The sequence below is a fragment of the Lepus europaeus genome, chromosome 12 (genome assembly GCF_033115175.1).
Source record: "Lepus europaeus isolate LE1 chromosome 12, mLepTim1.pri, whole genome shotgun sequence".
NCBI lineage: Eukaryota > Metazoa > Chordata > Mammalia > Lagomorpha > Leporidae > Lepus > Lepus europaeus.
Window position 1 is genome coordinate 83,002,320 of NC_084838.1, and position 554,923 is coordinate 83,557,242.

Consider the following 554,923-nt stretch of genomic DNA (forward strand, 5'->3'; position numbering starts at 1 on the left):
TTTCATCTTAGGAAATGTTCATAGTTTCAGAAAGTTTAGAGTAACCTAATTTGTGGTGCATTTCAATTAAGTTATTGGTTAGTAAGTAATTGATCGCCTCTAAAAATGCACTTTAGAGAAACAGAACAAAAATATTGGTTTTGGAATAAAATTAACCTGGATTTGAATTTTTGACCATTCTACTTTCAAACTGCTCTTTGGCACATCATTTAAATTCTCTGTGTCTCATTTTCCTACCTTGAAAATAAATTTAAAAATTTCACTTTGTGGTTGGGAGGTTGAAAAAGCGTTATAAAATCTTTGACAAATGTGTTAATACTTAATTCAGTATGTAGGGGATGTGGCCAAATGGCCACTGCAAGGCAGTGTGCATGGCTTTGAAACCAGAAATTCTGTTACAGTCTGACTATTCCACTTTATCACCTTGCACAGCTCACTGAACCAGTTTCCTTATCTCTACAATGAAGATCAAGTCCTTCTGTAGTTGATTATCAAATTCTATTGCTATGGACTGATTTGTGTCCCCCTAAAATTCTATGTTGATGTTCTAACTCTCAATATGGCAAATAACTGCACTTGGAGATAGTGTCTTTCAGAGGCAAATAAGGATGAATGAAGTCATACAGGTATGATGCTGATCCAATAGATTAGTGTTCTTTCAAGAAAAGAAATGAGAGCTCCTATGTGCTCTCTCTACCCAGTACCTTCCAAGGAAAACCAGAGATCACACAGTAAGAAGGTATCTGTCTATACCCAAAGGGAGAGTCCTCACCAGTTATCAACCTCAACCTCCTGGCATCTTGATCTTGACCTTCTAGTCTCCATAACTAAGAGAAAATGAATTTCTGTATTTAAGCCACCCAGTCTGTGACATTTTATTATGGCAAATACAGGTATCATAACTAAGTGTGCACAAAGCCTGCCTAGGGCTTTGAAAATACTCCCTTCTACCCTTTCCTGCTCTTTCCTATCTCAGTAAAGAGAATAAAAAATTTATTTTATCAGGAGTTTAACTCAGTTTGGGGTTAACTTATAGTTAGCATAAAATAGTTTATTTGTGGTTAGAAACATACTTTCGCTTGCACGCTTTCTTTCAAATGCTGGAGTGATTTGTAAGTAGACCCACTGATCTGCTCTTCTCTCTAATTAGTTTAGATTTGGAGAAAATTGTGAAGGAGTGAAAGGAGTAAAAACAATTGTGCAAGGCTAATGAGGCTGGATATCTTCACCGTCACTATCTATAGATAGCATCTTGGAAGTAGACAATTTGCAGAATTAAAACACCTAACTCCCATACCCAGGCATTGAAGAAAGCTTATTTAGGCTGATAATACACTAAGACTTAATTCAGATTTTCATAATCAAAACCTCTTTCAGTGAAAGGACTATGATTAGAATATTGCCTTTTATTAAGGGATGCATGGTCTTTTTTAAAAAAAATATTTGCCTATTTATTTGAGAGGTAGAGTTACAGACAGAGGGCAAGATAGAGAAAGGTCTTCCGTCCACTGGTTCACTCCCCACGTGGCCACAACTGCTGGGGCTGGGCCAATCTGAAGCCAAGAGCCAGGAGCTTCTTCCGGGTCTCCCATGTGCGAGGCAGGGGCCCAGGGACTTGGGCCATCTTCCACTGCTTTCCCAGGAGCATTAGCAGGGAGCTGGATCAGAAGTGGAGCAGCTTGGATACGAACCAGCACCCATACAGGATCCCGGTGTCAAAGGCAGAGGCTTAACCCAGTATGCCACAGCGCTGGCCCCAAGCAAATGGTCTTGAACCCTATGAAGCTGCCTCCTATCTCAAAGGAAGAAGCAAGTTTTTCCTAAAGGAATTATCTTTGGGAGGATTTCGTACCTCATAAACTGGAGACTGGACTTCCAATAAAGGTTGAATACCCTAAGAATTCTAGCAGTAAAACGAATGCAATGTTTTTTCTCCAAAGTGTTTAAAGGTCATTGTCTGACTTCCAATTACTTTCCTGTTATATATTTTGTTGCTTTTTTATGATTTATTTATTTGAAAGTCAGAGTTGCACAGAGACAGGGTAAGACATCTTCTATCCACTGATTCACTCCCCAAGTGGCTGCAACAGTCAGGGCAGAGCCAAGCCAAAGTCAGGAAACAAGAGCTTCATCCAGGTCTCCCACATGGGTAGCAGGCACCCAAACACATGGGTCTTGTTCTTCTGCTTTCACAGTCCATTTGCAGGGAGCTGGATCAGAAGTAGAGCAGCCAGGACACAAACCAGTGTCCATGTGGAATGCTGGCATCGCAAGTGGCAGATTTACCTGGTGCTCCACAATGCCAGTTCCCTGGTTATATTTTCTTAAATTCTTCCCTCAAAGCACTCCACTACCTAATACTTTCCTATTTCTGTTCTTAGTTCATCTTCTTCCCACGAGGAATTGCTTTTCTCCAACATATTGTTGGGGTACATTTCTGTATGAGTTTCCCATGTTTTTGCACATTTTAGGAGTAGAAACATTGATCACTCTTTGTTCAGAACTCTTCAATTTTTACAGATAGAGAATGTATGCCCCTCTAGAGCAAAGACACCTATTTCCTATTCATTATAAAGGATTCAGATTCCTAGACTCAGAGTTTTTTCTCCTCTAATATAATCCAATATGTATATGAGTATGTATGTATATGTGTGTGTGTATACACATACACATATAGCCCTCTTTACATTGCTCTGTGGGAATAAGGATTCAGTTTTAAATGGCAACAAAATTGAACATAATACTCTGTTCACTGTTCTGATCTTGGAGTCTTTTTTTTTTTTTTTTTTTTTTTTTGACAGGCAGGGTGGGCAGTGAGAGAGAGACAGAGAGAAAGATCTTCCTTTTCCGTTGGTTCACTCCCCACATGGCCACTACAGCCGGCGCACTGCACCTATCTGAAGCCAGGAGCCAGGGGCTTCCTCCTGGTCTCCCATGCGGGTGCAGGGCCCAAGCACTTGGGCCATCCTCCATTGCTTTCCCAGGCCACAGCAGAGAGCTGGACTGGAAGAGGAGCAACTGGGACAGAATCCAGAGCCCCAACCGGGACTAGAACCCGGATTGCAGGCGCTGCATGCAGAGGATTAGCCTAGTGAGCTGTGGTGCTGGCCCTGATCTTGGAGTCTTACATCTTCTACCAGCATCTATGAAATGGAAGCAAGCTAACTTGTTAGCATACAAGTAGGTAAAGTCTCAGACTCTTCACCACTTTGACCATTATTCACATGACATTATTCACAGACTCTACTTATCTTTAAAAGATTACTTCAAGTTATTTTCCTTCCTAAAGCTGTCCTGCTTTCAAGCTGGCACAGTGGCACAGAAGGTTATACTACAACCTGTAGTCCCGGCACCCTTTTTGGGCTCCAGTTCATGTCTTGGCTGCTCCATTTCTGATGCAGCTCCCTGCTAATGTGCCTGGGAAAACAGTGGAAGATGGCCTACATTCCTGGGCCCCTGCCAACCATGTGGGAGACTGTGAAGAAGCTTCTGGCTCCTGGCTTCAGCATGGCCCAATCTTGGCAATTACTGCCATCTGGGGAGTGAATCAGTGGATGAAAGATTCTCTCTCTCTCTCTCTCTCTTTCCTCTTTCTGCTACTCTGCCTTTCAGATAAATGAATAAATCTTTTAAAAAATATATAATATCCTGGTTCATTTTTGCTTCTATTTATAAAATAGGGATAACCATAAAATACACTGATTTGGGCTAGTATACAGTTTAATGAGTTGATACATACAATCTATGACTGCTATACACATTAACTATTATTATCTTTTTAGCTCTGAAGACCTTTATGGAAGGTGATAGAGTACCTTTGATAAATAACAAATCTAATTCAAGTGTTGTTTCTACCTCTGTTGAGCTCTGTGACTTTAGGATCATTCCTTGGGTTATGCAGGCCTCAATTTTCTCACAACAAGATGGGGACCGGTGCTCTGGTGTAGTTGGTACAGCCGCCGCCTGCAGCACTGGTGTCCTGTATGGGTGTTGGTTCGGGATCTCAACTATTCATTTTCCAATTCAGCCCCTGCTAATGCACCTGGGAAAGTCCCAGAAGATGGTCCAAGTGCCTGGGCCCCTGCACCCACTTGGAAAATGTGGAGAAAGTTCCTGGCTCCTGGTTTGGACCAGCATTGCTCTGACTATTGTGACTGTTTGGGGAGTGAACCAGCACTTGGAGGATCTCTCTCTCTGTCTCTCTCTCTCTCTCTCTCTCTCTGTAACTCTGTCTTTTAAATACATAAATAAATAAATATTTTTTATAAAATGAGGATGATTGGGGTCACTGTTACAGTTAGTGAATTAAGCCTCCACTTGTGACACCAGCATCCCACACATCAGAATGCTGGTTCAGGTGCTGGCTGCTCCACTTACAATCCAGTTAATGCACCTAGGAAGGCAGTGGAAGATGGCCCAAGTACTTGGGCCCTGACATCCTTGTAGGAGACCAGGATGGAGTTCCTGGCTATTGGTTTTCAGTTCCTTCAGACCCAGCTGTTGGCAATCATTTGAGAAGTGAAGCAGCAGACGGAAGATATTGCCCCTCTCTTTCTCTCTCTCTTTCTCTCTCTTTCTCTCTCTCTCTCCCTCTGTTACTCTGTATTTCAAATAAGTAAACAATTAATTAAATTTTAAAAAGTATTATAACCTTACCATTTGTGGGATGTTCCAATAACAATAAATTGTATGTAAAATATTTAACACATAATAGGTATTTACATGAGGCTAAGTTATTATGGCACTTCCTTTCTAGTTTGTATGCTACTAACTTACACAGTTGTGTATTTCTTTTCTCAACTTGTAGCTTCATTGGGAATAAAAGCTCTAGTGGATTCATCTTCATGAGCTTGAGACAGTAAGCTTTTAAAGCAATTCATTCATTCATTCAGAAACATTTTTAATTACTCTGTGTTAGGCACTACTCCAGGTAATAGGTACATCAGGAATTATTTGGCTAAAAAGGACCAAGAGAAAAAAATACTAACCCTTGTGTTCATTTTTTTTTCTTCTTCTAGGGATACAAAAAGCAAGATTTTGGGGGCAGGGGGAATGGGCAGGGTTTAGTGCAGTTGGCTATGCAACCACCTGTGCCATAGGGGCACCAGTTCACATCTCGGTTGTTCCACTTCAGATCCAACTCCCTGTTAATGGCCTGGGGAAAGCAGTGGAAGATGGAACCCCTACCACTCATGGGAGAGACCTCTATAAAGCTCCTGGCTCCTGGCTTCTGCCTGGTCCAGCCCTGGAAGTTTTGGCCATCAGGGGAGCAAACCAGTAGACAAAAGATCTCTCTCTCTCTCTCTCTCTCTGCATATCTCTCCATCTCTCCCTCTCTCTGTAACTGTGACTTTCATATAAATAAGCAAATAAATAAATAGATAAATAAATCCTTTTTTAAAAGGGTGAGATTTGAGATTAGAATTTGGGAAAAACAATTATTTCTATAATCTGAACCAAATGGGAGAAACTCATGATAATTGCATTTAATCCTTAACTTTTTAGAAACAATCTATTTTCTCCATTGTTGGGTATTGGTTAAAAAACACAGAGGTGGGAGTGGGGGGAAGGGGGTTAGTCATAGAACGTTTAAGGTTTTTTTTCATTGGTGCACAATGGGGTTCATTTAGGTGACACACTGTCTTCAGCTCCCTGTCTTCAGTGTGTAAATCAACTTTCTCAAGAAGAAAAGCCTCCTGATTCAAGTGCAGTGGGTGGGCTCCACCCCTCCCAGGGTTTTGGCTTCTGACACTGGTATAAAAGGTCTCAGCATTGTAAGTGTAGGAAGGGTGGGGGCATCCCAATGACCTCACTCTTTCATCAAATGAATAGGTCTTTCCCAGATAACAACCACCCTGAAACATGCCAGCCGGAAGGGAAGGGCCAATTTCAGAAAATCAACAGCCTGGATACCCATTCATTCAATCACTGGCCTCATTGCCCTGAGAAAATCATCTTGCTAAACTGTAGCATCGGCTGCTCTAACACTGTGAAAAATACATTGACATCTCCCTGAGAGGTGTCTGCAAAGACAGAAACATAGCCGTAATTATAATCATATTTGCCACAACAAAAGTGAGCATGGATATTTTCTTCTCCCTTGACACTGCTTTTATTTATTTTTATTAAAGAGACAGTAGCAAACCACAGATACTGTCTTTACTTTTTGCTGTGATACTGTTAATAGTTTATTTGTTGCATTTATTTTTTGTTAACTCAAATCAGCACAAAACATAAGCAACAATATTTTGAATAGCTTCTAATAGCATGTGACCCAAAGAAGAGTAAAGATAGCCTACATGTTTGAAACTGCATTTGTTCTCCCATCCTGCAAGCAGACCTCATAAAAATGTCCTACATTACATTTCCAAACAAGGGCAACATTTCCAACAAATGTAACACACAGAGCACTCAAAAAGTACTATCTGAATCGAATTGAAATATATTATTAAACTCTAAGGAAATAGAGTATACCAGTGTCATAGTAATCTGGTTCTGGACTTCACTTAATTGATTTGAGAAGCAGAGAAACCGGGAGAGCTTCTACCCGCTGACTCACTCTCCAAATAGCCACTATGACCAGGACAAAGGTGGGCCATGCTGAAACTAGAAAAACTCAATTCAAGGCAATCAAGATCTCCCACATGGATGCAGGCACCCAAGCACTTGAGCCATCACCTGCCGCCTCTCAGGTACAGATAAGCAGGAAGCCGGGATCAGGAGCAGAGCTGTGAATCTATTCCAGGCATCTTAACCACTGTCTAGGCCAAATGCCTGCCTCATGGTTCTGGACTTCAGATAGGCCTTGGAATAGAAGTTATCACCATTTCTCTCAGTAACTACTTGTTCTACCTTGAAACCAACTGACTAGGCAGGGCTTTCAAGGCCTCTGATGCCAGCATGTTAAAGGAATAGCATTATCTATCTCAATGAACAGTTGGGCAACTATAATTAATCAGCAATAAGAAGCTTCCTGCAGTCACCATGCTCTATTTGTTTTCCAAAAATAAGGCATAGTTTTCTATTAACAAAGAGGATGTGCTCTAGTGAAACACCTTTTTAATGGCAGAAATCCTGCAAATGAATACAGAAACAATGTAGGCAGCATTCTAATGTAAAATGATTCTTATATTATGAAAATCATTCATTTGTCTACTAGTCAATGAATATTGAATATTCATCAACTGCTTATCTTTTTGGAGTAGAAAGCAAAGGCTTTCTACTGAGTTCCTAGTACCAAACTGGCCAGTCTCTCAGGGAGGCTTTTCAGGATAGTGACTTAGAATATAGTGAGAAGATCATGGCTGGGACTCTTTGGGCCCTACCTTACCCAAGAGAGTATACTTGGAAGTGTCCTTCAGGTTCACAAGAGAAGACTAAGTTTGAGTTCAGTATCTTGCCCACACCCTCAAGAGTCTTCTTACTTCTTGCTCATTCCTGTAATTACTTTCATTGTCAAGATTATCTTTCTTATCAATCTAAGATAAATGGGAAAAAAGGCAAATAAATGCTTGATTGTTGTATGGGTTTTACTTGCAATGTAACCAACTTGTAAATCTACAAGTGATAATGATTTCTTTTCTCCAATTAAAATTCTTTCTTTATTTATTTGAGTGGCAGTGAGACAGAGACAGAAAGAGGGAAAGACAGAGATGAGATATTCCTTACACTTGCTCACTCCCCAAATGCCTACAACCATGGCTAGGCCATGCGGCAGTCAGGAGTCCAGAACTCAGTATGGGTCTTCCAGGTTTATAACAAAGACCCAGGTACTTAAGCCTTCACCTGCTGCTTTCCAGGGTATACATTATCAGGAAGCTGGAATTGGAAGTGGAGCCAGGATTCAAATTCAGCCACTCTGATAAGGGATACAGCTGTCCTAAGCAACATCTTAATTGCTATGCCAAATGCTACCCCTCTTTATCTCTTTCTAAGATCCATTCTTGGGACATTAGTGTTTCTAATGCAAAAACTTTGTGCTTGACACCAGACTGCCTATCTGCATGTTGTGCATCCTATACGTGACCTCTCTGAGGTCCATTTTCCTATTTATAAAATCTCAATTCTCCTTATAATATGAAGAGCAAGTGAAAAATTTAGTGGGAAAGTGCTTTGGAAGCTGCAAGTAACATAGGAATAATGTTGTACCACATCTTACAGCTAATCATGATAACAACAGTAATTACTGATTGCATGTGGTTCTAGATATACCCCACAGTACTTAGAACCCTCTTAGAGAGTCTAAACTCTCCCTTCACCCCTACTCTTTACCATCTCAGAATTTAAGCTCCAGGAAAAAAAGCTTTTTATTTTGCTGCTGCAGCACTAGGCACCCAATGAGTATTTGTTTAATGAATAAAAGAAGAAATTAATCTTTCATATATGCTGCCAAGGGAATTTTCCCTCATGTGCTTACTATTTAATACTAACAGCATAAGTAGTTTCATTTTCCAAAGTCTTTCCTAGTATTCAGTTGAAAAACTTTACTTTTGGGGCAGGCGCTGTGGCGCAGCGGGTTAATGCCCTGGCCTAAAGCGCTGGCATCCCATATGGGTGCCAGTTCGAGACCCAGCTGCTCCACTTCCAATCCAGCTCTCTGCCATGGCCTGGGAAAGCAGTAAGAAGATGGCCCAAGTCCTTGGGCCAACACCCACGTGGGAGACCTGGAAGAAGCTCCTGGCTCCTGGCTTTGGACCGGCGCAGCTCTGGCCATTGAGGCCAATTGGGGAGTGAACCAATGGATAAAAGACCTCTCTCTCTCTCTCTGCTTCTCCTCTCTCTGTGTAACTCTGACTTTCAAATAAATAAATAAATCTTAAAAAAAAAAGAAAGGAAAAACTTTGCTTTTAACTGCTTTGAGAACTTTTTAAAAAATTATTATTTTTCATACTTTATTACTGGTGCAAAGACATTATACAAGCCTTCATAAACTTCATGAAACTGGAAGTGGTTAACAAAGATGAACAGATCCTTATTCTATGGGTGATAAAACAGTCCAGAGATGTAAAGGTTCTTGTCTCTGGCATGGTTACCTATAGCATCCATTGATTGACAATTGAAGCTTTTCAAATAGGTGTTATTACCCCCTTCTTCTCTCCATAGACATGTCAGGTACCTAAAGCCGTAACAAAGATCTCTCTATCAATTAAGTGGATGTTGTGTCTCATCACTTCAATTGGCTTCTTTTAAAGCTCTAAGGGAAAAAGAGAAAACAGAAATGTGGCTCACTTAAATGGAGAGTCAACTAGCAAGGAGAAACAGATTATGAAAGAACTTTCCATAGCATATAATGCAGAAAGAGCAGTACTCATTTAGGTAGTAAATCAATATGCACCTGATTGTGGGATGGGACAAAAGTCATGACAAAAGTCAATGGTTAGAGTATGGTTCAAGTGTGCCCAACAAAAGTGCATATGTTGAAAGCTTGGTCCTCAGTGTAGTGATATTAGAAGGTGGTGGGACCTTTCAGAGGTGGGGCCTAGTGTGAAGTTATTAGGTCATAGGGGGTCATTGCCTTTGGGAGGGATTAAGGATGTGGACCCCTGAGTTAGTTTTCAGGAGAAGGTTGTCAAAGAAAGACAGGAAGAGCAATCCTGGTATCCTCCTTCACTCCGGCCTCCTGTTTTGTCATGTGATCCTTATGGGACATGCATGTCCCCCACTATTGTGATGTCATCCAGGAGAAAGTCTTCACCACAGTAGAGCAAACTAACGGCAATGCCATGCCCTTGAACTTCCAGAACTGTGAACTGAATAAACCTCTTTTTCTTATAAAAATACCCTGCCTCAAGTACTGTGTTACAGTTTAGGAAAATGGACTAACACAGTCACTAACTTGTTCCTTCAGTAGAAAGACATCATGGTCAGGTGCTGTGGCGTAGCGAGTAAAGCCACTGCTTGCAGTGCTGGTATCCCATATGGGCGCCAGTTCAAGTCCTGGCTGCTCCACTTCTGATCCAGCAATCTGTTATTTCCTGGGAAAGCAGTAGAAGATGGCCCAATTCCTGGATCTCTGCACCTGCATAGGAAGACCCAGAGGAAGCTCTGGGCTCCTGGCATCAGATTGGCACAGCTCCAGCTGTTGCAGCCAACTGGAGAGTGGACCAACGGATGGAGGACCTCTCTTTCTCTGCCTCTCCTTTCTCTGTGTAACCCTGATTGTCAAATAAATAAATAAATCTTAAAAAAAAAAAAAGATTTATTGGGGCCGGCACCATGGCTCACTTGGTTAATCCTCTGCCTTGTGACGCTGGCATTCCATGTGGGATCCGGGTTCTAATCCCGGTTGCTCCTCTTCCAGTCCAGCTCTCTGCTGTGGCCCGGGAGGGCAGTGGAGAATGGCCCAAGTGCTTGGGCTCCTGTACCTGCATGGGAGACCTGGAAGAAGCTCCTGGCTTCGGATTGGCGCAGCACTGGCAGTGGCAGCCATTTGGGGAGTGAACCAATGGAAGGAAGACCTTTCTCTCTATCTCTCTCTCACTGTCTATAACTCTACCTGTCAAATAAAAAAAAAAGTTTAAAAAATTTTATTAAAAAAAAGAGACACCATGGTCAAAGGAAAGATGAAAACTCATATCCACCTGATTATCTCATCTCAAACCACTTTGTAGTTCTCACTAGATACTTAAATGTGCAAACCACAATAAATTAGTAAATTCATCACTAATGAGTCTGAGATATAATTGCCAACTGTGTATCTGCATTTATCTCAGTGTGTTTTGTGTTGCTATAACAAAATACCAGAGGTGATCACTTATAACCAAGTTTTTTTGGCTCATGATGCCAGTAGCTGGAAAAGTCACACAGTATGATGCTAGTATCTGGTGAGATCCCTTGGCTGTATCACACCATTGTGGAGACAAACATGCAAACAGCCATATGCAGAGAAGATTAGATCTGTGGAGTAATCTTACTTTATAACAACCAGCCCTCATAAAATAGGAAGGAGGAGGGCAGGCAGAAGCATGTCCATATGAAATACATGAAATTTGTTCACCTTACATAAATTTTAAAAATTGAAAATAAAAAAGAACTGACTCTTGTAAGCCCCAACCTATTCTGCAAGACCAGAATTAATCCACTCATTATGGTGGAACACACATGACCTAATTCACTTTTTTTTATACCTAATTCACTTTCCACTAGGTGCTTCCTCTTTATTTTTTTTTTTTGGGGGGGGGAAGGGGGTGATTTATTGATTGGTTTGAAAGGCAGGGTTTCATTGAGGCTGGTGCTGTGCAAAGTAGGCTAAGCCTATGCCTGTGGCACTGAAATTCCCATGTGAGCTCTGGTTCTTGTCCCAGCTACTCCTTTTCCAATCCAGCTCTATGCTTATGAACTGGGAAAGTAGTGGAAGGTGGCCCAAGTGCTTGGGCCCCTGTACCCCTGTGGGAGACCCAGGGGAAGTTCCTGGCTCTTGGCTTCGGATTAGCCTAGGTCCAGTGGTTGTGGCCATTTAGGGACTGAATGAGCAGATGGAAGACCTCTATCTCTCCCTGTCTCTGTCTCTCAATAAATAAATAAATAAATAAATAAATAAATAAATAAAATCTTTAAAAGGAGGAGAGGCCAGCGCCGCGGCTCAATAGGCTAATCCTCCGCTTGCAGCAGCGGCACCCCGGGTTCTAGTCCCGGTCGGGGCACCAGATTCTGTCCCGGTTGCTCTTCTTCCAGTCCAGCTCTCTGCTGTGGCCCAGGAGTGCAGTGGAGGATGGTTCAGGTCCTTGGGCCCTGCACCTGCATGGGAGAGTCACCTGGCTCCTGGCTTCGGATCTGCACGGTGCGCCAGCTGCAGTGCGCCTGCCGCAGCGGCCATTGGGGGGTGAACCAACCCAAAAGGAAGACCTTTCTCTCTGTCTCTCTCTCAGAGAGAAAGAAAGAAAGAAAGAAAGAAAGAAAGAAAGAAAGAAAGAAAGAAGGAAGGAAGGAAGGAAGGAAAAGAAAGGGTGAATTATAGAAAGAGCAATGAGAAAGACTTTCCATCTTCTGGTTCAACCCCAAATGGCCACAACAGCCAGGGAGCCAAGGCTGGGCCAGGACAAAGCCAAGAGCCAAGAGCTTCATCCAGGTCTCCCACGTGGGTGCAGAGAACCAACGACCTGGGCCATCTTCTGCTGCTTTCTCAGGTGCATCAGCAGGGAGCTGGATTAAGTCAAACTCATACCCATATGGGAAACCTACATTGGTGTCAAAGGCAGCAGCTTAAATGGCTGTGCTGAATGCTGGCCCCCAAAGCTCCTCCTCTTAAAGTTTCCACAACATCAACACCCCCACACCAGAGACCAAATTTCCAGCACATAAACCCTTGGGGTATCAACCATATCCAATCCATGGCATCACCTGACTTTCAAATGAATGTTAGCTACTAGTCAGATCCAGAGACCTGAAAGTCAACTCAGACTTTTGCTCTCACCAGTTTCTCAGGTCTTTCTTCTTGGTTTGAGAGTTAACCCAATGACTCCCTTGGTTCCCAGATCATCAGATTTGGACTGAGCTATAACATCGGCTTCCAGTCTTCATAATCACAATCATGTGAACCAATTCCAATAAAAAGAATCCCCTCTCATCTAGCTACCTATCTATATCTGTCCACGTCCTATAGGTTCTGATTCTCTGAAGAACTTTAATACACTGCCTTTCTAGACTTATCTACTTTACCTTCTTCCCCTTTTCCACCTCCACTACCCAAAACACAGACATCCTCTTTGATCCAAATTGATTTGGTTTCATTCTCCAAATGAATAAATGTTATCATTGGGGGAGGTTGGATAAAGGGTAGATAGGAACCCTTTATACTATTTTATAATTTCTTGTGAGTTTTAAACAATTTCAATATAAAAAAGTATTTTTTCTAAGGATCAGAATAATTCTGGGTAGAATTTAATTTCCTATGAATTATTCAAAAATTGGCATGCTTTTAAAAAATTAAAATCAGTTCTGATGTCTCCTTAAGATGAACAGATAGTAGCAGCTGAGCCTCTCAGGCAACTTAAAAGGCATTGATCATTGTCACACACCCTTCCCCTCCACCTTCTAGTCAGACACTTACACTGCTTTTGTCCAAAGATAGCCTACAATAAAAAAGAGTTTTCTCTCTTCTTATCTGAGAACAAGAACCAGACTTTAAAAATATGTGCACTCTAAAAGCTGAACATCACTATGTGTGGTGTAAGCCATTAACAGCGACATTATCTTCAACACCATCTAGAAGGGTGTGGTATTTGTAGGTTTTCCATTTCTCACTCAGACACCCAGCTTGAGGGCTAACCCATGGTCCCTGGTCAAAATTCAATCACCACGTTCCCAAATTTGTATATATGAAATGCATGAAGTTTATATTTCTTAAATAAAATTTTTAAAAAAGAAACTTCAATCTTGGTTTTCAAGTAGTTTTGCTGGAATAACAGAGGAGGTACTATCATTTTCTTACCTGAAGGCAGTAAAATCAGATTACATTCCTACAGGGTTACAAGCTGGAGTTCATCACTACCTTCTCTTTTGTTTAAAATGATACATCAAGACTGCATACAGAGAAATAGAATGTAGAGCGAAAGAAAAGTTATTCCAGAGAGTGGAAAAATGATGAGACCTGAATAATGGAGGCATACAAATTTTATGGAATAGTTTACTAATCGTCATTTGACTAAGTCCCACAATACCTTCAGGTTACAAACTTCTCAGAAGCTCTTGCTTGGCACTTAACCCTCACATGCATGGAAAAATTGGGTCATTGCTTCTCCTAAATACTCCACTAGCAATAAGCATTTTATTCTCTTATATGTTCTATGACACAGGTGAATGAGAATCACTGATTTGCCTGTCTGCCTTGTCCATTTCGCTTTGAGTTTACTCTTCAAGATTATGGAGTATACTTTGGATTTCCAAGGCTCTCCACCCTAAAAATGTTGGTTAAGAAAACAAAGTGTTGTGGCTAGAAGTGACATTCAAGGGACAAGTCTCTCTCTCTCTCTCTCTCTCTCTCTCTCTCTCTCTTTCTCTCTCTGTTTCTCTCTTTCTGTCTCTCAGATTTACCCATTATTGATTTGAGAGGCAGAGTCTCAGAAAGAGGGAGATTCCATCTGCTGGTTCACTTCCCAAATGGCCATAACTGCTAGAGCTGGGTAGGAGCCAGGAGCTTCAACCAGATCTTTCACATGGGTGCAGGGGCCCAAGCACTTGGGACGTCTTCCACTGCTTTCCCAGGCCATAAGCAGAGAGCTGGATTAGAAGTGGAGCAGCTGGGACACAAACCATGGCCCGTTATGGGATGCCGGTACTGCAGGCAGAGGCTTAGCCTGCTACAGCACAGCGCTGGTCTCTTCTAAACCAACAATTCTATGTCCTCAGTTTTCCTGTTAATTTTATATTTTCCACTGAACTGAACTGTATTTATTGGCAATATACTATCCAAAGTGTGTTTTAAACCAATTTAATATTTAATCAAAATAAAACAAAACAAAAATCACAATACTCTCAGGAAGCTGTGAAAACCCTGCATTATTTCCCATTATATTTGTACTATACAGTGAGTTTTTAAAATGATCTACTTTCCTGATGCTGTTGGACAATTATTAGGCATTTTGCCACCTGTGATGATTCCACTCTTTAATACAGAGCAGAAATCTCTCGTACTCTTTGGAATCCCAAGCCAAGCATAACTTCCATGAATGGTATATTCTTTATCTCCCTCTTTAAGATGAAAACTGCTTCTGTGATGTGCACCTACACAGAACAGATGTTCTAGATGGCTTTACATAAACAAGCAGTGCCCCCAAATCAAGACTTATTCCCATCAGTGAAGTTAATGAATCTGTCAGCAAATCAACAAATGTTTACTGAAGAAGAGGCATTGAAAATACAGCAGTGAAAATAGCAGATGAGACCCCTGCCTTCAGGGAGCTCACATAATTCAAGAAGCATGACTGTACCGATTGATGATAAACATACAAATAAAGTTATATGAAATATCCAAGGTAATAGAAAAAGGATTTCCTGCCTAAAGGAAATAACGGGTAGGTCTTAGCTTTATTGAGTGACTGGCCCAGGGCCAGAGAAAGCACTACTTGTAAGGATTATTATTGGAAAGAATTTGTCGTAATTAGGTAAACCAAGTACTATTAACTCTGAGCTACGGGGATAAAGAAATAGAGAACCTTCTTTGAAATGGCATTGGTAGTTATGGGATTTTGCCCATGGGCTGCAATGGGATTTCACATAGCACTGTGTGAAATTTTCCTCCTCCCTTGTTTGTCTCTGAGGAGCAATATGTGTTATTCAATATATGTAATGGAGTAAAAATTTGACTACTTGAAAGGAAAATAAGGCACATTTGTTTTTCTTTGTCAGTCTGATTCAAATAACTCATTAGTGGTCAATCCCATCACAGAACCATATGTATAAGTGTGAGAACTTATCATGGTGTCACAAGATAAAATTATATATTCATTGTCAACTCACACTACCTGCTGGTACCATCTGCACAATTTTTGACTAATGTGTGTGCCACCATTACATACACAACATCTTTCTTTAAGTCAATTCAGTTGTTTACTTAAAAAGCAAATTTGATGTCACTGTGGATGGAAATACCAATATTGCCATAAATAGCACACAGCCACAGCAAAATCAATACAACAAATCAAGAAATACTACTATATTCTAGCTAGATGGCATTGCCCAGTGAAGGCTCTGAGGTGTCGTGGACTGCTCTCTCTTCTTTACAAAGGGGAAATTGGCCACTCTTTTGAGGGGTTTTAGAGACATTCTTCCTTGAGGTCCTGAGAAGGAATGTCTTCTTCCTCTGCTTGTCAATGCACAAGCTAAAATAATATCCTGATGCATACATACAAGACTCCACACTTTAGAAACATTGAACTAGATGGCCTCCAAGAATGCCTTCCAACTCTTGAATGGCATGATTCTCTAGACAGGGTGGAAGGAAGAGCAAAAGTCAGCCAGTAGTCCCTGTTCTCCCAGCACTAGCCTGTTGAAGGCAAGCCAACTACCTTCAGACTGGAAAACACCCTTTAACAACCCAGAAAGATAGAGGAAAGAAGAAACAGAAAGGATCGCATCAGCGACAGCACGAGGGGTCTGGCAGGGCCACGACAAGGACGAAAATCTTAGCTCTGTGGTTCAGTGTTGAGCTCACATGACAACTAACCTTCAGCGATTTGAAAACATCACGTGTGAAGGCAATATATTGAAGCTACACGGAATGTTTAATGCAGATGTTTGGCATCCTGAAAATAGTGCCTCCCGATACCTTACATACCAGTTTATTTGCTACCAGCATTATTTACTGTCATTTAGACACACCTCAAGTCCTGTAATTACTCCTAGACTAACAAAACTGTATTATAAGGCCAGGACCTTCAAAGTCTTGCCAATTTGTGAAGGAGAAAACACTGACTAGCACTGACTGCTTAGTGGAACTGAGGAGGAGCGTCAGAACCCTCCTTGTTGATTATATTTATAGTCTCTCAATTTATGTTTTTATTTGCTCTGATTTTCTCCAAAGTCTTCCTTTTTGCTAAGTTCAAACAAGGAATTAGTCATAATTTAATCTAAGTAAAAATTTAATTAGCCCTTTAATCTGTTTTTATTGTTTATGAAAGACCATTTCGTTCTGGGTGCTTAAATGTTGTTTGCCTAAATCTTTTCTATGTAGTCTATGCATAGAATTTCTATGATTTCAGAAAGAGAACTCCCTCTTGTGGCAAGAGGGGGTTTTGCAGCCAATTCTATGACAGAGTTGTTAAGTGCCTTAAGAGCTGGGTAATATTTTAAAAATTCCTTCATTTGAAAGATAAGGTAACTAAACCCAGGGAGGATAAGTAACTTATCACTATTTGTATCTGGTTGGCTGCTGTTCCATACCAAGTATCCTGGTCTCCTGCTTCCCCATTAGGTGCTTTTTTCTCTAAATTTTGGAAGATTAAGGAATGTTCTCTGTGATGTCCCACAAAAGTCCTACTTTCTACTGTCTCTGAAATGGATCTGGTGAGGACAGCCATCTTCAGCTTCATGTAAAAGTTGCTTCTTGGCAAGCTTTCTCTACAAGATGATTAATCATTTTCCCAGAGTGGGGCTATAAGCTGTATTTCTACATTGACAGCAATTCTACCCATAAGACAAGGACTTTCTTCATCCTTTTGGGAAACCACCACTTACCATCCCTTACATGCTGCCTCATTTGACCAGGTGACAATAAATGGAGCTTTAAATACAGCACTGGGGGAGACAGAGAACAAACCTACAACATAACATCTACAAGGATAGGAATTGTAATTGCTGAAAACATGATAGAACTCTCTAGAGACTTGCCATTCAAGATGCACTATGCAGACCTATGGATGCAATTTACCTGGGGGCTTTCTAGAAATACAGAACCATCTTGTTAAAAAGCACATTCTAGGGGCTAGCGCTGTGGCGTAGCGGGTAAAGCCATCACCTGAAGCGCCAGGATCCAGGATCCCATATGGGCACTGGTTCAAGACCTTGCTGCTCCTCCTCTGATCCAGCTCCCTGCTATGGCCTGAGAAGGCAGTCAAGCATGGCCCTAGTGCTTGGGCCCCTGCTTCCATGAGGGAGACCCGGAGAAAGCTCCTGGCTCGTGGCTTCTGATGGGCACAACTCCAGCCATTGCGGTCATCTGAGGAGTGAACCAGCAGATGGAAGACCTCTCTCTTTCTTTCTCCCTCTCTCTGCCTCTGTCTCTCTGTTAACTCTGCCTTTCAAATAAAGTAAATAAATATTTTTTTAAAAAAAGCACTTTCTGGTGCTGGCATTGTGGTAAAATGGGTTAAGCCACCACCTGCAATGGTGGAATCCCACATCCCTGTCCCAGCTGCTCCACTTCCAATCCAGCTCTATGTGTATGTGCCTGAGAAAGCAACAGAAGATGGTCCAAGTGCTTGGGCACCTGCACCCATGTGGGAGACCCAGAAGACCTGGCTTTGGCCTGGTCCAGCCCTGGCTATTGTGGCCATGGAAGACTTAAACCAAGAAATTGAAGATTCTCTCTCTCTCTCTCTCTCTCTCTCTCTGTAACCCTGCCTTTCAAATAAATAAAATAAATATTTTTTAAAAAACTCATGTTGATTTATATCTGGGTTAGGGACAGAGGCCAATATTGTACATTTCTCATAAACTCTCAGGTGATGTCAATGCTGCTACATCATAAATCACACAGCGACTAGCAAGGATCTACAGTACATAAAAGCACCCTCTCAAATGGTAAAGCACGCACACAAGTCACATTTCTCTTTGTTTCATGACTGAGTACAACTTGGAAGTTATTCATCAAGGCAAAGAAAATGACAAAGTTCTTGGATTTCATTCATTGGGGAAAAGAGCCACCACCAAATTACTCCATGTAGACTTTGGTCACCCTAAGTAGAGGGAAAGATATTAATTCTCAGACTGTAAAACACATCCCACCTGTCCATGCATCTTCCACTATCAAATGACCTTGAATCCACTATACAGAAGTTTCCACATAGAACAAGGACTAGCAGGGGCCACTGCTGTGGTGCAGCATGTTAAGCCATTGCCTACAGTGCCATCATCCCATACAGGTGCTGATCTGAGTCCCAACTACTCCACATCCAATCCAGTACCCTGCTAATGAGCCTAGAAAAGGATTGGAAGATGATCCAGGTCCCTGGGCCCCTGCCACCCATGTGAGAGACCCTGAAGAAGCTCCTGGCTTCTGGCTTCGACCTGGACACCCCAGTTGCTGAGGCCACCTGGTAAAGGAACCAGCAGATGGAAGATTCTCTCTCCTTCCCTCTATAACTCTGACTTTCAAATAAAAATAAAATAAATCTTAAAAAAGAAAAGAACCAGGACTAGCAGATCTACATACTCAGCCTCTACTATCTTCTGTAGATAACTCTTTTTTTCTTTTCTTTTCTTTCTTTCTTTCTTTTTTTTTTTTTTTTTACAGACAGAGACAGAGAGAGACAGAGACAGAGAGAAAGGTCTTCCTTTGCCGTTGGTTCACCCCCCAAATGGCCACTACGGCCGGCGCGCTGCATGGATCCGAAGCCAGGAGCCAGGGGCTTCCTCCTGGTCTTCCATGCAGGTGCAGGGCCCAAGCACTTGGGCCATCCTCCACTGCCTTCCCGGGCCACAGCAGAGAGCTGGACAGGAAGAGGAGCAACCGGGACAGAACCAGCACCCCAACCAGGACTAGGACCCGGAGTGCCAGTGCCGCAGGTGAAGGATTAGCCTTGTGAGCCAAGGTGCCTACCAACTCTTCTTTTCCAAAAGATTTATTTATTTATTTATTTATTTGAAAGGCAGAGAGAGAGAGAGAGAGATCTTCCATCCGCTGGTTCACTCCCCAAATGACCACAATGGCCAGAGCTGTACTTACCCAAAGCCAGGAGCTTCTTCCTGGTCTCCCACATGGGGGCAGGGGCCCGAGTACTTGGGCCATCTTCCACTGTTTTCTCAGGCTATTGCAGAGAGCTGGATTGGAAGTGGAGCAGCCAGGACTTGAACTGGTGCCTATATGGGATACTGACACTGCAGGCAGCGGCTTTACCAGCTACGCCACAATGTCAGCCCCTGCAGATAACTCTTTAGGTGTCATAAACTAAGAGATGTATTCCTAAAAAATCTTCCAGTAGAAGACTTTGTCAGTTGTTGCCCAAGTTGAAAAAAAAAAAAAAGCAAAGCAAATTCAGGAATTGCGGCAGTTTGGAAAAGGAACAAAGCAACATTAGGGAGATTTCAGGGATTCCCAGTGGAGGCAGTGGAACAGTCTAAAGAGCACCCAGGTATCACACAAGGATGCTGGTGACATGGTAGAGAATACCATTCACAATTATTCACAATCGCTTTGTTTTTACTTAAGTGTGCTATGAAGATGCTTATCATGCTTATAAACAGTTTTGATGCATTAATTAATTATGGAGCATAGCCTTAAGTTTCCCATCTACTATGACTAGTAGCAATGATGAGATTTTTGGAAAAGCAGCTCCAGTCTAGTCCTGAGTTGACTGTGTAAATAGCAAAGCAAATAAGGGGGCTTCTTATCCTCACTTGAGAAATGCAGGTGGTTAAACACTAAAGCCAATGAGCATCCCAACAAAGCCTCTCTGATTATCTCGAATCAGGTACCCTGGGAAACAGTCTCCGAGATGGAGATACTCAGATGACTGGCACAGTGAAGTGTGCCAGCAAGCAGGTTGGGAAAGATTAGGAGTAGAGGTCCTTGCAAAAAGGATCAGAGCCAGTGCCGTGGCTCAACAGGCTAATCCTCCGCCTAGCGGCACTGGCACACTGGGTTCTAGTCTCAGTTGGGGTGCCGGATTCTGTCCCGGTTGCCCCTCTTCCAGGCCAGCTCTCTGCTATGGCCCGGGAGTGCAGTGGAGGATGGCCCAAGTACTTGGGCCCTGCACCCACATGGGAGACCAAGAGAAGCACCTGGCTCCTGCCTTTGGATCAGTGCGGTGCGCCAGCCGTAGCGCACCGGCCGCGGCAGCCATTGGAGGGTGAACCAACAGCAAAGGAAGACCTTTCTGTCTCTCTCTCTCTCTCACTGCCCACTCTGCCTGTCAAAAAAAAAAAAAAAAGAAAGAAAGAAAAAGGATCAGGCATGGGGAGAATTGACCCCACTATAACAGATACAGCTGGTCTCTCTGAAACAGGAACAACCCATCAGAAACATCCCAGGTTGAGGCACAAGGACTGGACATTCTTACTTGTGGTGTGGATGATCCCCGGCAAAGTGGTGCAGCATTGGGTGAGGCAGCTTCCTTGGGTGAGGTAATTCTCTCAAGGGATTCAGGTATGAAAAGATCCCACAGTAGCCAACAGTCTTGAGAAGGAAGGTTAAGGAATGAGCGCCTTGAACCTGAAAGGATGGAAGGGGATTGTCTGAGCAGCATACCACAACATCAACTAAAACGACCCATTGCAAAATACCCTCTTCTCATTTTTTAATAGAGATGGATTGCACATTTCCAAGATAAGGACTGCTGTTTTATAGCATTTGGGGTACTTTTCTAGCAAAGCGGGATCATCTAGGGCAACTTTTGTTTTTTCAAAAAACGATTTGTTTATTTGGAAGTCAGAGTTACACAGAGAGAGAAGGAGAGGCAGAGGCGGGGCAAGAAAGGTCTTCCATCCGCTGGTTCACTCCCCAAGTGGCAGCAGTGGCCAGAGCTGGGCCGATCTGAAGCCAGGGGCCAGGAGCTTCTCTACGCCTCCCACATGGGTGCAGGGGCCCAAGGACTTGGGCCATCTTCTACCACTTTTCCAGGCCACAGCAGAGAGCTGGATTGGAAGTGAAGCAGCCAGCACTTGAGCCGGCACCCATATGGCAGTTTTACCTGCTACACCATAGTGCTGCCCCACCCAGGGCAACTTTTTTTTTTTTTTTTAGATTTTTATTTATTTATTTGACAGGTAGAATTACAGACAGTGAGAGAGAGAGAGAGAGAGAGAGAGAGAGAGAAAGATCTTCCCTCTGTTGGTTCATTCCCCAAATGGCCGCAATGGCTGGAGCTGCGCCCATCCAAAGCCAGGAGCCAGGTGCTTCTCCTGGTCTCCCATGCAGGTGCAGGGCCCAAACACTTGGGCCATCCTCCACTGCCCTCCCGGGCCACAGCAGAGAGCTGGACTGGAAGAGGAGCAACCAGGACTAGAACCAGCACCTATGTGGGATGCCGGCGCCGCAGGCGGAGGATTAGCCTCGTGCACCCCAACGTCGGCCCACACTAGGGCAACTTTTAAAAAAGGTTTATACCCAGTTCCTACTCTGTGATTGAATGATTTTTAGTGGGTAGGCAGGATTGGGAAATCTAGGTCTAATCAGCTGTTCTTAAATCTAAAGGGCAAGAATACTCCTTAACGTGCGGGTGCAGTGCCTCAGGATTCCATTTGGCTGGCATGGGACAAGACTGCAGTGGGCTGTGCATTCCAGCCACCGCTGCTCCAAAGGGATTAATTAGAGATGGCTAAGGTGTGGAGAGGACTGAAACAGCCAACACAAACACACACACTGCCACCTTAGTCATGCTGCCCTCTCCCAGGACTTCACCGATGAGTTTTATTGCCAGATTTTACATGTTTGAAACTTATAGTTTGTTTCTTTTTCTTTCTGAAGCCCATAGTTTGTTTCTCTTTCTTCTTATTTTTGGTTCAATGTCGGCCTTTGGGTCCTTGAATAAAGGAGACTTTTACCCACCTAGCTCTTATAATCCCACCGGTTTGGACTGAAGTACAGTAGTAGTGAGCCATTGAGAGCATAGCAAACCATACATGGAGCCTGGCTCAGATCATATCCTCCAAACATATTCTGTAAAAATAAAAATTCCACCAATGCTCATCTCCCCATCTCTAAGATATTAGCTTTGTAAAGTCAGTGTTCTTAGGACATTCGTTTTTTATTGTGTTTTATGATTGTGTGTGTATGCACTTGTAAGTGTACTTCAAAAAGTTCATGGAAAATGAAATTAAAGATAGTTTATGTTGGTGCAAAAAATTTTTTTAACTCCATGAATAGGTTTTCCTAATTCATTTCACATGAACTGAAGATCTCTCATATACATGGAGCATTTTCTTGCATCAAAAGAAGTTTACTTTTAATTCCATTTTCTGTGAACACTTTGAAGCACATTCACATTTATTTTGTATTATGAAAATTCTAAAATATACAGAGAAATAGTATATTCAACTTCTTCATCTTTTTTAAAGGATTTATTTGTTTATTTGAAAGGAAGAGTTACAGCAAGACAGAGGCAAAGGCAGAAAAATCTTCTATCCACTGGCTCACTCCCCAGATGGCCACAATGGCCGGAGCTGAGCCAATCTGAAGCCAGGAACCAGGAGCTTCCTCTAGGTCTCCCTCATGGGTGTAGGGGCTCAAGGATTTGGGCCATTTTTTACTACTTTCTCAGGCCATACCAGAGAGCTAGATTGGAAGTAGAACAGCCGGGTCTTGAACCGGCACCCATATGGGATGGTGGCACTGTAGGCGGTGGCTTTACCTGCTATGCTACAGCACCAGCCTCTCCTTATTCTTTATCTACCTTCAACAATTATCAATATGTGGTGATATTTTTCATCAATAACCACAATTTATGACCCTCTCACCTCTCCCTCCCAAATACCTGGATTATTTTTAGGCAAATCGTAGATACGTCATTTCTTTTATAAATATTTCGAAAGAGACATGCTTTTCAATCTGTCAATATTACTAATTTATCAGCACATATCCTGGAATTGAAATGGTATGAATCATCTGTTTATTATCAGGAGATTAAGAATTATTCATCAAATAGGAAGATATTAGGAACCTAATTGCTTATTGCTTAAGTTAGACAATAGCATATAACAAAGCATTTGTCTTCAGGAGTTTTAATTTCAGGGTGTGTGTGTGTGTATGTGTGTGTGTAGGTAGGCAGGTAGGTAGGTAGAGGAGGAAACAGGGTAGAAAAGCATAAAGCTGGCTACATTACAGTTTGTGATTGCCATGGGCACAGGGGGCGTAAATGTTGAGCAATTGTCCTTTTCACAGTAAATATCTTGAATTGAATTTTGCAGATCCATTGTCAGATGATGATGTGGAGAATGTAGGGAGCTCCAGGTGATAGGAAGAACTCTATGAATTATAAACCTCCATAGTGGTTAAATGTACATGTTTCCATCTGTTCAGACTGTTCTCTATAGTCAGCTTTCCTAAGGAGCCATATCACATCACCCTCTGATGCTTGCTCATGGTCACTCTGATCCAAGACCGAGTCTCCAGAATGTATTGAGTCATAACACATCTCATCTATAGCCTCTTTGATAGCCTGACTGGTTCTGAACTGTAGTTGGATCCACAATCTACTCAGGAGATACCACAACAGATACTGCATGGAAGTGGATGTCTGCGAATCTTAGCAATTTGGAAGACATAATCTGCACAGGGTGATTCAGTGCCATCTCTGCATAATATTATGCAGTGGATCACAATTGAGTTTATGTGGCACAACATTAAAATGTAAATAAATGGTAGATAGCTTGCTAACAACATCAATTACACAGATTCTCTGAATGTTGAGTTGTTCTTTTTAAAATGAAAAAAAAAAAAGGCAATGAAAACCTTAAAATATTTACAGGAATAAAGTGAAATAATGCTTCCTACTTGATGTTTGGAGATATTTTTGTGTACACCCTTTATAAAATATTTGTTAATAAAAATGACATTTTCTGCTAATTTTACTACAAAATAACTATATGAAGTGACATGGTAAGCTCCTTTCATTTTTTTAGTCTTCACAACAGATTTATGAAGTAAACATTAGAATTAAACCCATTTTACAGATACAGAGATAGAAAAAATTTAAGGAATTTAGCCAAGATAATGCAAACAGCAGGCAACAAATCTTGAACCTAGTCAGTATTATTTAAGTCCACAATGTCAATACCATACAATACACGTGCACTGTAAACTTTTTGACATGAATATTATTTTTCTGTAGAAATCCATATTGGGGACTTTCTAAAGCTTGCTCTATGCAAATCATTTAACTCTGCTCTCTTAAACCCAAAAAGATATGCTTTGATGTAGATGTTAATTCAGTACAATCTATAATGTACCATTCCCTCAAAATTGGAAGCTGTTTATATTATAAACAACAGAGTAATGGTTATCTAAGTGTTTACATTATATAAATATAGTGGACATTTTTTGCAGCCATGAAAAAACATTTTAAAGATAGAGAGAAGGAGCTGGCATTGTAGCCTGACTGGTTACACCACCACCTGCAACGATGCTGGCATCTGGTATTGGCACTGATTGGAGTCCCAGACTCTCCACTTTCGATCTAGCTCCCTGCTAATGCACCTGGGAAGGAAACAGAGGATGGCCCAGATGCTTGGGCACCAGAACCCACTTGGGAGATCTGGATGAGGCTCCTGGCTTTGGATTGGCATAGCTCCAGCCATTGAGGTCATCTGGGGAGTGAACCAGCAGATGGAAGACCTCTCTCTCTCTCTGCCTCTCCTTCTCTGTGTAACTCTGACTTTAAATAAATAAATATACTTTTTTAAAAAAAAGATAAGTTCATTTTTGTGCAAAAGAAGATTTGAAATCCATGCATACTTTTTAATAATGCACATTTCCATAAACTTATTGAAGACTCCTCTCATATGTATGGATTTTAAAATGTTTTTGCAACAAAATGAACTTTCTTTTTAATTCCATTTTCTACAAATTTTAAAGTCCCCTTGTATATGTACGTATGTGTATGAGTAGAGAAAGAGAATTTTTAAAAAAGTATACCAAGATAGCGATTAAAGGCTATAATATTTGAGGAGGATATAAAATACATTTGTTTATTTTACTTATACTGATCCAGTCAGAAGTGGACTTTTTTTTAAACTTTTAAAAAAAAAATTTTGACAGGCAGAGTTAGACAGTGAGAGAGACAGAGAGAGACAGAGAGAGAAAGGTCTTCCTTCCATTGGTTCATCCCCAAATGGTCACTAAGGTGGGCACGCTCGCCGATCCGAAGCCAGGAGCCAGGCGCCTCCTCCTGGTCTCCCATGCAGGTGCAGGGCCCAAACACTTGGGCCATCCTCCACTGCCTTCCCGGCCATAGCAGAGAGCTGGACAGAAAGAGGAACAACCGGGACAGAATCCGACGCCCCAACCGGGACTAGAACTCGGGGTGCCAGCGCCACAGGCAGAGGATTAGCCAAGCGAGCCATGGCGCCTGCCAAGAAGTGGACATTTTTTATTTGTAATTGCATCTATCTATATCTTGGAGGTAATTAAAATTTTGATTGAAACTGTGCCATATTGTTTAGGGAGCCATGAATTTTTAAAAATTGTACTCATGTACCGTTGCTACTGTTATTCCATTTATTTTTACACTTAGAGGAAGAGTCAAGAAAAACTCTATATCTAAATGTGATAATAAGCATTTCTAGCCTTGTCTTTATTTTGGCCCATTTCTAAATGTTTTTAGCACAAAATACTGATATGCCCTCAAGTACATTGCCTTTCTTCAAGCTCCTGAAAGCTTTTCTTTATTGAAATCTATGTACATGGCCACTTAGTCCTGATTTTCAGGAGAACACATTAAGAGAAAAGATTAGAGATGGCAAAATATTCTGTACTAAATTTTATCTACTGCAATGCAGTATTACACAGTTCTCAATTTGCACGGAGCCATACTTCCTTCATGCATCCTGCAGCCACAAAACTGTCTTTTCTTTAAATAATGCAGTGAAGAAATTAAATAATTAAAGTTGCAGGCGAGAGTTATTAAAGTCTTTAAACAGAAAGAAGAGGGAAAGGAAAGAAACTCAGAAGAAGGTGATCTAAAAGGTATGGCGGAAATGGCCATTTGTTGTTGGAAAGGAAATTAGTGAACTTGTTGATTGTCTCATTTGAGAAAGCCCTGTGTAATTTTTATTAGATTGTTGTGTTTCCTGTACATTTTAAATTACTGCACAAAACCATCATTCAGGACACTTGAACTTCCTGGAAACAAACTACTATGCTTTGGTCGCTATAGAAGCCCAAAGTTTGTATCATGGAGAAACTTGGAAACACGGGTCTCGGAGAAAGGATTTTATCGGGAGAGTTTAGGGTGTTTCATTTTCCTGCCCAAGTTTGGTTTCCTCCATATATTGAAGAGCCAGAGATTATTTTGAATATATTTTGAAAGTCTTAGCTTTCCAGTTCCCTTTCTGTTTTCCCCTAAACTCATCCACAGCCCAGACCCTTACACTTTGCTCAGCTTGAGAAAATACTCAGTTATAAATATTCTCATTGGTTTAAGATAGATTACTTGGTATTTTTTCAACCTGGAGAGTTTGAGAATTTTGGCATCCAGTATAAAAAAACTTCCTAAAGCCTCATTATTTGTAACATTATTTGTATTTGACTCTGGAAAGTATGCTAAATTTTAGAATCCTGTGATATTTTCACTCTATCCAAACCCAATCCTTGGCCCATGCCTTCAAATTTATCTCAAGCTCCATGTTCTCCCTGAAATTGCCAAACCTATTCCAGCAGCAACTTCCTCATCCCCAAACTTCTTAACTCTTGATGTCTGTGCTTGGTATTGATAATTAGACAAATTAAATAATAAGGTAGCAATTCCAGAGCTCAACCAAATGACTTAAAGCTTTGAGGAAAGGGGAATTCTTAATTAATCATTGATCAAAGCAACCAGGCTAATATTGACTGACTGACTGACTGACTGACTGACTGATTGACATGGATTTATTGAAGGATGGATGGACAGATGGAGGCAGCAAGATTAACAAAAAGGGCAGCAGATTTAGGAAATGTTGTCAAGGCTGAGATAAGAGCTGATTTGGTTCATCATTTTTATTGGCTTACTTGTTCATGTTACCTGCTGGATCCTCTGGAGTTTGAGGCTGCAAATTATTTTCTGATTTTCAGAGCATAAGAGACCTGAAGTTTGTGAATTTATCCTATGGAAAAAAAATTCTGAAACACACACAGTCTTTATTCATGCAGATATTCTCTGCAGTATTATTTACAACAATGAAGAATTGGAAACAATTTAAATGTCTTATACTAGAGTTTAGTAAATTATGATACATCAACCCAATGGAGTGGAGTGCAGTCATTAAAATGATAATTACAAAGACTGTAGAGACATATTTATAGTATGTATTATGTGAAAAATGCAGAATATAAAAGTGTATATGTGGTAAGTTTATAACTTATTAAAGATACAGTTGTTTTCAGACCAATACTAGGAAAGAGTACATAAATACAAAAACAGTTGTGATTCCACAGTGGAAATATCACTATCTTGCTCCTCTTTTCAAACTATTCTAAATATTCTTCTATTATTTATTCCAATGAAGAAGATGATGTTGGTGAAAGAAAACATGTGATGACTAGACAGATGGATAAGAAACCTGGAACCACGTAGGTGTTGGTAGAAAAATGGAGATAGTGTAGAATAAAGAAATTAAATTTACCATATAGGAAGAAAGAGATTTTGTTAAAGCTGCCTTATCCCATTGAATGTTAACCTGTAGCATTTGCCATCCAAATCTTTTCATGAATGCATAATTTTTTGAAGGTGTGAATCCATGCATGAATTTTTTTCTGTTATTCTCAAAGTTTTACTGATAATTATGAGGGTGCTTTACAAATTTTATGGAAATGAAGTTAAAAGATAAGTTCGTTTTGTTCTAAATTTTTTTGTAATCCATGCGTTGTTTTGTCATAACACACATTTCTTATGAACTTTTTGAATGGCCTCATATGTGTACTGAGGTATGTAACTCTATATATGTGTGTGTGGTGGGGAGGACCCGATTTTTAAAAGGCACCTCTGGCTATCATGAGAGAACCACTTATAAACATGTAAACATGTTACTTGGAATCTTAAGAGGATCCTTTATAAAAGTGTCCACTACCATGACGTCACAAAGCTAGCAGAATTTCCCCACAATGGTCAGATTGCAATCCATCCACAGCATATAGGACCTGGATAATTAGCAAGTGGAATAAAAAAAAAAAAAACCCTCTTTATTCATGCATGACAGGAGCAAAGTGTTTTAGACACAATGGATCACACATTCCCTTTTGTCCTAGAAACTTCTGGATCATGTTGATTTGACTATCCATCTGGAGATGGAGCTGAGAAATGATTGGACTCTCAAGTGAAGTAAGATGATGAGGGGAGGGAAATAAAACTGCCACTTGATGACAGGCCTAGGAAGCCAGGGAGGAAGGCCCCTAGCTGAATTCTCCAACTGTCTCCCTCAACTGATAACAGAGAACTTGCCACAAGGAAGGGTATGCAAATGCAAAGGAACAGAATGGATGTGTATATTTTCAAGGGTTTATCTTTGTAGAGACATTGCTGTAACTCTGGGATGGTAGAATGAGTGCAAAAGTGAGATTCAGAGGACTCGAGTTCCACTGTAGGAACATCACTCACTGGTTGTGTGCAGCTGTACAAACCATTTCACTGTCCACTTTCTGTAACTTTTAGGTGCCGTTGATAGTCATGACGGCATCAAAATAATGACCATGTTGGTGTGTCATTTTGAGGAGTGACCATTATACTAAGCTGAAGTACTCTGTACAGTCCACACAAACGTTGCACCAGCCCTGAATGGGTGTTCCTCACTAATCTCTCTCTCTGGGTCATTATTTATTCCATCAGTGTGACCAGGTTTACTCTTGTCCTGTGGGACAGATTTGTCAGTCTCCTCTGCAGATGTTTTCAGGAAATTTTACTTTGAATTTGTAGAGAGGAAAAGGCCTGTTCCTGCCCGGACTCCATTTGGTGGAGAGTTTATCATTCAACATACAGAGGAGATGATTAACACAGGAGCACTGAAAACATTCTGAGTCCACTGGAAGTAAAAGGACTACTGGATAATAGAATATTGATTAGATAATTTGCTTCAGAGTCATTAGTGTCCACATAGAAATGAACCACTTCTGGAACCTCACATCTCTGAAATCATGAGAATCAATCTGTTCAACCCAAAACTCCTCCCACACACAATTGGGCAGAAAAAGTGTTTTCTAAAGTGTCTAGGGTATTGAAGATGAATCAATTCCATGTACATTCAATTTCTCCATCTAGACAACGCTATGGCTTTGAGTATCTCACTGATCTTTACACAATCACTTTTGACCTGTAAGTTTCACTCTTATTTTCCATCCAACATCTACCACTGAGTTCCTCTGAGCTTTGAAATCTTAACTTCCACCATCCCTTAAGATTCTTTTTATTCTAATAATGCTTAGCTCAGTTTTGCAGAAAGACTCTAAGGTTTGCATTGCTGACATTTTCTGCAGAAATTCTTCTCATTTTTCATTTTCCTGCCAAAATGTCAACATGCAAATATCCTACGAATTTGCCAACTTGCATCTGTATGGACACACACAGAAAAAGGTATGACAGAACCAAAATAAGAAATGATAAATGATACTGAACATGTTACCTTTTTTTTCCACACAGGAAATTTCTGCTCACCTTTCACTGTTCAACACCCTGCCAGACCTCAGAACAATACTCTAATTAATGTTAAATAAATACACAGCAGCACTAGAGAAAGGTATTTTCTTCCCTCAAACCCTAACTATGATGCACAGTGTGTTCATAGAAGTTGGTGTCTTTACTCACAGAAGCAATATTGAGCATTTATACAACCAATTTATAAGATAGTCTTATTTAGTACATCCACAAAATAGCCTTTCACTGTTCATATCTGGAGAAAATTGAAAAGACAGGCTGGCCTTAGGGTTTCCAATGGCTTAATATTTTCTCAATTCTTGAATTTTTGGGGAAGTCAACTAAGTTACAGGACTTAAAAGGGTAGCATTTGCCAAAGTTCAAATTGAGGTGTGGTTGGTTTTGTTTGTTTGTCTCCTTGTTTCCAGTGTCAGTTTTTGAGTGGTCAAAGGAAATGTAAATACTTGTAAAACTGGGAGAATATTGCATTTTTTAAATTTTGAAAGCCCTCAGAAGCTTTTTGCTGAAATGTACTCCATTATCCTTTAAAATATAAAATTTTATCATATACAATGACTAAGTATAAGGTAACCTTTTTGAAAGCCAAACTTTGCTGCCATTTTAGATACACAATGGCAAATGATTGTTGTCTCTCATTGGCATTAAGTGTTTTTTTAAAGATTTATTTATTTACTTGAAAGAGTTACACAGAGAGGAGAGGCAGAGAGAGAGAGAGAGAGAGAGAGAGAGAGAGAAATGTCTTCCATGCGCTGCTTCACTCCCCAATTGGCTGCAAAGGGAGCTGTGCCGATCTGAAGCCAGGAGCCAGGAGCTTCTTCTGGGTCTCCCACGCGGGTGCAAGGGCCCAAGGACTTGGGCCATCTTCTACTGCTTTTTCAGGCCATAGCAGAGAGCTGGATCAGAAGTGGAGCAGCTGGGTCTCAAACTGATGTCCATATGGGATGCTGGCACTGCAGGCAGCAGCTTTACCCACTATGCCACAACACAGGCCCCTGGCATAAGTTTTAGTTGAATTCCTTCTCCTTCAGACAAAGTATTGTTGTGAGGTTTGGCAATGCAATATCTTAAAGAACTTTACCATGAATCTAAGGGTTAAGGGTAACAAAACATGTCTGACTTCTTTTTGCTTTTTCTTTGTGTGTGTGTGTGTGTGTTATTAAAATCTGGAGAGTTGCTTAAACAGTAGCTGCCTAGTAGCTGCATGGTAACTATCCTTAGAACACCATGAGAAGCCGGCGCCGTGGCTCAATAGGCTAATCCTCCGCCTGCGGCGCTGGCATACCGGGTTCTAGTCCAAAAGGACAGCTCTTGAGTCTTGGAGGGGAGCTGCTGCCATTGGTCAGTACCCAATAATTTTGGCAGATAAAGCTTCAAGTCCCAACCCATTCCTTAGATTTCTCTCACTCTTTCCCTACTTACTTTCCCTTTGAATTGGAGTCTGAGGTGGGGTAAGAGGGCATCACATCCATCCATCATATCCATCCTAATGAAGACATTGCTCTGGGACCAGAATTAGAAGCTATAAGGTGACAGACATTTGGTGTCACTTTCTTCATTTATATCAAGAAGAAATCACCTACAACATTGACAATTTGCTTCCAATGGGAAGTTTTCTGGGAGCCAATTTCTCATTGTAGGGTAGTTTTTAGCCCTTGTTTATACTGCTGTGGAACTCTGGTCTTTCTACTTTTTACTTGTTGAATATTATGGTTAGTGATGCATTAAACCTGTGATTATAGAGTGGAGTGAAATTATGTTTTTGTAAAAATTAAAGGAAAAAAAAAGGAAGGAAGGAAGGAGGGTGATGAGGGAGGGAAGGAGGAAGAGAAGTACAGTGCTCTTAGAATTGTACCTATGAGGGGCCAGCCTGGTGGCACAATGGGTTAAGCTGCCACCTGCAATCCCAGCATCCCATATGGTTGCAAGTTTAAGTCCCAGCTGTTCCACTTCTGATCCAGGTCCCTGATAATGTACCTGGGAAAGCAGCGGAAGATGGCCCAAGTCCTTGGGCCCCTGCATCCAAACAGGAGAAACATATGAAGCTCCTGGCCCCTGGCTTCTGCAAGGCCCAGCCCTTGTTATTGTGGTCATTTGGAAAATGAGCCAGCAGATGGCAGATATCTCTCTCTTTCTCTCTCTCTCTCTCTCTCTCTCTCTCCCCCTATTTCTCTCTGTAACTCTTTCAAATAAGTAAAACAAATCTAAAAAAAAATTGTACCTATAAAGTACATGAAATCTGTTCTCTTTATATTAAAAAAATAAACACAATGTACACAGAAGAGGGTCAACAAGGCCAATGAAAGCCAACTTCAAATAAGACAAAGAGTGAGCTAAAACTTCCTGAGATCTGTTAGTCATTAGTCACCTATTAGTGTCCAATTATATAATTGTTATGCAATTAATAAAATATGAAGCAGTGAATTAATTCTTGTCCACAGCTCATATGTATCAATATGTATTTTTAAATGGTGGTGATCAAATTTTACCTAAGGAATCTAAAATGGTAGGTAGCATTTCCTTTTTTTGGATTTGAATTAATTTGATTAATCCAGGTATGCAAATTAGATTGTTATACCTTGGTTCATTGAACAATATCATCTTTTATCCATGCAGCCCTTCCTCTGCCATAGTATTCATCCATATGTTTACTAATTTTTCCTGGCAGAATTACTGTCCTCCAAATTGGCTTTCTATTGGCCCTAATACTTTTATCTTATTAAATAAAGAAGTTAGAGAACATGATATCTAAAGTCTTTTTCGGTTCAGATATTCTATGAATGAGATTAAGACCTAAAATATTTTTGACCCAATGCCTAGCATATAACTAGGTCTTATTAAATTGTAGTGATTACTATAACTTGTGATTATTATGATTATTAAGTTTGGTGAACTTTCACTGCCAATTCTGAATTGAGTATACTAGAAGACTGTTAGAATGCCACAGGTTTGGCAGTTCTTCTACTGGGTAGTGAAATGTCCAGTGACACTCTTCCGCCCTTGGTTAGCACCAGACGTCTCATTAACATTTTATCATTGATTCAAGAATCTCAGTCTAGAAGAGATATTAATTTCCAGCAAAGGATGTAGGAGAAGTGAGAAGCAAACTCTCCCCAGGATAATTCCTACTCACAGAGTTTCCTTATGTCCTTACCAGGTTCTTATTCATTCCCTGCTGTACTGCTTAGCTTTCTGCTCATTGCATTTCACTGAAATTTTCTTGACCTTGGCAGAGAGGCCAGACACTAGTGGGGCCTCATTATCAAGTAATAAGTTGCTAAGTACAAAGCAGAGTAAAACTTGTACCTGCCTGGTTTCCTGCCTTATGGCACTTCATAGAGGGAGAGTTAAGGGTCAAATATTGCTGTGCCATTCTTTGCATCTAGAAAGCATTCATTCACACAGGACTTAGATTTTAGCTTCTATTCCAGTGTTAGTGATGGTTTTACATTAACCACTATTATTTTACCAGTTCCTCCTCCCTTTGACTTCCAAGGTATTTTTAGTAGGGCTATTACAAGGAACAGAGCCCAGTTCTGATTCAGCTACTGATCTTTATCTGTAAGCTTTCTTCTTGGCCAACAGGGCTATCCACAAAAGCTAATGAGTTCATTTAGGTAGATCCCAAAGCAGGAAGAAGCATGTGCTTATTTATCAATGGGAGAGGTATGATATTTGATACAATTTTGGTTTAGGAATCACACTTTTTGAGAATGCACTTGTAATTGATCTGGAAGGTAACTGCAAAAGTGATGGGAAATAGAAGGAATGAATCTACACTCATATATTTGATTTAACAGATTCATAGAGCTTCCAAATCTTCTTTCAAAAAGACAGAGCTGGAGCTGGCACTGTGGCATAGTAGGTTAAGCCTCTGCCTGTGGAGCCAGCATCCCACAAGCGTGCTGGTTCATGTCCAGGCTGCTCCTCTTCAGATCCAGCTCTCTGCTAATGGCCTAGAAAAACCATTGTAAGATGGCTCAAGTGCTTATGCCCCCACACCCAAGTGGAAGACACAGAAGAAGCTCCTGTCTCCTGGCTTCGGATTGGCCCAGCTCCAGCCATTGCAGTCCTTTGGGGAGTGAACAAGAGGATGAAAGACCTCTCTGTCTCTCTCTCTCTGTCTGTAATTCTGCCCCTCAAACAAATAAATGAATCCTTAAACACACACACACACACACACAGAGAGAGACCTAGGTATTTTTCCTTTAACTATATATACATCCAAATAGAAGATTATGCCCTTTGAGTAATCTAAAGCCTGGCCCAAATATTAGTTCACAAGGTAGAAAAGTGGTTTGCTCATTCTCTATCTTATTTTCCAATTCTTCCTCATGTTCAATGCTGGGAATGTTTGCAAAGGATGCTTGCAAAGAGTTTTAGTGGAAGGAAACGAGAAAGATACCATGGAAGAAAATTATTAATGAGTAATTTTGCCACCCCCAGGAAACCGTCTTCAGATCTTAGAAGACCAAATACCATGATTCCTCTTCATTTCATTTGAAGTCCAGGGCAGCATGGCTTTCCAAAAGAAGCACTTTGTGCTGCCTTTGTAGTCCTAAACAGTAAGGCCCCAGAGTCCTGGAGAGAAATCCACAGGTCATGCTTCAAACTTAACTTGTAAAATACCTTGTGCAACGGCCACTTTCCTCTGAGTCATGGGTAGACAAGATGTCCCTCCTGCTTCACAGCAAATGCCCACAATTCTGAAAGAAAAGGGAACTGATTACCCCTTATGTGTGTGTTGACATTTGGATCTTGACCCTACACTTCTCATCCCATCTGAAACCATCAGCTTCTAGAGGGACAATCCAATGTCTATGTATAGATGCGGATGGTCAGGGTGGAAGTTACCCAAGATCTAATAGATTCTGAAGTTTCTGGGCTCCATAGTTGGGGAGGGGCTGGCCAATGGCAAGAGTGTACCAAGACTTTTAAACCTGAGCATTGTGCGTATGCTTTTCTACTTACAGGCAATAATAAATCCTAATGGTGAACCACATTGACTCTGGAAAATTCACAGGGTCTGAATTCCACTAATCTTTTGTGTCTCCCCCATCTTCCCTTTCTCATTCTCCAGTGCCCAGTTCAACATACAAGCAGAAACAGAGGTGTTAAATCAGTCAAACAAATAAATGAGTAAAATGTGTCCTTCTGCAAATGATTTAGTTCTTCTAATCCCCTACTTCATCAGTAATGCGAGGATGACGTCATTCTGTGGGTTTTGTTTACAAGATTCAATAATACAGCTCATCTCCACAGTCTGTGAAATGTCATAAAATGTTCAGCTCCAAAGTGCTAGCAGAATGTTGTTTGCAAGCATATTTAGATAACACAATCATTACTGGAAACGACAGGCGGGATGGGTTAGACTATCAAATAGGTTTAACTAACGCTCAGGAAGAAAGAACAGGACATGGGAGGAAGGGGAGAAAAACAGGGGTGGGTGAGTTCAGGCTATAGTGAGGACTCTAAAGGCAAGCTGACTTCATTCATGAGGACGATTTGTCTTTCTTTTACAGTAACTCACCGTTTGTACATCAGTCCCATGCACAAGGCAGAGAGGTTGCCCAGGAAAAGCTGGAAGAGAGTTCATCCTAGTTCCCTCCTGCCTTGTGCCTGCAGTGAGCCTTGAAGGCGGCCGCATACTTCATCAGCAGTTCCTCTGTGGTCCTGTTTCTGTTAGAGCCTGTAGTGGTTACAGGGCTGTAACTGGAAAAGTTGGGAAACTTTTTCCCTTGATGGGGAGAAAGGAGCCACGAAACCAATGAATGAAGTATTCCCTTGGCCCAACATCTCCATCCATTTTTGTACCAGATTTTCATAGAAACACCTTTCCTCAGTTCCCCGGCTGGAATTTTGCTCTCGCGTGGCTCTGCCTGCTATCGGATGCGCCGATTTCGAAAGTCAGCGGGCGCCGGACCTGGCTTTGGAGCCGTGGCGATTGGCGTTTGCCAGAGTCCACGCGATGTGCTGTCCTGTGTGGTAGCTCCTCGCGGGAGTAGAATGTGTAAAATAAATAGTTGCTGAAAAGCGTGAAGAATTAACGAAGTGAAAATCTCGGGTTATTTGTTGGGTAATTGACACGCCAGTGACCTCCTTAAATGCTTAGTTGTTTAAGGACGTTTAGGGAGAGGATGAATGAATCTTCAGGGCGCTTCACTCGCACCAGCGTGCCAATCTCGGTCTTTGGAAAACGGGCGGCGGAAGAATACAAATCCTGTAGGGAAGAGAGCGGGGGGAAAGGGGGTTAAATCAAGACCCCGGAGCTCCCCTCGGTGTCATTTGAGAAGACGCGCTGGCCTCGGCCGCCCGGGACTCGGGAGATTACAGCGGGAGAACGCGGAGGCGCTAGGACCCGGCTGGCGCCTGGCCGCGGCCTCTCTCCAGAGGGCGGAGGAGGGGGATGTGGGAAAGGAGGGGTGTTGAAGGGGGCGGGGGGAGTCATTTATGCAGAGCAGGCGCTGCTGCCATTGCCACTCTCACTCCCCGCGCGCTGCTCGGTGCCGGAGAGAGCGCAGGGAGCCAGCCAGCGAGCGCTCGGAGCCCGGGCCAGCAGAGGGGGCGCCCGGCCGCTGGCTGCACTGCCCCCGCCGGCCGACTTCGCCGCTCTTGGGGGCCCAGGGAGGAGCAAGAGGCAGTCGGGGAGTCCCGGAGCCCAGCCGGAGAGACCCAACTGCGGAGGGCGCCCGCCCTGCGCCGGAGCCGAGGAGCGCCGGCTGACCGCCCCGCGGGCTGGAGAGCAGGGAGCTCAGGGTCTCCGCAGCGCCAGGGATGGTCTAGGAGCCGGCGAGAGGTCCGCTGCTTGGCTCCCTGTCGGCGCTCGCCGCCTCCTGCCGATCGCCTGGGGCTGCGAGCCGCGGGGCTGCGCGCCGGGGCGGCCCAGGCCGAAGTTAGTTGTGCGCGCCGCTCAGCGCGCAGAGCCAGCGAGCGAGCGAGCGAGCGAGGGAGAGAGGCAGCGAGGCGCCGGGACCATGGGCTGGGGGAACCTCTGTGGCTGCCCGGGACGGCTGGACCTGCTGTGCGTGCTAGCGCTGCTCGGGGGCTGCCTGCTCCCGGTGTGCCGGACGCGCGTCTACACCAACCACTGGGCAGTCAAAATCTCCGGCGGCTTCGCGGAGGCCGACCGCATCGCCAGCAAGTACGGCTTCCTCAACATAGGACAGGTAAGGACCGCCGGGCCGGCCGGGCCCTGGGTCCTGAAGCCGCTGGGTGCTTCTTGTCCCCTCGCGGCGCCCCCTCCCCCTCTTCCAGATGCTGCTGCAGCTGTTGCCGAACTCTGGGGCGATGCTCTCCCGCTCGTGCGCGCGCTCACATACACACACGCACACGGCCCGAAGTCGGCGGGGCTCGTGTTTTGTTTACTCGTGTTTGGCAAGCCACACGGGACAGGTAGGGGCTCTGGGGGAAAAAAAAAATAAAAAAATCTGAGGTGACTCCGTGGCAATATCAGACCTGGCGGGACCTTGTGGGCTGCAAAGTCTGGGAGCGCTGGTGGCCTGAGGGAAAAGTCTCAGCGGCTGGGGTGAGCGCTTCTGAGGGGTGAGGGGGCGAGTGCGCCCTTGGCCCCCAGGCCGGCCAGGGACCTCCTTCCCTGCTCCGAGCTGAACGCTGCCCACAAAGTAGTTTCCTCTTACCGAGCTGCGGGTCCACTGGGCGCCGGAGACGCCGGAGCGCGGGGACTGGAGCTTCAGCGGAGGCGGGAAAGGGGGGGGGGGGTCAGAGGGGGCGGGACCTGGTGCGAGCGCAGATTTGGGGGAGACCTCCCCGCTGCCGCGCCGGGCGCGGGTTCGACCCGCGCTTCCGGCGGGGGCGGGGGACGGTGGGCAACTTACAAAGCGCGTAGACCGCCTTTTGCTCCGGGGAAAACGGGGACGCTGCCCCCCGGGCGGGCCCGGCCGGGCGGGCCCGGGGCAGGCAGCAGAAGCGTGGGGTTTTTGTTGGGTGCCACCCGCGGGCTTTCGGCAGAGTTACCATGCTGAGGGGACATGCCAGCTCACTGAGGGGATGCTGTGGGATGATTTAGAGGTAGGACGGGTAAAGGGACCTGGCTGCCACGTTCTCTTCTCCCCAGCACCCCAGTCTCCCCCCACGTCCGTATGAGACATGGGGGTGGAGAAGGCTGTGGAACTGTGTCCCAGAAAGCACCCTTGCCTCCGAGGAAGGGACCTTGGCCAGGCTTCAGCGAGATCCTGCCGGGGTGGGCGAAGAGGGTGAAGGGGGCGCCCTTTCCTCAGGGGACACGCACCCTGTGTGTGTTCTGCCAGCCATAGCCGAGAGGAAGGAGCCAGCCGGTGCCTCTGGGGCAGGAGAGCACGGGTAGTGTCTGATGCTCTGACGCTCCCAATCCAGGAACTCGGGGAGCCCTGGGCGGTGGGGGGTGCGGGGGGAGCAGCGCCCGGAGAGGGGCTGTCGCCACGGTTAGGAGGAGCTAGGGAGCGCGGGAAGGTTCAGGTGAGCAGCAGCGCGGGGTCTCGCTCGCAGCCCGCACAGAGGAGGGAGGGCGCACTCCAGAGCAGCCGGTTTTGTTGGAGCAGGAAGACAGAGGCCAGGGGCACGGAATGGATACTCTGCCGGCTACACGTCCGCCGCCGCTCGTCCCCTCCCCCGCCCTCGAGGAAGTTACTCGGGACCCGCCAGATTTTGTTGCCCTTGTGCCTGTCATCTGCACACGGCTTGTTAGGCTTCTGCTGGCTTCCTTGTCTCTTGGGAGAAAAACCCTGGGTCCGTTGCGGTCTTTTGATTTGGACTTAGAGTTGAACGCTGCACCCATCTCGGGAATGTAACCAGGAAGGCTGGCCCTGAAAGTACAGTAGTGGGGGAAATCTGCCCGGAGGCTCATATCCCACATTCTTCAAACAACTCCCCTATGCCAGGCAAATTTGGAAGAAGTTCCGTGAAGATATGCCTCTTTCTTAATTGCCAAACGACACTGGCCGGTGACTTACCGCGGGACAAGAAATCAAGGCTCTTGGGGGTTGAACTCCACAGGGCCGCCCAGAGAGTGGCAAAGCCTAGATTCAGTTCCTAGGCTCTCTGTGTGAGGGTTTTCTAGGGAATCTTCGTTTCCTAAGACTCTTGATTTAATAGCTCCTGCAGCCATGATTCCTAATTGACGGATACTTAGTTCAATCAAACCTGGACTACATGGCCCTCGGGTGCTTTCAGGACTTGCAGTGGCAGAAGCTCCTATATCTCTCTGTATTCACTGAGTACAGCTTAAATAATGCAGAATCTGGCATAGTGTGAGGGAGCAATTGTCCCCCAACCCACACTTACATAAGCAACCATTACAGTACCCTGCAACCCTGCCTTACAGAGAAAACCCATGCCTTTTCATTTAAACAGTGATAGTAAGGAGGTTTATATCCCGATCACACCGAGCCCTGTTTATTGTGGTTTTTATAGCACAAATGAGGACAGTTTGTGAGTACAGAGGTTACAGAAGACTCCTTGAATTGATGCCATAGCCAGTGTAAAAAGATCAGCCATTCCAGGGCGTAAAGCATTTCCTCTGTAGATCAAAGGAACATAAGCCCAGCCTAAACCTTTGGGGTGGCAAACTGAGTTCATACGTGCAGTCTCCTTGTACTGTAAGGCCCAAATGTTTTTCTTATTCATCCTTTACTGCTCTGACCTTTTAACACTGTAGACATCCTTTTGTTATTCTTTCTTTCCATCAATAAACCAGCTGTGATTGAGGGCACTAACTAATTTGCAAATGCCTCTGGAATGCTCTCTTGGTTTTAACCCATTTGGGTTTAGGGTCTCATCTCCTGTGTCGCAAATTGAAACTAAAACTTGCTATTATTTCTGAAGTCGTTTACCCTCCTGGTTGCATTTTGGATATCTTGATTATCAAAATATTCTGGATCATATAGGGAATTTTTCACCACAGTAAAGGTGAAGTTTTGATCATCTACTCAGAATATCAATGTAAAGTTTTGTGTAGCTTTTTAGCATTTAAAGTTCCCCAGATGTAAAATTTCTGGCCAAGAGATTTCTGTAGAAAAGAATAGGTGTGCTGCTTCTGTTCATGGAATATAGACTATAGAGGGTAACACAGGCAGCAAGGAAACAAACAGGCAAAAGCAAGATGCTTGATTTCTAGAAGGGGATTGTAATGAGAGTTTCCTTGCTGTGGTGATAGAGACAGCATTATGTTTTGATAGGGTTTACAAGATGTTTATATTTTGTGAATGGTTATGCCTTGAAATTCTGAAATGATTCCTAACCATAATCATTTTAGTAGTTTTTGTCATGTCAGCACATAGGATATTTTGCTTGGTATTAATGTTAGCTCTAGAATGCTCTGCTTCTCTTTGCCTACAAGTTCTAAGTCCAGTCCCTCTTGGTGAAACTAGTAGCAAGAGCACCTGCTGGATCGGTCCAGAAAAGCAGGTGTGCAGGCTACTGGAAGGAGGAAGGAGCCTTTGCCCTCCCTCACTAATCCTGGGCTCCAACCCTCTGAGCTAACAGTCTATTGGCTAGGGAATGAAAGTGGCATAAAGAAATAAGATTTGATATATTGTAAATTGTGGGCCTTCATTGGATTGGATCTACAAAGAAGAATTACTTTCTGTTGTTTCAGTTCCGGGGAAGGTCTCTCATGAATAGATTGCAATATGCAATAGCTGTGTTTATCACTCTGTGACTTGCTTGTAATCCTTGATTCCAAGCCTAAAATCACCAGTAGCAAAAATCCCCCTCCACACCAAGTAACTTATCTTGACTCCCGAAGGCTAAAACCACATGTGAGCCATCCTGAGGAAATAATTTACCTACAGCCTTTGTGGACGGCATATGCACTTGGAAATTCTGGAGAGGCCACTGGCAAGTATGTGAAAGCAGGAAAGTCACTGAACTTCATAGAGCCCCTGTTCCTTCATCTGTAAAATGATAAATCTCTAGATAATAGAGTTAACTATGCATTGCTCAGCACATAGTTAGGCTTGCCCAAAAGGTTTCTTGAATCTAAATCTGTGGAGAAAGGTTGAAATAACTGAGATCCAAAATTTTTTTCAATGTGGAGAAAGGAAGACATTTTTAGAATGGAAGATCAAGAAGATGCAATGGGTGATTGGGGAAATAAATTTTTGATGGCCGAGTTAGAGGAGCTTTGTAGACAGGGAAAATGATTTTCCATTTCAGCTAACAACCTGAAATAGTTTAAAAACAATTTCCAATTGGAGTCTCAACAATTATGACTGATTTTCCATGACAGTGCCCTCTTTCTTTATCGACCCTTATTGTAACTCATTTGATATTATAGGACGTGCTAGCTGCAGAGAGAGAAAAGGGAAGAAAGGTATCTGAAGAATCATTATTTTATATAACAGCTTACCTGGTTATATTATGCTAAATCATATTTGAATGTGTATTTTATCTAATTCTGGACATAGCTTGATTAAAGTTAGAAGAAATATTTTCCTAGTGGGAAGGCTGGGGAAGAACCTTGCTCAGAGATGTCCTGCTTTGCTGACTAATTTGGACCTGTGAGTAGCAGGATGCTTGAAATGTTGATGAACAGTGGGGTAGAAGCTTCTAGGTGCTCATGGATGGCATTGGAAATAGGAGCTATGGCTGGCCTGATGGGTTGTGTGGGACTAGACTGGTCCCTGACTAAATTCTTAAACTGTTTTGTAAACAGAAGAGCAAACGGATGCTGTAGTCTCTGGTTGATCCCTGTGTGATATATTTGGCTTTGCACAGGCAGCTCTTCACACCCAGGAACCTTAACCCTGACCTCTCATATACATATTTCTCATGATGAGGTAAATGGAGGGGAACCAGGACTGGAAAAAGCAATTCAGAGTGCATGGCCTGCTGATGGTGGGTCTGTTGCATTAACCTCATGGACAAGGAATGGCTTGTATGTGGCCATTAGGGATTTTTGGAGTCTATTTGAAATGAAAAACTACATTTTTGTGAGCCCAGGGGCAGCCACATTTGCCATATCACTATCTGTCATGGGCTCCTATCCAGAGGTCCTAACCCTAAAGGTCAGCCAGAGAAGCAGGGTAGTATGCTGGGAAAATGTCCAGCAATGTCTGACTCTTTGGCTGAGAGAGGAAGTCCTGACCCAGAAATATCCCCTGGGCAGGGAGGGGTGTTTTTGTTGTCGGTTCAAGTTATGTGCTGCTGTGTCTTCTGTCACTGTTCTGCTTCAGCCTGTGTTATTCAGTTAATTCAGGTTGCATTCAATGACAGAGGAGCCAACTTTGGCTTCCTGACTGGTAAGAATGTCTGTTTGTGGATGCTTATGCATCTCAAAGATGTATCTATGCACATGCCAATTTGCATATACAAGAGTGCCTCAGAAAGTTCATGGGAAACGGTTAAAAGTTTATTGCAGTGCAAAGTTTTGAAGATCATGCATTTTTTTATATACTCACTTATTCATTTATTTATTCATGATGTAGTTCCATTTTCCATAAAGTTTTCAAAATATCCTCATATATGTATGTATTTATCTGTCAGTTTTTATTTTTATAAAAATAAAAGTTGCATGTTGTTTAGAGTGAGGTTACTAATAGTCATGAGTTTTGACAGGTTGCATCTGTACAATCTAAAGGTCTGAAGGGGGAATAAAATGTCAGTAAACTTTTCAGTTTGTGTTAAATGGGACTAGAAAGAAAGCAAGCCCAGAAGTCAAACTGTTAGAGTGAAACTCTAGAGTCTTATATTAATCATCTTGACTTTCAGTTCCTCATTTGTCTCATTAGAGATCATTATACCTTCTGAATCCACCTCACAAGGTTGCTGGGCAAATCAGGTGCTGTAATAGTGAAGGTAGATCTAAAGGTGAAGCAAGACACAGGGAGCATTAAGTGATCTATAAGGATGCCAAAGAGATGCAGAAGCTGCTCAGAGGAAAATAAGAGAGGACTGTAGCTCCTGGGGATTTCTGTAGTGAAACAACTTGTGGTTTTTCTGTGTCTCATGATTGCCCCAGGGGATGTGACTGGGCCTGAAAGGGAGAAGAGTCAGTGTAGCCCCGATTGTGCTATCTCCTAAAGAGGATGGCTTTAGGTATGTTTTTCTTCTAAGATCCTGGAGTCAGGTGTGGAGCTGGGACAACTGGCATGAAAATCAACCAGCAAAGGCTTCGCACCTCCTAGTTGGACATCTTTGGTTTATAAGGCATATTTAATATGGAGGTTGCAGGATTTTTTATTTAAAGGATCAAAGCATAGTCTTCTTAATTTAATTGTAACGTGAGGTTGTATAGAAGAGCAGTGGGAAATAACACTTAAACCTTAGTAGGCCCATGAAAAATATAGATGATAATCTTTCAGGTGTAAATATCGAGAACGCAACTGATACTACCTAAAGGAAGCTCATAAACAAGCAGATATGAAAACAGGAATTCTTGGTTTAAACAGATCCACATGTCTTTGTGCCCAGTTCTGAAGATAGAAGTTGAACCCTTTTTGGGGTTCTGATTTGCACATTCTTCATGGAAACACATATTCTGACCTAACCTGACATTAAATAGTACATAAATTTGTTTTGTTGTAGAAATATTTATTTATGTGATGATGAGGATGTTGTCCTTGATCCTTCATGTGCTCCATTGTAGTCTTTTCATCTGAAGAATTTTGAATTCTGAAACATCTGGATTCAAGAGTTTCAAAAAAAGTAACTGTGGGACTATCCAGCTGAAAAGACAATAGTAGTGCTAACGTCAACAGTTTCTCTGTTTCTGTATATTAGCTTTATTCTCAGACAGGCACTTTTCACAGAGCAGCAAAGCTCATATGATTCATAGTATTAAAATTAACCCCTGAAAAAGATTCCAGTCAGTCCAGATCATTGAATGGGGTCCTATCCCCCATTTAGCTCAGTCACTTTGTCCACAGATACAACAGTATAGGTTTGGTTGAGTCACATGTTCAGCCTTGAAAGGAGATCTTGACCTTTGATAGGCAGCTCGCCAGTTAAAAAAAAAGGAAAATAGGATGCTGTTGTTAGAATAGGGAGATTGGATGTGGGTTGAGAAAAACCTTGCTATAGATCAGATTATATAAAGCCTTCAAGGCTAGGGAGTTTCACTGTTATCATACAGGGTAAGAAGTTTTACAAGAGGTCTTCAAAAAGTTCATGGATGCTGTGTATTGTGAAAAAATTGTTTATGGATTTCACAATTTTCTGCACCAAAATAAACTTACCTTTTAATTCAGTTTTTCTACAAACTTCTTGAAGTACCTACATATTCATGATCCTTCAGAAGGAAGAGACAGCAGCCTACTGATTTAACAAACATGAGAATCTACCAGGTCACTTACAGTTCCTAAGTCATTCTGTGTTCTTAAGAAGCCAGGACCCCGGGGCCAGTGTTGTGGCACAGCAGGTTAAAGCCCTGGCCTGAGACGCCGGCATCCCATATCGGCGCCAGTTCTAGTCCCGGCTGCTCCTCTTCCAGGCCAGCTCTCTGCTGTGGCCAGGGAATGCAGTGGAGGATGGCCCAAGTGCTTGGGCCCTGCACCCCATGGAAGACCAGGAGAAGCACCTGGCTCCTGCCTTTGGATCAGCACTGTGCGCCGGCCGTGGCGGTTATTGGGGGATGAACCAATGGCAAAGGAAGACCTTTCTCTCTGTCTCTCTCTCTCACTGTCCACTCTGCCTGTCAAAAAAAAAAAAAAAAAGAAAGAAATCAGGAAAGAAGAAAAGTTTCTTCCACCTCAATGTCTATGTAGCTATGTAGTGCATAAGATTGCTAAGAGGTGAAGCATGAAGAGAGAGGGGGCAGAAACTAGAAGACACAGGGCTGTCTCCATGTATGGAGGAAGGACGGAAGAAAGAAAGAAGGGCAAGAGGGAAGGGAATAAGGAAGGGAACAGGAGACAGGAAGAAGCCGTTCAAGAGTCATGGGATGGAAGGATGTCCCCGTTAGAGCGTGTGCAATGGTCAGAAGTGCCGTAGGCAGAGCCCAGAAGGAAGAGATGAGTAACTGGTGTGTTCTCAGCACCAATGCTTGTTTGTATAGCGGAGTGGAAGTTGGGTGGTAGGACAGTAGACAAAGTTTTTTACTGTGCATCTATTTCTCTTACTTACTGTCTCTCCACATTCTCTCCTGTCATTTCTTTTTTTTTTTTTTAATTAAAAAAAATTTTTTTGACAGGCAGAGTTAGACAGTGAGAGAAAGAGACAGAGAGAAAGGTCTTCCTTACATTGGTTCACCCCCCAAATGGCCGCTACGGCCGCCAGCGCGCTGCGCCAATCTGAAGCCAGGAGCCAGGTGCTTCCTCCTGGTCTCCCATGCAGGTGCAGGGCCCAAGCACTTGGGCCATCCTCCACTGCCCTCCCGGGCCACAGCAGAGAGTTGGACTGGAAGGGGAGCAACCAGCACAGAACCGGCGCCCCAACTGGACTAGAACCTGGGGTGCTGGCGCCGCAGGCGGAGGATTAGCCTAGTGAGCGGCGGCACTGGCCCTCCTGTCATTTCTTTCCTGCCAATGTCCTAGCATAGTTAGAATTCAAAGGTCTAGAGTTAAAAGAGTTTGAATCTTAACATTACTGGGGGTCCTGAGGCAAGCATCTTAAAGCTTTCTGTGCCTCAGTTTCTTCGTGTGTAAAAAGGATATACTAAGAGTATTTCCTTGTTGGGGGATTAGTTAAAAAGTAGTTGGAATAGTACCTGGCATGTACTATATACTCAGTAAATCTCAACTATTATATATCTTGTTTGGTTATTTAAATTTTTAAACCTGTAATCACTTCACCCCTGTTTTTCACATTCCCTTTGCCTTTCAGACTTGTCCAATATGCTCAGAAAAATGCTAGGTCACATGCACGCATGTCCTTCCAGGAGCTGGCGAGCTTCTTGAGAGCAGGGCAGTGCCACATTCATATTTGTAGCCCAGTGCCTGGAGCAGTGTGTGGCACAGCAGAAGCACAAGTGGGCACGTGGAGCAGCAGGGGGCATAGAGGGCTTCTGGGGACAGGAGTAGGTTCCGAAAGGAAGAGGAAGATTAGTACCTCTGAGACTACAGAGGAGTGACAGGTGAGTGAGTCTTGAGGAATCCATGCTGGGAAGAAAGGAAGGAAGCACATGTGTAGAATAGCCTTGATCTTCTGTCACTTAAGAGGTGCAGGCAGAGAAAGGGGCTTGTAAAATTGATGTCTGGGTGCTCCAGTGTTCTGGAACACTTTTAGGAAATTCTGATAAAAATCAATGACTGATCACTATAAAAGAATTGTCAAAGAGCAATGAGTTATTTGTAGCCTGTACTTAGCCCTTGCTAAGGAGGTAATGATTAAATGAATGAGTGAAAAGTTGAACTATTCTTTTAATGATTCTGTATTGTGCTGTTCTCATGAATTTTCACGAGATTAGAAAAGGACAAAATAGGGTGTTTGGATTTATCAGGCTTAGAAGGAAGGCAAAAAGAGATACTGTGGGTGGGAGCCAACCAGTTCTTGAATATCAGGGCTAGCATCTTTGAAATGATGGCCACAGTGTTGAAGCTATGTGGGAGGAGGTAGGACCAAAGGAATAGGGTGAGTGGCAGGCTTTAAGTTTAAAATAAAACAGTTGGCCAGTTTTTTAAGAATGGCAGGAGTGAAAATATTAGAACCATCCTGAGGATTTTGCTTCGTTGTGTTTGTTTTTGTAAGCTACTGTTTAGAACTGTTTTGTTTGATGATAAGGTCCAAGATGTGGACATGCAGGTGGGCTGACCAGATGGGGAACAGGTGAAGGCTTGAAAAGAGTCACGAATCTAAGACTGGGGTCTTGGACAAGTTATTAGTGTGAATAACATTATGGGACCAAGTAATTTGTACTAGTGTACCTACTGGGAAGAGAAACATGAAGTTTGTCCTATATTTCAATTCTCCTTGGATAGATGTAGGTATTATCTCTACTTTACACATCTGTGTGCTTTTATTTGCACTGCATGTCCTGTACCAACGTAAGGGATAGAGACAGACACATGGGTGATTGCTTTAAACTCCCAAATGTGTCTCCTCATATTTGATTTAAAAACTGAAGATTGCGTTGAGCACTGAATATAGAGGGAACAGTGCAAACAGAGAATATAAAACCAGAAATAATATTTAAGGATGATTCAAAAGTGTTGTCTACCTTGTCACATTTGAGATTTACTTCCAGCTTAGCTTGTCACATAGCCTGCTTTCTATCCCTGTATTATAACAGATAATTATAACTATAATTTATTCACATGTCATGTATTCTGCCCTTTACATACATATTTTATATAGTACAACAAAGCTTTGTTCTGAATCTATCTTTTATGTATTCTTACTCTAAACTTTATTGCATCATAAGAACTTGGATATGTTTTTGAATATAGGTTTTTAAAATTACTTATGTATTCCTCTGTAAACAATATATAATATTTTCAGATTGCTCTATATAATAATAGATTGATTTTGTGTGCATTTATATGTTAATTTTATTGTTAATTTAGGGTTAGCATCACAAAAGAAACATTGAGATTCTATTTTAATCTTCTGTGTGTCATCTAAGAGGTTAATTCTGTCTTGAGAAAAATACATTTTGGATACCATGCCAGCTTTGAAACTAGTTAAGCTTTACTAAAAGCTAGTCTTTCCTTGATGCCTTTCCTAGTGAGACAAACTGTTTAGATGTGTGTGTGTGTGTATTTCAAGAGCTGATATTTTTGTAATAAATTTCAAAGTGATATTTTCCTATACTGAGAAGCTTTTATAGTGGTAAAATATACTCATTCTTGGCCAGCGCCACGGCTCACTAGGCTAATCCTCCACCTGCGGCGCCGGCACACCAGGTTCTAGTCCCGGTCGGGGCGCCGGATTCTGTCCCGGTTGCCCCTCTTCCAGGCCAGCTCTCTGCTATGGCCCGGGAGGGCAGTGGAGGATGGCCCAAGTGCTTGGGCCCTGCACCCGCATGGGAGACCAGGAGAAGCACCTGGCTCCTGGCTTCGGATCAGCGGGATGCGCTGGCCGCAGCGCGCCTGCTGCGGCAGCCATTGGAGGGTGAACCAACGGCAAAAAGGAAGACCTTTCTCTCTGTCTCTCTCTCTCACTGTCCACTCTGCCTGTCAAAAAAAAAAAAAAAATATATATATATATATATATATACACTCATTTTCACCATATTGATATTCCCAAGTTTGTATCTTGTTTTCTCTTTTTTTTTTTATTAAAGATTTTTATTTATTTTATTTGAGAGGTAGAGTTACAAACAGTGAGAGGGAGAGACAGAAAGGTCTTCTATCTATTGGTTCACTCCCCAGTTGGCTGCAACAGCCGGAGCTTCGCCGATCCGAAGCCAGGAGCCAGGAGCTTCTTCTAGGTCTCCTACGTGGGTGCAGGGGCCCAAGGAGTTGGGCCATCTTCCACTGCTTTCCCAGGCCACAGCAGAGAGATGGATTGGAAGAGGAGTAGCCGGGACTTGAACCGGCGCCCATATGAGATGCCAGCACCGCAGGCGGAGGATTAGCCTACTGCGCCACCTTGCTGGCCCCTGTATCTTGTTTTCTGTACTTAAAGTTCCTCAACCAAAATAAAGCTTTGTGATGGTCACTAATTTGAGTATTGTGCAGGGGGAAGAGATAATTCCAGGCCTTTAATTTTATAAACAATTATCTATAACTAGAAGTTTAGAAGGATAATAGTTACTCATCTTGGGCCTATTCTAGTTGCATTCAACTAATATGTTTGTAAGAGGATCCCATTCATCAATTCTAAAATTTCTAAAGAGTAAACTAAATTGCAGGCCACTTAAAATTTATTAAAGGTTAGCTTCCAGCAAAGACCTGTTTTTTTTTTTTTTTTTTCCACCGTGGGGCATCTTTCTACTTGGTTAGCTTTCATGAATCAGTTTAACACATACTATATTTCCTGACTCATCACAGGAGGGTATCAGTGCTTCTGGGCTGGTTGAACACTTTTGGGAACCAATGAAGGGAACTCAGGCTGAAAACAGGTGACTTGAATCACCCTTCTAGGTCCTGTCTTGCCACTGTCTATCACGTACTTATGAGCTGGTCACAAGTTTTCTTTATCATGAAGGATTAGTTCTTTTCATTGTTTTATTTAAAAAGTTATTAAAGTGCAGGATCAAGAAACTGAAGATAGCCCAATAGGAGAAAATATTTGCAAATCATATTGATGGAGGACTTGTATGTAAAATATATATTAAAAAAACCTCTTCCACTCAGTAATAAAAGAACAAATTGCTCACTTGAAAATGGGTACGAATGATTTGAATAGACATTTCTCTAGAAAAGATATGTAAATGATTGATAAGCACATCAAAAGATGTTTAACATCCTTAGTCATCAGGGAGATGTAAGTCAAAACCTTAATGAGATACTAGTTTATACTCAGTAAGATACCTACAATCAAAAGACAAATAATCACAATAATTAATGAGGATGTAGAGAAATTGGAGCCGTCCTACACTGCTGATGAGAATGTAAAGTGATGTGACCACTTTGGAAAATAGCCCAACATTTCTCAAAAGCCTAAACATAGACCCCATGATATGACCCAGTAATTCCACTTTAAGAGAAATTAAATCACTTATTTGTTCACATAAAAACTTGTTAACAAATGTTCAAGACAGCAGTATTCATACTTGCTGAAAAGTAGAGACAGGCAATCAACTGAGGAATATATAAACATGGAACATTATTTCACAATAAAAATGAGGTTCTGATACTGCAATGTGAATGAACCTTGATGCTGCAATGTGAACTGATGCTGCAATGTGAATGAACCTTGAAAGTCATGAGCTAGGTGAAAGGAGCTGGTCATAAAAGGCCATATATTGTAACTCTGTTTATAGGAAATGCAGAAAACTGGTAAATCTAAAAAGAGTGGAAGTAGATTAGTAGTTACCTAAGGCTGGAAGGATTGGTGGAGACTGCAGAGTGACTGGTAATAGGTGTGGGATTGCTTTTGGGGAAGATGAGAATGTTCTAAAATGGAGTATACTGAGTGTTGCAAAACTTTGTGAATATGCTAAAAATCATTGAGTAGTATAATTTAAATGGATGAATTGTGTGGTATGTGAATTATATTTTAATAAAGCTAATAAAAATAGTTATTGAGTACCTCTATTTGTCAACCATTCTGATAGACACCAACATTTGCTCAAACAGAAGTTGTATTTTAGTGGGACGTGGTAAGTCTTCATGAAATGAGTAAGATAATTTCAACTGATCCCAAGTGCTGTTGGAAAACAACATGTAGTAGTGGACTAATAAAGAGTGACGAAGGGTGACAGAACTCCTTTAAATACGATTGTCAGGGAGGCTCTTGGAGGAGGATGCACTTGAGCAGATTCCTGAATGTTAATGAAGAGCCAGCTACATGGTGGTCTGGGGTAGAATGAGGCCTATGCAGAGGAGATGGTAAATGCAGAGGCCCCTGTGGAAGAGAAGATTGCTGGTGGAAAGGGAAGCTAGGGAGAAGGGGTCAAGTGTAAGGTTGTGGAGAATGCTCTTAAAGCTTAATTTTGGTGATGTTATTTCTTGTATGTAAGCTACCAGTAGTTCCCAATTGCCTATTGGATTCAAACAAATTCCTTCTCTAGGCTTTAAAGGCCTGTGTCTACTTGTCCCTGAACTATTTTTTCCATTATCTGTTGTACTCTGACCCTTAAAAAGTCAAACTGAATTTCTTTTTTTTTAATTTTTTTTAAATTTATTTTTGACAGGCAGAGTTAGACAGTGAGAGAGAGAGAGACATCCCCAAGTGGCCGCTATGGCTGGTGTGTTGCAGCCGGTGCGCTGCGCTGATCCAAAGCCAGGTGCTTCCACCTGGTCTCCCATGCGGGTGCAGGGCCCAAGCACTTGGGCCATCCTCACTGCCTTCCCGGGCCACAGCAGAGAGCTGGACTGGAAGAGGGGCAACCAGGACAGAATCTGGCGCCCTGACTGGGATTAGAACCCGTGGTGCCAGCGCCACAGGCACCTAGTAGGCTCAGCCTAGTGAGCCGCAGCGCCGGCCCAAACTGAATTTCTAATTGTTCCCCATATATGGTGCTGCCCAGTGCTTTGGTGTATCTGTACAATTCTCTCCATTTGGAATATTCACTTGATTCATGACATTTCTGGAAATTTCATCTCTTCTTGAAGCCATATCCCAAATGTCATCTCATTTCCTCTTCTTTGCTCTGGAAGTATAGATAAAATATAAGTAGAGATACAATTGCCCTAATTTTTCAACTTATTGACTCCTATGGTAGTTTGCCCAAAATTATCTTGGGGAATTTAATATACTTTTCTTCCTTTCCCCCTTATGAGGGACTATATTATTACTCTGTAGCATGCAGCACGGTGTCTTGCTCTATGCAAGTAAACATTAAATACTGATTGACTTCTAAAGCATTTTAGACATGCAAAATAAATCTGAACATGGGAGAAAAATTATAAGAGTCACTAGGGAAGGCTAGCAGTGCACACTGTGTTCTATAAAGAAGCATAGTAAGTAACAGTGATCTGACAAGTCCATTTTGTGTGGACTGTATAAAATCCAGGCATCCCAGGAGTAGCCTGATGCTTATCTTTTAGTGATTCAGACCTTGGCATTGTTAGCTAAGTCATTCTTTCTGATTTTGACTTCCATGAGCATTCTTAGTGTAAGAATCAGAGTACAGAGTATGACAGCATCTGCCCTGAGAGCCAAGTCTCAGACTTCCTAAGACCAGGATTGCTTCTCCATGGATTCCAGTAGCCCCAAGGGCTGTGCTGAGTGTGATCATCTCCCTGGGGGTAGCAGGGTAGATCTTGTGTTGATCAGAGCAGTGGAAAAAACAGCACAGGGTTCCTCCAATGAGGCAACTGGTCAATAGTGAGAAATGGCTTCAGATAGCAAATTTTACTGTTTGTGTGGAAGCAGTGGGAGTAGCAACAAATAATCAGATACCGTATTCTTGAAGGATCCTAAAGTTCTGTGTAAAACAATCAGGAGAATCTTGTGATTGTCAGCGTCTCATAGCAGGTCCTACCTGGATTGGGCATTTTGAGGGCCAAAATTCTGGAATAAAATCTACATCAGAGGAAGGATTGCAGACTCCAGAACAAACAGGCATAAATTAAGCTTTGAAGCTTACTCCTTAAGGAGTGTCTTCAGAAATATCCTTGGAGATAGGAAACAAACTCAGGACAAATAGAACAAATAGTCATTGGGAGTTAACTCCCTTTAAATGAAACGAACGTTCTCTTGATTGGGTGACGTAGCTAGAAGCCAGACTCTCCATGGGGTTTCCTCATGTGACCTCTGCACCTTACCATCTCCAAGCCTCACATGACCCAGCCTTCAGGCTTGAGGAGATGAAAGGAAGGATGAGTTAAATTTTCTGGGTTCGATGGAAGAGAGATGGGGTATATGTTTTGACAGCAGAACTGTTCCATTTTATGTTGGGCCTACTGAGGCCAAGGCCTTTGTTACTTCATTTGGACTGTTACACAAGTCCTGTCTTATACTCATTTTTTCCCTCTTTCCTCTGCTCAACAATACTTCTTTCTCCTCTCCTGCTCCTTTTCCAGTGTTCTAAACAACATTAAACTTAATTATGTTGACATCCTTTGCATTTGAACTGTCGTGTATTACTTTTCTGCTTATACTCATCACTCTCATTGCCTGGACATATTCATGTCCAAATCTCACTCATTGTGCAAAGCTATTCTCAGATGTCACTTTCTCATATCAAATTTAATGTGGCTAAAGCCTCCTTTGTTTAATATCTCACTGAACATTGTATACTTTTTATTGTCATTTGATATTTTAGTATTATATGCAGTTTAGACAGTTAGATAGCTATCTTCTATTTTATCTGCTAGATAGTAATCCCCTTAAAGACAGGATTTCTGTCTCCATCCTTATATCCTACATGGAACATCAAAGAGTGCTGTGTAGTTAAAATGCTCTCAGAAACATATTCTGAAGTGGATAAATGGCTGGGAGTAAAAAGAGGTTGAACATGTAAACAGAGTTCTGTGCACTGAATATTTATGGATCTCTTCCTGGCTGTGCGATAAGACTGAATTTCCCTATATTGGTGTAAAGTGTGGCTAAGAGACTCTTGTGGACGGTGAAATGTGAGAAGGGACATGTCCCTTCAGTAGCAGTCAGTGAATGATTTGTGGTGATTTGTATCTGCCTGGGTGACTGGCAAAGCTCCAGGTGGTGGGTTCTGCATTAGTCTGGGTCCTTGAGAGATCCGATGAATGGTACTCTTAGCCAATGCTCTGTGGGCATAGGATTTGAATCATAGTCACTGAGGTTCAGGGATTCATTTGTTATCACAGTGGGACCTTTCACATCCTGGCTAATACAAAAGTTCACTCTCAATTGTTTTCTCCTTGCCTTGCACAGTAGGGACTAAGATATGTGACGGAAGGAACAAAAAAGGTTATAGGATGCTCTGGGTGAGAATCCAGTGACTTAAAGGAAGACCCCAGTGATCTCCAGTGCACATTTTGCTTATTATTCAATTGGTAATTTTGTGTAGCCAACAAAAATGAAAAACTAGGAGCCAGATACTATTTGCAGATGTGTACAGGTGAGTATGCTGTGTAGAGGAGATCTGCATTTCCTGAAATAAACCTTGACTGTCCGAGGCCTTGACTGCCCTTAGCATTGCTCCTCTGTCCTCATGGTACACACAGGCCTCCCCAGTTCTTTGGGTGAGACTTGTTCCGTGAGTTCAGATAGGTCTGTTAATGACTGATAAGCCTCTTTAGAAAATTCTGGATTGATTTTTGCTTTTCCAGGAAGAGTGCATCTTACTGTGTGGCAAGTTGTCTTTTATTTCTCCCCATCAAGTGAAAACAGCATATAAATTTGGTACTTCAAAAGATTAACAGAGAGCCCTCTTTCTGTTTTGCCAATAGCACTTCCTTGTGCCTTCTCTGAGGGCCACATTGTGCTTTCAGAATTATGGCACTCACTGCTGCAGAACCCACTTAAATTTGCCACCCTGTTCCAGTGGACATCATGCGTTAATTGTTAGTCAACAGGCTTCACAACATGTGGATGTCTGTGTGCTCACTGATTCATGTGATGTGGCCACAGTGGGGAACATTTGAGATTTAAAATGTAATAGCCTGAATTTCCAACTGTTGAAATGCATCCAAAGTAGCAGATTTTTCTTCTTTGGCAAGATAGAATTGAAGCAACATGCAATAATTTGGTCCACCGATTTGTGATCTGTTAAAAATCGGAATAACTTAAAATGGGGAGAGTGAGTGCTGTATAATGTAAAAAATACTCTAAGGGTCACGTGGCTGTGCGGGCTTAGGCAAGTTATGCACCATGGAGCTAGACTATTTTGACTGAATTTGATATACTGCACATGAACGTGCTAACTTTTTTTCTGAAATATTCTATTACTGAAGTAGTTAAAAATCTTATTTTTGAGGGTCGGTGTTATGGTATAGCTGGTAATGCTGCTGTCTGTGATGCTGGCATCCCCTGTGGGTGCCGGTTCATGTCCTGGTTTCCAATCCAGCTCCCTACTAGTAGCCTGGGAAAAGCAGCAAAGGATGGCACAACTGTTTGGGCTTCTGATTTCTACATGGGAGACCTGGATGAAGCTCTTGGTTTTGGCCTGGCTCAGCCCTGGCCATTGTGGCCACGTGGGGAGGAAAGCAGCAGATGGACGATCTCTCTCTCTCTCCAACCCCACCCCCAACCCCATGTCTCTCCCTCTCTCTATAACTCAGACTTTCAAATAAATAAATAAATCTTGTAAAAAATGTTATTTGTTCAAGCTAATCCTGAAAAGACCAAAGTTATAGGGAACCTAGTAAGTATTTCTCCCACTTTTCTAGTCTTTCAGCTCAGAGGCCTTCTCTGGCATTTATCTGTTTCTTTCGCTTGTGAGTATTCCCTTTGCCATTATTCTGTCCTTCTACATTCATTGCAAATGTATTAGAATATCTACACTCTGCTGAGCACTATACTAAGCCCTGGAAATGTAGGGTGTACTAGACGTACATACTTACATTCCTATACTTACAGGAGTGTATTAACTTGCTTCAAAATAAGTCGTCCAGAAATCAGTGCCTTACCACCACAATCATTTTTGCATATGAGGCTGTTACTTGACTGGTAGGTTCTTCAGTCAACGGTGAGACAGCTGGGGCCTGGCTGGTATGGAATAGCCTCACTCACATCCCCGTAGGTTGTCCTGGCTGAGGTTATGAGGAGGGGCTAGTTTATCACAGATCTCACCATCTCTCAAGTTAGCACAGACTTCTTCCCTTAGTGATGAGAGGTGTCCCAGCAGCCAGAGAGAGAAAACCTCAGTGTTTAAGTCCTTTTCACATGTCTGCTTGTGTCTTATTTCCGAACATTTCATAGGTCAAAACAAAGTCACGTGACCAAACCCAGCTGTTTATCTGTTAAGAGAGGATTCAGGGAATTTGTGACCATATTTTGTAACCTACCAGAGGGAGGCTGCTAATAATCCAAATGAATAGGAAACAAAATGCATGTCAGATGGTGATAGGGCTACAGTAGGAAAAAGGGAAGGGGAAAAAAAGAATAAACAGCAAAGCAGGAGAGACTAGAACAAGGGATGTCTGGAATTTTCTTTTTCAGATGTAAACAGGGTGGCTACGTGTAAGTCTTCATGTGAAGAAGGCGTTATGAGCAAATAGCTGACAACAATAAGGGACAGGAATGAGACTTATCTGGAGGGAGTATGTGATGGGAAGGGAACAGCATGCCCTGGGCAGGAGAGACCCTGGTATGTTGAAGTAGCAGGAAGACCAGTGATGCTGAGTGAGCAAGGGTGGTTAGAAGGTGGTGCTGAGAGGGAACTGGGGTTGGGGACTTGGTGATAGTGGACATGTGGGTTAGGTCCCAGGCCTTATGTTGGTGATTTTTGCATTTAAGTTACCTGTGGATCATGTTAAAATGGAGAATCTGACTCAGAAGAACTGGAATGGATCTGGACATTCAGTATTTCTAATAAACTCTCAGGTGGTACCCCTGATGCTGGTGGTCCTGGGACCATACTTTTGAGAAACAAGTGCACAGCTCTTGACAGGCCTTGTCCAGTAGTAGTTTCTGGATTTTCTGTGAGTGATGAAGGAGGCCATTAGGGCAGAGTATATATGTGAACTGTTCTGTGATTCCTGTCAAAAGGTGGTTGTTTATGGACTGTTTAAATGATATAGGTGGACGATGGTAATATCATCAGTCTAATACAGAGAACACACATGGTGTGCTTGTACCTTACCATAGCTTCAGTCATCTGTATGTCCTTACTTAGAGAGCTATGTCCTTCTACTCTTGGTGAACAGCAAAGAGACCTAGCTCTGGACACCTCCTCACCCCAGTTTCATACCCGATCCATTCTAGAACAAACCTGCCCTCTCTTAGTCACTCAAATCCTGATTGGAGCTCTCCTCTTAGTCACTCAGATCCTGATTGGAGCTCTGCTTAGCTCTGATTCTCAACAGCTGACATGAGTGGCTTTCAGTCATGTAGACACCTTCAGAGAGTCTGATTAACAGGGCTTTGGTGAGGCCTCAGGTATGCAGCCAGGGCTGAGAACAGCTCTGTTATCGTTTTCCATTGCTATCTCGTGTATTGACTGTTCCCAGGGAGCTCAGTGCTTCTCTTTGCTTGAGGAGTCTGCTCTCCCTCCAACCACTCTGGTCTCATTCTTCTTTATTTTCCTCCCATCAAAACACATATATCATTAGCTCATTTCTAACCCTATTTTATTTGAAACCACAGTAGTTCAATTTTGCTAAATTATGATTCTTTTCCATTTGAAGTAGAGGATGATCTTTGCATATCTACAAATATGTAAATATTAAGTATTTGTTGATGTTTAGTGTAATGGGTTTATGCCTTTTTGTGCAATTGATATTGAAAAGTCCTGTCCACATAACAAATCTCTAGGCAAATATCAGGATCTCACCCAGGAAACAGGGTTCTGGGAACTTAGACTTGGTGATTACTTGGCTCCAGATTGTATATTTATGATAACTCTCAATGAGCTCATAAATACTTTTGTGCCCTGGCAGGACCAAAATACAGTATTCATTTGGAAACTTCCATCTCCTATCTCATTACCACATCTCATTATTCATAGTACACTAGGAACCAATATGTAATATGCAATGCACAGTCCATAACTGTCGGGTGAATAGCACAGTTGTAATTTGATGTTACAAGTAAACATTTAGAAATAAATAAGCACATATTTTTGGCATTTTTTATTTGGTAATATACAAGAAACCTCAAAGTATTTTTATAGAAGTGGCCTGGGTTGTATCTTGACCTCTGAGAGATCCTTCCAGAAGCCCTGTGTGATTCCTAGGAGAACGTGTCCTTTACCTTATAATCCACTATATATGTATATAAGTCTTATTTGTTCTTAAATGACTTTTGTTTTCTAATCAGAGGAGGAAATGAAGAAAAATGAAGGACAGTGCAAAATATTATCTACAAATTGTGTCACAAATTCGCTGTATCATCACGTCCCTGGAATGACTTGTCTGTGCATCATTAACTTGTAACAGACTTAAACTAATTATTAACTCAACCAGATGGATTTAGTTGTGTGTTATCATAAAAGGCTCTGAGATGTGAGAACATGATGAAGTTCCATAAAATTTATTACTTGAATCTTGCTGGATCCAGCATTCCATGAGGCATTGCCTTTTGCTCCCACATCACCCCCACATCATTCCATTGGATTTAGTTACTACTGTTGGGAAGAAACTCTGTGTGTGTATGTGTGTGTGCATGTGTGTGTGTGTATTAATTAGTGGTAGTTGACTGTCCTGAAAGAAATGGCACTTCCATTCTTTGAAAGAACCCTAATATTAACCTTCTAAAATATAAATGCCCATTAGATACCTAGATCTGTTGGGTTTTTGGGTTGGGGGCGATGTTACCCAGTTCTTTCATTATAAAAATGAAGAGACTGAAGTTCTAAAGGAAGTATGGATAGAACCCTGAATTGATATCTAGCAGACAAAGTTTCTGTATCCTCAAACGATGATTATGAAAATGACTCCTGAGAGTTAATTTATTAATAATGTACAGAAGCTTCCCTAGTTATTTTTATCCTTTATAGGATATATTAGGGGGTTTCAAAAATTTTATGGAAAAAGTATATTATGAAAACAGTTATGGGGCCGGTGCTGTGACGCAGTGGGTTAATGCCCTGGCCTGACGTGCCGGCATCCCAAGTGGGCGCCGGTTTGAGACCCGGCTGCTCCACTTCCAATCCAGCTCTCTGCTATGGCCTGGGAAAGCAGTAGAAGATGGCCCAAGTCCTTGGGCCCCTGCACCCACGTGGGAGACCTGGAAGAAGCTCCTGGCTCCTGGCTTCGGATCAGTGCAGCTCCAGCCGTTGCAGCCAATTGAGGAGTGAACCATCGGATGGAAGACCTGTCTCTCTCTCTCTGCCTCTCCTCTCTCTGTGTAATTCTAACTTTCAAATAAATAAATAATTTTTTTTTAAAAAAAGAAAACAATTATGCATGGATTTCAACATTTTGGCACCAAAATATACATCTTTTTATTCCATTTACCATTTGTTTAAATTATACACATTACTTTAAAATAAAACAGATTTATTTTATTTATTTGAAAGGCAAAGCACAGAGAGAGACAAGAGAAAGATCTTCCATGTGCTGGTTTACTCCCCAATTGGCTGTAATAGCCAGTGCTGGGCCAGACTGAAGCTGAGAGCCCAGAAATCAATCTGGGTCTTTCATATGGATGTAAGGGGCCCAAATACATGGGCCATCATTCACTACCTTCCCACATGCATTACTAGGAGCTGGGTTGGGAGCAGAGCACAGGGAACTCAAGCTAATGGTCTCATATGGGATACCAGCATTGCAGGCAGCACTTAACCCACTGTGCCACAACAGTGGCACCCTCACACATTTTTTAAGCTAATGATTTCTAATAACTTTTGTATTTATTATATTTATTTACGGTGTGTGTGTGTGTATGTATGTGTGTGATATTGATCAAAGGAATTTTCATGTATAGTATGTGACACAGTGGCAAATAGCTTGATTATAGAGGCAATATTTATCCCTAGTTCTGTGAAAACCTGACTTTTATACTTCTTTTATTAAACTGCCTTGATAGGATATGAGAGATACTTTCTCCTGGCATTGATATAACAAAAGGTCTGAAGAATAGTTTACATTTCTGTCATGACAAATATTTGGTATTAATGGTTAAAGCCATTGCACATCTTGGTTGGCTCTTTGGAACCAGAGAACTCTTCACTGGGGCAAGTCAGAAGGCTCATCTTGAGTAAGATGGGCACAGTTATCACATTTGCAAGTAAGACAAGACGAAGTTATAATGGGAATGTTTTTATCTATAGTTGCATGCCCAGGGCCAGCAAGCTAAGCTTGGCTTTCTTTGTCTGATCATGACTGTACTATGTGGTTTATAAAACAGTTTGGTGAGGGACAACTTGCTGCATTCATCATGTTGAGCAGTGTAACTTTGGTTTATAAGGCTGTGCAGGTTATGTGGTAACTAAAATTAAAAAAAAAAAGACATCAGCATATTTAATACAGTTACTGTAAGAATTCAAATTAGTCTGACACATTTGAACTGGGAGTAGGAGCTTGTGGCTGCCTGAACCATTCTCCACCCTGGGTTTTTATCACTCAGTTTACTGGGTCTTTAAACCTATTTCATAACTTAAGCTACAGAATGTTGGCATGTTAGAACTAAGAAGAAGGAAAACTTTGGAAGTCCTGCTGTTCCACTAAATTACCTGCATCTCTTGGAACAATGCAAATGTAGCAATCAGGAGATACTCAATGTATGGAATATTACAATAACTCATGGATTACTTTTCAGTTCTGTAGAAGTCTGAGATAGATGCTTAATGTATATTAAATGCATTTTCCTTTTATACATTTATCCAAATATGAGATCTTTCCCAGATAAGTGTATGTCTTCAGATACTGTGAAACTATGTAAACATTGCAATGATTCTTTTGGTAAAACATAGTATTGGGTTTATCTTTTATGTCAACAATAAGTACTTTGGGATGATAGAAGTGAGACACTTAAACAGCTCTATCTACTGTGTGAAGTACATTTTCTTAAACATCACTTCCAACTTTCTATTTTATGGGTATGAACATTTACTAGTAGGCATAGTGGTTATTTAAACTCTCTTTTTGGGGTTTATTTGACATATATTTAAGACCAAGAAAGCCATGGAGATAAAAGCCAATGAACTTTTTATGTTAGAAAAAAAATTAAATCTTGGCACTTTATCTAGGCTCAGGAATTATTGAGATAAAGAAGTTAATTCTAAAGTTAGGTTGGAGTTGAAACTTTGATAAAAATTGAAAATATGACTGTAAGCGTAAATTATTTATTCTTTACCCTATATAGGTTTAGTATATATAATTGCAAAAGTAGCACTGAAGTTGGTATCAGAAAAATCTTGTTTTAATCAGTTGCTACTAGTGTAAACTTGAGTAAATCTCTGAATTTAGCTGAATCTCTGGAAAATAGAGATATAATCCTTAACTTATTTTACAGTATTTGTATATTCATTCTATATATGTTTATTGGGTAACCACTATGTACCAGGCACAGAAATAGGTACAGGTAATACAGCTATATTTGGAAAGTTGGTACAGAAATAAACTGATTAGTTGGAGAGTAACTGGGAAAGGCTGCTTGGAAATAGGTCAAAGAGGACTTCTGATAAATTGATATTTGAGCTAAGATCTAAAAAGTGAAATGGAATTAGAAAGTGGGAGATTGAAAAAAACGGGGAATTTCAGGCCAGAGCAGCAAGAGCAAAAGTCTCGAGGCTAGAAAGGAGGCCAGTGGATTAGGAGCACAGCAAGTGAGGGAAAGTGGAGGTGTTAGGAGATGGTATTGGAAAGCTCAATGAGAGCAGACCTGCTCTCATTATGGACCACATAAAGGCACTTTTGTTCCTCTTATAAAAGTTGAAATAAACATGTAGCCTACTGGTTAAGAGGCCCGTTATGATTCCCAAGGTCTACATCAGAGTACCTGGCTTTGACTCTCAGCTCTAGCGTGAGACTCCATCTTCCTGTAATGCAGGCCCTAGGAGGCAGCAAGTAATTGGGTTTCTGCCACCGATGTCAGAGACCTGAATTGAGTGCCTGGGTCCTGGCTTCCGCCCTGGTCCATCCCTGGCCACTGCAGGCATTTTGGGAGTAAACCAGTGGATGGGAGCTTTCTCTGACTGTCTCTATCTTTGCCTCTCAAATAAATAAATTAGTAAACAATTTGTAAAAAGCGATAGGTGGTAATTGACTAGTTTTATAAGCAGATATTAAACAGTATAACAGAGAACACTTTACAGATGGGAAATGTATATAAATATAAGAAATTACTGCTGTTTTGTAGAATAATATAGTAAAACAAAACCCTGTGAGCTTATGAGTGTTTATTCTGTTTATAAGGTTGTGAAGTTCTTAAAGTGGCACCACAAATTGTTCTGAAACATCCATAATCCAGAACACCTGGAACTGTTTTTGTGTGCTGTGGGAGCAAGCATATGAAGGTGAGGGGCAACAGATCTACCTTGGTAGTATTTTATTTAAAAACTGATGTTCACCTTTTGCTACCTTGAGCATACATCTACTGAAGAACTATGAGGGTACTTCAGAAGGGACCCTCCAAAAATGGAATTATAAAATAAATTTATTTTGGTGCTCCAAGAAAATTAAACCCATGCCTAGTTTTTTCATAATGGATATTTTCCATGAACCATTTGAAGACCTCCATATGTGTCAACTGTGAACAAACATCAGATAGAACATTTGCCTCTGGGGGATTCCAAGAGTAGATAGTCCATTTGTTTAGCATTTGGAATTTATAGTACATGAATGTCATGTGTCAACAAAGCAGGACTATAAGTGAAGGCATTGACAATCTAGTGCAAATGAAACCTTGTTTTGTAAAGTGAGCAATTCTGCTAATAGAATTCCGATGGTATTTGGGACTAGTTTATTTGTTTTGCCTGGTCTTGATGAACTCTCATTGATCCTGAAAAAAAAAAAAAAAACAGTTTTCTGCTCAGATATGTATTGAAATATCAAAATATCTTGCTTAAGAAAGAAAACCATGTTCTGAATTCCGTGGTTGGGGTAGTTATTGAAAATTTAGCAATTGTTATTTGCCCTTCTATAGTGGAGGTAGAAGGAGCTAAGAAGGTATAGTCCACATGTGGCAGGATAGGAAAGACCTGATGGTTAAGGCAAGACAAGCTTACTTTTTAACAATTATAACTATTAGTATACATATCATTTCTGAATTTCTAGTTCTGAAACTTTATTTACTTGTTATGAAGTGAATTGAATTTCCATCAAGGTAGTTTGTCATAGATAACTACATTTCTGTTAGTACTAGGAACATTATAGATGTTTTTAATTATCTCCCAGAGTTAGCTTAGATCAAACTCTTCTTGTAATTCATTTTTATTTTAAACAGATTTTGGGCTAGTGGCATTACAAAAGGGTAAACCCTAGAAATTTATATAGACAGAATGGAGACTTGCAGAGGTGTATTTCATCTTGTTTGTTTTTTAAAAAGCCGCTATTTTTTTTAAAAGATTTATTTATTTATTTGAAAGTCAGAATTACACAGAGAGAGGAGAGGCAGAGAGAGAGGTCTTCCATCCAATGGTTCACTCCCCAATTGGCCACAATGGTGGGAGCTGCACCGCTCCAAAGCCAGGAGCCAGGAGCTTCTTCTGAGTCTCCCACATGGGTGCAGGAGCCCAAGGACTTGGGTAATCTTCTACTGCTTTCCCAGGCCACAGCAGAGAGCTGAATCAGAAGTGGAGCAGCCGGGTTTTGAACCGGCGCCCATATGGGATGCCGGCGCTTCAGGCCAGGGTGTTAACCTGCTGCGCCACAGCACGGCCCCTGTATTTCATCTTGATTGCAAAGGTCAAGATAGACAACAATGTATCTACATCTCTTTTGGATGTTGCTTCATCAGTCACTCCTTGTGATCAGTTTTTTGCCTCTGGGCTAAGTTGACAGAGTGAGGTTAAGACTGGATTCTGATTCGGAGTGCAGAGGTGGAGGGAGGCACGTGGTGAGGCTCATGAATCTGCAGATCTGCCAAGCTTCTAGGTGATGCCAACGCTGCTGGTGTAGTTCGTCTAGTCGTCTAGTTCCAGGACCACACTCTAAGAATCACTGTTTTGCAGACTTTTACATGCTTTCAAAATAGTTCTATTAGTTGTGAGACTAACAGTACTCTGAACCATTTATGCTTTCTCATCTTTGTTTCAAAATGACTTGCCGTTTCTCCAGAGTTTAGGGTAGTTCTAAATGACTCTATCCTGGGGCATTGTTAGTTGTTATTTTGTTGTGGCCGTGGTGGTCATGTTAGTGGAAAGCAGTAGTTTACTATGAAATGTCAAAGTATGTAAGGACACTTTACATATTGTGATGGATGCTCAGGGACACTGTTTGCACTATTCAGTTACTAGTGTTGAAGTGGTTGTATAGCTTCAGGGAAGCCCTTTGGTGGAATGAAGCCAATTTGATAATGTATTCTGTTCTACACAACTTATAAACTTTTTGCTTTTCTACTTGTATCATCTTTCTAACTAACTTCCTTGATCACTGTGCTTTAGCTTATGGACTTTATTTTTTTTAAATCAAGTTTATTAAAAAAAATCAGGATTATCGAGGTATCACATATAGTAAAATTCATTGTATAGTTCTATAAGTTTTGATATTGCATGCAGTTGTGTGACTAACACCATCATCTAGATATTGAAAATTCTATTAAATTCCATCATAAAAAATCCCCAGTGCTGTGTTACAGTTGACCTTTGACTTACTCCTAACTCCTGGCAACTGCTAATCATTTTTCTGGTCTGTCCTGCATTTTCTAGAATGTCACTGTGATTTGATAAATTTTTTAAAAATTATTACCCATAGTTCCTGGCTCATAACTCTCTCCTCATGGCAGGCCATGACAACTAGAATTTTTCTTCTCCAAGGTGGGTCCTAGAAACTCTAACATTCCACTGCCTCTCTGTGTTGGAGCTGGCCGTAATGACATTCTCTGATCTATCTACCTTGTTTGATAGTAGGTCATAAGAGCTATTTCAAAAGAAAAGTTGCCCCGTACCCAGAAGGAAGGAATGCTGCAGAGAGAAGCCAAGAACAGTATGGACAGGCCTTGCTTGGCCTCCTCCCAGTTTGTGAGCCTTAGATCGTAGTCCTCTTGTCCAGTTAGATTTCTACATGCTTGTTTCATGCTTCAGTCATGTCTGTGCAGTGAAGTGTGTATAAAACCCCCAAAGGAAAGCAGTAGAGGATGGCTCAAGTCCTTGGGCCCCTGCACCTGTGTGGGAGACCTGGAAGAAGCTCCTGGCTCCTGGCTTTGGAGAGGCGCAGCTTCAAGCTGTTGCCGCCATCTGGGGAGTGAACTATTGGATGGAAGACCTCTCTCTCTTTGTCTCTACCTCTCTCTGTGTAACTCTGACTTTCAAATAAAATAAATAAATCTTTAAAAAAAAAAAAAAAAAACCCAAAGGGCAAACAGGCATTTAGCCTTGTGGTTAGGATGCCCATGTTCCACTTTGAAGTACCTGAATTCAGTTCATGACTCCGGCTCCTGACTTCAGCTTCCTGCCAATGTAGACCCTGGGAGACTGTGGTTGATGGCTCAAGTAACTGTTCCTGTCACTCATGTGGGAGACCTGGATTCTGCTCCAATGCAACTCTGCTCATTGTGGGTATTTATAGATTAAGCCATCAGATGGGGGATCACCCCTCCTCCTCTCTCCCTATCTCAAATAAATAAAGATTAAAAGGAAAAAGGGTTTGGGGAACTTCTAGGTATTGAGACATGTGGAGGCTTTTGGAGGGTGGTGAGCCCAGAGAAGGTATGGGTGATCTGCACCCCTTCCACCTGTCTGTCCCAGGCATTTCTTCATTTCTGTCCTTTGTCGCATCCTTTACAATGAACCAGTAAATTTAACTGTTTCACTGAGCTCTGGAATTCACCTAAGCCAGTAAATTGAACCAAAGAAGAGGGCTATGGGAACCCCATTTATAACCAGTCTGTTTGAACCCCACGTGGAACAATCTAGGGCTTGTGATTAGCATCTGAAGTGTTAGGGGGAGGGCAGTCTTGGGCACTCAGATAGAGTTGAATTGCTTTAGGGAACACTCAGCTGCCTCTGCTGAATTGGTGGCCTGCTTGTAGTGGGAAGAAACCCCGTACCCTTTGAGGTCACAGAAGCCTTTTGTGTTGATTGTTGTGGTGTGAGGGCAGAGGAGAAGCAGCTGGTTTGTTTTTTTTTCTATTCAGTCATGTAAATAGAACAGTACAGTGCGCAGCTCATTAAGTCTGGCTTCTTGCCCTTGTTATAATACGTTTGAGATTCCTCTATATTAAATCAATTGATAGTTTATTCCTTCTTGGTGATGAGTAGTATTCCATTGTATAAATGCACCACTTTGTTAATCTCATTTTGTCACCAGCTGTAAGCATTGGATTATTTCCAGTTTTTGGTGATTATGAATATTTTGAAATGCTGCTAAAACATTCAGATACTGGTTTTTGAATGGATATAAGTTTTTCTTAGAGAAATACTTGGAAATAGCATTCTAGATCTTATAATAAGTAAATACTCAATTTTACAAGAAACTGCCAAACTGTTTGCCAAGTGTTTCCAGCAATGTGTAAGTGCTCCATTTACTTACATCTTCACCATCATTTGGTGTTGTTATTTTTTAATTTTTTTATCCTTTCTAAATGATCTATATCCAGGGACATCATTAATTACTACAACAGGACAATAGCTACCCACAGCCTGCTAAGCCTCAAGAGCTACAAAAGTAGGATCCAATTTCATACCTTCCTAAATGCAAGACCTCATACCTGCCTACATGAAGAAATTCACATTTGGCCAGATGTCTCACCCACTTCCTCTTTGCTATTATCCACAGATTATGCTACTGCTCTCCTTTTCTGGGATTAGTACTAACTCTGCCACCCTACAATGAACCAAGATGGGATCAAAGAAAAGGCATCTCCGAATAGCCGTTTTCAAAGATATGGGAAGAGTTTCTCTTCTTCATAAATGTTTTTGAACTGAGGGTGACAAGGCCATCAGCTACCCTGGGCCATAAGCTGAGTTATGCAACACACAAAGTCTCTATCACATGTCTTTAAGGCTCACAGCTCCTCCACTCCAGAACTCCTCTTTTAGGAATAAGATACTATAAATACTATAGTGCTCAAAATAACTTCTCCTTATCAATGGAATAAAAATATTCAAAATTTTGAATCTGATTATACTAAATACATTTTTTCTAAATTTTCGGAGTTGTGGAGGAGGAGGGATTTCACAATAATTAAAGGAAAGAACAAAGAATGACATGCCAGTTATATTAATTCTAAAATCAAATTAATTGAGAGATTTTTCCTCACATAAACTTCAAAGAGGCAATGAGAGAGTAGAATGAAAGGACAACTTTATTTTGTTGCAAAACACTTTTGAAATGCATGCATAGTTTTTCCATAATACACATTTTCTATAAACTTTTTGGAGATCTCTCTATGCATGGATTTCAAAAATTTTTTCGATTATCTTTTAATTTCCTTTCTCATGAATTGTTTGAAGTGCTATCATATTTTAATTAAGTTCATAGCAATATATGAATAGAAATCACAGATTTTAGGGTAAATAATTATATTTCTGCAGAATATGAAGGATGTAGAACTGTGGTTCTCCAGCTTGGCTGCATGTTAGAATCATCTAGAAAGCTTTTTAAAAGAAAATGCTGATGCTCTGACCTTAACTCAGAGCTTTAAGCCCGAAGCTATGGAGTAGGTGTGGTGGGGAGCCCGGGCGTTAGTATTTTTTAAAAGTCTCCATATAATTCTAGAGTAGAGCTGGAGTTGAGAATTAGTGGACCTAAACAGAAACTGTACTGTTTCAGGGTGTAAATCTCTCAGTGCTCCCACCTATCAAAGTAAGTTCCATTTTCTTTTTGTTTCCATATATGTGGAAATCTTTCAAGTTGCTAAGATGATTAGTAATAAAAAGAGTGCAGACTTAAATGTAGGCTCTCTTTCAGCCTCTCTTGGACACTTGATTTTGTGTGTTTGTGTGTGTGTGTGGGAGGGACTGGGGTAGAGGGAGGTGTTTGTCTTACAAGCTGGTGGAATAGTTTAAATACTAAACAAAAAATTCTTTTAATTTTTCCAGAAATTATTTACAGATGAGTTTTAAAAGGTTTCTAGAAGAATAGCTGACTGTAACAAGAAACAATAAAGGCTATTATCCAAGGAATATATTTCAAGGAATATTTTACATTAAGTATATAATTATTCATTTTAGACAAAATGAAGAAAATAAAAGACTGAAGAAAATAAAAGTCTGATATGATTTCCAGGTCATAACTGTTAAGGCATATTGTATGTTGAACTCAATCCTTAACTATATTACACTATTTATAAAAACTGAGTGATCTTAGGAAGAATATTCTGAATCAATAGAGAAGATATAAATTTCAGACTTGCAGTTGGCACAATGTGTAGACAGAATCAAGTCAGAACATTATCTGTATGTTAGCAGGGGCGTTGTTTTGGTCACTGTATCTGCAATACCTTTGGATCAGTGCTTGACACATAGTACACAGTAAATAAATGAATTTCTAGGCAGCCTGTAAAAACCATTGAAGAGAATATGTAAAACTAAATTTAAGATTCAACAGAAATGTAAATTTCTATCATTTACATTTAGGAAATTAAAGTATAGACTGGATGAGAACCAAATTAAAATGATTTCTGAGGATTGTTTAGTTCATTCTGATAAGAATATTAGAATTTTAAGCTTCAATGAAAGTAATTACCAAGGGAGGTCATGTTGTCATGTATTCCATCTTGACTCTGCCATTTTTGGAGCTGACATGCTATGTGTTCTGGGCTCTAAGCTTACTGGGGAGACATTACAGATGTTGGCTTGTCTAAGGTAAGTAGCTTACAAAGCCTTGTTACATGAGAAAAAAATGGAGAAACTCCGATGTTCATCCAGAAATGGGGAGGACCCAGTAGGGGTGAGTTGTGGTGTCTGGCATGTAGAAGAGGGATGATGCTGTTGGGTTTTTGCCACAGGCTTGACCCAGAAGTAGTGAATGGATTTAGGCAAATACTTCTAACAAATGGACTGCCCCAGAAAATGCAGCATTTTCTGCCAGTTTAGAAAATAGATTCCCACATCCAGTGGCGAAAATCAGATGAAAATCCTGTTAAGGTCTTTTCAACTCTGAGATTCTTTGATTTGCTTTGAGGTAAATGTCATATCTCTTATGAATAGTGGGACAGACTTTAAGCTTCTCATCTGAACCTGGGAAAATGTGATGCTTACTGTATTTGGTTTGTCTTAGCTTTTCTTGGTGAAATTGCTATATCCAGTTCTCACTTTTTTGGATTTGTAGCCAAGATGTTTTTGATTACATGCTTTCAAGAGGAATTGTAAGGACGTAGATTTTCTACACTCTGCTGATCAGGTGACTTTAGAATCAAATAGTGAGGCCTCATATAGGGGAAGGCAAAGAGGTGGAATGGGCTGGGCTAATATTTAAATATATCTGTTGAAATGCATGTGACTGTACTAAACCCTTGGACTAAATTTGAAATAAAACCAAAGGGATGGGACTATTGGAGTCAAACTGACTTGGTTTTAAACACTGGCTTGGAAACTTACTCACTTGGGCATGTTACTTCTCTCGGATTAAGGCCAGTATCCTTGCCCATTAAATTAGAATTATTGTCTCTTCTTTCCTTGTGTTGTTGGAAAGATTATATATAATGTAAGAAAGCATACCAGGAGTGGTAGCATTTATTAGTAGTGTTGTTAATTACACTGTGTTGATAGACAAGCCATTTACCAGTTCTGTTTTCCTGGGCAAGTTTCTTCATTTTGAACTTCAGTTTGTTTTGTAGATTGAATAAGATCATTATCATGCTAAAAAATGTATGGAAGAATACATGGCCAGTATTAAACACTATTGCTTTATTGGTATAGCTGTTTGGAAATTGATAGCTGAATTCTCAGAGAGTCCTGACAATCAGGAAGAATAAAAAGGATCCAAATATGAATAGACCATGAAGTTTCATTTCCTATGTTCTCATGGGTGTCTATAGAGGTATTGAATCTACCTTCTTTTAGTTTCCTATTACTGTTCTAAGAAATTACCACAAATTTAGTGACTTAAGACAACACAAATTTATTACCAGAAATTCTAAGTTAAAACTGAGTTGTTGGTAAGGCTGTGTTCCTTCTGGGGAGTCTAGAAGAGACTTCATTTCCTTGCCTTTTCCAACTTCCAGAGGCTCTCTGCATTTCTGGGTTTGTGATCCCTTCCACCATCTTCAAAGCCAGTAGCGTAGCATCTTCCAGTCTCCCCCTGATCTCCACCTCTGTCATCTCATCTCCTTCTCTGACTTGCCTGCTGCTTCTTACAATGGAGACATTATTCAGCATACCGTATTGCAGATCATAAAGCTTGTACATGTAAAATCATAGTGGTTATCCAGCATTCCTTGAGTATCCTGCTTTTTTTTAAAAGAAGAATTAATTAATTTATTAGAAAGACAGAAAGAAGGTGAGAGAGAGAGAGAGAGAGAGAGAATATCTTTCTTCGCTGTTTCACTCCCCAGATGACGCCAATGGCCAGGGCTGAGCCATCCAAAGCTGGAGGCCAGCAGCTTCATCTGAGTCTCCCACATGGGTGACAGGCCCCTCAAACACCTGGGCCATCTTCTGCTGCAGGTGCATTAGTAGTGAGCTGGATTGGAAGTGGAGTAGTTGGGACTCAGTGCCTATATGGGTTGTTGGTGTTGCATACAATCATTCTAACACTCTCAAAATTTGGGGAAGATCTAAGGAAGCATCACACTTAACAGTTTCATGAAGGGAAAACAGGATATCTAGGCATTGTCTGTAATCTGTGTAAATTGGAAATGAGTTTAACAAGTGGAAGTTCAGATTTTCAGTTTTGGGCACTGGAAAGTGGTCAGCAAAGACGATGGTCTTAGTGAAAGTGATTTGCTTCTTCTTCATCTCTTCTGAACATGTGGGGAGAGGTGTGAGCTAGATGACAAATTCCAGTTCCTGATAACTTGGTTTGTATTTCCCAATCTCCAAGTCATTTGATAGATTTTAAAGAGACAGGCAAAAGTCAGAAGAGGGAACTATAGAGCTTTGTTTTTTAAAAGTAATGGTTGTTATTACTGGCTTTTTACACATCCCAAATGCAGCCATTTCTGTATAAGATTGAATGAGGGTTGACAAATGTATATACCTAATAGTGTGCTGATAAATCCATAACAATAGATTTTTCAGGGAGAAAAGAAAACCCTAAATTGTAACTTTGGCTAATTTTTTATGACATAAATATATCCATCTTTATTGATGTGAAGTCATTAATGTGATGTCAGTGAACTTGGTGTAGGGAAAGACGTGTTTGAAGGCATACAAGGAACTGGTTCCAGGAAACACCTATGCACGTACCACTGATGGAATTACCATCTGACAGGTTCAGCAAGTGGCCACAGTGCCACCAGTGACCTCAGTGCTTCGTAACTAGGTGACCGACCATCCCGGTTTGCCTAAGACTGTCCCAGTTTCAGCACTAAAATGTCTTACATGCCAAGAAATGCCGTAGTCCTGGGCAAACTCTCTGTAGGGTGATGGTTGATGGCTCTATGGCACTATGTATAAGGCAGCTGCCAACTATATGCAAAAAGTCATTATACTGATGAGGGGAGGTTAGCTACAAGCTCAGGTGAAATCTTCATGGTAAATGAGTTTGGAAAGGCCACACAGATCCTTTTCCAAAACCAGTATAAAATGTGGGTCCCAGCCTGCTCTACTCAAAAGTCAGTAGTTTGCTTGTGATATGAAAATTTATGGCCATTGGGAAGGCTCCATCCTGCTGCCAAGAAAAAAATCAACAGAAATGTACAAGTATTATATTTTAATCCAAAATTTTTAAAAAATAGTGACTGCTTTTTGAAATTACAAGTACTATGGACTGGTTTATCAGGCTGACATTTTAATTTTCTGATCAAATGTACTTGTCCATAGGAGAAGTAAATATTGTCTTACAAGTCGTTTATACCTTAGTATAAAATACTTAATATAAAACACAAAAGCCTTTTCTAAGAACACACTTTGGTTTGAGAGAGAGTAGTGATAGGAAAATTCTGGGAGCAAGGGTGAAGGGCTACCGTGAAGGAAGCAAAAGCACAAACAACTCTGCAGAGTTAGTAATGAAAGATGAAATTCATTGCTAGAGTGTTGCTAGGCAGAGAAGAGTGTTTATGTGTAACTGTACAGAAGAGGAACTTGTGAGGGCCAAGAGGGAGGAAATTATTCTCTCTTCCCTTTAGTGGTGTTAAGGAAAGGGTTGGGCTTTGATCTATCTGTTATTGATTTTATACTTCATGTACTCCTATTGTTCCTGATTTATGTATAAAATGTTCCCATGTTAGTTATATATTGTTCCTTGTTTTAGTCCTTGTTGCTATTGCATAACATAAGCAGAGTCATCTTTTGTTTTCCATTACCCTAGAGGAGCTAGATAGAAAGCATGCTTATAGATAATATTACTGCTCTGTCTTCATACACTGTCTTTCTTTAGTAACTCCCAACATGTTGTGACATTTTTCTTCTTAATGTTTACTTAATGCACTCAGCATGCTTGTGCTGTTCAAAGACTCTAAGACACAATTCTTATTAATAAAGGACATGTATATTAATTACATGCTTATATATAATGTAATTCTGACATAGTGCATATATCTATATCTCTATATATAGAGAGAGGTGATAGATTAATTTGTTTTAATGAAGGAAAATAATTGTACTAACATACGTTGCTCCCTATCTGTTATCTTGTACATAGAACAAAATGAAAAAAATATATATTGGGATGTCTCAACTGGAAACTTCCAATACCATAACCTAGGCTGAATTGGTTCTTCTATTAAGGTAGAATTAAATCAGTTTTTTGTGTGTGAAATTAGCTTCTAGATGATAGTTCTATGATACTCATACTAGGAATTTACTACACTTGATATGTGGTCTCAGTAATTCAGTGGTTCTGATATTTAGGTCATTCATTCAGCACTCTTTTCCAAGATTCAATTATATGTCAAGCAAGCCAAGTCCTGGGATCTGGGAATAAAATAATGAGCTAAACAAACATGTTCTTGCATCAGTGGGACATACAAGAAGTTAGGGACACAGATTTTAGACCAATAGTTAGACTAATCAAGGTATAACCACAAGTACATATTCTTAGGATTCTGTAAGAAGATATAGTAAATGGAGCTAACTTTTTGGGTGAGTCTTGGAAGATGTCCTACTTAAGATGAGACATAAAGAATGAGAAGCAGAAATCAAGGTAGAGAGGGTGGAGACAGGGGAGGGTGCTGCAGGTAGAGGGAAGAGCAAATGTGACGCGGTCAAGGAACTCAAGGAAGGCCAGCAGGTGCACAGGAGGGGGACAAGTGTGATCCAGGGTGAGGCCGTAGGTGAGGCTGGACCACATTTAGCATGTCCTCTAAGTCACAGTAGGATAATTGCCTTTATTCACGGGATTAGGTTAAGTATATAGAATAGTTTCTGACATAGTATATATGAGGGGTCTTTGAAATGTTCCTGGAAAATGAGTATTATGAAAAAATATACATGAATTTAGAAAAAAAGCATTTGCAACAAAATAAATTTATCTTTTAACTGTATTTCCATAAACATTTCAAAGCCCCCTTATATGTTAAATATAATAGTATTATTCTGATTTCCTTTTTAAAACTTTTGTGGAGTAATACAAGTGTTAGATGTTAATTATTGGCGGGCGCCGTGGCTCACGAGGCTGGTCCTCCGCCTGCGGTGCCGGCACCCCGGGTTCTAGTCCCGGCCTTGGTGCCGGATTCTGTTCTGGTTGCTCCTCTTCCAGTCCAGCTCTCTGCTGTGGCCCGGGAGTGCAGTGGAGGATGCACCCACATGGGAGACCAGGGGGAGGCACCCGACTCCTGGCTTTGGATCCGCACAGCGCGCCGGCCACAATGCGCAGGCCATAGCAGCCACTGGGGGGTGAACCAACGGAAAAAGGAGAACCTTTCTCTCTGTCTCTCTCTCACACACTGTCTAGCTCTGCCTGTAAAAAAAAAAAAAAAAAAAAAAAGTTAATTATTGCCATGTATTTTAAGAGCAAAGAGAAACCCTTTGAGGATGTTAGGCAGGGATATGGCATGAAACATTGACTTATTTGCATTTTGTCAACATTATTCTGGCTACTCTGTAGAAAAATTTCTGAGAGAAAGGTGGTGCAGATGGCTTTGAGAAGACCAGAAGCGACTGGAGTCATCTAACAGGATGACACAGTGGACCTTCCAGTAGCCTCTAGCTCATTGGAGCCTATAGCCCATGACTCAAGAGGTACATATCTTTGAGGATCTCTGAATTGTGCAAGATTGTGTAAAGCTAGAAGTACTTTTTCAGAGGTTCTGGCCCATCCAGTTTGGGATAGTCAGGGAAGCCTGCTACAGGGAACTGAATCTACTGATTGTGCTAATTTGGAAAGCATTTAGTATAGGCTATTAAATAATTTTTAGACTTAATCAGGAGGGCTAACTTCTAAAAATATTCCCTAAAACCACACCCCAATGGAGAATGGGTCTTCATGAGAGCTTGCTTCTTCTGCCTCAATCAGAAAGCTGAGGAACAAGAAGGCTACCCTGTGTTGCTACTGTAGCTCCACCACAGTATTTTACCAGCTTCCCAATGAAACAAGATGTGCAGAGAGATGCCCAGAAAGCTAAGAACCAGGGCCGGCACTGTGGTGCAGAGGGTTAATGCCCTGGCCTGAAGCGCTGGCATCCCATATGGCCGCTGGTTTGAGACCCGGCTGCCCCACTTCCGATCCAGCTCCCAGCTATGGCCTGGGAAAGCAGGGGAGGATGGCCCAAGTCTTTGGGCCCCTGCACCCACATGGGAGACCTGGAAGAAGCTCCTGGCTCCTGGCTTCAGATTGGTGCAGCTCCGGCCATTGCAGCCAATTGGGGAGTGAACCAATGGATAGAAGGCCTCTCTCTCTCTCTCTCTCTCCTCTCTCCTCTCTCCTCTCTCCTCTCTCCTCTCTCTCTCTCTCTCTCTCTCCCTCTTTTTCCTCTCTCTGTGTAACTCTGACTTTCAAATAAATAAATCTTTAAAAAAAAAAAAAGAAAGCTAAGATCTCTACCACAGCTATCACAGAATATCAGAATGCCCTAAGGAGCAGGTCTCATTATGCCTGGCTTTTCAACCACACAGATTTTAGCATTTTACTTGTCAGTACAGGAAAACTATAGAACAATACTGGGCACCATTCGAGTTTGTGTGCAGAATCCACCAGATGCTAGCAGACATTGATCAAGAATTCACATTTTACACCTCACAGTCAATGCTGTGGACATTTGGGTACTCCCAGATCCTCAGTGTTCTCTTTCAGCAAATAAAGATATTTATCTTCCAGGGCTCTTGTGGATTAAGTTAAATACAATAACACGGAGAAGAACATTCAATAAATGCTAGATGAACACCATTCCACAACTTTATAGAGAAAACAGAATTCCTGAAAGATGTAGATCTTACGGAATTTACTGGTACAGATATTTAATGGCCCAAATACATATGGCTCTTGCACCTACCACGTGGATTTTTGAAGCATATGTGCTTCTGTAAAAGTATGTGGAATTTGTATGTGTGTGTTCTGTTTTATTTGTTGCTGTTATTCATTAATTTTAATTAGTTTTAACAAAATTAGCACAAGTACATAAACAGTGAAAGGGAGATCGCTCTTAGATTCTTGAGTATTACAACTATAAACATACTTGTGATTTAGACTCTTCTGTTTTTCACTCTATATCCTTGGGTTATTTATTTATTTTACTCACTATAACTTAGAGTTCATTCTATTTTCATACACACAGAATTAATGACATATTAATGGCAGCTGATTGCATTCTTGTACAGAATTTTCTCTAGCTACTGTCCTTCCTTGCACACAGGTGACTATCTATAGAATACATCTTTAGAAAGGGAAGGGCTGGGCCGGCGCCACGGCTCACTAGGCTAATCCTCCACCTTGCGGCGCCAGCACACAGGGTTCTAGTCCCGGTCGGGGCACCGGATTCTGTCCCAGTTGCCCCTCTTCCAGGCCAGCTCTCTGCTGTGGCCAGGGAGTGCAGTGGAGGATGGCCCAAGTGCTTGGGTCCTGCACCCCATGGGAGACCAGGATAAGCCCCTGGCTCCTGCCATCGGATCAGCGCGGTGTGCCGGCCGCAGCGCGCCTACCGCGGCGGCCATTGGAGGGTGAACCAACGGCAAAAGGAAGACCTTTCTCTGTCTCTCTCTCTCACTGTCCACTTTGCCTGTCAAAAAAAAAGAAAGGGACACCGGCGGTGTGCCGGCCGCAGCGCGCCTACCGCGGCGGCCATTGGAGGGTGAACCAACGGCAAAAGGAAGACCTTTCTCTGTCTCTCTCTCTCACTGTCCACTTTGCCTGTCAAAAAAAAAGAAAGGGAAGGGCTGAAGTAAATGTTAGTTGCAGGACATAGTTCCATTGATATGACCCAATGTTTCTTGAAGCAACTGTCTCACATTTTCGGTTTTACCAATCCTATATAAACTGATTTTTTTTTTACCTACACCCTCCATGATCAATTCTTGATTTTGGCCAGTGAGTTAAGGGAAATGAAGAGATGATATTGGGGTAGACCGAGAGGAATCCCGACCAAGGAATAGAAATGGTGGGTTAATTAAAAGACAGCGGGTGAGAGATGGGATTTAAATTAAACTTTATAAGGAAAATTAATCACCTCCCAACACCTAGGCTGTGCCAGGCAGTGACTTAATGGGGCAGTTCACATGTTATTACACTTAATCCTTGTAAGCACACTATAAGCATTATTATTCCCCACTTGACTCTGTTGTCTCGTGTCTATCTGCTATCCTTCCTGTGTTCTTCTCATTTTATAGTTGAGGAAACCAATCCCCAACAAGACTAAATGACTTCTTCAGGATCCCAAAGCAATTTCAGTCAGGACAAGGGTTCCATTTTCCAGCTCCCTATGTGCTACTTTAGACCAGCATTCCAGTGTGTTCTAATGAAGCCACAAAGGATCTGTGTTTTCTGGATGTATTTCACCTACTGTTTAAGTTTAGTGGTTGAGTTGAATTCAGTCATTTCCTATAATCAAAGAGGTTCCATTTAGTCCAGTAGACAGGATCTTAAACACACTGGTATTTTTCAGGTTGCTGATGATAGGTTCTCTGTAACGTTCTTCCTCAGAGATTCTATGTTTCTTTCCACAGCAACTACTATATTTACCCAAGGAACACTCTTGACACTTCTACATGAGATGAAAACTCTAAGCTTCTTGGGATTTTAAGATTTTCTTATAAAGGATTAAGAATCTACTCCTGAATTCTACCCTTGGTCCCCTGGAATCCTAAAATTGGCTTGTAAACCTCTCCTTAAAACCATTCTCAGAGGCTGGGGCTGGGCGAGGCGCCCTCTTCCTCGTGGTTTTCAGAGGCCAAATCATGGAGATTTAGAGGACTGAGGTGGATTTCCCCACCCTGTTTCCCCACTTGGTTTTGGAGTTCAGGATTTCTTCTGTGGAGGTCAAGGCAGTTTTCCTTTAAATCTAAATAAGACTTCAGACTTTCTTTCACATTTCAAGGATGAGGAGACATACAATTATATCCCAAATCCCATTCAGGAGGTACTTTCTAAATGGCACAGAAATTGAGTAGGATAATAAAAAGAAGTGAATAAGAAATGAATCTTTCCTCTGGATAAATTAACCTGGCCGATGACTTTTATTTCTTCCAATCTGGAAATCCCAACTTTTGGATTGTCTCAATTGTAAAACATCCTAATGATGATCATTCTTTTAGGTCACAGCCATGAGTAGTACTGGAAAAAGAGCCCAAAGCAAGTGAAATGTTATTGCCAAAGAATGAAATCTGGGTGTTGCAGTGGTCCTAGAAATTAACTAACCCACAGTCCAGTTTGGTAGAAAAGGAAAGGGAGATGGAGTGAGTATATGTTGTTTAGCTCTGGTGAAAGTCAGCTGAAATTAGAAGCAACCTCTCCTGCCCTCATTGTATATTGTCTTTGTGGTTCACTTTCCATTCTGTGATCTATATTTGATAATCTGCTGAGAGAAGATGAGTGTTTGGGGTTTTGTTAGTTTTTTTTCCCAAAGTGAACAGGGACTTATTTTCAAAACCATCCTAAATAGATCTGTTTTCAACTAAGGAAAGCATACATAAATGAAAAAAAAAAAAAAAAAGAAAAAAGAAAAAAAGAAACCCACTAAAAAATTGAAAAAAAATGAATAAGACAAAGTGGATCAAATGATTTTCACACAGGAAGCTTGGTTGATAGGTAGGATGTCTGATTTCTGTTTTGTTTTAGAAATTGCCAGTCCACATTTGGTTCTGTAAATGAATAAGGGCCATGTATTTATACAGTCGACTGAAGTCAGGAAACCAACTAAGTGGTTTTATCTTTGTGAATGATCGACTGCCTAGAACGTGTTTCAAATTAACTATATAAATAATCAAACAAGGTCCTTCATTGTACATTTCTCAGAGCAAACAAATTGCAATGTGTTTTTATAACCAGATAGTTATTTGATTTTTTTCCTCCCTTTCCTACATTTGGATATAGATTGACATAGAATTTCTTAAAATGCTGCATATAAATTAAACATTAAAAGGCAGATCCAGAGCGAGAGGCTAAGCTGCCCCATTATAATCTTTAGTTCCACAGTCAATGCCTCAAGGACACTCCATTTCATATCACATGTCCTTCTTTTGAAAGGTGATCACCAAGGTTCAAGTAACATTTAAGCACAGCAGGCAACTGCATAATTTATGGACCTTTTTTCCTTTTTTTTTTTTTTTTTGGTGTGTGTATTCTTATTTTAATGCAAAACAGGAAAACAGAAGACTGTTTTCATACATTAATGTCTTTTTTTGTCTTCTCCCTTCCACCCTGCCTTTGCAGATAGGGGCCCTCAAGGACTACTACCACTTCTACCATAGCAGGACGATTAAAAGGTCAGTTCTCTCGAGCAGAGGGACCCACAGTTTCATTTCAATGGAACCAAAGGTAAGAAGAACCAGAAGCAGCAAAGCTTCTGCATTTTTTATTGGTGGTAATAACACTCAGAGCTCCTGAGCGGCGTGAAGGCTCAAATGTCTCACTGTCATATTATCCTCTGGCCTAGTGTCCTACTGATATCAGGGACTTTTACGCAAAATTTTATTAATCATTTTAAGATTACTATTTCGAGGGTTCTTGCCATATATTTAGGTAAGAATTCTAAATATCGGCTGCTTATAAATGAAACAGGCAACATGGTACAGTTTAACATTTATTTAGAGAGAGAATAGGAAAGTGAGGGCTTTATAAGAGGGAGAAGGAGCTGAAAAGTTTACCAGGCTTTTCCAGGGAGTGAACTAGGGTTGCTAGGGCGAGAAAGCACGTGGGCAGGAGAGTACATGAGCTGCGCAGGCCAGCAGGCATCAGAGGCGTGGGGGTGAACAAGAGAGCTGGTCCAGGCCAGGCGCAACAGGCCTTTTATTCACTTCCAAAGGGAGTGGTTACATAGTCTGATTGGCAGGTGGGTATACAGGTGAGGTCAGGTAGGGGCATGAGATCACACAGGTGGCAGGTTGAAGGCGTGGTCTTCCAGCTCATGAATCTAATAGATTTAATCCTATCTGCCTTCCTGTATCAATACTGCCTCTTCAAAGGAAAATAGTCATGCCTTGATGTTTACCGGTATGCAACTATCATCCCAGGTGTATAGCTGCCCAGGGGTATCCATAGGTGTGGATTCTCTTGCAGAAATGAGAGGGAGTTTTGGAAGACAGATGGCGAATGACTGAAGTGTGATTAGTGCCATACCAGGAGTGGGCATTTGGCTTAATAGTTGACACTACTTAAGAGGCCTATGTCCCATACAGTGTGTTGGTGCCCTCGGTTTGATACTCCTGACTCCAGGTTCCTGCAAGTGAAGACCCTGGGCAGCAACAGTGATGGCTTAAATGATTGGGGTTTCTGCCACTAACATGGAGGACTGGATTGAGTTCCAGGCTCCTGGCTTTAGGGGCCGCTGTGGGAATTCAGGCTGTGAACCAGTGGCTGGGAGCTCTCACTCTTTGTCATTCTCCTCAAGAAAAAAAAAAGGAAGAAAAAAATACTTGCCATGCCATGCCATCTTCCTGTTTGCATACAGATCTGAGGTTCTATGAGAGGAGAAGGAGAAGGAGAAGTTTCTTCCAGGATCCTTAGGTCAGGCCTCGGGTCATCATGAATCCTCATGATTTTATGGAGTCGCATTGTTGGCAGCCCAGGGACAAGACCATGTCTGGGACAGGAAGGATACTGAGCACAGAGGGCTAGAAGCCAGCTCCTGCTCCTGGGGACTCAGCAGGAGTCCTTTTTGGGCTGTACAGACAGCGTGTCCTCTGGTAAAGCCGAGGAGGAAGTGTGATATGCCTGGTTCTCTTATTTTAAAGAAATGGAGCAACTTTGAAATGGGAGACAGAAGGCTGATGAGTGCTAGGGACTAATCCAGAAACCTAAGGCTCTGTGGTTTAGTTAAATATCTGTCCCTATTAAGTTGGAGAAAGGAACTGACTTGTGATTTAGAATTAATTGGCTCCTCAGATGCGGCAAGTGAAGAGGCACAGAAGGCACCCATGCCAACTTGCCCCAGTCCCTCTTTGGTCTACTGTGTATTATTGAGTAGGTGCTTTTTTCCCATTATGATTTGGCTTTGCCATAAGAACTAATTTTCAAATAAATTGGTGAACAAGTCCCTACTAGTTAGTACAACAATTTCAGCTACAGAGTCTTCCAAGATTGTATTTCTTATTAGAGCAAAAAGGTTCCTAATTGAATTAATATGCAAATCATGTTTACAGTTTGGAGTCTTGCCCTCTGTGATGTGCCATGGTTTACCTTATTTATTATTATTTTTTTCTGGAATACTGTGACACAGTGTTCATGATTGTGAAGTTGTATCTTGGTGGTTAGAAAAAGCACCCATCTTCTAGGTACCAATTTCCTGTGGGTTATAGGAACATCTCCCAATACTTACAATGCAGTGGCCTGTGGATTATGATTTTTCTCTTTCATCTCTATTCAGAATTGCATTTTTCTAGAAAAGTAATCTACTGAGACAATTTTGAATTAGCTACATTTCCAAAGTAAAATCACATTTTTCATCTGTTAAACAACATTTTTGAAGCTTTCTTGAATCTTGATAATTAAAATTATTCCAGTTCACATCTTATGTGCAGTCAATGTGAATTTGAAAAACTGAGTTCTAGTTGGTTTGGGAAGTAAGAACAAAGTGTAATGGGACATTATTTTCCTGATGAAAGAATTACCAAATATGGAGCTATTTTAGTTCTTATTGTTATCTTGGGCATCTTGCTCTTCATTTCTTTTTATCTCAGTACATCAAATGGCTTATGTGTGACCCAGCAGAGACCTTGGGTACTGGGACACAGAGCACCTGGAATGTGCACCCTTTCTCAGTGCAGAGGAGCCGGCCCGTTTCAGGCTAGCCCAAGCGTGTATGTTCCATTCCTCCTGCTCCTCAATAAAACAGTACTGCAGTGTCAGGCTGGATCTTACGCTGTATTCCGATGCCGGTCATATCCACCAAGCTGTTTACACAGAAGGGCCATAATTCTCAGATTTGCAGATAGAGCATCACCAGTTGGGTTTGCTCTGTTTTTCTTGAAGTTTGTTTCCTGCGCCCTTAGTATCTGCCAGGCCCTGGGATGTGGAAATACAATGGTATTTGAAGGGAGCTCATTGTTGGCGTCTCACAGCAATTCTCATAGAAACTCAGGATACCACCATGCATCTCAGTGTTGGGGAAGTTGAATGGAGGAGATGTGGATCTTCCACATTCCTCCTTTCCCAGCTTCCTCTTCTCAAAACCTAAGGGTTCCTTTTTTTTTCCCCCTGTTAATTATATAAAAAAAAAGAATTACAGAAAAGTTTAAAAAATGGTGTGAAAAATTCTTCCTCACATGACTGCAATGACCAGGGCTGTTCCTGACAGATGCCAGGAGTTTCTTCCAGGTCTCCTACATGAGTGCGGGGGCCCAAGCACTTGGGCCATTCTCTGCTGCTTTCCAAGGCGCATTAGCAAGGAGTGCCTATATGGGATGCTGGCATGGATATTTTGTATAACAGTTAAGGTGATGGTTGGGATGCCCGTATCCCATATGGGAGTGCCTGGGTTCAAGTCCTGTCTCTGCTTGCAAACCTACATTCCTGCTAAGGTGCACCCTTGGAGGCAGCAGAGGCTATCTCAAAATGTTTGGGTCTTTGCCATCCCTGTTGGGGCTTGCACTGAGTTTGCAGCTCTTGGCTTTGACCTGGCCTCTACCTGACTGCTGTAGTCGTTTGGGGGAGTGAACCAGCAGATAGGAGATCTCTGTCTCTATCTATGTTGTGGTCAGATGGTACACAGGATCCCAAAGAAGAAGAATAGCCTTGCTTCCTGTATATTAACACTATGTTATGAGTACAGTTCAAATGTCAGAGGTTCACAAACTTCTAAGATAGAAGCAGTAGGACAGCAACCATGTGATTTGCAGATAGCGCTATTATGTAATAGAATGTATATAATGTATTGTATATAATATATGTGCTATCTATTATAACATTCATCCAATGAATGACCCATCTACTCTTCTTGTCTGTATTCTAATTTCTAAGTGGCCAAACTTTCTCCAAGAGATCTATGTTAGTCCGCTTTCTGTTGCTGTAACAAAATCCATAAGGCTGGATGAGATGTGAAGAAAAGTGGTCTATTTCATTGACAGCTTGGGAGGCGGAAAGTCTTGGGTCAGGTATCTACATTGGTTTGGCTTTTGGTGAGGGTCTCATGGCAGATGGCATCATGACTGGAGCATTTACAAGAGGGAACATGTGGCAAGACGAAGTGGAAAGGATTCCGGCTTCATCTTGTATAGAAATTCACTCTTGAGGAAACTAACTAGGATTCCATGAGAACTACCTTAGTTTCTTCCAAAGGCAGTAAGCATCCCAAGTGATCTTCCACAAGGCCCCACATCTTAAAGGCTCCATTCATTTTAAGACGGCCACTCTGGGGACTAGCCGCTAATGCATGAACCCTTGAGAGCACACCACATCCAAACCATAGTACCTCCTTAGCTCAATTTTTGGAATGGTAGTCTGGGTGCACTTTCTCAGAAACTTCCCATTAATCTGTTTGTACATCTTTGCAAGCCACAGTTTGGTCAAGGTGAGCGTTCTCTGCAGGCAACCTCTGGATATAAGCTCTGTGCATGCTTCTTAACTGTTCAGAAAGACATGGGGTGGGCTGGTGGGAGGAGGCTTGTGGAGGAGGTCATCTTCTTTTGTTTGACTTCTCCTTGCCCAGAAACAGAAAACCTGTTAGAATAGGATCAATTTTTAAAACTAAGTAGTATAAACTGCTATTAGGTTAGGTCCCTGTGTACTATCTTCTTTTTCCCATTAGATTATATCTTGAAGCTTCTGGCCTATCAACCTTTTATAATTTCCTTTTTCTTTTTTATCATTTTCAATCATTCTTCTATCTTCAAATCTAGTGTAGTTGTTTTTACCTGAATCTAAGACACAGTTATCTGCTATGGGTGAGTGATGGTGATATCTCCTGTTTCCTCCTAACTTGTCACCTTCAGTCATCCCGCCTCATTATGTGGATGCATGTGGCTGGGTGTGTCAGGTGTTTCATCTATGGCAAAACTACTCCTATAGAGAATCATAAGTATGTTAGAATTAAAGCTGATTTAGTCTGATCTCTTTCCTATCCAAAGCTAGCATATCTTCCATCATAGTCCTAAAAGGAAATTTTTTCAGGTCTGAATGTGTCCAATGATAGGGAACTGACTATATGATAAGGCAAACATTTCTGTATTTGAAGAGATTTAACTTGTTAGTTATAATTTGTGTATCTGTAACTTCTACCCATTGTATCTTTGTACATTGGCTTTCAAGACTCATATAGTGATAAATCCACTCAGTGTAACAGCTTTTAAAATATTTGTAGCCCTTTGCTTATTCTCCAGGAGAAGCAGTTGTTCCTCTGTAAATGTGGCCAGAATGAAGGTCAAGGCTTCAGCTCAGAGAGATATTGCCCATTTGCTACATTTATACATAAGCCATTTCCTCTGAAGATTATTTTAAGGCCAACCATTCAAGCATTATATAGTGACTAAGGGGCATAGGACAGGAAGGGATAAATGAAGTGACTGGAACTAGTTTGCAAAGGCAGATGGAATCAGACCTGTGAAAGAAGAAAGGTAAGTTCAAGTTCCCTACTAATCCAGCCTAGTGCCTGTAATGCCTAGGATTTGGTTTTCAGATGCCCAGTTTCTCTTTGTTCCTCAAGAGTGAAATGCATGTGATAGAGTAACTCAAGTACAGGAGCATTTCACTGTGTATAATGGAAAAATCAAACAATACACTTATCTGTCAAATCCCACTTCCCCATGGGTTCACTTTATCATTTCAGAATTATGTTTTCGCTGCTAATTGATCTGTAATTGATCCCTGGAGGCAACTAGCTCCTTAGTTATCTCTTTTCTTGAAGACAAGCCCTTTGTAGATCAAGGACATGTAAGTAATCTGTTTACATATACTTGATCTACCTGGGAAAGTTTGGAGGTAAAGGAACTTGCTTTTATGGAAATAAGAATGCAGAAGTGCCTGGGGTCAGTGTTACCTGGCTCACATGTACACATCGCAGCCTTGCTTTTTCACGAATAATATTCCATTGAGTCTGGTGCAGCTTCAAAATGAGTTTCAGCCTGAGTTCAAGTGTTCTGCTTGCAGGCCACTGCTGGGTTTCCTCTTACTAGTTCCAGCTGGTGTTCCTGTGGGTTTTCTTTGGCAGGTTAACACTCTGCTCTTCAGTTTAAACATGATAATGACTCCATGGTTTGACTTCTTTTGTGAAGGGCACTTTTCTAAGTGTAATGTAACATTCCTGGGTTTGTGCTCATCCAGCTGTGTGGGATGACCCAGGATATGTCAAGGTCCATGAATGTAGCCTTGTGTTTCTGCACAATGAGAGCTGCTGTGTTTCTTGGGGCAGGTACCCAGGGCTTTGTTGTGTTGTTGCTTGGGACTTACCATGATCGTAGTCATTTCACATTTGCGTCCCATCATCTCAACAGTGAGTGGAAGTAGTTACCCAATATCTTGAGAATGCCATTCATTCTTCTGGAAGCAATGTGGGCTCAGGTCTGTTGCTGAGCACAGGATATGGATGTGGGGGTCAGTAGGGACTTTGAGGAGCTTTCTTGTTCCAGGTTACCTTCTTTACCACCTTTTCATCAGCTATGAGATACTACCATTACAGAAAATCCCTGCGTTTGGATTTCATAGTATTCCTGAACCTTTGAAAATGCAACTAAAATGCATGCACTCCCAAGAGAAACATTTCAGCCACAGGTTTGCAGCCTTAATACATTGATGGTGACAAGGTGGCTAGGAGTACGGAAACTACTGAGGACCTTTCTGGGTCCAGAGTTCACCATGTCCCCACCTTCTTTCCTTTCTGTCTTGTGTCCAAGTCTCCCACTTGTCTGACAGTCAGAAGCCAGAAAGTCAGATTATGCACCATTGGGATATCTGATGGAAGAGTTTAGGCCACAGCCCAAATCCCTGACAAAGAGGAGTCTATTAAAAAAGGAAAGAAACAGATTTCTTGGCTAATTCAGAAAGGCTGCCAAATCTTTATTAGAGAGAGTTTGGCAGCACTTCATTTTGAAAGGTTGTGAACTCCCATGCCTACACTGGGAGCGCAGGTAAAAAGAATGAATGAAGTAGGCCAGATACAAAATCCTAGGCATGTGGCAAGGTGTGGTAGGCTTGCTGCATGAAGGGAGCAGTTGCTGCACACTGTGGCCAGTTGGCCTGTTGGTGAGCTGGCTCAGCTGGCCCAGCCAAAAGAAACTGCAGGTCTCAACTTTCATAACATTTTCCAATTTTTGGATCTTGGCAATGAATTCATAAATTTTAAGATATTGGTGGAGGCCAAAGAAAATGTATCAATGGGCATCCTAATTTTCGACCCGTTGGGTTGGCTGTGTGGGGAGAAAAGGGGAAAGTGTGGAAGATGGATCGCAGCACTTCTGTGATTTTTGCTTTGGTATGACCCTCACCTGGACGTGTGCTTATTTTTTCATCTCCTAATTTTTATTTATTTATTTCTCTTGTTTGGAGGGCAAAGACAAGAACAGACAGAAGTCTTTTATCCACTGGTTTAGTCTCCAAGTGTCTGCAGCAGCTGGGGCTGTAAAGGCCAATGCCAAGAGAGTTTGCTACGCAGGTGACAGGGACACATGAGTCATCACCTGCTGCATGGCAGGGTGAGCATTAGCAGGAAGCTGGAATCGGAAGTGGAGCAGGACTTGAACCCAGGCAATCTGATATGAGATGTAGTTGCCTCAAGAAGCATCTCAACCACTGGGCCAAACCCTATCCCCTAGACATGCGGTTTTAGTTTGGTCAATGATACTCCATGGAGGGACTCATGCATGTCTTCCATCCATGCTGTAGTCTCCACACTGAAGTACAGTAACTTTAGGCATCCACAGAACAGGGTCAGTTGTTCATTCAAAGCTGTTGTTGTAGACTAGAGGGGAAGGGCTCATTTTAGCTTCTCTCGTGTTTTCCCCAATTTTCTATTGACATTTATTACTGCGCTGGGAGGAAGTCTTAACCAGAATAATTAGAGGAAACATGGTAATGCAAAGAAAGGAATAAATGGGAAATAAAAAGGATGGTCTTAAAAATACAGGGGTGTGATGAGGGAAGGGAGGTTTGGCTTTTGCGTAATCCCTTTAGCTATGTGAGTACAAGGTACTGACTGTAAAATATTTGCTATTTTCTTAGTGGACGTAGTATTCCTGAGGTGTCAGATTCTAGAAACATTGGTGGGGAATCCTAGGAACTGTAGAGTAATTGGGCAATATTCTAACTTTCTAGATAGGTATTAAGAAGGGAACTTTAAACCTGTAGGTTTTATTGAAATCCTGGGCAAGTTAGGATAATGTAAGTAAGCAAACCAAAGTAAAAGTGGAAACAGCAAATAAACAATCAAAACAACAACAAAAATAATAGCAACAGCAACAACAACAACAACAACAAAACCCAAAGCTATTTTAACTATTTGGCTTTGAAGATAAATCATACTGTTTTAGGGATTTGTTTGAATGAATGCAAGAGTAAATAAGAAATCCAGTTAAAACGTTGGCGTGGAAAAGACCTAATTTGTCAATAAGTGCTTGTGCACTTTGTTTCTGTGCTCGGTTCTTCTAAATGTCAATCAATTCTTTTTTTGTCCATAATTAACATTTTATTGGTGTTGAGAATCAGTACGCAGATAGTACACAGACATTTCAATTTATACACAATTCTTTTTTTTTAAAAAAAAGAATTATTTCATTTATTTTGAAAGACAGAGGAGTTACAGAGAGAAAGAGAGCCAGAGAAAGAGAGAGAGAGAGAGGTCTTCATTTGCTGGTTCACTGACCACAACAGCCAGAGCTGAGCTGATCTGAAGCCAGGAGCTTCTTCCAGTTCTCCCACGTGGGTGCAGGGGCCCAAGGACTTGGGCCATCTTCCACGGCGTTCCCAAGCCATAGCAGAGAGCTGGACCAGAAGAAGAGCAGCCAGGACTCGAACCGGTGCCCATATGGGATGCCGGCGCTGCAGGCTGGGACTTTAACCCACTGTGCCACAGCACCGGCCCCTGTACGCAATTCTTAACATAGGTACTGCAAATCTAAAAAGCCGTAAATTATCATTCTTTTTTTTTTAAAGTTATTCTAGTGGCTCTCCAGCTTCAAATTTATAGACAACTTTTCCTTAAGAGGATATCAGGTACCAGTATCTTCAAAGGTTGCTGTTACATCAATCCCACCTATTCACAATTCAACATCATATTCATGACATACTCAATTTTTCAATCTTTCACAGCACATTAACAAAATGATTAGGAAAACTGGATGACCACAACCAAAAATGTTACAGAGTGCACATGGTTCTGACACAGCAAAAAGACTCCTGTTTTCTGTAGGAAACAATTCTACTAAACAACATGGGAGAACTAATTGAAGCTATTCAAGACAGATTAAGAGCACAATTGAGACTCCAGATTGCCATTTAGTATGCATTTTATTGTAGGATATAAAAACCATCCTCACCTATGGAATGTTAAGCTGACACCCAAGACAGTCAAAGCCTCACACAATTCAATATGCCACTATTTTCTGGTTGTACCAAAAAAATAGACAACCAGTGAATGATTTCACCTCTTAAAAAATCACTTATGCTTAGAAAATGGGATGAGGTGGGCTTGCCTCTTTAAAAATGTGTCTAGAACTACCAGAAACCTTACATTTACAAAATAGTTGATAAAAATACTCCTCTGGATGGTACAAGAAGGGAGACAGGGACTGCTGATAAAACACAGTGTATGATATGAATCAGTCTTGATTTCCTTCTCTTCTGCTTCCTCAGAGGTTGGATGCTCCTCATTTCTAGTTTCTCCAATTTCTGCAGGTCAATCTTATTTAGCTTGGGTAGCCTCTTTGGCCTCTTTTCCCTCTGCTCCTCTCTTGCCCTTTGCTTGCACTTTTTTGTCTGATGACTTATCTTTCCTGGCTACCTTCTTGAGCTTCGTTTCCACTTTTGCAGGAGCTGGGTTAGCCAACAACCTTACTGATCTCCTCTTGGACTCTTTAGCAGAGCTGACCTTCCTCTTGGGCATCTTTGTGGCAGGGAGGGTGTGTGCTGGGTGCCAAGAGCCTTCTTGAAGCTGGGCTGCCCAGTCTCTGCTACTCCTGCTGCCCTCAATCAATTCTTATGAGACAAAATGAGGCGTTGTGGTACAGCAGAAGAAGCTTTCTATTTTAACTCCTGCTTTCTGTCTCTCTGAAGTGACCTTTTAATTTTATATCTGTCAATTTTCTATTTGAAGAGTCACCATTGTTCATGCGTATACTAACAGAAATGAATGGTATAATGCAATATAATGAGCCATACACATAAGAAAAGATCAAAGTGTAAGTCAGATCCTTAAAATAGTAAGTTGTCATTAAAATGCTATAAATGTGTATGTTACAGATGAGAAAAAAATTTCCAAAATAATATGTAGTTTTTTTTTAAGCTATATACCAATAGTATATGTGTTCCTATTTATGTTACACATTCAGAGAAAAAGGAGTTCTGTGTTTGTAACTATAGCAATCTCCAGACCAGGTTGGGGAAGACACCCAAACACATGCAAAGAACTCTTAACTCTTCCTCAATGTATGATTTTTAAAAAAATTCATTATGCGATTGTCTTTATTGACTCCAAAAATGCTTTGATATTTCAAAGCTAATAGATGCATTCTTGTTCTCTTCTGACTCTGACTTTGTCTTGACATTATGGTCAGCCATTTGCTCCTTCTTGAAAAACATGGCTCAGTCTCTTATGATCACATTTTCCTTCTGCCTCTTCTGTCTTTGTCGATGACATCTCTTCCAGCTCATCTGTCAAGTTTGGAGAGCCCAGGACTCTTCTCTTCCCAGAGAATTTCATGCATTATCATTTAAAAAATCACCTTTATGTTAATGCCTTTGCTTCAGATTTTTTTTTTTTAAGATTTATTTATTTTACTTGAAAGTCAGAGTTACACAGAGAAAGAGAGGAGAGGTCTTCCATTCACTGGTTCACTCACCAGTTGGCCACAACGGCTGGAGCTGCACCAATCCAAAGCCAGGAGCTCCCTCTGGGTCTCCCGTGTGAGTGCAGGGGCCCAAGAACTTGGACCGTCCTCCACTGCGTTCCCAGGCCATAGCAGAGAGCTGGATCGGCAGTGGAGCAGCCAGGACTTGAAACAGCGCCCATATGGGATGCTGGCACTGCAGGTGGCAGCTTTACCAGCTACACCATGGCACCAGCCCCATCAAATTTTGTCTCTTCTGTCACCCACAACCCAGGTAAATGTCCAAGAAGCATCTAGGACATATTATGGCATTTGTGGAGTTTTAAATTCTTATCTATTACCATGACCCCAAAACTATTTCCTTCCCAATAAATGGCACTATGATTTATCCAGTTGCTTAAGTCAAAAATTGAGCAGACATTCTTGCTTTTCTCACTTTCCTTCATTCCTCCTCAGTGGACCATCAGGAGATTCTGTTGGCTCCGCTACTAGAAGTTTTCTTTAAGCTATGAATCTGGGCTTTCCTCTCCTGTGCTGCCACTGTCTTTCTTAGGCCACTGTTATTCTTGACCTAGGACACTGCAGTTGCCCTCACTTCTGCTCTTGTTCCTCTGTCTGTTGTCATTATCCATGAAGAGTTATCTTGCAATGTTCTAGAAAAGATCAAATCTTTTGATGAATTTCCATTCACCTTAAAAGAAAAGCCAAATTTTCTTAATGATTTTGAAGGGTTTTCATGACTCTTAGCTCTTTGGGATGTTCTTTGGAACACTTCCTTTTTGCTTTTCATTCTCAACCACATCTTTCTGTCTCTCTTTCTATCCCTCATGAACATTAAGCATTCTCTTATTGTCTTAGCTTGGAATATGCCTCCTTTGTTTTTTGCATGATAGATGTATTCTCATTCTTCACACATGTGTGAAGGTCTTCCATAATGATCCTTGCTAATGCAGATTCTTAATCTCATCTGACTTCAACATGTTGATTTTCTCTTTGGAACATGTTGGAATCTAAAACCCTACTCTTTATTTTGATGTTGTTGGTTTTTCCCTTTCTAAGATGTAAACTCAATGGGGGCAGAAAGGCCTTTGTATCTTGCTAACTGTGGGAGTCCTGTGACTTGAAACAATGTCAGGCACATGCATACCCTCAGTGGAATAAACAATGAAGGATATTTTTTTGAGAGACATAGAGAGAAATAAAAAAAGTGAGAGAGAGAAAAACAGAGACAGAGACAGAGAGAGGTCTCCCATCTGCTGTGTCACTCCCCAAATACTTGCAACAGCTGGAGTTGGGTCAGGCTGAAGCCAGAAGCTGAGAACTCAAAACAGGTCTCCCATATGGGTGGCAGGGACTTGAGCCATCACCTGCTGCTTCCCAGCATGTACATTAGCAGGAAGCTGGAATTGAGAATGGAGCTGGGACTGGAACTCCGGCACTGTGATGTGGGATGGGATGTGGGCATCCTAACTGGCATCTTAAGCACCAGGCCAAACACCCACCCATAGAATTGATGTTTAAAGGAAGATACTTGATAGAAGCAATAAGAAAGCTAAAAGGTGTAATTTTCCCTTATTTCCTCTAGAACTTAGAAGTCATTTATCAGGGACATATGTGGTATTGTCTCATTTTAAGTGTAAAAGTGGGAGAAATGAGAGAGACACTGTTAAAAAATAAAAGAAACACTGAATGGATTTAGGTTATTTGGATTCTCTGCTTTACTACTAGCCCAGAGTAGCTATTAGCACGTCGTTCCTCATTGGGCTTATTTCCCTTGTAAAATTGTGAAGCAGACAGCTATTTTCTAACACTTACTCCGATCTATTAATTACCATTTTGGATCGATGTCACTTGTGATTTTACCATCAGTCCACATTGCCATTAGATGTGCCCTTTTCATATTCTCCATTCTAGTATCTTTGCAAACCTCTTCCTTTTACCTCTCTCTAATATTTAGAATATTTATTCGCATATTCAACTCTTTCCATGGATACTATTTTACATGAAAGAGCTGATTTTGCAATTTCCCTTGAGATTAGCCTGGTTAATCTCAAGACAGGTATAGATGCCACCTATTCAGCTCGTACATAATACATCAGGAAGAGCTAACATTGCTTGTTGTGGTGGTGTTTTTCCACAATAAAAGTGGAATAATAATAATAATAATAATGAGAATAATAATTGTTCACTTGTGCTCATGATGATGCAGAAAAAAGCAGTTCTGAATACCAAAATATTGTACTTAAAAGAAGTTCTTTTAGGGAATTAAATAGTTTGGTAAGTTTTGGAGTATTTTTGGAATATAAGTGTACTTCAAGAAATCATGGGGGCCGGCGCCGCGGCTCAATAGGCTAATCCTCCACCTTGCGGCGCCGGCACATCGGGTTCTAGTCCCGGTCGGGGCACCGGATTCTGTCCCGGTTGCCCCTCTTCCAGGCCAGCTCTCTGCTGTGGCCCAGGAGTGCAGTGGAGGATGGCCCAAGTGCTTGGGCCCTGCACCCCATGGGAGACCAGGAGAAGCACCTGGCTCCTGCCTTAGGATCAGCGCGGTGCAACGGCCGCAGCGTGCCAGCCGCAGCGGCCAATGGAGGGTGAACCAATGGCAAAAGCTTTCTGTCTCTCTCTCTCTCTCACTGTCCACTCTGCCTGTCAAAAAAAAAAAAAAAAAAAGAAAAGAAAAGAAAAAGAAAAAGAAATCATGGAAAATGGAATTAAGAGCTGCTTATTTTGATAATAAGAAAAAATTTAGATCTATGCATAATTTGTCCATAATATGCAATTCTCATTAGCTTTTGAAGACTTCCTCATACACGTGGATTTCAAAAATGTTTTGCCCAAAACTAAATGTATTTAAATTCAATTTTCTGATAACTTTTAAGAGTACCTCTTACTTTCTAAAGTGATTACAACTGAGCAAATTTTAAGAAGCTTAGTCATGAAAATTAGAAATAAATTGGAAGGGTGGGGTGGGGTTACGAAAGGAAATAGCAGAGACCCAAAATAAATTCAGGTGGAAACAAATGAATGAAAATTGTTGGTGGCTATGTAGAGTCTTTTTAATCTATTGGTAAATCTGAGCAAGCATTTTCGTACATGAGTTGTCAAGTTCAGGATGCCATTCTAGAAGATATAAAGAAAGAAATGCAGAAGAACCAGAGAGTGGCAGGTGAGAAACAAGACTGTGTTTTCAGGGTAGATGTGTTAGGCCCCAGCACAGGGGTAGCTTTTGCTCTGGAATGTTCTAGCCATGTCCCTTAGAATATGGTCAAATTCTTCAGACTTACCCCTTGCACCAGTGGGATGCCTTCTTTAGTTCATTTATGCATGGAGAGAAAGGATGAAGATGGAAACTTCTTGGAGACTGAGAAATGCAAGGTCATTCCTTAGATGTTTTGGCAGCTTGTTGTCTACGAAACATTGGAGGGAAATAAAACTAAAAGGACAGACCTAGTCATTGGCCTCATAGGGTTTACCATCTAACAAACCCCAAGTTCAGGCCTGGCCAGGAGTACAAGTTTTCATCTTTGTCTCTGTCTTCCTCTCTGTCTCTTTTCTCTCTTTCTCCCTCTCTCCCTCTCTCTTTCCCTCTCTCAGCAGATAGAGAACTCCTGTATGCTGACTCACTCCTCAAATGCCCACAATGGCCAGGGTTGGGCCATGACAAACCTGGGAGCCAGGAACTGAACTCAGGTCTTCCATGTGGATGGCAGGAACCCAATCACGGAGCCATCCCTGCTGCCTCCCAGGCTGTGCAGAGGCAGGAATCTAGAATCAGGAGCAGAGCAGGGGCTTGAGCCCAGGTACTCTGATAGGAGTTGTGGGGGCACCAACTGGTATCTTGACTGCTAGACCAAACGTCCACCACTCAAATCAGTTGTTGTTGTTGTTTTTACCAATATGCAATTCTGGCAACATTGAGACTTGAAGGTGATGATTATTTTTAAAAAGTTTTTACTAACATATCTACAAGATAAAATAACAACTTTTTAGTATGAGTCTGTCCCAAATATGGCATGTAATATACTTACACACAAATTTTTATTTAGCATTTATTTTAAATTCTAGTTGTAATTAGGTAAGTCTGATAACCCTAGTATGTTCCTAAATTATTTTGCAATTAGAATTAGGAAAATTGTATTAATACTTTGGTATTAGTATAAGTAGTAAGGCAGAGGTACTGGGTAAGGACCAACCAAAATCTCAGCATTTCATCATTTCCCATATTCCTCATATCATGAACTGTTTATTATTTGTAAGCATCATCATTGTAAAGGCACAAGTCTGAATAAGCCATTCTTTATTTTAACATATACAAGGGAAATTCACAAAGTTCATGGAAAGTGGAATCAAAAGATAAGCTTCTTTTGTTGCAAACAATGTGAAATTCATGCCTAGTCTTTTATAATACCCTTTATCCAAGGACTTCGTCAAAGCTCACTTATGTTTCTGTTCAGACATTCAGATTGGTGTCTCAGTTTATAGCAGTATCTGTAAACCAGCAACTAAAGTCCTCCCCACCCCCATGATAAATGTTGTTTGCTGGAAAGACTAACCCGTTCCACACCATATAAGACATTTTCACAAACTATCCTTTGTACTCTGACCTTTAAACCTCTAGACTAGTGTGTGTGTGTGTGTGTGCATGTTGGGTAGGGGACTGCGGCAGCTAGCTTTCTGGGAGCTGTGATAAGGGGATTTTAAATGAAAACATCTTCTTAGAAACCTTATGATCAGCCATCTTCTTTCAGATTGTGTGATTGTAGGCAAAGCAGCAGTTTGAGGGTTTATAGATTTGGTCAGTTAGATAGGATGTAGTTGTAGTACTATGCCTTCACAGTTGAAAGGTCCAACTCTGTAAGCATAAGACCTAACCAGTAGTTAGTATTAACTGATAGGAACTGGGTCGGGAGTCCAGCCTGGCACCAACTCAGATTGCTGAATTATCCTGAGAGGGCAAAGGCTCTATGTGTAGACGTAAATGAAGATAACAAGCTGAGTCACCAGTACATAATGCCAGCCTTTTCTAATTTCATGACTCCACAGTCCAGACTTTGGGGGAACACTGCAATGACATCAACGGGAATAAAAGGCTGTGTCAGTTCCCTCCAGTGGACCAGTTTCAGTCCCTGTTTCGTCAGTACAGTGGCAAAGGGCACCGGAACGAGTCTGTGTTCTCCTGTACTCAATGGAAGAGTACAATGCATGTTCAGCCTTGTGTGTTTAATTCAAGTTTGTAGTTAGCCAAACCCTATGAAGAGACAAGCACAGTGCTGAATTTATAATCTCTATGCTTTGAATCTGAATCATATGTTACATGACTTTAAAAGGATGGTCATAGGAAAACTATATGGCCATATCTTGGAGAGTTAATGGCAAGTTTTCATTAAATTCTTTAAAACCCTTTGTGTTGTTTATATGCTTATAATTATTTTCTTAAAAAGATTTATTTTGTGTATTTGAAAGACAGAGTTACAGAGACAGGTGGAGACAGAGAGAGGGGTCTCCCATCCACTGGTTCACTCCCCAAATGGCCACAACAGCCGGAGCTGAGCCAATCCAAAACCAGCAGCCAGAGCTTCTTTCGGGTTTCCCAAGTGGATGCAGGGGCCCAAGGACTTGAGCCATCCTTCGCTGCTTTCCCAGGCACATTAGCAGGGAGCTGAATGGGAAGTGGAGCAGCCGAGGCTCAAACTGGCGGCCATATGGGATGCTGGTGCTGCAGGCCAGGGCTTTAACCTGCTGTGCCACAGAGCCAGCCCCAATATACTTATAATTTAGAACGGACTTTCCTCAACATTTTATTATGATACTTTTTGGACATACAGCAAAGTTTTAAAAGAATTTAAAGTGAACACCACCATACCTACCACCTGGATTCTACCATTAGCAATTCTACTTACTTCCTTTATCATGTAGCTATGCACCTACCCACTTTATGCATCCATTAATCCACACAACATTTTGATGTATTTCAAAGTAAAACACAGTCTGTTTTCTCAGCATGCATGTCACTATGATATTTTGGATATAAAATTTACATACAGTGAAATTCACAAGACATGTATATTTTCTGCAAGTTTTGAGACGTCTCCCTATTCCTTTCAAGATAGATTTTACCATTGCCCCACAAGAGTTCCTCAATCCCCTTCCTTGATGGTTATCTCCACACAGAGGCAATTCTTGTTTTGATTTTTTACTTCACAATAAATTAGGTTTGAATGGAATACTTTACAAATTTAAATTAGGTTTGCTTTATACATAGTTCTGTTGACTCTGACAATTGTAAACAGCTGTGTAATCATCACCGCAAGATAGGAGGAGAGGCAAGCATTTGGTACGGTAGTTAGGATGCTACTTGGGAGGCCTGCATCCCTCCTCAGAATGTCTGGTTCAAGGCCTGGCTCTCTTGATGCAGCTTTCTGCTGATATGCACCCTGGGATACAGTATGCAAATGATGGCTAAAGTCCCTGAGTCCCTGACACCCACGTTGGAGACCTGAATTGAGTTCTTGGTTCCTGGCCTGGTTATTGCAGATGGAATCAATCTCTCTCTCAAATAAATACGATTTTTAAAAGATAGACCACAGTACTCTCACCACCAAAAAATTCACCTGGGCTCCTTTATAGTCAATTTCTTTCCCCTGCCCCAGCCTCTAGTGATCCCTGATTTGTTTTCTGTCCCCGAAATTTTACCTTTTTTAGAATGGCATATCAATACACTATGCAGTCCTTTGAGTCTGGATTCTTGGAATGGCATAATACATTTGGGGTTTCATACCTAAGAGTGTATGTGTCAAAATTTGTTTCTTTTTATTGCTGCATGGTGTTCTGTTATACAAGAGGACTTCAGAACAGGAAGTTTCTGGAAAATGGAATGGAAGATAAGTTTATTTTGGTGCAAAGCTTTTAAAAAATTCATGCATAGTTTTTTTTTTTTTTTTTTTTTTTTGACAGGCAGAGTGGACAGTGAGAGAGAGAGAGAGACAGAGAGAAAGGTTCTCCTTTTGCCGTTGGTTCACCCTCCAATGGCTGCCGCGGCCTGCGCACTGCGGCCAGCGCACCACGCTGATCCAAAGGCAGGAGCCAGGTGCTTCTCCTGGTCTCCCGTGGGGTGCAGGGCCCAAGCACTTAGGCCATCCTCCACTGCACTCCTGGGCCATAGCAGAGAGCTGGCCTGGAAGAAGGGCAACTGGGACAGAATCTGGCACCCCGACCGGGACTAGAACCTGGTGTGCCGGCGCCGCAGGCAGAGGATTAGCCTATTGAACCGCGGAGCCGGCCCATAGTTTTTTAATAATAATGTATTTTCCATGAGCTTCTTGAAGACCATGAGTATACATGGATTTCAAAAATTTTTGTGCCAATATAAATATATCTTTTAATTCTGTTTTTAATGAATTTTTTTGAGGTCCCCTTATATCCATATACCATGGTTTGTTTATTCATTTACTAGCTGAGTTACATTTGAGTTGTTTTTGAGTTCTTGGCGATTATGAATATAGCTGCTGTAAACTGAATGGCATTTGTGTTTTAGTCTTCCATCAGGCGGATTTGAACGATCCCCCTTTTTGTGTGAGTTTGTAATTCTCAAAGCTATTAGTAGATACTAAACAAGTGCCGGGACATTTGTCAGGGACAGCTAGAGGTATGGTATGTTTTGGAAAAACTGGTTCTCTAACTATTTTGCTCCAATGAAACCTGCAGCTTGCAAAACCAGAGTGGTCTGGCAAAACAAACAAACAAACAAACAAACAAAAAACCTAAATGAAAGATCTCTGCGAGTGAGATCCAGTGGAAAGAACAGGCCATCAAAGAAAGAGGTACCTTTCTCTGAAGGGAGGAGAGAACTTCCACTTTGATTATGACCTTGTCTAAATAAGATTGGACTTGGCAAACTCAAAAGGCTTCCATAGCCTTGGAAACTCATGACAAGAGCCTAAGGTGATTACTGACGCCATAAACAAGAGTGTCAATTGTTAAGTCAACAACAGGAGTCACTGTGCCCTTACTCCTCATGTAGGATCTCTGTCCTTAATGTGTTGTTCAATGTGAATTAATGCTATAACTAGTACTCTAACAGTACTTTACACTTTGTGTTTCTGTGGGGGTGCAAACTGATGCAATCTTTACTTAATATATACTAAATTGATCTTCTGTATATAAAGAGAATTGAAAATGAATCTTGATGTGAATGGAATGGGAGAGGGAGCGGGAGATGGGAGGGTTGCGGGTGGGAGGGAAGTAATGGGGGGGAAAAGCCACTGTAATCCAAAAGCTGTACTTTGGAAATTTATATTTATTAAATAAAAGTTAAAAAAAAACCCAGAGTGGTAGTGTGTATTACATTACTTGTATTTTGACTTTGGGAACTAGAAAAAATATTAACTGCTAGACATGTCATAGCTGGAAATGTCTATCTCATTAGGTGATCTTTTTCAAGTGGACTTGGGGCATTTTTTCTTTCCTGGACAGGACAGATGTTTTAATTTCTAGTCTTATCTCAGGAGCAAGTGTATTTAATCTACCTTTGAACACTGAAGGTGAAGATTTGTTGTTGAGGAAGAAAAAAAAAAATGGATTTGAAGAAGAAGAATGGGGGGGGAGGGAGGGTTTGCAGTCACAGTAGCAACTACCAATAAATATTTCATTGTGTTGCTATGTGGCAGTGGTTACGCCAGGTCAAGTTGCTTAACAGCAAGTCAGGTTAATACAGGGTTTAGTGAGATGAGAGACTGATGAGGGGGTGAATTTCATCATAGGATTGTGGTTTTGTTTTGGCAAGGGATCCAATGCCAAATGTGAGAGGCTGCTGCCAGGTGCTTACTGGAAAGAAACATGCTTGTCTCTTCATGCTTCTTGCATTTTCTGTGAAAGCAGAAATGATTTTGTCATTTTACTTACATGCGTACATGTGTATGTCTGTGTGTGTACATTTATAATGGAGTTGCAAATAGCAAGAAAAACACATAGGCCGGATTAATTTACTTTACAACTTTATTCATTTATTTAACAGAAATGAATTAAGTGTATGTCAAATTCCCACAGTTTTGAAACTGTAAGTCAGAATAGTCAGACTTTGGTAAAAAGAAAAAAATATTAGTATGTGATTTTTGTGACTATTAGAAGAATAGAGGTGGGATTTTATGTATGAGCCTTGGTGAAGTCCAGCAGGGTAACTTTCCTGCCACTCTTTATACTTTAAAGAAGTAATTCCAACTTTGAACTAAGAATAGAGATGAAAACAGCTCTTAGTGATTTTTATGTAGTATTGACAATGGACACTGATAAACTTCAGATAGGAATAAAAGGACATGGTAGGTCATCTGAATATGTTAACAATTTGTAACTGGATGGCTAAACAGTACATAGAAACATAGACAACCAAGATATTTGCAAACATGCCAAGCATTTGGTTTCCAGAAAACGGTCCATTTTTCCCCTTGCATTTACAACTTCACACAGCTTCTGTGAGTGTCCTCAGGGAAGCGTTTTTTTTCACTGTAGGTGCAGTATTGTTCAGATTAGGCTCATCAGTCACTTGAACGGGCAGATAACATCAATAATCTATCTTTGTGTTTGTAAGCCTTCATGCTGCTTATGAGTTTACAAGCACAAACATTAATGAATATCCCAGTGGTGTAAAAGTACATTTGTACCTATCTCCCTCTCCCGTTCTTGGTGTTAGAGGAAACTGATGAAGAGCCCAGGAAAACACTGAGGTCCTTTATCCTTATTATAACAATAGCTTTGTAACAAAGTTATTGAGTTACAGAGCCTTGGCTTCTGTCAAGATCCAATGTACTCATAATTGCAGCTGTTCTAAGGGTGATTTGTTAGACTTAAAATGCTCGGTTCTCCAGGGTGTCACTATTAAGGAGAGTGAAGTGGGAGTTTAGTTTGGCTACATGGATCAAGTAGATTGAGATCTCAGGAAATCCACAAGGGAAATACATGCATACCCGAGAAATCAGGAGCCTGGCCTGAAAACCTGCCCTGTGCTTTTTCTCTAGGGCTTTCTCCACAGGAGGGCAGGTATGTGCAGTGCTTGGTCAAGGAGAAAGCAAAATTAAGAGAAAGCATACTAACATTGTATTGGTAATGGTGGCTTACACATCTCTCTGAAACACTAGCTGAGCATTCTTTCAGACCATGAAACATCTCTTTTCTTTCTTCTTTTTTAAGTAAACATCTGCCTTGAAAAGTGATTTGGAAATACTTAGGTTCTACACTAAATATTTAAAGCATCCTAAATAAAAAAAAGTGTGGTTCACAGTCATTCACATCATTTGAAGAGAAAACAAGTGTTTCCTGCTGTGTGTCAGGCTCAGTGCTTGCGTTCACTGCCATCCTGCGTTGATGCCTTGGACAGGGTTTGGAGGAGGACACACTTCTTTCCAGGAAACAGGTAGGCTAGTGTCCTGGCCAAGTAATTTGCTGTTTGCACTGCACTGTGCTATTTTTTGTATTTTTTCCCTTCTTTCTGAAAAGGACAAAAAAGTAGGAGGATAAAAGTAGCAATGAAGAACAATGCATATTATTTGCTCTGGAATTCTCCGTCATGGCTGAAAAATCAGCCTTCTCCCACTCCTTCAACTCTCTCTTACCAGCACTTGCCCTTAAAGTCATCTTTAATGATGGAGGTAATTTGATATAGCTTACAACATTTGAACTTTACTTTTAAACTGTAGCTTCCAATTAATCCAGTTACAACCTATGTAATTGGAATCAGGATGATATCATCACAAGTAAAATAAGAATAAATTGTCATAATAAATGCTTCTTAGATAGGTAGTCTATGTCAGACCCTGTTACCAGTGCTTTAACTGGTATATGAGGGTACTTCAGAAAGTTTGTGGGAAATGAAATTAAAAGGAAAGTTTATTTTGGTGCAAAAATTTTGAAATTCATGCATACGTTTTTTCATAACAAAATTTCTCTATCAACTTTTTGAAGAACCTTAAACACATAAATTACAATTTTTTTGCAGCAATGTAAATTTATCTTTTAATCCAATTTTCCATGAACATTTTTTAAATTTTATTTATTGATTTGAAAGGCAGAGGAACTGACAGGAGGTGGGAGGAGATACTGGTTCACTTTCCAAATGTACCCAGCAGCCAGAGCTGGGCCAAGCTGAAGCCAGGAACCTGGCATTCCATCTGGGTCTCCCACATGGGTGGCAGGAACCCAAGTACTTGGGCCATCCTATGCTGCCTCCCAGGTACATTAGGAAGAGAGCTGTATTGGAGGCACAGGGTAGCTGGAACTGAACCAGATACTCCCATATATGATCTGGAGTTCTCAAGAGGTGGTCTAACCTGCTGTACCATGATGCCTGCCCCTCCTGTACCAGCTTAGGATTTCCTAGCTTTTTTTCTTCATTTTTATTCTTCTAAGAAGATTAAATTTAGCACTTAATTTAAATTAACTAAGTTAATTTGAGTATGAATTAAATTTAATTTCTCTCATGGATAAATCTAATAATAAGGAATGCATTTTTGTCAGGTAGGGTTGAACATTAGAGGGACACAAAGCACTCTGTTGGCTAAGATTCCTTCACTCTTCCCTCCGAGATGCTGTCACCTCTGTTGAGAATGCAGGGACTGACCCAAATCGGTTCATGCTCTTGGCAACCCTAGGGGTGGGTAGTTGGTTGTCTTCCCCTTGTGCAGATGGGAAAACAAAGACTCTGAGTGAAGCAACTTATGCAAAGGATAGTTTATGAGTAAGTAAAGCTTCCAGGCTATACCCTCTTTTTTTTTAAAGATTTATTTTAAAGGGAAGGAGAGAGAGAGAGAAAGAGAGAGAGAGAACCTTCCACCTGCTGGCTCACTCACCAAATGGCAACAATGGCCAAGGCTGGGCCAGGCTGAATCCAGGAACCGAGAACTCCACTGGGTCTCTCACACAGGTGACAGGACCCCAAGTACTTGGGATGTCTTCTGCAGTCCTCCCAGGCACATTAGTAAGGAGCTGAATCAGAAGTGGAGCAGCTGGGACTTGAACTGGCACTCTGATATGGGATGCCAGTGTTGCACGTGGTGGCTTAACCTGCTGCTCCACATTACTAGCCAATGCTACACCCTTTTAACAACTACACTGTGTTGTCTCCAATTCTTTATGCATTCATAACAGGAGCTACTTCTCTGCAAACACATTTTATATTCAAAGGAGTAATTTTCCTTGTTTTTTTAAATGTTTATTTATTTATATTTGTCTACTTGAAAGGCAAAGTGAATGAGTGAGAGTGAGAGTGAGAGTGAGAGTGAGAGTGAGAGTGAGAGTGAGAACAACTGTGAGAGCAAGAGACAGAGAGAGAGGGAAACCTTCTGTCCACTGGTTCACTCCCCGAATGCCCATAACAGCTAGAGCTGGGTCAGGCTGGAACCAGGAGCCAGAAACTCCTTCCTGGCCTCCCACGTGGGTGCCAAGATGCACCAGCAGTAAGCTGGATTGGAAGCAGAGTAGTTGGGACTCAAACCAGCACCCAGAGAGTCATCTTTGATAGCCAAATGATAGAGTCTGTCCTGCTGGCCCTATTTGTTACCTGCATTTGTTATGTACATTTGAATTCTGCCTTTGGCATACTTTGTAATTCTCAGCATGAGCACGTACTCTGTTTTACTAAATTCTTCACTAAATTATCCAGTTTAATCCTCTTGATAACACGTGGGGTGAACAGGAGTTTAACAATAAGCCAGGGAGCTGCTGGAGGGTTAGGGCAGGTGAACTACTGAATTAGGTCTGCTGCCCAGATTAGTTGTGTTCTACACTTGCAAGCCATTGGTCATATCCCAGATAATCTCCCATGGCAACCTAAGGGTAGAGTTTAAACATTTCATCCCACATTTGAAAATATATTAATACCACTCCAAGTTATCTTGCAAATAATTCCAGATTTAAGGATGAAGTCGAGTGATTTAAACTCACCTTCTTAGAAACTGAAGAGGTTTACGGGAAGAGCTGTGTGCGGTTTCAGATACAAACTATGTAGAAATATGGGAATGCCGGCTCGAGGCACTGCTGCCTGAAGACCGATTAGAAAGGAAGGTAAAATATCTTAGAACTTGGGCAGGATTGCCAAGTACATCTAGCTTTTTTGTCCCCCTCTGGGGGGGGGGGGGGTTGCCACTTGTTGAAATCATCTTTGTTTCCAAATTTTTGCCTCTTTTTGTTCTCATTCTCATCCTATTCTAATCCTTAGCACTTTCCAGACTGATTCTCCAAGGCATAAAGACCAGTAATAGCTTAAAGTATTATTTCTCCCCAGTGGCTTTGCAGTTTTTCAGAAATTGAAGCTAAGGGGATAAAACATTGAGGATGATGTTTTTGGCCTAAGGTGGGAGAGCCCTATGAAGCGCCTGGCATCCTACAAAGATGCCTGTCACCTGTGAACCAACCTAGAGGCCTCTTTCTCAGGTTGAAAGTCAAAGTTATGAGTGCTGGTGTCATGGGATTTGCTGTTTGCTCATCTTTTTTTTACGAGATGAACGCCTATGCTAAGGCCTCTTCCTTGTTACTGTGTCTTATGATTAAACTGAATCTTGACTCTACTAGTGGAAGGATTTGGGCCAAGTGATCAGTGAGATGGCTTCTGCTCTTGGCTCCTCAGGGTGAGTGTGTGGGTGGTCTTGCGTGCCTTAGTTTCTCCATCTGTTTTAGTGGAAAGGATCCTAACATTCTTGGAGATCACAGAACGGAATGTGCTGTATAAACACTAGGCAGTGTTGTTACAATAAATAGCAAATTAGTGACTCTAGCTGAAATTTCCTGCACTTGATGACTTGTGGGTGTATCAAAGTCTCAGAAATTGTCACTAGAAAATCCTGTAGAAATGCCTTTCCCCATTTTCTGACAAAAATACAATTTTAGAGTTTTGGCTACCATCTATTGAAATGCAGACCTGCTTCCCTGTAGAAGGTTGATGTGCTAGCTGCCGTAAAATCTGGCATTCTCCTAATTGTAGCCAACTTGTTAATATCTGTCTCAAAGGCTCTAACCTGTGCATCTAGCTTTTTTGTTTTCTATTTCACATATTTAAAGATATCATTTTTAATTGAAAATATTCTATTGGAATACATTATAGTGTTGATATTAAGATTTGCTGGTAGGTGGCTGGCGCCGCGGCTCAATAGACTAATCCTCCACCTGCGATGCCAGCACTCCAAGTTCTAGTCCCGGTTGGGGCGCTGGATTCTGTCCTGGTTGCTCCTCTTCCAGGCCAGCTCTCTACTGTGGCCAGGGAGTGCAATGGAGGATGGCCCAAGTGCTTGGGCCCTGCACCTGCATGGGAGACCAGGAGGAATCACCTGGCTCCTGGCTTCGGATCAGCGGCTGTAGCGTGCCAGCCGCAGCGGCCATTGTGGGGTGAACCAACGGAAAAAGGAAGACCTTTCTCTTTGTCTCTCTCTCTCACTGTCCACTCTGCCTGTCCAAAAAAAAAAAAAAAGATTTCCTGGTTAGAGAGATTAGAAAATGAGAATGTATTAGTATGAGTAGTGTGTATTCCCAGTTGCAACAGTCATAGAGGAGTAGAGAACAACTGTTGCTGTGTGACATGAATATTTTCATTCGGTAGTTCTGTTTTGGGAGATCCTGTTCTGGTTTCGTGTTCCACCCAGGAGGCAGGAGTAGGCAGATAGATACTACTTCTCACCTGAGAGGGATCATTTATGGAACAGAATAGAGTGACTTTAAGCTCAGAATCTCAAATCACAGATTTGCCCTGTGCTGTGTTCATTCATCCTTTAGAAACAATAATATCCACCCTTTCTATTTAACAGGCTTATTATGAAATTCAAATGAGATTTGAAACTGTTTTGTAAATACAAAACAAGATTATGGCAAAAGTAATGCATTAGCAAAAGTAAAATTTAAGGTCTACATTGGGGCAAACCTACTTGGTTTAAATGATGCCTGGGTGAGATCAACACCCTGTGCAGGACCAGAATAAAATCAGCCTTTGACCCAGAGCAGGTTTAGAGTTTTCAGGACTGACCTCTCGTAGCTCCTGTACCAGATGAATAGAGTGGAGTTCAGGGAAGGATCATGAATCATGTTTATTAGGTCATTTTATTCTGTATATTTAACAGTGATTTATTCAACCTAATGCAAATAACAGAGGGAAGAAATTCTGTTTTCTGAGTACCTTTGGGAGTCCATGGATTGTGCATGCAGACAGCTTGGTTCAGAAGAACCATTAACTTCAGAGGTCAAAATCAGTGTTCAGGACTCAGGGTTTCTTTTGTGATGCAGTATATTGCTTTGGAGATTAGATGAGAATTTAAGTAGAATTTGCCACCCGTAGATGACTCTAAAGTCTATTTCCTTGATTTGGTGTCAAGAGAACTAATTCTTTCTTTGTTTTTCATCAACAGTGAGCATTAGAGCAAGTGACTTTAGCTCTATGATCAAGCATTTTCTTGTATATAGATGGACATGATGGCCATAGGACTCATAGTGGTTTAAATAGTATAGAGACTAATGTATACAAAATGTACATTGCAAACTTAAAAGTGTAGTCATTCATTCAGTTGCCACTACACATCTACTTTGGGTCCTAACAAGAAGTTGGCAATCTAAAAGGCAGATAGACATGGAGCTGACAATTATGGCACCCTAAGCTTAGATCTCTGAGGAAAGTGTGCCCATAGCTGAATGGTACATTGCAGGATGAGTACAATTGTTTGCAGGATTTGAGACTTTTTTCCAGAGAATGGAAGATCATTGAGCTAAACCTTAAGGAATAGAAATTTGTTAGTGGACAAGAAAACTCAAAGTTCAAGGACTTTCTAAGGAAGAAGGCTGGTGAAGCTTCAGATGTATGATGTTATTTAGGCCCTATTTTATTTTTTCTGGAGCTTATTTATGTGTATGTAGAGGAAGTGGGGTAGGGAGGGATAGGCTGACAAGGTCAATACACTAGGAGCCATGTCATAAAGGGTGGTTTATTCTATGCTGGTGAGTTTGGATTTCATCTTGCTTGGGTTGGGGTGTCATATTATATATGATGAGACTAGAATATTGTGTTCTTATTAAAAGCAGATGCTACTGAGCCACTGGGAGCCACACATGCAATTTGATATACTGTCTTCCCCTCCAAGATTGGAAAAGAATTTGCACTAACCCAGTTAACTTCTTACTTAGTACCCCATGTCCGGCAGTTAGTTGTACACATTCCAGGGTGGCAGGGCTTGGGGCTGACTCAGTTGCTATGACACAAACAAATACCTATGAGATATCTGTCAGGTTAAACTTCAGAATCCTTACGACAGTCAGCTTTCCCATTGATCTCATTTGCAGCAATGAACATTCAACTTAAAAGAACATTTATTGGGCATCCACTGTCTGCTGAGAACAGTGTTGTGCTAAGTGCAGGGAGAAATAGGATGAGTAAGGAATGGTTAAAGGCTCCCAGTGGTAAAAACAGCAGCCTGTTGAGTGCTTATTCTGGGTCTGTTAGGGCTCTAGGTGCATTAACTGAATTCGTTTGGAGGAGGCGTTGTGTTCCCTATGAACACATTTTGCACACTTGACTAGTTTGTGGAGGATTCAAACTCATGCGCCAACTCCAGAGTCCTTGATGTGGTCTTACTCTTGTTCTGTGAGGGAGGCGGATGTGTTTATGGCTACCTGTATGTGAAGGGACAAGTTGGAGAGTGAAGGCGATCAGGGAAACAACAGAGAGTTAGCATAGAGTTAGGTTTTTTTGTTTTTTGTTTTTTGTTTTTTTTTTTTTTTTGACAGGCAGAGTGGATAGTGAGAGAGAGAGGGAGACAGAGAGAAAGGTCTTCCTTTGCCGTTGGTTCACCCTCCAATGGCCGCCGTGGCCGGCGCACTGCGCTGATCCGAAGCCAGGAGCCAGGTGCTTCTCCTGGTCTCCCATGCAGGTGCAGTTCCCAAGCACTTGGCCCATCCTCCACTGCACTCTTGGGCCACAGCTGGCCTGGAAGAAGGGCAACCGGGACAGAGTCTGGCGCCCCGACCAGGACTAGAACCCAGGGTGCCAGTGCCGCAGCGGAGGATTAGCCTATTGAGCCGCAGCGCCGGCCAAGTTAGGGTCTTTTTTTAACTTAAAAATAAAAGAGACGTTGTTCTTCTTTTGCCTACATTTTAAAAATCGTAATTCAGAAGGATCCATCAGAGCAGTTGCCACATTCTCACAAACTGGACACCTGAAGGAGGAATGAAAGCCTGGGAGGGGATAAGATGAATTAGTAATGACCGGAGGGCAGGGAGGCTCAGTAGTGTGAACTTCTGAGGGAGCAGCAAATCTAAGGCTCTGTGGGTTAGTCCTCGAACAGAAATGAGGGGAAAAGCAAGGCAAAGCGAGAAACTGTCAGGAAAAAAGAGGTAATTTTAATAGTCGGGGAAAACAGAATACGATCTTGGGGCAACAACGTAAGGATAGGCAACGGAAGACCCAATGGCACATGGAAATGCCCAAGACTGAAGATTAAATCTTGGTCGAAGCCGGCGCCGCAGCTCACTAAGCTAATCCTCTGCCTGTGGCGCCGGCACCCTGGTTCTAGTCCTGGTTGGGGTGCCGGATGCTGTCCCGGTTGCCCCTCTTCCAGTCCAGCTCTCTGCTATGGCCTGGGAAGGCAGTGGAGGATGGCCCAAGTCCTTGGGCCCTGCACCTGCATGGGAGACCAGGAGAAACACCTGGCTTCTGGCTTCGGATCAGCGCTATGCACCAGCCGCAGCACGCCGGCCACAGCAGCCATTAGAGGGTGAACCAACAGCAAAGGAAGACCTTTCTCTCTGTCTCTCTCTCTCTCACTGTCCACTCCTCCTGTCAAAAACAAACAAACAAACAAACAAACAAAAAAACTTGGTGGAAAGGTCAGTTTACACGTTTTAGATCTCACAGGGTTGCATTTGTTTATTATTCCCTGAGATTATTTGTGTGGAAGAGAAGACCAGAGATGAACACTAACCATCCTCGGGGCACCAGCTGTGTTCTACTCATTAACATTCAACAGCTGTTTTCCCCAGTGCTCACTTCTCAGAGAGGTTTGACCATCATTGATAATCTTCAGAATTCTGAGAGTGAAAAGAAGTGCCGATTGCAGGCTTCAACTGTGGTCAGCCTGGTCAGAGGAGGACAGCTGCTCTCCCTGTCCAGGACTGAATAAGGCTCTCTGCTGCCTGAAGAGAAGTTGAACTATGCACGCAGAGTTGGAATGAAAAGTAAAAAGTGATCAAGTGCCAAAGAACAGGCATCAAGCAACATCTGCCTCAAAGATGGACTGCTTCACACTGATCAAAGCAGAGAACTCTGTGGCTTAGTATTGTCCCTGATTGACCAGGTGCTGTCACTGCTCTCCTAAGTGGATTTCTTTTGATGGAGAGGTGCCTGACATCTAAGCTTCCCAATCACATCCGGTGCCTCAGAGGCACCTTCTCTCTCTCTGGTGGCACAGACCATTGGACGGTTGTACCCCGTCAGGAAATAAGATTAACTCACTTGCTACAAAGTGATTTAAACTGCAGAAGAAATCCCAGAAATGTAAAGCCTTGCAACAAATTGATGCTAACACTTTCTTTTAAGTTAACTGATCAAAAAATTAATATTTACAAATTCATCCTAAATTAATTCTCAAGGACAGGGGACATTTGGCCTAGTAGCTGAGATACAGGTTAAGACACTTGTATTCCATACTGGAATGGCCAGGTTTTATACCCAGCTCGGAGCTGCTAATTCAAGCTTCCTGCTAAAGCAGACCCTCCAAACCCTGGAGGTAGCAGGTCGATGGCTCAAGTTAAGCAAGAGACCTGATCGAGTTCTGGGCTCTGTTTGGCCGCCAGGCCTGCTTTGGGCTGTTGTAGACATTTGGGGAGTGAATCAACAGATGGAAACTCTCTCTCTCTCTTTCAAATTAAGAAGTAGTGAAAGTTAAACACAATCGGTTATTTAATTATTCAAATCTGACTCGCAATTATGCTAGCCACTATCTACATGTGGCCATTGTCCACTTGGCATATGATTGGCACATTAAGGAACTGGATTTTAATTTCACTTAATTTAATTAACTTTGGATTTTTAAAATTGACATTTGAGTTAGTTATTAGAAAATGTTTGGGGGCTGGCACTGTGGTTCAGTGGGTTAAAGCCCTGGCCTGAAGCGCCGGCAACCCATATGGATGCTGATTCAAGTCCCGGCTGCTCCTCTTCTGATCCAGCTCTCTGCTATGGCCTGGGAAAGCAATAGAGGATGGCCCAGGTCTTTGGGCCCCTGAACCCACGTGGGAGACCTGGAGGAAGCTCCTGGCTTCTGGCTTTGGACTGACGCAGCTCTGGCCATTGCGGCCATCTGGGGAGTGAGCCAGCGCATAGAAGACCCCTCTCTCTGTCTCTCTGTAACTCTGTCTTTCAAATAAATAAAACAAATCTTTTAAAAAAAGAGAAAATATTTGAGTTTGATATCATTTGGGTATATGAATCTACTATTTCAACTGCAAATTTAATAGGATCTAAATGCAGATCAAGTATTTCCAATGAAAATTTGGTATATGAATAGATATGTACTATAAACATAAAAGTACTTGATTTTAATGTACTATAAGCATAAAATACTTGATTTTATTCATGTAATACTTAGAATTTAAAATATTTCATTAATAATTTTTATAGTTTACATGTCAAAATCCCAATATTTTGGATACATTGGGTTAAATTTTAAAAATTAAGAGAAATCATCTTACCTGTTTCATTTTCTTGTATTATGTGACCACTTGAAAATATTAAACAATACATGTGGCTTGCATTCTCATTTTGTTGGATGTGCTCATTCAGGCATTGATTATTTGTGCTCATCATTTGGGTGATGGCATGGGGGCTGTTAGGTTGCTGCCTTGGTAGAGCATGGGATTTCTGTGAGGGGATGGAAAAGACTCTTCAGCTTCTGGGTCAAAAGGAGGGTGTGTAGAAAACTCTTGGCTTGAGATCAGGCCCGGCAACTTGGATGGTGCAGATCCAGCTGGGCCAGGGGCCAGGCAATCAACGAGCACATGGGGCCAGAGTCTGTTGGCAGATTCATCAGCTTGCAGCCAGCTGGAGGCTGAGGGCTGGGAACATAACAGGGTGGCTCTTCCATATGAATCAAAACACTTTGATTTGACAACGGGTTATGAACACCAGAATGGACTGTAGGTTTTAAATTGTGGTGCTTGATTGTGCACCTGGCTCTACTGTGCTGCCTAACCTTAAAAAGAGACAGAATGCACCAGGGTAGATACTACTGCCATCCACTTGTGGAGGTCTCCACAGAGATTTGGAGGTAGATGGATAACCAGCATTTGTGATGGTCACAAATGATGTGGCCCATTTGTAAGGAGTAGACACATCAGTGGACTTGGACATCACACCTGACTGACATAGACCTAAATTGGACCAATAGAAATGATGAAGAACAGTTGAATCTTGGGTGGGCCTCTACACATACCCAGAACTGGTCTTGCTTCATGAGAAACTGTGTGTGTAATGGCTGATCACTTGCACTCTGGAGTCAAGTCTTGTCTCAATTCAGCTTTGCCAATGACTATCTCTGGGAACATAGGCAGAGAACTAAACTTCTTTGAGTCTCAGTGTCCTTATCCATAATGATGTCATTTACATGATGTTGACCAACTTCCTAGGTTGGTTGTTATGACGATTAAAGTGCTTGATAAATTGTAGCTATTATTATTATTGGCATTATGTTTGTTATTCCTATTTCTTTTTAAAATTACTATGTAAAAGCAACGACAGATCAGATTGGACTGTGGCTCACAGGTTAGCACTTAAAGATACTTGGTCCAGTGCAATCAGTAGAGATATGGCTCCACTAGCTCATCACTCTGGGGAAAAAAATGACATCATCTTGGTTCTTCTTGGCCACAGTCTTTGGCAGATCCATGGGAATCACAGCTTCCCTTTAAACTTATTCTTGCATTTGTAGTTCTCACAAATTACAGTGAAAATCTAAGGAGTTGTTGTTTAAAATAAGCATCTTGGAAGAAAAAGAATGGTAGAGAAGTGTGTTCACCTGAATCATTTGGTTGACAATGTCTGCCACAAGAACCATCTTGACATTTAGTTTTCCCATGGTTCCTAGACAACTGAGCAAGTACAGGCTTAGTGTCAGACGAAGGCTGAGGTGGTGGGAGAGTATTTGTTTTGGTTCATTTTTACTTTTTGTTAAAGAATAATTTAATTATTAGAGATAATGTAGTGGGGAAGGCACAGATGTAGGAGTGGGCTTATATCCTAGGTATGTACATGCATATGGGTAGCCTTGAACACTTTGCTTTATAACCTTTTTTAAATTTCAGTTTGTCTTCCTGAGAAGTGGAAGTAATACTCAACCTTTGCTATTGTTAAGAGGATTGCAGATGATGTAGGACTGACAGTGTTGTTCCTGCTGAGCAAATCTGATGACCCCAGCTGCTACATTGTTTTTCTGTCTCAAGAGAGCACATTTAATTGTGTGTATGGATTTGGGATTGCACTGACTAAGTTACCAGGAAATTCTGAATTCCCTAAGTAGGTATATCAGACCCTAACTGAGTCAGAGTACTTTGGCTAGGTCACAAACAAGTTAAAGTTCTAAGAATTCCTTGTATTACTATACTTTTATTCCTGATTTTTTTTAAAATTCAAGACAGTGAATATTTATCTGTATTGCTTGAGTAATGTGTTTGAGAACTTTGAGAATGTTCTTGGAACCCTCTACCTGACATCACAGCAATGGTCTTGAATATTTTAAGCATGCATTGAGATAAAAGCAATGAATGAATACGTGTGCTCAGTAGAAGAAAAACATACCAGCAGGACAGCATCTTCCAGGCAGGCTAGCACAACCCCACCACAGACTGCTTGCTTTCACTAAGCCCAGATTCTGTGCTTTACACCTGGGATGTTTGTCATGATACTTGATGGTTACTAGGTGTGTACATGCTTAGGGAAGGTAGAGGGAATAAAGCTCACAAATGCCAGTGCATGACTAATAGCAGTAAAATTTCATTTTGATGAATGCCATTATTAATTTATGGTTCATTTCAGTTTCACCCACTAATTATTTGCTCCCTGCTTATTGACTGTGTGTTCATGACAAGACTATTTTCTTGTAGGCCCATATTTCAAATTGACTGTGCATTGTCACATTTCATAAAGCCAAAATTTGTTTTAAATAGCACCTTTTTTTTGCCCATATGAGAGTCATTAGTCCATGTTGGTTTAGTGCATGTAAAAGCCAAGTGGCAAGTGTTTAATGGTGAAGTGGTAGGGAAATAGTGCCCAAAGGGTAGGTCTGAGAGCTGTAGACCTTTCTTATCACAAACATTGATTTCCCACTTGGATTTAATTCTTTATCTGTAAAATTAAGGGTCTGAGCTAGTCTCTTTTAGATTCCTGCCAAAAAAAGCAAAGTATCTGTGGCAGCATGCAAGAGGCCACCAAATGAACTATTCCATAGGCCTTTCTTTTATGCTGTGTTAAGTCAGGCTTCTCCAGAGAAACATGTCTCCAATAGGAGACATATATCAACTCTTGGTATCTTGGTATCATCTCTGTGTTTGTGTGTGTGTGTGTGTGTATTTGCATACACATGTAGGAGCATACTTCAAAAAGTTCATGGGAAAATGGAATTAAAAGAAATTTATTTTGGCTCAAAAATTTTGAAATTATGTACATGAGGGGTCTTCAAAACGTTCATAGAAAATCATATTATGAAAAAAACTATGCATGGATTTAAAAAAAACTTTTGCACCAAAGTAAACTTATCCTTTAATTCCCCCTTTCATTAACTTTTAAAAAGTACCCTAATATGTAGATATGTGTGTAGATGTGTATGTAGAGAGAGAAAGAAAGTAAAGGATAGTGAGTGGTTGGATTGCTTGATTATGGAAACATAGAAGTCTCTCTTGCCCTCTTGCCCTCTTGCCCTCCACAAGTTGGAGACTCAGGAAAGCCAATGCTGTTTTCTAGTTTGAATCCAGAAGTCTGACAACTGGGGAAACTGGTATAAATCCTGGTTCAAGGATAGAACACCAGTGTACCAGCTTATGCAGGCAGGCAGGTGGGGGAAAGATCCTCTCTTCCTGTGCTTTTCTTTTATTTAGGGCTTTGGTGGATGAATGTTGCCCACCAGCATTAGAGTGGGGAGTCTACTTTACTGAGTCCACTGATTTTTCTGCCAGTCTTATTCAGAAACAGCCTCACAGTCACACCCAGAAATGCTCTGTAATCTGAGCACCCTAGTCAAATTGACACAGAAAATTAACCGTCATATATGCTTATCTGTGATTTACTTGGCCAGACTGTTCCCCCTTTATTAGGTTTATGTAGTAAATACTAATGAGTTCAGAAAGCCAACTGCTTGCTTTTCCAGTCACTGATTCTAGAATAAGAAGGAATTCTTAGAGAGAACAAAATCCTGAACTCTGCAATGGCCACACGTTACTAGCAGTGTTGTGGTTTGTAATTGGAACATAGACTCCACATGTGAACTGTTAAGGATACATGAGAGACAGTACAAGTGTAAGTGCATAGGGTATACAAGTGTAGAAACAAGGATCTGGTCCCAGGTCTCAAGGTGTACATGCTATGATACTGTGTTGGCCTCTCTTGGTCCTAAGTCCTTCTGTTGGCAGGGATGTCTGGGAATCACTCTCAGATGAACATTTTGGGTGCATATCGGCATATGATGAGGCAGAGCTCAAAAGAGTAACTCATTTCTTCTCCCTGGAGGTATGTCAGAGAAAAGGAAAATCTCCCCGGAAGACCTATCAGGAGTTAAGGGTCTACAGGTTGTTTCACAGCGAGAACTGGTCAAAATGCTTCTAGAGACTTTTTGTGTTGGCAGTTGTGCGAAACAAAAGCTGTCAACTTAATCATATTCTAAAATGTGTGTGAAGCAGCTCAAAAGTGAAAAATGACATCATGGTTGTCACCTGCAATATTCCTCTTCAGTGATTATTTTGATAGGTTATTTATTGAGTACATTGCCCAGAATGAGAGCAATTCACTATCCGAACCTTGTGGTAATGTACTCTTGAAAAAAAAATCTCTCATCTTGCTATAGAACTAGACATCTTTTTAATGATTTTACAGGTTTCAGTAAAATTTAATTAATTGCAAGGGAATCTGCCCATGTGTTTTCAGTGTGTCCTTTTGACATATCAGTCAGTCTATTGACATTTCTCAATTTACAATGTTCTCACTTAAAACAATTTTTTGGCTTTACACTGGTGCAAAAGGAATTCAGTAGAAACCATCCTTTCAATTTTGGCTTTTGTCCTTTCCTGGGCAAGAGAATTGCTGTGTGATACTCTCTGGCAATCCTGGGCAGCAGCAGCCAGCATTGAGCTTCCAGTCAGTCCTGTAGTCACAAGATAAAACACCCAGAACTGTACAGTGTGCTGAGTTGCCAAGGCATCATGATCAGTAGGTTAGGTATAGTCATTGCGTTTTGACTTGGGGTATTTTCAACTTAATGATGGGTTTATTGGAAATTAACTCCATTGTAAGTGGAGGAGCATATGGATCTGACAACTTTGCAGCAACAAAAGTGGTGGGATTGGAAATAAATTATTTTCTACCAAACACTTATTATGTCCTGCATTTTGGCTCACAACAAAATGAAGAAAGAAGTAATTAAATACATTGAACCACTTGGGCAGGTTCTCAATATTATATCTTCCTATGATGTGTTTTAGATTTGTAGCTTTCACAAACAGCTCTTTATAGTTAGGGTTGGGTTCCCATTTTCTGTATTGTTGACCTACTACACAATACAATGTAGTGGTATGAGCATGCAGGAGCTTTCCACAGGTTGCCTGGTAGAAAATCTTCCAGCAAGAAGGGACGAAGAGCAATCTTCTTTGGTTCAAACACATCTTTGTACATTGTAATAACTCCCATACTATACTGTAGAGACTCCCAGGGCAGGAATCAGTTCATTGCCAATGATCAACTAAATTGGCTTCCCTGGCCCAGAAAGTTGGAAACATATTGATGGATTCACTTGTATATTCATTTGTATATTACTGCTTAATACAGTGCCTAGCATCTAATGGGTATTCAATAAATATGTGTTCAGTAAAACTGATTTTAAAGGTTATCAAGGAATTAACTATGTCAAACAAGTGTTTAAAGGTCAATCTCAGCTGGTAGGCCAACTGATACAAGGCCTTGCCAGTCTAAATATAGCACAGGGTCCCGTTATATTCTCTATGCATAAACAGGGTCAATTCATTCATCTAACAAGCACCTACTAGACATCTGTTAACAGCAAGTAATCTGCCAAATGCCAGGGACACTGATATGAAAAATCAAGCATCTTCCTTCTAGGGATACAGGGTGCATGAAAAGGCTGGCAAATAAATAGTTAAAATCTACTTCATAATGGTGATGGTAGAGAGAAGCACAGGATGCCCTGAAAGTAGCAAAGAAGGAAACACTTTCACCAAGAAAGTGTTATGATAAAAGAGGTTATCGACTGAGGTCGACTGGCAAGAGCTTAGAGGATGAAATAAATGTGACCAAGCGTGATATAAATCCAGATGGGATTTTAAGTGATTTCAGTAAGCAATAGATGAGAAAACGGGGTCTAAGTGGAATTGCTGAAAAATGGTTAGAACTGATCCATCTCACAGAGATTTCTGCATTGTCAGATGAAAAATCTACATTGTCAGTGGAGAAATCATTTTATATTTGTGGGATCTTTTACAACCTTTCTTATTACAAATTTAATTATTTATAATACATAGACATCTTTATGCATATTGCCTACTTCCTTTTTCCAAACATGGCTTTGGTAATGTCTAACACATTTGTGTTCACTGGAATTGTTCTAGAGAAGCTCTGGAAATCCACCTCAATGGAGGAAACATCATTGCCTGCCCTCAGTGGAATTCTACCATCAACATAGCTTTCCTTGGTCCTAGTCTCCATATAGGACTCCTGTTATTTATTCTGAGAAAAAAATAGTTGGAAAGCTTATTTGCACCAAAGAACAAACATAATCTTATAATGTTTTACATGATCTAGATAGATGTCAGTTTTCAGAGGTTAATGCAAATTGTCCTAGTGCCAGACAAAACATTTAAAGGTTTCAGAGATGCAATACAATTTTACTAATCACATAGGATTCCAGACCCTTTGAGAGGGTCTTTTTTTTGCTTGAAGCAAAACACTTCATTTAAGAGATGGCCTACTTTGGAGGCTAGACAGAAAGAGGCTGAGAACATTGATGAGCCAGATTGTTAACTCATCCCTTGGCCTTAGACATACCTTTTTGGGGTTAAATCATGACTTAGCTCAACCTCTTATGCTTGTGCTTAAAGAAATGAAAATCAAAGAAATAACAGGAATACAGAGTACCAGTCTCCTGACTTGTAATTTATTATAAAACTTCTACCTTCAGTATCACACTCTGCTTAATTGAGGCTAAACACAGCTTGCAGCTCTTGGGCTACTAAAAGAAGTGAACTCTGGTGGCCATAGTTTGGAAGAGCCAACACATCACCATGGTTGCATGGCAGACTTTCCTGTGCCAGGAACTGTGCTAAGTGTTTGATGCAAATCAGTTCATGTAGCTTTCAGATTCGATTATCGTGCCCATTTAACTTGCCTGAGGTGGCCCTGCTGTCTACAGGGAAGTTGGAATGCTCAGGCACAGGCCCCTTGGACTCCAGGAACTTTGCTCTGAATCCGTAGCTATCATGCCTTCCTTTGCATCATTTCATCTCATTCAGAGCAACCGGATAACTAAGGATTTCAGTTATGAGGGATTTTTCTTTTTCTTTCTTTAAATTTGGGAAATGTTCAGGCCTTGAACTTTATGTGTTCTAAAATTACAAGTCAGAAGGTGCCCTTGAGGGAAAAAGGATTTCTGTCATCACTGCCAAGGCTATGCCTAAGAATTCTTTTGCCTGTTTTAGTTTTTTTTTTTTTTTTTTCCCTCCACTGATCAGACATTTCTTCTGTCATTTGCAGGCTAAATGAGTCTCTTAACCCATTCAGAAATGCTTCCAGTGGAGTCAGAGAGGACCCCCTTTCCAATTCTTTGTGTGGATAATGAGGGCTCCAGAATTATGCCATACTACTGTCCTACTCCCTTTCCTCCTTCCTTTGCCTTTTACCCGAAAAGCTGCTAGTAAAGCGCTTGGTCAGCCTTGACTAATCTCCAGGTATAGCAATGTTGTGATGACCCAAAGAGAGAGAAAAAAATGTATACTCTGCTAAGCCACTCCATCTGCTAAGAGGATATTTCAGAAGGGAGCCAGTGCTGTATGGAAAGAAACATGGGCATGGATTGACTTTTTCAGCACTCTTGTCTCAGTTCTCTCAGCATCGTGTGTCCGGATCATGTCCCTTAACCTCACTGTGTCTCCATCTCTCCACTGGTAAAAGAATGGTTGCTTTATGGGGCAATTTGTGGTATTAAGGAAACAATTAGTATGGATTTTACAGGTATTTTGACCAAAACGTAAAAGTCTTCACTTTTAAAATCATTATAATGATTTCTCTACTAACCAGAATACCTTGAAAACCTCTACCACCACCACCACCATACCTTGGCTTTGTGACAAACACATCATTGATCTGTCACGGACCTAAATCAGAGTTTCCTAATTGCAGATGACATGCAACTTGTTTTTCTGCTTTCTCTTACATCTTTAGAGACAAAAAAAAAAAAAAAAACCCACAGGATTAGTGATTATTCTCTTTCAGAATGAGCAGTTACTAAACTCATTCATTCTGTAGTCTCTTCTGGGGTGCCTACTCTGGACAAGGGTTAAGCATGGCTGCTGGGGGCCTGGAGAAAGTTGACATCACTGTCCTGGGCCCCTGGGTCTCCATGAAATGTAGGCAGAATCCTCAGACTCCCTCCAGCCTGCAGTTGTCTCTCATCCTGAGCTGCTGCGTGTTGTACCGAAGGAAGTCTCTAAGGAGTATGCTCAGCACGTGCTAGAATCTTGATAGTCCTTTGCTGGGAACTGCGATCAAGGCCAGCTCTCCCTCCAGTGCGGAGTGCCTGAATGGGCCAGGGGGAGCTCTTTGGGGACAAAGAGAGAGTTGGGGACAGAGAATCAGTGTCAGCCCCCTGGGTGCAGTGACCATGTCACATGTCTATGAACACTGACACAACAGACTCCAGGGTAAGGCATCCAAAGCACCCAGCCTGCAGGAACGAAGCCTGATGGCAGAGACAGGCTGCTTCTGGGGGCTTGAGGCTGAGGCATTGTCAAGTGTGAGGACAGTGATGAAAATGTGTTTTTTCTCTCCTTCTGCGAGCCCGAACCCCAGGGCTCCTGTAATTGACTGTGGTGGGTATGGATTACACATTCAGGGAGAGAGAGGCCCAGTGAAATGACTTGGCACTCTTCTCTGCTACACACACAGAGCCTGCCTGGAAGCTGGGAGCTGGGATGCTGCTCCCTCGCTTTCCCATAGGGCTGGCAGGAGCTGCTTCGGGCGCACTCATTCATCAGGTCCACTTTCAGATTTTCATGTGCCTGACCTGCAGGTTTTGTCAAGTGCAGCCATTCTGGAAGCCCCAGACAGTGGTTTCTGAGATGAAGAAATAGCACTCAAATTGAAAAAACGTTTGGTTTGCCTCCGTCAACTGGCTTTAGGGGAGAAAGTGCCAATCCCTTTCCCGTTGGTGCACGGATATGGTGCAGTTCTTTTCCCTGAAGCCCAGAGACGCGCTTCTCCCCCACCCTGACCAAAGTAGCTGTTTGCTAAACACTTCAGATGGTGATAATGGTGTGTAAGAGCTGCCACAGTTCCAGTGTTTTGGGTTGCCAAATGCCCCTGCCCTCCCTGCCAAGTTTAAGGTTAGAGTTCAAGAGAAAAAGAGATATCATGGAAACCCAAGCCAAAGACCTTTCCCTCAGGCTGTTTCATCCAGGCCTCACCTTCCCTGCAGCTTCATACCACTTATTTATGAATTTTGAACTCATTTATAATTTAAAAATGTAGGAATATAGGTTAGCCTTGAGGGGACATAGAATACTTGTGCAGATTCACACCTTTTCCCTGAAAGTTGCATATTTATCTTGTAGCAACAGGAAGAAAACGCATTGGTTTTCACCCAACCTCATTTGATTGCACAGCTAGTGCTTGCCAACCTAACAACTGGTAATTCTTTGATTTTCAAGATTTTAAATCTTGAGACTTGAAGGTCTTGGAAAGAAGAAAAACCTGTCAGATAATGGAGAATGCTTCTCATGTTTAAGAGAGGGAGGAAGGGAGAGGTGGGGTGGGGGGGAGGAAACAAAATGGATGAAGCTAAAATTTCCAGTACTGAATTCTCAATTTCTGTGCCCACCCTCCAATCCCCCAATTGTTCCACTGTGCTCATAGCCATAGCAGAGAGTGGAACTTAGAAACAAAAGCCATTGTCATTTATATTTGCATAGCTAGGAGAATAAACCAATATGTATGATGGAGCTGAGTTTGTCACAAGGGAAGAGAGTTTCTCTCTCTTGAGTGTGTGATTTATGAGCGTTGTGAGTGATGAAATTAAGTAGTATGTTATATTCAGAAGAAAGGTACTGGCACAATTCTCAGTATTCAGCTGATCACTGCATGTCCTCTGCTTGGAGAAATGATGAGAATGACTGCCCTTTCGTTTGCCAGTATTTGCCTCTCTTTATACTAATCTCAGCTGAATTGAACAGTTTCCCCACTCTGTACAAAATAATGCTTCTCATTGTATTCACTTGATACACAACTTGAGGACATGCAGTTTTTACAAATACAGATCTGGGAATATCTTAAATGATTTATGCATACAGTTTCGGGATTGGTCAAAGAGAACCAAAATCCATGAAGCCATTAAGGCTTTGTTTTAAGGTAAAATTGTCTTTCCTACAGATATCTAAATCAACTACACTGAGGGCAGAGATGTATCTTATATTTACTTTAAATGTTGAATGGGTTTTATTAATTATATTGCCTTGGCTTTCACATTGTTTAGAGGATGATTTTTCAAAAGACAAATGTGTGTAGAATGCAATCATGCCTGTGTTTTAATGCAGCGATAATCTTCATCCTAGAGGGAAGCTGGAGGGAATTATATGGTGTCCCAATTCAGCCTTGTGTTAAGATTGCACTTAATCAAATGTGTGAATTTAACCTCAGGTGGCATTCAGATAGTGGAATTAATTTTAGCTGACTTGGAGCTCCATTTCCTTTTAATACTTGGGTAATCAAAGCTGTTTTCAAATTTCCTCTCATTGCTTGGATTTTAGCATTTAAAATAGAAGAGCTTGAAGTACAAGTTAGACATTGAAAGATTCTTAGGATATAATCTTGCCATTCAACAAGTATTTAATGAGTTCACACCACTGGCTTTTTCTTTTATTACCCCAGCCCTACTCAACATGCTGGGTTACACAGCCACACTTTCCTTCTCTCTCCCTTCCTCCTTTCTTCCCTCCCTCCCTCCATTCCTTCCTTCTTTCCTCCCTCCCTTCCTCCCTTTCTTCTCTTCCTTCTCCTCCTCCCCCTTCTTATTCTTTACAAAAACTCAATTATTTTAACCCACTGGGAACAGTGTTGCCATGACTAGGAATAAGGGAACTATTTTTCTTTTCCAGAGGACAAATTAAAGTTGACTCGAAGGACATGTATACTTGAGACAAATTAGAGGATAAATGCCTGTCTTGAAGGGAATTTAAGCAAGTGTGGGGAGTGACAACCTCAATGGGAAAATGAACCTGAAAGCTTTGGAGATTACCTTTTCTGGAAAGTTAAAAAGTGAAGTAAAAAATTAACATTTACTTATTAAATATTTTTTAGGCATTTGAATTTAATACTTTGCCCATCCTGGTCACTGAAAATAATACTCATAAGTGATAGGTTTTTCACAACTTGTGAGGATGACTTTTTTATTATTATTTCTGTACAATGTTCTATACCTGCTGCTATACTAAATTGCATTTTATACTTTATGTTTGAATATTTCATTCTTGAGATGCTTCCTAACATAAAGTTCATTAATAATTTCTCTGCTGTTTAGATGGCATTGAAACTTTGATTTTAGTTGCATTTTTCAAAGGACAGAATGTGCATCAAAAGCCTCTTCTAAACCAGTTGGCATCAGCTAGGATCACAAGGCACCACCTCTAGATCTGGGCCAGAGGGTCCTTCGCCTAGACTCATGCTTTAGAGGGCCTTACTTAATCCCTCTTTCATTTGAGTTTGTCACTCTCATCTGAAGCCTTGGTTGAGTCATTGAGACATGGTCACCCTAAGCCTGTGTACCATTCTAGATCATATTCCAGGTACCCAGGACTGGATGGCTGGAAACCTGCTTCCATGACTGTGTGACCCACCTTCTTTGTCTATCCACTAGAGGGCGAAATGCAATTCTGGAAGGCCTGAGGGATTTCCATAGGTGTCTATTGCCCATGAATGAGCTGTAGACAAAAACACAGAGTAACATAATCTTTCTAGGGCTTTTGCATTAGCTAGTCGTGTTGCCTGTAACATTCTCTCTCTCTCTCTCTCTCTTTTTTTTTTTTTTTTTGACAGGCAGAGTGGACAGTGAGAGAGAGAGACAGAGAGAAAGGTCTTCCTTTGCCATTGGTTCACTCTCCAATGGCCGCTGCAGCCAGCGCGCTGCGGCCGGCGCACCAAGCTGATCCAAAGGCAGGAGCCAGGTGCTTCTCCTGGTCTCCTATGGGGTGCAGGGCCCAAGCACTTGGGCCATCCTCCACTGCCCTCCCAGGCCATAGCAGAGAGCTGGCCTGGAAGAGGGGCAACCGGGACAGAATCCGGCGCCCCGACCGGGGCCAGAACTTGGTGTGCCGGCGCCGCAGGTGGAGTATTAGCCTATTGAACTGTGGCGCTGGCCATAATATTTTCTTTAATCTCAACATGCAGCTGATTTTTAATTGTTCAATAGTCTGTTAAATACACATCTTTCAAAGAGGCCTTTCTTGACCACCTTTCCTAAAATAGCCTCCTTCTCTATAATCACTCTCTAACTTTACATTATTTGCTTTTTGCATCACTCAATACATGAAAGTCTACTATATAATTTTTATTTATTTACATAATAAAACAGAAACTGCCTGAGGGCAGGAAATTTGTTATTTTTTACACTGTCATTCTGTAGCATCCAGAACACTACTTGTCATATAGTTAGCACTCAATAATTTCTTCTCAGTGAATAAAAATAAGTGAACAGACTTTGAGGATTAGGAATGTGTTTTACCACTTTAATTTAATGTAACAATTTATTTTATCCCTTTCCCTATAATCTTATTTGGGGTGAAATGGGCAATGAATTAGTAAATTAAATTTTTAGAAGTATGTAAAAGTGGAATAGTTTAAAGAGAGAAATATGACTTTAATTTTCTAAAAGTGAGTAATGTAGTTAGAACAATAACACTGTAAGTTTTTCCATTCAACAAAATAATAGCAAAATTACATTTTGACCTTCTTGAAGAAAGTCAACAAAATGTAAAACTCTGTCAGATGAAGGTTCTCAGTTTGACTTGTGATGTCTTTTTCTGTGCCACTGTCCTGTATGTACACACAGTATCTATTTCATAGCTTGCTTCTAAATGACCAATTACATGATTCCCTGATTCCTAACAAGTTATGTTATCTATATAAGCTTCAAATGTTTGTAGTATTTAACTGGGACCCAAAAGGCCTGTTTCAAGCAAATCAAGTAAAACTTTTCCATCAAATAAAAAGTAATGTCTTATTTTGTTCACAAATAGCTATCTGAAATAAGCAAAATTCAAGCAAGTGTGATAGTTTTTCTTCAGAACGGGTGGCCAACAGAATAATATTAACACTTAATAACTCAGCCATTACAAATTACTTGATGGAATAAAATGTGAAGAATAGACTACCCCTATTTAAAACACACTTTTACTAGATTCTGTGATTTTTTTTCAGTGTTTAACTGACTTGTTGCCAGAGTTTTAGAAAATTCCTGGGTTATGTTTAAGGCTCAGAAGCAGTATTTCAATACTAAAATGTCTTCATCAATCTTTGTCTTTCATAGCAGAAAAAAAGTATGTATGTGTCTATTATGTACCTTCATTCATTTTTTAAAGATTTATTTATTTGAAAGATAGTATTACAGAGAGAGGAGAGAGAGAGAGAGAGAGAGAGAGAGAGAGAGAGAGAGAGAATCTTCTATCTGCTGTTTCACTCCCCAAATGGCTGTAATGATTGGGGCTGGGCCAGGCCAAAGTCAGGAGTTAGGAGCTTCTTCCCATTCTTCCACATGGGTGCAAAGGTGCACATAGACCATCTTCCATTGCTTTCCCAGGTGCATTAACAGGGAGCTGGATCAGAAGTGGATCAGTGGGGATTAGAACCAACACCCACATGAGTTGCCAGGGCTGTAGACAGCAGCCTAACCCACTGTGCCATGACACTGACCACTAAATGTTTTTTTTTTAAAGATTTATTTGTTTACTTGAAAGAGTTACAGAGGGGGGACAGGAAGAGGTAGAGACAGAGAGAGAGAGAGAGATAGAGAGATGTCTTCCATCTGCTGGTTCACTCTCCAAATGGCAACAGCCAGGGCTGAAAGAGAGAGAGAGAGAGAGATGTCTTCCATCCGCTGGTTCACTCTCCAAATGGCAACAGCCAGGGCTGGGCCAGGCAGAAGCCAAGAGCCAGGAGCTTCATCTAGGTCTCCCTAAATGGGTGCAGGGGCCCAAGGACTTGGGGCCACTTTCGACTGCTCTTCTAGATGCATTAACTGGGAGCTGGATCAAAAGTGGAACATTCAGAACTCGAACTGGCACCCCCATGGGATGCTGGTGCTGCAGTGGTGCCTTTACCCAATATGCCACAGTGCCACTCCTCACGTATTTTTTTTAATCAAGGCAGTTTTGTCTTATTTTGACAATGAAAGAAAAATTCACAGTGGAGAAATATTTGTATTTTCATTTTCTGGAGTCAAAGCTAACCAAAAACAGATAAAAAATAGGGAATCCCATTTCCTGGCAAGTTCTTCATTCAAATAATGAAATGAATAATATAACTCACTGCACTCATTTCTAAATATTAATCTTGCATCTTCAAAGAATGGCTTAAGATCACTTATTAACAGGAGAATTGACCTCTCCTCTCTATTATTTGACAAACATTTTATTCTCATTAGAACCAGAGACTAGGGCGATGTAGATTAAAGTTCAAAGCTAAAAGGAAGAAACTGGAGGGCATATTTAGTCTGTCTTTGTTCATTCCACAGACAGAAGAGGCCCACAGAGATCACACAGGTGACTGGTGCCAAATTTAAAATAATAACTTCTCAGTATTTAAGTCATGTTCGAATACAATATAAAACTATCTAAACCACTTTTACTATGTCATTTTCTCGTTACTGCTGCTTAAAAAATATGTTGTAACAGGCATTTCACCACATTTGAAATTGTTGTTTGATTATAGAATAAGAATAACCAAAGGAATCGATTACATTTTTAACATGTTAAATTTCCTGTATAGGTCGTGTATTCACATGGTTCAAAAATATAAAAAATAACCATATTCTGGTTTCTCTTCAGATCATATAAATCTTTCCCTTTTTACAAAAATATAGAATCTCTCCTCTCTCTATCTCCGAGTCATCTAGCTTTTCCCCCAGCAAGCAACCCGTGCTATCAGGGTTTTCTGTATGTGTGATCACTTCGGGCGATGAAAACATTGTAGTAGACTTTGTATACTGGTTTGGTCCTTACTTTTTTCTTCACTTTAGACTATAGCATGGAGATGATTCCCTGTCAGTACATAAAGACCATTGCGTTCATTTATGGTTGCATTGTACTGTATTGTATTGCTATGTCATTATTTCCTATTAATATAGATTCAAGTGTTTATAATTTTTATTTATGACTAGTAATGCTTCAGGATATAAACTTGTAATGTATAAATAAATACACAGGATAAACTCCTAAAAGTAGAATGCCATTTTTATGGGCATTGTCCAGCTATCTTCCAGAGTTGTACAAACATACATTCCCCTCATCACTGTGTGAGAAGGACTGCTATCTCTTGTACTCACTAACAGGAGGTTATTACACTTTGTGTTTCTATGTGGGTGCAAACTTGAAATCTTTACTTAATTTATACTAAATTGATCTTCTGTATATAAAGAGAATTGAAAATGAATCGATGCGAATGGAATGGGAGAGGGAGTGGGAGATGGGAGGGTTGCGGGTGGGAGGGAAGTTATGGGGGGGAAAAACATTGTAATCCATAAACTGTACTTTGGAAATTTATATTTATTAAATAAAAGTTAAAAAATAAACTCAGAAATATTAAAAAAAATCTTTAGATCATTCATAGCTGAAATGTAAAAAATGCTATTCAGTTTAGTTTTAAATTTACTCTGTCTTAATATGTATGAGCTGGTCATACTTTATATGGTTAAGATACTTGACCAACCTTTCCAGAGATTTTTGTACTTCCAGCCTGTGCTCATTTCCCTATTGAATTGTCTTCTTATCTGCTGTAGAACTCTTTATATATTAGTAAGTTAGTCTTTGGCCCATACTTGGAGCTGTAAACTTTCCCAGTTTGTCTCTTACCTTGATTTTGAAGTTTTTTAAAAAAGACATGTATTTATTTATTTGAAAAGCAGAGTGACAGAGAGAGAATAACAGAGAGAAAGAGACACAGAGATACAGAGAGAGAATCTTTCATTTGCTGGTTCATTCCCCAAATGGCTGCAACAACCAAGTCTAGGCCACGTTGAAGCCAGAAGCTAGGAACTCCATTCAGGTTTCCCACATGGGTGGTAGGGACCCAAGTAGTCGGGTCATCTTCTGCTGCCTGCATTAGCAGGAAGCTGTTTCAGAAGTAGGGCAGCAGGATTTGAACGGGATTCAGATATGGAATGCTGGCATCACAAATAGTGGCTTAACCTGCTGCACCTCAATACTGGCCCTTGGAAGTTTCTTTTCAAGTCATTCTGGATTTCCTTTATTTTATATGTAGTTGAATTTATCAATTTTTCTAAATCATCTTTTTATTTGCATTGTATTTGGACAAAGATCTTTCATGCTAAGCTTATTTTTAGAAATCACCTGTATTTCTTATGGTGATTTACTGTTTTTGTTTACTTTTCATTGAAATATTTGATTCCTATCAAATCTATCACAATATAAAATATGAGAATGACTTTAACCTTTGTTTTTTTTCTCAATTGGTGTTCCAACACCATTTATGAAGTAATTTGATTTTCATCCCTGATTTAGGATAGAATTTTTTTTTTTTTTTTTTTGGACAGGCAGAATGGACAGTGAGAGAGAGACACACAGAGAAAGGTCTTCCTTTTCCTTTGGTTCACCCTGCAATGGCTGCTGCGGCCGGCGCACCGCGCTGATCCGAAGCCAGGAGCCAGGTGCTTCTCCTGATCTCCCATGGGGTGCAGGGCCCAAGCACTTGGGCCATCCTTCACTGCACTCCTGGGCCACGGCAGAGAGCTGGACTGGAAAAGGAGCAACCGGGACAGCATCCGGCGCCCCGATCGGGACTAGAACCCGGTATGCCGGCGCCGCAGGCAGAGGATTAGCCTAGTGAGCCACAGGGCCAGCTTAGGATAGAATATTTTAAATCATATACTCTATTCTTGACTGTTTTGGGTCAATTTCTGACTTTTTATTCTATTCTAGTGTATCTTTACATGTTTGCTACCGATATAGATTTTAATCATTAGTTTTAATGTGTCTTAATCATTATCTCTTACTGTAGGATACATTTTTACAATGACACCATAACTTGTTTCCCATTTATATTTATGTAATAACATACATATAGTCACATGATAGCATCTTTGTTTTCTCCTCTTGCCTTTCCCATGAATAGTTTGAAAAAAATTGATAAATTCTAAAAAACAATGAGATACAAGTGCAAATGAGATGGTAGTTTCTGATAATTATCAATTATTATGTTTTTCTTGGCAAGTGAGATCTGATGGAAGAGGCCATCTATATAAAGGCTCTTAGGAAGTGGAAGCCAGATATGCTCTTGGCCCACAGAGGTAGGAAAGCACTGTGGGTAGAGGGAAGGAACGTTCTTAAAATCATGTGGCAGGTATATGTTGAAGTTCATGGAGAAGAGGTTGATGATTTCAAAGTTTTGTAGTTTTTACACACTAGAGTAACTGTAGTTCCTTATTGTGTAAAATGTAGAACATTCAGAACTTAAACCAGTAAGGAAAAGCATACAATTACTTTGTTCTCCTGGATAGACTATGGTTCTATGAAAATGAATTTGTTAGTGTCTTTTCTTTGCAATTGACTTCTTGGCAAGTAATAAATCTGTATATTGCATTACTCCTGGGTTTTTCCTTAAAGAGTTTAAGGATAGACATATGGATAACAGTTTTAAAATATAACTATGGCCTTTCCAGTCATAGAAACCTTCCGATCCAAGAGGTCCTTTTCCCGTTCTCCAAAATATATAGAGCTATATATATACCCAGAAAGCACCACGGCAAGGCACATGGTATTTAGTACTAAAAACACCCCCACTGATCTTTTCTGGAGTACTGCAACCCTGTGATCAGAGTGACTCGTAGTCCAATCTAGATGCCAAGTTTCTATGCCATCTTCTAGCCACCAAGCCCTGTAACTAAGCCTTTTTGTTTGGTAAAATTACAGAAGAGATGTCGTTGGGTAAGATATTTTGTTCTATTTTAGTGCCTCTAGTTCGTCGAGGAAAATGACTGTCAGTTTTCTCACATACTTCTCCCACTTGTCTGCGTGTGTCCATGTGTGCTTAAGAAGTGCATACTTGTAGTGTTTTAGAAACAACTTTCCGCTTGTACCCTAGTGTAGACTGTTTTGATCGCTAGGAGCCTTTGTGTAGATTGTAAACTGGGAGAGAATTGACGAGTTCTGTTTTGTGCACACAAGCAGCTTAGCAGTTTGGAATTTCTGAAGACACCTTTGGGATAAGCTACTGCCGATACAGGATTAGTTTTGAAAGAAATTCTTTCTAAACAGATATGTAGTCTTCTTTTTCAAGCATGCAGTGGTGAGCCAATTCAATATTGGGAAACGATTTACAGACAGTGAAGAAAGAAATGCTGGTCATAGCACAGCCAAAGTTTTGATCAGAAACACAGTAATATAGCCTATGTCAGATGTCATTCATGGAGACGGTTACATTTGGAATATTTGCTACATTTTCTCGGTAAAATATAAAGTTCTTCAAAAGCAAAGATAATTCTCACTCATCTTTACCTTTCCAGCACAGTGCCTGCCTCTCAGTGCTTATTGAGTGATTCAGTGAGATGAATGAAAGTCATTCCTAGGAAAGATTGTTTGAAATAAAGAAGTCACAATTTTTCCTGGAGATAGACGATATATATGTACATCCATATTCCCTGCTCCACATTGATTGAGCAGGTTGCCTTAGTAATTCTTTAATAAAATATGCAACAGAGGTTTTGAAATCTTTTTTGAATGGGTGGATGTAGAATTTCATTGGTGAATTACAAAGCTTGCCCCCACCTCTGGTCAGTTTTTAATTTCTTTGTGGACAATAGGGATAAATGATAGAACATTTCAGAGGTTGTGACCAGAAGAAATCACACAAAGGAACATTTAGGACAAATAGAAGTGTGCCACCAAGCCTGATATTGCGTTCTGGGTGCTCTGTTGAGACTGCAGCATACTCATTTTGATGTTGCTGTAATAATAATCTGTTTGTTAAAAATACCCCTATACATATATCCCTAGTATTAAAGAGCCTGGATTATACTCAAGGCTCCCAGTTAATATGTTTAGGCAAAATCAATGGCTAGATATTAAGACTTTACTCAAATATAGCAGGTTTGAATTTTACAGCTGGCAAGGAGCGCATAGTTCAAGAAACTAAGTGACTTTGTCTATTTTATTCCAGAGTTAATACTGGGGCTTTGGTTTTCTGATTTCTCAGATACTGCTACACTGTGTTGCAGAAAGCTATTTTTAAAAATATGTGATCATAGAGCACTTGATCCCTGGACGTTTTTTAAATTTGATGTATGGGACTGGCATTGTGGTATTTTTTTAAAAAAATTTATTTATTTATTTGAATGTCAGTTACAAAGAGAGAGAGAGAGAGTTAGAGAGAGAGATACTGTATTCACTGGCTTACTTCCCAAATGCCACATTCTGGCTGGGCCAGGATGAAGCCGGGAACTTCATCTAGGTTCCCACGTGGGTGCAGGGCCCCCAGAACTTTGGTCATCTTCCACTGCTTTCCCAGGCACATTAGCATGGAGCTGGTTTAGAAGTGGAGCAGCCAGGACTGAAACCAGTGCCCATGTGGAATGCTGGCACTGCAAGTAGTGGTTTAACCCATTGTGTCACAGCACCAGCCCCTCATCCATAAAATTTTATTGGGACACTGTCAGATCTTTCACCTATGTGTTGTCTGTGGTGCTACAATGGCATGATGGGTGATTGCATCAGATATATGAGGTGCAAAGCCTAAAATGTTTTGTATTTTGAGCTTTATAGAAAAGCTTCCAACCTTTATTACAAGGAAAAATGAAAAAAAATTAAAAATTAACACTATCACTTTGTGATAAATTAGAACATATGCTTTCTGCAAAAGCTAAAAATAGTCTTGTCATCAAGAGATGTAAATGATCTCTTTATAAAAAACTAAAATGTCTGCTTGAATTAAAAACAAAAAAAGAATTGGATTTCTAGGAAATCTCTGATTATAGATTATAGTTGCCACAAAGCTTGTGACTTAAATAGCACTGACTGAAGATGGAAGATGCCTTAGGCTGTCACTTATATTGTGTGAACTGAGGATGCAACTTGAATGCTCACCAGCAGTCCTTCTCTTGACAGGTGGAGTGGATCCAACAGCAAGTGGTAAAAAAACGCACAAAAAGGGATTATGACCTCAACCGTGCCCAGTCTACCTACTTCAACGATCCCAAGTGGCCTAGCATGTGGTATATGGTAAGCCCGCTATGGAAGCCTGGCATGGGGCCATGTCATCTAATTTTGTGCTATGCAAGGATTATCTGTTGGGTCTGGGAGGACACAGAAATCACAGACATCGGGGACTTTTTCTTGTTTTAAGATCTAGCATTTAAGATTGGTTAGTGGCCTCTCCTGTTTTCTGGATCTTTTTTGAGCTTAGATTTTAGCTCTAAGGAGAGAGAAAAGGCAGCTCTGATTCACAAAAATTCTGTTTCAGAGCTCACTTTGTGCAGTAGCTTTCTAAGTGGGTCAGAGGGTAGAAAAATATGCTAAGATGCAGACAGCATTAGAACTGTCAATAATTGGGTTCACCTCTACTACACATTTATTCAAAACCAGCCTGGTTAATGCTGCCTGGTTCTTGGAAATCACAGAAATGATTTTGCTGGTAAGTGACAGACTGCAGACTCAAATCATCTGATGGCTGCCCTCTCAGTTAAGGTAATAGTTTATAAAACTGAACCCAGAATAACAGCTGAAAAGTGTTTGACTTGTAGTTCAGTGATTCAAGAAGACTTTAGTGAGGGAAACTTCCTTAACATGGAGGGAAGAGTGACCCTCCAGTTTACTCGTCATTCCCTCCTTTGAAAATATTTCTCTAGTTGTAGTATGCTCAGGTTCATGGTCACTGAGAAATGGATTAGCATACATTAATTACTCTTAATAATGAAATCCACTTGTGACTGATTTGCTCCACTATCTATAAAAAGCCATTTCCTTTTCTCTTTTGCAAACATCTTGATTGCTGAACACTGCCTTTGTATTTTCCACTTTGCTACTTTATCTTTGTAGTCTCTGTCCCTGCTTCTCTACACAATGTCTCCAGATTGAAGAATGGACATAGATCTATAACATTTCCCATTCCTAGCCTGTACTTTCCTACCTCCTTGCCTTTCATTCCTTCTGCCTAGAGTACACTCTGGCCTTCCTCCTCCCATGTCAGGATTTTTTCCTACCCTTTAGAGCCTATACTCACCTGTGGAAAGTCGTCCCTACCTTGTCTGTCATCATTTCTTCCTCTGGTCCCCTGTACCCTCCATCCCTGCTACTCATGGCATCTATCTCTTGACACTTCGTTGTTGTTTAATCTCGTCTGTTAGATGGAGCATAGGGAGCTCACTGAAGCCAACCTCTTCACCTTGGTTCCTGCTAAAATTCCCTTAATACCCTCCCCCAGCACCTTTCAATGCTAGAAATTTGTGCTTATTTAGAGGCAGGTGAATGTGGCTGGTATTGTCCCAACTTCGTTTTCTTGGTCATGCCTAGAAGTGAAAGGTTGTGGAAATGCTTTGGATCTCAGAAAGAATTTTACACAGAAAGCTCTGTCATCCTTAAGGAGAAAACAGTGGGTGGGGCCATAAAGGTGAGTCAAAGCAGAAGTGGAAATCACCTGCGGGACAGTGAGACACACCGCACGTGTCAGCTCTGCCGTTAAGTCAGTGTGAGCCTTAAGCTGTTGGCCAGAGCTAAGGGGGTTTGTCTGCACTGACAAAATGATGAAAGCGTAATGGAATTAAGATACAGGAGTGAAGTAAATATGTACCTACACTTCTGTTTATAAGACCAGAGTGAGAAAGTCCTCCTTGGCCTTACATTTCTTCTCACAGCAAAGAGCCGAGTTGCTGTCTGCACAGGTCCCATGCAACACTGGAAGTGTGTGGCAGCCTTCCCTGGTCATGCCGCCACACCAGCAGGGAAGGCTGGACTCCAGAGGGAACTGTGGGCAGCGGTTAGCCTGGAGACTGAAGGTTCTAGAGTCTGCCAACAAGACCCCCTCACTCCAAGGAATCGCTGTGCTTTCTCTGGAAACTTCCCTTTGTACATGAGGAAAAAGTTGAAATAAGAGCTTTAGTGGGACTATTGAAATGTCAGATTTTTAAAAGCACATATTTGATAATAATTTAAATAGGCAACATGTTTTGATCACTTTTCTAATGCAGTTTAAACAAATGCCAGAGTTGATATTTGGGGTGAGTGACCTGAAATCACCCAGTCTGGAGGTGGCAGAGCTGAGATGCCAAAGCAGACAGGTTGATGCCAGAGTCCACAGGATTAACACAGTATCCTACCCCCACCGTTCTACTGTTTACAGTCACTGAGGATGACACTGGTCCTGTCTTCCAGGAACTTCCAATCTATCTTTGGGAAATGACGAAGATGCAGGCAGAATGATTAGTGCCTGGTAGTACCTTGGGGATAACCAATGTGCTCCAAAGATTCCTGTTGAATGATTACCTTTAACAACAAGGGCGGGAGCTGGGTTAGCTGCCTGCTGTGTATTTCTCAGGTGTTTTATGACAGAATGGGGAGCTGGACTCCCTGAGCTGCATACCTGGAATCAGATGCCCATTACTTCACTTAGTATGTCCGTGGCTGGGTTGGTTAAGCTGTCCTCAAATGTAAAATGAGTGTAAAAGGATCTAGCTCTTATGCATGAGTTATCTGTTTCTGCCTAACAAAACACCACAGAATTTAGTTCCTAAAACCATTCATTCATGGATTCTGCAGGTCAGGAATTCAGACAGGGCCCAATGATGATGGCTTTTCTTTGTTCTGTAATAACTAGGGTTTCAGTGGGAAGTCTCAAAAGCTTGATGAGAATGGGAAGATCGATTTTCCAGGTGGCCTAGTCACCTGCCTGGAAGATCAGTTCCTTTCCATACGGACCTTGTCGGAGGGCTACTTGAGTGTCCTCTTGACATGGCGCTGGCTTCCGCATGTCTTTGATGACTTAACCTCAGGATTCACGGGGCCCCTTGTGTAATGTTCTGTTGGTTCCATGAATCAGCTCTGATGCAGTGGAAGGGACCTACACAAGACTGTATACTAGGAGAGGAGAGTCTGGAGGGGGCATGCAGCAGGCTGGCCACCACAGCTAAAGGGTATTCTGTAGGAGGAGCCTTTAGCACACTGCCGGATACCAGCAAACCCTCAATAAATTGTAACTGTTGTTATTCTCTGACTACTTCATTGTAATATGTGGAGTTTTCTTTTTATCTGCTGCTTAAATTGCTGCTAGTCAAAGAAAGGTGAGAGCCCATGTCTAGTAGGCATTCTTCAGAGCCGTCCTTGGTGACACAGCCAGAGCAAGGTGCTCATTTCCTGCTTCTTATTGCCTCCAGTTTTTCTAAGGGCTGTTTGGCGAGCCTCCATAGAGTCCTGCCTCCAGCTCATTAGCCTGGGCCCGTTCCTGTCATTCTATATTTATCACAGGAGAACAGAGATTAAAGAATGGCATGAAGTGTGCCTGAGTGTCTCTTTAAATTAATTTGAAAGCTTTGCCCGTGTTGCTCCTCCTCTTGGAAACTGGTGTGCAAAATCATTACGTTTAGCCTTGAGGCTTGGGCAGTATATTAGGGAAATGTGTATTTATGAGCGTTTGTTATGGAGAGGATGATTGTGTAATTACTCCTCTCTCCTGACACACTGGGCTCGGGTTTCCAGGAGTTGGAGGGCCCAATCCTAGAAATACAACTCAGTTCTCATTTCACCAGCAAACTTCTGCCGTCTTTGCTAGGCATAATGCCAAATACTGAGGGTTTAGACAAACGTGACTTGTGCCTCCTAATAAAATCAGGAAACAGGAGAGACGAATATATAAGCACCAAAGAAGTTGACTGGTGGAGAGGCTTCTCCCTGAAGCCTTTCCAGGGATCATGTACATACCTAAGTCACTACCCCTGACGCATTGGGCTGTAGATTTTTATTGCAGATCTGCTTCTTCCATTAGAATCTCCTAAAGAGTTTGTAAACATATACAAACTTGGGCCCATTTATCACAGAGTATTTATGTTTTGGTGTGGAGTGGGGTTCACACAATGGCATTTCATCAGCACACCCTGGATGTGCAGGATGTGATAAATTCTCAATAAATGGTAATTGAATAAATGGGTGAGCAAGCTAGATTAAAAACAACTCAATGTGTGTTCACCTCTATGATAGAGAAAGTAATTGCTCACCATTTAATGAGTTCTTAGTATTATGGGTCAAGCATTTTGTCAAACTTTTACAGATATTATCTTATGGCCATTGTTTTGGTAAGTTTGGAATTATTATTGCCTTCATTATAAAGATGAGGAAGGAAATCAAAGCATACAAATGTTGAATCACTTGCCCAGGGTTACACCATTTACCAGGGGAAAAGTCTGGTGCTCAAACCCAGTCACTCTGTTCCCAGAGACCTAGGATTCCTGCTTTTTGGTTCTTAAACTAGCCGGTACCAGGAGGGCATCTTAAAAATAGGTTACTGTCCAACTCTTCTTTTTGCCCAGCACAGACTGGTAGTGTGCATTCCTACAAAGGACCCAACTGAAACTGTTGCTGGGGTCCAGATACTGCTTTGAGAACCCACTACTCTGCCATACTTAAACACAAGATTATGAAATTATAGCCTGATTCTGTCTCCTCTGTATTAGGTAGAGAAGACGAGCTTTTAGACTTAAGGGGTGTTTTAAAGCACACCTGGTCAGCTTAACTTTTTCTTGATCTTGTACTTTTTCCTTCTTGCACAGATTTTCTGTTTGGGAAGCTGGCAGCTTTAATATGAGAAGATATTTTCCCTTTACCTGCACTGATTGAAAATACCCTTGGCTTTTATAGTCTTTCAAGCTACTCCAGAAACATAGGATATCTGATAGGAAAAGTTGTGAGGACTTGCTCCGATCTTCAGGAACTCAGTATAATAAATCTGTTTAGACATACCCAGCTAATACAGTGAACCATTTTTGCACTACTAAAGAAAATTCAGTTTGATTCTAGAGACAGCAAGGTTAAGTAAAACTTTTCCTCAGGGATTTGGAAAACCAGTTGAGCGATTTCAAGGAGTTAACTGTTTTAAAAATTATTACAAAATATTTAAGACAAAATTTTTAGAGAATAGCACAAGTGTCTGTTCACCCACTCTCAAACTAAGGCATAAAATATTATCTCTATAAATGAAATCCCCTGCAATTCCTGTCCTAAGAGCGCATCCCCTACAGAGATGTCAGACATGCTGCAATTGTAATACGTTGAGGGAATTCTTCCTTGTTGGCAGGATGCTACTCTTTGTGTGAGGGGCTATTCAGTTTGTGGAAGGTTTACAGTTTTAAAAATCAAAAAACACACACTTGTATGTGAAATTCAGCAGTTGGGCTATTGATAAGTGGTCCTAAGAATTCAAGTTGGAAATGAGACTTGGATTAATATCTACATTTAACAGAAAAGCCCTTGTATTTCCTCAGTCATGCAAATATTTTATTACTTAAGGAAATTAACATAGCATTGTACACTATTATTTGTCTAACTATTAAAAAACTAACAATGATTTGGGAGAAGCCCCTAATAATTAATATAAGGTATAGCCTTAAGTCCATAGATGTGTGTGTGTGTGTGTTTTCTATTTGATGGAAGGCAGAAATATTTAGAGACTTCGCTCTTGATGCTCAGACTCTAGTAGTTAGGATTGGTACTCTTGACTCATCATCTTAGCACAGTAGAACATTTTGTGATGAATGTTGGGTGGCCTATTTAATATGCATTATTTAAAGGCAGACTGTAACGAATGGGCTCATTTTTTGATGCAGTACCTCAGATTTCATGAAAGCTCTCTGGGTGGTTTTTTTTGGAGGGGAAAAAATTATATTTGTTGATCAGCAGAGTGAAAATTAGCTGAGTTCAGTTATGCATGTCGGGCATATCTGCCAAAAACTGTGAACTAGCTGGGACAGTAATTGCAAAAAATGATTTTAAGCCACATGGTTCTTTCTCAGCCAACTGGATGGTGTTCAGTGCTCCAAGAGTTTGAGGCATTGCTGTTTCTGTGGTTGGCACACATTTTCTTAATGATTTACATTGTCATTTGACTCTAATAAAATCTGGTGGAGTTTGTGGCATTATTGTCCTGGCAGCTTGGAAATTATCCTTTTAAGACATCCCATTTAGCTGTTTTAATTGAAAATGCAACATGGTGGAAATCTGCAACCATGTGGCACATTCAGATGCAAGCAGCAGGCCTTCTGAGAAAGGATAGACCCTAGTTAGGCAGTAAATGATATATTGGAGATACGGCTTTGGTTTACTAATTTGTGTCGCTCCCTAGTGCTGTGACCTCTGGAAGGATCTTTTACTTCTCTCAACCTTGGTTTGTCTAAAGCACAAATAAGCAAGCAACAAAATAAATGATATCTGGTCTGGCTACTTTCTTAACAACGTTCTTACTTGAACGTCTTCCAGTTCTGCATGGCAAGGTGCACTGAATATTGAATCTAGGAAGAGTACATACCATTAATTGATCCATGTCTTGATCCCCAGGCATGAACTAGCCCTTGAGCTCCCCATTGCCATATATCATGCTTTCATCACGTTATATCAAACTCAATATATCCCTGATGTTGGAGGTCCACAAGACCACCCATAAGTTTGGTGAATCAGTAAGAATGCTCATATGACTCATCATGTAGTCATACTCATGGCTATGATTTATTTCAGCAAAAGGATACAAAGCACAAGCAACAAAAAGAAAAGCACATGAGATGAAGTCCAGAAGAAACCAAACTCAAGCTTCCAAGAGAGTTGTCTCAGTTAAATCACACAGAAAGTACTTAATTCCTCCAGCACTGGATTGTGACACGTGAGACATGCTGTCTTCCAAGAAAGCTCACTATAGACTCAGTAGCCAGGGTTATTATATAGGGTTGAAGACACAGGCTGCATTTGCCTTCCATTTTTCAAAATTCCAAACTCCCAGAAGGAAAGCAATTGTTCAGCAGAAACCATATTGTTGGTATAAACAGTTTATGTACAGTGAATGGTACCCAAATCCAAGTTCCTAGATTACCAACCAAAGACCAACCTTAAAAGCAGGCTTTTTAGTGGATAGCAGTCTCGGACCTGCTCTGTTAACTCTTTTCTGCACTTTTTCCCAAACTGAAGAAGTGATTTTAACCCTACCCTGAATTTTCCCATTTGCACTGTTCCTTCTCTTAATGAGTAGAAATATGGACATCATCCTTGACTCTATCCTTAAAGCTAATGCATCAAGTGAAAGCCATCCTACCTTTTGAGTCAATTGCCAGTTCTTCTCCACCAGAGTCTAAACCCACTGCCTGTCTGTCAACTAGACTATTTCTACTTTTGAGCTCTCCCAATCACTTCTGTATGCAGTAGTCAGAATTGTCATTAAAAGCTCAAACTGACCAATGGAAATATGTCACCCTTTAGTTACTTCCCGTTGCTTAATACTTCTGAATAACTTCCATTATTTTGATACTAAATACTCAAATCCAGACATTTGTCTTTAAGGCTTCCCATGGTTTGCTCCTGGTCACTTCTTTAAACACATCCTTAATACTTTCTGTCTTACTCTGCTTTCAGCCCACTGCTTTGTTTTATTCCTAGAGCATACCAAGTTCCTTCCCTCTACAGATCCTTTTGTCTAAGACTTATTTATTTATTTGAAAGGCAGAGTGACACAGAAAGAGGGACACACACACATATACACACACATATACATATGAGAGAGAGAGACAGAGAGAGGGAAAGATGGATCTTCCATCTGCTGGTTCACTCCCCAAATAACCACAATGACTGAGGCTAGCCCAGGCCAAAGCCAGGGTCCTGGAACTCCATCTGGATCTACCACATAGGTATCAGGGGCTTAAGCATTTAAGTCATGTGCTGCTACTTTCTCAAGCACATTAGCAAGGAGCTGGATCAGAAGCAGGGAAGCTGAGACTTGAACCAGTGTGCCATTATGGGATGCCAGTATCACAGGCAGTTGCTTAACCTGCTGAGCCACAATACCAGCCCCAAGACACATTTTTTATTTATGTACTCATTCATGGGTTCATTTATATTTAGTACTTTTTCCCCCAACACCTACAGGATTCCTGTCACCAAGGAAAAAATATTAAATGAAATGTCCATGTTGTCTTTTTTAATGCAACTTAAGGGGAACATTTTATAGGTAGGGATTTTGGGTAGTCTTAGTCAGTTTGCTCAGTCAGTTGGTTGATGCTGTCCAATGAGGGTACCATGGCAGAATCTTAATGGCTACTTGCTGATTAACTTCCAATGATTATGGTAATTGTGATTTCATTGTCTCATTTAATGGTTATGATGGAAGTTGACATAATCAGCAATATTAAGTAAAACTGTGTATAACTAGTCAAAGTGCTCCAAGAAGAAACTAATAATTAATGTTGCACTAGGAAGAAATAATTTTGATAACATCCATTCCTGCCAGTGCAAATTATTATAAACTTTTATTAATTTCCTCGAACAAGATGTAACTTATTACATACTTTTAATTTATCTTCTCAGCTTTCATTTTGAAGAGTGAAAAATATGTGGGTAGTCTGGCCCCTTGGCCCCCACTTTACCATGATGAATGAGTCTGTTAACTGAAACAGAGCTGTTTCTATCAAGATTTTAACCAAGATTTTACTTTAATTAGTAACTCATTTTCTGTTGGAGAGTAGATAAGACTAACCTTTGAACTCACTTAATCTGTGGCCCTATTCTTAGACATGTTGATTCAAGTTCTTTTATCAAACAGCTTCTTTGAATTCCTCATTTCTCAATTTACTTTCCACCCAGTTTGGGGATTAGTTTCTGATTGTAACCTATCTCTCCTCCAATAAGCAGGTTTAATAAGTACTCAATAGATATCTATTAATATAAAGAGAGGAGAAAGTCTTATTCAGTTTTCATCATTTTCCTTAAAATCACAAAACTGATTTTGGCTATTTCTAAAAGATGATGATGCCTTCAAATGTCCTATGTTGAGAATCCAAACTCTCAAAATTTTCTAAGACAGAGGCATCTGGAGAGTTTCTTTCCTTAATTTTGGTTGTCAGTAAACATAGCCAAGAAATTAATCAAGTAAAAGAAAGAATTCTTATGAATCTTTTGATGAGGAGAATCAGAAAGAAGAAAATGCCTGTATTTCCTGTAGAGGAGAAAGTAAGAACTATTTCTTTTCTTTTTTTTTTTTTTAAGAAATTTTTTTTAATTTATTTGCAGGCAGAGTTACAGGGAGAGAGGGAAATACAGAGAGAGAAAGAGAGAGAGAGGAAGAAAGAGAGAGAGAGAGAGAGAGATCTCTGCTGATTCACTCCCCAAATGGCCACAACAGCGAGGGCTGGGCTAGGCCAAAGCCAGGAGCCAGGAGCTTCATTCGGGTCTCTCATATGGGTGCAGAGGCCCAAGGACTTGGGCTATCCTCTGCTGCTTTTCCAGATGTATTAGTAGGGAAGTGGAACAGAAGTGGAGTGGCCAGGACTCAAACTGGTGCCCAAATGGGATCCCAGTGTTGCAGGTGGAAGCTTAATCCATTACACTGCAACAGTCACCCCAACCATGTCTAAAGAGTATGTGCACAGCAATGTGATTTTTCTAGTACCTGCAATTTAAGGGAGTCATTGGTAGGCTGCTTCAGAGTAGGGAGGGGATTCTAGACTAATGCTGGATAGTCCAGTAGGCAAAGGGTACAAGCTGAAAGAGTATTGCACAACAGATGCCAAATTATAGTGAGACAAATAGAATGAAGCTACCTTCCCAGGAACAGAAATTGATTATTTAATTGCATAGGTCAGATTTAAAACTGCGCTCAAAATGCAAAAGTGCTGTTTTCTGATGGTCAATGATATAGCCAGTCAGAAATGTATTTACTGATTATTCTTTCCTGATTAAAAAGATAAGTCCCTGGTGAGAAGCTTAATTTCTTCCTTTATGCTGAGAAAAAAATCAGTTTGTCTGGGTGGTGTCCATTTAAATATTTGGTACCAGATTTATGGAATAATCTTAAAAGGTTACTTGGAAGAAATGTAGCTTTTGTTTTCTTTCTTTTTTCTTTTAGTTTCCTGGTGTGTTGAATTTGACCCTTGTAAAAAGTCTCCGTATGGAAGTTCTGACCCAGACATACTAAATTAACATGTCTGAAGCAGAGCAAAGAAAATTATGCCCGGGTTGCATAGAACTGTGTTCTCCTAATGATCTCTTTGCATGGTTTCCTGAAACCTAGTTAAATTAGTGTCTTAAAAACTTGATGTTTGGGTTTGTTACCTAGTGATAGAGAAATTATTCTCATCTGTCAGTGAACTGAAAGACCTTCAGCAGGACTCTGAGCAGCAGTAAGTTAAACATAGAAGGTCAACATAAAAGATTTTTTTAGCTCATCATGTTCAGCTGAATTGTTTTATATACCCATTCTCATTTTTCTTCCAGGCCTATGCTGTATATTACAGGCCTTTTTGTGCCACAACCGTGAATGTTACACAAGCACACAGAAACAAATTCTGTGCATGTTTTTGCAATAGTGTTTATTTGAATCCGGTGGTCTTTAAGAAGAAGAAACAGGGGAAAACTTATTGACCACCAAATTAGAATGGGCATAAAATGTAACTCAGTTCAAGTACTCAGATAATAACCACTTTGTATGTTTCTAGTTGCCAGAAATATACAGTTTTCAGATGGCCCTTTCTGTTATGCGTGTTCCACTCAAAAACATGTACTTGTACTCTTATCAAAAACTTGTTGTGTAGGTTGGGAATCACATCCAATCCCTATTTTACATGCTTGTACTGCAAACATTATAGAACCTTTTTAGAAAATTTAAAATAAAAGTTTAAATTTTTAAGAAAGAGGGGGTAGTATAATGAATACCATGTCCCCTTTACTGACTTTAATTAGCATCATGATACAATGTTCTTTCATTTATTGCTCTCTCTGTTCTGATTATCTTAAAGTAACCTACTGAATATTCTGATATGTATTTCTGTTAGATAAGAGCCATTTTTTTCATAATAAAACCATGTCATTATCACATGTAAAACATTAGTAATACTGTTTATATCATCAAACATCCAGTCAGTTTTCTCCTGCTACTTGCTTTGTAATTCATTTGAGTCAGACTGCAGTTAAGGCTTATACATTGTGATTGATATGGGAGGGGTCTTTAAAATTTCATGGAAAAATGTCTATAATCAAAAGGTTATGCATGGGTTTCAAAATATTTTGCGTAAAAATAAACTTTTAATTTCATTTTCTATGTGCTTTTTGAAGTACACTGGTAATGATTAAATCTTTTTTCTATAGATTTCTCTACATTTTTCCTTTCAAAACTTTTGGTTGAAAAATCTAGGTTATTTCAAGCTTTGTAATCTGAATTTTGTGGGCTGCATTCTCATGGGGTCATTTTGCAAATTCTATTCCCAATATTAGCATTAATTTGGTAGGTTGTAAGAAGTAAAGTCTCAAATTGAAGTTTTATCTTTGAAAGAGTGAGGAGAGGCTGTACCTCGTTGGTGGTATGTCCTTCCATCCGGCAATACACGTCTGCTTGCCTCTCTGCCTATATCCTTCAAATACAGAGAGAGAGAAAGAAAATAAATAATGACAACCATTATTTTAAAACATTTTTTGGGTGACAAAGAGAGAGACTCAGAGGCAGAAACAGGGACAGAGACATTTTATCTGCTTGATCTCTACTCAACTGCATTCATTGACATTTCGGGGCCAGGGCTGAAGCTGGGAGCTGGAATGGAAATTCCCACGTGGTTGGCAGGAGCCCAATTACTTGAGCCATCAGTGCTGCTTCCCAGGTCTGCATTAGCAGAATGCTAGTGTTAGGAGCTGTGGCTGGGAGTCAACAAATTTTGAAATTCCTGTATAATTTTTTCATTATTTGCATTTTCATGAACTTTTTTGAAGTCCCCTTGTAGTTACTATTCCAGACCTGGAATCAACCATTTCTTCAAAGACCTCTTGCCTTTTTTTTTTAAATTGAAATTTAAAGACCATAATATGTGCACTGAGATTCTTATTGGTATTGGTCTAGTTTAGAACTTCTCAGTGAACAGAGTGGGGCTGTTCATTTTTATATAAAAAATATACCTAAGTTTATACAGATATGTCCAATTTAAAATCAGTTCTACAGAATTCTTTAAATTTACCATCATAAATATTATGTCTGTTTTCTTTTCCTAAGCTGAAAATCTTTACAGTAACACCAGCATAATTACTCTTTGATTTTAAAGACTTTAAAGACTTATTTATTTATCTGAAAATGAGAGTTACAGGGGTGGGTGTCAGGGACAAAGAGAGAGAGAAAAAGAGAGAGAGAGATCTTCCATCATTGATTCACTACTCAAATAGCTGCAATGGCCAAAGATGGACCGATGTGAAGCCAGGAGCCAGGAGCTTTCTCCTGTTCTCCCATGTGGGTAGCTGTGTTCCAAGCACTTGGGCCCTCTTCCACTGCTTTCCCAGGCACATTAGCAGGGAGCATGATCAGAAGTGGAACTGCTGGGACGTGAACCAGCACCCATATGGGATGCTGGTGTTGCAGGTGGCAGCTTTACCCACTATGCCACAGTGCTGGCCCTACTCTTTGAATTTTGTCACACACTACTGTTGTCTATGTAGCACTATGTCACTACAACAATATTTCCATATACCATGTGATCACTGAAACTAAATCTTATATAGTTTAATACAATTCTTTTCTTCCTTTTGACCTATGTGACATGGTTAGATTATCTGTTGAAATTACAGAATTTTCTCAAAAAGAATCATCCTCAGTATCTTTGTGTTACATAGTAAATGATTTTAAGTCTATCTTCATAGTTGTTTTTTTTTTTTTTTTTTTTTTTTTGTCAACCTGTGTAGTGTATGCTCTCTGTGTAGTCATTGGAAGGTTAGAAAATACCACAAAGATGTGCATTGCCCTAGCTTGTCTGGGCAGTTGATGAAGGATAACAAAGCCATCTGGTCTGGCAGCCTGATGCCCTGGAAATAAATACTCTATTTTGAAGAGGTGGAGTTAACTCCACCAGGTCTGTGCACAATAATGTGTAATTATTTCCCCTCATGTGCCTACTTCAGAAAATAATGTGTTAAATTTGCCATTCTTCATTAGCTTGGAGCACAAGGCAAAGCAAGACTGGAAATATTTCTAATTGTAGAATTTTGTCCAAGAAAATGAAAGATTAAAAATCTCTAGTGATCAAACCTGATTCAATCTGGACAAGCGAAAAGGAATGTGCAGTGAACAAATCATTTAAACTAGTTGTACACACTAATGAGCATTGATGTCTTTCTATCCTCCCAGGACTTAGGAACGAGGAGTTACTACAGGCTGCTCAATAAAGGCATTAATTTAATGTATAGCAGAAGGAAAATGAAGGAAAGGAACCAGAAATTACATTTCCACTGGAAAAAAAGTAAATTGGTAATGATTTTAATCATTCAGCAACACTTACTTAGTTCCTTGTGTACCGGGTATAATTCAACCTGCTGAGGATGAAGACTTCAAAAACTGCTCTTCAGCAGTTCTTAGTTGATATAGGAAACAGCTAACTGTATGCTGAGTCTAGTAGTGCAATATAAGCATGCACAAAGTCCATTAAGACCTTTGCAAGTATATCTAAGCAGTTTGATGTTAGGCTTGTTGGTTGGACTACATAGGCCTCAAATTTCTGACATGAGAACATATGAAATATGCTGCAATTTAGTGATGAGACAGGAGATTTCTTTGCAGGCAAATAAATGATTTCCATGTCACTATTATGAATCTTGTTCCACATGCAATAATACTTTTGAGGATTCTGAATACAAATGCCCAAAGTCAAATTGTTTTGAAAATATTGATTTAAGCAAACTGAAAATGGGTACTTTACTGTAGGGCTTCTCAGTGATATTATTATCCTAATATGCTTTGAGAATTGATGAGAGCAATATTGTGTGAAACCAAAATAAGCTTGGCCTGAACCTGTCTTCATATTTTAAAGGATAAAGTTTGGCCCAAGGTCACCTCCCTACACAGTGAACTATAACCCAACTTGTTGTATAAAACAATTATATACTAACCTAGAGCATATCTTTGTAACCAACCGAGTCTCAACCAACAAAACAGTCAAGTTTCAGCCAGAATCAGGCTGCTGACTGATCATACCATGTCCATGGAAAACAGAAGCCTACTGCAGCCAATCAGGTTATGTCACTTCCTTTTCTCTGGCTATAAATACAGACTGCACATGTGATGGGGTGGGGCATTCTGAACCAGCTTTGGTCTGGAATGCTGCCACATTCTAGGATCTCTCTCTTTCTCTCTCTCTTTCCCTACTGAACTTTGTAAATTTAGCTATTCTCAGTTTTTCTTTAAACACTAAGTAGCATTGTTTCTAACCTATTTGTACAGAGAATATATTTCTACAAAACATTATTTCAATTGGTAGTGAGTTATAAGTGATTTAAAAACATCAAACCAAGGGAAGAGAAAATGAATTTATTGGTGTCCATAGCTGACTGGCATGCCTCTCTTGATCCAAGGAGTAATGCAGGTCTCCAGGGACCTGATTCTTTCTGCCATGCATGTAGCTCTGATCTCTGCAATTGCTGGATCTATTCTCAAATGAACTGTGTTCACGTTTCTAAGAAAGCTACCGTCAGAGGTTCCTAGCTTGAGTCTAATGGAAAAATTGAGAGCATCTGCCTTGGTATGTAGTGAAAATTCTAGGGGGTACATGTTCTTTTTCATCTCTCCTCATCTCTTTCTTTATTTTGATCTTGTTTTCTGACCATCAAGCCTTGGCTGCCTTGTCATGATGCCTCTAGGACATGCGACTTAAAGAGTGTATAGTGTGTGAGAGGTAGCAGGAGTCTAGAGCGCAATGGGAGGCCTTGGAAAGGAAGACAACCCACCCCAACAGGAATCTTGGGACCTAAGTAGGCACCCTTGTCACATGTGTCCCGTAGTCCAAGTGATGGCAGATGTTGGTGGAAAGCCCTCACCAGACAGCTCTCCAGAAGAGACAGCTGGTGTGCAGTCTAGGCAAGGCCAAGCTTGGAGTTGGGTGGTCTGTAGGCAGCAGCTTGGCTTCCAGTTGACTCCTGGGGCTGTGGATACAGCCGCCTGTCTCTGTATCATCTTGTGGCAGGAGCTCTGTGCTCTGTACCCTTTGAGGCCTCACTTTTACATAATATTTTAAAAGTCAAGTCTGTCATGATTTTCTCCACTGGTTTATTTTGATAAATTTGAAACCTGCAAATAATTTGAAAGAATAATATGATGAATAGATTTGTTTATTTACCTGGACTTGCTAAAAGTTAATATTTTCTCTTTCTATGTGCACACACACACATAACACACACTTTGTTTTTCTGAACTCCAAAAGTAAGTTGCAAACATTGTGAAAATGTACCCCTAAATATATCAAGATGCATCTCCTAAGAATTATATTCTCTTGTATAGCCTACATTTTCATATCTATGATAATTAATGGTAATATCAAACTTATTTTTCATACTTAAATTTCCCTAATTGTCATAACGTTTTTTTATAGTTCCAGCACTCTAAGTCATGTGTTGTCATTATCCATTCAGTTTTTCTAGCTTCTTTATCTGGAAAAGCCCTCCTGCCTTATGGTGCTGGATGAGTAGGGAATGGACTTTCATGTTGACGATTTTGTTGAGACCAAACTTGTGGTTTGTAGAGTAAATCTCACCTTAGATGTTTAAAGATTAGATAAGGAGTTAAAACATTTTTGACACAAAATCTACTCAGGTAGGGTTAAGCCTTTTTCAGTGTTTCATGTGTAATTTCAGCTTTTGGCCATGTTAAGTTTGTTCAGTTGGTTGGTTAAGGTGATATATGCTAGATTTCTGTATTGTAAAGGTACAGTTTGTCTTTATAATTAATAAGAGATCTGAGGGATGATAGTTAGAAACATATGAATACCCTATTTCCTAGCAACGTTTCCCCAAGATTTTAGCATCTGTTGATGATCCCTTCCTAAGTTAATCGTGACATCAGTGGCTGCCTGATTTTCTAATTCTGTAATGCCTTCTTCACTGCCCTTCCTGTATAAATATCATTATGAACTCGTGAATTCTTCTCAACTGTAGTGACTCATTACTGACATTATTCTTTTTTGATTCTTAAATTATCTTAAAGTTGATGAGGAAGATATGTTTTAAATAGACTCATGTCATTTTGAGTAGTCCTTATCAGTTTTCTTTTTTTAGCACTTCCTCCTTTAGGAGACAACAAAATGTCCACTTTGTATTTTCTCTGGCTCAGATGTAGAAATTGCCATTCTCTCAAAGCAGATGACTTGTTGAAATGGGTATTTTAAAAAATCAGGATATTGGTGGTAAGGATGTCATTGGTCCCAAGCCCTCTTTCAGTGGAAGGAACTAAAAATACATGTCAGGAGTTTGTAGTAGCCCCCCAATTACAATCTAATGCCCCAGGTTATTCCTCTTCCTGATGCATTTCATATTTCCTTTGTGGGAATCATGATTTTCAACGATGTTAATAATTTATTACCATCCAAACAAAATACTGTTGGAATTACTATACCAATATCAACAACAACAGAAGCTCTTAAGTAAAATTGAAGATTTTTTTTTTGTCTTTAGAATGTAGTTCACTGAGTTGTGTAATTCAAAAATTACTAAATGAATTCTTTTGTTCTCTGGGATTGAGACCTGATTAGTTTGTTTCCACTCTGTTCCATTTTAGAGCTCCCTTTCCCATCTTTACATATAAACTTCATTAGTTTAATTACTTTTATCTTGAAGTATTTGTAACATATGGGTCAAGGGAAATACATGGACTACTATATCTGCATTTTTTTCCATTTTGCTGTGATCAGTTAATACATTCCTGGAAATTACTCCACATTAGTTCATAGAGATATTTATTCTTGTTCACAGCTCTAAAGTGATGGTTACTATCATTTCTATAACTGGAAACCAGTGAGTAGGCAGTTACATTATTTCTGGTGTTTTCCTTTCTCAGACACTTTCTACTCAGTAACCTGTGGACATATTTTGTTGTTGTTGGAGGTATATTTTCAGGGTCAGTTGCTCCCCGTAGAATTATTCAGATACAAAGTACAAGCAGTGAATTCAGGCTGGAATACTTTAAGCTTCCCATCAAGCATGTTTGAGAGTGCCTTCACCTGGCTGTGCTATTAGTTTCAGAATGCTGTGTAGTTTGATGGATGAGAAATTCTATCTCTGTATTTTCTCTGAGATTCACAGCACTGCTTTGGCTCACCTTCTTATTCTTATACATTTGAATTGGTCTGTTAGAGGAGTCAAATTATGCCTTCTGAGACAACATTGTAACTTTTCTTTGCTAGAGACTTTTTTTTAAACAGGCAGAGTGGACAGTGAGAGAGAGAGACAGAGAAAGGTCTTCCTTTTGCGGTTGGTTTACCCTCCAATGGCCGCCGTAGCCAGTGTGCTGCAGCTGGTGCATCGCGCTGATCCGAAGCCAGGAGCCAGGTGCTTCTCCTGGTCTCCCTTGGGGTGCAGGGCCCAAGCACTTGGGCCATCCTCCACTGCACTCCTGGGCCACAGCAGAGAGCTGGCCTGGAAGAGGGGCAACCGGGACAGAATCCGGCACCCCGACCAGGACTAGAACCCGGTGTGCCAGCACCGCAAGGCGGAGGATTAGCCTGTTGAGCCACAGCACCGGCCTTGCTGGAGACTTTTAAGCTTGTTTTCATTTATAGATATGACTAGCAAATTTAATCTCAACTCGATCAAATAATTTTATACTGTATGTATGGCTTGTATTATACAAGCATACTTCAAAAGGTTTGTGCAGAATAGAATTAAAAGTTGTTACTTTGGTAGAATTTTGGTAAAATTTTGAAATCCATGCATAGTTTCTTCATAATACACATATTTCATAAATTTTATGACCCCCTCATATTATTTTTATTGTAACTTAATATGTGGTCTGTTCTTTGCTTTTGAGAAATAATCTTTTGGATTTGGGGACAATTTGCAACATTATCTCAGTGATTGTTACAAATAACTTTTATTTGACCCTAGTAGCTTTTTTTTCACTTAGGCTTCTATAGCTGGCTTATCAGCTTTAAATGATATCCCATAACTCTTACCTATAGAACAATTCACCAGCCTTTCCTATTTACATGTATCTCTTTTCTGTTTCCATTTTAATTATCACTGCTTTGTCAAAACATATAGCATACATGTCTTTCTCCATGCTGCCCACTTTTGCTTTAATCTTAGATTTACAGTTTTGTATTTCATGGTTACCATTAATTCTTTTGCCAGTCATATTTTGGTTGTATGAAACCCATCTTCTGCTAAATTACCTAGAAAGGGTGTAAATGCAGGATACCCTGAGTTCTTAACTGTGTAAAATATTTTCTGCAGTCTTGCTATTTAAGGGATAGCCGGTTGTTTTATTATTATTATTGCCTTGCAAGTGACTGTGGTTTTGTTGTTGTTGTTTGTTTGGTCTAGAAACCCAAGAGATGATTTTCCTTAAAATGTATTGTTAAAAATTAGTTATAGGTGAAGTATATTAGATTTTCTTTGTCCATTTCCTTTATTAGTTACTTTCCCTTGGATTCTCTTAATCTCTACATTTCTTTTTGTCCTCTTTCCTATATTCGTGCTCTTCCTCAATGCTCCTGGATATATTTTCTTTTTTTAAGATTTTTTTATTTATTTGAAAGGCAGAATTTCAGATAGGCAGGGAGAGAGAGAGAGAGAGAGAGAGAGAGAGAAAGAGGTCTTCCATCCGGTGGTTCACTCTCCAAATGGCTGCAGCGGTCCAAACTGTGCCAATCCAAAGCCAGGAGCAAGAGCTTCTTCCAGGTCTCCCACAGGGATGTGGAGGCCCAAGTCCTTGGGCCATTTTCCACCGCTTTCCCAGGCCATAGCAGAGAGCTGGATGGGAAGTGGAGCAGTCGGGACTTGAGCCAGCACTCATATGGGATGTTGGCACTGCAGGTGATAGCTTTAACCCACTATGCCACAGCGCTGGCCCTGGATATATTTTCAGAACAATGAAATATGGCTGATGCTTCTGGATATATGAGTCAGTTCTCTTTTGGACATCTTGTAATATGGTTTTTATTTCTAATGTAACACTGTCCAGTTTATTTCCAGGTTTTAGTCAATTCTATTTTCATATTTTCTGGATATTTTTCAAGATTTATTTATTTATTATAGAGAGAGAGAGTCGTTCATATACATACTGATTCACTCCCCAAATGCTTGCAATAGCCAGAGCTGGGCCCGGCCAAAGTTGGAGTGAGAAACTCCATCCGGATCGCTCATGATAGAGCCAGGAATCCAAGTACTTGGTCCATCATCTGCTATCTCAGAGTCCCGTTAGGAAACTGGATCAGAAGCATGGTATAGCCAGGACTTAAACCGGCATTCCAGTATGGGATGTGAGGGTCCCATGCAGTGGCTGAACTTGCTGCCCCACAACACCTGCTCCATTCTGCAGATATTTTTGCCAATATATGTTTTTATGTTTTCTGTTTGAGCTGCATTTCCGTATCATCAGATTCTAATTTTGTGTATTTAATTTAGGTTCAAGTGTTGTGTTACATTTTTGCTATATTGCAGATCTTTTGGCAGAATTTTTATCAGCTACAATATTTGATAGTCTTAGTATTTTTCCTTATGGGAACACTGAATGGATATTTGTCTACTTGCTTCTACTCATTTTGAAACAACTTATTTTCTTAGAACAAGTAGTAGTGATTATGCATAGAAAGAGATGGGAGTTTAGATGACTTAAGTTCTGTAGTTCCAGAGTGCAGTAGAATATTGGTATAGTAAGGTTCATTTGTTTTGAGCATGTTTGGGGGTTAAGTAGGGGGGAAGGCAGATAACCCTCTGATTCTGTGATTCTCAAGTTGCTTCTGTTGGACTCTACTTTTCCTCTCTTTCTAATGCCTTCTCTGAGAACAGGTGTCTTTCTGCAACTGCCAGCTATGCTGCTCTGTGTGTTGAGCTCTCTGCTGGTGTCTGGTCTGTTCTCAGTATTTCCTTGCTGATGATGGGCCTTTTTGTTTTTGAGGTTGTTTTTAATCTGTGTTTCACCATCAATGGCATTCTGCCTCCTCTTTACTTTTCTGCCCTGGAGTGGTCTCAAGAGCTGGTTCTGCTGTATTTGGATATTTTTATTCTACGGATAGTAATTTGAGGATCATTATGTTCTCCTTCTCCTACTTACGATGGAGATATGTGTTTAAAAATTGTTTATATTTTCTCCTCCTTTGGTCTGTATGTGTTTTTGAAGGCTTCATGGAGGGATTAAGATATAGGTTGCTTTCATTATTCTGTTGGGACCAGGATTAGATTCTGCAGAGCCTTTTCTGCATGTGAAGAAACTAAAATCTTACTATTTCCTTCTTTGTACATTCTGATGGTAGCCTTCTTAATTCTTCCTTAAGAAACAATAATGCAATTGAGTAAAGTTGGAGACATCAAAGGACAAATTATTATCATGCTTCAAAGTTACCCTCTGTTAGACTGGTGCTACTCACAAATGAATACATGAGACATACTTATGCCAGCATGTTTTTTGTTTGTTTATCTGAAAATCAGATTTAACTGGGCATCTTGTATTTCATCTAGCAGCTGTAATTTAAAGGATAAAAATGTGTTACTATTCTTCATATTCTATTTGGAGTTTAATATGATGCCTGGGATGGAGTGGAGCACAAAGCAGAAGCAAGGTATTTGTTGAATTAAGGATACTAGTTTAGTAACAAACTTGGTGATCCTGCCATGTGTTATTTTCTAATGAAATCTGAGGATACATTTTATTTTAAAAATTCATTCTAATTCTATTTGATCTCAGTCCAACTTGGACTAATGTATTCCTTTTTCTCTGTTACATGAACTGATATTATATTTAATAATGGTGATATTTATGTTCCATTTTTCAAATAGCCTTTAAAAACTCAGCTATGTTAAATGTTCTGTCACAATGTAAACTAAATACAGAAGAGAAGGATAGATTATTTATAGCCAGATCCATGTAATGGAAGATAGATAGATGCTTGGAACAATTTCACAAAAGCTGATGAGGAACCTTATTTCAGACTGTGTCTATTTTCTATCTTATAAAATTACCCTCATTTTCCCCAGCTTAATAGCCCTGGGTTTATGTAGACTTGGTAGAGATCATCTAATTTCAGAGAAGGTAAACTCTTCCCCAACTCTCTGGGGTAACACAAGAATGGTCTATGCCAGTCATGGGACTCATCTGCTCTTCACCAGGAATGAGATAAAGGTGCACCAATAACTCAGATTCAGCCAAGCCACATCTGCTGAAGGGGCTGACTGAGACACTACTTTCCTTGTAAGGGAAAGCCTTTTGTGACTTCTTCCTTTCCACGTGAACCACTGGTGAAGAGTGCAGGATGAGCAGCTCTGGCAGTCATCTTTCAGGGAGGCTCTTTCAGAGGTTAAAGGGACTCCAGCTAAGCCTGGCAGCTAAGAAGGTAGAGTCTGCTTCCTAATTTTGCCAGTAACTTGGAATCTCTTACTTCTGGATTTCTTGAGTGAAAACTAAATACCTGTTCTCACTATGGTCAATTGGGTTGTCTTCGCCTTGCAAATGAAAACATTCCAAACTAATATAAACTTTTCACTAGAACATAACTTCAGGAATTTGTAAGTTAAGCCTGTCATTTTTTTATGAACTTTTTTTTAAACTTTTATTTAGTAAATATAAATTTCCAAAGTACAGTTTATGGATTACAATGCCCCCTCCCATAACTTTCCTCCCACTCGCACCCCTCCGTTCACATCAAGATTCATTTTCAATTATCTTTATATACAGAATATCAATTTAGTATATATTAAGAAAAGATTTCAACAGTTTGCACCCACACAGAACATAAAGTGTAAAATACTGTTTCAGTACTAGTTATAGCATTACTTCACATTGGACAACACATTAAGGACAGATCCCACATGAGGAGTAAGTACACAGTGACTCCTGTTGTTGAATTAACAATTTGACACTCTTGTTTATGGCGTCAGTAATCTCCCTAGGCTCTAGACATGAGTTGCCAAGGCTGTGGAAGCCTTTTGAGTTCACTGACTTTGATCTTATTTAGACAAGGTCATAGTCAAAGTGGAAGTTATCTCCTCCCTTCAGAGAAAGGTAACTCCTTCTTTGATGGCCCCATTCTTTCTACTGGGATCTCACTCACAGAGATCTTCCATTTAGGTTTTTTTTTTTTTTTTTTTTTTTTTTTTTGCCAGAGTGTCTTGGCTTTCCATGCCTAAATACTCTCATGGGCTCTTCAGCCAGATCTGAATGCCTTAAGGGCTGATTCTGAGGCCAGAGTGCTGTTTAGGACATCTGCCATTCTATGAGTCTGCTGTGTATCCCGTTTCCCACGTTGGATCGTTCTCTCCCTTTTTAATTCTATCAGTTAATATTAGCAGACACTAGTCTTGTTTGTGTGATTCCTTTGACTCTTAGATCTATCAGTGTGATCAATTGTGAACTGAAATTGATCACTTGGACTAGTGAGATGGCATTGGCACATGCCACCTTGATAGGATTGTATTGGAATCCCCTGGCACATTTAAAGATTTTAGTTCTGTTTTTTGTTGTTTATTTGTAATTATGATCTTAAGCTACTGTGATCTACTATTTATTATTTGCTGTGCCTTGGTTTCCTTTTTTCTGGAAAATAATGTGCTGCAGGATAAAATGGAAAGAGGTATATTTTCCACTACATTGACTGAATAGGTATGAGGGGTAATCAAAACTTTGTGGGAAATTCTTAAATGACAAAACTCTGCATATATTTCAAAAATTTTTGTACCAAAATATACATTAAGATGCATATTATGACAGAACCGTTTATGGATTTCAAATGTTCTCACACAGAAATTGTCTTTTCATTCCATTTTTTCTATCCCCTTTTTGAAGTACTTTTGTATTTGGATCTCTGCAACTCCAATTCAACATCTTGTAACATCTGGCTCCACTTTTGTGGCTCTGAAAAGCCCTATCCTAGATCAACAGTGAAAACATATACTGTCAGACATGAGGGTCTTTTGGACTATGATTGTCTGCATTAGTTATCCATGAAGAGCTTGCTAATTTGATAGGCAAAAAAAGAGAACAGATGCTTTGAAAACTGTGTTCTAAAATATGTATGTTGGCCTGGTGAAAAGAAAGCTGCCACTCAGTTGTTGAATTTGTCCCTTCATTAGAAAATGGGGGAAATGTGTCTCAGATTACAGCAACAGTATTCCAGTTTAGCATGAGTATGCTAATATGAGATTTAGGGGTTACTTATAGAGGAAATCCAATGTCCTTACCCTTTATGAATATGTACCACTATGTTTGGATAACTAATTTTCTGGAATTATTATTTTTCTCTAACAGAAGAAATTCTGTTGGATGCTATTAAAGCAAGTTGTTTGGTGAGATCCTTGAAGGGATTTGACATTTTTTATTAATAAGAAAACATTTGCAATTCCACTTGCTAGTGTAGGATAAAAATGACTTTGTTTTCTTGCTCATTACACTCCAGGGCCTGCAGAGAATCTCCGCAGGTCGAAGAGGCAATCCTCCCTGTAGGATGTTTTATTGAGTGGCTAATCAAATGTGTTATGGAACCCTTCATCTTTTGTGAAGCCTCTACTACTCGCCACATAGTTACCCTCTGTAGAAGAAGCCTTAGAAACATTATTGGCCCATCCAATCAAAATGTTTCATTTTCCTTACAAGCAACTTGGCAGATTTTATGATAACATACATCTTCAAGTGGACAGTGAAAGCAAAAATGTCAGGTAGATTCTGACAATTATTTTTACTCAGTCTAGAAGGAATGGTATTAAAATCGTCTTTTCATAGCTATCTGAATTGATTTTACTTATTATCAGAGGCTGAGATGGCTTTTGCCTTGCCCTGTAAGTAGATTTATTTTTCTGTGGATACATCACAGTAATCACACCTATCATACTCTTTATTGCTGTGGGTTTTTGTCATAAGAAATTCTTTATTCTTGCATTTTTTGTTTGAAATGTGAAAGGTTTTTGTTTTGCTTTTTAAATTTAAATGGCAATAGGTCAGGAACCTTAATTTTGCTCTGACTTGCTTTTTCAAGGCTGGAGTTATTGCCTGGTGTCTATAAATGCCTCTTTTCAAAATGAAATTTCTGTGTTTATTGAATATGTCAGCTCAATAAAAGCAAAATTATGAAGAACTTAGGGTATAAATTTAATAATGTATTTCTCATAATGTTATCTTCAATGTCTCTTGCTTAATTTCCTTTATAGCCAGTGCTATGGTCTCTAATGATATTGTTTGTCTTATTTCTCTACTTATTTGTTATCCATACACTCCAATTTGAATTTATATTTTGTGAGAGCCAGATCATGTGTCTTCTCATTCCCTGACGTGGACTCATCCTTAGGTATTCATTGGAAAATAAAACACACACATACCTACACATGTGAATGAATAGATCTTTTTACAGTTAGGAGATATAAGTAACTACAATGTGACTGCTATTTTTCTAGCTATTACAGGATAAAACCACTTTAAAATAGATGTTATACATCATCTCCAACAGATAATGGTTCAACTTATTTTCAACTTCAGATGGTTGGAAAGTGGTATGTATCCAGTAGAAGAAACCATATGTGAAATCCTGAATTTTGTTTTTTCTTGGGCTAGTCAGCCACACAATCAGGAGGATAAACTATTGATACTTTACAGCAGAGTGTGTTGCTATGATGTCTAATAGATAAGGTATAATAAATGCCTTTGCAACTTAGGATACTTGAAATTCATGATGATCAATCAGGATAAAACCACATTGTAAGTTTAAGATCCTCTGTATGTACTCTACAAGGATTTTTTGATAACTCAACTGTAACAAATACTCACTAATAACTGAATCCTTCATATAAGGTTGAAAATTCTCCAGATGTTCATGAGAGTGAAAAGCCTTGTTAACTCCCATGGCAGTCCGGCCTTCAGATGCCTCTAGCCCCGGGGACATCTGACTGCAACTGCATGTGCAAGCTCAAATTGTGATTCTGCATGTGCAAGCTCAAATATGATTCTATGAGAATCATAGAACTGTGAGTGGAAATAATAAACCCTTATTTCCAGCACTAGGTATTGGGGCAATTGGTTTGAACAGTGTAGGAAAAAGTTGACAAGGTAAACCTCAACTATTGGTCTTCAAGAAATTTTGTTCTTTTCTAAGTAGCATATTTAGTTTTTTGTATTTTTATTAAGATAAAGGAACAGACTTCATGTATTTCATAGGCACAATTCTAAGATTGTAGGCCATTAAATATATTTGACCTAATCTTTGATTTTATGAAAACATAAAGACTAGTTTTACTTGAAGAATTCATTTTACCAGGAAAAAGAAAAATTTTTGTGTACCAAATTGGACTAGTGTGTTGGCAGGAAATCAAAGTTCAATTTTAATTTTATCTGCAACTGGTTATAGGCCATATGAGTCTTAATTATCCTACCTATTCTATGACTGCTAGATTCTAATACATGTGTAGACATATTGATGATGATATCCCCTCTTTTCAGAATCTTTGTACTACAATTGTTATAGATTTCTCATGTAAGATAGATATATTTGAGATGATAACATTGAAAAGCATGGCAAAAAAAACCCTTCAGAACCTTTGGAATACTCATAAAGTTGTCAATAGTCTCACTAAACTAAAAAGAAGTAAAGTAAAAAACCCGAAAAGACATTTGGAATTCCATATCCCTTTGTTTTATATATAATTCCAACACACTATGTAAGTCTTTCTTGTGCTTTAAAGGTATCTACTTTACCGATTTTTTGATGAGAGGAAAATTAGGGAATCAGCCACTGCTAATACCTAAGACACAATGTCTTCTGCTCTGCATGTTGAGGTTAAGTAGGTTGAACTTGTGTTCTATTAGGAAAGTTTAAGTGGTTCTTGCTGTTGAAGGAAGTGAGTGTGTTGAATCATCAGATGAACATCACTTGAATATCCACAGCAACACATCTGATCCTCTCTGCCTTCTCTATCCTTTGTATCCTCTTGCCATCCTCATGATGTATGTGGCTTTGATTAAAAGGTTGACTTAGTGAAGTTCATGTGGCTTTTACTGTTCACAAGCTCTGCAGGGTTCTGGAAAGAGGAGCATCATTCAATAAAAATGTGAGAAAAATTAAAATGTAAGCCTACAGGTAATTATTTTTCTGTCCATTTGTTTATATCCCTGTTCATCTGTTCATTCATTCATCTATTTAAGAGGCAATCACAATGTTGTTAAAATCCTAATTGTGAAATGACTGAAGGTTTGGGAAGAAACAGCTGTGAAAAATGGAAATAAAAAATTTGTTTTGGTTCAAAAAATTTTTGAAATCCATGCAGATGAAGAGTCTTCAAAAAGTTCATGGAACATGATCATTATGCTAAAGCTATACATGTATTTAAAAATATTTGCACCAAAATAACTTATCTTTTAATTTAATTTTCCATGAATTTTGAAGTACCCTTATACATCACTGGTCTTCGTTATTTGTACAACTGAAAAATGGATTTCTTACCTGAAAAACAGCTGCCTCTGCCATTATTCTTCATAAGACTATTGTAATTTGAAGTAATATACATGAGAAAGATGATGTATTTACAAAGTATATTCAAATATTTTCAAGTGATATTCAAATTCCTCCTTCTCAACCTCAACAGTTTTCAACATTAAAAATAATTAGTTTGTCATGTTTTCTCAAAAATTCTTCTGTGACTTTGAAAAAGTAAAAGCAGTGATAAAATTGAGTTCTGAAATTTATTGTTGTGCTTGTCCAAACCATACTGCATTCAGCGTATTTTAAAGCAAGGAAGACATTCTCTGTTCTACTAGCACCACCTCCTGAGATCTTGGTGAGTAAAGAGGAGGAGGAGTTTCCAAGCAGATTTATGCACAGAGGGAACCAAAACAGAAGAGATCTAAGCAAGCAAAAGTTTGTAAGCAAATTACATTTTAGAAAGGAATGAAGGTTGCTGACTGCTAATGTTCCCTTAATTATCAAGTAATGCAGCTCAGTTGCTTTTCAAATTCATTTTTATGAGTTCCAGTATAGGAATTGTTTCTTGGCTTTTAGGCACTTAATGGAAACATTTTAATTAAAATCATCCCTCAGCAAACACAATTTACTAATTGCACAATTTGAGGAGAGTGTAGTATATTAAGAAATATTCACTTCTTGAGTCATAGGCAGGCAGGAAGAAAGTCATTTGGTAAAGCCAAGTTTCCTCCCAGCTTGTGGAAGAATTTGCTAAGTGACTGACACGAGAAGACAATATTCAAATCAAACTGTCTACTGAACACCAGAGGAGGGTTGAGAAATGTTCACTTACATCATGCCTATGTTATTCCAAAGCAAACTGACTTCTTCACCCTTGAGCTTCTTTCCTACCAAAAGAAATTTCCCACCAGACCTGAAGAAGATGATGGCTCACTTGTCACTATGTTACCTCTTGTATGACTTCATCTGCCAGGAGTATTGAAAACTGTTAGTGGCACATCAGATTAGCCAGCACCCCTAAGTGAATGCCTCCTTCACTCATCTAAGCCTCTGTGGAAGCTTTAGTCCCTGTACATCTCCTATGTTCTTTCTTGAATTTTAATTGATAGTCTTGAATAAGTAGGTGCCATATTCTGAGTCAATTAGTGGGAGGTGAATATATCTGGATCTTATTTGTAATTTTTCTGTTAGCTATGGAGAAATGTCTTGACTATATCAATTTTCCTCTTCTGCATCTTAAAATTCACTCCTCCTTTTTCTCTTAAAGAACAAGAACAATTCAAAATATACCTATACATTTATAGATAAATAGACATGGCTTCAGTGTTTTTTGCTCCAAAATAAACTTTTATATTTCCATTTTTCCATGAAGTATATGAAGTTCCCTTTCATAGAAAGAAGTATGAGAGAAGATTTATCACGAACGATTGACTCACATCAGCAGCAAGACTGAGAAGTCACATGATCTGCTGTCTTCACGTTGGAAGCATAGGAAACCCAGTGATATAGTTCCAGTCTAAGCTCAGTAGCCTGTGAACCAGGGGAGCTAGTGGGGTCCCAGTTCAAATCTGAAGGCCCGAGAATCAGGAGCAGTAATGCCCAAAGGCAAGAAAAAGATGGGTATCCCAGCTTGAACAGAAAGAAAACTCATCCTACTTTTTTGTTCTACTCGGGCCTTCGGTAGATTTGGTTGATATCCACCCACATTGATGAAGCAGTTGTGTTAACCCAGTCTATGAGAAAACAAAACATAGGAAATCTGAGATTACTGATGTGATGAATCTTGGATGTCTGAGGAGAAATACACAGGGCTTCTACTGAATGCACAGCTGTCTTAGAGTTTGCTTTACATCATGTGTTTGACACGTGTAGGTATCGTCACTGCCCTTCTTCTTCAGTTACACAGTCCATTCTTCTCTTCCATGTAAGCTCCTTCAACTGTGAGCACTGATTTTCTCCCACTTTTCTGGTTTGGCTTTATTCCCTCAGACCCATAACCTTCAGAAATGCCCACTATAGCTTAAGAAACATTGGTTACCCCTTAGTGCCAATGCCAGGTGGTGTAACTGAAACCAGCTCTCTGAACACTCATATAAGATATGTAAAGATTCCTTCAGGGTTTACTATGTTGATTTATTGGTTTTGCTTTGTTAAGTGTTTTTAAGATTTGTTTATTTGTTTGACAGAGTTACAGAGAGAGAAAGAGACAGAGAGAGAGAGAGATCTTAAATGGCTACAACATCCAGGGCTGGGCCAGGCAGAAACCAGGAACTAGGAACTACGTCCAGGTTCCCCACATGGCTGCAGGGCCCGAGGACTTAGGCCGCCTTCCACTGCTTTCCCAGGCACATTAGTTGGGAACTGGACTGGAAGTGGAGCAGATGGACTGGAACTGATATCCATATGGATATCAGTTTTTGTATTTTGTATTTCCAGATGAAGCATGTTTATAAAGATTCAGAATGTCACAAAACAGCAGTTAGAGACTTTGTTCACATTACTAAATCTAAAAGGCATCCAGTTGTCTGTTAGATAAATTTGAGAGACACAAAGACAGAGAGAGATGGACAGACAGAGCTTCTATTCACTGATTCACTCCCCAGATGCCTACACTGGCTAAGGCTGGGCTAGGGCCAATGCCAAGAGCTGGAAACTCAACCCAAGTTTCCCATGTGCCATGTGAGTGGCAGGAACTCAATCAAGTATTTGAACCATTATATCTGCCTCCAAGGGTCTGCAATGGATGGGAAGCTAGATCGAGGAGCCAGAGCCAGATATCAAACCAAAGCATTCTGATTCAGGACACTGGTATCTTAATTGGGAGCCTCAGCACTTGCTCCCTGCTTCAATTTCTTGATCCACAGTTGTGACTAGAATTCAGAAACTAGATTTATTGTGTTTTCCTCTTTTTAGGCATATCTGCACACCACTGCTGCCTCCTTCCAGCATCCACTATTTTCTGATGTTTCCTTGATATTATGTGGTACATCTTTGAAATTTTGTATTTGAGAACCCTTCCTTTGTCAAAACTACATTGTATTAGGTGGAAACTATGATTCTAAGCAATATCAGAATACTGATATAAATGTGAAGAGTGAAACAATGTTCGTAGGAAGCTAAAACATATGACCAGTGTACTGATAGGCAACTGGACATTGTTCTAAGCCCCATCTAAGTCCCCAACTGGACACTGCTCTGTCTTGTACACCCCATCTAAGTCCCCTCCCCCAGCCTAAACTCAAGACCATAAGTGGGTATCCTGGCTGTTCTTACAGATCATCAACTGCTCAGTCAAGTTTCCCGCAGCTACTTCCAGACAATGAGGAAAACATCATCTCATGTCTTTAAAACACAAAAAAGCACACACACACAAAATACCTGAAGTTTTTCTCCCTTAAACTATTAGGAACACTGTTATTTCCTATGAATATGTTATCATCAATTATGACATTATTGTAAAAAAAAAAGCAGCCATTTGTTGTACTTTATCTTCCTTAATGATTATTGCAACTCTCTGTGTTCAAACTACTGATAAAGTTTTAACAATGTAGATGACATGACCCAGTCGTCCAGCTAGAAGGTAGTGGAGGAGGAACTCAGAACCCTCCTCTGCCATGTACCTCTTACCTTGCATCCTTAGCTGCAGTGCTGATTTGGTTTTATTGAAACAAATCAGGTTTCCTTGGAATTTCTGGATAATTCACAAGTTACAGAATCCTCTGATCTATTTTGACTGGGAGCATTTGTGTGTGTGTGTTGGATAACAGAATATTGAAGTCCATCAAAATGCCCCATAATTACAGTAATAAACATCTTAGAACTGAACCTATCTAGATTTTCAAGAATTAGTAAAGTCTTCTTCAGGTTAGGAGACACATAATCTACTTCATCTCCCTGTGTCTCCCTAAAGAGGAACCCATCAGCTTCTGGCCTTCTTCACAGAGATCCAGGGTCCAGTTCTTGTGGATAGCCTGGAGGAAAAACGGTGGAAGAAGGTCTTTTCCAAATTAATGCAAGAGGAAATGAAACCCTTTTCTGTGACTGCGAATAGAACTAAGCCTCAGTGCTTCTCGGTTGTTTCCAAGTATTGAGAAGCAGGTGTCAGACCCACCAGAAGAACTGATCTTATGGGAAAGTGAGTAGGACTGACAGTGCTGTGCTGGCTCTGTCTTCAAACGGTTTAAAGCTTCTTGTTACATATTTAGGAATCTATCTACATTTCCAGGGGATGCAAATATTTATACCATGGAAACTAGTAAATACTACAAATAAAGACTTAAAAAAAAAAGAGACCTGATTACCAGCATATCATTTCCTGGCTCACAGAGAAGTGAAATTCTATTATTGAAAGTATCAAATAGAAACTAGATGTATTCTTTAAAAAAAAGATTGCAATAAATGAAATGAGGAAAAATTATTAAGTACTTAAGGTCCTGTCCAACTATATTCCATTATTTGACTGCACTGATTCTAGTACCAAGGCCAGTGTGATTTCTATTGGAGTTTCCTTAGTGGAGCTGTGTTCTCCCATATCCATCTATAATCTGAATTTGTATTTGCTTGGCCCTATTCTAAACCCTTTCTGTTTCAGTTTTCAACAGAAGAGTTTCCCTTGCCTTATTTTCTAGTGTCAGACTACTTGCATGAATCCTAATTCCATGATTGACCAGCTGCTTGAACTCTGGATGGTTACCTAAGTTAATTAAGTCTCATTTTCTTTGTCTATTAAAAGCAGGTTATAAAAGCATTCAAATGTTTGCTCTAAGTCTTAAATGACACTAATCCACATGAAGAGATTAGTACAATGCTAGGTCATAGTAAGAACCTTGTAGACATTAGCTGTATTTTTACTTAAGGGAATATTAGTTCTGCTTTTCTCAATTTCTTATAATTTCTGACCTCTACATTTTATGGAATTTTTAAATGTATGCAAGGGGTCTTCAGAAAGCTTGTGAAAAATGCCTATTACAAAAATAGTATCCACTGGGGCCACTGTTGTGGTACAGTGAGCTAAGCCGCTACCTGTAATGCCAGCATTCCATATGGCAGTGCCAGTTTCAGTCCTGGATGCTGTGCTGCCAATCAGCTCTCTGCTGATGTTCCTGGGAAGGCAGCAGAGGGTGACCCAAGTACTTGGGCCCCTGCTGCCCACATGGGAGAGACCCAGATTCCAGGCTTATGACTTTGGCCTGGACCAGTGCCAGCTGTTGTGGCCATTTGCAGAGAGAATCATTGGATGGAATAACTTTCTCTCTCTCTCTTTCTGTTTTTCTTTCTCTCTTTCACACTCTGCTTGCCATCGGATCAGCATGGTGCACCAGCCGCAGCGGCCATTGGAGGGTGAACCAAGGGCAAAAGGAAGACCTTTCTCTCTGTCTCTCTCACTGTCCACTCTGCCTGTCAAAAAAAAAAAAAAAAAAAGAAAGAAATTTTTAAAAATAAGAGAGAAAATAGTATTTATGGATTTCAATTTTTTTGTACCAAAGTAAACTCCATTTCACTTTACCACAAACTTTTTAAAATACTGTAAGTTTCTTAATTTTGACTAGGAAAGGTTTTTGTGTTTGACTCTAGTTTCTTATTAATATTATGTAATCAGAGTTGTGATCATGTGAACAATTAATAGTAATGAACAATAGATTTTTTTTCAATATTAGCAAATTTTTAGCAGCATATAAAATAGTAATTCATTGAAGACTCTCAGAATTTAGAGAGGCTTAAAATGACCTAGCCATTAGAAAGCTCCACTTGGGATGACTTCATCCCATAACAAGGTATCTGTGTTCAGCTCCCTGCTCCACTTCTGATACTAACTTCCCACCAATGCATACCGTGGGAGGCTGCAGTGATGGTTCAGGTAGTTGGGTACCTGCTACCCATGTGGGAGATTTCAATTGAGTTCCCAGCTCCTGGCTTTAGCCTAGCCCAGCACCAGTTGCTGTAGGGCATTTAAGGAGTGAAGCAGTAGATGGGAAATCTTTGTCTCTTTTTTTCTATCTCTCCCTTTCTGCCTCTTTGAAATTAAAATAACAATTTTTAAAAGAATGACATGGAAGCTTACCTCCCCCTGCCAGTGTAAAAAAAAAAAAAAACTGATGGCGAGAATAAAAGAAACCTATATTTTTTTATATAAACTCTTCTTTCATTGGGCAAACACTGTGATATATTTATGAAAACTCAGGGACATACCCAGAATTTATCAATGGGATAGCTTATAACCCTGTTTTGGAAACGGACCTTTCTCATAATACAATCCCATTAAAATTTCATTCCTAGAAAGAATAAGTTCTTATAGATGAGATTGTTTCTGCAGGATATTTCCTGTCTTGTGTGTCCATTGTCATTTCTTTTGTTTTTTAAGATTTGTTTATTTATTTGAAAGCAGAGTTACAGAGAGACAGAGATAGAGAGAGAGAGAGGTCTTCCATCTGATGGTTCACTCACCAAATGGCTGCAACGGGCAGAGCTGCGCTGATCTGAAGCTAGGAGCCAGGAGCTTCCTCCAGGTCTCTCACACAGGTACAGGGGCCCAAGGACTTGAGCCATCTTCTACTGCCTTCCCAGGCCAAAGCAGAGAACTGGATTAGAAGTGGAGAAGCCAGGACTCGAACCAGCGCCCATATAAGATGCCGGCACTGTAGGCGGTGGCTTTACCTGCTATGCCATATTACTGGCCCACTGTCATTTCTAAGTCCTTAGTCAATTGTGCCTAGAATATCACTGAAACACATTATTCAGAAGTGAAGTCCACTCACTTACTATGAATATTTATTTTGCACACACTGTGCACATGTGTGATTTTCTTCAGCATCAAATATGCTAAAAGTTTCTCACTGGCCCCTTTTGTGAATGCCAGGCTGTGATCTGCATGTGTGGTAGTAACACAATTCAGATACTAGTCTTTAGTTCCAGCTCCAATAGAGAGCTCCTCAACACAGTTGAGTACATTTGAAGGAATCCTGGCTAATGTGTGTTCCTTTTGCCTTTGGGTGTTGCTGTGATGTAGAATCCTGGCAAGTAAATAGGGTTTGGGTTAAAGATCATTCCGATCAGGCAGTTTAAGGAAATGATGAACTCATTCTCATTCATGGCCAGTGTTGGGTGACATCAAAGTTTTCCATAATCCTTGCTCTCGGGATATGTTGAGTATATGAAACAGCTGCATTAGAAATACATTTAAAAGCCTGGCTTATTTGAAATATGTAAAAAAATCCGAGCTGCACATTGTTGATTTAGGATTCTGATTTAAGTGTCCTGTGATCTTATTCCTCATACACAAGAAACACCTAGGCTTTGATCAAATATCTTTTTTTTGACCTTTGACATTTTGGCTGTTTGCTATATTAGATTATCCACATGGAAACATCAATTGGATATTTCCTCTCCATCACCTCCCAGTGATACTATGGTGGCAGATGTAAAGAATGAAAGAAAAAGGTGGCACAAGAATATTTAATGGTAAAGTCAGATTCAACAGAAGCAGAGGTAGAAGAAAGAAACGTAGTTTCTCTACTTCCAACACACATGTTTTCCATAGATGGCTGGTTTTCTTCAATTTTCATAATTACAATTTCAGGCAGCGTCCCTCCACTCCAGGATGGTTATCCCATTTGTGGGTTACCCATTTCCTGTGCATTTCCTTCCTCCAGCCCACCTCTTGGCCACATTAATGTTACTGCATGTCATAATTGATACCGCAGGTGGCCACAGCAGGTTCTGAAAAGAAAATGAAATGGAAACTTGTCAAGGTTGCTTTGTGTTAAATTAAAATATTTGGTGAGGAGAAACCTAAACTCTTGGCCAGAATGAAGCTTCTGAAAAACATAGGCATTTTGGAAGTGTACACTATTTCTTTCATTACCATCTGTGTTAACCAAACATTACCTGGCTTTGGTATCTCCAAGGAGGTGAGAGCAGTAAGCATAATGGCTGTTTTGAATGTGGAAATAAAGTTGAGGCTATGTCCTCATTTCTGGTGTGCACCTAGCCGGTATTTCTGACATGCTAAATTAGACTTAGTTTAATGCATGGTCTCCTAGAGACTTACCATCAGAGGGACAAAACTCACACCCTAGAGTCAGCAGTCCATTTTTCTACAGACTTCAGTGAGCAGGGTTGGATTGTGAAGAACAGAGTAGGATGTGTGTTCCTAAGTTCAAGGAAGGGAGGAAAATTATTAGGTTGAAGAAGGTTTTGTGGGGGAGGTAGGTGTAGAACTCTGCAAGGAAAACTGGAGGAAGGGAGGAACGTGGAATTTGGAAGAGTAGAGCAGAGTAGTATGCCAGGAAGAAGTGAGGAAGGTCAGGGGAAGATGCACATGTTCCTGAATCTGTATAAGCCCCATTCTCAGTGAGAGTGCTGTTGTCTATCATGAAAATATGGGTACATCCTGTCTTAGAATGATTCCTTGCAATGACTCAACTGTATTTATAATGTTCAACCAAAAGCAGTCTCGCTTGGGGAATAACTTGATAAATAAGTTCATGTCAGGGGGCATTGAGGGTGTCTGTCCCTAGTTACCATTTGTGTTGGAGGGATGAGATTTGGAAAGAATGGAGCTTTCACTTAGGCTGCACTAGGAATAAAATCTGAACCAGGACAGGCAAAGCCTTGAACTGACCGGACCTTGCCTCTGTTTCTATTTTGCTGCACTGTATGCCATTCTCTCACTTGTTGTCTGAGCTTTAAGACTGATCTTCCTTGCTAAGCTCTTACCTGCGTTAGTCTTTGCGTTGCTGTGTCCCTTCCCATTAGTCCCCAGTCCCTTGAGTAGACCAGCTTTTCCTCATCAGCCATGTATCAGCTCATGTTTCACTTTCTCAGAAACTGGAGTCTTTTTCTAACCATCCCACCTAAAGTAGTGAACTCAGCACAGCATGCACCAACATACCACCTTCTTTACTTCTATAATGCACACAGAGCACTTTGAGTGGTCTTTCTTCTTTGTTCATTTTCTGTGTTACCCCTTTAGGACAAGAACCTCATCTGCTTTGTTCCCAGCCAATCCCAGTATGCAGTAGGTGCTCAATGAAGTGTGTGTTAAATGAGCCTGTGACAGTGGGATCTCTGTTAGGATTATTCCTATCCCAAAGTGTTGAACTGTTTGTTACAAAGCAAGACGGAAGATGTGAAAGTCCCCTGGTGGCTGGTGTTGCTATGGAGTTAGAGGGCCACACACCTCTCTTCTTTGTTCTTCCACCAAGTCCTAAGTACTTGGGAAACAACAGGACTCCAAAGCGTATTTCAAGGAGATGGAATTTAAAGGAACAATTGCATGGTTGGATAAGTGCCGATAAGTTATATCAGGAAAAGTTGTTGGCTTAATCCATTTTTCAGTGTATTTATAAGTCATTGCCATTGCAGAATGAAATTCCTACTCATAATGAGCTAAGGTTCCCTGTTTTACAGCCTATCCTTTGAAGCCCTCACATTTTCCTGTGTAGGGTACCTTTTGGGACTTTGCACTCTTCCCCACCCCCTTCTCAGAGTAGTGCTGAATGAGTATGTCTAGCCTCTAGAAATTATAGCGTACTAGCCATTGTTAATTCAGTGAAAGAAGTTTAGAAAACCTGTTATTTTTTCTCACTCATGGGTTTCTCACTGTAGCACACCCCTGGCTGACTGTTCAAAAGCTGCCAGAGTTAGTTCCTTTTGTAGCTGGATTGGCTTCCAAGTTCCAAGGTAAGAATTTATTAAGTATGTGTCCTCAGTTTCCTGGTTGGAATTTATAAATTAAATGCTGTGATGCCTATTTGTGTGCCCTTAGTACATGTTAATGACAAAATGATACATCCATTATTTTGCTATTGGTGTATACTTTATGTTTTTTTCCAAAAGATGTATGGGATTAGAACAGGTCAGAGCTAGTGGCAGAGATTTCTGTTTCACTCACTTTCCCCCCATTTTTCCATCTTTCTTATTCCAATGTTGGAGATCCAGCACCAGGCAATCCCTCAAATTGCTATTAATTTAACTTACCTCTTAACAAGAGGGTAATTCTGTCATCTCCTCACTATTCAGAAATCTGCAATGTCTTCTTCCTTCTTTAGCACTGCAGTGACAACACGCATCCCTGCCAATCAGATATGAACATTGAAGGAGCCTGGAAGAGGGGCTACACGGGAAAGAACATTGTCGTCACCATCCTGGACGATGGCATTGAGAGAACCCATCCGGATCTGATGCAAAACTATGTGAGTGTTTGCTGTGGGTGGAATCTCTTTCCTGCTGGAAAGCAGGGAACCTCATATTTGGATAATCAAAAAGGGGAAATGCTACAACAAATGTAGATACCATAGACTCTTCCTTACAAAAGACAAGCACGTGGTGTACGGGAAGCTTGTGATTACACTTTCAACCTTCCAGTGCCTTTGATGTTTTGACCTACAAGAAGCAAGCAATAAGGTCGCAGAATCCCTGCCACCAGCGCCATCTGCTACCTGCAACATCCACTCTTCCCAGCAATTCAGCCAGCAGGGCGACATTCTTGGTTTCCTTTATGAAGAAAAGTGTCCTTAGAAATTTTCTCAAGTTGTTTTGCTGTTTTCTTTCTCTCTACCTCTCCATCTTGAAAGGATGGTAATGATCAGCTTCCCTGTAGTCTGTAGAAATCAGTCAATTTCCTTTCTTAAGAAAGAACCTCAAGTTCATTTAGTTCTCATTTGTACAAAACAGTTGAGTGGCTGCTCTCCCCTGCATCCAAGCACGCTGAAATAAATTTATGTCTCTTCACAGCACAGAATTTTAAAGCTATAAAAGAACTTCAGTTTAGTCTCCTCACTTGGTAAGTGAAGAAACTGAAGCCCGAGTATTGAAGAGCGATTCAGGGTCAGACAGAAGAGCAGAACCTGCCTCTCCCCCAGCACACAGGCAAACAGCTTTCCCTGTGTCCTGCTGCGTCCTTGAATATGAATGCGTTTGGTTTAGCACAAATAACTTTCATCTAGTGGTGACTGTTCTCAATACCTTTCTAATATTTTCCCCTTTAAAGAAAATTCTCCTGAATTATCTGTGCAATTAGAGTACTGGTGCCCTCCTTACACACTTGGTTCTCCTTCTGTGGGAGCTGGTGAGGGAGTAGAGAAATCAACTGGATGAGACTGGGTTCCAGTCTTATTTTATTTTATGCCAAACAGGTTATAAAGTAACTTCTGGGGGCCCCACTCTTTTCAGTAAAATTACTGAATTTTACCAGACACTCTCCAAAGCCCTTCATCTGCTTGTGGCCACTAAATGGGGCTATAGGCTCTCCTCTGTACAGGAAGCAGGGACTTAGCACCTGTATATAGAATGCACATTTTGTTTAATTCCCCACCCCTCAAATTTCAGGCTTTACATGCTAAAAATTATTTTTTGAAGCAAGAAGTTTTGATATAAACAGAAGACAAAAATAGTGTTTACTTTCACCAGCATTGAAGTTAGCAGCAACCATAAAGCATAAGAAAATTGAAAACATCCTAACATAATCTGTCTGTAGTGGTATAAATTTTAACAATGGTAATGAGCCAGTAAATTCTTTTTTGGATACTTTTCACAATCATTTTTAAAAGCACATAAATAAATATAACTTGTGTTTTGTAGCTATTGTTTCCCCATCTTGAAACCTTAGCATAGGGAAACCTTGTTCATCACTTTGGCTGGTCCAGAAGCCATTGGGTGTTAGTTAAACAGCTATATTATAGACTGTTTTGCAGTAGATACAACATATGAAACCAGACATGTGTGGTCTAAAACAGGTCTCAAGAAAACTGATATAATAAATAGCTAGTACTGGATTTTATTTGAATTATATGTGAATGCTTTCTGTCTTGTAAAAATCTTGTCTTGTAAAACTCTTTAAATTTTGATAAGGAAGTTGCCAGCTCAAGAAGTGAAGTACAAAATAGGGAGGGAGTCTATAAAGAATAAATCACTTTGCTTCTAGGTAGTCAAAAAGTGCTTCATAGAAAAGGCAATAATTGAGGATACCTGAAAGTCACACATTTCAAGAACTAAGTCATTCTAGGGGTGAGGAGAAAAAGTGCTAGCAGAAATAGACTGAGCACTCTTTCATCTGTGTAGAGTCCTTCTTCATCTGAAGGGGAAAAACATAGCAAGGATTATTACTGAACCACAGTCTCTCCCTAAGGCATCCTGATGCCACTGGACCACGAACGTATTAGTTAACCTAATGACTCTCTTGCAGAAATGTGTTTAAGAATGCATGAGCCTGCGGTCAATCGCTAATTAATGAATGCCTGTTTGCTTTCTCTCTCTCTTCTCTGTGCTATAGGATGCTCTGGCAAGTTGTGATGTGAATGGAAATGACTTGGACCCAATGCCTCGATACGATGCAAGCAATGAGAACAAGTAAGGCCCAAGTGAGCAGTTGCTGGTGTAGGGCTGGAAAGGAGCTTTGTATTCTACTCATGCTGTGGAAGTATCTTCTTTGAATTCCTTGGTAACGAATGATCACTAATTTGCTCCATGATAAACCAGTTTTTCCACCCTAGCATATGAGTAAAAAAGAAGTGGTCCCCATAGTAAGAATGGTTACAGAGAGAGCCCTGGAAAGTGGCTCAGCATTTAATCACAATTATGGAAGTAGGAATTATGGTCCTCTTATAGCAATTGTGGTCCTCTTATAGCAATTGGTCTGCAGCCCATTTGTTTTCAGATAGAGGTGCTAAGGAGAGAAGCAAAGCAAACTATTCTTTATTTAAAAGAGTTGCTTTATTCAGTTAAATAAGTTTGATGGGATACTGCCTTTCAGATCTCTACAGGGGGCTGTCTTATTTCACTTCTCCTTTACTCTTCTCTCTCTAAGTGATTAGGTTTCCTACCAGTATACCCAAAACACCTAGAAAGATTATTGCTATTTTTGGAATGCATTATCTTTATTATCTCCTTTAGTCAAGAGGCCTAGTTTCACTTTTCAGTTGCTATAGTTTGTTTTCATGAATGCACATGAAAAGGCACATCCATTTGATAATGAAGACTATTTTATCATTCCTCAATAAGTAAGTTGGAATGGTTTTTCTAACTTATGACTCACAATCTTTAAAAGATTAGCAGATATTTCTAATTTCTACATCACATTAATTAAGTCTTTTTCCTTTATGCAGCTCCTCTTAGTGATGTGATTTGAATACTTTCACTTGGATTTTTATTTACATGTTTAGGTTGGGATCACAGAAGTTGCAAAGAGAACTATTTTCCCTATTTATTATGTGCTATTTCTAATTGGCTTTTTTTCTTTTATGGAAAAATTTCTCAGCTAGTATTATTTAAGTGAATCAGTAAGTTTAGACAAAACCATATAACCTAGAAAATTATGACTGTACATGTATTTATTTGACCATCAGCTATAAAAACGCTATTATTACCACTGCCTGGGACTCCAGCATTCCATATGAGCACCAGTTTGAGTCCTGAATGTTCCACTTCTGATACAGCTCCCTGCTAATGGCCCTGGGAAGGGAGTGGAAGATGGCCCAAGCACCTGGGCCCCTACTTCCCATGTAGGAGACCTAGATGGAATTCCAGGCTCCTGGCTTCAGCCAGGCCCAGCCATGGTGGTTGTGGCTATTTGGGAAGTGAACCAGCGGAGGGAGGATTTCTTTCTTTCTGTATCTCTCCCTGTCTTTGTCACCCTGCCTTTCAAATAAATAAAATAAGTAGATCTTTTAAAAAATCTATTAAGATTGACAATCATATTACAGATCAGAGATAGTAGTGAAGTGTTAGTATACAAGTTGATATAGGTAGGCTTTTCTAGGATTTCCTAATAAAAAGAATCAGGGTCTTAAATGAATTAAATTGCATAGTTTTAGTTCAGACATGTTGTTATCAACTAGGTTATGATGTTTGGTGAACTTCATACAAGGGGTTATAGTTCCAAGCAACATGAATGATGTATTCCATAGTAATGTGTGAATTAGCATGAAACACTGAAGAAGAAATGCAAAGTGTCCATTACTTGAAAAGTAATGCATACTAGTGATATGCATTGTGGGGACCAAAAAAAAAATAGTAATTTCTTTCTCTCCATTTTGCTATGAACTTGAAATTACTCTTAAAAATTAAATCTTTCATCCAGAAAGTGGCAAATCAAACCCAGAATGTGATGTCATCTCCCTCCAGTTAGGATAGATATTATCAAAAAGACAAAAGACAAGAAATGCTGGCTAGGATATGGAGAAAAGGGGCCCTGGTACACTGTTGATGGGAATGTAAGTTAGTACAGCCATTATGGAAAGTAGCAAAGAAGTTCCTAATATATTACAATTGGTAGCTACCATATGATCTAGCCCTTCCACGACTGGGTATATTTTCAAAGGAAATCAAATAAGTCTGTTGAAGAGACATCTGTGTTCTCATGCTGATTGCAGCACTATTCACAAAATAGCCAAGAAATACAAACAATTTAAGTGCCTATCAACTGATGAATGAATAAAGAAAATATGGCATATACACGTTAGAATACTATTCAGCCATAAAATGGATAAATTCCTGTCATTTGTGACAGCATACATGGAACCAGAGGTCATTAAGTGAAATAAGGCAGGCACAAAAACAAAAGTTGGATTAAGTTACTTATGTGTGGGTTCTAAAAATGTTGATCTCATAGATGTTGGGCTAAATGGTGGGCACCAGAGGCTGGAGACAGTAGACCAGAGGGAAGAGAGATGGGGAGAGGTTGGTTAACAGGTACTAAGTTATAGATAAGTTGGATAAAGAAGTTCGGACTTCTTTATCCAGGGTGACTATAATGTACTATATTTTTTGTCAAGTTAGAAGAAAGGATTTTGAATGTTCTCATCATAAAGAATTGATAAATGTTTGAAGAGATAAATATATTTATCCTAATTTGAACATTACACAATATATCCGTGTGTCAAGACATCACATGGCACCCATAAATATGTACATCTTTTCTGTGTCAGTCTTTTAAAAAATCTTAAAAAATGAACAAAAAACAAGGCACTATTATACATTTAAATGTGTAGTCCATTATGCTATAACATGTGCATTCCTAAAAAGTATAGCACTCTGAAGAATCTAAGTGCATAGAGAAAAAAGAAAATAGAGCAGAAATCTAACATTTAGATTAGGAGCCAGTCCTAGAGGGGAAGACACCCACATCACACTGGAGTCGCTAGCTCCAGCTCCTGATTCCAGCTTCCTGCTAATATAAACCCTGGAAGGTAGCAGGTGAATACTTAAGTGATTGGGTTCTTGCCACCTGCACGGGTGCACCAGAAATGGTTTCCCAGCTCTTGGCATTGGGCTTTTGTGGGCATCTGGGAAGTGAAGCAGCAGATGGAATTTTCTTTTCTCTTCACCCCTAACCTGAATCTATTCCCCTCTCTTGGTCTGCCTCTCTTTTTCTCTGTCTCTCTTCTTCTCAAATAAATAATTTTTTTGTTTGTTTGTTTGTTTTAACTTTTATTTAATGAATATAAATTTCCAATGTACAGCTTATGGATTACAATGGCTTCCCCCTCCCATAACTTCCCTCCCACCCGCAACCCTCCCCTTCCATTCACATCAAGATTCATTTGCAATTCTCTTTATATACAGATCAATTTAGTATACATTAAGTAAAGATTTCAGCAATTTGCACCCACATAGAAACACAAAGTGAAACATACTGTTTGAGTACTAGTTATAGCATTAAATCACAATGCACAGCACATTAAGGACAGAGATCCCACATGAGGAGCAAGTGCACAGTGACTCCTGTTGTTGACCCAACAAATTGACACTCTAGTTTATGGCGCCAGTAAGCAACCTAGGCTGTCGTCATGAGTTGCCAAGGCTATGGAAGCCTTCCAAGTTTGCCGACTATGATCATATCAAATAAATAATTTTTAAAAATTCATCAGTGACACACACAAAGCCCTATAAAACGGTATCCCAGTTTTACACACAGTAAGTGGTTAATCCAAAGGTAGCACCACCTTGAAAGAAAACAACATAGTTTTAATGTGTGTTTCTGTAAGTATAAGCTCATTTTACCTCCTCCCACTTTCACACCCACCACCCTGGGTGCAAGAGAAAATGAGCAAGAGAAAAACGAGATAATTATTAAAACAAACCAAAAAAATGAAATCCAGACAATAGAGAAGAAAAATACAAAGTAATCTGAGATGAAGGTGGGGGTGGGGGAATTAAGCAGAGTGGAGGATGGCCATTGTCTGAAGGGCTGCAGCTTGCCAGCTCCCATGAACTGACTATCATGAGATGAATGGAGAGTAACCTGAGATCAGTGAGACGTTGCAGCACAAGATGTGGCTATGTGTGGATTATTGTGCTGAGCTCTATAACTGTGTTTTCTGTATTTCTCTGACTCAGTTCAACTGGGTGTGTTTTCTGCATTCACCTAGAGTCTCTGGGACAAAGTCATATATAAACAAATGCAAATTTTACATTCTGTTCAAATTAGTCCCTAATGTATGTATCTTGAGGGAAGAAGTTTGTGATATATATTGTGATATAGCAGAACTGATTGTACTCTATCCATTCACTAACATTATCACATCAGCATTTCTATAAGGAAAAGGGAAACAAGAAAATTATAGGAAAGTCTAGATTAGGTTCATGCCCCAAGTATCACTGTGAGGAGTGTCGAGGGATAAGAGGAGCTGTAGGTGGAAATGGAAAACCAATGCGTTGAGCCCTGTCGTTCTTTGAATAGGAATCCACAAGTGGTAATTTTTTTGCCGTGAGACTCTGCTGGTGACTGTTCTCCAAGGGTGTGCCTGATCTGTGACTAACATTGCTAACCACAATGTCTCTCTGTAATGACAGTTCTTTGAGGATTGGCTTTGATGGCTTTTTACAGACTACCCTTTTAAAACTGTCTTTGTGAGGATTCCTTTTAAACATGCCTCCCCCCCACCCTGTCCAGTCCCCCAAGACCTTTGTTCAAGAAGAATCACCGCGGTCATGCTCACTCTGGAGTATTGTAGTGGGTCCTGTTTTGATCCTTTCTGAGCACTGTCATTGAGTTCAGTGAGGTTTTGATTGTTGGAGGACATGGGCTTTGTTCCAGATGTGCATGTAGGTTTGTATTCTTGACAATGAAATATGGCATTGTTGGAGGTACAACACCAGCACTCCCTACCTGTTTCATTAGAAGTCAGCAGTCCCTTGAAATACTTCTGCCTGATCAGGTTAATGGTTATAATCTCCTCTTTGCTCGTTTCATTACAATGATATATACATTATATACATATAATGATATATAATCTTTAATCAATGATTCATAGATAGATAATTCAGTTTGAATAACATTCAGAATTAGGAAATAAGAGTGGGTTTGTGGCTTGTAGGAAATTCTAGCCCTGGCTCTCCTTGATTAGCTTTATGGTCTTTGGGTCTAACTATTTTGAATATTAGCCCTCTTTTTAAATCTCTAAAATGGGTATTAAAATACTTATCTCTAAAGGTTAGCAATACAATTTGTTAGAACACCAAGCTGACTACATAATAAGTGTTAGATAATTATAGATGTTATTATTGTAATGATGTGTTCTATTCCTGTATTTATTTCTTGATGAATAATCAGTAAAAAATTGCAATCATCTCAAAATATGTGTGCATATGAACATTTAAAATCTAAATTAAGACTTGGACGTCTGTTTATTTTCAAGGCTATAGGTTTATATAGGTTTTTTCAGTCTACTTTAAGTCTGCTTTTCTTTAATTCCATTTCTCCATTTCCCTTTATAGAACAAGAGTCCTTGGTTGATATTAGATAGTGAAGGTGAGGACCTTATAATCATCATTCAAATTAGGCAGTTGAGGCAGATACTACGCAAATTCCTCCTTGTTGTACCATCAGACCAGTGGGCTTTGGAGTGCATTGGAATTATTATGAGGCTATGTTTATCCATCCAGTCAATGAGTTGTTGAGACCTTGCTATGGGAATGGCTCTGTGCTGGTTAGAGTCTACGGTGATGAAATAATAGACGTTACTACTAGGTTGAACTGAGAGATGACACAGTAAGAAACCCTAATGTCTGAGAGGTTTTCAGTACCATTGGAGAATGTACTCTCACAACTTTATGCTAATTATTTCTCTTAAATTTGCATGATTTCATTTCTAGTGGCAAACGTTGGAGGGAAGGAAATTATCCCCACATTATAGAACTTAGGAAAATATTTTTGTCCATTTTTCAATTTCCCAAATGGTAGCATGTCAGACCTAAATACTTGATGCTACAGAAATAGTGTTACTAGAGCAGACATAAAAGCCTGGACTGTACTTCAACTTTGCCTCAGTTCATATTATCTTGCCTTGTTCTCAGCTGAGAACAGAAGATACTTCTGCAAATGAAGCAGCCTCCTGGCATTACTTACCACTAGTCCCATTTCTGATAACTGAATCATTGATCTCCAGGTTAGATCATTCCTTCGCTAGGTCGCTTCCTGTTAAATGTTCCCTCTGCCTAAATGTCATGGCACCATATTTAGAAGGAGATGACACCACAGCATTGTACTTTGTGTTGCTTGTGACCCCAGAATCTAATTCCTTTCAAAACAAGCCAACTTGTAGGTTAGAGGCTCATTTTCCAAAATGAATGGACTTGCAATTTGTTCCTCATCCCTGTTTCAAGAAAGATTTAAGCAGGGTGGATAGGAGTACATTTCTTTTGCTTCTTCAACTGCTTTGCATACACTGCCATGTTGCAGAAACCAAAACGTGCGTGGCCTTCTCTTTGTCACTCCTGCAGTTGAGGATTGCTGGGAGCATTTAGGGTTTCAAAACAAAGCCAATGGATGCACTCAGTGTTTTCTGATTATAACAGAAACGTACTTACTTGATAACTAGAGAAAAAACAGGTAGATAAATGGCCTTACCTGGTGGAAGCATTATTTCATCATACCAAGGATTTAATCTAGTATGTTAAGATAAAGTTATCCTGTGGTGGGTTCAGGCAAAACCTATAAGAGAAGTTGAATCATTATCAGAAGCCAATTTGTTTTGCCAAACATTTTCAAAAATCTTCCTTCAATACTTTTGCAAAAATAATATCTACAAAGTACTAACACAGTAGTTGATAATGATTATCAAATAAATTTATGTGAAGTTGACTGCAAATGTGCATTGCTACACTTTTTGTACACAAAACAGTCAATTGTGACAGTATCAGACACTCTTCATAAACAGCTCTCTTACTCATTTCAGGCTTTCCCCAATGCAGTATGACTTAGGAACAATAGAAAGTTAACTCACAGTTCTGAAAGCTAGGAGATCCAAGATCAAGGCACCAGTATATTCAGAGTCTGATGAAGGTCCCTTCATCATAGATGATGGGACTTCACATGACAAAAGAGGAGCACAAATTCCCACAGACCTCTTTTAGAAGGACACTGACACTGTTCTCATAAGCACTGTCCTCATGACCTAGTCACTGCTTCAAGTTCCTACCTCTTTTAATATCAATGCATTAGGAGTTTGATTTCAACACAGGAGTTTTGGAGAGAAGCAAGCATTCATACCGTAGTTATAGCCTCCAATTTTATATACATAGAAAAAACCCTGCAATACATATTTTAGGAAATTTATTTCTATACATGCAGGTTCATAATATAATACATTGAAATAAGATTTTTGATCATCTTCTAGATTGTGGGATGTGGCCTCACGTGGGAAGTTGCAGTGCAGTAGGAAAAGGCTTCTCTCAGCCCAGAACACAGCCACACCTTCCACTTTCCTGACAGTTCTCATTGTTTTATTTCTCCTCATTCTCAGCTCTCAAAAGCCTTCCACAAGAAACCCCCTTGCATCCACACAAGTCGTAGGTTAGTTTACCCTCCCTCTCTTACCTGCATCCTTATAACAGCCTCCTGCATAGTCTCCTTGTGTCTAGTCTCTCCCCAAACTCATGCTTCCTGAGCAGTAATTCTGAACCAAAATGAGAACATAAAAATCCTCTAAGGTGTTGCATGTTAGGAATTCAGTGTTTTCATGACCCAACTCCTTATGTCTGCTCTGCTGTCTGTGTCTACCACCACCAATACCAGCTTCCCCCCTCCACACACACTGCATCCATAAGCCCTGTGGGACTTGTAGAATTCCCCTACTGTACTTAGCCATTCTTCCTGCCACCATCTGCGTCTGGAGAATTTAATTGGTGTCACTTTTCCAGCGATGCCTTCTTTCACCTTCTCTGAACTGAGTTTGGATACCCCTCCAGCGGTTTTTCACAGCACCTGCGATATTACTATTCCTTTTATAAAATGTTTCCTACTATAGATGTGGTCACATTTACCAACATGAGGAAACAGGCAAGAATAATATCAAGAAATTGATTTTCAGTTTAATTTGGGATCTAAAATGTGCCTTTGATCTCTCTTAATTGGCTCAAATAGATAAATTAGAAAAATTCTGTCTCCATCTCGGTAGCTCACCTATAAAATAGTGTTACATATAATGGGGCTTTGTGCTGGGTATGTTTGTTCTGATCTTCCACCCTCATCCATATCCTGCCAAGCTGACATTTATGGACTGCATTCATGGACTCCCTAACCCTCTGGCTTCTTACTGGACTTGGCCAGTGGAAAGCTCAAGTAGAAGATAAGAGAGGTGAAGCAGAGTAAGGAAGAGGGCTTCTTCCTCAGCTCCCTGCTTGCAGGGTCATTAGCTGCTTCCCTGAAGATCTTAAGTCCTTCCATGTGGCCCTAAATGTGACCTAGTATAACTCCCCTTTCTGGGTATCCGTAAACCACATCTTTCCTCAAGTCCCCTCAGATCTAAGGAGTTCCCATTGTTATGAGATCAGAATACTTCACTACTCCCTATTTATTCCCCCAAACTCTGCTTTGCATCATTATACAAATCCCTTGAATAAATTCTTCTCACATTACCCATTATAGAGGAGCCCAGTGTTTCCTAATAAGCCTTTGACCAACACAGTACATTTTGTCTTTTAGCCTGATATCACTGGTGGAATAAAGGGGAAGGTGGTGAAATACCTCTGAAAGAAAAGATAATTAAATTCATGGGAGGTTTCTAAATGACTGTTTATGCTTTAATGAAGGCTGAATCGTACAGAAAATGATCTAACCTCGAATTCCTGTATACCTGCTACCTGAAGGGTAAATAGTCATCTTTGTTGAACACTGCCTTAATTATTCCAGGGATTAGATTCACGAGAATGCGACCTTCAGATCCTTTTGTTCTTCCCTTTGTCAATCTTAGTGTGTTCTCCCGGATTTGGGGACTTAGTCTCTTGGGGCTGTCAGTGGCAGTTTTGATAAAGGGTCTGATTGATGCTATAGGTTAAAATGAGGTTTGAGTATAATTTATGCTAACCCAGCGCATCATTGACATGAATAATTGATAGTTGCTTGAATTTAAATTTCTTATTTAAAAAACAAACTCACAAATTCCTGGGGCCTCTAAAGCAGATGGAAATTGCAGTATGGGAAAGAGAAGATAAGTATCCTTTTTAAATAATGGATTAAGCACTTGAGTAGGTTTTCCAGACAGGTGTATTTATTTATCTTTCACTTTTAATCTTCTTCTCTAACCTCCTCCTCAGAGACTTATATTTTCTCTTGTTTCTTTCTGTCCAAAAATATGTACAATTGACAACATGAGGGCCTTGAGGGGTCAAGAGCAGTAGTTTTTTGTTGATGTTATTGTCAAACATTAGAAAAGGCGTCCAAGCGCACAATTTAATCTTTAGACCTTATAAAAGAGATGGCTAACATTTTTCTGTAATAGCATAGCCAAAATAAGAACTTAAATAATAATCTCCTAGCTAGATTCACTTCGCCATCAGCGAAGTATACAGTAAGTAGAAAAAACCTCCCTTTCAGAACAAAGGGAAAGAAAGTTTTAAAGTGAGAATATAATTTTCCTCATGGGCATTGTCTACCTTAGAAAGACTACTACAGAACATGCCTGTGACTATAGACTTGTAGTTCAGGCCACCAAAGATTAGAGATGGGACACGGGCACTCCCTTGACTTGCATCATCTGGTCTGCTTTAACACAAACCAGGAGGAAAAGAAAGCTAGGCATCAGAAGCAATGGGTGGCAGGCCTATTAATGGCTGATCTGTACAGTGATCTGCCCTCAAGGAGACCCAACAGGCCAGTCCACTGCAGTGGCTTTCAATGTGGTAAGTCTGGGCTTCAGCAGAAGTCAGCTTGTGAAGAGCCCTGGCAGCTCTGCCAAGAGTTGGATCACTGGAAATGGACCTGCCCTGGAATCGAAGGATGCCCAGGTCAGAGCCACAGATCTTATTGGCTCTAAGCTGAAAAGCCCTTCACTCAGCCCAGCTTCCAAAGTGACCACTGCAGCTGAGGGGACGGCCAAGTAGGGTTAGCAACATGGCAGGCAGAACTGTAAATTTCTTGTTAGAGATGCCCCCTGCCTTTACCTGGCCAGCTCTCCTCCCAAGCCAGCCAAGTAATGAAAGTCAACAGAGTGCCTTCCCCTAGGAGGTTCACACCTCCCTTAGGATATACCCCATGTGAAGAGATAGATAGGTCTGGGCCTCTTAACTTACAAGGCCTAAAGCCCACCAGATTATTATCAAGCCCCTTCTATCAGGTTATATTTGCCTCTCAATCAGAAAACTTAATTGTAGCTTAGACAGCACCTTTCTTAGCACATCTAATAATGACTCTGTCCTTTGTTCTAGACCCTGTCTAGTACACTTGGGCCTCATTCCTTTGTAATCATAACCTCTACTCTACCACCAATGGCTCTACTCACAACCTGTGTGTACTGATGGTCCTCTTCCCCACTTAATGCTGTATAATTGTTCAAACTTGGTAAATGCCACTCTTAGGATCATTGGTTACTATCCTCACTCTTTCTTTTATGACCTTGTCTAAATATGATCAGAGTCGGCAAACTTGGAAGGCTTCCATAGCTTTGGCAACTCATGACGACAGCCTAGGGTGGTTACTGGCGCCATAAACTAGACTGTCAATTTGTTGGGTCAACAACAGGAGTCACTGTGCACTTGCTCCTCATGTGGGATCTCTGTCCTTAATGTGCTGTACATTGTGATTTAATGCTATAACTAGTACTCAAACAGTATGTTTCACTTTGTGTTTCTATGTGGGTGCAAACTGTTGAAATCTTTATACTAAATTGATCTTCTGTATATAAAGAGAATTGCAAATGAATCTTGATGTGAATGGAAGGGGAGAGGGAGCGGGAGAGGGGAGGGTTGCAGGTGGGAGGGAAGTTATGGGAGGGGAAAGCCATTGTAATCCATAAGCTGTACACTGGAAATTTATATTCATTAAATAAAATTAAAAAAAAAAAAAAGAAAAGGCGTCCAAGAATTTTCAAACCTGATGAGCCGGTGGACACTCACGTTAGATGCTGAATAAGAAGGCAAATCTTGGAGAAAAGATTTTTCACTCCCCATGCAGCTTCCCAAGAAGAGCAGGCTGAAAGAGTAATGACGCTTCAACCTTGCCCAGCATTCATTTTGATATTCTGAAGATATTACTTAGATATTGGTTACCCCCCACCCGTTCATATCAAACACCTTCTAAGTTAAAAGATTAAAGTTAGAATTTCTTCTTTATAAGCTATATTTTTGCAGTTCAGTTAATTACAATGGAAACTTCTTTTTCCAGTGTACTTAAATGTGTGTGTGTGTGTGTGTGTAACATCAGTGAATTTGAAGCTTTAATAAAAATAGAGGTATACAAAATGTATCCTTCACATCAGGACCTTTTTAATCAGTTCTCATGAAATAGATTTCCAGAGAAGATAGATTGAATTGGAAATAAGCATTCTGCTTTTAGAGGAGAGCTAAAAGCTCCAGCCTTCCTGTTCACTATTTGGTGCCCTTGGAGAAGCATTCTTCGAAAACCTCCTTCACCACAACAGTATCTCAGTTTCCTGTTTAACTCAAACAACCACAGAGATCTGCCCTTCTATGGAGTTGCAACTTGAATGTACTGTAAGCAACTGCTAATAGAATTAGCACATCTGCACGCTATCTCGTTTACTCCCATCACCAGCCCACTGTCAGAAAGTGTAGGGAGGCTAAGTAATGTGCTTAATGTCACCAGTGGCGGAGCCGGGATTTGAGCTCATTCATTTCTGCACCATCTATTTACCTGCATAGATAATTTAACTGATGGCCAAGTAAATGAGAAATTAATTGCTGTGCTGAGCATAAGCTTTAGTAGGTTCACTACCAGAATGCTACAGCCCTGTATTCAATAAACACATAATAGCCTGACCCTGTCAAGTGCTGGTAGTCAGGGTTCTGTTTCTCCAGAGAGAGGGGAATCTGTCTGCAAAGACTGCTAACACCTGTGTGCACATAACTTTGAACAGGTAGAAAAGATAATTTATTACCGTGAATTCAATGATTATATAAATCTGACTCCTCCATCATTTCTGTTCTGTGGTGACAAATGAAGGCCACCCAAATGAGACTAAAGACTATTCAGAGATTGCTGTAGAAGGGAATTAGCTGCCATTTTTGGAGAAACTCTAAGACAGACATTAAGACTGACTGGGAAAGTGTTACAGTATAAATAAAGAAGAGAAAAGGGAAAGCTTCAGGCTTGGTCTGATTGGAGATTATCAGGAGGAAGCTGGAACATGGGGTCTGTAGTCTCAAACAGTTTCACTAGCTATAATAACAGTTTTTTTTGTTGTTGTTTAAATTGAACTTGGATGGGTACCATCTGATCATAATGTAAATCAAAAGTATTTTGGCAGCTATATCCAAGTTCCGCAGATATGGAATTTTATAAATATTGTTATTAAAGGTATTAGTAACTAAGTAATAATATGATATTTCACCCTAATTCCCAGAAGGCAGTTGGTCAATTTTCACAATGCTGTCTTTGGAGAAATGGGCTCTTTGCTGTTGTAGTCACGTAAAAAACACGTTGCTGGTTTTGCACTTAAAGGGACAACTTTTGTGAGCACTCCGGAAATGAGGGCTGTGAAGGATTCTCTGAAGGAAGAAAAGATTGAGCTCAAGGAAAGCCTTTGGGAGTAAGAAAACTCTTACCTTAAGAAACGGATGGGATCTGGGGCTGTGTCTTACTTGGAGGAAACGGCAAATGCTTTTACTCATAAAACTCCAAAAACAGCTGCAAGCAGTAGGGAAGAGCAGTAGACTACTTGTGGTTTTCCTACAATTCTCCTACATCCCCACTTTCTCTGCTTTCTTCACAAGCTGCCTTCTTAAGAATTTTAGAAGAGTGAACTTTGTTAAGAGTTTAAAATATTCCTATTTTTAGATATCCATATACCATCTGCATAATAATTTACATGTGGTAGTAAATGCCTCTGCATGAATTGCAGATAAAATACTTTGTGGTGACATCCTGGGCTGAGAGTAGTTGACTGCTATAGATATTGTATGAACTTTTTACTCCTGGTTGGAATTCTTACCTTCTAAGGTTTGTTCTTGTAAGATCACACCCTCTTCCATGCCTGTCCCAATTACTGAATCTAAACTTTCACTTTCTCCTCAATACCCAACATTCCCCGTATCAGGTTGTCTCATATCCATTTCTTTTTCCACCATCCTGATACCCTGTTTTTCCCAAAGGCTATAGCGTTGTTGTCATGCAAAGAAAAAAAGCACACATTTGTCTTTAGCAGCTGCCCCAATCCTGGCACCAGTTCTGTATAGTCCATACTGGGTGATGTGATCTGAATTCTATCAGTCAGCAATTTCAGCGGTGACCTGTGTGTGTGTTTTATTGGATGTGAGACTTTTGCATATTTTTTTCTTCCTAGAAGAATAACAAGTCCTTTTAATGTTGCCCGAAGGAGTGGGGAATAGCTGATCCTGTACTTGAAATAAAAACACTTTTTTAAAAGTTTTTTTCTCTCATCTACCCATGTCATGCATCCTATAAGGAATATTGAGGGAGAGTGGGCAATGGACATCTGAGAGGAGCTAGGGCTTGAATGGAAGAGATCAAAGAAGTAGGGAACTTAACTTCTGCCATATAATTCAAAAGGAGGCAAAAGGGGTCCACAAAGCAAGGGACAATCTCAGATACAGCTCCACTAACAACCATGCATTTGCCTTATCATCCACACTTTGAAGGACACTATTCATGGGAAAATAGAGGCCCCTATCATTATGACTAGTTTTTCCCACTACAGAGATGCCATAGCAACTGAGGCTTAATTCTTTCATAGATTGAATTTATTTCACATTGCTCAGCCTTCTGCAGAGTTATACTAGTGGCATTGTTATGGTGGAAAAACATTCCAGAACATGGAGTTACAGGAACAATACCCATTTTACTGCTGTATTTGTAGATATTTTCATTCATATTGGTTGAAATCTTTGTAGCCAAGATGCAAATATGAGAAAGTGTTCGGTTAAGCCATTGCAAATTAAATTAATATTCTTTCTTTCATATTTTATGTTTGCAAGTACTGTTTTTACATGAATCCATTCCATTTATGTTTGTGCAATTTTCTCATTGTGTTGCTGTGACCTTCTGTTAGAATTCCCATTGTTAAACTTATTTCAATTGTGAAGGAAACTAACAAATGTTTAATTCTTCTGAACTGAAAGAAAATATCCACAACTTTTTTCATTATCTGTTATACATATTGTTTCCTAGTCTTCAGTTAGGAAGATGTTATGCTAAGAAAGTACTTTGTTAAAGATGGTACCCATATCTTAACTTCACTTAATACTTTCCTTAATATATTTATAGATTTTTGAGGTCTATAGTGATAGTACTCATTTATAGATTTCCAAGAAATATTTCTGGGTTGAAGCAGAAAAGTACATATGGGGAAGGGAGGCCTAATTAACTACTAGATACGTTGTTTACTAAAATTGAATAATAGATTAAGAGAATTTATTGAGCAATACCTCCTAAAAGCATGTCTATGCTGATATATGGACAAACCCTATATGAAAAGTTATCATCTTTATATAATTTTCAAAACTCAGTATATACAAGCTGCTTATTTTGTTTTTCTGTGGATAATTCTGTAGCCTTGAGAATTTTGTTATATAATTTGGCTGGAGGAGTAGAGAATTACTTTGTCCCTCAAAGAAACCTTGGATGTTTTTGCCTTGAGCTTTGAACTCTGTAACAAAGTCTAAATAGAGTTTAGTAGATTTGGTATGTGTTTCTCATGAAAGAATGAGAAAAAAAGAGCAAGTCTCCAATTCACCTAAATGGCATTTGTCCTTCCAAGCCATCTTGGATTTCATTTTCTCATAATGGAGGAGCTACCTACGATTAATAATAATTTATCTAGAACTTTCAGCTCACAAATATATCCTCATGTGATTTGTAAAAATTCATATTAGATAAGTAGAGTAGTTTATTGTTTTGGTCCTCTAGTATCTGAATTAATTTTTTTACACATAGGAATTTTTTTACTTATGAGGCTTGGTGAGATCAAGGACTATTATGTAATATGGCAGCTAAAAATGTAGATACTCCCTTGCCCTAGTCTAGGACACAGGGTGTGGGATCTAGATTGTAAAAATCAAGAGCACTTGCTACAAGTAAACCATCTCTAATCCAAAAATCCCAAGTCGTCAGTGCTACAAAGTCTCAGACTCTGAGTGTCAACATGATACCACAGCAGAAAATTCTATACCATGACTTTGTTTTATGTACAAAATTATTTAAAATGCTTGTTTAAAATTACCTTAAACCTATGTGTATAAGGTGTAGAGTCCCACCACAAAAATATATCATTATGTATATGCAGATATTCCGAAATCAAAAAAATCCAAACTCACAAAACAAAAAACAAAACTAGACTCAAAAACACTTCTAGTCCCAAGCACTTTGGGTAAGAGATACTCAAGTATTATAACATAAGAGGCCCTGGAAGCTCTCACTCAGTTTTCGGTTTCTCTCCTCTCACCCCCAAGTCTTTCCTCATAGATCAGAAATGTGTTTTTATTAATCCTTAGCCTCCACCTTGGTTGTTTAATGTTTCCAACAATTCTGAGCCTCCCAGTATTCTGTTCATTAACTATTTTTCTGCTTATCTCAGTTAATTCCAGTAAAGAACTTGAACTATAATGTCATCATCAGTGCCCCATGTTTGTGAAAGTGAATCTGGCTTTCAAACTGATGCTTGTTGTATCACCTAATACACTGTAATTTGAAGCAGCATACTAAATGCGCCTTTCTGAATGTAGTGTTCATAGGAAATGGAGACAGAGAATCTTCCATCTGCTGGTTCACTCCCCAAATGCAACAACAGTCAGGTCTGGGCCAGGCTAACGGCAGGAACCAGGAACTTAATCTGGGTCATCTCATATGAGTGGCAAGGACCCAAGCACTTGAGCCATCACCTGCTGCTTTCCAAGGTGTGCATTAGCAAGAAATGAATTGCGAGCAAAGCCTAGAGTCAAACTCAGGCACTCTGATATGGAAAACAAGTATTCCAACTGACATCTAGCCACTAGGCCAAATACTCACCAAATAGGGTATAATCCTTACTCTGTGGCAGGATTGTTGCTTCCTTTTCACCTCTTGAGCAAATAAGAGAATGAAGAAAAGCCATGAAATGCAACTTAAATGTTATGAAAAATCTAAAACAGTGGCAGAAATAACTTTTAAATGGACTACAATGTGATCTTACTCTAGTATGCCAAAGTTTTGTATAAAAATAACCTAGCTTCCATTTGTGGTGGTTTTTTTGTTTGTTTGTTTCTGTTTGTCTTAAATAATTCTGAATAACTAAAGATTTCAGCAACAGGAAAAAGTACATGAAATATTTATTGTGAATATTTTTCCTGGCTAGAATTATGAAGCATTACTCTGCAAGCTTATATACAAACTTTTTAAAATAAAAATACTTTATTTAAGAAACTTTACTTAACATCTAATACTTGTACAGTTTATGAGGAAAGTGTTAGTGCAAACAGAGGTGTTCCTGGACATATTGACAATGACATCATCAAAACAGTAAACTCTTCTTTTGATGTGTGTGCCTTCAATGGGACAGTGCTATGGACAGATTAGAGTACCCTGAAAAGTGAAAGGTTATAAACCCCACCAATCTCCTGAGTGTTGCTATTGCAAAAGGATTGGTGGACTAGCTAGGGATAAAAGATGGTGAAGAAATTAATTTTCAAGGCATTTCCAGATAGTAAAAGACAAATTTCCATTTAGATTCTGAAAAAAAGGCTGCAATTTGCATGGAAAGAAAATGTTGCAAGTTACCTCAGGCTGTGTTCATTAACATTGACTGATTCTTCTGCTCAGCCATCTGAAAGGAAATTATGAATTAATTAACCTTTGATTTAGAGAATTTTTTTTCTACTTTCAGGTGTTACTTGCTAGCCTTGCTTGAAATCATGAGGTAAATCAGTGGAATAGCTTTTAAGAAAATGCTTTCACTAAGTTATTTTAGGATGGAAGTCAAAAAGGGCTATATACGTATAATTACTAATTAGTAAACCTTTTGAAATAATTCCTTGAGATTTAAATTCTAGTCCAAATCTCCCCCCCCCCCCCGCCTTTTTTTGTGCACACACACACACACACACCTGTTACTTTTAGGTAAAATTTTTTAACAATGAAAGGGAGTGCTTTGACCAATTCTTATATTTTTATCAACTTTCTTATTGTTCTTATACCCTTATTTTAGTGACAAATGTTGATCTTAAATTAAGGCTAAGTCTCTTAAGTAGCATAAGTGGAAAAGAGCAAACAAATCAGATATAATTGGAGTCACTTCAAATTTAGAACTTAGCTATTACTTTAACAATTGGAAATTTAAAAAATAAGGAATACGAATCATAAGTGAATTGTACATATCAAAAACATATAACAGCAATTAGGATCTGACATTTCCTCATGTATTTATCTTTTACTAATATGAGAAGATTAGAATTAATGAGTAAGAAACAGACAGGGTAATGTTTCTGTTTCTGAATTGAGGTTACAAGCTAGAAACAGGCATGGGTGTCTAAACAGGACAGCTGTGAAAGTCTGATATGGAGAAAGGAGCTCAAAGGTTACAGAAATAGCTTTGTCCAAGTCTTGTTGTCAGTGGGAGATTTAATTGTTCCCTGTATACAAAACATGCAGTTTACTGTAAGAATTATAGATAATGCATTCTGAATGTTCAGAATACCATAGTCCCTATCATCCTATGTAGTAATTCATAGAATTAGAGCTAACTTAGAAATTTTGTCAGCAGGAAAACAGTTGAGCTCCATGTTAAATAAATGATTGACGCTTTTTAAGCCTGTTTTTCTACTTTGTGAGAAATTATTCCCACTCAAGGTAGAATATTTGGATTTTAAATGCTCAAATAGTTGGAATGATACTTGGATTTTGTTTTGCCTTTTGGTGAGGAGAGGTGAAGAGGGGCTTTGAATTTCTCTTGGAAAGGCTGAGTGGATCTAAGAACCATGGAGATTATCTGTGCTTTGTAACAACTGATTATTTCAATGGTCATTTCAAAGTTTGATTTTCATGGTAGAAATTCCCGAATACGTTTTCCAAATCTTTCCCCTACAACTGATCATGGTCTATATCTTCTCTGAAAATCACCCTGTTTCTTTCCTCATGCATTTGCTAAGAGGATATAAAAGAGCTACATGATCACAGATTTTAAAAGAAGTTCTCTGGATTGGAATTTTCACATTTTATTACATTAATAGCATGTTGGGCTTCGTGGCAACTTTTTCTTCAAAGAGGGATCAAAAGAACTGACAATACATACAGTAATTGTTAAGAAGGGTGGTAAGAATAAGTCAATGGGGTGATGTGTATGACACAGACATCTCTTCCTGTTCCTAAGATCAGACCATGGTCTCCATCGTGATGCAAGAGAAAAGTTTTAAAACAGTGATCATTTCAACATTCTTGTTCAAAAATTTAATCTACCTTGTTTTCACCAGTTGGTGACTGGTTTCCATGGAAATGGAAATGGAATAAGCATTCCTCATTTTAGATTCTCTGCTGCCCCATGCCAACTGAGAGCTGTAAATGCCATTTGGTTAACAGCGAGGATCCAGGATTCTTCCATTTTAAAGTGGCAGAGGGAGAGGAAAAGAAAATGTTTGCCAAGTCATTTCACTCTTCTCCCTTTGAAAAGGACATTGTTTTATGATTGTCTGAGCTATTGACAGACAATTATCGGACACAAAGGATGTCCAGCGGTGTCTCTCATGACTCATCAATCTAAATTGCTTTTCCACCCTTCACAAAGTCCTGTACCTCATTGTGACTTAGCTAGGCTTTGATGGTCTTCCTGGTCCTCCACCTGCTATCCCTGTGGTGGGTACTGATCAGGAAAGTGGTCAAAATTTTGAAGGAGACAATTTGGTGATCTCAATGATTGTGACCTAAAGGAAAAAATAATGCTGATGAAAGGGAGCGTGTGTGTGTCAGCTGGAAAATGTTTCACTTCTGAGAAAATGGTACTCAATTTACCATAAGGATTTTCCATTTTTGAGATTGTCTTTTATAAGTGCTACATTTTCCGGAACTATTCCATAGGAAGGAAAATGAAAACTACTTATAAATAAATGCTTTAACATAAAACGTTAAACATCAATACAGTTGTTTTCTTTTGTTCTGTTTTGTGAATCTGAACCATTGAATCAATATGAATTCTAAAATAAACCATCTGTAGCATTAACACACAATGTTTTCTTTTATATTTTATGATGTTTAGATACTAGATCAAGAAAAATACGACTCTAGTTCTTAAACATCACCCACTGTGGTTCTAAGAACACACTACTCCTCTTTAGGGGTAAAAGGAAGTTTCTGTATGTCCCAGTTTCTACCTTCAGTGAAGCAAACCAGACATAATGGCTTCTAGCCATGGCTGCCCCATGTCTCTAAGTGTGGTCTTGTACCTAGCCAAAGCAAGTATTGTGTCACGGAAGGAAATAAGATCCTATTTCTAGACTTAGGAAACTGCAGGAATAAATCAGGGAAAGTTTTAGTGGTGCTGAGCATAGCATTCTTTATTATCAGTCTATATTCATAGGAGAAATATCATTTTGATAAATTTGGTATGCATAGCTTTTGTCTTCTAGTGAACTGAGAAAGAGGCATTTAGGATATGGAAAGGGACTTACACAGTCTATTTATTGGAGGTCAAGGTAGCAAGCCAATTCTGGACATGGGATTGACTCAACCACTGTCACCACTTCTGTGTTCTCAAAAGACAAGAACGTGTTCCTTACTTTCTTATTTAATCCACACCTGCTTGCTGTGGAGAAGCAGGGCAGGAGGGATGCATTACTGTGATAAATGGGTTTAGGGGGAGCAAACATTAAATGAGTCTATTTAAATTGAGGCAAGACTCTTGTTATAAATGTTGCAAATGGTGCTTTCTTTTGAACAATAAAACTGAAATTATGAAAATACATGTAGTTTATTACCTAACAGAATATGCAGCTATAGTCATTCTTACATAAAACAAAAATGAATCATGTTTAAAGTTGTAGTTCTCCTGTAATATTATGAAATTTGAATTTTAGTAGAGTCATAAAGAGACTCAGTTTATAAAAATCTTTATGGTTGTTCCAAGGACCATTTGAAGTTACTTTATTGACAAATTACTCATTTAAAGCCACTGTCACATCCCCATTCTTGTTGCTTTTCTCTCTTCCGTTTTACTGATCTCACTTCTCAATTCTCTTTCAACACAACTTTGAGTGTGATTGATTGAAGCTGTTCTCAAATATTGTTTTCATTCTTTGTAAGAAATCTATCTTTGGAAAATTCATCAGAGAACTGATTTGCTTGGTTTGCTTTATATTGTTGTTTGCATTTGATGTTTATAGAGAGATACAAACTTTTTTGGCACTGACAAGAAGGAGGTCCTCAAGTCAATGCTCATTAGTGGAAATATCATACTTGAATAGATTTTTTTCCACTAGCTTACCTTATAGTTATGGAAATCAATTACTTATTATGCTGTGTTATGAAGAACCTGTGGGCTGTGATCCAAATAGCTTCCAAGATGTATCTTCTGAGTGTTCGTCTCAGGCAAGGTCTCAAATCACCATGACTTTGATCTGAGCCTAATAAGTCTTGGCATACCTGAGGATGGTATGCATGTTCTTCCTTAAATACAACGTGTGTTTGCGGTTGTGAAAACTCCAGGATTTAGTATCAGGAGATCTGAGTTCAAGTTCCTTCACATGAAGCTGATTGTATACTCATGTGGAAGTCAACTGACCAGTGAGAGTCTATTTCCTTAACAATAAAGTGGGAGTAAAAAAATGCACACGGTGCAAAATTGTTCAAGAAATCAGATAGAATTAAATGTGAGAACCTACATGAAACTACTTTGCAAGTAATAAAAGCTCTTACTATCTTCATTGATTTGCTGTCTCAATTGCAGTCAGTATTCAGTATTATTTCAAGTAGACATTTTTGTTTCAGTTCATATGGATGGCATTATGTGAAGAAGACATAAAAGGCCATGACTGTGTTTACCATTCATGTCTAGAAACCAGAATGAAAATATGGATGGTAAGCCAAGCCTGCACAGTGATCTTCTAGCTGAGAATTATTTTTACATTTTCCAAGGGGGTTAAAACAAGAAAAAAATGTGTTAAAGACTGTATGTGACCCCCTAACACCTAAAACACTTACTGCTTGGCCCATTACAGAAAATATTTACAAATTCCTATTCATAAACTCATGTAAATACCACCTAACAAAAACCATCACATGTGTTATTTCCAAGTGAAATAGGATGCATATGCTAAAATATTAAATTGATAATTGGAGGTTATGATAAATTATAAATTTTGAAGGGAAGCATTACTTCATTGTTGGTTCAGTACTTCCATAATGTTGATAACCTTCCAGTACATTCAGAAATGGCTCTGATGAAGTTTGCAAAGAGAAACAGGAATAGCCATTAATAAATGGAAGGGCTGGCAGATGCATGGTAGAACTAAGTTGAAATGCAAATGTTCTAGCTCAATGACTGTAATATGTTTGGACTTCTAAGCTATGCTTTAGGACCTCTTGCAGAATTCTAAAGGAACCTTGGGATCAAGCCCTGTAGAACCTCTCAGACCTGAAATGTCTTGCCGAAGGAACTTGGTAACACCAAGGGAGCCCTTGGATCAAAATTCTGTCCCTTCTGTTTGCTCGTGTTTTAGACAGATAGTATTACAGAATCATCCCCTATTGTAAGCCCTCATTTCCTGCGAAGTAAGACTCATCTTGGGAGGTGTTCTGTCAGTTTCCTTATCATCTGGAAGCAGACTCCAGCAGAGGGATGTCAAGCACTTTTAATATCATCTTTCTTCATCAGACACTCATTACCAGATTTTGAACAAAATGAATATTTTAGCCTATTTTACAGTGAATAAGTATTGCATGGAATCATTATCTGAAGATCTTAGCAAAGGCAATTAAAAGCAAATATAGTTACTATTAAGTGAACATAGAGTTGTGAATTTTTGTGTATTATTCAAGATTTTCCAGCCAATAGAATTAAGTGAAACTGCATCATCTCATGTCTATTTTTGTCAGTACTGAGCCCTTTGTGACTATTACATACTTCAGCACAGGTGGGGTCTTGAGAGACATTTGCTGAAAGAATGATTCAAAAAAGTACATTAATTATGAATTACATCATGGGAGTGGTGTCCTTAGGTATACTTAAGTAGTTCAGAATGGTAATACTATTCACTAAGTTGACCATTATCTATATACAGGAGGACAGGAAAAGTTGGGATATTGTGTAAATTCTAGAATCTTGCTCTCTTTTTTTGCTACTTTAGGAATTTTTATCTGGGATAATTTTCAGTATACATTTCAAGGGAAACATATATGGAAAGAAATAGACCACAAAAACTGAAAACTATAATTTGATACAGGTCATTATTTCTTTCATTATCTTTATAGATCTTTTTCCCATTTCTTAGCATATATACTCAGTGTACACTTCATATTTCATGCTTTACTGAGTTCTAATTATGAAATTTTCTTTTAATTATGATGAGGTGAAATTGTAGGAAAATCAGTTCAGGTGTAAGGAGGAGGAAGTTGTTTAGATTGCATACCAAGCATTTTCACAAAAAAAAATCCCAAACTAGAACAACTGGAGCAGAAATTCTTTAAATTTCCATCCATAAACCTTGATTAGTACGTACTACCAAACTACTTGGTCATTATTTGTGTAAGACTTGCAACACCCTTATCGCTGATTTTAGATTCAGTTTGTTAAGCTCACAGAATTCATGAGGCCACCAGAGTTTATAGTCCTAAGGATAGAAACACAACATACCAGTTGGCAGTGTCAGTTGTGTTTCTTCAGCAAGAATAGTCAATAAGCTGGGGCCGGCGCTGTTTTGCAGCAGGTTAAAACCCTGGCCTTAGGTGCTGGCATCCCATGTGGGTGCCGGTTCGTGTCCCACCTGCTCCTCTTCCGATCCAGCTCTCTGCTGTGGCCTAGGAAAGCAGTAGAAGATGGCCCAAGTCCTTTTGCCCCTGCACCCACATGGGAGACCCAGAGGAAGCTCCTGGCTCCTGGCTTCAGATTGGCACAGCTCCAGCCATTGCAGCCATCTGGGGAGTGAACCAGTGGATGGTGGACCTCTCTCTCTCTGCCTCTCTTCTTTCTGTAACTCTGCCTTTCAAATAAATTATAAAATAAATCTTTAAAAAAAAAGAATAGTCAATAATCTCAGAACAACTTTCTGCTCCTTCTGACCAACCTCTGCCTCTCAAGTGACTCCTCAGTTATGAAGAATGATCCATGTGGGTGGGTATGACAGTCACTCTGTTTTAGAAGCTGCATGTTCATGGGAAGAATATTTCTTGCAATAACCTGTTAAGTTAGCTTCCAGAGCCATACAAGGAAGGGCACGCACCATTCCCAGAGTTTGCTATGTTAACCTCAAAGCTAAGACTTCCCATAATGTATTAATCATCTTGACCACAGGTCCCCCAGTTAATGGTAATTCACCATTTTTACCATAAGCAGTATTGCTTGCTAGCTGACATCCTACCATTTTCAGATATAAAGAACACAGCTAGAAAGTTAAGCCAAAGTAATTTTTCTGTAGATAAGGAGAAACTGTTTTGCTAATCTTTGCCCAACTCTTCCATGCCAGGACTGTGAGCACCACAGCCTTGGTTTAATCATTTGTGTGTCTTATACTTTGAAAATGCCTAGAAAATAGTACGTGAATTATTAGGATTACAGGAAGGAAAGAAGGGGAAGGGGAAAGGAGAGAAAGAAAGAAGGAAGGGAGGATCGAAGGGAGAGAGGGACAGAGGGAGGGAAAGGTGAGGGAGGGAGAAAGGAGTCAACCAGGGAGAACTAATGTTACTAAAATAGTTCTCGCTTGGAAAGAAGGTGCTGCAGCCCTGTTCTCTTGGATTGGAGGCAGGACTTAGCAGAGCAAGCAGCTTTCTGATGGACAAGAGGACCATCACAGTGGCCCCTCCAACTCCACTGAAGGTTGGCTTATCCAGATCCACATTTGTGAAAAGAACACTTGACTGGCAGCTGAGTGAGAACAGACCTAAAATGAATCAGCAGGAATGACTAATTTCTGTCTATTCATAGTCAGGGGATAAAGGAGACAATTTCTCAGCCCTCCATTTGTGGTAGAAAATGACGTCAGGCTGTTCCCAATATGGAGTAAAAGCTTGTAGGTCTCAGTTTAAAAAGACTAAACAGAGGCGTGTGATCAATGTCTAGAGGGCTGGAAAAAGCAAGGTTTTGGATGCCTCTGTCCCTGGGGGAAAGTAGTGGTATCATGGGATCACTAGGGATACAGACAGGCAGGGGCAAGCTGATTTCAGTGAAATAAACTCAGGTTCCACATGGAAAACTAATCATTTAAAGCCAAAGAGAAGCCAAGAAATATGACAGAGGTAAATCTGGAATATGAACCAGGGAGCCAAGAAAAGGGCCCTGTTCCATCATAATGATCAGTATATTTCATCAACAGGGATAACTTATAAACTATTGCCTTGTTGTTGATCTTCAAGATAAGGCTGTAAGGAAGTAGTTACGGTCATGGTCAGGTGACTATCAATCATTCCATGCAATGTAGTGTTTGAGAAAGCAGTAGAAGGGAGACAAAGGACTGGGTTTTCTGATAAACCAAACTACTTATTTATTCCTTTAGACAGGGAGCATAATATTTTATGCTCGTACGTTAAACAATGAATAAGCTATTGTCCTAAGCTGGAGGATTAGAAAGAGGGGAAAAAATATGACAATGGAATAAGCTGCAGGGGATAAGGACAAGGCTGAAGGTAAAATGCACTTGTAAAGCAAATATAGACAGTTGAGCTTGATTTATTTGGGTTTTATATTTTAAGATTTATTTTACTTATCTGAAAGAGTGACAGAGAAGGAGAGAGAGAGATCTTCCTCTGCTGGTTCACTCAACCAATGGCTGCAACAAGCAGGGCTGGGCCTGGCTGAAACCAGGGACCCAGAACTCCATCGGGGCCTCTCACATGGGTGACAGGGGCCCAAGTAATTGGGCCATCTTCCACTGCCTTCCCTGGCTCATTCGTGAGAACCAGATTGGAACTGGACTAGAGAGGACTCGAACCAGCATTCTGATACGAGATATCAGTGGCATAAGCAGTGGCTTAACCAGCTGTGCCACAGTGCTGGCCTCTTGGTATTCTTCTATTGCCTATATTATTTGTGTTCTGACTGAGATACCCTTCTTGAATTACATCTGATCTTAAAAATAGCTACCAGTTCTCCAGACCTATAATCATTTTTCCAATACTTTTTTTGGGAAATAATAAATTAACATAAAGTTGCAAAATAGTGCAGAGGTCCCTTGTACCCTCCCCTTCATTTGTACCAACTTCTGTGATTATAGTACAATAATAAACCAGAAAGCAGACATTAGTATGACCTGCAGATCTTAATCAGATTTCACCAGTGTTTGTATGCATGTGTGTGTGATGCATGTATGTCAGACTAATATTTTTAACCCAGCAAGAGAAATATTCTCCTTTTAAAAAGAAAGTACTACTCATTTGCATTTGATATATGTTATGCTAACTATCACTAGTAACCTATTGCTCCTTAATACTATACAATATACTTTTCATTTTCTTCCCTTGCCTGTAACATGGTATCTTTTAGACATTGAAATGGTTGATAATATTTTAATTTCTTAAAATATTGTCCATCTGTTCCAGAAAGCCATAAGAAAGATAAGCAATGTCTATGGCTCAGTATAAAAATTAGCAGCATTTGAAAGATCATGCTAAAGTTTGAACATTACGGTTAGGGGTACATTATACCTGTGATTATAAAGTAAATTGAAAGTATGTTACTGCAAAAACTGAAGGGGGAAAAAAAAGGAAGGGAGGAGAGGAGGTTGAGGGAGGATCAGAAGGAGAGAAGTATGGTTATCTTCTTAGAATTCGATCTATGAAATACATGAAATCTGTTCTCTTTATATTAGTAAAAATAAATTTTTAAGATCCTTTCAATTTTAGACTCTTGTAAGGTTTCTGAACATAATCTTACATTAGTTTATATACATATTGATTATTTTGTTTATTTTAAAGATTCATTTAGGCCGGCGCTGTGGCTCAATAGGCTAATCTTCCGCCTTGCGGCGCCGGCACACCGGGTTCTAGTCCCGGTCGGGGCGCCAGATTCTGTCCCAGTTGCCCCTCTTCCAGACCAGCTCTCTGCTGTGGCCCGGGAGTATAGTGGAGGATGGCCCAAGTGTTTGGGCCCTGCACCCCTTGGGAGACCAGGATAAGCACCTGGCTCCTGCCATCGGATCAGCGCGGTGCACCAGCCGCAGCGCGCCGGCCACGGCAGCCATTGGAGGGTGAACCAATGGCAAAAGGAAGACCTTTCTCTCTGTCTCTCTCTCTCACTGTCCACTCTGCCTGTCAAAAAAAAAAATCATTTATTTATTTAAAAGGCAGAGTTACAGAGAGAGAAGAGATAGACACACACAGAGAGAGAAAGAGAGATCTTGCATCTGCTGGTTTACTCCCCAAATGGTCACAATGGCTGGAGCTAGGTCTGTCTGAAGCCAGGACTCAGGAGCTTCTCCTGGGTCTCCCATGTGGTGCAGGGCCCAAGCACTTGAGCCATCATCTATTGCTTTCCCAGGCACATTAGCAGGGAGCTGGATCGAAAGTGGAGCAGGTGAGGTTCAAGCCAGCAACCATACAGGATGCCAGCAAAGCAGACGGCAGCTTTACCTGCTCCGCCACAAAACCAGAACCTATTTATTGATTATTTTGAAAATGTTGTCCTGAGTCTCTTTTCAATATAATGAAAAATTTAATGTTTTTGAGACCTCATGGACTTTGTATAATTGCAGTCACTTCAGAAGCTGTTATCTTAATTGATCACAAAAACTAATCACACAAAATAGATTGTATTTTTCTTTTCTTTTTCTTTTAAAAATTTTAATTTAGAGGCCAGCACTGTGGCACAGTGGGTTAAGCCACAGCCTGCAGTACTGGCATCCCATCTGTGTGCCAGTTCTAGTCCCGGGTGCTCCACTTCCAATCCAGCTCCCTTCTGAAGTGCCTGGGAAAGCAGCAGAGGATGACTCAAGTCCTTAGGCCCCTGTTCCATGTGGGAGACCCAGAAGAAGTCCTGGCTCTTGGCATCGGCCTGGCCTAGCCCCAGTCATTGTGGCCATTTGGGGAGTGAAGCAGTGAATGGAGAATCTCTCTGTGTGTGTCTCTCCTTCTCTCTCTATAACTCTGCATTTCAAATAATTAAATAAATCTAAAAAAATTTTTAGTGTAATTTTTTCCCAGATGTTTCATGAGTCACTGAAGACTCTGTGATAATATGTTTTCTACTATTTTCCATTCTTCTTAAGTTTACATTTTTTAAAAGATTTATTTATTTATTTGAAAGTCAGAGTTACACAGAGAGGAGAGGCAGAGAGAGAGAAGAGGTCTTCCATCCAATGGTTCACTCCCCAATTGGCCACAATGGTGGGAGCTGCACCGCTCCAAAGCCAGGAGCAAGGAGCTTCTTCTAGGTCTCCTACAAGGGTTCAGGGGCCCAAGGATTTGGGCCATCCTCCACTGCCTTCCCAGGCCATAGTAGAGAGCTGAATCAGAAGTGGAGCAGCCAGGTCTCAAACTGGCACCCATATGGGATGCAGAACATCCGGGTCTCGAACCGGCACCCATATTGGATGCCAGTGCTTCAGGCCAGCGCGTTAACCCCTGTGCCACAGCACAGCACAGCACATTTTTAAGACTCCAAGTCTTTCATCCTAACTCAAGTTGAATAATGTATCGTGAAGATTCTATAAAATACACAAATGTCCTGTCATCAATACTAATGAAAGAAGAAAGTTGCCTCTGCCTTATGGAGCATCAAAAGTAGGCAAAAAAAAAAGTAGGGTAACAGTGAAAAAGCCATGCAATCTTGGCAATCATTCAAAACCATAAGAACATGGGCCCCTGTGAGTCTTGCTGGAATAGTGGAAAGTCTCTGTGTAAGAACCCAGGAGTCCCTACTCTATTCCTTGCACTGCCACATTTTACTCCAATCACCATCTGACTGGCTGGATTTTCTCATTTGTAAAAGAAGGCAAAGAATGCCTGTGTAGCTTACTTCACAGGGTTAATGTGAGACTAAAGGGAGAGTGTGACATAAACAAAAGATGACAATATTTTCACACACAACCTGAGCAGTCACAGATGTCAGTTTTGACCCATGGCCTTGAGGATGTATCCCCATTTCTCACAGTCCTCACCACAAAGGGCATTTGAAATAGACTTTTAAATGTTTTTCTCTCCAACCCTGCAAGTAAGAATGGGGATGCCAGATGTGTGCAAGAAAAGCAGTGAGGAAGGCAGACAGAATCTAAGATGTTTGTTGCAAGAAAGGAATGAAACAGAAAGTAGTCTTTCTCACGCTTGCGGTTGCTTGATTCCCTGCAAGTGTAATTTTTATTTTGAAGCAGTGTGAAGGCTGGTGCAAAGCTAGAACCCCCTGCCTCATGTGTCCTTTATGTCTTGGGTTCATTGCTGAGATTCCTCACACCTTGTCTTCAGATCTGTGGTACCAGTTCATATATCTTAGTATTTCCATTTCACTAACCCATGGAAGAAAAAAGAATTCTCAAAATAGTGTGACAAGAGGACAAGAAGAGAACAAAAAATGAGTGAGGGCTTAGCAAGATAGAGCAAATATCATGAATTTATATTCTACATTCATTTTTTTTTTTTGACAGGCAGAGTTAGACAGTGAGAGAGAGAGATAGGGAGAAAGGTCTTCCTTCCGTTGGTTCAGCCCCCAAATGGCCTCTACGGCTGGCTCTCTGCGCCGATCTGAAGCCAGGAGCCAGGTGCTTCCTCCTGGTCTCCCATGCAGGTGCAGGGCCCAAGCACCTGGGCCATTCTCTACTGCCTTCCTGGGCCACAGCAGAGAGCTGGGCTGGAAGAAGAGCGACCAGGACAGAATCCGGTGCCTCAACTGGGACTAGAACCCGGGGTGCCAGCGCCGCAGGCGGAGGATTAGCCAAGTGAGCTGCGGTGCCGGACCTATTCTACATTCATTACACCTAACTTGTGTGTGTTCACAATATATAGAAATGAATTAACAGGAACTGTTGTCTTCTTTTCAAACTTGATGCCGAAAAAAAAAAAAAAAAAGTGAAACCATCAAAATTCAACCATGAGGCTCCACCTTCACTACCGAATCTACTCCTAATCAGCTCCAAATGCACACCTCTAAACACCATAATGAATTAAGTGTCCACCTTCTTAATACCATTAGTAGTTGGGGATTAGATTCCTCTGTGATTTAGGTAACAAACCATAGTGAAACCATATCAACCTAGGTTAAACTTTTGGAGACCTATGTTGCAATGGTTTATTGTTTGGAACAAGTAATATAGTAGATGATAAACTTGGTAAGAAAAAGCAGTAGAACAAAGACTGGCATGATCTTTAAGTCAAGATATTTTTTAAGAGGAATAATGGTATACTGAGGTAAACAAAAAATACTTTTTGTTTCAAATTTACTAAGGCTCTGACAGTATCCTTAAGAGAATCAGGGAAGTGATACAATAAATAGCATTTAAAAATTCTTGTTTGTCTACATCTACCTTATTTGAAATGATGTTTAATTTAAATCACTGTAGATCCATTATAATTTAAATAATTCAGTTGTCTTCTGGAAGTCCCAGAAAATATGTATCCTTTTTTTTTTTTTTTTTGTGAACATGCAGAAGAGAGCTTAACAGATGTCTAATTCTCCAAGGAGTACTTATGACGTGGAAATTGGCTAGTAGAGACATGAAAGTTAGAGTACAATATAATGAGTATATTGTTTTCTGGAGAAGAATTTACTGAAATTTTTTTTCTCTGTGGCATGACTACCCTAATTTTACCTAATATCATCCTCTGATCTCTGAGCAAAAATACATCTGAAGTACAGACTTCATTATTGTGGCTTTTGTATTTAATGGCCATTATGAACATACTTACTACTGACCACCCTCGTTCCTTGGGAGTAGAAAAAAAATTGCATATTGTTCACACTCTTGAACTTCAAACAGGTCACGATAATATCTATTGTTCTATGATTTATTCATGTCAAAACTCTGAGTCTAACTAAGATTTGAAAGTAAAAAAGACAACTGGTACTTTTCTTAGGGTAATGATCATTGTCATCTTAAGAGAGTGGGCTATATAAATGCAGTTGAGCTAAATGGACCCTCAATTACAGTATTTTGTAATATGTTATTTAATTTATACTTGAAACATGTGAGTCAGCAGTAGAGTGAGGGTTCAGTTCCAGTAATTTCACTGGCTTCCAAAAATGGTTCACACATTAGGATGTAGAAAAATGTACAGAAATCTTTATAAGAAACCTTTTTGTGAAGAAACAGTCACTCTGTTATTCATTCAGGAGCATTTGCTATGCATTAATGGTGCATGTAATTTGTGCAAGGCTTTGTTACACTTCAGAACCGATAGTTATTCCATTTTTTAGTGGCATGGTAGACTAAGAGTAAATTAAATCTCTCTTAGTATAGTCCATCTAAAACTCCTGGGAAAGCAATAAGGAACATTTTAGTGCCTGATTGGGTTGGTGGAAATCTACAAGACTATATGGGCTCATGCTTTTTCTAGGATGAGCAACCAATCTCAGCCAGCCTGAAGCTGTATTTTAACAAGCCCAGATATGGCAGGACATAAGTCCAATTGGGTGAGAAAGGACCCCTGCTTAAAACAGAACCCCTGAGGCATCATCTTTACCCATGGGGGAAATAATCCTACACAGACTGAGACAAGACATATTTGACTTTCTTGACTTGGGTAATAGATGGGACAAAGTAATTCATAAATAACTACTCTTTAAGAATTACAGCACTTATAAGATTTACACCTGTAACTCATTATTACATGTATAGCTGAACTTTTAAATTTGGTTGAACAGATCCTGGTTGATTTACTTCCAAACATGTGGCAGAAGTAAATTTAAATCGTCTTGTGGAACAATGAGCTCTCCACCCTGGCCTCAAAGAATTCACAAGGACTAAAGTGGGTGGGTGGCAGGGACTTAAGTACTTAAGCTGTCATCTGCTGCCTTCCTAGGATGTGCATTATTAGGAAGCTGGATTGAAGCAGAGTAGTGGAGACTCAAACCAGGCACTCCCAGTGGAAGGAACACATCTCAAGTGACAACTTCAACTGCTATACCAAACACCCACCCCAATAGAGCTGATTATTTATAAATGTTTTAGGAAAAAGGAAATAAGAATTAACCAAGCAGATTTTCAAAAGAGTTTCAACAAATGAAGTATATAATAATTGAAGTGAATAATCCAGTAAATGAGTGAAATAGCAGATTAATAATAGCTGAAGGTAAGTGAGATATAGAATTGAATAAGTTATACAGCATGCAGCCCAGACAGAGAAAGTTATGGGAACTCTGAAAGCGAGATTAAGCATTAAAAGATATCATGAAAAATCTAATATATTCTTAGTTGGGATTCTGAAAGGAGAGCTGGAGAATGATTGAAAAGAAGTTTTCAGAGATAATAGCTAAACATTCTGAGAAATCAGATGTCAAACTACAGGTTTACAAATTCTAAAGAAGAATTTTTTAAAAGCCATGCACACAAAATCTTAATGAAACTTTCAAATAGAAAAGTTAAAGAAAAGATTTGGAAAACACTTAAGGGAAATCATAGGAGTCTCCCTTTATCTGCAGGGCATATTTTCCAGGACCCCACAGATAGTACTACACATGGCATATACTTTTATTACTATACATACATACCTATGATGAAGTGGGTTTTATTATTTATTTCACAGGCAGAGAGACAGAGAGGGAGAGATTGAGAAAACAAGAACTATCGTCCACTGGTTCATTCCCCTAAACAATTGGTGCTAGGCTGGGCTAAGCTAGGAATTGGGAACTCCATCCAGATCTCCCATGTGGGTAGCAGGAACCCAATTACTTGAGTCATCATTGCTACCTCCCCAGGTCTGCATTACCAACAATCTGGGGTAAGAACCAGAGCCAGGTACTGAGCCCAGGTATAACAATGTCAAATGTGGGCATCTCAACTAACGACAGCTGCTAGGCTAAATGTTCACCATGAAGCTTAATTTGATTTTAATTTAAAAATTTTAATTTTAAAATTTTATTTGAGAGGCAGAGAGGAGAGAGAGAGAAACAGAGAGAGAGAGAGAATTAATTCTCATCTGCTGGTTTATAGCACAGATGCGTTCCAAGCCCAGGGTTTGACCAGTGCTGGAGCCCAGAGCTGGAAAAACAATCCAAGTCTCCTATGTAGAAGGGAGGAACTCAATTACTTGAGTCATCACTGACTTCCAGGTTCTGTGTTGGGAAGCTGGACTCAGGAGCTGGAACCAGGAGTGGAACTCAGTCACTCTGGTGTGGGATATTGGTGCCTTAACTGATAGGCTATAGTGAACTTTAATCTATAATTTAGGTACAGTAAAGGATTACAAACAACAATAATAAAATAGAGCAATTATAATGATAAACTAATAAAAGTAGTGTGAATGTGGCCTCCATATGCTCTTCTCTCTCTCTCTCTCTCTCTCTCTCTCTCTCTCTCTCTCAATGCATTTTACCTTTTAGCTTAAACAAAGCACTTTATAGCCTTTCTTTGGCATATCTGAATTTCCTGCACCACTACTCTGTGCTTTCAGGCCATTATGAAATAAAGAAAAGGTTGCTTGAACAAGCACTGAACTACGGCAACAATCAAACTGATAACCTAGAATAGTAGTAGCAGGTAGTGTTTGTAGAGTGAATATGCTGGACAAAGGGATGATTGACATCCTTGACAGGATGGAATAAATAGTCCAAGATTTCATAACACTACTCAGAATAGTGTGCACTTGAAAACTTATGAATTGTTTACTTCTGGAATATTTCATGTAGTATTTTTAAACTATAGTTGAATGTAGATTTCCCAGATGGACAATTTATTTCCAGAAAAAAATGGGAGCTAGAAGACAATGGGACAATATCTTTGAAGTGCTGATAATCCATAATTCCATTCCCTGTGAAATTATTTTTCAATAACAAAAGTTATTGAAAATAACAACCAAAGTCATTTTCTAAAGCTATCAAAAGAATTTTGAGGAGGCAGGTGCTTCTTTAACCTAGTAGATAATATGCCTGCATCCCAAATAAGAGTGCCTGGGTTTGAGTCCTGACTCTAGTTTCCCACCATTGTGGACTCTGGAAGATAGCAATGATGGCTCAACTGGTTGGGTTCTTGCTTCCATTGTGGGAGACCTGCATAGTGTTCCTGTCTCCCAGCTTAGACCCTAGTCCAGCCCCAGCCGTTGCAGGCACTGGCATTTGAACATTGAACCAGCAGATAGGAGCATACTCTGCTTTCATTCTCTTTCTGTATGCCTCTCAAATACATAAAAAAATTAAGGACAAAAAAAGAATTTGACTAACAAAGACTCTCTGTAAAGACATTAGCAGTAGAATGGTATTCAGAAAGAAATCAATGATCCCAGAACAATGCACAAGCTACAAAAAGAAAGAACCAGAATAATGTATTTTGTAAATTTAAACAAACATTATTCAAAATAGTAGCAGTAATGGTTAATTTCTATGGCTAAAAAATCCAAGATATATTCCTGAGAAGCTCATATGTAGTATAAAATATAGATAATCAGAGTTAAAGTTTTCTAAAATCTGTATCATATGGAAGAGGTAAATAGAGAAAAATTACAGAAATGAACATGAATATGTCAACAAATACAACTACTGCAATAGGAAGTACTTTCTACATACTCTAGATAAAGACAGATAGTCTAACTTCAGAAAATTATGTTCTTATGGGACATAGATAATAACAGAGAACATTTGAAGATAGAAAAAATAAAATAATTTACAAGTTAAATATTAATCAGCTTTTTTTAACTGCAAGAGCCATAGTGTTACTAAATATTCATGAATGATTTGTTCACTAGGATGATGAGTAATTCTATTTTAAATTAATAGAATGGGATTCTGTCAATAAAACAAAGTTAGAAGAAATGTAAATAACAGTAATGCATCCACAGTGTAATAAGCAAGCATGATTTAATGGACATATAAAAACAATTGGAGAATACCATCATTTTCAAGCATGTAGAATGTTTACTAACACTAATCATGAATTTGGCCATTGTATGGATCTCACAGGTTCTAATTGGTTCCTCGAAATTACATTCTTTTGTCACAGGGTAAAGAAGATAGTAATCAATATAAAAAACTATTGATATATATTCAAAATTATCAAAATAAAAGTGAAACATGGACCAAAGAAAAAACCAGAACTTAATTTAAAATTAGAGGTCCTTGTGGTTCAGTGACACTTCACATTAATTAATAATAGATAAAATAAATTGTGTGTACAGTGGACTCATTAACAAATAAGAATTTGAATGAAAATAACTTACACCATGAAGTAAAATTGCATAAGGGCCTAATAAAGAATCATGGCTAATAACTTCTAGGTTCAGGGAGAAATTAGTAGTTGGGGCTTATATAAGAAATAGTTTCACTTTTAAAGAATTGATCACTTTTCAATGACTGAAGCAATAGAACCAAATGCCAGAAGGCTATGATAATTATTAATCCACCAAAATTAAATTCTGTGTATGACTATCCAAAAATTGTCCTAAGTAAGATCATATTCCAGATACTAATTTGGAAACATATTTGCAATAAATACTATGGGAAACTGTAAGAAACTTTGGCAAAGGGCATATAAAGGTTATTCACAAAGCAATAACTAGAAATAGCTAATAAATATTTGAAAAGATGTTCAACAGCAAATATCATCAGGAGGTGGGAGAGAAACAACAATGAGGTAACATTTTTCATGACAGATTGACAAGGATAAAAGAGACTAAAAAACAAATTACACAGAGCATTGTGTACACAGGGATTATCCAGATATTTTCTCCTTTCTTCCTAGGGTCATTCACCTTGGCTTATGGGATCTCTCTCTTTCTCTCACTCTCACTCTCGCTCTTGCTCTCTCTCTTTGCAGTACATAAAAAGATTTTATAGTAATATTTTCAGTCTTGCAGTTTTTATGAGATTTGGTTATATTACTTTCATGTGCTGTTAACAATTTGACAGTGTATTCTGTGCTCTTTGATGCAGTAATTCTACTGCTATGAATTTGTCCCAAGGTGTAAAATGATATATACACTCAAGATTGGCTTGTTAATTATAGTGAAGACTGGGTAAATTTCTAGGAACGGAGAGCCTGTTTAAGAGATTATGATGTATGTTGTATCCATAGAGACAGACAGACACACACACATACACACACCACATACTCAAACCACATTTACATGAGAAAACTTCAAAAGGTTCATGGAAAATGGAATTAACAGCTGTTTTTTATCTTGGCGCAAAAAAATGAAATCCATGCCTATGAGAAGTGTTCAAAAAGTTCATGAAAAATGTATATTATGAAGAAACTACATGAATTTCATAGGCTTTTGGCACCAAAATAAACGTATCTTTTAATTCCATTTTGTACTTTTTGAAGTATACTCATGTCTATTTACCATTTATAAAAATTATGCATTATATTAATAACCATAACATGATACATACATTAACACTTACATAGCAAGAGGTGTATGACATTAAAAAGTAAAAAAAAAAACAATAGATAATATTTCTTTAATGTAAAGCTGCATGTGCACCTAATAATAGTTTTATTTCAAAGCAGGCATGGCCTGGGGTAACTGTGCTATAAAATAAAAAACACTGGAATGGAATTTGGGGGACCTGAGCTTTTCTAACTGTGCTGCTTTAGACAGATCTCTTCACATCTCAGGCCTTCCTAGATGCTTTCCTCTCTAAAAATGAGGGAAGGGGTGAGTACCAGGCTTCACTGGCAATGACAGATGCACCATCATGGTTGTCACGTCATCTTCTGCAGCTGTGGCCATCAGTCACTAGACTGTGTGTTCTCTTTGGACTCACACACTTCTCCATTACCTGATTCAGACAGCCATTTCCCAAGAGATTATACTTAAACTTCTGTGCCTTCCTTGACAAGGTGATATTAGAAGTACTTTCAGCAAAAAAAAAGTTCTGATGAAGGAATAGTTATCATGGAAAAGAAATAGCAAGGAATGCTTTGGAAAAAATAATTTTCTATTTGGCACATTAAGAAATAAAAAGATGAAAAAAACAGGTGAAACATCTTGATACTACAAAATACTTCAAAAGTTCATGGACTGTAAGTGCGTTTTCCATGAACTTTTTGAAATATCCTCATATTTTATTAAATGAAATTTTCAATATGTAATCGATATAAAAGTACTGATATTCTTTTTTTTCCAAATTTTTGAAGCTGTATATTTATGGCACATACTGTTTTATTATTTTCTTTTTATTTATTTTTGTATACGAGAAGCAGAGAGACATAGAATAAGAGAAATAGGGATCTTTGATGTGCTGATTCACTCCCTAAATGGCCACAAATCTCTCAATCCAGTTTTCCCAATAGGGTTGCAGGGACTCATGCATGCCTCCCAGGTGTACACCAGTGGAAGCCTGATCTCATACCCAGCCATTGTGATAAAGAATGAGGGTGTTTCAACCGGTGTCAATGTCTAGGCCAAACCCCAACCGAACAATACTATTTTAGGTCAGTTTTCATTGGAAATGCCTTACCTGTATTTTATTTTATTTTTTTCAAATTTTTAAAATTTTTTTATTTTTATTTTTATTTTTTTTTTGACAGGCAGAGTGGACAGTGAGAGAAAGAGAGACAGAAAGAAAGGTCTTCCTTTGCCATTGGTTCACCCTCCAATGGCCGCCGAGGCTGGTGCGCTGCGGCCGGCACACCGCGCTGATCCGAAGGCAGGAGCCAGGTGCTTCTCCTGGTCTCCCATGGGGTGCAGGGCCCAAGGACTTGGGCCATCCTCCACTGCACTCCCAGGCCACAGCAGAGAGCTGGCCTGGAAGAGGGGCAACCGGGACAGAATCGGTGCCCCGACTGGGATTAGAACCCAGTGTGCCGGCGCTCAAGGCGGAGGATTAGCCTAGTGAGCCGCGGCGCCGGCCCTTACCTGTATTTTAGTACATTGTTTAAAAATCTGCTTTGCATCCCACATTTTTAAGTTTTCTAATAACTGTGCATTTTAAAATCTAATTAATTAAAATTAAATAAAATTAAAAATTGAGTTGAGGTCAAACTATTCCAATAGTCCCATATGGCTACCAGCTACCATATTGGTCAGCAAAGTTTGAATACAAAGAAACATTTGGTTTTAGCCTTGATGGAGATTTTCTTTTTGGGAGAGTAAGATATCAGAAATAAACATATCCAGAAAATATCCAAAACAATATAATTAAGTGCTAGAAGTTTGTCACAAACAAAGTGCTACTTGGGTAGGAAGTTCCAGAAAAACCCACAGCTGGATCCATTCCTCACCACTTTGAAGTCTGAGTGGTGGCAAGGATATATTAAGTTTTTGAGAAGGTAGGGTTCTGCTTTAGAAATGTGTATGTGTTCTGCCTGCAGGCACGGGACCCGCTGTGCTGGGGAAGTGGCTGCCGCTGCAAACAACTCTCACTGCACTGTCGGAATTGCTTTCAACGCCAAGATCGGAGGTATGCAGAACTAATACGTCAGACTGTAGAAATACGCCAGTTGTTTCTTGCTGACTGGTTTTCAGGACTCTTTTTTGAACCAAAGATGGGCTAATCTTTCCATAACAGTGTTCAACTATTGCTGACAAAAAAGGACTGGGTTAACATAAGTTGTTAAATAAAAAGACTTCTGCGGTAGTACCTTAAAATGCTGCACACATACTTTTTGAAAACTCTACTAGTGGAGTCACTGACAGCTGTATCGAAACTGTACAATTGGTGCCTGGGTGAGAAAAACTAAAAATGTTAACATCAGGAAGGAGGAGAGGTGGGAACATGGCCAAGAGGGAGGGTAGGGTGGGAGGTATCACTATGTTCCTCAATCTGTGTATATGAAATTCCTTAAATAAATACTTTAAATAAATATCTTAAATAAAATTTAAAAAAGAAAAAGAATAAATAAAAATTAGCACTCTTGAGGCACTATAAAAATTGTTAACATTAAGCCCAGTATCCCTGTGCATGGAAGCATTTTGAAATTTCATTTTGCTTAAGCTTACAAACATTTTATTTTCATTGAATTAAAATGCTAGAATCTCCTGTTGCAGCCACATAACTTAATGATACTATTTCCATGGCTGGTTCCAGATTATATCTATACACATGCACAAACACACCTAGGTACATATTCAGATATATGCATGATTACCCTAAGGACACAGCCAAAGAAACATAAATTCAAGCATTGATAACAGCAAACTCTGACTTTCCCATTTGTAATCTTTCCTGTATTCAGCAGCCTGGTGCCACAGCCACACACAAATGGGGTAAAAACATTGTATTAGGTTTTATGGATCCTACCAACTTTATCATTATGCCTGGCATGAAGTATTGGCTAGGGGCCTCCCAAAGCCCATCATAAGATCAATGAAGCTTCCAGAACTAGACTGACCTCCTTGTTTCCAATACATTGTTTTTCCCAAATGGTAAACAGAGTTGGAACTTACAAAAATAAGTGACAGTCCTTTCTAGGATAAAGATAGAAGCACAGAGGTCCTGTAATGTGAAATATTTAGGGTACAGTAGTCACCCCTTGTTCCCAAGGATATGTTCCAAGACCTCTGGTGGATGTTCCCATGGATAGTATCAAACTCTATCTGCGTATCTATGCAATATGATAGAGATGAGATTCAGTGGAGGATAGTGGCAAAAATAAATTATAATTATAAATTATAAAAATATGCTATAATATTCATTTAAAACATGAATTATTTTAGACATTTTCCATTTAATATTTTTGGGCCACAAGTGACTAAGACTAAGTAACTAAGACTGTGATGACTGAAGTCACAGATAAAGGAGGGATTGCTATACATGCGCTATAGCATAACACAACAACGATGCTAAGAACAAGTTTTCTGAAACTACCTTGAATATCAGTCCATAGTAAATTTGGCCTCCTTCCTCCCTTCGTTTCACCCTGGATTCTTAGAGTATGAAGTTTCTTAGACAGCAATTAGCTGTACTCAGAGAGCGTCTGTTAGGTGTCAAGGGGAAGGCCAGGGAAGAACCAAGGAAAGGAGACAAAAGCTTTCCTGGTGAATGACAAGGATGCTGGAGGCCCCTCGTTTTCTAAGAAAGTCGGATCAGTGGCTGCCCAGCCAAGCTTTTCCACAGTCCAAGGCGCAGTCTGTAACACACAGACACACCAAAGATCACCATCATCACTGTCCAACACAAACCCAGCACTCTTGCTGACCTTGAAGAAATAAGAGGATGCACTGGTGAACTCTTGGATAAACTACTGCCTTCACATAACAATACCTTAGTTAAGAAGGTAAACATATGGCTATGACCAAAATTGTTGCAAAACAAGGACACTCTGAATTATACTTTTTGTTCCTCGGACCCACTGCCTGAAGCCTTAGAATTAAATTAGGAAACAGAGCAGCTTTTTATCTTTAAAACTTTATGAAATGAAATTCCTCTTCGTGAATTTTCCACCAGCGAATTATTACTCTCTATTTATGATTTAGTAAGCTTTATTTTCCCATGAATTTTGCATAAATTGCACAACAAAGAAACTGAATTCAGGTGTTACCTCTGTACTCTCATGCTGACATTTAAATGCATGAGTGAGATTATTCTGGGTAGTTAGGGTTTAAAGAGTAAATAGTTTTGTTTTATGCTTTTAAATACAAAGTTGGAAGATGAAGGAACTCGTCGTTTGCCAAAAACATGCATGGATAAATTTTGAACATTCTTATTCATCTAAAACAAATCAGTGGCTACTCAGGACTCTGTAAATGCAATGTTCTACTCCCACAAAACAAACCACTGACAAATTTTTAAAATACAATTTCCCTCCCATAATACTTCTAAAAGGATTTGTTCACAATCTTCATTCCCCACATTACTTGTTAATGTAACATACATCTCCTTTAAAATTCAAAAAAAAAAAAAAATGAGAAGAAAAGAAAGTAAAGAGATGTAACAACCAAATACAATGTCATTAGAAGTACCTAAGTTTAGTGTAGGAGAAGTGTTGGATGAAAATAGGGACTTACTTCCATGTTTTTGCAGACAATATTAAGATGAGGTGCCATGTCAGTCATGGTATTTAAAATAGCTCAACCTAGCATATTCTCAGATGAAGAAAATGGAGCAAAATGTTGATAATTGTTGCATCCTGGCCATATAATGTGTTCGTTGTTCTTTCTTTCTGTTTTTCTTTGGAAGTTGTATAGTTAAAAATTAAACAATCTTAAAAATACAAGTAAGATCTGTCTCCTTCAAGAATGTTTTTCTTATCTACCAATATTCCTACTTCAATTCACATAGTATCTAAACTTGTTTGATTTGAGGATTTTACTTATTTCATGTCCATTTATTGTAAGCAGTAAAATCTTGAAATTCTGCTGCTAATAAGGTTTCCCAAAGCAATGACTTTGGTCTGTAAAGATAATTTTAAAATAATACAAAGTCTCACTGATGATATTTAGTTTATGCTGAGGAGACTCATACTTACTTAAAATTAGGTGTTTTGTTATTGGGAATCTCCAAAACAAAAAGAAAAAAGGTAACCTCAGCATTTTGAATATAACTTGTTTATGAGTCTTGATGTCTATTACTGTAAAATAGGGTTAATAATAAATTCCTGTTTGTCGGATAGGAATATGCTTAAATGAAGATTAATGACTAAACAGTTCTAAAACCCTTTGAGAATCTGAAATGTTCAGGTGCACAAAGAGCATTCTTATTATTTGACCTCTAAAGAACTTGGCAAAAAGAAATGTATTAACTTCGCATCAATTTTACAGATTAAGGGATAATATTAAATATAGAGGAAATAAGACCAACCTAAGTTGGCAGTTTTCCATGTTTTATGAGACAACAAAGGTTTAGACTGTTTTATACCAATTTTGAACACAGTTATTTGATGAAGACAAATTTAGGGACAAGGGATTGTTTGGAAGTCTTTTTATCAAGTACTCAAGAGAGGTGAGAAGAGAGAGGGATTATGGCAGCCATTTTAGGGATCATAAAGTTGGAAAAGGAAAACAGTGGATCAAAAAGATATATACTTTTTTAGTTTGTTCTTTTTTTTCCTCCAAGGGGTTGCACCGTTCCCAGAGGTACTGCAATACCAGGTCAATGAATGGAGTGGACAGAGCAAGCTCCTTTTCCAACTCCCTACTCCACAAATCCCTTTATGCACATGGAAATTGCCTTTCTTCCCAAAGCATTTTCTACATAGTATCCATTGTCCTTTTATTGGGGAAAATATGTTAGCCTAAGTGCTTATTAGAAACATATTCTTTCCCCTCCCAATCATGTATCTGGGGTATTGGGTGTCATGAAGCAGAGCCTCTCTAAGGCGCTCTCTCTCCCTTCTGTTTTGAAGGAGTGCGAATGCTGGATGGAGATGTCACAGACATGGTGGAAGCCAAGTCGGTCAGCTACAATCCTCAGCACGTGCACATTTACAGCGCCAGCTGGGGCCCCGATGATGACGGCAAGACTGTGGATGGACCAGCTCCCCTCACCCGGCAAGCCTTTGAAAATGGCGTTAGAATGGTAGGGTGGTTTTTTAGCGTTCATTCATTTAGAAAGACAGAGACAGACAGAGATCTCCCGCAACAGCCAGTCTAAAGCCAGGAGCCAGGAACTCATTCTGGATGTCCCATGTGTGTGGCCCTTGAGCCATCACTGCTGCCACTTGGGGTGCATATTAGCAGGAAGCTGGAGTAAGGAGCAGTGCCAGAACTCAAACCTAAGCACTCTGATTTGGGATATCATACTCCAGGCAGCGTCTTTACCACTGTACTAAACCCCTTTTCCAGAATGTCAGTTTTGGAAACACAGTCTCATAACATTCTGTGTTGAAAGGTGATGATTCTCATATAAGGAATCTGTGGGTTTGCATCCTCCATACTTAGAGGAGGAGCTCACAGGCTGAACCAGTAGATGGGTTACTGGAAAAAGATGTTGAACACTTGGAATTTGGAGTTATTTTCACTCTGCCAATGAACTATGAGGCAGAGTTTCCTCTGAAGAGAACATATGTATTTGAATGCTTATATCCATTCAACAAAACATATTAAATAATATGTCTGTCTTCCATTGGGAGAAGTAAATTCATGACAATGCAAGATTGAGTGGAAATATTAATGTTCTTCAGTTTGCATTGATTGATGTAGATCACCCTACTGTGCCTCTGGGTGTCTGCCTTTCTCAGTCCCTTCCCTGGTATCGCCTCTGTCTCGGAATAAGGATAGTTTTTCTTTTCTTTTCTTTTTTTTTTTTTTGACAGGCAGAGTGGACAGTGCGAGAGAGAGAGAGACAGAGAAAAAGGTCTTCCTTTTCCTTTGGTTCACCCTCCAATGGCCGCCACGGCCGGCGCACTGCGGCTGGTGTATCGCACTGATCTGAAGCCAGGAGCCAGGTTCTTCTCCTGGTCTCCCTTGCAGGTGCAGGGCCCAAGGACTTGGGCCATCCTCCACTGCACTCCCGGGCCATAGCAGAGAGCTGGCCTGGAAGAGGGGCAACCGGGATAGAATCCGGCACCCCAACCGGGACTAGAACCTAGTGTGCCGGCGCCACTAGGCGGAGGATTAGTCTATTGAGCCACGGCGCTGGCCCAGGAATAGTTTTATACTGGCTCCCAATCTCCCTAAACAGGTAGCTTAAGCCATCTCCACTTTCACTGATTTCACTACAAAATTCATGAACCACTCTTTCCCATGAAACTGACCACAACATCCAAGTAATAATATGTCTGTTTCAAATTGCATATCTTATTTAAATTACACTAAAGCAAGGTAGCTAGTTCTTAGAGTCCTGAGAGGAGGGGCACCCCTAGAACTGATATCTTTCTCTTTCTTACTCTTGAGTGGACATTTGGGTGAATTAAAACATGCATTTAATGATGTTTGTTGAAGACATCATTCCGTCCCTCCCTATTATCCCTTTTCTTCCTCAGCTCTTCTTAACTCCTCTGTAACATGAGGATGCTCCTGCTCTCAATGTCTACCCACACATACTACTTTGTCTGCAATTCCTGGCTCTACATGGTACCATGCCCTAACCCCAAGTTCTTTCAGTAATGACCAAATCCCTGTGTGACATTCGAATTTCATCTGAAGCCTTCTCACTGTCCACACAATAATTAAATGTAAGCAGTGTCTCTCCTGTGCTCCCTCTCTTTTATGTTCTTACTGGTATTACATAGAGTTCTTATCATACTGTGCTTTATATCAGAGTTAATTCTGGATATATCTTCCCTACTAAATTCTAAGTTCCTAGAGAGCAGAATTCGTGTTCAATGCATTTTCAGGACTTTGTGAAACCTAGAGAGTATACTGAATTCTGGCAAGTACCCAAAAAGTGTTTGCTGAATCGAATTTAATTTACTACAAATGATGCTAACCACAGAGTTGTTATATATTCAACCCAGACTTGGAACTGTGGATTGCTTTAATTGATTAGTGTAACCTTGCAGCTGGAGTAAAAATAATAATGATTCTCCCACACCTTTGTGGGATTGGTGTTACAGTTTTAACAGAAGAGCTGAGATAAGCTGTCTCCTTGTTATTGTAAAATAGACAGGAGGGGAAAATTATGAACTTATTTGTAGATTCTTCCTAACTAAATGATAGTTCAGTTTTGGTTAAGACATCTACTTTCTGGTTCTGTTGTTTTTTTCAGCTACATGAGAGCTCTTTTAAACTGTGGGATAATGTTTTCACTCATTGTTTAGAATTTTCCTGTCAAGATTCCTTAGCACCAAGTGAATACACCCAAAGTAATCTGGTGATTTCATTACCAAAGCTGTGAGCTGCAAATTACTATTTTTTTCTTTATATGCCATCAATTAAATATTCATGCTAGTTAAGGAAGCCAATATTAGTTCATATTTAATCTCCAAATTCTGTGTATTGTTCTATAATAAAGACAATCTGAAATTTCTCATTAATATGAAATACTTACATTAATAATGCACATACTCTCATGAACGTGTATGTGCATGTCAAGAATGTCCCATATTCAATACCTGGTTTTACTAATGGACTGACAAGTATGTTATTGAATCAAACGAAGTGAACCAGTTCTTTATAAATGTATTTTTGCTGGAGAATCTTTCATTTGATCGAAAGCTTAATTTGTGAAGCAAATTAAAATGTGAAGTTGTGGTTGAAGGAAGTTATAAAAAGGTTAAGATCTGAAATAGGAGCATCTGAGAAAACTAATCAGATATATAGAAGGATTACATTTAGAGAAAAGTAATTTGGAAAAAATGTATAAAGATGACCACTTGTGTACAATATATGGCACCGTATAGAGTATGGATGATACTGTTCCATGCTTTCATGCACATTAACATGCTAAACAGGGATCATGCTCCTTTGCACATAACATTGTACCATGACCATCCTTCTCAGGAAACTCACTGGAACACATTCATTTTATTTACCTAAGAAAAGTTTGCTGTATGAAGATAACATAATTTATTCAGCATTGCATTGACAATCTTTCAAGAGTTTTGTTCCAAAAATAAAAAAATAAATAAACCACGGAGTTCAGTTTTAAAATGAATAATCACCTTTTAGCATTGACATGGTAACAAAAGCTACAACACTTTGAAAAGAAGTAATTATTTTCTGACTCCTAGCATTGCACATTTAAGTGTGGAAAAATAATGATGATCCGTTTAAATTTAATAAAATCAACTAGATAGCATTTCCATGTGTTTAATATACAGAGGCTTTCAATTCAGGCTAAGATTAAGTCTAATTTCTGCCATTTGTATCTCTGGCCTTAAACGGATCACATTACTTCTCTTCTCTTTTTTTTTCTTTTCTTTCCTCTACTCTTCCCTCACTTACTTCTTCCCTCCCTCCCTCTTTCCCTTCCTTCCCTCCCTCCTTCCTTCCCTCCTTCCCTCCTTCCTTCCCTCCCCCCTCCTTCCTTCCTTCCCTCCCTCCCTCCTTCCATCCCTCCCTCCCTCCTTCCCTCCCTCTTTCCTTCCTTCCTTCCTTCTTCCCTCCCTCCTTCCTTCCTTCCTTCTTCCCTCCCTCCTTCCCTCCTTCCTTCCTTCCTTCCTTCCTTCCTTCTTAGTGACAGAGCTATAGAGACAGATTATAAGGCTGACAGAAAGAGCTCCCATCCAATCATTCACTCCCACAGTGGCTAGAACCAGGCCAGGCTGAAGCTGGGCACCAAAAACTCAATCAAAGTCTCCCACATGAGTGACAGGGGATCCAACCACTTGAAGCATTATCTGTTGTTTCCCAAGGTACATATTAGCAAAAAGCTGGAATTAGAAGCAGAGCCAAGACTCAAACACAGACACTTCAAAATGGGATGCAGGTGTCCCAACCAACAACTTAATATCAAGGCCAAATGCCTACACCTCTGCTTACATTTTCTCATCTACAATTGGGCAATAATAGAAGTCACTTCAGAGATGGTCTGGATGGTAAATGAGATAACACATATAAAGCAGTTAGCAGAATACATGAAATATTATAAATGCTCAGTAAATTATTTTCCTTTTCAGAGAAAAGGTAATGTCCTTCCAAAATACTGTTTGTTGGTTCTCAATCTCCTATCTTCTATTCTATCCCATGTCTTCACTTTCAGAGGAAATAAATACATTTTGCCCAGGGATTCCAAGGATTGATTGCATCCATTCCTTCTGCTTGCTAATCAAAAAAATGTAACAAATATTGCATTTCTAAATGCTCCCTGTTTGTTTATCATCAGATAAGCATTTGGCTAAATAGAACACAGCACTGCTTTAGAAGACTTTAACACAATCAGAATGGATTCAATTTAGAGCCCCTTTAGAATTAATGTGCCAAAATTGTGTTAGAGAAACTATGTGATATAAACCATATCACTGTTGACAACTTGCTCTTTCTCCCAAGGATTGCATTTTATTTGATGCCAATGGGGATGTGTAAAATTAAATCCAAGAAATAAAGTAATACCATTTGGGCTTCATACAATTAATAATAATAATAATAATAATAGCAGCATAAGCACTATTTAACATTTTGGTCAATCTATTATACTACAGTCACATTTCTAAGCCCTAAAATAGACAATACCTTTTAATCTTCACAGTAGTCTCTTAAGATAGATACTGCTCTGTTCAATTTTACAGATAGAGAAAACAGAAACTCAGCATAGCCAAAGAAGTAAGGACACAGGTCTCAAAAAACTCTGGTGAATTCTATTACATGTTGTCTTTTTAAATTTTGGGGCACATTGACCTCCTGTCTTCATTCGTGATCACATACCCTAGTTTTTCTCCTGTCTTTATGGTGAATCAACCATTCACCTTCTACCTAAGGCACTTTCTCCATTTACTCACTGGATCCCAAGCCTTCCTACCACATCAAACATCTGTCTCAAGAATTCTTTTTCCTTTGGTCATCAAAATTTATCTCTCAACTCTTATCACCACCAACATATATCCATACTCTTAATTCTTCTGTCCTTTCTCATCTCCTTATCTCTTTCTTTTACTGCCTCATTTCTCTTTTTCCCTTTACAGCAAAATATCTTGAAGCCATTGTTTATCCTTGCCCTCTACCAGCTCTCTTTTTCCATTATCTGTTGGAACCACTGCATCCACCCCAGGAATCCGCTGAAGCTGCTCTTGTCAAGGTCACAGAGACTACCCTATGTGAAACCCAGTGCTTCCCTCTGACATTCGTCAAACTTGTCCTAACACATAGGCCTGCCTTGTTCTTGTTATACACAATATAGCACACATGCACTCCAACCCTTAAGAACCCCTTCCTTGAAGTTACTCTCTCTCCTTTTATTTATTTACCTACTAGTCTTGTCCCTAAATATTCAGAACAGTATCTGGTACTGCACAGGTATTTAGTGATGAATGAGTGAATGAATTGTTGAGTGATTTTCATGCCAACTTGCTGCATATTCTTTGTTAATTGACTTGAGGACCACATTTGCTTGTTTTTACTTTTCTGAAACTGAGTAATTAACATACTTGGTGTAGGATGGTGATTCAAGTTTCCGGACTCTGGATTCAGATTCTCTACTTTGAGAATGAGGGCTCCAATACTTTCTTACCTTGTTCAAGTTAATTCTCCCCTCAGAGGTTCGGTTTCTTCCTCTATAAAATGGAGCTAAGTGCTGGTGATTATTTTATAGGACTATTGTGAGGATTATATAGTTTAATGCTTTTAAAATACTCAGAGCAGAGTTCCTGGAACAGTGTAAAGTCTCTCTGTTATGACTTTTAATCATTATGTCACTGCAGAAAATGTGCAAGGATAATAAAAGTGAAATACTGATTACTATGTAAAGCACCATAAAAGTCTTGATTGTTCTAAATTTCTGGGCTTTATCAATTTCATATGGCTGAATGAACTTTATGCAGGGTATTTATGTAATCTTGAGGTTTTTTTATATTTATTATTTATTTGAAAGGCAAAATGGCAGAGAGAAATGGATAGGGAGAGAGAGATTGATCTTCCATCCTCTGATTCACTCCCCTAAATGGCTACAACAACCAGGTCTGGGCCAGGTTGAAGCCAGGAGCCCAAAATTCCACCCTGGTCTTCCACATGTGTGACAGAGACCCAGGTACACTGGCCATCTTCTGCTGCCTTCTCAGAAAGCTGCATTAGAAGTGGAGTAGCTGAAACTCAAACTGACTCTCTGATATGGGATGCCAGCGTTGCAAGCAGTAGCTTAACCCATGGTGTCACAATGCTGGTCCTTGAGATTGTTTTTAAGGAATGACCTATTTATGCGGGTGACAATATCCAAGAGAATATTTTCTTTTTTTGAAAATTTATTTATTTGAAAGGCAAGACTACAGAGAGAGGTTGGGAAACCAGGGAGAGAAAGAGATCTTCCATGTGCTGATTCACTCCCCAGGTGGCCACAATGGCCCAGGCTGGTCCAGGCCAAAGCCAGGAGTCAGGAACTTCATCCATGTCTCCCACATGCTCCTCAGGCATCTTCTATTTTCCCAGATACATTAGCAGAGAATTGGACTGGAAATGGAGCAGCCGGGACTCAAACCAGCTTTGTAGGCGGGGCTTTACCCATTACAGCGTTGTATTCTATAAACCACTATTTAATAAAATGCTGAATAAAATGGGGTGGAATAAAAGAGTTTTGCTGTCAAGTACACTTTTAAACACCACTTACTGTATGCTGCTTTGAAAATTTAAAGCACATTAAAGGCTCTGAGAACTGCAATAAAGAGACACATTTAACTATATTCAATCAAGGTTCTCAACTTTAAATCACATAGAAATGTTTCTTTTCATGGACTTTAAAAATTGCCTTTAAATTTTATTTTAAATTCTGTGTGACTTTTTTATGAAAATTCAGCCAAACTTGTTACATCTTTAAAATCAGGACTAGAGGTAATGTTAGGAGGTTAAGTCAATTTTTACCAACATTGATATATTTCTTTACTTACTGATAACACTACCATTCATTCAGTCTCACTTCCTGTAACCTATGATTTCTTCTGTTCCTCTTCCTCATCATGGAATATATTTTACTTATACTACTCCCTGAAATTCTGTTGGATCTTTCTTCTCGTCCTCATGACTAGAACCAATCCCTCTCGTGTAGACTTCCCCAATAGCGCACTTCCAGTGTTTCCCAGCTTAAGCTTCAACCTTCCATTCAGCATGGACATGGCAGTCAAAGAAGGATGTTTACTGCTCCCCATGACCAGCAAGGACAGACTTGGCTTGTTCCGAGAGCAAGCAGGGTCTCTCACAATTTTGCCAGGGGTCTCAGATTCAGAAGTTTCTTGTCGTCTTAGGAAAGGACAGCGTGATTCCCCTTACCATGGTGAGCATTTGACCTGACTGCTTGGCAGAGAGCTCCCTCAGGAGACATTCTCTGCTTCATCTTCCCAGTCATAAATAGGAAAATGATTCTGTAAAAAAGAATGACTTCATTGACAGTGTTTCAGATATAGATGACCCCAGGTTTGCTATCAGAATAAAAAGCTAAGAGCCTAACATTTTCTTTGATAGACTCTATTTGTACATTTGTTCCTGGTAGCACTAAGGAGACATTCACTGGGTGGCTATATTATAATTTCAGACACTTTGCTAGGCAATTGGGAAAGATAAAGAATACACCTAATCTTTGGGGAACTCACTACATAATGAGTAGTTCTAAATAAGGTACAAGCAAACTCCCAGAGTTCCTCTAGCTTACAGAATTTGGTAGGCTATGACAGAATAAACAACACACAATAACAAAACTTACTGTTAAAACTGTAGTGCAATCTGCCTGTCTTGGAATCATCTTTTTTGCCCCATTTGGATTATTAAACTTTATTAAGACAGCGCATTTTATATTCATCAGCAGGTGTCTAGTGCATTGACAGCATTTCCCAAAAAATGCATTTAATGACATTCTTTAGAAAAATAGCAAAAAAGTTAAAACTAAATATTTTCCATAGTCAGAAAATCTTATATTAAGGTTACTGAGACTTCTCTTATTATTTGCTCAAAAAGCATTTAGTAATGACTCACTGTATGCCAATACTAGTTTGGCATTTATCTTAGTCCTTTGTCTGTAGAAATCTTATAGCTCATAGTAGGTATTTTGGGAGCACGGCTTATGGAATTTCCTTTGCCATTTTATCTACAAGTATACTTTCTAGTCCAGGCCACTTTTATTTAAGCATTTTAGACTCTGAGAATGCCAATTAAAGCATCCCATCAAATTCATAACAGAATTAAGTCAGTGTCAAAGATGAACAAGAGTATGTGACATCTGAAATCTGGTCCTTAATCTTTCCACTGGAACTATAGCCTTCATCCCATCCTCACACCATTGTTTTCAGGCAGCCACACAGAAACCAAGACATACATACACTTATCTATCTACCTATTTATTTATTTATCATTTTACTTGAGGGGCAGAGATAGAGAGACACAAAGGTATCTTATATACACTGTTTCACTCTCCAAATGCCCACAGCAACCAGGGTTGGGCCAGGCTGAAACCAGAAACCCAGAACTCTATCCAAGTCTCCCATGAAGATAGCAAACACATAAGCACTCATCTGCTGCCTCCCAGAATGTTCATTATCAGGAAGCTGGATGAGAAGCAGAGGAACAAGTATTCAAATCAGGCACTTTGATATGAAATGAAGGCATCCCAAGTAACAACTTAACTGTGATACCAAATGGAGACCAAGACATTGGATGGACATCTCTTGGCATGTGTCTGGCTGCTGAGTCTCTTAGGAAGAGCCTGATTATTATCTTTCCTTCCCATCATCAGTTGCCTTTTTGATTCACCAGATTTAAAAACTGATAGGATATTTGGGGTATTTGATGAAAACACAAGGTTGTTCTGTAGTCACACATTGTCTGCTACATATGCTTATGTGCACACACATACATATTTCTCCACTCTTAAATTAAAAGCATATGTTTACCAGGAGGGGAGAGAAGAGGTATAATGAGCTTGTATAATAAAAGCAGTAATAATAATCATAATAAAATTAACTTATTCTGCCCAGGAGGGATATGTTTTTATCTGATATTCATCCAGCTGTAACAGGATTGGTACCAGTTTGAATTTTAATAAATGACAGATTGCTATTAAATTAGTTGGCAAATGTTATAAAACTTTGTAGTGATATATGGATAGGCAAAAATAGACAAGGGAGCTTATTTAAAATTGGTTTTACTTAATGAGAATTTACTTTACCAGGGTTTACTTTAAAAATCTTCCTTGGGATTTAACTATATCCTTGTGGAACTCATATATTTGGAACTTTACCAAAGCCAAGAAGTGACTTGCTAAGTGTACCCAATAGAATATTATCCATTTTAGAAACTAAGAAATGTGTGTCCTTCATATGAGGCTTCATTTTCTGTAATTGTCCCAAAGTTATCTGACAGACAAGTACCAAATTTAGATTACTATGTTAATGTGGATTGTGATGCATTTTTATGAAGAGAACAAATTTATTCTAACCTTGCATAGGTACAAATTTAAAATATTTATTGTCACCTTGTTTTCAGTTTTAGTTTAGAAATCCATTAGTAACTGTCAGCAGTGTAAATTAATGTTTACAAATTCCATTCTAAATCCGTCTATCAGATTATTCTACTCATGGATTAACCAAATAACTATAGTGGTGCTCTTTTCTCTTGGTTTGTTGTGTTCTGTTTACAGTGACCACAGAGCTGCTCCAGGCCAGGGGTATGTGTGTGTGAGTGTGAGTGTGTGTGTGTGAATCCAAGTATAGTTCAAGTATAGTCTGAATGTCTCTATTAAGGGAAAATTCCAAATCATATAAAGATTAGATCAGGTCAAGTTAAGGTCCATTATAATTCTGAATTTCTGTGATTCTAAACATAGATTTAAGGAAGTTTAAAGAACAGACAAATCGTTTTTCTCCAGCTTAACATGGCAGTCATAGGAAAAGAAAGCCAGTAGGTAATAAAGGATAAGTGGAACTGGGCTCATAAAATCAAATGATTTGAAAGTATACATGTTTTTTTTGACAGCAGATTGTTTTTCCCACGTAACCTATATTTCTCATTTCACTTTTGATGAATGTGATCAAATGTAATACTTAGGATTGTAAACATGATTTGGATGACAGCTCTGATAAGCTTTGGAATGAGTGTCACAGGAACCCCCAGTTCACAGATTTGTAAAGTAAAGCAACGTGGGCATTAGGAAGCAGGACTGAGATCCACACTCACGTCCATCTCTTCCAGAGCCTGTACTCTTCATCCCATGCAGTGTAAGGTCTGACCAGGGAGTCTTTGGGCCCATCAGTGCACACTCCGATCTCAACAGTAGTGAGTTGTGGTCACAAAAGTCACAGTGAAGATCTCTTTCTTCAGTGAATTTCTGGAGAATGTATCATCCAGGCAATGTCACTGTGTTGTTTCTTCTCTTTCTTTTCTTCCTTGAAAGAGACCTGGGATGGTGTGGAGAGCATGGTGCTGCTTAGTTTAGTTGCTGTTGAGCTACTTGACCTGAAACAAGTTATGAAGGAAACAGAGCTCCGTTTTCCTGAGAAAGGCTGTGATAATGCCTGCTTTATGGAGCCCTTATTAAGACGGAATGAAATCTCCTATAGCAGTGCTCAACCCAGTGTCTGGTCCCCTCCAAGGAAGGGTCTTGTTGAATACATCTTTAAGGACCCAGAATAGTCACCAAAGTTTCTTTTAAATAATATGAGCCTAATGCCAATTGCAATTTTTTCAAAAGTATAATTTGTTTTAATTTAAGACAGGAAGTGTTTATAGATTGAGAGTGTAGAGGGCCGACTTTCTCTATTTCAGAAATGTTATGCTGCCGCTGCGGCTCAATAGGCTAATCCTCCACCTGTGGCACCGGCACCCCGGATTCTAGTCCCGGTCAGGGCGCCGGATTCTATCCCGTTGCTCCTCTTCCAGTCCAGCTCTCTGCTGTGGCCCGGGAGTGCAGTGGAGGATGGCCTAAGTGCTTGGGCCCTGCACCCGCATGGGAGACCAGGAGAAGCACCTGGCTCCTGGCTTCAGATCAGTGCGGTGCGCCAGCCACAGCGGCCACTGGGGGTGAACCGACGGAAGAGGAAGACCTTTCTCTCACTGTCCACTCTGCCTGTCAAAAAAATAAATTAATTAATTTAAAAAAAAAGAAATGTTATGAGCTACTCCATGTAAGGTCAAGGTTATTGCTTTAAGTAATAAAAACCTGTGACAATATTCAGGCTCTATGGTAGGCTATAGGAAGGGACAGCTTGCTCACCTCTCCGGGTTGAGTTGGCAGTTGGAATCTGTTCTCAGTGAGGAATTCCATAATTTAGAGCTAACTTAGAGTGGAGCATGAACTTGTCATTGCTACTGGAATAGTCCTCTATCCTCCTATCCAAGTGCCTTTCCAAACATTTACAGTAAATTCCTTTTATGCCCCTGAAGACAATGAATGTTTTTATTCTCTGTGAAAGGAATTTTTCAAATTTTCCTCCCTCAATATAAATTTAAATGTGATGGTATACTTCTGAGTAGTTTTGAAATCAGTAAATCATGTTAATACAGGAAATGTCCCTCTCCATTTCATAAACCTGCCCATCATAGAAGTCAGAGCATGGTTTTGCCTTTGCTCTGGGGTGATCCAAGATGGAGAAACACTGAGCAGGTATGAGGATGAATTTTATTCTCCAAGAAGTGTGAATGCTGGGATGGTACAGACATAAATCAACTGTGTCGGTGCTATTAATTATAGACTGTATTTCAGATTGCATATGAGATACACGTGTACTTTTTGGCTGCTTGGAATGAGGAATTGAGAAGCCTATCTGCATGCTTCTCCTTCCATCCATGGGAAAACCAGTTGCACAGGCCTAGGCGCCTGGATGACTGTGGGAGTGACCAGAAGTCAACAATAACCTGAGTCTGGCTGAAGCTTCAGTGAGGCAGATCGGTAAAAGGTGTCTGAGAGAAACAGAGGATTGACTAATGTGCATCAATTGTAGACAGAATGGTAAAACTAGATAATTATTTGGGAGTTATTGAGTTGGCAAATGACATAAGGCAGAAGACGTTGTTTTGGTTTTTAAAAATTTTTCTCTAATCCACAATTGTTAAGCAGTGTTTTCCTGAACTCAGTGTACTGTAGGAACACAGAGTGTCAGTACGGCCAGAGGAGATCACCAGTAGACAAGGCAAGACCAGGTACATCTGGTCCCAGACCTGCCTTTAATTGGCTCTTCATTTGCTTAGTTTCCTTATGTAGAAATTTAAGATTCCACCAAATAAACCTCTTAAACATAGAACTTTAAATAATATGGACAGAATATTATTCATCTCCCAATTTTTGTTATATGATTTTCCTGACTACAAAAATATCTGAAGCCTAATAGAAATGAATTTGTTTTGGTTTGAAAGCATATTTATTCTCCTTGGTAAACATAACCAATTTTTGTTTCTTCATAAATATTCTATGACTCCCTCTCCATAAAAGACTGCTTATTTTCTTCTGGTTATGCTGTAGGAATGAAGTTATGGAAATCTGCACTGTTACAGTATTGCTGTCAGGAGACAAGGGTCACTGTTTTGCATTTTTAGGATAAAGTGTGAGAAGCTATTTCAGATGCAGAGCCCTAGGTTCAACCCTTCCGAACAAAGGGCATCTCTGATAACAGGATTGATTCTACTAAGTCTTTAGGAAGTTGATGCTATACCAAATTTATACTCTGTCAGATATGGTGGATATGCAACTCAACATAAAGTAGCCGATTATCAAGAACCAGAGTATGAGGGAGTTCTGTATTCACAGCACTAATTTGTTGTCACGCTAGTCTTTGACCACATGACTCACCATCTCCAAGTATCAACTTTTGAAAATTGAGCTCAAGTCATCTTGGCATTCTGGGAATTCCAAACAGCATGCTAGCCATTCATAGACTAACACACAAATAGTATTGTGAAAAGACCTGAGATGTAATGATTACATTTTTGTACTTTTTCCAGAAGTACTTGCAATAGTTGTCATCAGCAACTGATCCCATACTCATGTTGGGTTCTCTATTCCGTGAATAGTGAAGGTCACTGCATTTGGCATGCTTAGGAGGCATCAAAAATGGATTCTCATTTGTGAATCATAGTGGTATGATTGCTAATTATTGTAGCTAATATTTTCAGTGTATTATGAAAATGTCAAAAGAATCTAAACAGTGCTTCATAAACTTGACTTAGTAATTGATTGTATGCACAGAAAATCAGACTACAGTGCACCTGGTGTGGAGTTGAAAAGATGGGTGAGCATGAGTCAGGGAGGCAAGGAAGGGAAGCAAAGTCTTGTTACTCAAGGAATGGTAAGAAGAGAGATGAGGAGGAAAACATCACTATTCACAAAAGTAGGCCTTTAGTCCACTTTTAGCACATTTTTTTTTCCTGGAGAAGAAAAAATAATTGATTTTGTGTTTTCAGTCTTTCTATTCAACCATCCTTGGACAGACTAAGTAGCTTAGACTGAAAATGGCGGGGTCTTTTGCATAGAATGCTCTTTGTACATCTGCCAACTATGGAGTAGATGAGGAAAAAAAAATTTTGCATGACCAATTTCTAGGTGAGGGCACCCTGATCTGACAAATTTAGTATCTTGATGTAGAATTGTTCCTGGCAAAATCAGCACTTAAATTCTAGATTCCTAATCCTCGGGAGCAAAATCTTTCTTTTTATTCCACTAAAAACATCTTTTCTCTCTTATTCTAATCTTCTAGGGTTTGTTAAGGGTGGCCCACTTTATTCCCTGGGTCTAATGCAGTTTCATATAATTAATTTCCTACCCTCAGCCCCGAGTTACTCAAATGCACTAATTAAAGAAACAAATCTCAGGCTTTACTAAGATCTTATCCCAAAGACATCTTACTACATCTGTGCTATGACTTCATTCTCCATGTGCATCCCAAAGCCAGCTTTGTCCACCCTGTTATACCAGTTTAGTCTCCAAGGCACTGGGAACCATGTAGTCATCTGCTTCTGATTTGTTTTTAATTGTCAACTCTATTTCTTTTTTTTTTTTAAAGATTTATTTATTTATTTGAAAGGCAGAGTTACAGAGAGGTAGAGAAGGCAGAGTTACAGAGAGGCAGAGAGAGAGAGAGAGTCTTCTATCCGTTGGCTCACTCCCCAGATGGCCGCAACGAATGGAGCTGCTGATCCGAACCCAGGAGCCAGGAGCTGCTTCCGGGTCTCCCACACAGTGCAGGGGCCAAGGACTTGGGCCATCTTCTACTGCTTTCTCAGGCCACAGCAGAGAGCTGAATCTGAGTAGAGCAGCCAGGACTTGAACCAGGGCCCATAAGGGATGCCAGCACTGCAGGCAGTGGCCTCACTCGCTGAGCCACAGAAGTGGCCCTGAACTGTATTTCTTTTCTGATTACTTAAGTCATCTTATCTTATTGATGATAATAGCTCAAAAATTATTAAAATTGCTTAAAGAAATAATATATTTTAGAATTCTGGAATAAATGTTTTGTGTGGATGCTCCAATAGTTCTTTAAGAGTTTTTCTGTTTGGGTTTCGGGATATTTTGTTTTATTTCCTTGCATCTCTGTTATGTTTCTAGACTAGACCTCTTTCTAGAAATTCAATGCATCCTACTCCTTGAAGGAATGAGATTTTTCTTGGAAATGCGAGTCAGAATACCCTTGGGCTTTAAAAAGATGAACAGTTCTGTCTTCAAATCTCAACGATGAAGTCATTAGCTACGAGTGTCCTTATCTCTCTCCTTCCTCTCACCTTATTTGTAAAAACCCCATGTCTATGCATTGTATCCTATAAAAGACTTTTGGGGAGGACTGGGTTCTGAAACAAGGAATGTTACCAAAGCTTGGGAGGGGCACCACGAAGGGCTTTGGTAAATTCTGTATTTAGGCTGTGCTTGAAATACATCACAGATAAATGAAAATTCCTCACTGTGCAGTTGGTTTACTGTATCTTTTCATGTGTGCATTTACAGATACATGGGTTTTGATCAGCTTCAGGGTCTCTCCTCTTGCCTTCACCATATTCTGATTATATGGTGCTGTGCACACCACTTAATGTTACTCATTTTCCTAGTCTGTAAAAATCCATAGAATATCTACCTTGGTGGTGTTATTCTAACTTCTGCACTAAACTAGCTAACAATATGTGAAAGTGTACAGTACAGTATGCAGCCACTTATAAATAGATGTTATCTTTCTCCCTCCTTTTTTATACTGCAAGAAGCCTCTTTCATTTATTCATGGCCCTTTAAGAATACTTGCTAAGCAATACGGAACGGAAAAAATAATATTAAAATAACAAATAAACCCCAACTGTGTTGGCTAAAAAACAATCACACCATTTTAACGAAAGAAATTTACTCCATCATGCTCTAAAGCTCCCAAGACCTAACTTGGGATAAATGACTTAATTGGGAATGCAGCATAAAGTGGCCTTTTTTGACCTTCTGAGTTACAAGAAAATCCAGTTCCTTTATATTCTTTAGTTATAATGCTTATGGGGTAATATAGCTTTATTTTTATTGGCACACACAGGAAAAAAAAACATATGCACTTTTAGATATACATTGAAAAAGAGTATTTAAAGTTTGCTTGAAAGAACTTTGCATGGATTTCACAATATATTTTGACTTAAGTTTATTAACTTTTGACATGGTGCTCAATTAAACTGAAGGTTCCTTTATCCATACAAAGCCATATGTAAATAACCAATTGTAATCACAATATTCAGCAAGCTAGAAAATGTCATTTCCTATGCTTCAGTAAAACAATCATGTGTCTCAGGTTCTTTTATTTTTATAATACTCTGACCACCTTTCCTTCTCCCTCATGTTAAAAGTTTCTTCTTAAATTACTCTGAGTTTTGAAGAAATGTCCAGATTTTTTTAGTCACATATGTTTTAGTTTCTGGATATTTTGCACTAATGAAAACCCCCTGTGCGTCTGTAGGAAATAAATCTTTGAATTGCTAATTGCTTCAGATTAACCCCATAGATCTTTCACAGCTGTCTTTGTGGCACATTCCGCCCACAAATTTAGCCATTTGTTTCTGCAGTTTTAATCATAAACCCTGCACGTAGCAAAGAAAGGTCAGATTGCCTCTTGGATAGAATAATGGCAGCCTCCGTGGATTCTCTAACCCCCAGGAGGGGCGGGCCATTGTTTATCTCCTCCTGTTTGTATTAGTCAGTTCAGGCTGCGGTAAGCAACTACCATAGACTGGGAGACTTGAGCAACAGAAATGCATGTTCCCACGATTCTGGAGGCTGGAAGATTGAGATGGAAGCAGAGCTGGGTTCTGGTGAGGCCTCTCCTCGACATGTAGACAGCATGTGTTGTCATTTGGCCTTTCCTCTGTGCCCACACTCAGAGAGAGGGAGAACTCTCTAGTGTCTCTCTATTTTGAGGGCACAAATCCTCTTGGATTAAAGCATCACGTTTATCACCTCATTTAACCTTAATCACCTCACTAAAGACACTTTCTCCAAATATAGTCACATCAGGGTTTAGAACTTCAGTATATGAATTTGAGAGAACATAGTTCCACCCATGGCACACCTTAAGGACCAGGCCACACAGCTCCCATTCAACCTTTCAGGTCTCCTCTCTCCTTCTCTCCAAATCTCACTGATCTCTACAGCCTCTGTCCACAGACTCCCAGGTTCACTGGCTTCTGGTGGGATTTGGCCACTGGAGCATACTGGCTAGAAATGGGAGTATGGGAGGAGGATATTGGGGTCTTGGGGTGCATTCACCTGCCCCCTTCCTTGCAGGACTAACAGGTTTGGCATGCCCCCTGACCAGTTCCTATTAACCCCTTCCACTGTTCCCTGTTCAGTACCCTTTTGGCCTGCAGGTGGTTATTGATGCTACACTGCCCTTTGGAGTTTCCCTTCATCATGCTCAGTTGTAAATATTTCTCTCAAAATATCTCAACACAAGGATTTCACCTCTGTCCTGAAGAGACATTTTCAGGACAGCAGTGCCTCACTATCAGCTCTTTCCAACCAGTGGGTCCCCAGAGGACCTTTTTGAAATGTCATTGTCCCTCCATAGTAGTGCAGTCTGGACATGCTGCCGGGTTAGAGTGATCAGTATCCATACTTCTCCCATAGCCACCCTACATTTGGGATTTCTAGGGAAATGTTGATCAGAACCTATGTCTTGCCTCTTAAGGAGTCCCAGAACAAGGCATGCATCCTTTCTCTGTCAGCTCTCATTCCACCACCATGTCTGAGGAAAACTCAAGGGCTGGTCTACTCTCAGATCCTAATGCCAAACTTCAACCAAGCCAGATTTGGCTGAGAAAGGTGAAATAACCCCTAGAGCTAATGGCTCTGGTTTTGGCTCCAGTCAGATTTCAAGGCCTGGCTCTGGCTCCATTGGGCATTTCTGAGACATGGTTTATTTGTCCGTAAAATGCTGATAACACCATGGGCTTGGGTTGAGTGGAAGTATGTTTGTACAATGCTTGGCAAATAGCAAGTTTCTAGAAATGTTAGCCACTGTTGTCTATAATATGCAGGAAACCTTCTCTGGGTAAAACCTCTTTATATTATAAAATAAAAATGATCTCTCAGGGGCTGGTGCTCTGGTAGTAGTGCAGGCATCCCATATAGGCACCAGTTCAGGTTCCGGCTGTTCCACTTCCGATCCAGCTCCCTGCTAATAAGCCTGAGAAGTCAGCAGAAGATGGTCAAAGTCCTTGGGCCCCTACACCTATGTGGGAGACCTGGAAGAAGTGCCTGGCTCCTGGCTTTGGCTTGGCCCAGCCCTGGTTGTTGTGGCCTTTTGGGGAGTGAACCATAAGGTAAAAGAACACTCTCTCTCCTCTCTCTCTGTCTCTCTCTCCCTCTCTCTCTTCTCCCTCTGTAACTCTGACTTTTGAATAAATAAATAAGTCTTCAAAAAAAAACCTCTTAAGAATTGTCTCTGTGTTCTCTCTCTAAGTAGATCACTTAATGTGGTTCTGTTTATAAAAATAATAAATAGAGAAAATTGGTGTAAGAAAGAATATTAAAAAAACCTCTAATCTTAACTTCTGTTCTATTGTCACTTTATGGTAGCTTTATGCATGTAACTTTGCACATATGGACTTCTGTGTATACACACACATATATACATACACATTTTTTATAAATGGAGACTATTACAATTTCATTTTTGTATTCTACATTCATAACTATATCATGAAAACAAAGTACTTTCTGACTGTTTTCTTATTAAATTTTTTTAAAATCAAATTTTTTAATCTCTTAATTGAATTTTATACATAGGCACAGAGTCATAGTGTTACACAGATATATAAATGTGATTAATCACCCCTTATGTGCTTTTTCACTGCCTTTAGATTCTTAATATACTATATTTTATGGTGCTGTTTAAAGCAGGTGGTATTTTGCAACTCCTATCGGTCTGTCCAATAAGGTTGAACATGATTTTGTTCTGCTTCCCAGACCCTCAGTGTCTGGTAATAGACAAGGTTTTAAGGATGAGTTGCCACATTCTTTCTTCTTCCCTGGCTATGTCATTTTCTCTGAGGTCCAGCTATGAGAGAGTTCCCGGAGTTTCTCAGTCTGATCACCCATACCATGATGGTGTGGTATCCTTGCTCCTAGAGGTTGACAAAAAAGTGAATGAGATTCTTAGTTTATGATGGATGGATAACTTTTTCATCCTTCTGTATATTTCATGATATTTTGATTGGAAAATGAGGAATAGGAACCAGGCCCAGCTCCCCGACAGCAGTAACAACCAGAAGTTCATCTCCCTCTCCCTGCATGGATTTTTGCCATTCCTATATAATCATAAACAGCATTTTTCTAAGTTGAAGGTCAAAAAGAAATCTATGCTCAGGACAGTTAAATTTTTTCATAAACTTTCTGTTCCTGGAGAGTTAAGTTCCAGGAGAATTTATCATGGATCCTCCAGATTCTTTGTTGTCTTTTTTCTATGCCTCTTTTTCCCGAAGTTCCAAGATAACATCCAAAATAATTGTCCTTCCACCTGTGACCAGAAAGTTAAGGCCTTAAAGGAAAAAAGAAGATCAGCTATACCAGCTGTGTGACCTTGGTTCTTACTTTCTAATTACAAAATGATGTCCTACAATATGCCCCTCCTAATTTTAAAATAGTAAATTTTTTTAGAGAGTCACCCATACCTATCCCTAAAAATACTTGTCATTTGACTCATTTTTCGGTAGTCTCCTGAAGTCTTCCATCATAGTAGAACTGAACAGTCACTTTACTTCGTATATCTATGTTCTGCTTGCTTCTAGTCCCTAATTACTTATGACTCCAGGATGGTCTTCTAGTTATCTTATTCTTAACTGCCAAGTTCTGGCACAAATAATGTGATTGAAAACTTCTAGCATTGTAAGAAAATGTTAAAGGATCTGGTTAAAGAGATCTATGATCAAGAATGTTTGACAGTAAAATAAGAATATATCTTACTGAGAATTTTGTGGTGAGCATTAAAGAAACTTCATTAATTTATTAGACCCAGGGATTCTCAAACATATGTGATCTTAAATTCTTCTGGCATCCATGAACATCTCTCAGTTATTAGTGTTCATACCATGTGTAAGAAGTAGTTACTCAGTTCATACCACGTGTAAGAAGTAGAGTTAGTATTTGCTTCTGCTGCTCACTGGTACTGGGATTTTATATAGACATGTATGTCATCTCTCTATAATTCATGTTCCTCAATTATTAAATGAGGATGCCAATAGCACCTGCTTAACAGTGAATATGAAGATTTACAGTATTATATAACTGTGGTGATTGCAATTATAACACTCCAACTCCTCATTCCGACTGCCTGGGTTCAAAGGTTAGGCCTACCGTGTACACTGTACCTTAGTGTAACATTAGTAACCGTGTACTTTAGTAACATTACCTAACCTTGTCCCTCAGTCTCCTACCTGTACAATGGGGGGAAACATTGTAATGATCTCAGTGAGTTGCTGAAACAATGCAATTAAACTCATGTAAAGCATTTAGAATTCTCCTCCATCCATAAATATTGGGCATTAAATATCCAGCTCATTGGTGGTTCTTATGTTTATGACTTAGTTTATAAAATCAACTCCTCTTCCCTCAAAAAACAGCTGAAATCCAGCACATTTTTAAAATGGCATCATGCATTTTCTGCAAATATCTAATTTGGAAATATTGATTCCAGCCTTCTCTGGATGTAGTCTATGACCCTTGTCTTTTCTCACCCTCATTTAGCTTTTTCTGTTTGTGTACAGGGGAGGAGAGGTCTTGGTTCTGTGTTTGTGTGGGCCTCTGGAAATGGTGGAAGAAGCAAAGATCACTGTTCCTGTGATGGCTATACCAACAGCATCTATACTATCTCCATTAGCAGCACAGCAGAAAGTGGAAAGAAACCATGGTACCTGGAAGAATGTTCGTCCACACTGGCTACAACCTACAGCAGTGGAGAGTCCTATGATAAGAAAATAGTATGTGACATTTGCATGCTTTTTGTGATCTATTTATTTAGCATTCATTTTGAAATACAAAGAGGGAACCATAAATGCATATGCAAAAGTAATATATGGAAGTAGGAAGTCATATTAGCTGATGATACTCAACACAAGTCATGCTCAATGTTTCCACTCTGTTACCAATTCACTGAAAATGCTTGTCTGAATCATCACATTCCAGCATTTAATGTGGCCTCAAATGTGATGAATCCTTGATTTCATTGAGGGTAAGTGATTGGTCTGTGTTCACGTTGTGAGCCTCTGGCACAGAAGAGACTAGAGTCAATGTCTAACTCTTGCAGCCCCGTGCTCCTGTCATTGACTTTTAACCTTAGCTTCAGTGCTTTGACTTCTAAGTACTGGTGCAACTAACTCAGTGTGAAAAACCAAGTCTGTAAGGAAACTCAGAATTCCATGTAGATTATACTCATTCCATTTGAATTGGTCTGCAAAAAGCATGCTGGATCAAGAAGCTGATCCTGGATCAGAGGTCTTATGGGACTCCTGCATACCTACATGTCCTGCAATCTAGGCAGATGGCCAAAGGACCAAGAGTTCAGGTTGCAGACACACCCTGTATGAGTTTCTTTTGCTCTTGAGTCACTACTAAGCTGAATAACTTTGGATAAATTAATCTGTGTTGACATTCTTGTTTATAAAATGGGGACATTTAGTTGTATGTAATACAAGAAATTATTACAAAAATATTGAAGAAGTCTACAAAAATGGCTTAGCACAGTACCTGACCCATGGATGCTTAAGAAAGTTCTGACATTTAGGAGCCAGGATTGTGGTGTAGTGAGTAAAACCACTGCTTGCGATGCTGGCAATCCACCTGGTCACGAGTTCATGTCCTGGCTTCTCCAGTTATGGTCCAGCTCCCTACTAATGGGCTGGGAAAAGCAACAGAAGATGGCCAATGTGTTTGGGCCCCTGACACTCAAATGGGAGACCTGGATGAGGCTCCTGGCTCCTGACTTCATTCTGGCTCAGCACTGGCTGTTTTGCCTTTCTGGGAAGTAAACCAGTGAATGGAAGATCTCTCTCTCTCTCTCTCTCTCTGGGTATGTGTGTGTGTGTGTGTGTCTCCCCCTCTCTCTATAACTCTCAAAATAAATCTGTATTTTGAAAAAGCCAGAAAGTTCTGACTTTTACAGTGGTCAGCACTGTGCTACTGACTCTAAATTTCCATTATGTTTGCACTTTGTTCCTCATCAGGGTTTTGTAAACTGTCTCAAGGTTTGTCTTTCTGAAGTGGACCTGAGCTACTGTACAGGACACCTCTGAGCATGTTCCCAAGACCCTGCTTTCACACCTTGCAGATTCATGCAGGGTCAGGTCACTCTTTGAGCATTCTAATCTGAAAATCTAAAGTCCAGAATGCCCCAAAATTGGAATCTTTTTGAGTTCCTATAGAACATCACAAGTGGAAAATTCCACACCTGACCTCACATGATGCAGTCAGAGTGGAGGCACATTAACACTATTGTTTGAAATTCTATTCAGGCCATGGGTATAACATACATGAAACATAAATGAATTTTATGTTTAGTCTTGAGTCCACCCTTAAGATAACTTATTATATACACATATATGCAAATATTCCAAAATCTGGAAAAATCCAAACTTAAAATACTTCTGTTATCAAGCATTTTGGATATGGGATACTCAGCCCATTCCTGTTTCATGGAATTCCATTCAAACCCATTCAATTTCTCTCAATTCCTGGTTGTCATAATTTTTATTTCTCAGCTACTGTTCACTACCTTCTTCAGTTACATTTTATGGATATATTTAAGTAAAAATTGCCTACCCATATACCTGTCTTCAACTTTCTCTTGTTCATACATAATAACTGGATTTAAAAATATACATGTCAGTACCCCCATCATTCATCAATAAGCATAAAAGAAAACATAAAGGAAAATGTGCACATAAAGTGAAAATGCAGACATGAGCAAGTTTTGAAGCTTTTTGCTTTCTTAGTTGGAAAGCAATGCTCCCATGGCATTTTGCTTTCATTGTAGAATTGTTACAGTGTATAAATATTCCCTTTGCTTTTAAATAGTTAGACTTTGTGTCCCCTCATTCATGATCAATGTTGACTAGTACAGAGTGGCATCCATAATTTCTGCAGCAGGAAAACTCTAGAATAATAACTCCTTTACCTCTAGAGTCTGAAAATATCTTAAGGCAAACTCACCATGGATGCAGAGTAACTATGTCCATCCCTTCAGTCCTGTTATTCTCTGTGGGGTGATTGTTGACTTCCATAAATAACTTCCATAAATGCCTAGGCCAGGCTAAAAACAGGAGCCAGGAGCTTCATCCAGGTCTCCCACATGGGTACAGAGGCCCAAGGACCTGGGCCATCCTCTGCTGCTTTCCCAGGCTCATTAACACAGAGTTGGATTGGAAATGGAGCAGCCAGAACTCAAACTGGCACCCAAATGGGGCTATAGCACTGCCCCCTCACAAAACTTTTTGCAGTATTCTGATACTTTGCTATTTTTTCACTGCTGCTTCTGGTATCAAAACCCACACTGGGGGAGAGCATTTGGCACAGTAGTTAAGACATCTCTTGGAATGCCCACATCCCAGATTGGAGTGCCTGAATTGGAATGCTGGTTCCACTCAAAATTCCAGCTTCCTGCTAATGGGCATCCTGTGAAGCAGCAGGTGAGGGTTCATGTGGTTGAGTCACGAACACCCAGTCACTTGGGAAACCTGAATAGGAGTTTCAGCTCCTGGTTTCAGTCTGGCCCATCCCTGGCTATTGTGGAATTTGGAGAGTAAGTTAGTATTTGTGAGCTCGCTCTCTCCCTCATGCTCTCTCTCTCTTCATTGACTCACTGTATATTTACTTTTTCTTGTTTCTAGTTTTTAAAGCCCTTTCTCTCATTTACATTTCATGAAGCAGAACTGGTGGATGTCAGTACTGATGGATATTAACTATGACCCAAGGGACACAAAGTCTTCCTATTTAAAAGCAAAAGGGATATTCCTAGATGACAGCATTTTTAGAATGGGGACAAAATGCCTGGGCATCACTACCCAACAAAGAAAGCCTAAAGATTCAAAGCTTGCTCATCTCAACATTTACACCTTTTCTTGATCTAGTTCTTAAATTCTCATATTTTGCTTGAGTCCCAAATTACCCCTCATGGGAGAGGAGACTTGGACACTATTTGAAATAGCAGTCTGGAACTTCACACTGACCGCTTAATGGCTCGGCACTCTTGCAGAGTCTCCGTTTGCTCGCACTGTAAACTGGAGGTCATGCCAGCACCAACCTCCCATAGGCCGTGAGGATTCTAAGACACCAAGTAAAGTGCCTTTCCAAGGCACGTGATGTACACACTGCTACCATAGCTACCAAAGTCGCATAGCCTTCTGCATCCTGGGAGGTTAGGCTCATGGTTTTTCCAACTGTTTTTTAACAGAGGGGCTTGTTGCTCCTCCATTGTTTCCAATCTGTAAAATGCCATGGTCTATCCACCCACCCCATCCGGAAAGGCACTGTCACAGTGAACATGTTAACAATTTGAACATGAGTGGATCTGGCAGCAGCATCAGCCTTTTCTGGTCCAGCTGACCCCTTTTGCTTCTAGGTGACAGAATGACGAATATTCCTGTGTGGTGCCTGGGCCTCTCCTTCTCCAGGCTTTGAAGCCAGATGCCTGTGGTTCCTCGGTGATGCCCACTTCCTGCTGTGGCATCTGTGATTGAGTGCTGCAGCAATGGCAGTGTCTCCCTTTGTACTGGGCGCCCTTCCCTGAGCCCGTCATTTCTTTTTGTCACTTGCAGCCTCTCCAGAGGAGCCCAGTTGGCATTCTTCCTTCATAGAGCACTTCTGTGCTCTGAACAGAGACAGTGGCCGAGGTTTTGAGAGAGGAAAGGCCTCTCTCCTGAGAAAGCGCTTTTTTAAAATAAATTTTACTTGTCCTGGACAGACTGCCTCTTCACGGTGTGCAAGCAAGGCAACTTTGCCCTGGGTCTAAAAACACAGGGAGATGTCTGCCCCTTGGTTTCTTGCCATTACTGTTAGCACAGTGGTAGACCTTTGTGTTGCATTCATGCTTTACTAGATTTGGGTCAGTGATGGCCATGTAGCTTATTCCAGCAAATGAAGCATCTAAAATGTCAAAATAACAATGATAAGAAACTCTTTTATAAGCTGAATAGAAATCATCTGAACAACTAGTTATTTCAAAGCCATGCTGTGAAATACTTTTTATTTAACACAATTGTATATCTCTTACTCCATGTCTTGTGCGTAGTACATTTCTAGTTATATGAAATTGTCATAAATATCCCATTTTTTACACTTCTTTTAAAAAACTTAATTTATATAAAGGGAACAGATTTCATGTATTTCTTATGTATGATTTTAAGAGCATAATGATTCTTCCCACCCTACCTGCCCTTCCTCCCTTTCTCATACCCTCCCTCCTTCCACCCTTCTTTCTTATTTGTCTTTTAATTTTTACAGTGACATACTTTAAAGTCACCTTAGAATCACAAGCTTAACCATCAGCTCAATAAAGAATTTAACAAGCAGTAAGTAGAAAAACTACCATTCCTCAGGAGTGTAGACAAGGGCTATAAACGTGCCTGCCACTGCACTACACACATACAATACATCATCTCCTTGCAACTTAAAATTCTATCTGAAGGGCCAGTGCCGCAGCTCAATAGGCTAATCCTCCACCTGCGGCACCGGCACACTGGGTTCTAGTCCCGGTTGGGGCGCTGGATTCTGTCCCGGTTGCCCCTCTTCCAGGCCAGCTCTCTGGCTGTGGCCAGGGAGTGCAGTGGAGGATGGCCCAAGTCCTTGGGCCCTGCACCCACATGGGAGACCAGGAGAAGCACCTGGCTCATGGCTTCAGTTCAGCGTGGTGCGCCGGCCGCAGCACGTCGGCAGTGGCGGCCATTGGAGGGTGAACCAAAAGCAAAGGAAGACCTTTCTCTCTGTCTCTCTCTCACTGTCCACTCTGCCTGTCAAAAAAAAAAAATAAAAATAATATGTGAAGGATTGTTGTGCTCATTTTACCAATAAGAAAACTAAAGTTTGAATGGTTAAAAATAGGGGCTGGCGCTGTGGCATACCTGGTAAAGCCACCACCTGCAGTGCCGGCGTCTCATGTGGGTGCCGGTTCAAGTCCCAGCTACTCCACTTCCAATCCAGCTCTCGGCTATGGCCTGGGAAAGCAGTAGAAGATGGCCCAAGTCCTTGGGCCCCTACACCTGCGTGGGAGACCAGGAATAAGCTTCTGGCTCCTGGCTTTGGATCAGCACAGCTCCGGCCATTACAGCTCCCTGGGGAGTGAACCAGTGTATGGAAGATATCTCTCTCTCTCTCTCTCTCTCTCTCTCTGTGCCTCTCCTTCTCTGTGTAACTCTGACTTTCAAGTAAAATAAGTAAAATAAATAAATCTTTAAAAAAAAATACCACAGCTAGTCAGTGGTGGAGCCTAAGCAGTTGTAATCAATGTGCTGTTTCCAGGGCCATCTTAAAAAGGATGATGGCTTTATTACCTTTTGTGTGTGTGTTCTTTTCACAAAAGTAAACAAACATTTAGAATGCAAGGGGTCTTCAAAACGTTCATGGAGAGTGTATGTTATCAAAAATCTAAATATGGTCAAAAATTTTTTACATCAAAATAAAAATCTTTTAATCCTATTTTCCACAAATTTGTTGATGTGCCTTCACACATAGATGTCTATCATTTTTTGCTACTTGGCCACTTATTTTTTTTTTTTAATTTTTTTATACCATCAAACTATTTTGTTTTATTTTATTTCATTTTTAAATTTATTTTATTTATTTGAAAGGCAGAGTTACACAGAGGCAGAGGCAGAGGTAGATCTTCCATCGCTGGCTCTTTCCCCAAATGACCGCAACAGCTAGAGCTGTGCTGATCCGAGGCCAGGAGCCAGGAGCTTCTTCCAAGTCTCCCATGTAGGTGCAGGGGCCCAAGGACCTGGGCCATCTTTTACTGCTTTCCCAGGCCATACCAGAGAGCTATATTGGAAGTGGAAGCAGCCAGGTCTCAAACCAGCACCCATAGGGGATGCCGGCACTGCAGGTGGCAGCTTTACCCACTACTCCACAGCGCCAGCCCCATCCACTTATTTTGAATCCTATGCCTTTACCCCTTTTCCTAATTTCCTCAGACAATACGACCTCTTGCAAAACTCTAAAACTGAGTTGCTAGTTCCTGAGCTCCCAAGGTCATGCCTTTCATGTGATGTTCAAAAAGGCTTTTCTGTGAGCAAAGTGCCCCCTGTCAGAAACGCTGTTAGACCAGATTTCACTTAATTTGTATTTTCTCAAATTCAGAAAGATTTTCTTCATTGTTTTCACTAAGACTGGGGCAGTCCCCTCCACCATTCTCTACTCCTCCATTCTGTTCAATTTTCTTTCTAGTGGACCTACAGCTACTTAAAGTGATAGTGCATATGTTCGTATTCTCTGTCTGTTTATCATGCTAGAATGGAAACTACTTGAGAATGGAGATTTAATTTTGTTCCCTTCAGGCCCTGTGCTCATTTGTGAATAAATGACTGAGACATTTGTAAGAATGGGGCTTCAAACAGTGTTTACGGAGCTCAGGGGGACGGGGGTGCTCTCGGCTGGTCAGAGAAGCTGGTCAGAGAAGCTCCTTCTGTTGGTAGGTTGGTAGAAGGCAGTCGCCATTCCACAGGATTGTCAGCAAGAATCTTGTTATACGATAGAGCTGTAAAGACAATTGTGGCAAAGAACATCGTAACTCCTATCCGTAGCCCCTCAATTCCTCCTGAAAGTCCTCCCAAGTTTTGTTTTAGAGATAAAGTTTCCCTCTCTCCACAATCACTCTATGATTAAATCATCCTTTTCTTGGGGGCTGGTTCAGCCTTTGACTTGTTTTTTCCTAGAAATTCACGTTGAGGGTTGGGACATGGGGGTCCATTATATTCCTCCTGGAAGAGAACTGAGTGAGTGGAGGTTTGGAGAGTATGTGCTCTCCCTGGCCCTCTCCTGATGTCATTTATTTAACTGTGGTCAACACCTTCCTGCCTGCGTAGCCCAGCACGTACCCTGAATGACCAGCCCCAATGTGGAGGGCTCATCGGATTGCTTTTCATGCTTCTAAGCAGCTACATCCTTCCTCCACTCCCCACTGTTCACCCTCCTGTCCACGTAATGCACTTTTCACTGTTTGCACTGGGTTGTTCTCTACCATCGTTGCTTCTCCTTTTGATTCAGAAAATGTCATTATTTTTCATGAGTAAAAAACCAGCGAATCCAGATGTGTTTACTGTGTTTAAAGTTTGATCCATGTTTTCTTGAGAATGTTAACGCATGGTAAGCTTTGCTTCTGACAAGTTCTGAGTTGAATTGTGGCCTGTAGGAGAATTACCCTACACACCTGCTGAATTGGGCTAGGCCCCAAAGCCGCTCCACCGTTGTTGTTGCTGGTCTGGCTCTGTTGCCTTCATTCTCACAGGTGGCTACTCCCTGTAACTCAGCTTTGTCCTTGACTGCTATTTCAGAATCTAATGTAGTCACCACGTCTCATCCATGTTGTAGGCGAGTGTCCTTTGGCAGATTACTTAGCCTCTCCCAGCCTCCATTTCCTTAGCTAGCAAATAATCTAGTATCTTCCCTGGAGAGTCCCTGTGGGTTTATATGTAATTTTACACACACAACTCTTTGCTCATTGACTCACTTGTTGTAACTTGTTTATGGTGGTAGTTTTAGGAGAAACAATGAGAGTGGGGTGAATAGTAGTTGTGAGATTTTTTTTTATAGAAAACTTTTATTTAATAAATATAACTTTCAAGAGTACAACTTTTGGATTATAGTGGTTCTTCTCCCCATAGCCACCCTCCCACCCGCAAACCATTCCATCATTGTGAGATTAATGTCTGTACTTTAACCCCTGGCTTGCATATGTACATATGCACACATAGTTTTTAAAGGTTGATTCTGAGTGTCTGTGAGTTTTGTTTGGGCAGAAAGAAAGGAAGTGACTTTTCCGAAGTGTTAACCAATTATTGAGAGGATTTAAGGTGTAGCATGAAATGAATAGAAAGGAACTTGAGTCTACCAATTTGACTTAGCAAATAAATATTGGATCTCTGTTGGTCCATGGAATTGAGATGAACATTATAAAGATAAAGTGATATAAGATGGGGTCCTTCTTTAGTGATACCAACTTCACATTTGTAAGTTAATCTTATATTTGCATTTCAGATTTGCAGACACTCTTAGCAACTTAGAGTAGTACTGTGTATAGCTTGGTCACGTGCGATTGAATTTTATGCCAGTCTTTGTGAGTTCTGTGAACACAGAAAGCATTCATTGGTCCCCAGTTCCTACTTATTTTGCTGTGCTTCATAAATCTGTTTCTTCTGTGCTATTCATTGACGTGTGTAAGGTTTAGTTTCTGTCCATCATATAAAAGATCCAGTCTCAAACCATGAAATGTGAAGTGTTAGCTAAGAGCTTATGATGGAAAGAAGTGATGATTCTACTCAAAAGAGCCTGACAAGACCTGAGCAATACCCACTCCTTCTTCCCAAATAAAGATACCATTCCTAACTTTGTGGAATCCAAAAAGCCATCTGCTACTGATCTAATTTGCTGACCAGCACAACTTTTATCTGACTCAGAGCTTGGTGTCTTCTCCAGTTTCTTTCACCCTGATGGACACAAATGATATTGTCTTGAGCAATCTGAGAAGTTCTTTGGAGAAAAATTCTGTTTCTCATTTGGGTAGTACATTAAGGGAATTTGGAGCATTCAAGATGTGCCACTGGGATTGAGACCAAATTCCAAGACACGCTTTTGAACAGAATCTAAAGTTAAAATGCTTTATCGTTCTAGTTTCACATATACATTCTCTGGTCTCTCTGCCCCATGTTGTGTGCCAACCAACCGTTGAATGAAACTTTCCTCTAAATTATACTGTCAGATCTTATATGCATGTGTCGTGATTAATGGGGTTACTGCATGTGGTTCAGCTTTTGGAACATCATTTTTCTTCAACATGATGTGATCCTTGGTGGTCTTTTCTTTCTAAAGAAAGACATAAAAGTTCTCTGATACTGTGGCATCTCTTGATGATGAAACCCCTGCCTTGGATCTTCCCAGTAATTTACAGTTAAATATCTCCACCACTGCCAGTAAGTTCCTTTTGAAATGCCCCAGCTGGAGTTTCTACTTAAAGCAGGATGAGAAGGAATGAGGATGTGTTTGTTTCTTTTCTCCCCTATTCCTTTTAACCTTCCCCACTTCCCATCATCTTCGTGCTCCACACCCTTTGACCCCTACTCATTACTCTCAAGCTTCATTCAGTTAAAGTTATTGAAGAAAATTACAGCAAGATGATTGCAGTTCCACAAGCATGCTTACATTAATAGTATTGAACACTTCATTAGTGCTGATACATAGATAGGCAAATAGATATACTAAGTAGCTTTCTATTTAAGTATATATATATATATATATATATATATATATATATTATATGTGTCCATACCCAGTGACTAAATGCAGATGGAGGATATGCCTATTGCAAGCTGATACCATAAAATTTTGATTGTTCAAGTTTAAGGTTGGCTAGAGATGTTATTTATTATACTCGAAAATGCTGCACACACTTGGAGTGTTTATTCTGGATTTGTTTCTGAGCATTGAAAGTGTCTGGTGCAGCTGAAGAATAGGCAAGGAGAGCCAAGTGGGAAAGCATCATGAAAAATCTTGAATCCAGGCACAAGTCATTGAAAAAAAATAAAAGTTGGACAAAAGAATGTAACTGTGGGGTGAGGTAAAACGGGAAGAATGCAGGCAAGGCCGTATTTCAACAACAGCATATCTGGAGAGCTAGAAGCAAGCTGCTTCTGGTGTGTTCCTGCACTGACTTAGGAATCAGTGCTTTGGAAAATAAGGGTGCAGATTCACCAGTAATTCCAGAAGATGTAGAAATACCTTTTTGATGACCAAGCAATCCCACTTCTGGTTATATATCTGAAGAAGTGGAAAATAGGCTCTTGAAAAAACGTTGGACATTCATGTGCAATTGCAACATCATATCCAATGGTCAAGGTGTGGAAGTAATCCTTTACTCATGTCCATCAACAGAAGAATGGATAAAGCAAATGTGGTATAAATATTAATTCAGCATTAAATATGAAGGAAATCCATCTAAATGCTGTAGTATGGGTGAAACATGAGGACATTATGTGAAGTGAAATAATCCAATCACAAAAAGACAAATACTATGTGATTCTACAAATATATGATATCTAGAGTAATCAAATACATAGAAACAGAAAGTAGAATGCTGGTTGCCAGGTGATGAGGAGAAAGGTGAGGAATTGTTGTGCAGTGAATATATATTTTCAGTGTTACAAGATGAGAAAGGTCTAGAGATATTGTATGGCAATGTGCACCCAGTACACATTAAAACTTTTTAGAAGTAAGATCTGTGTTATGTGTTTTAGCACAATTTTTAAAATACCTTTTTGAAGTCCACAATAAAAAATTCAGAAAATTTCTTAATGTCTAGATGAATAGAGCTGTTTACACAAACATCCTGCAAACTGGGCTCCAGTGGCTGGCCTGAGGTGTCTGTCAATCAAGAAGCAACTTCCTCTGCTTAATCAAACATATTCTGCAATTATTCAGGAAGACAGCTGCTCTCTACATCACCATATCCATATAGTTCTACAAGTTTTGGTTCATTCTTCTACTTCTCTAGTAGCATTATCCAAACCTATCACATAACACAAGAGGTGCCAAAAGGAACAAAGACAAGACAGTAAGAACTGATGGTCTCATGTGAAACTGAGTCAGCCAGGCTCAGTCAGTCTAGATCCGTGACAGATGATAAAAGAGTCCACTGAAACATCCTCATGTGACACGGGCGACACTCCTGAGGGAGGGTCTGTCTCTAGGGAGTCATGCGGCAAACGCTGTTCCGGAGAACAAATTGCTTTCCAGCTGATCTTCACACTTTCCCCAGAGGAAGCCCCTGGGCTTTGTTTCCAGCATCTTCAATCCCCTTTTTCCTTTCTGCCAACCCTTCATGTCAGTTTTCTTATCTGTAATATGTGGTATTATACTTGACTTGATGCCAGGTTTACTAATGTCTTCCAATAACTGCAGAAATACCACTAACTCATCCTCGACCATTCTCAGAGGAGGTGATATTAGCCCCGAGAGGGCAAAATGCTTTCTTGTCCAGGAGAGAGGATTTTTTAAAAATCCTAGCAATATTACAGTGGTTTCCACAATCCTATCTCATAATATTTAATTTCTCTTGTTAAGGAGAATTGAATGTTTTTCCCTTAGTGAGACAATAATGAAACAAAGGTTGAGAATCATTGCTCTTGCTAGATGGTAGTGTTATTCAGCCACAACTGAAGTGAACTGGGTTCAAGCCAAGAGAATAAAAATGATCTAGGTCTCACATTTTGATTAAAAAGTCAAAATGGAGAAATAAAAGCTAATCTCCTCCTATAATATGCAAGCAGATACATAGTGCTATAATTATGTATCAGGCACACTAGGTTCAGCCTTGTTTTTAATATCCATGTGAAATCTTTGAGGAAGTATTGGTTTGTCTATGCAACATTTCTATGAATTCTAGAAACAAGTCCACAACCAAAGGCTCCATCTACAGCAGAGCAGGCTCTTGGCTTAGCACCTGTTGTTTTCCCAAAGTAACAGTTCTCAAAGGGCAAGAACTGTGTCCTTTTTTTTCTTTATGCTACCAATACCAAACTCAGTGTCTGGATGTTGATTCTATATGTGTGCTTATTTTTTTTTTATTTGACAGGTAGAGCTATAGACAGTGAGAGAGAGACAGATAGAAAGGTCTTCCTTCTGTTGGTTCACTCCCCAAATGGCCGCTACAGCTGGTGCTGCGCCAATCCGAAGCCAGGAGCCAGGTGCTTCTTCCTGGTCTCCCATGCAGGTGCAGGGGCCTGAGGACTTGGGCCATCCTCCACTGCCCTCCTGGGCCACAGCAGAGAGCTGGACTGGAAGAGGAGCAACCGAGACTAGAACCCGGCACCCATATGGGATGCCAGCGCTGCAGGTGGAGGGTTAACCAAGTGAGCCATGGCACCGGCCCATGTGTGCTTATTTAAAACTGTTAAAGCAGTGGGAGTGGGTATTTGTCATTGGTACTTGGATGCCCATATTCCTTATTGGAATGCCTGGGTTTGAGTCTTGGTTCTTTCCATTTCAGCTTCCCGCTGTTGGGCAACTCTTGAGGGCAACAGGTGATTGGTCAGTTGGGTCCCTGCTACCCACAAAGGAATATACCCAGATTGTGTTACCAGCTCTGGGCTTTGGGCTATCCCATTCTTGGCTGTTGTGGGCATTGATACAGTGAACCTGCAGATGGGAGATGTCTCTCTGTTTCTCTACCTTTCAAATAAAATAAGTAATGAAATTTTTAAAACTTTAAGACAATGAACGAACTCTAATTTTAACCAGGGACAGAATGAAGGTGAGGCAGGTGAGTTCCTTATAATGCAAAATTTAAGGAGATTTTTGCATGATCCTTGTGTTTTGAGCCATAGGCTCCCCCTGGTCCTGACATGATTGGGAGTGTTTTGTTTGTTTATTGTGAGAGACAGAGACAGATGACTGGGAGTTTGGAGGGGGAGAGGGCCCCCCCCCCCCCCCCCCCCCCCCCCCCGTCTGCTCATTCACACTACGTGTACTCACAATGGCTGGTGCTGGGCTGTGCCAAAACCACATGCTGGGAACTGAATTCAGTTTTCCCAATGTGGATGCCTGGAAACGGAGCACTTGAGCCGTCACTGCTGCCTCCCAGGGTCTGCAGTGGTGGAAAGCTGAAGTCAAGAGCAGGAGTCAGACATCAGACTCAGGAACTCCAATGTAAGACACAGGTATCTTAATTGGAGTCTTAACCGTTTGGGGAAAATGCCAGCTCCATGACCTGGTTTTAACAGAATTGTAGTCCAGTTCCAAGTCCTTCTCTTTTCAAAGTCTATTTAATATGGGCAATTGTCTGAAAGCAAACTGATAACAAAAATGGTAGCGACAAGGAAAAAATAAATTTCAACATAACCCCCCATTCTCCTTCTACAGGTAGGTTTCTTTCTACTTGCATGTGGCTCATATTGACTTCAGGGATCTAAATTTTTCAATTCTGTCTTCTAGATCACTACAGATCTGAGGCAGCGTTGCACAGACAACCACACTGGGACATCGGCCTCGGCCCCAATGGCTGCGGGCATCATTGCACTGGCCCTGGAAGCCAAGTAAGCCTTGATCTCTATATGTCTTCACTGGTAACAACCCCTGATCTCCAGGAATGTTTTCCCCTTCTCCTGTGTATAGTCCCTGGCATGACAACCTAGAATATTATCTTCCCCTCCCACTTTTAAAAGTTCAAAGATTTGGGCTTTAAGAAAACTCCTTCTATTAAGAAGAAGAAGAGGAGTGTTTTTGGATTTTATATGTTTATAAAAATCAAGAGTGTAATTACTTTATTATGGAGTCATAAGACAAGCATGCCAATTGGCTCCAACACTCTTGCCTTGTTGAGGTTTTTATTCTAGTCTGGGAATGTTCCCGTGTGTCTCAGAGAGATGTTAGATCTGCCCACTTCTGGTCACTTTCTCTGCAGCACAACAAGGCAGCTCAGAACCCATGTCAATAGCACTGTCATAGATTGGAGGACAGGTATGTCAAAGTCATGTGAGCTCAGGAAAAAGTGCAACCCACTCACCTCTAATTCTGTTCAGTTTGTTAAATTCAACAAAAGATCACTTTGAAAGAGCCCCTCAGACCATTTTTAATAGGTCCCGTCTCTTTTTTTCCCTCTAAAACAAATAGGCTAATTTGACATAACTTTTTCAACACCTAATACAGGTCTAAAATCTCTTGTCCTCAGATACAAAATCCAAAATGTCCAAAAAACGGAAGGTTCTTTTGCAAATGGGATACCCAAATGCATTTGAAGGCAAAGCTTACCCTGAACTGATCTGAGGATCACAGTCTACATGTATTCCATAGATTGTGGAAACCTATGGTTCACTGCAGAAATATTCATGTATTTGATTATGAGGTATTAGCTCAGACCCTGCCGGGGGATTTTGTGTAATATGTGTTATGGACCCCATCTCTGAAAACTTGAATTCCAAACACGCGCAATTCAATGATTTTAGAAAAGACAATGGGAGCCCATCCTCTGAGGCCCTCCCTGCAAGAGAATGCTAAGGAACTGCAGTAATGATGTAGTATTTTCACAAAATAGCCTCCTAAGGCATTCTAGAGAAGAATGGGAATGCTTGTCCATCTGGTTCCACCCTGAAGTTAAGGGTGTGACTAGGAGAGAATGCAGGACAATTGAAGAGGCTCAGTTATTACAATAAGAATGGTGCTAGCTGATCCTCAGAACACAATGACATTCCCATATGTACAGCAAGGCAGTCTCTATTAAGGCAGCTGGGCCAGTAAAGTGCTAGGTCACATAAAGCCTTGGGCTCACACAGGGAGTGGAACACAGGCTGTGGAAAGGGTACTTATCTGTGGGTGGCTCTTGGCATAAGCCTTGCCATTGAGAGATACTCAAGCCCCCATGAACATTTGGATTTCTTTCTGTTCAGTGAGGTTAAATATGAAGCTATTTTAAGCATATTTTATATTTTAAAGTGTAAAAAGTTTGGATTTGTCAAGGAATTGACCCTTATCCTATTAAATACTCATTTCCAATTCCACATTGGAGTGTTCTGGCAGCAGAAATCCCAGCTAAGTGTCTGTGTTTTAAATTTGGTGAAGTCTAACCAGGATTTTTGAAAAATACATGGTTTTCATTCTGAAATTCTAGGTTGTTTCTCTGGAATATCTTCCTGTCCACAAACTATTGAAGAAAAAAAAATCAGTAATTCATCCACTGCCTACATCCACAGCCACGAAAAGGCTGTGATGCAAACTCAAAGTGCGACTTAATACTGCAACTGTCACTTCCCAGACTAAGATGACATTCAGGGCTCATCCACTTCTTACCTATTACCTATCTATTCCCTCCTACTACAGTGTCCTAATATCACTGGATTATAGAATATACTACCCAGACGCACATAGAATAGAAAATAAATGTGGACAATTCTAGGACATTTAGACAATATATAGTGTGCTACAGATATTTTTATATGTAATATGTTCCAAATCAGGCTTAAACTCCTAGAGAATAAGAGGGTGTATCGTATGGTCTTAATTTGTGTGTATATGACAAATATATTGAACATTAGAAAACAAAACATTGTGGTAGGCACTAAGTGAATTGGGCAGGATATAATTTATATATTTGTAAAATATGTCACTCATCTTCAAAGGATTGTATAATCTCATTCGATATGCAGATACACACAAATAGCAGATACATGCAAATTATTATTTAAGAAAGTCAATGAAATGGTTTTGGGGAAAGGTTGTAGAGCATTCAGGACTTGGTTGGAAATAGAAATGATTGACTTCAATGAGTCCAGTTGCAACATGGTTCCATAGTACTTTGGTGTCCTCTGTGATGTCGAAGCATAATGTTTTGAATAAGGTCAGTTCTCAACAAATATTAAGTTAATTCATCAAGTCCAGCAAGTACAAGGGAACAGAGTCCTAAAGAAGTGAATGGATGACTTTGTTTTGTATATTAGTTATTTTTACGTTTCAGAGCCTCTTGCTATTTTTTAAAAAGATTTATTTATTTATTTGAAAGGCAGAGTTACAGAGAGGTAGAGGCAGAAGCAGAGAGACAGAGGTCTTCCATCCATTGGTTCACTCCCCAGATGCTGGTGCTGGGCTGATCCGAAGCCAAGAGCTTCTTCCTGGTTTCCCACATGGGGACTGGGGCCCAAGGACTTGGGCTATCTTCCACTGCTTTCCCAGGCACATCAGCAGGGAGTTGGGTCAGAAGTGGGGCAAAACTGGCGCCCATATGGAATGCTGGCACTGCAGGCAGTGGCTTTACTCTCTACGCCACAGTGCCGGCCCCCTTCTTGCTATATTAATTAGTGACTTTCCACTGCTTCAACTCATCTCTGTTGACTTATTCACTGGGCTTCCTCTGGGTGACATAACATAATGCAGCTTCTGAGGGAAGGCCCTCTATCTTTTATCTTTAGTGGAAGGGCTCATGTGAGACACAGAAAGGTCAAAGTGTGAAAAGTTACAGAAGAGTTGAGCCAAAGGATGAGGCACCCCATGTGCTGTTGATTTTAAAAAAGTCATCTTCAACATTATATTCTCAGAAAATTAAACAGACCATCTGTGTTCTTGTAAACCCAAAACGTTCCTCTGTATATATTGTATGCAGTTCTGATTGATCAGCCACTGTATGCCTTTGTCTTACTTTTCATTAAAGGGTGTTTTGCCTGAGTATATTTCCAGTGCAGGAAAAGTAGAGGAAATTGGCAAAATATTTGGGATACAGTTATTGTGGGAACTTCATACCTGGGGCAGCTGAGTCTTGCATTTGTAGCAAGCCAGCTCTGAATCAACATAACTCACTTGGGGGCTTCAAATTTCTGGAAGAGAGCATGATTAAGGAAAGCCACATAGGAGGATTGGATGGACATAAACATTTCTAAATATTGGAGTAAGCATGGTCCTGACATCCTGTAAACTAGTCTTATCTTCTCTGTTTCATTTTAATTAAAAACACGTTTCTGTATAAAACGTTCCATTAAGAATTTTCCCGAGGGCCACATTCAGCTGTATGAAATGCTGCAGTGGGTGGAAGTATGAATGTATTTGGTTATGGAAGTAAAATTGAGAAGACCTTCCAGCTCTTTCCTTTGAGGAGAGGTTTATTTATTTCAATTGGAACTTAGAAAGCACATGCACAACCAGGAAGCAATGCAGGCCTGTGCGTCCCAGCCCTGTGCACAGGAGTAAGCAGCAGGTTATCACACATGCCTGCCTTTGACACGCTTTCCATGTCTCGTGGATTGGAATCCTGCTTGGGCTTAGAATGTAGCTAAGATTTCTGGCATGAACACAGCGTGAGGAGAGTGAGGAGAATTAAAAGGTAATCAGAGAGAACTGAAAAGATTTGTGAGGTAAAAACAGCACGAATTTCCACTTGGGGCCGAGCGGACAGAAAAGGGATGTACTGTCCTGGATAACTCCCTATAGTGAAATAATTGTAACCAGACCCACAGAGCAGTTACCACGGGCCTGCTGCCAGGACTGTGCATGAAAATAGCTTTGTTATGTCTACGTACACTCAGACAATACACTCTGTCCTCTAGCACTTCTCAAGTTCAAATTATGTAGAAGCCAATTTTCTCCGGACTCAACTTTGTACCTTACCTAATGATTTCAAACAGTACAGCTTCCAAAGATGGCCATTATAACTGGAAAATCCCTGGTCAACGGGCTCATTCACCTTGTATTATCTTGGGAGTTAGCCAGTGTTTTCCATTGCTTTCCCTGGATGAGGAAACTAAGAAACATGTGGGTTAGTTCAGTTGTTCAGAGACTGAACTGAGGACAGAAAAGTTCGTAGGGGACTGTTACCTGCCTCTTTTTGCTTAGTTGTAATTTTTCAAAATGTTGCACACTGAAAGCCTGTTATTCTTATTGTGTAATAGTGAAGTTTTTTTTTCTTTTAAAGAATAGTTCTTTTTTCAATCTTTTTTCAATCCCCAAGCTTTTTCCTTCTATAGCTGGTGAAATATTTTCAAGTGTTAAATGTTAGAAATACCTAACATTTAGATATTATTGTGGGGCCAGCACCGTGGCTCACTTGGTTAATCCTCCTCCTGCGGCGCCGGCATCCCATATGGGCACCGGGTTCTAGTCCCAGTTGCCCCTCTTCCAGTCCAGCTCTCTGCTGTGGCCCGGGAGGGCAGTGGAGGATGGCCCAAGTCCTCAGGCCCCTGCACCTGCATGGGAGACCGGGAGGAAGCACCTGGCTCCTGGCTTCGGATTGTCGTAGCTCCAGCCGTAGCGGCCATTTGGGGAGTGAACCAACAGAAGGAAGACCTTTCTCTCTGTATTTCTCTCTCTCTAACTCTACCTGTCAAATAATAATAATAATAAAAAAATCTCATTGTAATATCTAAATTTCCTGGGATCAAGTCATGTAAACCTTTTGAAACAAATGCAGAGGTTCAGAAGAGATTAAGGGAGCCTAGTTATGGCACTGGGAATGGGGATGGAGAAAAGTGAGTAGATTTGATGTACATTTTGCAGGTACAACCAGGGAATGAATTAGATGTGTGCCTTGGAGAAAAGGAAGAAAATCAAGTCTGAGGTTTAGTTTCTTTGCTGAACTTTAGTGGAATTCTATAAATGTACCATTCTAGATACCTTTCATTCTTCCCATGGGATTCTGAGAATTAGCACAAGCACGAAAACCTTATGAGATGATCCCTGCAACTAAGCCTGTAGCAGATTTTTCCTGAAGTTAATGGTGGTGCTTTGGTACACCAGCTAGTTATTGAAGCTTCAGGAGCTGCTTATCACATGTTGTGAACACCACAAATGACTTGAGAATGTTTACATTTTCAAAAGTGAAAGGAAATAGGAGTATGGGTTTATTTTCATTATAAATTGCTCATCTGCTCCTGTGCTTTAGGTATTTGTGTTAACAGAACATTACCCTTTCTGTAGTTATCTGATAAAATTGCTTAGAAAAATCCACTGATGTACTAGTGAGTTTACAAGAAATATGTAAAATTTAATATTTAGATCTAGTCTCAAATGTTTATAGATTTTACTCATCACCATGAAAATGTTGTTCTTGATAGAGCCTGGGGTAACAACCTATATACTACCAAATGTCATTTTTCTAGGCAAAGAAATGACTTTTTTCCCAAGGTCTATTGATTTCACTTCATAGCCTGCAACTTAATTACTTTAATCAAAGCATATTAAAAGGCATTCCCCATCAGGTATATTCTTAAGTTCTATATTAAAACCTTGTTAAACTTCAAGTCTGTTTATAGGCCAAGTGTTCTTGGGCTGAGTGTTGGATCCACCTGGCCTGTACCTACATTGTCTTGAGTTATGATTTTTTACTTCCAGGACATTTTTGTCTTTTAAAGTTATGGGGTATTTTGTGTCTTTAGCTCTGGAGAGCATAATTATTGCTCCTAGTGACAAAAGAACCTAGTTTTTATATTTAGATAGTTCCTATTTTATTCTATTTTAATCACAACTCAGAAGATAGAAAAAGTAAATAAAAGAATTATAAGTGACAAATTAAAAATCATGTTATTTCACTGACATATAAGGTTTATTGGTCCTGACATCAACAAGTCAGTTATGACATTTGATATGTAGAAAGCTCCAAGGAACACATTCATTGTGAATGTGCATGCAACATGCACATGTGCTTAGAACATGCAACACCAAAGGAACACTGCATGTTTATAAGATTGCATTATTTCTTGCTGATTAGGTTTACCTTCCTCTATTTGCTGAATCTTTTTGAATAACCAAAAGTGAGGTAAATTTTGTTTTTGCATATCCCAGAAAAACAACAAGTCTGCAGGGCACACATATTCCTTGTAGACTTACTGATACACAAGTGAAAATGACTATCGAGTGTCATTCCTAACCAATATAAATAACAGCACATCAGACTGTGACATCCTGTAAATGAGACAAGAGTCTTCTTAACATTGGCCTCCTTGGATTGTACAGAGACTGTATGGTGCAAAAGGATAAATACAAGTTAAAGAAAAAAATCAGTAAAGAAAAAAATCAGTAACATTCAGTGAATACTTGCTGTATGCCAAATACTGAGATTATATGGATAATCTCTTTAATCCTCAAAGCAGCACTCTAAAGTAGGTGTTATCAATATATTTCAGATGTACAATATGAGGAATAACAAACTTGCACCAGTACTAAGTGAAAATTCTGGAGGTTGAGTTCAGTGTGACACCAGAGTTCACCTCCTACCACATTGCCTTTTTATTTAAAAAAAAAAAAATTCATTTATTTATTTGAAATACCAAGAGAGAGAGATCTAATCTGCTAGTTCACTGCCCAAGTGGCCACAACTGCCAGTTCTCCCATATGGATGCTGTGACCCAAATACTTGGGCCATCCTCCTCTGCCTTCCTGAGTACAATAGCAGAAAGCTGGATCAGAAGCAGAGCAGCTGGGTCTTGAACTGGTACTCGGATGTGGGATGCCCACTTTACCCATTGTGCCAGAATCCCATCCCCACCTTTCTATTTTAGGAACTGCAACAAGACATAGTTAATTACAAATGGGTACTGTGAACTAAAAAGGCCAAATTAAAGGGAGACGTTTCAGAATGAGAGAGATTTCTGCTATACTTCAAAGGCTTTTTTCAACATTTGTGTTCATATGATTCATTTTGTGTGGATCTGATTTAAAAATGCATATTTTGAAGCCCTCATAATAAGTCAAGCAGTTTGATTGCAAGGAATCCATAGATCACAAAGAGAAACCACGCTAAGCTGTATGTTGCAACATCCCCAGCCCCAAGAATAATGTTTGACATCTATGTGTAGAGTGAATGAATGAATGAATGAATAATGAAATGGAGGGAGAGAGCTTTTGCTATGGCTATTCAAAAATATGAGTGAGCATTAGTGTCTGTAGTTAATGAGGTATGGTACCAACAAGTTCAATTTTAATGTTGATTGATATGCTGAAGAAATTTTTATTGAAAAAGCAGATTGTTACCATAATTTCTTTATTTTGAAATAGCCATTTTTTAATATCTCTGAAATGGTAATACATCTTATAAGTCAGATTTGCAAATATTTAGCATTGTGGTTTTGATGTAACTTAGTATGTGGCTACTAGCACTGTGCTAAGAACTTGAACACAAGTGTACTTCAAGACTTTCATGGAAAATGGAATTAAAAGATAATGTGCATTTTCTATGAAATATTTTAAGTTCTCCTTGTATATCTATGAGCAAAGCATGCATTGTTCCAAAACTACCAGGAATAGAGAGCAACTTGAACACAAACATACGTGGATCCTTGAATCTGACTCCAATAGAGACTACAGATTAAAGATAATAATACCAGACATGAAGAAAAAGATGAACTAAAGCGTGGTATTGTGGTAGAGGGTGATAATGGAGTAAGGGTAGCAAAGAAGGAATAATGGCAAATAAAAAGAAGTAAGGTAAAATCATTACTGAACTAATAGCACTTTTGCTTCCACTGGAGTCACAAAAGTGAACCAATTTATACTTGAATTCTGGGAGCTGTTGTTTGGTGGCAATATTAGCAATATTTCATCTTTTTCATCCCATACTGCTTGCAATGATGACCAAGCCTTCAAAGGCTAAATAATACCGAATAATTTTGTATTCCTACAGCAAATTTAGAAACATGCTTATATATAATTGAAAGCAGGTTGAAAATTGGCATTGTTTCAGATTAAAATTGTTCATCTGGTCAGCAATATGATGAAAAACCTTTTTCTATCTTCTGTGGACATTCAAGTTTTTCTGAAACATTGAACACACAACCAGGGAATGTTGGGATGACTGGAGAGAATTTGAGTGAAATTCAAGATAGGGATATATATTCTCTTACTTGTTACTTAGCTGTTGGAAACATTTACAAAAGACTTTAAAGAGTAATGCAGAGAGCTTCCTGGAATGAGTATGATACAGGAGTGATCATATTAGTCATGCTGAATTCTTATATGCTGCTCTGAATTTAGGTGCTGTTGGAGTTGACATGTAATAGCCTCATTTTCCATAACAGATGTATTCAATTGTATCGTATTCATTGGGCTAAAATTCTCAGTTACAAAGAATCCCATACCTGAAAAATAAAGTACTTATTATCAGTTTGTCTGAGGAATCATAATGTTGGAAGCTTGCCCAGAGACCGTCTGATCTGTGGAGGTGCTATTCAGTGACAGTGGTCCAGGATCACCAGGAAAGGAGAAGAATAATGGCAATGAGTGTAATGGAGTGTTTTTCAAATAAAGGAGTGTTTTTCATTGATTTTGAAAGTCTATACCCTGTTGGCATGAAATTTTCTTAAGTCTATGAAATGAACCTGACCTTACTTGGCAAAATTAAAAGTGACCCATCATATCGTGTTTCTGATGTTTCAAAAACAATGTGCCAGCCTTGGGAATCCCAAAGATGGAGAGACTTTCATACTAGTGGTGCTTCCAAACATTCCACTGATTCCATTTACTGGTAACATCTACAATCAAATAAATATTTGCTTTACAGTGACATATGCTGAGAATAGAAATTGCATGACCACCAAGATTATTAGCAATAGGTCAGTTTTAAAAAATTACATTATTATTACCAAAATAATACACAATCTTTGTAAAAAATAATATAAATTGTACATATATATACATATATAATGAAAGTTTCTCTACACAATCAAATTTCTGCAGCTGTTTTTTGCTGAAATAGTACAATAACTCCTTGCTAGTTTCAAATAGTCTCAATATTTGTGGCATATTTGATGTGAAAATATTCTTTACTCTGCATATAGTCTTCCCACCATATCCTATTATTCCTCATTAGTATTTTTCTAATCATCCTTTTAGACTAAATAATGTTTTCTCTATCTTGCAGTGAAGCAAAATTAGATTGAAGAAATTTTCAGGTCCTTGTGCATGCTGGCTCCATTTAGTTAAATATTGAGTATGAGAAATTCTTGAGTTACAGAAATCAATTCAAATTGAATTTCAAAAGTGTTTAAAAGTCACTCAAAAAGGTAGTAATGTCAATACTTTGTAAATCACCTAATACTCTTTCATATCATTACTGTTTTTGTTCATCTGTATAATCCAAATATCACTCCTTGCCCATGGTTATTGTAAATATCCACTTGTCATTTGCTTTCAAGCTTTCTTCATAGAGCATTGACAAAAAAAGCTTTTATCTATATTCTTAAATTATTATTTAGTCAAATACATGTGTCCTTTATAAATTCTTCAATTAGATGGTCATAACTGATCTTTTGGTACTTCCTGGCAAATCTTAAATATGCCGATGAAAGCTACATATTTTTTCCCAAAAATGAGCTCAAGTAGCCAAGAAATAGGCTGCTGTGTCTTGGGACAATTCATGGATCACAAATGGAAAATTCTTAGGCTAGAAAGCCCATCACCACTTCACAGTCTATTAAGTAATGGCTTACATTTTCATCTAATGCTTTCTCACTTCATTTTTCACCATCACTGTTTGACAAGTTAGAATTTATTAGCAAGGATAGTAAATGGAGAGTCGGGTTTCTTGACCTGGGTTAATTTGACCTTGAAACCAGCCTTGTTTTCTTCAAGTTTTGGGTATCAGGTGATGTTAAATTCACAAAATAAATTGTTGAAATTTGCAATTTGTCTTTCCCTGGAGACCATTAGGACCACTGTTCTTGTAAGTTTGAAGGAAATTCTCTGCCCCACTCCCCTAATTTTTCTTTTTAAAAATTTATTTATTTATTTGAAAATCAGAGTTACACAGAGAGATAGAGAGAGAGAGATCTTCATGCAATGGTTCACTCCCCAATTGGCCGCAATAGCCGGATCTGTGCCGATCCAAAGCCAGGAACCAGGTCTCTAACATGGGTGCAGGGACCCAAGGACTTGGGCCATCTTCTACTGCTTTTCCCCAGCCACAGCAGAGAGTTGAATGGGAAGTGGAGCAGCCAGGTCTTGAACCAGCGCCCATGTGGGATGTTGACGCCTCAGGCCAGGACATTAACCTGCTGCGCCACAGTGCCGGCCCCTGGACTCCCCTAATTTTTTTGAAGTAATTCTTTGATTATTTCTTTTTTATGTATCTTTTATTTATTTTGAGAGTTAGAGAGAAGAAGAGACAGAGAGAGAGTTTGTCCATCCACTGGTTCACCCCCTAGATGGCCACAACATCCAACACTGGGCCAGCCCATTAGCAGGGAGCTGGATCAGAAGAGGAGATGCTGAGACAAACCAGTGCCCATCTGGGATGCTGGCATCACAGGCTGTGGCTTTACTGCTACACCATGATGCCGGCCCTAATTATTTCTCTTAAATGTTTCTATTTATATTCTCCAGAACAGTGTCCACTTCATAAGACTTTCATACTTATTAGGTAATTATCACATATACTATTTTCTATTACTATAAAAATCTCATATGACTTCTTATGATTGCCCTAATATTTAGTTTATTCTGTGGGTGTTTTCGTGGTTAAATTGTTTGTTACTGTTTTTCTTGATTATAGTACTGCTGTTTTCCCATTTACCTTTTTTATTTCATTAATTTCTTTCCTTTTTATGAATCTTATTGATTGAAAAGCAGTTCATTTACCTTTTCTTTTATATTGACAAAATTTCTAAAGATGTAAATTTACCTCTCACTACACTTGTTTCACTGCCATTATTGTCTAATGATGTTTTACTTCCTCTTTGACAGAATGACAATGAATACTTTTAAGAGTACTTTTAAGTATTTAATAAACTCTATGACTATAGAGATTTACTATTGACTTTTTTTCCCATTGCATTGTGGCCAAATAACATTGTGGCAACAACACCAATGGCATTTGAAGTATTGTTTTTCCTTAGAACAACTGTTGAGATTTTCCTTTGGCCCAATAAATCTCCAACTTTTCCTTCAAAACTCTAGAATAATTGTATGTGCATTCTTAAAAATATATTATTTGTATGATATATATTCCAATATTATTAAATTATATCTGTTATATAAGCAAATCCTCTATATTCTTTCTCCTGAAGTAAATGGATTCAATTATCTGAATACTACTATGATTTTCTCTCAATTCTTTCTTTTTTTCTTAAAATCTTTGATTCATAGCTTTTGTAATACTGTTTTGTATAAATTTAAATTCCTCATCCTTTTAAATGTTTTTTACATTCACATTAACATTTAAATCTGTGCATTAAGTGGAGTAAAGTTCCTTAGGCACCCAGTAGAGCAGTTAGTAAACTGTGCACTCAGTAATTGTTAGTCCTCAGAGCAAGACAAAGCTAGTATTCTGAAGTCGAATCTGTGTTATTCTGTACTCCAGATATATCATCTTGTCCTTTTTTGATATATCCTTTCTAAAAAATATTCAGGAGATCCCCACATTTGTACTCCACGTCCTCAAGTCTGTTTCCCAGGGTAACACTTCTGCCGTATCCACATGAGTACCAGTGTCTTTTTTCTGTGCAGCCTTTGCTTCTACTAGTCCCGCTTTATGCTCCATGTACTCTCTTACATTTCCCAGCTTGCTTGCTTTATTAATGCACACTATTCTCTGCGCTGGTGTCCACAAGCCCAATATCATTCTTGTTTTTCTTCTCTAGACTCTTCCTTTTCTCCTCATGTTTATTTTCTCTTTTTCCTTCCATTCTTCCTCTGTTTCTATCCTTTCCTTTAAAAAAAAAAAAAAATCCATTGTCAGTGAGAACCTGGCTTCCGAAAGGTAGTGGTGCTGTCTTTACTCTGCTTAGCATCCAAGCACACGCACACTGAAATCTGCCATTGCAGGATGAGATGATGGCCACTACCCCAGGTCCATTCCTTCCAGATCCATTGAAAGTGCTTTTGCTGGGTGAAGAGAGCATCATTCCCTACCCTTTCTATCACAAGTAGAGGGAGCTAGTGCCTGTAAGAACTACTGACTTGTTCTTCCTTTCATGGGATTATGATGGTGGAGTGGTTCAGAGCTAAGGGTTTGCCTGGACAAATTTCAGCTCTTGCTTATCATGTGAATCTCTACAGGTCATTAAACTTTCTGTACTTTGATGTCCTTATTTTCAAAATGGAAGGAATGGTAGTACGTGTTTCACAGATTCCCACAGGGAATAGATGAAATAATGATATAGAGTAGTTTTCATAGGGTACCTGGCACACAGTGAGCATTCACTGCTCTGTACTTTTAGAGATCATCTTTGAGGAAAGGTCTTCAGTTGCAAGAAAGAGTGGCTCACACTGCAGGAAATCTACCAGTTGGCAGTTAAGATGTTGGTTCAAAAGCACAAAGCTACAAGTTCAAAGTCAATGTTATTTTTTTGGTCTTTTCTTAATAGCTGCTGTACTCTAGCCATCACATCTACATCTCCCTCAACCCAAAAAAAAAAAAAAAAAAAAAAAAAAAGATGCAGATTTAGAAATACTTGTACAAGGAAAACTTAAATCTTTCTCTCTCAAAAAAATCCCCAGTAGACCAAACATTTTATTTGCAGAACTCTTTCTCTTGTGTATGCCTCACTATCAAAGTCTGAAAAAAACACAGTTGGAGCATCTCAACAAATGCAGAAAAGGAAGCCAATGAAAAACAAAGTTAAAAATTATTTTCCTAGGACCGGTGCTGTGGCTCACTTGGTTAATCCTCCACCTGCGGCGCCGGCATCATATTTGCGCATCGGATTCTAGTCCTGGTTGCTCTCTTCCAGTCCAGCTCTCTGCTGTGGCCCGGGAGGGCAGTGGAGAATGGCCCAAGTGCTTGGGCCCCTGCACCTGCATGGGAGACCAGGAAGAAGCACCTGGCTCCTGGCTTCGGATCCACGTAGTTCTGGCCGTAGCGGCCATTTTGGGGGTGAACCAATGTAAGGAAGACCTTTCTCTCTGTTTTTCTCTCTCACTGTCTAACTCTATCTGTCAAATAAATTTAAAAAAAAAAATTATTTTCCTAAAAAAAAAAAAAAAAGATTTTTCCTTGTTCCAATCACATCAGCCATGGGTTTTTTGAAACATCTCCAAAAGCTTTTTTTTTTTTGACAGGCAGAGTTAGACAGTAAGAGAGAGACAGAGAGAAAGGTCTTCCTTTTCCCGTTGGTTAACCCCCCCAAGTGGCCGCCACGGCCGGTGTGCTGCACCGATCTGAAGGCCAGGAGCCAAGTGCTTCCTCCTGGTCTCCTGTGCAGGTGCAGGGGCCCAAGCACTTGGGCCATCCTCCACTGCCCTCCCAGGCCACAGCAGAGAGCTAGACTGGAAGAGGAGCAACCGGGACAGAATCTGGTGCCCCAACCGGGACTACAACCTGGAGTGCCAGTGCCGCAGGCAGAGGATTAGCCTAGTGAGCCACGGCGCCGGCCTTCAAAAGTTTTATAAAAGATTTCTGTTAATCTTCATTAACCTTTTCCTATCTGTAAATGTAGTATGTAATTTAAAAAATATTTTTTAGTGTTGATGTATAATAAATGGAAAGATTGTCAGGAATTGATGTAATAAACCAGAGGTCTCTAAAGTAGTCACAATAACATTTACTCCAAATTGTGGAATCCAAAATATATAGTGATTTTCATTAAAGTTTAAAATTAAAGCTGAATATTAGCAAATCTAGTTTAAAAATATACTTCTTCAATAGTATATAGTTGAGCATCATTTTGATCCTGTATATATGAGGGGAAAAATTAGACAAAGACTATAAATGTAACTTAGAATAATAGCATAACAAAGGTGCAGCCATTTTTGTTGCCTTTCTGAGGGTTAACTGCTGGCTTTGGAAGTGATAACCCTGAAAATCTCTGAACTATGTAAAAAAATATCAAAAGAATTTCTTCAGTCTGGCAGTTCACTTAGGTGAATAATTGAGCTTTTAGTCCTCCTTCTAGCTTTTGATACTATAAAGCACTCTGATATCAAACCAAAGAACATTCCATGCTCTCCAGCATCACAACTTCAAATGGCCAACCATCAAGATGCATGATCTCCCGCAGAGAGAGGAGTTGTTACAAACACAGTGAGTACAAGCAGCTCAGTCTTCAGCCACACACTCTACCTCCTACACCATGAGCTTGTTAAAACCAGATCCTTTGATACATCTTCCTAGCATTATTATTACACTAAACAGAAATAGGCCAATATGTGGAAAGTGCTATTTTGGTACTCTATTAGCAAAACTAAAAAAAAAAAAAAAAAATTTGAAGTTTGAAAACATTAAGAAAACTTCGCCTCATTAAATGGAAAGTCATCAAACGCTAGTGTGAATACAGAAAGTAATGCTGAATTCTTATAGTATAGTAGGTTGTCAATCTCAATAAATTGTAATGACCCTTGTCTTTGGCAACATGCCGTGTGCCAACTTCTTTAAACAGGTTGAGTATCCCTTAACAGAAATACTTGGTACCAAAAAAGTGTTTCAGATCTTGGATTTTTTTTTTAAGCTTGTTGGAATATTTTCATATACATAATGAGATAGCTATGGGTTGGCATTCAGGTCTAAACCTGAAATTAATTTATGTTTCACATACACATAGTCAGAGGTAATATCAGCACTATTTTTAGTGTACCTGTTTCATGATTGAGACGCATACATGAAGCCAGGTGTGAAATTTTCTATTTGTGGCAGCATGTAGAGGCTCAAAAAGTTTTGGATTTTGGAGCACGTTGAATTTCAGATTTCCAAATTACTGTTACTAAACCTGTACCCATTACCTCAAATTCTTGCAACCATACTGCAAACTGAGTGTTATTGTCTCCCCATTACAAAGTAAATTGTCCAGTGTTACAAAACTGTTGAGTAACAAGTCATGATTTCTCTTAGGCCTTCCTGACTCTGAGGCATAATGGAAACCGTTCTCATGTGATTAGAGGCACATTTATTATTATTTTGAAAACAGATTTGAATGAGAAGTAGAAATAATGGGGGTGACAAGTTCTTCCTGCAGAACTGAGTCAGCCTACAATTGCATATGTGTCCATATCAAGTCCTTGAACAGTGCACAATTTGAGTGAAGGAGGGGAAGTGAGCAAGTGTTCCTCACTGGTTAGTGTGTTAAGTTTGAGAGGAAATGCTCATATTGTTTCATTTTGCCTAAAACACAAGATTTTAAATTTTGGAGATAAAAATGAGGACCAGACCTAGACTCCAGGTTGCAAGTTGTATAGAGAGGCCTTTCGGGTAACATTCAGGGTACGATTGTCAGAGGGAATTGAGCATACAAGGGAGAGCTGGTGGGAAACTTCAATCTGTGACTTGATTTTAATGCATGCCTTCTCAAGTTAGCGTCCCTCTGGCTAATCAGTCCTCTAGTTTTATTCTGTAAGAGTTTATACAGGAAAGTATTTCAAGAAAATGATAATTGGTCTTGCACACAAGATATCACTTCTTTGTAGGAGCTACAGAAAATGTGATTGTGGCCTTTTATGTGTAATAACAAACATATACACTGTTAAGCCAGAATTTATAAGGAAAAGAAGGCACTTCAGTTTAAATGATAAAATTTTCCATTGTGAATTACAATCTCTCTTTTCTTCAGTCTGTTTGGAGACCAAATTTCTATACCTTGGCTTTGACTAAATCCTGGTAATAAGAGCATGGTTTCGTAAAAATTTACCTTGAGTGGTCCTGAACCAATTTTCCCTTTTCTTTCATTTCCTCTGGTTCAGGTGTAAATGGGTCATAAGTGAGTGTCCAAGTGACACCAATACAGGTCACATTTCCAAAACTTGAGATAATACCATGTGTTCCAAGGCTACAACTCAATTTTAGACGTGGAACTTTTGAATTAAGGTAGAACACAAAACAAAATCAGTGCACCCCCAATAGTGAATACTCCAGCTCCCCCTGAGACTGACAACCTGCGATCCTTTCAGGTTCTTCATCACCTGACAAAACAAGATTGATTTCCTTTGTTGGATGATTAGCATTTTATTCTTAAATCATCATTTGCATGTCCTGACAGTCATCAGAGTAGTGTTTCTAACCAATCTCAGCAGTCTCTTAATACTCCCTCTCTCATCTTTGGTGTTCCTGCTCACACTGAGACCATTTCCATAACTGCTGATTTTTTTAGCATCACTATAATGACAATTTTCTGGCTACTTCTTCCCACTTCTGTTGTACACACTTTTCAGAAACGTGAAGGAGACTGGTTTTATCTCCAATTGTTATTGAATATTTCATGTCAGATATATTGATCATGATTCATCATGCAATTTTCCCATTGATTTTGTTCACATAATACAACATTAGACAGAATCACTCTTATTTAAAGATTGTTCTACATAGGAAACAGTTATCATTCTCTGGCTTTGCTGTTGCTCCTCTTTTTGATAAATTCTCTTTCTGTAGAAACATGTGTCTGTTGTCCCTTTTATCAGTTGCCTCTAAATTGCATATCATGAAAGATCCATTTGGGGGTGAGGAGGAAATTTGATTATTTTTTCTCTTTAATAAGTGCAGGTGATTCTGACCTCAGAATCAGCCCTTAAGGCATTATGATCTTGCTGAAAAGCCCATGAGAGCATTTCAGGCATGGAAAGCCAAGATACTGTGGCAAAAAGTGTCCTACATGCAGGGCCTCTGTGGGTGAGACCCAGTGGAAAGAAGTGGTCATTAAAGGAGGATTTACTTTTCTCTGAAAGGAGGAGAGAACTTCCACTTTGCTTACGGCCTTGTCTATCTACAGAAGGATTTTGTGGATTTTAAAGACTTCCATAGCCTAGGCAGCTCATGTCAAGAACCTCAGGTGATCACTGATGTCATACATAAGAGTGTTAATTAATTATTAAATTAACAACAGGAGTCACTGTGCACTAACTTACCATGTAGGACCTTTGCCCTCAAAGAGTTGGATTATGAGAGCTAATAGTAAAACCTGGTCTCAAAGATTTACTTCATTTAGTGTATTCTTATGTCTCATAAGCTATAGTTATGTCTAAGTACTTGCAAAAAGCATATCATTCTTGAGTTCTTCAAAGTTAATTAATTTTCTCAGAAAAATATATATACACATAAATGGAACCTCAGAAAGATTTACTTTTATTGAATTAAAAAGCATTTTTTTCTTATGGTAAAAATAATCCTTCTGGTGTTCTATTGCACAGTGGGGTAACAGTAGTTAACAATAACATTATATTTTTCTAAATAGCTAGCAGAAAGACTTTTGAATGTTCACACTACAAAGAAATCTTGACTATATGAAGTGATGGATCTAATTATCCTTATTTGATTATTAAAATCTATGCATGTATCAAAATATTACATTGTACCCCACAAATATGTAAAATTGTTGTTTGCCAATAAAAACAAGTGCAGGTGAATCAGTGATTTAAGACTTAAAATTGGTCCTTGTTAAGGATCACCAAATACAAATTTATTCTAACACTCACACATCTGGGAAAGCTCTTGATGAGAGGTTTTTTTCCTTTTTTTAATTTAAATGCTAGCAGTAGCACATAGAATCCCAACAAGTAGCACTCAAAATCTCTCTTGGGAATGTGCTATTTCTTCTAAACCTAATGTTAGGCCCATGAAATACTTTGGACTGCTCAGAACAACAATGTAATTCAGATACCAGGTACTGATAGTATCATTAATGATCTCGTTTTTGCAACTTAAAACCAAGTTGAGGGTGGGTTCAACTGAGATTCATTGAGAAGAATCACCTAATCAGGCCATGAGCCACATCCAAATGATACCATGGCAGGAAAGGTGACAAATTCCTAATAGAAATGCTATAAAATAATTTAATATGATAGTAATATATGATATATAGTATGTACATAAAATATTATAGCATAAAATCAAGATAACTTTTCTGATGTGGTATTTTTGTATTCATCTTTGATAGAGTGTATAAATGCCAGGTCTTTAGAACCCAAATTAGACCTCTAGAATCAACAAATGAGACTAAGATTCAATAATCTAAAGACTAAAGACTATCACAAACAAAAATCAACAGAGTTGAGAGAGATAATGTGTATACAATGACTGTGTGGCTGTTAGGATGTGACATACCAGACATGACTTTTTATCCAGATGGGAAAGAATTACCTGACAAAACAATGTGTGTATCTCTTTGTTTCACCCCTGTGGATCCATCTGGCAGCAGCATTACAGAGTGATCGACAACATAAGTTTTATGGCTAAGTCCAACTTCTTTGATTCTATCTGTACCACTTTCTATCTGTATGCTTGAGTTACTGTGTATAATGTACAGCCCAAGTTTTGTCATTTATGAAATGGAAATAAGAATATTCTACATATCACATGATTTTCATTACAGTACCTGGCCCTAACCAGGTGCTCAGTAAATGTTCATTATTATTACAAGGTCCATAGAAGTTGCAAAACTTCTTAACCGGAAATGATTGCATATTCAAAACTCCCCAGAAAGTCATGTTCATTTCATTGCTTTGAAAGATCATCGATAGCTACCCAGATCTTGCAGACATTTACAAACGTTGCCCTTTTACTGCATATTGTTCTTAAAGGACATCTGGAAATAGTTCCAGGAAGAGCTTTCAGGGATGTGGCTTTTAGGGGGTGGTGGTCACCGGGGTCATGGGTGAGAGGTGCTGCTCTTTTTCTTTAGGTACATTAGATTTTTGACCTCTCAATAGCTGCTTACCCCAAAGCTCTTGGTGCTCAGTCTTCCTATTGTTGGAAATTAGAGCACTCTTGGTTATCAGAAGCCTGTGATGTGTGGGTTCAAGGTATTTGCCAGTGAGGACTAAGTTTTAGAGAGTACTACATTAGACTAGGACACTCCTTGCAAAGGGCACTCAACCTTGCCTCTCTGATTTTGCTCATGTATGATTTATTAATCATGTCTTTGGTGGTCTGACTCGGTATCCATTTCTGTATCATCCCTACAGCTATAAACACAAACAAGAACTAGGATGTAAATCAGACTTCCCCAAACACAAGTATCCTTTTAGAATAGTAAGAATAGCTAAAACTTAATGTCTTTCAAAATTAACACAGGGTTGTTTCGTGTGCTAATCCCTTATCTGCCACAGGTAGAAACATCACTGATCCACTGATTTAAAATCCATTGGTTTTCCTAATTATCTTTCTGGCTTCATTTTGAAGAAATTCAGGAAATTTTCTGATAGATCATTTCAGAAGTTGCACAGCATCAAACTTCAGAGGAAAATCATCTGAATACCTTATTTCCACATACAGTTCCAATTTCCTGAAGCCATTTGTTCCTTCTAATTACAAGCAATCCAGGAACTAGTTTTTGCAACTAGAGCATGAGAACAAGTAATTCATTTCTTCAGGCTGAGTTGAATGCAGGAGTCTTTCTGAATCCACTGTAGCATAAGGTACAAGACCAATGTTTTGTGTTCTATTACCATTCCATTTTTAGTGCTAAAGTTCACTAAGGAAAATATATATCTCTCAATGTCAATGAGATTTCCAAAGGAATCCTGCCCTGGTGATAGATAACATGGAAAACTTACTTTTTAAATTTTTCTATAAGGAGTAGGATTTAAAATATAAAAGTTTCATTGTATATTAAACATCAATATTAGATTCCCTAGGTTGATTTAGATATATTTACCAAATCCATGTATGCTTTCTGGTCCATCTGCTTACAAATGAAAAAATAGTTATATAAATACACATAAGTGTGTGTGTGTGTGTATGTGTGTTAATTTGGGAAGATTGTGCTTTATCATAGTAAATGACTGGAGTGTCTTTCTGGATTAAGGTTTTGTTATTGCTTTTGCCCTTCACCCAAATAACTGTCCTGGACCCAGTGTGGTGGGGAGTGCGGGAGGAAATAAACATCACCTCTCAGGCAGAGCTAAAATATCTATGGTGAAACTAGCATTCAGAATTATCTTGTGAGTCATTTCTTAATTTCCCTGACCTGACGTGCATTAAGTCGCCTGGATTGCCATGTGAATTCAGGGTTACTCAACAAAGTTCAAAATCATGCCATTTGTTGTAGAAGCAAAACTTTTCTGTTTCCTGGGATTCTTCAGACAAGCTGCCTCTTCTTGAGAGTGATGCCTTCTCAGCTTTTAAAAGTGGTTCCTTACAAGTGTTATAGCAAAAAAGAAAAATTCTGTTTTCATTGTTCTTAAAGTTCATATAGTTGGATTTTCATTACTTAATAATAGTTCTTTTGTGAATACAGTCTTGCAAAATAGTCTTGACCCAATCTTACCACTCCAAAAACTTAAAATGGTAGCACTAACTCTCTGCTAACGTTAATCTGATGACATAACAAAAAGATGTCAGAACTCGGTAACACTTTTCTTCCTATGCTCCCTTTATATTCGAGTCACCCAATAAGAGTTGTGGCTCTAAGTTTAGCAAAATGTTGTACTATTACTTCTCAGCAGCTTCTTTTGTGCTAGATACTAGGTTAAGCATTTGGCATTATTTTAAGTGATTCAGTTGGTGCAAAGAAGTTAAGTAGATATTATTATCCACATTCTCCATGAGGAAATTAATACATTGAGCCGTTAATTTCACATAGAAGGTACAGGAGACAGTCTGATCACTGGGGCCCTCTTATTAGGAGGCCACACTCAAAGTCCCCTATATGGCGAGTGTGGTAGAAAGAAGTGTAGATAAAGTGAGGCAATGGACAGAACCTACCACTAACTATAATTAAGATACCAAGTTTTTGCTTGGCCTGAAAGATCCCAGTGTCCAACCATGAGTATATGAGATTAAACTCATGGTAGTAATGAGTAATTAGTAACTTTTTCCCCTGCCCCAAATGTTCTAACCCATCCTTGAAAATATTCCTTATAAAATGAAGTTAGTGGATGAAAAACAAAGAAAATGACTAAACAGGCTTCATGAAAATCCTATCTCTTAGCTAAATAAAAAAGCATCACACTTCGAAACTCAAGACTGAATAAGTATCTGGAGTAGAATGAATTCTTGCAGATTACATTTGTTCATGAATTACATTCATATCAGATGCTTTCTAGTGTATACATAATTCCTTAAAAGAGAATAAAAGGCTGTGCATGTGTACTGGTTTCTTTTCTGTGTGCTTACGGTTAGCACTACAGTAACTCCAATGATAGCATTTCCTACTCAGTAGTTTCATCGGGCTCTTCAGTGCTAACAGCCATATGAACTAGATTTACAATACATTGGTACAACTACTTATATTAAATTAGGAATATGCCCATACCTGTCTGTGCCTTAGAGCCCACTTTGGAGTTCTATACCATATTCTCTTTAAAGAACATCAAAAATGGGAAATTGAATTCACTTGAGAGTCTTCCATATACTTTGCATGTAGATGTGCAGAAGGTGAAACATGGCCTAGTACTTTGGTAAATTGGAAATCAGTTGCTTAACTATATGCTGTAACAGGAGTACTCCAGAGGCCTTCCATTTGGACTATTGTTTACTATAATCTTCCTTTGACAATGCAAGATTTTATACAAAGGATGACAGCACCATCATGGGCAGCCATTTTGTTGAGGAAACCAGAAACCCTTGCTCTTTTAAACACCTAAGTTACACTACTCCAATCATATTATTTCTTCAATTTAAGGTTATATTTTCTGCCTCCCACAAACTAATGTCAATTCTCCATGTTGAGAACAAGAGAGGCATTTGGCATTTGGTTATCCCAAACCCAAATCTCTGACCCTTTGTTTTTAGTACTTTGCCACTTTAATTTTGCTTTTTTAATTTGCTTGTGACTCTCTGCTTCCCCCATCTTTTTTTTTTTTTGGTACAATGATTCTTACCTTGTCTTTCCCCAGTCCGTTTCTGACCTGGAGAGACGTACAGCATGTTATTGTCAGGACATCCCGTGCGGGACATTTGAACGCTAATGACTGGAAAACCAATGCTGCTGGTTTTAAGGGTGAGAACTTCTTTCATATTCTGTCACAGGCAAAATATTTTTCTTTTTCCCCCATTTTAAATGGAGAGCAGGAAATAGAACCTCTCAAACGAAACAAATTGTGTGTTGACACACGAAGAGCTTCATACTTTAGTAAATAAAAGGCAAATTGATTTTTTTCTTTTTTAAATTAAAACTACATATTAAAGCAGATTTCCTTGGCTTCCCAAATTTTAGGTCAATTTTTTTTAAAAAAATCAACCAACTCACAATTATAGTCGGCCTATGGAACTCCTAATTAGTTTACTATTTGCTGCCAAGCGGTATTTATAATATAAATATATAATAACATAGATAATATAAATATATAAAATCATTATATAGTGAATACTTCCTCTTAAATAATAATTGATACACATAAATTGTATTTATAGATGTGTCAATAATTCGCTTTAGTTCAGTGGTGTTAGTTGCTAAACTATGCATTCTATAAATTTGGGGTTTTTGGTTTTAAAACATCCACAAACAGAAAAGTAAGCATACTTCAAGAGATGTTACTTTATATAAACTAAAAGTTCATATGAAGCTTTATAATTTGCAGTCTGTGTAATTGCACACAGTATTAACTAGTACTAAACATGTTTCCAGTGGATGATACAGATTATATTTCCCACAAACTGTCTTATTAGCAATAGTTCTTTTGTTTGTTGTCACAGATAATATATGGTATAATAAAACAAAAGTAATTATAGAAAACAGATGTCCTAATGTTTGGTGTATTTACTCAAGTTACAGATGACCTAAGCTTTAATCCATTCACTTAAGTTATAACAAAGAATATTTTTAGCATATCTACAGACCTAAATGTACTCCCAAATAATCTTAGAGTCATTATATATGCCTAAAGATAAAAAATAGTATTCCATAGCATAGGGAATATCAACTTAATATTTGAGGTTCTGGTCTTCAGGCCATAAGTAACATTCTCAGTAATCCCAGACAAGTCATTTAATTTTTAAGGGCCCTAACTGCCTCAGTTTAAACATTTTGGAAGCTGAATAATACTATGTACATGTGATCTTAACATATCCTTGGAGAATTATGCCTGATGTGTGCAAACATTCAAGCCAAAATGCATATTTTAAGAATTATTTGCAAATAGCTTAGTGCAGTCTCATGCTTAGCCAAAACCTATAAATATGCCAGATAACCAGTGCCACATAAAGATTTATTTGATTAGCATCTCTTCACTCCAGTTTTAGAAAGAGAACATCCCTCTGCTTTTGAGTATTATCAAACACCTTTTTCTGCTTGTAAACTAAATAATGCAACAGAGTTCAATGAACTTTTAATTCAAACAGTTGCAAATACCTGTTAGTATCTCCTCCCTGAAGCCCAAATCATGACACTTGATCCCCAAATTTCTAGTGTATGGGCAGAATCAGAATTAATTCAAATTTCAGTCATTCCGGAAAATCCAGGATATAATTTGCCGTATGTGTGCTTCATTTTGACCAGTTTTCACATGTTCCCAACTCTTATGATTTAATCCAAGGGTACATGCAGGGAAGACAGGACCAACATATAACCCTGGCTGGTCCAATGCTGCAATGAACTTCTTAGTAGGAGGTTCACAGACTAAGTACATTGACCTCCATGAAGCTGAGGAATCAACTTTAACCCAAATATAAATGTCTTAGTTTTACTTATTCCTTTTTGGCAACTTAAAAAGAGCAAATGGTTCTAATAAAAACTCAACTCTTTTGAAAACCTCTGTTGGTTTTGGAGAGGGGGAAACAGAGGATTTAGACTAAATCACCAGACCCAAACCTGAATCTGAAAGGGGCTGTGCACTGCTTCTGGCAAGGAGGAAACAGTATTTTACTATTGCACGTGGCAATATTTAGGATAATATTTCACTCGTCTCTTAGATGGCTGCCAAGACTAACAATTAAAGTTTGCTTTTTCATAGATGAATTATTCTGAACTGTCTGGGCTCCCAGGGGAATTGTTTTGTAATTTCGTTGATGGCAAGCCCCATATTTCATCTAAACATGATCATAATAGGATGAATTTTTTTTAAAAAGAGTTATTTTCTTTCCTACCCTAAACATTACCATCCCCTCCCAAGCGTCCCACAAATAAAAGTGATGAAGGCAGAGGCTAGCAGGAGAAGCAGCATGCTTTGGGAAAGTAGAAAATGCAGGTCATCTGAACCGAAAACAAAGGTGGGGAAGGGGTGACTTCCTATGAAATAAAACCTGAAAGAACCAATTCTTGGAAGAGATTCATGCAAGGAGAGCTCAGCAAGAGTCCATTCTTTAAATTCAGTCGGCCTTCTTTTGCAGGCCTTGCTTAGCTGGAATCCACGGCCCCACATCTCTCCTTAGACTGTAGAAAACAGAAGTTTCCTGCCAACAGACCCATATGGCCTTGAGTGCTCACTCCTATCCCACCCTGCTCAGTCCTAACACTGAGTGACCGAGGTGCGTGAAATGAATGTGAAAACACTTGTGCTTTCCAGAGCCTGTTTTTGGAAAACAGGACAAACATTGTGCCCAAGTGCTGAGCAATTTCACTTGTTTGAAGAGAGATTTTTTAATATGAAAAACACAAGACAGCAAATTCATATATTGCTTGGTAGGGATCTGTTATTATCCCTTATAAAGATCTTCTTTCTCATAAGGGTAGGCAGAAGTCACTCAGAGTAGTAACCAACTTAGTTTTAGGATTTGGACATAGGTAGACTTTCCATTCTTAGTTGCCACTGATAACTTCAGAACGGCCAAGATGCTCAAGAATAGTCTCTCACCAAGCTCTGCCAGACCCACATTACATAATGTCCTTACATTTCTTGAGATGTAACTGGTGTTACACATCTTAGGTAGACACAAAAGCTAGCCGACACATGGATTAGACAGATGTGGGGCTCTCCTGAACGCAAACCTGGCCTGTAGTTACCCACATGAGTTATTAAGTACCTGCAGGGTGGAAGTGTTCCCTCCTCCTGAGGCACTAGCAAGCTCCTGGTGACTGGCACAGTTCCCAGGCAGGCAGGGAGGCTGGCCTGCAGACACTAAAGAAGCGGACTCTCTGCTGACCAGGCTCTGTTTTCCTGAAACACACTGATGAGCTAGTCAAGAGAAGTTTCTTCACCTTTTTGTCCTCTGCTTACAGTAACTCTGTCAATGACCCCATCATGACAGCATCTCACAATGAAGCAAACTCCAAAGATGCAGACAACACATCAACATTGTTATGCTAATGTGCCTTAAATTTTAACAATTTAATTGAACTAAGATTATTCTGTCCTGCTGCTTCAATAACAAAAATAATAATCTTTTATAGCATAATTAAAATGTCCTTTGCAGCACATTAGTCTTTCAGAATAAACATAATCCAATGAATAGATGCCTATGGAAATTTACTAAACATTGATTTATTGATTTGCTTTATTTTAGGAATACTCCTAGCTAAATTTCACACAACACTTTTGACTTTAAACCTTCTCCGGAGATAGTTTTTTTAAAATAAGTGGAATACATATCATGAGTCAATGAAAGAGTATATTTGAAAGTATGCATGAGAATAGGAAATCATTTGTCTTAGACTAGTTGCACTGATGTGATATTCTTCTACATGAGAACTGAAATCCAAGTTCTGGTATTTTGCTACTGACCAACATTTGCAAAGCCAGGAGATAACGTTGGCATTAGACTGTTAGTTGTTTTTTTTTGTTTTTTTTTTGTTTTTTTGTTTTTTTCAGGATTCTTTCTTTTCTCCCTTTGACCCTTCCCCTTCCTCTATGAAAAAACTTTTCTGTTTTGTTACCTGTTCTTTTTTAATTCTCACTCATGTTCTTTAAAATACACAAATCAGCTATAGGAGTGAGGCTTTTTACGATTCAAGGTGATTTTATGCGTGGAGTTTGGCTTATGCTGTCTCTTCATCTATTTATTCACAAATATTTCCATAGCTCCTTCAGCATACCTGCCAAACACATGTTGACATGTGCCCAGAAAAATTGAAGGAAATGTCAGGGGCAGCCTGGTACTGCTTCATCTGTATACCGTGGTATACTCTACATCAGAAATAGAAATTTACAACACACCTTTTTTTCTTCAATCTAAGTCCCAATGATCTGCAAGGTCCTGTCAGATAGAAGTATTGATGATGCTTCTCTCAGCATCTAAAACTCAGTCCAGTGTCAACTGCAGAAAGCATCCAATATACAGGACATCTGTTGTGTCTGGTGTGTATTTTGACCAGTTTGGGTACAGAGCCATGGGAATGTTTTAATTCAGGCTTTCTTTATCATCCATGGCTTATATCATCTCAGGAAGAAGTTAGCTCTTGCTTGTGATTGCCTTCCTTCTCCTGCTTTAATCTGAGAAAACTGCAAATCCGCCATCCCCTCCTCCTACCAAAACCCTGGGCTAAGTAGGCGAGTCCTTCCCCTGAATGTTTGGTTTGCATACGCAGCTGTCACGATTGAATGCATGAACATCAGTGCTCTAGTTTTCTTTTTTTTTTTTTTTCAAAGTGTTTGTATTTGGAATATATGACTGTCTACAGTTAAACTCTCTTAAATCTAGGAACAGGAATAGACGTCAGATAATAAATTAGGACCTTCTGTCATCTTTACTAGGCGAAAGAATGAAAAAAATGTCATTGAAAATCAAAAAATGACAACTAAGTGAGCGAGGTTACCACGCCTTCCATTTCACTGCCCTCCCAGACTATGTAAGTCTCTTTTTTTCTACCAGCATGTTGCTGACATCTCCCCATCCCCGCTGACTCTTTCTTTGACCACAACTAAACTACTAGATAATTTTTTATTTCTAACTGTTTACCCACCGTGGGGAAGACAATTGACAGTCTAACATGACTTCTTAGCCTTCGAGGCCTTAACTTTTAATAACCTTTATTACTTTTAATTGCCATCATTTTATTTCCACTGGTAGGGTTGGTAATTTTAAGATGTTCCAATATATTTTTAATACCTACCTGTCTTGCTTTCAGTTTGTAACACTTATTAAAAAGAATTAGAAGTGCTGAAACCATAAAGCATGCCATGTGTTAAATCAAAACGAAAGGTTTTGAAATGGTCTTTGAGTGTATTAAGTGATTTCTGATGTGTTACCATTTATAAGGATGAAGTTTCACTTTATTATTTCACTGTGCAAATAATATTTCATCTTTACCACCTAGCATGTTGATTCACTGTTGGTAGTTATGATTAAAGCCACATAATATACCTTAATTGGTAATCTGCACATCATGTTTTTGAAGAAAGGTCAAAGTAAAATGTTATTCATCTGGTCAGTGTCAGAGGTGGGGTTACAATCAGATGGTTGACTCCAGTTCTGATCCCATTTGCAGAAATAAGGTTACTAGAAGAGATAGAGGGAAGTAAATACATTTGATTCTACCTAATAAAATTTGCTCACTGGAAATGCCATGTGATTTTTTTTCCAAGATTCTCTGTTTCCTACCCTGCGCTCTCTGAACTCATATTCATTTCATATTGACTGACTAGAAACCTTTTTATTTTTTCATTGATTCACCATTGTATATATGAGTTTATCTTCTGGCTTATTAGTAAGAAAAGATGTGAGTCACACATATTTTGGGGATTTTACCTTCACACTTTTGTCTAGTGGATGACTAACATGGGAAATCTGGAATCGTTTGTAACAAAGCCTGCTTAATTGTGACTTAAACTAGAGTGTATGTCCAAAATGTTTAGTTGTCCCATCAGCATGTTTAACTCATGCCTACTAAATGTTTAAGGTTAAAAATATTTTCTACCAATACGAAGTGTTCTTTTTTCCCAAACTGAATAGTAGTATGAGGTTTGTTGGACATTCAGGGATTTGGTATGGCTGTGGGTTTGGGTTTTTGTTTTTGTTATTGTTTTTGTTCCTGAAGGTTTTAAATGCACATGGTTTCACTCTTAAAATTCATCTTCAAAATAGAACTAAAATGGGCTCACTCTTTGCCTATTATGTCTGTTCTAGATATTATTAGTTAATGAAGAGACTTATATTTGAGTAGTTTTGTGGTTTTGGCACAATCTTATTAACTTAGTGACATTTTCTGTGGACTCTGAGGGAGCCAATTAATGTTTTTATACCTTAGTTTTTGCAAATTGGGGGTAGATAATATTAAACATAATGAGGAGACTGAGTTGAATGAAAGGTGCTTTGAAAATGGAAAATAGCAAACAAAAAAGAGTGTTAAGGATATCTTTTCATAATATGTATTTTCTACTGCCTGAAATAAGGATAAAGGTATGGAACTATATTGAGAATTAGAATGTGTTTGGAGCTAGAAATTAAATTACCTTGAATTTGCTAAAGAGAATGAATTAAGGTCTTTAGAAAAAATATTCATTAATACATTTCAAACATGTTTATGCCATATTGCGTACCAATAATAACACAACTATATTTGAACTATCTTTTCTAATATTCAAACATTACCTTGAATTCTATTAAACTTTTAAAGTTTTAATTAATTGCTTCAGAATAAGGACTGAGGATATAAAGCTGAATTAGGTTTTGACATTCCATTGTCTCTTTAGATATTAATAAACAATATAAAAACTGTGAGTTAAAAAATTTTTTAGTAGAAGCCTCTACACTTAAGAGAAAAAGCTAAAGTATCTTTTTGTTTAATCACCTAATGAGACTATATGTTCGCACAGTGGTTTTAAAACTTTTGTTTCAGACTTTGGCTATCTTTAAGATTAGCAAATCTTGATATGATATTTTGTACTTACAATTGATATCTTAGGCAAAAGTAAAAGTCATGAAACTCTAAGCCCAGTGATTACAGAGAATGATCTGACACAGCCAATGCTGTTTTCGGTCTGGAAGTGTGTTGTGACTTTAAAGTAAGGAAATAGATTTCTTTGAAACAATAATAATTGGATTTTGAATACAGTTCCAAACTAAGATTAAAAGGATTTGAGGCAAGACCCAATCTTTTTTTTTTTTTTGTAAGATTTTATTTATTTATTTGAGAGGCAGAGTTATAGACAGAGACAGGGAGAGACAGAGAGAAAGGTCTTGCATCTGCCAGTTCACTCCCCAAATGGCTGCAACGGCCGGAGCAAAGCAGATCCAAAGCCAGGAGCCTGAAGCTCTGTCTGGCTCTCCCATGTGGGTGCAGGGGCCCAAGCACTTGGGCCATCTCCTACTGCTTTCCAAGGCCATAGCACAGAGCTGGATCTAAGGAGGTGCATGCCAGGACACAAACCGCACTCATATGGGATGCCAGCTACACAGGCGGAGGCTTAGCCCACTACGCCAGAGCACCGGCACTGCAAGACACAATCCTTAAAGACTACACACACACACACATTCCTTCTCTTGCAGAGACTATTTTGAAATTCAACAGTTTCTTATTTGAGATTTCCTATTTCTTAAAAGATTTATTTTATTTATATTTGAAAGGCAGAGTTGCAGAGAGAAAGAGAGGGAGAGACAGAGAGAGACAGAGAGAGAGAGAGAGAGAGAGAGATCTTTCATCTGCTGGTTCACTCCCTAGATGGCTGCAATCGTGAAGGTTGGGCCAGGCCGCCAGAAACCAGGAACTGCATCTGGATTTCCAACGTGGGTTCAGGGTCCCAAGCCTTGACCATCTTTCACTGCTTCCCAGGCACATTAGCAGGGAGCTGGATCGGAAGTGCAAACAGGCAGGACCCACAAACCAGCACCCCATGGGATGCTGGCATTGCAGGTGTGGATTAACCCACCATGCCAGATTGTTGGTCCCAAGATTTCCTGTTTATTTCAAACAAAATACTCAGCCTAGTGATTATAGAATGGGCACTACAGTCAAACAACCTGGGATTGAATCTCAGCCAAATAAACATCTTCATATATTATCAGCTTTATTGAGATAAGCTTAAATATCATGAAAAGCACCATGTTAAGTGTACAATTTGATGAGTTTTAGCAAATTTGTAAGTCATGTAGCCCTCACCACAATCAAAGGATAGAACATTTCCATTACTCTAAAATGTTCTTTTATGCTCCTTTCCCATTCTCTGCTCTGCACCCAGGCTATGCACCTACTTATCTCCTCTGTGCCACTGTCAATTAGGTTGTCATTTGTAGACGTTCATAGAAATAGACTTATCTGAGACTAGTGTCTGTCTCTGCATATAATATTTTTAAGTTAATCAGGAGTTCATTCCTCGTAATTGCTAAGTAGTATTGCAGTGTATGAATATCCCACAATTTGTATTCATTCACTTGAAAGGGTAAATAGCTTTATCCTTTATAAATAACTTTATCCTTTCAAGTTTGGTGTTATTATGAGTAAAACATCTCTGAGTACTCATACGTAAGTCTTTATGTGGACAAGTTAAACTTTTTAAATAACAGACAGAAAAGCCCTCTCTGATTTTAACAGAAACCCTGAGGAATAAGGGAACAATCCAAATGGCCAAAAGTCGAGCATTTCAGGAAAGAAAGAATTGTTCAAGGAAAAGTGAGAAGTAGCTGAAATGCAGTAAAGAAAGGGAAAAATAAGATAAAGAATTTAGCACAGTTCTTCAAAGAATGCACACAAGTTTATCATTTGTATGGCCATATATCATTCTAATGTGCTGTATGCAGTTAATATTCTGTTCAGAATTTATTATAATAAAAATTGAGCATATAAAGGGTACTTCAAAAAGATCATGGAAAGGATTGAAAGTTTATTTTTTGGTGCAAATAAATCAGTATCCATGCATAGTTTTTCCATAGTTCACATTTCCTTGAACTTTATATAAATATATCACTTAAAAACTTAACATAGCCGCTCTCAAGGTCTGCCATAGCAAGAACCCAGAATCAAGAGTGAAGCTGGATATTGAACTTAAACACTGCAGAATGGGACACAGACATCTCAGTTCACATCTTAACTGCTAGACCAAATGTCCACCTCAACTTATCTTTTCGTTCCATTTTTCATGAACTTTTTAAAATACACTTGTATGTATAGATGTGCTTACTGCTATGACCATATAAAATGGTGTGTGTAGCTTACAAATGAAATCAGCACTACTATTAATTTCATATGTCTCTGGCAACACTTCTGTTCTCATCAGTGTAGCCTGTCTCCTCCAATTTGGGTTATAGTTTTCATCTCATGTTGTCAGTGATTTTACTTGATGATTCTGGATAAATGGTAAACTTCCGTTTCTGGTTTCTTTCGACTGGCCATTGTAACTAGGGGAGGCAGTTATGGTAAAAGCTACAATTTAGAGTAAAGGGGAAAAGAGAAAGCCTATTATAAAAAAAAAAAAAAAAAGAGGAATGAGAAGTGGGCAGGTGAAGTGTGATAAGGAACATAATTTAAAAGAAATTGAAAGCAAAGCTTCTTGAATCATAGAGTTGAAAGTTCCATTTGATTTGAAAAACATTTTGGAGGCACTGTAATAATTTGAGATAGTGACCTGGATAATAGTAATGACTTTCAAGTTGACTAGTCCGATGTCAGAAAGAGCCTTATATCCTAAACTGATGGTGTGAATACATTGGTCCTATGGCATGTCCTAGAAAATAACTCGTACAAATATTTAACAAATTGACCTGTTAGAATGGAGTAGGATGATCCTGGAGTAAGATGGTGAAAATTCTCTTGCAGTGATTATTTTATATTATCTCAGTATGCAGTTGTATATTGTGACCTTAAGCATGGTGACATTCAGCAAAAAATTTTTTATCATCTCTTGGCCTCCTTCTAAATGAGGAGACTCATAGCATTGGGATATATATATATATTTTTTTTTCTCGTCCTTCCTAGATCTGTTAAAAGCAAGAAGTGCTTTTTGAAATGGCTATTTAATAAACCCAGGGCAAAGGGTATGGTGATAAAAGATTGCTTCTTGAAAAATGTCACACTAGAAATTGTTCTTTGAGAAGCCTTCACAAATTTCCTTTGACCAAAGTCTTTTTGCCACTGTCATTGTTCACCATGACCTTCAGACAGCCACTTAACTTCTAGTATTTGAATTTCTTCTTAGCATGTAGTTGTAGTCTTTGTATTTGTCATGAGACTTGCAAGGATTTAAGAAAATCAGTTACATAATTCAGGCTAGCATCTTGAGTTGCTTTAAGACTGTTATGCAGACAGAGTGATATGAGCATTTAGAGTGTTTCATGACATTTTCTCTTTCCAAAATTTTACATTAATTATTATTTTCCTTAGCAATGAAGCAAAGTTTGAATCATCAATAGTCATCAATAGGAAACTGCATTGGGGGTTTTTATGTGTTTTTTTTTTTTTAATTTACTTGTTCATGTTGGAAGTCAGAGTTATGGAGAGAGAGAGAGAAGGACAGACATAGAGAGAAACTTCCATTCTTTAGATCAATCCCCAGATGGCCACACCAGCCAAAGCTGGGCCAGCCCAAAGCCAGGAGCCAGGAGCTTCATCTGGCTCTCCAACATGGGTAGCAGGGGCCCAAATGCTTGGGCCATCCTCTGCTACTTTCCTAGGCCCATAGCAGGGAGTTGGATAGGGAGTGGCGCAGCTGGGACACAAACCAGTACTCATATGGGATGCTGCCATAGCAGGCAGCAGCTTTACCTACTACAGCATAGCGCTGGTCCCCGCATTGTGTCTTTTAGCCCACCAGAAATTACAATGTATATGCCTTCTTAATTCTTGGTGTGGGATTTTTGTAAATTTTATTTATTCGCCAGACAGAGAGAAAGAAAGAGCTACCATCACTGGTTCCTTCCCCCAGTGCTAACAATGGGTTGGTTTTGTCTGAAAATCATTTTCTTCTGTTCAGGTTTTATCCTCAGAAGTACCTTTTTCACAGTGCTCACCATGTACATCTTAGAAACCTAAAATGCCCACTAAATTCCAACCACATATCACTGAGGAATCAGAATACACAGAAAAAAAATGTGAGAAATCTCTTGAGTGTTTCACTAGCCTGCCAGCTCACTGCACAGGTTGTTAGCTGTGCAGGCAGCCAGACTGAGGGGTAGAGTGGGAACGGAAATCTGGCTGGGATCCACTCAACACCATGTGTGCTGCAGCAGGATGACACCCACCTCACAGTAAGCTGCACTGTCCTCTAGTTCACATGGGTCTCCGATGGGCAGCCCTAGTCTGTGGAATTCTGGTGTTATTATTCCCAAACTATCAAAAGCACAAATATCTTTGAAAAAGTATCCCAGGAATGGGCATTTGGCCTAGTGCTGAACAGGCCATAGCATACTGGGTTCAAATCCTGCTTCTGCTTCCAATTCCAGCTTTCTGCTAAGGTAAACTTTGGCGGCAGCAGGTGTATTTGGGTCCCTGCCACCTATATGAGGGATTTAGATTGAGTTGCTGGCTTCTCGCTTTGTCCTAGCTAGCCCTAGCTATTGTGCATTTGGGGAGTGAACCAATGAATGAGAGGTCTGTGTACTCTATCTGGCTTTGTTTCTGTCCCTTAAGCAATATCTTTTGATTTAAAACATGTATCCTAGAGATAGTTTTATTCACTTTAACTTTCATCCATTGCTTCAGTCTTGACATTGACAGAACAAGTTCCTTCGTGAGCAAAGAACTTGGTGTTACCAGACCAAATGGAGTTTCCAGTATCTGTGATTACTTCATTACTATCTTTATTGCCAGCTCTCTAGAGAAAATTTGGAGTAACATCTCAGAATTTTAAGTGAGTGAATACTAAACACAAATTTATTTTTTTCCATATTCTTATGTACATTCACCCTTTTGTGGCCAAAAATGATAGAAGCTTTCTGAATTCAAATGTATCTTTATTTCATTTGGGGCCAAGGAGAAGAAGATTGCTATTTGGGGTGAAGGGGCCTTGTCAGTGTTGACATGCACAGGATATGTGAACATAGAGCAGTGGTGCTAAGGCTTGACTTGAAGCGTTTGTTACTTGAAGCATTCTCTGATGATCATCAAGATGTCTTGTGAAAGTATTCCCTCCCTGCAGATTGTCTTTTCTACCGAAGAACAGAAAGGGAAAACTGTCATTGAGGTGAATAGAAGAAACCCTCTTTGTGCAATTAATCTATGCATATCATATAGACTCTGGCATCCATATCCCTAGCTCAGACCATAGCAACACTTCCTTGTCCCTAGTTCAGAACAGAGGGCTCTAACCTGCAGTAACCACGTTCAGAGTGCTGTAAGTGGACACTGTGGAAGCTGGTTTCAGATCCATAAGATGGTTTAAGTAAACAAAAAGGAATAGGGCCTTACAATTACATCTGCTGAAAATATGATTGCAAGAAAGATGGCCTCTGCCTATCCTTTTCTACTGTCTAAAGAGATCTTTATATAGGTGCCAGTTTCAACAAGATAAAACAAATCCAAAGATTCAGAAAGAAATCATAAAAGTTAATCCTGCACCAGTCTTATGCAGGGTTCCGTAAGGCCTCCGCATGGAGTAGGGCTCACTGACATACCAGGGTCCATCTGGATCCATCTGCAGTGAAATAAACAGATCAGACTTTTTTTGTTTCCTTAGAATTTCAATTTGGTCTCCTTACACATGTTCACATCTTGCTAGCCTTCGGCATTTCAAAGCATTTGAGCTTCTAGCACACATCCTGATAATGGTTTCAGCAGGCTTCATTTTATGGTGTTACACCAGGAGAGAGGGTACACCCTGAAATTTGCAAAGCCATCCAAAAAGAAGGGCATTGTGTCCACTGCTGGATATTAACAAGTGGCAAGTGTCTCTTTGGCACTCAATGCCGTTCTTCCATCTGTGCATGCCTGGTTAACTATAATAAAAAACTGGCCTAAGCATGAATATAAATAAAGTATCTTTTCCATATTAATATCTTCACACTCAGGGAAAACCCCTGGTACAAATGACTGAAGAAGGTCCTTTCTCAACAAGAATAGAGGAAAGTGTTATGGGCCAGATGTTCAACTTTTCTTCCAAGCCCCACATATTTCTTTTTCTGCACATGATATTTTAATGAGTTTTGAAGATATTTTGAAGAAGAGCTTAGTTTTTATGCAATTGACTTTCAAAAGGCAAAGGAGGTTATGTCGATGACTTCCCCAAATGTTTTGTCTCCTTTGCTACTTTCTAGGGTTATCCTGAGGTTTATGATTGACCTGAGTACCTTATTAGAAAAAAATTTTGTGTGTCTCACAGACATCAGTAATCAATATATGCAATACTTTAGTAGAAATAGGTTCTGAAGACTTGAGCTCAAGTCTTTGCACAAGTTCTTTTAATGTTCTTAAACTACAAAATGTGCCTAGTACTGTCTTGCTAGTAGGATTGTTATGCAGACTTTATTAGCTAATATGTAATCAAATACATATGTAAGGTAATTTTATCTTCGAGATAAAATTTCCACTGGCAATCTTATTTTGAGAAGTAAAATTGTAGAGACAGTAAGATTAGGAAATAGAAATTTCAGTGCATTTCTTTTGGTCATCTTTGTATACTAACCATGATTTTTTCATCTCAACTCAGTCAAACACTTACTCTAGCCTAACAATGCATAGAGTTTAACACCTTAACAGTGGCATCCAAAGAAGCCAACCTATGCTTGAAGTAGGATGATTGAGAGAATGGTGTCTTCTTCAAATGTGTTTATTATAAGAGAAGCAAATGTTTAGGATACACCTTGTATAAAAGATACTGACATCTTATGCTGTGTGGCTGACTCTCATTTCTTCTGCTCCTGGCATGAGGGAATGGGTATTTAGGAATCATATCTACATAACCTTGGGTCCTATGTGGGACATGTGAGCCTAATTAACCAGACTTTCTAGAAGAGATGCCAATCCTAAGGAAGTGGTCCCCGGATCAACAATATAAGCATCACTTGAAAACTTGTTAGTAATGCTGATTATGGGCCTTACCTCAAAATTACTCAATCAGAAGCACTGAGCAGCCTGTGCTTAACCAGGCCTGGTTGATTCTGGTACACGAGTAAGTTTGTAAATCACTGACCTAAGACATCCTCTCCATGTAATGAATTAGCTTCTCTCCTTTGCATTTGAATGTTGCTAATGAAATGCCATCCTTAGAAGAAATGAAAAAAGCCTCAAAATCATTTTTTTTTGCAATTTTCTTGAAGAATTTTTGAAAAGGATGCCAAAACCTCTCATCCCTTGTCAGTTACTCAATCATTTTCTCCCACCCAACCACACTCTTCTCCTTTCTGTCCCTTGAACCATAACCCTCTGTTGTCAAATTTCATATCACCCTTCTCATGGGGGAAAAACATTTCCATTTTCCCACTGTCTTAGTTCTTTCCTTCCTTTTACAACTAAAATTTTCCAGTAATAGCTGAATTAGCTGCCTCCATTTCCTTCTGTAATCCCTTGCAATGTTGTTTCCACTTCCACCTTTGAAATGAAATTATTCTTGGAGTCCCATGCGTCTGGTCTGCCTCTAGGGAATCATGTTCTTGATCTACATGGTAATATCTCTCTTTCCTTGCCCTTTGTGGATTGAAGACATCACCTTTGTTTATTTTTTTATAACTTTACTGATGCCTTTTGCCATTGTTTTAACCATAACCACTCCCCTAAGGTCAGTCGCCTGTAGAGCTCTGGAGAAAGGAACCGCGCTCTCTCTCTCTCTCCCTCTCTCTCTCTCTCTCTCATCCTTCCTCACTTTTCTCTCACATCCTCTTAATTCCACTGCTTTACTTTTTTTTTTTTGACAGGCAGAGTGGACAGTGAGAGAGAGAGACAGAGAGAAAGGTCTTCCTTTTCCATTGGTTCACCCTCCAATGGCCGCCACGGCTGGCGCGCTGCAGCTGGCGCACCGCGCTGTTCCAAAGGCAGGAGCCAGTTGCTTATCCTGGTCTCCCATGGGGTGCAGGGCCCAAGCACCTGGGCCATCCTCCACTGCCCTCCCGGGCCATAGCAGAGAGCTGGCCTGGAAGAGGGGCAACCGGGACAGAATCCGGCACCCCGACCGGGACTAGAACCCGGTGTGCCGGTGCCGCAAGGTGGAGGATTAGCCTTTTGAGCCACGGCGCCGGCCACCACTGCTTTACTTTTAAATCCCTACCTTCCTTTCAATTACAAGTGTCATCTCCTTGCTACTGATTTTCTATTCAACTTCTTCAGTAAGGACTTCCCACCCCACCCTCCTGCCTTAATGATCTAGCATCTCTGCACAAGGCTCCTTCTGTGTTATGTGAAACTTAAATTCCAGGGTGGGCATTTGGCACACCCCATATCAGACTGCCTGAGTTCAAGTCCTGGCTCCACTTCCAATTCCAGCTTCTTGCTAATGCACACCTTGGGAGGCATCAATGACTGCTCAAGTAATTGGATCCCCCATCCCTGTAGGATACTTAGACTAAGTCCCTGGCTCCTGTCCTTGGTCTGGCCTAGTCCCTGCAGCTGTGATCCAATGGATAGAAAATCACTCTCTCTTCTCTCTCTTTCTCTCTCTCTCTCTCTCTCAAAGAAATAAAACAAAAGTAACTCAGAACATCCAAGACATAATCCATCAATTTACAAAACAAATTTCCTTCACAACTTACCTCTGTTGTCAGGGTACCATTCTATTCATCACACTGTTCACTTTGACCCTTCCTATTCTTTGGTCACCTACATTGAATGAATTGTGAAATTTTCTTGCTTCTTTCTTATGATAATAATTTTTATTATTCACCATTTCTATAATCTGTTGTATGATCTCCCATACTTGTACCATTGTAATAACAAGTTCCCAGTTCAGTCCTGCTGTCCTTTGGTATCCCATATGACTAATGCCAAATCAGTCATTCTAGAATATCAATCCCATTGCATAATTTCCTTGATCATTGGCCTCCAGATCAATCCAGCCATGTGTTCCAGGTCCATACAGTTTCCTTGAATAAGCAACCATTCCAAGTATCCTGGTCTCATTTCTTCCCTTTATGAAATCAAATCTCACTCAAAGATTCCACCATCATCTCACATCTTATTTCTTCTAAGAGAATATCAGTTCTCATTCATGGCCACCTTTTTAGAAACTATACAAAAATTTCCTTATTATTGTCCCTTAGTCTTAGAAATTATTTAAGTTTCATGAAAATGGAAAGGAATATTCATGAGAAGCCTAACATAGTGCTTGAAACTTAGAAGAATAGGTGGTAGCATTCTTCCCAGTGAGACAATGACATTCTTAGTGTGAGGAATATTTTCTTCTTTGTGCTTTGTGATCATCCCTAGCAGTAGTAGGTGGCAGCTCCATGCCAGGAGAGCCAATGGATATGTGATGGATGAAATACAAAATCCTTGTAACCCCCTGTTTTTTATGTTGAAAAAAGCATTGAATTTCTATTCCTCTCTTTTATGAGCATTTAAGGAAAAAGGAACATTAAATGAATAATTATCTAAAAATAATGTGAATAATCCACAAATAGGAATTTCAGCTGCAAGATCTCCCTCATTTTCTTAATTCTTTGCTCAACTTTTACTCCAATACCTTAGCTGGAGCACTGACATATGGTCAATCTAGTTTTCAATTAGCCTTTGCCCAAGGGCCCTTTTCTGTCTTGTTCTCATCTTTGTCAAGATAATCTTATTTTCCTGAAAACAAGCAAAAATGTGATCTGCATATGCCCCAGGCTACACAGCCAGGCCTCTGTAAGCTTATAAAATGGTTTTCCTTCCTCTGTTCAAGAAATACCAGTCAATGACCTTAAGCAAACTATTTGCTTATTATAACCAAGTTGGGAGCAAATAAATGAAAACTGTCCAGGGAAAAGAAGAAAATAATTTGACACTTTTTCTTTCCTTAAAATGGAAATAGTTCTTTTGTGTCTGAACTGTGCAAATTAAATAAATAATAATAAATACATATCTCTGCATTATAGTATAGCAAAGCATGTATATATATACAAGAATAATCCAAAAAGAAAAGGGAGTGAACAGGTAAGTTTATTTGGGACAAAAAATATTGAAATTCAAGCATAGTTTTTTCATAAAATACATTTCTCATGAATATTTTCAATGCCTCCATGTACAATCGAATTAGAAAATAAGTTTGGTACAAAAAATTTTGCAATCCACACATACAATCATATATGTATAATGATGGACATTGTAGAAAAGAAATTCCAGTGTTTCCCAGAACTCTCACCACTTTGGCTCTGTGGGGATGAGCTTGTCTGACTCCCTGCAGCTGCCCAGCAAAGCCATCCCAAGAGGTGCTTTGAAGCTCAGCCCTGCCGACAGCCAACTGTCTGGAAACTTTCCATATGCAAGTCCTCAGTAGCGCTCTGACGGCTGGCATGTTGGGATCTGGCTAGAATTATTACTCGAGCCTGAGATTTTAGGAAGAACAGGGGAAAAATAAAAACAAACCACGCAGCAGATCGCAGGTGCTCTCTGTTCCATTTTCCTACCCCAGTGGAGTATGTGTTCTGCATCATGTGGCAAAAGAAAGCATTGCAAGTATAGTTCTGATCTCTAAAAAGCTTGTGTGCCCATCACACTGAAATCCCAAAGAGTATGCAATGAAGAGATCCCGGAGAAAGGGACTAAGGCAAGACATGGTCATTCTGGGGAATCTAAGATGGTCAGATGTATAGCAACTGACATCAGGAGACTGAAAAGCATCACTTCCCATTGTCATCCATAGGAGACTCACATTTTGTGTTTTTGTATATTACTGTTTTACTTTTATTTACAAGAGCTATACTTAAAGTGTTTACATCATGCACATGAGATCTGGTGACTTAGGGCAGAGTCCTAGACCCTCTCAGTTGCATGCCCTCCTGTCCTGGACATTTGGCCTCATTTGATTGATAAGTGCAGGAGGTGCAGGGTCCCTAGTGGGAACAGTTATTTCAGAGCAGGTGGCTTGGTGCATTGAGGATCAAAGAACCCAAAGGTACTATGATTACAACAGCTGCAGGCAGCTCTTTGATCTATGGTTCACTGTTTCTGTCCACCCCATAGATCAAGCAGCCTCCTTCAAGACAGGAGTTTGTGTAACCACCTTTTATTCTGGCGGTTTACTTATAGGAATATAAGACTAGCAATAATTTAATTGATGGTGAATGATACTCAACAATCATTGCTGACTTGCAGTTCCCCCACAGTCTGGCTCACCCTCTATTTCTTATGATATTTTCCATTCTCCCTATTCCACTGCCAACCCTGCATATTGCCCATTCCATGCATCCTGATTTTTACATTGTCCCAGTGATTGAGCAAAGACCTGACTGATGGTTTAACCAGAAGACTCAGCACTGACACCTGGATTGTGCTCCCTGCATCTCCACCTTACTAAATCCTGCACTTGCATCAAAGCACAATCCAAGTATAACTTCCCCCTCGGGTTATCTGATGCGACTGCAAATCATGCCTAGCATGGATTGAGTACTTACTACACACCAGGCTCTATTAGGTTCTTTCACATTCACTATCTTGTTGACTGATCTTTTGAAGTGTATTTGAAGTCTATTTATACTGGTAATAATTACACAGTTAGGTGCTGTTAGTTGTTTCTCATGGACTCAGAAAGCTACCATTGTTTCATCCATGAATTGTAAACACAAGTCATTTTCTGTTTCTTTGGACCTTCATTATTTAGTGTGGTGTTGAATACAGAGTAGATGCTCCTCAACCCAACTGTGATGTAGTAGTTATTGGATCAGTTATTGGCTGATTGGTTGAGTAGTTCTTATCTGAAATGCTTGAAGCCAGAAGCATTTCAGATTTCAAAATTTTCAAATTTTGCTATATTTGTATGTAGATAATGTCTTGAGAACAGGATCCAAGTCTAAACACAAAATTCATCTGTGTTTCATATACACCTTAGACATATAGCCCAAAGGTAGCTTAATATCATTTTTTAGTACATCTGCATTTTGACTGTGACCTGTCATACGAGGAGACATGAAGAATTTTTCACATGTGGCATCATGTCAGTGACCAAAACGCTGCAGATTTTGGAGCATTCCAGATTTTGGATTTGCAGGTTAGAGCTGCTCAGCCTGTATTGATGATGCACATTGAAACTAGCACTTTTGAATAATCAAATAATGGAACCCAGTTTGTCAGTGTGTTTCATCTTTTGGTGATTATGTGCATCTTAACTAATATAATCCTAAATTCAGAATGCCTGTGCACTCTCCTAGTTACTAGATTATATTCACTAGATATTAAAAGATGTGAGAGCTCTGTGCCATTCTGTAATAGCATTGTCTTTCTCTCTTAGTTCCCCTAGGACTGACCAGTCCCCTGGTTTGTCTAGATACAGGACACAAGACTTTCCTCTTACAATCAAGACAGAGGCAGGCATGTGACACTGCTCTTAAGATGCCACTTGAGACACCTATATCCCATATTGCAGTGCCTGGGTTCAAGTGCCAACTTCACTTGTAGTCTAGCTTCCTGGTAACACACATCCTGGGCAGCAGCAGATGATGGCTCAAGTACCTGGGTCCCTGCCGTCCAGGCAGTAGACGCAGCTTGTAGGAAAGACCTAGATTACGTTCCTGACTCCTGACTTCACCCTGGCCCAGCCCTGGCTGTTGCAGGCATTTGGGGAGTGAACTAATGAATGGAAAAACTTCCCCTCTCTCCCTTTCAAATAAATTAAAACTTTAAATAAACTAAAATCAAAATAATCCTTGGTAAACCTAGACATTTGGTCACCGTAGTTGTCAAGAATGGCTTCTTAAATGGAAGGTACTGGCTAGACTTTATATTTTGTACTTAATAATGGATAATAGCCATCCAGATGAATTTTTTTTCAATTATAGGCAAAATTTTAAATTTCTCTTAGGCTCCTTATCAGAGGCTTTGTCTGCCCTGTTTTACACTGGCTGTTGTATCACATTGTGTCTATACATCTGACAGCTGGTAGCAGAGAGGCCCTATTCACTTCAGGAAGCTCAAAAGCTTACCAAAAAATATCTTTTCAACAAGTCAACTCCTTTATTACATATACAGTGATATGCTGTTAGTAATTTTAGAGTCATCATGTTTTCATAGTACATATTTTAATGAACTTTTGGTAAGCTCTTTGTATACATGGATTTCAAATACTTTTGCACCAAAATGAACATTTTAATTTATTTTCCACTAACTTTTTCAAGTGCCCTCATACATACATTGTTCTCTTAATGTTTTTTCTAATGTTTGATTTTTTGAATCTTAATCAATGTTAAAATTGAATTGAACGTTGGCTTTCACATTCATAAGAATGAAAAATTCTTTTTTACAAGATTTATTTTATTTATTTGAAAGGTAGAGTTACAGAGACCAAGAAGTAGAGACAGAAAGAGAGGTCTTGCATCCACTGATTCACCCACCAAACGGCCGCAACGGCCAGGGCTGGGCCAAGCCAAAGCCAGGAGCTTCATCCATATCTCCACATGTTGTAGGGGCCCAAGTTCTTGGGCTCTCCTCCACTGCTTTCCCAGGCTTGTTAGAAGGGAGCTGGGTCACAGGTGGAGCAGCCAAGACTGAAACCTGCACCCAAATGGGATGCCAGCATCATAGGTGGTGGCTTTACAGACTACACCACAATGCCAGCCCCAGCAATGAAAAATTCTATCTGAATTGATTGTCAGTCCTATTCCCACCAGTGATAACTGTGCTCCAGCTTCATAGAATTTTACATTTCTCATATACATACACTGAACAGCTTCCACTTGATCATCATAAAACTTTTAGGCTCAGATTTTGGTCTGAGCTTGGCATGAGAAATGTGCATAGACGAGACTACTTTAGTTATGTAATAGCCATATCACAACCAGTTGATTTCATGGTATATTTGCAATTCTAAAATGTGAGTATTGGCTTCATATTTGAATAATTTTGGGGTGTTATTGGTAACTCTGTGGAAGTTAGTAATATAAAAAGCAGAACTCCAGGCCGGCGCCGCGGCTCAATAGGCTACTCCTCCGCCTGCGGCGCTGGCACACTGAGTTCTAGTCCCGGTCGGGGCGCCCAATTCTGTCCAGTTGCTCCTCTTCCTGTCCAGCACTCTGCTTTGGCCCGGGAGTGCAGTGGAGGATGACCCAAGTGCTTGGGCCCTGCACCCGCATGGGAGACCAGGAGAAGCACCTGGCTCCTGGCTTCGGATCGGCACGGTGCACCAGCTGCAGCGCGCCGGCCGCAGCGGCCATTGAAAGGTGAACCAACAGAAAAAGCAAGACCTTTCTCTCTGTCTCTCTCTCTCACTTCCCCTTACAGTTCTCTAATAAACACTTTATGCCATTTGATGAATTAAATGTCTATTCTAAGCTCCATTCACTCACTTCACAAATATTTGTGGAACCCTTCTGTAAGCCAGGCACTCCGTAGCCACCAGAGAGGAATCAAGGTGAAGGCAGGAAAGGCAGGACAAACTCCACTCAAATGGTCACCAAAAAGTCAGTTATTTTCTGTGTTTATAGGGCATTTCAGAGTGTGAAAATTTTATATTATATTAGGGTTTCCAAACTGTTTAATATCACTTCCACTAATAAGACACCCCCCCCCCCCATTTGAAGTTTATCTGCCCAACACATTCATCATGTACCTAGTTTACAAAAAAACAAATAACTGCCAAGTGGACTATGTGGAGTTGATAAATTGCCATTCTACCCTCAAAAAAAAAAAATAGAAAAAAAATTGACTTTGTATTTTTCTTTGGGTACGATTGTGGATAGACACATAATTTCAAATATTTCAGAGTACTGCACTAAAAATCTCCATATCTGATTCACTGATCTTCATTGATCTAATCCAGTTCCCTTGCTTATGAATATTATATTTTCATAAAATTTTTTCTGTTGACCTGTCATTCTGTGGTTTAACTGCAGCTAGTCCATCAATCTCTTTTCTGAACATCTATTTTGTTTGAGCTTTTCATGAACAGAGATTGTCTCTGGAGGATAGGAATTGAATTGGAAAAGGAAACAAATTTATGGCCTTCATAAAGACTCAAGGTGCTTTTCCACTTCATTCGAGTGGTTGTTTAATGGCATGAAGTGTTTGTTGTATTTGATGACCCTTTGTGTTAATTTATGTCCTAATGGTTGTGTGGTGGACAGTGGGAGAGGGATAAGGGAAGAGCAGCAGTAAATTCAGCTGAGTTCCAGCACAGGTGCTGGGAGCAGGGCATGGCTGTCCCAGGATTGCAGGGGCTGCTCAAAACCCTTCGCCTCCCCAAATCGGTTTCACAGCATCCACAAGCTAACCAGATCTTTCATCTTACTTCCCTAAGCTGAGATAAAAACAGGGGTGCTGGTTTAAAGCCGCTTGACACTGGCTTGGGCCCTATTTGAGTTGTGACCAGAGCTAGATAGCATGTCAAGTCATCTTTGGTAAAAATGACACTTTCCCCAGCAAAAGAAAATACTTCAGAATGTTCATGATGAAATGGTATAGTGGAGAACTGATGAGTAAGAACACAGGGTTTGCACGAACTTTAACAAGAGGTCTCCACAATTTTATTTCTTTAGACTCAAACTTGACATTTCTTCCTTATCATGGTTCTTGTTTTTTAATTACCTTACATAAATGTTATGTACCTAAAACTATTCAGAATTGTTCATAACAGTTTCCAATTTGTGATTAGGTTATAGATGCCTTTTATTATATTTTTACTTCTTTGTATATATTTAAGATTTTTATAGTGAACATGCATTTCTTTTTAATCAAGAAAAATATTAATAATAAAAGTTGTACAAGTGCTTACATATACCCTTGCCTTAGCAATGTTCTCTTTATTTTTCAGTATGTCCTAAGTACCTGATATTTGCATAGTTCTTTATCCAGATTGTCTCATATGGACATATAATAATACCTAAGGAGCATAGTAATGATGATGGGAGAGATCATAATATCCCCAACCAAGTAAATTGTGGATTTGGCATTTTATCTTGTTTGTTAAGAATTGTATGATTAGTAAATAGCATATAGTCATATTTCTAATTCCTAATACAATTTTCCTTTTTTATATGCTTTTACTTTGTTGTGCTCCTATGTATATCAAGTTCCAGTAAATCTCACAGAACACAGAAAGAACCATAATACCCAGTTCCTGCCATCCAGTAGCTTAAAACACAGTTGTTATATAAGGATATAGTGACAGAGAGTTAATTAGCAATTCTGTTGATGGCACAAATAAAAAATTCAGTGCCTAACACAGCACATGGGACATAGAAGGCACTCAAGAAATTATGAATGGATGGACGGATGCATGGATGGATGGATGGATGGAAGGATGAATGGATGGAAGGACTGATGGATTGAAAAAGTAATTACAATTTTAAAGAAAGGAGACCATTTTCATCAGTCATGGATGGTTAAATTTAAGTAAATAGCTTTTGACTTTTTCAAGAAGGAAAAGCTAGACTAAGCCTATGGGAACTTACAAGACAGAATTTCGCTCTACAGAGAGCAAGAGTGAGGAAATTTGAGGCCAGGGGCTCAGCATGAGTAAGAGCAATGAGCCAGAAAGAGCGGATCTGACTGGAAACTGTAGAGGAATGGCTTTATTAAAGCTAAAGGTTTGGTGAAGAGGTTATTTTGAAAGTAGACCAGGAATCGATCAGAGACCATCTTAAATTTCAAGCTGATGTATTTAAATAATCCATAATCAAGATATAAAGTAATTAATAACATAATGAAACATGGTTTAGGCAAAATTTGGTAGAAGTTTTACTTCATGTTGAATATAAAGATATGAGAGACAGTTCAAGACAAAGTGAAAATTTTGAGTATTGAACTGAGATTTTAAAGTATTTTTACAGAAAAGTGCACATGTGTTTCTTGCTGTACCATCATTATAATATTCCTTAACATAATTGACATATTCTGAAATAGTTATGTGAATTCAGCCTTTAGAGCAATAAACATTTTCATCAAGAACTAACAGATTCTAAGACAAGAGGCTGGCATAAAGTCTAGAGGCCTCCAAATATTTCATGCATAAAGTTAATAAATTTTTATATGCTAGAAGAAAGGTAATAATTTATGCCTTCTGGGGTATTCAACCTAATTACTAGACATGTCAGAAAATTGGTTATTTCTTGCATGTAATTTTCTTGTACTATGAGAAGTTGTATAGTCACTTCTCTTACGCCTAATAATTACTTTATTTTTAAAAATCAATGATCTCATCATTTTAAATGTAAGTAATTAACAGTGGGGCCCGGGATCAAAATTATGTGGGTTAGAATCCAACTTAACCACTGACTCACTAATCAGTCTTGGTCAAGTTTCTGTTTGTGTCTCAGTTTTCACATCCATGAATGACAGTAACAATAACATTAACATCTTAAGATTATTGAGAGGATTAAATTTAAAAAATGTAGACTAGCGCCTGGCATGTAGTAGCAATTCCTAAATGATAGTTGTGTTGCTAGTAATAATACATAATTGATGAGTGATACACATTCATCTTATTCTCTTGTTGTGATTGGTTGCTTTGTTTTTATTTGCTTTTCAAACCATTATTGGAAAGATAGCTAGAATGCCACAGGGATGTGTCTCAGGTCTCTACTGAGTGACACTGCTACAAAATTGTTGAGTGTATTTATATACATATATAAAGCATAGGTTGCTCCTAACCACAGTGAAGCTGACCAGCCTCTTGCCTTCACAGTGAGCCATCTCTACGGATTTGGATTGATGGATGCAGAAGCCATGGTGATGGAGGCGGAGAAGTGGACCACTGTTCCCCAACAGCACGTGTGTGTGGAGAGCACAGATCGACATATCAAGTAATGTTTGCAGCCAACAGAGAGCATGACTGCCCTGAATGAGAGCAGGCCAGAGCAAGTGCTTGCAACAGCCCCTGTTATGAGCTAAAAAGTTCTGTAATTTCTTTCTTATATAATCACAAAGTTGTAGTAGAATGTAGAGGATGCTTAGCTGTTAAATCCACCCTATTAAAACCCAAGAATTCTTGAAAGAAAAGCCTCTCTCTTTCTCTTCCTCTCAGTCTCTTACTCTCTCTTTCTCTCTCCCTCTGTCTCTCGCCTGCCATCTTATTTGAAGGACAGAGAGAAACAGCAACAAACACAGAGAAAGTGTGGACAACTGAAAGCTTCTCAACCCATTTAATCACTTTCCAAATGCCTGCAACAGCAGAGTCCGGCCCAGGTCGAAGCCAGGGACCTGGAACTCAATGCAGATTCCCAGATGGGAGGCAGGGACCCTAGGACTTGAGCCATCACATGCTGCCTCCCAGAGTGTACATTAACAGTGTACATTAACAGGAAACTAGACTCAGAAACAGAGCTGGGACTCAAACCCACTTACTCTGGTATGGAATGTGGGCATCCCAAGCAGGTTATTAACCACTGTACCAAATGCACACCCTGAAAAATAGTCCTTATTTGGGAATTTGAGGGGACCGGTATTTGGCCTAGGGGTTAAGACACCATTTAGAATGCCTGCATACCATATCAGACTTCCTAGATTCAAGTCTTGGGTTTGCTTCCAATGCTAGCTTCCTGCCAATGGACACTCTGGGGGACAGCAGATGCTGGCTCAAGTAGTTGCATGCCTACCACCTTCATGGAAGGCTTGATTGAGTTCCTGGCTCCCGGCTGCTTGTCTTCAGTCTGGCTCAGCCCTGGCCATTGGAGGCATTTAGAGAGTGAACCAGCGGATGAGAGCTCTCTTGCTCACTTGCTCGCTCGCTCTTTCTCTTTCTCCCCCTCCTTCCCTCCCTCCCTTTCCCTCTTCCTCTCAAATAAAAAAGGGGAAGCTTGGGAAGACCACTACAGACGGCCTTTGTGAAGTTTTCTATTCTGTCGATATTTCTATTTGATGGTGTTGGTATTCTCCAGAAATCTCTGTACTTCAAACAAATGAACCTGATTCTAGAAAATTTACTGTATATCATGCAGTTCTCCAAAGTATGGTACACAATGTCCAGTCAGTGAGATGGCAGTCAGTTCAGAGCTTTTAGGGCCTACTCCCCAGCAGGAGCTGCACAGACTTGGTGGTTATGCCAACAGGATTTATGGCACAATACTGTGCTATTTCTCCTGGGTGCTAAATCCCTGCACCAGGACACTGCTGTGGTGGCTTTATTAGTATTTTGCTCTTGGCTTTCTTTTTAAAGACCTCTCTCTCTCTGAAAAATATTTATGAACTTTGGTTTGGGATGAAGCTGAGCCATTGTAATTCTTGAGGAAATTTATTAGGAAGCAGAAGTAAATGGACTAAAGTTATGTTTTCCTCATTCTGCTCTTTTATGACAAAGGATGAGACAAAAAACATAAGGAGTGACTATTTTTATATTCATTCACTCAGCAACTAGTATTTTCACACGTATTCAATATCAAGCACAGAACAAGATATTAGGGATAAAAATGGAATGAAAAATGGCTTCTTGCTATTAGGATCTAGTGGAAGAATAGGACAGAAAACATAATAAATAGATAATTAAAAATTATAATGCATAAATATTGGGGATTTGGACAGGTAGAAAATAAGGGATGGGAGCCTTTTTTGCCTGTGGTTCAGGGATTATCTCAGAGAGGTGACATTTACACTTTGACCGTGAAGAAAGAGTCTGTCAAGAGAAAATCAACAAAAATAAGAAAATCTTTCTGGGAGAGTAGTAAGTGTGAAGTCCCCAAGTGGGAACACTGAATTATCTCAGAAGTAGAACTGATGCCTGAATGGCTGAAGCCCAGCGTTCCAGGGGACACTGGCACAGGAGGAAGATAGAGTGGGAGACAAGAATCTGAAGGCAAGAGGAAAGAGTATGCCTATAGGTTCTAGAGCAAGGAATGGACAGCTTGGGCATTTGAACGAAGCTTATAATTCCCTCACCTCCACTGGAACAAACACATTGTTCTCAAGGTGTGTTCCATAGATCAGCCACATCACTATCACTGGTTATAAATGCAGATCCTATGTGCTCAATCAGCTGCTCTGGGGCTGGGACTGAACGATCTATGGTTTAACAGGTGATACCAATGCATACTCAAGTTCAATATCCACCACCTGCATGATAACAAAAGTACATTGTTATCTTACTTGCATGATCCCCAGAGTCCAACCATTAATCCTTCCTGTGATCCAATCATTTGGGTGATCGCATTGTTGTAGTTAAGTATCCCGTGACTAGTTGCTTGCCTTACCTGGTGTACTAATTACAAGCCTCTAAATTCTGTCAGCTGAGAACTGCCAGGTAGTTTGCCCAGACTTCATCTCTGTCTTTTGCAGGACGATTCGCCCCAACAGTGCGGTGCGCTCCATCTACAAAGCTTCGGGCTGCTCTGATAACCCTAACCACCATGTCAACTACCTGGAGCACGTAGTTGTGCGCATTACCATCACCCACCCTCGGAGGGGAGACCTGGCCATCTACCTGACTTCACCCTCAGGAACCAGGTCTCAGCTTTTGGCCAACAGGTACAGTGATGTCCTCTGCCCAGTACTATGTTGGTCACACTGATAATCAGTTGTTCTTTGATGTAAGGGCTCAGCTGCTCCTTACCTCAACCTTGAGAACCAACTGAGGAGGGCACTTGCATGCCATAGTCTAATTGTTCTTAAAGTAGAAAGTGTGAAGTTGCATGTAATAGGGAGATAACAAAGGATGCTACAGAAAAATTTTTGAAGGCCGCTTGTTCTTTATTCTTTAAGAGACTTGCTGAACACTGATTTTTTTAAAAAAAAAAAGTTTATTTATTTATTTGAAAGGCAGAGAGTTACAGAGAGGGAGAGGCAGAAGCAGAGAGAGAAAAGTCTTCCATCCTCTGGTTCACTTCCCAAATGGTGACAATGGCTTGAGCTGGGCTGATCTGAAGCCAGGAGCCTGGAGCTTCTGGGTCTTTCAGGCAAGTGCAGGGGCCCAAGTACTTGGTCACCTTCCACTGCTTTTCCAGGCACATTAGCAGGGAGCTGGATTGGAAGTGGAGCAGCCAGGACTTGAACTGGTGCTCATATGGGAAGCCAGCGCTGCAGGTAGCAGCTTAACCTGCTAAGCCACAGTGCCGACCCAGAACACTAACTCTTAAGGCCTCTAAGGTCCACACCCATTAAATATCTGTCAACATTTGTTACAGATTAACTTGCCCAAGTAATTATTTTCCAAAGTTATAGGAAATTGTATTTTTAAAGCAGGTGTTGGCAAATATTTTTCTGCAGAGAGCCAGGTAGTAAATATTTTGAGATTTGTGGCCCATGTCTGTATCCCAGCTACTCAGCTCTGCCATTGAAGGGCAGAAGCTGCCATAGACAGTATAAATGAGTGGACATGATTGCATTCCAGTGAAAATTGACTGACAGATAAGGCAGTAGGCCTTATCTCAAGACCCCAGTTTAACGGCCCTTTTCCTCTCTCCCCATCTCCCTGCTTCTCAAATAAATAAATGAATGAATACTTTAAGAAATTAATTTGGGTGCAAAAAAATTTGAAATCTAGGCAGTATTTTTCATCATCTGATGTTTCCATGGGTCTTTTGTACACCTGTCCTCATACAAACAACAACCAAAAAACTAAAAGCATGATTAATTTTTTTTCTCCCAGAGGAACATTTAATGGGAGAACAAACCTTATCCTGAGTGGCATATAGAGTTCAAGTGAGAGACAAGCTTTTATGTAGACAGCCTTGTGTGCAGAAGCAGGTGATTGCGGCACTGGTGAGTTTTGTTAGAACATGAACAAGCCTGAGGGATTGAGAAGCCAGAGTCCATGCAAGCCTGCAGTACCAAAATCGAGGCTGAACTTTCCAGTTGAAATTTGCTCTTAAAGGTCTCCAAACTTCACCTACTGTAGGACAGTCAGAAAAAGAGATAAAACAGCATTTCTAATTGATAGGTACTAGGCGTATGGAATCCAAAAGCATCAGGTGCATTTTATTTTTTGCTTAGACTTGCTGTTTTGTTTCAATCCAAACACCTTCCATAAGGGCACTGGGAGAACTGGGCTGAATGTTTTAACTGTGAAATGCAACTTTGCCAGAATAAGTGTATGCAGGTGCAAGAAACTTAAGATTCATTAGCATCAGACTCTTGGGCACTCCCTATGCCCTCTTCCCTCCTCAGACAAAGAGGTCTCCGCGGCTGCCTGCCTGGTAATTGCCACTACCTGTCTGACACAGGCCTTCCAGTGTGCAATTACATGATGAATGGAAGGCTCACCAGCTGTTGTTACCCAAGTCAGGGAAGGCCTTTATTCCTTGCTGTTTTTCTTTTCCTTACCATCACTCATGTGAGTTTAACTTGAAAGAATATCCTGGCACAACACTGAGGTGCAAAGGTTTGTTTCACATGTGTGTGGATCTTATTCCCAGAGCCCCCCTACCTTGTAGAAAAGCAGTCCCTCAGCTGTTGCTGTTTGCTTAGAAAATGCTGCCTCTGCAGCCTGAGGTCTTCCTGCATATTTTACTATTTCTTGTTGGCTTGCTCCAAAATGACATCAGTGAGGAAACTTGTGAGTGCAGGAGCAATGACTCCATTCTAGCCATTTGGTGCATTACAGTGCTACTGGCTTCATGCTCCCGTGCATTCTTCAGTAGCTGACAGATCTACGATGGTACTTCAAAGAGTTCATGGAGAAATGGAATTAAAAGAAATGTTTACCATGGTGCAAAAATATTTTGAAAGCCATGCAAAGTTTTTTCATAATATGCATTTCTCATGAACTTTGTGATTGTTCCTTATATTCATGGGTTTCTGAATTTTTGCACCAAAACATACTTATCTTTTAATTCTCATTTCCATGAATTTTTGAAGATCTCCCACACTTTGCAAAGTGCTGAATGCAGGAGTGCTGCATGGCTTGTGCAGAGAAAAGAAATAGGTGTGTAAGATGTTCAGTGACTGATGCTCACAAGGTCTACCTGAGTTTCCCCATCAAGACCACTTGGGGATCAGTTTGCACCCACAGTGTCTTTTTGGTCAGGAGCATTTTCTTAAAGTGCTGCCCTTCTGCTTCTCCTCCATCTCAGTCCTGGAAGTAAGTAGTCACCAAGAAGACGCAGAGAGATCAAAGGTTGAAGGCTGGAGGTACTGAGATATAAAGGATGTTAGGAATTCATTTGTCTACAGCTCTGCAAATGCATTGCTGTGAGCAGCTGACCCTTTAAATGGTAAACTGGGTCCCACAAGCATCAGTGGCCACTGTCCATGGCTTGGCTCCCCGGTTCTTATTGTGCTTGATACTAGTAGCATCTCCTACAGAGGCAGCTAAAGAAACACTGTTTCTTTTGGCATTCTGTCCTTCTGGCATAATCTGAAGCTTTCATTTTATTAGAGGAAATCTCAAAAAACTCTCAGGGGCAAGGAGTCCCTATGTCCTCTCACCTTGGCCCTGAGTCAAAGCACATTCCCAGGATGGGAAGCTGAGAGCAGGAGGCTCAGGAAAGGGTGGAGGGGGTGGGGAAGGAAAGGCCCACTTGGCTTTGGTGTCTTGCCTGTTGATCTGCAAGGCAATGCCTCTTCTCAAGAAAAAGATGAAGAGGCCAGGATATAAAAGGAATTTGCATGTCAGAGATTGTTCATCAGAGCAAGCCACAGTTCCCCTGCGGGACACTTACCTTCCTTTCAAAGAAGTCGAGATTTCTAAGAAAGAACCTGTAAAGCAAAGAACACCATTTTTTTAAAAAAAAGTGATTTCTGAGAAATTTAAAGCAAAATATCCGCAGTGAGAGTGGTTTGAGATGAAAACGAAGGCTTCCCATGGCAGTGTCTCCCCGACTTCCCCCGGGAGGTGTGACTGCTTCCCGCAGACAGTGTTTCTAGTACTGCTTGCCCAGAAGCCTGGCAGCCAGTGTGGAAACCTCCGCCCGGCTTCTGAAGCTGGCCCTTTGCTCCATGGTTTGCTCTGTGGTCTGTGCGCCTGCTGCTGTGAGCACTGAGGGGCTGAGAGTCTGCTCAGAATCTGGAGACCCACATGAGGTCATCTCCCTTTGGAGGGCGAAAATCAGAGCCTCGGACGGACCCTGAGTGTGTGCAAGGGAGGAGAGCCTGGATGACAGTGGCTGCCCCTGTCTGATTAAATGTTCCTGTTCCCCTTTTCAGTCTTAACCAAATGTGCGGCTTCATTGAAGGGACACAAAATACAATGAGTATTCATGGCTGGCTTTCCAGAAGCCCATGACGTTGGAGAGAAGAATTTCTTCCAAATGGTTTATCCCCTCACCACAGCTGTTCCTTCAGAGTCTGTTGTCTGCTAAGGGCTGGACACGTTGAGTACATCTGTGTGGGCCGTCTGGAGCCCCTCAGTGGCTCCCTGTGCTGGAGGACGGGCACTGGCCCCAGCTCCTGTGGAGAGCAGCTGTTGGGGCAAGCAGGGTTTACCCAAGCAAGCGTCCGCAGGTGCTAAGACTGGAAGGCACTCAGCAGCAGCCAGAACTGCCCTCCAGCTGGAGCTTCCTGCGCCCTGAGCCCAGCAGGCAGGCTCGCCGGGCTAGGGCAAGCCCTGTTGATGATTTAGTGGGTGGGAGCCCCAGGCCTGCAGGCAGAGCAGTCCTGGACTAGATGACGACAGAGGGGTAGTTCCTTCTCTTCCCTTTGTCCTAACCCCAGGCTTCCCACCCTGTGAGTCCTCCTCCTGGCGTGTAGATGCACTGCCTAACAAAAAGCCAAACTGCATATTCAGAGCACATGGTGGAGGTCAGGCATGGGGGAGGAGCTGGGTGGGCTTGAAATATCCTTTGAAAATGTTCTTAGACAAGAGCAAGTTTAGACTGGAGCCTTTGTACTATAACACATTCAAATTCTGCCTGTGTAAAAATCTCTCTATGAAAAGCTTGTCCCATTAGATTCTAACTCCAACTGCATTTGTTAAGACTTATGAAAAGCTGTCCCTTTTCCCTACATCATCCCCCCCCCCCCAACCTATTGAGTTTTAGACTGAGTGTAGATGGACTGGCTCTCTGTTCCAGATTTTGGCCTCTGACTGAAAGCTGAAACTTTGCCTCTTTACATTTGATTACAGATGAATATCTCTGCTTCTAATTATGGTCTTAAGCAGAGAGAAGGCACTCTTTCTAATCTTCCAAACCTATAGGGTTCTACAGTTAACTCTGTTTAAAATGTAGTGTTTGTGTTTTAATCATCTTTGTCGTTGCTCTGCCCAAATGTTCAACAACAGAGCATTGACGACGGTAGTTATTCATGATATGTAAGTGCATTTGTGGCTTGCAGTAGAAGTTACACTTTTGCAGCAAAAGTTTTACATTCCAGTAAGGCCCTACCATGAGAACCCTCTTCCTTCATTCAAAAGAAGCAATAACCTTTGAGGTTAGACGGAACTGGGTTGGTCTTGACCAGTTTCTGTCAGGCATAATGAGTGTAATAGCATCTGCCTCACAGGGTGACTGTAAGCATGAAATAGGACGATATACAGCACAGCTGCTAGCGTGGTAAGCACTTAATCCATGGTGACCCCATTTTCACGTAGCCTCTGAAAGCACATGGTAATGGTTCCATCCAGCACAACTGGCTGGGCCCCTCCCAAAGACTCTGATTTGCCCCAAGCCTGGAATGAAGTCCAAGGACTTGCATTTCTAAGAAGCTCCCAGGTGAGATCAAAGCCGTCTGACCATAGACCACACTCACATAACCCCAACGTAAAAGATCATCCAGCTTTCTCACACAAGTCCTTGTTACTTGTGCGTCATTAAAAAGACTTGCATATGGTGTGCTGCTGGGTACTGTGCAAGTCATTTACAAAAGAGTAAATGGAGTAAGTATTTGCAGCGTGTGCCTACAAGAAGGGATGCATGTGAGGGTTGGTGAGTGAGTTGATAATATGCATATTAAAACTTGAAAAAAAAATACAGCAACCTCATCCTTTAGCTACCCCAAACCTCTAGAACTAGTATCTTCCTATCTCTAAACCTTTGTTAAGAAAGCAATGTTGATTAGTAAAAGGAGAAAAACTGCATAGTACATTTTAAATACCCTAGATCAGAAGCTAATCATTTAGAACTTAACAAAAGCCGAATATTTGAAGAAAACCAAAAACTCAGTTACGATTGAGTCAAATGAGTGCTCCAGGCATTTAATCAGTTGTACCTTAAATTGTGATGAAGCACTAAGAAAAAAAAAATTGAGGGGCCAGCACTGTGGCACAGTGGGTTAAGCCTGAAGCCTGCAGCACCAGTATCCCTTATGGACACTGGTTTGAGTCCCAGCTGCTCCACATCCCATCCAAGTCCCTGCTAATGTGCCTGGGAAAGCAGCAGAAGGCCCAACTCCTTGGGCCACTGTGTGGAAGACCCGGAAGAACTTACTGGCTCCTGGCTTCAGATCACCTCAGCTTCACCCACTGCAGCCATCTGGGGAGTGGGAAGCCATTTGGGGAGTGAACCAGTGGATGAAAGACCTCTCTGTCTCTACTTCACTCTGTAACTCTTTCAAATAAATATTTAAAAAATTGATTAAAAAGAAAAGGAAAAAAAGTGAGAAAACTTCCAAGAATATTGGTTGAATATCTAATTCTGTAGCGAACATAAGTACCATCTGAGTAGCAGTGGATGACTCTGAAATTAAGATCCATTTACAATTTTAGAAATAATTATATGATAACACAGAGCTGTCAGTACTTATAAAATGCCTTGTTATTTAGTTGCCATAACATCATTCAAGAATGCTGTAGCCTTGATACATTGGCCAGACTTTAAGTGCAAGAGGGGAAAATAAAATCTTACAGTAATTACATGAATTATTTCCTGTGTTAATTCCTCAAAAGGATGTGCTGCACTCAATGGCAATCGGCTCCACCAGGCTTCATACAAAGTAATTTATTTGAAAACCACTCACAGGGAATGGGCTGTGGGGCACCATTTTAATAATGGGATGCATAATTTGTGCCACCGCATGCATCTATCATTTCATCGAGCACATGATTATGAAGTCAACTTTTGACAGAACTTTTACCACAACAAGAGAAGTGGATACAGGCATGGAGTCTGTCTGCTCCAGCTTTCAGCACATGGTTCGACTTTATTGACATTTTCCCCACGTTAATAATGTCAGCATGTTTCTGATTTTTTCACTGTTGGCACTCCACAGACAGTCAAGCCGGTCGTCAGACCTTTGAGTTAATAAGCAAAGAACCTACAATTAAAATTTCCTTAGCATGTTTCCTTGGTTTGACATTTGACTGTCTTGGGCAAGTATGTGCTAATCTATATGCTGCACTACCTTTTATTACATTCAGAGGATGCAGTTTTTTAAAATGATATAATGCTAAAAATAGGACATAGTTGAAGAATTGGATCATAATTAAAATATAAAATCATCCACCTCTCTTTAAACTCTGTTTATAAAGGACAGGGTGAGAATGGAACTATGAATGCCCCATTAGTTAATACAGTAACTATTTGTGTCTGTTTCTTTCCCATCAACTCTTTCAGCAAAATGTAATGATCATGTTTGGCTGCATTTGCATTCCTCGCTTCAATTCTTAGATTCACATGAAACTAATGGACATTCTGACTCTTCATTAAAGAGACGCTGGGAGGAGGGGAGACTGCTTAGCCACCTTGACAAAGCCCATTTCTATTCGAGCTTCGAAACACTTATTTGAATTCTAAATCATGGATATTTCTTCATGGCACCCAGTTTGTTTATTTTTTGTTCCAAATGTGATTTGGAAGTCATTAGTGGCAATGGAATGATTTCCAAAGGTGGACAGGAAAGGGTGGAAGAGCAGAAACATAGGGCCTGCTGATCTAGCAGCCAAATAACTGACCCATGAGTAATTAAAAGTTGGCTGAGGTTGTGGAAACAAGACTGCCCCTCATGTGATGGCAGCTTCGAGTCTCCTTTGTAGTTTTTGGATGTGAGGCAATGAGCCAAATGTTCTGTCTAAACTGTTTGGGAACTGCTTTTAAGTTCAGCACTCTTGGAGAGGTATTATGTGACAAGTTATTGGTTCAGTGCCCTCAAATGGCTCAGTGGCCCCAAAGAATTAGTGTGTAACATAGCACTGTGGAACCTAATCAAGGAAGTGGTACTAAACTGACTTTCTACCTCCATCCATTTCCAATTCAACCTCTCTGGCAGCAAGGACAGTTTGAAAAAGCTCCTCTTCTCCTATCTTTGGGTCGCCTTTCTGCCCATCACATGCAAGGTCTGGTCAAGTAAAGACTCCATAGATATAAATCAACTATATAATGACCCAGCAAGTCCTTGGCCAAGTCCAGTTTTCAGCTGTAAACTTGTGAAACAAGACCTAATTTGGTGTGCAATGGATTGTAGGGTATTGTTAAAATGCACTACCCTTACTCTATTAAGGATCAATCATAGTGGGAGAACATTCTTGTAAGGAACCACCATTATCATCGCTGGCATTGTGTAGGAAAGCTGCAAGATCCAATGTGATCCTCATTGAGGGAGGAATCTACTTGCCTGTGTGCAAAGCGTTAATCTTTAAGAACAGCATATGTTCTAAAAAGAGAGAACAGGCTTTCACATCCAGATATGGCCTGAAAATCACCACCTCTCATTAACCCCGTTATGGAAGTTAACAGAACACATTTGCATATTCCAGCAATCTAAGTTGTCCAGTAAAGGGATCCTTCTCAATTAGTTTGACTATGGGACACTCTGAGTGTGCTGCTTATACTTTTCATTTTTCCTTCTTTTAAAGGCTCAACAGGTAGCAGGTGATTTTCCTTTTATTACTTTTCTCTTGGGAATACTGTTACTTGTCAGCCATTTACCTATACAGTTCAAAATCATGCTACCAAACCTGTCAGCTTTAGAACCCCGTTAGCATTTTTGAGGAATTTTATTAAGATATATTTATTTGAAAGGCAGAGTAATGAGAGCAGGGGGAGGGAGAGAGATAGAGGAAGGGAGGGAGAGGGAGAGGAGAAAGATATCTTCCAACTCAGAACTCCATCTGCATCTCCCCTGTGGGTGTCAGGGGCCCATATATTTGGCCGTCTTCTGCTGCCTTCCCAGGTAGGGAGCTGGATGAGAAGCAAAGTAGCCAGGACTGCAAGCAGCACTCTAATATAGAATGCCAGGGTCAAAAGTGGTGGCTTAACCTGCTGCACCCCAATGCTGGCCCCTAGAGGAATCTTCAAAAACATAGATAAGACACATTTTAAAATAAATTGGAGTTTTAATATATTAAGTCATAGGGATTAAACTGCTTATTTTTGGTTTCAGAAGGGCACATTTTCTCCCATTGGGAAATCTACATGGGTCAGATTATAACCAGCCATTTGCTTGATGAAGATGAAATTAAAGCAAGCCATGATTGCATGCCCTCAGTAGACAGCAACATGCAATCGTCATGACCTTCACATTTGTCTCCATGGAAGGACAAATCTATTCCAGTAACTGATGTGGTTGCTCCTAAGACAAGACTGGAGATAATTCTCCTTCTCCATTTGCCTCTCTAATGGTCGATTTCTTACTCTTTTATTGTTTAATAAAATAATAGAGTCCCGTGATTTTTCTTGAAAAGTACTAAAACAATCTGTCCCTTGCCCCATCTTTCACTTTCCACCATATAGTATTCATTTTTACAGAAAATGGCTTCTGCATCTTTTGCACATTTCCTTACGTAGTTGAATCTACATTTTATACCTCTTTAAATGATATGCCTTTTTTACATGTACTCCTTTTATATGTTATCTATTAACACCCCTTTATTCTTGGTAAAGACTCCATTTATTTTATTTTACTTCATATTTTGTAGCTCTCTGGTTTTTATCTTGCTATGTCAAGAGGCAGCGATTTCATTTAGGGATTTAGGAACTCGGAAAATCTCTGGAAGAGTGGAATCTCAGCTGGGATTCAAGATGTGACTCCCTGAACTGGATTAGATTACTGAGCAGGGTCTTGTTACTGAGGTGTAATTTACATACAATTCACTTTTTTATGTGAATTAGTCAATGGGTTTTAACAAATCTATATAGCCATCTAGCCACACACTATAACTTACAAGATATAAAGCATTGCATTACCCACAAAAATTCCCCCATGCCTCTTCTCTCCCATTCCTAACCCCTGGCAACTGCTGATCTATTTCTTTACTTAGAATTTTGCCATTTTTAGAATTTGGTATAAAACATAGTCTTTTGTTACTGTTTTCTTTCACTTAGCATAATGTTTTTGGAATTTACTGCTATTGTTGTATGAATTAGTAGTTCATTAGTTTTTATTGCTGGATAGTATTTCATTCTGTGATTATGCCATAATGGGTTAACTCATTTGCCAGTTGATGGACATAAAGCTGTTTACCTTTTTTGATGATAGCAAATATTTATGTGGAGTTCTGTGTGTGGATATATGTCTTCATTTCTCTTGAGTAACTATTTGTAGGAGAATTGTTGAGTTTTATGGAAAATGTGTATTTAACTTTTTGAGAACCATTGAACAGTTTTCCAGAGATCTTGTACCATTTTGCATCTCCATCAGCAATGTAAAAGAGTTCCAGTTGTTCCACATCTCCAACAACTAGTATTCTCAGTCTTGTGCAGACATTCTTCGCCTGGTTTCCATGCTGCCCAAATGATTATCCTCTGCAGCTTTGCTATTGGGTGGCCATAGGTTGTTGTCCAGTGGTGGAACACTGGTCTATATATGGATCTGCTAATTGGTGATGTCCGGGATGAAGCCTAGCTTCAGTGTGCAGCTAAACATGCTAATAGATATAAAAAGGTCATTGACTTTGATTTAGCTGGACAGGCACCAGATTTTAAATAACATACAGAACAATTTTTATGGTTTTCTTTCAGACTATTTGATCATTCCATGGAAGGATTTAAAAACTGGGAGTTCATGACCATTCATTGCTGGGGAGAACGAGCTGCAGGTGACTGGATTCTTGAAGTTTATGATACTCCTTCTCAGCTGAGGAACTTCAAGACTCCAGGTGAGAACTGTCTTCCTATTTCATCTTACTATGTGGGAAAAAATGATATGTTTGAGGGTACTTGAAAAAGTTCATGGAAAATGGTGTAAAAGCATGATTTTGGGGACAGTAATACTGCCTGCTGGTTAAGATGCCCGTGTCCCACATCAGAGTTCAATGTCCAGCTCTGCCTCCGTACTAGCTTCCTGCTAATGCGTACCCTGGGATGCAGCAATGACGGCTCATGGCTCATGTAATTGAGTACCTGCCACCCACTGGGAATCTGAGATTGAGTTCCTGGCTTCAGACCAACCAAGCCCAGGCTATGCTGGCATTTGGGGATTGAACCAGTAGATGGTAGCTCTCTGTGTCTCTCCTGTATGTCTCTCAAATAAATAAAATTTTAAATAGTTTCCCAAAAACTATGTTTATTTTGGTGCAAGCACTACTGAAATTCATGCATATTTTTCTCATAATACAAATTTTCCATGTATTTTATGAAAAGTCATATCAAAATAAACTCAAACTTTAATTCTACTTTTCCATGAAGTTTTAAGTACCTTCATATTTTAGCCAGTGTTTTACACTCATATATCAGTATCATCTTTTTTCCTGTGATGTCTTCTTTGAATTATCTGCACATATTACAGTTCTTAAGATCCGAATTTGATGATAGAATTGAGCTAATGACTTATTGCTTTCCCTGCTTGTCTATTTTCTTCAGCCTTTTGGAGGTTACTGAATGAGGAAGGCATTCTCTTTCCCTAGAAATATCAGATCAATAAATGTTTATCGAGAAAAAGTGCCAGTTAGATGTAATAATTTGAGAATAAAAAATAAAGATGGGCAGGAATTTGGCCTAGCAGTTAAGATGCCATTTAGAACAACCACATCTCACATCAGAGTGCCTAGTTTAGACACCTGACTCTGGGCCCTGATTCCAGTGTCTTGTTAATGTACACCCTGGGAGTCAGCAGAGGATGACTCAAGTAGTTGGGACTTTGCCACCCAGCTCCTGGCTTTGGCACCAGCCCAGCCCAAGCCATTGTCATTTGAGGATTAAACCAATAGATAAGCTCTATTGCTTGCTCACTCTCTCTTTCTCTCATAAATATCAAAATACATGGAAATAAATAAAATGAATTTAAAAAGAATAAATATTTTGATCTAAAGATAGGCCAAAATATGATAGCTGTTGATTGATATTTCAGAATATATGATCTACTTGTTTCTATGCTTGCTTTGTCCATTACCAAGCCAGCCTTATCCATTTGCAATGGGTTAAATTGCATAGTTATAATCTCTTCATAAGGCAGGTTTCTTTAGTTACCTTTCTTTTTTTTTTTTAGTTTCCTCTAAAATTAATTTTCAGTTCAGGCAAGAAATTGAGCTTGACCTGTGCTAGCAGACCTGGTTACCACCAAAGAAAATGAATGATGGCATTCTGCCCTGGGTGAACCTCAGAGCCAAGGAAAAAGGAAACTTTCTTGATAAGTAAAACATGGAAATAATGACATTAATAAAGGTCTTTTCAGGTAGTCTGAGGTTGTGTTGCTGCACACAGCTCATTTCTCTCTTCATACGAGGCTTATTTGAAACACAATCAGTGCATGTACAGTGCAGCATAGGGAGGTTGTGTTACCCGGGCTACTCACTGCAGAGCTCTAGGAGCTGTTGGCTCAGCCACGTGATCGGCTTGATAGCTGCCCAGATTCCCACCCGTCCCTCCACACTTTTTCAACGGGTGGACAAAAGTCCTCCTTCTCCATGCTCCACGTAGTCCATCTGCACTAGAACTAGGCCGGAGGGAAATTGTAGGAGTGACATCCAATTCCAGACCAGAACTGATTACAGAATAAATTGGCTGATCTGGGTAGAGGAGGCACACAGCAGAACACAAGGATCAAGCATTTATGTATCAGACATTTTCCTGCCAGTGTGGGAAAGTGACTCTTCCTGAGATGCCCAGTTTTGACAGCCTTCTTTATGTCTTTCCCCTAATTCTGGCATGTGGTTCATCTGTGCTGCCATAGTGCTTTCATAGTCCGAGAGGCACAAACCAGAATGTGGTCAAGTCACAATGAATCAGGACTAAAATGTTGCTGAAGAGCATCAGCATCTAGTTTACCTCCAGCAGACAACCTAGACGCAGTGGTCACCAAGGCTCTATCTAGAAATCAAATATCACCAAGGCATGGTTGATATATAAGACATCAGCTCCTAGACCATGGTTTCCAGACATCTGCACTTCATAGTCTACTTAGTTCCTAAGCTCTTGTGCCCTCCTTTCCTCCTCTTCTCCGGCCATGCCTGTTGTCTCAGTGAGGGCGATACCCTGGTCATGGCACTTTGAGGCAGTGGAAGTGTGGTGCCTCAGCTGTGCTGCTCTGACCAAATGTAGCTTCCAGTTGATCCATTGGCAGGTACCACTACAGGACTCTTACATGCTCAGAGATTCCATGTGGCAGTTGTACACCAAGGGAGATGTGGATATATAAGGTACATTATCTGTTAAGAATTTTGAAGACATGAAAGTAAAAGTGACTCTGTAATCAGCGGGCACCAGCAATTCTACTCCCTTGACAAGTGCAGACTGCTCCTAGGGCATACTACTGGTTAGCCAGTCATTGTGTACAAGGACCAGGTGCTGTGAATATAAATCCCTCTGCCCTCAAGGAGTTCAGAATTCTATCCTGAGCTTACTATGATTACCTGTGTTAAAAGCTGTCTGCAGTATCTAACGTAATCTTGAGTTACCAATTTCATAGAATTTGTCTCGACTTATGCTACTTAAATGTTCCCATTTAACTTCAGTCACCTTCAATAATTTTAAAGATGTCATTTCTTTTCCAGAAGAGAGACACCCATGTACTACTGTCGGTCTGAAGTCAGGAGGATGTAATAGAAACAAATGGTCTTTGTGTGTCCTTCATTCAGCCAGTCTGTCCCTTTAGGATTAGCCACACTTTTCACTAAGGACCTTCACTTTTCTGTTTGTTGGTGCATTTGTGTGTGTGCACACATATTTTTCTAGCATTTTCTTAAAATATTCTATTTATTTGTTTGAGAAGTAGAGTCACAGATAGAGAGAGGGAGAGACAGAGAGAAAGGTCTTCCATCTGTTGGTTCACTCCCCAAATGGCTGCAACGGCTGGAGCTGAGCCAATCGAAAGCCAGGAGCCAGGAGCTTCTTCTGAGTTTGCCATGTGGGTACAGGGGCCCAAGCACTTGGACCATCTTCCACTGTTTTCCCAGGCCATAACCAGAGAGCTGGATCGGAAGAGGGACAGCCAGGACAGGAACACATGCCCGTATGGGATACTGGTGCCACAGGCAGATGCTTAAGCCTTCTGCGCCCAGTGTGGGTCCTGGTAGCATTGTTTTTATGGCATGTAGTCGTTTGGTAAGTTTCTCCCTCTCTGATGATGAGCTGTTTCTTCACTAGGCTACTAGAAATTTAGTTAGAGATGTAGAATTTTTCCAGCCTAGTTGAGTGATGGAATCCTCACCAAATACAGAGGTGCCTGGCTCCAACTTGTGTTTCTATTTGTTTATTGTTTTTCTCATTTGTTTATTATCACATTCATAATAAGAATGTTGGGAAGTTCTTGTTTTTGCACATTAAAACTATCTGTGGCTGGGGCTGTGTTTGGTGCAGCAGTTACAGTACCACTTGGGATACCTGCAGCCCATTTTGGAATCCTTGGGCTTGAGTCCTGACTCCACTCCTGATTCCAGCTTCTTGTTCATGCACACTTTGGGAGACGGTGATGGCCACTCAAGTAGCTGAGATCCTGCCACCCAAGTGGAAGACTCAGATTGAGTTCCAGTGTCCAGGTTTTAGCCTGGCCCACTCCTAGCTGTTGCAAGCATCTGGGGAATGAACCAGTAAATAGAAGATTCTCTCTCTCTCTCTCTCTCTCTCTCTCTCTCTCTTTCTCTTTCTCTCTCTCTCTCTTCCCTCCCGTTCAAATAAATAATCGTTTTTAAAAAGCTGAAACTGTACGTGGCAGATTACACTTATATGTTAGTAAGTATGATGAATTTTTCTCTGCATTTACACAGCTATGTCTTAAATGTTTCAGTATCAGTTGAAAAATCTTCTATAAAATTTAACAAACAGAAAAAGTGGGAAAGAAGAACAAGATGATGGTACAAATACAGCAGGATTTGAAGTGAATCATGGCAGAGAGTCTAAGGAAATGAAATGACACAAGTGAAAGAGAGAAATGAGCTGCCCAGTGGGAATACCCCTAGTGGCTTATGGTGTACTTCAGAAGTAGCACAAACACAAATAATCTGTTTTAGGACAGCAGTCTTCAAAACACGAGGGTGAATTTAGATCCTAAATTATTTTCAATAAAATGAACCACGAACCAGGTGTTAGAGTGACTGACAGATGAGAGGACCTACAATGTCCTTGTATTGTGTGTCCATGGGTACACAGAAGAATGCTGTAAGGACAAAACGGATTCGCCTTTGCTTTACTACCTCAAGGCAGTCAGACAGGTCATGAATTTCCGCTGGCCATTCACCTCCTCCCAGTATGTGGTGCCTGCCACTTAGAATTCGAGCCTGAATGACCCTGGTTGTGAAATCATGGTCATTAACAAATGAGTCCAAAGGAAAGCTGGCAGAGGGTAAAACATATAAACCAATCATCCTTTCTTATAAAATACGCCTTGTGTTAGATGATCTTGCCCAACTGCAGGCTAATGTATAAGTGTTCTGAACATGTTTAAGCTAGGCAAGGCTGAGCTAGGATATTTGGTAAGTTTTGTGTACTAAATGCATTTTCAATTTACAATATTTTCATTTTACAATAGATTTATTGGGGGTGTAACTACATGTAAGATAGGGAGCTTCTACAATTTGAATAGCAGACAGCATTATGTAATGGTTTAAGCATTCTGGATTTGGATTCAGAATGGATATTTTTTGAAAGATTTTATTTTTTTAAATTTTTCTTATTTGACAGGTAGAGTTATAGACAGTGAAAGAGAGACAGAGAGAAAGGTCTTCCTTCCATTGGTTCATCCCCCAAATGGCTGCCACGGCCGGAGCTGCGCAGATCCAAAGCCAGGAACAAGGTGCTTCCTCCCGGTCTCCCATGCGGGTGCAGGGACCCAAGGACTTGGGCCATTCTCCGCTGCCCTCCCAGGCCACAGCAGAGAGCTGGACTGGAAGAGGAGCAACCGGCATTAGTACCCGGCACCCCAACTGGGACTAGAACCCGGGGTGCTGGTGGCGCAGGCGGAAGATTAGCCAAGTGAGCCATGGCGCCGGCCGATTTTATTTATTTGAGACACAGAGTCACAGACAGAGGGAGAAACAGAGAGAAAGGTCTTTCATCTGCTGGTTCACTCCCCAAATGGCCACAACAGCAGGAGCTGAGCCAATCAGAAGCCAAGAGCCAGGAGCTTCTTCCAGGTCTCCCAAGTGGGTGCTGAGGCCCAAGAACTTGGGCCATCTTCTACTGCTTTCCCAGGCCATAAGCAGAGAGCTGGATCAGAAGAGCAGCCAGGACTCAAACCTGTGCCCATATGGGATGTTGGCACCACAGGTGCAGTTTTAGCCTACTATGCCACAGTTCTGGCCTCCAGAATGGATTTTAAGATCAATGTATCTTTACATTGTCAATAATACTGGCTCAATGTACATGTCAGAAAAAAAAAAAGAGTACATCACAGAATAGAGGTGGTCCCCAAATGAGGGTGGTTCAATTTAGGATTTGTTGGCTTTACAGGGATGTCATTCACATCTAGTAGAATCCATGCTACAGATTTTGGTACTTGAATTTCTGGCCTAATGATCCTCTCTTGCAATGCTGGGCAGTGGCAGCCAACATAGTTTCCAGTCAGCCCCAGCAGCACCAGGGGAACAACCTGTGCCATGTTGCCAGCATCGTTTGGATATTGTATCTTGTTTTCACATCCCATCGTGTGACCAACCACCCATCAATGTGTGTCCATGAAATATTCAATGCTTTATTTTAAAGCTCAGGTTCCTAAATTAGAAATGAACAGGAGACAGTATCCTATAATGCTTTATGTGGAATTTGGATCCAAGAATGGATTTTAAAATCAGCCTGTAGTCTTACCATCTTTGAGGAAGTTATCAACCTCTTTTTTTTAAAAAAAGATTTGTTTATTTTACTTGAAAGGCAGAGTTACAGAGATGCAGAGGCAGAAAGAGGGAGAAGGAGGGAGAGGGATGTCTTCCATCCGCTGGTTCACTCCCCAAATGGCCACAATGGCTGAAGCTGGACTGATCTGAAGCCAGAAGCCAGGAGCTTCTTCTGGGTCTCTAGGGACTCAAGGGCTAGGGCCGTCTTCCACTGCCTTCCCAGGCCACAGTAGAGAGCCAGATCACAATTGGAGCAGCTGGGACTCGAACCAGTGCCCATATTTGTTTCTGGCCTTTTAGGCTGCAACTTTACCTGCTATGTCAAGAGCCGGCTCCATGCCACAGAGCCGCCCCGCTCACTTTCTAATCTGTATGATGGGAATAATATTACCTACCTCAGGGCTTTTATGAACAATAAATTGAATAAAACTCACAAAACATTTGGACCTGTGCTTAGCGTATACTAAGTGCATAGAAATTATAGTCATCAATTTGATGGCGATTCAATAGATATTAATAATAAGGAAACTGACAGCTGAAACTCATCACTATCTGAGCCAGCCCTGCCCCTTGTCCCCAACCATACCTGGATTCTACATGTTAAGCCAAGGTAGAAGGGGTTCTCAGTGAGAAACGGGTTCCTGTGTTTGTACTGGTTTTGTCAATCCATTTCTGGTTGGTTTCTTTTGGCATGAATCTTATCAGGCTTAAGGGCCTAAAGGCAATTTTCCTTTCTTCTTTTTACCTTTTTGCATTGGCACTTTAATTTTATGAAGCTGAGAAATCAGTGAATATATAAGACTACACTAAAGCAAGATGCTTCTTGTCAGCTGTCCAAGGACATCCTTGACTAGAACGTGCTCTTTGACAGCACTGCTCCATAGAAACTTCGGCATAATTGGAGGTATCCTGCACTGGTGCTGTTGAGCACTTGAAATGTGGTTAGTGTCAGCAGGAATTGAAATTTAAAATATTTTAAAATTTTTATATATTTAGAGAGACAAAGACAGAGACAAAGAGATATCTTCCATCCTCTGGTTCATTCCCCAAATGCCTGCAGCAGCCAGGGATGGACCAGGACAAAGTCAGGAGCCTGGAACTCAATCTAGGTCTCCTCCATGGACAGAAGAGATCTAAGTACTTGAGCCATCATCTGCTGCTCTGAGGGTCTGCATTAACCAGAACTGAAATTGGAAGAGGAGCTAGAACTTGAACTCAAGCAAACTGATATAGGATGTGGGTGCTCCAAGTGGTGATTTCTCTTTTTCATTTATTTAATTATTTATGTGTTTGAAAGGCAGAGTTACTGAGAGAGAGGGATCTTCCATCCACTGGCTTGCTCCCTAGAGGACTGCAACAGCTTGGGCTGGGCCATGCTGAAGCCAGGAGACTAGAACTCCATCCAGATCTCCTGCTTGGGTGGCCGGGGTCCAAGCCTTTAAACCATCTTCTGCTGCTTTCCCAGGCACATTAACTGAGAGCTGGCTCAAGAGAAGAGCAGCAGGGAGACAAACCAGTAACCTGCTGTGCCACAATGCCGCCCCCCTTCGAGTGGTGTCTTAAACAGCTGCCCCAAAGTTTTAAATTTTAGTTCATTTAAATTTAGATAGCTAAATGTGTCTAGTGGTCACTGTTTTGGACAACACAGGTCTTAGGATAGTATAAATAGTGATGTATTCTACACTCGATCTTAGCCAAAAGGCCCAGAAGTGATGTGATGTATTCTTAATATCAAATGATTGATTCAGAAATTAGGTGAAACGAAGGGTAGTTTTTGTCTATTTATTAATGAGGCAAATAATGCCAACATTTTTTAAAGGCTTAAGTAACACTTTTATACTTGGAAAAACTAGACATTTGGTAAAATTCTGGGGTTCTGTTGAGCATTCAGAATTTAAAATTTAGCCTCTTCTCCAGCAATCTGAAGTATGTTCCTTTCCTAGTCTTCGTACACATACTGATTAAACCAAGGCTTAGCCTGTAGTGGCTGCTCAGTAAATATGCTGTGTGAATTATTAAATATCTTATTCTGCAAAGGGTGAAAAATGTGCATTTCTAGCCCCGTTTCTGATGCAATAATTCACCTCAAACTTCTTGCCATCGTTCTTCAACTGTTTCTTTAGTGAAAAGGACTAAAAGATATGAAGCCACAGTGTGGATATTTGGCTTCAATATTTGGTGACTCTATGGTATTATTATTTCTCAAGGTAAATTGAAAGAGTGGTCTTTGGTCCTGTATGGCACCTCCGTACAGCCGTACTCACCCACCAATGAATTTCCTAAAGTTGAACGTTCCCGCTACAGCCGAGTGGAAGACCCCACAGATGACTACGGTACAGAAGACTATGCAGGTGAGCCAGCTGGCAAGGGGCTCACAGCCAAGGAGGGATAACTCATACATCCCCCACCACGTGGGATAATAGAATATTATAATATGCACCCCATGGTTTGTATATTTCCTTCCATCTCATTTTCTGTCCCCTCTAAATATTTGCATGTGTATGTGTTCATGTATTTAAATATCCATATGTGCTCTCTGAAAACCTCATAGTCCATAGGGTGATTGCTCTATGATGTGTTTAGTCCATAACCTGGTATGTGTAATTTGTCTATAGATCTTTACACCATTTGAAACAGTGTTGTTGTGTATTAATCTGTCTACAAATACAAGCATCCTCAATGGTTCTTTAGAATGGAGTTCCATTTTAATATTTACTGCATCAATGGGGATAATCAGTTTTAGGGCTTGGAAACATTTGGTCCCATTATCATCCTGACGAGATTTACCAGTCTACACTGAGATCAGTTCTGTGTGTGCTGGACTCATTCTTACCAGCATTGACTGAAAGAACAAAAAAGAAAAACGGACAGAAACAGCTCATTCTTTTTTTATTTTTATAGCTTTGTAGGTAGTTCTATGAATTAGATGTCACTGTATCTTACCATTTTTTTCTATGCAAGGTGGCAGTCATTCTCTTACCAAGTTTTAGGAACTCTTTGTATGTTATTGTCCCTCATATTGTCTCTATTTGCTGAAAACATAATCTCAGTTACCACCTGCTTCCCAAATAAAACTTTTGTTTTATGTTGCTCTGACAGAAAAAACAATAATTATTGGAGAATGGGATTTACAATTTCAAATGTAACATTTATGGTCCTTTGCAGAAGTTCAATCCTTTAATATCAAAGAATTTTATGCACTTTTTGATAATCTTATTTTTTACATCTAGTCATTAATTCACCTGGACCTGTTTTGGTTTATTATATATATATATATATATATATATATCATATAAATCATATATATGTATATATGAAATACATGAATTTATTTACCTTAAAAAATTTAAAGAGCTGGCACTGTGGCATAATGGGATAAGCATCCCATATGGGCACTGGTTCATGTCCTGGCTGCTCCTTTTCTAATACAGCTCTCTACTTATGGCCTGGGAAAGCAGTAGAGGATAGTGCAAATGCTTGGGCCCCTGGGCCCAAATAGGAGACCTGGAAGAAACTCCTGGCTCCTCGCTTCAGATCTCCACAGCTCTGGCCATTTGCAGAGTGAACCTGCAGGTGAAAGACCTTTCTCTCTGTCTCTCCCTCTCTCTGTCTGTAACTCTAACTCTCAAATCAATCAATCAATCAATACTCTTTAAAAATCTTTTTAAATAAGTAAATAAATTTTTAGAAGTTTTTTTGGAAGCTAGATTTTACTTGTAATCTCAGAATTGTTTTTATAATAACATTTTCCACCTAAAACGTAGACCACATCCTACTTTACTGTGATCTTTTAATTTTATGTAGTTTGCTTCTTGTGTTATATCTAAGTATTTTGAGTATTGTTTTTCTTGCAGTGGAAAATATTCCATGCTTTCTGTCTGGAAGACTCTCTCACTAATTTATGTTTTAGAGTCAATTTTCTAGGGTGATGTAGCCATATCAACTGCAATTTTTGTCATACTATTTATATTTATGATTTTTGTCTTACTCTGTCATGTCTAGGTGCATTCAGTCCTGAGATATTGCATACAACACTTAATCGATAAAGCTTCTCCCAATAAAGAATTACTTATAAAAGGATGTTTAATGTACCTTGAGACTCAAAATATTTTTCCTGTAGTTCTCAGATTTTGTTCCCTTTTTTTAAAGATTTATTTATTCATTTTGAAAGTCAGACTTACACACACAGAGAGAGAGAGAGAGAGAAAGAGAAATCTTTTATCCACTGGTTCACTCCCCAAATGGCCATAACAACCAGGGCTGAGCCAAAGCCAGGAGCCAGGAGCTTCATCCAGGCATCCCATGTGGGTAGCAGGAGCCCAAGCACTTGAGCCATCTTTCACTGCTTCCCCAGGCACACTAGCAAGGAGCTGAATCAGAAATGGAGCAGCTGGACTCAAACTGGAGCCCATTGAGGTGCTGGCCTCTCAGGTGATGACTTAACTCGCAACGCCACAACACCGGCCCCTAAATTTATAAAATGGTAAAAGTGCTTCATTAATCACCTTTACTGAGTATCTTAAATATGAGTATAGTTTCCTTTATTCTAAAGTGTCCCAAAATTAATAACACACTTGAATAATTAAGACCAATTGAGCTAAACAAAGCTAGATTGTGTTAAATTATGTTTCTTTTGTTTTGAGCTTGTAATGATACTGTTTATGTTATAACTCCCAAGCCATTTTTTCTTCCCTGATAGGAGACAGTGTATCCAAAAACATAAATGGAGCATAATAGTAACCTTTTGTTAATGTTAAGATCCTGAACAAACAGCTATACATCTTTGTGGTTTTTCCAATTATATCGCTAAAACATTGACATTGGCACTTGTAAGAGAAAAAAAAAAAACAATTATTTCACCATTATCCTACAACCTACTATGCTAAACTGCATCTGGGACAGTTTAAGATTATAATAGAAACTGTATGGCATATGAACCTGCCATGCAGATCACTTTGGCAAATATCAAGAATGAATGTTTCTTGGTTTTTATTTTTTCATTCTAAAAATCACCTGGTGAAAATTCAGGGCCACCCATGAGTACTTTCCTTTGGAGCTGTGATTTTTGCCTTTCTTTAGAAGACAGCCTGACAAGCACAGATGGCATTATCATAACCAGATCCCCATATTGTTTCATCAATTACACGAAACTGTGAGACCCCCAGCCAGCTGAACTAAAGCCCTCACACAGCAGTGGTGCCATTCTTCTGGTGTTCAATGGTAGACAGCTGAAATACCCCCAAGTTATGCTAGCTATAGAATTTAATTTAGAAATTAATCTAAGATTTCAGCAAAAATGCCCTCAAAAATGACTCTTAGAATTAATCAGCATTTTGAAATGACTCATTTACATTCAGATGGAGAAGTCATTTCTAGGACATGATATGCTGCCTCTAAGCAGGAGACCTGGACTGGGTATCAGAACATATGTCGATCTTAACTCCCCTTGCCTTATGATACTGAACAAGCCAGTGTATCTCTTGGAAAATCAGTTTTTTCATCAGTAAAATGAGAGTATTTTTCAACAATTTTTTTCTAAGCCATTCCATCCCAGTTCTAACTATTTATATTTTTATGAGTCAGTAATTATAAAATGTACTGCCGAACAGACATTTGGCCAAGCACCCACACCCCACATTGGAGTGCCTGGGTTCAATTCCTGGTTCTGGCTCCTGATTCCAGCTTCCTGCTAATGAACACTCTGGGATGCAGTGGTGATGGCTCAAGGTGCCACTCATGCTGGAGACCTGGACTGAGTTCCTGGATCCTGACTTCAGCCCCTTGGTTGTTGTGAGCATTTGGAAAGTAAACCAGCAGATGGGAGCCACTCCCCCAAACCTATAAATAAACAAATAATAGTAAAACAAAGTACCATCATGATTAAAAGAAATCAAGGTTCAACAATAAGTTCTTTTGATTAAGTAGGATTCAAAACATTTCTGTTACCCTTGACCTACTACTTGTATATTTCATGCAATATATTTATTGCTCGTTAAAAACATGAATTTTCAGTGAGAATGGGCTTGAAATTATGAGACCAGAAGTCTTAAAGTATGGAGAAAAAAGAAAAAGTGAATTTAAAACTTCAGTAACTATCCTATACCATTGGAAATCTTGTCAGCAATCACACAATAGCTTCATCTTGCTGGCATTTTATTTTTTTCCTTACTGTGCATCTCTCTAGCTCTGTACCAAAGAATATGTAATAGGGGATATTAGCAGCCTTCATCCCAGGTCTGGAATTCTTTAAGCTTGCTCGCATTTTTTCAACTTATACGTCACTTTCTTTTGTTGAGCTGCCCATTGGCCTTTGGGTAGGATGCAATTTTAAATCTATTATCTGTGCCTGAAGTACCTGCTTTGTGATCCAAGACTGGATGCTGATCAGCTTGTGCCAGATGCCATAATGATGTTTCTTGCTGGCTACAGTATTTCAGAGGTATTCAGTGGCTTTAATGACCTTGGACAAGACAGGAAGTCTGGTCTAGATATTGAATAACCTTTCTTTTATTTTTTTTGTCAGAAGCTTAACTTCTCATTTTTCTATAAATCCTACATTTTTGTTGTTATGCATACTTAATTGTAGTTGATTTTGCCAGTTTTACAGTAGTATTGTTCATTTGAATTCTGAAATATATGTTATCTCCCACAAGGCAGCCATATGTGCTTTGAAGACCAGGCTATGAATGGGATTTACATTCTTGATACTTAAGCAATTGGGGTTGGTTTTTAATTCTTTAACATTTTATTTAAGTTGTACGAGTTTTATGTATTTCATTTATACAGATTTAGGAACACGGTGATACTTCCCCCCTACCCTTCCTCCTGCCCACATGCCAATCCTTCTTTTCCTTCTCCCTCTCACATTCCCACTCTTAATTTTTACAAAGATCTGTTTTCAGTTTACTTAATGATCATATACTTAACCCTTTTCTAAGTAAAAGAGTTCAACACATAGTGTGAAGGAAAAAAATCAGAACAAAAACACTGTTCCTCAATGGAAGAGACAAGGCCTATAAACAATCTTCCTATCTCAAAATGTCCATTTCATTCCAATACATTACATTTCACATACTCTTATTAGTTACCTCAGATCAGGGAAAACCTATGATTATCTGTCTTTTTTGGGACTGGCTTATTTCACTAATTATAATGGTTTCCAGTTATGTCCATCTTGTTGCAAAAGACAGACTTTAATTTTTTTTATAGCTGAGTAGTACTCCATAGTGTATATACACCATAATTTCTTAAAAAAAAATCTCACTAGTTCATCTCTGGGCTCCCAGCCACATTGACCACTATTCCTCTAACTACACACCAAAAAAAAAAAAAAAATCATATGTAGCATCTTCAAAAAGTTCATGGGAAGTGTGGATAATGGGAAAAAAAATACAATGCATGGATTTCAAATTACTTTTGCACAAAAATAGATTGATCTTTAACTCCATTTTCCATGAGACTTTTGAAATACCCTAAGATTTTATAAAAAATTCAAGGTAAAACTGACCTGCTATAAAATTCTTTTTTCTAAGTGTTGTTCTAATCTCTTCTGGAAAGGTCCCTGTGATGCTGAGTGCAGTGAGGTTGGCTGTGATGGGCCGGGACCAGACCACTGCAATGACTGTTTGCACTACTACTATAAGCTGAAAAACAACACCAGGTAAGAAAGAATCCTCACAGCCCCAGGAGTCCCTGCAGGGCCAACACCACGAAGGGACTCCAATGCCCAGCGTCTTCCCATGCTCTCCCACTAGGCCCTAAACATAGGATACATGGTGCTGCGAAGACCCACTGCCTGTCTGTGTCATTCACAATGGTGAAAACCACTGAGCTGCTAAACACAAAATGTGCATGTAAGCTTTGAACCTGCAAATGTCTTTTCTGTCATTTGGAAGGACTTTGAGTTGGGACCAGCTAAACACATACCTCAGCCTCCCCTCCAGATCTTTTGATTTCAGTTGACAAGGAAAAATTACACTTATGGTATATAATGTGATGTTTTGACATATGCATACATTGTAGAATGTCTCAGTCAAGCTATTTAATATATACATTCCTTTACATAATTTTTTATTGTGTTGAGAATACTGAAAACCTCTCTTAGTATATAATATATTATTGTTAGCACCAGCGCTCATCATAGACAATAGATCTCTTGAATTTATTCCTCCTTTCTAAGTGGTTTGTGTCCTTTCCAGCCCACTGATATTGTATGCCAGCTGCCTTTGCCCCTGATGGAGATGCCAGAGCACACAACCTGGAGCCATTCCATAATCCCACAGTTGCTGCTCCCTGCCCCTTCTCTTCTCTGCTGTAGACACTGTAATGGACCTTGTGCCTCTGAGCCCCTGCCTTCAGCCTAAAAATCAGCCGATGTTTTCATGGGGCTGGACTTTAGAACAATGGGTGCTGCAGCCAGAGCCCAGCCTCTCCCACCCAGAGTCTCTCATACCTCACCCACCTTCTCCCTCCTCCTTCAGCAAAACTCACTCTTGCAGGGCCTCCATGCTCCAGTCACCAAAACAGACCCAGACATGTTCAATTCCGGTTGCAATTCCACGCTGGAGTATAAATTCCCTAAGAGAAAGGTCCTTGGCTATCTCAGTACCTCTATCTCCTGCACTCTGCAAAATGCCTGACATTTGATTAGTTCTCAGTAAATATTTGTTGAATGGATTAATGAAGCAAGCCTTGTCCTTAAGTTATGGGCAAATAAGGAAGTTGTTAAAAAAGGTTTCTCACAAGCAACATAAATTTAAATATATTAACTTGGACAATTGCATATAACCACCACCACTACCCACATGTACACACATAGGACTTGCATGGCACAAACACAAAAGCAGAAGTAACTTCTTATAACAATGACCTTTTCAACACAAAATCACGATTCCCACATGTTCTCCCCAGGTTTCCCACCATAGCTTTCCTTTTTAGACTCAGTTTCTAACCATCAACCCTTCTAAAACCCAGATGAAACTAGGGGATAGTTTGCAATGAGAGCTGCCTTCCTTGGTCTAGGTGGCGTTGTGTAACCATTGCTGCCTCATACCCAGTGGAGGAGAAAGCCTTAACAACCAGAAGGAGGCCTGGTGGAGGCAGCATTGGGATCCTGGCTCAAGACTGATGTTGATGCTGAGAACTGAGCCACAGGTGATGCTGCTGTCTCTCTGATTTTTCCACCATGCAGGATCTGTGTCTCCAGCTGCCCCCCTGGCCACTACCACGCTGACAAGAAGCGATGCAGGAAGTGCGCCCCCAACTGTGAGTCCTGCTTTGGAAGCCACGGTGACCAGTGCGTATCCTGTAAATATGGATACTTCCTGAATGAAGACACCAGCAGCTGTGTTACTCACTGTCCTGATGGGTCATATCAGGACACCAGTGAGTTGATTTCAAATATTTGGGGTTTAGAGAAGAAATGTGGGATTTTCATTTGAAAAGGCGGGGTGTTCCTCCTTTATGAATCTGGGCTTGCCTGATGTCAGATGGGATCTGTTCCATTTACTTTAGGAAAACAGTTTAGAAGGCTTACATACACATGCCTGTGACTAACTCTGTGCTACACCAGCCCCAGATTCAAATATGTTCTAGAAGTACTCAGGAGAGGGGATATGGCTGTGCTCCTGTTCGCACAGGTGGGATTTGTCACAGCCAAAGGATACAAAATAAAATCAGTAAAGGGAAAAAGGCACATAGGACAAATGCCAGAGGAAGCCAGACTCAAGCTTCCAAGAGTCTGCTCTCAGTGGAATTCCATGAGGTGTATTTAATTCCCCCACCAACATGGATGGAAAGGCGTCAGCCAAAGAACCATTAAAGACTCAGCACACACAATTGTTACTGAGGCCTGGCTGGGAAGAGATGGCACCTTCTTCCTGGTGTGTATCAAGATTCCAGACTCCTGGAAGTAAAGCAGGTGTTCATCATAAACCATATTGTCTGTAAAACTTTAGACAACAGGAGCCACTCTTATCAAAATCTTAAATTCCCAGAGGCCAGCCATGGGCCAGCCTTATAAATCAGGTTTGCAAAGAATAACAGCTGAGCATGCTCTTTCCTGCACACTAACCAAATGATCCTGTTTGGTATCAAGGAATACATTTTGAAAACTTAAAAAAAAAAAAAAAGACTTTCTGACTAGCATAGAATGAATATGTGTCAAAGAAGTATTTAACCCATTCAGGAGGGAGCTGCAAAGTAACAGGTGTTTTCAAAGATCGTGAGATACTGTAGTCCATCAGGAAAGGCAACATGGAATCCTTTAGGCTGAGTTAGAAGCAAATTGCATAAGTTCTTACATGGCAATCCAGCTAGAATGTGGGAGGATATTTTTTTCTAACAGAAATTATATGCAACTTGACCAAGCAAAATATCTGTGTGTTAACATGAAACATCACAGAGTTCAGGCTGTCATTATGAACAAAGGTCTGTTGCCCTAGGGAATCAAAAAAAAAAAAAAAATCTGTGGGAAGACCTATTAGACAGTACTCCAGTGTGACCCTGAAAAAAGCTACCAGATAGCTTTTTTTTTATTTCTGAGTTCTGGGTATCAAGGATCTCATACTCTAAAATTTCATGTTTTTTGCAACCTAGGAAAAAAAAGAAAACCTCCAAGTTTAAAGGAATAACAGTTATTTTTAAAAATAAATATAAAAATGGATAAGAAGAATTCTGAAGTGGGTAGTCTTGCTTCTTCAGAAGTAAAATTCTCTCTTGACTCAAAGGCAGGCATTTCTCTATGAGGCAGTGGGGTCTTTCAGGCTACCCTTAGGTGCAATGGTTAGGGATTCCCCTGCAGTTTTTATTTGCCCCCAAATCTGGAAGATTAGCTATCAGCTGGTAGAGAAAAAGAAACTGAGAGAGGGGAAGAGTATAAGGGATCCATAGAAATGAGCAGTATGAGAAGTGGGGAGTCAAAATTCTAACAAGAAGGCAGAGTCTTGGAAAAAAAGTTTGGTTCTAGAATTTTGTATAATAGGATCAAGATAATTGAGAGAGTCGATTCTTTCTCAGAGCCTGGGAGGTGGATAATTAAGGAAGGCTGTTCAAACAATGACCTCAGCTATGACACAGTGTTAATGCAGCGCTCTGCGGGTCTCTCTGCTTCTATAATTGCCTTCAGATCCTGTGCCAGGTCCAGTCTTCCCTGGGACACAGTGAGTGAGACCATATGATAATGATCATAGAGCCATAAAGGGCTTCATATTTCACATTGAGAGGCTCAGACCTGATCCAGTAGTGCCTTGTAGGGTCCATTAACGCAGTGTTTCTCTGTGGAACTCAGAAGATCAGTAACATTTACAGAGCAAATAGAAGAAATCTCATGAATAAAGCTTCATTCACTTTTATCCATGTTACGTGTGGATAAAATTTGCTTGCATATCAGAGAAAGTACCAAGTCTTCAGAAATATTTTGTCTAACTTAAAATGCCTTTCTTAATATACCAAATCACTATTTTTCATCATAAAACAACCATGACTTTACCACTTTTTTTTCTGATATAGATCTCTTTGATATTAAGTGGTAAAGTCAGTATTCATGCATTCAAACCAATACATTCCCGTTCTCCAGAATAGAAATATTATCTGGGAAGCAGACAGTTAGCCTAGCAGTTAAGATGCCTGTATTCCCTATTGGAGTATCTGGGGTTTGAGCCTCAGCTGCAGCTCCTGACACCCATTTCATGTTAATGCAGATTCTGGGAGGCAGCGTGATGGCTCAGGTAGTTGGATCCCTGTCACCCACATGGGAGATGTGGATTGAGTTCTTGGTTCCCAGCTTCAGCCTGAGTCAACCCTGGGGGTTGTGGGCACTTGGGGAGTGAACCAGCAGATAGGAGCTCTACATCTCTGTCTCTTTCTCTCTCTCTGGCTCCCTGCCTCTCACATCAAAATAGATTAGATACTATCTAAAAGATAATATTTGGGCAGGCTTTGTGACACAGCAAGTTAAGCCACCACTTGGGATGCCCCCATCCCACGTGGGAGTGTGGGCTTGAGTCCCAGCTCCTGCACATCCAATCCAGCTTCCAAATTGAGAAGCAGTGGATGGTTGCCCAATTACTTCAGTCCTTGCCATCTACTTGGGAGACAAGGATAGAGTTCCTGGCTCCTGGCATCAGCATAGCCCAGCCTGGCTGTTGGAAGCATTTGGGGAGTGAACCAGCAGATGGAGGTATCTCTCTTCTCTGTTTCTCCCTCTCTCTGTCATTCTGCCCTTTAAATAAATAAATTATAAAAATAAAATAATGTTTGTATCAATTCCACAACAGCTACAAAGTGCAAGACATTATTTTAGATTATGCAAGAAATAAACAACACTTGGCTCACACTCTTAAACATGGACTCCTTTCTAGCACAACTTATCAGAGTGGACCAAGCTGTATGAGTGACCTTCATTGTTAGAAGCCAGGAAACCCTGCTTAGAAGAGAGATGGAAAGAGGACGAGAAGCCTAGAAACTCAATAAGAATTGAGTGGGCTGTGGGTCGTTGGTCTGCAGTCTGGCAGAGCAGTCTAAGTTGTTTCCCAGTCTTACAGTTTCTGTGAATTTGGTTTCCTGGGAAGTGAAAACAAATGATGATTCTGGGGCTTTCCCTACAGTTGCCAAGGCCATGGGTACTACAGCATATTAGCAAATAGAGCATCGTCACCTGCTCTTATATAATCAATTGACTTATAATTTTCTTTTCCTTTTTTTTAAACAGAGAAAAATCTTTGCCGGAAATGCAGTGAAAACTGCAAGACATGTACTGAACTCCATAACTGTACAGAATGTAGGGACGGATTAAGGTAAGAGAGAGAAAGATTTCTTCAAGTCCCAAGAGCTTCTTAATGTAAATAAAATGAAGAATACACACACACACACACACACAGATATCCAAGTGAATAAATATCCTCTTACTATCTACCCTTGGTTTGACTCCCATTCAAGCACTTGATTGCTCTTTGCATTATCTCTACCATTACATATGAAAAATTGGTTCCCGTCTTTGCTGAAGAAGAGTTATAACCAAATAAATTGTCTGTATAAAAGATAGCCCAGATACAAGTCAACAAATATGACCATTTGAGAGGCGTTCATCGTGCTTTTTGACGTGCATTGTGCCACTCAAGGATTACTGTGCAAGTAATGCCAATGAATTACATTTAATCCCCCTGACTCATTCCTTGGATGGTCGGAAATTATTCCCTTATCTTTATTATTTTTCGTCCACATACCCAGTCATTCTCTTATCTTAAGTACCTCAGGCTAGGTTCCATTATGCTATGCTCTATGCATAGATTTAACATCAGGAGATGTTTTCCTTGAATAGATGCTTGCTTATTGCAAAAGCTGGATAGTTGGTAGACTGCACCGGCACAACATGCAACTCCAATGAACCAGCAGCCTCTTGGTTTCAGTAGAGGTCACGTCATTCTAAACTGAGTTAGGAGTTGCACTCTGGCTTAGAGTTCTCCCTTTTGAGTATTGATAATGCCTTTATTTCTACCTTTGATGAAAGGTGGAAATAGATAGGGTCTCTGCTGTGTCCATGCTTTTTTAGTTGTATCAAACTATGATGTGTGTACCTTTATATCACATCTGAGTTCAGACAGTAATTTATGAGAAATACTAGATCTATATTTAGATTTTTTACTTTAGTTAAGAAAGTAGATTTTTGACCGGCGCCGCGGCTCACTAGGCTAATCCTCCACCTGCGGCACCGGCACACCGGGTTCTAGTCCCGGTCGGGGCACCAGATTCTGTCTTGGTTGCTCCTCTTCCAGTCCAGCTCTCTGCTGTGGCCTGGGAGTGCAGTGGAGGATGGCCCAGGTCCTTGGGCCCTGCACCTGCATGGGAGACCAGGAGGAGGCACCTGGCTCCTGGCTTCGGATCGGCGCAGTGTGCCGGCCGTACCGGCCACTTGGGGGGTGAACCAAGGAAGACCTTTCTCTCTGTCTCTCTCTCTCTCACTGTCTAACTCTGCCTGTCATAAATAAATAAATAAATAAAAATTTTAAAAAAAGAAGTAGATTTTTACATAACTAAGTTGTGCTAAACCTTTGTAAAAGTTTGCCAATGACAGAATCAAGTACCAATTTTTCAAATTTAGACTTAAATTGGTTAAAAATTAAACAAAGTTTAATATTCTGTCCCTTGGCTGCACTAGCCATATTTTAAGGGCTCAGTAGCCGTATACAGGTTGGACAGCACAGGCCTAACCTGGCAAGTTTATCAAGGGTGAAACAGAAGTGTTCACAGTCCCAGGCTCATGAGCCTCCTAGTACCTGTGTTTTGGGAGCATCAGTTGTATGCCCTCCTTCAGTCATTCCTTCCCCTACACAGTGCAACCTCTGTCTCCCACTGAATAGATGCCAAGCTCAGAAGCATTGTCCTGTATTAGAAAAACTGGGGAGTTTTCTTAACTTCAATAAGATTTTTGTGGTCCTTATTTCCTGCCTCAGAAAGCTGTGTTTGATGAAATCCCCATCCCTTTCTTTTTAGTACTACAGAAAATGAAAAGGATTTTCTTTTACTGGCTGTTTAGATGACAGCTCTCTGGTCTGTGAATGAAGCATCCTTTCATTTTTTAGCCCATGGTTTCCCTGAGGCTCCTTGCATTTTCCTAGGGGCTCCTAGAGTTGGCCATGTAGCTTCAAAAGACCTGTAAATTTTCATCTAGGCATGGGCTAAGAAAAAATGGGAAAATCTATGCAGAAATCCAGGATGAAATCAATGAACATGCCAACAAAGACAGATTGAACTTCTTTGTTTATCTCCTTTGCTTTTGTACTTTCCAAATTGTATTAATGAGCATAGAAAAAAACTATATTTGAATTTTTAAATTAAGTATGATCCATTTATGAAGCTGCCAGATAAAACATCAGCTAGAACAGTATAAAGAATTTAGGGAATAAAAACCAGTTAACTTTGTGGCTCAGATACACAGCTTCTAGTTATCATCAATTTAGTGATGCTGAAGTACAGTTCTTCTCTGTCTCTTCATTCACACTGATTACTCAGTGAGTACTGTATTAAATATTATAAATTCTATATAATTTTAATTTAAGGATCTCTAGACTAAGAAAGCTGGCAAATTAAGGAGAGAAAAATACACATGCCACCTTTGACGTTCTAACACCTTATTAGATTCTGTCTCATAGCTCTACATACAGAAATAGAAGTGTAAATAGATCATTTTATATGGTATTGGTAACTTTTACAAATACTAAATAATGATATAACTTTAAACAATTGAGATGTTAAGGTAAACAGCCATACAAGTAGGGAATTTTGCTAGATTCCTCATTTCAGTGTTTGACTGGATCACAGAATGGAGGCAGGGCTAGGTGTTTGGCCAAGTGGTTAAGACACCACTGGAGACATCTGCATGCCATACCAGAATGCCTGGGTTTGAATCCCGGCTGTGCTTCTGATGCCAGCTTCCTGCTAATGCACGTCCTGAGAGGCAACAGGTAACGGCTCGAGTACTGCAGTCCCTCCCACCATGTGAGATACCCAGTGTGAGTTCCTGGCTTCAGCCTGATGCGGCCGCAGCTATTATGGGCATTTGGAGAGTGAATCAGCACATGGCTCTTTCTTTCTCTCTCTCTGCCTTTCAAATAAACAAAAATATTTCTTTAAAGGAAGGCAAAAGTATATTAGAATTTTGCTGCTTTGATGGGAAATAGTAGAAGACTAAAGTCGGAATTACTTAAAGAGGCTGGCGTTGTGGTGTAGTGAGTAAAGCTGCTGCCTGTGACACCAGCATCCCATATGGGCGCCCAGTTCAAGTCCTGGGTGCTCTGCTAATGTGCCTGGGAAAGCAACAGAGGATGGCCCAAGTGCTTGGGCCCCTGTATCCATGTGGTAGACCTGGAAGAAGTTCCTGGCTCCTGGCTTCAGACTGGCCTAGCTCTAGCTGTTGCAACCATTTGAGAAGTGAACCAGAGGGTGGAAGATTCTCTCTCTCTCTCTCTCTCTCTCTATCTCTATCTCTATCTCTATCTCTATCTCTATCTCTCTGACTCCCTCACTCACTCCCTTTATTTGAACATTGACTTTCAAGTAAATAAATCTTAAGAAAAAAATTACTTAAAAAGGAAGCTGAAGGAAGCTACTCTATACAGTTTGAGCTGGGGTTGGAAAGGGATAGTTGTACTCTTAATATTATTCTATTGTAATTTCTTTCATCAGGTGTTCCTGCTTCATTTAGAATTAGGAAATAACTTTAAATCTGCCATATATTATAGTGGGTCTGTATATTAGAGAATAGCCAGGCATATTTTTAGACCACGTAATTGTTTTGTCTATCAATTAATGTTTTATTAAACTTTTGAGTCATAAGAAGTAAGTATATCCCTGCCAGTGAACGAATTTAAGAGAATGTGTCCACACTATAGTCATCATTATAGGCACAAAGAAGCATTATAGGAATTAGGAGCAGGGGGTGGAAAAACAAGGCACCAGGGCTATTTCCCAAGCTTTGAAGCTTTGCCAAACCCACTGATCTCTCAGGGGAACTGGATCTGTTACACATGGCATTTGTAGGTCATTACCACTTTGCCTTGATTGCAACAGTGTGTTTACAACACGTTCTGTACTTCTAGCCTGCAGGGATCCCGGTGTTCGGTCACCTGTGAAGATGGACAGTACTTCAACGGCCAGGACTGCCAGCCCTGCCACCGCTTCTGCGCCACCTGTGCTGGTATCGCCTCCCTGAGCCTTTCATTTATTTTCTTGGTTCTGGTTTTGCTTAAGTGTATGCCTTGTTATAGCCGTCACTCGCACAGCCCGCTAGATACCTTTACGCTAAATGCTAGAGAGCCATGGTTCCCATTTGATTACCATGCATGCATTCTCACTGAAACTCACACAGTCGTCAGCTTCCTGTCCTCACTGAGAAATTTAAGTATCCCAGTGATATCTCCTTCTCTTTTCAAAGACAGCAGATGTTTTCGGGAAATAGATTCTATTTAAAATGGGAGAGGTTTTTTTTTTTTTTCTCCTCTGAGAAGAACATGAAAAAATGTATTAAATTATTACTCTAAGAATTATAACAGATGAACGCCATTTTCACAAGCTAGTGAAGTAAAAGCCTGCCATACAATGCCTGCTGAGGTTTTTTTCTGTCTCTTGCATTTGTCTTGCTTTGAAGGGGCAGGAGCTGATGGGTGCATTAAATGCACTGAGGGCTACTTCATGGAGGATGGGAGATGCGTGCAGAGCTGTAGTATCAGCTATTATTTTGAGCACTCTTCAGAGAATGGTTACAAATCCTGCAAAAAGTAAGTGGATCGGCCCCTTCAGCCCCAGCTGTTAGTACCTGGCTCCCTTATGAGTGCCTTCATAAACAATAAGAAGTGTAGAATTTTTAATGATGAAATAAAGCTCTATATTTACATAAAGACACTGCAGCTATAACCCAACTTATTTTTGATACTTTCGTTTATTTCTTCATTTAGCCTCAGGAGTACCTTAAAAAAATGATATTTTCTGTCCCACATATGTGCTGTGTCCCACTTAAAATTAGTGTCTACCTGCTAGGGTTTTTTTTAATGTCATCAAACTTAGCAGTTATTGTACAAAAAGGTTTTTATGTCTTCAAAATGAGAGTTAAATTTAAGACTTTAAGTGGTTGATAGTAAACACACCTTCTGTTGGGAATGATGTGTGAAAGGATAAAACATTGTACCTTTTCCCCTAGATGTGATACCAGCTGTTTGACATGCAATGGCCCAGGGTTCAAGAACTGTACAAGCTGTCCCAGTGGGTATCTCTTAGACTTAGGAACATGTCAAATGGGAGCGATCTGCAAGGATGGTGAGTACAGCTGCTCATTTGATCTCTGAGCCAAGTGTGATTTTTCCACGTTAAAGGTCTAATATACTTAGAAGTTTAAAAAACAACTAAGAAACGTGCGTCATTTAGGACATAAGCAATATCTTCCTGACATTCATTCATTTGTGCCCCCAATTTTTTTTAATTGCAAGAAGAAACAAGTCACCTGGCCAATATGGTTCCAGTTAATTTTTTCTTCATGAATGAACTATTTTTAGAGCAGATTTGGGTTCAAGCAAAAGTGAGGCGAATGTAGAGATTTCACATATACCCCTGCCAGCACACATGCATAGCTCCCCTACCCTCCCACCCCTTCCTGCAACTTGTTGCAATCAATGAACCTAGATTGACACATCATTAACACTCAAAGTCCATAGTTTATATTAGGGTTCATGGTTTGGACAAGTGGATAGTGATGTGTATTGAAGTATATCCACTGTTACAGTATCATGCAGCAGCATAGGGAAAATATGTCGATGTAGAAAGACATTGTTTTGAACTGTTGTTCAAAATGCCTTTCAGTAATTAAAAAAAAGAGAAAATAGGCAAGTAGAAAAGTCTCAGCCCTGCATTTATTCTTCCTTCTTTGCAATGTTTCCTCTTCTGGAAATTTCACAAGAGACAGAACAGTACTATGGCAGGGAGACTGTGGACTTGGGAATCAGGATGCTGTAGTTCATGTCTGGGCTCAGACTTGGGGCAAGTTAGAATTTTCTGGGCCTAATTGCCCTCGTCTGTACAAAATGAAGAACATAATACTACTGATCTTGTATGGCTGTTCCACAACTCCCTAGTAGGGATCTCAAAAAGGCATCAGAAAGAACGGGGCACATGATGGTACCAGTAGAACCTCACTGTGGTCCTTGGAGCATTATAGGTGACTGTGGATCTTCGTGGCTTTTCTGATATGTGATTGGCCTGGTAGGGATAGGCCAGACCCACTCCGGCTCTGTGTTACAAGTTTGGATAAGGGCTAGCTCTAACTGTACCACACTGGGGTAAGAGGCCTTGGGCGATGGCTCTCCAGGGACATATCCATGTAAGTATTCTTTTTAGTTAATAGCAAGTGCCCCCTTCCCTTTACTTTAAAACATGATTCCCTGACATCTGAGTATAACCAGAAATAATAACAACCAGAAAACTGAAAAATCTGTTTAGGTGATTAACATAGGAAATCCTTGGTGCCTTGAAGTTTTCACCTGTAGCATAAATTACCAGGCATTTCAAAACGTGTGATGTCTTAACTATTTCCCCCCAACCCACAGTGAGCACGGAGTAAGTTATGTCAGCAAAAGTGGAAGGGCCAGATCGTGGGCAAAATTGGAAAATGAAGAAGCCGTGATTTGCAATGAGCCCATTTTCAGTTCAGTTTAAAAATGAGATCACTGATGGCTCACCAGGCATTGCAAATCACATGGCAACTGCATCTGAGGATGCACTGTTTATTCTCTTTCACTGATCATATTTCCATGATTCTAAGACATAACTTTTTTTTACATTTAAACATGTCTGAAATAAGATGCATCTTATAATTCATGGCAGCTTATAATGGCCACAGGCTGATCTAATATAAGTGCCTGGATATGAGATAGGTGGCAGGGATGTATATTAAACTCGGTTAGACACACGGTTACTACTTCTTGTATTGAAATTAATCACAGTTCAAAAGAGCTTCGAAAAATTAACTGTTGTTCAATATTCAAAGGAAGGCTTCTTGCATAAGCACAGAAGCAAAACAGAATGTCCTGAGTATAATAAATACCTTTAATAAATATACAATTAAAGTTCTAATTGATAAGAGACTACCATGCCACTGTTTAATAAGAAGTAATTTTTCTTTGTGTTACTTAAAACAATGGTGCATCTTAAATCCTGTGTCTTAGATTCAATGAAATATAGAATGATGAAATATTTTAATGAAATATAGTGTAATGACACAATGTAAATGACTGTATACCCTCTACTCTAGGTCATTCTAAGAAGAAAAAAATCCTTATGTTATTATTGATTTCTAATTTATTCTTTCTCTAATCTTTTTTTTTTCCTTTCATAAATGGATACCAATCACATTTACCATTGGACTGCAATCTCTCTCCTTGAAAACCAATGCTATTGGCTGAAATCACTTTGGGTGGACCAAATTTCCTCCTTGTTGACTGCTCCTGAATGATCTCTTCCAATCCCAACCTGCCTCTCTGACCAATCACAACCTTCTTCCGTGTGTGCCCATCAATGCTGCTCTCGTCCTCAACTCCCCCTGTCTCTTGCTGACTTCCTGGAAAAGCAACGGAAGAGTCCTGGGCGGAAGGAGGCTTCTGTATGCTTGTGAAAAAGAACAATTTGTGCCAACGGAAGGTTCTTCAACAACTTTGCTGCAAAACATGTACATTCCAAGGCTGAGCAGCCACCTTAGAATTCTTTGTTGCTGTAGACTTATAGAGTATTCCATATTATTAAAAAGAAAAAAAAAGCCAGAAAAAAAAAAGCAAGCCACCTCTCTCTTTCTTGCCCTCTTTTTTTTTTCTCCCTCTCCCTCTCCCTCCTCCTCTCTCTCTCTTTTTCTCTCTCTCTCTCTCTCTCCTTCTCTCCCTCCCTCTCTCTCTCTCTTTCTCTCTCCCTCTCTCTCTCTCTTTCTCAAGTTTGTGCAGGGAGATGTTGAACTGTTTTGTCAGAACTTAAATGGAAAAAAGAAAAATAAACCTACAACAAGCCTACCTTTTTATAACTGGGTGTTTAGTGCTAAACAGCCAGAACCACAGAGACAGCATTGTATGACCAAAGTATCTGATGCCAAAATTTGACGTTAAAGTAATGATTTGATTTCCTGCCCTGGGTTTCAAGGTCCGTTTTCTTCCTTTTGCATTTACTTGCTTGTTTCCCCCTTTGAGATGCCTAAAAATACCTTTCCAGAACCTCACAAGAGCATACATAGATCAAAATGCAACAGACGGCTCTTGCAACAATCATTTTTCTTGCTCGAGCCAACTGTTGAAGAAAAAGACAGAAAACTGGACCTGAGGGCCTAACAGCATCCTAGATAGTTGTGTCCAGTGTCATTTGTCTTTGTTCTTCACCACTAAGCATCAATACTTTCCAAACATATTTTCCTTCCTGCATTATGTACTGGTTTTTACATATTACTCACTTGATAAGTCTGCTCCACTGGTTGTATCAGATGGACATGCTGCTACTGCCTTTGCCATTGTAGATTGGGTTATATTACACACAGCTGGCAAATGGGATTGCTCTGTAGAGTCAGATTGATGATGGTTAGAATGCAGAGGTACGTGAATGAACAGAGACTGATCCAGCTCCCTGGAAACCAGAGGGCTAACTTAGTAGACCCTGCACAATCTCTTGGTGCTATCTAGCCATAATCCCCATAGCATTTTTTTAAAGGCCATCAGAAATTCCATTTGTTATGGTGGGAAGCATTTTGGATATGATGCAGGAAATTTCTTCCTGGAGTCAAAAGTTTCTAAGAAGTCCTGTATTTTTTAAGAAATGGAATTTATTTAAATAATATTTAAGCTCAGGCCCATGTTGGCTGAGCAGTGTTTCTCAATGGTGCTTATTAGAAATTTTTTCATCTTGTCATTTTAAGAAAATAAAACTGGAAATTAAATATAGATGGCATGATTGTACCCTCCTGGTTCTGTAGTTCCCCGCTCCTCTGTCCCTCTATTACCATACCATTCTCTCACACACCTATCCACTGAATGTTAAGTTTGTCTGTTTTGTTTGTTTTGTTTAGAAATATCTTCACTGGTTTTCTCTGAATCTCTAAATGTTTTATGGAAATTAGCAGACTGAATTGTGAGAAAACTGTTTCGGATCAGTAGGCAGTAATAAGAAAGCCTGATAATATCTTTTTGCAGTTTCTCTGTTTAGGGAAGGGTAGACTTATACCAAATTTCTTCATTTTCCACATCAAAGCTCCAATGGTGACCTCATTGGCTTTGGGAGCAACCAGCCATCTTGCAGGCTTTACACTGAGAACCTCCCATCCAGGATGTTGCTGGCGTCACACCTGAGAAGAGGAATGGTGTCAATCTAGGTTCTCCTGGACAGGAGCTGGGAAGTGGATGCTAAGGCCTCCATCCAAGCAGCAAGCTAGCAAAAAGTCTGCCTCAAAAATAGTCTTAGACATCAAAGTTAACTTACAATCCAAGGTGAATAATAAATAAATAGTCTAATGACCCTCTTAATAGCATCACAATGATATTGAGTCACACAATGATTCATAAATAACTGGGGAACCAACTGATTTTGCTGAGTAGTTTTCCTCTTTATAACACCACAGGCCCTTCTGACATGAAGAACCAAAGTTACCCTGGGTAAGGCATAAAGTTTTACAGTTAAATGAGCAAATGTAAGTGCAAGCCTAAGCAAGCTCAAGCAGATGGCAAAGCCAGATTCGCCTGCAGAGGGATCCATTGAAGTGAATGAGCCCATACCATAAGAGGTACAAGGATACTGTGAGGAAAGATAAAAATGATGCCTGTGTTCTTAGACAACTAACACCAACATGACAACCAAATCCACTAGGGTCCACTAGTGTGCATCCCATTTCTCACTGGCCATGCAGGTGCACATCATGGAAATACTGGTTTCACTACTAGTGTGTTACTGCCTCGTTTATCTACATAACATTATTAACTAGAACATAATGCTTTCAAAGTTTAAGTTAATGTTATATATTATGTATAAATATATATATTCATAATGAGATATATGTAATGGATAGTACAAAGTTTGGAGACTTAACAAATGCTCTAGCCTTCTAGAGACAAAAGTCCTATCTTTTGTTTTCTTTTGTCTTTTGATTTTTAATTAGTGACCCATTGTTAAATCCAAATCCACTTTTACTGAAAAATACTGTACATGTGTAAAATGTTCAGTTGTTTTTTTGTAAAATATAGTAGAATGGTTGTAATTGATACTGGCCAAAATCAATGTTATTCCATATTTTATTTTTTCTATTAAATTAACCTAAGTTCCTGTTTATTTGATCTGTTCATCCCCATTTGTAAACATCTCTGAAAGGGTGATGTAATGAGAAACTTCTCTGTTTCCACACAGAAGGGAAGGATGGGGATGAATGAGGCTTCTCAATAAAGTCACTAAAGAAAGGGCAAGCAGAGGGGGGAGTTGAAAAGAGGGAGAAAGAAATCACAACGTAAGAAAGCAACAGGTTTGATAAGCTCAGCGGAGTTTGTTAAGTCCCATTTTTGGAAAATCGGTTATAAAAAACAAATCTGTAAAAGCTTAGTGTACTTTCTCTATTGGATTGTACACACTTTGGTCCATGGGGTGTGGGCCATGTGTGCCCCCTCTTTCCCCTGCAGCTCCACACATCCACCAGCGTGTGTGTGTGTGTGTGTGTGTAGAGATGGGGGCCGTGGACTGGGGGCAAGGAGGTGGGGGATACAAAAGCTGTGAAAGGGGAAGGTGGCTTTGTTCAGTTTGCTGACAGCTTCTGTGAAGTAGATACTGGATGTTTCCCAGGATGCCTAAAAGACGACTTTGTCTAAAAGAAATATCCACTGCATGTCAGGAGTGGGAGAGAGCAGTTGGCTCTGAACAGCAGTGGAGTATAGACCTGTATGAACCCTGCTCAAGATGCAGTCACTCTCCTTGAAAGTTCAAGGCCCTGCCTTAGAGAAAAGAAGGGAGAAATCAGGCAAAGCAGCAAACAAACTGAGCCTAACTAGGTTTAAAGATCTGCAGTACAACCTGGTGTAAGGGAACCTCTGTTGTCGTGAAGTCAGTGGAGAGAAAGTAATTGTATTGACCCCTTACGTTGTACTAAACAATGTGACAACAGAGTGCAGTGTAAACCTGATCATGTAAATATGTCACCCTCTTAATTCTCAGAAAAACTCCCAAGCACAGGTACATGTATTGTCCTCTGTTTACAAATAAGAAAATGGAGGCCCATAATCTTGAAGCAAATTGATCGGGATTACATATCCAGATTCATCATCATCCTAACAGTAAGACAGCACTAAGGGTGTGAATTCTAAATCTCACATGAGTGGTACACGATATTGTTAAGATCACAACAAGCAGTGATTCCTTTGCATTGGACTGATGAAGGCATGCTTCCTAAAGCAGGTGGACCTAGAATTGGTCCCAGCATGGCTAAAGGCCTTAACTGAGGAGGACAGCAGACTTGTGGTATGCGAGAAGCAAGATGTTTATATAGTTCCATCTAATTAGTTCATTGCTACAAAGAATGGAGACTCAACAGTTGATGGATTAGTCAAAAAAAAAAATCTAATTTTTGCAATTGGTAGAAAGATGGATGGTATGCCCACCCTCCTCGACACCTTGTCCACAGCATACCCTGCTGATCAGTGCCCGTTTGCACGTGGGTCAGACCTGCCTCACTCTCTGCCCCATTTCAGAGGTGTAGCCTCACACCGCTAATCTCTTCAGTCCCATCCAGTATTCAACCATCTGCCCTTCATTTTGAGGAACTTACCGAATGTGAGCTTGGCAAGGGAGGGGTGGTTGTTTCAGTAACTACTACAGTAAAGTTTCATTAACCCTTTAGGCACACTCCAGTTTGGAAGCATACAGAACCTTACGTTCCTCACATGAAAAGAACGTCATGAGGCTAAAACGTAAAATAGGCATTAACAGCTTCCATGCTGTCATTGAGATTCACAAAGAACAACGGCAGGGGCCGGCGCCATGGCTCACTTGGTTAATCCTCCTCCTGCAGCGCCGGCATCCCATGTGGGCACCGGGTTCTAGTCCCGGTTGTTCCTCTTTCAGTCCAGCTCTCTGCTGTGGCCCAGGAAGGCAGTGGAGGATGGCCCGAGTGCTTGGGGCCCTGCACCCAGATGGGAGACCAGGAAGAAACACCTGCCTCCTGGCTTTGGATCGGCGCAGCTCCAGGTGTGGCAGCCCTTTGGGGAGTGAACCAACAGAAGGAAGACTTTTCTGTCTGTCTCTCACTGTCTATAACTCTACCTGTCAAATAAATTAAAAAAAAAAAAAAGAACAATGGCAGACAGCAGCCTCACAAACAGAAGTAGCACACAGAGTCAGTTTTAAACTGTGACTCAGCCAACCCAATATCCTTTGCAGCGTCTAATATAAAATGGCAGAATCAGAGGCCAGCCGCAGATTGACCTCACCAGGCCGGAAATTCGATACATGTAGATGACAGAAGGCATAAACTTGATTCTCTTCAAAGTCACTGTCCATTTCCAAATGTTACTTTTGTACCAACCCATAAAATCTGAAGTTGTCGGCAGACAACTTAAAAGCCTCTGACATATTTAGCTGGACATAGCCAAGATGAACTTCATTTTACCATGGTTCATTGGAGCTACTTGGCACCAGATATGGGACTGTGATCCATTTAATCAAGTCTCCTCTTCATCACAAGGGTTGAAGATCTGGCCCATGTTCAGTTCTGCAGCAATAAGGATGCACTTATGCTGCGTCATTAGTTTGTAGCAGGCCAGAATGGGATTGGGATAGCAGGTGCCCCTTCTCATTCTCCACATTCAGGTATTTCTATGGTCGGCTCGACTGGTTTATCACTAAAGGATTTTCTTTCAAGGGCTCCTCTCTAAAAAGCTATTGTTTAGTTACAATATGTTTTTGAGGACCAAATGTCAGGCAACAAAAGATAGTTTACAACCCACTTGCTAGAAAATTTCAGAAACTTTCTTGAAACTGGAATTGTAATCTCTTTAATTGTAAGATCTGTTTTCTATTTGGCCCACACAAAAGACTTTTCAGATGCAAGAAGCACAGCTAGTAATCAGGTGTGGCTGCAACTAAAGGCCGTAACTTCAGCCTGTGCAATGCTGCTTTCTTGCTACGAGTGCCAGAGAAAAGCAGCTCCGTATTACATAGGTTGCAAGTCAGGGACTAAGAGCCATTTATCAAGAGAAGCTAGAAAGCACAATACATCCCTAGACTTGGCTATCCCTCTTAAAGAGCTCAAATTAATTGCTTCCATAAGTAAATATTATTGGTCCCTGCCACATACCAAGCTTGCCCTCTTCAAGCTTACAGTCTAATAGGGAACACAAACATAAAAACCTGTTACAACCCAAGGCTGCTGAATGCCTTAAGAGGTCATAAAGCATTGATGGGCCCAGACGAGCCGGCTTGCTTTACCAGTTAAATCCGGGGGTGCTGTGCTCTTGTGCTACAGGCTTGTTGAGAGCATCCAAAGGGAGCATGAAACATAAAACTACAAAGGTCAAAATCAAATGATAATTAAATATCTATAAAACGTGACAACTAGTCGATTGCCACTCAGCTCTTAAGGAATCAAATAAAATCAAACTTAATGTAGGATGAAGGTGAATTTTAATATGTTTGATAGGCTGTGAGAGCTGCAGTGGTTGGAGAATCTAGGATCTGTGGGCATATTCATAGAGCTATACAAAGGAGGGGGAAACTCTTGATTCACTCCAAGGAGGATGGGGCTGTGGAAAATGCTGGCATAAGACATGGGGAAACTTCACAGGGACAGTGTATAGCTGCTCCTCTCCTCTATGCCTGCTGACTCTCTCCAAAGAGCTCTTACCCAGGCTCATGAGTTTAAATACCATCTTGTTAGTCCTCTGTCTGTTGTTTTAACAGAATACCTTGGGGGGACACTTTGTGAAAAAGGGGGGGGGGGTATTTAGCTCACAGTTTTGGAGACTGAAAGTCTGAACAGCATGGCATGGGCTCTTGTGAGGGTAGCTCTGGCTGTGTCACATGCGACGGATGGCATCGTGGTGGGAGTGCATGGCCAGATGGAAAGATCGCATGGTGAGACAGAAGCCAGCGCAAGACCGGGGAGGGACCAGCCTTGCACGTTGTAACAACTCTCTCGTGAGAACTACCCAGAGGCCCACAAGAACAGCCTCACTCTCTTAGAGGGCAGTGTCCCCAGTGACATCTCACAAGGCTCTGCCTCGTGACGATCATGTTGCCTCTTAACACCACCACCCTAGGGACCAAGCGTCCAATGCATGAACCTTGGGAGACAAACCACATCCGAACCACAGCACCACTTATGCCCAGATTAATCTTAAGATCTCTTCCCTCAAAATTCACAATTAACGGCTGAGATTTCTCTTCCAGTATCTAATAGGCAGCTCAGAATGAACAAAGCAGACTTCAGACACCCCAACCTCCTAACCATCATTCCCATCCCATCTCTCTCACCTCAGTGAATGGCAGTACCATACATCTAGCCAGCTGCTCAAGATGCCTTTTGTTCTACCCCAAATCCAATTTCTCAGCAAAGCCCCACTAATTATATTTGCAGGATATATCTCTAAATAGTTTACTTCTGCCCACTCCGCAACTGTACCTTTGGGCCAAACCAATATTATGTCCATCCCAAGCTACTATGGGAGGCCTCCAAACTAGCTCTTCTGCCTCTTCCCCACTCCTCCTCTCCTTTCTCCCCCCACCCACAGTTCTCCATTCAGCAGAGTGCCGTGGCAAATAAGAACTCAGATATCAGATGCACAATGACTTTCCTTGGAGTTAAGTTGTAACTCCCCAGCCAGACTCAGACTAGTTATGTTTCAGGCTTTTGTTCTGCTTTTCAATCAGAATTCTCCTGCAGTGCCAAAGATGGAAGGTACCCTTAAATACCTGTAGGTATGGGGTTAGGATATTTGGTTTTAAAACAAGAGAGCGCTCCAATATGCCTTACATGTAGCAGTGACGGTTGCTGCCTGGCTTCATGATGACCGCGTATTTTGAAATGTTCTGTTGGCAAACTGTTTGGTCTAAGGAAGGGCACTCTGTAGCTTTGCATGGGTTTAGCCATCATGTTGTTAAAATTGCTTGTGTAAACAGGTTTCTGAAGCCAATATTCTTAGTGTGTTAAAGTTTACGTGAGGATGTCTGGTCTGATGCTAATGAAGAGTTCACAGATGTTGCCAGGAAACAAAAGGTAAGCAAATGCCACACAGAAGGTTTCAGTGAAAAGTAATGAGTGAAATACAGTTTGCCTTTTTTTCTCTTCAATTAGCATGTAATTTGATGTGCCATATATGAAACATTGTGGCCATCGCAGCAACTAAAAACTGCAAACTGCAAACAGTGCCAGAACCTGCTAAATAAACATACCTGTTCCAGAATGTCGTGTGCTGCTTTTAAACACTTTCCAATTAATGTTGGGCCTCCCTTTAGGAAGTCACTCTTGTGCTGTCACCAACATGGATCTCCTTCCTCCTGTTCATCTCCAGGAATTCCAAACCGTGGCATTTATGGGATTTTTTGTGTGTTGATTTGGAGCCTGCCAAGAGCAATATTTTCCTGTCAAATCGTTCAAAAAGGCATTTATTTGCGACTCTTATCCATTTTTGGCATATGTCTCTGAAAGTTACAGCATGGATATGTGTGGGCAAGTATTGTTTGTAAGATGCCAGCTTTATTGAAGTATGTTTGAAATGTTAAGATCCGTCTGAGGATAAGTAGTGACTTTTTAGATCACACCTGAAATGACTACATTTAACCCCCAGCCCTGCTGCAAAGGGCTTTGTGATCACAAATATGTCCCTAGTGAGCTCCACAGGGTGGCTGGTTTGCAGTACTGTTGTGCGTAATCTTAGCATAGGAGTAGAGAAACAAATGCCCAAGGTTAGTAGCAGGTTGCAGAGTCTGATGGCTTTCCATCTCTCTTCCTCAGAATGAAGTCTGAACTCTACCTGTATCCTTCTGCCATCACCTCCTGTCACTTCCCCCTTGCCCCTCACGTTGTAATCATAGCAGCTTTCTTCTTGTCCCTCAAACAAAAGCAACGTATTAGTGCCTCAAGACCAGTGCTCTTTACGTGGCCAGCCTTTTCTCATCCAACATGGCCAAATAACTTCTCAAAGTCAGCTCCTTCCACTACTCACCCCACACTGCCCGCCCTTTTTGTCTTTCCACAGTGCTTATCACAATGTGGACTTTCTGTAGCTCATTTACTTTTTCACTGTTGGTTAGCTGCATGAAAGCTAGGGCTTGGCCTATCGTGTTCACAGTTGCACCTTATACACCTAGCATAGTGCCTTGCTTAATAAATATTTGTGGAATGAATGAATAAAAAGACATCTAAGACAAGTGACGTTTGACCTGAGCCTTGAAGGAGAAGCAAATATTTGTAAGTCAGAGAAGGTCAGTATATTAAAGAAAGATACTTGAGAAGAAAAGCAAATCAAAAAAAGCCTGTACAAAGGCTCAGCGCCATTGAAAGGACTTGTGGATACTGGTTGCATGGAAGCCCATGCTGCAAGCAGGCAGGATGGGCAGCTGAATGGTTGGAGAGAAATCCAGTGGAGTCAACTCATAAAAGCTTTTCTTGTGGACTGTTGCCCTTCCTCCACCTCTTTGTCCTGAGAGTAATCAACCCGCTTTTCAGCAAGGCTAATTGACTTGCCCAAGGACCCCATCAAGTCAACCCTTGGCCTCCTGCCAATGTATTCTGGAAGCATTCACTCAGACAGAATGCTGAGGAGGCTGTATCTGCTTCAGTCCCCAGAGGATTGATGGCCACATTGAGCCGGCAAAATGAAAGGACAGAGTACTAAGCAGAGCTCAGCTGTCAGATGCATCCACACGAGAGGATGCAGCCCCAGCTCCTCTTCACCCTGATGCTCATGGCCGAGCAACAGATTTGGCAAGGTCTCTTTACACGACTGGGTGAGGGAACACAGACCTGCTCAATACCTTCTTTTTCTCCTAAGAGAAGACCCCTGCTCATCCAGACCATCATCACCGAGAGGAAAGAAAATGACAGGCTAGCACCTCCCTTCCCTAACAATGAAAACAATAGTCCTAACACCTCCCGTAAATGGAGTAGTATACCTTTCATGTTCTCAGCTAAATGTTTCATATGGGTTATTCCGCTCAAATAGTCCCAAAAGTCTGGTTTTATCCCTTTATACAAATGTGATAAATGTCTAAGGTACCCTAGGAGATGGAAGATCTGAGATGAATTTAAACCCAAACAATCTAGTATCAGTTCCCCCAGAAGGAGAAAAACAAGGGCCAAAAGGAATGTTGTCTAAACACACTCCAGGCCATGACCCTGGGGTAGGGATCAGCTGGTATTGCCTGATCCAGGCTTCACATTGTCTCTTGTGACTAAAGCAGTGCCCACCCCAAGGGAACACAGTAGGCCTACATGATGTTAATATCATCATGAGACTTAGCAGGACCCAATGTGTCAAAAGAGTAGAAGAAATCAGAGTGAACCTAAGGAAATGAGGCAGTAGCTGCGAAAAACAAATGAGGATGTGATATCTTCCATGCTGATTTTCCTTTGTGAGGTGTTCATTGTTTGTATTTCCAAGCCTTCATTGAAAAATTGGACAGAAATAAAATGAGATACTGGCAGAAGGAGGAAACATTTGAGTGTTGAATGTTACTGCATACAACATATTCTGCGAGCTCCTTCGACAAGCTAGGTGAAACACAAATTCTTTCCAAGTGATATTGAACAGGATATTTTTGCCTCCTGAATTATAATGATTACAATATAATAAATCCCTAAACTACCAAGAAAATATGACTCCAATATTCTATATATTCTATATGTATATTCTATATTCCATGTATATATGTGTGTGTATGAATATGATTTTTAATTGATCTATATTATCAGAAGAGCCACAAACATGGCTGGAATAAAAAGTCACATTGATCCTCTTCTTCCTCACTCCCACGTCTGAGCCATAGGCAAGTCAAGAGAATTTCACCTCCAAATCTGTCTCAGATCCAACTCTGTTCTTTACCTCCACTTCCCTTATGCTTGTCCATGCCCCTGGACTGAACTACATCTCCCCTGGGTTGTTGCACCTCCTCCTAATGAGCCTCACTGAGTACGCCCTATCTGTTCACACATGACAGCTTCTCACCTCAATCCACTCTCCAATGGCAGTTAAGAGGCTGTTTTAAAAATATTCAAAGTTCAGGCCGGCGCCATGGCTTACTAGGCTAATCCTTCACCTTCAGCACTGGCACCCTGGGTTCTAGTCCCAGTCGGGGTGCCAGATTCTGTCCCAGTTGCTCCTCTTCCAGTCCAGCTCTCTGCTGTGGCCCAGGAAGGCAGTGGAGAATGGCCCAAGTCCTTGGGTCCCTGCATCCGCATGGGAGTCAGGAGGAAGTACCCGGCTCCTGGCTTCAGATTGGCGCAGTGCCAGCTGGGGAGTGAACCAACGGAAGGAAGACCTTTCTCCCCTGTCTCTCTCTCACTGTCTACAACTCTCTCTGTCTCTCTCTCTCTCTCTCACTGTCTAACTCTGCTGGCCAAAAAAAAATTCAAAGTTCAGCATGAGAATCTACTCTCCTATGTGTCCTGACTTTCCTAGGATAGAGTTGATATTCCTTTACATGTCCTTGAAGGTCACAGTCAATCTGATCCATCTCAGCTAAACTCATCTTAGGTCCTTGGCTCCCTCTGCTATTATTTTCCAGCTACTTTTACTCGCTCTGTCTCTTTACTATCCCTTAGATCTTCCCACATGCCAATCACCCTACTTTAGTGTCATCCCTAATCATCTATACTCAGCTAACATTCATTATCTGAGCCTCAGACTAAGTATCACTCCTTCATTTCCTGATACAAGGTTAGTCTCCTTATTGAAAGCATTCATGGAAGACTCTTACATTGATCTATGATAAATACTGGTATCTAGTTGTTTGTAGGAGTATTTATGCAATGTTTGTAATTCTAACTGCAAAATGTGCTCCATGGAGGACATTTAAATGGTAAACACCTTGCATCTCATGAACCTAGCAAAATGTCAGAAAAAAATAACAGTTTAATAATTCTTTCATTAATAGTTGAAGAAAACCAATGAATGAATGCTTAAATGAATAACTGAATAAATGTCAGGAAAGAAATCACCTGACCAAGACACTGGAACACGGGGACAACCAGTGTTCTTGATTACTTACCATCAGAGGGGTTATTTCCTGATAAACCCGTAAGAAATTGAAAATACCCTTAAGTCGAGGAGCAAAAATTTAGCTCCGTGGTTATGATGCCTTGTGGGATACCACATCCCATGTTGGAGTGCCTGGTTTGAATCCTGGCTCCACTTTCTGGTTCCAGCTTCCTGCTAATGCACACCCTGAGAGGCAGCTAGTAATGGCTAGTAATAAGTCCTTGCCGCCCATGTGAGAGACCTGGATGGAGTTCCAGGTCCCTGGCTTTGGCGTGGCCTAGCCCTGGCTGTTGTGGGCATTTGAGAAGTACACCAGTGGATGGAAGATCTCTCTCTCTCTATCTCTATCTCTATCTCTATCTCTATCTCTATCTCTATCTCTCTCTCTCTGCCCTCTGCCCTCTGCCCTCTGCCTTTCAAACCATCATAAGTTGGTGGACCATCTATAAACAGAAAACAGAGAACAACTTCATGGAATTTGCATTTCTGGCTCTGAAATGTGCAATACCTTTGGCACCAACTCCACAAAGATGATGCCACTCAAACCTGCTGCTTAAAGGATCTGCCACTCAAATTGTGGACCAGTAGCAGCAACAGCAGCTGGGCATGATTACAATGGCAGCAGAATTGTAAACATGTCCCACCCCACCCCCCAAGATTCCTTGCTGTGAAGGGACTTTGCTAGAAGAAATTAAAGGCTAGTATCAACTCACCCTAATGAGAGAGAACAGTCAATAGTCCAAACAGGCACAAGGTAGACTCAGAGAGATATAGTAGAGATGCAAAAAACATGATGCAGAAAGAGAGTTCAAGGTGAAAGAATAGTTTCACTCATAGCCACTGATATGAAGATGCAGGAGGAGGCGGGTGCTGAAGCAAGAAATACAAGAAATTTTAGAAACTGAGCCCCACCTCCTCCCAGCAGTCAGTAAAGAAGCAGACACCCTCCTAAATGCTGCCAACAACCTGAATAAACTTGAAGCAGATTCACAATCAAATTCTCCAGAAAGAGTGAAGCCTGACAACACCTTGATCCCAACCTTGTAAAAGCCAGAGCAGGGGATACCCAACTAAGCCACACTGGGCTCAGATTTCTGACCTACAGAACCATGAGAAGTGGGTTTTTCAAGACAAAAAAAAATGGATGGAAATGGGTTATGGCAGCAATAGAAAACTAATATCAAGCTTGCACAATCTGAATGTGTACTTTTGCCAGATTCCGAGATGATCTGGGGCCACATCGATGTTTCAGATGCACCACATGGATGTCACTTCATTCCTGAGTTTGAGACCCCTATTCTTGATGTATTGAGAGCCACTATTATAACCATCACATGAGTAAAGGATTAGGCAGCTGAATATCAATCCATGGCTGTGCACTACCCAGCAGAACTGAGACAAACTGTAACTCTTCAAATGGAAGAAATGACTAGTGAGCAACTAGTGTTCTGATCTGCAGCCTGTGAGTCTGACACACCTGGCTACTTGGCTGAAGATGTGGATTAGAGATTTGTTATCAGATGGCTTGAGCCTAGGTGGTACCTCCCCGCAGGTTGTCAGCAGTTGGTCAAACAGCAGCTGCTTTAACAAGGAGAACTCCCCGCTGAGCCTTGCCTTGGCATCATTTTCACCCACAGAGGTGAAGTTCTCTCCTCTCTCTTGGTGATCATTTTCCAGGCTTGTTCTCTTAAAACAAACTGCATGGCTAGCTATGATTTTGGCAGGTAGACAAGATGTGAGCATCACCCTTCTCAGCTTCCTTTACTGCAGATTCAAATTTGTCATTTACTTACTGATCACTTTAGGTCAGGCACGGTCTGGTTGTCCCCATTTCAGTGTCAAAGTGTTCAGTTGCTCTCACCAGGTCATGTGATCAGCCAGGTCTTCCCACTCCAAGTCCAGCTCTTCTTCTGACAGTGCAGGTGCCCTTGACTGTTTCCACATCCCAGTTTTTCAAACCCTTATAGCCTGGTTGTGCATTCCCCTTCCTGCCCTTACCCATTTATGTAACCATGGGCAAAGATTATGTTGAAACTATGATATTTTGAGTCATTCTTCCTTTCCAAGAAAGGATTTGATGTCATAGTTACCATCACAGAATCTGGAGGGAAGCCGCCAGGGTTCAAATCTTGGCTCAGTCACTTACTAACTGTGTAGTCTTGGGAAATATATTTAGTCTGTCTGTGTCTCTAATTCCCCACTTGGATAATAGTCTACCTCTCTCTCAGGGACATTGTGGAGATTAAATGACTTAATCATATAAGATACTTTGAAGAGTACCCGTACTAGGCACAATGTATGTTGGTTATTAATATTACCTTGGGATCCATCCTGGACCCACCCCCTCCAACTGTCTCTAACCCATCTTCAAATGAGGTTAACTTTCCCCTGAGTCTGTCCTCTTTCCTCCAGTCCCACATGTTAGCTACCATCATCATTTAACGGAAGAAATCTACAAACCAATCTCCTGCACCCTCTCCAATCCCTGCCTTACAAAGAAGGCAAAATGATACATCATAAACATCCCTAATTCAAAAATCCAAAATTCTACATTTCAGATGAAGGATGCTTAGTCATAAACTTAGGTTTATATATTTTGGTGGAGCAAATATCAGAAGGCAAAGTCTTTCTAACCACCAGACCTAAAGAAATGATAGCTATTGAGCATGGAAAGATGATTTTTCAGCTTTATTTTTTATGTCACCCTTTCAGACTTGGAGTGTATTTTGAGATGACACCTTTGCAGAACCAACTTCAAATTACTCCTTTTGTGCTCAGCTTCTTCCAATATAGTTTGTAGCATTCCTGCAAAGGTTGTATGGAGTCCAGTTATCTAGCCACAGTTTAATTCTCACTTTTTCTACCCCCAAATGAGAGACAAAGCAATAGAAGCAAAACATCCCACTTGTCTTGCCTCTATGACTGTACTATAGCATTTTAATTCATTAATTCATTTTAAGGCTATTTATTGAATGAATATTAGACACCAGTACCTGTGCAAAGTACGGGGGATTCAATGTTGGGGAAAAGCAAATGTATTCCCTGCCCTCATGCTTACACTGTGGAAGTGGGGAGGGACAGGCATCAATCGAATAATCACAAAAATGGGGTAGGCATTTGGCCTAGCAGTTAAGATGTTGGTTAAGGTGCCCACACACCACATCTCATATCTGAGTTCACTCTCCAGCTCCAGCTCCTGGTTTCAGCTTCCTGCTAATGCACACCCTGGGGAGGCAGCAGTGACGGCACAAGTAATTGGGTCCCTGCCACCCCCATGGGAGCCCTGGATGGAGTTTCCAGCTCCCAGGCCTTGCAAGTTGCAGGCAGGGGGTTATTCCAGCCATATGTACAAAGCCTCTACATGGGAGGCTTGATCAATGACAGAATGTGGATGGGAAGGAGGTGAGAGCAGGGATGAGAGGGGACAGGGGATTGGAGTTGGAAGGGGGTCAGACCTTGCAGACTTGTTTATGGATCATATTAGGAGGTTCGCACTTACTGTCTTCTCCCCCTGAATCAACCCTCCACCTTCCCCTTCCAAGTCTGTAGGAGTAAACCTCAATGACCCAGAGCTGGAGATGAAGAACCGCCTCTGTAGTTCCCAGGAAACACAGTGCAGGGAGATGGCGAAACATCCACAAACCACAGAGGGCTCCTGGGGGTGCTCCAGGACAATCTGACCTCTGATATCTGCTCCAGAATAGAAGCTGACTAACAGATGCTTCTTCCAGGAATGTCCAAGTTTGCTCAACCTTCATGAGGCAGGCAAAATATGGAAGCCCCTAACTGGCCCTGGCCCATTTGTTGACATGTGTTCTTTGCACTTCTGATCACTGCCATTTAAGTGCTCTGTCTTCCAAGCTCTGAGTACATTGAGACCATACCTAGCACTGAGAATGCCAGCTGCAGCAGGTGCTTTAACACTGCAGCTTTATCTAATGGTTATCAGCAGAGGCCACATCAATCACTTCCTGCTGCCCAATGTGAATTATTAGGCAACTCTAAAACAGAATACAGATGATGTTTATTTGTTTCTTACTGGGACTTTTATAGCAAACTTGCCCTCTAAGCAGTCAGCAGAATTTCTGACTCTGAGCTGGGTCCTTCCTCCACTTCTCCCCTAAACCTTCCATCAAAACGCTATACAAGATGACAAATGTAAGAACGTTCTGGCACCATGCACATTGGCTAAGCAGTACCCTAGAGTAGCAAGCAGCCTGAATGTGAACCGAGATAGCAATGGTCACTCTAAAGGACTCCGAGAGGACTGTCCTAGGAGCAGGGCTTCTCCAACTTCAGGGTGCATCCGAATCTCCTGGGAGCCTGCACAAACACAGGCTCCTGCCTGCCACCCCACCTGAGAACTTCTCTTTTTTTAAGATTTATTTTATGTATTTGAAAGGCAGACTGACAGAGAGAGGGGGAAAGACAAAGAAAAAGAGATCTTCCACTTGCTGATTCACTTCCCAAATGGCCACACCATCCAGGGCTGGGCCAGGATGAAGTCAGGACCCAGGAACACTTTCCTGGTCTCCCATGTGGGTGCAGAGACCCAAGTACTCGGGCCACCATCCACCGCTTTCCCAGAGGGGGATGGATTAGAAGTGCAGCAGCAGGGACTCAAACTGGCACTCAGAAATGGGATACCAGTGTCACAAGCGGTGGCTTAACCCACTGCACCACAGTGCTGGCTCCCCACCTCAGAATTTCTGATTCAATAAGTCCAAGTGGAACCTGAGAATTTTTATTTTCAATAAATTCCTAGTTGGTGCCAATGCTACTCCTCCCCCTACCTCCTTGAGAGCCGCTGAAACTAAAGATGTCACAGATCTAGCAATTCTACTATGGAGACCTATTGAAGTCCTAGCTTAGCCACTTAGCATGTAACCTTGGATAAATCGATAAATCGCTGAGTCTCTCTGATCACTTTCATCATCTGTGTAATGCAAATGACGTGGCATCATTACTGAGGATTAACAAGACACTGCATTTTAATGCATGCAGAGGGCCTCCCTCCCACTGAACACAAAGCCCCTGTCCCTGCCTGCGCCTGAGCCCTAGTCTCCCCAAGCTGCAGGCTCAACTCTCCCTGCGGGAATCTTTGAGTGAAGGAGAGGCACAGCCAGCTTGGTCTCTGGCTACTTCTCTCCAGAGATGTCCTGTCTACAGGCAGTGCTACTCCCTTGGCCTTCCTCATAGGCAATGGCCAAGGCTACAGCCTGATACTTCTGCAGGAATGGTGTTCCACACAGCTTATGGATTTCTGCCCCAAAGTTAAAAGATTAAATGACGCATCCAAAACCACAAGAGCTCTGCTTCCATCATGGCTGAGCTCAGGAATTAGGACAATGCATCTCCTGAATCTTCCCTAGTGACACACTTGTGCTGTTGTTGTGTTAGTTTCCCCAGGCTTCTATAACAAATAACCATAATGTGGTACCTGAAAACAACATGTATGTATTCTCCCACAGTTCTTCAGAGCAGTAGTCAACAAGAGGTCTCCCTAAGTCAAAATCAAGGTGTTGATAGGGCCACCCAACTGTCTAGGAGAGAACCAATTTCCTTGTCTTTTCTAGTTTCTAGACCATCATGCTTTGCATTCCTTGGTTTGTGGTTCCTTCCACCAATCTCAAAGCCAGAAGTAGTGTCTTTCTCTGTGTTGAGATCATAAAGTATTAATATAGGCCTCCCTCTCTTTCCCCTTATAAAAACACTTGTGATTGCCCTGGGCTTACGTCAAGCTTCCAAGATAATCTCGCAATCTCAAGATCTTTAACCTGGTCACTCCTGCAAAACCCCTTTGGCCACTTAAGGTAATATTCATAAAGGTCCCAAAGATGTCGGGGGCTCATTATTCAGTCTACCACTTCCACCTGACCCTTTGAGTCACCATGTTTTCATCATGGAAATGGACTCAATAACACATCTTCAGGAGAATGCCTGGGTAGTGAACCCTAATTCACTAAAGAAATGTCCTTCGGATTGTCAAATGTTTTCTGTTATATTCTTATATGCTCGATGTTATTTTAAGTCATTAACTGAACCTACTCACCTAACTTTTATTAAACCCTATGAGGATACTTTTATTAAGCACTATGAGGATACTTCAAAAAATTCACAAGAAAATGGAGTTAAAAATAAGTTTAGGAGCTCATGTTTGGTCTAGCAGTTAAGACACTGTTTGAGATGCCCATTTCCCATATTGGAGTGTCTGGTTTCAAGTCCCAGCTCCACTTCCTACTTCCTGCTGATGCACACCCAGGGAGCAGACAAGTACTCGCTCAAGTAGTTAGGTCCCTGCCACCTGCGTGAAAAGATCTGGATTGTTTCTGGCTTCTAGCTTGCACGTGGCCCAACCTTGGCTGATGCAGGTATTTAAGGAATGAACTAGCAGATGGAGGATCTCTTTCTCTGTCTCATTCTTTCTCCCTCTTTCTCTCTGCCATTCAAAGTAAATAAAATGTTTTCAAAAGTGAAGTTTATTTTGATGCAAAGATTTTTGAAATTCATGCATAGTTTTTGTCATATTACTCATTTTTATGAACTTTTTGAAAACTCCTTGTATGGATGGTTTACAAAATCCATACACCAAAGTAAACTTGTCTTTTATTTTCATTTTCTACCGATTTTTTGAAGTATCCTCATATATGCTAAGTACTATGCCAGGCACAGGGGCTATAGCCACAAGGACAAGAACACACTCCCTGCCTTTATGGGATTTAAATAGACTGCTATGTGAGGGAGAAAACGCCCTGATGTGCTCATGTGCTGGGAAAAGAAATTGCAGAAGAAATGCTCTATCAATGATATACTGAGTATAATGCTGTCGTCCTCTGAGCAAGAGGCACATGTAGAAGAATAGAGCTAAAGACAGGAGGCTACTAAGGAAGAAGACCTGGAGCATTTGAAAACTGCCAGCTTTTGGTGCCAATGACTAGGGTACAACATGAGAGATGGGCTAACAGCACAGATGGGTCCCATTGCAGGGTTCCAGATGCCATGTGAAGGAGTCTGGACCATGTCTTGCATTCCAGGGAGCCACCGAAAAGCTTAAAGCAATGCTTTTTAGTATTGTCTCGCCTGCAGTGATCCAAACTCTTAGCAAGAAACCCTGAGAGTTCTGTCCTTACAAAAATTTAAATACCAATCTTTCTGAGAGCTCTCTCTGACATGGTATTGGTATCTTTAAGTACTTCCTGTCTCCCTTCCTCATTGACACCTTTTGTAATTTATATTTTCAGAATTTTATTTTTAGAGCCTCCCATTATAGTGAGAGATCATTTCTCTTAGAATCTTGTCAATCTCATTTGTAAGTCATGTACTCTTAAAAATAGTCTTTTACTTCTAGATACTGTTTAATCTCCTCTCTTTGCAGTTCTTTTTAATATGAGCATGTTCAAAAGGCAAATTCACTATATTAACCACTAACACATTAGGCCAAGCACAACAATTCTGATTGCTCATGTTGTATTCTTTTCCTGACATGGGTGGTCCTGCTAAGAACTGAGTTGGTGGGTTCAGTGTGGTATGTAGAGTTGGGAAGATCTGCTTGAGTGGATGTGCAGTCCCTGGTCTGCCTCATTCCTCCACTTTACCTCCTGAAACTTAGCACCCCTCTTTAATACACTTTTGTCAACTAATAACATTCTCTCCATGAACTCCAATAAGTTGGCAGTGAACTTCTGTGCTGGAAAGATATTTTGCATTAAAAATTGGATTCACAGCAGGCAATTTGCCCGAGGACCACATGTCCAGGAAAGCAGTCATTTTTAACTAAAGATATTGCAGGCCTGGGCAGAGTAGTGTCGGTGTGCTCTGAAGCCACAAATGTCTAGCCTACTGGAAGCAAAATTACTGTACTGGCAATTAACCTTGTCAGCTAACTTTTCAAATAACTGCAACATACTAGGAACACATTCTCTGTCTTGCATCGTGTTGCTGTGGTTTCTGGGTCCTGTTATAGTCTTCTTCCAACCTGTGTTTCAATCACTAGCCCTTACCACCATGGTTCTGATCTGTTTGCCCACTTGATCTTTTTGTTCCACAGCATTTAGTAGCCTCCAACTGCATTAGCCATACAAAACTTATTAGTTTATTGCTTTTATGTTTTACTTGGTGTCTCCTGTGTTAGCATGTAAGCTCCACCAGAGAATAGATTAGTGTTTTGCCTACTATTTTACCCCAAGTATCTGGAATAATTCTTTGCATGTACTAGGTGCTCAATAATTGTGTGTTGAATGAATTAATGAGCACCTTTTCATGGAGCTTTCAGCTATCAGGTAACCTTTTATTTTGCATTCTCAACTCCCAACACGTTACTAATTTATCAAAATGTTCTCCATCCCCTGTCATGTTACAAGTAGTGGTACCTGATCATGAGACATTCTTCCTGACTTCAGAGAGTAATTGTGAGGTGGGGGAGATGCACATGTACAATATTATGAATCAATACATAGACAAAGTTAATATACATGCAATGCATTAAGTTAATACACATAGAAAGCACTACAGAGCACAGTTGAGCTGCATTAGGAAATAGCAGGAAATATTCAGAGGAAACTTCACAGAGGAGGAGGATAGTTGGAGTTGTAAAGGAAAAATAGAGTTTTCTGTGAGAAGAAAGAAGGGAGTAGGTACAGAGTGGGAGAGTGTGTGATGGACCTGGGCACTGAAAGTCTCTTGGAAATGCCAGAGCTTGAGGATGTGTCTTGGTTGGTCTCCCAGAGGCTGACGTCGAGACCAAGATTCAACTACACGTACCTATTTGAGAGAGGAAAGAAAATGCCAGTTGTGGAGTAGGTGAGCAAGATTAAGAAGGAGAGGGCCACCAGCTACCATGAGGGCAGCTGGGGCTCAGCATTGTGGGCAAGCCCTGGAACGTGGCATAGATCAAGACCCAAAAGTCATGCCACCAGAGGGGTAATGGAGCTGTGGTCTTCATGTTAAATCCCTGTCATTTGTTGAAAACGACTCCTGAGCCTCAAGTCCCTCATTCTTTCCACCTGCTATGTATGCCTGACACCGTAGTCAAAAGCTTCAGGCATGTACCAAGAGATACTCACACTTGGAAGGTAATTCTACACACAGACATGATGAAGCCAAGGGATATGTGCAGGGCACCAAATGGATCTGTTCCTGTTTGGAAGGAAAGCCAGCAGAGGATGAGTCTAGAAATTGAGGCAAAGGCCAAATATGGAAGGTGCTTGTTTGCCTTTGATGGAACTCCGTTCCCTGTTGAGAGAGCAGAATTGGAAGATTTTATGTAGAAGAGTGGTCTGATGAAATTTAAATTTGAGAAAGATCACTCAGGTGGAAGAATGAAAAACAGAATTGGATGAGGGAGAGGTGGTGGGGTGGAGGTAGAGTCTGAGTCCAGGAGACCATATGGGGTAGGAATGATTGGGTGAGAAATAATGTGGTAGGGCTGGAAATACGGGAGAGCAGATGGAATGCAGAGATGTTTGAAGATAGAATTGACATGAAAGTGTGAGGGATTAGATATGAGGCCACATGAAGGGTTGAAGATGACTTCTGTATTCTGGCTCCCTTGAATGGGTTTTGGTGGCCCTAACCTAGGTAGCAAATAGAAAGCATTAGTACTGGGCTATGATAAGTCTTGTTGAACATATTGAGTTGGAGACACTTGTGAAGTATCCAGTTGGAAAGTCCAATGAGAAATTGATGTAGAGTTTGGAGAAGAGATGTTTAGGAACTACTATTTTATGTAAAATATTTGAGATCAGAGAAGCAGAAGAAATTCCAGAATAATTAGCTAGAATTGGCCATGCGGGATGAGTTAGTTTAATTTTACTATTAATATCCCCCTAGTATCAAGTCCTTATGCAAACTTAGAGTTGGCATTGCCTCTATTTTCTTTAGATATTGCTTTGCCTTTATTTCTCTTTACATCTTCTCAAAATGACTCTCTCCCTTGGCAATACTAAAAGAAGGATGGTGTGAATAGGGGCAAGCTATGTAAACTCTAATTATTAGCTTCTTCATTTGCTAAGTGGGAATCCTGTTAAACAGAGATCAGCTTGCCTGATAGTTGAAGAAACTTTCTGAAAGGTCACAGATTTTGCAAAGTTTGCTCCCTCCTAACCTCCAAAGGTACCAACATCATGGTCTTATCTAAGGCACTTAGCTGTGATGGTGTGAATACGCTCCTCACTGCAACTCCTGCAGCATTCACGGCCAAGACTGGTTTGCCTTTTTCCTAAGTATTGGCCACTGATGGGAAGGCAGCTGCCCTGGCAGCTTTTAGCAGCTTTAAGTAGCTATGATAAAATCACTTGTAACAGTTTACCTTTCTTCTGCATGGGTTTTACTCTGAATATCTACAGATGTAGGACTTCTCTGGTTTTTGTTTGTTTGTTTACAGGCAGAGTGGACAGTGAGAGAGAGAGAGAGAGAGAGAGAGAGAGAAAGGTCTTCCTTTACCGTTGGTTCACCCTCCAATGGCCGCTGCGGCCAGCATGCTGTGACCGGCGCATCACACTGATCCGAAGCCAGGAGCCGTGCTTCTCCTGGTCTCCCATTGGGTGCAGGGCCCAAGGACCTGGGCCATCCTCCACTGCACTCCCGGGCCACAGCAGAGAGCTGGACTGGAAGAGGGGCAACCGGGACAGAATCTGGCGCCCCAACCGGGACTAGAACCCGGAGTGCTAGCACCGCAGGCAGAGGATTAGCCAAGTGAGCTGCAGCGCTGGCCCAGGACTTCTCTGTTAAACAACTATGCTGTCCAAGGACGGGACTGCCCCTCCATGTCTTTCACCATCATGGCAACAAAACATGACACCATTTCTGGCAACAATGAATTGAGCTCCCAACTGTTTATGGCATGGCTCGGGCAGAAAGCGCTGTGACTGCCTATACCATATTGTACTCTATCAACTCTTGCTATATGTGTGTCAGAGAGAGAACGCTGTCAACCACCATTAAGTAGACCCCTAAAACAATCACTTTCAAAATGCCACCTGTGGGTGTAGATAAACAGAGCTATGCCAGGAGTTGCACAATTTCAAAACATCTGCCTGATCATCCCAAGCAGCTTCCCTTACATTCTCAGTTACAGGCAATACCACCATCATTTTGTTATTCACTCAAGTTCAAGTCCATGGATTTGATTCTCAACTCATCTCCTGTTTGCAGGCAGTCATCATTTATCAGGAATTACAATAATAGGTATTTATTCATCATATTATGCCAGGCAAACCCTGTGTCAAGTGCTTTAAATGCTTTATCAGACTTAGCCATTACAACAACTTTCTGAGGTCAGACTATTTTTTATCCTTATATGGCAGCTATGGAAACAAGGGTGAGAGAAGTTATTAGCCTAAATATTCAACAGGCACAGCTACAATGTGGATCCAGCCTTCTCCACCACCACACTGTATCATATTCCCCTCCTGTGGAACATTAATACTATTACCTGCCCCTTCTTGATGTGACATTTTGAAGTTTCCAAAGCATCATCACAAATCTTATTATTCGATCCCCAAATAGACCAGAGAACAAAGCAAGATGTGCATCATCCGCATTGCCACAAAGTGACCAAGACACACAGGGTGTACCAACTTGCTCAAAGCCACTCAATAAGAGCCTTGATCTCAGATCTTCTGACTCCACTATTCCCACAAATACCAGGTTTTTTCCCACAAAGCAGCTGGCTCATCTTTTGAAATGACTGATGTATTAACTTTCCAGTTTGGGTTTACTACAAAGGCATTTCCGATCGAGCTTTACAGAAAGAGAAGAGGAGGTAGAGTTCTGCTTCCCTTCAAGTGTCCATTCAGCCACTGGGTCATCACCGGACTAGCAAATCATGGAGGGAATTCACCCATCCCTGAGTGAGGGGAGAAGGAGGCAGTTACAGTAATGGACTCCAAAGCCCATCTCTCCCTGAGATCTTACAACTCTGGCCTCACCACTTGGGTTGCAGTAGCTCAGCTCTCTCACCCCTGGCTCTCTGCAGCCATTTCCTGACTGTCTTGCTGGACTTGGACTTCCATTGCATCCAGTCACCCTTGATACTTTTAGTGGTGCCCATCACAGACTGTATTTTTTCCTAAATCTTCTTAGCTTCCCACACACAGTTGCTACATCTCTGTCTGATGTCCCACTGGCTACATCCTCTATCCAAACTCATTTTTCATTTTCCCCAAACTCAGTTTCTGCTTCAGTCAGCCCAATCACTTCCCTGCTTCCAGAGACATCGTGCTTACTCTACCCTTCAACCTTTGCTTTCCTTGTCTCCCTCTCCTGAAATACTGTCCCCTTCCCCTCCTGCTTACCTAAACAAATCAAGCCAATCGTTGTGCAGTTCAGCAAACAGAAAATGTAATGCCTTCCTCCCAAAGGAACAAGTCAGGAACAATCTTCTACTCATTAGCCAGGCCATAAGGACCTCAACGCCAACAAGAAATGGCCCTGTTCATAGGGAAGAATACAATCAGAACCAGCTACACAAAGCACCCTGTAGATTTTGAACATGTGATTCTCTATTGGCTTAGATTCTTGGTATTTTATGTCAGCTGATTCTGTTTGTCCCATTAGAGGTAGAACCTGAGCCTTTATCCAGAAAATGGTAGGCAAGCAAATAGGTATGGGTTACTTAGGCTGGCATGTTCTGACTTTATTCCCACAGTCACGTCTCTCTCTTTCCATATCTCTCTCTCTCTCTCTCTCTCTCTCTCTCTCTCTCTCTCTCTCTCTCTCTCTCTCATTTCTAGTATAGTAGAAGGGGAATGGCACTATTTTCTGAGCAAAGAAGTACAACAAAACCCTGGTTAAATGACAGCTTGCACTCCGACCTCCTCGGTTTACATCCCAGTTCTTTCAACAGCTGGGTAGCCTGAATCTCCCACTTACTGCCTCAGTGCCTCAACTTGCTCCATAGAAAGAGGAGGTTGATAATAAGTAGCAGGGCGCCATCCCCTCCTTCCTTACTAATACAAGGATGATCAAGTGAGGCAATGTGTATGGAGCATCAGGATGATTCCAGCATGTGGTAATCATTAAGGAGGTGTTAACTATTTGTATTATTCCTAATTCAATGAACTTGGATAGACTGCTTGAATTTCCCCAGCTTTGGTATCCCCTCTTTAAAATGAGAGCAATGCTCATCTCTGTAAGCAGGTCCAGGGAAGTAAACCTGAACTTTTCCCAGTAAGGGTTCCCTTATCTTTGACCCGAGGCTTGGATGGATAATCTCCAAACAACACTACATCTTTCTGCTGTCTCTGCTCCTTTAGCTGTTCTGCGCCTCCGTCATTCATGCTGCTGTAGTAAAAAAGCTGGGTGTTTTTATTCCACAGAAAATGTTGGCCTCTTTCAAATTCATCTTTTGAAAATTATAACCTAAATTACACTAGACGATTGCATAAACCAAAGACTGTTCAACTTCCCCGAACCCACAGGCAGCTTTTCCACAGCCTGTCTGCTCATTTTGGCAAACCATGAACATCAGAGAGAGGAACTGGCCCCCTCTCAGAGGGTTTGGGGCCCCAGGCACATCACACCGTGTAAAATCTGGTTAAGATGAATATCAAGAGCAGCCTTGAAAGCAAAAAGGAGTCAAAGCAGGTCAGACGGCAGCCGGAGGGAGTTTGGGAAAGGGGGTAGGGCCTGAGTCACCAGCTCTGCCTAAGGAGATCACAGAACCAAGTTTCAAGACAGCAGCAGCCTTCCTTGAGTCCTTGACACTGGGCGGTAACTTGCTTCCTGGCAGCCAAGACCTAAACCTTGGGTGGGGCTTTCAAGGTCCAGGACCCTATAAAGTGGCACCAGAATAGTTGCCCTGTTTGCTTGCTCCCTATACCAAAGGAAACAGTAAGGTTACTAGTTCAGGAAGGTGCAGGGGCCTGAGGAAAGACATGGGGTCCTTCTTGGTGTGGCATTGGTGATCAGGCATAGGTCAGGTCCAGGGAAGAGACTCTGAATGCCCTTCAAACACAGACTTGCCTACATTTCCACCACGCTGACTCGTCTCCCAGAGGAACCAAATAGTTCTAGAGGTTCCTGCAGACCTTCTGGGGTGCTAGTGTTGGTTTCCAGTGAGATTGCAGGCTTCCTGCAAGGCCCTCTTTTGTTCTCTCCATGCCTCCATGTCTCTGCAATTAAGCTGGGCAGGTGAGGTCTCAGCTGGATCTGGCGGAGAGGTGCAGAAGCCACACTTTTACTGATGGAACCAGGCTTTCTGCGGTCTAGATGGCATGCAGTGGACGTGTGCAGAACGTCTATAGAAGATGGCAAAGCACCAAGGGAGAAGATCAAAGAGCAACAGCACATTAAACTGTACCACCCTGAAATGTTTTGATGAGTCAAGAATCCTCTGGTGACACTATTAATGTCAACAAACTATTCCTCGAATTTATATCAGGCTGTACAAATTAGCTCATAACTAACTCCTGACCTCTATGTTAAGAGCCCAGTGAAGATCAGTTAATATCACAATTTTATATTATTCCTAGCACATTTCTCCATAAAGAACCAAAATGAATAATATTGGGCAACAGAGGGATAACTAACATGCCTTTCTGTCAAATATTAGTTTTACCCACATTGTTTCAGCTAGCTAATAGTTGTAGAATTATGGATTTAAGGGGGTGAAATGGCAGAAGGTTATAATTTTCCTTAATAGAACTTTGGTGACAATCAAATAGGTTTGTGCCTATTGAATTGCTAAAACTTAATAAAATGGTTAATGAAATTGGAGTCCATTCTTGTAAGTGGTCCCTGAATAGTTGTAGATAAAGAAAATCTTTTCTAGAAATCTTATTTGTATTTACTAAGCACTTCTTAATCAGCCACAGTATAAGAAAGAACATTGCTTATTATTAGTAGAAAATTAACAGGGAACTACAAAGTTTGTGGCAATTGATCTTATGATGCTAAAGAAAGGCTACGTAAATTATTCAAAATCATCAGACATTAAGAAGTGAGTTGAGATTTGAGTACCTCTCATGTTGCTTATCTGAGGAGTCTGGTTGTGCTTGTTGGAGTGGAAATAGCTAACATTTATTGGAACACCTACTAGAATGCCAGTATCTTTCAAAACACATTTCAAGTATTAGTTAATTTAATCCTTCTGACCATTTTAAAACATAGCTGCAATAACTTCCGTTTCCGAGGTGAGTTGACTGAGGCTCAGATTGGATACTGTCTCGTCCAGGCTTACACAGCTAGCCAAGGCAGGGCTGAGATTCACATCCAAGACACTGGGCTCCACACAGAGGCATTCCACCTGCCTTCTGCTTCTCTAGGGAAGGCATGGCTCAGAGTGGGGGAAGGGCAGTTCATGGCCACCTGAGCACACGATGGAGAAGCATGAAATCTTGAAGAGGGCAAGTGGCGTTCTCTCTGTGGTGGGGCTAAGTGAGTTTCTAGCCTCTGGTTCCATGCTGTGGACTGTTTGAAGCTCTGACAGGATACAAACCACATGGAAGGATTTTGGCAGGAGGGAGAGCATAGAGACTTTGTCTCTAATACTCAGGAACTCTCAGGTCTCTTGGACCACAACACTACCTTCCCCACCTTACCTCCTTACCCTCCTGACACACCACTGCCCTCCCTTTTTATGCGTATCTACCGAGATACAGAGATATTGTACAGTTTGTCCTGAAGGCAAGAAAAGAAGAAAGCCAGCCAAGTCCACTCCCGTCCACTCAGCAAAGGCGCAGATGATCCAATAACAGTGACTACTTCACAATAGGACCAAGAACAGCAGGTTCTGAACCTGTCTTGGTGGAACTCTCCTAGGAAGAAGCCCTGTCTGACAGAGATGCATCCACTTGAGAGACTCCTAGACCTCAGTAGACCCAGTGGCCCAAGAAGGGCAGAGACATGATTACGGAACTTTCCACAGCAAAGTTCAGGCAAAGTTGGTTTTGCCTTGATGGAGAGAATCTATCTCAAAAAGGTTACTAATCATAATAAAACAATTTCATTTAGGTTGTATTTTGCAGCCCAGTTTCTTTGAGAGGTCATTGTTTTTGATCCCCAAGGGCATTAAATTTAGTTGCCCTCATTGACACCCACACATGCTGCCAATACATTCTTCAACCTCCTTGGGGTGGTGAAGGCACAACTTGGGATTCAGTAGGACCATGGTTTGAATGATGGTCAAAGTTAACATTCTCATGCTTAGATTACTTATTTGATCAAATGGAACTGACAGCCTCTCTCAATACTACACTATTATCAGATATTTAATAGGAAACCTAATGAAAGTACCTGGTAATTATAACTAACATCTTGCTATCTCGGTTACTTTATGTATATCTTCTCATTTGATCTCCACCATATCCTCTGAGACAGATTATCCATATCTTATAGGAGAATGTCAAGTAACTATGATTTTGTGATTTGATTGATTTCAGACAACTGGAAATGAAAGCCAACAATCAACCCCAGGTCAGGATAGCTCCAAAATTTTTGCATTTACCTAACACAGTGCTTCCTACTATGCTGACACACACTAGGCACATTGCAAACTTTGGTTCTCTTCTTTCTCTCTACCTCAGGGCTTCTTGAGAAACAAAATTTGCTCACTTCCAATAAAGCATGATTCATCCAATGCTTCATCAGTCTGGAAGAGACTGGAGCATCTTGGGTACCATTCTCCATACATACTTATCACTATACAAACCAGTGCCTCTCTTGGAAGGCGGTATCCATAGCGACAGAAGACCAGAGTTGACGACCCAACGAGAGACTAAACTACCAGCCACTGAAGCTGGTAGCAGCTCCCATGCAGTCAGAGCCCTAGGTTTGATATGCAAGTTCTTGTCGTTCCAGGGGTTTATCTTTTAATTAGAGGTTAGACTGAAATGCTTGAGCCCCTGAAGGCAGGGCATGAGGAAAAACTAAGCAAGTTTGGGGCAGGAAAGAAGCCACAAGAGGAAGAGGGAGAGGTTAATTTGAGGATCTTCCTTCCCGTGAGGCAATGGAGTGGGGAAAGTGACAGCAGTGCTTTGAGCAAGTGGTAACAGCTGTTAGGGTGGTACTTTGGGCTGCTAAATAAATGAAAGTGGGTGAGAACAAGTCTCATCCATGCACCCGTGTTTCAGCACTGAATGCCGTAACAAGGAACACTGTGATCCCTCTAAGCTCTGTGGGAAGGGCTTGCAACTTTAACCTTCTGTGTGCTGACACCCTTGTTTAGTGGAGAAATATCAGGAAGGCTCCATGGCCACAGTCCTCATGGTCTCACCAGGCATCGTTATCACTCCAGAGAATAAGGAAATGACACACCATATGAGGCCTGATAGGTTTTGGCAGAAGCTCTACTCATCAGTGAGCCTCCTTCCTCTTCCTGCTCTTGCACCATGCAGTGAGAGGCCCATTTCTTCTTGGGCTACAGCTCTTGCAAACCATTCATGTTCTCAGCAAGTGTCCCAAGGTGACCTGCATCAGGTAGTCATCTATACTAGATTCTTCCATAAACTGGGGACCAGAGAGAGGTTACCATATTCTTGTTCTAAGTTCTTTCTGAGGAGCCAGTTGATTTTGTTTCCAGGCAGCAGTTAAACAGTATAGATAATCCCTGTCCAGAACCCCAACCAATTGATTTTATTCATTCCAAAAACTACTTGTGAGTTCTCCTTAGGAACTTATAGCCTAATGGGCAAAAAAGAAACTGCTTGTGAAACTCAGTTTATTTGATACATAGAATTGCTTTTTAATAAATGATGGTCATGATATCAGAGAAAATACATTTAGAGGGCATATTCAATCATTGAGTAGTTCTGCTTTGTGCAATGTGCCTGTTCAAAGTTCATTGGTTTTCACAGTGAATTCCTTTTTGGTCCCGTTACCTCACCCAATGGTTTAGACGAGGATGTTCTCAGTTCTTGCTTTTTTATAAATAGCAAAGCTACTTGGGACATGAAAAGGGTAAATAAATCCATAGCAGGAAAATCTGTAGCAAGAACATCAGCTTGGGCTTACACATGCATGGGTCACAGCCCAAATCTGTCACTCATCTAGCTGAATGAATTTATGCAAGATTTTTAATCTCCCTGGCCTCAGTTTCTCATTCACAAAAGGGTTGTTGTCTGGATTAAATATTACATAGTACAGCACTTGTAGTATGGTAGGTGTCGATGAATAGGAGCTTGTGTGATTGCTGCATTACCGCCATATTCAGGTGTGTTGGTCAAGTCTTCACTTTGGATACACTTTTTTTTTCAGCTGCCTGACTGTGGTCAGAGCTCAAACAACAGTGGAAACTAAAAGGATTAACTCTTTATTCCACTCTTTGAACAACGTGGAGACTGTGGAAGCTAAACATTTGCATGTGTGTTGGATCAACAATTTATGAGCCATCCTTTTGGCGGGAATGCCAACCCCTGGGGCTGACAGAGTAGCGTGTCGGAATATCTGCACAAGCCACGTGGGTTTGTGCCAGCTCCTGAGAATGAAAAGGTCGCAGCACTGTGGAGCGTAGGCTTGTCAATCAGAAGGAACTGTGGGGGGAGGACAAGTGCGCACTGTTGTTGAAGGGTGGGTTAGAGAAGTGAGCACCCCGACATCTCAAGGCTACAGACACAGAACTCTCCTTCTGGCTGCCTCCTTCTTTCTGTATCCAAAGAAAAAGAGAAACTCAGAGTTTTCCATCTTCCAGATTTCTCCCTTATCACGAGTTTATCCATGTAGCATTCATTTCCATTATCACAGGAGGCCACTCAAGCATCAGTTCAACAGGCTGCCCTTGAGGGATACTCTCTGGACTCATCTCCCAAAACGCAGACATTCCTGAGGTTTTTGGCTAAAATTAAGGATTAGCCTGCTAAAGAACAAACTCATTCTGGAGAGTCTGTAAAATTGTAGTAAAATATACACAGCAAAAATGTATCATTTTAACCATTTCTGGTGTGCACTTCTGTGGCAGTGACAAACATCCATCTCCAGAATTATTTCTTCTTCCCCAGCTGAACTTCTGTACCCATTGAACACTATCTCACCCCAATAACCTGAAAGCCCCCACTCTACCTTGTCTCTGTGGCTTTCACTTCAGGTATCTTATGTAAGTAGAATCATAAAATATTTGCCCTTTCCCAACTGGTTTATTTCATTAGCATGATGTCTGCAAGGTTCATCAATGTTGTAGCATGTGTCAGAATTTTCTTCCTCTTTAAGGCTGAATGATGATATAGACTTTAAAGACTGCAGAGCTAGCTGATGCTCTCATCTTTTAAGCATTGCTGTAAAACATCCTGCTTAACAAGGCTTTGAAAATGGACTTATTTCATTAGCATATAATTAGTTGAAAGCGTTGCTGGGCATTTATTGTAGCTGGTGGAAAGTAATAAACGTATGGATTTTTTTCAAGGAAATTGTCTTCAGAGTGGTATCTAAAATTGGAAATTATGTATTGACAGCTTACAAAGAGATGGTATTATTTGATTCGCACTGTGGTCGTAGGATCATTCAGGAAAAAAAAAGTCACACTTTATCATTCCTGGCATCTGAGTGAAAAGGCACACAAACAGCCCTTCTACGGGTATCTCCAGGTAATTCAGAACTTCAAGTTTGCTCACTGAAATAAGAAACAAAACCAGCTGGTTGAATTCTCATCGAATGTTCCCATCTCCCTCTCTTACTTATCACCTTGCCAAAAAGTTGTTTTAAATTCACATTGCAATCTATCTACTTATAGGTTTGTACATTTATTTAGTGTATATAGCTATTTGCTTAAATTCCACAATAAATTTGGCTCTAGCCAAATAAAAAATAAGGTCTAAAAGAAAGCATAGTATTTCTTCAGGAGAAATTAAGTTCTTCTAGCCAGGTAACCTAAGAAATAAGTCTCAATCATGTTTTATAACTGGATGATACGATACAGGTTTACCTATCCTGGATGACTTCATAATGTTGGTTTATAACCTAGGATTGTCATGAACACATTTCAAGTCAAGTCACAGGATGAGCAGCACAAGCCACTTACTTATAAACTTTTAAATTTATGAGTATTGATTTTTAAGCCAGGTCTTCAACTTTCAAGGCATCATGCCTCCCCAGGTGACACTACTTCCTCAAGAACCTTTGAACCATTGTAGGACAAGATGAGACAGAAACTAAAAAGGAAATGGAAAAATTCTGATCACAGAAGAAAGATGATTTGGACATAATAATAATGGGTAAAGACGCCAGAAAGAAGAACTTGTAGGATGAGGTGGAAAACAAAATATCATCTCTGCTAAAAGTGACTTTTTCTAAGAGTTTTGTATGTCACGCTTGTCATAAACATTCAGCTTCATTGTGCAATGAAGACAGAAGACAAGAATTTGCTGCTCCAACAATCAAAAAAGAAAAAAAAAAAAGCAACTTCCCTATGTCCTTGGACTCTGACTTCTAAGATTCCAAATGTGCAGTGTGCCTCCAAGGGCTGGGGGTAGTTGTTTATGTAACTAATTGGATATCTACATGAATATGAGAATTTGGGCAGATCCCTCTGTTCTCGTCTGTCCTAACACTAGAGTTTGCTCTAAAGTGAAGAAGGCTTAGACTTGAGAGGGATGCACAGGTTAACTGTCCTACACTGACTCCCTTACATAAGCACCAAGGTCATGAAGTTTTCTCCATTTGGTTTCCAAATAGTAGGAGGGAGAAAAACAAGTTTGAAGAATGACTTACCAGGGAGAGAAAGGGTTTGGGAAGGTTTTAAGGAGAGGGAAAACTTTCAGGGGTCAGAGAATGAGGTAGGTGTGAAGCAGTGACTGAAGAGAGAACTGGTGGAAGAAATAGCCTGAGGCAAGAAGATTGATAGCATTAGAGAGTTGGCAATGGCCAGGAAACGGGGCATACCTTTCTCAGAGATACAAGATAAGTGATCAGTCATGGAGCAGATAGAGAGGGATTTTGGCATTGAGGAAAAAGAAGCCGAGAGAGCTCAGTTATCTGATCAGTAAGTGTGGAGGTGCTGTTTCCTTCCAAGAGAGAATGGGTGTAACTTAGGCCTTAGGAAGATTTAACCTAGCCCAAGGGTGAGCTAGAAAGCAATGATTGAAAAGCAATGATTAAATGGATGGCCTGACATTGTGGGAAGTCACTTGGGGAAATGTCAAATTATAGTGGACATAAGAAGGTTGTATTTGGAGTGCTTTTGAAGTCTTGGCCACTGGCAAAGCCTAGTAGTCAATTACATCTAAGCTGGTACTTCCTGTGTTCCAACAGAAGACATGACAACCGAGCAGATCAAGGAAAAACAAAGCCAAGGTATCAATGCAACCTACTGGTTTACATAAGCCAAAGAGAAAGTAATGAGATACAGAAGAGAATATAAAATTTCCACCATAAATCCTAATAACCCTTCCTTAGCTAGCAGTGTATCATCTGTAATTAGCAAAGAAGACTTTGGCTGTAGATGTAGTATAATTTTCAGAACCATCTAAAGTAGCATTTGATGTAGCAGAGAAAGATGTTTTAGTTTAAACTCCTTTCTTAGCATTGGATCTATACATCATGAAGGTTAATATGAATGAGCATGAGAAGTTGGAAGAACCAGTTCTTAAAGGCACTGATGCCAAGGCAAAGAAGTTGAATCTTTGTCTTTGAGTCTATCAGAGTCTACTGCGTGCCCTTACTCTTCTATTTTAGTCTTTAGTCTCAACTGTGTGAGGAAGTAAAAGGCTCCTGGCTAGCACTTGTATTATAACTATCTCTGTAGATGTTCAAAAGTATCCAAGGAATGAATGAATCAGGAAGTTGTGCTCTCTATAAGCCTAAGTTTTTCTATAATAATACTTCTTTGAATTTTGGAACCTCTGTGACATTCCTCTATTCATGTTCCACTCAGAATATATCTTTTGAAAGATACGTAGGTATCATATGATTCTGTAAACACAAATTGTTTGCACTGGCCCCTATAGACAAGTTCAGCTTCTTCTTACAACATCTTACCTGGGTTTTCTGCTCTTAATTTCGCTAGTGCCTGGACTGGTAATCATACTGATCAATTGATTGTGCCTTCTATCACAACAGTGAAACAGATTGTAACAAGGGTAATAAATAAGAGGTGGAACTGTAGACCTTGTATAAATAAAAATGTTACATATACAATACACTTATATTAAATGAAAATATCTCAACTTGAAATCACCACTAGACATAAGCCTTAACTTTTATCTACCTTTGGATTACTGATTATCAAGAATGCAGTTCATCTATTCAACACCTTTGTGCCCATTAGTAAAAGACACTCCCTACAGAGAGAGACAGCCAACGTCAGAATGGATGGTGTGGTAAGACAAACTGGCACTGGATTTCAGCCTCCATTTGGCTATTTGGCAAGCAGGTACCTTGTGCAGGAACAACCTGCGTTTATGCCTTCTCTGTCCTTTCTTGCTACTCACTCTCAGAGACCTATGTCTCCTGCGGGATCTGCTTACTCCTGAGCTGAGAACATGCACCATATTCTGAAAGTTATGTCAGATTCCTGGTCCACATCGTACCTCGGTAACAATTAGAACTCTTAGAACAACACCATCCAGTTGAAATAAGTAGGCTGCTATTAGCTGCTTGCATCACTCTGAACATGTACGTTTAATTCTCAGTTAACACAGCTAATAGAATAACTGTAGATGAAGAGCAGGTGTTTGGAGCCATTTGGGGTGCCCGCGTCCTATATGGGAGTGCCTGGGTACAAGTTTCAGATCTTCTGATTCCAGCTTCCTGTTAATGTGCACTGTAGAAGACAGAAGGTGATAGCTCAAGTATTTGGATCCCTACCATTCACATGGGATACCTGAATTGAGTTCCTGGTTCCAGCCTAGCCCAACCCCAGTTGTTATGGACATTTGGGGATTGAAGTAACAGATGTAAGATCTCTCTGTTCTTCTTCCCCTTCTCCTCCTTCCTCCTTCTCCTCCTCCTTTCCTTTCAAATGAATAAGCAAAAATTTAAAAGAAAAGAAAAAGGACTACATGAAAGGCTTTTTTCTGCTATGTAAGTGCAAACTCTAGCAATCTCATTTAATTTTGTGTGGTTTATGGCTGGCAAGTGCAAGATGCATGGATATAAGGCTTACCTGTACTAAATGTACCTGTTCAATAAAAGTACAAGGAAAAGGTGACTGGATGGATTTCCCTCCATCCCTCATCAGGCAAACTGTTTCCAGGGCTGTTTTCAATGCAGCTAAAATAAATCAAGTGATGAATATTAGAATTTCATCGGGACAGCTTGATTAAACAGTGAATAGGTCACCGCACCAGCTGGATCTCAGATTGACGATGTTCAGACAGGCTTACAGGGCTGTGAAAGTTGGGGGTGAAGTGAGGTTGAGTGAAGGTTGTGACTTGGCCAAAATCTGAAGGTATATTTCACGAGTATCATCCATTTTCAAACTAGAAAAAGTGGCCTTTTGGATTTGAGTGAAGAAGATTGTCAGTTATCTTTCAGACAACAGTAAGGGAGGATGAGTGTGGTGAGGGCACAAAGGTTGAATCCAGTGCCTGGAGACCCATGTCTGGATAATCACCTTCAATGACAGTGGACTCTATCTGCCACTCTTTCCCATGCGAGTAACTTCTTGTATGTTCATAAGATATTTGTGTGGCTGGACTGACTTCTGTGGCAATATTCCATGGGTATTTCTCCTTGGGAAAGAAATTTTCAAGGAAGAGGACAATTCTCTGGCTATCTCTTCACTGTTTCTCTTTCAGGGTAAGATAAAATCTACATCTGCTGAATGTCAGCCTAGCCAACTCCCATTCTTGCCCAGTAGCCACAATCCTCTTCCCCAAACCTGAGTTATAAGAGAAGATTTGGGTAGAGCCTGCTCATTCCTCAACTTGAGCACAGACTATGACTAGGCTTCTGTGGATCAGGAGGTCTCCATTTGTAGGAAAGTCAGCAGGAGCTCAGGGAAGGAATCTGGTGGGAAGTCCCCTGGGCCTCTCTTACTTTTAAAATCTGAAACACATGGTGAAAAGATCCAGAGTTGTGTCACTGCCTCATAACTTCCTGAGGCTCCAACTGATGGGCTCCTGGGAGACGAGCAGTTGCTGTGTGAAGGTCAAGGTTTGAGGTTGTCAGCTGAAGCCTTTCAGGGCCTCTTTTCTCTGCATCAGCTCCATAGCTTTCAGGCAAAGACACAGCACTCAGGCAGTTTTTCATGTAATAATGAAATAAACAACTAGATCTTATTCCCCAGGAGAATATGTTGACGAGCATGGCCACTGCCAGACCTGTGAAGCTTCATGTGCCAAGTGCTGGGGGCCAACCCAAGAAGATTGCACTGGCTGCCCCGCCACAAGGTGAGTGACCTCTCAGCATCACCTGGGGTTGGGAGCTCACAGGTTGCAGTGTGAAGAGAGGAGGTGCTCATCACCATAGAGGTAACCCATGGGCCTGCAAGCAAAGGAACCAAGCAGACCTTCTGCTTGGTCTGACTACAGCCCACCTCTCTAGCCTCCTCTCCCCCATGATGCCAATAGTCCACAGCCAGGTCAAGTTTGCTAGACACTGAAAGAGCTTTTGCATCAATAATGATCATGCTTTCAGTGTCACTTTTGATGCCTTGGATCTCATCTCTTTCTGCACGCCTGTCCCTCAACTTTACACATGCTGGTCAAATATCTACTTATTTCTAGAGTCAATTCAATGGTGAACTTTTCTGTAAAGGTGCTATAGTTTGGATATTACTTTTGTATCCCCTAAAGACCCATGTGTTAAAGGTTTGGCCCCAAGTGGTGCTATTGTGAGAGGGTGAAGACTTGATCCAATTATGTACTTAGGAGGTAGACCCTAGAGGGAAGTCCTTAGGTCATTGAGGCTGTGCCCTAAGAAAGTAGATCTCATGAGAAGTTGATGATATAAGCCTGAGTCAGGCCCAGCTGCTCTATGCTTCCTGGATTTACCATGTGATCATTCTTCTGCTCATGTTCTTCATCCTTCAGCAGATGCCAGATCAATGAGGCTACACTATCTGCTACTGTGAACCTCCAGAACTTGGAGCCCAAATAGACATCTTTTCTTCTTAAGCAGCTTCTTTCCAGCATTGTAGTTATAGGGGCAAAATGGTGACAAACACAGACGGTATTTCTGATCACATTCCAGCAGAATTAATTTCCACCTAAACTTCCATAAAGCATCTATAGCCTTTGCAGACATTCTCTTAAAAAAATCTATCTATTTTGGGGCTGGCACCGTGGCTCACTTGGTTAATCCTCCGCCTGCAGTGCTGGCAGTCCCATATGGGCACCAGGTTCTAGTCCCGGTTGCTCCTCTTCCAGTCCTGCTCTCTGCTGTGGCCCCGGAGGTCAGCGGAGGACGGCCCAAGTGCTTGGGCCCCTGCACCCACATGAGAGACCGGGAGGAAGCACCTGGCTCCTGGCTTTGAATCGGTGCAGCGCCGGACATGGCGGCCATTTGGGGAGTGAACCAATGGAAGGAAGACCTTTTTCTCTGTGTCTCTCTCACTGTCTCTTACTCTATCTGTCGAGCAAATAAATTAAAAAATCTTTTAAAAAAATCTATCTTTCATTAGACTATGAGTCCCTTGAGCTTCTCATCTTTATATTTCAATAAATATTTGAAAATTGAGTAAATGTAGAAATAGCACACATGCAAATGGGACGAGCATCTCCACTAACACACAAGGAATTTCTGATGCAGAGATTTGAGAGCCTATTGTATTTTCTTTCAATACTTCTTTGATCCTAGCTCTTACTGTTTGTTAGCTTCTGAGTGAATGGCCTCATCACTGCTGAGCTAATGTGCAGGAAGCAGCATAACAAGGCTGCTCCAAAAACAGGTGCTTTGGTCTCTAGAATGGTCATTCCCTCTGCTTTGCACAAATTTAGTCCTATTGCTTCCTTAGGTCTATAATATCCTTGTGAACAGGGGTGCAGAGTTTTTTTTCTCTTTATCCCCCATAGTGATTACAGATGTAGACATTATTGAATTTGATAAATTTTGTGACCAATATGATAGGGTTGACTTTCCAAATAGTTCCCACAGAAAGAGGAAGTAAGAAATTAAAATAAAAAGGAATAAGGAAAGAAGGAAGGAAGAAGAAAAAAAAAGAATAGCCTTTAGAATTCTCAATGGTAACCATAAGAACATTTTCTATGTGTTTTTAAGATTAGCCTTCAAAATACTGAATTTTCTTCAAAGTAACTTTAAAGCATACTGTAAGATACACACATTTCTTCAATTATTTCTTCTCTATCTCACCACCATATCATCTATCAAATCACATTGTTTGTTTGGACATCTTTTCGTGGGTTTTGTTTTGCTATTTTTTAAAAACAACACAGCTTCCATCACCTAATGTACACTGCAGAAGTCATCACTGTTCCAGGCTCACCAAAAGTGAGAAAAAATTTTCTACCACCATAGTGGCCATTTAGAGATATCTTAGAAGCACGAGACCAGAGGTAAGCCTGATGAGTTGTTTTGGTAGTTTTGCTTGTCTAAGTAGCTTATGCTTTAGCTTTTGAAGAAAGAAAAGCATGTGAATGGATCTTGAAACAAGGTATCTTCTTGAGAAAAGTGTGTTGCACAGAAACATTTTTCTTTTCATCTCCTGAGCCTTCTGTTTCTTTACCCATGTCTCTTCCCTGATGTCAGTTACTTGCACATATGTCCAAGAAAGGTTATCATAGTATGATAATGAGCTATCTTACTTTTTTCCCTTATTTTTCCTGTATTTTCCTGGAATGAGGTTGAGAAGATAAAAAGAAAGAAACTATATTGTGAAATGTGAAGATGTTGACTTATTTATTTTTGAAAGAGCAGCAAAGTGATTTCCAGGGTATTTACCTGAGTCATGTCTCAATCCATTCTGTTGTTAGATACCAGAACACTTGAGACTGGCTAGTTTATAAACAATAGAAGTTTATTTGGCTCACCATTCTGGAGACTATAACACCAAGGACATGGCGCCAGATCCATCAGCAGCCTTTCTGTTCTGTCATATCATAACACTCATTTTTATAACTCACTCATTCCCATGAAAATAACATCACTAATCCATTGATGGTGGCTGAATCTTCTTGACACAATCATCACTTATTTTGCCCCACATTCCAATGCTGTTGCATTGTGGATTAACTTTCAAAATCATCTGCAAATAGGGATAGATTGACTTCCTCCTTTCCAATTAGCAGCCCTTTGATTGCTTTTCCTTGCCTAATGGTTCTGACTAAAACTTCCAGGACTATATTGAAAGCAATGGTGAGAGTGGGCATACTGGTCTGGTTCCAGATCTCAGTGAGAATGCTTCCAATGTTTCCCCATTCAATAGGACACTGGCTGTGGGTTTGTCATAAATTGCCTTGATTATGTTGAGTAATGTTCCTTCTATACCCAGTTTGCTTAAAGTTTTCATCATGAAAGGGTGTAGTTATTTTATTAAATGCTTTCTCTGCATCTATTGAAATAATCATATGGTTTTTGTTCTTCAATTTGTTAATGTGATGTATCACATTTATTGATTTGTGAATGTTGAAACATCCCTGCATCCAGGGATGAATACTACTTGGTCCAGGTGATTGAGCTTTCTGATGTGTTGTTGGATTCGATTGGTTAGAATTTTGTTGAGGATTTTTGCATCCATGTTCCTCAGGGAAATTGGTCTGTAGTTATCTTTTTCTGCTGTATCTTATTCAGATTTAGGAATTAAGGTGATGCTGGCCTCATAGTGTTGGACCTCTCAGTTGCAGAGATGCCCACTTGCTCGGGAGGACGCCCAAAGGTCCAGACTCCAGACCAGTTGATGCAAAAAGCACGAGGTTTTTATTGAACGTTTGCGCAAACGGGCCCCCACCTCAGGCAGTGAGGAGCCCTGAGCGGCAGTTTCACACAGGTTATATAGGCAACGAATTAGCATATTCCTAATGCACATGCGTAGGATTGGTCAGCTCAGAGGGCCCATTAGCATATGGGAGAACGCTGGCAAAGAATGCTGGTGGAGAGTGCTGGTGGAAAATGCAGAGGTGGCACGGGATTGGCTGGTTCGGAGGGACAATTAGCATACCGGAGAATGCTGAGGGAGAGTGCTGAGGTGTTACAGGATTGGCCGGTCGCAGTGACATCATAAGTGCGCGCCTAGAGACTCTCCGAAGGGGAGGGGCAGCTCTGCTCTGGGCGTGCCCAGAGGTTTCCCGGAGGGGAGGGGCAGCTCTGCTCTGGGTGCACCCAGAGGTTTCCCGGAGGGGAAGGGCAGTTCTGCTCTGGGCGTGCCCAGAGATTTTCTGAAGGGGATTGACTTTTCCTTCCCAGAGAATGTCCTGCCTGCTAGACTCTGGGGAACATCTAACCTCTTAAGAAGCCCCTGATATTTGCCCAGGCCTAGTTTCTTGTCCCTCCCCCCATAAGGGTCCTTCAATAGGAGGAGTTTCAGAAGATTTCCCCCCTTCCAATTTTTTTGAATAGCTTGAGAAAAATTGGAATTAATTATTCTTTAAATGATTGGTAGAATTCAGCAGTGAAGCCATCCAATCCTGGGCTTTTCTTTCTTGGAAGAGTCTTTATTACTGATTCAATTTCTGTCTTGGTTATTGGTCTATCTAGGTTTTCTTTATCATTATGGCTCAATTTAGGTAGGTTGTCTGTGTCCAGAAATCTATCTATTCCTTCTAGGTTTCTTGATTTGTTGGCATACAGCTCTTTGTAGCAATTTCTGATGACTCTTTTTATTTCTGTTGTGTCTTATTATATTTCCTTTTTCATCTCTAATTATTTTGATTTGGGTCCCCCCCCCCTTTTTTTGGTTCATTGGGCCAATTGTGTGTCAATTTTGTTTATTTTTTCAAAATACCAGCTCTTCATTTTGCTAATCTTTTGTATTTTTTATTCCAATTTTATTTATTTCTTCTCTAATTTTAATTATTTCTTTTTTCCTACTAGTTTGGGTTTGGTTTGTTGTTTTTCTAGGTCCTTGAGATTTTTTGATAGCTCATTTATTTGGTGCCTTTTGAATTTCTTGATGTAGGCACCAATTGCTATAAACTTTCCTCTTAACACTGCTTTTGCTGTATCCCATAAGTTTTGTTATGTTGTATTGTCATCTTCATTCGTTTCCAGAAATCCTTTTGATTTCTCTAATGACCCATTGTTCATTCAAGACCATGTTGTTCATTCTCCATGTGTTTGCATATGTTCTAAAGATTCTTGACTTGTTGAATTCCAGCTTCATTCCATTGTGGTTAGAGAAAATGCATAATATGATTTTGATTTTTTTTATAATTTGCTGAGAGTTCTTTTATGGCCTAGCATGTGGCCTATCCTGTAGAAAGTTCTGGACAATGGTGAGAAGAATGTGTATTCTGCCACTGTGGGGTGAAAAGTTCTGTAGATATCTATTAGGTCCATTTGTTCTATAGTGTGTATTAACTCTCTTGTTTCCTTGATGATTTTCTGTCTGGTTGATCTGTCCATTGCTGAAAGCGGAGTATTAAAGTCCCCCATTAAAATTGTATTGGAGTCTATGTCTCCCTTTAGATCCATTAACATTTCTTTTAAATAGCCAGGTGCCCTGTAATTATGTGCATATACGTTTATAATAGTCACATCTTCCTGTTGAATTGATCCCTTAATCATTACATAGTGCCCTTCTTTGTCTCTTTTAACAGTTTTTGTATTAAAGTCTATTTTGTCTGATATTTGAATGGCTACACCAGCTCCTTTTGGTTTCTGTTAGCATGGAATACCTTTCCATGCTTTCACTTTCAATCTTCGTGTATTTTTTTTTTTTTTTGATGAATTGTGTTGCTTGTAGGCAGAAATTAGATGGGTTTTATTTTTTAAACCATTCAGCCAGTCTATATCTTAACTGAATAGCTGAGGCCATTTACATTCAAGGTGACTATTGACAAGTAAAGACTTAGCACTGCCATTCTTCTATAAATATTGCTATTGTTTATTTTGGATTTACTTTGTACTTTTACCAGGAGATTTTCTGCCTTCACCTTTCGCAATGATGACCATGTTTCTGTGTTTCTGTGTGCAGCAGCACATCTTAAAGCATCTTTCCTAAGGTTGGATGAGTGGTAACAAATTATATCAATTTCTGTTTGTTATGGAAGGTCTTTTTTTCAACTTTTATTTAATAAATATAAATTTCCAAAGTACAACTTTTGAATTATAGTGGCTTACCCCCCATAACCTCCCTCCTACCTGCAACTATCCCATCTCCCACTCTCTCTCCCATCCCATTCTTCATCAAGATTTCTTTTCTTTTCTTTTCTTTTCTTTTCTTTTCTTTTCTTTCTTTCTTTCTTTTTTTTTTTTTTTTTGACAGGCAGAGTTAAGACAATGAGAGAGAGAGAGAGACAAAGAAAGGTCTTCCTTTTCCATTGGTTCACCCCTCAAATGGCCACTACTGCTGGAACTACGCCAATCCAAAGCCAGTAGCCAGGTGCTTCCTCCTGGTCTCCAATGCGGGTGCAGGGCCCAAGCACTTGGGCCATCCTCCACTGCCTTTCTGGGCCACAGCAGAGAGATGGACTGGAAGAGGAGCAACTGGGACAGAATCCAGTGCCCCAACTGAGACTAGAACCTGAGGTGCTGGCGCCACCGGCAGAGGATTAGCTTAGTTAGCTGCAGTGCCAGCCCAAGATTTATTTTCAATTATCTTTATATACAGAAGATCAACTTAGTATATAGTAAATAAAGATTTCAACAGACTGCACCCACACAGACACACAAAGTATAGAGTACTGTTTGAGTAGTAGTTTTACCATTAATTTGCAAAGTACAACACATTCAGGACAGAGACCCTACTTATGGAGTAGGTGCACAGTGACTCCCATTGATTTAACAATTGACACTCTTTATTATGAAGTCAGTAATCACCCAAGGCTCTTGTCATGAGCTGCCAAGGCTACAGAAGCCTGTTGAGTTCACAAACTCCGATCTTATTTAGACAAGGCCATAGTTAAAGTGGAAGTTCTCGCCTCCCTTCTGAGAAAGGTACCTCCTTCTTTGATGGCCTGTTCTTTCTACTGGAATCTCACTCACAGAGATTTTTCATTTAGGTCATTTTTTGCCACAGTGTCTTGGCTTCCCATGCCTACAAAACTATCATGGGCTTTTAGCCAGATCCGAATGCTTTAAGGGCTGATTCTGAGGCCAGAGTGCTGTTTAGGGCATTTGCCATTCTATGAGTCTGCTGTGTATCCTGCTTCCCATGTAGAATCATTCTCTCTTTTTTAATTCTATCTTTATTTGCAGACACTGGTTTTATTTATGTGATCCCTTTGACACTTAATCCTATCATTATGATCAATTATGAACTTAAACTGATCATTTTAACAAGTAAGATGGCATGGGTACATGCTACCTTGATGGGTTTGAATTGGAATCCCTGGCACATTTCTAGCTCTATCATTAGGGGTAAGTATGAGTGAGCATGTGCTGAACTGTACATCTCCTCCCTCTCTTATTCCCATTCTTACATTTAACAGGGATCACTTTTCAGTTAATTTTAAATGTTCAGGATGGAAGGTCTTTATTTTGCCTTCATTCATAAATGAGAGCTTTGCAGGGTATAGTACTCCGAGTTGACAGTTTTTTTCTCTTAAGACTTGGAATATATCTCTCCACTGGGGACACGTTCAAACCATAGCAGGTAGACTTGTATAAGCAGGAGAACGGAAACTTTATCACTCTGCTGCATCCATAGAAGGTTAGACACCTGATACAAACTGGAGCTGTAGATGATACAGCCACTGCCCAAACCATAAAAGGAGGAAGCAGGGTTATGAAGGGGGAACAAATACCCAATTCTCTCTCTGCTCTCAGCCCCTGACAACCTGTAGTGTTTCTCCTTGTTGAAAGGTACTAGAGGCCACTGGGGAACAGCTCCTGAGTGTGGGACCCAGACTTTATTGGCTTTGCTTCCATGACACAAATGGACAAAGAATGGAGAAAAATAGATCTGAAGTGGAGATGAAAACAGACCAAGAAATAGGCACAATAGTTGATGTCTCTGAGCCTCTTCCTGTCCTTAAATATGAGTATCTCTAGCAGTCCTGGCAAAATATGGATAATCCCTAACGAGCCTTTCTCTGGGAGAGGAATGTTTCAAATCACCTTACTAGTTTGTTTCAAAATAATATAGGAAAGAAGAAAATTGGTGATGATATAAATGAAGTAAGATTGGCCATGTGCTGATAATTATTGAAACAGTAATAAATACAAGGGTGGGTGTAAAATTGTGTCTTTCATATATGTTTATAGATGTGTCTTTTTACAATTTTTAAAGAGAATTTAACCCTAAAGTTGTTTTAGGGGAAATGAAAATTTTATAGTCATCTCTGCATCTTGCAGCTCACTTCTCTTTACATTTGTACGAATCCTTGGGTTTTGCTCCCTGAAGACCAATGAAAACCAGGAGTGAGCAAGTGCCCTTTGCCACTGTATTTAACATGCAAAGCTTTATAATTCATGGTCCTCATTGACCAAGCTAATGTCCCAACTCAGTCCTAAGGGGGAATTCAGAGTCAATAAACTAATTAAAAGTCTTTAAAAGAGAGTTCTATTCTTATCCACCCTCAAATGTTTTATTTGAAGTGCTTCTATGAATTCAGAGAAAAAGATATTATGAGATTTCATTCTGTTAGAACATTAAAGCACCAAGAAATCACATTAAATGGCCTTGTGATGACTTTAATTAGGGCAAGCTGACAATCAGCAGAAGACCAGCTCACTTGCCATCTCTTCCTTAGAGTTCACATCTGTGTGTGTGTGTGTGCGTCTCTCTCTCTCTCACACACACACAGACACACACACACCCTAGAAACTTCTAGAATATTCAGTGTCAGTGTTGAGATCATCTCTGCCCAGCTTCTTGGCATTTGGCTCTGCCACCTTCTTCCTTTCTGTGAGCGAGCCCTGGTGGTCCTGAAATGGACTAATGCCTGTTGGAAGGTGGAGAGCATGCATAGGTTGAGGAAAGAGGCTCTTGGTCTGTAAAGATGAGCTCCCCTGGTCTCAGGAATCCATGACTGGTACAACTCGAAGCCCTAGAGATGCCTTGAGAGCCTTTACAGAAAATTTTCATTGACCCCATTTTCCACTTTCACGGAGCCAAGTATCTCCAGGATTCTCCTCCATCAGAGAAAGTTTGTTGGTGTCCATAGAAAACTGTGGCCTTTTGAAATGGGACTTTGCTTCAAATTTCTCAGCAGTTTTTCTTGAGAGGGATGGAGGGAATTGCTACAGTTCAGTGTGTGACTATTTTCTCCATCCTTCTGTCTTCAGAGAGAATCATGCTCTTAGAAAAGCTGAGTTCGTCACCTCTGCTTTCCTGCAGGTGGAGCAGGAGGGGGCGGTATAAAGCACAATTCTTTCCTAAAATCAAGTGCTATTCATGGCCCTTTTCTCTGTTAGTGTGGAGTAGCAGTCTTGCTTCCTCCCCTGCTTCAGCATGACTTTCAATGGTTCCCCTTGAGAACAACAGGTCATCGCTCCCAAAAGAAATGATTCCCCCCAAACAATTTGTCATCTCTCACCATAAAGGACAAGTGATGATGTGCTTTATATATTTAACTGAGTATAGTGACAAAATGAACCACTAGAAATAGGCACCCTTGGGGCCGGCGCTGTGGCACAGTGGGTTAATGCCCTGGCCTGAAGCAACAGCATCCCATATGGGCACTGGTTCTAGTCCCGGCTACTCCACTTCCAATCCAGCTCTCTGCTGTGGCCTGGGAAAGCAGTGGAAGATGGCCCAAGTCCTTGGACCCCTGCACCTGTGTGGGAGACCCAGAAGAAGCTCCTGGCTCCTAGCTTTGGATCGGCACAGCTCCGGCCATTGTGGCCAATTGGGGAGTGAACCAGTGGATGGAAGATCTCTCTCTCTCTCTCTCTCTCTTTCTGCCTCTCCTCTTTCTGTAACTCTGACTTTCAAATAAATAAATAAATCTTTAAAAAAAAAAAAAGGCGCCCTTTCTCCATTGCTGCAGTACAGCCAGCAGCTTCCTTGTTCAAAACCTCAGAACGGGCTCATGCAGGTGTTTAAATTTTTTAGGGTTTATTTATTTATCTGAAGAAGAGAGAGGGAGAGAGAAAGACAGAGAGAGAGAGAGAGAGAGAGAGAGCTCTTCTATCCACTGGTTCACTCCCCAAATGGCCTCAGCAGCCAGAGCTGGGCCAGTCCAAAGCCAGGAGCCAGGAGCTTCATCTGAATCTCCCTGTGGGTGGTAGGGGCCCCAGCTTAGGCCATGTTCTGATGCTTTCCCAGGCACATTAGCAGGGAGCTTGATGGGAAATGAAACAGATGGGAATTGACCCAGTGCTCATGGGATCCCTGTGTCTCAGGTATTTGCTTAATCTAGGGAGCTGGATTGGAAGTGGAGCAGGACTCCAACTGGTGCTCCAATATGGGATGTCAGCAATGCAGGAAGTAGCTTAACTTACTACACCACAACACTGGCCCCTAAAGAAAATTTTCATTGTTGGCATATTCCTTCCTGAAATGAATTTAGCAAGAAAACAAACTTCCAGAACTAAACACCCCTTTGCAGCAGAACATGGAGTAGCTTCCTTATTCAAAACCCTGAGATAGGTCTCACGTGGTTTTTCTTGTAGGGAGGGTGGGGCTGGTAGAGCCAGGATGGGGTTGAGCCTCTTCCTCATCAGCATTCATGCCATCAGCTAAAAATCTGGGTTGCAGGAACAGGTGGCCCCGTTCACGCCATGATGCAGGGCATCTTTTGCCACAATGGCTAGATGTGTGTGAGTGTCTGTTTAGGGCTGCATCTCCATGCTCTGAAGTGGTTTGACACAATTGTTGGCTCTAGTGCTGTTGGATATGGTGACTAGAATCTGAGGCGCTGGGAGTCCAGAAGGAAGATGACCTCTGTCTTATGTTGTTGGCTTGCATCCCATTCTGTTTCCAAACATGCAAATAACACTGGCTTACCGGGTGTCGAATACAGGAGATGGAAGACTGCAGGTGGCACGCTATTCAAATGTTTCCTCCTCCCCAGTTTCATTCAAACCCAGAATTGAAAATGGCCCACCCAACCCCCAGCTTGGTGGATTTTCATAAACCAGTGCCACACCAGGAACAAAGTTGCTCAAGGCCTGTATCTGGCCGTTTATGTGGTGTCCAGCCTGAGTGGGGAGAGGTGGTAGAGAGAAGAGGCAGCTCTTCCCTTTCTTTGCAGGCCCACTCAGCTCTCCTGGGCCTGGGTGGCAGCCTTCTAACTTCAGGAGCATGTGCATGCTCTGAGCTCCTTGGACCCCACAATGCATACAGTCACTACCACTCTTAGGAAGCTCCAAGAGATGCCAATTGGATACTGCCTGTATTGTTTGGGAATCCTTCTGCAAATTCCCCGGTAACCCAGGCTATCCTTGAGCACTGGTTCTCCAAGTCCAGACCAGAAGCATTAGTTTCACCTGAGAACTTGTTAGAAATGCAAATTCTCAGCTCTTCCTTTCCCAAGACCTACAAATTAGACACTGGCATGGACACCAGGTACACACCCTCACGTTGCCTATCTGGCTTCTGTGTTTCTTAAACATCTTGTATTTTTCTGAGAATTCTTGGATACAATTTATTTATCATATTTGATCTTTATAAGAAAAATAATGACGAAAAACTGAAAATCTTTATTATGACATCATAATATATATGTATATAAAACTGAAGGTTTAGAAACCCACATCCTATCTTATCTGTAATGCTTTCACAGGTATTCACAAACATGGTCAGAAAATAGAGACTGTAATACCCTACAGGTCAGGAAATGCTCGCACAAAGGACACTCAAAATCAGACTTCATTGATTACTTGCTGCATGCATAGGGCCAGGCTTGTAAGTAGCAGTTAATCTTGTGCTTTGTCCAATGCTGCAAGAGCCCTTGGAGATGGCATTTCCCTTCCAAAGTATGGGTTTGCTGGGAAGTAATGGAAGAATATTTTCTCCATGACCTTTGGATTCAGAGGCCCATTTAGTGTCTTGATGGTTCAGAGACCTGGAATGACTACTGGCCAGGTTTTTCTGGGGCCTGCAATATGGGTTTAATCCCTGTGGGCACCAGTTAACTTGTTTGGAAACAGACTCAGAACTGTATCCCCAGCCAATATCTGGCATGCCAAATCTTGGGCCACGGATGGCTACATGACTAATATTTCACATGTTCTAAGATGATCAGGCCCAGGCACCCCTCTTGTGTCTGGAACAATGAAATCAAATCTGTTCAGTGCAACATGACTACCACATGTTCAGATACTTAGGAGCATTCTGGAAACTCACCCTGACAAGTTCTAAAAGTCTGTTCTTCCTCTAGGATTTTTGATAACGGTCGCTGCGTTTTGAGCTGTCCTTCACAGAAATTTGAGTTTGACAACCAGTGCCATCCATGCCACCACACTTGCCAAGGATGCCAAGGAAGTGGGCCTTCCAACTGCACCTTCTGTGGAGCAGGTGAGGGAGATGCTGCGGACCCCTTCTGCCTTGCCTCAAACCTGTTCTTTCCCCCTCGCCACCCTGGAGACTGATCCAGATGCCACGTCTCCAGGCTGAGGGTTGAAATTAGACAGCTGTAGATTAGAGAGCCTGGCCTGTACCACCCTGAAGGTTATGTTTGCTCTCAGGACACGTAAACCTTGTTCACATTATTGTAGAAGCTGACTCACTGGCCCTAAGGAGAAGAGAAGGGAGCTCCGAGACATCTTCCCAGGGACGGAGAAAGAAAGGGCACAGAAGCGTGATGTCAGGTGGGAAATTGGCAGGAAAGCTAAGATTGCTTGAGGTTCAAGTAGAAAGTTAGGGAATTAAGGAAGACATTCCATCTTTTAGGAAAATCTCATATAAAAGGCCATGTCAGGATCTTCTCAGAGCTTGGCTGTGGATTTAGAAGGTGTCAGAGCCAGCAGGAAGAAGGATTCATCTCCAATCATTACAAACATGACCTTTAGTGTCCAAGCTTAACTCCTCTCAGTTTCCTGCCATCATTGAATTATATTCCATAGTCTCAAAGGTCCTGTGCAGCTTGTCCCTTAATTCCTCCCTCCCTAACCTCATCTTACTCACATGCTGATACCCCACTTTGTCACCAGTAGACCAGATTCATATTATATTTGTTCTACAGAATACTCTAAATTTGACCCATGTTTATTTTAAATATTTATTTATTTATTTGAAAGTCAGAGTTACAGAGAGACAGAGAGAGAGAGAGAGAGAGAGAGAGAGATGTCTTCCATTCGATGATTCACTCCTCAATTGGCCACAACAGCCAGGAGCCAGGAGCTTCTTCCAGGTCTCCCACGTGAATGCAGGGGCCCAATGACTTGGGCCATCTTCTACTGCTTTCCCAGGCCATAGCAGAGAGCTGGATCAGAAGTGAAGCAGCCAGGACTTGAACCAGCGCCCATATGGGATGCTGGTGCTTCAGGCCAGGGTGTTAACCCACTGCACCACAGCGCTGGCCCCCACCCATATTTAAATGTTGAGAAATTTTGAGTAAAAATCTGAGTATTTTTGTTTCTCTTGAAAGCTCAGAAGATGTGGCAACACTGGGCCTGCACTTCCCAAATCATTGGCTTTCTCTTCCTGCATAGTCCTCACCTGTCTCACTATCACCTCACCAGCTGTCTCACTATCCTGAGGCTGTCAGTTACCATAATATCATACTTACACCATTTTCCTGGTGGATTATTTATCTATTCTTGCTTATAATAAAACCGAGGAAAATGAAAAAAATTGCAGGTATCATGCATTTGCAGGAAAACAGTAGATAACACATTTCTTTATAAAAATTATATTATTTCTTTGTATTTCATATATAAGCAAATTATATCTCTGTCATATTTTATGTCTAGTCCACCTTATTCTATTTTCTTCCTCATCTATAAGATGGTGATAGTGGTCGTATCTGTTAGAGTTATTATAAAGGTTAAATGAAATTATGTGATATAAAATAAGAAAGCATTTAGAATAAGGTCAAGCACATAGCACTAAATGAATATTAAACACTCTTATGTTCATTTCTATTATTGTTCTTGTTGTTCTTTGTATCTGCTTGCTTCTCTGAGCATTTGAGTTTCTGTTGCCTCAAAGACTTCACTTGTGAGGTTTTCACCCAATCTGAATTTCCACACATAGCAGAAAATTAGAGTGAAGTTTAGTTGCTAAACAAATGTCTAGCCCTCTAAGCATCCTGTAGCTACTTGGACAGATCTACACATAAAATGCTTAGCATTTCTGCTGTATTTCCTATTTGAAAAGCTATGTTGGGGCTAGTGTTGTGACTCAGTGGGGTACGTCACAGGCTATGAGGCCAGCATCCCATATGGGCACCAGTTCAAGGCCCAACTGCTCTACTCTGATCCAGCTGCCTGTTAACAAGCCTGGAAAAGTAGTGGAAGATGCCCCAAGTCCCTGGGACACTGCACTCTCTTGGAAGACCTGGACGGAGTTTCAGGCTCCTAACTTCAGCTTGGCCCAGTCCTGGTTGTTGTGATCATTTGAGGGGTGAACCACCGGATGGAAGATCTCTTGCACATTCTCTCTCTCCCCCTCTCCCCCGCCTTTCCCTCTCCCTCTCCCTCTCCCTCTCTGTCTGTCTCTCTCTCTCTCTCTTCACAATCCAACAAGGGGGTTTGTCCTCATGTATTGCAAAATAAGAAAATGAATATTAGAAAACCTACCACAGGCCAGCGAAGAAACACCACTTCCAGCTCTAATGAGCAGAGGAGACTTTGTGGAGAAGATGTTGTTTAGCAATCCCTGACTTAGCAGATTCTCTGCCAAGTAAAGCTTGATGTCTCTAGTTCAGGAAGCATTAGTGCAGAAACTGTAGCCGAGACCATGAAGCGATGATGCTAGAAAAGATAATAAACACCTTAAAATCCTCTGATCACGGACACACCTATCTACCCACAGAAGCCTCTCCCACCAGTGTGGGGAGATTTCATCCCTTGTCTATTTGTAACTTCACTAAGGTTTATATGTGAATCCTTATGACAATGCAAATCTCCAGTCATGTCGGTAAAGATTTGAAGATTCGATTTATCTTCTACCAAATTAGACCCAAAGCTAAGTTCAATCAAGCACCTGGCAGCTACAATAAGCCAAATGTTGAAGTGAACTTCATGAAGTTTATTTTCAGAGTCATCCCAGCTTTCCTTACATCCTTTCCCACAGTCCTCTTCCCTCATGACTTCAACCTTCAACGTTCCTGTCCTTCTACAGGCCCACTATCTCCACACTGGCCCGTCTTCTCTTCTTAGCTGCCAAGAAATGCCCTGGTAACAGTTCATTAGTCATCAGGACAAATGAAAGCCCCGCTGAGCCTCTTTTGGGGTTCCTTGCATTTTAATTCTTGTGTCATGAAATCCCATGAAGGATTTTGGTGCCTAACAAAAATATCAGTTCTCTACCACTGGAACCGGGTTCTCCTACACGCTATTGTAAAAAATTAAATTTGGAGAGCCTGGGAAAGTAGCCAAAAACTTATGCAGAATATTTAATCTTTGAACTATCCAAATTATCACTCATAAGTAAATGAGCTGACGTATTACTCAAGCTATTAGAAATATGACAAAATCTTAACATAATCCGGAGCCAATCTATGGAGAAATCTAGCCATGGTCAAGGCATCTAAGTGGCCTCTCCTTGCCTGATTTGCATATTTTTAAAAACTGAGATTCTCCTCCAAACTTCACATTTAAGCCCACATTATAATACCCAGAGGGGTTCAAATAGCAAAACCACAACTGAACAATAAAAACAGGATTGAAGAACATTTCCTCAGAAATTTTGCTATCATTTTAAGAGTATTGATCCAGTTGGATATATTTGATAAACTGAATATTTCCAATTTCAAATTTACTCACTCATTCAACATATACACATTTAGGACCTCCTGGATGTTGGACTGCCTCCAACACCTGGATCCTGAGTACATGTTCTGTGAAGGTGTAGGGGAGATAACACAACCACTGCATGAAGCAGAAGTGAATTCCCCATTGCTCTCCATCAAACCTTCCCACCTGCATCTGACAAGTTGGTTACTCTTTTGTGAGGGAGTCATGGTAGCCCTGGGGGTTGCTAGGATTTCGTAAAGTGACTGAAAAAATGTAACTGGGAAAGGCAATCTTTGTCATCTCCTGAGATCCCAGGTTCCACCAGATCAGAGTTCTGTGTTCCACGACCTTTATCTATAACTGTAGAATCACCAAATATGCATCACGTCTCCCCAACATACTTCTTCCCTTGCAGGGGTGGGAAACCTTTTTTCTACCAAAGGTCATTTGAATATTTATAGCATCTTTCATGCATCATATAAAATTAACAACTTAAAAACTAGCCTGCGATGGAGTTTTGAATGTTGAGTCCCTCCTGGGGTTGCCTTGGCAGGTCAGACCAAATGATTTCTTAGGCCTTACACAGCCTGAGGGCCAAACATTCCTCACCCCTGCTAAAGGATATTGTTCTTCTAAATCTGACCTGGAAGGAGCAGAAATTTTTTCCACCACCTCTGTCAAAGCTCTCTTTTTTTCTTAGTGCTACAAAAGCCAGCAGACTTCTGACAGGTAATCGCAATCAGAAAAGAGGTAGATGGTAAGCTGAGAATCCAACCGTGTATTTTAAAAATTACATTTCAATCAGGGCTTTAATTAAATAAGAAATATTATTGTAAACTATTGAAACTTCCATATGTACAGGTAGAAAAGAGTTGAATACCAGCAATTTCTTGTGGTTCAATCTGACATACTGATACTGACTCAGTTTCTGGGTTTGCAACGTACGGTTAGCACGGTCTTTGTCTACAAATCAGTGGTCTTGCATATTGAAGGTCAATAGTTTCAGGTCTTCATGGAAAAGATCATATGATGAGTGGACACTAGACTGAGAGTGTTCAGGCTAAGTGATCCATGAGCTTCAGAAGCAGGATCTTAAGAGAAATAAGATTCAGAGAAGATGGATGCCTTTGACATATTCAACACAAAATCCCCAGGAGAGTGGGAGCAGTTTGAGTTACTACATATTAATCTTAATTTTGTTTTTATATTTGTAACTGATTATAATCCATTATAATTAATTGCATCTTTGTAACTGTTTAGCATTTTCCATTCCCTCCAGGAACAAATTACCATGGTTTGCCATAATGGGGGTACTGCTGATTCTTTCCTTATGGAGCCCAGCACTAACAGAAATTGGAAACCCCTGGGAGTGCATGTAAAGGAGTCAAAGACACTTGGTGTGGTGCTTCAGTGAGGCTGTCTTCATGGGAATTGGCAGCTGGGCAGAAAATCACACCCGAGACAGTTAACACAAGCATGTAATCTTGATAATAATTCAAAGCCATTTTAAAAGATTGTACTTTCATCAAGCATGTCTGTCATTAAGCACATCTTTATTCCCATGGGACCTCTGTAGCCCTTCAAGTCTAAGAGGTTCCTTGGATACTGAAAGAGCCCTGAGGGAAGTTCAACACATTCTGAGTTGTAGGTTTTCAGGGCATGATTTGTAGTTTTGCTAGTCACTCAAATACATAAAATACTGGAAAATTATTCCCTACAAGGAAAACTTTTCAACTACAAGGATACAGATACAGCACTTTTCACTCTATCTATTTGTATAGTCTTGATCACCCAGGAACAAAAGCACTCTGTCATTTTGTTTTTTAATAAAATGTCTTCTATATCAACCTCATGGATAATTTGGGATATTTTCTCTTTTTTTGTTTCCCCTCTAAATGGACAGACAAGCATGGCCAGGAGCGCTTCTGGTACCTGGGGGAATGTCGACAGAGCTGCCCAGCAGGCCACTACCCTGCAAAGGGGCACACCTGCCTGCCCTGCCCAGACAACTGTGAGGTTTGCCATAGTCCACAGATCTGCACGAGATGCATGAGCGGCTACTTCCTGTTGCCCACCAACCACACCTGCCAGAAATTGGAGTGTGGGCAAGGTGAGGCTGCTCGGGGCCCTGCCAAGGAGGTGGGATGAAGGCTTAACCACTGGATAGCCTGCATTTGAGTTGCCTTCCTGGTTTTAATGTCACCACTTGGGATGACTTTCGTTGACTCCACGTATTAAGTGGAAACCTTGGTATAGCCGCTCCTGCCATCAACTCTTTCTCTGAGTTTCCCAGACACAATCCAAGGTCATGGGGATAGAGCTAATCACATCAGAAGTGACCTTGAGCAGAGGAGTTGTGGACAAGACAGGGTGGAGAGAAAACTGAATTGGAAGCCAAAAGTCCTGGCCCTCAGTTGTCTCCTTCCCAATTACCAGAGGCAAGACCCTGGGCAAAACGTCCAATCTCCCCATGTTCATTCGTCAAAGGGAGAGCCTGGCACCAAGGCAGTGTTGCTGTGAGAAGCCAATGAGAATCATCCCACCTAAAACTACTTGAAAATGTGAAATTGTTCGGTGGATCATATGTGTTACTGTCATTGCACGGATTCTTATTTTAAATGGGAAGAGGAAAATTAAAAACAAAACTAAAGAGTTTTGGTTGTTTTCTATGAAAGAATGCTGCAGAATGCTGGTCTGTTCTGTGTAAGAACTATGCTTGGTCTAATGCTAAAGAGAGCTCCGAGACATTTTTTAAATGATGAAGGTGTGCTTTTCTATTGCTTGCTAATGTTTGTGAATATACTAAAATATTTAAAACTTAAAAAAAAAGTCCAGTGGAACAGATAAAAAGGGAGACATAGGCTGTCCACTTACACATCTAATTCCATTTTCCCCAGAAGCAGAACTGATTTCTTTAATAAATAAAATCTACCAGCTTGACTTCAAAACCAGTTCCACGGCACAGAGTCCAACTTTGTTCCACTTGTACCCAATCAAGCTGATCCAATCTTTTAGATTAATAGGAGATAAAATGGTGAATGACACATATATCCTCAAGGATAGCTTTTGGCTTCACGGTTGCTCTATGATTTAGTTAAAAATCAACCACACACCAACATATTTTCGAAGTGATCAATTTGTCTCTACTCAGTGGAAATGAGTTATGCTTTTCACTCTTCTTGCTGTGTAGGTGAAGTCCAAGATCCAGATTATGAAGAATGTGTGCCATGTGAGGAAGGATGTCTGGGCTGCAGCGTGGGTATGTCATCCTCCTCTGTTACTTGATGAGTTGAAATAGCGATGCTCTTTTTCAACACACCCTCATCCTGCCATTGTTTCAGTAGGGAGTCATGCTACTGTGGTCATCGTCAGTGTCACCATCAGCCCTCATTAAGTGGGCTTACTCCAGCACGAAACAGGGTCTCCATGAGGGACACTGATTTGGGGGCAATAATTAGGTCTCTTGTCTTTATGAAACTCGAGTTGAGTAGAGGATGGTAATACAAACTTTAAAAGATATGAATAATTTACTACAGATTTTCCAGAGATTCTTCTTGGGAGAGGGGCATCACCCTTACAGAGAACTTAACTTTATTACATTTCAATCAGGTATATTCATCTTTGGATCTGGTCTAGACAATCAGGAACTAGAGAGGGTGTAATCTGTCACTTGGAGAGGTCTTGCTTAATTCTATGTAATAATTAGCTGTTGGAAGTATGGTTTTTTAAAAGATATTTTTATTCCTTTCCAGATATTCCATGTACTATAGACAAACATCTGTCTTTTTTACCTATTAAGGAAAAACTCAAACTCCAGATTGGGATCTCATTTAGTTCCTGGGTGAACCAAAATATTTGTCATTCCAAGGAAAGAAAACTGAACATATGACCTTGATAACGATTGTTTTCTCTGGAAGAATAGTGAACTTGATACTCTGGGATGGAATAAGAGTATTTTTATTATTTTGGGATTAGATTTATCTTCTTTATTAGTCTGTATACAAACAGATAACATTTTATATAATACCATTTTGTTCCAAGAGTATTTCATGGAAATTCTTTGTCTTTCTAAATGGTATCATGAGTGGATATTTTAATTAAGATAAATCTAAGTTTTTTAGATTATATTTATTCACTAATTGAAGGGAAAATGAATGAAGTATTTTTATCAAATATTTGGAGGCACTCTCTTTTTAAATTTGATTTAAGATATATAAGAATGTATATCATATATACAGATTTAGGAACATAGTGACACTTTCCCCTTACCATCCCTCCTGCCCATGGTCAAACCCTTTCCCCCACCCCACATTCCCACTCTTACTTTTTACAAAGATCGATTTTCAGTATGCTTAATGATCATATAATTAACCATACTCTAAGTAAAAGAGTTCAACAAATAGTATGAAGAGAAAAAAAAAAATGTTCCTCAACAGAAGAGACAAGGGCTATAAACAAGCATCAGATCTCAAAATGCCTAGTTCATGCCAATGCATCACATTTCAGGTACTCTACTAGTTACCTAGGATCAGGGAAAACATATGATATCTGTCTTTTTGAAACTGGCTTATTTCATTAAGTATGATGGTTTCCAGCTGCGTCCATCTTGTTGCAAAGGAGAGAATTTCATTTATTTTTACACCTGAGTAGTACTCCATAGTGTACGTATACCCTAATTTCTTTATCCAGTTAACAATTAATGGACATCTGGGTTGATTCCATATCTTAGCTATTGTGAATTGTGCTGCAAAGAACATGGAGGTACATGTAACTTTCAGACACTGATTTCTTTTGGTTTGGGTAAATTCCCAGGAGTGGGATGGCTGGATCATATGTTAGGTATGTATTTGGATTTCTGAGGTATCTCCATACTGCCTTCCACAGTGGCTGCACCAGTATACATTCCCACCAACAGTGGACTAGGGTATCTTTTTCCCCACCTCCTCATCAGTATTTGTGGATTGTTGATTTCTATATGAGAGCCATTCTAACTGGAATGAGGTGAAACTTCATTGTGCTTTTGATTTGCATTTTCCTGATGGCTAGTGATCCTGAGCATTTTTTCATGTGTATGTTGGCCACTTTGATTTCCTCTGAGAATTTATTATAGTCTCACCTTCCTGTTGAATTGATCCCTTAATCATTAAATAGTGCACTTTGCTGTCTCTTTTAATGGTTTTTATGTTAAAGACTACTTTGTCTGATATTATGATGAATACATCTACCCTTTTTTGCTTTCCATTTGTATGGAATATCTTTTTCCATCCTTTCACTTTCAGTCTGCATGTATCTTTGTTGGTGAGATATGTGTCTTGTAGGCAACAAATAGATGGGTCTTGCTTTTAATCCATTTAGCCGATCTGTATGTTTTAACTGGAGAGGCCATTTACATTGATAAGTAACAATTTGGCCCTGCCATTTTTCCATGACAATTCCTATTGTTTACTTTGAATGTCTTATGTACATTTACTTGGGGATTTTCTGTCTTCACATTCTTTCTTTTTTTAAAAAATCTATTTATTATTTTATTTGAAAGTCAGAGTTACCCAGAGAGGGAAGGAGAGGTAGAGAGAGAGAGAGGTCTTCCATCTGTTGGTTGACTCCCCAGTTGGCCACAATGGCTGGAGTTGCACCGATCCGAAGCCAGGAGCCAGGAACTTCTTCCCGGTCTCCCATGTGGGTGCAGGGGCCTAAGGACTTGAGCCATCTTCTACTGCTTTCCCAGGCCATAGCAGAGAGCTGGATTGGAAGTGGAGCAGCTGGGACTCAAACCAGTGCCCATATGGGATGCCGCACTGTAGACAGCAGCCTTACCTGCTATGCCACAGCGCCAGCCCACACATTCTTTCATAATAATGGCTATCTTTCTGTGTTTCTGTGTGTAGCACATCCTTAAGCATCTTTCGTAAGGCTGGACGAGTGGCGCACATTCTTTCAATTTCTATTTGTTATAGAAGATCTTTTTTTCACCTTCATTCTTAAAAGATAGATTTGCAAGGTACAGTATTCTGGGCTGACAGTCTTTTTCTTTTAAGACTTCAACTATATCTCACCTTTCCCTTCTAGCCTGTAGGGTTTCTTTTGAGAAGTCAGCAGTCAGTTTAATTGGAGATCCTCTGAAAGTAATCTTGCATTTCCCTCATGCACATCTTAGAATCTTTTCTTTATGTTTTACTTCGGAGAGTTTGACTGCAATGTGTTATAGTAAAGATGTTTTCTGGTCATGACTGTTGGGAGTTCTATGTGTTTCCTCTACTTAGACGTCCCTTTCTTTTTCCAAATTGGGAAAGTTTTCTGTTTCTCTCTTTCCACACCTTCATGAACTCCTAAGAACTGTAAATTGGATATTGGGTCATTTGATAGTATCCCATAAATCTCCAACACTTTTTAAGTTTTCTCTTTTTTTTTTTTTTTTTTTTTTTTTTTGTCTGATTGTAAGATTTCCAAAGATTTGTCTTCTGGTTCATGTATTCTTTCTTCTGCCTCGTCAAGTCTGCTGTTAAGACTTTCCACCACATTTTTTATTTGATCTGTTGAATTCTTTATTTTTAGTACTTCATTTTGATTTTTCTTTAAAATCTCAGTTTCATGGGAAAAATTTTCACTCATGTCACATATTGTTTTCTTTAGTTCGTGTATTTGCTTCTAAATGCTTTTGAATAATCCTATGATTGATTTTTAAATTCTATTTCCAGCATTTCCTCAATCTCTTCATCTTCACATTCTAATATTGAAATGTTGTTGTGTTCCTTTTTTTTGGGGGGGGGGGGATTATTGTGTCTTCCTTATTCTTGTTTCTTGAAATTCTGCATTTGCTTTTAGGCATCTGTGGAATTGTTTTTTGTTTTTTGTTTTTTGTTTTTCCTTTGATGGGTTTTATCTTTGAGCTATGTCTGTATGGCTTAGTAGAATGTCTACACTTTCAGTGAATACCAAGAGGTGTGTGGTGGGTGTGACCAGGGAGCTCTGGTCAGTGCTCTAGGGTGGGGCAAGTAACACCCAAGTTGAGCATAGTAGATCTCAATACCCAGCTACACCCTGCACCTTCTCATATAACCACCAAGTTCCCACCATCTCAGCACACAAGACTTCCACAGTTGCTGGGTGCAGTTTTTTCTCTGCCCTGCAAGCCCGTCCAGTCCACAGAGAGGCAGAAGTTCCCTGAGACAGCTCTACTTAGGCATCTTGATCCTGGCCAGCTGCAGGTGCCTCACCATCCCACATGGTTGCCCAGCCACCTTTCAGAGTCAGTGGGGACTTCAGATATTCCCTCCACTAGAATATCCAGATCACATACATACACCTGAGTCACCAGCCAAACGCTACTCCCTTCTCACCACTGCCAAGAAGGCATCCTGTCTCAGCAAGTTGTGTACGCACACACAAAGGCTTCCACAGCTGCCTCCCAAACCCAAAATGGAAGTTAATGTGCCTTTACTTTGACTTAGAAATGGAGTAATAAAAATCTAGTAATTTTTAATTTTTTTTAAAGATTTATTTTATTTATTTGAAAAACAGAGTTACAGAGAGAGGTAGAGACAGAGAGAGAGGTCTTCCATCTGCTGGTTCACTCCTCAGATGGCTGCAATGACCAGAGCTGCGCTGGGAGCTAGGAGCTTCTTCCGGGTCTCCCACTTGGGTGCAGGGTACCAAGGACTTGGGCCATCTTCTACTGCTTTCCCAGGACCATAACAGAGAGCTGGATCAGAAGAGGAGTAGCCGGGACTAGAACCGGCACCCATATGGGATGCCAGCCCTTCAGGCCAGGACTTTAACCCACTGTGCCACAGCGCTGGCCCCTAGTAATATTTGCTCATTAAATGACTGTAATCTCTACTCTTGGGAAATAACACATAAGATTTTAAAAATGTAAGTAATTACAAAAATAAAAGGCCATATAAATTAAGTGCCGAGTAAGTAAACAAATATCCGCACCAAAAGAACAGGGAAACTCGTGGGTGTTGAAGCCGTCCAGGAAGGCTTCCAAGAAGACTGGACCCGAGACAAGCCTGAGAGCTGGTGTGGCATTCAGAGAGATAAGAGGGGAGAGTGTCAGTGGACGGTCTTCCAACTTGGAGAATGTCAGGAAAAGGGTTTGGGGAGAAAGAAGTCCCACCGTGGATATTAAGCCATTCGGTGAACTAATTTTTCAGAAGTAAATATAAGGGAATAGACAAAGAGAAGTGTGGGAAAGTGGTTGAAAACCAAATTCTACATTACAGACTATTAAGTTTAAAAGTGTTCTGTGCTTAAAAGGGAATCATTGGAGGTTCTTTGAGAGAGAGAAAATTTGGAAGAGATGTTAGAAGATTAATTTGGTTAATAGTTGAAAGGGAGAAAGACTGTAGTAGAGAAATCAACTAGAAGACGGCATCAGACATCTGAGTTTAAAGTGAAAACAGCCTCATCAAAGGTGACAAGCAGGAAATTATGAAGAAAGAGGTATTTTTAAACCACTTGAAACAGATGATGCTTCAGCATAAGAAAAGATGCTTATTCATTACATAGGAAGTGCAAATTGAAGCTATCACGAGATATTCTTTCTCACCTACCAGACTGGCAAAAACTCAAAAACTTACAATACCGGTTCTATATGCAAGGAAAGAAAACACTCTTATTTCTTGTTTGTGGGAAGATAGAATAGTAAAACCACTGTTGACGGGCATTTGGCCGCATATTGTTGTCCTTCCTTATCCATGGGAGTCCCTTCTAAGTCCCTCAGTGAATGCCTGAAATGGTGGATAATGTAGACCCCTGTAATGTAATGCCTTTTCCATCCTAGCCAAGCCTTGATCTCTCTCTATGTCCATAACTTTTGCAAGTTGAGGTAAGGCAGTAAAACTAGCATAAGTTTCTTTTTCCTTCTTCACAATTGCACAGATAGATTTATTCCTGCCACACATCTTAGTAACCTCTGCTTATAATTTTCCCCCTTTCCTTATTAAGTCAAGAACATCTACCTTTTCTCTTAAAGGATGCTGTTTATGACTCCTCTTTGGCACATAGGACTTGTCAGCATCAGTGCTTTTGTGCTTTAGGGCCATGATTAAATAGAATAAGAGTTACTTGAACACAAGCACTGCATCACTGTGGCAATCCGATGACTTCGGTAGTTACTAAGTCACTAACAAGCAGGCTGTAAATACAGCATAAATATACTGGGCAAAGCTTGGTTCGTGAGCCTGCCAGGTTGTAGTAGAAGAGTGTGAGATTTTTATCATGCTACTTATAGCAGGAGCACAATTTAGAATTTTTGAATTCTTTATTTGTAGGATTTTCATTTAATATTTGTGGACTGAGGTTGACCATGGTTAACTGAAAACTTGGCAAGCCAAACCGTGGATAAAGGGGGACTACTGTATTCATAACATTATTCACTGTGGTAACAAACTATGAAAAACAACTTAAAAACCTGTTCATGAAAGACTGGTTGAATAAATTAGAGTACACATACACAACACAGCCCTCTGCAACCGTCAAAAGAACAAAGAAGATCTCTATGATCTGCTATTGACTTCATGATACATTAGGAGCTAGAGGGCAATGTGCACACAGTGTACATCGTATGTTAGTTGTGGCAACAAAAATGGTGAGACAAAATACGTGTGTTGGTGTATCTAAGTTTTACTTATTCTTGCAAAAAGAAGCATAAAAATGAGAAATGAAAAGCTAATGAAAATGATTAAGCCTAGAGAAAGTGGTAAAGGAGAGGGGAGTAAGACTTCTCTGGGTTGACTTTCTACATAGCTTTGATTTGAACCATTTATTTTATATATTTATATCCAATGACACAGGATCTAGTGCAAATGGGCCACAATGGGCCAAATTTGGGACAATTTGAGCATTTATTAAAAATTGGACGATAAATTGTTTTTTAAAACCCATGCATCAATGGTGATATTTAAAGAAGCAAAGGGAAAAAAGAGAGAAGCAGAATAAGAGGGAAAGCTCCTGTTTGCAGAATCATTCCAGCTATCATCTGTGCAAGAAAATAATTAGGATATCATCATTTTGCATCTCCCAGTGCATTGACTCAAGGGAGAATCATGAAATCATCAGTAGGTATTAAGATCATTAGCTGGGGCTGGCGCCGTGGCTCAATAGGCTAATCCTCCGCCTAGCGGCGCCGGCACAGCAGGTTCTAGTCCCGGTTGGGGCACCGGATTCTGTCCCGGTTGCCCCTCTTCCAGTCCAGCTCTCTGCTACGGCCCAGGAGTGCAATGGAGGATAGCCCAAGTGCTTGGGCCCTGCACACCATGGGAGACCAGGAGAAGCGCCTGGCTCCTACCTTTGGATCAGCGCAGTGCGCCAGCCACAGCGCGGCGGCCATTGGAGGGTGAACCAACGGCAAAAGAAGACCTTTCTCTGATCTCTCTCTCTCTCTCTCTCACTGTCCACTCTGCCTGTCCAAAAAAAAAAGAACATTAGCTGGAAAATGTGGGAGGAACAAAATAATCAGAGACTCAGCTCTACCACAATTAATATTTAATTACAATGGAGAAATTTATTATCAATTTAAACAAGCTACTACATGTAGCATCACCATTGGTTTCATACAACCTGATGCTGTGTGTCTCCTGTTGTGATACATTAATATCACCCTAGCATCCTTGACTGAAGTGTCTGAACGAATGATTTTCTTTTATTTATTTATTTATTTATTTTTTGGACAGGCAGAGTGGATAGTAAGAGAGAGACAGAGAGAAAGGTCTTCCTTTGTCGTTGGTTCACCCTCCAATGGCTGCCGCGACTCACCACTCTGATCCAAAGGCAGGAGCCAGGTGCCTATCCTGGTCTCCCATGGGGTGCAGCGGCCAAGCACTTGGGCCATCCTCCACTGCACTCCTGGGCCACAGCAGAGAGCTGGCCTGGAAGAGGGGCAACCAGGACAGAATCCGGCGCCCCGACCGGGACTAGAACCCGGTGTGCTGGCGCCACAAGGTGGAGGATTAGCCTGTTGAGCCATGGCGCCAGCCTGAACGAATGATTTTCAACTGAAGAAATTATGCCACATGGAACATTTGTTGGTGCTTTGACACATTTTTAATTGTCATGACTGGAACGCTCTTACTTGTGTCTAGTGAGTAGAGGTCAAAGATAGGTCTAACCATTCTATAATGCAGAGGACAGCCCCCACAACAATTACGTGTTCCAAAACATTGTTTGTCCTGAAGGTAATTGTAAGATAAGCTCAGATTATAGGAGCTGCTATCCCTGACACCATGTGGGAGACCAGGATTGAGTGCCAGGCTCTTGTTTTCAACTTGGCCCAGCTCTGGCTATTTGTGGGTCTTTGGAGAGTGAACTAGCAGATCTGAAAAAAAAATCTTTTTCCATCAGTCTTTCTCTGCCTTCAAGTAATCTGAAAATAAATAAATAAAAATTTAAAAATAACTCAAGCAGAGCTAAAAATGTTCATTAAAAATAAATAAAAGAGAATAAAGAGATAAAACCAAGAAAGTACAAAAATACTATTAGAGCCTAGATTTTTTTCTCTTATTTTTCCTAGCTTTATTGAGGTGTAACTGACAAATAAAGTTGAATACATTTTAAGGGATATGATGTGAAAACTTTTTTACCTGGCAAATTAAAATGTATAAATATATTTATGGTATACAGCATGATGTTTTTAAATATGTATTGAGAAAATTAACATATGAGTCACCTTACATATTTGTCATTATTTTGTGGCAAGAACACTTTATCTATTCTCTTAGATATTCAAATATGCAAGTTTAATACATTGTTATTATTTATAGTATAGCATGATAGTTTGACAAACATGATTACCACAATCATGCTAATTAACATTTTCATAACCTCACATACTTACCCTTTGTGTGTTCATATTGAGATCATTTAAGATCTACTCTCTCAGCAAATTACAAGTGTAAAATACAATAGTATTGACTGTACATTGTACATCTCCAGAACTTGTTCATCTTGCATTACTGAAAATTTCTCCCCTTTGATCAACACCCCCACTTCTGCCAACCACAGCCCTTGTCAGTCACCACTGTACTGTCTTCTTCTAACCATTGAACATTTTCTGATTCCACGTAGAGATAATATCATATAGTATTTATCTTTCTGTTCCTGGCTTATTTCACTCCGCCTAATGTCCTCCAAGGCTCATCCGCATTTTCACAAATCACAGAATTTCCTTCTATTTCAAGGCCAAATAATCCATCATTATCCACATCTTCTCCATTTACTCATCAGTGAACACTTAGACTGCTTCCATATCTTGACTATTTTGAATAATGCTGTAATAAACATCAGAGAGCAGGAATCTCTTTCAGTTGCTGTTTCAATTCCATCATTTACAAGTGAGAGCTTTGCTGGGAAGAGATTCTCAGTTGACAGGGTTTTCTTTTTTTCTTTTTTATTTGAAAGTCAGAGATACACAGAGAGAGGAGAGGCAGAGAGAGAGAGAGAGAGAGAGAGAGAGAGAGAGAGAGAATGAGAATGTTTTCCATCCCAATTGGTCGCTACGGCCGGAGATGTGCTGATCCGAAACCAGAAGCCAGAAGCCTCCACCTGGTCTCCCATGTGGGTGCAGAGGCCCAAGGAGTTGGGCCATCCTCCACTGCTTTCCCAGGCCATAGCAGAGAGCTGGATGGGAAGTGGAGCAGCCGGGTCTCGAACCAGCGCCCATATGAGATGCCAGCGCTTCAGGCCAGGGCATTAACCCGCTGTGCCACAGCGCCAGCCCCTTTCTTTTTTCTTTTAGGACTTGGGCTATTTCTCTCTATTCTCTCCTAGCCTGTAGAATTTCTGGTGGAAAAAAAAAAAATCAGCTGTCAATCTAATCAGAGGTCCTTTGAAAGTGATTTGGCATTTCTCTCATACACATTTTAGGATCTTTTCTTGATGCTTTACTTTTGAAAATTTGTTTATAATGTGTCACAGGAAAGATCTTTTCTGATCATGTCTGTTAGTAGTTCTATGTGTTCCCTGTATTTGGATGTCCCTGTTTTCTCCAAATTAGGGAATTTTTCTGCTATTATTTCAGTGAATAGGTTTTCTTATCCATTCTCTCTGCATTATCAGAAATTCCTAAGACATGTATATTTGGTCATTTGATAGTATCCCATAAGTCTTGAGTACTATTTTAGGTTTCTCTAATTTTTTCTTTTTTTGTTTGTTTGAGATATTTCCAAAGATTTGTCTTCTAACTCAGATATTCTTCTATCTCATCAAATCTTTTGATAAGGCTTTCCACTGTACTTTTTAAAGATTTTTATTTGTTTATTTGAGAGGTAGGGTTACAGAGAGAGAGAGAGAGAGAGAGAGAGAGAGAGAGAGAAAGGTCTTCCATCTGCTGGCACGAGCTGCTGCAGGTTCCTCTCCCCTGGCTCTCTTCCAGTCAAGCTGTGGGAGTTACTGGTGGTGGTCCACTTGCTGCTCTGTGATTGTACTGTCCCTGCTGCCCTCGGCATCTCTCTTCTTTCTGTGGAATCTCCACTGCAAACTTCTCTCCAACTGTCCCCTGGGAATGCACTTCCTCCCCTCTTCTTCTGTTACCTTCCCATGGTCAAAATCAGCATGTTATTTTCCTATTCAGCCATTTGGGTCTCTCCTGACTTGTATTCTTAAAGAAAAGGCAATGTTATGAGGGAAAAAAGGCAAGGAAAATTTAAAGAGAATAAAAAGGCAAAATAACCAAGAAAAGGCATGAATATTGACTTTAGCCTTGGCTTTTAAAAGTTTTAAAGCATATTTTGGGGGCCAGTGTTGTGACACAGCAGGTTAAGTTATGACCTGTGATGCAGTATCCCATGTCTCCCCACTGCTCAGCTTCTGATCCAGCTTCCTCCTAATGCGCCTGGGAATACAGCAGAGGACTGTGCAAGTGCTTGTACTCCTGCCACCATGTAGGGGACCCAGACGGAACGCCTGACTCCTGGATTCAGCCTGGCCTGGACCTGGCTGTTGTAGTCATTTAGAGAGTAATTCAGAGGATGAAATTCTCTCTCTCTCTCTCCCTTTCAAGTACATAAATAAGTGTTGAAAGATAATATATTTTGGTGACAGACGTGGTTTAATGTGACTGGGTGTTATTGCTGAGGGAATGCTCCTGCAGAAGTGGCTCTTGAGTTGTAGCTGGTTATGAGTCAGTCCTTTGCTTTAGAGCTACAGATAAGAACAACGCTCATAATGATGAAATGTCATAAAAGCCACAACTTATCTTCAAATGGTTCTAGAAAAAAAGGAATCTAAGCGAATCATGCAGAATTTTTCATTTTGCTACTACTTCAGCCTTTCTGTGGGGCTTGAAAATTGGGGGTAGAGGAAGCAAATTAAAAGAAAGTACTTCATGCTCTGTCAGGAAACAGAAACTAGATGCAATAACAGCCAATATCCACAGCCAGCACCTCAATTTTGGTTTCTAATACCACTCTCCAATAAAAAAATACCAAGCCTTCTTAGAGAACCGGCTGGTTTGGAAGCTGGGGCAGGTAATACACAGTGTTGGAGGTATGTCAAAGAGATGCAAAAGTCAACTGAAAGAGTTCCCAATGCCCAACACTAGAGCAAGTTAGGCAACAATGTAAGTAAAATATTATTAGGTTATAGCCAAAAGTACAATACAAGTGTCTATGGCTTCATACTGATATAAATAAATGACTGAATACGTGAGTAACCTAGGATAAGGAGAAAATCTGCCATGCAGAGGAATTCCAAGTAACTAATTTAAATACTCATTTAAAGAAATGGAGCAGTACTCCCTACTCCTTAAATAAGGGCTGTACATAGTGACTTTCTTCCAAAAAAAAAAAAATGGAACAGAAGGGCAAGAGAAGACTAACCGTGGAGACAAACTCTACCTCCCCCAGGTTGATTAAGGTCAGCCTCTGCAGTGATAAGTCACACTGGGCCTCTGCACCTTTGACACAAGGTAGTGAAAAGGCACTTTACCTCGGGGGGCTTCCATATCCAAAATTGTGACCCAGTCTATTCATGGGAAAATACCAGCTAAACCTCAATCGAGGGTCATATTAGAAAGTGCCCCATTAATACTTCTAAAACTGTCCAGTTTGTTAAGTATGTGGAGTCTAAGAAACTGCCATAGATAAGAGGAGCCAAAAGAGATACAATAGCTAAACCCCATGTGAATCCCAGATGAGACACTGAAATAGAAAAGTTACTGCCTAAAAATGAAGGAAACAGGCTTTAGTTAATTAATCACATTATCATAACAGTAAATGGCATGAGGAAACTATTTAAGGTATTAGAAATATCCTATATCTCAATGGTCAGGGTTAGTGCACAACTATGTACATTTTGTCAAAATTCATAGAAACACCAAAAGGAAATTTTATACTATGAAAATGATGTCAATAAATCTGACTTAAAAAGAAATGTACTTCAGTGGTAGAATGAAGCCAACCCTGGGTACTTTGCCCATCCCTGGGTACCTTTGCATGGCTATAACAGTAATCTAATGGGTAGCATTTATTGAGCACTTCTTTAATGTTCCGGGTGCTGTGCTATGTTCTGTAAATGTATCACCTCGCTTACCTCTAAGGGGCAGTGTAATTATTGTTCTCATTTTGCAGGTGAAGCTATTAATCTCAGAACAGTTAAGCAACATAGGTGAGCTCACTAAGCTGGAAACTAGGAGGACCAAGATTTAATCCAGGGTAGGCCAAGACCAAGACTCATGTTTTACAACTACTCCATCCATACCACCTAATGTTCTTCCCTTTCAGTGCTAGAGCAAGAAGAATTTTGCTTTAGGTAATAATAAAAAGGTCAAAGAAAGCTTTTTCTTAGTTCCACACACTACAGCCATTGCAGTCAGGTTTTGGTGCAATTTTATGCCCAGTGACCTAATTGAATTCACCAAACAGTGAAACTGTTCATAACATTCATGAAAATTAATCTGGGGTTAAGCTGTCAACTTTCAGAGCCTACATCTGGAAGGTTCTGAGATGGACACACGGATAGGGGAAGTGCCCATACTTGAGAGGGTAGATGAGCATACTTGCAATGAAGTCTAGCTTCCTCTCCACTATTTTACCTCCCTTCTATGTCATTCATCTCCACAAAGGCCTCTTTCAAGCTCTGGAAAAGTAAAGGTTTTTTATTTCTATTTATTTGCTTTCATTTTCCTGAGAGACAAAGAATCAGAGACATAGAGCAAGAGATTTCCCACTGCTGGCTTGCTCCCCAATGCCTGCAATATCTTAAGCTGGACCAGGCCAAAGTTAGGAGCCCAGGACCTCATGTAGGTTTCCCACGGAGGTGGCAGGAAAGCTGTACTAGAAAGCTGTGAATGGCAAGAGGGATCCCTGTATTCTACAAATAACCCATGCTGAATTCAAGCCTCAAATCCAGGGTTTGCATAAAGAATGAGACCCTGGTTCATAGAAGAAAAAGCATCAGAATCATTTGAGACATGAAGTTCTCCTTGTGGTTTTCTAATGAAGCCTAAATGCAGAATTTTTAAATCAAATGTAGTGCTCACCTATCACTATTTATTTCACTTTTACCCAGATCTCCCACTGCATGTTTTCCACAGACTTTCAAAGGAACAAGAATAGTGTCAAATGACTTTGACTTCCATCCCAAAGGCCTTACAGAATATCTTATACTAGCACAGAGGCTCCTTTGAATTGGAACGAAGTTGTTCATTGTAAAACTCAACCTCAGCATTTCTGAAGAAATATTTTTCCAGGGACACAGTGCATCATCCACTGCACAGCCATCCTCAGTGCATGACCCATGTGGTTACCAGCATCATCTCTGGGGACAGATTGAGAAGGGACATTCAGGAGACCTCTTTTCTTTAAAGAGCCAAACACATGGCCAGCTTGAGAGAGAGGATTAGGATATAAATGCACTGTCAACAGCTGGCCAAAGAACAGAGAAGTAGCACGCTCCATCAGCCCTGTCTCAAAAACATAAGCTGATCACTTTTATTTTTCATCCATTGAAGCCTCCCTCTCCCCTCGCTGTGTAAATGACACCTCCTTCACAGGTGGGAGTTAAGAAGATAGCAAAGCCTTTTCTTAAAGGAGCACAATGTTGGAGGAATTTGTAGACATTGGGCAGCTCCATGGTTCCTTACTCATCTTGGCTTTCTTCACCAATTCCTTTAGGGAATATTTGTTGCATGTTTTCATGCTTGCTGTTTTCCCATCAATTTGTTCAATTTATTCCACAAATAATAAAACTGTGGCACATAATATGTATTGGGCATCATCCTTCAGAAAGCACACTGCTGAACACTTAATGTACACCATATGTTTTCACATTCACAATTCAACAGTTTTTACAGGCGGAAAAACTAAGGATCAGAGAAGCATTGTACCTTGGACCACTTTTATGCATATAGGAAGTGAGAGAGTGGTTCAGAAATAATACATTTGGAGCAACCTTGTGTGCAAGTTGTTCACAAAGGAACAACTGTGTCTTCACAAAGGAAGTACTCGGCTTAGAAGCCCACAGTTAACAATACCTATACATTGGAATAAGCTGGACTGTGCTGTGATAACAGACAACTCCCAAGTCTCAATGATGTCCAACCACAAAAGTTTCTTTCTCTCTCATGCTAATCTTCATCTTGGGTCAGCTAAGTGGTGTGCTTCTCACATTCTTCATTCCAGGACCAGACAGACAAAGCAGCCACTCTCTTGTCACAGCAGAAACAAAGCTTACCCAGCATTTAAAGGTTTCTCAAGGCTGTGGCTCTTATACCTCCTGCTTACATATTTTTAAACAAAGCAACTCAGTTGATCATTCCCAAGAACGCTGAGTGGGGAGCTAAAGTCTTACTATGTGTCTGCAAAAGAGAGAGAAACTAACTCTTGTGAATACTGGTGACAATCTCAATGTGGTAAAGGCTGTGACAGTTGCTGGTGTTGTCCAAGCTCTCACATCCACTGTTCGTAAATGAAACACAGCTTGTTTGTTGTGTCTGTGCCTTCAATCAACAATAGCTTGAAAATACTTTTTAAATTGCATTTCTGCTAGACATGTACAGATTTTTCTCTTGTCATGATTCCCTAAACAAGGTAACAGCTATTTACATGGCATTTACATTATATTAAGTATTAGAAGTAATCTAGAGATGATTTAAAGTATACAGTACTGGCTCCCAACTTTAGCCCTGGTCCAGCCCTCTTTCTCTCAAATAAACAAACAAATTTTAAGATAATACAGTATACAGGAGGATTGCCTATGTTCTATGCAGGTATTATACCATATTACATAAGCAACTTGAGCATCCGTAGATTTTGGTATCCTCGGGGCCTCCTGGAACCAATCCCCCACTGACACTGAATGAATACTGCAATCCCCATTATGTATCCACTCAGCTTCTCCAGTTGATTCTCTCTTCTGCCCTCTGATCCTGTCTATCACGTTGTTGATGTCTAATGTTTTCCTTCTCTCAAAGGAACCCTGTGGGAGAGCGTAGTATATTTTTTTAACTGATGGAACTTTCCAAAGTCCTCTCTTGCCCTGCTTCTCTGTCTCTAGTGATTGACAATTCGAGAAGACTCTATGTGTCACCAGGTGTTAACTGCTGGGTCTTCACCCCTCCCTCAGTCTTTCAAACCCCTGTTGTAAAAATAGCAATGCGCAGCCATCTCTTGCCTTTGTCTGCTGTACCAGCTCAGAGGTACAAGTCTGGAGAATGCGGACCACTTTCTATCTGGTCTTGAATGAGGTTCAAACTTACCTAGCAACTGCATCAGGATAGGCATCAGGATAAGAAGATGAATAAAAGTTGTTCTCTGCTCTCAAGGGGCTCACAGGTACATGGACTGGATCAGTGGGTCTCAGCCCCAGGTGCTGAGGAGCTCTCCTGGAGTAGGGATTGGCAGCCGGAAGCAGCAGCCCTGGTACCCTCTCCCCAGGGCTTCTGGTTTAATCTCTCTGTAGTGAGGCTCCCACATCAGTGTTTTCTAAAAGCCTGCAGGCCAATTCTAATTTGCAATCAAAGTTGAAAAATGCTAATTATGTCTGATAGATCAGCAGATAATTTCCACATCATACTTAAGATATTTTGTTAAGGAAGGAAATTGAAGCAATGGCAGTTACATTCTATCACAGTATTTACAACTTCCTCATTCTGAACTAAGTGCTCAGCGAAGTAGACACTTTACAAACGTGATCTCTAATCTCTCCTATAACCCTCTCTGTTCAAAAAATCTTATCTTCATTTTGTAGATGAGAAAACCAATGCCCAGACAGCCTATGAAATTTGCCCCAAGTCACAGAGCTAGCAAGTTTTAGAGCCAAATTCAAACTTAGGGCTGTCTGGCTGGAAACCCACAGACCATCCAAATACTTGCTTTTTTTCCAGAAGAGACTACACTCATACATCATCTTCCTGGAGAACACGAGCATGAAGGAAAGCCGTGGAAAAGTTGACCTGTTTTATTTGTTTCGTTCTTGGTTAGATTCTTACACCCCTTCATCGTGTCTCCTGACATTTCCCTTGCTCCTTTTCCTGCATTCAAGTTCACATTCTTATGGTTAAGGGGGAGAAGAACAGAGTGGCGAGATAGCCCAAGTTCAATTCTAGAGCAATGAGCTCATCATTTTGGCTCTCTGTGTTATTACGCCATTTTCCCCCAGAGCCGGGTATAATCAAAATTTCTCCTACTTGTTGTGTAACTGACCTGCAAAGCTGAGCTGCGAGCCAAGTCTGTCTGGATCACGTATGCTTGCAGAAAGAGAACTGAGCCAAGTACTTCCAAAACAAACCCAGTTAAACAAAAGCGCACAGCGTGCTGGAGTCTAGCACACAGGGTGGAGGGGTACAGGAGAGGGTCTGCCGCTGCAGAGGGTAATGTGGGGTCTGCCACAGCAAATGCCCAGCGATGAGGGTCAGAAAACAGTCGGCTGGAGGAATGGCTTCCACCATTCCAGAGGAGGGTCTAGAGGCCAACAGGAATGTCTCTTTTGTGTGACAAAGAAAAATAAGCCAGAAACCATTGCCAAATGACTTCCTTTTAGAGAAATGTCTTCAATTCTTCTGAAACCCTTAGGCAACCAAGGCCCAGCTTATGTCTGTCTACCAAGCTTAAGACAAAAGTGACTAGAATTTCAGGTGGTTAGATCCTATTTGGTGATGCAGAAGTGTGGAAATCTTTGTATCTATCCACCTCCACTCTTTCTCTACCACAAAGAAAATCTCAGGCAAGCCTCAAACACTGTTTCTTAATTCTATGCTATTTTATAAAGGAACACATCCACATTTGTTACCTTCGTTTTATCTCCTAACATGGCTATGGGGATTTTAATGAGACCTAGAAAGATGATCAAGAGACAGGAATTACGAATTATCTATCATTAATGTCAAAATAAAATCTCATTTGCTTCCTCCCCGTTTCTACCCTCTTTCTTTCCTATCCTGTCTGCCATCATCCAGAAGCCTGGGGTATGAGGCAGTGCAAGTGTCTCTTAAGTCACTGCTTAGGATGCCTGCATCCCATGTCAGAGTGCATGGTTTGCGTCCTGGTTCCTCTGTTCTGATCCAGCTTCCTGCTAATGTACACCCTGGACGCAGCAGAGGATGGCTCAACTACTTGGACCCCTGCAACCCACAGGGAAGATCCAGAGGGAGGTCCTGGCTCCTGGCTTCAGCTTGGCCAGGCTCACATGTTGCAGGCATTTGGGTGAATCAGTGGGTGAAAGATCTCTCTCTCTCTCGCTTTCTTTCTCTCTCCCTGCCCCTCCCTCTGTGTGTGTAAGTCTGCCTTTCAAATAGAATGAAAATAAATAAGAATTTAAAAGCAGCAACAATAAAAACTAACCTGTCAGTATGTCTCAGGACACCCATCCAATGTCACAAACTCTTAGCATGGTGCCTAATATAGGCCCTTGGTAACTCTGTGTTCTTAGCTGTCCTCATCTGGCCCCTAAGTCTCCACCCCACTATGCCGCTGTCAAACTGCCATTTCAAAGACCTTGACCAGATGGTGAGAAGAGCTTTAAGCTTTACTGGTTGAGGGGAGTTTTGATTGAAGCCATGGAGCAGACACCAGAAGAGAGAGAAGCCGCGTGTGGGTGTTGCAGGAGCAGCTGTGCGTTGGTACCCAGCTGCTCACCAGGCTGGTCTCCAACTGAGGGCTGGGCCAATGAAAAGAGTCGGTAAATTGCCTCTGCACCTCTAGAGCCTGAAATCGCAGCCTTCCAAAAGTCACCAGGAGGGCAATTTGACTGGAGTCCAGACTCCTCCTTTCTACAACGTCTCCCTGCAACTACCACCAGGGAAACCTGGGCCGCAGCTCCCCCAGCAGCCTCCAGCTCATCTACCACCGCAGTGCGCGAGCCAGGGCACCCGCAGCAGACATGGGCCCTCAACACAGCAACACAGAGAAGGCCCTGGGCTCAGGGCTGGGAGTCAGGCAGAACCACGCTTCATTTACCACCCACTGGCCAAGGACCCAAAGTTGAGGCATTGGAAGGCAAGGGCTGTCCATGCTGCCTTCTGCAAATATTAGTTATGTTCTTGCAGATGACATTACTGGGTCAATCAAATCTTGTTTTCCTCCCAGCTATGTCTACAGTCATCAGTAGCAGCCGAGTGTACTTTTTCCCTAAATATTGTCAGTGAAACCAATGTCTTCTGACTAACTCTACACTCTATAAACCATTTGCCAGTAGGTGAGACCAGTGACTAATGATTATATGAACCACGCAGGTAAGCTACCTCTTATCCTCTTGTTCCAAAGCCTGCAGGCACAGGGAGGCCCATGAGAACACTGGAAGATCAGTTATCACTCAGTCAGGTAACCAGAGCCAGGGCAAATCCAAGGGCACATGTGGTATCCCCTCCAGAGTAGGACCAATATAATCTGGAGATGCAGGTGGTGGAATGAGAGAGTTGGGATATTTCTCAATCTCACCAACCTCTCCTTTGGAAAAGAAAGAACTGACAGCTTGATTGATCATCATGATGGAATTTTGTGCCCTCAAATAATTGTTAAAAACCTGGATGTTCCACTAGAAAAATAAATTACTGCAAAAATGGAGACTCCGGATGACCATGACCCCAGCAATATACCGACAACATCGAGGCTTTGGGTCAGGTTTCAAGTGGGCCTTGAAAGAGAGAGAAAGTTGTTTTGAAGGGGTGTGTAGTGGATAGCCTAATACAATCATATGAGCTGTCCTAGCCAATTGTAAAATTGCAGATTTATTATGATTAATGGAAGTACAGTCTGTATGATTGGAATATTATCCAAATGACCTGGCTTCAACTTAGAAATCTTATACGAATTGAAACAAGTAAATTAGGAAGGCCTCTTGCCTTTAGAACTAAAAGGTTTGTGAGAGGTGAGTGAAGAACCATTTATGGTGTGATAAAATACTATATTTAAGATTGTAAAAACTTGGCATACAAGGTCTCAGTTCAGAAGTAAATTTATTTTTATTTTATGTGCTCAGCCAAGGAGCAATTGTTAAGTTTTACAAATGGGAAGTTTGACCTACTGAGATTTTAAAGATAAAATATGTCAACTATTCCTTGTGACTACATAAAATAATTACCCCCCCTTCGAATGTTGAAATGCAAATCAGAACCATGAAGTCAGTAACAGCTTAACTTCAGTATGGCATGCTGGGCTATAACAGTTACCCCAGCAACTGGGCAGCTGTCACATTGTGTGTCCAAATGTGCGTTAATGGGATGGGCCGCTTGAGAACTTAGCTAGTAACTGAGGAAAGCACCAGGGCCCTACCCGGTTAACAAACTCCTCCTGTGATGGACATTAGGCTTTTGCTCTGCTAAGATGCAGTCAGCCTTTACTTGAGAATTCAGTATGTGGCTCAAGGTGGAACTAATAAATAGAAATTATTGGCAACAGACAGATGTGTGCTTTAATCAAGGGAGCCTTGTATGGGCTGGCATTTGACCTGATGGTTAAGACTCTTTGTTAAGACAACAGTTAAGACGCCCTCATCCCATGTCAGTTTGAGCCCCAGCACCAGCTCCCAAGTCCAGCTTCCTGCTGATACAAACCCTGAAGGGAGCAGTGATGGCTCAAGGGTTTGGGTGCCTGCCAACCACATGGGGACACCTGGATTGAGTTCCTTACTCTTGGTGTTAGCCTTGGCCCATTGAAGGTATTTGAGGGAGTAAAGAAACAAGGGGCAGGCTCCTGTCTCTTTTTTACTCTGTCTCTCTGCCTCTCAAACAATTTTTTTAAAAAAAAGTGCTACATCTTTCATGGAGAATGTCCTTAAAACAATTTTTGTCTCCCACAAATCTCTGACCTCAGTACGTATCTGCTCTCCTATTCTTATTCTACAGCTACATTGCAGGGCCCTGGTCACAATTGCTTACAACTCATTTCTAGACCATTCTTGTTCCAGTGTCCTATGCTAACTATTCCCTCTACTTGGAATGCTCTTCCAGGAATTCCAGGTAGAATAGTAATGTAGCTTGCTTCTTCCTGACATCATTTCTCAGTTTAAATGTCACCTCCTAACAGGTTCCCCTCAACATGCAATTTGGCCTCCCTCTTGCCCTATACACCACACACACACACACACACACACACACACTCCATCAATCAATTACCCTGCTTTAATTCTAGGGGATAATATGCAATTATCTAATTTTTGTTGATTTTTTAAAATTTGAAGACAGTATATTTTCCCTCACATAAAATGAGACTTCCATGGGTCTGCATTGTGGTATAGTAGATTAGGCCACTGCCTGCAGCACTGGCATCCCATATGGGTGCCTGTTCGTGTCCCAGCTGTTCTACTTCCCAGCCTGCTCCCTGCTGGTGGCCTGGGAAAAGCAACAGAAGACAGCCCAAGTGTTTGGTCTCTGCCACCCATTTGGGAGTCCTGGAAAAAGCTCCTGGTTCCTGGCTTCAGGTTGGCCCAGCGCTGGCTGTTGTAGCCATCTGGGGAGTGAACCAGTAGATGAAAGATATTTCTCTCTCTCTCTCTCTCTCTCTCTCAACTCGGACTTTCAAAATTTAAAAAAAAGGTGACTTCCAAAAAGCTAGAGGCTTACTGTCTTATCTACTGTTGTATCCTCTGTACTTTGAATCCTATGCAGATGATCATCCCAATGTTTTTGGACAAATAAATTGTAGAGCACTAACAAGTACATTAATGGTTTGAAAGGGTTTGAAAGGGTCCTGTGGTGAGTAGAATATCAGACTTCAGTCCCAGAGCTCACCTACGGCACATTGTTCCAGGCAGGTCCCTGGACCTCATGTCTTTATCTGGGAGCAGTGGAGATAGCAGCATCAATGGCCTGTCCCCTCTGCTCCATGTATCCCTTTTCCTTACACATCACCCATTCCTCCCAATGTATCCAGGACAGCTTTTCTTTCATCTTTTTTATTGATTGATTGACTTGAAAGACCTGAAATGACTTGAAAGAGGAGACACACACGCACACACACAGAGGGAGAGAGAGAGAAAGAATGTTTCATCTACTAGTTCACTCTCCAAATACCCACAACAGCTGCAGCTGGGCCAGGCTGAAGCCAGGAACCAAGAACTAACTCCATCCAGATCTCCCGAGTGAGTGGCAGGGGCACAATATCTGGACTTTCCTCTGCTGCCTTCTCAGGCACCCTAGCAGGGATCTGGATCAGCAACAGGGCAGCCACAATTCACACTGGCCTTCCAATGTGAGATGCTGGCGTCCCAGGCAGTGGCTTACACTGGGGCACAACACAGCCCATTATCTTTTTGTAAGTAATGTCGTTCCACCTAAGGATGGTCAAAAACGAGCTGTCATTCTGATGGTGGTCCCAGGGCATGATAATGGAGCTGACAACTTCTTATCACCTGGTAGCATCACAGCTGTCATAACGTTGACACACAACTCATTACTAGCATGTCTGTGGTGAGGCTGGTGTGTACACACACCCACTGTGCTGCCAGTGGTGTGAAGTGTCGCATACACAAGTATGTGTACTACACAGTGCAGAGCATTGACAATAAATGGCTACGTTACGGCTTTATGTCTTTACTAGACTTTTTCATCACTTTTAGAATATACTTCTTATATTGATATAAAAATGTTTTCTGTAAAATAGTTTGCTATGATACTTTGGCAGCAACCTCATATGTCTCGTGTTTACTATGTCTCTTGATCCAGAGAGTAGACTGTGTCAAGTGATTGACCATTTGGGTTAATTTAAGTATTTTCTATGATATTTGCACAGCTATGGAATTTGCCTAGCAGTGCATTTCTCAGAACACACTCCATCATTAGGTGGCACATGAATAGATTTGATTTTTCATACGTCTTCATTTGTTAAAGGATTGTCATGCTAAAGTCAACTTTTAAATCCCCCAGATTAGATGAACCCTACAGTGGTAAGAGGTTGGTTGTGTGATTCTGGAAAGATCACTTAAATTCAGCATCCACATGTAAATGGGGGATATTTTCAGTGACATAATCTTTGTGGTAGGCAAAATAATGGGCCCCAAAGATGCTCATTCAGTAATTCTCAGAACCTATGAATATACTGTCTTACCCAGCACATGGGACTTGAAAATGTGGTGAAAGTTAAAGATTTTGTGATGGGAGATTATCCTGGACTGAATTCAGGCACATGAGCCCTTAAAATCAGAGCACATTTGCTGCTGCAATCAGAGAGAAGAGACAGATGGAGACTCCGTCACTGCCAGCTGTGAATCTGGTAGAAGGGAACCTCAAGCCACAAACACTGGTGGCCTCTGAAAGCAGGGTACACCCTCAGCTAATGGTCAGCAAATGGGCATCTTAGACCCACAACTGCAAGCAGGTAAACCTGCTAACAACCCCAGTGGGCAAGAAAGCAGATCCTCTCCCAGAGCTCCAGGGAGGACTGTGCCCTGATGCCCCTCTGATTTTAGCTCAGTGAGACCTATACTAGACTTTCACCCTGTGGAACTGTAAAACGATATATTTTTGTGGGTTTTTTTTAAAGATTTATTTGAAAAGCCAAACGAGAGACAGAGAGAGAGAGAGACAGAGAGCTCTCCCACCCACTGGTTCCTCCAGCAATAGCTGGGGGTGGTCCAGGACAAAGCCAGGAGCCCAGAACATCATCCAGGTGTTCCATGTGAGTGGCAGGGGCCCAAGTACTTGGGCCATCATCTGCTGCTTTCCCAGGTGCATTAGCAGGGATCCAGACTGGAAGTGAAGTTGCCCGGACTCAAACTGGTCCTCTGATGTGGAATACCAACATCCCATGCAGTGGCTTAACCCGCTGCACCACAATGCCAGCCCCATGTTTTTATATTTTAAGCTTCTAAATTTGTGATAATTTGTTATTGCAGCAATTTTTAAAAAGAACTACTACAATGAGGCAGGCATTCGGTGCAGCAGTTAAATCATCATTTGGGACACCTGTATCCCATGTCAAAGTGCCTGCTGCAAGTCCTGACTACCCCACCTCCAATCTAGTTTCCTGATAACGCCCAACCCAAGAGACAGCAGGTGCTAGTTCAACTACTTGAGTCCCTGTCACCCACATGGGAGACCCAAAATGAGTTCTGGGCTCCTGGCTTCTGCCTGGTTCAGCCCTGGCTCTTGTGGCCATTTGTGAAGTGAACCAGCAGATTGAAAGCCCTTTTTCTCTCTTTCTCTCCTTCTCTCTCTCTCTCCCTCCCTCCCTCCTTCTCTTCCTCTCTTTCCCCCTCCTCTCTGAAGTAAGCAAATAAAATAAATATATAAGTAAACTGTTGCCCTTAAAAAATGTCAATGTTACCAAAGACAAAGAAGAGCCCACAAACTGTTCTGGACTAGCTAGAGGAGACTAAAGGCAAGACAGCTGCAGGGTGCAATGCATGATCCCAGAATGAATCCCATTAGATGTGAATAAGTCATCGAAAGACTTTGGACTATAGGTGGAAGATTAGATGAATTGTTTATTAATGTTGAATTTCTTGGAACTGAAATTTTCTGAAATATGACTGCATTGTATGGTTCTGTAATATCCTTATTTTTAGAGAATGCACACTGAAATATTTAGGGACAAAGGGCCACAGTAAATGTATCTTACTTCCAAATGGTTCATAAGACATTAAATATTTTACATGTTTTATGTAAATATGTAAATATAATATATATATTAGAGATAGTCACAGAAGGAGTGAAAAGAAGTGGGCAAATTATAAAGCAATTGTGGCAGAATGTTAACAATAGATGAATCTGAATAAAGGATAAATGTCATATTTTTGCAATTTTTTTGAAGATCTATTTTATTTATTTGAAAGAGTTATAGAGAGAGTTAGAGACAGAGAGAGAGTTCTTCCATCCACTGGTTCACTCCACAGATGGCTGCAATGGCTGGAGCTGCGCCGATCCAAAGCCAAGAGCCAGGAGCTTCCTCCAGGTCTCCCACATGGGTGCAGGGTACCAAGGACTTGGGCCATCCTCCACTGCTTTCCCAGGCCATAGCAGAGAGCTGGATAGGAAGAGGAGCAACCAGGACTAGAACCGGCACCCATATGGGATACTAGCACCTCAGGCCAGGGCTTTAACCTGCTGCACCAAAGCGCCGGCCCCTGCAACTTTTCATTAAGTTTGAAGTTTTCTCATTTAAAGTTAAAGAAAATACCCAAGCTTTCAATACAGCACACAGAAATAATTTTTGGTACTTGGTACACATTTAAGCCACAAGTTTGCCTTCTGATTTATAATCTTCCTGATAGTTATATCTGCCTATTTTTTGGACTTGCAGACTTATAGCTTTCAAAATTACCATAAAGACAGAAAATGTCTTCAAACTTCCCTTTAGGCTCATTAAATGTAAGCCTTGGTTAAAGAGAAGTTCAATGTTTGAATAATCCCCTAGTTTTAAATGCTAGAATTCTTAGACAATGAAACACTAGTATAGTGCTTAGAAATACCCATCTAATAGTCTGAATAAATATATTTCCTCAAAAATGTGGCAATGCTGTTAGCAAAAGTGTTAGATGAATGAAGTAATTAGTCTAATGTAAAAAATAATTATATGTACTTACAAGTTGTAGACATAATTGTCAGTAATGGGCTCAAAGGAGGGATCATGGTGGTTTGAGGAAATCACAGGTGTTTCCAGTGTCTCTAAGTGAATGCCTATTTAATTCCCATCACAAAGTAAGCCCCTTCATCTTTCACAGTGTTATAAAGAACGTGGGTGTTCATAGCGGCGTTTTTACAGAAATTGAATGCTACTGCCCTCTCTTTACATGCCAAAATATATGAGGCTTCCGCGGTCAAGCTCATTCCCCTCTCTATCAGTGCCAGACATCTCAGAAAACACTGGAGAAACCTAAAATGTATCTAGGATTTGGGAAATTGCCTCATCGCCAAGAATGAACACTCAGGCACTTAGGCATCCACATGTGCACCTCTAATTCAATAGCGTCTCAAGAACCAGACATGAAGGGAACAACGGCTTTGCTACCAGACTGGCGGCTTCTCTCAAAGCAAAGAAAGAAATGCTGAGCATTCTCACCAGTGTAATTTGTGACCATTAGAAAGATTGGTGGATGCTCTTTCATTGAATCCCTTTGGACTAACAACATAGCCTATCCAGAGCACAAAAGCTCTAAACCTAGAAAAAAAGAGACAGCATGGCTTCAGCACACCTTCCCTCATTCAGAGGTGCTAATAAGGAAAAATGCTGAATTACTATGATTACCCATGTCTTGAAAATAGCTTATCACCTTTCAACATGAATGAAAGCCCCTGGAGGGCTATGAACTGCCCAGAAGAACAATGGCGTTGGGGAAAGAATCTTTGTAGTGTCTGAGAGACTGCAATTGGCCAGCCTTGTAAAATGGAGCTCTTATTCTAAGTGAGCCCTGCAAATGGTCCTGGGTGTTCCCATACCATAGAGAAGGAAAATAGAAGAGCCTTCCCCCAACAATCAGTCCCATAAAACTTGAAATGAAGGGGAGAGATAGCCAGCAATTATCAGAAAGGATTATAAACTAGATAAGCAGCCAATTTAAGGTAGTTCATGGTGGGGCAAAGCCCTCCCCAAATTCAGCAGATAATTGTTAGGCTGCATTCTACTTTTTGTGTTATTGTGTTGAGGTAATCATACTGTGAAATCCCTCTTGTTTTCAGAGCTAAGTGCCACTGGAATGCTGTTAGGGTGGTCACATGAGGCTCATTAGGAAGAGGGGCTTGGCTTTGTAGAGAGTGGGTATTTGGCCTTTCCCTGGAATCTTTTCTCCCTTATCACAAAGCTCTTGCGTAAGGGCCATTGTGGGCACTAAAGCAGAGCATCTCTCAGCCTGGCAAGACATAATATCTCAGTGGTGGCCTGCTTCATTGGCAGGTGCTAAGCTTTTATTTTTATTATCGTAATGGTTTTGTTTCCCCATGAATCGTTTAGATTAAGTATTACCACAGTCTGAGTTCTCTTATATGCCAAGTTTCCTATCTGCTGTGGCTTCCAAACAAACAGGATTTATTTATGAATTTTTGTTCTCTTTGGGAATGAATACAAGAAGAAGGGCTCTCAGAAATTGAAGATTACTGCTTCTTTAGAGCAGTAAAGCATGTGTGCACATGTGCGCACACACACACATTTCTCCTTTGTGAATACTCTAATATGTGGGGTGGAGAGGTGGATACACTGATATGTACTGGAGGCAGGATGTGTACCTTTAATTGTTGGAGGAGCAAATAACATAAAACACATTTCCAATCTCTCACTACCTTCTTTAGATAAACCAGTCTTGTGCTCATAATGTTCCTTCGAACTTTCTTTCACCTTGTTCATAATGCTTAGCTCTCAGGTCAACATATTACATTTGAAAAACCTTGAAAAGTTGCCACTTTTGGAAAAACACTGATGGGCATAGTGTTGATCTTCAGAAGACAAGAAATACTAGCTAGTGGTCACTAAAACAGATTTGGTCTTTAGCCACCATTAATGAGATATTTGGCTTTGGCCAAGTCTCTGAAAATGTCTACATCTCAGTTGCTTTACCTGCAAAACCTAGGGAGGGGTGGAAATTGATCAAGATCAATGGTTCTCAACGCATGCATCCTGGCCAGCGGTGTGGTGCAGCGAGCTCAGCTGCCACCTGCAATGGCAGCGTCCCATTTCAAAGCGCAGGTTCTAGTCCCGGCTAATGTGCCTGGAGAGGCAGCAAAGAACGGCCCAAGTGATTGAATCCCCGCCACCCATGAGGGAAATCTGAATGGAGTTCCAGTTGTCTAGCTTCACCTTGACCACCTCTGGCTATTGTGCTGTTGTGGCCATTTGGGAAGTGAACCAGCAAAAGGAAGATCTCTCTCGCTCGCTCGCTCGCTCTTGCTCTCGCTCTCACTCTTCCTTTTCATTTTCCTCTCCCTCTTCTTCTCCCTCTCCCTCCCTCTCTCACTTTTCCCTTCAAATAAATTACTATTTTTTAAAAAATAGAATAAAATAAATTCACATATCTACAGATGCCAGACAGGTACCACAGTCAAATGGAGCAGGTAGGGAGAGATGTCCACAGGGGTAACCACGTCTGGAGGAGTCATCTTCTGCAGACCTCCAACCCATTACTGCACGCAAACGTGAGGTGAGCCAGACTTTGATGCAAATTCTTTTGATTCCTTTAAACATAACGTGAGTCAACACTGTGCTGGACAACAAATCATTTCTGCAAAGGATTACATATGGCATTCACAGCCATGCAGCTGTTGCCACACAAACCAAGTATTTAGAAAGTATATATGTGCCCCAGAGAAGATGGTCACTTTGTAAAGCCTTAGGTGGTCAAATGATTAAGACTTGCACTGATCAATCATTACAGAGTTTCAGCGGGTCCAAGTGTTCCTAATGAGAACTGAGATAGGATTACCTGTTTGATTCTATTTTTAACTGCCTGGCACTTCTGCTCTGCGGTATACATAAGAACAAGTGAAAAGGTTTCTGTATCATTTACCACACAACCCTGGAGACTCAGCAGAACCCCCCATATCTGTCAGAAATAAAAAGTACAGGAGGAAAGAGAAAGAAGCAATCCAAACGCATCTAGTATTCCATGGACGCTATCAAATAACGCAGACAAGAAAATATGTAGCAATAAATCATACATTGACTACAGAAAACCTCTCAGATCAAAGAAACATTTATGAAGGAAACTATTTCCAAAATGTGTGCAGTTTTAAGAAGGTAGAGCTATCGGCACAGACTCCGGATCTGAGCAGAATGGATAGCTTCTCTGGCTGGTGCCTCCTGATTAATGAGTAGAAAGTTATCCAGTTGCTATAGCAACTTGAAGATACACAAAAGAAAACATCACTTCTTTAAAATATGCCTGATGATGAATAGGCAGATTCTTTCAAAATATCTTTTTCAAAATATGAGCAACTTTTTTTTTTTTAAGTAGCAAATCACACATGAACGCTCTTAGGCTTTTTTTCCCCCCCAGATACCAGGGCTTGTTTACAGAGTCCTAGTTTGCTTGTCCAAACCTCTGGTTTGCGAAGATCAGAAAGTATGTCTGCTGGAGAACAGATCTTGGTTTTCAGCAGTTTTTTTCTGGATAAGCAGCAGGGGAGAGAAATGCATGTTGTCTCATTTTCCTTTTTTCCCACAATACATTAGTTGGAGACTTTCCCTGGGTGCTAAGACTGTGAAAGGCACCTAAGCAGTCCGCACATGAAAGGCTGTGCTTGCCGTAACCTTCGCTTGTTTTCTGATTGGAAGGCAATAAAAAACCATGGTTTCAGCGGGACTGCGCACCCAGTTCCTCCGGCTTCTCCTGCCTGCTCCTGCAGCGCTGGTCGTTTAGTTCAGCATCCAAAGCATTGTCTTGATTTGCTCCAGGCAGTTCACTGTTGGCACGGTATCCTGAATAGACTGGAGATTCAAAACCAGGTCTTCAAATAAAAACTGCAGTGATGAAATATTCTGGGGACCTCTTATGTGCGGGGTGGAGGGTTCTGAATTCAATGATGTGGATAGACACCTGCTGAAAGGCTATTGGCACCAGGCCCAGCTGAAGTGTCCGAGTGCCTACAACCTAGACAGTCAGTAGTTGAAAATACGATGAGGGCTTTGACTAACCAATGGTCTTGAGCACCATACTAAGCAAGTGTAATACAGTGTGTGACTATTTGTATTAAGCCACTCTATAATAGAGGCAGTGCAGAGAGGAGACGGAAAAGTGACTTGGAATTCCTAGAACAGAAGTTCCCAAATCTGTAGCCCTGGGAAAGTAACTAAAGTGTCTTGGGTCTCAGATCCTGCATCCTTAAAATGAGGAGGTTGGATCCCTTTCAACCCAACAAACATATTGAGCACCTCCTATGTGTGGTCGTCTTCCACCTCCATCCCCGCCTCCCACTACTGGCTTCCTGGCTCCAGAGACAGCACCACTCAGTTGCTCAAGCCAAATTCTAGGAAACAGCTCATTTCTGTGGGCTTTGTTATAAAGCTCTGTTATAACAGCTCTGCCTCTGGGCTTTGTTATAAATAAAAAGGTAATAATCAATCAAATTTTTCTCTCCAATCCAGAACCAAATGGATGTTAAGGGAGCTGCTTCCTTCTGGAGGCCCTGAGGGGGGATCCTTCCTTGCTGGTCCTAACTCCCCGTGTTTGCTGCCAATCCCCAGCACGCTGGCTTACAGTTCCATCCCTCCAATCTCTTCCTCCATGGTTTCATGATGGTCTTTCTCCTGGGACTCTGCGTCTGTGTTTTCATTTTGTATGGAAACGAACCATTCGATTCAGCTCAGGGCTCGTCCTAATCCAATATGACCTGATCTTGATGACGTCTTCAAAGACTATGTTTCCAAAAGATTACATTCATAGGTACCAGGTAAAAATACTTTGAGAATGTATCATTTGGAAGAACACAATTCAACCCCTTGTAGTCTCCAAGGCATTTCTATTCCCTACATATCTTCCCTTTTATCTGTCTCTATTTCACCAACTCCACTTTAGTTCTGGCTACTGATGTAATTCATTTTGGTATTGCAATGGGTTTCTAACTGGAGGCCCTATTTCCAGTTTATAGACTGTCCTGCTCTCAAAATCCATTCTATATGCTACAGTAATGACATCCTTGCTAAAAGTTAAACCTAATGACTGCAACTGCCTATAATGGAATGGATTCGCCATGGCCTTCCTTAAGTCTGTACTCCCAATCATGACATAAACACTTCTTCCTGTTTCAGGCACAGGTCTCTTCAACCTTCTCTTTCCAGTCTCACTTTCTTAAATCCCAACATCTACTTTTTACTCCAGCTACCTCAAACTCTGCAATCCATTTTGGTACTTCCTCATCTTTTTATCTTAAAAAATAATCTGCTTTTTTTAAAAAAAATATTTATTTATTTGAAAGAGTTACACAGAGAAGGAGAAGCAGAGAGAGAGAGAGAGAGAGAGAGAGAGAGAGGTCTTCCATCCGCTGGTTCTCTCCCCACCCAATTGGCCACAATGGCTGGAGCTGCGCCGATCTGAAGCCAGGAGCCAAGAGCTTCTTCCAGGTCTCCCATGCAGGTGCAGGGGCCCAAGGACTAGGACCATCTTCTATTGCTTTCCCAGGCCATAGCAGAGAGCTGGATTGGAAGTGGAGCAGCCAGGACTTGGACAAGCGCCCATATGGGATGCTGGCACTGCAAGCGGCAGCTTTACCCACTATGCCACAGCACCGATCCCCAAAATTCTATGTTTTTAAAGTCAGGACAACTGTGCTCTCTTCTGACAAGATCATGTAACACTCGCTGTATAATTTCTTGAAAGTGAGTCTCTTGAACCTTTTACTAAAGGAATTAGCCCCATAGATTTATCTGTCTCTACCTTCAGGCTTCCCCACATGGAATGCCTTTCTTCCTTTTTCTATGCTCTCTGCATCCTTCTCCCTGTAATTCATCTTGCAGGTCTCACTGAAATCTTTACTGCATCATGGAATCTGTCTTTGACTGCACCCCCCCCACACACACACACACATGCACACATGCACTCTAGTTTGGAAACTGCTAGTCTCTTCTTAGCAAATTGTTCAAAATCCTGTGCATAACATCAATCACACATCATTCATCGCAATACTTTTTAAAATTTATCTATTTGTGGGGCCGGTCCTGTGGCGCAGCGGGTTAACGCCCTAGCCTGAAGTGCCGGCATCCCATATGGGCGCCAGTTCAAGACCCAGCTGCTCCGCTTCTGATCCAGCTCTCTGCTATGGCCTAGGAAAGCAGTAGAGGATGGCCCAAGTCCTTGGACCCCTGCACCCACATGGAAGACCCAGAATAAGCTCCTGACTCCTGGCTTCAGATTGGCTCAGCTCCTACCATTGCAGCCAACTGGGGAGTGAACCATCTGATGGAAGATTTCTCTCTCTCTCTCTCTCTCTCTGCCTCTCTCTCTCCTCTCTCTGTGTAACTCTTTCAAATAAATAAATAAATCTTTTAAAAAATTATCTATTTGTTTGTTTTTATTTACTTGAAATGTAGAGAGACTGAGAGAGTGAGAGAGCAACAGAGAGAGACAGTCAGACAGTCAGAAGGAAATCTTCCATGTACTGGTTTACTCTCCAAGTGCCTACAACAGCCAGGGCTGGGCCAGGCCAAAGCCAGGAACATAGAACTCATTGTTCCTAGATGGCAGGCATCCAAGTACTTGAGCCTGCTGCTTCCCGGGGTGTGTATTAGCAGGAAGCTGGAATTAGAAGCAGAGCCGAGACTCAAACCCCAGTACTCTTGTGTGGGATGTGGGTGTTCCAAGAGGCATGTTGACCACTGCATCAAATGCCCACCTCCATTGCAGTATCTTTTTTCTTACATGAAAGTTTCTATTTCTGTTTTGTTTTTACAGATTTATTTATTTATGTATGTATTTCTCTGAAAGAGTGAGCAAGAAAGAGAGACAGAAGAGATATTCTATCCACTGGCTCATTCCCAAGATCAATGCAACAGCCAGGGCAGAGCCAGGCTGAAGCCAGGAACTAGGAGCTTCATCTGGGTCTGTGGCAAGGCCCAAACACTTGGGGCATCTTTTGCTGCTTTTCTCAGGCTATTAGCAAGGAGCTGGATCAGAAGTGGAATAGCTGGGACACAAACCGGTGCCCATACAGGATGTCAGCATTGCGGGTGGCAGCTTTACCAGCTGTACCACAACACCAGCCCCACTGCAGTGTCTTTTTACTTGCTGAACTCCCTACCTGAGATTCCCCCTACCCTGAATTCCATATCATGCTAGGAATTAGTCACCATTGTAGCCATAACATGTTGTAGCACTGAAAATATGTTTGTGGAAGGAGTGAATTAATGCTTAACAAAATACTAGACACTACAGTTAGAGATTAATGGGATCTATTCCCTAACTAGGGCAGTTCATTAACAATACACTGTACCCCATCTGGATAATAGCTGCAGGATTAATTCAAGCAGAGGTTATTGGAAGTTCAGAAAAGAAGATTCATTCTATGAGAATAATTATGGTACTCAAAACAAACAAAATTGTTTCAAGTACTTAGGATGGCTGAGCTGGAACTTGGGCCTCAGTTCTCTCTTGGTTGTATAATAAATGAGTCCAGATCTTCAGCAAGATTTCAAAGCAATTTCTGCCACTATTTCATGTCTCCCTAAAATGACCAGATTTTCAAGTCTTCTTCTCAAGGTGTTTTCTTTCTTCTTACGCACTGTGTCTCGTCATCCTTACCCACAGGCTTACCTGTTTGTCTCCTTGGTTTTCTGCAACTTCACTGCGATGAATCTTTGTGCACAAAAATAACATATATATTTGTGCTGCTTCTTGGAACCAATGGTTGAGTGTTCTTAATGATTCTGGAGATTTCCCAGGCAGTCTTGTTTTTAATTGTATCTTACACCTTTGGGCCTCCTGTATTGTTATTTTAGTATCTATTTATCTTCTCAGTTTGTTCTTAAATTATTTTTATTTCAATGGAGATATTCTGTCTTTACCTTAACCAGAAAACCAGAATGATTTGCTAGAGATAACCCTCAGTTCTCAGACTTCTATTCTCTGAATGTTACCTATTTCCAATTCTGTCAATTATCTCATTTTTAGAAAGTTGACATTTCTTAGACCTGCCCATTCTAACTCCATCTCTTAGCCACTCTTGACTGTTCTCTATTGTTTTAAAAATTTTATTTAAGTTATACAAGTTTCATATATTACATATATACAGATTGAGAAACATAGTGGCACTTCTCCCCCTACCCTTCCTCCTGCCAATGCTCCAACCCTTCCTGCCCCCTTGCATTCCCACTCTTAACATTTACAAAGATCTATTTCCAGTATACTTAATGAGCATATAGTTAACCCTAATCTAAGTAAAAGAGTTCAGCAAATAGTATGAAGAGAAAAAAAAAAAAAACACTGTTCTACAACAGAAGAGACAAGAACTATAAACAATCATTGAATCTCAAAATGTCTATTTCACTCCAATACATTACTTTTAAGGTACTCTATTAGTTACCTGGGATCAGGGAAAACATATGATATCTGTCTTTGACTGGCTTATTTCACCAAGTATAATTGTTTCCAGTTGCATCCATCTTATTGCAAAAGACAGGATTTCCTATTTTTTTACACCTAAGTAGTGTTCCATAGTGTATACATACCACAATTTCTTTATCCAGTCAACAGCTGATGGGCATCTGGGTTGATTCTATATCTTAGCTATCATGAATTGTGCTACAATGGCTACAATGAAGGTGGGGGTACAGATAACTTTTTCAGGTGTTGATATCTTTCAGTTTGGGTAAATTTTCAGGAGTGGGATGACTGGATCATTTGTTAGGTCTATTTTCAAATTTCTGAGGTATTTCCATACTGTCTTCCACAGTGGCTGCGCCAGTTTACATTCTCACCAATAGTGAGACCAGGGTACCTTATCCCTACATCCTTGCCAGCATTTGTCATTGGTTGTTTTCTGTGTGATAGCCATTCTAACTGGAACCTCATTGTGATTTTGATTTGCATTTCCATAATGGCTAGTGATACTGAGCATTTTTCCCAAGTGTTTGTTGGCCATTTGAATTCCCTCTCTTGAAAAATACCTATTCAAATCCTTTTCCCATTCCTTTTTTTTTTTTTGTAAAGATTTATTTATTTATTTGAAAGGCAGTTACAGAAAGACAGAGGCAGAGAGAGACAGAGAGGTCCTCCATCCACTGGTTCACTCCCCAAAAGGCTGCCACAGCTGGAGCTGGGTCAATCCTAAGCCAGGAGCTTCTTCCAGGTCTCCCACACATGTGCAGGGGCTCAAGGACTGGGCCATCCTCCACTGTTTTCCCAGACCATAGTAGAGAGCTGGATCAGAAGTAGAGCAGCCAGGACTCAAACTGGCACCCATATGAGACGCCTGCACTGCAAGCGCGACTTTACCAGCTAAACCACAGTGCCAGCCCCCTTTGCCCATTTCTTAACTGGATTGTTTATTTTGTTGTTGAATTTCTTGAGTTCTTTGTAGATTCTAGATGTTGACCCTCTATCAGTTGTGTAGTTTGCAAATATTTTCTCTCATTCTGTTGGTTGCCTCTTCACTTTGCTGAGGGTTTCTTTTGCAGAGCAGAAGCTTCTCAGCTTGATGTAATCCCATTTGCCAGTTTTGGCTTTGACTGCCTGTGCGTCTAGGGTCTTTCCCAAGAAGTCTTTGCCTATGCCAATGTTTTGCAGTTTCCCCAATGTTCTCTAATGATTTGATGGTATTGGGTTGTAAATTTAGGTCTTTATTCCATTTTGAGTGGATTTTTGTGTAAGGTGTAAGATAGAAGTCTGGTTCCATACTTCTGCATGTAGAGATCCAGTTTCCCCAGCACCATTTGTTGAAGAGACTGTCCTTGTTCCAGGGATTGATTTGTCAAAGATAAATTGGTTGTAGATGCATGGATTGATTTCTGGAGTTTCTATTCTGTTCCATTGGTCTACATGTCTGTTTTGTGCCAACACCAGATTCTTTTGATTATAACTGCCCTATAGTATGTCTTCAATCAGGTATTATTATGCCTCTGGCTTTGTTTTTGCTGTGTAAGATTGCTTTAGCTATTCAAAGTCTCTTGTGTTTCCACACGATGTTCTCTATCTTTTCTTCATATCTGTCTTTGAGTTTACTAATCCCCTTTTGCTAGGCCTAAATTATTGTTTAATCTACCCACTGAGTTTTAGATTCTAATTTTTAATGTTTATGTTATGGAAATTAGATTTGGTTCTTTTCCAGACTGCTTGCTTACTTTTATATTTCTAAGATGCTTTTTTTTATTATTTATTTATTTTTGACAGGCAGAGTTAGACAGTGAGGGAGAGAGAGACAGAGAGAAAGGTCTTCCTTCCATTGTTCACCCCCCAAATGGCTGCCACGGCCGGCGCGCTGCACTGATCCAAAGCCAGGAGCCAAGTGCTTCCTCCTGGTCTCCCATGTGGGCGCAGAGCTCAAGGACCTGGGCCATCCTCCACTGCCTTCCCCGGGCCACAGCAGAGAGCTGGACTGGAAGAGGAGTAACTGGGACAGAACAACCCCAACCGGGACTAGAACCTGGAGTGCTGGTGCCGCAGGCAGAGGATTAGCCTAGTGAGCCGTGGTGCTGACCACTTTTTTATTTATTTAAAAATATTGAATTTTGTTGTTTTTATATTCTATGCCAGATAATTTCAAGATAGGTAGTTTCTGTGGGTCTGATTTTGCATTCTGTTATTTCTGCTGACAGTCATAGTGACTGCTTTCCTTGTGTGGTTTGTATTATTAAACTATATCCATTTTCCCTGAAAATTTACCCAAGACTACTTTGATATCTGGGTTAAGATTGCAGTTCTCTAGAGAGGATTTTCATTTATTTCTGTCAATTGCATTGGGTCACTACATACCTAAGACTATCTTTCTTCTAAGATGTTCCACAACATAAAAATAATGTGAATTCTTGCTATAAATATATGTGGGCCGGTGCCACAGCTCAATAGGCTAATCTTCCACCTGCGGCGCCGGCACACCAGGTTCTAGTCCCTATCGGGGCGCTGGATTCTGTCCCAGTTGCCCCTCTTCCAGGCCAGCTCTCTGCTATGGCCCGGGAAGGCAGTGGAGGATGGCCCAAATGCTTGGGCCCTGCACCCGCATGGGAGACCAGGGGAAGCACCTGGCTCCTGGCTTCGGATCAGCGCAGTGCGCCGGCTGCAGTGCGCTGGCCACGGTGGCCATTGGAGGGTGAACCAACAGCAAAGGAAGACCTTTCTCTCTGTCTCTCTCTCTCACTGTCCACTCTGCCTGTCAAAAAAAAAAATGTGATATTTAGTTTGTAGTTACAAATTCTCAGAAGATCTTTATTGTTATGCTTTAATCTACCCAATGCAAAGACTAAGACCAATGTGATATTTTTACTGTCTCTTGCTTATGGCAAGTTTATTTTTCATTCATTCTTATGCTAGAACTGTTGTCCATGAGTACCCATCTCAGTCCTGCATTTTCTTTGGCAATCCTAACTACAATAAAAGACCTTTCCATCATGAAAGAGAAATAAAAGTCCAATTAAGTGGGAAGAAAGAAGTGGAGGAATCATAACATGCTTTTTTTAGGCCCTGAACAAATTTCTGTGGTGTGCTAGATTAGAGGTGTGTTTTCCCACTCTATCATTTGCCACACTGTGGTTTCTCTATAATTAACCTTGCTAATTATTGTCCCCTCACCAGACTATACATTCCTTGAGTGTAGATTGCCTTTAAATCTGCACATACTGCTTATAATTTCCGAAGTAGAGCATGGGCTATAGCACATGATCAGTGAAGAGCTTGTTACTCCGAAGTCCATTTCATTGCTGAGTGATCCTCTTTTTCCATCCATCCAGATGCTCAAGCAGCCCTACAGTCATCACACTCTCTTACCACTCCCACTACACACACACACACACACACCTTGTCATTTAATCTCTTTTTTACTTCATAATTTCCCTCAAATTATTACCGCAACCACAGTCTTGGTTTACACCTTAACAATTTCTCTATTAGAACATTCCTTAAGAAGTGTCCCATGGAATCCTAGTTTCACTGGATTTAATAAGTTTTTACAGTTAAATAAGTCATTTTCCACAAAAATATGTGCAGTGGTCTTTTTAAGTAAATCAGATCACAGCAGGTGTTTCTCTTGGATCCCCCTTACTTGGATCCCCCTTATTGGAATTTAAGCCTCTTTTTCTAGTTTGAGACTCTCTTTGATCAGGTCTTGCCCATGATCTTGGCCTCATATCCTGACTCCCTTCTTCTCCATTCTTTCCAGCCCCACTGGCCTTCTTGTTTCTAGAATAGGTCACGGTTTCACTGGTCTCTGTCGAGAATCCTGTAGCTATCTCCTTGTTATGATTCAGATTTCTACTCTGATGTGAGTTCTTAAGGGTGTTCTCTCTAGTTGATCCATTTTAATGAGAGCCTGCCTCTTTGCCTCTCCACACTCCTCATAACCCTGCATCTACATGTATAGACTTATTTATATCATTTTCTTCCTCATGTAAGATTCCCACAGCCTCTGCTACGTATAGGCAATGCTGTTAGTGCTGGAGACACAGAAAACCAAACCAAAACAAAAGCAGTTATCTTCATGGTGCTTGTCTCTTCCATGCATTTATCGAATAAAGAGTTGTATCTCCTCTGCACTCGAGTAATTCTCTAATGTTTCTTTTCTATGGCATCGTCTTCCCTAAAATGTAAGCTTCAGAATAAATGCATATGTGAATGAATGTACAACTGTGTTGAGGGATCCTTGTGGGAATGAGTTGCATGTACTCATTCAACACTTCTACCTGCTCGTTGACCTAGGGGAGTATGGAAATCCACAGCTTGCCTATTATGATATTCCATTGTTGGCATCACCAAACTTGAAGCGGACCAGCGTCCAGTGGAGGATTGAGCCTTTTTTTAGCTAACATTTACAGACTATGGTTTTGATTATTTATTCAGGTCCTTTCTACTACTGTGTCTCTCCAGGGGGTTGTGCCCCATCGTCAGCTGCACTGCTTGCATATACAGCCAATTCAAATATTTATTCCTTGTCCTTGGCCACCAATGAGGGCAAAATGATTGAAAATCATCAACAGTCCCCAACCAAATACTTTGTATCCCAGCACCCTTGAACATTCCAGAAAAATCTTCTACTTGGCAAAGCTCTCAGAGGATCCATTTTGTATTTCAATGTTAATTCTCTAAAGCAATTCTAAGGGCAAGTCTCATTTGAATTATGTACTTTACTTTTTAGTGCTATTTGGAGCTTATAATTAGTTGCACTCTCTGGGCATACAAAACTCTTACCCCATTCAATATACTTGGGTGGGCTGAAGAATGTCAGTGACTTTCCTGCAAAATTGTATGGCATCATCCAATAACTGAGCACATATTTACTCTGCAAGGATAGCCAATGTTGACAATTTGCTTAATTATCTCTCAAAACAATTCACATATGGGCTGCTCTGGATGCTGTCTGTTCCCACAAAGGCAGCAGTGGCACATCTCAGTAGGGGTGGACCCTCTACTGATTCTCCAGTAAGGCTGCAGGTGCTTGGAAGGGGCTTGTTACAGAATTTGTGGCCCAAGGGACAACCCCTCAGTCTTGTTAGTGTGCCTGATGCAGAGCCAAGAATAACCCCATTTCTTCATCTGCTTCCTTTGCAGAATCCTATCAGAAAAGCAATGCATTTTGAAAGTGGGTTTTTTCCAAGGAGATTGTACAAACATCTGTCCCTGTTTTAACCACATCCTTATTTTCTTTCACCCTGTAGAATATTCACCCTGTAGAATAGCACCAGTCTTCCCTGGTGAAGTAGAATTAAGAATTGCAGAGAGAGGAATGGAAAGATGAGAATATAGAAGTTGGGGGGGGGGAGTAAGGAGCATAACCAAATGACAAGCTCCCTCAAAGCCATCTGTGGGAAGGTGCAACTTTCACACACGTGGCCCCAATGATGCCTGCAATGCAGAGCCTGGGCATTTTATTTCTTTACTAAATAACATTTTTCCTAATTAATTCTATATTGCACATTTGTAAAGGAAACAGAAACATACATAAGATCAGGGGTTACTGTTAACATTTTAGCATTTTCCTTCTATTTTTGATAAAGTCATACCATATCACAGATAACACAGACATGTTACATGCAGATACACATACACCCTAAAGAAAGCTATAGGTTATCATCCTTTTCCACACAGCCTTTCATGGAAATGTTCCCATGAGGTTCAATGTTCTTGTGAAACAAAATGTTAATGATTCTTTAAAAATTTTTCCCAAATGATGAAGTTTCAGGCTGTTTTTGTTGAGACACAGTCGCTAGTTATTTTTATATAAAACCTTTGTTCTGAGAGACAATTTTATGTACTAAAGCTATAGAGAGTGATAGAAAGGCATAACACATGGAATCTAATTATCTCATTCAAACACTTTCATTTCTATCTATGCTTTCTACTTATCTGTCAACTCAAAAATGCTAGATGAACAGTTAATTAGGATCAAATAGTCTGTATAATTAATGAATGACTGGAAGCCAAGTGTGGAAGATCCATACATGCAGATGAATGACCTCATCAGGAACCACTGCTTCTAGTTATGACCTTAAAAAACCACATGTAAAATCTGCTTTTGCAAGGTTAACTGTGAGTTCATTAGTTCCCCTAGGGCATTCCATTAGGTGTGGTCTGAGTCACTGGTCTCCAAAGGGAGATGTGCAAGATGATCCACTGGGCAACAGACAAAAACAGAGCCATTTTCACATGTACTCTATGTTATATTCTTTAATTTTCTACTTTAGCACATCTTTTCAGTATATTTTAAGTACTCACGCACTTCTACATAACAAATAGTAAATAATTTATGTGCACATATGTGCATTGTAGATTCATGCTAAATTTCTTAAGCTAATGGAAAGATCCATTTAAAAATATAGATATTATTGCTTTTCTATTACTGATAACTTAGAGAATGATTGTTTAGAAATCTATGAAGTATGAATGGTACATGACTTTGACCTAACACTTGGCCTAAGCATGGACACATTCATCAAGACAAATCCTGGGAAGGTAAAGAGAACCCCAAATTTTGGAGAGGCTAGGATGCAGAAGACTGGCCTAGGAAAAGTGACTGAACCAAAAGGTTGAGATCATCTGGAAAAGCAAGCATCGCCGGCCGGCCACAGCGCGCTGGCCACTGCGGCCATTGGAGGGTGAACCAGCAGCAAAGGAAGACCTTTCTCTCTCTCACTGTCCAGTCTGCCTGTCAAAAAAAAAAAAAAAGCAAGCATCCAGGGTATGCTGGAATATAAGAACTGGGCAATGTGCTGTGGAACATCTACAGATAGGATCTAGCAGAGTCAAGGAAGAAAGAACTTAGGGAGTCTGGAGCACCTGAGAAGAAACTGAGAGGAGAGAGCCTAGGATTCTCTCAGGGGCTCATACTGAACGTGTCCATGAGTCATGAGTCTATCATCTTAGCCAGTAATCTAGTGAGCAGGGACTTGCAACAATGAGACACAAGACAGACAAGTTTCAATGGAGTAACAGAACATGGTCTTGCTAGCATGGGGGTATGGATGCTACTCCTAGAAGCTTGAAGGAAATAGCCTAAGGTAGGATTGGAGCACCCTAGAATCAACTTTCCCCCATAGTTTTGCAGTCAATTCTCCCTGGATTAAATATCTAATCTATGTTAATTCTGGCATGCATAGATGAATATTCTATGTTGAAGGGCTATCCTTAAGATTCAGTTTTTTCTGTCTCCCCTCAATGAGAATCAACCTGCAAGAAGCAAAATAAAATTAGGAAAAAAAAAAAAACAAATTAGAGGCATGTTAGTGTGAATTCTGAATTAGGGGGCACAAAGTTTATAGAAACAAGAAATAAAAGTTTAATAAAAAAAAAAGAAATAACATTCTTTTCTGAATATTTGAAATTGTTTAGTTCCATATCAGGTTTAAAATATCTATTTTCCAATAGATTCTGTAGGTAAGATGTACATTACTACTACCATGGCCCTAATTCATCCATGTCCAATGGAAAAATCTGTAGGTCTTACTGAGAATACAAAAAATAGCAGAGACTGTCAGCTGACCAGAGAAGGTGGTTAGCATTGGCATCACTGTGATTTCCGGATGAATTCCAGTACAGGTGGCCCTCAAAGACACAGTGAGAAGAAGACAGAGGTGATCATGAAAATCTCTCAGCAGCGTGGACTTTGTAGCCTTGCCCACTCCACCCCACAAAAACAAGACAGTGAAAGGAAGCTTTTTCATGAAAGGAAGACTGCACCCTCATTACGACGAGGAATGTGCACGCCTGTTCTCTTCAGCCAGAATATGAGCAGCTGAAAATCAACCTTTGTTTCTGAAGGGCTTTTTTCCAAATGTCTGAGGCTCTCTCTGAATCCCAACTGAAAGTGTCCCATCTTTGTGGAAAATATGTTCTCTCACCTCAAAAGTTTGACAAGATCAAGTAACCAGAGCTATTTAAACATCCTACTTGGATAACACCTTACAAGACAGTTAACAAATCCAGCTTGTTTAGATTCCCTCTCCATCCTCACCTACACACACACACACACACATCAAAAGCCAGGAAAATTCATCCTTCTCCCTAGGCCACCACTCCTTACCATCTGAATGCCAAGTTGACTTGGAGTCAACCTCTATGTTTGGGATTTTTACCTCCTTCCTTAATCCCAGAACAGCTGCCTCTCAGTGGTCAAGCTAAATCCATTTAGCTTATGTCTGATGTGTGGATCTTCTGGGGTGGAAAAGTCTTTTTAAAGAATTCTCACTCTTTGGGACAACTGATAATAATGAGAAAAACTAATGGGCATTCATAAGCTGTTATAAGGCACAGTTCCTGTTCCATGCAATATTCATTTATGCAAACAGTTGTAAAGGTACCAAATTCACTGTGCAACTGGGCTGGAAAAGTCCCTGAACTCAAGATTATGTTGGTATGCACATTTCTGAGGCTTGGTTCTGTTTAACATTTCCATCAGTGACCTGCTTAAAGGAGCAGAGAGCAATCTCATTAAGTTCCTAGATGGGAGAGATGACCAGAACATTAGAGAACAGGATTAGAATTTCCCTAACCCTTGCCAAATTAGCAAAACTGTCAGAGTCAAATATGTTCACCAGGGACAGGCAGAAAAAAGTGAGCTGCCTAAATGCAAGGCGAAGAGCAGAAAGTTATTTAGGAGTAGAAATGAAAGGAATATAGATGCAAGAATAGTCTCACAGTGGGAAGTGAATGAGCTTTGTGGAACCTGGAGATTCACTGTGGCCTCTGCACCCCCTTAAAATGAATTCAGGTCTTCAACCCATGCCCTCCCCAAGATTTCTAAGAGCAGTAGAGAGCTTTTCTTCCTCATAAGTACATCCAGCTTTAGATTCCTTGTTCCATTCATTAGCCTGGTTTGGGGTTCTTCTCACTGGCCTGTTTTAGTTGTCTTATTCCAAGCCTTGTTAACTCAGACATTAAAAAGTACTTCCCTCCCATGAGGAAATCATGGCCTTCTGTGATAGGGCCCTTCTGCCTCCTTAGTTTTCTTGACTCTCATCCAATTATTCCAATTAAATTTCTACTCCAAGTGGCTTAACATGGTGTTTTCCTAAATATAAATGATTCTCTCTCCAAAAGGAATTCTGGGACCAGTTGCTCAGGTACTTGTATGTACACTTGTGTCCCCTTACAAAGCTGAGCATGACAAAGTCACAAGTTGCTAGTGCTGTAGTCACTCTATAAGCCTGCAAGCAGTAGATTTTTTCAGGCTTTGTTGCAAGTACTCAACTCTGATGCTACAGCATCAAAGCATTCATTCACAAGGCATAAATGAATAGGCAAGGCTGGAGTCAGCTTGGAGTTGGGCCATAATTAGCCAACTCCTGCTGGACTCAATTTCAGAATCTTTGACTTTTGAGGAGTTTGAAACAACCATATTGTCCAACCAGCTCATTTTATACCTACAGAAGCCAGGATCCAGAAAGGAGTGGTGTTTATGCAAATTCAAAAGACAGGTAAGCCTGGGTTAAGACTTCAAACTAGAAATAAGTAGCCAGTGTCCCTTCTACATCATGAAGCTATTTCTAGAACATTCTGAGGATCCCTGCTTAATTCACAAAGCCTCTTGTATAAATGTTTCCTCTGTTATTTTTGGGCAATGCATTTGTTGTGTTATGTCTGACACATAATAATGTCACCTTGCAACATCCCTAGTAGGATCCAAGATGAACGAGTGATCAAAAGCTTGGGTGTGGCTGTCTAAACCCCCCACTTCAGGAAGCAGCCTTTGAGAAAATCAAAATAGATCAAAATAGAGCCCAATTCCTGTTAGAAATGAATGTTATATGTGGTCAGTGCATCATATATGGGCACTAGTTCGAGCCCTGGCTGCTCTACTTCTGATTCAGCTCCCTGCTAATGCACCTGGGAAAACAGAAGAAACAGTGGGCCCTTACATCCATGTGGGAGACCCAGAATAAGCTCCTGGCTCCAATCTGGCTCAACTCCAGCCATTGCAACTGTTTGGAGAGTGAATGAGTGGATGGAATCTCTCTCTCTCTCTCTCTCTCTTTCTCTCTCTCTGTCTCTTCCTCTCTCTCTCTAATTCTGCCTTTCAAATAAAAGACATAAATATTCCTTTTAAAAAAATGAAGATTACATGCAAAATTCAAAGGATTCAAAGGACATACTTTCATTTAACTTAAATAGAGTTAAAGGTGATATAAAATCTCATGTACCAAGACAAAGGCTTTCAAAAGAAGTTTGTTTTTCACCTGTTATTAAAATGAAAAGAGCAGACCTGGAGTGTAGGTCAGGTCATAGGAAGACTCTGTCCCAGATAACTGTTTCTTGGAAGCACTGCGGACCGGAAGTCAGAGGATTCCACTAATTGTTAGATCTGAAGGCTGCATCTGCCAGGGATTGTTAGGAGGGAGGAATTGGGCTGAGATGGTGAGTCTCTCTCCTGAAGTTCCCTGAAAGCTGTAGAAAAGTACGCTTCTCTGAGCCAATAGGGACACTTGGAATCATTATACTTAATGAGAACAGCACAGTTGCTTTAAGAGGATTGTGAAGTGGAGAGCATGAGGTAGGTACATGTATTGTAAAAAATGATTGTCCACATTTCAAAGGCACCTCCAATAGAACACTCCTTCCCATTCACAGACCTTGGGGGAAACCCATGGAAAACCTGCCGTTAGGGTCAGAAGCGTGTAGCTCCTTGCAGATGTCTCCGTGTGGAAATGCTCAATGTGACCACATTAGGAGAACCAGGAGGCTCCTGACGTGGGTGGTTGTTGATCTGTAATTTGAAGACCCAGTAGCTGGGCTTATTCCTCCCGAAGCTTAGAGCCAAGTATTTATGAGAACTCTTATTTTACTACCTCTGATAAATCACAGTGTACATTTTGTTACCAATTAAGAAATGGTGCAGTCTGTTCAAATGTCATTTCTGGACAGTACGTTTCTTGAAACGATCCCAGATGATTATTCTTCTCAAGTCACAACTTTTCCAAAGTCCATTTTTCTGAGTGACCAACTCCCGGTGATTGCTATTTTTCATTGTTGTCATTTTTTTCCAGATGATCCAGGAACCTGTATATCATGTGCTACCGGTTATTACATGTAAGTCTGGCCCTTATTTTTTGTGGCACTAGCTTTTCTGTCATTTCAAGCATTACTGATTTAATCCTAAATCCAGTGATTAGAGCAAAGAGGCCTTACAGCCTGAAGCAACTCTGTCCCGTCAGGCTATTAATGAACACTTCTTGGATTTAGCAATAAGAGCCCAGCTGTTTTCTTGCCTCGAAAGGAGGCCTTCTCTTTCTTGACCCTGGAAGTTGTCCAGTCTGACACTGGTGTCTAGGAATCTTGCCATGGGTTACCAAGATTCAGACCCTGCTGTTTACGGACAGACCTTAATAATACACCCAACCTCGAGCAAGCTGCTTCCAAATGTCTGCATGAAACCTTGTCCTTACCCAGAGTCAGATGCTCCAGGGTGCAGTCAGGGGCTACCCCCTGGGTCACAAGGGACACAGACCACAAGGTTAATTGAAACATAGATAACCATCATCCCTAATGCTTGCCAGTAAAACTCAACAAAATCAATGATGGCATGTTTCAACACTACCTCCCTTCCCATTCTAGTCTCCCTTCCAGTGCACATTGTTGCTTATGGGAGAAAGAAAACTGAGAAAAGAAGGGAAGTGAAGGGGGGCCGGCGCTGTGACATAGCGAATGAAGCCGCCGCCTGAGGTGCTGGCATCCCATGTGAGCGCCTGTTCAGGTCCAGCTGCTCTACTTCTGATCCAGCTCTCTACTATGGCCTTGGAGGGAAGTGGAAGATGGCCCAAGTCCTTGGGCCTTTGCACCCACATGGGAGACCCAGAAGAAACTCCTGGGCTCCTGGCTTCAGATCAGTGCAGCTCCTGCCGTTGTGGCCGACTGGAGAGTGAACCAGCATATGGAAGACCTCTCTCTCTCTCTGCCTCTGCTTCATAAAAACCCTCTGAGAAACAAGTGCACTGAAAGACCAATCTCCAGTCTCACAATTATGAGACATTTGTTTCAAGAAATATGCATTAGAGGGCTGGTATTGTGGTGCAGCAGGTTAGGCCACCACCTGGGACTCCTGCCTCCCACATCACAGTGCCAGTTCAAGTTCTGGCTACTCCACATCCAATCCAACTTCCTGCTGATGCATCCTTGGAGGTTATGGCTTTAGTACATGGGTCCCTGCCACCCATGTGGGAGACCTGGATGGAGTTTGGGCTCCTGGCTTCAGCCTGGCCCAACCCTGGCTGTTGCAGGCATTTGGAGAATAAACCAGCAGTCAGAAGATTTCTATCTCTCTCTCTTTCTCTCTCTCTCTCTCTTTCTCTTGCTCTTCCTCCCAAGTAGATGAACATAAAGAAATAAACATTAAATTTTTTTAAGTTAACAGAAAAAAAAAACATTAAAAAAGAAACATAGGCTGGCACTGTGGCACAGTGGGTTAAAGCCCTGGCCTGAAGCGCTGGCATCTCATATGGGCTCTGATTCTAGTCCCAGCTGCTCCTCTTCTGATCCAGCTCTCTGCTGTGGCCTGGGGAAGCAGTAGAAGATGGCCCAAGTCCTTGAGCTCCTGCACCTGTGTGGGAGACCAGGAGGAAGCGCTTAGCTCCTGGTTTCGCATCGGCGCAGCTCCGGCAGTTGCAGCCATCTGGGGAATGAACCAACGGATGGAAGACCTCTCTCTCTGTCTCTCTCTCTCTGCCTCTCCTCTCTCTGTGTAACTCTGACTTTCAAATAAATAAAAACAAATCTTTAAAAAAAATGCATTTCTAAACTTTCAGAATGTGTAATAACTTTGAATATAGCTAATGAAATGGTGGATAGTAGACGTTATTAAGGAAGAAATGCAGATATTTCCACTGATACCTCTCTGGCACCTTGAAATTCATCAAAGGTTAAGGGTCAGTTTCATTCCACTCCCCCTTTGGATGAGTCCACAGTTCAGTGGAGTCTAGATTACATAATTTTACTGCATAGTGAGGATAATGTTTAATATACGTAAAGGCTGTCTTCATAAAAGCTGAGGTACTTTGCTTTTACAGCTAATAATCTAGTCACAGACCTCTTGGTAAGCCACTTGAACTCAACACTGAGCTGTTTCAAGCTCTCTAAGTGTCAGCTGCCGTGCAGCAAATCACATAAGCTATCTGTTCAAACAGATGTTGGTTACAGTCCCAGCCCCATCTCTCCAACTAGCTCTGTGATTTTGATCACTGAATATTGAACTCCAGTTCCCTTATCTGGAAATTAAAGATAATATGTGCCATATGGGATCTGCAAACACTTAATCCAGCTCATGCTTAACACAAGTCAGGACTACATAAATATCTCAGGACTCCTTTCCTTCTCTCTAGACCCCTCCCAGCTTTGCTTTTTGTTTTTTGTTTTTTTTTTTCCTCAGATTTATTTATTTATTTGAAGGCAGAGTTACACAGAGAGAAAGAGAGGCAGAGAGAGAGAGACAGAGAGAGAGAGAGAGAGGTCTTCCAACTGATGGTTCACTCCCCACTTGACTTCAATGATCAGAGCTGTGACGATCCGAAGCTAGGAGCCAGGAGCTTCTTGTGGGTCTCCCACGAAGGGTGCAGGGGTCCAAGAACTGGGGCCATCTTCTACTGCTTTCCTAGGCCATAGCAGAGAGCCGGATCAGAAGAGGAGCAGCTGGGACTAGAACCAGCGCCCATATGGGATGCTGGCACTGCAGGCAGCGGCTTTACCGGCTACGTCACAGTGCCAGCCCCACCTCCCAGCTTTTCTGATAAAGGATCCTCAGAGGTTCTGAAGGAAGAGAGTTACTGACTCAGTTTGGGGGTGCACAAATGACCAAAAGCAAGTTTCTTCTTTTGAAATCCAATTATTGGGCTGGCACTGTGGCATAGCAGGTGGGGCCACCGCCTGCAGTGCCTGCATTCCATATGGCCACCGGTTCAAGTCCCAGCTGTTCCACTTTGAATCCAGCTCTCTGCAATGGACTGGGAAAGCAGCAGAGGATGGCCCAAGTCCTTAGGCTCCTGCACCCACGTGGGAGAACTAGAAGAAGCTCCTGGCTCCTGGCTGCTGGCTTCAGATTGGCACAGCTCTGGCCATTGTAGCCATCTGTGGAGTGAACCAGCAGATGGACGACTTTCTCTCTCTCTCTTTCTCTCTCTCTCTCTGCCTCTGCCTCTCTGTAACTTTGCCTTTCAAATAAATAAATCTTTTAAAAAATCCAATTATCTACTCTTGATTAAAAAAAAAAACAAATGCACCGGGGCAGGCCTTCGGGCAGGGGAGATAAGAGGCCAGCTAAGACGCCTGCATCTCATGTTAGAGTGCCTGGGCTTCGTAGCCAGATCCAGCTCCTGATCTCAACTTTCTGCTAATACAAACCGTAGGAGGCAGCAGAGAATGGCTCAAGTATTTGGGTTCCTGTCACCCACATGGGAGACCTGGATTGAGCTCCTGTTTCCCGGTTTGGGTTCCAGCATAGCCCTGACTGTTCAGGCATCTGGGGAGTGAAGCGGGGATGGGAGTGCTCCCTCTCCTCTCTCTTATTAAAAAGAAAAAAAAAAGAAAAGAAAAAGAAAGTGGGGAACAGATAGTTGGCACAGTGGCTAAGAGGCTGCTTGGCACACCTTCGTTCCATATCGGAGTGTCTGGGTTCTCAGGCTGGTTCTGCTTCCAGTGCCAGCTTCCTGCTAGTGTGTCTCCTGGGATGCAACAGACGATGGCTCAAGTACTTGGGCCCCTGCCGCCTGTGTGGTAGACTTGAAGTTCCCGGCTCCCAGCTTCAACCTGGCCCGGTCTAGGCAGTTACAGGCATTTGAGGAGTGAATCAGTAGATGGAAAAAATCTCTCTCTTTCTCTCTCTCTCTCATATGATAATAAATACAAAGTTTTAAAAATATTGCATCAACATGTATGAAGAGGTTAAATTATAGTGGTTAGGAGCAGTACATCAATGCAGCTCACGGATGAAGATCTGTCCTTTCCCCTAGGTTTGAGCACCGTTGTTATAAAACCTGTCCTGAGAAGACCTACAGAGAAGAATCAGGATGCAAAGCATGCGACACGCACTGTGGCAGCTGTGACCAGCGTGCGTGCTACTGGTGTGAGGAGGGCTTCTTTCTCTTCGGTGAGCTAGCAGATGGCTTTGCATTCAGGGAGAGGAGGCTCTAGAGCTCCCGTCAGTGCAATGGGAGTGCTCCCATGATTGGCTTCAGGGTCTTCCCCAGCTGGGGCCTCTGCTCCAAGGAGGATTGCTAATATAGTTTAAAAAGAAACATTAGCCATGGCCACTTCCTTCTGCTTATATTCCTGAAGCCTAGTTCATAGTTCACTAACTAACCTAAAGTATCTCTAAGCTACTGGGAACAAGAAGGTGTTGGGTGGGGCAGTGGGGAGAGTGAGGGGAGAGGACATGAAGATAAATGGATTGCAATTGAAGTCATCAGGACCATTCAGAACCATGCCCCTTGGTTTGAGATATAATCCATGTTACATATTCCTGTGCCCTGTGAGAGTTGAATAAGACCCCTTGCCTTAAATTTCAGTCAACTCATTGACATTGATGGAAATGACCGATTGGAAAAGAAATATACTGCAAGCATAGTCCAATTGAAGAACTCATGGCTCAGTGCTTTTCAATGTTTGTGGGAAAACAGAATGAGGCAGAAAGCCTGAGATAGTTTTCGGTGATTCTCTATAGAGACTCATTGTGTTTGTGGCTTTTCAAGGCCTCCAGGAAATAAAAGTATATAGGACATAGGTATAAAGGCTATAAATCCAATGCCTTAAAGGGGAGCCAATTTAAATTTTCGATGGAAAGAGAACTTCAAGTGCTGGATTTGTTAAAACCCATTCCTTGATTGAAATACACTAAAGCCATGTTGATTTCCTTAAAAACAAATGCAAACACAAATGTTCCTAAGACTCCCTTAACCTCTTCGGAACTTGGCTTTGCATAGAGCATCAAGCTAAGGCAGCCAGAGTTCTGCCTTCATGCTTCCTCCCTGTGTTCCTACGTAGGTGGCAGCTGCGTGAGGGAATGTGTTCCTGGCTTCTACGGTGACCAAGACATGGGGGAATGTGAGCCCTGCCACCGAGCCTGCAAAACCTGCACTGGCCTTGGCTACGACGAGTGCAGCAGCTGCCGAGAGGGGCTGCAGCTGCTGCATGGGATGTGTGTGCGTCCTGCCCAGACCCAGGTGCAAGGCAAGTCCTGGAAAGGTTTGTGACTCCCAAAGAGAGGTTGTAGGGACCTGGCTGCCTCTCTGGCTCCCTCCATCTTTAACCCTTGCTTTTGAGCTATCCAAGAGAGTAAGGCTGGGCAGGGAGACAAGAATTGAGCGAGAACGCAACTTTGGGCTGTTGTAGGTGTGTCTGGTGTGCAGTGGGAGAGGGTAGGAAGTTGTGGTTGGCATCTGGCCAGCAGGGGGAACCCAAAGGATACTTTAGGATTGACCTGGGTGAGCGTGGCCAGGAATGAAGTGAAGCATACTTGGAAATGGGCCGAGTACGATGTTCCCAACAGTTTCAGCATAGCTTGGATCACACGTATGTGTCTCTGTTGTAGAAGAGGACAATACCCAAAGGGCAGGCTTTTCCAGTCACTCGAGGGAGAACTCTCAACATTGGCAATTATGCTAACACAGATGATCTTTCTGGCTGCATCCTCAGAACTTGCCCTCATTCAGGGTTTCCCTCTGAAAGTTCCCCCTTGCCAGTTTGCAGATGAGGACAAAGTGAGGTCTTCCTGGGGGACAGGTGGGTGGGTACATGTGGGAGCTTGGAATCCCAGTGAAGAGGTCAGGGTACTCTTCCTCCCTGAGGCCTGAGAAGTGGCCTCCTCCCAGTTGACCCTCGCTGGAGGGCCTCCTTGCAAAGTCGTTACAAACTTCCAGTGACCTCTCCAAGTCTGAGGTGGTTGAAGAACAATAATCCCTACCTGTTCCCATTCTATTGGCGAGCCTCCCTAAAACAAGGATGCTCTCCACCAGACTTCAAGACAAGGATTCCCTAAGGATCTTTTCAGGCCAGTGGCCATTGCTGCTGAGAGAAGACTCGCGCAGATTGAGTCTTTAAGGGCTGAAGAGACGGACAGATCGAAGCAGAAGAAGCCCGCAGCTGGGTTGGAGAGCAAGGATGCCCAGGAGGGATGCTGTCTGCTTGGCCAGTTTTCCCCATGACTTAGAGAAACAACAGCTCAGAGACCTTCGCAGACCTAGTGGTCAAAAGCTACAGAGAACACGGGGTCTCTTTGGGAGACATAACCGGGAAGCAAATCCTCCAATTCAGTTTGGGATATCTTCTGTGAAATATAGCTGAACGAAAACTCTGGAAGCAAGTTTGTCCAGCACTCAGGCATTTAGGAGGCAGCGCAGGCCGAGGAAAACGGCCCGGTGCTGTGCTTCTCGCGAAGAACATCTGTATTTTATCTGGCGTCCAGATGATGACGCGGTCCCGGGAGCCAAGAGGCAGAGCAGACTTGATTCCCCAAATGATTGCCCCATCTCTTCAACTGCACTCCTCATTTTGCCAGCAGGAATCAGGCTTTGATTGTTCCCCTTTGTCCAAGCCTCACACCCACCCTCCCCAGCCCGGTTCGACCATCACCATGTAGAGTGTTTGCAGAGAGGAAGGGAGTACTCCACGTGGGGGCTTCACACTAACAAGAGGGTCCGGAAGCAGATGAGAACGTGACTCTTGTCGGACAAAAGCAATAAAGTCTCCGTGATCTATGAAATAAGACAAGCAAAGAAATGCCCTCAGGACGCAAGGTAAGGCCGGAGATAACTCCCAGGGTAGTTTAACCACTGAAATGGATAGGAAATGTGAAATGCCTTCCGTAAAACCCTGGGAGTATTAGAGCCAATGCCTACATCTTGCTCCTGATTTCTTTTCCTTAAAAAACAAGGTCGAGAGTGTAATAGGAGAATAGAAGGTTCCAGAGAACAGGCACTAATTAGCCACACCTTTCACATGATGGAAAGCAGATTGCAGTCATCCTGGGTCAGTGGAGAGGAGGCCAGACAAGTTACAGAGTGTTTCTGAGAGCGTGTAGCTGCCTTGGTGATACCAGCAAGGTTTTGCAGCTCTTTGGTGTTTCCCAACACAGTCAGACACCGGTAGGAGAGGACAGATGGCACAAAGCTCAGTCCGTGCCCTCCCTCCCATGCTGCTTCCCAGCAAAAGGAGTGAGGTCGTGTCCCCGCTCGAAGGCGTCCACCCACCCCAGAGTGCGTGTCAGCATGTGCCGGGAAACACTGCTGAGGCACAAATCCAACCAGAGACCCCTGAACTCCTCTTTCAACACAGCGGCTGATCAGGATGGGAGTGGCAGGGATGAGAGAGCCACCACGCTCTGTCAGCTCCCGGCAGAGTGCATGGAGCTGGCGCCACACACGAGACCCCGCCTGGAACACCAAAGTCTAGCCGAGACTAAGCGGTCTCCGAAGATGGTGCTCTTCTCTCTGTTCTTCCAGTCTCCAACGAAGAGCCGCTACACGCACGTGTGGATCCTCCTGGACTCTCCGTCCCAGTCACTAACAGACCGTGAGGATCACCGAGTCCAGTCTCCATAAATGACAGACAGAAAACAGGCCAAATGAGCCCAGCAGTGATGTGAAGCCCCCCGCAAAGCTGCCGCTGGCGGACCTGCGCGGGCTGGTCTCCTAGAGCGGCCTTGGGAATGGGAATAATTTCCCCCATTACTGTGAAGTCCCTGGGCCCCTCTGGCTTGGTTTCCCCTCTGGGAGTACTGGAAAGTAGCTGGGACTAATTCATGCATATTTTTCCTACCCACCTATTTCCCCTATTGATTAAAACCAGGTTGTAGCAGGCTGTAATTACATATTCGTAAGAGAGTCTAATCTACAAAGCACAGACATGGGGAATTAACATTTTTTTATCTTCGACCACATCCTAACAATTTATCACTGGCCTGGCTTTTGATCTTAATTCCTATGCTTAAGGGAAGACTGGAATCCCAGAGTCAGTCACTTCCATGGAAAACCATGCACACGTAGGGAAAAAGTTCTCTTCAATGGTGAGGGAACAGGGTACCAATGGCACCCCGAACTTTGAGAAACTTTAGATCCTATGGAAACCTGTTTTACAAGGACTTTGTAGATGTGCACAACCTCCTCCCTTAACTTCGAATGAGGGTAGCATTTTTAGTTAGCTCACCAACCAACCACAGAGTACAAAAGACACGTTACTGGGCAGGTCACTCAACGTTTGGCCCAGTGGTATGAGGAAGCCACTTCTATCGGCTTGCACAGTTTGTTAAATAGTCGAGAGCTCCAGAAGTGGATGGTTCAACCACTGATAGGTGGAAATCAGGTAAGGAGGGAATATTTAAACCACAAAAATTAGAAACACTGCACATCAAGTGTTTGGATTTTTTCTTCTTCTAGAGAAAGATGTTATCATTACACCTTTGTTTTGTCCTATATCAACTATTTCCAAAGCCAAATTAATTACTAAAGCAGACTTTTTTAGTGCATGGGAGCTTTAGAGTTAGGGATACCTGGGTTCAAATCCTGGCTCTGTTGCTGACCAACTATGTGACATTGGGCAAGTTCCTCAACCTCTCTGAGCCTGTTTCCTGGTCTATAAAATGAAGACATGAGACTGCCTCATTAAAAGTCTTTTTGAAAACTGATGGGGGGAATACACATAAAGCTCCCAGCACATATAGGACATAAAAAATGTTAGCCTATTCCTCACCCTTTAACCTGGTCCATTTTTAGCATCAGTGACACCAGCTCTCTTTCAAAGCCACGTTTCCTAGTTCTTTGAAAGAATGAAGCTTCATGGGCCAAGAGGGTGGTAAGGTCTGGAAAACATAGTCACAGAAAGAAGACAGGAATTCATGGTCAGTTGGGCTGCCCAGTAGTCAGGCAGGCTGAGCCCTGATCTAGCCAAGAACATACGTTCACAAAGACATTGCTAGAGCTTTATAAGGGATCTTCAGAGCTCATGGACAATGGACATTATTAACAACTAAGCATGGATTTCAAAAGTTTTGTAGGAAAATAAACTTATCTTTTCATTCCATTTTCCATGAACTTTTTGAAGTACCCCTTGTATTTATAATAACAAAAAAGAAAAAAAGCAATCCAGAAATGGAACCAAAGGAAAAAGTTGAGTTATGGTTCATGCAAATAGATACGCAAACTATGTAAAATGATCTTTACAAAGATTTTTGATGCCAAGAGAAAATGCCTAAAACATGCATGCAGTTCAGTGCAGTGGGCAGGTCCGTGTTATACATGCAGAACATGTAAGTGATTGCACAGATAAACACTCATGTCCTTGTGCTCACACATGCAGTATAAAGGCGGGAAATCTATGTGGCAAAGTATACACGGCAGACATTTCTGAGTGGTGGGATTGTAGGTGAAGATTATCTTCTTTATCCTTTTTTGCATTAAAAAAACGCTTTGTCTTTTTTAATAAAAATAAAAAGCAGCTGTGCCCACTGCAAGCCCATCTTTGATGAAGACCCTGCTACAGGAGCGACGAAGGTGGAAGGTTCAAATCAAAAGAGGTAACAGGGACGCAGGGAGGAGACCATCACAGCAAAGTCTCCGCTGTGTGGAAACCAACCCAAGGAGCTGGGAGAGAGGAGCACATGATGACGCAGGAGAGAGAATTGCAGAGAGCAGGGTGCGGGGGCAGGCAGCATCAGCGGGCAGAAAGGAGGAAGCCGGAGTGGGGATTTCTGTACCGGATAAGACATTCCTGACGAGCTAAGTGGTGAGGCCTGGGAGAGGTGACAGAAAAGCTCCTGTCCCAGCAGATCTTTGATAGGCTCAAGATGCACTTTTGCCTCTGCAGTCAGCGCGGCATTGTTGGAAATAGCAAAGGGAGGAGAACACTACACGGTTACCAGTAGGAGACTTGAGAAAGACAGAACAGCACATCCACGTGGTGGAAGGTTAGGGAGCCTTCAAAATGAGTGCGCTCGTAGAGAAGGATCCCATTATAGAGTGGGCCTTGAAAAATAACGGCAAGATGATAAACAGTGCAAACGGATGCAACTTGCATTTCAAAGGGTGGCGAAGTCTAGGAGGGACATTTCATAGTATATGCCTTGCCTCCATTTTGAACCATCTGAGTTTGCTTATTTAATAGACATAAACAAGTAAAGTAAAAAGAATCCCTTTTCTTTATATAGCTTAGTTATAGCTGACAGAAACCACAGTTTTGAACAAAGTAATTTTTCTTTCCTTCCTTCCTTTTCTGTTTTGAAGTCCTTTCCATTCTGGAAATTCAAGTGAGGCAAAAGAGAAACTATAATTAAGATAAAAGTTTACTTGTTGAGATTAAGCCACTATCCAGGACAGAATATCCGCTGTTGTTTCGTTACTAACTGCTTGTACAGAGCGCCCTCTCGCGGTCATATGCGGACATTACAGAATTTTATGCTTATGTATAGGCAGTAAAATATCAGCTTGCCAGAATGGGAGCTATGTGTAATTATAAACACATGTGTATGTGTAGCTGTACAAGTATGCACTTTACACATCTATTAGAAAATTAATGAAAACTTACGTCTTTGTAAATCCATTTCAGTATGAAAATACACCCGAAGAAAAATCAGTGTGGGGTCTGAACACCTAACATTGAAGATTTTGAGGGTGCTCACTCTCTGATGCATATTATGATGCTGTCAGCCTTTAAACAATGTCTGTCAGCCACGCAGTAGGCAGCTTGACTGATATGAGCAGCAGAAGTGCTGCTGGCCTGCCAGACAGACTCCGTGGTGTTGAGAGGCACATGGACCACTTTTGTGACGTCCCGTGGCTAACACGGCCCTGCACAAGGCTGACTGAGAGCTTAATAGGCCCCCCAGGAACATTGCCTCAGTCATTCACCAGATCTAACTGCTAAATGAGAAATGCAGGGCAAATTCTGTCTGCTAAAGTAGGAAAACCCCACCGTTCAACACGGCACCAAGGGGGTTTCCGCAAGTTGTGGAAAATGAGTGTTCTCTGTGAATTCCATTTTCCACAAATTTTTTTAAACTTTAACTTTTTAAAAAGATTTTATTTATTTATTTGAGAGGTATAGATAGTGAGAGGGAGAGACAGAGAGAGAGGTCTTCCTTCCGTTGGTTCACTCCCCAAATGGCCGCAACAGCTGGAGCTGCGCCAATCCAAAGCAAGGAGACAGGAGCTTCTTCCGGGTCTCCCACATGGGTGCAGGGGCCCAAGGACTTGGGCCATCTTCTACTGCTTTCCCAGGCCATAGCAGAGAGCTGGATCAGAAGTAGAGCAGGAAGGTCTTGAACCGGTGCCCATATGGGATGCCGGCGCTTCAGGCCAGGGTGTTAACCCACTGCGCCGCAGCGCTGGCCCCTCTATATAGGATTTTAATCTCCCTCACATATCCATGTCTACTGGTCGCCCATCTATCAGTCAACCCATCTATTGATCTATCTGTCTGTCTGTGTTTGATTCTTTTTTCCTGTGCAGCAAAGCTTGGCTGCTTTTTAACCAGGAGTCTGTCGTAGAAACCAAGCTCCGCCTCCTGGTGCCGCTGGAGCTATGAGGGCAGGGAGATGCAAGAGAGAAGCAAAACAAGCCTCAGAAACGGGGTGTGGGGGTGAAAACCGGGAGAGGAGAGAGGAAGCAGCGATTACCACTTACTGATCCGCTGGGTTAAGCACTAGACACACATTTTCTCGTTTAGCCTTCACAAGGGAGAAATCATTTTCTCTCATTTTAGAGACTGGAAAATAGGACTCTGAGAGTTTAATTACAGTATCCATGGTTACCCTGCCGTAAGAGGCATAGCTGGGATCTGAAGGCAGGTGTGACTGCGAAACCACCTGTGCCAGACAGGCTGGCGGGGAGAAGGGACGGGAAGGCACGAGGGGGAGGCAGGGAGAGAGGGGTCGTGGAGGCCTGGCATTGGCTGAGAACCAGATCGTTCAAATCCCACATTCTCAGCGAGAGCTTTCCTAACCCCCAGTGTGAGTCATGCTGATCCCTGAGGCCCTCCTGAGCTTTAGGCGAATCCCAGTATGTGCTGAGTGAGGATGTTACCGAGGCTGTTCTCTGTGTCTTTGGAACTGTCCCACGAAGTTGCTGCGGTGACTTCCTGGAAAAGCTGCCCAGGCAGTAGTCTCCAAGGGAAAGGGAGAGGGGAACTTCTCATACTTGTGAGTTTAACGGCGTGTTAACCTGGGAGAGCCTGCTGAAAGCCTGGCCGTCCAGAAAGCTCGTGGCTGGGCAGAATATTTTGATGTTTAATGACTTGGGGCAAATTTACGATGAGATAAATTTAGGTTGTATATCACAGTGGTTACTATGAAAAACAGAGGGCCCCAAACATTGGCCAAAAATGAAATCTGACTTGCAAAGGACAAAAAGAAAGAAAAAAAAATGCAAGGCACAGAATATTGTCAGCTGTCACTTATGTTTGTGATATTGTGTACATTCAGGAACATATGCACTTATTTTAAAAGATTTATTTATTTTATTTGAAAGTCAGAGTTACACAGAGAGAGGAAAGGCAGAGAGAGAGAAAGTCTTCCATCCGCTGTTTCACTCCCCAGTTGGCCACAGCAGCCGGAGCTGCACCGATCCGAAGCCAGGAGCCAGGAGCTTCTTCCAGGTCCCTGGAAGGACTTGGGCCATCTTCCACTGCTTTCCCAGGCCATAGCAGACAGCTGGATTGGAAGTAAAGCAGCCAGGTCTCTAACCTGTGCGCATATGGGATGGGATGCCGGCACTGCAGGCGGCGGTTTAACCTGCTACAGCACAGTGCCGGCCCCTACATGCACATTTTTTTTAAGTTTTATTTATTTATTTGAAAGAGTTACACAGAGAGAGGAGAGGCAGAAAGAGAGAGCAAGGTCTTCCATCCGATGGTTCACTCCCCAGATGGCCGCAATGGCAGGAGCTGTACATACACATTTTTAACACAAACTGACAGTTGTTAGTTCAAATATCACCATAGTATTTTAGGTTATCCTTTAAGAAATCATATTCTCTGTCTCGGAAAATTTGCAAAGGAAGTCTTGAGAAAAAAAATGAGCAATGTCTACACAATGACAGTGGCAGGAGCCAACAAATAAATAGCTAAGAAAAATCAATGGTATTCTGTCTTGGACAAGAAGAGAGAACAGGCTACCAATGAGATCTTTTCCAGCACTGTCTATTGTGAGCCTGTTCAAAGAATTCTGACTTGTTTCTTTCCCATACAGACATCTGGGGCAGATACCAACCTTGTGATTCTTCTTGTAAAACCTGCAATGGATCTGCGACTCTGTGCACTTCATGTCCAAAAGGTCGGTGTGCAGTGTGACAGGAGGTGTGCAACAGCCAAGTCCATAAGGTGTAACCCGTGTATGTGGGTGTCTTTGGGTAAGGAGGTCTGTGGGACCATGATCTATGCTCAGCACATGTGTCTATCACAGTGGCCACTCGAGAAGGCACAGGTACCCAAACATTGAGCAGTAATCATAATCAGCTTCCAAAGGACAAGAAAAGAAAGGAAAGAAAGGAGAGATGGAGGGCACAAAGAAGGGAAGGAGGACAAGGGGGAGGGAGGAAGGAAAGAACAAAAAGGCCTGCTGCAGTTCTCATGAGACTTGGCCACAGAAGTTGATAGGGTCTACTGGCACCTGACCTTTCCAGACATTCCCTTCCTCCCTTGCAATGTGTTATCCAAACAAGAGAACTTATGGTAGAGAATGCAAGCAGGGATTTAAAAACCTGGGTGTTATTTCCTCCTTTGTTACTGAATTTAGGGATGGGGAACAGAGAGCCAGGCCAACAAAACAAGAGTTCAGAAAATTCTCAACTGCTTCATCATCTATCAAATCCAAACATCATAAGCAACATAAGTTTCCTGAATAAGGGGGATAGTGCATGCATCCATTAAAATGATCATTAAGAAGGCAGTATTGAGATGTATAATGTTAAGAGGGAGGTCAGATGCAAAAGCAGAATTTAAAATAACAGAGGTCCCATGATTATAGTCAAATAAAATATAAAAGCTGATGCCCAAAGAATGGAAGGGTTTTCTTGGAATTTGGGGGTTCAGGGTGATTTTAAAATCGCTTTCATTAATAATGATATCTGGAGAGGTTTAGACCTCCATCAGAGCGGAAGTTGGGTGGTGGAGTTGCTCCTGTGTTAGCCCACAAGAGGGGCTTGGGGAAGCAGAGTAGACTGCTCTATGTGTGGAGGGCTTTCTCACACCATGCAGGCATGTACAAGGGCATCAATAGGACAGGTCAGCTAGGCAAAGGGAAGCCCCATCCTGACCCATACTGAAGATCAGCAGGAAAGTAACAGAAACAAGGCAGAAGCTTCCTGCTGTCCAGTTCCTCTCTAGGGAATGAACCCATTTTGGAGGACTCATTAGGCTAGTAAATATTTCAGTGGGCTTGAGACAGGAGTCCTGGGTGGGTGGGTGTGGGAAAGGATTTAAGGCTGTTGTAGCCATGAGTTCTCTGCAGAGATGTGTGCACTGTGAGGACAAACAGGTGATGCCTGCTCTTCTCTGCCCTCTTCCCTGCTGCTAGGTGCGTTTCTGGTGGATCAGACCTGTGTTTCCTCCTGTCCCCAAGGCACTTGGCCCTCAGTGAGGAGTGGCACCTGTGAGACCTGTGCAGAGGGCTGTGCCTCCTGCTCAGGAACCAATCGATGCAAAGAGTGCCAGACTCAGCTGGACCAGCCCCTCTTCCTCCATGAAGGCAGATGCTACACCAAGTGCCCCGAGTAAGTGTCCCTCTTCCTTTCATCTCCTGCTTGTTCCTTCTCCTACAGGGCTTTGGGGCAACTCCTTTCTGATTGCCATGATCTCATCTTCCCCCTGGATAGGATACACTCATTGTGGCCTCTGTTGACATCTCTGTTGGCCACAGCACCAAAATGGGCCTAAGGCCAGATGCTCACTTCTTCGTGCCTGTTCTATGTTTGTATTTTTACTTTTGTTAAAATATGTTCTTTCTCTCCCTTGTGTTATTGATCAAGTGTGGGCAGCTCTCTTCTCCAGCACTAGAGCAAGGCTGTGATATGAACCTTTTCTAAACATCGGAGGTAGATGAAGTATGAATTATACATAATGCACAAATAGTGATACTTGATGAATTATTTATTGATTCCCATGGTTTACTCAGCCCCTTGGCTTATGATTCCTTTCTTCCTGCTATCAATGGCCCCACATCCAGGATTTACCTAACAGGGAAGTGGGAATGGCAAGTGGAAAAGGACATAAGGAATTCTTGAGCAACAAGCAACAGAAATGCCAGGTGAAATGACAGAGACAATGACAGGGCTTATTATCTCACATCACACAAAGTTGCGCAGGCTACTGTTGGCTACTTCGGTGGCCAGGTGGTCATCAGAAGCCCACAGCTCTTCCGTTTTGCTCGCATCCCCTCCTAGCTTGTTCTCTCTGGTTGGCTCCTCTCCCCTGAGCCTCAGTGTCTGCCTCAGCTCTAAATGTCACCACCACAGGCAGCCACAACCAGAGCAGAAAAGGGGAGCGTATCTCCATGTTCTCCTGGTTTTTAAGAGGAAAGAAAGTTTTCTCAGGCTTCCCTTCCAATCTAACTAGCCAGAATGTATCATTACACCTGCCCAAACCAGTCTCTGGCCAGGAAAATGGAAGCACAATTGTGTCCCATTACCTATTGGAGATACATCCCAAGAACTACAGTAGCTTCCTGAAACCATGGCTGGTACCTAGCCCTGTACTATATTATGTATGTTCCTATACATACATACCTATGATGAAGTTTAGACTATAAATTAAGCACAATAAAAGACTATCAATAACTAATAATAAGATAGAAGTTTTATAACAACATTAATAAAAGCTATGTGAATGTGGTCTTTCCCTCTCTCCAACTATCTTGTACTGCACTGCCACTTCTTGTGGTGAAGTGAGATGACACAATGTCTACATGATGAAATGAAGTGAAATGGATATGGCAGGCATTGTCACTTAGTGTTCGACTTGAACATGAGCATTGCAGTGATACTAATTCCTGACAGTCAATCTGACAACCGAGTAATTTCTGTAATGTAATACGTTAATCATTCAGACATACTGTACATGCAGACATGGGATTCTACCTGAAAGAAGGTCAGTCACACAAACATATGCTCCAATAACAGGTACTCAGGGGCTGTGTGCAGAGGTTTGTATATGTGTGCTGGGATGAAGCCATCACTGGTTGACTGAGGGCATCCCAAAGCAACAGTGGTCCAGTTTTATAGGCATCAATCCTCTTAACCTTTTTGAAAACAATTTTTAAGTTTATTCAATGTTAAAAAATGTCTAAATTGTGTAAAAGCATTTTCTACTCTAAGACTCTAACAAAAAGGAGCAAAAAAAAAAAACTAAAGAAGAAAATGACTAACCTAAATGCAAATTACAACAGGTGTTTTCAAATGAACCATATCCACGGGGAAAATGTTTGTCTCTCAGTTTCCTAGCTGTTGTTTTCCACTGCAGTTCCACAGGGAATCCTACAGATCAGTTATGGTTGACAACAGCAGCAAATTTTTTTTTTGCTTTCAGTCTTAATTCCTTCTTTATGCCTTAAATTTTATTTATTTGAAAGGCAGAGTGACACATACACAGATAAACAGAGAGGGATCTCTCACCCATTGGTTCATTTCTCAAATGCCTGCAACAGTCAGGGTCGGGCCAAGCAAGGGCCATGAGCCTAGAACTCAGTTTGGGTCTCCAACTTGGGTGGCAGGAACCTAAGTACTTGAGCCATCAACCTGCTGCCTCCCATGGTGCACATTGGCAGGAATCTGGAATCAAGAGCAGAGCTGGGGCTTGAATCCAGGCACTCTGGGCATCACAACAGGCACCCTGCTGCACCAAACTCCTGCTCCCTGGTCCTGAATCCTTTGCTCCCAGGGGTGAATCATGCTGCCCGTTGGTCAGTCCCTTCAGTTGTACTCTTCTGTCTTCCACAGGGGCTTTTATGCAGAAAATGGCATATGTGAGCACTGTAGCTCTGCTTGCAGAACCTGTGAAGGAAATGCCACCAACTGCCACTCCTGTCACGCAGGCTTCGTCCTGGGTCACGGAGTGTGCCGGGAAACCTGCCCCGAGAGGCACGTGGCTGTGGAAGGTGTGTGCAAACATTGCCCAGAGATGTGTCAGGACTGCATCCATGAAGAAACATGCAAAGGTACCTGGGAGTGCCCCAAGGGTGTGTGTGGCCCTGGCCAACTCTAGGAAGAATGGGTCTGCAACAAGAGCTTAGGCAACCTGTCTCCCCACCTTGACTAAAAAGCACCAGTCCTGGTGCCTGCATTGAGGATATTGAGGGTGAGACACAGCCTTACCAGCACAGATTCTGCAAACCAAGACAAGCAAGAGCCCCTCTTTCCATGTTTTATTCAACACATATGTACATACATACTCAGAGTGTGGCAAGCTCTATCCAAGATGCTAGGGACACAAAGAAGACCCCGGAATGCTTGTGCCGCTTTGGGCACAAAGCCTTAGCAGAGGCAAACAACAAAACACGTAGGTAGCTAGAGACGCATTTATCTGGTGTTGTCTTGGCCAAAGGATTCTTCTGGTGTGACTGGATGTGTCCCCCCAGGATTTTCCCCAAAATAAGAAAACAAGCACAAATACAATAAACCCACAATGCATTCTTCATCCTGATTAACCGTCTACTTATGGATCTAGCCTGGCAATGAATAAAGTTCAAAGAATCCAGCCATTCTTAAGCTACCTTCTGTTTTGAATAGAGTGTGAGGCACTCAATACAGTTTTTCAATATCTGTTCATGCTTTCTGGGTTTTTGAAAAATACCTCCAGCATCTCAGCCACCATGCCCCACCACAACACGCAACCTTGTACACCTCCAAGTGCAGGCCATCTCAGCTTGTAAACCCAGGACCATTCATTCAAGTCACCAGGTGTGGCCTCCTCCTCCCAAGACAGGGCTTGTTAGACATCGAGGCTGTGCCCTGGCATGGTGGGCACTCAGGTCAGATGAACCAGAGTGACCGGGGACGGGCTGACCCACTGCTTAAGGAATGCACGTCTCTCTTCCATCCCCTTGGGAATAACTTGCTGCCACCTCCTTCCCCCAGAGTGCATGCCTGACTTCTTCCTGCACAACGACATGTGCCTCCAGGCCTGTCCCCCAGGCTTCTATGAGGACTCGCGCCAGTGTGTCCCCTGTCATGAAGACTGCCAGGAGTGCAATGGCCCAAAAGCTGACGACTGCGAGCTCTGTGCGGAGTCTTCCTTGGTCCTCTATGACGGGCTGTGTCTGGATGAGTGCCCAGCAGGAACATATCATGAGAAAGAGACTAAGACGTGCCAAGGTAAAGGCTGCAAGGATGTGTGGTCAAGCATGGCGTTCCACAAGCCCAGCGAGAGGGGTTCTGAACAGACAGAACGGACTCTGGGGCTTGCATGGTTTCAATCCCAGTCTTTACCCTCCCACTCAAGAAAGTGTTTGCTCTAATTAATTATTAAACTATATATATATGTATATACATATATATATATATATAGTTTGTTTATTTGAAAGGCTGAGCATCAGAGGATAAAGAATGACAGAGAGAGGGAGAGATGGTCCATCTGCTGGTTCGCTCCCCAAATGCCTGCAACAGCCAGGTGATCCAGGCTAAACCCAGAAACTAGGAACTCTATTGGGTCTCCCACATAGGTGGCAGAGGTCAAGTACATGGGCCATCACCTGCTGCCTTCCAGGCACATTAGCAGAAAGCTGGATCCAAAGTGGAATAGGCAGGGCTTGAACCAGCATTCTGACATGGGATGCAGGAGTTCTAGGCAGCAACTTAACCACTGAACCACAATGCCAGCCCACTAATAAAATTTCTAAATGAATCATTCATAAGCTTTGATCATGTGATTTCTAATAACAAATCACATGCCCCCTCCTCAAAGCAGCTGCTAGAAATTGTGCCAATAAAAAGGATTCTCATGGGAAGAGTTATCAGCGATGAAGGGCCTTCAAAAGTCACCCAAAATGGAAAGTTTTCTTGGACTTTTTAGTCATTACAAGTTTTAGCATAAGCAAGCAGTGCCATGGAGGAATTTCTTGGAGCTTCCTGCCTCTCCCTTCCTTGTTTGCTCCCCCAGGTCCACTCCTCCCCTCCTCATCACCTCCAGAACACCTTCCCCAGGTCCTCTGTCCCAACCTCCACTCAGCACCTCAGTCCCTATACGGTCAAGAAAGAGTCTGCAAGGGCTGGCGTTGTGGCACAATGGGTTAGGCCACAGCCTGTGATACTGGCATCCATGTCAGAATGGCCGTTTGTCCTCGCTGTTCAGATTCTGATCCAGCACCCTGCTAATGTGCCTGGGAAAGCAGCAGAAGATGGTCCAAGTACTTGGACCCCTACCATCCACATGGGAGACTCAGTGGAGTTCTTGGCTTCTGGCTTTGGCTTGGCACGGCCCCAGCTGTTGTAGCCATTTGGGGAGTGAACCACTGGATGGAGATTCTCATTTCTCTCTCTCTCTATCTCTCTCTCTCTCTCTCTCCCTCCCCTACTCCTTCTCCCTCTCCGTCTCTCTCTCTCTCTCTTCTTCCCCCACTCTTTTTTCCGCTCCTTCCCTCTCTCTCTCTCTTTGTGTGTGTGTGTGTGTGTAACTGCTTTTCAAATAAATAAATCTGGAAAAAAAAAGAATCTGCTATTATTTACACCTCATTCTATATAAACTGGGTATGGAATTTTTGCTTCTTATTACTTATCAGAAAACACAAAAATGAAACAAGCTATCCATTACTAGAGAAATTCTCAAGCAAGTGTGAGAGGAGTTTTGGGCAAAGGGACTTTGCGGAAGCCTCAGGATGCACTCCAGCTGAGCAGCCAGTGGGAGCTCAGCCCTCTACGTTGCCACCAGGAATGCACGAGGCAGTTGCCCTAAACGTGGTGAGCACTTGAGAGTGATCTCATGAGGCAGGAGACACCTCGGGCCACCCAAGTCCTAGGAAATACCCAGGAAAGGTGTTGGTAGAGCAGGAAGATGAGGCTTCGTCCTGATGGCTCTCTGCGCCAGCCATGTGATATACGACAGTGCATTTTACATAGAGCATTAGTCGGTCCTCATATCCATGAGCTCTGCATCTGCAGATTCAGCCAAGCTGAGAGCAAAAATATCCGAAAACAGAAACTGTGTCTGTTCTGAACCTGTGCAGATTTTTCTCATCATTATTCCCTAAACAACACAGCATGGCCACTTGCATTGTCTGATCTACTCCAATTAAACTAGAGATGATTGGAAGTATATGGAGGATGTGCATGGGATATATGCAGACACTAGAACATTTTACATAGGACACTGGAGCCCCCATGGAGTGGTATTGAGTAAGGTGGTTCCCCTGTGGATGTCTAGGGAGGACTGTACTAGCAGGTGACCACACTATTGAAGACTTGCTTGTTGTTGCAGTTTAGGTAATTACACAAAGCTGACTGCTATTTCCTAGGTAGTTGTTGCAAGAATGAGCTCTATGGGCATCACAGAGAAAATGAAACAGCCCAAGAAAAACCCACTTCCAAGCAGAAGGGTTGTACCCATCTCATGGCCCCACACTCTTGGCACTGACCCTAGAAATCTCCAGAAGAAATGTGGAAGGAGTGTGGATACCCTTTCCAGGGGGATTCACTCCCTGCCGGGGTGGTGCCTGGGCCCTCTTTCAGTCTCTGATCACACCCACAGATTGCCACACGTCCTGCCGGACCTGCTCATCTCCTGGGACCTGCACGACCTGCCCAGAGGGCCTGAAGATGAACAGACATGGCAGCTGCGTGGCTCACAAGGAGTGCGCGCCCATCGAGTACTGGGATGAGGAGACCCACGAGTGCAGGCCATGTCACTCCAAGTGCTACCACTGCACTGGGCCAGCCGAGGACCAGTGTCATACCTGCCCAAGGGAAAGCCTTCTTCTCAGTGAGTCACCTTTACCCCACGGAGGGCTTAGTTCTCCCTTCGGGGCAGCCACCTTGCACGATGCCTGGTGCGTGTTGACTTTTCCTTTATAACATTTTGTTTTGTGATTGGGAAATTTTCAAACCTGCAGCAAAGATGCAAGAGTGAAAGTAGCACAGGAACATGACACCACTCCCCACTAAGGTACACAGTGACCTATCAGTTCTGTCCTGGCCACATTACAGTGGAAGGCACTTGAAGCCGCCTGTCTTCTCTGTCCATCCGCCTTAGCTCCTGCTACACAAGTCTCAGGGACCTTCCTCCCTAGCACTTGCTGCTTCAGGAAAACATTCCCTCCTACCAGATCTCCTTGTAATCCCACCCCAGGCCCTCTTTCCTAATTATCTCCCATCTAGCATGTCACCAGTGGTCCTGTGGATGCCTTCACACAGACAGGAGGCATCTACTCACTACAGGTAGTCTTCCCTCACGCTGGCAGGCAATAGAACCGACACATCGGCATTGGTGTACAACACCGATGTATCCACCGAGAGCTGAATACAGCATTGGCCCAGGTCTTGTCTTTCCACACTCTCCCCACCCCACCAGGATCAGTCAATTTACAAACTAGATTTTTTTTTTTTTTTTTTTTTTTTTTTTGGAGATTGTGGTAGACCAAAAAATTGGCCACCTGAAGAAGTCATAGGCTAATTCCCAGATGCTGTAAATGTTTTACCTTTGTGGTAAAAGTTACTTTGTGGCTGGGATTTGATTTAGGGTCTTGGCATGGAGAGATTATCCTGGACCACCCATGTGGGCCCAGTGTAATCACAGGGGTCCCACAAGAGGAAGGCAAGAAGATCAGAGTTACCAGTGGAAGGGGATGTGATGCCAGAAGGCTATGCTGCTGCCTTAGAGGACAGAGGAAGAGGGCCTGAGCCAAGGAATGCAGGCAGTCTCAGAGGGTTCAAAAGGCAAGGAGACTGGTTCTGCCCTAGGAGCTGTAACAGGAATGCAGCCCTGGGCACCCATCAAGAGTTCTGGCCACCAGAACAGTAAGATGATATATTTGGTAGCAATTTGCTGCAGCAGCAGGAAATCTAACACAGAGGTGTTTCCTCCTTAGGGGACTGGGGCTTCCCCTAGTGAGCCAGATTCCTTAGCTGGACAAAGAACCCTTGTCAAGGCCCACAGTCACCAGACTGGGTTTTCTGTCCCACCCAGAGCCAGTTCACGCTTCCATTTCCTCTGCACTCCCCATGGCCTCAGGATGGATTCTGTTTCTTAGATATCTAGCACATCACTGGCCAGCAGGCACGTTGTCTCTTTCCACCTGCACTCCGCCTCCTCCCGCATGGTACCCAGTGGGGAGAAAGTGGCAGAGATGTGGGAGACACAAGGCATGCTCATCGTCACAGCTCTTCTCCTACCTTGACAGATACTACTTGCGTGGAGGACTGCCCAGAGGGGTACTACGCCGATGAGGACAGCCACCGGTGTGTCCCCTGCCACAGTTCTTGCAGGACGTGTGAAGGGAGACACAGCATGCAGTGCCTCTCCTGCCGATCAGGCTGGCTCCAGCTGGGAAAAGAGTGCCTACTCCAGTGCAGGGAAGGGTAAGGAGCTCGGCACATTCCCCCGTGTAATGGCACAGCCATCTGTTATCAGCCCATTTTACAGGTGAGGAAACCAAGACTCAGAGCAATATCACCAGGGTGAAACTGCACAACTAGTAAGTGGAAAAGATGAGTCGATTTGCAGTCCTAGAAGAGAGACTGACCGGAGAGGTGATGCAAGGGTTGTCAGACCGGTCTTAACCCAGTGCCCGCCTCACTGATGAGTCACAGGAACTCAGCAACAATTCAGAGACAAAGCCCCCTTCCTCCATCCCTCAGAGGGGTCCAGGACCACCAGTGGAGGTCCTTGTTCTTCAGCTTTTGAATTTCTCTGACTCAGATGTGATGCATAAGGTCTAAGCAGTGCATAGAGAACGATTTCAGTTAACATCTCCATTTATACCACTAATTCCTCAACCCGTCATGCCCCCCAAAAGCCCACAAATCAGTTTTTAGTTATCAAAAACAATCTAGACATACTTGAAGCGTCCTCCTAAAAGCATTTCCCAGATGAAGATTCTGTTATGCACCTGTTGTGAGAATCTGTTCCTGTGTTTGTCAGAAGGTCTGGTTGCCAGCATATTTTAAGAGGATTTGACTGGGTCATCCCTTGTTCCCCTGGGCATCCCCAGTAAAGAGAAAGATCAATTGTAGATCTGTTGCTGACTGATTTTTCCCAATAAGTAACCAGGGCACTGTGAGTTTCCAGACCCCAGTCAAAGGCCTGTAACCTGGGGCCTTCTCCAAACTCTTTCACCCAAAGGGACACATCTCCTTCCTTGAGTCCTATAGCAAATGTTGGTTTTTGTTTTTTTTTTCATTTATTTTTGTACTACATACTGCTTTGCATTTTGATTTACTTCATCCATTCACTCAGTTATTCAACATATATTTAATGAAGAGCACCTTATATGTATGAATAAGATTGGCAAGACAAGGGTGGCATTGGACCTAGTGGTTAAGACACCAGTTAAGATGCCCACATCCCATACCAGAGTTCCTGAGTTTGGTACCCAGCTCCACTCCTGACTCCAGCTTCTTTCTAATATAGATCCTGGGAGGTGGCATGTGGCAATTCAAGTAATTGGTTTCCTGTCACCCAGTTGGGAAACCTGGCTTAAATACCCAGCGCTGTTGCAGGCATTTGGGAAATAACCTAGCAGATGGGAGTTTCTCTCTCTCTCTCTCTCTCTCTCTCTATATATATATATATATATATATAGCCATCCCTCTATCATTCTTCTTGTCTCTGAAATCAATAAATAATTCCATTTTTTAAAAAATGGGTAAGGGAGCTGGCTTGTGGTGGAGGAGGTTAACCCCCAGCTGGTGAGAATGGCATCCCTTATCAGAGTGCAGCTTTGAGTCCCGGCTGCTCCACTTCCAATACCAGCTCCCTGCTAATGTATCTGGGAAGAGGCAGTGGATGATGGCCCAAGTGCTTGGGCCTCTGCCACCTTTATGGAACACCTGGATGGAGTTCCAGATTCTTGGCCTCAGCCTTGCCCAGACCTGGCTGTTGCAATCATTTGGGGAGTGAACCAGTGGATAGAAATTCTCTCTCTCTCTCTCTCTCTCTCTCTCTCTTTCTGTCTCTCCCTCTGTCTTTTCTTTGCCTTTCAAATAAATGAGTAAATCTTTTAAAAAGGTGGATAAGATAAAGACTTTTGCTTCAAGATCTTACTCTTATTGTTATATCTCTTCCCAAGAAAATTAAAAAGTTCCTGTTCTTCCAGGACCCCTCTTATTTTTCACATCCCACTGCAACAGGTGCATTAGCAAGGAGCTGTATCAGAAGTGGAGCTGCTGGGAATCTAACCAGCACCTATATAGGACGCCAGCATTGCAGGCGGTGGCTTAATCCACTACGACACAGCAGCAGCTTTTGAAATACCTAGCTGTGTAGCTCCACAAAGAAAGGGTCCTGCCAGATGAGAATGGGGACAGGGTTACCCGGCTTAACCTCTCCGCTTAACTCTAATAAGTGTTTGAAAAGATCTGAATCTCATAAAAAATCTCCTTCTTCCTCAGATCAAGTCATAAGTGCTCTCAAGCACAGACAAAAAAGGGCATAATCTTGTATTCTGAATAGAACAAAGGCCATAGAATTAAGAAAACAATTCATGGGGCCGGCGCAGTGGTGCAGTGGGTTAACGTCCTGGCCTGAAGCACTGGCATCCCATGTGGGTGCCGGTTTGTGTCCTGGCTGCTTCACTTGCGATCCAGCTCTCTGCTATGGCCTGGGAAAGCAGTAGAGGATGGCCCAAGTCCTTGAGCCCCTGCACTCACGTGGGAGACCAGGAAGAGGCTCCTGGCTCCTGGCTTTGGATCGGCGCAGCTCTGGCCATTGTGGCCAATTGGGGAGTGAACCAGCAGATGGAAGACCCCTCTCTCTCTCTGCCTCTCCTTCTCTCTCTCTCTCTTTCTCTCTCTCTCTCTATCTCTGCATCTCCTCTCTCTGTGGAACTCTGACTTTCAAATAAATAAACAAAAATCTTTAAAAAAAAAAAAAGAAAACAATTCATCAACAGTATATGAAATTACTCATGGAGTGGTAGGAGCAGAGAAACAGGCCATTAAAGTAGAATAAATGAGAGATTATTCCTAGGCAAAATCAATGTTCCACATGTATTGCATAAGCCTCATCTACTACATCTCTTTGCTTTGGTATGTAATTCTGTTTCAACACACATAATTTTGGATATTTACCCCCAGAGAAGGTTCTTTAAGGCCAAAGTTACTATGGGAGCTTAGGCAGCAGGTAAGTGCTAAGTCTTTTCAGATGTGTTAATCCCCATAAATGGCAAGAGAGGGATTATAATGCCCAATTTAGTGATAAGAAGACTGAGAATCATTGGATTCATCAGTATAGTAGTAATAAATTCAATGAGTTAAGTACCGAGGCCAAAGTCACACAGTTATAAATGAACCCTATCTGATTAACCATGCTTTTCCCACCACACCCGATTCAGCAGCAAAGCTCAGTAAATTGACTTTTGTGTTCAAAGGTTTCACATGTAACTGAGGATCTAAAATACCAACCTCCCAAAAAATAAATTTCATCTTATTGAACATACAAGTGTATAGATGTTTTTCTTGTCAGTGCTCCCTAAACAAAATAATAAAACAACTATTTTCATAGCATTTGCATTGGATTAAATACCATAACTACCTATAGAGACGATTTAAAGTATGGCGATGTCATTTTATATGAGGAACTTCAGTATCTGTGGATTTTGGTACCCAAGGGAGATCCTGGAACCAGTTCCCCAGAGGCAGCAAGGGATAACTGTGATCCGTCTTCGCCCCCCACCTTGGTTTCAGATACTACAGAGAAAACTCCACCGGCCAGTGTGAGAGGTGCAACAAGAACTGCAGGGCCTGTCAGGGCCCACGGCCCACGGACTGCCTGTCCTGCGATACGTTTTTCTTTCTGCTGCGCTCCAAGGGAGAGTGTTACCGCACCTGCCCAAAGCATTACTATGCAGAACAAAGCACGCAGACCTGTGAGAGATGCCACCCGACTTGTGATACGTGCAAAGGTGAGAATGTATCTATTGCTATGTCCATGAAAAAATAAAAAAGTTCCCATCCTGCTTTGCCTCTCTCTCCCTTCCCAACCTTGCATCCAGGCGTCTCCAGCATCAGCACCTGCTGTTGGCTCTTAGCTTCTGCATCCTCCTTCTAAGCTATGTTGCTCCCACCATGCCCTGCTACCCCTCAGAGTCTCCCACTCTTCAAAGCCCAGATGCAAGCCTTATCTCCTCCAGCAAGCGTTCACCTACTGCATCATTGTCCTCTACCTGTTGACTCTGCCTGAGGAAATCCATTTATTTTCACTACTTCCACACCGCAATGACTCCTGCTTCAGGCTCTTCCAAGCTCCACTCCTCTTTCTGGACACTTGGCTGGCTGTCACAGAGATCCTTAGACTCCGTGGTACTGGGGCTACAGTGCTGATCCCTACAGTGCCTCCTGCACAACCCACTACCCCCAACTAAGCTGAACTTCAAGGTCTGCCAATTCTTCTTCCTCCATGTTTCTCTAATTAGATCTATTTATCCCTTCTCAGTATCACCTATCACACTTTTGGAAGTAGCCGGTAGGTCAACCAGTTCTGGTTTTGTCACCAACCCCCCAGGAATCCTGAACACAAATGACAGTGCAATTATTCTTGAATTTAAGTTTGCTCATGTACTCTATAACTTGCCATAAGAAGGTGATTGCTATGAATTCTCAATATTTAAGAAAGAAATACTCCTATAATAATTTAATTGTTAAAACTTTCCAGAAAAACATTAATAGCTAATAGGGCACATTCTTGTAATTTCCAAAATTATTGTGGCCGTGTTAGTTTCTTTTTGTGAAATTAAAAAAAAAAATCTATTTGAAAGGAGAGAGATAGAAAGAGACACTGAGAGGGGCCGGCACTGTGGTGTAGTGGGTAACACTGCCGCCTGCAGTGGGCACCAGTTCAGGTCCCAGCTGCTCTACTTTGAATCCAGCTCTCTGCTATGGCCTGGGAAAGCAGTAGAAGATGGCCCAAGTCGTTGGGCCCCTGCACCTGCATGAGAAGACCCTGAGGAAGCTCTTGGCTCCTGGTTTTGGATTGGCACAGCACCAGCTGTTGCAGCCATTTGGGGAATGAACTAGCCGATGGAAGATCTCTCTCTCTGCCTCTCCTTCTCTCTAATGTGTAACTCTTTCAAATAAATATAATATAAATAAATAAAAGAAAGAGACACTGAGAGAGAAGGGGGGGCGGAATCTACCATCCACTGATTCACTCCCCAAATGCTATCAACAGCCAGGGCTGGACCAGGCCAAATCCAAGGGCCAGGAATTCAGTCTGGGTCTCCCAAGTGAGTTTCAGGAACCCTATTTCTTGGGTCATCACCTGAAGTGATTAGCAGAAAGCCTGAACTGTGAGCAGAGCCAGGACTCAAACCCAGGCACTATACTTGGAATGCAGTTGTCCCAAGCAGCATCTTAAACACTACGCCAAACACCTGCCCCATTAATCTTTATTTTATATAAATCTTATAACCAGGAAATTTCACTTAAAAATCCTTTGGATACCAATTAGTTTTATATTGAATTTGTTTTCAAGGAAAAGCCATCCTATGACCCTCGCCATCATATTTAAGAACTTGTTACAACTCTCCATTTTATGTTGTAGAAGTGATTAAAATCTTTCCCCAGTCAGTCCCTTTAACATATCTCTTTTCTTCCATGTATTCCATGTATTCTAGAACCACCTAGAACTGCAAGAACCACTGAGCAGCCGCCAGATAGGCCAAGCACTTTTTATGCCTCCACCTTTTGTTTCCTCTTCTAGAAAAGCAATACTGTGAAATTATCAGATCATAGGCCAGATTGAAGCTTTTGTTAGTCCTCCAAGAAATAGTCTTCCTCCTTCTTCTGGATTCTGTAATACACCATTTTATCATAGCATTTTTACATGTTTTTAAAGAAACATTTATTTATTCAAAAGGCGGAGATACAGAGACAGAGAGAGAGAGAGAGAGAGAATCTCCCATCCTCTGGTTTATTCTCCAAATGCCCACAATAGCCAGGAGGGCCAGTCTGAAACCAGGAGCTGGAACTCATCTGGATCTCCCATCTGGGTAGCCAGGATCCAATTACTTGAGCCGTCATCCATTGCTTTCCCATTAGCAGGAAGCTGGATGGGAAGCTGTGCAGCCATGACTGAGACTGGCACTTTGATATGGGATCTCATGGTTATTTCACCCAGTGTTCTGCAATGTGGGCCCCATGCAGTTAATGAAACATGTCCACCTCTCCTACTAAGTGTGAGGCCCTCAAAGGGCAAGCTTTATTCTACATTCATTTTGTTGTATCCCTGGTTCCTAGTCTAGTACGTAACACATAGTTCAGTGCTCATAGGAGTTTGTTGAGGGAGTGAAGGGATGATTAGAAACAAATAAGTCCTACTATCTTTCTGTAAATTGGATGATATCCAGCTATTATACCTTCATATATTGCTTCCCCACCCTTCCCTCCATCTTCCTTGTCTGAGAATCTCTGGTTCAGCATTTCTTGATCTGTCCTCTGAGTCTCCCACCTACTGTTTTGATTGATTGACTTGAAAGGCAAAGTTATAGAGAGAGAGGGAGAAATGGAGAAAGAATCTGCAATCTGCTGGATTACTCTCCAAATGACCACAACGGCTGAGACTGGGCCAGAAGGAAACCTAGAGTCAGGAGCTTTTTCCAAGTCTCCCATGTGGGTACAGGGGCCTAAGCACTTGGGCCATCTTCCACTGATTTCCCAGGCATATTAGCAGAGAGCTGGATTGGAAGTGGAGCAGCCAGGCACCCACATAGAATGCAGGCATTGTGAGCAGCGACTTAACCCACTACATCAACACGCCGACTGCAACTTGTTTTATGATTTTAGTTCTTTGACTCTCTACAAGGTGTACTATGTTAATTCTTCAGCACTATAGTCCAGTTCCTTAATTTGGTCTCTGTGTTTGGTCTAAAGTTTAGCCTTGGGGCAGGCACGTAGGATAGTGGTTAAGATGCTGGTTGGGATGCCCAGATCCTGTATTGGGGTGCTTGGGTTTAACACCAGCTCTGCTCCAATTCCAGCTTTCTGCTAATGTGTACTCTAGGAGGCAGGGTGATGGCTCAAGGAATTAGATTCCTATCATCCACGTGGGAGTCCTGGATGGAGTTCCTGGCTCCCAGCTTTAGCCTAAACCAGCACCTGCAGGCATTTGAAGAGTGAACCAGTGGATAAGAGCTCATTCAAGCTCACTCTCACTCTCTCTTTCTCTCTACCTCTCAAATAAGTGAATAAATAATTTTAAAAGTTCAACCTATCTATTATGAGTATTTTTATTTTTAAGTAACTATGTATTTTATTCTTAAGATTTCTAATTATTTTTCAAATCTATTTCTATTTCACATCTTCCTGTTTGTATTTCAAATTTAGTATTTATGAGTATTATATATTCACATATTTTTAGCATCTTAAACATACTGATTTTAAAGATTTTGTCAAACTTTTCTATGAAATTATTATCTACAGTAACTCTGTGTTTTAAGGGTTGATTATGTTCACTGTCTTCCCAGCCTTGATTTTATCCATATTCTTTGGAATGTTGGTTTTAAATTCATTGTGTATGGGAGAGTCCAGTTTTCATTCTTACACTCTCTCTCTCTTTCTCTGTTCTTACTTTTGGCCTAGAAGCTTTTCTGTTAACTCTACTCCTGCCTCCAGCCTGAAACAGTCCAGGGACAGAAGTTCCAATGTTTTTAGGGGTGACACTGATGAAACACAGATCCCATCAGCATTGCAGTCAGCTCTCAGGGAAGTTTCTTGTCAGGGGTGAAGTCTTGTCAAGGGGTGAGGTCTGTTCAGGCAGAGTCTCACCCTCACTCCTGATTGAAACTCCAAGCCTGAATTTTGCTGTGTCTCACGTGAAATACTTTTGGTTCCTATGAGAGTAGAATAGTTGAATTTACAGCCACAATTGCCTACTTCTAGTCCTGGAGCAGAGCAGGTGGGGGCGTGCATCGAATTAGTTTTTTGTATTTATATTCCCTTTCTGATCCAAAGAGACTGCATCTTGTTTGTTTTTAAAGAATTACATAATGAGGGACCAGCACTGTGGCATAGCAGGTTAAGCCGCCGCCTGCGGTGCCTGCGTCCCATATGGGCGGCAGTTCAAGATCTGGCTGCTCCACTTCAGATCCAGCTCTTGATTTCTTATAGGATAACCTTAAATACTATGGTGATATTTGAGCTAACAACTGTCAGTTCGTGTGTTAAAAATGTGCGTGTAGGGGCCAGCGCTGTGGTGCAGCAGGTTAAACCGCTGCCTGCAGTGCTGACATCCCATATGGGCACCGGTTAGAGACTCGGCTGCTTTACTTCCAATCCAGCTGTCTGCTATGGCCTGGGAAAGCAGTGGAAGATGGTCCAAGTCCTTGGGCCCCTGCACCCACATGGGAGACCTGGAAGAAGCTCCTGGCTCCTGGCTTTGGATCGGTGCAGCTCCAGCCGTTGCAGCTATCTGGGGAGTGAACCAGCAGATGGAAGACCTCCCTCTCTGCCTCCCTTCTCTCTGTATAACTGTGACTTTCAAGTAAAATAAACAAATATTTAAAAAAGAAAAAAAAGAGCCGGCGCTGAGGCTCACTAGGCTAATCCTCCGCCTTGTGGTGCTGGCACACCAGGTTCTAGTCCCGGTCGGGGCACCGATCCTGTCCCGGTTGCCCCTCTTCCAGGCCAGCTCTCTGCTGTGGCCAGGGAGTGCAGTGGAGGATGGCCCAAGTCCTTGGGCCCTGCACCCCATGGGAGACCAGGAGAAGCACCTGGCTCCTGCCATCGGATCAGCGCGGTGTGCCGGCCGTAGCGCGTTACCGCAGCTGCCATTAGAGGGTGAACCAACGGCAAAAGGAAGACCTTTCTCTCTGTCTCTCTCTCTCTCACTGTCCTCTCTGCCTGTCAAAAAAAAAAAAAAAAAAGAATTACAGAATGAGAGAGAGAGAGAGAGAGAGGACCTGGTTCATCTTCCAAATGGCCGCAACGCACAGGGCTGAGTCAGGCCAAAGTCAGGAGTCAGGAATTTCATCTAGGTCTCCCAAATGGGTACAGGGTCCCAACTACTTGGGCCATCCTTCACTGCCTTCCCAGGCACATTAGCAGGGAACTCAATTGGAAGTGGAACAGCCAGGACTTGAACCAGTGACCATATTGGATGCTGGGACTGCAGATAGCAACTTAACCCACTGTGCCACAACGCCAGTCCCTGCATCTTGTTTTGTAGCCCATCCATCTATTTGTATTTATTCTACCATTTCAATATCATTGGAATAAATGCAATCGATAGAATCTGAACTTACACAGCTTCTAAGAAGGTGATGCCCTAAATTATTGCCCTACTTCCTTCTATTAATCTAAATGCCAGAGATTGTATTTAAGACTAATTTTTGGTGGAAACAGACACTTAAGACTGTTGAATGAAACATGCAAAAGCCAACCTGTTGGAGTCTGCTTCTAAATTTACTTTCTTTTCCTTCCAAAATGATTCATTTTGGAGCAGGAGGTTGACACTATAGAAATACCAAGGACTAAGGACAAGAAGAGAAACCATCTGTTTTCCCATGCTGGGAGAAGACCTTCAGTCACTTGCTGTCAAGCTATGAGCTGACTTCCTGAGCACTCTTTTTTTTTTTTTTTAAGATTTTTATTTTATTTTTATTTGACAGAATCACAGAGAGAGACAGAGTGAAAGGTCTTCCTTCCGTTGTTCACTCCCCAAATGGCCACTACGGCTGGCACTGCTCTGATCCAAAGCCAGGAGCCAGGTGCTTCCTCCTGGTCTCCCATGCGGGTGCAGGGCCCAAGCACTTGGGCCATCCTCCACTGCACTCCCGGGCCACAGCAGAGAGCTGGACTGGAAGAGGAGCAACTGGGACTAGAACCAGTGCCCACATGAGATGCTGGCGCCACAGGTGGAGGATTAACCCAGTGTGCCATGGCGCCGGCCCCATCCTAAGCACTCATGATAGGATTTAAAAATAACTTCTTTCCATCTGCAACTCACATATACTTGGGAATAGCCATCTCTAAACTGAAAGTGACTTCCATTATCACCTATGTTTTAATGTACCCAAATATACTTCTCTTCCCCAAATGGTTTTCTTGACCACTTTTTCCTGTCTTTCTATTTTGATGCTACCCACCCAATGTCCCAAGACAATAACCTGTGAATTTCCCTTGCTCCTAGCTCTCAAACCCCACATTCAATTTGTCCCCACAAACTACAAAATCTACCCCATAAATGTCTCCTAATTTCATTTTTCATCTCTTGGGTGTCAAGTGTTACTGCCTTCATTCTTACTCATTACCTAAATAATTGCCAATTCAATTCATCTTCCTAACTCCAGTGATAGGCACCCTGTAACCAATTAATCCTCCATTGTATCTTAGATTGATCTTTGTACACAACGGATATCATAATGACTCCTGTCAGTTGAGAAACAGCTCTCCACTGATTTCAGGGTACCAACTTAATTCATCATGAAATTCTTTTCACATTCAGTATCATCTCTCATCGTATCTTCTCCCTTCCTCTAACCAAAGAATTATTATTATGAAAATAAACCAACTTTGCCCTACCTCTCTCTCTCTCCAGAGAACACTTTCTCCAGGCTGTTCTGCTGGCTACTTCTTTTTGATACATTAGAGTCAGCATTCCCTTCAGAATGCCTTCCCTAACCCTACATCCTCTGTTCCCCTAGAACTCTGTGAATTCCTTCATCCACTTGCTTATTTAACAACTATTTGGCCAGCCCTGAGCCTAGACAATGTCCATACAACTGTGAACAAGATAGTTAAAGTCCCAGGTTAGTTTAATGTGTTGTAATTGTAACTTAGTCATATATTAGCATTGTCCAATAAAAACAAACTGCAAGCTATTCATGTAATCTAAAATTGTACAATAATATTAAGAAATACATAACTATAATTAATTTTAATAATATTTTTATTTGATATTTATAAAATATTATCACTTCAATGTATAGTCAACACAAAAATTGAAATACTTTACATTCTTTCCTTTCACTGTTTTTAAAATACAATATTTACTTTCATTTGAAGTACAGTCCAAGTCAGACTAGGCACATTTCAAGTACTCCATAGCCATATGGGGCTAGCAGCTATAGCTGTGGACAGCACACAATAATCTAGAGCGATGGTCTGAAATGATATTTTAGAGGTGGCTACCTCCTTCAGATGAAATCTTTGGACAAATCCTTTTGTGTAAACTGATCAGGGCAGATTTATCTTAGATTGGAGCAAAGGATCGATCTTACAGACACATCTAATACCCCTCTGCTTGCCTCCCCACCATTTCCAGGCAACCCCTAAGGCTATTCCACAAAACTCTACCACACAGTGGTTCCCAGTGTTTGTCCATCCACAACTGACTCCAACCTATGAAAGCCAGCTTTCCAAACAAACTGTGTTATGTAATCACTAATATATTTTTTTCTTTCCAGGGACACATATGGCTGCCACTCAAAACTTGTAATCACAATAAGATAACAAATGAGAGAATATATATATATATATATATATATATATATATATATATATTAGGAGTGAGCTAGGAGTGGTGGGAAGTTACATTGCCAATAATCATCCACAGTTGATTCCACCCATGGAAAGAATTGGCCTTCCAAGCAAACTGTATTAAGTAATCATTACTATGTGTTCTCTGCAATGAAAAAAGAGACACATATGGTTGCCTCTCTAAACTTCTAATCAGAATGAGGTAACAAATGAGAGAATACATGAATTAGTGTAGATGAGGTTGGTAGGAAGTTGACACTGTCGTTGGCCATATGGTGGTAACTATTGGCTTTCTGAAAGGTTCTTTGAAGAATTGAATGTATCTCTGATACCATCAAAACTGAATTATGAAACATGTGTTCCAACTAGGGTTGCCAGATAAAATAATGAACTTTGATATGCTGAATCTGAAAGTCCTAATTCCAATCCTTAATGCAATGGGCTAATGGTGGGAGCATTTGATTTTTAATTAAGAACAGGCTACTGTTATTAGGTAAGTTAATGTCTCTTTTTTTTATGTTTTTTTTATCTTTTATTTAATGAATATAAATTTCCAAAGTACAGCTTATGGATTACAATGGCTTCCCCCCCATAACTTCCCTCCCACCCGCAACCCTCCCCTTTCCCGTTCCCTCTCCCCTTCCATTCACATCAAGATTCATTTTCAATTCTCTTTATATACAGAAAATCAGTTTAGTATATATAAAGTAAAGATTTCAACAGTTTGCCCTCACATAACAACACAAAGTGAAAAATACTGTTGGAGTACTAGTTATAGCAAAGTTAATGTCTCTTAACATCAGCCAATTAGAGCAGGACAACAGTAGCCTTTTAAGATTTTTGTGGGGATTGGAGCAATTCTTACTGATACCACAACACAGTTTGACCCCAGGAACTACTCTGCACTTGTTGAATTCATCCCATGGGTCAAGTGGAGGGAAAGCAGATGGTGAGCTGTTCTGAATTTTAAGAAAATGCCGAAATGTCTGTCTTTAAGTCTCAGAATTCTTGTAGATCCTTAGAAGTAATGACAGGGCCAGCACCGCGGCTCACTTGGCTAATTCTCCACCTGCGGTGCTGGCACCCAGGGTTCTAGTCCCAGTTGGGGTGCCGGTTCTGTCCCGGTTGCCCCTCTTCCAGGCCAGCTCTCTGCTGTGGCCCGGGAGTGCAGTGGAGGATGGCCCAAGTGCTTGGGCCCTGCACCTGCATGGGAGACCAGGAGGAAGCACCTGGCTCCTGGCTTTGGATCGGTGCAGCACGCCGGCCATGGTGGCCATTTGTGGGGTGAACCAACAGAAGGAAGACCTTTCTCTCTGTCTCTCTCTTTCACTGTCTAACTCTACCTGTCAAAAAAAAAAAAAAAAGAAGCAATGACAGACATAGAGTGCTAAACTTGAAAACATTCTGGAAATTAACAAACTGCCTTTTGAAAAAGACTCCGTGTACCCTAGGTTGCAGGTTTTGCAGTAAATCTATGCAGGAGATACAAATGGAGTCACTGATTGGTCACCAAAAGCTGGCACGCTGTACCCTTCCCTGTGCTTCAGCCAAACTGCTGCTGATCTTCCAGAAAATGTAGCTAACCTTAATGAGAGCTTTCTGACCAGCCTTCTACCCTCTGCTTTTATTAGATCCATTGTTTTAGATTTCACACATAAGTGAGATTTTATATCTACCCTTAATTTCTCTTCATTAAAAAAATAAAACTCTTGCACTTTCAAAACTCAAATTAAAACATCTAGGCATATTTTTAAGAAAAATATAGCCTGGGAAAAAGTAGGAAATTAATACGAAAAGATGATTTGTTCCATCACAGATCCCACTTATATTCCAGAACATGCAAGAGATTCTGTAAGAAGAGAATCTCTGTAAGAAAATAGAGTGGTTTTGGATTTATATCACTACAGGCAGCCTCCAACCTAAGAAGTAGTTGGGTCATTGTTTATTCTCTAAGCTCTTGTTCAGAACTCAGAATTCAGTACTCTGCACAAATATTATACATGATGGAGCTCCCAGATCAGACATGAAAAGTCCATTTGACTCCGTTGTGAGTAAGAAAGACAAGACTCACAGTTGTAAACAACCATCCTTTACAGGACGCATGTAGTCCTGATGGGAAGACCTGTATCTAGTTCCAACTCACATCCAACTGGGTGCATTCTCTACCCATGTCTCTCACTCTCCTGGTTTGAAATGCTCAGCAAGAACTCTAAGTTTCCCCTGATAGAGTGAGATAGAGTTCAGATCTCCTTCCTCTTTGAGAAGCTTTCCCTTGACACCTGCCTAGGAGGAAATCTTTATGGTATTACTTCCACAGGGAAGCCTGTAGACTCAGACCTCCTCTCTAGTGGTTCATGGTTAAGACAGATATTATAGTAGAAAGAGCCCTGGACTATGAGTCAACAAAGTTGAATATTGACTCAATCATTACCCATGTAACCTTGGATGGGTGATGTTGCCTGACAGTGTCTCAGTTTTCATTTATTTAAAAAAATAATAGGCCGGCGCCATGGCTCAGTAGGCTAATCCTCCGCCTTGCGGCGCCGGCACACCGGGTTCTAGTCCCGGTCGGGGCACCGATCCTGTCCCGGTTGCCCCTCTTCCAGGCCAGCTCTCTGCTGTGGCTAGGGAGTGCAGTGGAGGATGGCCCAGGTCCTTGGGCCCTGCACCCCATGGGAGACCAGGATAAGCACCTGGCTCCTGCCATCGGATCGGCGTGGTGCGCCGGCCGCAGCGCGCCTACTGCAGCGGCCATTGGAGGGTGAACCAATGGCAAAAGGAAGACCTTTCTCTCTGTCTCTCTCTCTCTCTCACTGTCCACTCTGCCTGTCAAAAAAAAAAAAATAGATTGGGGTAAAAAATTCAAGTGTTCTATCTCACAGTAGGGTGATGATACATAATAATAATGTACTGTATATTTCTTTTTAAAAAATATAAAAATTAGAATAAATAACTTTGAATAAGTGAACAATACAGAATTGTTAAATGTTTGAGAAGGAAAATGTTTACCTTGTGTGCACATTACATAATGTTTACAGGTATTGAAACATCACATGGCACCCCATAAGTATGTACACATTTTAGGTTTTAGACAAAATTTTTAAAAATGGCTTAAAATTTTTAACAGTAAGTTTGGATGGGAAATGACAAAAAATTAAAAGGCAAGAAGTTAAACATAAGAAATAATAAATAAATAGGATGTCAATTTCTGAGAAGAGAGTTTATAGATTTCAAGAGAATTTCAAAGGTGGCATATAACCAGCATCACACCCAAAATTAAGAGCTGCTGGAGAAAATATTCTGTTACATCATTTTAGCCCTAACATTGTAAGTTCTAAGTCTAGTGTTGTTTGTCAATTACAGATCACACTCTATTCACCCACTGAGTACTGGGACCCTCCACACCAGCGGTATCACCCTCTACATTAGTTAAACAATAGCATAAGGACAAACCAAGGTTTTAGAAACTTTCTACATAATTGTACAGTCTCTGAAAATCTTTTCTCTGTTTTGAAATACCTGTCATCTCCAATCCTTAACTTCCAGATTGAAAGTCTACATAGACTGAGCTAATTGCATAATTTTTAAGTCTTCACTCTGTTGTGTAGATTTCCTCCCCACATCCTCCATCAATTTACCTTTCTGCTTCAATTTACTTGACATATTCCTTGCTCCTAAGTGTTCTGGAATCAAGACAGAGGTTGAACTTTCTAAAGTCAATCTCATAACTTAGATTCCTTTTTTTCTTTCTTTCAGGAAAAGGAGCATCAAGTTGCTTATCCTGTGTGTGGAATTACCATCTCATGGGAGGAATCTGCAATTCAGACTGTCTTGTTGGGGAATACAGAGTGGGAGAGGTATTGGGAGCTGGCAGTGGTGTACCTTCCTCCTCCCTAGAGACAAAAATGGGCTCAGTTCCTGCATATCATTAGGGCAGTCAAAAAGTCCTACAATTCCTACATTACTGTCATTAAAGTTGGATATTTAGAGACATAATGCATATTTTATAGATATTTACATGTCTAGATATTTATATAGACCTTTAAAATAAATTAAATATACTTTATATGTCATACATTGTATTCCTTCTTCTTCTGTGACTTTCAAAGTTACAGAAGTAAAATACGAAGGTATCTTTCCTAACTCGTGCTTCCAGCACCATGCAAGAGGGAAGACACTTTGTTCCTTCTTTTTACAAAGACATTTATCTGCGTTAACTGCACAGTCTCAATTTAAATCCTTCTAGGGTAGGTAGGGCCACAAGAACCAAAGAATCACAGAAGCCAAGCAGGTAAATAGCATAATAAGCGGAGGATACTGGGTCAAACATCACAATACAGACTTGATTGAAAGTGGAAGTTTACGGGTCACCTGTGTGTCAGTGATGTAACAGCAAGTGCTGGGGTTGTGTCAACTAGGGGAGTACAGAAAGGGCGATATTGCCACTCAGCTCTCGCTGTGACACTGCCATGTGGGAGGGATGAATCTGGTGTTGACAAGGCTTCCTGTTTGTAAAGAGAAATTAAGAACTGACTAACGTGTGAAATATCCCACTTTTGAAGTGTGGAGAATGAAAGCAAAATGTTTTAAACCGTGTAGGACAACACAGTGTGGACTAGACAAAACCAGTACTCGACCTGAGCTGTCCTTCAGTCCAGGAGCTACTGGGTTTGCAATTCAAGCTGTTTAGATGTCAGCCCTTTCACTATTGTTACTTGCAGGTCTGAGTCAAGGCCCAGCGATAGTTTCACCCAGTTGCACAGTTGGTTCTGTCTTTCAATCAGCACAATTCAAAATGACCCAGAATGCATCATCCCTCTGCTGTCCCCCACACACCTCCCTCCTGGGGTGACAAGATGGATCTGAGATCTCCAATGCCATGTTAATCCTGGTTACTCAAAAGGAACTTCCCAACTGTTCTCGACAGGGAGAGAAATTTACCTGTGCAAAGTGTCACGAGAGCTGCATGGAATGCAAGGGACCTGGCGTCAAGAACTGCACCACGTGCCCTGCCAACCTGCTTCTGAACATGGACGACAACCGCTGCCTCCGGTGCTGTAACGCCTCCGATCCCGCTGACGCCCATGAGTGCTGTGACTGCGAGGACACCACTGGTGAGGGCAGAGGAGAGCAGACTGCCCAGGAGGGCACGTCCTCAAGAAGCTGCTAGGAACAGTGGGAGAGGGCGGTGGAAAATGTAGGAAAATCAGTAAGACTGCCTTGTTATTGAGAGCCTGCTCTGTACCTACTGTACTTGAGACTTGAGGTCCATGACCTCACTTCGCAAGTAGATATCAACCCCATTTTACAGATGGGGAGATTGAGGCTCAAAGGGTTGGGTTAGGATGCTTAACACCACAGCAATATTAAGAGGCTCATTTGGTAGTAAATATGGGTCTTTTGGACTGAAAAACCCAAATAATTATTTCCACTGCTATGCTGCTTCCAAGATTAGAACCCAAGTAGGTCTAGAATTAATGTTCATAAATTTACTTTGTTCCTTTAAAAATGCTTTGTTTCTGGATAAGAAAGACTGTCAAGGAAACAGGAGCCAATATTATTTGATTCTGTTGAAGAATCGTTCTATGGAAGTCAGCTCAAATCTAGGCCTCCCATTAGAGACTTACGGCATGTTAGAAATGAACTTCCATTGAAAGCTTAGAACAAATTAATTCCCAGCCCCACAACTGTCTTCCACTTCCAACTTCATCCATGCAGACACTTGGTTCTCATTGGCCACAGACTTAGAAAGATCCTGAATGAAGCAATCCCTTCTAAAAAGAAAAGAAAACATATATTCTTTTATTATATAACTAAGAGTGAATTTTTTAAAGATTTATTTATTTATTTATTTGAAAGGCAGAGTTACAGAGAGACAGAGGCAGAGAGAGAGTCTTCCATCCACTAGTTCCCTCCCCAGATGGCCGCAATGGCTGGAGCTGCGCTGATCCAAAGCCAGGAGCCAGGAGCTTATTCAGGGTCTCCCACGTGGGTGCAGGGGCCCAAGGACTTGGGCCATCTTCTTCTGCTTTCCCAGGCCATAGCAGAGAGCTGGATTGGAAGTGGAGCAGCCAGGTCTCGAACAGGTGCCCATAAGGGATGCCGGCACTACAGGCGGCAACTTTACCTGCTACACCACAGTGCCGGCCCCAAAAACATATATTCTTAAAATACATTCTTATAGTCCAGAAGTAGATACTTCCCTTATAGTCCAGATATATCACTAGCTAGCAAGATGAGATATAATATTTATGGGAGTCTGTCCATTTTTTAAGGAAACGAAATCCCAGACCCGTAAGTTCTACTAGCCATTTTTATTGTAACTTTCTGAAAACTAATCCTTTCTTTGAGCTTTCCCACCCCCTGAGCAGCTGATTTCCCCAGCCCCTCACACACATCCACCTTCAGGGTCTAATAATAATCAGTCTCTTTAAAGGAAACCAGAAGTATGCGCATATTGGGTGCAGAGTTTCTGAAAGCTTGTTCCAACTAAGGACTAGATAGCCTGCTTTCTTGGTCCCTTTGTGGCTCTTTACCCTGAACCTACATGGGAGACCTAGAAGAAGCTTCTGGCTTCTGGCTTCAGCCTGGCCCTGCCCCAGCCATTGGGATCATTTGGGGAGTGAACCAGCAGGTGGAAGATCTCCCTCCCCTCCCCTCCCCTCTCTCTCTCTCTCTCTCTCTCTCTCTCTCTCTCTCTCTCTCTAAGTCTGCCTTTCAAATAAATAAAATGAATCATTTAAAAAAAAAAAAAAAGATTGTAGGGGCTGGCATGTGAGTGCTAGTTGGACTGCTCTGTTTTTGATCTACCTCCTTGCTAGTGTGCCTAGAAAAACAGTAGAAGATTACCCAAGTCCTTAGGCCACTGCCACCTATGTAGGACACCTGGATGGAGCTCCTGGCTCCTGGCTTCATCCTGGTGCAGTCCTGGCTGTTGTGTGTCACTCTGCCTTTCAAATAAATAAAATAAATAAATATTTTTTTAAAATACCAGGACTGGCATCGTGGCACAGTGGGTTAAGGCACCATCTGTAATGCCAACATCCCATATGAATACCAGTTCAAATCCCGTTCAATTAGCTTGTTGCTAATGCCCCTGGGAAGGCAACGGAAGCTGGCCCAAGTCCTTGGGCCCCTGCCAGTCATGTGAGAGAGCCAGAGAGAGTTCCTGCTCCTGGCTTTGGCATGACCCAGCTCTGGCACTTGAGGCCAGACAAATAAATTTTTTAAATAAATAAACAGATTGCAGAGCCTGACACGGACTGTACAGACCTAAGATGGAGACCCGAGAGACAAGATTGCATAGGGGACCCTGGTGACTGAAACAACCTGGAAAGGTCCAGCAATGGTCCTCCTGCTTCAGGCAGTAATTATCTCACAGCACCACAAGTAATTGCTATCTATCCCTCCTGTGCATTACTGTTTCCTCCAAGGAAAAATTCTGTGCTGATATTGCTAATGATGAGTGCAATCATGATGGCAAAAATAGGGGGAAAAATTTAGGTATATCACTCAAATCATACAACCTAAATAATGAGTGAAAAGTAAGAAAAATGAGCTTATCACCAAAGTTGTAGTCCTTCTGCGGCACTGTTTTGGTTATTACATGTTCTCTATAAGGCATCAGAACAGAAGCTGATGAATGAGAGGAAACCAGGCTCTTCAGTTCAGAAACCTTGATTAATATTGAAATCCCCTATCAATCAACGAATCAATCTGGATTCGAAGACAGTGCTTCTATTCCTGCCAGACTAGGGCCACTAAACTCCAAGAAGCCAAAACACGGTTGTCAGGGCATCTTGACATCTTGTCTCTAGACTCCTGCATCAAGTTATGATTCCTGGGTTTGAATTTTTTTTTTTTTTTTCTGGATTCAAATTCTGGCTGCTCCACACACAAGGTCTGATCTCCGACAATGTGACAATTCACTTCCTCTTCCTGGACCTCAGTTTGACTGTTAAACAACAATTTGGATTAAGTTATTTCTAAAGCCCCACATGGCTGAAAGAGGCAGTAGTCTCACAAACTACCTGCTCTTGCCGTTGAATGATGGAATGGTTGTGTTGGACCAAGCTTAAGCGTAGCTGAGGAGAGGACTTGGTCTTATAAAACATCAGAGTTGGCATAATAAACAAAGCATTTAGCAATAACAAAACACAACCCAAGATAATGCTGGGCTACGTGGATGGATTCCCTTTGGGCTCACCCAGACCTTTCTGGAAGGGCTAGCTGGTTTCATCATACAGACTGGGGCTCTTATGGAGTACGGTCATGCCCCACATAAGGATGTTTCAGTCAATGATGGTGACCCCTGAAGATTCTATCACCTTAGCAACATCCCAACTCTCTTAGCCTGTGGAAGTAGAGCCTGTGCTATTCTCACAATGACAAAATAGCCCAACACTTAATGCTGTTAAATGGTGTGGGTCTGTAGTGCAATTTGATGAGTGGTGTGCTAAGAAAAATCAGAGACAGGGAAGCAAATATTTCAGATTTTAAATAAAGTGAAATTCTTGCCCTCAGAAACTAATTTCCCCCGAATCATTTCTTTCCCACCATTTTCCTCCCCCATCTCCCCTGGGGGTTGTCTTCCAACAGATGAGTGCATCCTTCGAAGACGTGAGGTGGGACCTGCGGCTGAGAGTTCCAAGCCGGCCCTGTTTATCAGCTCCTCCGTCATGCTGCTGCTGCTGCTTGGGACGACCGCGGTCATCTGGAAGAAATCTCGGGGCCGGGGCCGGCCAGCAGAAAAGGCTGGCTATGAGAAGCTGGCGGAGCCTACCCGGTCTCACTCGTCCCGGACGAGCAGCTACCTAGAGAGCACTAGCTTTGAAGAGGATCAGGTGATCGAGTACAGGGACCGGGACTATGATGAGGACGATGATGATGACATCGTCTACATGGGCCAAGACGGCACCGTCTACCGGAAATTTAAGTATGGGCTGCTGGAAGACGACGATGACGATCAGCTGGAATACGACGATGAGAGTTACTCCTTCCGGTAAACAGAAGACCCCGCCATGCCCCGGCCCCGCTCCCGCCCATCCCCCTCCCAGGAATGCCTATGAACACCACTGATTCTGCTTCTACCCACACACCAGGCTGATGTGCAAGTGTCTGTATTTGTCTTTTGAATCTTGAGTCCGACTGGAATATCTAAGAATACTGAAATAATTTTGTTCTTTTGTGTGGCTAGATTCAATGCACAGCTCCTATTCCAGCATACTTTCAGAGCGAGGATAAAATGCAAAGGCATTTTCAGCAGAACAGCATGTCAAAGCACAAGATGCAGGAAGTGAAAACAAGTGACATTTGTGCGCACTCCCTGATGTGATTAGAACAAAGCAGTGGACTCCAGGAATTCTGTTTCCAAGCTGCATTGTGGCGATTTCTTTATCTGCTGAGATTCCTTTATCTCATTTGGGAGGATGAGAAAGTAGAAAGAGTGCTGGTTTAGTGAGGAGTTTCTCTCTCTTTTTACACTGTCTTCAGGCAAGATTTGTTTTGTTTTTGTTTTTTTAACTTTTTTTATTTTTTAATTTTGTTTTGACAGGCAGAGTGGACAGTGAGACAGAGAGACAGAGAGAAAGGTCTTCCTTTGCCGTTGGTTCACCCTCCAATGGCCGCCGCGGCTGGCGCAACGCACTGATCTGATGGCAGGAGCCAGGTGCTTCTCCTGGTCTCCCATGCGGGTGCAGGGCCCAAGCACTTGAGCCATCCTCCACTGCACTCCCGGGCCACAGCAGAGAGCTGGCCTGGAAGAGGGGCAACCGGGACAGGATCAGTGCCCCGACCGGGACTAGAACCCAGTGTGCCAGTGACACAGGTGGAGGATTAGCCTAGTGAGCCACAGCACCGGCCCCTATGATTTTTAATAGGAAGCATCTTCAGGATTCAGGTTTCAGGACTGAGGCCACCTACTCACCACACATTTCATGATCCAGAGTTTCTTTTTCCAATCTAAAGCTACTTCCCAATATAATAATTAAAAATAAGATAATACTTTGCATACATGGGAGATTACAAAGTGCATCATGTTACATAACTTGACACCAGACTCCAGCAAAACTTGGGGTTAGGGTTTTAGGGTCTTTATTTTGTCACTGTGAGTTTAGATTTGCTGCTTTTGAGAGTTCAAGGTTTACTTTCTGCCCATCCCCCAGTAAAGAAAAATCTCAGTGTGGCATTGTTAACCTAACAAAATTAGGTAAAATGACAAAAAAAAAAAAAAAAAAAAAAAAAAAAACCACTTTATCCACTCTAGTAAATAGGAAAACAAAAACAGGACATGGCAACCACATCAGAGGAGTGTCTATCAACAACGCTTCCCAGAACTGTGGCTCTCCGTGGAAAAGCTGAACCAGAGTCTTGCACACAAAAGTCCTGATGTCCTGCTCCCAAGCTGCCATCCAGCTGCCCACCAGCTCTCCAGCGTTCGTCAGAACATGAGTTTGTGGCTACACTGCCTGGGCTTCCCTTCACTCTCCTGTCAGGTGTGCTCTTAGATTCATGCCATCGGGGTCAGTTTTTCCACCAATACTAATAGAGAGGGATCCTTATTATGTAAAATTATGTGAGGGACCTGCACTGTGGCACAGCAGGTTAAGCCAGCACCTATGAGACAGGCTTCCTGTATCAGAGCAGTGGTTCAACTCCCAGCTGCTCTGCTTCCAATATACCTTCATGTTAATGCACCTGGGAAGTTAGTGGGTGGTGGCCCTGCCATCCATGTGGGAGACCTGGATGAAGCTCTTGGCTCCTGGCTCCTGCCTTCAGCCTGGCTCAGTCATGGCTGTTGTGGCCAATTGGGAAGTGAAAGTTATACAAAAGATCTCTCTCTCTCTCTCTCTCTGTCTCTTCCCTGCCCCCAGCTTTCTGCCTTTCAGATAAATAAATGAATGAATAAATAAATCTTTTAACAATATGTATGTGAGCAGTGTCTTACAGGTTTCCTTTATCAAAGAAGTTATAGGCTGTATTAGGAATAGAACATCAGAAAGTGAAAGTGACATTTTGAGATGATGGTAATAAAAAATTTCATTACAAACATACTGTGCATGCTATTAATTACCACGCTAAATAATTTCTCTTAAAATAGTCACTCAACTTATCCATTTAATCCCGTAATGTTATGAGATTAGTATGGTTATGATTCCATTTTTATAGAAAACCTGAGGCCTAGAAAAGGTTAAGAGCAATGTCTCAGGTTCAGAGAAAGTTAAATCAAGATTCAACAGAAAAAGAATTGACTTAAAGAGTATGTTTCTATAGTTCACTGACATAGGGTAGGAAAATAATTATTCTACATTTAGTAAAGCCTTGGCTATTATTTTATAAGGTATCAATATCTTTCTGGCAACTACATTATCTTTAGTAATTTCATGTCTTTTTGTTTTTGACATAATGTGTCATTGACGAAGGAAATCTCCACTAAGAAGCCTTCAGTTTACTGAGGATCTATGTTTCTTTGGAGCAAAGCTCTTAAAATAAAGTTTGGCAAACATTCTCTGGAATGATCTAGGTAGTAAATCCCTTGGGCTTTGTAACCCAAAAGTTCTGTGTCGCATCCATTCCATCGTAGCATGGATGCAGCCAGAAATAAAGAATGGGTGGGCTGTCTCACAAAACTTCACTTATGAACAATGAAATTTGAATTTTAGATTATTTTCACCAATCATAAAATCGTGTTCTTCTTTTGATATTTTTCATCCATTTAAAAACACAAAAACTGTTCTTTACTCATGGCAGTACAAAATCAGATGATAGGCCAGAATTGGCCAATAGACTGTAGCTTACTGGCTTTATTCTAAAAGAAAATTCTTCAAAGATCACGTGTATCACACACACATGTGATGTGACTCAAAATTTTTGATCATTTAAAATTAACTCTTCAGGGTGGGCGCCGTGGCTCACTTAGCTAATCCTCCGCCTGCGGCGCTGACATCCCATACGGGCACTGGGTTCTAGTGCCTGTTGCTCCTCTTCCAGTCCAGCTCTCTGCTGTGGCCCAGGAGGGCAGTGGAGGATGGCCCAGGTGCTTGGGCCCTGCACCCGCATGGGAGACCAGGAGGAAGCACCTGGCTCCTGGCTTCAGATCGGCGCAGTGCTGGCCGTGGTGGCCATTTGGGGGGTGAACCAACAGAAGGAAGACCTTTCTCTCTGTCTATAACTCTACCTGTCAAATAAATAATAAAAAATTTTTAAAAAATTAACTCTTCAAAGTCTATTCAAACAGTTCCCTTTTCAATTCTTAGAAATTTATCAAAATATCTGCAAGATGGCCATAATATCCATGGAAGAAGTTCTCATTCTTGCTGTGTGATTACACAGCCCAAAAAATCATGTAATTTCTTTTATACTGAGTTGTTCATCTTCCTTGTTAATGTGAAAGTTCTCATAGACTGAGTTTGACATTTCTTTCCGTAGCTTGGAAATTGTTTTCTAAGAAAAATCTGTGTTGATGATACACAATTAAAGGGTGAATGAAGCGGAGATAAAAACCAAGGGAAACTGTGTTGTTACTCTGTATGACCTACAATGAGAAGAAGGCTCCTGTTTGCACACTGGTGAGAGCTGACACCTTTCCTTTCTTGCTCTTCGTCATGCCACACACATCTCACATTCCCTTTGAATGCTGTTGATAACAACTGTCTTAATGGACAAATAGGTAGTTGGAAAACAAAGTCACCTTTTGGTTTTCTGTTTGCAAATGACTTGGAAAGATTAAGAGAATCCTTGTAGGCTAAGAATATGCCAAGATATTGGATAAGAGCATGGAAGGTCCCAGTTCATATAAGGCAATTTTAAAATTGGAAATAAAATTAAATAAAAACCAGAAAATGTAAGGAGGCTTGTTTTTTATTTCTGATAATATTATTTCTGAATATTACATATAAATATATAAAACATTGCTTTACCAAGTAAGAGATACAAAACTATAAGAGTGAAGCTTTCTCCTTCTTGTCTTTCTATATATATATCTAATGAATCTTACCAATTAATTTAATTGTCTCTCCTAAAACTCAACGCAATCGGTCTCAGCTCCATCATTCCTGCCTCCGTCAGGGCCTCAGTTGCTGTCATTGGGAACCATTCATATTCCCTCCTGTGCGATTGTTGGCCGTCAGCCTCTCTTTTTTCCCAATTTAATCCTCCACTCTGCTATGAAACATCATTTCTAAAGTTCATTGCAGCATCCCATTCTGTGTTCGCCACCACCTACACTGATTTGGCATTGAAAACTTTGTGACGTGTGGCCACTCCCTCTGTCTCAAACTTAGCACCCATTTCCTGGCTGCTCCCTATTTTCCAGCCTCCCCATTTATATTCCAATAAGTTGTTTCTAGGTTGTCCAGGATAACATCCTATAATCTAATGTCATAGGGCACATATTGTTCTCTCGCCTTTGAATCTTCTTCCCCATCGTGACTTTCTAAAACATTCCTGACTGTCCTTTAAAGATAACGTTTCCTCCTTGGAGGTCTTATCTCTCCTTCTTGGAGAAAATAATTACTTTTGGTAGAGTTGAATTTGAAGAAGATTCCATTATATGAAACAATCACACAATGATAGAGGGCATATGTTGAGTGTGCATCACATTCCTATTTGACCCTGAATGTAAATGGCAAAGAGAGAAGAAGGTAGTGTCAGTTAGGTTTGAGATAATTGCAAATTTGGCATGTAGTGGAGGTTTCATGGGAAGAAGCTGTGTGCTTGGTCTTTATTTGTGAAGAGATGCAGCTGGTGCCGCAGCTCAATAGGCTAATCCTCCGCCTGCGGCACCAGCATACCGGGTTCTAGTCCTGGCCTGGGTGCTGGATTCTGTCCCGGTTGCTCCTCTTCCTGTTAAGCTCTCTGCTGTGGCCCGGGAGTGCAGTGGAGGATGGCCCAAGTGCTTGGGCCCTGCACCTGCATGGGAGAACAGGAGAGGCACGTGGCTCCTGCCTTTGGATCAGTGCAGTGCGCAGGCCGCAGCGCACCAGCCACAGCAGCCATTGGAAGGTAAACCAACGGAAAAGGAAGACCTTTCTCTCTGTCTCTCTCTCACTGTCCACTCTGCCTGTCAAAAAGGATGGAGAGGGTATTCTCTGAGGGAGGTATTAGAATTGGTAAGTCATTACCCTGATTTTTGTGATAATGATTCACCCCACATTTATTCAGAGTCTACCAGGCACCAGGCACTGTTATGTTTACTAAAAAACAACAGCAAGTAGGATCCATCAAGTCTCAGCACTCAAGGATCTTGCATTCTAGTTGGAGAGAAAAAAGTAAATAACGGCTACCATTCTGATGTCTTCTGTGGACCAAGCATACTCTTAGAGACTTACCCATATGCTCTCGTTTAATTCTGACAGCATAAATGCTATGAGGTAGGTAATACGATCCCATTTTACAAAGGAGAAAGGCAGGCTCTGGCCTAACACTGAAAGTGCTCTGAGTCCAAGTGTTGGCAAGTAGTCAAACTAAGATTTGAATCTAGGATTCTATACAGTCCATGGTCTTTCTGCTCTACAACTTGGATGTTAAGCAAAAAAGGAACCTTGCCTCTGTCAACAATCCCTAAGCCCTGACTTGGGATTATTTTAGCTGGGTGGAATTTGCCGTAATAATGAGTCACCAGGAGATGATGCCAACAAAATGCCAATGAGAGTTTATACTTCAGGTGCACAATCTCATCTAGAGATACAAATTTGAGGGTCAATGAAGAAGGGAATTTTAGGTTCCTGTGAACATTAAGTATATATAACTGTATTTCAGTCAGTTAAAAGGTATTCAAGAGGAAAAAACAAAATTAAAGAATTACAAATTTCCAAATGTGGATTCAGATGCAGCATCACATGGAGGGAGATAAAAGACTGCTATGTAGAGAGAGGGAAGATAAAAGTAGGTGCTTCACACATACTTCTGGCTTTGGAATAGACCTTAAAGATCTGTTTAGAGTTAGCAAGGTCTACCTTAGAATTCGTTAACAAAAAACTGCCCTGTTTACTGACCACCCAAAGAACCAAGTTTAGATGCCCTTGAAATACACAGTAGTGTTCACTTTGCACTGACATGTGAGAAGTGTCAATAGACTATGTTTCAGAAAAGTATAAGAATTCTAGCAATGCATGCTTGGCACAGACTTTGGATCCAACTTGATCACCACTTGATCAATTAGATAAGATAATTTAGCAAGGCACTGTAAGAATAACTCAACAAGATCAAAATTTGAGGAGTAATTGCTATACTGGATTGTTTGAGGAATAATAACAAGAAAACAAAAGTCTACTTGTTCAGCATATAGGTAATTTTTAAAAAATATTTTCAAACTATGGTTGGTTGAACCCATGGATACAAGAACGCTGACTACACTTGGCAGCAGAATGAGCCAATGTCTTCATCTTCCATTCCACACATTTAGCTGCTTAAAGCAACATTATCTCACAGTTGGCTAGATCAGAAAACCAGGTGGGCTCCCCTAAGTTCTCTGGTTAAGGCCTTCCAAGGGCAAAACCAAGGTACTTTGGGAAGCTCTGGAGAAGAATTACTCCCCAAGTAATCCAGGTGTTTGGCAGATGCATTTTCTTGTGCTTATGGGACTAAAGTTTCTTTTTCTGGCTGTCAACCAGGTGTCATTTTTAGCTCATAGAGATAGCTCTCTGGTCCCATACATGACCCCTTGCTCTTCAAAGCCAGAAACTGTGCATGAAATCCTTTTTGATTTCCAGTTGGAATAGTTTTTTAGTATTTAAATACAAAAAGTGAGCATTTTTTTTACTCAGATCTAACAGCAAAATGGGCAGAGGAAATGGGCTCTTCACAGTCCCCATCGTTCCTATCTAGTGAATGAAGTGGCCACTGGCCTCCCTCTTCCGCAACATGCATAGGATTCACAGGGGCAGCTGTAATGTATTTGCTCAATGTCATATCATGTACATGTCTCTCCCTGACATTTCCATTTAAAAACAAAAGTCATCAATGGACAAGGGTCCTTCCATCCCTGTGGCATCATTCCTGACCACATGGTGACAGAGGAGAGCTTCCAGTTAGGAAAGATTTAGTGAAATGATGTGGTGGACAGCACTGGAATCTGTATAGCAGCACTCCAGTATCAGAGTGAAGACAGAAGGAACAGGTGAGGACAGCACTGAGCGATCCGTTGCAAGTACGGAGTCTCCAGGAGAAACTGAGAGCTGAATTCTCTCCACCAGGTTTAGACAGAGCAATCTGTCAAAGTTAACCAAAAAAAGTCAGCGGTTCATACACTTGCATTTCAACCTTCTCCCACCAAGACTGCTCAACTACAGCAGTAACACTCCAGATCTTTCCAGAAAGTGAAGGGAGAGCCCCTGGCATTCCTCCTCACAGCCCTGCGTTAGGCCCTGGAAGTTTCTACCACCACAGCTGCTGCAGTTACTCCATTTGCAACTCCCAATCTCAGACAGTGGGAAGAACCAGGATCGTGAGGGAAGTGGTGCCAATCCACAAGGTTGCCCTGGGAAACCTGGGCATTTTTGGAGCCACCAAGAGGAAGAGATCCGAAGCATCTCGGGCTGCAGACCAGACCCTCTCCCAGAACATCTCCATCAGACCCATCTCTCCGACAGGGTCTCATCCAGCGTGTTGTCATAGTCCTCTTCTAGCTCCTCTTCAGTCTTCTCCTCACTGCCTCTCGGGAGCAATTCTCCCAGGCACAGGGACTCCCCCGTGCTGGCAGCGGAGGCGGCCAAGCCGAAGGAGACCTGGAATCCTTTTCCTACTCTGAAGATTTCTGACTTTTCCTTTCTACCACTAGCTGGTAAAAACTCTTACCTTTAAAGCAGGGGTTGGGAATCTTTCTTCTGCTAAGGGCCACTTGGATATTTATAACATCATTCACAGCCATAAAAAATTATCAACTTAAAAATTAGCTTACTATATATTTATTGAATTTTGAATCCTGCCTGTGGTTGCCTTGGCAGGGCCAGACCAAATGATCTTGCTGGCCTTATTTAGCCCTGCAAGGCTCACGTGGTTAGGTTAGGCCCTGGGAGATAACCTCTTTTTTACTATAACAGTCACAGACATGACATTTTATCATATTCAGTCCTGGGGTTTACAGTGGGAAATCTTGGAGGACTTTTTAAAAATGTTTTCATTAGCATATATAAAACAGGTTTTATGCATTCCAATAGGTACAGTTCCAGGAAGACAATCACACTTCCCTCACTCCCCTGCTGCCCCCCACCTCCTTCCACTCTCTTCATCAGCTTTTGCAAAGCCATAATTTAATCTACTCTCTATTCACGGGCTTAATTTGCCACTAATCATAATGTCCAATAAGTAAAAAATAGGAAGACACAGTTCCACAGGAATATAAACCAAGGCTAAGAATGCCAATCATATCCCAAAATGACCATTTAATTCATATACAATTTTTGGTATTCTATATTAACTTCCACTTATCAGAGACAACGTATATTTGTCTTTTTAAGACTGGCTTATTTCACTAAGCATAATGGTTTTCAGTAGCCTCCATTTTGTTCCAAAAGATAGGATTTCATTCTTTTTTAAGGCATAGTAGTATTCCATAGTGTATATATACCACATTTGCTTTATTCAGTCATCAGTTGATGAACATGTAGGTTGATTCCATATAGCTATTGTGAATTGAGCTGCAATAAATATGGGAGTATAAGTAATGCTTTCATATGCTGATTTAATTTTGTTTGGGTAAATTCCTGGGAGTGGGATGGCTGGGTAATATGGTAGATCTATTTTCGGACCTCTGAGGTATCACCATACTGCCTTGCATATGATTGTACTAGTTTACAGTCCCACCAACAGTGGATTAGGGTACCTTTTCCCCACATCTTCCCTAGCATTTATTGTTTGTCGGAGGCCACCCGACAAACCACAAGGAGACACGCAGCACTCAGTCAATTCATCACCACGTTTATTGCCTCATCGCATTCCAAGCCAAAGTAGGGGGCCCGGCGATGAGGGACTGGAGGCAGTCTCCCTAAGGAAACCCTTCAGTCTCCAGCCCCGAGCACACAGAAAGACAAGGATATATACCCCAGACCCCATACAGATAACATTCATTGTGTGCAATCATGCACAGGAATAGAGCAAGTTTACAAAGTAGCAATGATCAGGGTACAAGCTCTGCAGATAGAGCAAAGAACATCATAAACCTTCATCAGAAGTCACATCCTGCCTGCAGGAATATGGGACGAAAAGTCTTGGAAACAGGATTAGATAAGGGACAGCCTCAGCCTGCTGCATCTCATGTCGGGCCAGGGCCACTGGCCCCGACAATTGTTTTTTGATTTTTGGATGACAGCCATTCTAACTGGAGTAAGGTTATATCTTACTGTGGTTTCGATTTGCATTTCCCTGACGGCTAGTGATCCTGAGCATTTTTTATGTGTCTATTGGCCATTTGTATTTCTTCCTTTGAAAACTGTAGGGGACTATTTTAGGAGTCTGCCTACCACAGCACTCTTTTGAAACTCAATTTAGTAAAATATACCAATAGTCTTTTAAGTGTTTATTCTACATGGATTTACCAATTACAAACTGAGAAACATACACAGAACCAAAGCTCTCATTACAAAATGTTCATTTTTCCCTACAATTTTAAACTATCTTACAGAACTTTAAAAGTTTATAAAAACTATGCAAAATATGCTATAATAGTTATATATAATATGCAAGTAATACAAGTTTATGTGGATTATTTTAAGCATATTCCTGAAAAAATAAAAACTTAAATGGAATAGGCAAGGTAAACTGCAGAAAGCAAAGATAACAGTTTAGTATTAAGGGAGAAAATCAAATGTATACAAATAACCATAATCTAAGGGAGAACATAAACATTGTAATAATTCATGGAGGAAAAACAAGCCATTGGAATACAAAGAAAGGCCAAGACTATTAGAGACAGCAAATGGATGCATTCACGTATTTTTTGGTAGAAAAGCTGAGAGAAGTGTTTGGAAGAATAAAAGATCTTCAGAGTTCGGCAACAGTGGAAGATGTCTCCAGTGCAACTTACCTGTGGTCTATAAAACGATACACTTTTCACATGAACTTGAAATCACAGGTCAATTTCAACTACATATGATAAAGGAATTTAGGCTCTGGCCAATGTGGACCCCCTGAAGTTCATTGAAGTAAAAAGAGTAAGTAGTGTCTTTAGTGGACTCTATTTCCCCTCCCTACATCACTTCCTCCTCCTTCTTGTGTTCATTTCCAATGACACTCTGATGTGGGAAACCTACTCATGCCCAAAGATGTTGGCCCAGGGCCAACTTGATGGACTTTGCCCTCACTTCAGTCTCAATAGTTATATCTCAGTCTCTTCCTTTACAAACTATTCTTTCATATGAAGCTTTTATACTTTTTAACTCTTGGTGGGCAATGCCATGATAAGATTCACCACTCTCATTTATTCTTATAAAGATTATTTGACATGTTGGAAATATCATGAGTTTGTAGGTTAATATTCCTTGGATAGAATTTCAGTTCTGATCCTGTGGAGTGTGGACTCTTGGGCAAGTTACTGAGTGTAACTTCTCTGTTATGTAGCTAATCTTTTCCCTGAACTTAATCTGGAGCAAATGACACACCCACTGGGCCCTTTCCAACAAGATCCTCCCTTTCTCCTCTGAAAGGCAAGTGCATTCCAGTGAGAGGTTTTAAGTAACCGGATCATTAACTGGACTTTCATACTTGATTTCTCAGCAGGATATTGCACTTTTAGAAACAGAGAACATAAATTCATTCTCCAATGGAGTGATCAAAAATTTTGGTTTATGGGGCATAAGTTTAATAAACACACTGGCCAAGTGCTTACCATCTAATGAAGTCTATTTATCTCCTCTCTGGTTGTTCACTGTCTGTGAAGCAACCATGGCTCAATGACAGTAAAATCCATTTCTTCATGGAAATCCTATTTAAACCTTCATCACCCAAGACAGTCCACAGTTCTACAGTAAACCCCTCATCTCCCCAAGTTGTGAGAAGCTCAAACATTACATTGTACTCTAACAGTGCCACAGATAATCTTGGACTTATGCTGAGAAAATTGGAAAAGGAAGGGGAACAAGAGTGTGGCATTGCTCTCAGTCACATTTGCTTGGAATCCATGTAGAAAAGTTCTTAGGATACAAAGTTTGAAAAGAGCTCTGAGAACAGGGTCAGGGAATCCTGGCCAAGGGACGGAAGTGCAAACTAACTTATGAAGGCATGCTTCTTTCCTTGCTACTCTCTGCAAACAGCTGTACATTGCAGATGTAGGGGCAGGAAGGTGTGATACATTTCCCCACCCATCATCGGAATAAGGGTTGTGGTTGTCATTTCCTTAACAAAGGCAGGTTAGCCAGAGGAAAACGGAATCCACACATTCCATGAGAGTTTTATGTGACACAGGAGCCTGCAGAGTGAAGACCCAAAGACTTGGGGAAAACATTTTATGCTTAGAGTCGATGAGCATGGGCAGTCAGGTAGAAATGCAACTGGGCAAATAGCAAGAGACTGAGTGGGGAAATCCAGCCAAGCCTATCTCTTCAGCTCTGCTGTTTCATTTCCCAAATGTCCACAATAGCCAGGGCTGGACTGGGAGGGGTACTAGCTTCTGTGACTCTCCTTGGGAAAGAGAAATTTCAGTTTCTGTGACTTACTCTGGGGAAGAATGAAAGACTAGAGACAGGAAGGCTGGAGAAGATCAGAGAGACCTTGGTTCTGAGGCTTTGCAGTGTTCAGAGTTTGAGAACTCAGCATGCCAAAGCATCGTGTTTTGTGGTTTTATTTTCCGAGCTCCAGCAAGGACAATGTTACGGCTGGTAGTGCTTCTCCTCTGAAATCCAGCCAGTCAGTACCTTGTAAGAAGCAACAATCACCTGGACCTTAGTCTCAGGAGGGAATGGGAGTTGCATAAACTGAGCAGGCAGAAGTGGGACATCAAGTCCGACAACTAGGTGGAAACAAGCGAAAAACTAGTTTCTGCATTGCAGGGTTGTCAGGAGGTTGTATTTGGCCTGAGGTCTAGAGTCCAGGACTCAAGCCAGCAAGCTTATAAAGGTGGCTTAAGTAGTATTTTCAGTATTGATCTGTTCTTGGGACAAGGCAACACAGAAACCAAATATATTGCTAATCAAGAAGTGACTAAGTAAGCAAAGATAGAATCATCCACAAAGTAGTTCTCAGCTGCACTTTCTGAGCCATATCCCGGGCTGTGAGGGATCCTAAAGGATCTTTGCAGCTCAGGCTCTCTCCTCCTTGGCCTGAGATTGGAATTTTTATTCCCCATGATCCCTTTGGCCAAACTCCACACTGAGTTTTTTATTGACTTTGTAAGTTCCTTTTGCAGCACAGCTGTAGAACATCTGGATAATTTCTCTTCCTATGAAAAACAGGACATTGGTGTTCACTTTTAAAGAGCTTTTCTTAAAGAGCTGTTTGCTGTTTGCCTGTCAAGTCAATTTCATCCCCCTTAGGTGGATTTCTGATGGCCTTAAATAGATTCGCCTCCTGACATTTGCTTGGGAGGATTAAAGGAGATAGCGCATATGAGTCTGTCCTGAGCTGTAAATTGCTACACCCATGTCATTACTTCTTTGTTCAGCTCAGGCAGGCATGCCACTTACACTGTGGAAACTGGGAGAAATCAAGGAATATTCCCAGCCAACCATCTGGATTTGATTTGTCAGAAAACTAACCAGGTCAATTGAGAGTGACTACATCATTTGTAAGACCCAGTGTAAAAAGTTATTAAAAGATTTCAAGATGGCTGCTGCAATGCCTTGAACTTTTAACATGGGAGCTTCTACCTAGGATGCCCTGTGGGAGCGCTCAGGGAGCACCCATGGAGCTCACACCGTGGCAGTACACTCAGAGCAATGCACAGCTTGTAAAAATGCACCAGCTTTTGCATCTACCTCCAGCTCAAGAAATTTAAATACCAAAGTTGGTAGGTTTGAGAGGATAAGAGCTCTATAAAACATGTGGATAAAAAAAAACTCTGAGGAAGATGGTTTGATATGGAAAAGGAGGAATTTCTTTTCAAAGATAAAAAACTTAATTGAAACTAAACTGGCTTTCAAGTCCAGAGTATCTTTGTTTCCATCTGGGCATGGTGAGGCACTGGTCAAGTCCTTTGAGATAACATATGAGGGTACTTCAAAAAGTTCAAGGAAAATAGAATTAAAAGACAATGTGCATTTTCCATGAACTTTTGGAAGACATCCTTGTATATGCTTGATCTTTGTTCTAAGTGGAAACATGCACAACAGCTGCAGTATAAGCCTTAACTCTCGCCATTCTGGAATCAGCTCTTGGCCGGGAGAGAAGAGACAAACATACACCTTCTGCCCCTGGGCCTGTGGGCTCTCTATTCATCTAATGTTAGGAGTGGGGAGGGCTTTATAATTGTCCGGTAACTCGTATTTCTTTCTGTTTGTTTTCTGGTTTTCACCCCTCTGTGCTAAAAGACAAAACACAAGGAACAAACCTCCCTGTCAATTTGTTAAATTTCCCATGTAATTTGCTTGGAAGCCTTTGCCAGTGTTTTGAAGGGCCACAGGCAGGAGGAAGGGTTGGTCACTTTCACCTGCCCTGACCTCCCTGGGGTTGTGGCAGCACAGCCAGAGGATTGGGAATGCGGAAATGGAGGGAAGAGATCACACCCACATATCTCCTGGTCCCCCCCCCCCCCCCCCCCCGGGCTGGCTTGTCAGCTGCTGTAAGTTGCAAAGAGAAGACATCTGTAAGGAACTTCCCTGTCATTCAGAGACATGTGTTTTCTTTCTCATTCCTTCCCTGGAAACTTTTTTCAAATAAAAAAGTGAAAACAGACACCAGAGAGTCTACAAGAATACATTCAGCTTTCCTCACATGTAGGCATTTGGAAACCTTTGCCATCCACAGGAAAGCCTTCTGTCCTGTTGAGATGAAGGGGTGTGATGCTTTCTCATCTACCACCTCCAGCTGAGGGAAAGAGGGTTCCTGACTATGCACAGAGATGCACCCAAAGCTTTCCCTAGATGTTACCGGTCACAGAGGGGAGGGCGGTTGCCAGAGCGAGTCTTGTGGGTTCTTTTCCTCAGCTTAGTATAGAAATGAAAAGCTGGGAAACAATTTGCAAAGAGGCAGAAACTTTTATTCAATTGGCAGGCGATAGAGAAAGCATCTGGTCGGAGAGGAGACCAGGCGGAGTGCCTGAGCAGGACACTGGCTTTGAGGAAGTGTCCCGAGTTTTTAAGCCATTAGTATCTGTTCACTGGGTTATGCTACCGGCGATGCCCATTGGACAGGGGGTTTCACATATGTATGTTGATTAGCTTGGGGCTCGAGGACATAGCGGAGGTCTCCTGGACCTGGAAAGATGCCAGTTGGCCTGGAGACATGCTTTCCAGCCACAGCTGACAGCCTGCTTGGGAAGGGTATTCTACCGACATCTGAAGGGGCCCACAGACTCCCAGCCCCACTGGCGGACTCACTAGAGACCTAAGGTATGTCAGGCACCACATGGGGTGAGGGAGACAAAGTCAAATACATTGTAATTTCTCTGGGAGACCAATGTTCCTCAAGGTCAGGGACATAATCTATTCCACTCTGTACCCTAAGCAGATAGCAGAGTGCCACCGCACACAATTGATGCTCTATAAATGTGTGTATCTGCTTAGCAAAATGATTGTCTTTAACCGAACAAAACAAGACGTTGCATATAATCTGGGGAAGAATTTCCAGTGCCTTTAAAATTACAATGTTATCTCTGGTGGTGGGAAGACATAACCAGCATTATGAAAACAATAAGCAGCCTTTGTTGAGCCCATACTGTTTTCCAGGTACCATCAGAAGCACTTTGCACAGATCAGAGGGAATATCATTACATTCTAAGAATTCTATCTACAAATCAGATTTAATCTGTTAAAAACTAAACATTAAAATAAAAACTTATTTTAAGAACTTAGCTCCTTTCTGGCAGCACCCTAGCTGGCTCCCTGGTTCTGCTGCCGAGGCCTCAGGTGGTCTCAGTGGCTGCCGCTCTGTGACAAGGAACCCCCACCCCCACAAGAGCCCCAGAAAACCTTAGAGTCCAGGAAGCTATATAATTCTAGAGCCCTGTACATGTTTCTAAGAACGAAGGAAATGAAAACATCTTCAGGGGATTCCAAGATGGCTGAGTAGGGGAAAGACGTGCTGCTTTTGACCAGGGGAGACAGCAGAAGGAAAATGGGGAAGTGCACTTCCAGCGGAAGGCTGGGGAGAAGTCTGCTGTGGAAACGCTACAGAGAAGATGCTGTGGAGCAGTGTGGGAAGAGCGGCCGTGCAGCCTAGTGGGCACACCACACACAGCTCTCACACTAGGGGCAGGAAGACGCCAGCTCCTAGGGGCAAATTGAGAGCACACTGCGCAGCCCCTGCCACTGGCGATACTGCATGAGGCAGCAGCTTACAGGCCACACTGATGCTGAGTCCTTACTGGAGCTCTAGCAGGGGCAGGGTACTCACCTAATCCAGCAAAGGGAACGTACATGTCTTTCTCCCCATCCCCGCACACGGGCGCCCAGTAACCCACAGGGAGAAGGTGCCATCTTGACACCAGTAGAGGCTGCAGCAGCTCCCAAGTATGACCAGGGGGTTTTACCAGAGGGAAAAATTCATGTTTCCCACTGACTTTGGATCTGGATGGGAAGATTGACAGGGGGCTGGGCATCCACTTAGGACCCCATCTTCTCAACCTATCACTGGCTCCAGGGCTCAAGGAGTCTCACCCGCAGACAGCTGGCTCAGGGAACTTCTCTGCTCTCTCTATGGAAGGGACAGGTTCGGAGGCTGGAGAGGGGATCCTCTGCACCCTGTGACTGTGGGAACCTTGTGTGCTGTGACTGTGGGAATTCTGTGAGTGCACAGTAGAGTGTGGGGGGTAGCTGGGTCTCTGAGCAATTACTGTCTGGAGTCAGAAGCTCAGAGATCCCTGACTGCCTGGGTAGGTCATTGCAGAGGGTTCCTTGCGCACACTGAGGACTACAAAGATCCTTTGTGTGGTTCATTCCCCACTGTGGGTGAGGGTTGTATTCACTATGGGCTAACCCCAGGCATTGATCACCTTGGAAGAGATGTGAGTTTGTGATTATGTCAACAGAGGAAATCATACTCTCACCACTGCTGACAACAGGTGTTCTAGCACACCCAACTTGGGTGTCACCTTGGATACCCACCCCCGCCTTGAGTACTGACCAGAGCTCCCTGACCCCACCCAGCACACCCCTAATATTCCACTAAGCCACAGAGGCATAGTTCAAGGATAAAACCCATCAGTGGAGAAAATCGACAAGTGTTTCCACAAATGCCTACAAATAAATGTATAAATACAAAAAACAAGAACAAGGAAGACAACAAGCCTCCCCCAAAGGAACACAACACTTCAATATTAGAATGTGCGGATGAGGAGATTGATGAAATGCCTGAAAAGGAATTCAAACGAATGAGTATAGGATTACTAGAAGCAATGAGGAGGAGGAGGAGGAGGAGGAGGAGGAGGAGGAGGAAGAGGAGGGACAAGAGAAGGAGAAGGGAGGAGAGGGGAGGAGGGGGAGGGAAAGGAGAAATAATGAGATGAGAAAAATTAAAATCAGTGTTTGAGATTTATGGGATTCTATCAAACAACCCAATTTAGGGATCTTAGGAGTTCCTGAAGGCGTGGAAAGAGACAATGGATTAGAAGATATATTTGGTGAAATAACAGAAAACTTCCCTAATTTGGAGAAAGCGATACTCAAGTACAAGAAGCACACAGAATTCTTAAAAGACACGAACAGAAAAGATCTTCACCACAATACATCATAGCCAAACTTTCAACCATAAAACATAAAGAAAAGATTCTAAAATATACATGACAGGAAGCCAGATTAACATCAGAGGATCTCCAATTAGAGTGACAGCTGATTTCTCATCAGAAACCCTTAGGCTAGGAGAGAATGGAGAAACAAAATCCAAATCTTTTATATTTATTTACTTACTTACTTACTTCAGAGACAGTTACAAACATAAAAATGGAGAGACACAAAGAGAGGTCTTTCACCCACTGATTCACTCCCCAAATGGCTGCAATGGCAGAGCTGGGCTAATCTGAAGCCAGGAGCCAGGAGCTTCTTTTGGGTCTCCCACGTAGGTACGGGAGTCCAAGCACTTGGGCCATCTTCCACTCTTTTCCCAGGCCATAGCAGAGAGCTGGATCAGAAGTGGAGCAGCCGGAGTTTGCACTGGCAACCATATGGGATGCTGGCACTGCAGGTGACAGCTTTACCTGCTACACCACAGGACTAGCCCCTCCATGCTAATTCTAACTAGGATTATTGACCATACTGAAGGATTGGTCAGTTGGGAGAGCATTAATCATATCTAGAAAAAGATATTTGGGGACCAGCACTGTGGCATAGTATGTTTGTTAAGCCACCGCCTGCAGTGTCAGCATCCCATGTGTGCTGCTTTGAGTCCTGGCTGCTCCACTTCTGATCCAGCTCTCTGCTATGGCCTTGGAAAGCAGTGGAAGACTGCTCAAATGCTTGGGCCCCTGCATCCATGTGGGAGACCCAGAAAAAGCTCCAGCCTCTTGTTTTGGATCAGTGAAGCTCCAGCCGTTGTAGCTATTTGGGGAGTGAACCAAAGGATAGAAGACCTCTCTCTCTCTCTCTCTCTCTCTCTCTCTCTCTCTCTCGTTTTGGATCAGTGAAGCCCCAGCCGTTGTAGCTATTTGGGGAGTGAACCAAAGGATAAAAGACCTCTCTCTCTCTCTCTCTCTCTCTGTAACTCTGCCTTTCAAATAAATAAATCTTAAAAAAAAAAAAAAAAAAAAAAAAAAAAAAAAGATGTTCCATGTAAACAGAAAGCAAAAACAAGGTGTAGACATCCTAATATCAAACACAATAAAGTTTAACACAAAAACTGTTAAAAAGAGACAAGGAAGGGCACTATGTAATGATTAGGAGATTGATTCAACAGGAAGATATGGCTATAATATACATATATGCACTCAATTCCAGGGTGCTTGGCTATTTAAAACAAATGTTAATGGATCTAAAGGGAGACACAGATTCCAATACAATAGTAATGGGATCAACATTCCACTTCAGTCAATCATCAGATCAACTAGACGGAAAATCAACAAACAGAGCTAGTCTATACTATGGATCAAATGGACTTAACTGCTAACAACAGAACATTTCATGCCATAGTTGAAGAATACACATTCTTCTCATCAGTGCATGGAACTTTCTCGAGGATAGACCATACACTAGGCCATAAAAGCAAGTGTCAGCAAATTCAAAAAAATTGAAATCATATCATGCATCTTTTCAGACCACTATGGAATGAAGCTGAAATTCACCATATAAGAATCTCTATAAAACATGCAAACACATAAAGACTAAACAATGCTCTCTTGAATTAACAGAGTCATAAAAGAAATCAAAAGAGAAATAAAAAAAATGGTTGGAAACAAATGAAGATGATAATATAACATATCAAAGCTTATGGGATATGGCGAAAGCCATGTTAAGAAGGAAGCTTATAACAACTAGTGCCTACATCAAGAAACTGGAAAGGCATCACATAAGTAAGTTATCAATGCATCTCAAGGACATAGAAAAAAAAAACTAACTTCCAAATTAGGAGGAAATAAATAAAATTGAAACAAAAAAATTGACTAAAAAATTACTAAAGATCAGTGAAATAAAGAGGTGTTTTTTTAAAAAAAAATAAACAAAATTGATATACCATTGGCCCAAATAACAAAAAAAAAAGACTCAAATCAATAAAATCAGAGATGAAAAATGATACCACAGAAATAAAAAGAATCATCAGGAATTACTACAAACAGCTTTATGCCAACAAATTGGAAAATCTAGAAGAAACTGGTAGATTCCTAGACACATATAATCCACCAAAATTGAGACATGAAGACACAGAAACCCTAAACAGATCAGTAACCAAGATGGAGATTGACACAGTAATAAAGACCCTCCCAACAAAGAAAAGCCCAGGACTGAATTGTTTAACTGCTGAATCCTATCAGACTTTTAAAGATGAACTAATTCCAATTCTCAAACCATTTAAAACAATCCAAAGAGAGGGAATCTTCTCAAACTCCTTCTATGAGGCCAGCATCAACTTAATTCCAAAACCAGCAACAGATACAAAAATGAAAGAGAACTACTGACCAGTATCACTAATGAACATTGGCACAAAATTCCTCAACAAAATACCAGCTAATTGAATCTCACAACACATCAGAAAGATCATTCACCCAGGCCAAGTGGGACTTATCCCTGGTATGCAGGGATGGTTGAACATATGCAAATCAATAAATGTGATACATTAACAAATTGAATAATAAAAACCATGTGATTACCTCAATAGAGGCAGAGAGAGCATTTGATAGAATACAACATCTTTTCATGATATAAACCTTAAGCAAATTATGTATAGAAGGAACATTCCTGGGAGTTGGCACTGTGGTGTAGTAGGTTAGAACTCTGCCTGTGGTGCCAACATCCCGTATAGGTACTGGTTCAAATCCTGGCTACTCCACTTCTGATCCAGCTCCCTGCTGAGGGCCTGGTTAAGTAGTGGAAGATGGCCCATATGCTTGGGTCCCTGCACCCATGTGAGAGACCTGGAAGAAACTCCTGGTTCCTGTCTCTTGGCTCCTGGGCTTCAGATTGGCCCAGCCCTAGCCTTGTAGCCATTGGGGAGTGAACCAGCAGTTGAAAGACCTCATTCTCTCTATCTCTCCCTCTCTCTGTCTGTAACTCTGCCTCTCAAATAAATAAATAAATCTTGAAGAAAAAAAAAAAAAAGCAGCAGCAGCAGAAGAAACATTCCTCAACACCATCATCAAGGCAATATATGACAAATCCACAGGTAGCATCATATTGGATGGGGAAAAGTTGAAAGCAATGCCATGAAGATCTGGGACCAGACAAGGATACACACTTTCACCACTGTTATATTCAATATAGTATTTTTTTAGCCAGAGCCATGAAGCACGAAAAAGAAATCAAAGGGATATAAATTAAAAATGAAGAAGTCATATTATCCCTGTTTGTAGATGACACGCTTCTACAAATAGGAGGAATCAAGACTCCCCAACAAGACTACTGGAACTCATAAGTTTGGTATAGTTGCAGGATATAAAATTAACACACAAAAATCAATAGCCTCTGTGTATACAATGTCATAGCTCAGAAAGAACTTGTGAGATCAGTCCCCTTCACAATACCTACAAAAAATTTTAAAACTTTGGAGTGAATTTAACCAAGGAGGTGAAAGATCTCTTCAATGGAAATTACAAAACATTAGAGAAAGAAGTAGAAGGCACAAAAAATGGAAAAATCTTCCATGTTTGCAGATTGGAAGAATTAATATCATCAAAATGTCCATACTACCAAAAGCAATTTACAGATTCAATGCGATCCCAATCAAAATATCAGACATTCTTTTCAGATCTAGAAAACACAATGCTCAAATTCATATGAAAACACAAGAGGTCCCAAATAGCTAAAGCAATCGTAAACAACAAAAACAAACACAGAAGCAACACAACACCAGTTTTCAAGACATTCTACAGGGAAGTTATAATCAAAACAGCCTGGTACTTGCACAAAACAAGACATGTAGGCCAATGGAACAGAAAAGAAACCCCAGAAACCAATCCATGCATCTACAACCAACTAATCTGTGACAAAGGAGCTAAAATCAATCCCTGGAGCAAGGACAGTCTCTTCAACAAATGGTGCTGGGAAAATCAGATCTCTACATGCCGATTTATGAAACAGGACCCCTATCTTTCACTTTATATAAAAACCAACTCAAAATGGATAAAAGAACTAAATCTACAACCTGATGCCATCAATTTACTAGTGGAGAACATTGGGAGAACTCTCCAAGACATTGGTATAGGCAAAGACTTCTTGAACAAGACCCCAGGAGCACAGGCAATCAAAGCCAAAATTACCAAATGGGATTATATCAAGCTAAGATGCTTCTGCACTGCAAAGGAAACAGAGGCAAACAGAAAGGGAGAAAATATTTGCAAACTATACAACTGACAAAGGCTTAATATCCAGAATCTATAAAGAGCTCAATAAACTCAACAACAACAAAACAAACAATCCAGTTAAGGAATGGCAAAGGACATTTTTCAAAAGAGGAAATACAAATGGCCAACAGACACATGAAAAAATGCTCAGTATCACTAATCATCAAGGAAATGTAAATCAAAACCACAATGAGGTTTCACCTCACCCCAGTTAGAATGCCTCTCATACAGAAATCAACAAACAATAAATGCTGGCCAGGGTGTGGAGGGAAAGGTAGCCTAACCTATTGTTGGTGGGAATGTAAATTAGTAGAACCATTGTGGAAAACAGTATGAAGATCCTCAGAAATCTAAATATAGACCTACCATATGACCCAGCCATCCCATTCCTGGGAATTTACCGAAATGAAATGCAATCAGCATAAGAAAGAGTTATCCCTGATGTTTACTGCAACTCAGTTCACAATAGCTAAGATATAGTATCAACCCAGATGCCAACAACTGATGACTGGATAAAGAAAACATTGTATAGTTACACTATGGAATACTACTCAGCCATGAAAAATAATGAAATCCTATCTTTTGCAACAAAATGGATGCAACTGGAAACCATTATGCTTAGTGAAATAAACCAGTCCCAAAAAGACAAATATCATATATTTTCCCTGATCTGTGGTGACTAATAGAGTGGGAAAAATGTAATGTATAAGAGCAAAATTGACATTTTGAGAACTGATTATTATTACAGCCCTTGTCTCTACTGTTGAGGAACAGCGTTTTTTCTTCTTACTATTTGCTGAATTCTTTACTTGGTGGAATGTTAATCCTACGATTATAAAATAAACTGAAAGTATGCCATTGTGAAAAATCTGAAGAGTCCAGCCGTCAGCCTGAGCTCGCCGTGCTCCTCCCAAGCTCTCTACCCCCAGTTCAGCAGCTCGGCCTGAGTCCACCCATAGCCTCGGCCCAAACTCCTCCCAGCTCACACTGTCATCTCACAGGACCTTTAGAACTAGCCCAAGCTCTCCCTCTAACTTGGTAGCCCAGCTTTAGGTCAGACCTCCAAGCCCCTTCCCGGCACTTTGTACTACATAAACCACTAGTTTATAAGGGAAGGTGCTCTCTCTTTGCTGGGTGTTCACTGGCAACTCTCTGCCATGTGTTCACCTGGGAGTGAGCCCCTCCTAGGATTTATTCTTCTGAATAAAACTGGTCTGGCTTTGGCTTTGTACTCTGTCTCTTCTTTCCTGACATAGTGGAACTCTGAGAGTTAGTTTTAGGTTTTGTTGGCTTCAGGAGACAGACTTAAAAACAAAAAACTTCATTCGACAGAAATACTGTTCTTAGATAGAAGCCTTCAATAAACTTGAAATACTCTCCAATCGGTAAGCAAAACAACGCTCTGGGCAATCCTTAAAAATATTGCGAAGGCTCACAAGTGCCTAAAGGGACCCTGAAATGAACTTGAAATTCTCATGAGGGACTCACAGGTTATTTCTTTACAGGGAGCCTAGGAGAGTCCACACCTGGGAATCCTGTCAATGCCCTGGAGGGCGTGGCTCCTGTAAGACACCTGACCTGCCTTCAGAACAGAGCTGGAGGTGCTGCCTTCCAGGCATATAAAATCGAACAGCTGATGTGAAAATAGAGCACCTCGGAGGGAGGGGGATGCCAGTGGGCGCATCACCACAAGCAGAAGCCCCAGGATTTCTGGACAATGGAGCCCTTTTTGTCCAGTGCAGCCTTCTGAAAACCCCATACAGGTAAGGCAATTCAAAGAATTCTGCCTTGGGCAGGATGGGAAGCTGGAGAGATCCCTGTGCTGGCCTGTTAAGGCACTTCCGAGAGCCCAAGGGCTTCTGGGAGAACATTTTGAATACTATGGTTGAAGGGAATTAAAGCCACTGTGACTGAACCTTAGCCCTGAGCTACCTGCAATCAAGGGAAACACTATGAATTATTTTTGCATAAAAACAAATGGTTTTCTCAGTATGCTATATTTTCAAGCAATGTGCTCAATATGGTTTTTAGATAAAGCACCTGAAAATTAAGGCCATCTCCAACTGTTAGTCTGAAAAAAGCACAATTTACTACTTGCTCTGTGTTTCCAGACTTCACAGATCCTCTGAAGTTGTAATGTCTAATACGGTAGCCACTAGCCACGTGGGGGATTTAAAGTACAGCAACTGACAGTGAAGAAATGCTCTACAGTGTACTGCTTCCACATTAATATTGGGGCCTGTGAAATTTAGAGATATTTTACCTGCAAAAGTGTCCTAAAATTTAACAAAAACTTACCGAGCGTGAAACCTATAAATATGATACACTGCTTAAAAACATGTTCAAGCTAACTGCTAAGAGAAGATTTTAAATGTTCTCACAACAAATAAATGCTACAAGGTTGAAAAAAATCACCTTTTGCTACTGAAGACTATGTAATACTGACTGTAACAGAAATGTATCTTATAAGCTTCCAACCTTCTCAACACCCTTTAAATATATAATTAATTTTTAAAGGCTAATTTTTATTTTCATCAAGATATATCTGTACATAAATAATCAAATTACTCATTTTCCTGTTACCATAATACCATTTCCTCTTCTTAGAAGCAACAAATTTCAGCCTTCCTGGTTAATATCTATCTCTGTATGTCTGTGAGATGCTCATACTGCTGCTGCTTTATGTTCTTGTTTTAACAACACCAGGGTTTTTCTTTTTCTTTTCTTTGAGAGGCAGAGGGCGAGTGAGTGAGCGCTCCCACCCACTGGTTCACTCCTCAAATGTCTGCAGTGGCAGAGACTTTGCTGAGCCAAAGTTGAGACCTCAATCCAGGTCTCCCACATATGTGGCAGGAACTCAGTCACTCAAGCCATCACCACGGTCTCCCAGGATCTGCAGTAGCAGGAAGCTACACTCAGGAGCTGGAGTCAGGTACAGAACCCAACCTCTCTGGTAAGGGCTACATCTTAACTGTTAGCCACGTGCCTGCCCTAACTGCGGCTTCCTGTTTCCAGGTTAAGCATCATCTGTTCGTTCCCACGGAGGATGATGAGCAGTTGTTTTCCAAACTCTTCCCTTCCATCGCTGCCACTGCACACTTCTCATCTCAATCTTCAATGTGTAACATATTTTGTTGTAAAAATTCAGTGTTATAATTCTTATGACCATGCAAATCATAATCACAGCTGAATCATACAGAACATTTGTGCACTAATGAAGATAAAGCTTAATCATTTTTAAAAGTACACTATGCAGCCATAACCTAGAACTAAAAACAAGACAGTAAAACAAATGCTTCCAACATACGTATGATCTTAAGTCAGCTGTTCCTAAGAACCACATAGGTCTCTATTGCTAGACTGCTTTTGCTTATTCTGAAATTTATATAAAGAGAATCATGGTAATGTGTTTTTTGTCTGGTCTCTTTTGCTATTTTTTTTTTGCCTCTCCTAGCTTCTTGAATGAAAGCCTAGACCACTGATCTTTCATTTTTCTTGTCTAATATAAGTATTTTAAGGTGCTTTAAGCAAAGGGTTTGCTGCATTCCACAAATATTGTATTCACTCTCATTTCTCACTGTGGTATTTTTCTGTCTTTAAACCTTACTGATTACCTTCTCCATGGTGTCCTTAATATATTCAGTATGCCAATTCTCAGAAATAAAACATTTTATACAGTCTATGCAACAGCTGCGCATGAAGTCATCCCATCATCAGTTTATGGTTAACAGGCATACTCCAAGATTCACCTAATTTCCATACAGGCTGAAAAGCCTCTACCCTACAGCTTTCAGGATTTTTTTTTTAATGACAATCTCTGCAATTTCCTGAGATGTAGCATTACTTTGGTTTACTATCCTTCTATGTGGCCTTTGTGACCGTCATGGAACCAAAATGGGCATTTTATCAGTTGTCAAATATGCCCATTCTAAATACACAATCGCAAGCAGGGGAAATAGGCAGCAGGAAGGCCAAAGATTTACTGAGCTGCCTGGGAAACAAGCTGGGGCTCAAACTCTGTGATCCAACCTAAAAGGAAGCCAACTGTCAAAGAAACGCAGAGTCACAGCTGCAACACAAAAAGTCTGGACAGCGAATCTGGAGCTGAGACAACAGGAGGATGACAGCAGCCACACTTAACCAGGCCTTCTAGTTCATCAATTCTGCATCTAATCTGTAATTAACCAGCGTACTGAATTTTTAACTTCACTTTGTTTCATAGCTATAAATTCTATTTTGGACAATTCCCAAATCTATCCGATTTTTATACAACTTTGTTATTTTATCATTTTTGATACTTTTCTTTGTATGTTATTTCAAATTTTCTAATGATCCCTTTATCTGCCTTCTGTGTAGTACTTATTCTAGCTTTGTTTCTGCTAACTCTTAAATAAGATAGCCTCTCCTTTGGCAGAGTAGAATTATTTCCTGTTTCTGTCTCTGAAGATCAGACTGATTCTCCTCTACCAACCTAACACCCATTTTCCAGGTAAGAGGAGAATAAGAAAAGACTAACATTTTAGCAGGAAAGCAGAACTGCCTCAAGTCTAAGCAGACTTCCACCTCCATCTCCCTGACCTGCACTACATTACAGAAGGAGCACTAACTGCTAGCTTTCAAGCCTTCGTAGCTGGTGAACAACAACAGCGTGGTAGGAATGACTGTTGACTATGTGCAATACAGGTAAATGAGTCCCATCTTACTGCACACAGGGTTGCTGACACATGTCCTGAAGATTACAGAACCCGGTTTTGGAGCGGCAGTTATGCAGGGAGCCCAAACTTATACTCTGGTAACTCTGAAAAATAATCAGAACGCTTACTCTGAGAGTGGATTTTTCAGGGTACTGATGTCCTGTGAATGTGCTCCAGGTACAAAAACAGAGGCTGTTAAGGAAAGGCACTTGGTTGCAGAACTATCACTGAATGCCAGCCCTACAGCCCTACAGCTGTCACAACACTCTACTGAGGACTTTTCACATACCTTAAAGTAACAATCTGGGGGCCGGTGCTGTGGCGTAGTGGGTAAAGCCGCTGCCTACAGCCAACATCCAATATGAGCGCCAGTTCAAGTCTCGGCTGCTCCACTTCCGATTCAGCTCTCTGCTATGGCTTGGGAAAGCAGATGGCCCAAATGAATTCACAGGACCCTGAACCCGTGTGGGAGACCCGGAAGAAACTCCTGGCTCCTGGCTTCAGATTGGCATAGCTCCGGCCCTTGCAACCAACTGGGGAGTGAACCAGTGGATGAAGACCTCTCTCTCTCTGCCTCTCCTTCTCTCTTTTAAATAAATAAATCTTTAAAAAAAAAAAGTATTTAACAGGGATGACTTTTCAGTTAAATTTCAACACCTATGAATAAATGTGTGTTAATTACAGAGTTCAGCCAATAGTATTAACTAGAACAAAAAAATACTAAAAGGGATAAAGTATTAAATTGTACATCAACAGTCAGGACAAGGGCTGATCAAGTCACTGTTGGAATAAGAGAAGGAGAAGATGTGCAATTTGGGACATGCTCAATTGGACTTGCCCCAAATGGTGGAGTTAGAAATGTGCCAGGGGATTCCAATACAATCCCATCAAGATTGCATGTACCAATGCCATCTCACTAGTCCAAGAGATCAATTTCTGTTCACAATTGATCACACTGATAGGTCTAAGAGTCAAAGGGATCACACAAACAAGACTAGTGTCTGCTAATACTAACTGATAGAATCAAAAAGGGAGAGAACGATCCAACATGGGAAGTGGGAGACACAGCAGACTCATAGAATGGCAGATGTCCTAAACAGCACTCTGGCCTCAGAATCAGCCCTTAAGGCATTCAGATCTGGCTGAAGAGCCCATGAGAATATTTTAGGCATGGAAAGCCAAGACACTCTGGAAAAAAAAAAAAAAAGAAGACCTAAATGAAAGATCTCTGCGAGTGAGATCCCAGTGGAAAGAACGGGCCATCAAAGGAGGAGGTACCTTTCTCTGAAGGAAGGAGAGAATTTCCACTTTGACTATGACCTTGTCTAAATAAGATCGAAGTCGGCGAACTCAAAAGGCTTCCATAGCCTTGGCAACTCATGACTAGAGCCTAGGGAGATTATTGACGCCATAAACAAGAGTGTCAAATTGTTAAGTCAACAACAGGCGTTACTGTGTAGTTATGTCCCATGTGGGATCTCTGTCCTTAATGTGTTGTCCAATGTGAAGTAATGCTATAACTAGTACTCAAACAGTATTTTACACTTTATGTTCTGTGTGGGTGCAAACTGATGAAATCTTTACTTAATATATACTAAATCGATCTTCTGTATATAAAGATAATTAAAAATGAATCTTGATGTGAATGGAATAGGAGAGGGAGTGGGAGATGGGAGGGGTGCAGGTGGGAGGGAAGTTATGGAGGGGAAAAAGCCATTGTAATCCATAAACTGTACTTTGGAAAAATTATATTTACTAAATAAAAGTAAAAAAAAAAAAAGTAACAATCTGCCAGGAAATTAGTTAAAAAAAGTAAAATAAACTATTAGGACATTTGGCCTAGTAGTTAAGACACTGGTTAAGAACCTACATTCCATATCAGATTGCCTAGGTTTGATTCCCAGCTCTGCTCCCGATCTATGGTAGCAGATGATGGATCAACAGTCAGTTTCTTGCCACCCACATGGGAGACTCAGACTGAGCTCCTTGCTCCAGGCTCCAGCACTGGCTGGGACACTGCAGGTATCTGGGGAGTGAACTAGCAGGTGGCAGCTCTTAAGTCTGTGTCTCTCAAACGACAACAAAAGATTCAAGTTGATGTAAAGAAAAAAAAACTCACAGACTTTATTTAGACAAAACAAACATAAATCTGTTTTTATACTTTCCATATTGGTTTTTAACTGCTCATAAAGCCACTGATAATTGAAGCTAATTTCATGTTTGGAATTTCTAACATGGAAAACTATATCTTCTAAATATTTTTATACAACAATGAAAAAGCTTGACTGTGACATCTGGTATCAATTCAGACTACCACAAAGTTAAACATTACCCAATCGATTGCCCATACTTCCCTCTTCAGCAACAGCTATACATATTTTTCTATATACTTTATAATTATTTTTATTAAAATCAATTCTCTAAATCACTTATGCAGGTTACAGAAAAATGATTTGTAGCAAGTGATCATTAAAATTACCTTCCACATAATTCTATACCTACACTCAACCATCCCTGCCACCACCAAAAACACTACTAAAGTGAACAGTGATGCATGTAGTATTACAGGAGGCTCAGAGCAATCTGTAATCTTAGCTTCCTAAATATTCAATGGTTTCACCTTTCTGCCCATATAAACAAAGACTCAAGTGACCAAAAATCAGAGGAAAAATGCACAGTACAAAGATCATTTAGCTAAAACTTTATTTATACCTTTCCTCAAGCTATAACCATGCTTTAATATTAAATTACATTATGCATATGCAACTACAACAGTTTAAATTTGCTCAGGAACATGTAATTGCATTAAAAAATAAATAACTTTCTAAGTATTTCATAGTTTAATTGGCCCTTAAGTAGTTTCCCTAAAGGGAAAACAGCATTTTGTGTCTTTAAGAACTAACACATACCAAGAGCAGTTATGTGTTCATTTAAATCTTGAGGAAGTCTAATGATGAAGTTCGTTGTTGACTTTGTGAAAATGCAGTGCAGATATACACTTAATCACTGTTCATACAGCAATAGAAGAGTAAACACAGACCCAATCTCTTAAGTGCACAGTTGTAGGATATTTCAAATGTAAAAAAACTGTGACACTGACAATGGCTTAAAGGAAAAAAGAACCCAAGTCCAGAAAAATGTTCAAGAACAAGAATATACACTCTTAAGAAAAAAAGAGGCTGTCATTTGGCCTGTTAGGACTCTGGTTAAGACACTAACATTCTTTGGATTGTGTGCGTTCAGTTCCCAGCTCTGACTCCGGATGCCAGCTTCCCGCTAATGCAGACCCTGGGAAGCACAGTGATGGTTCACATAGTGGGGATCCTGCCATCCACGTAGCAGACCTGGATTGAGTTCTTGGCCTGTGCTTCGGCCATGGCCTAGTCTCAGCCATTGCAGGACTCACTCTCTCTCTCTCTCTCTCTCATATAAAATAAAATTTTAGAAAAACTTTAAAAGAAAGAAGAAATAGGAGACCTCTAGATTTCAAACACTTAATTTACTGTCTTCTGAGACAAATTGATTGGCAGAGAGTCTAAACCACTTAGAACTGAGGCAGCACTAGCCACAAATGGAAACAGGACAATGATTTGATGTCATAAAGGAAATGAGTAAAATGAAATCTCACAAAAGCTTTCATTTCTGTAATAATATATTAATGCACAAAATATCAAAAATACAAAGTCTGGATTTTCCCTTTTAGGTTATAGTAAGCTATCAACCTTTTATTTAGTGCATTTACTTCCCTAAGCCTTCTGTTTGTCAGCATATGCCATACAATCACACAGCTGGTATCTTACCACGAGAGTTACAGTTATCATCTTAAATTAGTGACTTGTCTTTTTACTCAGATTCACAAATGTAATTTCATTTCCATTTTAAGACACTTAGTATCTTTCTAGTGGTACATTTTAATCAAAGTAATACATTAAAAAGAATCTTGATTTTTAAGTGAATCCTTTCAGCACTATAGCATGATGGGTTTAATTTAACAGCTGAAGCATAATAAGTAGCTACACTGTACTGTTTAATCCACAGCTGTAGGAAAATGTTTGATTTCTGAAAAATTAACCAAGATGACACTGCATAGTTATGAACAGTGAGATACTAGAAAACAGTGAATGAATAAATAAGGTTAATTTTTTTCATCAGTGGCCATTCATTATTTTGTTTTTAGGAACCTGGAAGAAATTATCTTCTTTGAGTTTCAAATGTTCTGGTAAATCGAGTCGTTTCTTAGCTTCTTCAATATCACCTTGAATTGCTGAAATAAGTGATTCTGTAGAGAGAATACATCAGATAAAGATAATGAAAAACCACAAATGTATTTTTTATTTTTCCCTTCTTCAGCCTCTCCTAAAAATACTGCTGGCACAGGTTAGATGCCAAATAACTGTTCCATCCCTTCTTCTAGCCTTTTAACTTAAAGTCAGTAGTACACAAAACAAGTTCTTAGTCTTGTAATTTCTCACAGAAAGGTATGGGCACAAACATACACTGAAATACCAAATGGAAGAAACAAAGTCATTATCTGTTCTAACACTGTTAAAAGAAACTTTACAGTAAGAGTCCAAACTATCACACTACTCTAATAAACAGCTGATCACATTGGTTACCAACGTTCTCTGATTTGTTGTTTCTCACACTTCAAGCATTTTGCAAGATTAACTTCATGACATCGGAGAGAGGCAGCCAGTCTGTTGGCTATGAACCCAGGCTTATCATTTACTACGTGATAGCTATGGTTTGGTAATCCCCCAGAATTCGTGTGCTGGAAACTTAATCCCCAAAGTCATATTTGGCTGGCATCTGGAAATGGAACTTTGGGAAGAAAATCAGTCATGACAGCTTTGTCTTCATGAATGAAGTAATCCATTCATGGATTATCAGGTTACTGAGGGAGTGGCTTGGTTCCAAAGGTGAGCCATCACTAGCACTGTTACACTGTCTCACCATGCAACTCTGTGTTACAATGCAGCAAGAAGGCACTCACCAGAGGCAGACCAGATGCCAGTGCCATGATGTTTGACTTCCCAGCTCCAGAACCTTCAGCAATCTAAACGTCTACTCTTTGTAAATTTCCTAGTCCATGGTGTAGCAGGGTGGTGAAATCATTTGATCTGGCTTTGCCCAGGCAAGTGCATGTAGAACTCAAATTTCAATAAATCTAAAGCAGGCTAATTTTTAAGGTGATAATTTTTTATGGTCTGCGAATGATGCTATAAATATCCAAGTAGCCCTTTGAGAAAAAAAGTTCCCCACCCTTGAGTTACAGCAACAGAAAATGGACTAAGACAGTGACTTTGGGAAAATGACTTAACAACTCTGTGACAATTTCCTCAGATGGTAGTTGTGGGAGATAAAGGAGCTACTTTATGTAAAGTTTTTAAAACAGTGCCTAGCACAATTAAATGTTCAAATATTATCTGTCCTGCCATCATTATTGTAGTGGTTGTAGCAGCAGTAATAACATTTAAGAAGATCAAAATAAGAACTTACCTAAAGAATCAAAGTTTTTTTCTGGTCTAAGATAGCCAACAATGGCCACATTGAGGATTTCCCCATAAAAGTCCTCTTTGAAGGTATGCATGATGTGAGTTTCCTAAAAATCAAGAAATGTTGAAAAGATCACCATTAGCTCACAAAACATTTGAAATCTGAAATATTTGTTTATGGAAGGTTAATTTAAAAAAAGATTTATTTATTTATTTGAAAATCAAAGTCCAAGAGAAAGGGAGAGACAAGAGAGAGAGAGCTCCCATCCATTGGTTCACTCCCCAGATGGCCACAACAGCCAGCCCTGGGCCAGGCTGAAGCCAGGAGCCAAGAGCTTCTTTAGGTCTCCCACAAGGGTAAGCAAAGGCCCAAGCACCTGGGCCATCCTCCATTGCTTTTCCCTGGCCATCCTCAGGGAGCTAGATCAGAAGTGAAAATGCAACTGCACACAAACCAGCACCCCTAGAGTATACTAGCATTGGCAGATGGTGGCTCTAACCCCCTAAGCCATAACGATGACCCCAATGTTGTCTTAATTTTAATGAAACAATTGGGCCAGTGCGGTGCTGTGGTGTAGTGGGTAAAGCCACCATCTACAGTGCCAGCATCCCATATGGGCGCTGGTTCAAGTCCCAGCTGCTCCACTTCCAATCCAGCCTGGGAAAGCAGTAGAAACTGGCCCGGGAAAGCAGTAGAAAATGGTACAAGTCCTTGGGCATCTACAACCACGTGGGAGACACAGAAGAGGCTCCTGGTTCCTGGCTTCAGATCATCTGAGGAGTGAACCAGTGGATGGAAGATTTCTCTCTCTCTTGTCTCTGCCTCTGCCTCTCTGCGGCTCTGCCTTTCAAATAAATAAATAAATCTTTAAAAAAATTTAATGAAACAATCTTCATTAAAATCTTAGAGACCTACGTTAAAATCTAAGTACAGTTTTTCCTGACTTCTTCCATCACCAATTCAGGCCCTAATTTACAAGTAAAGATAACTGTGAGGTAGTAGATATGCTATAACACAAATCTGGTGTCATCTGTTGTTTATACATATATTTAAAAAAAATTGACATATCTCAAAAGAAGTTATCAGTCTTGAGCTGAAAAACCGAACAAAGACAAAAAAGAGAGGATGAATCGAGCATCAGGAGACGTTACTAAGAGCACCTGAGGTCAGTCAAGACAAGCCTGCTTCGCACGTCCTGGTAAACCGAGTGGTTCCTGCGCGCCCTCAGTACCACCCGGGGTGCTGAAATCAGCAGAGCTGAGGACTGATGCAGAGGCCGAAGAGACAGGCAGGTTCCTGATCAGGAAGCCGTGTGACAAACAGGGCCAGGGTGTGCTGGAGGAAAACAGCGCAGAGGGCAAATGATGCCCCAGAATGTCTCTGGTTCAGACAAGTCATCTGAACTGTACTAGATTCCCTTAAAGAATGGATCTACTTTCACAAGGCAGGAAGACCAACTAAAAGACCAAACACTGAAATAAGATGGCTGGGACTGAACTACAAAGGTGGCAATGGAAACTAGGAAGTCTGCCTTGATATTAGAGGCATATCTTAAAGGATGTGACTTGAGAAAATCGTCTGTGAAGTGATTCTTAAAACTGAAGTATCTATCATAAATCTGCTAAGAGAACAGCTAAATTGGAGTAAAAAAGCAACTAAGTAATTAAAACAAATTATGAATGGCCTATTTTTTAAAAATCAAACATGGAAATCTCAATTTAATCAATGTTTCCTTCTAACCTAACATATCTGCTTTACCTGTGCCCTTAAAATATAAATCAGATCAAAAAAGGGAAGGAAATATTACATGAGACTTTTAGATTAAGGTGAGTTTTACTTACTCTTTTTTTTTTTTTTTTTTTTAAGTTTTAAGCTTTTGATTCAGTGAGAAATGCATAGGAGAGTGAGGGCCCTATCTGTGAAAGAAAGGGAAATCTGGATTCATACCAAGTATCAGGAGCCAGCCATGTGGAGGAGCAGGGAGGCCAGGAAGCAGGGAGCGGGTGGCCAGAAGGGGTTTTACTTACTCAAAACACTTCACAGGGCTGGGGTTGTGGCACAGCAGGTTAGGGCATGCTTGAGAAGCTGGCATCTCTTTCCAGAGGCCTGGCTATTCAGTTTTGGATGCAATTTCCTGCCAATGTGCCTGGGAAGGCAGTGGATAATGGCCCAAGTGCTGTGCCTCTCTGCCACTCATGTGGGAGACCTAGATGGAGTTCCTGGCTCCTGGCTTCAGCCTGGCCCCGCCCTAGCTGTTGTGACCATTTGGGGAGTGATACTAAGGGATGGAAGGTCTTTTTGTCACTCTGACTTTCAAATAAATAGATCTTTAAATGAAACAGAAAAAAAACAACAGCCTTGGCACATAATTTAATGGAATATATAGATTTCACGGTGCCCATTAAACAAAAAGAGCCCTGATTTAAACAATTTATAAAAGGAAAATACTGATATTAAAAACGAGACTTTCCTTTATAATCTATGCATAGATCTTTTCCAGCTTTACTGAATTATAATTGATAAAAACTGCTTTTAAAGTATACAATGTGATGACTTGAAATACATACACACTGAGGAGGGTTCCAAGATGGCAGAATAGCAAGAGGGCGGTCTGATGTAGGACAGGCATAATTAGTAGAAAAAAAGTGGAGAAAGCACACTCTGAGGGTCAAGCTGCAGGGGAAGCTGCAGTAGCAGGTCCTGAGAAAGCAGTGGAAACAGCCCAGACCTGTGTGGAAGGTGCAGACACACCGTAACGAGCAAGGACACAACAAAGGACCCAGCAGCTTGGATCCGGAAAAACTGCCTGCTCTGGCAAGCCAGGTGAGGTCAGACTGCACAGGCCCACGCCACTGTTGATACAGCTGGAGAGACAGCCTAGTGGACAACACTGTCTTTGAGTCCAGCCCCAAACCCTGAGGGCAACAGGGCGACTGCTGGGTCGGGGGGTGGAAGGTGGCTGGGAGGCAGTGTGTCTCTCCCAGTCTCCCTCCCACCACTACCCTTCCCCCCTGTAACAGCAACTTGCGGCCAGCTGTAGGGAGGGCTGGCACCATTTATGGACAAACGCAGGAACAGCTGCTCCAGTTCTGGTGCACGCACCCAGCAACTAGCAGGGATGGTCTCTACTTTGCCAGCTGCACCCACCTGGCAATGGATTCTGGGAAGTACCACCTGCGGGGACACTTGTATGTGCCCAGCAGAATTGTGAAGCAAATAGGGATGTGGTCAGCAGGTATTATGCATGCATATGATCAATGGATTTTTTTTTTAAGATCTATTTATTTATTTGTAAGTCAGAGTTACACAGAGAGAGAAGGAGAGACAGAGATAGAGGGGGGTCCTTCACCTGCTGGTTCACTCCCCAAACGGCTGCAACGGCCAGAGCTGTGCCGATCTGATCTGATTGGAAGCCAGGAGCCTGGAGCTTCTTCTGAGTGTCCCAAGCGAGTGCAGGGGCCCAAGGACTTGATCATCCTCTACTGCTTTCTCAGCCATAGCAAAGAGCTGGATTGGAAGTGGAGCAGCCAGGACTCGAATTGGCACACATAAGGGATGTCAGCACTGCAGGTGTGGTGGCTCCACCCGCTATGCCACAGCACCTGCCCCAATCAAGGGATTTTACCAGAGGGCACAACCCATGTCCCCCACTGACTTTGAGTCTGGCTGGGAGGATCAGGCTCAATCCGTCAGGGCAGAATACACAGGGGCAGCAGCTCTGGGAACCCTTCAGTCTCTCTGTGGACAGGACAGACTGGTGGGGCGGACTGGACCCTCTGGACCCTCTTATACTCCTTGAGCATGGGAGCCCTGGTTGCTGAGACTGTGAAAACACTGCATGCGAGGAGGCAGAGTGTAGCTGGGTTTCTGGGCAAAAACTGGGTGCTGCTGTACACTCTCAGAGCTCCCTGGTTGCCTAGAGCAGCTCATTGCTGTGGGAACTGTGCTCACAGTGAGGACAGTGCAGATCATCTGTGCGGTTCAGACAGTGGTGTGGATGAGTGTGGAACACTCTGGGAGCCAACACCAGGCATCGCTCAGCTTGGAGGAGAGGAGGTGAGAGGGGTGATCATACCATTTCCCTCCTGCTGTTAACAAGAGGGGATCTACCACACTCCACCCTGGAGCACTGACCACAGCTAACTGGCCACACCCACCACACACCTCTTGGTATTCACTGAAAGTACAGACGTTCCACTAAGCCATAGTGTCATAACTCAAAGATAAAAGCCACCAAAGGGAAAAAAAAAAAAATCAACTGCACAAATGCCTAAAAATAAACGCAGAAATTCAAAAAACAAGAATAAGGACTGAACAGACACTTTTCAAGAGAGGAAATCCAAATGGCCAACAGACATGAAAAAATGCTCAGGATTGCTAGCCCATCAAGGAAATGCAAATCAAAACCACAATGAGGTTTCACCTCACCCATTAGAATGGCTCTCACACAGAAATCAAAAAACACATGCTAGGGAGTATGTGGGGAAAAGGTACCCTAATCCGAAGTTGGTGGGAATGTAAACTGGTGCAGCCACTGTGGAAGACAGTATGGAGATACCTCAGAAAGCCGAATATAGACTTATCATATGACCAAGCCATCCCACTCCTGGGAATTTACCCAAATGAAATGAAATCAGGATATGAAAGAGTTGTCTATACCCTCATGTTCATTGTAGCTTAGTTTTCAATTACTAAGGTATGGAATCAACCCAGGTGTCCATCAACTGAAGACTGGATTAGAAAGAAATTATGGTAAATATACACTATGGAATACTACACAGTGGTAAAAAAAATAAAAATGAAATCCTGTCATTTGCAACAAAATGGATGCAACTGGAAATGATTACACTTAGTGAAATAAGCTAGTCACAAAAAGAAAAATACCATATGTTCTCTATGATCTGTGGTAACTAGTAGAGCACCTTAAAGGTAATCTATAGGAGTGGAACTAACACTTTGCAATGCAATGATTTTGAACAGCCCTTGTCTTGACTGCTGAGGAACAATTTTTTTGTTGTTTTTTTGTTTTCTTTTCATACTATTTGGGGAACTCTACTTAGTGTAGGGTTAATCTTATGAGTATAAAATTAACTAAAATTAGATCTTTGTAAAAAATAAAAATGAGAATGGAGAGGGAAGAAAAAGAAGGGTGAGACGGAGGTAGAGTGGGAAGAATCACCATGTTTCCTAATTTGTACATATGAAATACATAAAGTTTGTATTTCTTAAATAATAGTAAAAAATAAAGAAACATATACATTAATCAATGATTAATCAAACTAATACATCCATTATAATACAACTCTTATAAGAACTTTGCTTTTGTTAGGTTAGTAAGCTTAAAATCACTTATACGTGAGTTGAGATCATATACTGTGGTAAGAGCATTGATTTAAGGATCTAAAGTCCACAGTTGCACACTTGGGTAACCATATAACCAACCTCTGTGGGACTCCAATTTCCCACATGTCACTGAGTGGGATGAATTAAAAGATATAAGTGTACTTAAAAAAGTTCAAGGAAACAAAGAAATTTAAAACTAAGTTTATTCTTGTACAAAAAATTTGAAATCTATGCAGTTTTTTCATAATATACATTTTGTACGCATTTTCTGAATTTTCCCTTAAAAGATGGCTCCTTGGTCTTGTGAATATGAATCAATAAATTTCACTTTTCTTTTCAGTAAACATTTGAGTAAAAACGAAACCAAAATATACACGACCTTGATGCTGACAATTCCAAGTCATTATTGAGGGAAATGGTAAAGATGTCTATTCTTCCAGATCTATAGATTTAGTGCTATCCCAGTAAAAATCCTAGGTTTTGGCCAGTGCCGTGGCTCACTTGGCTAATCCTCCACCTGTGGCGCCGGCACCCAGGGTTCTAGTCACAGTTGGGGCGCTGGATTCTGTCCCGATTGCTCCCCTTCCAGTCCAGCTCTCTGCTGTGGCCCAGGAGTGCAGTGGAGGATGGCCCAAGTGCTTGGGCCCCTGCACCCACATGGGAGACCAGAAGGAAGCATCCGGCTCCTGGCTTCGCATCGGCACAGTGCTGGCCGTAGCAGCCATTAGGGGAGTGAACCAATGGAAGGAAGACCTTTCTCTCTGTCCCTCTCTCTCACTGCCTAACTGCCTGTCCAAAAAAAAAAAAAAAAAAATCCTAGTTTTTTTTTAATTGCAGAAACTGACAAGTAATTTTAAAATGCACATTGAAATGCTAAAATTATCTAAGTAAATCTTGAAAACAAAACTAGAGGATCTGTACAACTAGATATCAAGATCTAATATACTGCTATGGAAATGAAGACCTTGTGATCATGGCCTAAGGTTAGTCAAGCAGACCAAGTATGTAGGACTGGATACTTGGACTCTCAAATACATAAGATCACTTGGTTTATGAGCAGGGTGAACACTGGAGGGTGGGCAGCACAGGCTGTCATTTTCTTTTTTGAGATTTATTTATTTGAAAGACAAAGTTAGAGAAAAAGAAGAAACAGAGACCTCTTCCAACCTCTTGCTCACTCCCCAAATGGTCTCAATAGTTGGGGATCAGTCAGGCTGGAGCTAGAAGCTAGGAACTCTATCTGGGTCCCTCACGTGGCTGCCAGGGGCCCAAGCATTTGGGTCATCCTCCAGTACCTTCTTAGGCATATTAGCAGAGAGCTGGATTGGAAGTGGAGCAATTGGGACTTGAATAGGTGCCCATATGGGATGCTAGCATCATCGGCGGAGGCTTAATGTGCTGTGCCATAACGCTAGCCCCAGGATACTATTTTCAGTAAATGGGCTAGGTTAATTCTATATGTAGGTGAGGAAAAAATAAGTAATCTTTATCCTTACCACACACCACAGCATACTCACAAATGAGAAAAGTCAATTAAGCTTTTTGAAGAAAACATAGATGAGTTCATGACTTTGAAGTGGGCAGAGTTGTTAAATGGATTATAAAAAGCACCAACCAATCATGAAAGAAAAATGATAACCTGGATTATATTAAGGATCACTGTTTTTCAAAGACACTATTGAGTTAAAAACAAAAACACAGCAATATACAGTTCCAACAAACGAACTGGATCTAGAAAATACTAAAAGCTTCTTTAAGACACAATAAGACAAAGAACACAATTTTTTGTAGGGCAAAAGACTTGAACAGGCATTTCACAGATGTCTATTACTATCAAAGAAAAGCAAAAAGAAAAACTCTGAAATGTAAGAACACTCTACCACTGTAAAATCAAATTTTTCCTAACTACTGACAAACTTCCAAGGCAATTTGTCACTGGTGCTATAGTAATATTTCTGCTGAGTAGTTAAAGAAAAGTTAGCGATGGCATAGCCTTTCATCCTCTATTTTCCTCTCTCTTTCTACAGTAAGGTATTCTTTGATCTTTAATCAACTCTTTTCCTTATCCCCTCCAACAAATAATTTCCACCACCCTACAAACTTCAGTGAAATTCTGAACAAAATGTTAAGTAGTTCTGAGACATTACTATTGGCTTATACTAGCACTGAGTTTCATGTGACATACTTCTACGAGGGCACTTCAAAAAATCCATGAAAAATGCATATAAAAATGAGGTATGTTTTCACATTTTTTTTTAATCAAAATAAACTTATCTTTTGTTTATCTTTATTTTTATTTACTGGAATGACAAGAGACAGAGAGTGCCTATCCACTGGTTCACTCTTCAGATGCCTAGAACAACCAGGGCTGGGCAAAGTTGCAGCCAGGAGCCTGGAACTCAATCTGGGTCTCCCAGGTGCCTAGCAGGGAGCAGAGTACCTGCGGCTCCCCGAGGCAAGCATGAGCAGGAAGCTGGAATTGCAAGAGGAGCTAAGACGAGAACCCAGGCAGTCTGCTGTGAGACGACGGTGTCTCAAGCAGCATCTGAGCCACTGTCTCAAACGCCCACTCCCTGAACTTATCTTTTAATTCCATTTTGTCCAAGCTTTTCAAAGTATCTTCATATTAAATAGTCAAAGAAGATGGGATTAGCATGATTGTCAATCTGTTTTCCCACACACTCCAACTAACAAAAGACTCAGCCAAATCTCACAGATAAAACAGTTCAACTGTGTGGGTGCTGTGAGAAGAAAGTCGGATTAGAGGAGTACACCTGCAAGGTCATTTAAAAAAGCGAAGAGTTTCAACTTACCAGTAAGCACCACCCCTTTAGTAAGCATTAACCATTATTCCATCATCCTATGTTTAGGACACCTCTAAAATTTTAAACTGAGCAACAAATTACCACTTATGGTAACTTTGAAATAAATATTATGTCATTGAAATACTTGCAGAATTGAAAATTCAGGACTTAAAGGGTTAACAAAGTAATTAAACAGTGAATGAGCTACACTAACTGTGGCAAGCTCATTTTCATACCTCATTTCTACCCCAGTAAAGGTAAACAAACAGGCGATTATAATAGTATTATTATGAACTTGGTTTTTAAGTCCACTTTTTATTTTCTGCATGATTTAAAAATTAAATACATATATAAAGAGAATTGAAAATGAATCTTGATGGGAATGGAAGGGGAGAGCGAGTGGGAAAGGGGAGGGTTGCGGGTGGGGAGGAAGTTGTGGGGAGGGAAGCCTTTGTAATTCATAAGCTGTACTTTGGAAATTTATATTTATTAAATAAAAAAATTAAATACATAAAAAATTAGTCTTCGACTTATGATGGCTAAATTTAGGATTTTTAAAATTCACAATGAGCCTATCAGGACATAACCCCATTGCAATTCCACAGTGGAAGCCAAGAAACATCTGTATTAATCTGTTATTGGGGATACAACATATATAGATGTAATTTGTGGGATCCATATGCTACTTAAATTGTTATGAACTCAAATTAGACTTCTTGGGGCCAGTGCTGTGGTGCATCGGGTTAATGCCCTGGCCTGAAGCGCCAGCATCCCATATGGGTGCCGGTTCAAGACCCGGCTGCTCCATTTCCAATCCAGCTCTCTGCTTTGGCCTGGAAAAGCAGTGTAGGATGGCCCTAGTGCTTGGGCCCCTGCACCCACATGGGAGACCTGGAAGAAGCTCCTGGCTCCTGCCTTTGGATCAGTGCAGCTCCAGCTGTTGTGGCCAACTGGGGAGTGAACCATCGGATGGAAGACCTCTCTCTCTATGCCTCTCCTCTCTCTGTGTAACTCTGACTTTCAAAAAACCAAAAAGACTTCTAGAATTTCAGGGTGCTAAGTTTAATTCCCACAAGACCACAAACTATACACAAAATACATTAAAGGAAATGAGAAAGAGGAGCAGGCATTACTGTGTAGGGAGTTGGCACTTCAGATGCCTGAATGCCAACATCGGAGTGACAGTTTGAGCCCCTGCTGCTCCACTTCCGGATCTAGGATCTAGCTCCCTGTTAAATATCCCTGGGAAGCAGCAGATTATGGCTCAAGTAGTTGAATCCTTGCCACCTCCATGGGTAACTCAGATGGAGTTCCTGGCTCCTGTCTTTGGCCTGGGCTGGCCTAGCCCCAGCCGTTGTGGTCACTCAAGAGTGAATCACTAGATCAAAGCGCTCGCGTGCACTCTCTCTCTCTCTCTCTCTCTGTGTCACTTTTTCAAATAAATGAATGTTTTTTAGAAAAGGGAAATGAGAGGGAAATCAAAATATGTCTTTACGAAAAAATCAAGACAAAAGGCAGTAATGAAAGAAACGAAGGACAAAAAGTTAAAGGTATACAGAACAATTAATGTAATACAGGGAGTCACCCTTTATAAGTTATTACTCTAAAAGGATTAAACACTCTAATAAGAAGGGAGTGATTACCAAAATGGATTTAAACACATGACCCAACTATTTGAAGTCTACAAGAAAATCACTTTAGATCCAAGGGACAAATAGTTGAAAGTAAAATGAGGGGAAAAGATATTACATTCAAATAGTAACCAAATACTTCACTTTTAAATCCTTCAAGTATGCTGCCAAAATTTCTACAATTTTAACTATGTTGAAACTACCACTGATGAACACCATTGTGCATGAAATACTGTGTATTATTCTAAACAATCATTGCATTGTCAGTGACAGAGCAAAGTACAGTACTTACCATGGACTTCTTTACATTCTTGTAGTATGGGTTCCAGCCTATGCTCACCACCATCTTATGGACATCTCCACTTCCAACGCTGGCCCAGCCATAATAAATGCCGGTGGAGAGATCGGCCGGAAGGCTGTCTACGACTTGTTCAGGGAAGTTAGCTAAACAACAGAAGTAAATATTCTGGTGTTACAAGTTTCGCACTAAATGTCTGTAAAAATCACATGCAGGGCTCGTCTCAACCACGACACTCCCAAGATTCCCAGGACCCTATGTTTACCAATCCCATCCTTCCATATTGTGGCTGGCATTTCTTTCTCCTCTTCATCTGGACAGGCCAGGAATAAGATACAAAGCATATAAATCTCAATCGCTCTCTCTCAGACAAACAAAGAAAAGGTGCAAAACAGATTTCTTTTAGACCTGGTCTTTCCTAAGTGGGTTACGAATCACTTAAAAATATTAGTTTCAAAGTATTACAAGCCTAAGACCGAACTTCAGAGACAGCCCTAGCCTGTATTGTTAAGAATAAATTAAGCAATCAAGGTTTTATTACTAAATCTCATGCAGACGGACTCAAAGAGCTACTTGGCTCTCCTTCAACTACCTGTGTGACCACTTGGACACTATACAATAGCAGATTTTTAGAAACGAACTTTAACATCACCTTGAAAGTTCAGCCCATCTGGCCCACATCACATTTCTAATGAGCAAGACAAGTGCCACGCTTGGCCACCTCGACCCTGGGTGGGCAAGGAGGCAGAAGATCCTGCGACACATCTCCAGCTTCGGGCCCCCAGCCCCTCTCAACCTTGGTCCCCAAGGAGCTCAGGGCCAAGGGGCAGAGAGGAGCTCCCTCGACCCGAGCAAAGGGCGGCAGAGAGGGTTCTGCTCCGGCCTAGGGGACCCACGACCCGGCCTTCCCTCCCCCACGTGACCAGGCCTGGGGGCTCCGGTCCGCCCCGCGCTCACCTGTGGGGATGCCCAGCTGCTTGGAGCCGCGGCCGAAGCCCCGCACCACTTGGCCCCGGCAGAAGTACGGCAGGTGCCTCATGACGCCGTCCACTCGGGGCTCGGGCTGGGGGCCGGTCCGCGCGTCCGGCGGAGCCGCCGTGGAGGCGGTGCCCGGATCCCCCGGACCAGCCGGCGGGCACGGGCAGGGGCTCTGCCGGCCGGGTGGGTGCACCACCGGCCGGGAGGCACCGACGACACGCCGCGGTGGGTCCCTCGCGTCGCTGACCCAACAGAAGAGCCAAGCGACTCAGGCACTGCGTCTCCGCCGCGAGAGCTGCTGCAACGGCAGAAGCAAGCGCGGGTGTGACCGCCCGACCGCGCAGGACGACTCAAAACCTGGCCCCCGCGCCGCCGGCACACGCACACTTCCTCGGCCGAACCGCTGGGCCCGCTCGGCTTCCGTAGCCGGCCCAGCCGTGGCCCCGCCCCGCCGAGGCCCCGCCCCCAGCTCGCTCCCCTCCGCCCGGTCTCCGGCTTCCAGACGCCGTTCTAGGAACCGCATTGTCAGCCAGAGCACCGCAGAAGCACCGTTCCCTAACAGTCCTCGGAGTTTCTTTTGTTTCCCAGCTTTTCATTACAATCCTGATGCCAAAGCAAGAGACTCTTGGAGCTGCTGAGCACCCGCCGGGCTGACCGTCCGTGGTCATTGGTTCCATTCGCTCCTTAGACATTTACTAAAGCTCCAAACTGCCACCTCTTTCCTGGCCCGCCTGCCAGAAGCCCAGGCCGCTGTCCTCGGTGTGAGTTTCACGAGTGGGAGCTCCGGGGAGCAGGCCCCGCGGTTGAGCGGAGCCCTGTGCCAGGCGGAGGGTCTCCGCGCTGCGCTCTTCCTTGCGGAGATGCGGCCGCTGCCGGCTCCCCGCTTCGGACGCCTCCTAGAGAATTCAATAATAAAAGGCGAGATCGCCCTGCGACCCTTGGAACAAATGATTACCCCCAGAAGGAGCTCGAAGATAATTCACAGGGGAAGGCGTGTAGGGAAGCGGGCGGCGGCTTCAGAGCACCGGGCTCCAGGCCCTCTGCCTTCAACCCAGCATCCTACAGTGTGCAGCCCGGAGGATGGAGCCCTGGGCGCCTGAGTTCGGCCTGGCTCACTCCTGGCTATTGCAGGCATTTGGGGAGTGAACCAACGGTTGGAAGAGCTCTCTTCTGCGTTTCCATCACATTGGCTTTTAAATAAACTTTTTAAAAAACCTTAAAAAGATAAGTCACAAGGTAATCACTATACATTGTACAAGGATATAACAAAGTGCGTGCTTCTTACCTCTCAGAAATTATCATTTTCTCTATAAGTTTGTGTGAAATTAAAATTTTTTAAAATTTATTTTATTTGAGAGGCAAAGAGATAAATAGGCAAACAGAGATCTTCCATCCACTGGTTGACGCCCCCAAATGCCCGTAACAGTTGTGGTGGTCCAGGCCCAAAACAGGAGCCTGGATCTCTATTTGGGTCTTTAAAATAGATGGCAGGGACCCAAATACTTGGGCCATCACCTGTTGCTTCTCAGGGTCTTTATAAGCAAGAAGCTGGATCTGACCTAACTGGGTTCCAGGGACTCCGATATGGAATATGGGAGTTCCAAGCTGTGACTTAACACTGTGCCAAATGCTTGCACCTTGCATGAAATCCTGTTCAGACTTTGCAGTCACTGTCTGTCTTCCATTTATATAACTCTGACAGTGCTTACCCTCTGTTAAAATTACATTCTTTCTGTGCTGATACGAAGGGTTTTGGTTGGCAAAATTGTTTTATTTCCCTAACACTGTTATAGCACCTGGTCCATAGCGAATGCTCCATAAACATTTGCAGAATGAACAAATTTGAAAGTCCTGTGTATGCCAAGGACAGTGCAAGGTAACAGAGGAATAAAGGAACTAAGATGAGGTCTAATTTCAAAGGCTCAGACCAATAGAACAGACAGAAGAGTAAGCCTGATGACAGTGCTATCCTAAAAATAAACACCCAGTAAAAGTCCTACACAACTGCCTGGAAGACTTTAGGGGAAGTAGATCTCACAGCCAAGGCATGGTGTAATTAGTGGTTAAAACTAGTTAGGAGGCCGCGGCTCACTAGGCTAATCCTCCGCCTGCGGTGCCAGCACCCAGGGTTCTAGTCTTGGTTGGGGCGCCGGTTCTGTCCTGGTTGCTCCTCTTCCAGTCCAGCTTTCTGCTGTGGCCCGGAAAAGGCAGTGGAGGATGGCCCAGGTCCTTGGGCCCTGCACCCACATGGGAGACCAGGAGGAAGCACCTGGCTCCTGGCTTCAGATCGGCGCAGCACGCCAGCCATAGCAGCCATTTTGGGGGTGAACCAACAGAAGGAAGACCTTTCTCTCTGTCTCTCTCACTGTCTATAACTCTCTCAAACTCTCTCTCTCTCTGTCTCTCTCTCACTGTCTAACTCTGCCTGTCAAAATAAAATAAAACTAGAGTTAGATATGCCAGGGTTTGAATTCAGAGCCTAGCTGAATAACTTTAGGCAAAATACCATGTCTGAATCTCAGTGCCCTAATCAATAAACTGAGGCTATTAGTAACATTGTGGGAATTAAGTGAGATAATATATGGCATCTCTGAAATTGCCTGGCTGAGAGAGTTGAGTTCGTTGCCATTATTTTTGCTACAGTGGCAGAATTTTACCTCCTCCTGTTTCTAGCTGGGCCTGCGAATTAAACTGACAACATAAGATAGACCAATAGGAGAAAAACAAACAAGTAAATTTAATACAAGTTTTACATGGCACAGGAGCCCCCATAAACAAATGAAGACTCAGAGGAGCAGTTAAGTACTGAACTGTATATGTATCAAGACTAGCAAGTTATGAAAAAGCAACTGAATTATCTGGGAGGCTTAAAAGATAAAAGAGTTATTTTAACAAGGTCTGTCCAGGAAGCTGTCAGTTTCAACTTGCTGTAGTCCTTGATGAGAATGTTACTTGCTTTCTCTATGGGGAAAGACTCTTTCACATGGAGTTTCATCTCTTGTTTTTAGGAGATAAAGAAGTCTGAATGATTTTTCTTGCCCCTGTTTTTCAAGTGTTTTTAATTCAAAAGTCAATATTCCAGAAGTAGTATATTTTTAACATCTACATTATGAGTGATACACCAAATAAGAAACACGTGTCAGCTAAGTCATCCTTAGGTCTTACTCCACCAAGCCCCAGGTTCCTAGGGGGTGTGAGAATTAAATGAGACATATAATGAACCAAGTCATGGGCAATAAATGAGCAGAGGTAGTTTTAATAATCAAGTAAGACAATATGAAGTACTTTCCACAATATCTCATTTAATCCTCACATAAGCTTTGAAGGAAAGCTTTAACTTCAACTTATAAAGAAGGAAAGAGAGACTTGAAAAATGTCTAAGATGGAGCAGTAAGACTCCAGTGTCAATTCCTATACATAGTGATCATGTAATCCATGTAGACTGCAGAAGGGAGAATTCTGCTCTTTTTCTACTGCTGCTGAATAGCCTCCAATGGCTCCCCTCCCACTAAAGAATAAAATTGCCCTCCAAGGGTTCTATCTCTAAGAACTTTGCACAAGTCTTTTCTCCCTAGTGGTCAAATCCGACTCCTCCACACTACCTCAGAGACCAAAGAGTATGCTTGAAACAATTCCGGTGATCATTCTGCAGGCTGTCAGACTGATTCTTCTTCTTATCCATTTGACTCCAAAAATACGCTACACAGCATCTGCCGTTACCACTGCATATGTGAATCTGGGGTTGACAGTCCGCCAAGCCTACACTTTTCACTGAGACAAGATTCCAAAATATGCTTTTCATTCTCCCCTCCAAACTGTACTCGCAGCATCCTGTCCTGGGCCTGTCTGTAGGAGAGTCCACTTCTCTAGTTTGAATTGTCTTTGCAGGAAGAAAGATCATATGGAAGACAGGAAAAGGAGGTAGGACTGGGCGCATGTGAAGGAAAAGAGGGCATGCTAAACAAATAAGAAAACCTGAACCTAAAGAACTCTTAAAACTCAACAGTAAGAAAACAAACAAGTCCTCTGAAAAACAGGCAATGGATCCATTGAAAAATGGGCAAATATATTAAGATGTCAAATGTGTGTATGAGAAGATACTTCACATCATCTGCCATGAAGGAAATGCAAGTTACAACAACCATGGGATCTCTCTGCACACCTGTTAGAAGAGCTAGAATCCAAAACACTGACACTGAATATGATGGTGAGGATGTGCGGCAGCAGGCACGCCCGTTCACTGCTGGTGGGAAAGCAAAATGGCACAGTCGCTTTGGAAGACAATTTGGAAGTTTCTTATGAAACGTAAATATATTTTGTGTCCTCCTTGGTATTTATTCAATTGAGTTGAAAAGTTACATCCACACAGAAACCTGCACTCACGATTTGTTCACATTGTGAACTTTGTTCACAATGGCCAGCGCTTGGAAGCAACCACCATGTCCCTTCGTCAGCGCTTGGAAACAACGAAGCAGCTGGAGAGATAAAACTGTGGCACACCCATATAATGTGCTGTAATTCCATGCTAATTCCAAGCTATCAGGCCACAAAAAGAAACCCATATTGTTAAGTGAGAGAGGTCAGTCCAAAAAGGCTACTTCTGCAAGAGTCCGATTACGTGACCTGGAAAAGGCAAAATTATGGAGACAGTAAAAAGGTGGATGATTTCCACAGAGGTACAGGTGGATGGAGGAATAGGTGGAGACATGACATAGAAATTATACAGCTGTTGCCAATCTAAAGTTGCTGTTTTTTTAAAAAAGTCAATTGTTAAAAAATGAATCTAAAAACTGCTGACCTTTAGCTTGACATCAAGGTTCACACCGTTTAACAATCACCAAATCTCTCCCAATCCATCTTTCTCCCCTGTTCCAACGGAATCCAAGTCTCTATCCTTTAGCTGCATAGCTGTAGCTCACTTTCTATTCTCCCAGTCTTGGTCTTGACCCCAGTGAAGCCCCATCACTTTTCCTAAGTCCTTCCATGCTTGCTGTCATTCCAAGATCAATCTGAACAGGGTTTCAAAGGCCCTCCGTCCCTATCACATCCCCTCTGTCTCCACACTCTCCCTAGGAAACTTCGGGAATTCTTTCAGCTCCTCTGCACCCCTGTGCCTTTGTATAAACAGGTCCCATAGCGTGCTACACCGAGCCAGACAGCAAGGGAGACCTGTGAGTTGGGCACATTAGATGAAGCTTTCCAAAGAAGGGGATTGGGAGCTTGGGAATGAGGCTCGGCGGCTAGGGAAGAGGTAAGAAGTGTCCAGCTGGGAAGATTCCTTTAGTCTCATTCCCAAGGCAGGAATTAGCCTACTGAAACAGAGCTGAGTGCTACAAAGCTGGGTAGTCCTTAGAGGGGAACCCTGGCAGTTACCACGTCTTCAGGACTTGAACTAACGCCTTTGTGCTCCAGCTACTTGTCTGTGAGCTGGGTGTAATAGCAATGGCACCCCAGAAGGCATTGGAAGGGTTTAAGACAGTGCATATAAAGCAACTAACAAATCACTACTTTGTGTATAGCAAGCCCTGTGTACTTGCTGTTCTGATTCTGATTGATTGTCTGTTAATGACTTGTGGGAATTATTGTAACCAGACTACAGTACCAATGGACTGGCTGAGGTGTCAAGATCTTCATAATTCCACCACGAATCCTCCATTTTTGAAGTTTTAGTGTATCACTACAATGTATCTTGTAGTTCAAACCAAAAATTTCCTTTGGATAGTACAGATTTACTCACTGAAAACACACGAAGTGTGTTGACCATGTAGGGAAGGAAAAATAATTTTTTCCCTCAACCCTAAAGAGTTCCTAACAGGAACAGATACCCATAACAGAAAATAAATTAATAAGATAAGAACACAGAGAAGTATTCGTACTTCATGTAGACCTAGGAGAAATCCAGAGAATGAGGAATTCTGTAAGAGGTGACTTAGACCTCCAGCTCATATAAATCTTCAATTAAAAAAGTTATATTTTTTAGACAAAGGAAAAGAACTTGAGGCTCTAGGGGTGGCAAATGGTGGGAAGGCAAAATAAATGACAGAAAAGCCTCACTGGGGCCTGCGCTGTGGAGTAGCAGGTAAAGCTGCTGCCTGCAGTGCTGGCATCCCATTTGGACACCGGTTGGAGTCCCGGCTGCTTCACTTCTGATCCTGCTCTCTGCTATGGACTGGGAAAGCAGTAGAGGATGGCCCAAGTGCTTGGGCCCCTGCACCCACATGGGAGACCCGGAGGAAGCCAGGAAGCTCCTGACTCCTGTCTTCAGATAGGCACAACTCCGTCCGTTGCGACCAATTGGGGAGTGAACCAGTGGATGGAAGACTTCTCCCTCTCTCTGCCTCTCCACTCTCCATGTAACTCTGACTTTCAAATAAATAAATAAATAAATAAATCTTTTTAAAAAAAGAATATTCTCAACTTTATCTTCTAATTCTTCCAAAAAAGTTAAAAAAAAAAAAAAAAAGCCTCATTATTGGAGCTTGTTAATGTGGAAGCTTCCAGGCAGGCAAAGGCTGAAGTTGGCTTCATGGGTTAACCTTTGTCCTTCCTGCTGCAAGGGAGTGGAGGGCACACTTGTCTTTGCGTATTTGTGTCCTGTTTCTGGGCCAATACAGGGAGGGCAGAGAGTGCTCCGGTATCTGCGTCCTGCCATTTGCCCTAGGTCAAACAATTTTCTAATACCAAAGATATTTGGGGGTGACATATTCTGGTTTCCTTAACAGTCTCTACTCCACCTAAATTTGGTTCAGATCATTGTAGGTACTGTTTTAACACACTAAATTCATCAAATATATATTTCTAAATAACACTGTCAAAACTAAACTGGTAAAATATACTGTAAGTGAAATTTGGATCAGCTATTTTTGAAAAGTTTGAAACACACGGGTTGAAAATCTGGTCTCACGCTATCATTTTGCAGAAGACTGAGAGCCTGGGACTTGCTAAATGGAAAGGAATGTGGCAAAATCTATAAAATGCTGATGAGCCATCCAGTCATGTGACCTGGAACCTCCCCGTCTGGGAGAGAGAATTGATCTCCAGCTCTCCTATGCCCAGCTACTCACAATGGTCCAGAATGAAATGTTTGCTTATCTGATTGTTCAATAAATAGCTTCACATGTGGAAATAGAGGGTTGTCAACAGTACCAATAAATAATTTTTATGCCTGTATGAAATGCAAACCAAATTTTATCACCTTTCACCCACATGAAATATTAATAATCTTTATGGAGGATAATATACTTCTATACTAACATTGGGTCAGGCCTGGGTGCCAACAGATGATATGAAAAAGAATCAAGATTTTTTTTTTTAAGAAAAATTAATTCACTCATTCATTTCTATTTGTGTCTCTGTAGAGTACACTCCAAATCATGGTATGATAACTGTTTTTATCTATACTCCAGAGATTTTTGAGTACTCACTATTCTCTGTGTTTTTCCTGGATTGTTTTCTTTTGTTTGTTTGTTTTTTTGTATAATAAGGGAACAGAATACAGAAATTCATTGTTAATTTTCACTACTGAAAAAAACAACTACAAGAATGCCATTCTTCTTTTGTCCACAAGGTGGCACATTACCACTTTTTTTTTTTTTTTTCTTTCATTTCACTGCCATTTGAGATTAGAAATGCAAAGTCAAATCAAAGTGAGGGAATTAGGATGCCTTTGTCAGGCACTGAGCTAGGCACGGGAAGGATCTGTACTCAGAAATGTGTAACTTGTTCTCTGCTTCGTGTGCCTGGGTTAGGGTCTTCCGTGAGGCATAGCCATTGCAGTTGATGGGTTGAGTATTCTCCAAATCTGAAACACTTGAAACCAGAGGTATTTCGGAGTTTTCAGGATTTTGGCATATGTGCGTTTAAGTAACCAGAAAACGTGGGGAAGGGACTTAGGTCTAAATACAAAATTCATTTATGTGTCATATACACCTCAACACATGGCCTGAATGTGATACAATGTTTTTAGTGCACCTGCATTTTGACTGTGACCTGTCTTATGAGGTCAGGTGTGGAATTTTCCACCTGTGGCATCATGCTTGTGTATACAAATTTTCGGAGTTTGGATTGCAGATTTTTGCATTACAGATGTTCATCCCATTCCTCCTTTGTTGAATTTCAAAAATATTTGCTAAATGGACTGTTCTCATTTGGAAAGTTAAAGCCTTTTGATTCTTCCTGTGAATATATGTTTCACTAAAGAAGAGTAAGACAGGAGGAGAGGAAGGAGAAACAAATTAAGACTCTTTCCTATTTAGAAAAAAAAATTGTTTCTGATTGTAACTCCTATACTTGATGCAATGATGCTATGGGAGAAAAAGACTTGCTAAAAATTTCTGGGAAGAGAGAAAAGAAGGTTTTCCTAGGGCACTGGAATCTTCTCACAACAAGGAGTAAATAAATACTTCTCAGATTCCGGAAGGGAGCTTACACCTCTATTCAGAAACTTCCCGTTTTCAGGGAGATTTACCACTGGTGCAAGTAGCCATTCTTTCTCTTCTATTATCTTGTTTTTTAAAAAAAGATTTATTTATTTATTTGAAAGGCAGAGTACAGAGAGGCAGAGAGAGATCTTCCATCTACTGATTCACCCCCAAAATGGGCTGGGCCAGGCTGAAGCCAGAAGCTAGGAGCTTCAATCCACGTCTCCCAAGTAGGAGGCAGAGGCCCAAGTACTTGTGGCATCTTCCCACTGCTTTTCCCAAGCACACTAGCAGGGAGCTGGATAGGAAGCAGAACAGCTGGGACTCTAACTGGCACTCATATGGGATGCCAGCCTTGCAGACAGTGTCTTAACCCACCGGGTCACAGCACCAGCCCCAAGGTCTTTACCTTATATCCTCTCAAGTTCATGATACTCTTACCATGTAACAGCTACGGCAAAAATATAGATGTTACTGAAATTAATTATTTAATTATTTCTTTGTCTTCAAAATTACTAGTATCGCCTTTCTCTTTTTTAACAAGATATGAAGTTTTAGGGTCTAGCACTTTTTCTGTACAATGTACAAAATACTACATTTGCACAGGAAATTTCTTTAATCTGGTGAGTTGTTTCAAGCATGCATTCTAACTATATTTTGAAGAAGAAAATAAAAGTATATATAGGGTGGCTTACATTAAAAAGTTATCACCGGCTGAATAATGGATATTGTGGTAAAATAAAAATGTTTTACAAAACAGCTCAAGTACTCAGTGTCTCTGCCTCCCATGGGGAGACCTGGAGTGAGTTCCAGCTTCCTGGCTTCGGTTTGGCCCACTTCTGTTTGTTACAGACATTTGGGGAGTAAACAAGCAAGTGGAAGACTTTCTCTCTCTCTCTCTCTTTTTCTGCCTTTTGAAATAAAATGAAAATAAATCAAATTTTTTTAAATAAAAGTGTAAGTTCTCTACTGGCAGGGGGAAGAAAACCCAGCATTATGGGCCTGATACTATCATGCTCCATAAAATTTTATGTTAGCTAAAGTCCACCAGACTTCTGATTCACAAAATTCTCTTATAGCACCTGCTTTGAGAGATAGCTCAGGACTTCAAAGCAAATCCACACGTCCAGAGCTCAGCTGTTGGAAGCAAGAGAAGTTGACTGCAGGAAGTAAGCGAGGTTTCTCTGGCTGTCCATTTTTGAAGAGACCAGTCTGTGTGCTGTGCATGCCAAATGTGTCACCATGATGCCAAGACACCCAGCTAGCATGCTGGACAGCATTCCTAGGAATCTACTCTGAAAAGAAACAAAGGTTTCAAAAAACAAAGGGAAAAAACATGCAAAATAATTCATGGTGGTGGGAAATATTTCACTATTAAAAAAAAAAAGTCTCCCTGTTACTGGTCATCCTGAATGTTTAATTTTTTTCTCCCAAGTTTTCAAAAGACATTTCAGGATATGTTGACAAGTGGGAAAAGCTAGGGGACAAATCAGATACTGGCAATTTTTCCATTTTTACTTGTGTGTGGATTGTTGATATAAATATGGGGATATAAAACACTGAGACAAGCCAAAATGTTGTGCAGTGAATAGGTTTCAGCAATTCAACTTTATGACAACTATAAACAAACCTGCTTTTCCCTGACAATACCAGCATCTAGATTTTTCAAAAATGAATGAATGTCATTGGGAACAACTGAGTGGCGTTTGTAGTAATTTTATCACACAGCAGATTTCACCCACTCACCATAATTTTTGAGTTGTCCTATGTGCAAGTGCATGTAGTTATTGCTGTCTTATAGAAACTTGTGTACTATTAAAATGCATCAAACTATTTAAAATCGAATTACTGTGAATGTATGATACATGCATAGAGAACATTTAAAAGGTACAAAATGGCATGGAATGAAAAGTTCCTACTACACCCACCACCACCCTTGCTTGTAACCACCATGTTTTCCTCCTTAGAAGTCATCATAGCTACCAGTTTTGGCAAGACTTTGGTGAATAAAATAATCACTGAATACATACAGCAAAAATGCATGTTCCTAGGGCATAGTAGGCTAAGCCACCACTTGCAACACTGGCATCCCATATGAATACTGGTGTCCTTGATGCTCTGCTTCCTTTTTTTTTTTTTTTTTTGACAGGCAGAGTGGATAATGAGAGAGAGAGAGACAGAGAGAAAGGTCTTCCTTTCCATTGGTTCACCCTCCAATGGCCGCTGCGGCCGGCGCACCGTGCTGATCCGAAGCCAGGAGCCAGGTGCTTCTCCTGGTCTCCCATGTGGGTGCAGGGCCCAAGCACTTGGGCCATCCTCCACTGCCTTCCCGGGCCATAGCAGAGAGCTGGCCTGGAAGAGGGGCAACCGGGATAGAATCTGGCGCCCCAACTGGGACTAGAACCCGGTGTGCCGGCGCCGGCGCCGGCCAATGCTCTGCTTCCAATCTAGCTCTCTGCTAATGTACCTGGGAAAGCTTAGGAAGATGGCCCAAATACTTGGGTCCCTGCCACCTCCACATGGGATATCCAGATAGAGCTCCAGGCTCCTGGCTTAGGCCTGGCCTAGCCCTCTCTGTTGTGGCCATCTAGGGAGTGAACCAGCAGATGGAAAACATCTCTATTGAAAACATCTCTATTGTTGTCTCTCCCTTTCTCTGCCTTTTCAATAAATAAATAAATAAATCTTAAAAAGAATAACTATGACATAGTTCAGTGAACTCCATAGACGTGAGTCAATGTGATGCCATCATAAAATTTCCAAAGTGGAATAGCAATGAGTTTATGAAGAGAATACTTTTTGGTTGTTTCTAATACAATCTGAAACAGTCTGTTAGTAGATGAAAGGCCTGCTTTTCCTTCTACCTGATAGACTTGGTTCACAATGAAATTTATCATTATCAGAACTATTTACTGACAGCTTACTTTCTACCTTTCATTCAGAAGAAGATGTCAGATTTGAAGAATGGATAGCATTTGAATCCAAGCAGTTAACTATGACAAGGTTTTCTGAGCTGTGTTTTTTTTTTTTTCCTCAAAAGGCAACCGGGGGTGGAGGAGGAACTGAAGATTTTGCTTTTCCTTACCAATGAAACAAATATTTGTCTTCATTTGATACACAAAAATCATGTCATAATATCTTTTTTTAAAATTGTTTATTTGAAAATCAGAGTGGCAGAGAGAGAGAGAGAGAGAGACAGAGAATCTCCCACCTGTTGGTTCACTCCCCAAATGCCTGAAACAGCCAGTGCTGGGCCTGGTGCAAGTCAGGAGCCAAGAACTGGACTTCCGTCCGGGTCTGCCAAGTGGGTGGCAGGAACCCAAGGACTTAGGCCATCATCTGTTGCCTTCCCAGGTGCATTAACGGGAAACTTAATGGAAGCTGAGTAACTGGGATGGGAACTAGAATTCCTGTATGGGAGGCAGATGTCCTCAGCCGTGGCTTAACTCGCTGCACCTTAACGGCCATGAGTATAATATCTTGTTTAATTTTATGAAACGTATTCAATACTTCTATAATTAAAAAGTCCTTGCTTTTTTCAAAAGCTAAACAAAACCTGGTATAGGAAAAAGAAAAGTGTCTTCCTCCTGTAGTGTCTCTCCAGCGCCCCTTATGGGCAAAGCTTAGTATTACATAAACAGGCAAAGGAGAAACGAGAAAAGATCCAGGTTCCTTCTGCAGAGTGGATATGGAGTGAATTTGGAACGTGGGAAACAATAAATGGAAAACTGGCACAGACGCTAACAGGGACTGGTGGTCTTCAGGAAAGCCAGAGTGTTGGGGAAGTCCAAGAAGTATTAAAAACAAGCTCTCTTTCAACTTCAAAGATAAACAAGCTTAGGCCGGCGCCGTGGCTCACTAGGCTAGTCCTCCGCCTTGCGGCGCCGGCACACCGGGTTCTAGTCCCGGTCGGGGCACCGATCCTGTCCCGGTTGCCCCTCTTCCAGGCCAGCTCTCTGCTGTGGCCAGGGAGTGCAGTGGAGGATGGCCCAAGTGCTTGGGCCCTGCACCCCATGGGAGACCAGGAGAAGCACCTGGCTCCTGCCATCGGATCAGCGTGGTGCGCCGGCCGCATCGCGCTACCGCGGCGGCCATTGGAGGGTGAACCAACGGCAAAAGGAAGACCTTTCTCTCTGTCTCTCTCTCTCTCTCTATCCACTCTGCATGTCAAAAATTAAAAAAAAAAAAAAAACCAAAGATAAACAAGCTTGATGCTACTTATAAAATAAAGCTGATCTTTATAGAGCACTCTGAGTGACGACACTAGGTGATAGTTGAATTTCTTTCTGTAACTCGTTCTAAATGAAAAGGTCAAAAGTTGCATACTGATGTTCACACAAAGGTGATTCATTTATCCCACCCCAGAAAACAGTAAAAATGAAATCAGCCAACCCATAACTAAAATCAACAGTGAAATGTACATTTTTCAGAACTTTCAATAAAACAGAACATTGAACCACCACAGACGTTCATATGCAAAACATGATCAAAAGGCTAAAAAGGATAGTACTTGTTTTGGTTTTTAAACTGCTTGTAATTTACTTACAATATGAATCACCAAGATGAGGCAACTGGGTAAGTATTTCTGAAAAAATAAAGTTAGTATCATATTTCATAATATATTCCATTATGAATTCCATATGGATTAACATTTAAATATGCAAAGATGCTAAATATTTACATATAAAAACAAGCTGTGAGAGAATTATAAGTTATAGGTAAAATTTATGTGACAAGTAAGTTTCTTAATGTGTACAAGATATATAGGTAGTTGTGAAAGTTTTGGCATAGCTAAATGTCAAAAACTATAAAGGAAAATATTGTTTCCTTTGATTATATATAACTTCTGCATAGAAACAAAATCCTATACTTTACCAAGTGTAAATTAAGTAATAAATGACAAACTGGAAAAATATTCATACATGCAACTTTTATGACAAATAATCTAATATATAATAAATTCTCATGAATCATGAAGCACAAGTCCCATTAAAAGAATAAAGAATACAAATATGAAAACTTGCTTTCAAAGCATTTAATTGGTAGGCAGACACTTGGAGCAGCAGTCAGGATGCCACACGGAATGCCTTCCTCCCATATCGGAATGCCTATCTATGTTCAAGTCCTGGCTCCAGTTCCAAGTGCAGCTTCCTGCGAATGTACGCCCTGGGAGGCAGCAGATGATGGCTCAAGTCCCTGGGTCCCTGCCAGACCCAAATTGACTTCCAGATTCCTAGATTCAGCCTGGTCCTAGCCCCTGCCACGTAGGGAGTGTACCAGCAGATTGAACATCAATTTCTCTTTCTCTCTTTCTTTCTCTGACTTTTAAATAAGATGAAAATACATACATACATACATATTTTTAAAAAAAAGAAAAATTCAACTGGATAAGAAATGTATGAATAAATATTCACTGTTTTGGTATGGGCTGAATTGTGTCATTCCCAAACTCATGTGTTGATATCCTACCCTCTAGCTTATCCAGATGTAACTGGAGATAGAATCTTGAAAAGAAGGAATTAAGTTAAAATGAGACCATTCAGGTGGGCTGTAACCCAATATGATTGGCACCCTTAAATGATGAACAGATGTGGGTACTCACACTGACGGGGTAGACCTTGTGGAGACACAGGGAGAAGGCTGCACCTACAAGCCAAGGAGAGAGGTCCCAAGTCTGCCAGCACCTGGATCCACGCTTCCAGCCCCCAGAACCGTGAGCAAATGAATTTCTGTTTTTGGATCCACTCAGTCTGCAGTGTTTTCTTATGACAGCCCTAACAAACCAAAACACCATCACCATAATCTCAAGAAAATAAAACAGCAGTTGCAACTCTCAAATTGGCAAACAGAAAATAAACAACTGGTTTTCAGAGTTGGTATAGGAGTCACAAGCTGCTGGCAGTGTAAATTGGAACTACCCTGTCAGGAATAGTTTGAAAATAAGTAGCACAGACGATTAAGCCACTGCCTACGACACCAGCATTGCATATGAGCACTGGTTTGAGTCCCATTGCTTCACTGTTAATGTCCCTGGAAAAACAGCAAAAGATAACCCAAGTCCTTGGTCCCCTTTTGTCCAGATAGGAGATCCAGATGGAGTTCCAGGCTCCTAGCTTTGGCCTGCCCCCACCTGTTGCAGCCATTTGAGGAGTAAACCAGCAGATGGAAGATCTCTTTCTCTCTTTCTCAGTCTCTCTTTTTTTAACTCTGTGTTTCAAATAAATATTTTTTTATTTTTCTTTTTTTTTTTAACTTTTATTTAATGAATATAAATTTCCAGTGTACAGCTTATGGATTACAATGGCTTCCCCCTCCCATAACTTCCCTCCCACCCGCAACCCTCCCCTCTCCCACTCCCTCTCCCCTTCCATTCACATCAAGATTCATTTTCAATTCTCTTTATATACAGAAGATCAATTTAGTATAAACATATAAAATAAATATAAATAATAAATATTTTTAAATGAAAATAATTATTAGTAGTCTCAAAAAGTGAATGCACTGGGGCCAGTGCTGTGGCATAGTAGGTTAAGCCTCTGCCTGTGGCGCTGGTATCCCCGTGGGCACTGGTTCGTGTCCCACTGTTCCTCTTCCTTATGGCCTGGGAAAGCAGTGGAAGATGGTCCAAGTGCTTGGGCCCCTGCACCCGTATAGGAAACCCAGAAGAAGCTCCCGGCTCCTGGCTTTGGATTGGCTCAGCTGTTGAGGCCATTTGGGAGTGAACCAGTGGATGGAAGGCCTTTTTCTCTATCTATCTTTCCCTCTCTCTGTCTGTAACTCTACCTCTCAAATAAATAAATAAAATATATATATATATATTTTAAAAAGTGAGGGAACTTTAGGGTGGTGTTGTGGCATGGCCGAGTTGAGTCGCTGTTTGGGACACTAACATCCCATGTCAGAGTGCTGGTTGGAGTCCCAATTGCTCCACTTCATATCCAGCATTCCTGCCAATGTGCCTGGGAAAGCAGTGAATGATGGCACAAGTGCTTGGGCATCGGCCACCCATGTGGGAGACCAGGATGGAATTTCTGGTTCTTGGTTTTGTTTTAGCCCAGCCTGGCTGTTATGGCCATTTGGGGAATGAACCAGCAGATGGAAGATCTCTCTGTGTGTCTGTGTTGCTCTGACTTTCAAATATGCAAATAAATCTTTTTAGAAAATATGATTATCAACGATAGCTGTTGCCAGGGATACGCTAGAGGGAGCTGCCTAAACCATAGTGGGGGGTTCACATTCATGACTCATTGGTTTCCAGTTCAGTTCTAAGAAGACTGAATCAGTCAGCTTGGCAGCCACACGAGATACCACAGACTGGGTGGCTTCAATGGTGTAGATGCGTTTCCTGAGTTCTGGAGGCTCAAAATCCAAGGTCAAGGTGCCAGTGGGGTTGGCTTCTGCTGGGGCTTCTCCTTTTGGCTTGCTAATGGCCACTGTCTCACTGTGTCTTCACCTATTCTTGCACCACAGAGGGAAGAAAGGACAGAGGAAAGGAAGAGAGGGGGAGAGATCATGTTCTGGTATCTCTTCCTCTTCTTATATAGACATCAGTCCTTTCCAGCCTCATGGTCTCTTTTAATCTTAATTACCTTCTTAAAGTCTCTATCTCCAAATTCAGCTGCACGTGGAGCTAGGACTTCAACAGATGAAGCCCATAATAAACACTGTATTGGTGAGCTTCTCAGGTCAGGGTTTTCACAAAAGGAAGCTGAAATTTATTGTTAAACTCAATTTCCAGAGCACTGCCCCTAGGAAGGCAAACGAGAGAGTACTGATCAGGAGTTCCTGCATCTTTTTTTTTAAAAAAAATGTATTTAGTTATTTGAAAGTCAGAGTTATATATAGAGACGGGGGGGGGGGGAATTTTCCACCCACTGGTTCACTCTCCAGATGGCCAGAACAACCAGGCCTGAGCCAGGCCTGAGCCAGGAGCTTCGTTCAGGTCTCCCACATGGGTAATGGGGCCCAAATACTTTTGCTGCTTTCCCAGGCTATCAGCAGGGAGCTGGATTGGAAGCGGAACAGCCAGGACTTGAACAGGTGCCCATATGGGATGCAAGTGTCACAGGCAGCTTTACCTGCTATGCCACAATGCCAGCCCCTAGAGTTCCTGTAGCTTTGAAAAAAGATGTCTTGAAACAAATCAGGATAGAATCCTGCAAAGGATGTTCTGAGGAATACTCCTTTTTTTTTGTTTGTTTCTGACAGGCTGAGTTAGACAGTGAGAGAGACACAGAGAGAAAGGTCTTCTTTCCGTTGGTTCACCCCCCAAATGGCCTCTACGGCCAGAGTGCAGCACCGATCCGAAGCCAGGAGCCAGGTGCTTCCTCCTGGTCTGCCATGTAGGTGCAGGGGCCCAAGCACTTGGGCCATCCTCCACTGCCTTCCTGGGCCACAGCAGAGAGCTGGACTGGAAGAAGAGCAACCAAGACATAATCCGGCACCCCAACCGGGACTAGAACCCAGGGTGCCAGTGCCACAGGCAGAGGATTAGCTTAGTGAGCCGCGATGCCAGCCCTGAGGAATACTCCTTTCACAGGTAATGAACAGTCTGGTTCAGTCACACCCTTTCCATGATTTTCCTTTATTTATTTATTCATGTATTTATTTACTTACTTGAAAGGTGGAGAGATGTGAGTGGGGGAGTGGGGAGAGAGACAGAGGGATCTTGCATCCATTGATGCACCCTCCAAATGGCTGTAACAGCCACGTCTGTACAAGACTGAGGCCAGGAGCCAGGAACTCCATCTGGATCTCCCACATGGATGGCAGAAGCCATGTTCCACTACCTTCCCAGGTGCATACGCAGGAAGGCAGATTGGAAGCTCAGCAGCAGGGACTCAAATCAGCACTGTGATGTGGGATGCTGGCATCACAGGCAATGACTTAGCCTCTTGAGACCCAACACTAGCCCCTTCCCCCTGCTTTCAAAGTCACAGTGCACAACAGCATCTTAAAGACTGAAAAGTTCATTCGTTTACTCCAGCAATATTTATTGGATGTCTCCTTTTTCCAGGCACTGTGCTAGGCTGAGAGGAAGACAGGGATTAAGAAGAGCACTCTAACCTAGTACAGATGATCAAGGCCAATTGTTGTAGACTTCTGGCTCCCTCTAAACGCCCCAGGATCACCTGTGGAGAATTTCAGGCTTAGACAGTGGTTGTCAAGGTAAGGGAGATCATTATCATAAGAGAGGGAGCAAAGGCAGGGTGTTGATGAGATTTGGAGGATCTAGCCCAGGTGACTTTATAACAGAGCTTTATGAGGATTGGGCAGGGCTGTGACCTAACCGTTTAGAGTTGGTGGACACAGCAAGAACAATGTTTCAGTCAAGTCTTGAGGATTCATTGATTTTTTTATGCAATCTATTCTTTTAGGAAAGTGATAGTTACTTTCATGAGGGTAAATTGAGTAGTTAGTGTTTGGACTAATGGATTTCGAGGCAGTTCCTGGAACAAGAAATAACATTATCTGCCATTTCATCTTTCTGGGTAAGAATTTCCTGGAACAGGAAAGTCAGGTAAATGTAGACAGAAAGCTAAGTGTGTAGATCATAAGTTATTTTGATTTCTTGAAAGGACCTTCTAATTTCTTTTAATCCAGTATTTCCCAAGCTCTTTTGACCACATGCTCTTTTCTTTCCTCATAAGACCTGTTACTATTTCAAAGAACAGATTGTGATGAACACAGGCTGGAAAATTTCTATGAGAGCATAGTGAACCAGAGGTTCTCAAGGGGTGGGCCCCAAACGGGTTGCGTCAGCAGCATCAGCATGGCATAGGAGCTGGTTAGAAACAAGCCGCACCTACTAAATCAGAAACTCCAGGGTGGGGTCAGAAATTCATGCTTTCACCCACTGAGACTCCGGCGCATGCCAGAGTATGAGAACTGATGTTTTCAGCCTTCTGGGAGCTCTGTGACTTCCCTCTCCTGGTGTTTTTCTGCCCAATGCAGAACTGAGACAAGTGAGCTCCTGAGCAGGTTAATATCTGGTATTCCTTCAGGCAAACAGTCTTTTGATATTTGTGTGCATTGTCATTTTTGAATGACATATTTATTTTTATTTTACTCGAAAGGCACACAAAGATCTTCCCTTTGCTGGTTCACTCCCCAGATGTCTGCAATGGCTGGAACTGGGCAAGACCAAAGCCAGGAGGCTGGAAACTCAATCTGGATCTCTCTAATGGATGACAGGACACAGGTACTTGAGCCAAGATCTGCTGCCTCCCAGGGTGTGCATTAGCAGGAACCTGGAGTTAGAGATGGAGCTGGGACTAGAACCTAGGCACTCCATTGAGAGCTGTAGGCGTCCCTACCAGCATCGTAACCACTGTGTGTGGTTGGCTGCCCCTTGTCTCCAAGTGGAGGTGGGAGGAAACCTAGTTGTAAAAGCTGTGTGCCCCTTTCTTGGACTGCGACTCATGCTCTCACTGTTCTTGCCTCTTCTTCGAATCCTTCAAAAACAATACTATCCTTCACTAGAATTAATGCACTAGTGACAAATATAAAATTTACTCAAGATTTTAGAAGACAGAGGTTGTATAGCATGGTACCATGATTTCCTGTTAAAACAAAACAAAACAAAAACACCTTTGAAACTGGAGAGTAGTTTGAAAAGTTCGTGGAAAATGCAGTTTAAGGATGTTTATTTGGGGAAAAAATTTTTTTTGAAATTCGTTCATAAGAGGAATCTTCTAAAACTTTATGAAAAATTTGTATTACAAAAACTATGCAAAGGTTCCCAATATTTTTAAATCAAAATAAACTTTTTTTTCAAAATTGTTATCTACTTATTTATTTGTTTTATTTTGAAAGGCAGAGAGAGAGAGAGAGATCTCTAACATGCTGGTTCACCTCCCAAATGCCCTCAACAGCCAGGGCCGGGCCATACCAAAGCCAGGAGTCATGAACATAGAGTCTCCCACATGAGTGGCAGGGACCCAGCTACTTAAGGCATCCCCTGCTGCCTCCCAAGGTGCACATAAGCTGGGAGCTGGATCTGAAGTGGAACAGCAGGGGCTTGAACGCAGGTATCTGAGATGAGATATGGGTGTCCCAAGTGGCATCTTAGCTGTCAAACCCCCACCCCACACTTAGTTTCTAATTCTATTTTTCACAAACTTTTTGAAGCTCCCCTTCATCTTCCACATCTCTCTGCCTGGCTTGGCCTCTTTGGTCCTGCTCCTGTCTCCATACTTTCCTCTGACCTCATTTTTTTAAAAATTTTTTTAAAAAAATATTTATTTATTTATTTGAAAGGCAGAGTTACATAGAGAGAGGGAAAGAAAGATCTTCCATCTGCTGGCTTATTCCCCAAATGGCCACAACATCCAAGCTTCAGCCAGGCTGAATCTAGGGGCCAGGAGCTTCATCCGGTCTCCCATGTGGGTGCAGGGACCCAAGCAGTTGGGCCATCTTCTGCTGCTTTCCCAGGCCATTAGCAGGGACCTGGACTGGAAATGGAGGAGCCAGCATTGCAGGCGGCAGCTTTACCAGATATACCATAACACCGGCCCCCGACCTTTCCTCTAAAAGCAGTTTAATTCAATCCCCACATCAGTTTCAAAAGTCTTTACCCCACCTATCTGTTAATACAATTTTCAGGGAAATTGAAGGAATTATATTGAGGCTGAAGACTTTGCTTGCATTGAAAACAAAAGATGCCCCAGTTCCCAGGCCCCACCAAAGCTGAGCTGAATGAGAGTGACATCAGTTTACATTTCCCGGATTTACCTTGGTGAGGCAGGTATCCAGGTTACAGTGGTATCACATTTCCAACCTGCTCTGATGAGATTCTGCGGTCCCTAATTGGGGTTCCAATTGGACTAGTCGCCCTTGGTGTGGATGGGTCCTAAACCCAACACTTCAGCCTCTTTCTTAGGAACAAAGCCAAAGGGGAGAACAAAGGCTGCCAATAGAAGGTATTCCCTGGGGGCTGGGTTGAGGAGGTGGCTTGTTTAAAGCTACTGGGGGCCCTGCGCTGTTGCACAGCTGCCGCCTGCAGTGCCGGCATCCCATATGGGTGCTGGTTCTAGTACAGGCTGCTCCACTTCCGATCCAGCTCTCTGCTACGGCCTGGGAAAGCAGTAGAAGATGGCCCAAGTCCTTGAGCCCCTGCACCCATGTGGGAGACCCAGAGGAAGCTCCTGGCTCCTGGCTTCAGATTGGCACAGCTCTGGCCATTGCGGTCATTTGGGGAGTGAACCAGCGTATGGAAGACCTCTCTCTCTCTCTCTCTCTCTCTCTCTCTATCTCTTTGTTTCTCTATGTAACTCTGACTTTCAAATAAATAAATACATAAATAAATCTTTTAAAACATTTAAACAAATAATAAAGCTACCTGGAAAAGGCATTCCCTGGTCTCAGATGTTGTTGCACATTAGAATCATCTGGGAGCTTCTAAAAAGGCATGTGCCTAGGCCACACTCCACTCCAATTAAACCAGAATCCCTGGTATAGAACCTGGGCATCAGGATTTTATTTCATGCTCCTTTGGAAGTTCCAATGTGCAGTAAGTTTGAGAACCACTAGACTAGATGGTGCACAAAATCACACCAGGTGATGTTTTAACAGTTTTATTCAGACTTCTTCACATAACTAAATGAGTTGTATTTCTATCATACTGATTCACAGGTGGGAAATTTGAGACACAAACAGGAAAGGTGACTCATGGAAGGAAAGCCTCAGATGAACTGTTAAACTGGGGACAAGGCCTAGGTGTCACCTTCTCCCAGTTGCTGTTCCCATTGAGAGCTCTGAAGTGGTAAATGCAGTATTGTTATTATTCGAGTTTTCAGAGGACCAAAACAAGGTTGGAGATTCTTATTGAGTAATGCAGGTAGTTTGAATGCATTGTCATGTACTAATTTTTAAAATATTTATTTATTTATTTATTTGAAGAGGAGAGAGAGAGAGCAAGCAAGAGCAAGTGAGCTCACATGCTGGTTCAGTGCCCAAATATCAACAACAGCTGAAGTTGAGCCAGGCTGAAGCCAGGAGACAGGAACCAGATCCGGATCTCTCACATGGGTGGCATGGACCCAAGTACCTGAGCCATCACTGGCTGCCTGCCAGTCTGGATTAGAACCCAAGCACTCCAACATGGAATGCAGGATCCCAGGTGATTTTTTTAACCACTAGGCTAAATGCCTTCCCTGCCACGTGTTATTTTTTTTTTTTTAAGATTTATTTTATGTATTTGAAAGACAGAGTTAGAGAGAGAGAGAGAGAGAGAGAGAGAGAGAGAGGTCTTCCATCCACTGGTTCACTACCCAGATGGCCACAACAGCCAGAGCTGCACCGATCCGAAGCCAGGAGCCAGGAGCTTCTTCCAGCTCTCCCACATATGTGTAGGAGCCCAAGGACTTGGGCCATCTTCTACTGCTTTCCTAGGCCATAGCAGAGAGCTGGATCTGGAGAGGAGCAGCTGGGACTAGAACCGGCGCCCATAGGGATGCTGGCGCTTCAGGCCAGGGCTTTAACCTGCTGCGCCACAGCACTGGCCTGATGTATTAAGTTCTGAGATAGTTTTATATCTGAGAACCCTGAATAAGTCATTGTGATTTTTAAAAGTATTTATTTAAATATTTAAGAATAATATGCTTCTGGTTTTATTCTCTTTCAGTTTTTTTTTCTTCATATAGCAGCAGTTTTATTATAATCTTGACTTCACATATAAGTTACAATGGTAATTTCATTTATGATGAACTTACTGAAAAGTTTAAATGCCTCAGTATAGATTTTCAGTATCTCAAATTTCAGAAGGTGTTTAAATGGTAATAGAATCACAGTGTAACTGAACCTGGCTCCCAGACAGGTATATACCACTTGCTCCTGTGTCTCAGAGAGAAGTCATAACACTGGCATTGTTGACCCAATGATTCAGTTGTTCCTTCTGAACACTGCTACAGTCAGGTTCACAGTTCTCACTTTGGGAGGGAACGGAAGACTATTGCACTCCTTTTGTTACTTGAGAGCTATCACTCAAGAGATTGATTTCATGACCATTCATCCCAACAGGTGCCAGAGATGAGAATTAAGGAAACTACCGGAGGCCTGCGGGTGATAGGGAGAGGAGGCGGAGTTAAGGATGGAGAGGCTGTGGAGACCACTGTGAAACTCAGCATTTCCCCCAAGGGGAAGCCAGCGGTGGGCTGACGAGTTCTGACCCATGTTTAGATGATCACTGTTGGTGCTGTGTAGACAACAGGCTCTACAGGGCCAGGAGAAGCAGCAGGAGCCTGCAGGGGACAGACAATGGCAGTGTGGAGCAGTCTGTGTAGACTTTGGAGGAGTAGAACCAAAAGCGCATGTTGATGAGTGTGCACTGCGTGAGACACAGACAAGACAGGGATGACTCCTAAAGGGTTTGACCTGAGCACATGCATGGACAGGCTTGTGAACAGTGGAAACAGCGAGGGAGATTAGGGGTTGAGTGCTAGACAAGTTTGTTTTGGGATGCTGATTCAACTGTGAGACCTGAGCCTGGATCAAGGTGTAACTATTTTAAATTAGGCCTCCATCTTGTAACTTGGGCCTGACCAGGCCCTGAACCCTAAGCCAGAAGCTCCTAAAAGTAAGTAAATGAACTCCCCTTGCAATAAACTCTCCTAGCAATAGCCGATTAACAGATAACAGAGAAATACCTAAAGTACCTGGTGTCTTCTCAGGGCAGATAAGGTGATTGATAGCTACCTGAGACCCTGCAGTTTGGCACGTACACCCCAGCAGCTCGGACCCTATGCTTCGGCCAATCAATTCAAAAGGCATCAACCCCAAAGCCATCCAACCACCTTTAGTAGGTCCGTTCCCGCCACTGGATGCACTAATCAGTTCTAAGAGATGTCCTTTGAATTTCCCATGGGATGAGATGATTTGCTAAATGGTACCATGTTGTATAGAATGTCTCTGAAAACCCTATAAAAACCCTGTTAACTGAAGGGTTGGGGCTCTCAATTCAGACCCGCTGCGTCGGTGTTGATTGAGAGTCCAGGCCCGGGCCTGCAATAAAACTCTCGTGTGCTTTACAGCGGTATCGGCTCCTTGGTGGTCTCTGGGGACAACTGAACTGGGCATAACACAACTTCCAAGTGGAGATTTCAGCCAAGCAGCTGGAGACAAGAGTCTGGAACTCAGAGGACAGGTCCAGATTAGACATGGAAGTGAGTTGTCAAGGGTCACAGCCTGGCTGTGTTTAACCACATGAGGCTGGATGGGGGTCACAAGGACAGCCTAGAGAGAGAAAAACGAAGAGCTCCAAGGCCTGGGTCTTTTTTTTTTTTTTGACAGGCAGAGTGGACAGTGAGAGAGAGAGACAGAGAGAAAGGTCTTCCTTTTGCCGTTGGTTCACCCTCCAATGGCCGCTGCGGTTGGCACGCTGCAACCAGCGCACCACGCTGACCCGATGAGCCAGGTGCTTCTCCTGGTCTCCCATGGGGTGCAGGGCCCAAGCACTTAGGCCATCCTCCACTGCACTCCCGGGCCATAGCAGAGAGCTGGCCTGGAAGAGGGGCAACCGGGACAGAATCCGGTGCCCCGACTGGGACTAGAACCCGGTGTGCCGGCGCCACAAGGTGGAGGATTAGCCTAGTGAGCCGCGGCGCCGGCTTAGGCCTGGGTCTTGTAACTCCACTGTGTTAAGTGGTTTCGGAAATGAGGAGGAATCAGCAAGCTTATAAAGAGGGATGGGAAAGGCCATTAAGATGCCCGCCTCTCACACCGGATTACCTGGGCTTGTGGCCCGACTCCAGCTCCGTGCTAACACACACTCTGGGAGGAAGCAGTCTTGGCCCAAGTAGTTGGGTTCCTGTCACCCACACGGAAGAGCTTGATTGAGCTCCCAGCTCCCAGCTTTGGCCTGGCCCAGTCCATGCCATTGTAGGCATTTGTGAAGTAAAGCCTGCAGATGGAATCTCTCCCTCTCTCTCTCTCTCTCTCTCTCTCTCTCTCTCTCTCTCTCCCCTCTTCCTCCCCTCTCCCTCTCTCTTCCTTCTTCCCTCCCTTCAACCCATTGCCCCCCCCTCGTGTGTGTGTGTGTGTGTGTGTGTTATCTAACTCTCAAATAAAAATATAAAAATAATAATTTCAGAGCCCAGGTAAGGAAACAATTTCAAGGCCAAACAGTGGTTATTTGTCTGAAGTGCTGCAGAGATGACAAGTGAGATGCAATCAGACCAGGGCCTCCTGGACTTGGTAACCTGCACCTGAACTTGACAGGAGTGTTTCCAGAGGCATGGGCATTAACAGCTGATTAGAGAGGGTTTGATGGCATTTGCACACAGTAGATACAGACAAATCTTTAGACACGCTCAGATTCTTCCAGAAACTCACTTTGAGGTTTATGTCCTCTTGGCCTCTTGGTGCTGATCTGAGGACTCAGCCTTTAGCCTGCTTGGTGCGAGGAACAGGTGCCGACTGCAGCTCCACCGCCTCACTGATCCGCGCAAGGGTGGACTCAAGGTCAGCTTTCTGGGAAGCAGGGGTCAGTAACTGGCAAATGACAGTCACACCCCTTCATTGATGAGTTATCTGTAGCTGCAGTCGCCCTGGAGGGACAGAGTTAAGTAGCTGTGACAGAGAGCAGATAGCTTACAGTGCTTAAAACTATTTATTATCTGGCCTTTTACAGAAAAGGAAAAAAAAAAAAAACAGACAAAAGGAGGAATTCTGGTAATAGTAAAGGTGGGAAGAGCTCACAAAAGGGCTTTGCATTGTTGTTGCTGTTTTCATTTTATTTGAGAGGCAAACAGACAAGAGTTTTTCCATCCGGTGGTTTATCCCCCAAATGCTCACAACATCCAGCCCTGGGCAAGGCTGGCACCAGAAACTTGGAATGCAATCCAGGTCTCCCAAGTTGTTGGCTGGGACCAACTGCTTGAGCCATGATCTGCTCCAGGTATGTAGGAGCAGAGAGTGGAACTGGAAGCCAGGACTTGAACCCAGGCACTCCATGATATGCTATGCAAGCATCTCAAACAGCAGCTTAACTGCTGCACCAGATGCCTGTCTCGTGAAAGGGTCTTTGAACAAGGGAGAAATAACATTTTTGTGTGCCAAGAGGAGATTCAGTGGCAAGAATAAAACTTGATGTTGCAGAGTTGAGGAGTACCAGAGAGGGTTGAGGATGAAGTGCCCCAGTGGAGGGAGGGGCTTGCCTTGCTAAGAAATATAGGCGTTTTTGTCTCCTATTATAAGACAAACTGTGGCCTCTTACACATGAGAAAATGTAAAATTTACACCCCGTGCTTCAGTTTGTACCTATCGGAATTGACAAAGATAAAAATGTGGATGCTGCAGTTGGTGTGGTGGTGCAGTGGGTTGGGCCACCACTTGTGATGCCAGCATCCCAAATGTGAGTGATGGTTTGAGACCTGGCTGCTCTACTTCCCACCCAGCTTCCTGCTAAAGCTCCTGGGAAGGCAGCAGAAGATGACCCAAGTGCTTGGGCCCCTGCTACCTACAAGGGAGACCCGGATGGAGTTTGGGCTCCTGGCTTCAGCCTGGCTCAGATCCAGCTGGTGCTGCCATTTGGGGAGCAGGAGATGAGGAGCTTGAACTGAATGGGAGCTTATATAGGATGGTGGCATCAGAGGTGGTGTTACCGGAGAAATTGCAGGGTTCTAGTCTTCGCGCAAGAAAGAATTCAGGCATGAGACAGAGAGTAGTGGGAGGTAAAATAGCAAGGTTTATTAGGGGGGGACATCTGTAAGGACGGATGGGCACCTCTCCAGACAGAGCCTGAGAGACTGGGGAGGAGGAAGGAGTGGAGAGATTACACCTGACCAGGCAAGGCGGGCGGCTCAGCAAAGATGCAGAGAGCTGAGCACGCAGTCCAGTTGAGGCTGGGGGTTTTTAAGGAGATAAGTCTTGCTTCCCCCACCTCTGCTCCTCTTGGAACAAAAGGGCTTTTTGGATGCAAATAGAAAAACTTCTCTTGAAGGTCTGAAACAAAGGACTTTATGGATGCAAATGTTATCAGACAGGAGGAAGGGAGCAGGGTGTTTGAGATGCAGATACTAGGCTGCACCTGGGAGATTGTGGAAGATTGTCAGGCAGAAGGGGGCAGGGCAGGATGCGAGGGCCAGGCTGCCCCTGAAACATTATCGGGATGACTTTGAGATGCAGACGCATATGCTGGACATAGATGTCTTCTCTTTAGGCCTGTTACACACACATAAGCTCATAACTGACTTCCTACCTAACAGTGGCAGCTTAACCTGTTACCCCACAACACTGCCCCCTACCCCCACAGATATCTTTAAATATCAGAAACAATGAGGCTGACACGGAATGGTTTCAAAATGTGTCCAGTGAGGAAAAAGCAGAATAAAGAACAGATATGCTAGGTAGGTTTTTGTAGATTGACTCTTTAATATAATACAAGGTTACTTCAAGAAATTTGTGGAAAAGTTGAATCGATAGATAATTTTAGGGGCGGGTGTTTGATGTAGCTACATCCCATTTCTCAGTGCCTGAGTTGGAATCCCTGCTTGACTCCCAATTCCAGCTTCCTGCTAATTCAGATGCTGGGAGGTGCCAAGTGATGGCTCAAGTAGTTGGGTACCTGCCACCCATGCTGGAGACCCACATGGAGTTCCTACCCAGCCTGGCTATTGCAGGCATTTGGGGACTGAATCGGTGGATCGAAGATTCTGTCTGTCTCTCTCTGTCTCTCTGTCTCTCTCTCTCCCCCTGCCTCCCATTCCCTCTCCCTCCCTCCCCCTCCATTCTCCCTCCCTCCCTCTCTTCCTTCCACCCCTTCAAATAAACAAAGATAAATGCAAATTTTAAAGATGATTATTTTGATGAAAAAAATTTTAATTAGTACAGAGCTTTTTCATAGTATGCATTTCCATCAACTTCTTGAAGACCTCTCAGATGCAGGAGGTCTAACACCTAATATTTGTAAACCCTAGAGTTGAGTTTTGTATTTCTTGACCATTTGATTTGATTTTGCATAGTACCAGCAGAGGGCACCTCTGCCACACTTCATGCACCTTTGGCGAGTCAGTGTGAGGAGTTAGCTTTTAAAACAATTGTCCTATGTGTTCATTCAGCATGAAAATTCTAGTGCTCAGCTTAAACAGTTCTTTGAGGAACAGGAATTCGGTGCAGTGGTTAAGACATAAAATAGGATTCCTGCATCCCTTGTCATAGTGCCTGGTACCACTTCTCACTAAGTTTCCCACTAAGGTGCAACTGGGAGGCAACAGATGATGGCTCAAGTGCTTGGATTCCTGTCACCCATGTGGGATACCCATATTGAGTTCCAGGCTTCTGCCTTTGTCCTGGCCCAGCCCTGGTTGTTGCAGGTATTTGCAGATGAACTAGCATATGGAAAATCTCTGCCTCTGTGCCTTTCAAATAAAATGCAAATAGATAAAATAAACTTTAGAAAGAAAAGCTCTGTGAGACCATTAGGCTCTTCTGTCTCAGTTAACATGTGGATCTCCTTTGTTGTCCAAGATCGGTTGTTAATTTGTACCTCCTCCACCCCTGTAACCCATAACCCATTCCCCATTCTGTGCTGTGCCAGAGCCCTATCTATTGTGAAAATTCCCCACAGGTTCTCCTATGCACTGTCACCCTCAAAAGAGTATATCACTGCACCAGTGGTCCCTTTCCAGGGGCTTCCTGGTTGGAATCACTGAAGTCCAGGTGTATTTCATGAAGAGCTTCTGTTCTCTCAGAGATTATTACCATTGCAAACAGTGTGTACAGATCCTACCCAACATATGCTTTCTCCTTTCAAAAACCAATTTTACTGAAGTATAGTTTACATACAATAAAAAAATGTTTATTTTAGGTGTTCAGTTCAATGAGTTTTGACAAATGCATGCAATCATGCAACCACTGACACAATCAAGATAAAGAACATTTTGGGGCTGGCAATGTGGCACAGAGGGTTAAATCACCACTTCATCACCAGCATCCCGTGTCTGTTACAGTCCCAAATACTCTGGTTCTGATCCAGATTTCTGCTACCGATCCTGGAAAGGCAGCCAAAAATGGCCCAAAAACTTGGGTCCCTGCCACTCATATGGGAGACCAGGAAGCAGCCATTTGGAGAGTGAGCCACCGGGTGGAAGATACTTTCCTCTCCCCACCTCTCTCTGTCCCTCTGCCTTTCAAAACAAATAAATTTTTTTTTAAAAAAAAATAACATTTTTATCATACCCAGAAGTAAGTCTATTTCCCTCCCTAAACTCAATCCCAAGCAACTGCTGCCATTTGTCACTAAAAATTAGATGTGCTTATTCCAGAATCTCAGAATACAAATACAAATCAAACAGTATATGCTGTTTTGTTTGTCATTTTTAAAAAAGATTTTATTTATTTATTTGAGAGGTAGAGTTACAGACAGTGAGAGAGAGAGACAGAGAGGTCTTCCATCCGATGGTTCACTCCCCAAATGGCCGCAACGGCTGGAGCTGCGTGAGGAGCCAGGAGCTTCTTCCAGGTCTCACACGTGGGTGCAGGGGCCCAACGACTTGGACCATCTTGTACTGCTTTCCCAGGCCATAACAGAGAGCTGGATTGGAAGAGGAGCAGCCGGGACTAGAACCAGTGCCCATATGGGATGCCGGCGCCACAGGCGGAGGATTAACCTACTCTGCCACAGTGCCGGCCCCCTTGTTTGTCATCTTTACCTCATCATAAAGACTGAGATTTAGCCATGTGGATATGTGACTCAGTTGGGGTTTTCTCCCTCAGTGTTACTCCACACAGATATGCTATAATTTGTTCATCCATTCAGAATGGTACTTCTTTTAACTTGTTTTTGTTGGTACAGATCATGATGAGTATCTGATCACTGTAAATTTTATTTTCTTTTGGATAGAGATACTAATTTTACCATTGATTATTTATTTATTTTATATATTTTTCAAAATTGAAATATCTTTTTAAAACTCTGTGAAGGGGAGCAGAATACGCTGCCCCAAAATGTGTCACATTGGCTGAAGGCTGTTTTGAGCTGAAGACAGTTGAGAAACAACAGACACAAGAATAGCTCTTTCATCTTCCTCTCTGCCCACAAACAACATAATTTTCCCTTTGTAAATATGACACAATTTCCATTTACGAAAATGATCTCTTCTCTCCTAGCAGGAACAGAATAACTTATTTACACAACAACCCTTACTAAACAACCCATATTGACCCTACATTTCCAACTCACCTTCCTACAAACTTCCCACTCCAGAATCCATCATCCTCTGTCTGCTTTTGCCTAATCTCTTCTCCACATTTTATCATTCTTTGTCAAGATGATATATAAACTGCTGGCCTAACTGCTTTTCTGTGAAGCCTCCACATGCAAACAAAATCAATCTTCCCTCCTGTTAATCTGTCATTTATTAAAAATTTTAATTCACAGAACCCAGTTATCGAATTTAAGATGGTAAAGGAAGGGTTTTCTTTTTTATTTATATAAGATGAACAAATTTCAAGTATTTCATATATACAGATTTAGGAGCATAGTGATACTTCCTACCCTCACCTTCCTACTGCCCATGATTCTACCCTCCCTTCTTCTTCCTATCTTCTTCTTTCCTTTAATTTTTACAATGACATACTTTTTTTTTTTTTTAAGATTTACTTATTTATTTGACAGTCAGAGATACACACAGAGAGAAAGAAGGAGAGGCAGAGAGAAAGAGAAGGAGAGGTCTTCCACCCACTGGTTCACTCTCCAATTGGCTGCAAGAGCCGGAGCTGCGCCAACCCGAAGCCAGGAGCCAGGAGCATCCTCCAGGTCCCTCACGCGGGTGCAGGAGCCCAAGCACTTGGACCATCTTCTACTGCTTTCCCAGGCCATAGCAGAGAGCTGGATTGGAAGTGGAACAGATGGGACTCGAACTGGCGCCCATATGGGATGCTGGCACTGCAGGCGGCGGCTTGACTCTCTAGGCCACAGCGCCGGCCCCTGAAATACTTTATTTTTGAAAAGATTTATTTATTAATTTGAAAGGCAGAGAGAGAGAGAGAGAGAGAGTGAGCGAGCTTCCATCCACTGGTTTACATCCCAAATGACCACAACAGTTGGAGCTGGGCTGATCCTAAGCCAGGAGCCAAGAACTTCTTCCTGTCTCCCACCTGGGTGCAGGGGCCCAAGCACTTGGACCACTTTTCACTACTTTCCCAGGCCATCAGCAGAAGGCTGGATCAGAAGTGGAGCAGCCAGGTCTTGAACCAGTACCCATATGGGATGCTGGTACTGTAGGTGGTGGCTTTACCCACTATGCCCCAGTGCCAGCCCCCTCATTTTATTTTATAATCATAAAATTAACCCTCCACTAAGTAATGAATTCAATGAATAGTAAGAAGAAAAAAACACTGTTCCTCAACAGCAGAGACAAGGGCTGTAAATGATAAATAATTCTCAAAAGATCAATTTCGCTCATATACATTAAATTATTTTGTACTCTATTAGTTACTACAGATCAAGGAAAATATCTTTTTGTGACTGGGTTATTTCACGAAGTATAATGGTTTCCAGTTGCATCCATTTTGTTGCAAAAAAGACAAGATTTCATTCTTTTTTATGGCTGAGTAGTATTTGATAGTATTCCACATTTGCTTTATCCAGTCATTGGTTGATGAATGATTCCATATCTTAGTTAATGTGAATTGAGCTTCAATATACATGGGGGTACAGCTAACTCTTTCATAGGCTGATTTCAGTTCATTTGGGTAAATTCCCAAGAGTGGGATGGCTGGTGATACATTTCCAGATCTCTGAGGAATCTCCATACTGTCTTCCACAATGACTGTGCTAGTCTGCATGCTCACCAACAGTGGGTTAGGGTCAGGTTCCCTTTTTTTCTTCTCCACAAATGATAACTGCAGGAAGAAGATGGATATCCGTATTTTCCTTTATTCAAACACTTAAGAAGCAGAATGCAAAAATTCCTAGACGTGATTGCGTATCTATTATTTACCTATATATTTCATCATGGGAAATAATCATGGACAATAGAACTAAAAGGTAAGTTTATTTTGGTACAAAAACCTCTTGAAATCCATGTATATAAGGGAAAATGCATACTATAAATAAAACTATACATCATGGATTTACAATGATATATTAATGCAGCTATGACAATACAGTGTGATATCACATATCATTTTTTTACAACCACATGACATCAGCACATCAGCATTAACAATTTAACTATTTTCCTATCAATTAACTCAGTTTCTAGAAAATCTATTTCAATTAAAACTGTGCATTGTCACTAGCATACCCCCTGGATGATAAATTCTAACCCTGTTCACCATCTTTCAGATATTTTGTAAGTTGTATGTACAGATAGTACGTCAATGCTGCCCTGGCTGGTAATGAATTAATTGATTCACCCACCCTTCCCCCTGGAAAAATCAATTTTGCCTCCATTTACAACTCATCTCAAGATTCCTTTATCCCAAATAAATCTGTGCTGTTTGACTTTCCCTTGGGAATGGTTATAACATCTACGATTCCCTCCTGGATGAATAAAATCAGTTCCTTAACACATATTCACTTTAATATCTATGTAAATCGTGATTCTATCTTTTTTCTGGAAATTATTTTTTAACAGCCTTTACAGTATTTCCAGTGTTGTGAGTCAGAAGGGAAGCAGCATGGATGCAGAGCTGGCTTAGTGAGACAGGATCAGTAAATAATTGACCTAGGCAGGCTGTATGAGACAAACATTAAAGAAGTCACCACTGTCTCCCAACAAGAAACAGGCCTTGTTATCAATAACTAAGCAGTCAGATTCCAATACCTCCTTACCCTGGACAGATAACGTCTGCTTCATTATAACAGTAAAATACCCACTCGTGGGAGGAGACTTGAGATGCTCATTAAACATAGTGTTGGAACTGGGTGCCCTCCTCCCCCAGCTGAAAAAAAAAAAAATCTGATAAAAGTATCTCCCTGAGCCCCTGGGCTGGGCAGAAGCTCACCCTTGGAGCCTTCCTGCACCTGCCTGTGGGGTATGCACTTCTGCTCTGTCCCTCAGTCCTTTCTTCCACTGGCTTTTGTCTGTGTCTTATCCTTAAATTCTTTTCCAGCTTTGTAACAAGAACCTGGACCTCTCATTCTCCCTGGGTTCCACAACGTCTTCACATGTGTGTGCTTGTGGAATGTCACTCATAGGATGATGAATTCCTAGAATGACTGTTAGACTTGTCTGTCCAGCTGCCTTCCAGAAAGTTGGTGGTCCTGCGCACCACTGAGGGCAGAACAGGGTTTGTACCCTTCCATCCCCATTAGAGTTGGACCTAGCAATCTTTTTCAGCTTTGCCAGTCTTTTAAGGTGGAAAATGTTTTCTAGGTTTTTAAAAAAATATTATTTATTTATTTGAAAGTCAGAGTTACAAAGAGAGAGGGAGAGACAGAGAGAAAGAGAAATCTTCCATCCACTAGTGCACTCTCCAAATGGCTTCATTGGCCAGAGCTGGGCCATGCTGAAGCCAGGAGCTTCATTTGGGTCACCCACATGGGTGCAGGGCCCAAGGACTTGGGCTACCTTCTGCTGCTTTCCCAGACCATAGCAGAGAGCTGGATCAGAAGCAGAGCAATCAGGACATGAACTGGTGCCCATATGAGATGCTGGCAAGGAAGGCAGCAGTTTTATCCACAACACCACAATGTCAACTCCTACTTTCTAGTTTTAATTTGCATTTCTTGGATTTTATTTTTTATGAATTATCTAATCATGCTTCTTGCATATTTTCCCTGGAGCATATTGATATTTATGTGAAAAATTGATTTGTAAAGAACTTCTTATCAAGAAAATTAGGTTTTGCTTATATACTATTGCATATAATTTCTGATTTATTGTTTTTTTTTTTTTTTTGACAGGCAGAGTGCACAGTGAAAGAGAGAGAGAGAGAGAGAGAGAGAGAGAGAGAGAGAGAAAGGTCTTCCTTTTTTACCATTGGTTCACCCTCCAATGGCCACTGTGGCTGGCGCGCTGCGGCCGACACACCACGGCTGGCGCACCGCCCTGATTCCAAGACAGGAGCCAGGTGCTTCTCCTGGTCTCCCATGAGGGTGCAGGGCCCAAGGACTTGGGCCATCCTCCTCTGCACTCCTGGGCCACAGCAGAGAGCTGGACTGGAAGAGGGGCAACCGGGACAGAATCCGGTGCCCTGACCGGTACTAGAACCCAGTGTGCTGGCGCTGCAAGGCGGAGGATTAGCCTATTGAGCCGCGGCGCCGGCCTGATTTATTGTTCTTTTAACTTGATGACATATTTTGTTGTACCTACAGTTAATGTTTTAATGTATTAAGTTGCTTTGTTGCCATTCTCAGAAAGCCTGCTGGCCTTTAAAAGAAATCAACTTTCTTTCTTTTACAATTTTAGGGCTTCTGTATGTGAGGTTTTTTTTTTTTTTATTATTGTTTTCTAGTTCTGTATTTCTCTACTACATTTTTATTTATTAACATGAAGAGAAAAGATTTTATGTATTTCATAGATATGATTCAAAGAATATAATGATAATTTCCTCCCTCCTCCCTTTCCACTCTCTCCTTTCTTTTCTTTTAATTTTTTGCAATAACATACTTTTAATTTACTATATAATCACAAGCTATGGTCCTCTAAATAAAGATTTCTATAAGTAAAAATAGAAGGACCACTGTTCTGCAGGAGTATAGATAAGGGGGCCAAACAATAATCAAATCACAAAATACAACTTCATACATATACATTAAGATTTTTTTTTGTAGTCTATATATTGGCTACTGCATATCAGAGAAAACATATGATATTTGTCTTTTTGTGCCTGGCTTATTTCACTAAACATAATGGTCTCCAGTTTCATCCATTTTGTTGCAAAAGGCAGGATTTCATTCTTTTTTTGGCTGAGTAGTATTCCATAGTGTTTATATGCCACATTTTCTTTATCCAATTATCAGTTGATAGACATGTGGGTTGATTCCATACCTTAGCTATTATGAATTGAGCTGCTATAAACATGGGAGTACAGATACCTCTTTCATATGCTGATTTAATTTTCTTTTGGTATATTCCCAACAGTGAGGAAGGCTGGGTCATATGGTGGATCTATTTTCAGCTCTCAGAGGAATTTCCATGCTGTCTTCCATAATATTTGTACTAGTTTACATTCCCACTAAGTGTTAAGGTACTTTTTCTCTACATCCTCACTAGCGTTTCTTATTTTTTGATTTTTGGATGATGAACAATCTAACTGGGGAGAGATAAGACTTCCTTGTGGTTTTTATTTGTATTTCTCTGATGGCTGGGGATCCTGAACATTTTTTCATGTGTCTGTGGGCCATTGTAGTTCATCTTATGAAAAATACCTGTTTAAGTACTTTGCCCATTTCTTAACTGGATTGTTTTGTTGTTGTTGAGTTTTTTAAGCTCCTTATATATTCTGGATATTAATCCTTTATCAGGTGCGTAGTTTGCAAATATTTTCTCTCATTCTGTTAGTTGCCTCTCTTTTTTTTTTTTTTTTTTTTTTTTTGATGGGCAGAGTGGATAGTGAGAGAGAGAGATAGAGAGGAAGGTCTTCCTTTTTGCTGTTGGTTCACCCTCCAATGGCCGCTGCGGCCGGCGCATCGCGCTGATCCGAAGCCAGGAGCCAGGCGCTTCTTGTAGTCTCCCATGCAGGTGCAGGGCCCAAGCACTTGGGCCATCCTCCACTGCCTTCCCGGGCCATAGCAGAGAGCTGGCCTGGAAGAGAGGCAACCGGGATAGAACCCGGCGCCCCAACCGGGACTAGAACCCGGTGTGCCGGCGCTGCAAGGCGGAGGATTAGCCTGTTAAGCCACGGCGCCGGCCAGTTGCCTCTTATTTATTTGTTTCATTTAAAAATGTTTTTGTTGGGGCCGGCGCTGTGCCGTAGTGGGTAAAGCCACTGCCTGCAGTGCCAGGATCCCATATGGGCACTGGTTCGAGTCCTGGCTACTCCACTTCTGATCCAGCTCTCTGCTATGGCCTGGGAAAGCAGTAGAAGATGGCCCAAGTCCTTGGGCCCCTGCACCCACGTGGGAGACTCAGAAGAAGCTCCTGGCTCCTGGCTTCGGATCAGCACAGCTCTGGCCATTGTGGCCAACTGGGGAGTGAACCAGCGTATGGAAGACTCTCTCTCTCTCTCTTTCTCTCTCTGCCTCTTCTTCTCTCTGTGTAACTCTGACTTTCAAATAAATAAATAAATCTTTAAAAAACCCCATTTTTGTTTATTTTCATTTTATTTTAAACAGACAGTCACGTGGGAGGATAGAGAGAGCTTTCCTCTGTTGGTTAATTCCCCAAATGCCTCCAACAGCCAAGGATAGGCCAGGTGGAAGCCAGGAGCCCAGAAATCAATCTGGGTCTCCCATGTGGGTGGCAGGGACCCAAATTCTGCTTCCCATAGTGCAAATTAGAAAGAAATTGGGATCTGAAGCAGAGCTGTGACTTAAAACTAGGCACTCTAACATGGGATGCAGGCATTCCAAGTCGTATCTTAACCACTGTGCCAAATACCTTCCCCTATGTGTGGATTTTACAAACGTATTTCAGTTTTTACTCCCACTAGAATTTGCATGCTTGGGAGTCATGCTTTTTATTTCCTCAGCAGTCCATTTGTGATTGAATTTGCTCTATCTTGATTTGAAAGTGGCATTTTAGTCTTTTGTATCTTCCTCCTGTTTCACTTTATGTCATTTTATTTCAATTTTTAATTTTTCAAAACTAATTTTGTAGGCATTGGGTTTAGATGAGAGGAAACTTATTCAAGAGGGTTATTACAAGAAGGGGAGGGGACTCAACAAAGGAGAGGCGGTAACCACTGCTGTTTCTCAGGAGCACAGGTCTTGGTAAAGTTCCACATTGTGTCTCCCCTTTCCTTCCAGTTGAATGGATCTTGTCCATTGCTGGGCAACTCCAAGGTAGTTATAAACCTCCTGTGGGGGCGAGTCAAGGATTAAGGAATCATCTCCCGAGGATGCTTGTTGGCATGGTTTCAGCAAAACCCATTGAACCATTTGCTAACAAGTAGTAGCAAACGTCCATTTCTTTAAGGATAAAAAAAAGAGAGATACCTATAATAAGAAAGAACAATATTAATATGGCTACTCCCTTTCCCATCCAGCTTCCTGTAGATGCAATCCTGGGAACAGAGGGTGATAGCCCAAGAACATGGGTTCCTGCGACCCAGGTGGGAGACCAGGATGGAGTTCCTGGCTTCTAGTTTCAGTCTGGCCTAGCCCCTAACTGTTGTGGGCATTTGAGACATGAAGCAGATGATGGATGATCTCCCTCTCTTACTCTTGCTCTGCCTTTCAAATGAATAAAAATTAATTTTAAAAAGTTATCTAATAAAATGGTCTAAGAAATATCCACATTGGCATCTACAAAACAAGGAGAGAGGCCTCACAAGAAACCAAACCTTCAGGCTGAAACCTGCAGCCAGAAACTCCACCCAGGTTTCTCATGTGAGTAGAAGGAGCCCAAGTATTTGGGCATCTTCCAATGCCTTCTCAGATGCATTAGCAAAGATTGGAAGTATAGCATCCAGGACTAGAACTGGCACTCTGATATTGTGATGCCTCTGGCCCTGTGCACTTGAATTTTAAAATCATTTGGGATAACTTCTGTAGGAATACATTTGAAAGCATTAAATTTAATTTTTGAATTCAATGGCAGAATAATACAGAGAAAGAGATATCTTCCATCCTCTGGTTCACTCTCCAGAAACCCACAGAAGCTGGGACTAGGCCAGACCAATCCCGGGAGCCAGGAACTCCATCTAGGTCCTCATGCGGTTTTGGCAGGAACTCAGGTACCTGGGCTATCATCTGCTGCCCCTAAGTGTGTTAGCATGAAGCTAGATCAGAAACACAAGGTAGCCAGGACTTGAACCAGGCAGTGTATATGGGACATGGGTGTCCCAAGTGCAGCTGAACTTGCTCCACCGCAGTGCCTGCTCTAAACTTGGCAACTATCTTGAAACAGGATACATACATACTTAAACATATAAACACAAAAATAGTTTAGGGCTTTAATTTTAAATTTTCAATTCATTGAAAGGACCTGCATATAAACGAGCCAGCTCAACTTCTCTCCCCACTTTTACATTTTTACTAGGATTGTGCTCCTGGAAGATTATTGCTTGGTTGATATGAGGGTTGAGTGTCTCCACCAGTATTTGTGCAGATCTTTGCCCTCACGTGTAATTTCATGGAGGCCTTTAAATAAACTGGGGCAAAGGATTGAGGGAAGACCAGTGGCACCTGTGTGTCTCCGAAGCACAGCTGAGTTGATAAAATGTCCAGCCTGTGTTTTTGAGGGCCACTTTCAGCCTCAGGTGGCAGTTGTTGGGGTCCCTGAGCCCTTCACGAGCCCCTGATAGAGGAAGTGTGTTTTGTAAGGTCTGAAATTGCATGTGTTGCCTTATTATCTTTAATCTCCATAGGGCCTCAGAGGCCTGACCATGAGTTATCTTGCTCTTTACTACACATGCAACCCACCAGTGGGGAGAACTCTACACCCTGCTTGTTCTCCTAACTGCCATACTACTGCATCCTACTGCATTGTCAGTTGAAGGAGTTTTATCTCCCTGCCAGTCCACAAGTTATTTAAACAAATCAATCACATTCTCTCTTGGAACAAAGGGTACTGCATGGTATGCCCCTACCACAAAGCCAGCCCCAGACAGCCCCTGCTGGTTCACTGCTCCCAAGTGCAACTCCCATACAACCTGAAGAGCATGCCCCCAGGCTATGAGAATCTGACAACAAAACTGTCATCCATCTCATCAGCCTAGCTTTGCAGGTCATGCGGTTGGGCATCCTGTACTATGACTTCAAAAAGTCAGTGGAGGGCTGAAGTTGTGGCCTGGTGGGTTAAGTCACTGCCTGAGATGCCAGCATACCATATAAGCATACCATTTATTCGAGTCCTGGCTGTTCCACTTCTGATCCAGTTCTCTGCTAATGTACCTGGGAAGTCAGCAGAAGATGGCCCAAATACTTAGGCCCCTGCTACCCACATAGGAGACTCAGGTGGAATTCCAAGCTTCTGACTTTGGCCTAGCCCAGTTCTGGATGTTACAGCCATTTGAGGAGTGAAACAGTAAATGGAAGATTTCTCTCTCTCTCTGACTTTCATATAAATAAATTTATCTTTAAACAAAAAGTCAGTGGAAAATGGAATTAAAATGTGTCTATTTTGGTGCAAAACAATTTTTGAAAATCCATGCACATGAAGGTTCTTCAAAAATTTCATGAAAAATACATACTGTAGGGCAGGCATTTGGCCTCCTGGTTAAGATGCCACTTGGGATGCCCTATCCTATATGGGCTTTGCTCTCCATTCCAGCTTCCAGCTAGTGCACACCCTAGGAGGTATCAGTTGATAGCTCAGATAATTGGGGTCCTGCCACTTGGGAAACCTGGATTGAGTTCCTTTGCCCCCTCCTTTTGGCCTACCCAGCCCTGGTATTTGATGGCATTTGGGGGAGTGAACAAGCACATGAGAATTCTCTGTTTCTCTCTGTGTTTCTCTTTGCCTCTCAAATAAACAATAAATTTTTAAAAATTTTACTGCATATTATGAAAATATTACGCATGGATTTAAAAAAAATATTTGTACCAAAATAAAGATCTTTTAATTCCATCTTTTGACTGAATTTTAAATGTCCTTTTATATCGAGGGAGGGGACTCCCTCCTTGGCCAAGGGCATGAATAGGAGGTGATCTGAGCAGGCAGGGAGGTTACATCTTGGGTGACTCTCGTTTGAGAGGCTGGGGTGACTAGGAAAAGGTCTGGCAGGCTAGCCTGGTGTGTGGAAGAGATTGGATGATGGAGACAAGATCAAAGAACTCAAGGCAGCTGAAGTGAAGGCTAAAGGTGGTAAAAAGAAGGGAGGTGGATGGGAAGGGAGAGACTTTAGATGAGCCAATCTGGGGAAATTCCAAGTTTCCCAAGGAGGCCTTTGAAGTCCTAAGTTACCTTTAGCAAGTTTTGGCATTTTGGAGCTACTAAGCTGAATTAGTGCCATAATAGTGTACACAATGAGAAAAGAGGAGGAATGAGGCCTGATAGAGTTATCTGTGGGACTGGCAGGTGGTCAACCCCAAGAAAAAGGCTTTGGAGGGTGAACCAACGGCAAAGGAAGACCTTTCTCTCTGTCTCTCTCTCTCACTGTCCACTCTGCCTGTCAAAAAATAAAATAAAAAATAAAAAAAAGAAAAAGGCTTTAAAGAAGTTGACAAAAAGTCCCATTTGACCAATTCCTCTACACCATCCCTAGGTCAGGGAGCCCAGAAAAGACGGAAAAGTCCTCCCAGGAAGGCCAAAGAAAGAATCTCTTAGCTCAGAAGAATAAAAGTAACTCCTCACTGTGTTTTAATATAAAAGAGGCCAGAGTACAGGTTCAAGAATTGGACTCACCAAGTCCCTTAACATGGTGCCCCTGCCTAGACTGGGCTGGTGGAGGTTCAAATGGGAGATCCAATATTGAGCTGAGTCACAGCACCAGATAACGGTCCAGTAAAAACCAAACCTAGACTTTGGTAAGGGGAGAGATTCTTTTCCAAAGAGTTATTTTGTGGTAAATGCTTGGCATCCCAACTCCCAACACCACTGGTAATGCACACATCCTATATTACAGTACCTGGGTTATAGTCTATCTCTGTTCCCAATTCTAGCTTCCTGCTAGTGTGCACCCTTGAGAGGTGCTCAAGTACTTGGGTCCTTGTTACCCACATGGGAGACCCAGATTCAGCTCTTGGTTCCTGGCTTCAGCTTGGTCCAGCACCTGCTCATGAGGACATATGGGGAGTGAAAAGTCAGGCAGAAAGCTCCCATCCCCATCCTACCTATACCGGGATGAATGAACAATGATGGAACGAACCAGTATCAGGGAATGGGATATAATCAGACAGCTTATCGGGAAAGGTTCTGTTTGTACTAGCAAGGGGCGTTTGGGACACTCTGTTAAGGGGTTGATTCTACATTCCAGAGCTCCTTTCATCTGAGGGTGTCTTAAGGGATTAAATGTCAAAGGTTTAGAGGAAGTAGGGGAGCCTGACTCAAGTTTGGTCAAGTAAAGAATTTCGTGCAGATGGAGAGGTGAGGACGTAGGATTCTGCTAATCATGTATGAGTTGAGAACAGGAACTATAGAGGTCTGTGTGGTTGTCCTCGGCAAACAAGGGAGGTGCCCAGAAAGCTTATGTAAGATGTTTGGGGAAGGTGGTTCCATTCCATATACTAAGTGGTTTCCCTTAAAAAAAAAAAAAAAAAAAAAAAAAAAAGAAGGGGGGGGGTTCCATTAAGCTACAGTTTTCCAGGAATGCAAAGTTTGGGTAAGGTTCACCATTGTTCCCTTATTTAAGTTTACTTATGTCTGCAGTTTTACTATGATACTTAAAAAATGTAGCAAAAAAAATGTAGCAAATTGATATTAATCTTTACGAGCTGTGGTTATAAATACTTCCTACCCCCGTCATATTAGAACAGCTGTCATTCGTAATCATGACTTTTCTCCTTGTGCTGGCTACCCAGGCATGTTTCCAAACTCACACTCATTCTTCCATACTCCACTCTGTGAGCTGAGGCTGGGATTCAGCAAACCACGATTCCTGTAAGCTTTTGCCAGAAGAGGATGTATGAGGAGACTGGAAGCTTGGGGACCAGTTTGCAGGGCTCATTCCTTCATATTCACTTTCCGTTCCCATCAGTGCTGCCAGACAGTGTCTCTCCCTTGCTGAGGCAGTTGGTTCTGGGTTCCAGTTTTTAATTCACCTTCTCTGACCCAACCTTGGTGTCTATCTTCAGAAATAATGGTACCAGAGCTGGTGCTGTGGCATAGCGGTAAAGCTGACACCTGCAGTGCCGGCATCCCATAAGGATTCGAGTCTTGGCTGCTCCACTTCTGATCCAGCACTCTGCTATGGCCTGGGAAAGCAGTAGAAGATGGCCCAAGTCCTTGGGCCTCTGCACCCATGTGGGAGACCCAGAAGAAGCTCATGGCTCCTGGCTTCGGATCGGCACAGCTCTAGCCGTTGTGGCCAACTAGGGAGTGAACCAGCTCTCTCTGTCTCTCTCTGCCTCTCCTTCTCTTTGCATGTTAACTCTGACTTTCAAATAAATAAATAAATCTTAAAAAAAAAAAAAACCAACAATATCTTCTAGGGACCACTCTTCCTGGAATATCCGAGTCTCAGCTCTCCAGGAACGCTCTCCCAGCAGTTAGGTCCTGATAACCCCAGCAATTCCCCCCTCCTCAGCTGTAAGAGATGCAGTTATTCCCTCTGTTACTGCAATCTTTCTCTTCATTTTTTATAATTTGCTATTTTTTATATAAAGATTTATTTATTTATTTTTACTTGAGAGTCAGAGTTACACAGAGAGGAGAGAGAAAGAGAAAGAGGTCTTCCATCCGTTGGTTCACTCCCCAATTGGCCACAACGGTCGGAGCTGAGCCAATCTGAAGCCAGGAGCCAGGAGCTTCTTCCGGGTCTCCCACACGGGTGCAGGGGCCCAAGGACTTGGGCCATCCTCCATTGTTTTCCCAGGCCATAGCAGAGTGCTGGATCGGAAGTGGAGCAGCCGGGACTAGAACCG

The 554,923-nt window shown here is 41.2% G+C and overlaps 3 protein-coding genes and 1 pseudogene across 4 annotated transcripts; 1 reads left to right on the top strand and 3 right to left on the bottom strand.

Moving 5' to 3' along the window:
• Positions 1-36,487: 36,487 nt before the first annotated feature.
• Positions 36,488-470,620, top strand: PCSK5 (proprotein convertase subtilisin/kexin type 5). Of its 2 annotated transcripts, XM_062208432.1 has the most exons (38): positions 36,488-37,156; positions 78,062-78,166; positions 128,644-128,757; positions 165,173-165,316; positions 167,395-167,471; positions 205,095-205,183; positions 209,067-209,239; positions 229,441-229,653; positions 242,864-242,964; positions 265,094-265,197; positions 289,736-289,853; positions 292,318-292,506; positions 302,808-302,944; positions 311,257-311,400; positions 316,607-316,709; positions 318,240-318,433; positions 321,759-321,843; positions 325,645-325,742; positions 326,193-326,322; positions 326,742-326,857; positions 364,943-365,045; positions 377,037-377,173; positions 382,460-382,666; positions 383,747-383,815; positions 428,022-428,064; positions 431,973-432,109; positions 433,003-433,203; positions 437,447-437,527; positions 441,194-441,277; positions 442,520-442,715; positions 444,936-445,153; positions 446,073-446,309; positions 448,678-448,908; positions 450,326-450,503; positions 453,828-454,045; positions 465,372-465,472; positions 466,543-466,729; positions 470,214-470,620. In XM_062208432.1, the coding sequence occupies exons 1-38, from the start codon at positions 36,965-36,967 to the stop codon at positions 470,618-470,620; spliced, it is 5,661 nt and encodes a 1,886-aa protein (XP_062064416.1). In that variant the 5' UTR covers positions 36,488-36,964. The 2 variants fall into 2 exon arrangements, with proteins under 2 accessions (XP_062064416.1, XP_062064417.1); XM_062208433.1 differs by lacking the exons at positions 364,943-365,045; positions 377,037-377,173; positions 382,460-382,666; ... (13 more) ...; positions 466,543-466,729; positions 470,214-470,620 and adding an exon at positions 329,160-331,868 and having other exon boundaries at positions 36,492-37,156.
• LOC133771888 (non-histone chromosomal protein HMG-14-like) lies at positions 87,429-87,875 on the bottom strand. Its single transcript, XM_062208266.1, is given in 1 exon segment — positions 87,429-87,875. A coding segment is annotated over 1 exon segment (447 nt).
• Positions 208,776-208,949, bottom strand: LOC133772126 (U2 spliceosomal RNA; annotated as a pseudogene).
• Positions 470,621-498,512: 27,892 nt separating the features above from the next.
• On the bottom strand, positions 498,513-513,171 carry RFK (riboflavin kinase). The gene is made up of 4 exons (XM_062208434.1): positions 512,909-513,171; positions 511,946-512,097; positions 501,879-501,981; positions 498,513-500,658 (listed from the first exon to the last, which is right to left on the bottom strand). Exons 1-4 carry the CDS (start codon positions 512,988-512,990, stop codon positions 500,528-500,530), a joined length of 468 nt encoding a protein of 155 aa, XP_062064418.1. The 5' UTR covers positions 512,991-513,171; the 3' UTR covers positions 498,513-500,527.
• Between the last annotated feature and the right edge of the window lie 41,752 nt (positions 513,172-554,923).

What these genes read in the sequence shown, in the direction of transcription:
- PCSK5 (XM_062208432.1), top strand. Translation starts at nt 36,965, where the DNA reads ATGGGCTGGGGGAACCTCTGTGGCTGCCCGGGACGGCTGGACCTGCTG. An exon ending in GAAATTGGAGTGTGGGCAAG is followed by an intron (nt 382,667 to 383,746) that starts GTGAGGCTGCTC and finishes CTTGCTGTGTAG; the next exon opens with GTGAAGTCCAAGATCCAGAT. An exon ending in AAGGGAAAGCCTTCTTCTCA is followed by an intron (nt 448,909 to 450,325) that starts GTGAGTCACCTT and finishes CTACCTTGACAG; the next exon opens with ATACTACTTGCGTGGAGGAC.
- RFK (XM_062208434.1), bottom strand. Translation starts at nt 512,990, where the DNA reads ATGAGGCACCTGCCGTACTTCTGCCGGGGCCAAGTGGTGCGGGGCTTC. An exon ending in AGAATGTAAAGAAGTCCATG is followed by an intron (nt 501,982 to 511,945) that starts GTAAGTACTGTA and finishes CTTGATTTTTAG; the next exon opens with GAAACTCACATCATGCATAC. An exon ending in AAAAAACTTTGATTCTTTAG is followed by an intron (nt 500,659 to 501,878) that starts GTAAGTTCTTAT and finishes TTCTCTCTACAG; the next exon opens with AATCACTTATTTCAGCAATT.